The sequence below is a fragment of the Python bivittatus genome, unplaced genomic scaffold (genome assembly GCF_059951505.1).
Source record: "Python bivittatus isolate LINGU-HERP-01145 unplaced genomic scaffold, Pbiv_v1 ctg000530_np1212, whole genome shotgun sequence".
Lineage (NCBI taxonomy): Eukaryota > Metazoa > Chordata > Lepidosauria > Squamata > Pythonidae > Python > Python bivittatus.
This window is the reverse complement of record NW_028277085.1, coordinates 3,688,226-4,150,300: the sequence shown is the minus strand read 5'-3', so window position 1 is coordinate 4,150,300 and position 462,075 is coordinate 3,688,226. Positions and strand designations below refer to the sequence as shown.

The 462,075-nt window shown below is 42.1% G+C and overlaps 12 protein-coding genes across 33 annotated transcripts; 7 read left to right on the top strand and 5 right to left on the bottom strand.

The window, feature by feature from the left end:
* The first annotated feature begins 15,893 nt into the window (after positions 1–15,893).
* UBE2Q2 (ubiquitin conjugating enzyme E2 Q2) lies at positions 15,894–40,505 on the top strand. 2 transcript variants are annotated; one of them, XM_088148403.1, is made up of 13 exons: positions 15,894–16,184; positions 25,091–25,192; positions 26,662–26,766; positions 27,972–28,028; positions 28,552–28,689; positions 30,455–30,539; positions 33,340–33,400; positions 33,879–33,969; positions 34,129–34,187; positions 35,357–35,405; positions 36,782–36,877; positions 37,841–37,916; positions 38,785–40,505. In XM_088148403.1, the coding sequence occupies exons 1-13, from the start codon at positions 15,990–15,992 to the stop codon at positions 38,814–38,816; spliced, it is 1,146 nt and encodes a 381-aa protein (XP_088004529.1). In that variant the 5' UTR covers positions 15,894–15,989; the 3' UTR covers positions 38,817–40,505. The 2 variants fall into 2 exon arrangements, with proteins under 2 accessions (XP_088004529.1, XP_088004530.1); XM_088148404.1 differs by having other exon boundaries at positions 15,895–16,184; positions 37,841–37,907.
* A 2,120-nt stretch (positions 40,506–42,625) lies between these two features.
* Positions 42,626–52,342, top strand: FBXO22 (F-box protein 22). The gene is made up of 7 exons (XM_088148396.1): positions 42,626–42,848; positions 44,000–44,132; positions 44,910–45,006; positions 46,005–46,100; positions 47,396–47,560; positions 48,451–48,616; positions 51,007–52,342. Exons 1-7 carry the CDS (start codon positions 42,745–42,747, stop codon positions 51,431–51,433), a joined length of 1,188 nt encoding a protein of 395 aa, XP_088004522.1. The 5' UTR covers positions 42,626–42,744; the 3' UTR covers positions 51,434–52,342.
* Positions 52,343–54,840: 2,498 nt separating this feature from the next.
* NRG4 (neuregulin 4) lies at positions 54,841–96,525 on the bottom strand. 6 transcript variants are annotated; one of them, XM_025169271.2, is made up of 9 exons: positions 96,440–96,525; positions 78,699–78,770; positions 69,303–69,379; positions 64,584–64,649; positions 59,817–59,910; positions 57,490–57,639; positions 56,841–56,920; positions 56,413–56,504; positions 54,841–55,032 (listed from the first exon to the last, which is right to left on the bottom strand). In XM_025169271.2, exons 4-8 carry the CDS (start codon positions 64,591–64,593, stop codon positions 56,491–56,493), a joined length of 348 nt encoding a protein of 115 aa, XP_025025039.1. In that variant the 5' UTR covers positions 64,594–64,649; positions 69,303–69,379; positions 78,699–78,770; positions 96,440–96,525; the 3' UTR covers positions 54,841–55,032; positions 56,413–56,490. The 6 variants fall into 6 exon arrangements, with proteins under 6 accessions (XP_025025039.1, XP_088004527.1, XP_025025041.1 ...); XM_088148401.1 differs by lacking the exon at positions 96,440–96,525 and adding an exon at positions 83,983–84,114; XM_025169273.2 differs by lacking the exon at positions 69,303–69,379.
* On the top strand, positions 83,643–129,814 carry TMEM266 (transmembrane protein 266). 6 transcript variants are annotated; one of them, XM_088148392.1, is made up of 14 exons: positions 83,643–83,849; positions 88,582–88,773; positions 92,076–92,121; positions 93,423–93,623; positions 97,969–98,066; positions 101,115–101,303; positions 106,732–106,886; positions 109,323–109,396; positions 111,658–111,714; positions 112,963–113,101; positions 113,826–113,941; positions 118,261–118,450; positions 126,096–126,158; positions 127,322–129,814. In XM_088148392.1, the coding sequence occupies exons 5-14, from the start codon at positions 98,053–98,055 to the stop codon at positions 127,939–127,941; spliced, it is 1,617 nt and encodes a 538-aa protein (XP_088004518.1). In that variant the 5' UTR covers positions 83,643–83,849; positions 88,582–88,773; positions 92,076–92,121; positions 93,423–93,623; positions 97,969–98,052; the 3' UTR covers positions 127,942–129,814. The 6 variants fall into 6 exon arrangements, with proteins under 6 accessions (XP_088004518.1, XP_088004516.1, XP_088004519.1 ...); XM_088148390.1 differs by lacking the exon at positions 88,582–88,773; XM_088148393.1 differs by lacking the exon at positions 93,423–93,623.
* A 152-nt stretch (positions 129,815–129,966) lies between these two features.
* ETFA (electron transfer flavoprotein subunit alpha) lies at positions 129,967–151,703 on the bottom strand. Of its 3 annotated transcripts, none has more exons than XM_088148398.1 (12): positions 151,548–151,703; positions 145,316–145,462; positions 144,729–144,810; positions 144,536–144,618; positions 144,155–144,254; positions 143,013–143,123; positions 141,775–141,876; positions 140,787–140,855; positions 140,366–140,448; positions 134,873–134,938; positions 131,920–132,000; positions 129,967–130,220 (listed from the first exon to the last, which is right to left on the bottom strand). In XM_088148398.1, the coding sequence occupies exons 1-12, from the start codon at positions 151,596–151,598 to the stop codon at positions 130,185–130,187; spliced, it is 1,011 nt and encodes a 336-aa protein (XP_088004524.1). In that variant the 5' UTR covers positions 151,599–151,703; the 3' UTR covers positions 129,967–130,184. The 3 variants fall into 3 exon arrangements, with proteins under 3 accessions (XP_088004524.1, XP_088004525.1, XP_088004526.1); XM_088148399.1 differs by having other exon boundaries at positions 143,013–143,066; XM_088148400.1 differs by lacking the exon at positions 143,013–143,123.
* A 15,940-nt stretch (positions 151,704–167,643) lies between these two features.
* Positions 167,644–181,620, top strand: ISL2 (ISL LIM homeobox 2). Of its 2 annotated transcripts, XM_088148383.1 has the most exons (6): positions 167,644–167,846; positions 168,512–168,701; positions 170,036–170,310; positions 174,962–175,248; positions 178,340–178,507; positions 180,732–181,620. In XM_088148383.1, exons 1-6 carry the CDS (start codon positions 167,789–167,791, stop codon positions 180,846–180,848), a joined length of 1,095 nt encoding a protein of 364 aa, XP_088004509.1. In that variant the 5' UTR covers positions 167,644–167,788; the 3' UTR covers positions 180,849–181,620. The 2 variants fall into 2 exon arrangements, with proteins under 2 accessions (XP_088004509.1, XP_088004507.1); XM_088148381.1 differs by lacking the exons at positions 167,644–167,846; positions 168,512–168,701 and having other exon boundaries at positions 168,930–170,310.
* Positions 181,621–189,272: 7,652 nt separating this feature from the next.
* Positions 189,273–288,260, bottom strand: SCAPER (S-phase cyclin A associated protein in the ER). The gene is made up of 32 exons (XM_088148389.1): positions 288,084–288,260; positions 282,936–283,011; positions 280,795–280,912; positions 280,292–280,362; positions 277,243–277,437; positions 271,328–271,428; positions 269,983–270,099; positions 269,066–269,249; positions 264,036–264,296; positions 262,569–262,799; positions 261,830–262,000; positions 261,188–261,263; positions 260,903–261,020; positions 259,876–259,987; positions 257,909–258,049; positions 254,780–254,935; positions 254,192–254,334; positions 253,702–253,783; positions 252,709–252,861; positions 251,890–251,997; positions 246,435–246,571; positions 243,011–243,076; positions 238,266–238,377; positions 226,618–226,733; positions 219,349–219,472; positions 211,529–211,758; positions 207,566–207,721; positions 204,420–204,657; positions 201,323–201,472; positions 192,707–192,898; positions 190,745–190,796; positions 189,273–190,459 (listed from the first exon to the last, which is right to left on the bottom strand). The coding sequence occupies exons 1-32, from the start codon at positions 288,137–288,139 to the stop codon at positions 190,356–190,358; spliced, it is 4,347 nt and encodes a 1,448-aa protein (XP_088004515.1). The 5' UTR covers positions 288,140–288,260; the 3' UTR covers positions 189,273–190,355.
* A 2,848-nt stretch (positions 288,261–291,108) lies between these two features.
* RCN2 (reticulocalbin 2) lies at positions 291,109–297,194 on the top strand. Its single transcript, XM_088148386.1, has 7 exons — positions 291,109–291,266; positions 291,641–291,746; positions 293,031–293,227; positions 293,909–294,022; positions 294,564–294,660; positions 295,622–295,764; positions 296,558–297,194. Exons 1-7 carry the CDS (start codon positions 291,153–291,155, stop codon positions 296,708–296,710), a joined length of 924 nt encoding a protein of 307 aa, XP_088004512.1. The 5' UTR covers positions 291,109–291,152; the 3' UTR covers positions 296,711–297,194.
* A 3,736-nt stretch (positions 297,195–300,930) lies between these two features.
* On the top strand, positions 300,931–325,660 carry PSTPIP1 (proline-serine-threonine phosphatase interacting protein 1). The gene is made up of 15 exons (XM_007436130.3): positions 300,931–301,136; positions 307,145–307,245; positions 308,811–308,885; positions 315,672–315,706; positions 316,513–316,619; positions 317,179–317,241; positions 318,526–318,624; positions 319,274–319,319; positions 319,634–319,713; positions 320,454–320,552; positions 321,445–321,541; positions 321,896–321,983; positions 322,606–322,676; positions 323,269–323,369; positions 325,125–325,660. Exons 1-15 carry the CDS (start codon positions 301,104–301,106, stop codon positions 325,254–325,256), a joined length of 1,227 nt encoding a protein of 408 aa, XP_007436192.1. The 5' UTR covers positions 300,931–301,103; the 3' UTR covers positions 325,257–325,660.
* A 2,508-nt stretch (positions 325,661–328,168) lies between these two features.
* Positions 328,169–343,178, bottom strand: TSPAN3 (tetraspanin 3). The gene is made up of 7 exons (XM_088148387.1): positions 343,022–343,178; positions 335,468–335,659; positions 333,672–333,746; positions 332,991–333,092; positions 331,224–331,376; positions 330,108–330,191; positions 328,169–328,735 (listed from the first exon to the last, which is right to left on the bottom strand). Exons 1-7 carry the CDS (start codon positions 343,082–343,084, stop codon positions 328,643–328,645), a joined length of 762 nt encoding a protein of 253 aa, XP_088004513.1. The 5' UTR covers positions 343,085–343,178; the 3' UTR covers positions 328,169–328,642.
* A 7,905-nt stretch (positions 343,179–351,083) lies between these two features.
* On the bottom strand, positions 351,084–397,036 carry PEAK1 (pseudopodium enriched atypical kinase 1). 5 transcript variants are annotated; one of them, XM_088148378.1, is made up of 8 exons: positions 396,900–397,036; positions 387,983–388,115; positions 379,816–379,886; positions 373,072–376,304; positions 364,444–364,560; positions 363,314–363,504; positions 360,718–361,466; positions 351,084–358,091 (listed from the first exon to the last, which is right to left on the bottom strand). In XM_088148378.1, the coding sequence occupies exons 4-8, from the start codon at positions 376,197–376,199 to the stop codon at positions 356,958–356,960; spliced, it is 5,319 nt and encodes a 1,772-aa protein (XP_088004504.1). In that variant the 5' UTR covers positions 376,200–376,304; positions 379,816–379,886; positions 387,983–388,115; positions 396,900–397,036; the 3' UTR covers positions 351,084–356,957. The 5 variants fall into 5 exon arrangements, with proteins under 5 accessions (XP_088004504.1, XP_088004503.1, XP_088004502.1 ...); XM_088148377.1 differs by lacking the exon at positions 379,816–379,886 and adding an exon at positions 396,268–396,434 and having other exon boundaries at positions 396,900–397,032; XM_088148376.1 differs by lacking the exon at positions 379,816–379,886.
* Positions 397,037–397,572: 536 nt separating this feature from the next.
* On the top strand, positions 397,573–439,621 carry HMG20A (high mobility group 20A). 4 transcript variants are annotated; one of them, XM_088148384.1, is made up of 10 exons: positions 397,573–397,715; positions 421,566–421,668; positions 423,684–423,831; positions 424,138–424,350; positions 427,254–427,386; positions 428,397–428,428; positions 432,451–432,526; positions 433,901–434,116; positions 434,887–435,030; positions 439,448–439,621. In XM_088148384.1, exons 2-9 carry the CDS (start codon positions 421,583–421,585, stop codon positions 435,021–435,023), a joined length of 1,041 nt encoding a protein of 346 aa, XP_088004510.1. In that variant the 5' UTR covers positions 397,573–397,715; positions 421,566–421,582; the 3' UTR covers positions 435,024–435,030; positions 439,448–439,621. The 4 variants fall into 4 exon arrangements, with proteins under 4 accessions (XP_088004510.1, XP_007436194.1, XP_015744932.1 ...); XM_007436132.4 differs by lacking the exon at positions 439,448–439,621 and adding an exon at positions 436,847–439,386; XM_015889446.3 differs by lacking the exon at positions 439,448–439,621 and adding an exon at positions 435,344–436,840.
* The last annotated feature ends 22,454 nt before the right edge of the window (positions 439,622–462,075 follow it).

The following is a 462,075-nucleotide window of genomic DNA, read 5'->3' as shown; positions in this document are numbered from 1 at the left end:
TGTACTAGATGTGCTGCTTTGGGGACGATGCTAATGCTGATGATGATTTTAATTGGGGGAGCCATCACTCACGCAGGGACTGTGTTCTCCAAAATTGGTTGAACTTGAGAATGATCAGATGGATGTTTATTTTTCATTCAAGGCATTCAAATGAATCAGGGATATTTCACTGTAATAGGCCACTAACTTCAATGGGCACAAAGTAATGGAGAGGGAAGAAAGTCCATTAACAGCTGATGGGAGAAGAAAGGATGTTCCCCGAATGCTGTACTGTTCAGAAGTGAGAGATGGGGGTTTAATGGTGCAGGGCTAGGACTGGACAGGCCCAGGTTCAAATCTACCCTAAGTTTACCAGGTGACTTAAGACTAGGTAGGCTCTGCCAGCCCAACCTACTTCCTAGGGGGATAAAACTAAAGAAGTTCTGAATATAAGCTGCCTGAGCTCCTGGGGTAAAGGCAGGATATAAATCTAATAAACAGATGGGAATAGAATTGTTCTTTCCAGATGATTATTAGCACTACCCCCTTTTGCCACCCTAAAATGATCTCCCCTCCATTTCTGCAACATCCTTTGGGCCTCCGAATAAATTCTACCCAACCTTCACATTTCCACATGGGCTGAGTAATTTATTCCAGTCAATGTTTGGCCACCAGGCCTGATATCTCCCAGTTGTCAAGTGTGTGCAGTGGCTATTTTTCACTTTGTGATTGGCCCTGCCCCAAACTGTTCCTGGCACATTCAGCCAAGTCTCTTGCTTGCGCTGTCAGTTTTCTTTCCATGAAAGCAACGTCTATCGACAGCAACCAGTTCAGTGACCATTCACTTCCACCAACCGGCAGAGTGACCCCACTCCTGCCCTCTTTGCCCCATTTCATCATTTACAAGGAATACAACTGCAGATGGCTGCTGATATGAGTGAATGCAAAAAAAAAAAAAAATTAAGGTGGGAAAAGAAAGATTTTCCTGCTCTGTCACTTTTGACAGGTGTCTCTCTTCATCTAAATTGTTATTTTAACTGGCAATTGTGAGTAGAAATCTATTGGAGATGAAATTATTATGGTTGGTCACACAGTCAGCCAGATGTTTAGACTGGATTTGGCATTTTTGTCCACCTATCGAGTCCTTCCCAAGGGTCTGGGATAGGCGGATGTTGTTGTCTGATGGTGTTAAAGGTATCATTGCAGGATGTAAGCTGTTCCAAGTAAAGCTGCCTTTTGCAATTGACTGATGGTGATTTTGTCAATGCCAAGGGTCTTCAAGTGGTGCTCCAGATGTTCTGGGATTGCACCTAAGGTGCCTATTACTACTGGTACTATTTCTGCTTTCTTTTGCCACAGTTGTTCTATTTCTATTTGCAGGTCTTTATATTTTGTGATTTTCTCCAGTTCTTTCTCTTCTCTTCTGCTGTCTCCAGGCATTGCAATGTCCACTATCCAGACTTCTTTGTCTTTCTTATCAACAATGGTTAAATCTGGGGTGTTGTGTGGCAGGTGCTTGTCTGTTTGAATTCTAAAGTCCCAGAGCACTTTGGCTTCTTCATTTTCTATCACTTTGTCTATTTTGTGGTCCCACCAGTTCTGGCTTGGCAGGCAACTGATATTTCTTGCAGATATTCCAATGCACCACCATTGTTGCTACTTTGTCATGCTGTTACTTATAATGTAATCAGTCTATGCAATCCTCTCCTTCCTCTTCTTCTCCTCCTCCTCCGTATACCACCCAACTCTCAATGACTCTATGTTCTGCCTACCATTGTATCTTCATTTAGATGGTACCCCACCATTATTGACAATTTCAAATCAACCGTTTGCAGATCCTATGTTGTGTATTAATATCAGTATTGGGTATATGTATTAAGTGTGCTTTTTCACTGTCTGAATCATTTTGCAGTGGGCCAGCAGGTAGACTGGGTTTTAAAAATGCCCCTCTCCCACTTCTTCCTAGCATCTGTAGCAATGTTTCTCAACCGTGGCAACTTGAAGATGTCTAGGACTTCAACTCCCAGAATTCCCCAGCCAGCATATTTAAGTTGCCAAAGTTGAAAAACACTGATGTATATATTTTTTTCAAATAATTTTTATTAAAAGAAGATTTTACAAATATTTTTAAAACTACAGAGACATAGAAGAAGAAATATAAAAAGAAAGCAGTTATAAAAGGGTAAAAGAAAAGATGAAGAATAAAAAAGAAAGAAAAAGGAAGATATCTAAAGAAGCTACTTCTGATCTTCTTTGTAGCAGTTATAAACATAGCAGTTACCATCTCCACCCTCCCATATCATGCTTCCCTTCTTCCCATAAACAAACCTTTTTAATCAATAAATCCCAAAATCACAAGTTCATTTTTGTCCATTTTCAGCAAAAAGTCCATAAAGGGTGTATAGTCTTTACACATGCACACAGCACAGTAATCCACAACAGTCTGAGTCAGATAGATAGATATCTTTTTTTAAAGGCCAACAATTCTGCTTGTGGGGGGATTTCAGAGAGTGATCGGTGTTAACTGCTTGCAAAAAATCATGGGAATTGGGAAAGTTTGCCTGGGAAAAGGAGAGAAGTAACGCTAACTGAATTGCTTTCAAAGATGTCAGCTGTGTGGATTTGGTAGGGAAAATGGAGGAGAAATAAATTGCATTTCATGTGCCAGAGGAGCCAAACACTCTTCTACTTAGATTTCTTAATCTAATAATACCCTGTTTTCCAAGTAATAGTTTTACTCAGCAGAACAATTTTCCTTTATCATTGGTAGCACTGCTAAGGCAGGCTATAATTTCTTCTCCATTTCCAGCAGGTATAGCCATTTTAAAATGGGTAGTTTGTTACTAAATTTTAATTTGTTGCTAAAATTCAGTTATTAGAAGGTTTGGAGAATAAAACCAATTTCCTTCAAAGTTAAGACAGTTTCCCATTTATAAGAACAAAATGTGAGGTTCTAGTTTCTTTTTTACTTGTGAAGATTTAAGCAAAGCACATAAGAAGTTTTCTGCCCAATTATTCACTAATTAGTAATGAAATTCAAGGACTTGATCATCCTTCAAGATACTGATCAACCCCAGAAGTATTTGGTTTTGGCAAAATTGCAGCAAAAAAGGTGTGTAGATCACACCCTGCATCAACAGCAACAACAAAAATGCAGCTTGCAAATCATAGTTAAAATTTTTCATAGATCTTGCACATTATCCATATTCCCCCACTGTTACAGGACATTCCTTATGTCTGAGCATTTGTTTTGTCAAATCTTCTACTTGCCTGCAAAGTCTTCCCTGTGGGCCTTACCTGTTCTTGAGCTGCCTATTCCTTGCTTAAATTAACCAACTGTCTTTTTCCGCCTTAATTTCCTTTCCTTTTCTTTTTCCATTTAATTTTGTATAATGGACAAGGTGTGGAAGGATCACCCAGTGCTGTATGATTATTCATCCGTAGGATCATTTCGAAAGTTAAGCAGATGTAACTGGGAGCTGTTTCACCATCTGCATTTGGCAGCTTACCCAGCAACTAAAATTCCACGGTTCTAAGTTCATCCTGCCTCTCACTTTCTTCTGTCAATTATGAACTTTCATTAGCATATGATTATCACTGGTCCACCTGGTAATTAGTTGTGTTGTGGATACTGGCCCTGATCCAGCAGGACAGCCTGTGTAATTCTTCATGCAGCTGATTGGGAATGATCTTTCCCTGCCTGCAGCAGAAAATAAATAAATAAATGGCTGGACTTTGTCTGCATGCTATTTTTTAAATATTTATTTATATTCAAATTTAATAGAACCGCCCATCTCACTGCAAAGAAACTCTATATAGAGGCATGCCAGTTTAGGGGGCCAAAGCTGTATGCAAGCTGGAACGTGATTATGGATCTTCTGGTATATTCTGTGAGATGATGATTTTCAGTGCATATTGGCTGGCTGAAGATATGCAGAAGCCGCGTTTGAGTAAGGCTTCTCAACCAAACCATTAGCTCGGGTTGCTCAACTGAACCATTAACTAGAGTTGGTGAACCATAATTCCTGGATCACTGCAACATGCAGTGCCGAATCCAAACAAGTTACAGAACATGCTGATTTAGAACCCAGCAACGTTGCAGTGTTTTCCCCAAAGTTCTGCTTTCCAAGTGGGCCAGAATATCTGCTGACATCAGCCCTTCGCCAGGCCAAGAAACAGACCATGCAGGGATACCAGGAATGCAACTTTATTGTTGAATCTTGAAAAGCTCTCCACAGCCTTCACTGCCTTTAAAGTCAGTAAGGCCAAGGCAGGGCTGCTCTGAGTTTCTTTCTGATACATTCTACTTTCCCAGAACTGATGAACGGTTTCCTCTCTCCCACCCCCTTCTCAAAGCCAGGACTAAGTTCCTCTACACCTGGCTAGGAACTCTGTTTCCCAACACACCTGCAAGGCATCAATTTGGCAGTAGGGTCTTATAAAGCCTGTGAGTATTTTTATCCTTTTTCCTTTGTTTTGGGGGGGGGGGAGAGGAAAGCCAATAAAACTAGGGACCGTGATAATTCCTACATTACAGCCACCCACCTTTCATGTGTGCAACTGAGAGTTATTGAGGTTTATCAGTGTAGCCCCAGTGAATCAGCCCATTGATGTATGCCTCCCCTAGCTGGATTTACATATTGTGCTAAGCTGTGGTTTGTTTAATCCTTGTTGTTGAATAAACCACAATCCAACAAATAAGACTGAATTCATAATTGGCTGGTTAATCGCTGACCAATCCTTCCATCTTTCTCTTTGTTTTGCCCTTTGTGCCATTTCAGCTCTTTGACCTTGAAATGCAGCTGTGAGTGATCAGAGACAGAAGGCTGCATTTATTCCAAATTAAAATACGGCCTTGATTTGAAATGCGACAGCAGGTCCCATTCATTTGATGATTGCAGCAAAGACTCAGCAGGGATTTTTGGTCATAAATGTTTCAGTCGCAGGATTCTGAAGTAAATGTAGTGATTTGATTCATTCTTCCCTTTCCCCCCAGGCCTGAGAATTGGCTGTGCTTAACTTACACCTGTAAATAATGCATTGTGTGTCTATATTATAACTTCAGATATATCTCTGGTCTGGAAGCTGAACTTTGCATTGATCAACATTTCTTGAACGCTTTGCATTTAAAATGATAGTGTCTCAACAAGAGAACATGAAATGTTCCTCTCTATTCTCCATACATCTGTATAGGATAAACATTTTGGTTTTTTTGCTTTCAGAAAAATAAAGTTATAAAAATAATAATATTTTATTATTTTCTGTGGAATGGTCCTCAGCCCTTCATTTGAGCTATGCACAAGAATTATGCATGAAGGATGGGATTTAGGAGAATAAATGTCACACTGTTTGGGGGAAGTTATTTTTGGTTCTTTGTGGTAACCAGCAAAGTGGAAGAAAAATTGTGTTTTGGTCTATGCAGCAGTTCAACAATCCTTTCATAGAAGGCAACAATTTTATAAGTAAGTTCTTAAAATCCAGAAAGGGGGAAATGGTGGGAGAAACTGCTTCGCAGAAAGTAAGCTGAAATGGAGCAGTTGGGGGCTTTATGGCAGGAGGCAAAGTCCAGCCCATGAGAGTAACAATCATTTTGAGATTAATCCCAACACATCTCCAGGCTGGTGCAAGGGACTTGAAAACTGCATGAAAAAGAAATAGGATTGTGATAAAATGTTGCTGTGTGAAATGTGTTTGCTCAGGTTTCCAGCCATCTCGCTGTGCCTTCTTTCAAGATCTCAGTCCACCCCCCTTTGTCCACTTCATAGTTTTTGTGCATGGTCTATTCTCACGGGACTGTTTTGAAGAAGTGCATTCTTCCCTTACTTGCACCCCCCCTATTTTTACTACTTCAAAACCTGAAGTTCCCCTGGTGTTTTCCAACATCTCTGTTTTGCCCATAAAGCCAGCAGTGCTTAACCTCTGACTTTCCTGCTAAAGGAAGTAAAATTGCTTTTCAGGTCACAAGGACCAGCATGTTGCCAAATAAAAGCACATACCACCATTTTGGGTTGCGACTGAGGGTTTGTATGTTCCCCTCCAAAGACATTTTATTCATTGACCTTCCAGAATGCTTGGTCAAGTCCTGACATCAAGGAGACGGTACCCTATAAAGAATCCTTCTTTGGCTACCTTGCTAGACAGTTTCATATTCTGTCTCTTACTGTCCCTTGAAGATGAATCCTTGATGCAGTATTTAGAAAAAGAGGGGTGTTTATTTTTCTTTTAATATGTGGGTTTTTAGCTGTAAGCCAGCCAGAGAATTTTGGGTGTTGGGTGTTTCTGCTGCTGCTAGAAAAGGATGAGGGTTTCCATAAGATTGTTGCACTGCAGAAAGACAATTTAATATGTGGTCTCATTCTTGGGACACTCAGGTGGAAAGGAGACAGGCTTGGAAGCAGATTAGTAAGGGAAGAAGAATGGATTGGTGTTTAAAGGCACTGGAGTCAGTAAACTGGGTCATTTTGAGTCACCGATTTCTTCTGTCCTTGGTGAGAGTTTGGGCTCAACAATGAGCAACTCTTTGGGGCAAAAAAAATCAAGATGCAGACTCACTAAGGGCTTGAATACTGATGGTAAAGGGGAAAACCTGGCATCCACAATTCCTATTATTTGGGGGAAAGTTCAGGATAATTCTGTAGGAAATCCAACAGTATCATCCACCTGGATCTTCCTTCAATTTAGTCAATTTCCCCATAACCTCCAGAAACACTAAGAAGGGCCTTCTCTGTTCCTCTGTGGAAGAGTGTTGACACTTTAGAACAAAACACTGATACAGGATTTTAAGATGGGGAACTCTAGGTGTCAACTCCCGACCAGACCATAAAACTCTACAACTGGGTTCACACATTGTGTGGGAGGACATGGTTTGTTTTAACCTTGATTCATTGAAATAACCCCAATTGGCTGCATTTGTACAGCATGCACCTAGCCATAAACCATGATTTACAAAACACAGTGCTTGGCTCCACACAACATGCTGATCCAGAATAAGCAAACTACACTATGACTTGGTACGTTATGCCAAGCAAGCCCATGGGTTAATTATTCCAATATCTTGGTTGTAGGAACACTCTCCATGGTCTTGAGCCTGTATGTCCCCATGAGTTTTTCATATGCTTCCTATCATTGACTAGAATGGTAGATGCCCTAACCCCGGTGGAATCACCTTTCAGATTCCTAGATGGATAGTTACCATTTCTCCAACTGTACACTTGTGTTGAGCAGCACTTGCGATGATTCTGTGCAGAGCTTTCAACTGCACCTCAGATCATCTACATTTCTGGCTGGCCTTTACTATACTTATACTCCAAATAAAGATCAGGCTTCTCTTTCTCCTGACCTAGCTGTAAATCCAACACTTCCCATGCATGCTGAATTAATCTTTAAAACTCAGATGACTGAGTGTATAAGACAGAGCAGAATACTGTAGGGCTAGGTGAGCATTATGTAAAATATATGTACTCTGATCTGTATGCAGTTGCACTGAATCATAACAAGCTAAATGATTTATAGGGAAAACAGGCTAATTCTGGTGGTGTAGAAATCCAAAAGACCAATAAATAATGAATGCAAGCAGTTCTTCAGGTATGAATTAGTTGACTATTAGGCTTGTTAGCAGCAGAAAAATGAAAATGCAGAGATGGACTCGGCATCTTTCCTTCCAAAAAATAGATTTCAAAAATGTGTTCTTGGAAGCCTATTGTAAACATGCTCTTGTAAATGGCTGGTCTATTCATCTCATTGTCTTCTCCTGTTCCAGGACATGCAGTGGGGACATCAGTGTTAGTAGATTCCCTTTGGAAGACTCCCTGCAATGCTCTAAGTCAGAATCTGATGAACCAAAGGTTCCTACAATATCTCCCATGGGTTCTCAGCCTGAAGACACAACCCTACTGTCAACTTAAGACTCAGAGGATGAATTCTCCCAAAGCTTTTCCAGCTGTTTGGACACAGAAATCTCCACTTTCATACAAAGCCATTCAACAGACATCAAGTACTGAAGACCAGGCCCTGTTGTCAGTCTTCCTAAGGCTTCTTCATTGCAGACCTTTCCTGGAACAACAGCTATGCTAATGAGAATATCCCTGGAGGAAACCTGCTTCCAAGGTCTTCATTTATGGATTGTAGAGACCAAGAACTTGCTTGATTCTGCATCACTCTTTGGCTGCATTCACACAATAGGGTAAGCTACGTTATGCTTAGATTTCCTATGTTTTATACATGCAGACTTGAAATAAAACAGCTTAAGCCAGAGTGTCATAACTACAGATTTTACCCACAAATACTCCTGGTTTTCACCCAGACTTAGCTTTGATTCCTGGTGTCATCCAGCCCTGGAAGTTATTTTGAACTTAACCAAAACTTCTCAGCCCCAGATGAAAAATGGGAAGTTAGAACTTCTATGAAATGGTATTGCTGTATCAGCAGGATCTTTCCTGACTCCCCCTGCCCCAACAATCTGGTTTTCAAACACATTCTAGTAGCATGAATGAAGAACAGCAGGTAAAGGCTTTAAAGCATAACCCTCCTATCACCTCCTGCTACTATGACCAATGTCAAAGAATTGTGGAAGTTGCAGTCTATAATGCCTTGAAGACACAAACTTGTCCACCCCTGCCTTGAACAAACAAATTATGGGACTTAGCTGAGTCTGGCTTTTGACTGAAATTACTTCCTTTCTGCCTAGGAATTTGCACTGATTGTCTCATTTTGGTTTTATCTTGTTTGATATTTTTATTGTAATTTTAGCAGTGGTTTTATCATTGTGATTTAATTGCCCCCTCCTTGAAATCAAAGAACAATTGTTCAGGTATATCTATAGGTCAGAATAAGATAGGGAACATTGATTATGTTTTTATCCTTACTCTGGACTAGCTTTATGAAAATGGAAGATGGCATCATCATGAAGCCAACACAGAGTGAGGGCCGAAGGGGAAACTGAGTTGGCTTCAGGACACTGCTGGATGGCAGAACAGTCTGCAAAATCCAGCAGCTTTGTCGAACATCACAATATCGCAATGCCAGCTCTGCCCTTTATGCATGTGGCATCATGATGCATATGCAAAAGGGGCAATGCCAGCATTGCATGGGCATCTGTGAAGATCAAGGAGAGGAAATTTTAACACAAGCGCTGCAATGTCCAAAGTACTGAAGGGTGGAAACAGAAACTGAGCATTCTGACCTTGCACGGACATCTTCTTTGCAGAAGCTTTGCAGGAAAAGGAATGGCCACCCCAAACATGAATGAACAAGCAATGGAAGCAAAAAAAATCCCAAACCCTAACTGTAGGATATAGCTGTCGTGAAACTGTTTTCTTCCCTTTCCAGAACAGTGGGAGCCAAAACAGTTGCCAAAAAATGTCAGGCTCTGAAGGTGCATGTCCTGGAGATGGGTTGTATTTAATTTGATGGATCATAAACCCCACGGGCTTGCAGGTTCTCCTTTGTTTATCGGTCTTTCAAAATTTGCAGAAGACGCATTACTCATTAGAAAATCATTTAGACCCTAAAGGAAACGGGGGGCGGTTGGGGACTGATCTCATACAGACAAATGCTCTCGAGTGTGCTAATAGTTCAATCAGGGTTTATTCACCGTTCACTTAGCCCAAGGAAAGGTTACTAAAAATGTTCAGATCTACCTGCATAAAAACATAATAGCATCTGAGAAAATTGCTTGTTCTTCTAGTACTATTCTGGCTGCTTTGGGGCTTGACATAATAAGAACTGTGATTCTGTTGCAAACTGTCAGACTAAAATCTGCTAAGATATATGTCTTAATGCTTTAATTTTCGTCTCAGAAATACTTTTCATCAGTCATTTCCAGTAGAGGATTGGTTGTGATTCCTCGTTAGTGACAAAATATACTCTACAAATGTTCAAAGCCATTTTTGTTTCATTACTATCTGACAGGCTGAAGATTGGCACTAAGCCTCAAATAATCTGATAATTTGCAAATGGAAAGTCTTAGCAATGAGGACATTTGAATGGCAGCGTCACTGCATCCAATATAATGGGATGAAACTGTCAGCATTTTGAGTTTATGCACACACTGACCATGAGGCATATACTATCAGCAAACAGGATTTCTGCATTACAGTCTCAACTCAGTTAGCATAGAGATTATACTGAGATGTTATTGGTGCGTGTTTAAATGGCAGAAATCATGAACTGTTGGAAGAAGATCCCAATTCGGGATCCAGTGTTAGATTTATGGATAATTTCAGAAGTCCAGCAAGGATGTGCAGTTCCAAACTTCTTAACAACTACAAAAACAACTAGATGATTTATCTCCTTTCTCCCCCTCCCATTTATATTGTAAAACAAGGATACTTTAGGGCAGCGTTTCTGAATCTTGGCAACTTTAAGATGTGTGGATTTCAACTCCCAGAAATCCCCAGCCAGCAGGAATTCTGGCAGTTGAAGTCCACACATCTTAAAGTTGCTAAGGTTGAGAAACACTGTTTTGGGGCTACCAGGAATTATTTTTTGTATGTGGTAAGGTTTCAAGCTTAAAACAAATTTTTACACTCATATCACAACCTTCATTTCCTTTACAGAGATGGGAAGCCACCAGAGAAATGTATGTCAGTTCTTTGAGGTAGGTCAGACCATACAGGGATTCTGGGAATACTCTTTATTGTAGTAAGGTAGAATAACAGAACTTTGAAAATCTGTCCAAGTTTCTCTTGATCCCATCTTATACTAAACAAAATCAAGGCGGTGTTGTTCTGAGTTTCTTTCTCCTGGTTCCTCTTTCTGGGACTCTGTAACCTCTTCTCAAATCCCCCCTTAATGGCTCACACCTTCTCTACCCCCAAAGTCAGTTCTAAATTCCTTTACGGTTTATGGGTAGCAAAAATCCCAGTGAGCTGTAGGGAGTGATTGGTAGAAAGAGATATTTAACAGGAGATTTAACCTGTGGGATTTTCAGAATACCTTCCCATAGCCCCAGTAGTAATAGTTCTCCCCTAGATTTGGCTGCCTTTGCTTTTAGTGGTGTCAGGGAGCCTCTTCCAAGTGGTATTTGTCCCATGGTTCTTGCAGCATTTTTTATATTCTCTTTATCTGATACTAAAGGTCTGGGGGAGTCTACTCATTTCTCTCTGGTGTTTGTAAATGCTATGAAGTTGTTTTTAATTTGTTGGCTTGCTCTCCTCCAAAGGATCTGCTGGAAAATCTAATACTTTATTCTTTTGCTGCCCTCTTCTGGCTGTCTATTCCATTAAAACGTATGTTCCATTTAACTCCTCTAACCTGAACGAGATCTTCCTGAACTTCCACTCTGTCTCTCACTCCGTCCCCAGATCTTGGCAAAAATCTGTTGCGTGACTAGAAATATGAGGAAGAGAGAAATCAGCTCAGAGGATGTTACCAGCTTTGGGCAAGGGGGAGACTAGCTTTGGGGGGCATGCCAGGGTTTAAAGCATGCCACGGGTCTCTTCACAAAATGGTGTCCACAAGGGGGGTTGCCTAAGCACAAATCTGCATTTCCGGGAAGTAAGTCTGCTGAAATGCAACAGACAACTTCCCTAAAATTGTGCTGCGGTATCTCCATTGTTGCAAGAAAACTTTATTTTCTAATAAAAGGCTTATAGCACAGTCATGAGAATAACAATTTGTGAGCCAAACTAAATTCCAGAAGATTTGCAATGGAAAAAAAACTTCATCGTTGAGTTTTGGGCTATAATATATTACAGTACCTACTTGCACCCTAAGTTTTTATTTGATGTTCTTTCCAGTTGATTAAAGTGCTGAGTTTGCAAAGGGGTGACCTGGATTTTAGTCCCTTGTTGACCAGAGCTCTGAGCCTGTCACTCTCAGCCCAACCCAACTCAGGGGTGTCCAACTCGGGCAGGTTAAACATTCAAGGTGATGGCTGCAACCATCTCTTGATTGAAGCTGCTCTCCTGAATTTGGGGGCTCCAGTGAAGACCCCTGACATAACTCATGTTGCCATGTGGATAAAATGAAGGATACCCTCATGGAAATTGCTTTAAGCTCTCAGGAAAGACAAGATATAAACTGAATAAATAAATGGATACAAGAGAAAAGGACATTTCAATCGGGGGGGCAGGTTGAGAGAAGCCCTCCTCAAAGAGACTTGCCTGGTGCCTGCTTTGTGATCTCGATAGCTCCAGGCAAAATCCTTTTTATTTTCTCAGATATCTTAGAACACAAATTACTGAACATGATTTGTTGAGGTTGTACTGTCTCTACCTCTTGTAGAATGCTGTGGTTTTTAAAAAAAAAAAATCTGTATAATGTTTATACACTGATTCACTTTCAGTTGCATTTTTAAGAGAAGCGTGCACTATCCAAGGATAATGCTTTATTTTTGTAGTATAGTGAGTTGTGTTATTTATTTATTTTTCCAATTTATATAGCCACCCATCTCATATATATGACTCTGGGTGGCTTACACACAGTTAAAAAGAATTTAAAACAATCAACAACACAACAGTTTAAAAAACAATACAAAACAATATAGTAGCATATAAAAAAAGTCATAAACCATCATAAAAAATTATAAAATTCACAGCCAAAGTAATCACATCTATTAACAACACTCAGTACAACCCCTGTACTGTCTTGTCTGAGCGTGCATTTCTTTTTTCCATTTACTCCTGCTTATCTTATTTTTAAAAAATGTAACCAGTCCAGAAATATTCTAAGGTCTGAAGGCCTTTAAATCTAGTAAAATAAATAGAGGTTGTTAAGTAGAAAAGTAGTTAAGATGAATCTGCACTGAGAGGTGAATGTAATAAATTAAATATCACAGCCAGGAACCACAGACTGTTTCAAAACAACAAATGGAAAATGTCAACAACACCCTAAACACTGAAACCACCTGGGAGAAAGATAGCAGTAATAATAAAAAGCTATGTTCCTTAGCACTTAAACTTTAGCAAGTACCATCAAAACTCTTCAGGACAGGAAATTCCACAATCAAAGTCCCTCATTGCTTTTCACTGCCGACAGTGCTGATGGTGGGGTGGCAAGCAAAAATATTTGGGGCACCCACCGAAACTTTAAGCACGCTTTCTGGAGGAGGCATGGCAGTGAAGTCCTACTAAAATCAAAAATCAGGAGTTTGGGAGCACCTTTTCAGACTAACACATTTTCATTAAAGGGATAAGCTTTTGTGATACAAAAGCTTATGCCTTTTACTAACATGTGTTAGACTGAAAAGGTGCTCCCAGATTCTTCCTAATTTGGGGGCTATCATAGATGAACATGGCTCGCCTCCTGCAATGCCTGTTGAAATCAGTGGCCTTTATTTCTGAATGCATGTGCATAGAATTGGGCAATATATTATTATATGGGTAATCTACAATTAGATTCACGAAGACTGGTGGAAATTTAATAATTCATATCCTAATCAAGGACCTAAGAAGGATTAAGGTAGCATCTGAGGATACAGGCAGTTCCAAGCAGGGTATTTTTTTTTATAAAATTAGGGTGTTCAGATCCAATAAATTCAAAATTTCCAAATATCAAGGGAGTCCTTTAGGTATTGCTCCAAGGGCTCCAATCACAATTGGTATAACAGTAGATTTCTTTTTCCGCAAGAGTTCAACTTTGATCTGCAAGTACCGATAATTTGTAATTTTTTTCTGATTGCTTTTCCTCAATCCTAGCATCACCCAGTATAGCAACATCAATGAACTAGACTTTCTTCTTTTCAATGACTATTATATCAGGCACATTATGAACAAGGTGCCTTCTGTTTGGATTTTAAGGTCCCTTAAGATCTTAACCCGCTCATTTTCCAAAACCTCAATTTGATGGTGCCAGCAGTTCTTGCTACATTCAAATCCAAACCTTTGGCAAAATTTCCAATGAATAATTTTGGCAACTTGGTCTTGATGCTGCTTATAATTTGTGAAATTTTGCAGCATCCGCTGATCAAATGATCAATGGCTTCATCTTTTTCACTACAAACGTGACATTTACTGTTGTTTGTTACATGATGAATTTTTCGCTTTCATGCAATTAGTCAGCAAAGCTTGTTCTTGAGTCGCTAAAATAAAGCCTTCAGTTTCTTTAACACTCCCAATCTAAACCAGCTCCATGTGGGTTTTTTATCAGCTTTTCCTTCTATATCCTTCAAGTACTGACCATGCATTGGCTTGTTCTTCCGATTAGCAAATCGGTTTTCGATTGTTTCTTTTCTATTCTCAGCCTTCACCGCTGTGGTTTTCAATAGCTTTCCTTGATTGACCTCCTTCAATGAGGGTTGTTCGCTTTTCTTAATACACTCATTCAAGCCATGTTTTTCTTCCTCCATGGTTTGTTTGACCTGTAGGAGTCTTCTGCCCCCTTCAGCTCTTGATAAATACAGCCGATTAACATTTTTTGGGTGTAAAGCTTGGTATACTGTCATTAGTTTTCTTGTTTTCCGATCCAAGTTATCAAGTTCCATCTGGGTCCAGTCAACTAATCATGCTGTATATTGCCTAATGGGGACTGCCCAGGTATTGATTGCCTTGATGATGTTTCCACCATTTAGTTCTGATTTCAAAATTTTTCAAGCTCATTTAATATGTTCGGCAGAAGTACTTTCTTTGTCTTGGTTCTGTAATAAATCAGAAGCTTCCAAAACTCCCAAATATTTGTAGCCTTCTTCTGGCGCTGGTGCATTGATCAAATCTTTATTACCAAGCTGTGTTCTATCGTCTTCAACAATTTTGCCAGCCTTCATGGCTAGAGTTGCAGACTTGCCGATGCCAAATTACATTCCAGTGTCTTTACTGAATTCTTTTGTGCTTTTTAGCAAGGAATCCAGTTCAGCCTTCATTTTTTCCAAATGGTTTTAAGTCATCCATCTAGAGTAAATGTGATATTTTTACTCCTTTTCTAACCAATATCCAGTTTGTCTTGTTCAAAATTATTGTCAATGGGACCACTGATAGTGTAAAGATGATCATGAGTCACCTTGAAAAATTCCAGGTTTAATTTCAACTTCCCCTAACCCACCTTCCGAAAGGGCGTTAAGACCTGGCTCTGCCAACCAGCATGGGGACCCAACGGGGGTTTGCAGCTTCAGGGGGTGGTTGGTAGCTTCAGGATACTCTCTCCACCTTTCTAGTTGGCATTGTAGTTTTAACTTTTTAGCTTAATTGTAACCTTTTGTCGTTCTTAACTTATATATATTTTTTCTAGGGTTTTATAGTTTTTTATGTGTAACGCTGCCTAGAATCACTTTTCTAATGAGATGGGCAGTGTATATAAATTTGAAAAATAAATAAATAATTAAACTCTTTCCCATAAGCCATTATATTATTATTATAATTATAATACATATAATTATATTATTATCCTATCCTATCCTATCCTAATCATACATGGACCATTTTCTGGTGAGCAGGTCTATATGTACATCACCAAGAGGCGGGTAGCAAAGCAAACGGGGTTAACCAGCTTTTACTGAAGGCGCTGCTTTGAGAAGACATTTTGGTTAACTGAATGGAAGATTAAGACTCTTCCCCCTCTGCAGAACTGATGCAGCTACAAACCAGAGGTGAAGTTACAAAGTAACCTGTTGGGGGGGAGGCGGACCCTTCCCCACCAGGACCCCCTCCCTCCATTGGGGAGGACAGGTGCTAGAGTCCTCCTTGGGGGGAGGCGGACCCTTCCCCACCGCAGACCCCCTCTGTCCTCCGGGGAGGATGGGCGCTGGAGTCTTCCTTTGGGGGGGAGGCGGACCCTTCCCCACCAGGACCCCCTCCCTCCATTGGGGAGGATGGGCGCGGGAGTCCTCCTTGGGGGGGAGGCGGACCCTTCCCCTCCGGGGACCCTCTCCACCCTCGGGGGGCGCGCGGAGCCTCCCCGGCCACGGAGCGGCGGAGGCCGGGCTTGGCGGGGCGGGGCGCGGCGCGGCGGGGCGGAGGAAGGGGCGGCCCGGCGGGGCTCGGCCCGGCGCGGCGGGTGGGGCCGGGCAGGGGCCGGGGCCGGGGCCGGGGCTGGGGCTGGGGCGGCGAGGCCTGCAGCGGCGCGGCGATGCGGCCAGGATGGCGGTCTCGGGGCTGAAGGCCGAGCTGCGGCTGCTGGAGTCCATCTTCGGCCGCGACCACGAGCGCTTCCGCATCGTCTCCTGGAAGCTGGACGAGCTGCACTGCCACTTCGTGCCGCTGCCCGCCGGCCCCGGCCCCGGCCCCGGCCCGGCCCCGCCGCCGCCGCCGCTGGCCATCCACTGCAACATCACGGTGCGGAGGGGGGGGCGTGGGGGGGTGGGGGTCCCCCTCCCCCTCCCCCTCCCGGCGGGGCACCCTCTCTCGGCCGCCCCCCAGCGCTGCCCGGGACCGGCAGGCTGCAGCACCCCCGGGGCAGTCGGGGCTGCCTCTTTGGCCCCAGCCCTCCCCCTTGTCTTCTAAGCTGCCGTGGGGGGGGGGGTTCATTGCTGCATGGGAGGAGTGGGGCTGAAGGAGCCCCCTTTGGAGAGCAGGCGCTGCTGGGGTCCTCGAAAGAGGATGCTCCCAAAGGTGGAGGGGCGAGCAGAAGGCCAGGCTAGACAGGGAGGGGGAAGTAGGAAAAGTCTGAGCCCTACAAACTGCGGGTGAACTCTGTGCAGGCTCAGAAGCTGGAGCGTTTCGCAGACCCGGATTGCCCGAAGCTCAGGAAAGCTTGGGGGGACTGGCAGGGAGGCCTCGGGACACGCTGATGAGCTGGCCTTCCCTGCAAAGGTGTGGGGGTACTACGTTTCCCATCTTAGAGACCCTGCCCACCTTTCCTGGGAGAAAATCCGGCTGCGGTGTGAATTGTTTTCCTGTCCTCCGGAGTAACTTCCCATTAAGATCTCTCTCTCTCTCTCTCTCTCTCTCTCTCTCTCCGGAAATGGGGTTTGTCTCCAAAGTTTTGAAAGGGTGATTCAAAAGGAAATGACCCCCACCCCACCCCACCCCACTTTAAACAGTGTCGCTTTCGTCTATCTTTTGCAACTAACAGCTTTCACACAGGAAGCTGGGGCATTGGAAAATGCTGCCCTGTTCTCCTTCCGCTTTGATTTCTGTCTTCGGAAAGGGTTGGGGTGGGGGGAAAAGGTCTTCCCCCCTTAGTTCCCCCTAGGATTCAGGAGGATATTCCCACCCACAGAAGGTGGACGTTCAAGAGGGAGGTAGTAAGTAATTGGCTTGGGGGGGGGGGAAGCCTTTCCTTTACTACCAGCTGAGAAAACCTTAACTTGAAAGCCAAGATTTGTCATCTTGAAGGAGGGAATGATAGATTTGCTAATAGGGAGGCATGCAAAAATATTACTGTCTGATCTTTAAGCTTGAGCATTAAGGAGGCTGGGTGAAGTTATTCCTGTGGCATTAAAGGAGGCTGGGTAGCCTTACTCCTACCACATTTAAAAGGAGGATGGAGCAATGGGAAAAGATTGTATAACTTGGGGTCTCTGAAACTTTGCATTGCTGTCTCCCCCTCCCTTTCAAATGATAAATGAGCTTCTAATTTATGAAAACTAATGATGGCATTGGGGGTAGAATTGGGCAAGAAGGAAATATACCTCTTAATAATTCAGACATCAAAACACAGAACTTTATAATTCTGTAACATAAAAGCTTTTTATTGGAAATAAACTATTTTAAAAAAGCCATTTATGAATCTGAAAGAAGAGCTGGTTTAATTTTGCATAATTCCCTCTTAATTTCTTGGCCCACTTTTAAGTGGCTGAACTGTAGTGAATCCAGACTTTGACATCAGCTTGTCCAGGCAGAGCAGGAATGAGTAACTGATAGCAATCCTGCTTTGCTTAATAGAGCTCAGGTTTGTGTGAGCATTTGTACGGGCAAAGCTGGAGTCCTGTAAGAACTTGTTCCTGTTTTGCCTGGACAGGCAGACCAAAGCTAGTTCTGGAACTTTGCATGCACAAACCCCTTGAAGTCCCAATTTCCCTCTCCCATATGGGATCAGGAATCGCAGTTTGACAATCCCCGGTATAATTTGCTTAAAAGCAGTGAAATATGTTTAGGCCATAGAGGGAGTTTCAAATATAGCATTTATAATGATTGGAGGAGAATTCAGTTATGGCCCAAGGGCAGTTGATGGTCTTAAATCTAATTTGGTGGTTTGGGGGAACATAAAAGCACTTGGTCCTAGAAGGCAAAATCTTCTAGAGGAAGAGGGCGCCCAGCGGGGGTGGGCTTCCTGGAGCATGGCATGGCTGGTCAGCTTACAACATTGGGGCTATCTGTGGCTCGAAAATCCTCTGTTTGCAGGCCCTGGAATGCCTTCTGAGTCTTTTAAAATTTGCCAGCATTGTTTCTGCCTTTTTAAACCAGAGCTTCACGAAAATATTAGTATAATCCCTAAAGGCAGAGCTTAAGAGTAAAAATACTCTTGAGCCATGCAGTATTTCCTTGGCAATAATATGGAAGAGGTTTGCCATTATTGCTTTTGGGGTTGTTGTTTTTTCCCAGCCTATAGTTCTGGGACACCATGGTTGTCTCCCTTCCAAATACCAACTGGATCTGGCCCTGTTTGGCTGGGTGCAGTTCTCCAAACCTCCTCCTGGGGAAAATTAAATGAGATATCAGCCCAGTGGGTCCTCTCTACATTGCCCTGCTTTTGATCATCAAAATATTTTCCCCTCCTGAACTCCCTTGAAATGTTGTTGAATGCTCTGAGACAGAAGAGAGGCCAGGAAGCCCATGGCTGTAATTCCAGCTGGTGGGCACCACTTTGGGGAATGCCATTCTGGAGAGGCAGAAGGCCCTGATAGAGCAAAGGCGAAGAATCACAGGAAACTGAGGAAAGGAGATTCCTTGGCTGGGGGGTGGAGGTGGACCAGGGTTAGAAATATATACAGAAGCTGTATATTGGCAGGAAGTGGAGAGGGGTTGGGGGGAAGAGTCAGAAAATCTCAAGGAGGCTGGCTGAGATCCAGTGGGTTGGACTAGATTGAATAAATAATCAAGCTCATCCTAGATTTGAGTGGAGACCAGAATTAGTGCAGGGACAAAAATATCCAGCTCTCCTGCTCATTAAATCTCACTTAGGTGGCTGAGATGTAGCAGGTAATTGTTTTTTTCCTGTGCTGCCAGGCATCTAAACAGTCTGGAACTCTGAGAGGGCAAGCAAACAAGTTTGGGATTTAAGGACAAGAAGTTGCTGAGGATGGGGGTGTAACTCACTGTACTTTTCTGGCCTGGTAGTACAGTAATTGTAAGATACAGTATGATTTCTTTCCCCGACTGCTGCATCTTTCTTTGGGGGAGGGGAGGGAGGAATCAGGGTCTGTACAACACAAACCATCCTGCCATTAAGGATGTTTATGGTTTTCCGTCTCAATGTAGTCTGGTTGGGTACCACCTCTTGGAGGTCAGGGCCAGAGACTTTTGCCATCACCTGCTTAATTGTGATCCTTCAAATAAGAGATGCTGAGATTTAGGCTGCCCCAGATACCTTGCCAGGTTCAGTCCCGAGGCATCCTGTACCTTTTGAGAATCAGAAGGAACATTTCAAGCTGACTAAGAAAAAAATTGAGGTTGTGCCTTGGACTGGTCTTTACCTCTGCTTCCCCCACCCTCAAATGATCATTAAGTCCTGGCATAATCCAGCAGGTCATGCAGCAGCTGCAGAAGGGCATCCTGGGAAAAGGCACAGCTGCTTTAAAGAGTTGCAGATTGATGCATACTCTAAAACTTTTTTTCCAAATTATTTTCAAAATGCTGCATGGCACTAGTGACAGCTTTAGGAACTGACTACTGAATGCCCTAGGCACCTGCCTCGCATATCAACGTTTGTTTGGGTAGCCACTGACCAGTTGGGCAAATATGCAAGCTGGCAGAAGTAAGATCTCTCTCTCCCTTCTTTGCTCAGTAGGATTTTAAAAAAATATTGGCAGTTTGGGGTGTGTTTGAAGTTGTTACACGCCATCATAGCAAATAAAACTACAGGTAGTCCTCGCTTAGCAACCAGAATTGGGACCGGCAACTCTGTCATTAAGTGCTGCGCTCACTAAGCAGAAAATCAGGTGACCACGACGGACTTACAACCTCACTTCCACTTCAGTTGTTAAGCGTGATATCACATGGCTGGGACTTATGATTTTACTTCTGTATTCTCCATTAACTCTGCTTGTCACCAGCCAGTTGTGAACTGCACAAATGGTGATCATGTGACTGCGGGATGCTGCAATAGTTGTAAATGCCAGGATTGGTTGCAAAGCTTTTTTTTTTTTACACTGTCGTAACTTTGAAAAGTCACTAAATGAGGCAGCTAGTAAATGAGGACTACCTGTAATATTAAGCATTGTGCTATGTATACATTTTACTATATACCAGCAGCCCTTTGGGCCACTGAAGTGAAACAGCTTTGCTCTAGTTTTTGCAAACATTTAAGCTTGCCTCCTTGCTGTATGCCTAATGGCCTTTCCACTTTTCTGATGGCATCGTAGTAGGTCTAGAGCAGTATTTTTCAACCTCAGCAACTTTAATGTGTGGACTTCAACTCCCAGAATTCCCCAGCCAGCTGGGGAATCTGGGAGTTGAAGTCCACATATCTTAAAAGTTGCTGAGATTGAGAAACACTGCTCTAGAGCATTTAGGATCCCAAGCACCTGCTTGGGAATAATTGTGGCAATGCACAGCAGAGAGTGTTCTGAGTAAATTCATGAGGGTTCAGGATCCATGCCCTGCATGGGGGAGGTAGGCTTCCTGGGTGGGTTGCCCTGCAGTTGGTGATGGAGTAGAAGACTAAGTTAGTCAGCTGCCAACAGCCCAGTTAGTCTGCACCTGTAAGTAACAAAAGTCTATGCTGTGAGTTGGAATGATTTGCTCATGTGTCTGGAAAGTGGAACCCAGGATCGATCTCCAGCATGATGGATTTTTTCCCCCTTGCCAAGCTGTTCTGCAGATTAGATTGACTTCCTCTGCTGCAACCATGGCTTGTTGTTGCATAGGCCAGAGTTGAATGAGTTAGCATGCCAAGCTCTAAACCACTGTTGATCAGCTGCCATGGCTTGATTCCTACAACTTGGCTGGGAGAGAGATCCTTAACCCGATCCATGACAAGGTTGATCACTTTGGTGAACAGAATCGCCTGTCAGTATACAGGTGCTGCCCTGTCGTCACTTATCAAGGCTGTGGGGCTGTTTTGGGGGTCATGGAGACTGTCCAGTAGCTGTAGGCTTTGGGTAGAAATTTGAAGATGTTGCTGCTTTAGGGACTCTTGGGTTGTGTCCTCTTACAGAGAAAGAAAAATGCAAGTTGTTCATTAGCCCTGAGGCTTCTGTACAGCTTTCTTTGGACCGGTACCTTCTCGGTGTATAGAACTGTACTTCACATCTTCTCTAGTTAGCACCATAGGGAGGACATAGCTGCTGTCAAACAGTGGGTGTTGCTCAGTTGCAAGCCATCCTTGAATTGCAGGCTTCTGTGTCCTTGTGAGACACTGGGCAACAAAAACAGGAATTTCAATCAAATGCCTATTCAACCTCGCCCCATGGCTGGCACGTCGCCTGCAGGAATTCCTGGATGAGGAGACCGTAGCCTTCATGCCAGGAAGATGACTAGGTGTTATTTTTGCATAGAGAGTCAGAAGAGTAGAGGTTACGGTGGTGACAATCTTTTTTGCTGGCTAATCTAAGAGAACCAGTGGTCCTACTCGCATCATCCCCACCAGTCCAACTGAGGTTGAAGGATTATGGGAGTTGTAACACAAAACATCTCCAGGACATAAGGTTGCAAGCATATTAAGGAGGCTACACATTTTAATATGCTGTCTTTCAACAGAGGTAGGCTGGGGGTGTGTGGGAAGTGTAGTCCTGTCCACCTGAATTACACAGGGGAGGTTGGCTACTCTCCTACAAAGTGTGTTCTTTCTGGCAGCTACATTTTGCTGACCCTGGGAGAAGCTGATTACTTGTCCCCTGCTCCCAAAAGGGTCCTTAGCCTAGAACTCGGGCCCCACTCCAAGTAAAACCAACGTAAACTGTTTGTGAATGATGTCAACTCCCAGTCTCCATGCATGGAGGTGCTGTGTTGCGCAGAACAAACAAGATGTGCTTTCTCTCTTGCCCCTTCAAAAGGGAATTGTCTGTTCCACCTGGGACAAAGCATTGTATTCAGGTAAAATCCTTATGCAGTTAAGCGGTGAAGCCGTCAACACTCTGGATAATGAAAGCAGCCAGGCCAATTTGTCCTGGCAGTTAGACTCCTTTCACGTCACGGGGATGCACTTTGGATCCTTTTGGATGCCGTCCAGTTGTGGCACCTAGCTGACCTTGGCTCATCTTGGAAGCTAAGCCGGGCCAACCCTGGTTAGTATTTGGGTGGGGAACTTCTGGGGAATTCCAGAAGTGCTGGGTAAACAGGGAAGTTGAAAAAAGAAAACAGCAAACCCCCTTCCATAAAACTGCCAAGAAAACGATATGGGCTTTGTAGGCAAAGAGTCATGGTAGCCTGTGGTATTCAAAAATCAGAAGCCGTGCGGGAGCACCTTTCACCCTAATGTGTTTTATTAAAATGCCTTTTAGTGAAATGTGTTAGATTGAAAACTGCTCCCACAGTCCTCCTGATACGATACGGGGGGCTTGGTAATTCAGAGGCAGGTTGGAAAAAGACAGTGCAAATATTGTGGTAGCAAGCAGCAAGTCCAATCACAGTATTAAAATAAAGCCGACTTAGACTCTTTGATCCGAAGGTGTGCAAAATGGCTTCTCATTAGGACTGCTTGTTTTCTTATCTGCTAATTGCTGAGAACAAGTATGGGCTCCTCCATCTCCATCAGAAGGTGAATTCCCACCAACTGCAGATGGAGGAACAATGATGGGGCCGCACATTTCTCTGCGTCTAGGAAACGGTTTTGTTGCGAGGAGGCCAGCAGCCCTCTCCCTGATGATTTATTCTTCTACCTGCAGGGACTGTGTCTGTTTGAAGAGACTGCGATGGTGGGAGATCACTGGGCCTGACACCTTTAAGAAACCTGGCAGATGCTGAGCTGGGGAAATAATTCTAGCAAGTGGGGAAACCAACATGATTATGAATGGCTCATGGGGGGGTATTGTGGTTGGCCACAGTCAGGGTTTGAGTAGAACAGTTGGAGTAAAGTAAAATGGAGAAATGAAGATTATGGGCAGAGAAAGTTCTTGTGAACAAAAGCTGGTTAGCTGGTGTGGGTCTTCCGGGCTGTCTGGCTGTGGTCTTGAAGTCTTGAAGATCACGGCCATACAGCCCGGAAGACCCACACCAGCCATCGTATGCTGGCCGTGAAAGCCTTCGACAATACAAAAGCTGGTTACTTGCTGTCCAGGGCAATGTTTCTCGCCTTTGCTCATGAGGTTCAGCTGGTGTGTGAAAGCCAGAAAGTTGCTTGCTTCTTTGTGGCTAAGTGGGTGGTGGGAACCCAATCACTGTGGTTTGTAATCCATGATTTATTGGGTTGTGGGAAGCCTGCACAAGAAGACACAATCCACAAGGGAGCGGTGAGGGATGCTGGAAGTTGTCACTCAGCAAGATCTGCAGGGCTTCAGGTCCCCGTTGCTGCTTTAAACCCAACCCTGAATGAATGGCGAGGTCAGCTAGCCATTTAAATTTCTTTCCAGCACTCACGTCTGGGACATTACACTTCCCCAGCTTGGAACTGGCCTGTCTGCACTTACATCATGTCTTAATGCGATTCCTGAGTTCAGTTCTGCCGTTCCTTGCACAGCAATCTAGTCTTTTTCTGAGTTGGATCAACTTCTTGCTTCTACAGATCTCCTGTCCTCCTTGTTAGGGGCTTTCTCTCTCCCCACCCTAGAGAAGAAGCTCTCTTGGGGAAGAAGAGCCAGCCACGGAGAGCAGAGGGCTCCCTTTGGCCCAGGAGAGGTGGTGCTTGGAGTGTGGCGGTTCACAATGTCAGATTACATTGACCCATAGCTTTGCATAGTTATCACAGGGACTTCTCCAGGTTCCTTAGAAGGGTGGGACTCTTGTCTTGCTTTCCAAGGAAGAGTGAAAATGCCATTTTCTGCCAAGGGTGGTAGAGTCTGTCGTGGTGGCTGCATGTGCAAGATAGGTTTTGCCTGTCTGTGAACTCTGATAAACAGGAACTGCCTCCCACTGGCCAGACAGGAACCTTTGTTTCCTTTCTGGGGCCGGAGATGCTGGAAGTGTCTCTTTCGTTTTCAGTGTCTGTTGCCTGCTTGGGTGAAGGCAGTTCTGGTTGCATCAGCAAAGCAAGCTGATTGCACCACAAGATGAAGTGGTGGGGTTTATTTTCTGGAGCATCCATCCTCCAACTCTTAGAATTCCCAGGGTGACGCTATGGGATTTGGGAGTCTTTTTCCTCTTGCACCTATCCAAAACATCTACATTCTGCCTTTTCTCCAACAGTACCCTAGGCAGAAAAAGTTTTTTTTAGAACTTTTAGAAAAGACCATTTTAGAATTGTTCGCCACCCAGAGTCGCTTGGCTGAGATGGGTGGCTATAGAAAATAAATAAATAATTGTTCAGGTGACTTATCTTTTCAGATGTTAAACCTTCCATAACTCAGACAGTAGCAAAATGTAGTGCAGCAACAGTAAAAATGAGCCATCAGTTACCACAAGGCCTCCCACAGCGGGAGCCTCATTCTGATGTTTTTATGTAATTTTGTATAATCCTGTTCCCGTTTGGGGTTGTATGTTTCTCTCCTTTGGCTCTAAATAATAAAATCTGCTTACCTATTGCAACTGAAAAGCCTTTGGTTTGGGGAAGGATGCAGGAACCCTTTAGCGTAGCTGGGTGTAATGATATGTGGGAATGACCTTGGGAGATTGGGCCAAAAGATACTGTGAAGGGAATGGTCAGATAAGAGGAAGCATAGCCCACAGCTGGATAGTGGGTGGGAGAAGAGGCTCAGAAGGGACCCTCCCTAGTTTCTCAGGCTGTAAAGGAGATGGGAGAGAGATTTGCAAGATTCTGTTAATGTAACCTTACAATAAAGTAGAATTAGCTCATCTGGCCATATTTCCTGTCTGGTCTACCTCGCAAAGCTGACACTGGGCCACCTTTTGAAGACTGGGATGTAACCCTTTTTTTTAAAGGTGCAAGCCTCGGGATTCCACAAAAGTAATGTGAGCAGGTGGGTGGGCTGAGAGCTATTCCTTGCTTCGATTGTGCTAAGCCTTTTGTTCTCCTAAAAATGCAGGAGTCTTACCCGTCTTCATCGCCAATATGGTTCGTGGAATCAGATGACCCCAACTTGACTTCAGTGCTGGAGCGATTAGAGGACATTAAAAGCAATACTTTGGTGAGGAATCACTTCTCTGACTTCCTTTAATCTGACCCGAAGTGCTGAATTGTGTCTCGGGTTCAAATCTTGGAAGGATATTGTTTTTAATTGAGTTCAACTCGGATAGCTTAGCGCTGATCAAGTGAAGCCCTTCCCAAAATAACAATTATCTCGTCAGTTTGTTTTAATGATTAGCTGCAGAGCTAAAGAACTTTCACAAATCTTTTAGCAACTGCAGGCAGGGAGCTGAATGAATAGAAAGTGCTCGACGTGGGAAACCTGCCTGCAGTGTGCTACTGAAGAAAACAATTTTTGCAAACCACTTAGATAGGTTATTATTTTGATTTACATCCCAGCGTTCTGCATATGCAAGAGAACGAAAGCTGGGAGGAAGGGTTCTCTTTCAAAACATCATTTCCAGCACCTTGAATGCATCGTGTAGAAAATAAAAAGAGCATTCCTCTTATCACTGTCCTGCAGCGGGCTGGATCCTCACTTGAAATACTGGCTTCTGCATTCTCCTTTGTCTTTAGTCATGCTGCAGATCTCTTAGAAGGCTTTTTATTGGCAAACTTAATTGTCTCCCTGCTGGCGCTTAGAATCCATTTTTAATGTTTTTATGTGCAGCAGTACTTCCTGGAGTTGGGTTTTTGAGTTGTTGTTAGTTTTTTTTCACTAAGCCACCTGCCAAAGATTTTATTTTCCAAGGTGGGAGAATCATTGGCTAATTTCAAGATCTCTCTGCATGTGGAAAGTTAATAGAGCAGGGAGAAGGCTTCTAGACAAGCTTTGCTATACTGATTTTCCATGCCCTCTGGCATGAATGTATTACAGGTAGTCCTCACTTAACAATCATTCATTTAGTGACTGTTCAAAGGTACAACAGTGCTAAAAACCGACATATGACCAGTGCCCGAAGTTGCGACCGTCCCACCACCCCTGTGGACATGTGATCGCGATCCGGGCGCTTGGCAGCCAGCTTGCACTTACAACAGTTGCAGCGTCCTGGGGTCACATGATCACAATTTACAACCTTCCTAGCCAGCTTCTGGAAAGCAAAATCAATGGGGAACTATGTGATTCACTTGACAACTGTGTGATTCGCTTAATAATCATGGTAATTTGCTTAACGACCGCCCCACAACAACCAATTTTCTGGTCCCTATTGTGGTCATTAAGCGAGGACTACCTGTATCAGAGGAGCAGTGAATCAAGGCTTTCTCTGCCCCCCTTCCTAGAATGATTGGAACAGGGTGAGCTACTGCAGAGGGAAATTTAGTTAGGACTAAAGATCAAACACTAATAATGTAAGTACTTGGTGCTTCCTTGATCCACTGATTAATTAACAGACATTTGTTTAAGAGGCAGTGGTCTTTTTGCTTATGACTCAAGAAAAACCAGTGGTGCTTGTGGGATGTGAGCTGAAGAGAAATCTTCTTTGAAAAAAAACACAAGCCATTTATTCTCCCTTTGAATTTCTTCCGCAGCTTCTCCAGCAGCTGAAGCGATTGATCTGTGACCTCTGCAGATTATACAATCTTCCTCAGCATCCGGATGTTGAAATGTTAGATCAACCATTGCCATCCAGCCAGGTAAGGCCCAGAAATGGCTTAGGGCAGAGGACTGAAACTCCTACTAATGAGGCAGATGACTGCAGAGTTTCATTCAAGGGTGTGAAAGATGACTAAGAGGCCCGTCATTGCTGTCCGGAGCGAGTGGCTTTTTGATGCTCAGCGGTTGGTCTCCTTGCAGGCAAGGAGCATGCTTTATTTAGCTCTGCTAGCGTGGGGCCACGCCCAGAAAAGCTTGGTTTCATGTCTCAAGTCAGATTCATGGAGAGGGCAGTTTGGGTTGTCCTCTTCTTCCTGGCTTTCTCCACCCTTCCCTGCAAGTAGTCACGTGCAACAGTTCCTCTAGCTTAGTGTTTCTCGACCTTGGCCACTTGAAGATGTGTGGACTTCAACTCCCAGAATTCCCCAGCCAGCATTCAGAAGAGATGGGGGATGGCTGAAAAGGCAGAATGGCAGCTATCAGAGGGTCGCCGTATGGAGACAAGGAAGCTGTGGCCGCCCAGGGGTCTGGGCTGTTGGGAGCGTTTATTCAGCAACATCTGGAGAGCCATCAGTCCACCACCACCACCACTACTTCTGTGTGCTAAAAACATTTCACCCACACTTGCTTTATTCTTTCCCACCCAATAGTAGGTTGGAAAGAAATTATATACAGGGACTTGGGTCTTTTTGTCCCTCAGCAGAATAACTCTCTGACAATTGACCAGAGCAGGACCAAATTGGGTGCGAAGGAACCAACCAGCAACAGGGAGATGGAGTTTGAAGAGGGGAAGGCTCCAGCCAGAGGCTGTGGAGAAAAAAGTTTCTCCGCACATTCCCCCAATGCATCTCTTGAAATACTGCTGACTGCTCCATTTTAGACTAGACTAGAGCGTGTGCAGCCCCAAGTTCTCCCACTTCCCGTGCGCACACAAACATCCCACACAAGATTAAAGCAGACCCAACATGTCGCTTCATTACACAGAAGAACATACAAACTCTTCTGATGGCCTCCACTGGCAAAGAGGTTGCAAGGAATGCCAGAAGCTGTGCTCTGCGTGCATTCCCTAACCTCGTGGCCCCAATATTGTGGATGAGAGTCTCAAACTGACCTGCCGCGCCAAGGCCACCAAATAAGCTAGTGGAACTCAGCCTCGTAGCTGCTGTGCCCCATCTGCTGCCTGCTTCTTTGTGAAAAAGCAAACGCTCATTTAATTGATGAGAACATGGGTTTTGTTTTGTTCCAGAATGGAACGACTGAAGAGGTTACATCGGAAGAGGAAGAGGAGGAAGATATGGGTGAAGTATGTCTTTGTTGGCTTGCAGCTTGCTTTCCTCCTCGCTCTTGCTTCCGGTTGCTTTTAATCTGTCGAGGAAAAGAAGATTGGAAGCTGTAAGGAATACATCAGACGGCCACCAATATTGCTCCATCCTGCTGCCCTCCAGATGTTCTGGACTCTAGCCACCAGTTGCTGACCAGTTAACTCAAGCTTATGCCAATGATGGTCCCTCATATCTGGGAGGCGTCAAGTTGCCTTCTGTACCTTCTGGTTCCACTTCTTAGAAAGCCCCTCTGTTTGAACCAGTTGGAACCAGTTTGATCTCAGTCCAGATCTTCATGCTTTCCTCCAGTGCCCTGATTGGGGCATTGTAAGCCTTGCCCATTCCTATCAGCCCACTGCAAAGTAAAGTGTTTGCACTCATGCGTTCAGGTGGCTCCTCCAGGACGAGAAAAATGGGTATCCCACACAACCTGCCAAGCTGTTGATGTGTTTCTAAGCAATCTGTTGCTTCTGCTTTCCAGCAGTCTGCACCCTTGTCTTGTAGGACATCGATCTGGATCATTATGACATGAAGGAGGAAGCACCTGCAGACGGGAAGAAATCCGAGGATGATGGCATTGAGAAGGAGAATCTGGCCATTTTGGAAAAAATCCGAAAGAATCAAAGGCAAGATCACCTAAATGTAAGTGCTTGATAGGTGAGCGGAAAGCAATCCATTAGAAAGTTTATAGCACTTCACTGTATGTAAAATATGAAAGTGGATGGGGTGCATTAGAGACACACCAGGCTGTTTCATTGGCATTTAATTCATATTATTTTAGATTTTGAACGACCACCTTGTAACTGTCTACATTATATGGTGTTTTTATTTTGCATTTTATTCGAGTTGATTGTTCATATTTGTATTTAAATTGTGGGGGTTTTCAGTGTGTGTTTCTTTAAACAGTCCATACAGCTAAATAATAAATAAATGCCAGAAAAACAGGGATCCAAAATTTGCTTGCTGTGGTTGAGTGCAGGTTCAAAATCCACATCCTTCTTAGCAGGAAGATAAAAAGGGAGAATAGGTATTCATTCCTAAATAAATCTTAGATTCTCAATATTGGGGCATGTATTTGGTGCAAAATATATCCTAGATTTGACTTCTGAGGCATCCAATTTTTTAAAAATGAGGATAGGAATGTTTCTGTTAGAAGGTTCCTGTTAGCCAGCAATTGTTAAGGGGATATTGGTCTTTTCTGGTGTAATCTAGGGATTTCAGTGAAACAAAACCAATTCCAGTTTCTTATCCTAACATTGCCTCTTGGCATTCTCCTCATCTCTTGTCTTAAAGATACAGCAGCTTAGATGAATATAAATAAAATATAAACCCACAGGACAGAAATGCTTGCACTCTTCCACCCATCTGTCATCCAGGTCTGCTTAGACATTAACACTCTAAAACAGACGTATTGTCGAAGGCTTTCACGGCCAGCATACGATGGCTGGTGTGGGTCTTCCGGGCTGTGTGGCCGTGTTCTGGAAGTTTTGTTTCCTAACGTTTCGCCAGCATCTGTGACCGGCATCTTCAGAGAGCAGGAGCACAGACAGGAGCAGGATGATGTGACCCTTTTGTGGGTATTTATAGAGATCTGAAGGGGGGGGGTTGGGGATGTGTGGTGGGGGGGTTGGGTTTGGCTTAACGAGTGGCTGCTTGTTTTGGTGTCAGAATATGTGTGTATCTTCCTGGGGATTAGGCAGGGTTTTTTCTTCTATTGAGTTGTTAACGAGGGGCTGCTGGGGTGATTAGTATGTTCATTGTGTGAACTGTTCACACGTCCTGGTGGTTGAGCTGAGTTCGTTGACCTTTTGCAGGCTGTATTTTTCAGGATTGGTAGCCAGGTTTTGTTGATTTTTAGACTCTCCTCTTTTTTATATGAAGCTGTGCTTCCCGGTATAGCCTGGTATAGTGGCTGTTGGTGTTGTCCAGTATCTCTGTGTTTTCAAATAGGATTTTGTGTCCAGTGTGCTTGAGAGCATGTTCAGCTACTGCAGATTTTTCTGGTTGTTGTAGTCTGCAGTGTCTTTCATGTTCTTTTATCCTGGTCTGGATGCTGCGTTTTGTGGTCCCGATGTATACTCTGAAGATGCTGGTCACAGATGCTGCCGAAACGTTAGGAAACAAAACTTCCAGAACATGGCCACACAGCCCGGAAGACCCACACCAGCCATCACTCTAACACAGAGCTTCTCAACCTTGGGCACTTTAAGATGTGTGGCTGGGGAATTCTGGGAGTTGAAGTCCACACATCTGAAAGTTCCCAAGGTTGAGAAACACTCCTCTAAAATACTGGATCGGTTTTGCTATGTTAGTGATGGCTAGCTTTAATTTTAAAAAGGAGAGAAGTCCTAGTATTTTTCCTCAAAACTTCAGAAAATTAAGCTTTTCCCTCTCTTTCCCTCTCCAGGGTGCAGTTTCTGGGTCCGTCCAAGCTTCAGATCGACTTATGAAAGAACTCAGGGATATATATAGGTCACAAAGTTATAAGACAGGTAACTGATTTCCTTTTTTAATGGAGCAAATATCTTACGGCATAGAGTTTTTTGGTGAGCATAACTGAAGCTATGATTCCCAACCTGCTTAACTGAGTTAAAATCCATGGGATGCTTTTAAAAGAACGTGCATAGATTTGCATTATCAGTATGTAAAAATTTGGAATTATATGATGTTTTATATTTGTGTGTGTGAGATACAATATGATATTTATATGATCTTATATGATTCTTTATCCAGCAGCCGTGTGGTCAGGAAATTATTTCTAAGTGAATTATCTCCCTTGGGCGTCCTTTTTCAAAATACGCTTTTTTAAAGCTCACTTTTTCTTTTTCAATTGAAATGAAAACATTTTCTACACCTTCTCAAAATACCACAGGTGAAATTATAAACAGACGTCAGGAGTCCTGGGTATTTGCATACCTCAGAGAAAGTGTTAATAATGTCAGGTTCATAGTCCTTTGCACACCATTGCTCCAGACCTCTGTCCCAATTAAATTCAGTAGCACCTCCTTGGCCATAAGGAGGGATGATGAGAGAGACTCTACTTTTTAGCTGAAAATTATTTTTTTTGGGCTTTTTGCAAAAAAATGCAGCAAGTAAGAAAAATTAATCCCTCCCCCCCCATTATCTATTTTCTACTGATTGTTTCATCTGCTTAACTAAGCAGAAGGCTTCCTGTTGTGTCTTCTCTGTTCTGCATGATGAAGCACCACTTGATTTATCTCCTCTGGTATATATTTTTTACAGTTGCCCTTTCTAACTGTAGATACTGACGGAGCAAGAATGCTTGCTATAAACAGTAGTAAGGTGTTGGGTAAATTCAGTTCTGGTGCCCACAACAAATGGTAACGTCCGGAATGGTGCAGGGTCACTGTGGTTGTTTTAGTTCTGTGTCTGTCTTTTGCACCTGGTTAAATAGCTGCATCTTAGAATCCTAGTTTTTTAAAACAACCAACAAAATTGCAATCTTTCCAAGATAATCATCTCACCATACAGAATCCTTCAATTATGTTAATGGATATATCAGAGAGCTCTTTACTTGCCACCTCAAGAGGGAATTGTGCATTTAGTTTGTCAACACCTGCACGTTGCTTTTCTCCTATGGATTGGCCAATTACACAGTTGTCCTCTCTGTTCCTTATATAGTCCGGTATCTGAAATAGCACAGCAGGGGAATAAAGGGAATCGTAATGTCTGGATCATCTCTGTATTGAATTGCAAGGCTCTTAGTGGTAATTTTCCAAAGATCAAGCGGTATCTAGGGGGCTCTGTCAGTTCAGTGTATTTATGCTATACCAACAGAAATAGCATTCACGGCTAACAAAAGTATCTATTTAGATCTGTGTTTAATGGCAGAAATAGTACATATTCCCTGAAAATCATCTTTGTAAACTTTCCTCACTCCAGCCAGTTGCTCCAGAGATCTCGAAAGTGGGTTACTGTTGCAGCTTCTAAAGAGGGTGGCCAGAATTAATTTTAAAATTTCCAAAAACTGTAAAATGTGCTTGTTGGAACTAATTATGGAATTTGTTGGTCTGAGCATCAAACTTTATTAATAGGTAGTAATGGAGATGTCATATTTCAATGGACTGTGTGCATTACAGCTTCCCTTCCCTTCCCTTCCCTTCCCTTCCCTTCCCTTCCCTTCCCTTCCCTTCCCTTCCCGATTTGATTCTTTAATTCCTTGACAGAAAAAGTTAGGATGTCCTTTAAAAATCTAGTTAAGATCTGGAACCCTCATGGCAGATGGCAGCTCCTAGCTAAGCAGGGTCTGACCCAGTTAATTCTTGGATGGCAAACCACCAGGATACCCCAGAGACTAGGTGCTAGCTATCTGCAGTTTAACGTTTATGATACAGAGCAGTAACCCCACCGAGAAAAACTTGTGTTTGCTCTTTGTAAAGATCCAGGATGTCATGGAGCAGCTGTGGTTTGAAAGAGGACATTTCATGCACTGAACATCTGGCGTTGTCCATCTGTTTCTGTCAATACTGTGATAGATATATGGATAGGAGGCTTATCCAGGCAAAAGTAAAACTTTCACAACCTGGGAAGTCTTAATATTCAGCTATACAGAGAATGGAGAACCTCACTGATATCTGCTGAATGTATGTGTGAATGCATGTATTCCCACACACATGTTGAAACACCTGCATGCAAACGGACACATGCCAGATGTCCTGAGGCCACTGCCTCTTGAGAATTTTAGTCCAGGCTCCCTATTTTCTTCCAGAAAGGGCAGCCTGCCAGCTTGATTCCTCTCTTTACTCTTTTGGAAAGGCTGCAAAGTTCATGTAGCCCATGACTCATTTTCCTCAGTGCTCCTAATACTGAATTTAGAGGTGATCTGGCATCAGAGTCTAATTTCAAGGGCAAATATCATTTGTGCCAGAAAGTCCTCTCATCCTGTTTGTACAGGCAAAGACCAGCTTAGATTTAATAACATAACCACAATGTGGGCTCTAATCTTAGTCTGTTAAGGAGCGGTTTCCTGTTGCAATAGGCTCAAAGGTCAGCTAGATGCCATTATTATGGTTGATCGCACAGTCAGCCAGATGTTTAGACTGGATTTGGCATTTTTATCCACCTGTCGAGTTCTTCACAAGGACCTGGGATTGCTCTTCGGTAAAAAGTAGGGGGAATTCTTGGAGATACGTCAGTCCCCGATACGGAAAAGAACTTCCATGTGCCAAGTTTCCTTGTATTGAAGCTTTGTGAAGTTCCCAGTCCCATTCTGAGGATGTCCATCACCTAATCATGCTCTTCTTTCTTTCATTCCCCCCCACCCCCCTGCAGGGATTTACTCAGTGGAACTTGTAAATGACAGTCTGTATGAGTGGCACGTGAAACTTTTAAAGTAAGTCTACTTTGTTTTCCCACTGCCCTGTACTGTGTCAAGAGCAACGACTAACACTGTGTAAGAACACAGATCTCAGACTTCCCCTCTCCCCCCCCAAAAGCCTACTCTCTTGTGTTGCAGTTGAGCATCTGTACTTTGTCAGCGAAACAGCAACTTCTCTTTTGTTGAGAGTTAATCCTTTCCAGATGTGCTGAGACTACAATTCCCAGAATTCTTTGTTAGTTCCAGCACATCTGAAGAGAGGTGGGTTGGATATCATTGGCATGGCACCAAGCTATTCGTTTGATCCCTTTATTATGGGCAAGTCACTTCCTGGGAGATGGGTGAGTTTGTGCTTCGAAGGGAGCACAGGACATAGGATGGTGTTGCCAAGTTGTTTTGAAAAGAAAAAGGAAAAACCACCAACAGTCCTTTGAAATTGCAGTTGAATCATTCCAGTTCTTCCGCTGTTTCTCTTCCTTGTTACAATGGCTAGGGTTGATCCAGACAGTCCATTACATAGTGATCTCCAAGTCTTAAAAGAAAAAGAAGGAGTGGAATATATTTTGCTCAACTTCTCTTTTAAGGTAGGAAGAAAAGCACTTCACCAATGTGAGACTGTTCCTTGTAATGACTGAATGTATTCCTAGTAAATTTCAGTCCTCTTCCGAGCTGTGAGCTCATGGCTCTGGGGAGAATGGTCCTTTCCAAGATTTAGGCTAATGCTTCCCTCTTATTTGTTTTAGGATAATTTTCCTTTTGACCCTCCATTTGTAAGAGTGGTTTCCCCAGTGCTCAGTGGCGGGTAGGTCCAGTTTTTTAAAATCAGTATTGAAAATTACAAATCTGCTATTCTACTTGCATTCTGGACAATTGGAGATGCACCTCCTTCTATATTTCCTTGGAAGTTTTATAGTAAGAGAATAGTAAGAGAAGTAATGAGATTTGCAAAAGGAGAACTAACCGATCTAGCAGATCAGATGATCACAAAGAAATATGGTTTGTGGCACTAATCAAAAAGAGGGTTTTCCATGGTGTGAGAACTATCTGGAACACCTACTGCACCCAGATACAAGATGTAAGTAGCTATAACTCTGGCATTTCAGAAATCAAAACATATTTTAAATTCAGGTGTAAAGGATACTAAAACTCCGTGAACTGATCTTGGCAAACCTTAGATTTTCACATGTTCAGGTTGTCTCTTCTTGTACAGCTGCTGGGGAAAATCAGAAGGGTCTGCTTTTTCTTTAAACAAACCACAGTTCCTTGTTGCATCTGAATCTGAGCTGTGATTTGATCTCCATGACATGAGTTTAAGGAAACCATTATTTTGCAAGTTTAAATGCAAAGAGAAACTCTGGTTAATTTAGAAGGAAATACTTTTGATTTTGCAGCTGTAAAAGAGGTGGAAAAGAGAGGCCCAGAAATCTAAGGTTGGGTATCAAGAACCCTTTCCCCCCATCATTCCTGAACTGGACTATCAACGATAAATCTATTTCCTATGAGAGTGAAATATTTGCATGTGAGATATTAAGAGAAAGAGATGGTGCTTCCTAATCTAACTAGTGGAATATGAGCAAGAATTAAAATGGGTAAAATTTTAATGTTTACCAAGGTTTCCTAAGCCATTTAGAGAGCAGTAAAGTGCAATGTGAAAAATGCCCAGAATGAGAACTAGATGGTTGTCAGAAAAGGAATATTGAAATAGGTGCACAGTGCTTATCTACAGTTGGGTAATGAGCTGCATTGGGCTCGCGACAGAGCTGATTCCAAAGTGGTTTGCCTGCTCCAAAGCCGTGGATTTTACAGCTTTGATGATCTCAGTTTCCAGAGTGTCACATTTGGAATGGCCATGGTACAAACAAATAGACAAAAAAGTGATTTTTCAAATCATGTTAGAGTCTCTGGCTCCAGTGTCCATAAGTTTAACTAATGTATTGGAAGTGGTTCTTAATCTGCTATTTTGTATCCCAGGTATGTTCTTGGTGGAGGTGCTTTATGCATGGAACTTCTAACTAAACAGGTAAATACAGGACTGGAGTCTTGCCCCAGATCACTCCTTAACAATCTCCGTTTTTTTTTCCTTTGATGCTGGATTGATGGTATTGGTGGCTTAAGACTGGGGTAGACCAGAAGTAGGCTGGGAGTTCTACTGAAACTCCTTTTTTTGGATCATTATGTTGTTATCCTAAGCTTTGGTTGGCCACAGATAGACTGCAGACGCCGCAGGGGAAGCCAATACAGTGTTTCCCAGCACCACATAAGGGAGGTTTGACAAATGATGTCTCTTAGCAAAATAGTACATGTTTTCCCGTGAAAAATTTTAAATTTAATATTAACTGAGTGAAATGAGTGAAATTTTCCAAGGTTGTCAAATCCCATTTTTGTAGTCCCCCCAATACGAGAGTTTAGGGGAGCCTGTGTTCTCCCAAGATACAGGCCATTTAGCAGTCCGACTGAATGAATGCATGCCATCAAGTGTATTGTCTACTCTTAGCAGCCACATACAGTAGGTAAGATTTTCTCCAGGATGAGCTGTCCCCAACCTCGCCCTTCAGGTCTTCTAACCATGCATTCATCACCACCATAATGGACTCTGTCCATTTAATGCTGGTTGCTCTCTTCTTCTCTTTCCTTCCACATTTCCCAGCATTATAGACTTCTCAAGAGAGTTGGGTCTTCGCATAAGGTGTCCGAAGTACAATAATTTGAACAAAACAATATGTAAAAATAAAAATGGTGCCCACAGCAAGGAAAACCTGCAGTATTCCTGTGTGCCGCAAGGTTGGAAATCATTGTACTTGCTCATCTCTGGGTGGAGTTTGAAGTTTGCCTGTGGGAAGTTCTTGGCTGCATCAGATTTGGTTTCTGATCATGGTGGAACTTTTGGAAGTTGTCTTAATATCTCTGAAAGGCTCCAAATTGAGGGAAGGGTGATTGTAGAGAAATGAAATGGGAGCTTTTTCCTGATTCAAGGAGAATATCTAAGGAACTTAGTCCACCACTATGAATTTTAATGGGGTCTGGCACTCAGTTTTGCGGCTGTATTTTTCTTGCCGGAATCTGGCAATATGTATATGTTGACTTTCTCTGCTGCTCCTAATCTCTCTTCAGTAGTCTACTTTATGTTCCTTGTAGTAAATTATTGTCTTTTAGAAAGTTACAACTTTAATCCAGTCAATCTGATTTGGCAGAGACAAATCCACTGTGAACAAGTGGAAGTGGAAAGAATGCCATTATTCTGGACAGTGGTGTCCACGGAGTCAAAAAAGTCAAGATGGTGGCTGCAATGGTGCAATTACCACCTGATTTTTATGTACGTTACCCTGCGGACACCCCTGATTCCAGAGGACTTTTCTTCACATTCTTCCTCCCCCCCCACCTCCTCTTTGGTTCTAGGGTTGGAGTAGCGCCTATTCCACAGAATCAGTCATCATGCAGATTAATGCCACGTTAGTCAAAGGAAAAGCCAGAGTGCAGTTTGGGGCAAATAAGGTAAGCCTACATTAGTGTTCATTCCCAGCTATTTAAGACTTTAGTGTGTGTGTTCTACTGCAAACCAGTTGGCTTGAAAATCAGCGTCAAAGTATGGGTCACATTTGATTGTTTATTATGCAGGTTTTAAAACAAATCCATTTAACAGAAGTATGATCTGGGAGTCCTCCAGTATTCTATACAGTTGGTAGTGCCACTTTAAATTAAATTAAATGCCCTTATGTGTTGTAGTTTCCTGCTGCTCACCCTCTGTAAGGACTCAGCTTATGGGCTATTCTCAGCTGGGGTTAAGCCAGGTACTTTGCCATGCCCTCCCTCTTGGCCCAAAAACCAGGATGGTCCAGTGGGGAAGATGGTGGACTAGGAGTGGGGAGACCCAGGTTCTAGTCCCCTCACATCCATGGAAGCTTCTAGCGTGACTTTGGGCCAATCCCTCTCTCTCTTGGCCCAGCCTGCCTCACAGGATGGTTGTGAGAAAAATAGGAGAAAGGAACATTATGTACACTCCTTTAACCTCCTGTATACAGGCGGGATATAAATCTAATAAATAAATGAATTTGTCTCAACCTTGGTGGTTATATCTGCATCAAATAACCAGTGCTGAAAGGCAAGTTTCTGTTCACAAAGTGATTAAGCAGGTCTTTTTAGAGTTTCCCTGTAGAAACTCTCCTTGGTAAGTGAAACCATGGTGCAATTTACACATCCCACTAAAGTTTTTTTAAGCTCAGCATTGTTAGAACCCAGTCAATGTGGTATGCAAACCATGGTTTACATCATCAAGTGTTGATTGAACTCAAGCATTTGCAGTTTATTCAAAAGCAATGGTTAGGTTTTGCCTTACACAGCATGAAGATTTCTTTATAAGCATATGAGCTGCCAGCAGTCTCAACCTCTTCACACAAGCTGATTGTGTCAACCTTAGAAGGGGAAAAAAAACATTTAAACCAATTGTCTCTCTTCCAGAACCAATATAATCTAGGAAGAGCACAGCAGTCTTATAAATCTCTAGTACAGTTACATGAGAAAAATGGTATGTATGGTATGTATGTAACACACATAGTTTTGTAAGTATAATGTCAGAAGAGAGCAATCGAAGGGGGGGGGGGTTTAAGCTACTATACCCATGTGTATCTCTTGTGCATTTCTGTATCTGTACATTTGCCCTCATTCTGGATCTGTGAACTGAGTAATTGAGCCTTGGAATGTTGGCAATAATTAATGATTTTCTGCCTCAAACCCATTGGGTGGATGAATCCGTGGAGCTGGAGATAAAGGATGCACTTAGTTTGGTCCTGATGTGTTGATGAGAGGAGGAGAAACTTTCCTTTTAATGCTGCCCTCCTTATAGCTTCTCTCACGCTTCAGACTTGCAGAGAAGCATTGGTGTAAGGGAGGGTTAGTACAGCAGTGTGCTTCCATTTAAATGATTGATTAATTTCATTTATTTGGAGCTTCCTACCACATGGGAATACATTCTGAGGGCCTTGCAGCACCTTGGATGGATCCAAAGAGAAAAAGGTCCTTTGGACCTCACGGGAGGCACACAGAGCCCCTGTCCACAACTCTTCAGGCAGCTGCATTGTGATCCCGGGAAGCCAGGTGTTGGGTTAAGGAGCTGCAGAAAAGGCTACATTTCTGTCCCACGTGCTGCGCAAACCCTATAAGCCATGTACAAACATGGGTATTTTTTGCACAGACACTTCTATCTGCAGCATTTTTATGCGTAAGAATCCCAGCAGTGTGGTAAGCAAGTGGCCTTCAGTGGATTTCCAAGGCATCTCTCTCAGCATTCATCCTAGACTTCAGTGATACTGTATGTAATGATTGGAAAGCATAAAAGTGTCTAAAAGTGGGCTTTGCCATTGTTCCTGCATACTTGTCAGTGTGTAATTATTTTCTTCTTACAGGCTGGTTCACACCTCCAAAAGAAGATGGTTAATACTGGGGACCACACTTCTATTTGGACCAATGTCAATAAAAGATTTTATTTCCATGCAGATTCGACCATAAATGCCCCATAACAGCTAATAAAGAAATTAGTGGATAATCTGTTGATCAACACATCCAGTATAAATTAGAGCCATACAGAGTTCTGCTCATCAGTCAAATATCTTGAATGGAACAGTTTAAAACTTTCCTATATTTTCCCAGTGGATTGAGCATACCAACTTTCCCACATTTTAGTGTTTGAATCCCTCAAACTGGGTTCTTGGTTTACTAAAATATCAAATGATAGGAACGGCTTTTTCCCACCAACTTTTCTATGCACTTCGGGTTTTTTTCTCTAGAATGGACTGCAGAAAACTGCAATATATTTTATTTAAAGCCAACCAAGATGAATAAAGTTAGTTTAATAACGTGTTGTAGAGTTTTCAGATCTTGTTAAATCAATCTCTCTTTTTCCAGGCTTAAAAATTGAGAATGTTTGTAGAATTTCCAAGTTTAACAGTGATATAGAAGAAAGCTGCAATGTGAAATAATTAAAATGTGTTATTTCATGGCTGTCTTGAGATTATGAACTGTTTGGGGGCAGAAATCCATTGTTTAAGCAGAGCCAGGGTGTGCCAATAGAACTTTGCAACGGGTCATATCCACTAGGGCATCAATTTTTTGCTGGGCAGTTCTGATATTTTTTGGCTCTAGAATGCTCTTCTCAAGAAGGAGCCCTAGGTATAAAGCTTGAAGTTATTTAAAATACTAGAAAGCTTCTTTACAAGTTCAATTCTATTTACGGGTTGTTGCAATCATTTGTAGATTAATGAACTTAAAAAGCAGTTGGCAGAAATCAAGACACTCCTTATTTTTTTTTTTAAGAAGACCAGTTTTTTAAAACAAAAGCCACAGAATTCCCAGGAAGATCTTGATTCAGATCGGTTGTTCCTTTTAAATGTTGCCATAGCTATGACCGTGAGTTTTGTTCAGAAAATAATGGGGACCTGCTCTTCCTTTTTCAGGAAATGAATTTGGATTTGTAACTGCTGTGGGTCAGTAACTGCTTTATCATTGCCTTACCTTTAAAAAAAATCAGGTCTGTGTGTGTGGTTTCTTTTAGAAATGAATTTGTGTTGACTTTCTTCGTTCACCAGAATTGCATTAAAGGGATTGGCATTTTTCTTTTAAAGCCCAAAAATGTCTCGGTTCTCCTGTGCCCCACCATTGTCACCAGCAAGATTACATCTGTGCTTTCTTTGGTACCCAAGTAAATGATGATAGATGCTGGGGTTCAGTTTGAAAGAAGAGATTTGAAGACATGTGCCTGGTGGAACTCTATTTCATATGATCTTTTGAGGATGTTCTCCAGATGATTTCCAAGATTTTGGCTTACTTGGTTGTACATATTGTTTCTATGGAATTCTGTTAGCCGTCTTAAATCAGAGGACAAATTCTATGAGTTTTCTACAGCTCACTTTAAAACCTGAGGCTAATATTTTGGATACATTAATTGAATTGTTTAATATTTCCAATGGACTAGCAAAATGACAGGTGCACCCACTTGGCTTCTCTATTTTATTTTATTGGGAGTTTCATTGTGTTTTTTTTTATTTCAGAAGTATTTAGCAGTGTACAATAATCTGTAAACTTGCATCAAGTTTATGAATAAAGAACCATTTTAAGAATTCCATTTCTACTTAATGTTTCTGGAAGAGTTGTCTTTTGGGGACTGAGTGTGATCTTTCTCAAGCTGGTATAAATAGAAATGCAGTGTTAAAAAGCTGAACTTTTGAACTGAGTTTGAACTTTTGGTAGTGGTAAAACACATTAAAAAACTGCTGGTGCAGACATAGTAATTGGAGGCTCTATAGTTGTTTAGTCCCATTAGTCCTTCTGTATTTTATTTATTATTTACTTATTAACTAATTTGGAACCACCCCAATTTTCCCAACTCTAGGTACTGTACGTGGATCTGATAGAAATTGGAATTCCCACTTGGTGCTGTGTTGTTTTAAGGTCGTGGTCCCTTGATTATATTTCCGTCTGCTGACTGCATCTGAGTTTCCAAAAACAATAGAACAGTTACCTGTTCAAATCCAAAACAGTGTTTTTCAGCCTATTGTCTGCTTGGCAGCCATTACAAAGATCTGAATGAGAAGTAGGAATGCCAGTTGCATGAACCTCCGTTGCTGAAATGGGTCTTTTCTTAAAATGCTCTGCTTTTCACATAGAGTTTCAGCCATGTGTCTTTCAATCCATGCCAGTGATGTAATTTTGATGCAGGGGTGTCTGCTCCAATCAAAAGGTTGGAAGTGGCTCATGTGGTCCTTTGCAAAAATGCAGAGATGCCAGTTGGAGACCCAGGCAAGGCCAACAAGGCATTTTAACTCTCCCTGTTCCCCAAAATTAAGCTGTCACAAAAAGCAGATACAGCCCTTTGGGCGGCTGAAGGGAGTGTGGGATTTCATCCTTCCTGAGCATCCTTTTTTTTTTTTTTTTGAAACCCTGCCATAGAGGTTGCATCTCACACTTCTTACAATTAGAGTCCTACCCAAATCTCTGTTGCAGACTCTCCCAATTGATTCTCATTGCTAGGTCTTGTGGTGGTGACTGGTATCATAATTTAACTCTGGCTTCAGTTTCCCACCATACTGTACTGGCTGAACCCAAGTTCTGGTCCAGTGAAGAGAGACGGTCCCTTTCTGGTTTCTCCACATACTGTGTTTTTATATGGTTTCTCCATCCCACCTTGACCTTTTTATCCCCCGAACCAGAATCCCCCCAAAGGTAACAGGGATTCCTCTTGTTCCTGTCTCCAACATTTTGGCTGCCCTTTATTTATTTATTTATTCATTCATTCATTCATTCATTCATTCATTTGGCTTGTATGCCGCCCATCTCCCCCACGGGTGACTCTGGGCGGCTCACAATAAAAAAGAAGAAATACAATTCTCTCCAAGATGGCTAAAAACTATAAATAATTTAAAAACATATTAAAAATACCCTAAAAAACCTCCTCTAATTTTGGCCCTATAAAAATCTGTAAGATGCTGGGGGGGGGGCAACCCATCATCCCACCAGCCATCTCCACAGGTGCGGGCCCCCCTCTGGCCCCCAGGCCTTCTGGCAAAGCCAGGATTTAATACCTTTCCTGCATCTCTCCCGTCATCTTGAAGACCCATAACTTGAACTGGACACTGAAATCCAACACCAAGCCGCTGCATTGACCCTTGTTGGTGGCAGACAGCAAACCATGGATTATGTCAGCTGAAGATCTCCAAAACCATTGGAAGCTTTTCACTTGCTAAGAACCCTTCCTTACCCCGTTTAAAAAAAAAAAAAAATGGGGAAATGCAAGAAAAGGTGCTGGTTATTGAAAAGTTTGCATAAATATTTCAAAAGTGGTTGCACCAGGGACTTCCATAATGGCTGTTTTAAATTTTTTGAGTACCTTAAAATGAGTACTTTTTTTTCCCCACAGCTGGCAGGCCCCGGGGTCCAGCCACGGTGAACTTTCCTGGTTCTTGGCTGCCCCTCCTAACCTGCCTTCGGATTTCTTCCTAAACTAAAAAAATATAATAAAATCTTGTTCTATCCTATTCTATGTTCTACGGTCTCATCCGCTCGTAAGCTGTGGGTTCATAGAGATAGGAAAAATGTAGCATGAAGGCCTCCAGACTTCCGGTCTTCCGAGCCCTGTTTCAGATCAAGTTCTGAGCTTCGTAACGTAGGGACCGCTTACCATGGAGATGCCGAAGGATAGAACGGTGATCCTCGACCAATAGGCACCAGGAAGGGTTCCGGGCTCCTCCGCCGCGGCTCCGTCTCCACAGTAACGAGAGCGTCGCGTCGGTGATCGCGTCAGGAGCGCGCCGGAGCTTCCGGGCCCCTCCGTTGTGGCCTTTCCGGGGGGCTCGCGGCGGCCTGCTGTTGTCATGGAGTCCGATCCCAAAGGCGGCTACGTGCTAAGCAACCTCGCGGAGGTGGTGGAGCGCATCCTCAGCTTTCTGCCCACGAAGGCGCTCCTGCGGGCGGCCTGGTGAGCAGCCGGAGAAGGGCCGCTTGGTCGCAAGGGCGCGCGCGCCCGCCCGCCCGCGAATTAACCCTGAGGGGCGGCGAGAGAGGCCCCCCCAGCCCCGTTTTGAAACTGGATGCCCGGTTTCCCCGGGGAGGAACCGCCCCTTGAGTTGGGGGGTGGGCCTGGTCGTCGTAGCCGCGGGGGGGGGGGCAGGAGAGTTTAAGATAATGGCGGTCACAGCGGAGGCAGGCAGAAGTCCGAAAGGAGCAGCCGACGATCCCGAGGGAGGCTCCGAGGAGGAGGGCCGGGTCCCAGGCCAAGGAGGGGCCTGCAGCCCTCCCACCCCCCGACCCCCCGAAGACGTTGGTTAAGCTTGGCCTGGCTCGGCCGGATAAAAAATCTAATATATTTATGAAGAAACAAAAAGGGTCCATAATGCCCCCCTCCTCTCCATTATTTTTACAATTACAATTGCTAAACAAGGACTACCTACACACACACACAAACATATTTATATCAACTCAAGGTGGCAAACGTACCTACTACTCCTGTCTCCTCGTTTCCCCACAACAACCCAGTGAGGTAGGTTGGATGGAGAGAGAGGGACTGGCCCAGAGTCGCCTGTTGTAGGAAGCAAGGAAGATGGCCTTGCCAGACTTGGCAGATTCTGTTATCATAGCCAATCTCAGTCAAAGTAGTTTTACCTTTCCTGTGTGGTTGATTTCCTGATCTGGTCTACCTGGTGGGGCTGACACTTGGGCTGAGGGAGAGGGACTGGCCCACAGTCACCCAGCCAGCTTTCGCGCCTAAAGGAAGACTAGGAAACACAGTCTGCTGGTTTCTAATCTAGCTTCTTAACGGCTACACCAAACTGGCTCTCGGGAAGAACTTTCTGTGCGTAAGAGCTGCCAGGCAGTGGAACAGAAACACTTCAGCCACATGAAGTTGTGTGTTTAGTGAAATCGCTGAGGGTGGTGTATAGAAAGGTTGCCAAAGAATGTGGGTTAGCTGGAGAAGGGCTAAGGCAGAGTTAAAATGGAGGCCCCAATTCCCATTCCGATTCTCAGGAGTTGTCCTAAGGATTGGGACACCGTCACGCGTGGCCTTGAATGTTCCCAATTATCGCCTTAGAAGTTTTTATGGTGGGAGCAATACAGATATTTTTCTTACAGTGTGTGCCAGCTGTGGCGGGAGTGTTCCCGCAGAATCCTGCGAACGCAGCAGAGCATCACCTGGGTCTCTGCCCTGGAACCAGGCTCATCGAACAGCCATGTCCTGGTCCAGGTGTTAGCAGCAGAAATTGAGGTAAGTGGTTTGGACAGATTGAGATGCTTCTAACAGAAGCAGGTCTTATTTGTCTGCTGTTGAGGTTCATCCTCTAAATATTCAGACTTTCCTACTGGTCATGTCACACTAGTACTCATTTGTCTTTGTTTAAGACAACGCACATCACAAAAAATTGACCCTTTGTAATAGGCTAGCGCTAAGTTATGCCTTTTGTGCTGTCTTTTCTTTTGAAAGGTGGGCCTTTAAATCCTGTAATATTAAGTGAGCTCTATGAGTAATAAAAATAATAGGAAGAGTTGAGATCTTCTGACTCTGATCTCATGCACTCTTACCTGGGAGTAACCCCAGTGGATATAAAGTTATTTTATTCTGGGAAAACATGTATAAATATCTGTGTTTACTTAGAAATCATTTTATAGAATTCAGGTGGGAATTATTATTGGCCTGGTGTTCTAAAGTTTGCAACTTTGAAGTATTAGGATGTTGAACATTCTAGATTACCACACAGAGCGATGAAGCAGTAGGTACAGAAAACCTCATCTATTTGGCTGGCTAACTATGTCCATATTTGTTAAATGATCACATATTTAATATTCTGTTTTTCTAAACAGAATAGCGATTGTTAAAAAGCAGCTCTTTGACAGTGCAATTATATCTTTTTCACTGGCGTCGGTGAAGAAGCAACTAAGTTTATTCAAGTTGTATTTGGAGTTGTGCTTTTTTTGTGTGTGCAGAAGTTCCTATACGTGTGACTGTCCAACGCCCATCATGTTGTGTTTTGTTTTCATGTTACAGAAAGTTCAAGTCCTCCCCCAGACAGCATTATATATAATAGCAGGCGCAGAGACGTTCAGTGGACACCGAGAGATTTGTGGTTATGGTCTGAAAAAAGGTAAGGCAGCCACAAGACTGTTCTTCCCTCATAAATGTTTTTCTGAGTCACTGGTTTATACATGTGGGGCAAGGAAACAGTCATCTGACAGGACCGTTTGGGTCCTGTAGGTAAAATGTTAGCCTTCAAAGGAGCTCTCTGCTCAGTCATGACTTAAACAACCTCAGCAAAGTATTGTTTGGCAGTAACAAAGAGTGTTGATGTGGGTCTGTGTGTTTAGTTGACCTGAATTCTAGTTTGCTAGAATTTCTTGTGATTGCCAGCTGCGGGAGCATGCAGGATATTGCTCGGAGAATCCTGCAGAGCAGTGTTTTTCAAACTTGGCCACTTTAAGATGTGGACTTCCACTCCCAGTATTCTGGGACTTCAACCCTCCCAGAAGTCATGCTGGCTGAGGATTCTGGGAGTGGAAGTCCATGCATCTTAAAGTGGCCAAGTTTGAAAAACACTGCTGTAGAGCCTTGAGGCCAAGAGTCTTTGCAGGGTCAGGTACCCATCTTCATCCGCTGCTCCATGGTGGATCTTGGGAGCAGACAGCTGGGAGAGGTTGCTGCTGCTGCTGCTGCTGCTGCTGCTTTGGAGACTTTTGGCAGCGTTTTGCAAGGTAGCCTTCTCCTTAAGAACTCCAAAAATAACAAGATCTTTCCTTGTTTGCTTATGCATTTGGAAAGGCCGTTATGATTCTGGAGGATAGGTTAGGTTATACAAACCACACTTCCTGGTAACAAACACAAATCTCATTTTCATCGTTTGTCGTTTTGCTCCTGTTAGAAGCCTGTCCCAACATCCCTTGAATTTTCTGGAAATTTATTCCTGAAAATTGTGAAGACTGACCAGTGATGGATGGATCCATTCAAGTAGCTCTCCTTACTCCTTCAGGAATCCCTGTGTTTATTGCAGCAGCTAATTAAAATACCCTGAAGAACTGGCAGCTGCCCTCAAGGTTATTTCTGATCCTGCAGCAACTTGAACTTAACCATTTTTCATTGTAATTACAGCACGGCGAAGAAACAGCAAAGAAATAGCTGCTGCCCTGGAAAAACTGCTGCCCAAACGATGCCAAGTTCTTGGTCTTGTGACACCTGGAGTTGTTGGTAAGGAAAACACCACCAACAACAAAATAAGCGCAGTGTTTTTTTTCTTCATGTGGCTATACTTCCAAAGTATTATTTCCATGTGCTTAAAGGAAGCAACTGAATTTATTTTGCAATAATATCTCTTCCTATTCAGTGCCTTCTCACTTCTAGAGCTCCCTTCATATTACAGGATTGTAATACTGCAAATAAACTTAGAATTTGGACTTCTGATTAGAGTGGAAACAGTTCCCAGTAGCTCATGAGTCCCACGTAAGTTCATGAGGCCTACCAGGTCCCTAGTGTTGTCCCAGATAGGCCTCCTGTGAACTGAATGGACCGTAATTTTGAATGGCTTTCCATCCACAGTTGCTTTGAAACTGACATCTCTGTCAAACAGAGAGGGCTATTATTCGACAAGCATTCCACAGTTGAATGAACTGGGACAAAACTTAGCCTGACACCATCCCCCCAGTTTGCTTTGGAAGTTGTAACCTTGCTACATCTGGATGGCGTTTCAAGGCTTCAGGTTCTTCCTCAGGGGTCTGAATTCAGAGCTAAAAAATTATAAGCCACGCCAGTGCCATGCTAGCTGGGGATTCTGGCAGATAGAGTGTAACCCATATTTACAAGACCAGGTCGGGGACAGCTGCTGTCCTCGTCCAGTGATGGAGATGGGGTATCTGAACCATGTTAAAAAGGTCAGTATTTCAAAGTACAAAAGGCAAAAGGCTTGTTTGCTTTGTCCCGTAATACAGCTTCTTGTGACCTCAGAGGAAAAGGTGTCTTATGTTTACAACCTGCAAGTGTATTCTACAAATGCTTGGAGATCCATTTGAAGCCCCAAGGCTTTAAAAATTATATTGAAACCTTTCTGAGATCTGATTGAGAACCTAAGACATCTTGCCTTTTCCCACTTCAGGTCATTGTTCCCTAATTTTGTCTGTACCGCTCTGAGATTTTCTGCATCCCAGTTACGTGAAACCCAGCATAGCTGGTGACTGACCTTTGGACTTACGACCCACACTGCCTGTGCTGTACAAGTGAGCTTTGCTGATGTCTACAAGGATATTACGAGTCACACCACAGTTTGTTTTTTTAAAGCTCTTGCACCTGCCATATACATGTTATCGAAGATTAATAGGAGGGACGTTTTGGTATTGAATTGCCTCTGCTTTGCTTTATCCGACTTGTAGAAAACGAGCGTGTGTTTAAAAATGATTATTGCAAGGCTGTGTGATTCATTGGGGATGAGGTAGCAGTGGCAGTCTTAGAAATGAGGTTAACACGTAACTGCTCTGAACTTCACTCTTTAGTTACTCCAAAAGGCTCTCGCAGCAATCACCCCTTAGAAGTTGAAGATGGAGAGGCTGGCTTTGCCCTGCTGTTCCCCAAAATCGATGGGGTGAAGATTCAGACCTTCCACTTTTTTAAAGACTCGAGGAACCAAGTCATTGAGGAAGAACAGTTTGCTGAAGCAGGCAAGCCAAAGTGGGGTGGTTGTTTTAGTGCTCAGTTTGACGTTGGAACTCTTGCTTTAAAAAAAAAAAGGACTGAAAGCTGTTATGGGGAGAGATTTTAATTCCCATGAGCAGTTGTAATTCACAAGTCTGTAAAAGTCGCTACAGCTGACTGTCATATGATGGTCATGGGCTTAAAGGGTGCAACACGGGAATCGCTTTGAAGATATTTTTCATGCTATGAGATTATTGGAACATTGCAATTTGCAATGTAATGTTTGGCTCAAAGGGATAGGAGAAACTTAGTGATTCTTTGATCCAAATGGTATGTTCTAAGTCATCCTCCTTTTCTTTCCATACCCTTTCTACCCTTGACCATCAGACATGGCAAAGCAAGAGAGCAAGGATTTTTTCCTCCAGTGAACACACAGAGTAAACTAAAGCTAATTGGTTTGTTAACCGTAACTAGTCCCACTTGTTTTTACGGGCTCTTTATAATGGGGGATGTTGAGTCTCTTTTTCTAGCCATATAACTGAGGCAGTCAGTGTGTGTTGTTTGCCCAGTTGCTTGCTGGGCTTCGTGTATTCTGATATGTAAAAGGTTAACTGCTAGTTAAGTTTGTAAAGTACGAAGCAAAACAAAACATATGATTAGAGCCTTACAAAAAACCTCCAAGATTGCATACTGAGGAGGTCAGAAATTTGCCGGAGGGCTGTATGACAACAACAAATCTTGTGGGAATCTCTGCTTTTGATATGTACTCTGCTGTTCTATCCCTTTAGGGAAAGTAGGGCAGAAAACATAAACAGATGCAGTTACGTAAACTAAATGATGCATGACGTTTGGCATCTTGTTATTACCAGCAGAAAACCAGAGACTGATATTTTCTCCCTTCTTCTACTCTAATCAGGTCTTAAGAACAATCCGGATCTTAGGGTGGTTCTTATGTTTGGATACAATACCTGGAAGTCGGGATCAACACGATTTCTCCGCCAGATTCTCAATCGCTTGAATGAAAAAAGCATAATCTTAGCTGGGGGATATGTAGACAGCATTACATCTCTAACTTCAGAGAAGTGGGTATCTTCCAGGGCATTGAGATCTCTATAGTCTTGTTTTGATAAGGATAGTTTTCACAATAGGTTTCTATTGTTATGCTTCAGTCGCTTTGGCTTTTAGCTGTTTCTGAAAATTTCAGCTTCTGTATTGTTAAAAAGCAAGGTTCTGATTCTCCTGGCATGCTCAAATGTCTTAGGCTAAAGTGACTAATAAAGTTGCTTAAGAAGTTAAGAAAAGCCATGTTGGATCAGTCCCATATCCTGAATGTCACAGTGGCTAGAAAAATGCTCTGACAGCTCAACAGCTGGGTCAGAAAGTCGTTCCCTCATCCTGCCTTTTGGTCTCAAATTTACACGTATTTGTCACAGGTAACATTATCTTTGTTATTTTCTTTTATTTCATTTTCAAGCTAATTGGCCACCATTACGTCAATGGCACTGTGACAATGAACCAGAATAGGATGCTTGAAAAGTTTTTCCTGACTTAGAGCCAGTCACTTTCATTAGATTCTAGTATTAAAGAGAGGAAGGGAAAATTCTCTAACTGTGCCCCGACAGTGTAGCACTTTTGAAATGCTTTGTGTTCTCCCAGCTTGTCATTTGTTTGTCTAAAATTAGAAGTGCTAATGATGTATGTTGTAGCCCTTTCATCATCTTTTCCCTTTTTTGCACCTTCCCCCCTTTACCTTTTTTGAGATCTTTGCTTTATGTAAGTTATTAATATTTTATTCGCTTTACCTAGAATGCATGTTGCTGGAGTTGGACAGGGATGGACTGAACAGGCAAACATGGATCCCTGTTAGTTTTATACAACACAGTCTCTTAACTCTTTCCCAGTTCAGTCCACTGGACCTGTATTGAATGCTACAAGGATAGCATTCACTTTCCTGTTTCTTTATCCAGTTGTAGCAGGGTGCATTTCAGCGGAGTTCGAGATTGGGTATTTTGTCTGATGCGTCGCTCTTGCAGTTGTCGGATCAAATCCCTCCAGAATAAAGTCCACTGAGAGTACAGTGAACAGAGGATGTGCTGCTGCTTTAAGTGAATTCTGATAAAATTGTATGAAAAGGAGACAGAACTTACATAATTTGTATTCCTGGGAAAGGCTGTTCTGGGGAGACATTGCAAAGGAACCTTAATGCTTATAAACAAATCTCAGCGGTGGGATACATGGTAGTCAATGTTTTAACATTCACTTGCAGTTTCTTACATTGGTGGTAAAGTAGTGCTGTGATCTTCTTGGCGTGTCATCACACTCTAAACAGGTGCTCTGCAATCAACGCAAAGCTCGTATTTGGTTCCTAAAGGGCAGGAATGGTGATTCTGCTAACGGAGGCTCATTCCCAAGTTAGGGCTGTATCAGAGGGCCTTCTATCATTCCATTGCACTGCTGGCTTGTTAGCCTAACTCTATACTAAATGCTCAGGGATCTAGGTAACAAATGTCCTGTTGTCTAATGCCATCTGTGGACTCTTGTTTATGAGGAACAGTTTAAACTTTATTTAAAGTCAGCAAGCTCTTTTGAGGCTCATAGTAGTGTCTTGTCTTCTCATCTTTTCCCTCCCTCCCTCCCTGGTAGAATTTACATTCATGTTTCCAAACTTCTTGATGATAGGGCAGCATCTTACATCTTACTTACAAGAGGTCCTCAGAGTTCTGGCTGTTGCAGCATTCCCACAGTCACACGATCGCGATTTCCAACATTCTGTGCCAGCTTCCCACAAGCAAAGTCAGTGGGGAAGGCAGCAGGACCTTGGAAGTTGCAATCACATGAGGTCTTCACTTAACGACCCACATGGTCCTCATTTAACAATGGCAACTGGGACTGCTGGAATTTCCATTGCTAAGCAACATGGTCATGTGACCTCACACCTTACAACCACATCGCTTAGTGACAGAGTTCCTGGTCCCAGTTGCCCTCATGAGCCAAGGACTACTTGTAATTTTGAAATGGTACTATTTCAGAGCACTTTTTTCCTCCAAGCTTTCCTAACCCAGCCTCAAAATAGGATTTTAGATTCAAGTATCCTATGTTTGGTAAAATTGTTTTGAAACTTACTCCTGAGTTTGGTGCCAGTTTAGGCCTCACCAGCGTCTAGTCATGAGGCTGGTTTTATTTTATTTTTTAAAAAAAGAAGCTGAGATTTTCAGTATTTAGATGCCTTAGTGTCTTCAGAGAATTTTCTCAGGGAAGTGGGCAGGTTGATTTGCTGCTGTTCGTCTGAAGGAGAAGAGCAGGTTTGTGTTGGGAGAAATCAGCAAGTGTCTGGTTTGCAGTTTTTAATGCCTAAAACGCATGTTTGGGGACTGGCAATGTTGTACAGGATTCGTATTGTTTTGCATAATCTTTTGGAGATGTTGTGTTCTGACCTGGCTGCTCTCAATGTGTTTTTTCCCCTCTCTTTCAGTAACGTTCAGCCTACTGAGTCCTGTGGTGTTGTTGGCTTGGCTTTTAGTGGTCCCCAGATCCAGTGTGCCTCCGTTCTGTTAGATCAAGATGTAACAGATGACAGGACAGCAGAAGCTGCAATGCAGCGCCTCAAGGCTGCAAACATTCCAGAGCACAACAGCCTGGGTTTTATGTTCGCCTGTGTTGGCAGGGGATACCAGTATTATCAAACCAAACCAAACCTGGAAGCAGATGCTTTTAGAAAGTTCTTTCCAAATGTCCCCCTCTTTGGCTTTTTTGGACATGGGGAGATAGGATGCGACCGAATTGTGACTGGGAATTTTGTCCTGCGAGAATATAATGAGACAAAGGATGACCTCCTCCACGGTTACACCACCGTAATGACACTTATGCATCTAGGTTCAGCTAAGGTGAATCAAGCTTAAACCTCTTTTTTGCAATTGTGCACCCAAGTCACCAGGCTGCATTAATTTCAGGAACGTGCAATTCTGGGAACACTTAAAAGTGCCTCCTGAAACAAAAATGAAGGTTGTCCCATTGACTTTAGATCTCAGATTATGTATGCTTAAATTAGGTGAAGAAAAGAACATTTTTATACCACCTTTCTAAAACTGAAAGTGCTTCATATATATGGTAGTTTTTTTTCCTTCATTCCAGTAGTTGCAAATGATGGTTGTTAGCATCACTGGTGCTTTCATGCTGGAAACTGATCGTATCATTTTTTTCATGCTGTTCATGGATTACTGAACAAGTCATCCTTTGAACTAATTCTGTCTTAAGCTGTGGCTGTGTCTTTTATTGTCTGTCTTTGGAGATAGAAAGCTTCAGGTCTGAACTGAGCCCTTTAAATCACCTGTTCAGGTAAGGTGGCAAAGTGCCCGGGCAAGCCTGGCCAAATTTGAAATAATGTTTGCATTGAATTTTAATCTCTTTGGTCTAGAGAGGATAAGATGGTCTGGATCCTTGGGGCTTATCTTAGTAAAATGTTGCAAGTTGGGCAATGTTGTTCACTAACTAGTTTGTATTATAAATTGTACTAGTTGCCTGTTTCTTAATCTCTTTTGTTGTAGAAAAATATTCCTTGGGGATTTTTCTGATCCCAAATATACCACCTTTGTGGAGGGGCCACAAGATCTGTCTGATTTGGCTCTGATTTTACTGTTGAGTGGTCTCAGTATAAATTTTTGGGACCTGGAGCTGGCTAAATAACAAAAGTCAGTGAAAGCCTAGAAATAATGTTTTCTTCCTATGAGGACATCTGCAAAATGAAAAAAAAAAATACTGCTTTTGTCGATGTAGGAAAGATAAGTGGCAGCAGAATTATATGATTGCAAGAGAATAACTTGATATTCAACTTTCCATCTGTCATTAAAACTACTGAAGATATTTATAATTTGGTGTAATGTCCTAGGGTTGTACTGGGGAAGTGGGACAAGTGTAAATAAGGTAACAGAAAATTAAATACTTGATTTTTCTCTCAACCACAAGTTATATTCTTTCTGTCTCCCTCCAAAAGCAGAGTGCCAGTAAGTTTTAAGTATTTGTTTCTGACCAAAATGTGTTGTTTTTTTCCATGAAAAATTGGAAACCATGATACAAGAAAATACTATTTTTCTCTGGGAATACACCAGGTGAAAGAGATGCACATCATATGTCCATAGGATGTGTTTTGGAATTCATTCCCGACTTGGCTGCTTTTAACGCATGGGAGAAACACAGTTTGCAGGTCTAGGTTTAGGTGGCCTACTTTATTATGTAGCTATTTATTCTGGTCTTGTACCATTTGAATAAACAAAGGATGGTAATCCTGCTTCAGGACAGAATTCCTCATGTAGTTGAAGTCATTGCCTAGCATTCAGATAGGGTTCCCTAATTACCTTTCTTCTGGATTGATTTGGTAATGTCACTGCGATACCAAAAATACAAAATCCTAGGGAAATATTGGGGTGGGGGATACAAAATGTTAGATAGTGTACTATAGCTTAGTGCAATAATATTTATGGGCCAGTTTTCAGGGTATTTTCACAAAGTGATTCCTAAGGCCAGTAATTAAAGTTTTAGGCCAGTAATTTTTAAAATGTTCAAGAATAAAACTACTGTATGCATATGTTTCAGTGGGCAGAGACATCCCATTCTGGAGCCACTTCTGAGATGGGTTTGTCTACCATGCACACTAGCTAAATTACTTTAAAAGGAAATGGCAGGTTTTAATGGCCAGCGTGTTCAGCTCGAGAAACTGGCTTCCTGCTGCAATGATCCCACTGCTGGGGAAGCCAGTCTAAAGTGTATGTTGAAAATGTTGCTCTATGTTAAACTTGGCATTGACATGTGTGCTGTGCACACAACAGTAATTCAGTTGCTTTAAAAAGTTTCCCAAATTGAGATTGACTCCTGGGAACTTTGTGTACACAATTCTTCGGTTTTCTCGGTGAATTTATGCACATGGAGAGGTTAAACTTGGAGTCATTCTTCCTGCTGGGACAGACAGTGAAGTGTACAAGAAAAATGGGGTGAGATGGTCACCTGGAATTATCCAGGTCATTTCTCATTTAAAGAATTTAGTTTCTTACAATTAATGGTATGAAGATGCTTTTTTCATACAGCACACTGGCAGCCACGGTTTGCTTAGCTATGTTTATTGAATAAACTACAATTAGCTGGGGTTGCTGTAGTTCTTAAAAAATAACTTCAGCTGGGTTCACACGATTTAGCCCAAATAAGCAAAAAGCATTTTGGCTTAATGTGTTGTGTGAATCCAGGGAATGCAGTAAACGATGCATTTAAATTTTAGGCACAGTCTCCTCTCTGTAAATAGATTTTAAAAATCTCTAGGGAGAAACAACAAAGTGATTTAGAAGCAAAATACATACTTTAAAAGAAATGCAATGTGCATCTCGGGAGCTGGATAGATCCACTTTTTCAGCCCTTCCTAAAGCTCCCGTATCTCTAATGTAAAAGCAAGTTCTGTTCTGGGATTGTCACGCGGAGGTGAGAGGCCCCCCATCTGCTCCCAAACTGTGTTAGAAATAAACCCATTTACAGAACCCAGCCAACAGTAGTTTTTCCAATTCTGCAATTCTGTGATTACAGTTTTCCCAAATGAGAGGGAGTGCAAAAGAATAACTTTAATATTTTAAAGAAGAACCCTATAAAGCAGTTCATGACTCCATGAGTAAAAAGAACAAATGGTCTGTGGAACTTTATAGAACTACATATGGGTTTATATTAGTTTATCAGATTTCTTTCTTAGCTTTCTTCCAGAAGCTCTTGGTGGCATACTCTAGCACTTCCAACTCTTTTCTGTAACAACAGCCTTGTGAAGTAGACGGGGCTGCAAGAGAATGGCCCAGAGTCACCCCCAGGACTGAGGTGGACCTGAACCTGGGTGGGTCTCCCCGGTCCTTGTCCAACTATTACTCTACTCTGGCTTGGTCAGAAAGTTTTTTTTTTTTTTATTAGTCTGATCTTTACAACCCACTGATAACACATGAAAGAATTTTAAACACAGATTATTTTGAGAGACCCCAGATATGTATTGGAAGAGAAAAGGATAAACTTTATATACAAATGGAAATGTTTCAAACAAAAGAAAAAGGAATACAGTAACTATATCACGATCCTAAAAAGGCTCACCAAATGTTACAGTGGTAAGTTGTGGAAACCTTTACATAAGATTGCTCTTATTTTGTTTGCTAAGCTTGCTCCTGTCATGTAAAGTCCATTGCATGGTACTAAGACATAAAGCTGGTTTTACCTTCAATAAAAATGGATGGGAGGAACCCAACAGCTTCTCAGTACTAACTACTAATGTTTGGAAGTACTTTAGAACCATTTTGTCTATTTTAAGTATTGTGGATATAGTTGATTCTAATGTCCCTCTCAGCATCTTCACATACCTCTGACATTCTTTGTCTGGGAATTGTAAGAACATAGGCAAGGCATATTTATGCTTATATATTTGGTCCTGTAAATCATTAGCAACACATTCTTCTTTCAGAGCATCCGGGAACACTGGTACAGATTCCTGGAAATTACAGAAGACAGTGGCTTTATTAGATTTTTTAAATGTCAAATTATGTATTATCTTTCCCATCATTTTTGTCAAGGCAGCTTACAAAGGTATTAAACTAGCACACTGGTGTACCCACAGGAATTAATTAAGCACATCAAAAATGAGTAACTGAAAATTCTCAAGAATACAACGAGCAATTTTAACTCATTCATCTGCTTACCCTAAGAATCTGTTTTGAAGATCTCATTTAATTATTACTGATTGTATGTTGCTTTATTCAAAAAGAAAAAAACTTTTTCTAACATTTACATAGCAGTATTTTTTTAGGGGGGTGTCCATCTAAGTCTACATAGTATTCTTTAATATTTATTCTTCATCATGTAACATTTTTGTTTATCCTGAAAAAAACCTCAGTGTTGTTTCTCCCATAAACTAAAAATGTTTGATACCAAACACTTAAGAGGACAATATCAAGATTCAGGAGGATCTTGATCAGCTGAAACAGTGGGTAGAACCTAACAAGATTAATTTCAACAGGGACAAATGCAAAGTCCTTTACTACATATGGGTAGGAAAAATCAAAGGCAGGAACATAGGAAAGGAGAGACTATACTGGGCAACATTTTCTGAAAAGGACCTGGGGGGATCTTGGTGGATCACAGACTGAACATGAACCAACAATGTAATGCAGCTACAGAAAAGGAAGTGTATTAGGCTACATCAGCAGAAGTATAGTGTCAAGATCAAGAGAAATTACATAGGCCAGACAAACCCTAGAATATTGCATCCAGTTTGGGGCACTGGAGCATGATCAGAGGGCAGCCTCCAAGATGATAGGGGACTGGAAGGAAAAACCCATGAACTCCCATTTTCCTGCTAATTTATTACTTTTTTTACATTTACGTGTATTGACAGATACAATTCTCATCCATGCCCATTCTCATTTCATAAATTAGAAGAAACTTTGTGCAAAAATATGGGCCAATGAGATGTATTCATAATCTTTGGCAAAGCAATTTGCATTATTCAACTGTGTTTAAATACGCATTTAGGATAATTCACAACTCCTTCATTCTCACCGTAAGCTTTTGTAAAAGGTCAGATTATTGGACACATATCCTAAACAGACATTCCTAGTTTTTCTGGTAACAGGATAATAATGTATTAGAATCTTGTTATCACATTGCTTTTGCATAAAAATATTTTCCCATATTAAAAAATTAGAAAAGTTTGAAAAGTATTTCTGAAAAATTCAGAGAAAATGTGCACATAACATGCTGGGTATCTGTGTGTGAGCTTCTCTTCCTTTGAAACGGGATCCTAAATATAACTGCCCTGGTAAATCTTTAATTAGCACAACACTTGTCACAGAGATCCGCTCTGTCCTCTTACCATATTCTCCAATGTGGTTTCAGCTTTTCCACTCCTGCTCCTCTTGCTGCTTGTCCATAATTCCTTCTTTTGATTCCTTTATTCAGTTATTTCTGAAAAGACAGCATTTCCATCAGGTCCCTTCTAAACCAAGTAGGGCAATCTTTCATGGCGGGGACATGGCATATTCCATTGGGGGTGGGGTCTGCGGCGGTCCAGGAATTGGGACGGGAGATTGGAAGTGTGGCCTTGTCTCAAGCTAGAGGATTTTAGGCTCCCTTTCAGTTTTTATCCACTTCCCTTTTCAGACACGGGACTGGGGGAACTAACCCTTGTGGTGATCCAAGTGCTGGTGACTACAAAAAGGGTGGATTTAGCAGCTTCAGGCAGTTTTCCTACACCTCTTCTGACCCATCCTTGTGCAAGCCATTGACCTGAGAAGTACTCACTATTGCAAGCATTGCTGCTGTTTCCCTCAATCAGGTGATCTCCACGCTCCAGTGAACTGGTCCGTGGAATCTGGCCTTTCCTGGCAAGAAGTGATAATGGAATGAGACAGCAAAGAGAGAGAATACGGATAATCCGAGGATGTGGGTGGGTTTTGCAACTTCTTAGCTTCACATCTCAAACTTCTCAGTGAAACTGGCTTAAATCTATAAAGGGCCTGATATGGCATCAAGGATTAGGGGGTTGGGGCTGTTTTGCAACCCCTTTTCAAATAAGTGCTCTTATAAATTGTACCGTCAGGACAACAAAGTTTGCATTTTTGAAAAACGTGCAGACATCCCATGACTCAGCTTTACAGTTCCTGGGAGGGTTTTTAGCCGAGGAACTAAAGCAACACTCACTGACTGATTCAGTTGCCCACAAATATACTATTATCTCACAACAGTAGAGTTTATCTGCATCTGGTTAGAATAGCAGAGAATTAAATGCTCTTAACCATCTTTTAGAAATGGACAAGAAAGGTTACATGTTCTAGTGTTAAAGGACAATTGCACAAACATTAAATTTTTTATTACAGAGAACACTTATTCTGGTGACTAGAACAGCCTGAGACTCTTTCCTTGGGCCAATATCTAAGCCCAACTGCTTTACCTGCAAAGGAAAAAAAATGCTCCAGCAACCAGGACACTCAGAACAACCACCGAAGCCAACACAGCTACAAACAGTTCCCCTCTTGAGTGGTTCTTGATGCTCGGGAGCAAAATTGCTTCACAACGAGCTCCTGTATAGTTGTCAACACACCTGGAGAACAAAGATTAGTTTGTTTGCAAGCTGAAATAAAGCCACATTTTCCCCGGGTTGGTCCCTTCTCTGTCCCTTTTACCTTCCTCAGTTGTCTCCAACAGAATGAGCGTTAGACCAACAACAAGGGCTTGTGGAAAGCACAGTTCATTGACTGCAGGTATGTTGCTCTAATTCCCTATTTATTAAGTGATTTCTTTGATTCATATCCTGCCTTTTCTGCAGGAGTTCAAAGGCAGCATGCATAGCATTCCTTCCTCCTGTTTTTTTCCCACAACAATCCTGAGTGGTTAGAGACGGTCCTAAATCTGCCAGGTACATCTGGGCAGTGAAGATTTTATGGCTATCCTTTCATTTTCTGCATGATGGCTGTTTTGAGTGAACACAATAACCATGGGGTCTGGGAAAGGGGGCAAGCAACATTGCTTGTGTCACAATGTCACATGCAGATGAAGCTATAATGCAGGTGAGGTCATTGTGACTTAGACACCTATGCACTACCACAAATTTGCAGATTTGACCCTGAAAATATAAATCCACTGTTTAAAGAAATGTTGACATACAAATCTAACAAAAGATTCTGGGTACTTGGAAGGACTGAAAAATCTGAATAATAAAGGAAATAGCCCAGCATTGGTGGCTGGGAGAAATATCTGAATCAGCAAATTGAAGGATCAGGGATCAAGGCAAAATTATACTGTATGAAAAGTAGACTGAAAGTTGAACAGAATATTTGCTAGATTTGGACAATATAGCAACTAACATTTGCACACAAGCAGAATGAAAGTTAAGGCACAAAGGGTTATTTCAAGAATACTTGCAGAAATTGAGCTTTTTATTCCATTGAAGGAGAGGGTAACATTTATAGCAGAATTTTCATTGACCTATGACATGAACTAAGAAGATGCTAAGATTTTTTAAAGATTCCCTAATGACATTTATGATTAAAATGCATATTGTAATGTAATCTTATCTGTCTGTAATGGATTAATATGCACAACAGGCCCAGAACTGAGTGTTAAACTCCCACCTTACAATTAAATGTGCTTCACGATTCCACCTTCCATTTGCTGCAGGGGAGTCTCAGGGGAGAATACGCATCCTATTTTCCCTCTGCTCCAGCATATACTAGCCAGGTGGTTCTGTGAGAGTCACCTGTTCTACAGATCTATGGTATGTATGTATACATACAGTAAATTTATTGCTATAATGTATGTAAGTCCTATTTATGTTGTGTAGGCTAATGAGTCCTTTGGGGAAGAAAATCTACATTTCTAAATTTTGTAGGTAGTGAGTAAAATGGACGTGCGCTTTGGCATCTGGAGTTGATTTGGAAATCAGATGGGTGTTGCCTATAAATGGGAAGAGGGGAAGAAGGAAGACTGGACAGAGCCCCGGATTTAAAGAGACCAGTACAATATATCTAGCAAAAAATTAGCACCAGAGCTATTTTGGAGTAAAAGGTTATTGGGATAGCAAAATACACAAATAATACATATTGAGGGTTGAGATACTCATCTTTTCCTATCTCTGTGGGATTTGGTATTGCACTGCATTGCACTGACTTCAGAAAGCCCATCTTTACTGTGAGGAAGTCTCTCCTGTTCCATTGAAATGCCCGCTTCAACCATAAAGTGCAAGAACAGTGAAATACTAAAAAGTAAACAGGAATTATCGATTGCCATCATGTCTCCTAGATGACAACATGTGTATTTATTCAAAAGAATGATGTAATTCTGCATACACATATCTACCGTCGGCTTGGTTACATAAGGTTTTCTTGCATCATGGGTCTTCAGAATGATCTGATTTAGACATCCCATCTCAGGATTTCCTGCCAGGATCTGTCAGCCTCCAATTAGGCCAATCGTGCTTGGAATTTCCTACTGCTCTCTCTTTAGGGACTTTCCAAAGGCTTTGTGCCTGGGAAATTAGCTGATGCAGAGGCTCTAGGAGACTTCCCCTGAATAAGGACTTTTGTTGCTGGGTGTCACATTTTTCAAGTAAACAAAACATAATACTGGGTCAAATCACAAGGGCATTTCTAAAAGGGAAAAAGAATTTCTGTCATCTGAAAATCCTACATTTCAGCTAATATACCAGCAAAGGGCCAGACGATGATTTTTGAAAAGCAGCTGCCGTAAAATGCAAAGTATAATTGTCAACGTTTAGCCTACCTGCAAAAAGGACTGGAAGCAGTAGGTATTGTATAACAGATGCCACCATTCAGACAGAAAGAGCCATAACTGCTGCCACAGAGTTCTTCATGATCTAGAATTGAGAGGAAAAAAACCCTCTAGATTTAGATGGCTTCCTTTTCTTGCATAAATAACATTTGATAACATGAGAAAAAAATGACAAGGAAAGGATTTACAATCAATGCAATGGATTTTACTGGGAAAGCTTGAAGCTTTCAGATACTGTATGTTGCCCTCCTTTCTTTTTTTTTAAAAAAAACAGTATCGGGATCGAAGCCATTAGAAGGGCTCGTAAGACAAAAGGTCTTTTTGACTCTTGATTTTCTTAACACTCTCCAATCCATAAAGAAGACACCCGGTGTGGGGTTGATCAAGGTACTGGAAGTTCAAGTCCAGCCTCAGCCACAGAATTTCACACATTCTCTCCTTCTTTCAACCCAACCTTCCTTGTCTGTTGGTTGTGATGGGGAAAAATAAGATGTAGGAATGCTACGTGTGCCACCTTGAGCTCCTCAGTGAAAGGTGGGATGTAAATCTAATAAACAAGTTGTCATCTGAATGAAGGTATGGAGTATTCACATACTCTCTGAGGTCAGGAGGAAAAAGGGAGTGTTGTTAAATTACAGTGTATTCAGACAGCACACTTCTCTCAACCAATTTGCTTACAATAAATATCACCAAGTAAAATATCACCCTGGGAATATTTCCCCCACCAAATGTAAAAACCCCCCTGCAATATTAAGTAATAGACATACATACTTAGGCACGAGAGCTGGCTGGGTGACTTTGGGCCAGTCACTCTCTCTCAGCCCAACCCACCTCACAAGGTGGTGGTTGTGTGGAAAATAGGAGGCAAGAGTATTAGGTGTGTTCTCCTCCTTGAGTTATATTTAAAAAGGGCAGGATAAAAAAATCTGATAATAATAAGAAATGTAATGATAATAATTCTTAAATGCTTATGATATACAGTAATAGGATTCACCTAGGTGCAGCTATTTTTTGCTATGTATTATAACTATATCTACTGATCAGAATAAATGTTTTAACCAAAGTCATTTAAAAAACCTCAAAAATTATTTTGTTATTTTTAAATATTACAGCCCTCTCCATTAAAAAAGAGCACCACATATAATTGAAAGTCAGGTGCTACCTTGCACATTAGGTGTTACAGTCCTTGCTATTTCTACTGTCACCTGAGAATGGGGCAGAAGAGGATCCTTATTTGGAAGCAGGGAACATAAGCCACATTACAAACCGTTGGACGCAATTTCTCGTCTCCCAAATACTGAAAAACAAAGCTAATTCAGGTCTTGATCATTTCCTTTTTTATTAGTAAAGACTGGGAAGGGAGGTCTTTCATGGCCGCTGCCAACAGAGTTCTGACATCCTGGCTGTTACACCAGAGGTAGGAAGGGAGCTGTGCCAGGAGGGTGGGGAACAGCCCAGTACTTTCCACATCAATACGTTTGGTTTATAGAATCATAACCTGACCAGCTTGTTTATCCAGTACTGTTCTTTGCTGACAAACTAAACTCAACCAACCAGAATTTCTGTTTTCACTCTGAAACTCTTGCTTTGTGAAGAAGTCTGCTTCTGATTTTAGAGAAGAAAGGACAGGGCCTTGATGGTGCCAGACGTTAGCGTTTTGAACAGAATACCAATCTGAGGTTAAGACTGTGACCTGGGTATCGATGGCTATAGTCCAAAGAAAGAAATTAATGGTAAACTAGTAATTGGTTAGAGATCGTGTCTAGAATGAATATCTCCCATAAATAGAAAGCTATAGTATCTTAGCAAATATCCAACAATACAAGGGATAAAATAGAGTTCCGCAGAATCCCAGATCATACCTGCCAGAGGACAGAGCAATGCTGTCCACCCCTACCTTCATGAATTGTCCATTGACCAAGCAGTGGAATAATTGTAATAGACTACCTCCCTTTCCCGAAGTCCAGTTCAGACGGCCCATCCAGAAGAATACCATGGTCAAAGGAATTGAAATCTAGTGAGCACCCGTCTAAAGGAGTCTCCCTGTCCACTTTCCCTGTCCTTTTCTCCTCTCATAAAGCAGAGAAAAACATTCCCCATTTTAAGTTGGATTGCAATTAGTCTTAAATTGGATTGCAATTAATCTAAGACATCTGTTTGCCCCAAAAGCATTAAACCAAGTGGTTTCTAAACAACTCCAAACACTTTTGGGCAAAACAGATTTTTTTTTAGCATCCTGCCCAGGAGGACATTTGCAACAAGCCCGCAGCTGTTTATGCCTTTAGGGCAGTGTTTCTCATCCTTGGCAACTTTAAGACATGTGGACTTCAACTCCCAGAATTCCCCAGCCAGCCATGCTGGCTGGGGAATTCTGCGAGTTGGAGTCCACATGTCTTAAAGTTGTCAAGGTTGAGAAACACTGCTTTAGGGACTAGATTTGACTTTTTCCTTCAAGAATGACCTAATTATCACCTCTTTCTAACAGACTGAGACTATTTCTCTCAAAGAAAATGTATCCATGCATCCATTCCCAGTTTTATCTGACAACATGAGCAAAAAAGGCAATAGCTGAGCAATTGGGCAATAGCTTAATAAAAGTATCCAAGTATGTTGTCCTCATCCTTGGGTATCCATGTCTAAAGCCTCATCTAATAAAATCATGTCTCTACCAATCACACTACCTTGGTTGCAGAGCATGGACTGAAACAGATTTAAGAAACAATATCTTTAAAAAATTGGAAAAGTTGTCACAGTGCTACTGAGATATTTTCACCAATTTCCCCTCGCAGCCAGAATATACAGGCCAATATTTATTTTCGACATTTGCTTTTTTCTTTCCCTGAATATAAATTCTTAAACATTAAAGTTATATACATTTACTTTTAGGATAAGACCTGCTCTGAATCTCCTCCTTTTACATTAATACAGCAACAGGAATCCACACTAATATTAATAATATTATTATATTCTCTTGACTTTTTAATTAATGAAATTTGTTAAGGCAGTTTAAAGTTTGCTACATGGAAAATATCAAACTCCAGAAATACAGTATGTCCTATACATGACTGAAATCTCCGCAATGCTTGGGGAGGTATGAAATTAATAAATCCTAAGAATTTAAAATGTGATTTCAATGCATTATACCAAAAACCAGAAGCTCTATTTAAAAAAAAATTCCAAGGCATTATTTGAAAAGTTCCACTCCTATGTTTTAAAATTTGGGGAAAACCAATATGATGATTTACGATTCATAACTTAAAAGTTTAGGTCTTACGAGTCAGTAAAACATGCCTGCTGGATTTTTGTTGTTGATCTCTGTGTATGCTGAGAGACAGGACAGACAAGGAGGTGAGAGGCTCAAAACCAGACTAACAAGGCAATCTGAAATGCTATCTGAGAGCTCTCCAGTGTCAAAGGCTTTGACATTATTAAAGCAGAGGCTGGAAGTAAAGTGCAGAGGCTTTTACATTTCTCCATCCCCTCCTGACAGGCTTGAAAAATAAATCCATAGGGAACAAGGAGAGGAAGTTCGCTTAGATAAAGGCAGGGGCTTTCATAAACTTGTCCTATGTTTCACAGCCCAGCTCTCGGCACCAGAGCCCCTCTGCCAGGCCCAACCTTTTCTCCTCTTCCTGATGTTGAAGTTCTGAGGGTCAGGAAAACTAACTTCAGAAGTTGGTGGAAGACCCAGTTTTCCCCCTCCAAGGTGAGAACTGTTCCTCAATTGTTCTCAGGAAGAGAAACTGCCCTCTCCCAGGTCCCCTGAATACTGGAGCACAGGCCATAGGTCTGCAAACTAAACAGAGGACTCTCTTATCTCTGGAAAGTCACAGAACAAAACCCTGTTTATGGATTCTGAAGTTTTCTGGATGATCTTATTAACAATATCAAACAGTCCCATATTAGAAGTGTCTATTCTTCCACCCTATTTGATTCCCACCCTCCTTGGAAATTACCTGCTCTCCTAGAGAATTGACCATAAGACATTTGCCCACTTCTCCCATGGAAAAGGTTAATTTGTGGAAGTATAGAATTTGGTCCCTTTTCCTGATTTGTTTTTTCTCTGTAGGGCCATACAAATCTTTGGGTGAGTGTCATCCAGTGTTTTTCAACCTTGACCACTTTAAGATGTGTGGATCTCAGCTCCCAGAATTCTGCAAGTTGAAGTCCACACAACCTAAAGTTGCCAAGGTTGAAAAACACTGGTGTAATCCAATGGTAAGAGATTGAAATTCCCAGTTTGAAATCCACCACTGCTAGGATTAAATGGCTAAAAGGAAAGAAGAAAAACCTATCCTCTGCCAGTCATTTGAAATGGAAGCACAACTAACCTATGTAGCAAGCTTAATGTAAGGATTGTAAGGTACCAACAACGATCGAGCAATTATCCAAACTAGACTGCAATTCACAGTTTGATTCTGGGTTCTGAAGCTCAAATTATAATTTGTCAGTTTGGATATAACAGTATATTACACTGATTTTAAAAGGCAGAAATGAATTATGCCCCATGTGTGATGAGAAGAAAGGCCAGTGTGAACAACACACTTGTTCACTATCCACCATACTATAATTCAAAGTAAAGGGTTCATCCACTATATAAAGTACTTTGAATTCTCTAAAGATTATAGATGTTAGTAAACAGATTCTGACTAGTCATCAAAACAGCCAAATGCTTGAACATCTAGATATGTAAAATGTACATTATTACAAAGAGGTGCATCTTAATGTTAGAATAAACAAAAATTTTCATTGAATTACCTGTTCGCATATTATTCTGACCACAATTTGTAATGCTTGGATGCAGGCTATTCTTCGAAAATTGCCCTGAAGACAAAAACATCTTGTTTTAATCCAAATGTCTGCTACCTGATTAACAGCTACTTGGGTTAAACATCAAAACTGAATGCATTACCTTACTCACTATAGATAACAAATACCGTTAATGCTCTACGTAAACTCAATTAATTTTAAATATAATGGGAAACCTTCCTTGCATTTGACAAAACTCTGTTGCCTTTATAACTCAATGGTACTAATTTGGAAAAAAAAAAAATCTGACATGTTCAGTGTTACTTTGTTCCACAGAATCATTAGATTCCTGGAAATCTCCCAAGGAGTAAATGAACATGCTCAAACAGTGCAGGGATCCTTCAGATGATCTGCTGAATTAAATTCACTGAGTTGATTCAGAGGTAACCCTATACCTCAGCTGCTTTATAGTAACCCTCTTCTGGGAACTGAACCTTTGGGGTACAGCATATCCTGATGATGTCAAGTCAACATTAGATCACTCAATTCCAGTGTTGTCATTTCACGGTTTTTGAGATAATACTTTTTTTTTTTTTTGAAATCAGAATCGCAGCATCGATCTTTGCCTTAATACAGGCAAAACATTACTGTATTAAGCCTTTAAAGAAGTACATTGCCTTTAATTAACTACTTCTATTTGCAATTAAATCCCATTTTGTTGCTTTCTAATAAACGGAGTAAAGAAGACCCTGTTAACTGACTCAATTATCTTAATATCAATTTCTGAATCTGTATAGAGAAGGTTAATGACTATTTTCCTCTTGGTATTAGCATTTTCTTTTGCTAAACAGAAAAAATAGCTATAAGAATTAAGAGAGGAAATCATGACTATATTTTAAGTAGAACAAAGGAACTCAGGAGCCTGAGGCCCTTCAGCTTCCCCCAATTTTATGGCTAGCAGAGCAACGCTCAGCTGAAATAGGGGGTGGACATGATCGTGGAGAGCTGGTGCGCGACAATGCTGCCTTATCTGACATCTGCCCAGCTGGGGATAGGATCCTTCAGCAGGACATGGGGTGGCTGAGTGGCTTTTATTGTGAGGGACGCCTGAGTGTCTGCATATTAGACTGGACTTTAGAGACAAGCTAGAGTGGGACACCAGCCACTCTTTCCAGCCTGCTGGAGCTGGTCTCCAGGCTGATGGTGGAAGCTGTGAGGGTCTGCAAGGGAGAGTCCAAGACGGAGCTGCTGTTTCTACATTAGGTTTCTCTTTGGGTGCCAGTGTTATCCCCGGACAGACGGGCACTCCCTGTCCAGGAGCAGGTTCATGATTGGGGGTCCTTCTGGACTCGTGGCTCTTGCTTGAACAGCCAGCAGCTGGGGGCCACGGCTGGGAGAGACTTTGTCCAGCTTTGGCTGGTGCACCAATTTCACCCTTACCTGATGCGGGAGGACCTTGGGGCCATAACTCATGCTCTCATCACTACCTGCATGGACTACTGCAATGCGCTTTCCATGGGGCTGCCTTTAAAGACCACCTGGAAATTACAGTTAGTTCAGAATTGGGCGGCCTGTGTTTTAATTGGCTCCTGATATTGGGAGTATACCACACTTCTACTCCAGGCCCCGCACTGGTTCCGGGTTCAGTTCTCAGTAAAATTTAAAGTATTGGTGTTACCTACAAAGTCTTTCATGGCTTGGCACCCACCTGTGTCTCCTCTGCCCAGATTCATCCCAGCCAGCGAGATCATGCAGGGTGGGGCTCCATGTTGTCCCACATTTCTGGGGAGCTGATACTGGAAGATGCTACTTCTCTGTAACAGCGCAAACACTTTGAAATGGGAGGGGGCCCACTGAGATCAGTCTGGCCCCCTCCCTTAAAACAGAACTTTTTCAAAGGATCTTTCAGTAAAACCCTTTCTACTATTTTTCTCTTCTACTTTGCTTTTACACTTTGGATCAGTGTTTCTTAACCTTGGCAGCTTGAAGTCCACACATTGTCAAGCTGCCAAGGTTGAAAAACACTGGTTTGGACTGTATTTTGTTTTGTTACTTTTATTGCGACCTTGTAACCACTGAGAGTCACAGGATTGCATTGGGATTAAAAAGAAATAAATAAAATAGCTTATGAATGGGCTCCCAAACCCTAAAACAATGAACGGATTTGTATGAATACCTCCTCCCCCACCACACCAGTATAAAACAAATTATTTTATTGATGTTAAGGCTGAGCAAGAAATAAAGGTGCCCCTTTTAATAATTAAATGCATATAGGTTACCTTAACTATCAACCTATTTATCGCCGGAGTTCCCAAACTTTACGGTATCATAAATACTGAACAGCGTTTGCATACTCAAAACAAAGGACAAAACCTGGGGCCAATTTGGACAATGCTCCTGCTCTGCCTGTCCACAGGTAACCAGTTTTTATTTTTCTTGAATCACATCTGTATAGCTGCCCTTCTCACATAGTGACTCTGAGTGGCCTACATAATAAGACTCAAAATATTTAAAAACCATTGAAACCACCCATTTAAATTAAAAATAAAAACAAGTAAAAAAGTGGCAGCAAAGCATACAGAGCGCGCATTCCGTTAACTGTCATACAACCATCTAGCAGGCTCCCCTCTATGGTGGGATTCCGAAGCTGGTTGACAGAACCATCCATGTCTGAAGGTCCTTCCAGAAGGCCAACAGAGCTGTGGCCAACTTCACCTCAGGTTCCACAGGGTGGGGGCCATGGCAGAAAAGGCCTTCTTCCTAGGTCCCGCCCGATGAAACTCCCTGGCTGACAGGACCTGCAACGTGCTGGACCTGATGGGATGAGTAGATGTAACTGGGGAGAGGGTCCCTCAGATATCCCGGTCCCACGCCACGTAGGGCTTTAAAGGTTATAACCAGCACTTTGAATTGGACCCAGAAGCAAACTGGCAACCAGTGCAACTCACACAGCAGAGGTGTAATGTGCAGATCCTGGAGCACCCATAACTGCCTGCGCCACTGCATTTTGCACTAGCTGAAGCTTTCAGATACTCTTCAAGGGCAGCCCCACATAGACCGTGTTACAGTAGTCTGTTCAGGAGGAGACTAGGGCATGAGTGACTGAGAGTGGAGACTCCCTATCCAGTTTAATTGTACTGTTCATAGTTATTGTAAAATTTTTAGGAAAAAAAAATAAAAATCATCATTTATCCAAACTTTTTATTTTCTTTGGTTTTCAAGAGTTGAAATTATACATTTATTTTAATATTTTACATGTTCTATTTTTTTCAGAGGTTTAAGTAGCACCACTGTACACATTCTTTTTTAAAACAAATACAAGCATGCAGGGACTACTCATAATTTAATAGGGGACCTGAAAGTCTTGCTGATTTCAAGAGACCATTGGTATAAATAACGCTGGTATACACATCTTGAAGGACTCTTTAAAGAAATGCGACTTGACCTTTGCAAGACACAACTGCAGGTAGGGTACACCAGCTCTTGGCTATTTTTAGTACTCATCCTGCAGGTCAACTCCTGGTTAAATCAATCTCAATTCAGCAGCGTCCCTCAGGAAACTCATTGTGTAGCTTCACCTAGCCCTGAAAGACCTTTGCAGGCGCACTTGCTTTAGTAAACACCAGGCATAGTTTTCTCATAGCAGTTACTCAGAGAGTATGTGAACGTTAGGAAACTGTAATTTCTGAAACCCAGTTAAAGAATTTATATCGTATGGGAAAATTTCACAGATACTGCAGTACACAATGCAAAATCCCCAGGAAAGACCCACTAGGGCAGTGTTTCTCAACCTTGGCAACTTTAAGCTGTGTGGACTTCAACTCCCAGAATTCCCCAGCCAGCCATGGCTCTGTTCACTCTCCAGAGTAAACATCATAGACTTTAAGGGACTTACTTCTAAGTAGGCATGCATAAGATATGATTTCATTTTATTTTTGTTGCTTTAATCATATTGTGGGTACTTTAGCACTGAAGATGTTACCTAGCCAGGTAATGAAACGTTTGCAAGAAAAGAACCAAGCTCAGAGAACCCCAAGGACTCCACAGTACTTTAATGTTTTGTACATCATGTAACTCACTAAGAATCACAAGACTGCAGTGAGATAGACATTCAATAAATAAATGAGCAAAAATCCAAAATTCAATCTCATTAATTTAGTTACAACTTTCAATCAATCCGGAGAACAATCTGTTTTACTCAAACTGGAAGGATGAGGATATATCACCACGCTCATTCTCAGAAGATGTATTGTAACTTCTAACTATTACTTTTATCAAGTTATATAGGCCAAATACAAATTGAAACTAAATATTTACAAGAAAATTCTAAAATATAGTAATTTGTAGATTCAAAAGTATTTAAAAATCTAATTATGAAACCTTTTTATTTTTATTATTATTATTTTATTTTTCTTACTTCTGCAGTAATGTTTTGAAAAATAGGATAAAATAAATAGAATAGCACCATATGTTCTTTCTCTTTGTATAACTTTGCTGCTAGAAATTTACACCAGAAGTGCCTTCCAATACTTCATTCATCATTAGATCATATTTTCTTTGGAATTGCCCCTATTTAATTTTTCATTTGAAATAGTTTTACATTTCCACTGAAGAACATACGCGCAAGCCATCATTGTGAAAAGAAAACACTTGAAACAACCTGGCTTTTTATCAACGAAGGATCATCAGATACTGATTTATCAATAGGTGAGAAATATCTATACTTACTCTATAAGTATAACCCAATAATGATGACCCTGGCAGGGTAGTTCGCTCTCTTTACTGTTTCTCTAGGTGTCCTGATTCTGCAATAGAAACACGAAAGAACAACTCCTTGGATTATGTAAGCGTAGCCACTGTTCTTCCTTGTGGCTTTTCCCCGTGCCTCATCAACTTTATAAGTAGGCAAGATAAGACCGTTCCAAACAGCAGCGGCATCAGTTAAAAAAAAAAAACCAGAAAGGGGCTTACCTGGGTGTTAATATTCCAACGGCCTGCCCAAATTAAAGCCATGCGCTCAAGGCGAAGCAGTGTGCTCATCCACAAGACTTGGCATTATGTCCCTGATGCTTAAAGCCGAAGGTTTATATGACTGCATAGTGCAACGTGGGTGAGATTGAGACACAGTCGGATATACACAGAGGCCAAGTATGGGCAGGAGAACCGCCCCCTTGTTCTCAAGGAATGGCAGACATGTCGCTCTCGGAGGGCTTTGATCGTAAAGCGAAAATGCCCCGTCACTGACATTTGAGTGAACTTCAGAGAACTCCCAAATAGCAACATCAACAAAAGGCAGCCAATTCTCTGGTTACCAAGTTTAATAGGCACTTAATTCCGTTCAACTGTAGGGTGCTTCCAAGCCACTCTAAGCCAGCTATCTTTTCTTGAAACAAGGAATGTACTTCTCCCCGTGGCTTGCATTTCAAAGACGCTCCTGCAGACAATTATACAGGCACCCATATTTTCAGCTCGTTCCCATAAGCGGTTCCAGCTTTACATCACTGCCCTTAGGACAACTCATTGCCTAAGTGTTATTTATGTGACAAGGATATTTTTATCACCTGTTTTTCACATCTGACACAGCCAAATTCTGAGACCTACATTTTCACTGCATGTATGTATTTTGAAGGGAAGCGGGAAACAAAAGTCCTGCAGTTTCACAGAGTTACTCACGGCACGACCCAGAATCACAAAAGATGGGAGTTTTAGCCGTTTAACTCACTGGGACACGAAGCGCATCACTTAATTTGCATGCTGTCATTTGACTTACTTTCCTTTATTTTAGCCTTCCAGAATTCAGAAGAAACATTCTAGATGTTCTTTCTGAAGAGACTTGGAAAGAAAAGTACAGAAATCCTGTCAGAGGAATGGTAGGAAGACCATGTCTGTAGGCCAAGGGGAAGATCAGACAGCTGAATACTGACATACCATTTCTGGCTCTTGGGAAAACATCTTAAGGTGTGCTAGGATTGACTCAAAACTACATCTCCCTGTGAGTTGTGGTTCTGCAGCAGAGTGCAGGTTGGTGTGCAGAGGATCCACACTCAGTCCACAGCTTCTTTAGGGCAGAGGAGGACCTCGCATGGCTTCTTGGAGGTGGCCAGTAGTCATGTAATCACATTACTGAGCTAGAATGACAAGTGACCCAACAGGACAGTTCCTATCTTTGTAGGCCCCTGTATTTTCATGGTTTCTTCTGAAACCTTTAAACACACACACTTACACAAACAAGGTGATTCAGAAAGCACCATATGGAATTCAGATGCCTTTTTTGTTTTAATCTATATCTCCCAGGTAGGCTTCTCAATGTTTCCTTTGGTCAAAAAAAGAAATGTATCAAAAGAAATCTCTTTGGGCTCACTCATACATGCTGTATATGCACAAGAGTCTCATTCACTTAATGGGAGAAGCGTTCACCCAGATGTGAATCAAACTGTCCTTTCTCTGGAATAAGCAAGAACATGAAGCTGCACAAGAGGTAAATACCCTGCAGTGTCCTTTGATGACATTTGGTTTGTGCTGGATGAAGAGACTCATTTTGAGGAAGGGAGGTATTCAGTTCATTGGGGGAGGGAGTTCAAATTTCCCTTCCCCATAATGCAGAGTATTACTTTTTTGGCTTCATAATCTGTGGTACAATATCACATTAATATCTAGAAATAAAGTAAATATAATGAGATTGACACTTCAAATTATTAACCTACCTATATTTAGACCTACTGAAAGTTTTGAATATGAAAGGAGAGAATCAGGAAATGGTAAAGTCACATACTGTTTAACATTCTTCTCGATTTTTGAAATTACCATTTCAAATTCTGAATCTTATGATCAAATACATATATCAGAAATGTTCTTTGCACAGTGGATTCAGATCTCATTAAATCAGGGATGGCCCAGTTGGTAAAAAATAGTACAAGATAATGTAAACCATTCTTCACAGCTTACTGTGTTGTTATATGTGAATCAGGCCACTATGGCTTATTCAGCAAATTATGCATAAAATATTGTCAATTTACCTCCACAATAGAATCACTGTTTTTCATAAACCTAAGGAAATGGAACATATCACAAGGTTTGTTTTTCATGAGCATACTATTCCTAATCAGATTTGTTGAAGCATCTTCCAGAATTCTAGATGCAGCCATGGGAAAAAAATATCTTTTCTCTCATTCTAGCTAGTTGCATTTTGGATGTGCAGTCATGGTAACTGCCCATACAAACTGAATCTCAGTTTTTGCATTACAAATAGGAATGCTGTACTGATACGAAAAAAATGTATATGTCACTGAATCTCTAGCAGCAACTGATTGTCTTACTGAAATATTTTGTGTCATGGTGTAGGAAATAATCTTTCTATCTGGAACCGACAGGGTGACTCACTTTGTTTGCAAAATGATACCACTTTACTTGGAACCTTGTCATAAAAATACAGTGACACATTCATTGACAGTGTCAATGGAGTATTCAGAATTTTTTCAAAATGACACTTCGCGGTACACTGTTATTCTAGCCTGTTCTACTGCCTCCATACATCCATTCCTTCAGACCCAGAAAATAGATATTTTACTATCTATCTAGAGATAGGCCTCCCCATGTCAATAATTGCATTGATGATTGTATACCCAAGATACAGCCATGTGGAAAGATGGAACTGCTGTCTTAGCAAAAACATTTTCCTGGCAAAGGCTGAGGTTTCCTCAAACATCTTCTATATTTTTGAAATATCTTAGCACACCATTTTCCTTTTCTACTGCTTCTCTGACCATGTAATCGTTTTCTGAAATGAACTGATTAAATGGTTTGGCTTTTCTTTCTTCATAATTTAAACCTTTCACTGATACTGTCTAAATAGTAGGAAAAAAACCCTAAAATCTGCAGCAGAGCAACACTTTTATTAGAAGCAAATCACATGCAAAAAAGTAGGTAAAAATAATTAAATCCTAAAAATGACTCTCTCTCTCTCTCTTTCTCTCCCTCCCTATATATATATATATATATATATATACACACACACATACATACATACATACACACACACACATACATACATACATATATATTTTTTCAATGTGTATAGAAATGTGTATGGAAATCTGTATGCATTTGGCACAAGGCTTTTGACACCAATGGAGAGTAGTTTAATGTAGATGATACAAGTCACATTTTGTGGGTAGGGAAACAATAGAAAGAGGTGTTTGAGAGCAATTCCCAGGATTCTGACCAATGGCTATGCTGACTGGGGATAAAGAGCATGATAGTCCAATCCATGTGGGAAGCACTACACAGTATCACCTGCCCTGAAATAAAAACTTCCTCAGAAACATCAATGATTTAACTCTTTCTGATAACAAATGTGAAACTGGGTGGGTAAGCTGACTACCATCACGGCTTGTGTAGGCAGAGCAACGCTCTTCTTTCTCCAGCTAAAGACAGGAGTGTGTCTTCAAAACCAAATGGGTGAGAGCGGGAATAACGCCCCACAGCACAGCTTGCGTTAACTTTACATGCACAGTAGTCACTGGCACAGGAGTGAAACTGACTAGCCTTAACATCTGTTCACTAACCTTGCTGGAGATATAAACTGCAAAGACGTTTTAATATCACATTAAAAGATCCACAAACTCAAGGCATTACAGTAATAGATTTGGCTAAGGAGAGAGAAATAAGAGGTGGCATTTAGTTTCTGCTAACTTGGGGGAAGTTGATTTGTAGCAGATGGCTTGAGGGTGCCGGCCAAGCGAATCCTAAATAAATAATTACAACTAACAGTAATACTTTCCTCATTTGGGCTCAAAATGACTGGGGAAGAGCAATGCAAGAAGAGATATTGATGGGGGGTTAGTGGGGGGGGAGCTGGGAGGAGGCTAGCAAGGTAAACACTTTTATCCCCTTAGGAAGCGTTCTCATCTTACAAAGGACTTCTTTGTTTTCATCGCTTCAACCTTGAAATAGAAAGAATTCTCACCTTCAAGGTGTTTGTAGTTCAGTTCAGCTGATTAATGAATACAGCACTGACAAAAATGCCAAAGGCAGAACTACAGGCAAGAGAAGCAGCGATGAAGACTCCTCTGTCAGAACTTTGTCCCCTAAAGCAGAGCTCATGGGCAGCAAATGGATCCTCACTAGCATCACAGCGTTAATACAAACGTTTCCAACACTTTGATGCCGAGGGGAAAAAGTCAGGATAAGGCTTTTTAAATGACTTTGACAGGAGACAAAAATTCATGAAGAATTTTTGGCACCGCATTTTTTCCCCTTGAATCTGCTGGGGCCTAGGCTGGAAAATAAATAAATTTTTAAAATCTTGGAAGACAGATGTAGCAAACAATCCCCTTATTGTTGCCAAAAAAAAAAAAAAAAGCTACAGGGATATGTCCATGTAGCCCGCAAGAGTCAAGTTTGACTCCAGAGATTATTAAAAATAATAGATTAAAAATATTAAACATTTGCCACAAGATCTCCCCCTGCTCAATAAGTGCAGCTTGTTTAACCCAGAACACCTGTTTGAGGAAAACACATGGGGTATCATTCCTACATTTCCTCTTGAAAACTGCAGTTTATTTTGTTTCCTTCAGTTGTCTTGGATTGTCTATTCTTTAGTCAGGTATGGAAGGATATATTTTGGTCAACCCTTCCATGGAAAAGAACTTTTCCCACCTTCGGTTTGGAAAACTGGAGCCTAAACATATGGAAAGAAAATCCATGACCAGGATATATCTTCAGTCTGATAGACAGGATGGTAGGGTATAACATCTCCAACCTTTGCCCACCATCTGCCATGGCAAAATCACCGATGTGGATTTGGATGTCATAGATGTTGTTGGATGTCCTTCATTGTGGGAGAATAATTATCCTTGGCTTCATTCATCCCTGCCAATCCATAGTGCTGTTGATGCAAAACTTACTTCTGGGCTATTATGAAGGCGATCTATTCCCATTAGCGTCCTCTTTCATTTGGGATCAACTGCAAATAATGGCTAGCCATAAAGGGTTATGAACTCCGGGGATAAGAGGTTTCTTTTGCGCAGGTTTATGTTTTTGTATACTTTTGTTTTCTTCAGGTGCTACTCTGGTTACCATAGAAAAAACCACCCCTGAGGCCTCTTGGAGCCTTCCAGGAAGGTGTGTTGTTACAGCAAGATTATATTAACTGATTACAGGCAGGTTTTACTAGAGTGAGAAAGGCAGCCTCCCTCCTAGAGATAGTTTCTGCCACACGTAAGCCACTTTTCTCGGTCAATGGATTGTTATTTGCTTCTCAAGCCAAAAAAGCAGACAGGACAATTGTAAGAAACTTGAGAAAGAAATAGAGAAAAGTGAAAACTATATGGTTTAATACCTAACTTTGTTCCTGCCTCTTGAGACACAGGTTTTTTACATATGTAATAGCCATTATTATAACCTTAACTCTACTTACTCAGTGGTTTTATTGAACTAAGTATAGCTAACATCTAAACATAAGTCAACTGGCTTAGAATCAAACACAACCTTTTGTGACAGGACTGGGTTGTTCTTTTATAACACAATAAACACAATGAGAAAACTCCACCTGAACAACCATAATAGCACAAGTAGAGTTTTACTTGTTGACAGTAATAGGCTCAAATGCTCTTTCCACCTCCTGAAATCATGCCTAAGGGAGGAGATAAAGAATCAGAGGAGGACGGCACAGCTGGTGACCTCCAAAGGTCAATGCTGGTTTTCTGCTGGCTTAGGGGACTGCCAATGCCCAACTGACCATCCCAATGACTTTTTTCCATGTGCTTGAAAGCTGGATGTGTTAAAGATATCGAGATATGCTGAAACCACAATTCTAGTATGATGAATGACAGTAGTAACTTACTGTTATGCTGCCTCCAACCATCATTCTGGTTTACGAAGAAAGCAGCTGCTATTCCTTAAAAGATATACTGAGTCTTGAAGGGCAAGACTCAGCAAATCATTTGAAACATATTCATGCTAGACGTAGTTTGGGAAATAAGATGATCTAAGCAAATATAGATATATTATGCAGTAATCAATTTACAAATATCCTGGAGATTAACCCATAAATTAATTGTCTACATGGAAGAATTTTCTAAGAAGTGCCTGTGTGGGTGTCTGAGAACGCAGTATACTGAAGAGCGTAAAATTATTTCAGCTAACAAGCAAAAAATGTGATTGATTAGCAAGCAGGCATGTTCAAGCTACCAAGCTTGCATCCTAGAAACATTTTTTTAAACATTTCATTTACAATAAAGCAACAAAGAACCTTGTGCCACTTTAAAGACTTAAATTTTATTATTTAAACTTTTGAATATTAAAGCCCAATTAATAAAAAATGAACTGTAGTCCTCTACTGCCTTTGTGCCATAATCATTTTGTTTCATCTTTAAGATATTACACAACTGTTGTATTTCATGCGACAGAGGAACACATGCTCTCCCAATTAACGAACAATGTTACATTGACAATAAACTTCGCATGGAGAGAGAGCAGTTCCTAATTTGAGCATCTCTGGGATTAGAATCTGAAAATTGCATCTGTCTCCAACCTTTAAGAGTCACTGCCAAGAAGAGAAGACACCATACAGAGAAAACTCCAATTCTGCAGTCAGTCCAGCCTTGCACAAGAGGACATCTACGGCTCACCGCCATTAAATGAATGCGAAACAGCAGAAGATGTACAGCATGAGTGTACGCATTTGTGCCCTTGCTTCTGAAACAGGTAACTGGACTGGAGGTTATAAGGATACTTCATACAGATGGTTTTTGTGGAGCTCCAGGGATTGAGGGGCTTCCCACTGCAATATCTGGTAGCTAATCCTAATTAACAAATTACGCATTCATAAATTCCTCATCCAAGTTAAATCAATGGGACAAGCTCTGCATGAACCAAAGTTAGAGCCTTTCCCTCAAGTTGGACACATTTATTAAACTTAAAAGATGTTCACGTGAGGTTCTTCATTTGGAACTCTTTGTACACTGAACTTGAATTAAAGCAAACATCTCCATTTCCTATACCCAAAGCAGAGATTTTTTTTTTGTCCTTTAGCACATAATCTGTTGGAGCACAGAATAATGAGGCTCCCCCTGCAATGTGCCACTGAAAGTACGCTTGCACAGCAGATGCACAATATTCCTGAGTCGGCACTACAGTAATGGTCTGGAAACATAAGAAGAGACTCTGGAAAGGCAAGAATTTCCCCTCCGAGGAACTGCAGCTTGCAATGAAAGCAGGAAGCTGACTCAGACATACATTGGGATATTCCCACAGTAAGTGACTATTTATCTGGAGGGACAAATACTAGTTTGTGAACCTGCCCAGGCAATCATATCCTACACAGTTCTGACTTTCTTTCTTTCTTTTTTCTTTTTTTTTTTTGACAGACATTATGATAGTTCTTGTATCAGGCAAGGCCTTTTCAATTACAGAATCGGCTCCCTCTTCACTGACTTTGCAATATGTTGTCGAGCCCTTTTTGTTTTCATGGTTCAGCAGCCAGCCCACGGTGGGCCAAATAGATGCTGGAAATACTCGCAGAGCTCGGCGGGGCAGCACTCAGAAATTACAGGTAGCTGCATTCAGAGATTTACAGTCAAGTTCAAAAGGAAAATATCTTTATCTTAGCCTAATTTCAGAGACTATATAGATCATTTCTGCATGTTTAGAATTCAGAGAGACCTGAGCTACAATACACATATCTGAGACCTTCCCCCCCCCCCTTTCCTGGGTTCACATGGATAAAGATTTACCATTTTAGACCCCACACAACAATAAAGACCCAATACAATAATAATTCATAATAATAATATAATTATTACTATTAAATTATTAAATAAAGAAATATCAATTGCCTGCCAAGCAAGAACTGGTGGGACCACAAAACAGACAAAGTTATAGAAAATGAAGACGCTAACGTGCTCTGGGACTTTAGAATTCAAACAGACAAGCACCTGCCACACAACACCCCAGATTTAACCATTGTTGATAAGAAAGACAAAGAAGTCTGGATAGTGGACATTGCAATGCCTGGAGATAGCAGAATAGAAGAGAAAGAACTGGAGAAAATCACAAAATATAAAGACCTTCAAATAGAAATAGAACAACTGTGGCAAAAGAAAGCAGAGATAGTACCAGTAGTAATAGGCACCTTAGGTGCAATCCCAGAACATCTGGAGCACCACTTGAAGACCCTTGGCATTGACAAAATCACCATCAGTCAATTGCAAAAGGCAGCTTTACTTGGAACAGCTTCCATCCTGCGACGATACCTTTAGCCCCATCACACAACAACATCTGCCTATCCCAGATCCTTGGGAAGGACGCGATAGGTGGACAAAAATGCCAAATCCAGTCTAAACACCTGGCTGACCGTGCAACCAACTGTAATATATTTTTATTATTAATTACTATATCAATATAATATTAATTCAGCTAATGTCACATTCCAGCATCCTGGCTTCATTTGCCAAGAGAGAGAGGGAGGTCCAATTATTAATAACAAGATATTCTTTTTCACTTTGCACCTCTAGTAACAGAAGGATTATTTGGACTGTTAGGGTGTTTTAATTTTTCCAGGCTTTTTCAAGCTTAAAAACTTGAAAAGCATTTTAAGCGATAAAGGAACAGGTACTAAGCTATAGGAATCAGAGGCAAAGCAGAAGTGTTCTTTCTCACTGGGTGGTATCAAAAAGGTTGCTAATTACAAGGCATTGATTGACTGTCTGCATGTACAATGCCGTCAATTCTTCTAGGAGGTCTGAATATCTATGGTTTCTGTTTTCATCTCCGCTAAGAGAATGGTTACCACGATCTTTGAAACAAGCCAGGACACTTGAACAACCTTCAAACCATGATCTAATCTAATTTTTTCCAAAGCTGATCATTATAGTTCTGTTGGAAAAATCAGACACTTCCTGATTTTAATTGCAGTTCGCACAAATGGAGAAGTGAAGTGGCTACATGAGGAGAGAAAAGGCATTCTCAGCGTAACTTATGATTTTATGAAGTGAGCCAATCATCTATGCCTAAATTGCACCATGAATAACAAAATATTCTAGCTTTTATACAATTTTTCAGACATAAAAAGCCAGCTGTAGAAGGAACTGTTTCCCTGAAAACAGACAGGAGAGGACAACCCACCTGCAATTCATCTTTTTGTTCTGCTGACAGATATTATTCTTAGGGCAAAGTTGATGCCAGTGATCTTCCTGCCTAATGTAAGGAAGGAAATATATTAGTACTATAAAAAGGCAAAACATTGCCATATATAAATTGGAAATTCAACCCAATGTTAGATTGTCTATCTTTTGCCAAATTTTGGCACAACTTAAGTGCCTGACTTTTGAAAGGGGGGTGATTTTTATCATTTATTTTAAAATGTATTAACCTTCTTTCCAAAGTTCAAGCCAATATATAGACAACTTCAATATTCTATTTAAAGTACTCACTCTCTGCCTTTTTCATTTGGTTTATTTCTGTGAGGAGCATTTTTATTCTTTATTTTAAAAAAGCACGTTCTCTTCAAAGCTTAGGATGCAGTGCTAACAGCAACACAACATGATGAACAATGAAAGAGAAGAGAATGGGATAAAGAGTTTCTTTATCCTAATCCATTCAGAAATGACAAAAAGATACACTTCTTCATGCGGATTTGGTTCCAGATTTAATATTGAGTAGATTCAATCAAATATAGAGGGCTTTAATTAATTAAGAAATATTTATTTATTTCAAGCAGCCCAAGATTTAAGTATTCCTAAATCAAAATCTAACACACAACCTATTATCAACGTAGAGAAATTTACTGTGATGATGGCCTCTACTTCAAAGTTTTTTAAAATAATCCACTGTATGCATAGAATATAGCTCTATTAGAAGCTATTGTCCATGGTAACTCTATGGTAGTTCTATGTTTAAAGGCAGATTATTTATAAATATGAAGTATTAAACAAGAAAGCTACTATCTTTATATGCTTCTTGGGAGCACTGATGCTGGAAACACAATTATATACTAAAAAGAGTCTTTTTTGAGCCAAAAATCATATCATGCTTAGCTAAATAAAACATAAATTGCCAGGTATGGAGCTGTCCAAATATTTTATAACTACTTTATATGCCAGTTTCTTTCAGCTGTTTGAATGTGCTATCCAGATTGTATTAGGAACTCTCAGCCATATGCTTGGTTCACACTTCACTTTAGCCATGGCTTAACCATGACTTGTGGAATAAAACACATTTGACTGGATTCACACATCATGCTGAGCCAAAGCCAGTATTTGCAATCTACCATTGCTGGGGTCATATAAGAAGATAAAATCAAAACGAAACAAAATACATTATAGCTGAGATATGACTTGAGTAATAGTCTGCTGGGTTCCAAATTATGATTGCTTTTTTAAATTAAGGAATTAGTTCCATTGAATACAGTGAGGATTTGATTTCGAAGTAGTATGCATAGACCATGTTGTTACAGTCCATGCCACTGTACCATATTTAGTGCAAAACTTACTTTCAAATAAGCATGTGAAGCCATAATTCAATATGTAGATTTGATCACTGTTGGCAAGCTAAATGAGAAATATATTCATGCAGATGGAGTTTTGTCTGCCATGAAGCATGAAACTGCACAGATAGTATTCTAACAGCTAGTTGTATTTCAGCTTAATAAAAATAATATTGAGTACAGAGAACATATAGTAACTCTAATTTTGGATTTGATAAATTTGAAATATTCATTTTGTTGACAACAACACACATGATAATGAATGCCAAGTAGCAGAATTATTATTATTGTTATTATTATATTTTTGAAGATTGACAACAACTGAGGGGGCCTGGGGACTATTCTGTGCCCATTCAAACTAAATATGCTCCTGAAAACCAGATGCATTTAGTAGGGTCTCATTATTTACAAATCCCTAGTTTAATTCTGGAATCTGTAAATTTGTTAACAGATATATAAAATCACATGTACATTAACCAGGAAACCTTTGAAATACTTTGTGGCATATTTTGTATACATGTCATTAGGTGTATTGTGGTCATTCAGTGTTTTTAAACTAAGGAGAACCCATTACCATTCAAGAGGGAATGTTGTTAAGGTTCTGTTTCTCCCTCAACAAACTTTTGAAAAGAGAAAACGCTCGTTTGGAAACAGGATAGCAAGTGAGAGACCCATCTGACCCTTACAAGGGTTGAATAACAGATCGCGAGAGGGAAGTTATTCTCTTTTCATTAGAAAGAAAATTCCAACTATCAGTACCTTTGGCCCTACAAACATGAATGGAAGCATTTTTTAATCTCTGGTGTCAGTGGGGAACTAAGAATTTAAAGCATCAGGGGTTGTTAGGTATTTAGGTATTATGTTATGAAGTAGGCATACCATATCTGGGTCCAAAATTCTGGTTGACCATAAGATACCAGCGAGGAGATTGCTGGCCTCTAACAGTCCTCCAGATTTTTGCAGCCTAGATCAGGTAACACAAATGTTAAGGCCCCTTGAGAAGCATCTTTTGATTGAAAGGCAAGATACGGAAAGAGCTAGAGTAGTCACAGATAAAGTCAGACCTACTAAAAAATAGATTAGAAACCTACAGATTTCTTCTCTAAGCATGCTCAAGTAGGATCCGGTCATAAATACATAGCAGGTCTCTCTCACTGTGTGACCCCTGTCATTATCAAGCATCCTGCAACCCAATTCTTGCTTCTCTTCCCACTACAGCTTCCAGCCAACCTGCTGCTTCCTCCCTTTTTAATCATTAGATATCAGAATATTTGTCCAAGCTACAGTGGTGGAAGTAATTTATTCAACTTATTTCTAAACAACTGGAAAAGGGCTGTATGTTAGCATATGACCAGATATGTAACATTTTAATTTATATTTCCACCTAACCCATGCATTAAAAAGATGTCTGAAAAATATTGGTGCAATATTATCAATACATTGAATGAGAAAATAAATTCCAACATTATGTTGGAACAATCTTGATAACAGGTTATATCACCTGAATCTTGATCCCAGTATGTTTATTCCAAAGCAAACCTGCTGAATTAGCACTGCAGCTTTAAATTCAAAAGAGCATTTCCACCCATCCTTATTTTATTCAGTTTTTTAAAACTTCAAACTTGAGAGTGTGAGAGAGAATTGGGGATGAAAGACTGGCAAAAATGAATGCATCATATTACAAATTAATAAAGGCATAAATAAATGCATATCTTGGTTTAGAAGAACATTCTCCCTAGGCATTCTTATAAATTATACAAGAATTATGAACTTGATTCTTACGTTCTGTGTAAAAAACTTCTTTTTGCATAAACTTGCCTAGCAATTAAAATTTCTTAAAACGCTGCTACAGATCGCAAGAAATGACAATCTCAGTTGTGGCCTCTGGTTTCACAAACTCTTTCCCACAGAGAGAAGTCTCCACAGTTTGATTTCTAAAAAGCTAAAACTACGCTGCGTTTGCCCATCATTTTATTGTCTACTGTCCAACCTTGTTTCCAATATTTCAATAATTTTTCTTCATGTATCGTAGCAAAAAAAATCTCATCAAAGAAGCCAATTTGTTATTATTATTTGCTTTACTTAATGTAGCCCTAATACTCATACGGATCATGAATGAATGTGGCAATTTGAATAATTCTCATTTGCATAGCAAATGCCACTTCAAAAATATTCCGAAAAATCCCCACTTTTTGCTACACGGCACCTTTGTCCTTTTCAGCATAAACTGTATTCATCCAGGATTTTCCATGTTTGCTTAAATATTGCACCATCCACAAGTCTAAAACGTGACTAACCCGCTATTCTTTTTATAGCATTTTATTCATTTTTATGGCTCAGGTAAAGAATTAACTGGGGCAAGCGACTGTTGGAGGTAGGCATTTGTATTTCTAAAAAAATATAAAATTTCACTACAATAAGAGCCAAAACCTCATAGCCTCCAAACATAAAACTACACATAACACCAGGCGGACTGTAGAATTATTTATACCTCTGTTTTATAATATAATCTATTGGGCTGTCATAACCGATGAAGGCACCGGTTAGGCTTTTCATCTTGAGAGGCCATCTATTATCCTAATAGCGAAATCTAGCTATCATAATTCATCCTACTTCTATTTTTTTTCCCCAGGCTTTTTTTGTAGTCATATTTTAATCCTATTCTTATATATTTAATTCATATAACAGTTTAGATTAGAACGACCGCTGGGCTTATATGGGGCCTTTGTTTTACATTTTATTGGGTTTCATTAGTTATCTTTTAACGTGAATTCTATTATTACTTTTTTGGTGTATTTGTTATCAACCATACAAAGAGCACAGGTTACTGGGCAGTTTAATTAATATATATATATATATATATATATATATATATATATATATATATATAATGTTCTATAATATATAAAATTATATATGTATTTTATAATTATATTATTTATCCTATATAAACATTAGATTATACTGGTATGTATATGTTATATATTATGCATTATATATAGATATAGATATAGATATAGATATAGATATAATTATATGCATTTTATATATTATTGTATTTTATATATTATGTATATGTTATATGTATTTTATCTATTATTATATATATAGTAATTTATATACTATTAGATATTATATGTATTTTGTATATTATTTATTTTTATATATTAGATATATGTATACCTGCAAAGCCCCTCTGCCCTCCTAACCCCCGCCCCCACCCAGGAAGCCCCTCCCCTCAGCAACCGCCCTCCCGCTTTCCCGCCTTCTCCCGCCCCTCTCATCTCCTCCCCTTCCCCGTACTATTACTACAAAGTCCCCTCAGCCGGCCGCCTCGATTGGCTGGCTCGCGAGCGCGCGTCACGTCACGCGGAGGCGCCGCTCTCGCGCCGGCCGAGCGGCTCGCGCGCACGCTCTCTTCCTCCCGCCCCCGCCCCCGCCCCCCCAGCGCCGGCTCCAGGCCCTGCCCCTCCTCAGCCGGGTTGGTTTCCAAGGCGACCGGAGGAGGAAGAGGAAGACACGAGGCGGGACCGCGAGGCCCATGACGGGAAGGGGAGGCGGAGGGAGGGAGAGGGGAAGGCCCGGCGCCCGCGCGGGCCCGCCCCCGACCGGGCGCGCGCGCGGGCCCGCCGCCCGCCCGCGGACGAAGCTCAGCCGGCGCGCGAGGGGCGCGCGCGTGCCTGCGTGCGCGCCTCCCTGCCGCCTGCCCGCCCGCTCGCCTCTTGCAGCAGAGCGGAGCGGCGGAGCCCGGCGCGGAGGATCCTCGGTTGCAGCAGCAGCAGCAGCAGCAGGTACCGCTCCACCGGCCTCCTCCTCCGCGGGCCGGGTGGGGAGCGGGGCCCCGGCGCTGCGTGCGCCCCCCTCGGCCCTCCCGCCCTGCCCCTTCTCCCCCAGCCCGGCCTCCGCAAAGGGGCACGTGCTCACCTGCTGCAATGGGAGGCGCCGGGGTCCCCGGTCCCCACGGCACGGCACGGGGAGCCCTGCAGGGAAAGGAGGGGGGACGAGGCGGGGGAGCGGAGCGGAGCGGAGCGTCTCCCGGGCCGCCGCGCAGCGCCGCTGCCCCGTCCCCTCCCCGCTGCCCCTGCTGCGCACGGGCGGGCGCGGGCCGGGGTCCCTCCCGCCTCAGGGCCGGGCCGGGGGCTCGGCATCCCCCGCGCGGGGGGGCTCAGGAAGGGGAGCCGGGACATCCTCGGGTGCGGAGCGGGGCATCCCTTCGTAAAAAGCTGACTAAGAGCAGCGCCCCTTCCACGCCTGGAGGAAGAGGAAGGAGCGGCTCTCCCTGGAAAAGTCGCGGGCTCCCGGCTTTTCCTCCCGGAGGCTTTTCTCTGGAAGATCTGGGCGGGGGGGGGGTCCTCCTGTCTCCTCAGCCCCGCTTCCCTGGGCAGGTGCCTCGGTAAACCTCCCGTTCTCCCGCCAAGCTCGTGCCAGAGGCTGCAGAGGTGAGGATGAGGGCAGCGGACCTCTTAATTTGCACGAAAGAAAGCCGAAAGCCGCAGATTCCTGTGAGAGAGAGCAGGCTATGGTATTCCTTTGCTCTGACCCTGACTCTTAACGCCAAGATGCCCAGAAACGTGCTTTGTGCAAGAGAAAAAGAGGTGGTTCCCCAAGAGGGACGGGCTGTCCTCAGTTTGTTTTCCTTGCCAGGTAATTTTGGTTTATAGACCGCGCATCCCAAAGAGAAGAGGAGGTGCCATTGACCGGAACGATGGGTAGGAACTCCCCTCTGCATGTTGAGATTTTATCATCTTCTCTTTGCATTCCTTACGCTCTGAATTAGAAATTGAGATGTGTTGCCTGTCAAATTATTGGTTAGGTGGTAAAGCAGTAGTTTGTAAGACATGGGGCTCATATTGGGGTCTGTCTGTTGAGAGCTTAATGTATCTGTGTTAATCTTTTTTCTAAAAAGATGTATGGAAAAGATTCATCCTCTGATATATATATATATATATTTTAATTGTAGTTTTTCATGTCAAAGCTTGGCTGAGTTTTGGGAAGGGCGAGAGTGAGACCTTTTCTAATTAAGGAAGATACTTGGTACTTATTAAAGAAGTGATGTTTGGACATTTGCCAAGACATTGTAAATTGTTAAGAGCCTAGTCATATCCATCCATTATTGCAGGTAAGGAGAAGGCAAAAGATAAAACAGCAGTATTCTGTGAGAAAGGAGGATAGAGATTGTTCAGAAGGATTTCTTGTTGGATTGTAACTGCAAATGATAAACTTCTGATTTCCCAAACTTGTCAGGGTCCAAGAAATCAACAAAAGAGTTTTTGGGGTTATTTCATGATGGATCAGCTGGTATTCTTTAAAGAGTGCATAATTTGCAGTTATTGTGCCACAGATAGCTGTGAAATCAATGTAAGTGCTATTCACCTGTTGCACATAGGTGTTAGTTGCAGATCCTCATCTTTCATTTTTGTTTTGTGTGTTTGATAGCATTCAAGTTATGTTTATTTTATGTAGTAAATATTTAAAAAGGATTTTTTGTCAACTGTATTTGGTCTATCTTAGTAAGGATAGAATCATTTATAAGTAACAATAGTTCAATTGCGTGTTCTTCCTGGGTTATATAGTACAACTAGACAACCTGTGACCTGCTGAGTCATCATTTCAGAGGTATTTCCTTACCAGATTCCTCAATGCCTTCAACAATGGCAGAGCTTCTAATGTGCTGCCTTCACTGGAAAAGTTTTTAAAAATGGAAGATCTGCCTTGAAAATAGCCCATGTCATTCATATTGAACTGTATAGCACAGTCAAGCATCAGAGGTTGACCACAGGAAATGTTTTATGACATTTTGTATTATGTCATAAAATGTTTTATAAAATTTGCCAAATTTCAATTCCATGGGAGTCATGGGTCCTGGATTTTGGACACATTCTGTAAGTTAGCCCATTTGAGGTACCTTGGTTCAAAAATTGTTGGTCTATGATGCACCATTTTGCCCAGTTAAAGGTTACAAACAGACATGAGAGTTTTAGTAGTATATAGATAGATGCGTCTTTCAAAACAATAAAAATTGATTAAGGATGAAGCTGAAAATCCCCCAGAAGAAATTACTTCACAATAACTATGCTTATATGAGTAGCAAGTATCTACTGAATTTGCTCCTATCTGTTTTTAATAAATCATTGGCCATTCTTTAATAAAACTCTTCAAATCTTTTAAAAGTGAGTGTGGGAAGAGAGTTCTATGCTAATACAGATGAAATTAGTATGTAATCCATATAATATTGTACTGAATTGCAGAATTTGAAAAAAAAATACTGAGTACATCCAACTGCATTGAGAATTGGTGTAATCAAGCATTCCTAATATATGACCCACTATTACTTTATTGATACACAGAAGAACAATTCAAGGGTGCATCTCTTGCATCTAGAAGGTTCCACTTCAATCCTTAGCACCAAAAGGAAAAAGGATTCGTTTGGATATTTAGGAAAAATCTCTGCCCAGGAGTCTGAAGAGTCAGTCAGACAGAGAGCATTGGCCTATAGCAATGTTTCTCAACCTCAGCAACTTTAAGAGGTGTGGACTTCAACTCCCAGGATTCTCCAGCCAGCATGTCCACACCTCTTAAAGTTACTGGAGTTGAGAAACATGGGGTTATAGGGATCTGCAGAATGCACTGATTTGGGAATATTCTGCTTTCCCTGCACGCCATACCAGATCTTCACTGTACCACCCCCAGAATGACCTGGTCTAGGAAAAGGGTTGGCGTTGCTTGGAGGGAAAAGGAAACACGCATAACATTTCCACACAAAGTGGGCAGAGCTATAAGTGCAGTCACCCCCTAACTTTCAAGACTTCTACTTTGCCTGTGGTGATGGTGAATAAATAAATAATAAAAGCAGTATAAAAAGAGTTTGAGACAAGTTCATTAAGTGATAGTATAACACTTAGTTCTATGGATGATGTTTTGGAACATACGTATTCTTGTTAATAGTGCAGGGCTAACATAGCTGTGTGAATGTGAAGATTTTTTTGTTTAATGCATTAGCAGAAGTGCCAACTGAATTCTATTTCCAGAAAATATTTTTGTGGCTGAGTAAAAAAAAACAAAAAACACTTCAGTTTCTCCCTCTCTTTTTCATTCTCCTTCCTTTCTCTTAAAATCCATGGAAGAAAAATGCTTTTCACTTGTATCCACGAATATCAGTTGCTACTGACAACTAAAGAATAAACTCTGCCAACTACTAGTGAAATTTATTATATCCTCTGTCCCCATTGCACATGGGACAGTTTGTATAGATCTCTCCACTCTGTTTTATAAACCATCTTTTTTGGTTTAGTGTGATTTGTAAATGAATCCAGTTGTGGCTGGTTCAGAAAACCATGGTAAATTGATCCAGGGTATGAACCCAACCAGAGTTGCAGCTTGAAAGGAAAGATTAGCAGCATATACCCTGCCTTTCTTGTTTTGTAAATCATAGACGCTTAGCATAAGATACCAAAGGAACATACTTGCTTTATGGAACAGAAAATGAGAAATTAATAGTGGCTAGAAACACTTAATTGGCTGCTGAGCTCACTTCAAGTATAAGTGGCAGTGTTTTTCCTGGGACTAGTTTCTGCTCTAGCTAGTGGAGGTATAGGAATGTTGTGTTAGGTTGAAGAGGCAATTCATTTTTTAATGTTTAGTTTAATTAGAATATGGGGCATCTACATACTGTTGTCTACTGAAAAAAAAAATCTTCTCAACCTGAGAATCTGCCCTGGTTTTCATCCTGAGCTGGTGTTACACTGCTGTGATCAGATTAAACTCTAATCTTCTCAGAGTGGGCTCTGTCTGTCTCTCTGTGTTTCTCCTTTTTTATTCTATGTTGCTATATGTAAATATATAAAACCTATCTTCTAAAGGTTAGAGTCTTGCTTGTAAAAAAAATATTTTAGATAACTCAGGCTACGTTAATTTTAATATCATCCTAAGTATCCCAGAAAGATTGACATTTCCACTTGAACCTTGAGATACTTCTCTGAACATGGCTTATATTACTGGTCATGTATAGCAAAGGACCATTTTTAAATGCCATCACCAAATTTGTAGTCACCGTTCTTGTACTAAGCGAAGAGGCAACTTTAAACAGTTAAATATCAGGGCTTTCCTTGACTCTGAGCACAGATGCTTTGAGACTCAGTGCATTATTATGGTGTAGGTAAGCAACAGCATTATATAAATGAAAAAAAATATATTGGTACTTAAGATCAGCCAGAGAATCCTAGGCCTATATTCAGACCAAGCTGTTATCACTTGCTTTTTAACAATGAAAGATGCTTGGAAAATTCAAGGATGTTAATTTTAAGCAAAGGGTAGTCATAACTTCAGTTTGTAAGTTTGGTAAATTAGTTAAATATGTGATGCATGAAGAAATCCCTACATTTGTCCAGAACAGACTGCAAATCAATATTAGCTGAAAAAGAAAAGAAAAAAAATGTTTTGTTTTCAGTGGATAGGAATTCAACAAGCTTTTGGGATGGTGACCTTATCATAGGTGACATCTTCTCTCTCTTAAATCCCTTCAAGCAACATAAAGTATCGAAAATCAACAGCTGGATAGGCGATTGTGTTTCCTCACATCACATTGGATGCAGTGGCAACATGTCATAATATACGGATGCAGTGGCAACATGTTATTTAAGAAGTATTACACAGGAAGATCTGGGGAAGGGGATCAGCATCTACTGATCATCTGCTCTCTCTTGGGGTGACTGCAAGGTGATTAAAAAAAAAAAGGAAGATGGTGGCCATGATCACACAATTAGAGCCCCACCCTTTCTTTACATGTATTACATGTGCAATGCATGTAAAAAAAGGATGAAGTTTTGATCGTGCAGTCAAGACCACCATCTTGATTTTTATGACCTCATGAATGCCCCTGCCCCACCCGCCCCAGGAACGCCTCCAGATCATTTGATGGGTTTCAGAGTGATTCCTCCATTTGCAGAAGTCCTGCATTGCCAGAAGTATTAAAGAAAGGGTAATAACAAAGCACCCCCCACCCCTGAGAGTTTGTTTACTTTTTTTTCTGAGAAAATAGCTGCAAATAACATAATCGTAGTTCAGGCTACAAAATTGGAAGGGCTTTCTTCCTTTAGTCCTAGAAGTTCTAGAATTATCATCTTTGGGGCCAAATGGGAATAATCTATAAGTTTTCATTTAAGATATTTTCCAGAAGTTTTTAATTGCCAGGTTTTTATTCAACATAAAGCTGCATAAGCAACTTGAATGTAAGCCTTATATTACCTCCCTCCTTTGCTGGGCATGTGCTAAAGTAATCAGCAGTGGTATATTAAAATATTCCTTTCATATTTTCTATATCTTTGAAAAGAATAACAACTCTGTCTTTGGTGTGCATATGTGTATGTGTTTATTGATTCTTTTTATGCGTTGAAAAACTATTTTGGCCAGTTTCATTGCCATTCATTACACATTACCCAAATAACTAATGAGTCAATTAACTCCAGTTAGGCTTTGCTAATTGGGGCATGATCAAGTTTTCACAGCTTAAGTTGTGAAAACTTCATCATGCCCCAATTAGCAATGCCTATTCCATGTGCCCAAGCTATGCTGGAAATCAATAGCTTAATTTCAAGCATTAAGTTTTGCTTGCAGAAATAGAAAAGCAAAACTGGGTGGTGCACCAGTTGCGTCCATTCCTGGATGGGGAGGCTCTGCTCACAGTCACCCATACCCTCGTGACCTCTCACTTGGACTACTGCAATGCGCTCTACATGGGGCTGCCCTTGAAGAGCATTTGGAAGCTTCAACTGGTTCAGAATGCAGCTGCGTAGGTAGTAAATGGTGTCAGATATGCGACACATATAACACCACTACTGCATGAGCTGCATTGGTTGCCAGTGTGCTTCTGGGTGCAAGTCAAGGTGCTGGTTGTCACCTTTAAAGCCCTGCATGACTTGGAACCGGATTACTTGAGGGACCATCTTTTCCCAATAATTTCTACCCGTCCAATCCAATCCAGCAGGTTGGGCATGCTGCGGGTCCCGTCAGCCAAGGAATGTCGGCTGGCAAGGACCACAAGACGTGCCTTCTGTGCTGTAGCCCTTGCTCTTTGGAACATCCTCCCTCCAGAAATTAGGATGGCTCCAACCCTGTTAGCCTTTCGTAAGGCCATGAAGACCTGGCTATGTGCTCGGGCCTGGGGCCCCGAAGGTGTTAAGGGCCCTGTCTCTTGGCTATAGTGATAATTATCACAATAATTTTCTCAGCTGCTGTATATGTCTATTTTTTGTATTGTTTTTCATTGCTTTTATTTTAGAATTGTTCACTGCCCAGAGTCACTTGGTTGAGATGGGTGGCTATAGAAATAAAATAAATAAATAAATGCGCTTCCCAAATGTCATTTATACCAGCCTTACCAAGGAAAGTGATTTGCAATCTGAGCTGTTTATCGAAAGAAAAATTAAGGCGGCCAAATGTACCAAGAAAAATGAGATTTCAGATGATTTGTGGAGTCCCAGTATTTGCAGCAGCAGACCCACAGAAAACAAAAGGAACAGGTTAAGGACAGAATCTCAAAACGAGCCCCTGCATTTAATTATTGTCCATGAATATGTTCCCTTTTAAAGTTGCGCAAGCATTTGGCATTCCTACATTAAAGGGTAGCAAATTCCACAATTGAACTATGCGGTATTGATATTGTGGTTGATGTAATCCTGATATTTAGATATCATTTTTGTGTACTTAGTACATTTTATTTCTCTCTCTCTACATTTATGCCTTCAGTTTACTTTGCCTTTCATTTGAACTTTATTCTTTGAGATCTGCTTCACAGGCACTTCTCCAGGTTCCTTCAGCTGCATGATGCTTGAAAAAAGGCGTTTTCAGTGGAGGGTTCCCTTAAACTGCATGCTTTTCCATATAGAATTGCGATGAGTCTTCCCTATTTTTATTGGGTGATCTTTTTAAGGGCTATTTTCCCTGTCAACAGTGATTTCATTAGTACTTGATTTTTTAAATGGATATTTCTGACTTTGTTTATTTGCTATACATTATTTTAAAGTTTGTATTGTAATTTCATCTTACTAAAGGCTCTTTTGGAAACCTTGTAGTAAGAAAGTCACGTAACAATATAAATAGATATAGCCTAGAATGTATGATGATACATGAAGCTGCACATGAGAATCTTTTTGTAAGTTTCAAGGAAGCCAAGAGGGAGATTGTTGTTCTCATTCTGACTGGAGACCTGTGATATGTGTATGTGTGTGCGTGTGTCTCTGTGAAAAAGAAGATGCTGGTAGGCCATTTGATACTTTCTCCTTTTTAGCTGACATTCTGAAATCCAAATGTCTCTATTTTATCTCAAATGTTCTTTTAATTGAATATCAACAGTGTTGGAGGAGACCTGCAGGGTTCTATTTCATCACTGGTATACTGTCTAACAAAGGCAAACCTTGCGTTTCGGGATTCACGTTAACCTGAAGTCAGAGCAGAGTTGTATTTCTTTTTTTGTGTAGTAGGGCACTGAGACCTTCCAAAGCACAAGGCAAGGGAAGGGTTCCCACATTTTGATTAATCATTCAGTCTAGCCTGGCAAGTGCCATACCATATGTGACACCAGGAGAAGCAACTGTAGCTGTTTGCAAATCCCCAGCCTTAAACACCAAGAATATTTGTCATTAAGGTTTAAACTACAGAATGAGTTGTGTTGGAGAGAAGATGGTTAGGTGTCACGTTAATAGGATGGCCATACTCTGTTATGGAATTGATTTCTAAGAGACACATTTGAGCTATAAATTCATACAAATTAAACACATCCTTTCTGGAAGGGTGCCCATAGTGTTAATGACAAATGATGGAAACTAGATACTTCTCCCTGCCAGCCTATTTCCTTTTCAGCAGGGTGGCTTTTTATGCAAACTTTTTGCTTCCTATGATTTGGTTTGACTTCCTTGGTGTGATTGTTTTGGGAAGGAAGAAAGGAGTACTGTAATACTGAAGCTTAGTTATAACCCAAAAATCAGGCCAAGTTAATAATGGAATCTTTTTTTTTCTTTCAGGACCTTGGCCTACTGACTTCTCCTTATGGCATTTCTTCCCACCCAGGTGATCCTCAGTACTTCTTAGGCTCTCTGAATTAAATCTTTGAAGAGACAGTCTAACCTTATCCTGGAACAATTTATTTCAGAAATTACCTACATGAGCATTCTACAATCTGGGGCCCTCTAAATAGGTCAGACTACTGCTGGTTGCGGTAATGAAAGGTTACACTGGCCAGGTGTGGGGTGGGAGAGTACCATATAGGTAAGGCTGATTTCCATGTTCAAGAAAAGTACATGGAACAAACCTTCTCTGAATATAAAATGTTAGAATGTTGTCTTTCTCATAATAATGGTGTGGCCCCCATCGGCCTCTTGGATTTTTTAGCTTTTTTATTTTTTAATGCTTGGTTTTTATAACTTTTAATTGTATTCATGTTTTTAGTGTGTTGTAAGCCGCCCAGAGTCCCCCATTGTGGGGAGATGGGCGGGGACAAGTTAAATAAAATAAATAAATAAAATAAATATGTTTAAGTGAGAAGATATAGGCTAGGCTGCCTGTATCATATGCAACTTCTACTAACAGTAAGGATAGTATCGGCCAGTTTGGACACAAAAGCTATGGATTTATTCCTTGAAAACAGTGTATGAAGCAGTGTATCAATATGATGGAAATGGATAATTTGCAAGGATAGTATGATACAGAGAGATGTAGTGAACGGTGTCAGTGTTAACTAGTTTTAGCTGTGTTTTTAAAATTTTTCTTATTTCATGCCTTTAATTTGTTTGGCATACTATTTGTTACTTTTTTTCCTGCAGTCTGTATAATGTTACATCAGAAGTGAATAGGATGTATATATGTAGAATGTTGGTTGGGATTGTATTAATTCAGTGCGCATGTTAAGGAAGCTGTATTTGATGGCTCCTGCATGATAAAATCTCCTTTGAAAATGAAAGCTACCACATGAACTCAAGTCAGAAGAGAACCCTTTCTTAAAAAAGGTGGCCCGTACTAGGAATTAATCATATCAAAATAATTGTTTTAATGGCTGTTGTGTGTATGTGTGTGTGTGTGGTATTGGTGGGGGAATTTGGCACAGGAAAGGAACAAGGCTATATCAAGTATATACAGTATATACATATAAACCTTAAATTCATCTCTCCAGAAGCAGATTTTTAAGCAAAAATCAAAAAGATGAATGAGATAAGGTTTCCAGGTCAATTTTGGCCCAAACCATATATTTTCCATAGCCAGAGAATGTTTCATTATGGGGAAGCAGTTAAAATTTATACCATAATTTCTATGAATGTTTTACAAAACATGTATGATATTTTCTATCCTAATAGTATTTTCTGTTCTGCTTTTAGGTATAAGCCAAACATTGTATAATACTGGAAAGGTACTCACCTAGTAAATTAAGAGCAGCGCGGTACTTTACCAAGGCAAAATGGACATCAAAAATATTCTACTGTAGTTCAGTAGGTGGTAGAGGTATCCTATGACTAATGGAAACTTTCTGCAGCATTAGATGAGACGCCTGAAGCCAAGGGTGTCACAATGGTGGAAAGGTATGGAAATTAATGTGCTTTAATGGGATTGAATTTACTGGGGCCAAAAAATATTAGGTTTTGTTTCTGTTGAACATTCTACGTGGTGATACTGTATTTTCCAAATATCAGAGCATGGACTCATGGAACAAGTCTTAATTTCTCATGTTTAACAGTCATTTAACCATTTGTTTGATACCTTGAAAGCTCTTAAGATTGCAGGTGCCTCCAAGAACTAAAATCCCATCTTATAATGTTCTTTTCTTTTAGCCACTCTAAAGAAAATTCTGTATTTATTCAGTTTTATTTAAGGAGTGCATATAACACATTTTATCATTTATCCCAGGGTGATTTACAAAAGAAGAGAGAGAATGGGAGACCCTATGCTTTGTATGCAGTCTATCCCAAACACGATCTCTGGCAACTCCAGAAGCAGCTAGTGGGAGAGACTTCTGCTAGAAAGCTCTTTCTCTTCTGTATTGGTGAGGTAGACAAATAGTCTGTCCTGGTGTAAGGCAGTTTCTAATACCCTCCAAAATTTCTTTTACCTTGCTAAACTGCGAGTCAGAAGTAGCAAAGCAGTAAGAGTTGCTGGTCCCATTATGCTTTTTATCCAGCATGCTTCAGTAGAGTAAGTGGTGACTTTTTTTTTTTTTTTTTTTTTTTTTTGCAAAGTTTAACTATGGCCCGGTTCACCTATCATGTTAAGGTTCACCCATCTTGGTTTGGTTTGCTTAATTGTGATAAACTAAAATTGAATTGAAATTTGGACAGCTTACCAAGCCATAAAGCCTGGTTCACCAAACACCATGTCTGAACACAAACCCTGCGGAAGCAGTTTAACTACATCAATTTCATACCTTATAGCAGGGTTCCTCAACCTTGGCGACTTGAAAATGTGTGGACTTCAACTCCCAGAATTCCCCAGCCAGAAGGAACCCTGCCTTATAGCATATAGGCTCTTAGACCTGCACTGCAGGTCAACTGCATCTTTTCTGTGACACGTGAGGTGTCTGAAAATGTAGTTTATATATTTCCCAGAGATGATTGCAGCCCCAGATAGCATGCTTGTCATATTGCTTTCCCTGCCCCCAGAAATGTAATGCCTTTTGAATCACCTCTGGCAGAAATGCAGGACCCATCCTTACATTAATGTTTCAAATATCCCTGAGCTACACAGTCACATTAGCCAGAAATCCTTTTGAGTTGGATGCTTTATCTACAGATTATACAAGCAAAGTAAAGAATTAAAATGGTCTTATAGTCTCCTTTTTATTTTCAGTGCAACAACTTGATATTTCTACAATTGGTTAAGAATATTGATGATCTTTGTTATCTCCTCTTTATTATTAATGATACCCTACTTGAAGTGTTAGCCAGAAAGAGACCTTATACATTTAACTAATTTAAACATATAATGAAATTGATTATTTATTAGATTTCTTTCTGCTTTAGCAGGATGCTCAAATTTGCACATAATGTATAAAAAATAATACAGAAAAGTACATTAACTTGAGTGAGTAATATAACCTGGAACTAAAGAAAAGTAATTAGAAGGCTAAACACCTCAAATCAAAGAAAAGCTAAATGATTGTAAAAAGAAAAACTCAGTAAGAAAGGGGCAAAGAATTCCTGTTGAAACAGCCAACTTTTACAGAGTGTAAGCTCCTCCATTGCTGTTCAGTTGGCAGTTGAAGATATACAGACACACAACAGGTGAACACAAAGAACAAGGAGGAGAAGGAAGCTGTGCTCCTCCAGATGTTGACGGTCTGCAACTTCTAGCAGCCTAAGAAACATGCATAGTGGCAAAGAATTTTGGTAATTATAGCTCAGTGACATCTTGGAGAGTCAAAGTTTCCCCAGTAAGTTTGCAAATCCTCTTCAGTGGCTCTCCCGCTTAAACCGCATTACAACACTGTTTAACAAATAAAACAACATTCCTGGAGCCCTTGCAAATCATAGATTTCCAGCCAAGATCAGAGGAATACAAATTAGATTTTTTTGTTTGTTTGTCTTGTAATTGTTCTATTTGTTGCTTGTGTCGTGTCAGAGGTGATAGAGGACCCTTTGAATGAGATGACATTTTGTCTAAGAAAGTTTCTCCTAAGTTTTTTGTGCCCTCCGTAAAATATGGCTAGGCTCTTTTAACCGAATCAGTTTGTTGCTATGCTGATTAAATTAAAATACAAGCTTTTAGAAGCACCACAAACAACTTCAAAATATTATTTCAGGGATGCGAATGAACATCTAAGCATAAAAGATCTGCTGTCTGCTCCTAACTTACCGAGAACTTTGCTTAGCAACAGAAAACTGTATCATCCACATTCTTCTTGCATTCTGTTACTAGCAGGGTACAGAGGTGTATTTTGAAATCCCTCTTATGAACTGGCAAGCACATCCGGACTATTGTAATGTTCCAAAGTTCTTTACAAAAAAAGTTGATAATGTTTACATTTCGGCTGGACTGTGTACAGTTACCACCATAGTTGCATCACAGAACAAATGTGCCTCCTCTGAATAATTATAACTACCCACCCCAGTTATGACTCCAAATAAAGCATGTGTTCAGTACAAATCAAAATCACAGGATTTCTATGGATATTCTCTGTGGTAAGTTTGGCCACAAAACCTACAAGGCACACAAAGAAAGAACTTCTAGAGAAAAAGACTTGCCTCTTGTTTTGGCTCTCCACTTTTTAAAAGCCAGTCCCATTTCAAGGAAGAATGAAGAATCACACCAAGCTCACAGCCGCACTCCCCTGAAAGCTGCACATCTTCCAGTACTTCCAGAAATGAAATAAGTTTGTAATAATTCAGAGATCATTTGTACTCACGCTGAGCAGTTCATAAAACCTCTTCCTGTGTCCTTTCCAAAGTAGAGATGATGAATGCTGATGAAGCGTTCAGGAGGTCAGAGCATTCTTGCCCGTCTAAAGACGGACTGGGACATGTGGTAAAAAGACTTCACAGGACAGAATATTCGCTGCTTCGCTTCTTTTTTCAGGCACGGTCTCATGGTGGCTCCTGTACTATGGCCCTCCCCTTTCCACGGGCAGGGAGGGAGCTGTGTTTCCCAGCATTGCCTGTGCAACACCCCGTTGGAGTGCAAACAAAAGATAAGGGCAGCAGGATCAAAACCACTTGCTTTTGGTAGTCACATCTCCATCACTTTCCGTTATGAACTTCCTCCCCCTCTCACTATATAGCAAAAGCACCTTAATCTTAAAACCCTTTGATCAACCTGTAGATTGCAGCTGTAGCATATTTTCCATCCTTAAGAATGTTCTTTTTGAATACCGAGAACCTTTACTCCCTTGTCGCTCCTTCCTGTTCATTTCCCCCTATTTTTCTGGTTTTCTTTCTTTGCCAGTAATCCGTGCCCTTTCATTTAAGGACATTTGGGTTCTGTGCTCTTCCTGCTATCACTGGGTGTGTTTGATTTGTAAAACAATCTTTAGTATTCATCTTCTCTCCTTCACTCTCCGTGGCAGATGATGGGTGTATCTGGAATGACAGTGCAGTCTCTTTACATGTAAGAGCAGCTGCAGAGCATAAGAATAGATCCGGCATTAGTTCCTTCTTGTTTGAGCTGTAAACCCAACCTGTTGTCTTAATTTAAACATATTTACTTGAGTAAACTGGGTTTGCCTATTTATTGATTATGTGGCCCATCTTCAGCATTACTATTAGAAGAGTCTTCACACGTTGGTTTCATTTACTTGTGCCTCATTCTTGGGTGGACTGTTGTTTGATGTATTGAAGCACATGTTCCACTTGAAATGTTCAGGTATTCTCCTTGATGCATAATAACTAGGTGCTAGAATTTGGAAAGCAACCTTACAAACTTAGTTTTAGTAAGCAGAGATTTTTGGCTAAGGCTTCTGAAGCTCTTGTCCTGAAAAGGAACAGTTTCTTCTCCCCGTTTCATGGGAAGCAGTCCCTTGGGAGAAAAATGATAAATGGTTCGCTTAGAGGACCTACAATGTCCCACAGTATTCTGAACAGGAAGAAAGATTAATTCAGTCTTTGCTGATGTAGGCAGATCAGAAGCAAATACCAGGTCACTCCTCCTCTGTATTTCCGTGTCCACATATGGGCCTGTTCATCCTAAATGTCCACTCCCAGAAGCTGAAAGAAAGAAAGAATTAAAAATTCCCCACAAAAATGGACTCTCGCTTGGACTTGGCAAGCTGAATACCTTGTTTTACCTTCTTTTAAAATATATCTAACCTGCTTATTTGTTAAAACAATTCCTAAGTATTGTTAGACGCTTTAGTGCTTGTGTTTGCATTTATGCCTTACATATATAATGAGGTTTTGCCACTAAGTCACATATTTTATTTCGTGTTTTCTTTTTTTAAAGAAATTTCCCCTTCTAATGCAACCTATTCATGACTGAGGAGCTGGGAATAGCTAGACAGGTGCTGCCTTGGTTTCATCTTTCAACATGACCAATCCCCAGTGAGTACTAATGTTTGAATAAGAATTTCTGAATTTGCTTTTCTATAAAGTGTTGTTGTGTTTGATATGAGAAGGCATCCAACAATGGATCAATTCTCTCTTGCTCAGGAAAGACGGAGATTGCTGTATTAGAAAACTTTCAGTTGTATGTATAGCCTCTAAAACCTCCCCACTTCCTCCCTACCTTTCATCTCATATAGAGCTTTCTTTTAAACAAAAAACAAACATGACCTCTTCTTTCTATCTCAGTTCCTTGAAACTTCTCCTTTCTATTGAAAAAGGAGGGTTCTCATGCTGTTACCATTTTTTGTTGTTTCTCTGCCCCATCCAGGTGGTGCCAGTCTGGAAGGATTTCATTTCTAAAATGACCAAACAGGTGTTGAACATGGCCATATTCTAATACATTCTGTTTAATATCATTAACAACTAATGGTCAAATGCTGTTTTTCCAAAGCAGTTATTCAGAAAGTCTGTTCTCCTAGCCTAAATTCCAGGCTTTGCTAGCAACAGGGCAAAACATGCCTGCATGGACTGGTTTTAATCATTATATAGACAGAGGTAAAGTTGGTGTAGTGGTTAAGGTACTGGGCTAGAAGCCAGGAAACCGTGAGTTCTAGTCCCGCCTTAGGCACAAAACCAACTGGGTGATCTTGGGCCAGTCACTCTTTCTCAGCCCTAGGAAGGAGGCAATGGCAAACCACTTTCTGAAAAAAACTTGCAAAGAAAACTGCAGGGATTAGTCCAGGCAGTTGCCAGGAGTCAACGCCTCCCCCCCCCCCAAAAAAATTGCAGATCTTTACACAGCCATCCTGTACTAGCAGGAAGGCTGATATAATGAATCTGAGAGACCAGCATCCCAAAACCTTCTAGTTACCAATGGATCCAATTTCATATAAATCACACCAATTTTTTCCCTTTCTCCTTCATTTTGAATGTCTGCAGAACTGGAAATGTAGTTTAAATAATAGATAAAAGGAAGTTTTGCATGTTATAGACAAAATGTGTAATGGCCATCTGACTTTTAAACATTTTCTTAGGATTATAACAATTGCTACCATGGAACTAGCTGCTCAGTAGTAAAATGCAAAATACCAGTTAAGTTCCCATAAGCCTCTTGGCATCATATTTATATGTGTGCATGGACCTATAGACTTTAGAATAAAGTTCAGTGGATTGTGGTTGGGTTCAAGCATAATGTGCTTTGTTTAGCTTTGGGTTCCATTCTATAGGTATATTATTTTGAAACATTCAGACATCTGTATCCATCACATGTACTTTAAATAACCTGATGTCCTTCAGATGTTTGAACTACAGTCCATATAATCCCTAACTGTTGCTCATGCTAACTGGGGTTGATGGTAATCAAAAGTAGTTGGATGGCCTGGCTGTCTGGCTCTGTTCTAATGTGTTCTTCTCAAGTACACCAGGTGCTACTCTTTTTCTTTTGTTATCTAGAAACAAGAGGATATAATAAGCTTTGCTGTTCCCTTTTTCAAATCCTCATGTTTGTACAAAAAACCAGATGTTTTGTTTGGGGCAAATATTCTTGCATAATTTGCCCCCTGGAATAGAGTGTCTTCTGTAATTATCCAGTTGATTATCCAGCCCATTTAATTCACGAGAGGATTTTAAACACTTTCTTGAGAGAGAAATCAGTGCAATGTCTGCAGCCAGCTCATCAAAAAGAAGTTGAATGTGAAGCTGTTTTTTTTTTTTTTCTGTTTACCTTACCTGGTTTGTTCCAGTCTCATGATGTTATTAACTCATTATCCTGTATTACTGAGAGCAGATGATGGCAGGAGGGAGATCCGGTTTGGACTTTTTGACATTCTTAAAGGCAGCCATTGAGGTGGGGTGATCCTGTTTTCCTTCATCATTTCTCCAAGATTGCATTATTTACTTGTCAGCCCTTTGAGGAAAGCCAGGTCAGGAAACAGCACCTGGATCACCTGAATGCCACTATTGACATAGGGTATAATAACAGAAGCCTGAAAGACTGCCAGGGTTTCCCTCTGCCCCCTCTTATCCCATACAGAATCAAAGTGGAGTTATCTTGAATCTCTTTCTCACACACACTGCTTTCCTGGGGCCCTTCAAGGTAGGCCAGGTCAGAAAAGAGGACTCCTGGAGCTCCACTTTATTGTGGTAGGGTATAATAACAGCATCTTGAAAACCTGCCAGAGTTGATACCAAACAGACTCAAGGTGGGGTTATTTTGAGTTCCTTTGGTTTCCCTTCCTCCTGCAGCCCCACTGTAATAGCTGCTTGGAAGCAATGAGAAAGTCTCTTGGTGATCCAGTCATCATTCACTTCCCAGTTTGCTTTTAATCTGGCTTTTGGTAAAGAGATTGATAACTGTAACCTGCCATGAGTCAAACGGGAATCTCCGTCCATTCTTAAGTATATGTTTATCTCTCAGCTTTTTCCATTCATTGGGTTGAATATAAAAGAATCTGCAGGAATGTGTTGGCATGAAACTGATTCTGAGGATATCTAATGGCTAGAAGCATGACCCTGTGAATCAATTAATATTACAATCAAACAGAACACAAAATATAACTTACTCCAGAAGTGTTCCATGAACCATAACAATCTGTAAATTGGTCTTCTGGCACCAAGCCTTTGAGATACAACTAGGGACATTGACACGTTGATATCCTCCGTGTTCAGTCATAGGAGCATTTTTAAGCAGAAGACTCTCTCTCACACCTTAAATCAGGGTTTCTCAACCTTGGCCACTTTAAGATATGTGGACTTCAACTCCCAGAATTCCCCACCCAGCCAAGTTGAAGTCCACACATCTTAAAGTGGCCAAGGTTGATGAACACTGCCTTAGATAAACATTGCTATCCCATATATAATTATTGGATCAGGTACCAGTCTACCTATGTTTAGTTAAGTTGTTAGCTTTGTTTATAACGATGCACTTTTACCGCTGGTACTTGTACATGTTTATATTTTATGAAAACGTCTACAAAGCGCTGCTTTGAACAGGAGTGTGCCATTTGGGGCTGATTCTGTTTTGCTTTTCATTGATGCCTTCATTAGGCCTCCTATAGAAGGTGGAGTTTCAGAAGTGGAAATAATTTCACAACACATAGAAGAAGAGACCAGAAGCGTAGCACCTGTACAGCTTGTAAATTTTGCATATCGGGATTTACCCCTGGCTGCGCTAGATCTATCTGTAGCAGGTTCCCAGCTCTTGTCAAATTTGGATGAGGAGTACCAAAGAGAAGGGTAAGCACGTATTTACTTATTTAAACATTTCTCTCTCATCTTCCCCATAAGATCAAGATGGTTTGTAATGTAGTTGCAGAACAACAGTAAAATAATGTAATTACAATACAACTGGTTACTTTTGAAGCCGCTCAGAAGTTTCTAGGACCTCTCTTGTGGCTCTCAAGTGAGCCTGTCTCCTTGGTAGCTCTCAAAACTCTTTGAAGCAGTGCTTCTGTTCCTACTTCAAGCAGACAGAGCAACTGCTAATATTAGATATTTTTTAATGTTAATAAAATTGGTCCTAAAAGGGCACAGGTAAATACATGGTGCATAGTCATCTGACGGTATGGTATGAACCAATGAAAGAACTCATTTGTATATTTATAAAACCACAAAAATACTTAATTTAAAATGCCCAAAGATCTTACAGCAACAAAAGAACAGTAGAACAGTTGACAAAGATAAAGCATGTTACAAAAAAATGCCAAAGAAATGAACAGGGGAGGAAAGGTAGTGCTTGCTGGATGCTTAAAAGACCTTAGCATAGATGCTTGATGAGCCTACCTTACAAGCCTTTCAGATTTTGCATGTAGGAGCCCCATCTGCTAGAATAAATAGCATTTGGCTATTCCCAGTGAGAACAAATGCATGCAGCTAGTTAGACCATTACTCTGACTGGCAATCAAGTCTTCTGTAGGACCAGTATACCCTGTTGTTATACCCTACAAGTGTTTGTAAAGTTATGTAACATTAGACCTACGAAGATACCCTTTTAGTGTCCGGTAATTTTCATCTGTCCCTCACTGTCTCATCTCCACATCAGTCCTACCTATATTAACAGTGGTGTATTTGAATTAGGCCCAATTTCCATTTCTAGCACTTTGGCACATTAGTCAGTTCTATTAAGGCCTTCCCTTCTGAGAACAGCTGCATTAATTTGTTCATACATGTGGGTAAATCTTCATCCTGTTTGGAGATCCTGTGGCAGAAAGGATCTTTTTTGAAAGTTGGGTTTATGCCCATGTGTGGAGGAATAAGGGCCAGTACCTGGAATTGCTGATGGCTCCCCAGGACCAAAGTATCCTGAAGTCTTAAGATGCGTTGGGACTTATAATTGGTCACTTCAGCGGAAACTGCTGTCCTGTTTTTTAGAGTTTTGCTTGTTTAGTACAACTGGAGCATGTGTTCCTGACTTGCAGCTCCATTTGCATAGAAAATTGCAGTACTGGCTGTGGTGTTAGAATTTTGTCTTGAAGACAGAACAGTTCCGCAGGGTGGTATCTCTCTCTTTCGTTTAATTAAAAACCCAATGTCCCCATACTGCAAAATAGTGGTTTAGAGAGGTAAGAAACAAATTGCTTTAAAGTATGTGCTTACACCAATATTTTCATCATATTCAGAACTGAGCTTACAATCCATTTCACCTCCTACCTCCAATTTCCTCCTGGTTTCTCCCACACTTTTTTTTATTATGTCAATAATTTAATGCACAGACAGGGAACTTTTTTTGCTATTATTAAATCATTGTTCAGATATCTGAGCCCATCCTCAAGCGACCTTGACTGTGCATTGTTGCTGTTATTCAGTCATGTTGTCTTTTTAGAGTTCTTACAGTTATGATACTAATCACCAGGGAAAGGGGTTTGATTATAGTTGTTTTTGTGGAACCTAAGACTTTAGTTTCTGACTTTGACAGTTTCATAATAAATTACAGTTCCATGTTTCAGTCAGAAACAGGAGGTTCCCAAAACCATTGCTGTTTTCTTTCATGCATATCATATTATGTCTTGAAATAAGGGTTATAAAATGCTTTTAGGCTATGTACCTTTTAGGTTCATAAAATGCTTTTAGGCTGGAATTGTAGCTAGACAAATAGAGGAGTGTTCTTCTAAAAAGGGCCTTAGAAGAAATAAGATTTAGGATGATCTTGACATAATGGAGAATTGGGGGCAAAGTGAATTTTAGCAAAGTTGTCCACGCATAACAAATAGCAGCTTTCCTGTTCTGGCTTAAAGAGCTGCAGCTTGCAAATGTAGTTCAGTGAATGGATTGAGATAACAGGATGGATTGTTGCATGGAAGGTAGAGAAGATGGGAGGATGTGTGAAAGTGTTTGTGTTTTACTATTCAAAACCCTTGAGAATGAAACTAATAAATGCATTGAAGAAAGAAGCTTTTTCCCATGTCTTCCATTTACAAAACCAAGTTTGTAATCCTAGACAGGTCACTGCTCGCATAGCCCATTTCACAAAGGGGGATTATGAGAATAAAAATATGAGGCACAGTACAAGTCAGATTACCCTCTGCAGCCTTCTTGGAAACATAACCTTTTCGAAGGATGTTCCATTCCACCGCGACCCCCGCCCCATTTTTGTTTCCTCTTTCCAACAGTTAACTTTCTGTGCCCTCTAAATATAACCACCTCTGATTGTGACTGTTTCCCTCTTATCCTTCAATTTTTTTCTTCTATTTCTAGAAACTGCGAGGCTTCCCTAAACCTGCTTACTACTTCCTTTCTTATGTAGATGGGGCCATATTGGCTAAATCAGGATTTACAGTGTATTTGAAATAGTAATTTACTCTTAATAGATACAACATGATGTCATCATCTTAAAATTCTTGGATTCTTTTAGGTCTCCAGTCCTAGTCTCTAAAAAACATTTTATTTTATTATTTTTTTAGTTTTCGGACCTAAGGGCTGATACATCTGTCTTTTAAATTGCTCACTACTTTTCTGGTTTGCATTCTGCAGTCATGCCAAGCAAAACTACGTGTCCGTTCACATGCCATGGTGCTGCATTTTGGAGCATAACTCCCCCTTCCCCCTCTTCCAAGTCAAGAAAGCGGAAACTGTGACATCTGTTAGCAGCTTGAGTTGAAGTGTTTGTAGTGGCTCATTACCAAAGAATTATGGTAATCTTTTCCCACTCTTTTTCAGTGTTGAGCATTTGCTTAAACAGTGGTATATTACAAAAATTGTCAGTTGGTAACATACTGACTTGGTACACAGAGAATGCTGTTGAAAGATGCACATTTTTCCTTTCTTCTTAAATTGGCATTCCTGATCTTTCCCTCTCAGCATATTTTAAAATCTCTCAGTTTAAAAAGAAATGTATGAATAGATTTATACTGGGAATCTCACACATCAGCCTCTTAAAAAAAAATCACAAAAGTTTTATTGATTTCAATGAATGCTCCTTTACTGATGAAAATGGCTTGATCTTTTCCTCTGAAGAGGTTCAGCTTGTTTAAGAATGTGTGTCACCCAGTTGCTGCCTTTCTATCTATGTATCCTTAAAACTGGAAAGGAAATACCTTTCTTTTTTGTAACTTCTATCTAGCCATTTCTACTATCTGCCAAGTGAAATTCAGGCATCTCTTTCTACCACTTTTCTGGCAACCGGCAATGTTTTTGAAAGAGGCTAGTGTTCTTTGATTATGATCCTTTTAGATATTTGTTGTTATAATAATAATACACTGTTTTTAGGTGATATTGGTGTAACTTACTAAATATATACTAATATTACTTACATCCCTAAAGAATGATAAACATATACATTCTGTAAGTGAAGACTTTAAAAATGGGATTTTCTAATTGATCCTGGGTCTTTAATTATATCTTTTTGTTGGTGGTAGTTTCAAACCCATTCCAATTCCAGTATTTCTCCCCACTTTTTTTTTTTTTAACGAGTCCCAGTTAAAATTACAACCTTATATTCCATAATCCCTTTAAATATAGGCATCTCTGCCACCTACTGTCCATTCTGGGAATTTTTAAAAGAAAAGTCAAAGATTTAGAATAAATATTTAGAAATGACAAATAAAGAAAAAGATCAAGCAAGTACAAATGTCTAGATATAATGTTGGGAGAAGGATGTAACTATTTATTTTTAAATGTAAGTAAATCATCTACTAGCCATGATTTTAGAAAGTACCGCAAGTAACATAACTATAACTCCTTCATATCTGCAATTAGTCCCTGGTTTTTGACAGATGGCAGCTGAAGTCTTGAGAAATTACTTAGGACGTTTATTAGTAAACTGGGGTCTGAGCTTGGTGCTCTCTGTTCTGTTGCACTACGTAAAGTCTTAATGATATTTGCTCTAGAACATTATGTCCTATAGAGAAAGAACATGCTTTGTTACATTGGCAGAGGTTTCAAGGAAGAATGAATGCTTTGCATACAGAAAGGATGCAATGTTCAATTAGTCCTTGGTGTCTCAAATTAAATTGTCAGGTCGCCAGTGTTGGGGAAGACCTCTCTGCAGTAAATGCCTTTTTATCAGGGTCATCACTGCTGGATAAAATGGTTTAGTGTTTTGATCCAGTATAAGGCAGCGTGATATTGTCAAAAGGTAGGAATAATGGCAACAGCCAAAGCAAGGAACTGTAGCATTCCAAGAAGTGGTAATGTTGTTTTCATTCCTTGTTTGTTTTGATGCTGAAGTTGTATGAAGAATTCTGTGGGCTTTGTGCCTGTGCAATCCCTGATCCTCTAAAAAATTAAAATGGGAAATTCTGGTTTTGCAGTACATGCACACACAGTGTAGAATAAAAGAAGCGTGTTGCAAATCATCAAAGAAGCTTACTTAATTTAGATCTGGAAATGCTTTTGTATTTTAAAACATATATAAAGGAGTCCTAGATTATGTTTCTGATGGCCACTGACTTTGAAGGGCAATTAAACAGGTTCGTGCAGGTGAATAAAGCTGTTAATGGATACCAGTTGTGATGGTTATTATTTAATAATTCCAGCTTTGGAAGCCATATGCCTTCAGTACCCACTGCTGGCCAGAGTGACTAGGTGTGGGCTCTTGAGCTTGTACCTTGCTCGTAGCCTTCTAGCTGGCAAATGCATGAACTGAATGTGAGTCTAGATGGGCCTTTGGTCTGAGCCTGCATTGCTCCTCTTTGCTGCTTGCACATTTTGTACAAAAGGAACCATTGCAGTTGAATCTGCATTCCCTGTGCTTGTTGGTCACAAGGAAAATATGCAACTCGTACTTACATCACGCGTGCAGTGAGCATGGTGTGTTCACTGAGCACATAGTTGGAGTAAATATGTACCATAAAAGATGTGTTTTATAAGGATATTGTGGTATAGTGGTTTGGGTGTTGGACTAGGACCAGGATGGAGGAGGTCCATGTCCTTCCCCAACCATGGAAACTCATCGGATGACTTGCCTAGTCACATTCTCTCAGCCCAACCATATAGGATTGCTGTTATGGGGATGAAATGGAGATCCCCAGGTTAAATTTATATCCTGCCTCAGAAGGAAAGGCAGGATATAAATTTAACAAATGAATAAGAACAGAATCTTAAATGCCCCACACACCTTCTGCTCATACAGAACACAGCTGCTTCTGTCCTGCTGTTCTTTACCTCTCGACCTTTTTCTTGTCTGTCTTCCTCTTCTTCCTTCCTCCCTCTGTTTTTATTCCTTCAGATCTAACTGGCTTAAGCCGTGCTGCGGGAGGCGAGCGGCCGTGTGGCAGGTATTTTTGCTCAGTGCAAGTCTCAACAGTTTCCTGGTAGCCTGTGTAGTGTTGGTGGTGATTCTTCTGACTCTGGAACTCCTAATAGATATAAAGCTTCTCCAGTGTGAGTAGCAGGCCTTTACGGTTTTTTTCTTCCTGAAATGTTTGAACAAACCACAGGATGTTTAGGTAGAATGGGTTATAGGAAGGTGAGTGGGCTTGCATAGGCTAGATGGGATATAAGCCTTATTTCTTAAACTTTACCACTAGAAGACTTTTGGATGAATATTCAAGGGCACTGATCAAAGCCTTACTATTTTTCCTTCAGCCTGTCTTGGAGAAGATGTTTTTTAGCACTCACACAACCCTAACCAAATACCAAAAGAGGCTGCGTGTTGTACCAGTTTTCTTTTAACAAACCTTTTCCAGACATAGATGAAATCTGCCATCACATGGAGCCTCATGCATCCCGCAGAGGTTTCATGTAAGGGGAAATAAAAACTGTTATTCAAACGTGTTTTATTTGAATATTGCTTCTGTTTTCCCCCATTTTTTAAAAAGCAGCAGACATAGCTGTTACATCCTTGCGTTTCAGAATTTGTGTGTGTCTCTGCTATTATTTTCCCCAGTGTAAAAATATATGATTATGTTCAATTTTCCATGGACTTGAAAAGTTTAAGAAACAACACTGAATGTTTGATGGATTTACCCTTCTTGGTTTGGGGCTAGTTTCAGTGAAATTCCTACTGTCAGTTCTGGCTCTCTTATATATATTCCTCTTTGTGTCTGTGTCGTATTGATTTTGTCATTTTTTTTATGGCCAGAATGGTTTTCTTCACATTTTGTTTGCATGATAACAGTCGCTGTCATATTCCCACATTATGGTAGTAGGTGTGTGCTAAACAAGATTCTGGAAATGCGTGTATAAAAGAACAGGCAGACTTATGTTGAAGGGACTAGTATGGAGCAAATACTGCCTTCTTAAAAAACTTTTTTTGCTTTGAACCATAATCCAAAATAAGAATATTCAGGGTTCTGTAGGCCTTGCTTATTCAGCTTCATTTGTCCTAGATGATTTCTGTTATCACTTATGGTACAGGAATTACATGGTAATGCTTAGAACTACAGTTAGAGAACATAAGGTTTATCTCCTACTAGGCCAGGTTGTGTGTCCCAGTGTTTCTCAACCTTGGCAGCTTGAAGATGTGTGGACTTCAACTCCCAGGATTCCCCAGCCAGCAAGCTTCTTCAAGTTGCCAAGGTTGAGAAACATTGATTTAACCTAATGGGTCTGCTCTGACAGGCAGCTGCACTCCAGGCTGAATCATGTTTATCATTCGCTCTCTGATCTCTTAAAATGGAGTTACCAGAAATCCAGGCTCAGTGCTTCCCCCATCCCTCCAATGGCATTTTCTTTCTTGATTTAGCTACAGTATTAGAAAGGTGTTGTATATTCTACAGTATATTCAAACTCTCAAGCTGGAGAGCCCCACCCAAAGACTAACATTCTTCATCAGTTTGTTGAGTTGCTTATTTTCAGGGTGGTTCGCTAGGTTTGGAACGCAATTTTCAGGGCCGGGCCGTGGTTAACTGTAGTCTCTAATCACCTGGGACATTTGACCTTCTACCATTCTGCCACTAGTCAAACAACTCCCCGTGGAAGTAGATGTGAACAGCAAATGTATTGCCATGCACAGATGTTTTATCTAGGAATTGATACGTGAGTTTAAACTAAATGTGGCTTAAGGATAAATTTTCATATTGGCTATTTTTATTACCTTCTAAAAGAAAGCAGAAAATATTTTAAATAAAGCAATGAATTCTACTGCTTATATTTTATTCTCTCCTGTTTATATTAATTGGAGTAGTATAGTGGTTAAGTAGTAGACTTGGACTGGGAAGATCCATATTCAGTACATTCAGCCATGGGCCAATGTTGTGTTTCAGCATAGCCAATTTTACAGGGTTGTCTTTCCAAGAATAAGCTAAAGAGAAATCCTGAAGTATGTCTCTTTATTCCCAGAGAAAAGGCAGGATACAAATATAATAACCATTATAATACATGAGCATTACTCTGTTGATTATTTCTAACTTGTTTGGTTTTTAAACTGTCCTAAGGAAAATTTTATAAGGCAGCTGGCAAACTCTGAAGACTGATTGATCTGTTGATTAGAATTCTATGTCAATAAAAAGCAATGCTTCACCTCTCCAAAAATCCTGTCCCAAGAGCCTGTAATGTGCCTAACAGCTTTTATTCTGTGTATTCTATTTTGTACCTCTTTGATCGAACAGTTACGCAGGTTCCAAATGACTTTTTCTTCATAAGAACGTTGCTAATTGCTGTCTTGATTTCTGTTTTTTCTTTATACCATCCCTCATGATACTACTGGAACTTTTACCACATAGTTTAGTTTCTTTCACAATGCAACCAGGCTGTGATGTATCAGTACAGCGAGCTCAGGCATTTAATTTTAAAATACATTTTAAGACTGAACATTCTGCTTTGACCTTTGTATTACATACATGTAATATGTAACTTGCTTTTGGTCCTCAATTGTAGTTTCAAGTGCATCACAATTTGCTGGAGTTATTCACTGGATCAGTCTAGTTATCCTATCTATCTTCTTTTCAGAGGTAAGTGAAATATAAATTGTAACTGTATGGAAAAGGAATATGACTGGCTTTTGGCTTCTGTTATTTATATTGATAGTGCCACAGGATAGCTTCCCCTAAAATGTTGCTGGAGCATTGATCCAATACAATCCAAGGGGATATTTTTAGGGGTTCTTACCATGATTTCAAATGTGTAGCAAATAAGTTATAATGCCCTGTGTTGTTGGTTTTTTTTAATACTAAACTTCCTAGAACTTGTTTTGCCTTAGAAAAATGCAATAAATTCAGTACACGTGGTAGATGAAAATACATCAGATCTCTTCACTCAGGAGCCATGTATGCCAAATTGCTTGAACTATCCGGGTTCTGTTAAATTGTATTTGCAAGCTTTATCTACGAGACTTTAAGTGCAAAATACTGAGCCAGTATCTTAAGGGGTTTAATTTCTCATTGCCTGCTTCTAAATGGCCAGATTCATACCTCATTAGAAACATATTTTCTTGCCAAACTTCAAATAAGGCATGAAATTGACTTAGCAGCTGTGTTCACTAAACTGTGGGCAGGCTTAGTGTGTCCTCTTAGCACCCAACGCAATCAGCAGTTGGGATAGAAATGGATAGTTTTAGCCCTGGGATTGTTTTAGGCTCATCCCTAATTAGCCACATTGTACAAATGGGGATGAGAGCATTAGTCCTTCCTTCCAGCTGCCAGCCCAGAGATGAAATCTTGGAGTGGCCCAACAAAATTAGGATTGGTCCATGAATTCCTTCTGTCTGCTTGTTTTACTTCCCCATCCCTGTGGACACATAGGAGACCAGAATGGAAGAGGAAAAGAGATCTCCCCCAACTTTGTCCACAGTAGCACTGACCCTGATTAGGGCATCCCAAATCTTTTTTTTTTTTTAATTTCCACCAAAGATTTAAATAATTTTTTTAAAAGGCATGAAAGCCTTCCAACCAACTTTGCAGTAACTGGACCATGCCCTGCTTGATCAGGACATCCATGAAAGTACTTTCCCTGGGGTGGCAACATTGTTTGAACACAACCAACATGCATTTCATAAAGCGGTCTGTTAAATGGATGCACAAGACTTTAAAAAAAGAAGCGTCCAGTATGAGAGTTATCAGCTATGACTAACTCAAGCAGATGGGAATGCATAAGATTCCACTAGAAGAGGTTTATGGCTGAGGGACTCCCAATACTTTGGACTGACGAAAATAAATCTGCCTATGGGATTACTCAGCCAATTGCTGCAGAAATCTGGCACTGACAACAGCCTATCAAAGTGCTGAAATAAATTGTCAACAAAAACTTTATACATTTTATTGAAACAGTTCATTTTCACCTTTGCTCCCCATCAATTTGCAGATTATATTCTTATAATCAGGTGCCATGACAAAGATTTTACAGGGGTTTGCCATTGCATTTGATTATTATTCAGATCCAGTTTCCTTTGTAGGCATTGGGTATATCCTCTGCTTTTCTGCCCTGAGAAAAACACTTGCGTTCTCAGATGGTCTAAAACAGTGTTTCTCAACCTTGGCAGCTTGAAGATGTGTGGACTTCAACTCCCAGAATGCCCCAACCAGCATGTATTTTCTTCCATGTATTTCTGGAACGAATTAAAGATTGGGAAAAGCATTTTCTGTGTTGAGCTGTCTTTCAGCCAAAAGAAAATGAAACTTCAGAGAACTCAGAGCCCTTGACTATTGCACCCTTGTAAAAAGGCGTTCATAATGGCAGATACTGAAGAACCTTTATCTGAGTCACGTTCCTTTTACTGTTGTCTCTTTGACTCACTTTACTACCATCGGAGCAATATTGTCTTCCTATTAGTTTCTTTTAAAAGGCCCTCCCTTGTTGCCTCAACCAGAATGTTTGGCATATAGGACTTTACATTTGTTGCTTTCAATTTTATTTCCTGCTGTTTAAGTCATTTGAAATCAGAAGCTTTTTCTGATCTACTGTGAAGGAGCTAGATTGTAGATCCCTTATATCTACTGTTTTCAGTGTTCCTTTTTTCCTCCCCAATCTGATAACACGCACCTTATACCACACTGGCTCTTGTACATGAAGCTAAAAATCATGTCTGAGCAAGAGGTACCACTGAGTATCAGTTGCAAGAGACAGGTGAAAGCAGTGCATCTTTTGAAGAACGGAATAAGCTTTATATCTAATTGATGCCAAATGTCAGCATTTTTCTAAATGAATGTGTAAAACACAAATGCTAATTTCCTCTCTTCTCTCCCCCTCCTTTTTTTTCAACATGCACTTTCGTTAGACTATTTTGAGAATAGTGGTACTTGGTATATGGGACTATATTGAAAACAAAATAGAGGTAAGTCAAAAGTAATGTAATCTTTCATGACCTGTCCCTCTTGCCCAAAGCTTGGAGTGTACTGCACAGGTTTCTGCTACTTGTTGTAGCAACCAAGTTCATTCTGGTTTCCCTTGCACATACAAAACTTCCCCTCCAATCCATAACTTGTAGGAGTGCTGACTTCATATCCCAAAGGGATTGTCCAGGTTGAAAATTTAACACATCTGGAAGACAACAGACTAGGGAACATTACCCTCAGGAAACTAAAAAAAACTTGCCCTGGGATTTGTACAGCCATTATCCTGTTGTAGGAGATTTCATAACTTATGTGACACACCAGACACTGCAATAGTATTAACATCTGGACCGATCTCAAAGATGCTTTCCAAATTTTATAGAGTTGTCTGATCATATAATTAGGTTTCCTGTACCTAAGCAGCTCATTGGACAGTTGACCTTATTGTAGAGAATTTGGAAAAGTCTTGATAGATGAGAACAACCTACAATTAGAAAACCCATAGAAGAAAACTGCTATCTATCTATCTCTATCTAACCCAGTTTTGTTCATGTTGGCAATGTATTTTCAAGGTCTCAGTTGGAAAACATCTATTCTTTTAAACCAGAAACTTTGCAGGATTCAACCTTAGATTTTCTGTGTAAGCTCTACCAGTGGGGTACTCTGTGTACTTTTCTGACCATCAGGATCAGACAAAAGATTGTATGACAAATGGATTTTGTTAACAAGTTGAACAGAATCTAGCTGTCCAGTTAACTAGGATTGATTTTTCTGTCACCTGTTTTGTTCAAGCCAAGAGGTATTTTTAAGTCAGCCATGCAGGAAGATTTAATTTATAACTGATCGTGACCTTTATATGATTTTTCTTTTGTAATAAAGAGAATGAAAAGCAGATAAATAAATGAAGAGTTCTTTGGCCCTAGGACTTCTGCATGGATTAATCTCAATTGCAACTGTCTTGAAAAATGTCAGTGAGACCTACATGCAGGTTAAGTGATACAGTAGAAATGCAGTGTTGCATATTTTGCCTAAATTGTAGCTCCTTTGCAGGGAAGTTGCTAAGCTTTATGACAAGCAGCTAACCATTTAAAATGTGATTACGATAAATAAGACAAAATTTGTCTTATTGGCTAGCGTCTAAGTAAAATAGCCAGTATGGATCTAAAGAAGAGAAAGGGCTGGACTTGTCATTTGATAATGTGTTCCAAAATAATGTGGAAGTGCTTCTTGTGAAATCCTTCTCACATTAGGTATTTGATGGTGCTGTGATCATCTTATCTTTGGCTCCTATGGTGGCATCTACAGTGGCTAATGGACCAAGTAGTCCATGGGATGCTATTAGTCTTATTATTACTCTGAGAATTTGGAGAGTCAAGCGGATTATTGATGGTAAGTCATTCCTTTGTTAAATGTATACAACATATTTTATGCTTACTTTTCAAGTGGAAAACTCAGATTTAGCTAGTTGACTCTCGCTGAGAAGATGAACCAATTCCCAATGTACTTATGTCACCTTTTTTGTACCAGTGTCATAACAGATACATCAAAGGAGGGTGCACTTAGAATTCTGCAAGAAAAATAACCTGCAGGATGTGGAGCTAGGAAAAAGAAAGAGGCGCTAGCTCAGGGACGGAGCCGTCCAATGCCTGGCAACTCCTATTAAAGGAACTGCATGTGGAAAATCCACCTGAGATCCATTAGACAATCAGAGTAGAACAGATGGGCCTGGATGAGCAAATCTTCCTTCCTTTTTCCTAAGTAACACCCCAGATGTCTTCCTTTTGGAACTTGTAAGGCAGTTTTGAAGCCATGTAGCTGCCTGGAAAGGCTTGGAGGTAGTAGATAATTTTGACAAGCTGGGAGAATCTTTCTTACAGGTTGTTGTTCAGCCTGTTCTCAGAATTATCCTCTCTCCTGATCAGACCTCAGTTCTTTAAAGAGTCTCGTCTCATAAGGTCTGATGTTGTATTTGTCAAGTGAGGCCTCGTGACCTGTTACACTTTCCGTGATGGTAGAAAGTCTGTGTTTGCGGTAGCTAATTAGCAATACTAAGTACAGAGAACTGCCTTCTGTCTGGTGTGTAAGATCACGTTTGCACGGTTGTGCTTTCTAGCCTACGTACTGCCTGTGAAAGTGGAAATGGAGATGGTGATTCAACAGTATGAGAAAGCAAAGGTCATTCAAGATGAGCAGCTGGAAAGACTGACCCACATCTGCCAAGAACAGGGGGTAAGGCACAGTTGTATTTTCATGCCAGTGTTAATTTTTTTCGTTTACCAACTTTTGCTTGTGTTTAAAATTAATCAGGCAGGCATGCTTGTTTCTGTTAATAAACCAAAGTTGGTGAAATAATTATATTAAATCAGATCACTGTGAATTCAAAGCATGAAAAACAATCAGTGTAATGTTTTTAGGAAAACTCACACCACCACCCCAACATATAATAAAAAGGACAGTAACTGGGTTGGCCCCATCAGGTACCACCGAGAGGTGTTTGAAGTTGCACACTCACGCTCTTTCACTCTCGCTTCCTGACTAGGGAGATCCTGAGCTGGGTTGTTAATGACGGGTGGGTGGGATTCCTTCTCTCCTCTAGCAGCATTATGCTTAACTGGTCTTTCTGACTGAGCTCAAACTAGACCAGGTTTCCCAACCTGCTTCTTTACATGTCTTTGAGCATTTGGGAAGTGGTGGTCCCAACATTTCTGAATAGATTGCCCCCCAACCCTGCCCTAGACGTTGAGGAATTATTGCCCTCTTTCAAAATGACTGCTAATGTACGAAACAGGCTTCTAATATGTTCATTATAGTACTTTTTATTTCCAGCTGCCCATCATTTCCACGTCCGCTGGACAGCAGCCAAAACACCCAGCGCTTTATTCTTGCTAGCAAATAGTTACGAGGGGTCCAGACTCATGGAAGTAAATCTTAAGAGAGCTTCTCAGTGGCAGATGAGCAAATGGGGTGCCCAGCCAGAAAGCACTGATGAAAAATACTGACGTTACGGTTCTGGGGAGGGAGCTTTCACAGCATTTATTGATCTTTCTGAAGGCTACACCAATCACCCACTGCTACAAGGCCATTAAAGAGAACAGTATGATTCTCTGATAGCACCATCCCCTGATATGTGTGTTGTAAAACAGCAGACAGGATATATTTTATATATGTCCAGTGATAAAAGGCAGGTGTTCCCGTGGGTCCCATATGACTCCTCTGTCTTTGGCTGTTCACAGTAATTGATGTCTGTGCATTTGGCGTGTCTGTGTGTCCAGACGTGTGCACACACATGGTTAGGGTGGAGGGAAGATAACTGTAGCATTTCTTAGATGTTTATGCTTTTAGCCTGACAAAGGAGTACTGTGGAACTGCTTCATAGAAAGGGTGTGTTTTTTTTTAAATCGTGTACATGAAATGCCCGTATTGCTTATTAAATGCAAAGCATGTATATCTGCATTTTCTCACCTCTTGTCACTTCTAAAGTATGCAGGTGAAGATTGTACATAGCAGAAGACCAAGTATTTTTCCCGTGTTAATGGTCATTTTCTTGGAAAAATTAGAGCATCCATCTGGGGAATGAGATATTAATCTAATTTGGTCCTGCTTTTCTATAAATATTGTACTTAACCAGGCTTATAAACTTCTGAAAGCGCACCACACAATATACAGAGCAAAATAATTAAAAACATAGAGTGTTAGAGTGCCACTCTTTGTTCCAGCAACAGAATAAATTAATATTTCTGTTGCATCTTGAAGTAATGTGATAAAGTCCTGCTGAAATATATAAAATATATATTTTTGTCCTAAGCATTGGACAAAAATGTTATCTTCCCAAAGTGTTCTTTATTCTTGTTCTACCACCCAGAATACAACAAATTCACTCTGTTTCAAATAATGGTTGGATGCATCTCGCACAGCCTCCAAAGGCATGAAGAGATAATTTGAGAGATAAATTCATTCCTCTGGTGCCAGGGAAAAATTAGAAAGCAGAAAACCTCTTCACCTGAATCCTCAAAAACCTGCATGCGGGCTAATAGAATTGGAATATTTATGCCTTTCACCTAAAGGGAACAAGCTTTTTTTTAAAAAGAAAAAACTCTCAATCACCTGGGTGCCAGAAACAGCCCACAGTTGACCCACTGTGTGGCCCCTGCCGTGTGTTCCCCAACTCCCCCCCCCACCTCTACTCTGCACTTTTCTACTTCAGCAAATGCTCCGTGCCCCAGTGCCTGGCTACGTTTTTGCCTGTTGGCCATGGGGTGGCAGCCAAGGCACTTGTTTCATTTCCCTGTGCCAATCTGGCCTCTTACGCAGTTTGGGACTCAATTTATCCACTTCCTTTTATTCTCCAAATAATTACTTGTGAATTGGGGGTGAGGCCATCCTGTGTCCACTGAAAGAGCAGAATTTGCCTGACCATTGAACCTTACTGGAAGAGGCTGGTTGCCTGGTGGATTTAAATGATTTTTGTAACACCTGAACAACTTTTCTCTCTCTCCTTTGCTCTGCTTTCCAGTTACCTCTGGGGCAGTGCTGGTGTTTTTCTGGGTGCTGATGGGGAGGCTGCTTTAAATTGAGGGCCATCGTCTTGTGCACTGTAAATAAGGCATTTTTATTCTGCTTGGTGTCTCTCTGATTTCTGGTTTTTCTCGTGCCTACCAAAATGGCATTTCTAGTTCATTATACCAAAATGTTGAATTTACAGAAGCAATACTGTTTCATATCCACATCGCTTCCATTTATTTGATGGTCTTGTTCATGTTGACACATCCACGTATTAAACGCTGGTGGATCATTTTCCCAGGAAAGACAAAACACTTAATGGATTTCTCAAGGGATCACATATCACACTTTCTACCTCTACTGACTTTTGCTGAGAGAAATTAGGGAGCTGTTGAGACTTGTCAAACTATGTATGCTTTGGTTTGAAGTCAGATAGCAGTTTCTTATTTCCCTAGATGATGGTCTAATACTGGTCTTTGTCCATCAATGTACTGCCTGATTTGGTAGCACATACAGTCCTGGGGGCCCAAAAGTTTGAACTCCTGTTTTCAGAAAGCACAATTCCCTGTGGGGTCAAATTTGGCTGCTTGAAAACTCTAACTACATCAAATAACCAAGATCCAACTGTGGTTACTGATGTTGGGTCTTGTTTGACCTTGAGGCTGTAAAAACAAAAAACTCTAAGCCGGAAACCACGGTTTTCTGTTACAAGTGCATATGAAAATGGCCGTTGCTAGTCTAGAAGCACCAGGAAATCTATATGTATATTTATATATCTGTGTATCTGTATCTAGAGAAAGCATGTCTAGTGTTATAGCAGTTTGGTGGTGTCTGTCTTTTGTAAGTTGGTCCACTACTTTTTCAAAATATCACGTATTTTTAAAAAGCTTTTATTGTCACTGTGATGATAAGTGCTAAAAAGATATCTTGGTTGCTTTGATTTCTGTGTGAGTTTAGAAATGGCTGTTATACCTTCGGCATGTTGATATGACTTTTCATTTTCATGGCATCTGTTGTCAGACTCAGTTCACACTATATCTTAGGAAGTGTTAGAGTTTGTGCCTCTAAATTAAATATTTAGAGGGCAAACTCTAAAGGCAAGCAGTTACATCTGGTTTCAATTATCAAAACAATCATCTTTGATTTCCCCCCCTCTAAATTTGCCTATTTAACATAGGTTTGGTGATGATGGCCTTAGGTATTTTCAGAAAATCTGTGATTAGAAATGTACATGCAACACTATTTCCAAACAGAAAAAAAAATGAAACAATGAGAGAATTGATGTGAAAATGCCTTTGATTTCTAAAAAAACAATCAGCTTTTTACACAGTGCGTATCTGTGTTAAAAGACCAAAATAAATGGAAACCTCCAATTGTTAAATTTTAGTGATGGCATTGAATTGGAAAGCACCGAAGTTAGACACAGGAATTGGGGGTATCGTGACCATTAAAATAGCGTGTTGAAAGGTGTCATTTGATGGTATCCTTTTTTAGTAATAACATATTCTTTGGAATCATACTAGGGATCAGAGAGATCTAGTGCAGATATAATGGCCACATTTACACATTTACTTTCCTACTGAAAAACGGCTGGGAACCAAGGCTGGGAAACATATTTTGCCACAATTGGTACAAATTATGTTGTGGGCATCCATGCCATTTTCACCATCTTAGGTTGGTTTCAGGGCCAGAGTAAGCCATCCTGAGTTTTGTGTGAGCAGGTCATTTAACCCAATTGTGGATAAAACAACCTATGCCTTAGCGCAGTGTGTAAATCCAGTGATGGCCTTTAGTAACCCTTGAACCATTGTTATGTCAGCCTAAAAGCCCTTTCAGAACAAGACCTTTCCACCAGGTCAAGCTGGTCACTTTTACAGATGTTGTCTGGATGCAAGAAGTTCAAACTCTGTTGTTGATGCCTTTTTAGGAGCGCTGCCAGAACACTGCTCCTTCGTGGGTGTCTTCTTTCACATGCCATATACCTCTGCATATTGCACGTTGCTGTTTTTTTAAAAAACTGGATTTTTTCTCCCTCTCTCTGGCTTCAGTTTGAAATTAGACAGCTGAGGGCTCATCTGGCGCAACAGGATCTGGATCTGGCAGCTGAGAGAGAGGCAGCTTTGCAGGTGCCTCACGTGCTGAAGAAGCAGACAGGCAACCGATACAAAGTGGTGGCCGCCGGGGGCGATTCTGATGATGAAACTACTGGGAATATCACAGAGTTGCGGCCAGCTCGGGGTAAGTGGGAGAGAGTCCGTAGTTACAGCTGCCTTTTTTTTAAGTGGAGTCCAGCTGTGCATTCTTGCTAAGCAGTCTCCGTTCATTTCAACCTGACGTATGTAGACTTCCCCAGGTTAGAGAAGGAAGCGGTAGCAGTGTCTTAGAATCAGATGGCCCAGGACAATATGCCAGGGGCTGTTCTTTTAGGAACTGGATTTGTGGCCTGAGTAGTTTTCATCCCAGATAGGAACCTTGGATTCCAAACTCAGCAGGATATTTTGATTGTGTGCTGCTTAGAACGCTCTTGATCAAAACTGTAATAAAGAATATATTTGTGCAATGTCAGCATTAGCAGTATCTCCCACCAACAGGTTACACAGGGCTCCCTCTTACCTACAGTCATTTCTTCCATAACATAATCCATGGGTCAAGCGATTTGGCTGATATTGCCAAATCCTGTTATGTGGACATGATGGCTTTCCAAACTGGGTTTGCATCCAGCTTCATTAATCTGTGTATTCTTTTAAATCACAAAACATGGACATACTTTATCATTTATGCATATGTTCCTTGAGGGTTACATTAGGAATGGATGGGAGTGGTGCAGACTTCTGAGTGTGCTTTGCAGGATCAACCTTAAACTTTTATACTTTATAGGCTGTGTTTCTAGGTGGCTACAAGCGCAAAGTGTTTCGTCATCTTATAGAGGCTGGTCATGCATAAAACATAGCAGATCTGCCAGCCAAATAAATTGTTCCTGAATGTCTGTACATGGTATTAGGACACTTAAGTGTACTTAGAATTCACAGCCTGCTTAAAAGCAAGATAGACTAAAATCAATTAGAATTCATTTTCAAGGATGTGGTGTTAAAGAGACAGGAAGCCAGGTTGCAGTCTGGCACTGTTCAGACAAAAGAGAACTTTGCCTTGAGTTGGACTATACCTGTTAATCTTTTTTTAAGGTGCAGGGCATGTATATATGCATGTATTTGTAAATATAAAGACTTTTATACTTAAAATCGATCCCAGATCATTTAATTGGATTTCGTGGAAATACAGATTAAATACATTTTAGTCTTGCGTACTGTGTAGAGATGGCAAGGTATATCTAAAATAAGTGCACTTGAAAAGGTTCACCTCATGATGACAGCTCTGTGTGCAGTTCACATTATTTTATTTACTTATCAAAATACCTGAAATAAGCATCAGAGCCCCCTCTAGATCAGGGTTCCTCAACCTCAGCAACTTTAAGATGGGTGGACTTCAACTCCCAGAATTCCCCAGCCAGCCATGCTGGCTGGGGAATTCTGGGAGTTGAAGTCCACCCATCTTAAAAGTTGCTAAGGTTGAGGAACCCTGCTCTAGATCCCAAACCACAAAAGCAACAAAATCCAACACTTGGAAACAGCAAAACAGAACATAACTAAAGAGAAGAGATGTTCTCTGAAGCTTCAAAATAGAAGATTTAAGATTATAAATGGGAATTATAGACTCACCATCATGAGGGCAGCAGGTAAAGGCAGGCTGTCCTAGAGTTTGGGTTTTGTAGACAGAGAATTTAATGCCCTAGGCGGAAGTGTGGCGTATTGCCACAGAACTGTGATTTATGTTGGAAAGAACACGAATGAACTTACATAACAAGAGGAAACTCTTACAGTGCACGTCTCTTCAGTGCGCAACATGAAAAAACAGATCCAATTCTTATTTACATGTCAGAATTTTTTTTTACTACAGCTAAAGTTCAGATGTGGGCATCAGAGTGACACAGTCCTTGCTAACTTATCCCCACTGACTTAAATTTTACGTATCAGAAGCTGTCCATGATAGGACCATCTAATGCATTTGGACCATTGGTATGATGCCATGGCTGTAGGAAACAACACGTGTTCGTAGTACGCCTGAAGAGTGGAGGGATAAAACATGTAAGATAGTTATTTGCTGTGGCAATATTGCTTCTGAGTCCCTTCAGAATCTTCTCACCTGGAGACCTTCAATCCAGGCTCAAACAATGGGCTTTTAGTGAGTTAGAACTACCTAATTCCGGAGAAATGGGATACTCCTCCTGAAGTCAATTATATTTCCCCTACCCCTAAAGAACAATGAAAACATTCACCGTGAGCTATTTGACCATGAAGAGTTGCAAACGTCCATGAGAAAGATTAGACTTTGCTGATTTTCAACCTCCCCTCCCCTTCCCATCCCCTGTATGATATTTTTATGGAGAAGCTCATAAGTTAAAGCTCCACCGAGAGCAGCTCAAATTTGTCTTCAAAGTCTCAGCATCACATGTCATGTGCGCCAGGCCTCTTCGAAGCAAAATGTGAGAGCCCCACAGACGCTGAGCATACTGCAAATGTTTAGAACATATCAAAAAATCAGCAATTAAGAACACGGAACAGCTATGAAATATAGGAAATGATGCTCTGGCAGGCTGTAGGCATATGTCAGTTTTAAAACATTTGCACTTAAAAAAAATATGTCATCAGTTTCTGCTACTTCTCTGGTCTCCTCTGGCCTCATTTTTGGGTAAAAAGACTTTGGCACACTAAAAAAAAAGGGGATTTCTTTGTTTCCAGTCTGTCAGTCATATCTTGAAAGACCTGGGTGGCTTCTGATCAATGATCATTGAGGTTCTCGAGCTGATTAGTGTTTAGGAAGGATATGTTTTATCCTTTTGTTAAATGATACTTATTGTATAACAAATTCCTCCATATATTGCAAGCAAGGTCATTTGCTGGGTAGGGGGTCAAGATGGGGGCTGCAGTCACAGTCACGGCCACCATCTTGCCTCTTTTACCCTGTCTGCAGACACCCAGATTGTAGCTCTTTACTCCTGTAAAACATCCTTTAAATCTTAAGAAAAGGCTTTCCTTTCTTGTTATGCTTTGCAGAAATGCACTTCGAATTTGTTTAAAGTCAGGTTTTTGGAAATCTTTGCAAAGAGAATGGACTTGAAATTGTGTTTAATCTTTCAAACCAACTTCCTTTTTCACGCTAGACGTGGGGATATGGGGCCCAGGACGCCGTAATTGCTCCAGAGGCATTCTGTTGGCTGCTGAACCCCTCCCCACCCCTTTTCCTTTCTTTGTTAATTCCTGCAGCCATGAGACATTGTCTCGCCTTCCATTAAAACAATTACTGCCTTGTTGAAGCAAGTCCTTGGGACTTCAGAGTGGGGGATTATTAGGTTGTCCCCAGAGACATCTAGTTAGTTTATTAAATGAAGTCCCAATCAGGCAGCCAAAATGGGGAGGCAATAATGACATTAGACTGTTTTTCATCCAGAGCTGATGCTCGAGTGACAACTCTTTGCTGCACAAATGGGAAATCTATATGGACAAAGTTTAAGGGGTTTGTTCTTACAGAGGAGGGCGGGGCAAGAGCATCTTTAAACATGTTGAATCATGAATCAATTATTCTATTTAATTAATATCAAAAGATAGTCCAAATATATTTGTTAATGAAATAATGCTACAATTATAGGAGAAGATTATTACCAAAATGCCAGATAAATGATCCCTCAGATGTTATAAAAATATTAGTCAAGGAAAGAAGCAAGAGGAAAAACAAATTATTTATTTCACAACAGCATTTGTTATCTACTTCTTAGGTATCCATTTGATTATTAGAGATATTTAATTGCTTAGAACTCATACAAGTAATCAACTGATTTAATGTACATGTGGGGAAAATGTTCTTAAGAGGCCCACCTCCATATTTTCACTGATCTTCAGTAGCTCAGATCTGTCGCAGCAAGGCATTCCCTTTTACATACGTAGTTGTAATAAAAATCAGCTTTAAAAAAATAAAGCTTCTTGTTCACTAAACCATGGAGTGCTTTGCTAGTTTATCAAAAGATGTGTCTAGCCAACTAGTAGTGCAGACCTTATTCTTACATAGTACAGGGTTTTAATTACAAGTGGTCAGGGCTAAGCTAGGAGCAAAAGAGGGATTCCGCTAAGTGATGCGCTAAGAAAAAGGAATATAGATGCCGCATTTGCACAGGTGATACTCCTCTGTCCAGTTAGAGAAAGTCCTAACAGGAATAGACCAGATGGTTTGCATGCAAAGGGTCCCACATTCTGATTTGCGGCTTCTCCGGATCAAGCTGAGAAAGAGCTTTGAAGTGGTAATACAGGTCATATCAAAATAGACAAACTAGTTAGTCTGATTCTGTGGAAAGGCACCAGCACGCGATGCACATTAAAAAAGGGGCAAGGCTTTGGCTGCCTGCTTTCTGGCTGCCATCTTGACTTTTTTGACCCCATGGCATTTGGCTTTACATAGCTACCACCCTGAGAAGCTCTAGTCCAGTGTTTCTCAACCTCAGCAACTTTAAGATGTGTGGACTTCAACTCCCAGGATTCCCCAGCCAGCATCTTAAAGTTGCTGAGGTTGAGAAACCCTGCTCTAGTCTCTCTTAGAAATCCTTTTCTGAATGGCTTCCTTGTCTATAAAATTCAGTCCTAGCAAGAAGAAACCAACTGGGAGTAATGAAAAAAGAAAAAGAAAAACAAGGGGAAGCAGGAAACACAAATGCTTTTAACCCTAAACCGACCTTGGAAAGGGTCCTTTCCAGAGCAGATATTGAAGCTGGGAAGCATGTTGCAAACGCAGCAAAGGTGCTCGCTTTGTATCTGACCAAATTACCGGCATGCCCTGGACATCAAAAGCACGTTCTGAAAAGACAGAGCGGTATTTGTACATCTGCCGCAGTGAAGGGACTTTGTTTTCCGTGGCCAGTAGGAGAAGGATTACTCGGATCATCTGCAGTTTTGGAAAGAGACCGGCTCTTCCCCCAAACGTTTCAGTTTACATTTTCTCCGCAGCAGAGAAAACTTAAGGCTCATAACTTTCATGCCAGAACATAAAGTACTCAGAACATTCCCCATCCTTTATAGAGATTTGATGATTTGAATTATTTAACCTTGCTGGAACTGATCTTACCTGAGAACATGAAGCTGGCCTGGTTTTATTCCTCTCATTTCAGTGAACAGTAAGATCACCTGTGACTATTGAAAAACACTTGCTTACAGGTGCCTAATCCAGATCTTGATTCAGGCCATTCTGTGGTTCTAAATGGCCCACCTTAAACGCTTACCCTTCTGTTGCATCTCTAATTAATTTCATTAACTGTTGGATTGGTTTGTTTGATTGATTAAAGTTACATACCATCAGCTAGCAAGTTTTCACTTCTTTACACTACTATGCAGCTATTCCCCTCCATTACATTTATATCCACCACCACTACCACCACCCCACACAGACACACAAAGAGAAAAGAAAAAGAAAATTAAATTCTGATAGCTTTCTTCAAGGGACACTTTGAAGTGGGATCTTGGGGGGGTGTTGTTTTTTTTTAACAGCCCTAATTTGCTCGTCGTCCAGGGTGTTCTTTTGGCGAGAACTGGAAATTGGTTGACCTTCCTTATATCAAGAAAAGCTGTCACACATTTTCAGAACTGGTTTTAGCCACGTTGGTTTTAATCAGCCTAGAGAGCTTATTTGCAGTCTCATTTCCAAATAACACACTTTGTCAGGATCTGAGGAGGGTTTTTTTGTCACTAGTTGCGTGTTGCATGATGTTGAAAATGTGAACAGAGATGGTTTCTTCTCCGTTTCTCACAATACAAGCACACAGGGTCACCCCTTGGAATTAAAGGGGAAAGGGTTAGGACTGGTGGCAAGAAGCTTGACGCACCTTAGAAGAAGGCAGTTGTTAGAAAACTACATCAGTGAGTCCATACAAGGAGGAGGAGTTGAGCTCAATTTGAGGGAGACTTTAGATGAGATTATTAAACTGTAGAATTTGCTGCCATCAAATGTAATGAGGATGGCCATGGGTCTAAAAAGGATCTAGACAATTCAGGAAGAAGAGGGCTGCTACTGACTCTTTGTCCTGGGTGTGTCCTGCCCTCTGAATTTCAGACCGCATTCCTTAAATACCGGCTGCTGCAGAACTACAGTGGAAGGAGGTTTTTTGAGAGCCACAAATACATCTGGTTGGCTGCTTTGAGAGCCAGAGTGATGATGGAGATGGACTTGGGCAGACAGCTGTACTTCTTAACTTTCACAGCCTTTTGGATCCATAGCACTTTCAGTGTTGGCTTGCCATGGAGATACCCACAGCTTTGTAGCAATGTGTCACTAATGGTGCATGTGGCAACAGCTCCATGTCGCTTGTAGACTCAGTGATGGATGATTGAGACAAAATGGATCTAACAGCACATAGCTGACAAGCCTTGCAGTGTGCTCCTGACCCAGCGATCTTGCCTTAAGCTGCACTGAGGCTCCTTTCTAAACACAAACATTAGCAGAGAGCACCCCTTGGTCTGCAGGCATTTAAAGATCAACAGAGGCCAAAAAAGCTTTTAAAGAGCCAACAAAACAAGGAGGGGAGCCATGTTCCCTTTCAGTGTCAGATTAGATTGCCATCTCAGGAGCTTCATTTGTGCAGGTACCGAGCACTCAGTGGTTTGAGCCTTGTGCGGAAAACGTGTACCCAGAAAACATCTGTTTCTTTCACCTACAAACCGCAATGTGTTGTGAGGAAGGCAGGGCTGTAGCCACAGAGACCCAGGGGGCTATGAAGATTCCTGCTGAGAGGATTGAGCAAGGTCTGTCTTCTCCCCTCCCTCCTGAAATGGGTATTTAAAAAAAAAAAAAGACATAAAAGGAGTAGATGCTTTTAAGGCATTCAGTATGCCACAAAGTGAGCAGATCAAGTTGCTTTTTCAAACTGGGTGTTCCTGCCCACATGTGCCTTCTAAAAGAATTATTTTTGCTACTCCTAACCCGTGCCGTTTTTTTTCCAACATCACATGGCAAACATTTATTGACTTCTGCCATTTCCATTACAGATAATTTTAGAATTAGAAGTATCAAAATAGGGTTTTTTACTGAAATCTGGAGGGCAATTGCTTTATTTCTCCCATATGTTGTGCCATGCAGCTGGCATTTTCATCTTCAGTTTGCATGGTTTGCTACCTTACAAGGACTTTGTGAAGGAAGTGTTCATAAAGGTGGGGAGAAAGAATATTGAGAATTTACCCCTTTCCAAATTACATTACTGGTCGTCTGGTGACAGTCATGGACAGTTTATCAGAATAAGGATCCTCCTTATAAGAGCCTTACTAAGGCTTATTCCTTACTCCTAAATAAGGGCCTTACTTAACAGGGCTGGATGGATTTATCCTGTACTGGCCCAAAGCGACAGTCAAGTAAGATGAATGAACTGGGGAGACTTGCAATGTGTGGCTTGCTTGCATTTTTGAAGGAAGCTTTACCTAAGGAACTTCTTTTTGTGTGTAGAGCTTTCTTGAACATGTGAAAAAAGTAGTATCCTCTGAGTTCCGAAGATTCCTAAAATTAGCAGGGACTCTTGAGACCATGGGGTGAAGGGTGCACCAGCCTCATCCTCTCATACTGCTGTGAATGTTTTCTGTAATAGGTGTTTTACAACATTGGGGTTTTTTTTGTTTAAAGTACCTGTCAGTGCTCTTTCAGAAAACTTATCTTCCCCCCATCCCCTTCCAGGCTTTGAATAAAATAGGATACTGGTGGAGAGACTTCTGAACTGTGGCATTATGGAGCCAGGCCTTGAAAATCTTCACCAAGTCTGCAGTTGGAGTTTGCTGCTAATGATTCCTGTTTTGCTTTCTAGAGACCGTGGTAAAAGACGACATGAACAACTACATCAGCCAGTACTACAGTGAGCCCAGCACTGGTAAGGTTGGTTTTTGAAACTTAAAGGCACGTTCAGCTATTGCTCCGGGGAGTCTTTCTAGGAGGGCTGAAAGAACCTGCTGCCCCTTCAGGGCCACCCATTGAATTTCAGAAGGGGAGTCAGGTCCTCTGATGCTGACCTTTTTGCCACAGCATCAACTTCTTGAGCCCCCCAGGAACATTATCATCTATCATTGTGAAATTTCCTTTTACCACTCGGCACGGCCTCAGCAGCTGGAGCGCAACACCCACCTACTTATCTCATGTGGCAGCTGAGGCCAGGAGCAGCCCTGTTAAATCCTATTCTGCAGTTAAATCCTGTTCTACAGAACCTATTTCCATAGTTGTATGTTCCACGGGATGGCTTCCATTCACATATATTATTCTCCCATAACAATTGATTGGTTGATTGATTGATTATGTGCCATCAGGTTGGTGTAGACCACATAGATAGATTTTCTCCATGAATAACATTTGAAGAGGTTTATTATTTGAAGAGGCTTATGTTTAAAAGACTGAATTACCTGATGATTCAAGGGTTAGGTTGGTTAGTGCTAATAATTTGTGCTGGAAAATATGCGTCAGGATATGATTCTTGAGAATGGGGACCTGAGAATGGGCAACAGGTTTGCTTCATATCCAGGTAGACACCACCAAAGTCTATTAAATCTTTTTTCATTATTAAACTCCATTAAAGTGAGCAGATTATGCCTTTTCCAGTTATTTCTGTGCCATTTGCAAGGGGAACTTCCTAACAGATTTGGATCATTGTGCCTGAACTGGGGGGCTTTGAAGGCACAGGCTGATCTGCACTACGCCTTTTAAAAGTTCTAAGGATTTAAAAATGCACATGCACTGGAAGTTCTGAATAACTGAGTTTAAAAATGTGGTCTCTTGAATGGCAACTGGAAAAAAATGACTTTTCATGGGAGAAGCAGACAAAAAGATAACAGAATGTGGGTAGAATAAGATAACTCCATACCTGAGAAGACCAATGTTAGAGCGATGGTCACTGGGTCATCTTCCAACTGTATTTCTCTCTCTGTGTATTTAAATGGAGGAAAGCTTTTTCAGCTAAAGCTCAAAGCTTATCCTCATTGCTAGAATGGGCCTTCTCCGAATCTAAGCTAGTGATCCTATAACTTTTTGCCTCTTTGAATATAGACAGTGGTGTCCCCGAAGGAGCCTTCTGCGTCATTACAACAGCAGCCATTGATGTGCACCAGCCTAATGTCTCCTCCGATCTCTTCATGGTGGAAGTGCCGATGAAGATCATGGAGAGCAACGGGATTTCCACAAGCGTTGCATCAGGCAGTGCCTCCAGGTCCACGGACAGCTCGGTCACCAGAGCCCAGAGTGACAGCAGTCAGACCTTTGGCTCCTCCACAGACTGCAGTACGACACGGGAGGAATCTTCTGAGTATTGCCCCTTGAAGCGGGCCTGTCAGGTAGCCCAAGGTGATCAGGTCAGTTCCTCTTCACCCCATTGCAGAGTCAATAATGCCGTTGTGCAGGAACTGTTGTCTTCCTTATCAGAAGACTCCTGCTTAACCCAAAAAGGACTGGATCCTGTTAACCTTAAACTGCCAAGCCCAGCAGGCTCTGCCACAGCCAGCCCTGAACTGGAGCATCGAGTCAATATTTACAACAAAAAGAACCAAGAAAACTTTGGTGTATTTCAGAAAAAGCCAGTAATCCACTTCCAGCAAAATACACAGATGATTGACAAGTATACGTCTTTGGAATCCAAAGAGCAAAAGTTCAGCAGCGTCCCAGACTCCTAGTCCTTTTGTTGAGATGCGGTTAAGACAGATAAACAGGAGGTCATTTGCCAGGGGTGGGACACACTAAAGCTTTAAAATGGGGTCCTCAGAACCATTCCGGGATGGATATGTTGTGTGGATTCAAGAGCGGAGAATTCATTTTTCAAAATGCATGAGTTATGAGAGCCAGCACGAAAAACTTGACATTTCTGCCACCCGAAGTCTTCGGGTTTCTCCCTCAAGGAAGAGTTTGGGGGCAGGGGAGGTGAACACTCTGTTAAAACAATGACCTCAAAGATGTATAGATTCTTAAGTGTGTTTTTTTTAAGCCAAGCGTACACAAATCCCACAATTTTTATTGAACTTTGGACAATCTTCTATCAGGTCAGGTTTCACCAGGGTACAGTACAAACTCACATCTCTCCTCCTAACGATTTCTTATAATTTCCCTTTGTATGTGACCAATTATAAATCCCTTTGTATAAGTATTGACAATTATTTTTGATCTTCCTGGGGAGGAAAAAAAACCCCTGTTTTTCAAGGAGCACTTTGAATGATGCAGCTCAAAGAATTTTAAAGTAAGTGTTCTCTTATTTTTAGCATGAACTTTGGGAAAGAAATATTTTGAAAAAAATAAAAATTGTTGCCTCCAGGATAACAGAACAAAAATGGGCATTTTACAAATACAGTTTTAATTAAAATATTTTTTTTAAAAAAAGAATATTCTAAATCATTGTTTTCATTTTTTTTCTAGCTGTAAGAGCTGATAATGTGGTAGCAGCTTTTGCTTAAAATAGTTTTTTTAAGAAAAATATTTTAAACACGAGGTTTATAATTGACTTTTTTCTTCCATTTCCACCACATGCTGAGGTCAACTCACATTATCTTTGCTCTTGCATGTACGAATTTTAAAATCTGCCAACCGGTCATTTCCACATGGAGTAATTTCAGACCATAAGATCTATACTTACATCTATACTATATCTATAGGAGCTGTTTAATTCCCAGAACTACTGGTTGGAATGTTGTTCCTCCCATTTGGGGTCAAGGTGGAGAATGTCTGCCTCCAAAGATCCAGTTACATTCAAAATCTTTATGGGCATAAATCTACTGCCATTGGTGACTGGTAGTAGACCACAAAATGGGGCATTCGTAGGTTGGTTTTGGATCCTTTGGCATTCAACACACTCCATTCCCCCCATTGGGCCCTAAGATCACGCCCCATATGCTAGTCCCAGGTAAAGTGATGAAATTAAGTTGCAGCTGTTTAGCCCAACCTGGTATGCATCTGGTCAGAGTGTCTGAGAATTCAGTTCTGGTTAGAGAAGCTACCCAACCTTCCAACCACCCAGATTAAGTTATCATTACCCAGCCTACATCAATCAGATTAGCTCTACTAATAAGGAAGAAGTCACATGTCCCAGGATAGACACTAGCTTTACCAATAATTGACTAGACATTAAAGATCCAGATCATAATAGAGCAGCAGATACAAGCAAAGGTTAAATTAAAACCTGAGTGACCAAACAGTACCAGAGTTGAGAGAGAAAACCAAGGTGACAATTATCTGTGTATACCTCAAATACCCAAAGCAGACCCCATGGGCCTGTTAAATATCGCTTGTTGCTAAAATAGTTGCTAGAGGCATTAACGAGGAAGCAACTGACTCTAGGAGCTGGGGAAGATACCAGTATAACACACAGTTTTTCAGCCATTAAAAGCTTGAGACAAGAGAACAGGTGCTTGAACAGCCAAACAAAATTTGAAAATCATCTGGAATTCATGGATTGGTTCTGTGCCCACTTTAAAATACAGACCAATCTTTCCCACCTATTGTCTTATATAAGGTGGTAACTCTCAGCATTCCCAAACAGCCCAGCCCAAAATGAAGAAGACGGGGGATTTTTGGAGCTGCTATTTCAACACATCTGGAGGATGTCAGGTTGGGCACGGACTGATTACACGCCATCAAGTCAATGTCAACTCTTAACAGCCATGTAGCGTAGATAAATATAAGGAATTCCCACAGCCTGACATAATACAAAATACGGCAGATGTATGTTTATTAAAGAATTAGAAAAATTTCAGGAAATAACAAAGCCAAATGGAAATGAAAAGGGCAAAAGTTGGTGTATTACAAGGTAGTCATTGGCATTTTTGGCAATTGTTACATTTCTACTTTGATAAAACATAATTTATACTGCTTAAAAATAATTTCTCTCTGCTGAAGTCATTCTCATTCCTTCCCAAAGATGGGGTAGCGTTCACTTTTTTAATGCTGCTGTCAACTCAGGAACAACCTGTAAGCCACACAAAACAACATACTTACTGTCAGCAAAATAACACTATGGAACTGAGATGTTTATCCAAGCCTAATAAGTAACATAAAAGAGGTGCTTAATTATGAACCCTTGAGGCGACTGAACATTTGAATTGACTTCACTTTAAAAAGTCAGACTGGCAAATATCCATGCCAAATGTGTACGCCTGGCCTGCCAATCAACTAACGTATTGATACATTTCTGTTTCTGGGTCCATTTTTTTGACCGCGAGAAGTTACTTTAAACAAAGATGTAATGACAGTCTACTCAGTTTCTTAAAAGCAGACAACTGAAAAAAACTTTCAGTCAAACCACCATTTTCAAGGAATGGATGCCAAGGAGTGGAGCCCGGTGGCGGAACTGCCGTAGCTAAACACCACCCGCGCAGCAAGGTGATTCCTTGCAGTCATCCAGAGTGTCAGAGGATGAGAACAGGTGGCATATTTGCTTACTAGTTACACCTGAACCCTCGCGCAAACTGTTTGTGTAAAATATCCATTACCTTGTCTTTCCAGACACTGTAAGCATGTCCTCGCTTGGAGAGATCCCAGCTGAACTCAATGTCTGATGAATATAGCCTCTCAATTATTTAAGAGAGCTACATTTCCATTAAGTGGAAATAATGTGGTCGTACAAAATTTATTAAGGAAATTGTCTACATGTTGTTTCTTCCGAATGTCACTTTGTCTCCAGCTTATTAAAAGGGCCTGTGTTTACTGCCAAGCTGGCAGACGATCGTTTAGGAACAGCATTAACTGCTGGCAGAGTTCTGACTGTCTTCCTCCATGCAGGAGGTCCTGCGGGGTATAACGAAAAAAGTCAAGATGGCGGCTGCAACGGCACAACTGAAACTCTTGTGACTTTTTACGTGTGTCGCGCCCAAACAGGCGGAGTTGCCCATCGCACCATCATGGCTGCCATCTTGACTTTTTCACAATACCCTGTGGACACCTGCCTCCATGGATATAAAAGGCACCCATACGGTCACACCCATCACATGACAATAGATACCCGAAAGGTGAAGGCAACAGACAAGGCAATGACCGTGAGAGATGAAGTCCTGCGGCAGCCTTAGTGAACGTGTTCAACACTGGAGCTTCAACTATACTATTATCTTAAATGAGGTTTACAGCACAATGTTCTAGCCTGGATTGTCCTGAAAGAGATTCCTATCCTTGAATAACAAACTTGCTATAAGAAGTAGTTTCATGCTTTACCTCCTGATAATATTTATCAATACATGACTTTAAGCAGCAAAATCCCAATGGATTCCCTAAATGTTGGCAGATATTCTGCACAAAACCTTTTCCAAGCCCTCACAATCAAGTTCTATAGCAACCTCGTCTTTTGCAGTTGTACTGAGACTACATCTTCATATCCTTGAAAAAGAATGTAGTCTATGGTGTAACGGATTATTGTGATTCATCAGAAGTCAAATGTTGTATTTACATGTATACCTGCTATCAAAATTGCAGGTCACAAGTTGATATGTTTGCTGGATGAAGGCAAGGTTTCTATGGCTTTCAGTTTTAGGGGTCAGGTGAAGAAATCAAGTGTTGCAACCTTAAAAATGATTACTTCCATGCATCAAGTCATGTTCAAAGTCTAACTCAACTCCCACCACCACCACCAAGAACAGGAATGTGATCGGGCCGATTCCTCTTGGAGCAAGACTCACCTTAAACAGGTCAGCTACTAAACCATAATCTGCAACTTGGAATATGGGAGCTTCAGGGTCTTTGTTGATAGCAACTATGGTCTGTAAGAGAATGAAATGTGGCTAATCAGAGAAAATGTTATTCATAGTACAGTCTATAGACTCTACAGTATTATGCACAGGTTTGCTATTGGCATGAATACAATGGCTGATCCAAAAAGAGTTCTAACGTTCATAAAGAAATTCAAAAATTAAGAGCTGAACTGAAAACTTTTTCTCATGAATTCCTACATATGTGAATGTCAAGAGTTCTGGCTTGTGTGCCATCTGAAACCTAGATTGATACCTATTATCACAAGGACATTCTAGGCAAGAATCTTTTGTGTAGTAGAATTGTCTTGACTTCATTTCTCGCCTAATGGGATATGTTGCAAGCAACACATCTAAAAAAAACCCCAACTTCCTCAGTCTAATAATAGTAATGGACAGATTTTACTGGGGTATTCCTAGTACATGATTATATTCAAATCCCAATTTATAGTCTAAGTAACTAAAGCTTAGAAATTGGTTGCAATGAATAACTCTACCTCAGGGCTGCAAAAATTGCCACCCTAAGCCTTTTGGGGTCTCCAAGTAGACAACTTTTTTGTACAATTTTTGGATCTGGGAAGGAGGGGAATCTAAAAATCAATATAGAAAAGTCGTCGGCCTTCATTTCACCCTGACCCATCCCCAAAAGCCACCCAGCCCTTGGCTTACTGGTTAGACTCCTTCAGGCCAACCTAAGCTGCGCACTCATTCTGCTAGATGCAATCATGGTCCATTTAAGCCTCGCATCCATAAGACAAGGAAGGGAGGGACAGCAGGGTGTCCCACCCTCTACAAAACCCATTTTCTACTGTTGTAAGTGAAGTAAATAATACATTTTACTTCCAGAACGCTCTTGGGGATTCCCTAAAAAAATTTCCTCATACGTAATGGCAGATATTTCATAGCATGGGGGGAAAACCATTCAAGAGACTGTTAGTGTGATTACAGAGAGTTCTTTTAAAACCCTTTTAAATAAATGTGATTTGAGTAAATACCGTATCTTCTAAAGCTTCTAAGCGCAGAAGTAGGACACGGGTCAAATTGAAGTAAAATAAAAGTTTTGGCTCTTGAAAATCCATATTATGAGTTTAAATAAATAGCAACAATGAGGGACGGAAACGCCCAGCTAACCATCTAAATGCAGATCAGATTAGGTTTTGTTGACAGCATAAGGAGAGAGAATAATTTGATCCAGTCCAGTCAATAAAAAGTTGAACTCAATTTCTGAGTCCAGATCAGTTCAAGCCAAACTGATTTTTCTGTTCTTTACTGACTTACAGTATAATGCATAATTCCTATCAGAGAGGGCATGTTAATGCTAAATAGTTTCCTGGATTTATATTCATTGTTTTCTATTTTCTATAAGAAAAATCTAATTTATTGATTCTAACTGTGAGGACTTCTGAAGATATGAAAGTTTAGTAAAAACCAAAGTATTCTCCTATGACCAGAACTCTTTTGCAAAATCTAAAATAGCAGGAAATTGATAGAATTGCTTTATGCACCTTGAAATTACTCAACTTTTTGACACCCATCGATTTATCATTACTGACACAAGTGCCACAATTTCAGAATGGATTTTACAGTACCACATGTTGTTCCTTTACTACCATATCACCAATTCTGGACCAGTTATCACGTTTACTACATGCTGCTTAATCTAAATCACACATCTCAGGCAAACTGAAATATCTGCTATCCTGCAGAGCCAATACCTTAAAATGTTCATTCCATTTTTACAATTTAATAAAGTAGATTGAAGCTTTTAGCTAGTATTGCTTAGGGGAGAGGGCGGGTATGAATTTCAGATCTTTTTATTCTTCAATTTTAGGGCAGGGTCAGTTTTCAATGCAACTCTGTTATCTCAGAAGCAGATTTTACTACGATCAGTGATGTTTAATTTCAGGTAAATGTAGGACCTAATCCTTAAAATTCTTCCACATTCAGATTCCCTGGAACAGATCTTGCATTGGGAGTAATACACAATTAAAATGCATTTGAATGTTACTAAACAATCTCCATCAAGGGTTGTTATATTAAAATGTGCCCTGAATTTGCACTGTTTTGCTGCTTAAATATTGTTGTTTAAACTAAACGGAATGATAGCATTCTGTTGCACTGATTAAGTAACTCAGAAATCCTTAGGAGTATTTCTCAGTAAGAAAGGGGGGGGAGAGAATCGGATTCTTTATTATTTCAAAGAGAAAAGGGAATGTGTTGCAAACAGTAGAAAAAAAGAGTATCTCAGATAAACACACAACTCCTTTACAGTTTTATATACCTTTATAAAGCTTCAAAGAGAATGGGGGGGAGGAGAGAGAATCACATTTTGAAATTGCCTCCTAAAAAGGCAAGAAACACCTTATTTTAAAAACAAAATGCAGTCTTTCAGATAAGCTTGGACAAGGATCAAACAAGTGTAAACAGCACATGGGTACTAATGAGTTAAGTTTTTAAAGCTGTTATCATTTTATAATAGGTTTCCATCTGAATGGATAAATCGTGGAATATTCAAAGATGCCTTTTACTTTGTGGAATAGTAAATCCATAATTCAGACTGCACATTGTCATGCATGAATTCATGCCTTGGAGTCTGAAATATATGAAAATGAATCAAGTATATAGATTCTAACCCAGATTATTTTATTTTAACATAAAAATTCAATTTGTTTCTCACTAAAGGTTCCAGATCAGGATATATATGCCCTATTGATGCATTCTCCTGTGAACTCCTGAACATTATGTGAGTGACCAATAACTGATTTATTTTCAGAATGGAATTCACCTGTGGGCCTTTAGATTTTGCATCATCAGTAACAAAAAGAACTTTGAAAGCAGAAACAATCCACTTCTCTGAGCAACACACAAAAGTACTGTACTGTACCTTGCTATCTTTCATTCCAGCTAGATGCTGAATTGCTCCAGATATTCCTACAGCAATATATAGTTCCTGTATGAAAAAAAAACCACAATATTTTAAAAACATCCAATCTGGCGAAAAAAACATCCTGCAAAATACTGCAGAGGTATTGTGTTGGGTCACAAATACATTAGCTATCTCCGATTTCATGGACAGCACTGGGAAGAAGCTGTGTTGCCTATGCACACGCGTGATCCGTAAAAACGTTTCAGGGTCGGTTTTCTGAACAAAAGTGAACGTCATTAAAATGTACATCAATGTCATATTAGTGTAGCTGCTAGAAGCTAGTCACACCAAAACTGGCATCGTTCACGTCCAGATTTAGCAGAGTACAAGTCATGAAACAACATAACTCAGCAAATTTCTCTGCTGGAAGCATTCAGTCCAATCCTATACATGCTAAGAAGCTGTCCTACTGACTTCAACGGGGCTTATTCCCTCATGCGCAGGATTGCTTCCAAATAGGAACATGCAAAATGGCCTGAGCACCAGCTGTTCTGTGCAGGGAACAGCTGGTTTGGGGTGATTTGTTCCCAAATCAGAATGTGTGTCTGATCTGGATACAGACCAAATCAGGAGAGTTCTTCCAGGCAGAAGAAGAGTTCTTCCAGGCAGATGTAAGAGAGGTGGGGAGTAAGAGATGAAAAAAACTAAGGTTGCCAGAGGCGGCTGTGGGGAGGCAAAGGGGGGAAGACTGGGAGCTGGGAAGCCAGGGAGATATGCCTGGCTGGGGAACTGCTTAGGACAGGAAGAGTGAAGCAGGCGATACACCAGTCTTGCCCTACTCACCCCGTAAAACTCCTCCAGGATCCCTAATGGTCATTTCTGTCAAACCATGGCTGATCTAGAATGGCTCAGCAGAATTTCAGGAACAGCAGAATTTCTCACTGCCCCACGCAACAGATGGCTTTTGACAGAGAGCTCTCTTGCTAACTATTTCATCAAGCACTTAAGAGGGAACAGCCAGACACTCTTGGAAAGCGAAGGAACAAGGCACTGTTCAACTAGTAACTGACACTGCCTGTTTTCAACCTCTGGTAAACAGAGATCCAGACTACAACTTCCATATTTTGCTGGTATCACCAAGAGCTAGGATGGTGTGATCCAACTCAAGGCTTCCATCTGGAGCAGTGTTTCTCAACCTTGGCAGCTTTCGGGTGGGTGGACTCCAACTTCCAGAATTCCCCAGCCAGCCTTGCCAAGGTTGAGAAACACTGATCTGGAGGGTGCACATATGCTGGGTCTCAGTTCTTATAGTTTCTAGCTAGTCTAGGCAAAGCTGAAATTTACCACACTACCCAGGTTGAACAAGGCACCTAGAACCCGTTCCACAGTTTCTGCGCTGTTGAAATCTAATTCATTTTCAAGAATCCAATATAAAGAGCAAACATTTTACCCCAATTCCTGTTTAAGGAAATACAGTTTCTCATTACTTGTAATCATCCACTGATTTTTGGATTCAATTCACACAAAAGCTACCCACCTATTCTTCGATTGGGCCTGTATTTTCCCATTACCAAGCCCACATTTTGACGAATTAAGTTTATGGAGATCATAATCCAAATTTTGTGAAGGATGCCAGGGTGCCAGATTCTGAAGCAGTCCATCTTGGGCTCTAGATGGACAAATTGTCTAACTGGTGCGAGGCAGGTTCCTATGTATTTTCCCCCAACCCATCATACAGGTTGGAAGAAACTCTTTTTGCCTTCTCTGGCCATGATTAGACCACAAATAATGACTTCCCGATAAATCAAGGCAACTTGCGTGCGTTTGCCAATGGAAGTGTGCCGTCTGTCCAGGATTGTCCAGTATTTGACATCTGACATGGCTCTGTCACTTCTGCACAATAACACTCAGGTCACCATACAGAAACGCCTTGATTAAAAACAATTAACTCATCCTTTTTTCTTTTTCAATATTGTACTATTTCATATGATCTTGTCGTGCTGGGAGAAGACACCATTCCAATCCCAACCACGGAATAATTCCAGTTACTAAAGAGTCCACTAGGTCGAACATTTTCATCCCTTTCTAATGCTTTTCACTTTAAGAACTTACAGGGAGCTTTGATCAGCTGGTACACGTGATTACTCTTAAGAAGCCTGCTTAGGGTGTCCGCTTGAGTGCGGGGCCGTGCATTTTTTTTTTTTTTTTTGCTTTGTTCTCCTGGGAGAAGCACATCAATTGCGTTCAGCTAAATGCACTCTCATATGAATATTTTAGTACAATTTAATGTTTCTGCACCAATCCCTGAGGAGCGCAGCATCAATTTGAGAACACTGTTCTCCTGGACTTAAAAGCCGTGTCGGATAATGCAGTCCGAACAGGGCTGTCAGTCTTAAACCTTAGGCACAAGACAGAGAAAGAGTCTAAAAATTCTGCCCTGGGTACAGGCAAACAATTCTTTGAAGTTGCACCTTGAAAGCCTTCAAAAGGCATAAACAATTTCTTAATCCAAACCAAAGTTTCCCCAGTTTTTAATCAACCAATAGCACTGGTTGAACAATAGTAGTCTGGTAATAAAATAATCTGATACAGTGAGATGCACTGGACTTCTTCAAAGGTTAGGCATCTGTGAAATATAAGAAGTTTGAAGCGATCCACATCTTTGCAGAAGTTTTAGTGCAAAGTGTTCAGGAATGCATACTCTGAAGGCACCAATGATTAAGCAGAACAGACAAAGGAACTGCAAGTTATTAAAAAATTATTAAAGTTATTAAAAGCGTGAAGTTGCTCTCCACAGTATCAGTTACTGATGCACAACTCAAAACAATGATTTAAATAATTCTGAATTTCTTAAGTATGGGTACAAAAATGTGGGTGCAGTAACAAAACATGAAAAAAACTTTACATTAGAAAAAATCCTTTTAACAATGGTACTAATTTTTAAAACAAAAATTCGTTTTACCTAAATTCTAATTTAAAGATGTCTGGCAGGAAGATCCAGATGGAAAGAAGAGAGAATGCATATCCTTTCTTCACTACACTGAACTGAAAAGCATTTAGGTGTAGCCACTGAATATCCAGATTACCTTGATGATACACATATATCTCTGGAGAGCATTCGGGGGGCACCAAGAGAGCAAACCAACTTCCAATGCAGTTCAAACCAGTATGAGAAAAGATGTCTCTTAGCAAAACTACTTGGCACTCTGTCCAACACAAGTAGAGCAGAAACATCCAGCTACAGCCACTGCCTCATTGCTAACAACCAATCTAACAAATGGGTTTTGCAACTCAACTCTTGACTCAAGTTGGTTCAACGTTCCAGCCAGCTGTGCAATTCTCACCCCCAAATGACCCTCCTTGTTCTGCTTCTATAAAGTATGTAGTACTTTATGTACTCAGCTTCACTGAGCTGGGGGCAAACGAATTGGGGCAAAGAAATCTGAACATGACACCCATAAACCCCAAATTATTACTATTTGTACTTCATAGGAATCACAGAGTTGGAAGGACCCACAGAGTCTTCTGAATCTAACTCTGCGTAGGAATTTAAAGTAAAGCATCCATGACAGATGATGACTCTCAAGCTTCTGCTTGAACACATTCGGTGAAAGAGAGACCACACCTCCCTTCGGAATTGGTTCTCCTGGTGTTTCTGCTCTTACAGTTAGGATTTTTTCCCCTAACATTCAGCTGGAAGATGCCTGCCTCTCAGATAAGACGGTAACTATCCACCCTGCATTCCAGGAACAGCAGAGACCCGGTCTTGGCCTTCTTCTCTGTGACCGCCTTACAGGTACTTGAAGCTATCATATCCCTCACAGGATCCTCTTCTCAAGGGTAAATATGTCCTGTTCTGTCAATCTCACTTCACAGGGCTCCATTTCTAGTCCCTGATGTGGCATTTGTATGCATCTTGTTTTTTGTAAAACAAAAAACAAAAAAACTGAGTTGCTTGCAAGCGCACTGATATTTCTATTGTTTCTCAGTGGCCCCATCTGGCTACTCTCAGCACTCACCACTTCAACTCACTATTAGAAGGACTGATGCACTGACATAACCAGCTCTATGACAGCAAAAAATAAAAAAAAAATCACCCTTCAGGATGATGTGCCCACGAGTAAGGCCATTCGCATTCGGTCTCCACCAATCTCTCTGCCAGCTAACAGCCTGCAACAAGAGCTGATCCAGGGATGGCCGTTCCAGAACAAAACCCCAACCCGTGAAGCAGTGCAGTCCCAGTTCTCTTTTGGCTGATTATCATAATGCCAGCACAAAGTTGTAAACTGAGGATCACTTATTTTCCTGGCACTGAATCAAGCTTTAAGCCTTACATCTATAATAAAAGCTTTTCAAACAGCGTCCCTGTTGAATTGGGGATTTTTTCACAACTCTCAAGTCAACAAACAAACCTGTGTTGTTGAGGTCTGAATGTGCTGTTCCTAAGAATGTTCCCCTAAAGCAGCATTTCTCAACCTTGGCAACTTTAATATATGTGGACTTCAGCGACCAGAATTCTCCACCCAGCATGTGTGGACTTCAACTCCCAGAATTCATGCATGCTGGCTGGGGAATTCTGGGAGCAGAAGTCCATATATCTTAATGTCGCCAAGGCCGAGAAACACTGCCCTAAGGACTTGACATAAGGTTGAGCACTTTTAACATATCTGAACCAACTGGCCACTTGAGCATCAGGTAAAAGGATTACTTCAGGAAAAACCTTCTATTAGTCTTGGTAGACCTAAGCAGGTTGCAGAATTCTCCTCAGTACCCCAAGGTGAAACAGCATAATAGCTGACTATTATGCCATAATAGCCTACAGCTGATGGAAGAGTTGCCAAAACGTACCCCAAAAAAGACAACAAGATGTCATTAAAGCAGTTTCCCAGTGTGGTGGAACCACAGCTCCCATAATTCCAGGCTGTGGTCTTGACAGCTAGGAATTCCAGGAGTTGCAGCTGTAGCACATCTGGGAGACGCAAGTTAGGGATGGATGTCGTAAGCTACTACCTCCACCACTTCCCAGCTATTAGAAAAAAATCAGTATCACCCACCCAAAGCCCTCCTTGCATGGCCCAATTCCCTCCTGAGCCAATTCAAAGATCCTATAAATAATCATAAAAGCAGAGACCCCCTGCTAGGCCGGCAGAAATTGAGCCCAGAACACTGGGAAAAGTGACACCAAGTCCCTTGATTCATTCCAAGCAGATCCACCATCGCGGCAACTCTCCAACAATATTCAAATCAAGGTCCACTCCACTTCGGGAAGCCACTTCCCTTTCACGTGACACTCTGCCGCGACGGCGCTCCATTCAGACAAGCTCTGCTTAACACAGTACAAGGACACCAGGCAGCAGAAAGAAAACATCTGCAAAGGGGGGAGGGCAGGAGAGGAGTTGGAGCTGCAGGCCGTCGATCACAAATAGCCGGGCGAGGGAAACGCAAAGACGCTTCTTTCATCTTACAGACATTTCAACCGGTCTGTTTTCCAAAAGTCACTTCAAAACTTACCGGTGCTACAATTTTGCCAGTCTGTCCCACTTGCATGTCGTTGGGGACAAAGCCTGCATCAACAGCTGCCCGAGAAGCACCAACTACAAGCAAGGAAAGATCGTACAATATAAGACAAAATATTCAGGGCTTGGTCCTGAGATGAAGATTCCTTAATTTTGCCAATTCCCACTTCTAGGTGCCCCCCTCCCCGCCCTGGCAAGACTGGTAATATTCTAAAAGACCAGGAAAAGATTGCCAGGACAAGTCGCAGGTGAGAGGCCTCCATTCACAGAAATTAGCATCCAAGCCAATTTCTTGGATTCCTCAGTTATCAACAGCAAACACTGAACCAGCCCCATCGCTTGGCAACCACCAATAATATAATGGGAACAGGGGTTCCATGATGGTTTCAAGAATCAAGAGTAAGGCATTTTTTTACCTGCGGCGTGCAACTGATCAGCCAGTTCATACAACAATTTAAAGTTTTCACCACTCTTCAAGCCTCGTCCTTAAAAATAAGAAATTAAATCTCTTCAAATGGTTTAAAGTCACGAGGTCCAGCATTAAGGTCAAACAGATGCCCTTAGCAGGTGGCGAATCTCTCTCTCTCATTGGAGATTTTCAAAAAAGGAGGAATGGCTCTCTCTCAGAGATGCGGCAGTAGTGGATTTTTGCACTGGACTGGGGGTAGGACGAGTTGATCTCTAAGTCCCTTTCAACCCTTGCGTTCTATATTCCTACTGCTTCTGCCCAATTAATTTCTCCATGCACTCCGGCAAAGGAACACTATGAATTTAAATGGCATTTGCTGTAGCTATTTTCATAAGTAACTGTTGCTTCTGGATTAACAGATTACTCCCCTATTGATGCTCATTTCATCAACAATATCATCAGGGTAGAAACAGGACTTAAATCTTGCCAAACTCTTCTCCCTCTGTGCGTTTGCTACAATTTTCAAGTAGGAAAGCGGGGAACATTCTTTCTATTGCTTTCTTTTAATTTAGTATTTAACTTAGAAATATGAAGTGAGATATAGTATTACAGTATTATCTACCAACTGTGACCAATGAAAAGCAGACTTTTATTAAAGTTCTTAACCAATTGTTAAGTCAAAGGTGGGTATTTATGGTTATTAATGTCACATACAACTTGGTAAAGTACAAGTTCCCCCGTTATTCTGTCTCTCTAGTTCAGTGTTTCTCAACCTTGGCAACTTGAAGATGTGTGGACTTCAACTCCCAGAATTCATGCTGGTTGGGGAATCCTGGGAGTTGAAGTCCACAGATCTTCAAGCTGCCAAGGCTGAGAAACACTGCTCTGGCTGAAAACTCCTAAGCCAGAATTTTGTAGGATGAACAATTTTTAAAATATACATACTCCCTTATTTGAAATGTAGCTCATGAATAAACTGATTAATCACTACTTACCACCTGATACAACAACTTTTGCACTAGTAAGTTCTGGCCGATCACTTTTGGTTAACTTCTGCTCAATCCATTCAGACTGGCCAACTGGCGCAGGAGCTGATACTGTTGGTATTAACAATACATGTCAACACCTAAACAAGAAGCTGAATATTTCTGCAAAGTCCAAAGCAGTCCCCAGTTATTGCTTCTAAGCCCAAATGTTTTACTCTCAACCACATTTTAAACAGCATTAGAGAAAAGAGCTAGAATTAGACTAGCATTCACTCCATATGGTGTTGGACTTCAGTCCACAAAAACTTATTCCATCACAAATCTAAGTCTTGTGCAAAACACTAACATGGCTACCTTTAGGTGCCAGGCTACTCATTCACCACCTACAAAGAGTAAAAGAGGCTAAAACCAAATTCTAGAAGAGGTCACACAAGTTAAAGGGTGGAAGAACAGAAGTGGCAAGAACTCTGCGTGGTGAGAATGAAACCCCCTCTCTCCTCCTTACTTTACAGTGTACAGACAACTGTAATCCACTTGCAGATACTAAAATCAGGCCATTACATACTCACATATTTTAGGGGCATGTAATCATTCTGTTTCAGTTTCTACCAAGCAATCTCATTCTATATTGTTGAAGTTAATGGGTTTTTTTTTTCCTTTTTCTGCCTTCGAGGTCAGTCTTATGCAGACAATGCAGCATTTTCAGATATGGGTTGTCCTTGCTTTCTTCTTCCTAGGGCTGAGAGGGAATGACTGGCCCAAGGTCACCCTGCTGGCTTCTGTGCCTAAGACAGGACTAGAACTAGGTTGTCCCACTCCTAGTCCAACACCTTAACCGCTAACTTTATGATACTGAACTAAGTTAACAGCCAAAACAGAAAGACATTTACTCCAACTGCTTTCTATTGTTTCCAGTCATGACATCTAGGATTGCATCTTGGCGGGGTGAAGATTTGAGTCTGAATCTTAGCAGCTATCCAAAACAGGTTAGATGTTGCACGATGCAGTATCCAAGAATTCTACAAACCTTGCATTTTCACAAGGTACCCACAGAAAAAGAGCACAAACAAGCAAGATGTTCCAGAGAACTTTGAGAATCGGAAAATGTAAGAAGAGGAGAGGGGAATGCAAGACACACATGTAACTATATTACAGCACGAGCAGATGTCTCTGTATTTATTTTAATAAATGTTTTAATCCAATTACAACTGAAGCAAAAGAAGGCCAAAATGTAACGGAACACTCACTTTTTTCCACGGTTGCACTGCCCCCACTCACTGGGGCAGCCTCAAAGGAAGTACCTCGGACAGAGAACACCTTTATTTTCTCGTCACATTTCACAGTGCACAGAGCATTGCCTGACCCCCCCCCCAAAAAAATCATGGTCAAATACAGCTGCACCCAGACAATGGTTTGACTTTTGTTCAGATGAAACTATTTTAGACAGTGAAACTTAAAAGGCTCAAAAAGCAGACTCAAGTGTTACACGTTTCCACTTTTCCATTAGCCACCTCTAGCTGAAGAATTCTTTTCTTTCATGAAGCTGAACGGCTTGACCTATTTGGGATAATGAATTTGTGCAATTTTCACAGAAGTCTGCAGTTGTGGCTTTGTATAAAAAAGCACCCACTGTCTGAACACAGGGCCTGCAACCCCCAATCACAAAGAAGAATGCTTTGTGAGGGTGGGGAGTTTAGAAGACATGAAAGAAAGAGATGGAGGAGGAGGAGGAGGAGGAGAAGAGGAGGAGGAGGAGGAGGAGGAGGAGGAGAAAAATTACCCACTGTTACTAGCCTAGCATAATGATTTTTAAAGAGGAAATTATTAGATGGTGATTCAAGCCTCTATATGCAATCCATCAATCTCTGAAGGCAGGATAGCATTGGGAAAAGGAAAAAGATCCCTGCCATAACAAATTTAAAAAGACATAAAAGCTCATGCTTTCATGTCCAAATTACATTAGGGGATCAGATAAACATAATGCGGCTAGACAAGTATTTGGGCTGCAAAATAATTAGGGAAAGTCAATTAAATATTACAAATAATTGTATCAATGTCCTCCTAACTAAGAAAAATAACCCTACGGATTGCTGAAATCAGAACTAATGTTACCCGCCTGAAATAAAGGGGATTAGCTGAATGGCTTACGGTTTGCAAAATCTTATCAGGAGTGCATTAACAATACAATACTTATGAAGAATGTCAGCAGATTTGGTTAATTAAGAAGCTGTATCTGGTTTCTCTGAATACTGCGCTACAATCCTATAGTACTTGGAAGGATCCTGTGAGCCATGTCAGGGAAACTATTTCCACTTCCCCAGCTCCTAGAGCTTCCTCCTCTGTACTCCTGTGGGTCACAAGTACACCAGAACAGACCCCCAAAACTCACCTGCATAAATAGTCCTCACAAAAGTATCAGGTGACTTGATTTCAGTTATGTCTGAGATAGGAGCAACATCCAACTTAGCTGCCACTCTGGGAAGGAGATTCTAAACATTAAAAATACGTGGACAGTAGCAACAAGAACAACTCAGCAACACCAAGACAAAACTAAGCAGCTGTTCTAATTCTACCCTGAAAATTACAGATACGTTTAAGCAATACACTTAGTGCTCCTCTGTGACACCACCTCCATTAAAACAATGAAAGATTAATAGACTGAACAGCATATGCAACATTTTAGGAGTATCACAGAGGTTCAGAATCCTATTTATATAGTGGTTCAATCTCTCTGGAGCAGCAGATTCTGGGCAGTTTAAAATATGCTCACCTTCCCAAAGGCAGATGCTCCAGCACAGATGTGTGTGTAACTGAACTGTTTCTGAGTTTCCAAAATCAGCGGAGTCAGCTCCTCTGGAGAGAAAAATATAATGGTTGGAGCAATTTTTTTTTTTTTTTTTGGTCTGGCAAAAGGCAGACTGCAAATAATCTTAATGTGAAAACAGTTTGGAAAAGAGACTCACCAGCCAGAAGTCCTTTAAATGCATCGTGTTGGGCAAAAAGAACCTTGGAAACTCCCTGCACTTTGCTCAGCTCTTGTGCCACCTATGAGAAGGAGATCCTGACTTCAGTGTTCCCCAATTCCCAAAATTCCTAGCCATCTCCACACATCTGGAATGTTAGATTATTATTTGTATAGGGGACGCATTGCTATCCTGCCTAGATGTTGGTGAGAAGATAATTCCATGGGGGGGGGGTGGATAAAGAACTGTAATTTACAGCAGTTTCTCAACCATAGCAATTCTAAAACAGGTGGACTTCAACTCCCAGAATTCCATGTTGGCTGGGGAATTCTGGGAGTTGAAGTTGCCAAGGTTGAAAAACACCAATTTAGAGTTATGACATTCTCAATTCTTTCAGTCCTACTCTGAGATACCTTGACATTCCTTTCCTTTCAGCAGCTCCAACATTAGATGGATTTTTTTATTTCTGTACTCAAGTTTGAAAAACTCTCACACCAAAGCTAATGAATGTTTCTAACCAGCCAATTAGTAGACAAGAACCACCGCCTGTGTAAGCACACTTTCTTCTTCTTCTTCTTTTTTTTTACCTTTTCACAGTTGGTCCCAGCTACCAAACAGGACACTTCACCTCCGAGCCGTTTTGCTGCAGTAATGGTGTTCAAAGTAATTGGTGTAAGGGCCTCGTTGGCATGTTCAGCTATTACCAGCGTACTCTGAAACCGATGAAGTAAAACCTGGAAAACAAAATAAAGAAGGGAGAAAAAGAAGTTTGGTTAACACAAAAATACCTGAAATTCTGCATGGACAATATATGCTAAAGATTTTGGTATTTACTGACTGTTCTGCCTCATAAACGGTAGCAATTATTTAGTGGATAGATGCTTGTATGCACAGCATTTGCAAGCATAAAACAAGATCTGATGCTTCTATCAAGGTCTATTTATGAAGGATTCCCCATACCTCGGTATCCCTTGTATCTTTTGTATAATTTTCATCATTCCAAATCAATCCACTGCAGGATGATTACGGTTACAAACCATAATCTATCACGCTGGTCCAGTGTGGGCTGGTAGACAGATGTTTGCAACTTCCCAGTCCAGGGCTGAAAGAAGGCGACCGGCCAAAAGTCACACAGGCAGCTTCCATACCTAAGGGACAACTAGAATCTGGATCTCCTCAGCCCTAGTCTAGCACCTTAGCCACTACACCACACTGCCTATGAAATACCGTGCCAAAAATAACTGGAGGATACATGTACTTAAAAATGGAAGCAAGGACATTGTATTATTACACATCTTAGTTTCAATCTTCAGCCTTCCCAAAATTAGCAGCGCCAGAAAACATTCCTTGCTATTAATTTCCCCAGGTGGAACAACTTACTCCCAGATCGCTGGGTTTTCCCCTTATAGTTCACTACAGAGTCGTAAGTACTTTTTTCAATGCTTCATTGCATGCTTAACCTAAGAGGGACTGCATTCAGACCTCCACGTAATGTAGGTGCTCTGGATGATACATTCAGTGAACCATGATTTAAAACACCATAGGCAGAATAATGCAGGTTTCTGTAAGATACTTCATGTTCCAACTTAAGTGTATTAAATCATCAAAAGGTGTAAAAGATTTTTAAATCGTTTGAGGTGAATTACCAGTAAGAAATTACTTATTGCCAATATACATCAAAAGAACATATTTTTGATTACGCTCCATACATCATTTTCCATAAAAAGTTACAAGGCCGTAGGCACGGCCTGAAGAATAAATCTATGCCTCCATGGCAAAATGCCCACATTTGCTCAAATTTATGGTCCTGTCACAAAGAAAAATATGCTGTACTGCTGAAAGTTGGGTGCTTAAGTTTCCAGCGGGATTAAAATGTATTTGAAAAGTCAATCCAGCATTTGTTGGAGAGGATGTGCTTTTATTTATGAATAAATATTCAAGGTAGAATTCATGATGAGGGGATAAAATCAACTTTTCTGGAGCCACATCTTGTAGCCTCCTTATCAGTGCCAGCAGTTCTGCTCACATCACAGACATTTCCTTTGCGCCTCTCTCTGTTGCAACATACACACACATCCACAAACACTTATTGGTGCTGGTTGTTAGCTATAAGGCCCTGCGTGCCGGGTTCCTTCAATTAAACCAGTGTTGTCCAAACTTGGCCACTTTAAGATGAGTGGACTTCATGCTGGCTGGGGAATTCTGGGAGTTGAAGTCCACTCATCTTAAAGTGGCTAAGTTTGGACAACACTGGATTAAACAATGTCATCTCTCAGGACCCCGAAAACACGCATTCTCTGTAGCAGTGCCTGCCCTATGGAACAAAGTTCCCCCTGAGATCTGGGTGGCCCCCACTCTGCAGGTGACCTGGCTCTTCACAGGCCTTTGGCGAGGGGAAGGGAGACCCCCCACTTCATCACGCTTGCCCAAGTCTTTATTTTTTATGTTTTCTTGATTTGATTGTAATTTCTTTGACTGCTGTAAGCCACCCAGTCATTGAGAGTCGGGCAGAATACAAGTTTAATCTATGATGATGATGATGATGATGATGAACGGAGGGGAAAGACAATCTTTCAGCAGTGTTTGTTCCAATGACAAATAAACACGGGGGCTGACAAAACCCCGCTCTCTAGCAGGTCTATATGTCACCTGGAGAGCAGGAAGGGAATTTTGTAGAAATAGCCAACAGGAATCAGAAATATGTGCTTATTGTGCTACACTTCAAAATGGCAATGGGGGAATTCATTTATTTGTTGTTTCTTTGAGACAGTTGTTGAGTCATTCGGTCACTACTGACTCTTTGCAAGCTGATGGACAGTAGCTCACAGAGATCATCTGTCAGTAACAGCTTGAGTTCTTGTAAGCTCACGGTTGTGTCATCAGAGGTAGCATCTCGGCATCCTGCCTAGTTTCGGCCTCTTTTTCTATTGCCCTCAATTATTCCCAGCATCAGGATCTTCCCATAAACCCCTGCTTTTGTGTTTAGTATCCAAAATATCTAAGCTTTCACTTTGTGCTTCCAGTGAGCAGTTTGGTTTTACTTCATAGGATACCAAATGTTTTATTCTCCTCGGTCCAATTAGTCGCTCCATATTCTGTATTAACCACTGCTTCCTGGACATTCCATCATTCCATCAAAATAGTTCAAAATATTTCCTATTTTTTTATGGAGATCAAATAACTACCGAGTCTGAATAACTTATTTGTCTGAAATCAAAAGTTGTGCAGCTACTTATAGAAGAGACTTTCAATAGAGCAACTTTCAGAAAGCACTCTGCTTAGCCCGTGTATGTTTTGAACAATATCTGAATCAAATGCCATAACTAAGACATTCCTTTTCTGAAGTGAGCATAGTAAGATAAACCTACATACTCCTGCATTATAGAATACAGGAAATGCTGTCTTTGAGCATAACAGAGTAACTAATCAGCAAACCTAGGACAGTACTGTATTATAAAATCAAAAGAAAAATCCAGAATATAATTTTAATTCTTAGACTGGAATAGGTAAACTATTTATTTTTTTTAAAAAACCACACTACTGATTTTCAGAATATAGATCTGAATGAGCTGGTTTAAATCTGTAAGGCTCACCAGGTAACCTTGGAGCAAATGTTCTCCCTAGCTTCAGTAATCTCGTATTGTTAAGGTATGAATGGGACACGGCAGGTAAGGCAGAAAACAAACTGTCTGAAATTCTTTAGACAGGATATACATTATTTTCATCATCATTTTTATTAGATTTTTATCCCATCTTTTTTATAAATAATTCAAAGTGGCAAATATACCTAATTCTCCTGCCTGCTATTTTCCCCACAACAACCCTGTGAGGTGGGTTGGGCTGAGAGAGAGAGAGAGAATGACTAGCCCAAAGTCCCCCAGCTGGTTTTCATGCCTAAGGGGGGCCTAGAACTCAGTTTCCTAGTTTCTAGGCCAGCACCTTAACCATGACACCAAACTGGCTCTCCTTTACATGTAATAAACACAAATATATAAATATCCAATTTCAACCTGAAAGACATATACTTTAAAATATTTCACTTAACTATTTTTCACCCAAATAAAAACGCCCAAGGGAATCCACATTTCCTCTTTAAGCAGCACCTTCTGCTCAGCTCAATTTCTCGACCTCCCTGTAAAGAGGCAGAGCTTACCCAGGATCTGGGCCATGCAGCAGTTTCAACATGGTACACACCGATCAGCTGCTGCTTCTCATCACCCTTTCTCCTGAATACCTTTTGTATTATTTGTGTCGGGTTATCTATCTGTGCCACGTGCATGTAGGACCATTCCTGTTACTATGAATAGTCTGTTAGCAGTACTGCCTTCACCTGTTTTTAAGATTTTTGAAAGCATGCTTTTTGCCTTTCCAAGTCATTCCCCAAAAAGTGTAGGATATAAATACTATCCATGTCTTCTTAAAAGGGGTTACTTCTTCTCTTCCCTTTTCCAACCTTGCTTTCTTTGGAAGTCAGTCCACTTTTGGCCCATTAGGCACCCAGCCAGGAGGGAGGGAGGGAGGAATAGAATCCCGTGTCCTGGGAAGTGGCAGGATTCCAATTCACCGTGAACTTGGGAGCGCTCCAGAAAGCGAAATTTTCTTGCTGGCCTACTTGTGCAAATGTACGGCTTCCCCACCCAGTATGGAGTAGTCAAGCAACCTGCGCCAACAGGCTCTGCTGCCTCTTTCGCTGTGTCAGCCCACAAATACCTTTGATGTTCCGAGTGTACTACACTGTAGGCGCTTACACTGGGGCACCAATGCAAACTGCAAGAGGTACCATCCACGGGCAGTGCTTTTAATGAAGGCTTGAGTGTCGTATAATTCACCAGTGACATGTTGATAGCTACTGTGCTAGGAATGTATAAACACACAGTGGAAGCAAGATTGCTCTATTCACATTTATGGAGCTAATTTGCAGTGTGTGTGTGTGTGTGTGTGTGGTGGCTTAAAGCTGGGGTTTTCACACCTTTTCAAGCTGTGGAACCTGTTTAAAAAAAAAACAAAAACAGAAGTTTCCCAAACTCCTGATCCAGCGATAGAAAATTGACTGCATTTGAGGGAACCTTATTTTTTCCTGCCCTTTGCCTGTCATGCAACCCTGCTAAGTTCTCATACAACCCCCTAGGGTTCTACAGAGCCGAGTTTGAAACATCTTGGCTTAAAAGTCCAGCGAACACTCTCTCAGAAGTGGCAGGTTTCCTACGGGTAGGTGTGTTCAAGTAGAGGATAAGCATTTGGGGGGGGGGGATGCTTTAATCTGAATTCCTACACTGAGCAGGAGCTGTCCTTGAAGACCAACCTGATCCTAGAGCACCACTACTGTTGTCATAGCTCTTAACATACCAGAGGGTGCTCTCTAGCTTTGTAAATTTCACGCGTCGACATCCACAAAAGACTCAGTTTCAGGAGGGGCCTCTAACTCAGTATCAAAGCATAAGCTGGTTTCCCCCACTTCTAGGAACACCGTCCAGGAGGTGCAGGGCCAATTTACACAAATTGGCAACCTGCAGAAAAGCTACAATACCACACTGAATTTAATTTAATCTAATTTCTGTCCTTTGCATGATGACATCACGACATATGTGATGTCGCTGACAGTGGCACTAGGATGAAACAGCGATGAGCTGTGGGGCTGAAGGGCCGTGATCTAGTTTTCTAATGCCCTGCGGCTGGCATCTTCAGAGGCAGAGCGAGCTGCTTCGTTGCATATCTCTGAGCTGCCGAGACACCAGAAAACGAGATCACGGCCCTTCAGCCCCAAAGCTCATCCCTGCTCGATTGACCCCACGCGTGAAAGCCTGCCCGGTATACCAGCAGGAAGGCTGACATGTCAGAGATGAGCCAGGAACATTCCACAATGGAGGGCAAAGCCTTCCATGATCAGAACAGGCTCTGGAGAAGCATCACATGCACTAAGGCGCTTAAATCTGTACACTGCTCAGAACTGCATAGGTGAGATGAGCGACTATATAAATTTACCAAATGAATAAAAATGCATAAATGTAAATAACATGGAGAAAATCCATCTTCATGCTCGCCAAGAGTCGAAAGTGACTTGATGGAGCATAACCCATCCATCAAAATATAAATAAATCCATCACGCCACTAAATCCCAAAGCCGGATCCTCCAAAGGGCTGCATTTCTTCAGTGAGGACGGCGGGGGGGCGTCCACGTCCAACTGTCAGGGCCGCCAAAGCAGCAGGTGCCCTGATGGAGCCACCCGGGCACATGCCCAGAACCGGGGGGGGGGCATGTGAAGGAGACCCACGGCATCCCCGCCCCTTGGGTGCCCCCAAGACCCTGACTCAGGCACGGAGAGGGCCCCTTTCCTGACCCCCCGGCACCCCACTGTAGGCGGCCAAGGCGAAATGGGCCACTGCCAGGCCCAGGGCACAGAGGCCGCCCCACATTTTACTTTGAGACTGTCAGAAGATTTGGGGGGGTCGAGGTAAGAGAGGCGTGTTTCTGTTTATTCAACCCCCCAACCCCCCTCCTCCCACGCGAGGTTGTCTTTAAGTGGGAAAAACCTGGATCATCAGAACTGGCACTGCCAGCCCCAGCCAGGGCACTTTGCCCTCCGCGTCCTACCCTGCAGTGCCGGCAGAGGAGGAGAGGGAGTGGCGTTAAGGTCGACGCCCCCCCAGGAGCCCCTTCCCACCCAGGGAAGAATCCTAAGCTAGGCCTGGCCTCCCTCACGTGACCTTTGCCCTTGGGAGGGAGGGAGGGAGGGCGGCCGGCCTACCCTGCAGGGCGGGCGGGCGGGCCGGCAGGGAGGCTGGGGCCGCTCAAGCGCCCTGGCTGCCGCCGGCACTCACCGCTCTCCGCCCCAGGCGCTGCGCCCTGAGGAAGCCCCGGAGCGCGGTCATGGCGGGCACCTACGCCGAGCCTTCTTCCTCCTCTTCCTCGGTCTCCGTCTCAAGCGCCGCCCTCGCCCCCCCTCGCCCATCTCGCGAGAGTTCTGAGGAACGGGAGGCGGTGCCGCGTCCGCCATTAAGGTTGAGGGGCGGCAGGCCGGGGGCAGCGGCGTCGCCGCTCATTGGCGGTCAGGAGCCAATCAGAGAAAGAGGCGGGAATGCCAACTTTCAGCCAAGTCGGAAAGGGTCCGCCGTCGAAGTGAGCTAGAAAGAGGCGTGGCGCCTTTGACTGGATGGCCAATCAGGGAAAGGGGGGCGGGATTTTCTTCATCTATCTGTTTCGTACCGCCGCCTTAAAGCGGTGTTCCTCAACCTTGGCAACTTTAAGATGGGTGGACTTCAATTCCCAGAATTCCCCAGCCAGCCATGCTGGCTGGGGAATTCTGGGAATTGAAGTCCACCCATCTTAAAGTTGGGTGCTTAAAGTTCCCCATGCTGGCTGGGGAATTCTGGGAATTGAAGTCCACCCATCTTAAAGTTGCCAAGGTTGAGGAACACGGCCTTGAAGGATGCCGTGGCTTGGACTTCATCTCCCATAAGCTCTTTCTCTGGGGGCTTCTGGGAGTTGTCATTCCATATCTATGATCCCAAATTATATAGGCAAATAACACGACCTACCTTACAAGGTTGTTGTGGAAGCCTAGCAGAGCAATTCTGCGTGGCCTGCTTTCTTGTCAGCTCATGCCTGATAAAATCTTGGCAAGCTTTTTGGCCTCTTTTCCCATTGCTTTGGATTTTTCCAAGCATCAGGGTTCCCTCCTTCTGCATTAAACATCCAACTTTAGCCTCATGATCGGTGCTTCCGATAAACAATCTGGGTTTATGGCATCTAGCGTTAAATATTTTGTTTCTCTTACCATCCGAGAAACTGTCCACGTTCTTCTCCAGCACCACGATTTTTCTCCATTCAGCCTTTCCGGCGGTCCATCTTCCCCTGCCATTTATATAGCTATTGATGTTTTCTTACTGGTGCCATGTCTCTCCCCTTTAATATCAAAGAGGTTGGAATATGTGATATTTTGCCTAGATTTCTCATGGTCTTTCCATGACACAGGCCTGGATTCCAAGTAAAACTGAGGGCGATTTTTGGGGAAATGATCAGGCTGGACTGAATTTATATATGTATTTATTTATTTACATTGCCCATTTCACTGTGGGGTGACTCCATACGGACCACTATCTGCTTCCGTTTTAGCTTAGCAAAAGTGCCCAGTCTGCTATTCCAAACAGCCGGTGTAGATTTTTGGACTTGTGAGGATCATGAATTAGTCGTTTCAGCCTCAGACAGTGATCCAGAAGGCCTGGCACCTTGAACCCCTGGAAGCCAAGGAGGTGGGTCTCCATTTGCAGAAGACATCCGTCAACAAAGCAGTCTTCCTGGGGGAGACTTTTTACAGACGGTTCTCATTTTACAGAAGCGGTCTGGAAAACTCACTCACGGCTTCTCTGACTAACAGGTCTTTCTCCCTAAATCTTCTCTGTACATCTTGGTTCATGAAGGACTCCTCAGCTTCCTTAAGTGGTCCGTGAGGGAGCCGGTCCAAAGTGGCCCAGATTGACTGGCGCATGGCAACATTGGCACGGCGTGGCAAGGAACCCATTACAGAACTAGGCATTTTCTTTGCCAGCCCGCTCCTGAAACAGGAGAGGTCAAAAGAGTCAAGATGGAGGCCACCGCCACGCTCTCAAAGCCCAGCGTATAAACAAGGGTGGTTGTGTTGCAGCCATCTTGACTTGGTTGACCCCTCCCGGCAGACCCCCCTGCCCTGAAAGTTGCAGAAACTGTCTCTCGCCAAGACCAAGTCAACCAGCCTTTCTGTCTGAATGGAACATAGATTAAATCTTCCTCCCGCTTTTCCACTTGCGTCCGCTCAGAACTTGGAGGGGCTTTGCATAATCTGTCGGTAGGTGACTGGAACGAGGTTGGAAAGCTGAAATGTTCAGAGTTTGCTGCCTGCTTTCCCCCCCCCCCCTTTCCTCTTCTCCTGCCAATTGTCTGTTTGACCCAGCAGCTTCAAAGCCCAGTCACGCAACACCAGCCTAGCACCGTATCTCCATTCCAGGAGATTTACTGCTCCTTCAGCTGACGCCCCTTCCTCAGGCGCAGCCCAAGGACCATTAAATCTGCCGAGCCCATTCAGAGATTTGGAGGCGCGTTCGTTGGCCTTTTATAATTTATGGGCTTTCAAGGGTTTTTAAGGAATCAAGCCTCTCTGCCTCAGGATTTGAATTTCATGGGGCAATATGAAAATGATTAAAGGAGAACTCGGAATGTGGTTTGCGTTCTGGTGCACGGAGGCAGCAGATGTGACCGATCAAATCCAACCCCAGTGGCTTACCTGGTCGTTCTCAGGACAAGCCACACCGCCAAGCTGCAGCTGGCCACAGTGGCAGAAACCCCGTGGGGGAAACAATGTGCCAGCATCTTACCAGAGCCGCGGCAGCTGTCAAAACGCCAAACAGAGTGCTTTGGCACCTCCTGGCTGTCTTTTCTTTGATCCTGATTTTTCAGGCTCTCAAGATTTAAAGGGCCTCCGCATTTTGTCAAATGGCTCGCCAGGTGGGCTGGGGAGTTGGAAAGCTGGGGTGCTAACGCCTTTGGGAAGCGTGGAGGGGGCCGGCACAGCCAGCTCCTCACACCCGATTTATGCCACGGCTTAGTTGTGTGGTGTGAAGTCAGCCCCTGTTTGGGATGTCCTGCATATATAAATTGATATTATTATTATTTATTGGATTTCTCCTCCGCCCATCTCCCCCACAATAGGGGACTCTGGGCGACTTACAAAAAACATTAAAACTATAAATATATCTAAACCACATAATACATCCAGAATTTAAAACAATACTAAAAAAAGGAAGATCCAAGAAGAAGATATCTAAGAAAATCTTAGGAAGATCCAAGAAGAAGACATCTAAGAAAATCTAACTCCATCTTAGGAAGATCCAAGAAGAAGATATCTAAGAAAATCTTAGGAAGATCCAAGAAGAAGACATCTAAGAAAATCTAACTCCATCTTAGGAAGATCCAAGAAGAAGATATCTAAGAAAATCTTAGGAAGATCCAAGAAGAAGACATCTAAGAAAATCTAACTCCATCTTAGGAAGATCCAAGAAGAAGATATCTAAGAAAATCTTAGGAAGATCCAAGAAGAAGACATCTAAGAAAATCTAACTCCATCTTAGGAAGATCCAAGAAGAAGATATCTAAGAAAATCTTAGGAAGATCCAAGAAGAAGACATCTAAGAAAATCTAACTCCATCTTAGGAAGATCCAAGAAGAAGATATCTAAGAAAATCTTAGGAAGATCCAAGAAGAAGACATCTAAGAAAATCTAACTCCATCTTAGGAAGATCCAAGAAGAAGATATCCAAGAAAATCTAACTCCATTCCCAAAATGGGCTACAATGATCTAAAGAAAGCAATTGCTTTACAGACCAAGAAAAGAATCAGGGAGATACACGTTCCCAGCCAGGACACGAATTCTTTTTATTTGCATCTGTAGTTGCTGTTCTTAAATTATGCCATCTTTGACCGGTTGACCAAATCTTCGATCTCTCCCCATCGATCTTTTGCATAGAACATTCTAGGATGTTGCCACAGTTTTATTAAGGCATTGAACCCTCAGATGCACTTGCAGTGGGTGACTTTCCGTATCTTCCCAGGGACTGGCTAGGACAGTGTTGTCCAAACTTGGCCACTTTAAGATGAGTGGACTTCAACTCCCAGAATTCCCCAGCCAGCATGGCTGGCTGGGGAATTCTGGGAGTTGAAGTCCACTCATCTTAAAGTGGCCAAGTTTGGACAACACTGGGCTAGGACATCAACACAGCAGTTAACTTCCTGCTTAAAAACAGCACACACAGCTGGCCTTGGATGGCTGGAAGAAGGATGAATTAAGAACTTCTCTACTTACTCTTGTGCTTAAGCCCACCGATGATGATTACAAACCAAAGTACTTTTTCACTGACTAATTGCAGTGGACACAGGAACCATCAACTGGAAATTAAACTATGGTGGGGGACCTTGAACGTGAACTCCATTGAAAAATCTCATAGAAGTGCAAGAGGAAGAAAGCCAGGACTTTCTAAATAATAACATAAACTATTGTATCCCATGGTCAGATAATCTTATCTCACTATGCTGTGGAAAGACCTGACTAAGGAAGAAAAAACTGGAATATAAAAACTAGAATACAAAAACAATCGTCTCACTATAATAATCATTAGAGATACATCTTACGCCGGTTGTATGCATATGTTAGACACTAAATCCTTGGCTTCGGATCAAAGAAGATGGGAAATGCGGGTCAGATTTCCCCACCTCTCCCGTACAAATACCTCTGAAACAAAATGGGAGAGGCCTCAGCAGCACATGTCTGCCCTTCAGTTGCAAATCAATTGGATCAATATCACAGGCAGAGGCCATATGGATCGGTGCCACATGTCCGTAACCCTTGTAAAGCAGAAATCAATTAATGGCAGTTGTCGGTCCCTAACACAGCCTTCTGTGGTGACAGAGAACGCCTTGTGAATGTTCTCCAAAGGCGTCATAAAATGTGCGGGAGTCTATTACTATGGTGTCTCCAACAGATAGCTATTCAGCCTCTAGTTCAGTGTTTCTCAACCTGGGTGACTTGAAGATGTGTGGACTTCAACTCCCAGAATCCCCCAGCCAGCATGGCTGGCTGGGGAATTCTGGGAGTTGAAGTCCACACATCTTCAAGTCACCCAGGTTGAGAAACACTACTCTAGTTGGTAGAAAGGCTGGTACACATTCATTCACCAGCATTCCTGAAGCTGGTGGTCACCCAATATGGCCACGTTCACGATCCAACTGGATCATCAGGGAAATCTTTCCTCAACTCTGCAAACAGAGAGCGTGCTTCGCTTTGCGGAAATGCAGCAAGTAAATGTAGAAGGTAAAGATAACATTCCAATAAACCACAGTACCCCTCCCATGTGTTGCCCGTATGACCCACAACCCCCTCCGTATGTCCGGCCAACCGCCCCGTGGCTCTTCTCTATCTACATTTCGCCAGCGAGCAAAGTTTATTTTATTTATGCAGGCTTTTCCTAGATTCCAGTTTCATTTTGTATATTGTTGCTGTTATAAATTATTTCCTCTTGCCGATCGCTGTGATTTTTGGCCGCTTGTGATATCCGGTATCCCTCTGAGATGTTTGCTTTTTAAGTTGCCTTGGGGGCTTTGCGAGAAGAGGCAGGAGATCCGTTAGTTTGGCGCACTAATAGTCAGCTGGTTAGTCAAGCACGGATCCTATAGAAGCAAAACCAAATTGGAGAGGTGCATCCGTGGGTTACACCGGCTTTTGTGAAAATGGGGCGGGGAGGAAGGGGAGGGAACGCTAAAATGACCAGGAGGAACCCAAAAGTACCGAATAAGGATTGGGACCACTCAGTGGATGGAGAATGCCGACAGCAAACCAACAGAAACCCGGTGCATAAAGGAAGCATTTTTTTTCATTTGGCTTGGGGTTTTAGAAGCTTCTAATAAGGGTGAAGATTGTATCAGCTTGATCCACTTTAGCTGAACCACAACAAAATCTTTCTCTTAAAAAAGGCTTTCAGGATAATGGATTTTAAAAAGAAAAGAAACAGTAGTATAGTTGCGCTTTTTACACCCTTAATACTAAACCAAAGCCTGAAGCTGTGTTGTTTCAAGTCTCCTTTGGAATGTTATTCTAAAGAGAAAGAAAGAAAGAAAGAAAGAAAGAAAGAAAGAAAGAAAGAAAGAAAGAAAGAAAGAAAGAAAGAAAGAAAGAAAGAAAGAAGGGAGGGAGGGAGGGAGGGAGGGAGGGAGGGAGGGAGGGAGAGAAAGAAAGAAAATGCAGGGAGGGAGGGAAAGAATGTAATGTGTGATTCTTTTAAAAACCCATTGTTATCCTGTATTATACTTCTCGGATGTCCTGACCTAGTTTATTTTAAAGAGAGATGATAGATAGATAGATAGATAGATAGATAGATAGATAGATAGATAGATAGATAGATAGATAGATAGATAGATAGACAGACAGACAGACAGACAGACAGACAGACAGACATTGCAATCAGCCAGTTTATTCTTTCCACAGCCTCAGAAATGTCGCATCCATGGCTCTGGCAATGGCAATCCATGGCAATGACTACAAAGCTCATCTGTTTTAAAGACAGCACAGGACGCTCTTGCCCATTTAAAAAAAAGGAGGGAGGAGATTAAATGTGATGTGGAAAGTGCCTTGGTGCCCACTCATTGTCCCAAAACCCCTTTTCTTTCCTTGGCAGATCTGTGGATCCAGGGAAGAAGTCTCTAGAGCAGTGTTTCTCAACCTTGACAACTTGAAGATGGGTGGACTTCAACTCCCAGAATTCTCCAGCCAGCCATCCTGACTGGAGAATTCTGGGAGTTGAAGTCCACTCATCTTCAAGTTGCCAAGGTTGAGAAGCACTGCTCTAGAGGCCTGGCACCATCCGAATGTGCCAAACAGAGCATTGCATTGCAACTGAATCGCAAATTGAAAGCCTGGCACTTCTGGAATGAGGATTGCCAGCCCACAGCCCACGCTGGTTCCCTTCTGCAGCCTGCCAGCCTCATTCTGGGATTGACAGCCTCCTTCTGCAATCTACTGGAGACTTCCTGCAACTAGTCAGCCTCATTCGGCAGGTTCCTCTCACCATCTTTAACTTCCATGTCTCTATTGGAGAACCCAGAATGGAATGGAAAGGGATCATCTCCTTGATCTTTCCAAATCACTGGATAATAAGAGTCACTCCCTCGTGAGATGGATGGTGTCCACATTTGATATGTAATATAAATAAATAAATAAATAAATAAATAAATAATTCAGGTGCACACAGACATCTGCTATTGTTACATCATACACAAAAATGAGACCGAGCCAGGAGGAGGTAGAAAGGCAAGATAGTGTGGGGTAGGGATTATGGGTTTGGGTTACCACTGGAAACACTCAAGTCCACTCTAAGCTACAGAAGCAACCTGGGCAGCTTTTCCCAGTCATTCTCTCACTCAATCTACTTTGCAGGGTTGTTGCTGTGGGGAAGATGGAAGGGGCAAATGCTCTACATGCAAGCGTTAGCTCCTGGAAGGTGTAAATCCAGCAAATTTTTAAAAATAAGGATGCAGGATACCAACCCTAGGAACAGCATTTGGGATTCCAAGGCAGGAATTCCTTTTTAGAATCCCTATTTCAGATAAAGACGGTTCCAGGGTTAATGTGCAGCCTCCCCAGTAGGACTGGGAAAGACGCCATTCCTAAAATCCTAGAACTACATTCCTGGTGTAGATCAGGAGTAGGCATTCTTCTTTTTTAAGGATAGAGTTCTAGTTTCAAAGTCGACAGATTCAGTCCCTGGGCTCTCCGACTAGATCTTGAAAGACTCCTGTCTAAAGCTTGGTTAGCAGTCAACGTTGGAGTTCTCGATTAAATAGACTATGATTAGATTCAAATGTTGTCTTTCCAAGACACTGTCCTGTTGCAGCTAAAATCTACTGAGAGCTTCTTCCTTCTCCCCCTGCCAGCCAGAGAAGTAGGAATGGACAATTAACTGCTCAAAGTAGGAGCTGCTGGTTCAGTCTGAAGGGGCAGACATGCAGACAGTCAGCCAAGATAGCAGATAATCCACCTGAAAGAGCAGGACCTTGGACAGCTCCAGGCCACCGAGTGGTTCCAAAAAGGCCTGGAACCCAATGGAGACTTCAGCTATCTTCTTATCATTGGCCTTGCCCTCTTTGAGTTGGACAGGGAAGGCACATTTCTGGCCTGAAAATGCTCTGTGTCATCATTCACCTAGATAGATCTGATTAGATTTGCTAGTCCAAGGTGGGACTTAAGTGGTGAAGTTAGTGGGACGTCTGAAGCTTCTGCCCCAGGAAATGCTGGCTGAAAGAGTTCTATCTGGGGAAGGTATGGATTAGACTCCATTGTTGGAGGCTTTATTGCTTTCATGGCCCATGTTACTGAATTACAGGCTTCTTGTGACTTTGGGGAACCTCCTCTTCAGAATCCATGTTCTAATCGCTGTTTGAAGATCTGGACAAGACAGTAAGACATTTGCAAGGGGAACCATATGAGATTCACTGTAATTTCCCATGACCACATCTAGCAGGCAATCTAGCTCTGAATTCAACACGTGCTTCCCTCGATCAAGTACTCTGGTGCGGTTACACGAGTATGTAAGAGTGAAAGGTGCACGTGTCTACTTTATTTTGTAATCAATAGATCTGGAAGGTTAACGAAAAATTCTTTGCATGCTGTGTATCATGTAGTGTGAGTCACTTGCCCATCCAAGTTCCCAGAAACATTGATATCTCACTGAAAGCTACCTGAGTATGTTCCTGGCATAAACTATAGACCATTAACCAAGGTTGCATCCTGAACAATGTGTGCCTCAGTGGGTGATTCAAGGAAAACGGATTGACAAAGTGAGATATAACAGACCCAGATCACTAAGAGATGACACAAGCACATTCCTTGATGTCTACAAAATACAATACCCTTGATTAAAAAAAAAATAACATACGCCATGTTTCCTCGATTGCAGAATTCAATTATCAGTTTGCTTTTAAATATACAGTATATACAAAAGTTGTTCTCTATGTATTAGTTGGACCTCACTGCTTTTCTGTCTTGTGTGGGACAGGGGGAAAAAAAGATAACTGTATTTGAAAGCTTTTTTGGAGAATCTGAAGTAGGATCAATTTAATGTTGCCTTACGTCTTTAATGTAAGATCTACTTACTTTTAATAGGCTCTGCTTGGAAATTTGCAAATGGATAGCTATATAAATGGATTTACATAGCTTCCTGCTAAAGGGAAGGAAATAAATTCCTTCTTACATAAATTACCTTTCAGTTACAAGCTAATCCATTAGGGAGAAAGTTTCAAACCCAGAATTTCAAGGAGATACTCACCAAAAGCATTTACAAATGTGATCATCCATTTGCATATCAAAATGCTACCACACCTGGAAAATATTTATTAAGAAATTGCCTATCGATCGACAAAAGTGTTATCCACTGATCAGTTTTCTAAGATGAAATCCACTGACATCATTGGATAGCATAGAAGAACTTATTTTGTTAAATGGATCCTTCTAAAAGATTGTCCTGCTACTTTATTCAACACTAGGAATGAGTTATGTCCGTTATAAAGCCAGAGCACACGCCCACACAGATCTATAAACCATCCCCAGTAAGCATGATGGTTCTGTAATTATCAAAATATTTGTTGTTGCTATTCTGTTAGCCCTGTTTGATTTTATTTGAAAGTTGTATAACCATTTTGAAGAGAGATTTACAAATAATTATGATACATGATTATAAGAACCAAATCATAAATGTATAAATAGGTCAAATAATAATGCTTGCTCACTAGAGAACAATCACCTTTCCTTTTCTCTTGAGGGAATAATACTATTCTCCAAGACTCAAATAAACATGTACTTACAGGAATATTAAATGTTGACTTTACTTCATAGCAAGCATTCATCTAAATGGGATTTGATTTGTTTGTTTTGTTTTTCTTGAGAAACCCGGTATGCGGATATACAACAAATTGGGAAAATAGAGAATTAGTGTGGTAATGCGATACAGCCTTCTCAGGCTGTCCAGTGAGATTATCTGATGTCTAATTATGGACAGATTGTGATTAATGTGATTACGGATTGGATATTAATCTGATTCTGGATTGATCTTGTAATGTTTTTGTCTGTTCCAAATGGTTAATTGGATCTGGGATGGTAGCAATGCAGTTTGAACCAGATTTTGCTTCAACGCTTGATGAAGGATCTTTTGAACCAGTTGGAAGTGGGAGAGCTATCAAAGATCACAAAAACAATCATCATGTTTTGCTCTTAAATCACAGGCTCTTGCTGCTTTTTTTTATACATAGGCACTAACATTTGCACTAAGAAGATTGTATTGAAGGTCTCCAAGTGGCCCCCAAAAAAAGATTAAATAGGGATGGTAATTTTCAAAAGACAGACACCACCAGAAGCAGATAAATGGAGAACAGCTAGAGTGTAAAATCACAGAATCCTCACGGGTGCTGCGAAACCTGCTTGGTAACAGGTTACCAAGAAATCTAGTCACAAACCTGCTTGGTACAGAAGTCAAGAGTAGAGTATTCCCAAAAGGTGATAGTCCAACCTCTGGCTGTAGATCTTCCATGACCAAGAAACCAACAGTGATTTAGATAACTGTTCCATTTCAAAAATGCTCCTGATGTCCCTAAGTTTTTTTGCGTTTCAGCTAGATCTTCCCTCCTCCGGCTCTATCCATGTACATCTAATTCTGCTGTCCAACAGGGATGGTCAAAAAAGTCAAGATAGCAGCAACAATGGTGTGATAGAAATCTTGCCCCCTTTTTACATGTTACGGAGGCTGCATTTTAAAAGAGCTTCAATTACATGGGCATGGCCATCATCTTGACTTCTTATACCCGCACACCTGAGAACATTCCTCCCTCTGTGAGCCCATAGGTTCTGCCATGTCCTTGGCAGTTGGTCATCATTCTAATTCCAAGAAATTGGGTGCTAAGTGTAGGCTTTGGAGGGAGGGAGGGAGGGAGGGAGGGAAAAGGGAAGAGGAAGGAAGGAAAGAAGGAAGGAAGGGAGGGAGGGAAGGAGGAAGGAGAAGCAGCTTTTGTAGAAGGAAAGCTATGTTAGTCTATGGTACCCCAAAATCAAAAGGAGTTTGATAGCTCCTTTTCAGACTAATTAATTTTATTAAATGGCATAAGTTTTCATGAGTTACAACTCACTCCACTGCACAGTCTTGTGCCTTTCAGTAAAACTCACTAGTCTGAAAAGGTGCTACCAAACTCCTTCTGTTCTGACTTTGCAAAACCCAGAATATTTCTAGAAAATAGCAAACGTCCATCATATCAGGAGACCCACCATTAATCATAAAAAACTCTCGATGTGTTACGTCAAGCAACAACAACACAAAGAATGCTTTAGGAGTTGAAGTACAGTAGAGATTTTGTGTTTCTGTTGGAGAAGGCCAAGCACTCCCTCCTGTCTGCCTCCAAAGATTCAGAAGAAAAAGAAAGTTGCACGTTGTCGTTGTGCGGGAAAGGGCCTTGCACAGGATGTCAGATGTGCAGCAAAGCAAAGAGGGGAAAAAATCCATCTGTCAATTCAATCCCCCAAGTGCACGTTGTAAACCTTTCTTTCCTGCAGGGAGCCAAGGGGCAATTTTCCAACACAACCACATGGAAGACACAACCCAATCTTGTCAGTCTTTCAGAGGGCCTCTGGTATCTTGCTACTGATGTTTGACTTTTTGTTATTATTTGTTCAAGTCATCTGTGGTCTGCAGAGGAAGTGGTTCGACTTGATCAAGGCCCAGAACCACAGAGGGAAATGTGAAAGGCTCTTGAAATAAAGACTGGAGGGAAGGGGGTGGCGGGGGGAGGACTGAGGATATTATGGATATTTAGCTTATGGCTGTGACAGCAAGAGTCTTCACTATTTCTTGTAGAAACAGGGTTTAAAGCAGTGTTTTTCAGACTTGACAATGTTAAGATCTGTGGGCTTCAACTCCCAGAATTCCCCAGCCAGCATGAGTTCTGCATCTCATGGTGGCCAGCTGGATCCATTTGGGAAGCTTGCAAGCTGAACTTGGAGGGAGAGAATTCCTTCTCTCTGTTGCTTCCCAGCACCCAGTATTCGGCATACGATAAGGCATATTATAATGTGCATCTCATTGCAAAATGGAATTTGACTTTTTCACAGCTTCCCCCTTCTAAGCATTCTGTTCAGAGCCCAATCTATGGAAGTGCATCTCTTGGACTTACTAGCTTGGAGAGCTTTAAAAGGACAACGGGGCCCATTCATGCCCAAGAAGAAACCTAGGAAGAGTTATTATCTGTTTGCTTTATTTTAAGAATTTATATCCTACTTCTTCTGGAGAGCACTTTAAAATACAGTCCGGTTTAGATGTAAACATCATAAAAGCCTGACATATATACATTCTTCTTGTTGACTGGCCAAAGGCCATAATAAATGTATTCCTTTGTCCATAAACACCCTTCTTGGAAAATGTGGATTTTTAATGTCTATCTTGGTAGGATCCAGGTTCCCAGAAAAAAGGGTTGGTTGGTACAAGATGCAACACCCAGGGAGCAGTGGGCTTAAACGGCCTTATTTCGAAATAGCTGGAGGTGGAGAAAATGCAGGGGAAGTCCAGAATGATATGAACGAACAGCCTGTTCGCTTCCTGGTTTCTTGTTTTTTCCTAGCAAGGAGCAACGTGTGAATTTTAAGCACTAGAGTTTCCCATCTTATCAGGGGCTTTGGGGAATGACCCCCGCCCCAGAGAGAGAAGGGGCCCACCCAAAACCTGGTCCAGAATTTGAAATTATTGGATGGATCTCATACAAAGCAGCAGAACTAATGTGTTCCAGTTCAGTTCTGGGAGCTGTGGGGGGGGGGTTTGGATTTTGATCTCTTCTGCTTTCAAAGGGCAAAAAACATGTGGGGGGGGCACACTGACTGAGGTGGCAATGAACAGAAGGGGGGGACAAATGAATAATCTGATCGGAATTCCCTTTCAGAGTCTTAGAGCAGAGGAATCCCAGCTGAGTGGTCTTCTGTGTCTCTCCATTGCAAATTGGCCGCTTTCACAGGATCCCTCACCAGGTGATTGACTTCGCCCTTTGTCTGGCTTCGCACATCATACAGGGAATCCTGCACTAGCCGAGGGCAGGGGGGGCAACGCTGGGCCCCCCGCAAGCCTCCCTGAGAGGAGCCTTCGGTGCATCTGCCCCCCGCATGAATGCGGCTGCTCTGGCTGGACCCCCCTTAGCAAGGCGGGTTGGGTTGTGTGAATGCAACGCGTGAGCAAAGCAGCCGCTGCTGCATGCACCGAGTCTCTTTCTGGGTCGGGGGCGACGGCATGGCCGCCTTGCCCGGCCCTGGGAAGCAAAGGCCCAGGAGCGTCTCCCAGCCCGGATGTAATCAGGGCGTGGAGGTGGTGGAGCAGATAGACACCGGGGTCTCCTCGGGTAGGAGCCGTGCAGATGGAGAAAAGGGTGGATGGAGCCCCACAGTTCCCTTCCCTTCCAAGGGCCAGCAAGACTGGAATCTGCAGGTTCCTGTTAGCCCACCCCTTGGGGGCCGGGATACACAGACCATCGGCTGCCAACCTTCAGGGTCGTGAGGAGGAGCTTGTCTGGCTTTGGAAGGTAAGCAGGGTCAGACCTCGTTAGGACCTGGAATGGAGACCACGAGGAAACGCCCAGCTGTAGTTCAGATATGGAAGTCAAACAAACCAAAGAGAAGGCTGCCCTACCCGCAAAGTCACTGGGAAGGGTCAAATTGCTACGGAATCACGCTGGACCCAAAGGAGTCTTTATTTCTATGTGTGAGTATGCCTTCCTGCCCTCAATAAACTCGGAATGTAACACCGGAGAATTGGGGGAGACGGCTTAACCTGGTTCCTGAATTAATCTATTTTCTGCCTTCGCAAACTGCCCTCAGCCATCCACAAACCACCTAAACACGCTAAACCACAGAAAAACTAATCCAGGTTCAAATTACCCACGCCATTTGGTCTGCATTTACTCAACCAGGTCTTTTCCTGACCTGAAGAAGCCTGTTGTGAGAACCCAGCCCCTGTGCAAATGCGTATGTGCACACGTGGATGCGGTGCGCACCCATGGATGAAAACTATATTTTTCCACAGCTCCCAAAAGGTAGGGATACATCTATTTCCATGCTTTAGCAATTCCTAGAAAGATAAAGTTCCCATTATGATTTGTATTAGTAGATTATGTCTGAGGACAAAATATTATAATCAAATAATTACATAGTTTACGATTATTGTTCAAAAGAGAAAGGCAAAAGATTACTTCAGACTTCTTAAATAAACTTGTGCCATTTTAAAGGCTACGATTTCGATCTTGGTGTAAACTTTCCCATGCTATGTGCAACTTCAGAGTTATGGATGTTATCTAGAGAGAAATGTATGTAGGAAAAACAAAAAGGGTTTTGTTTTGTTTTTTTGCATTTCTTTTAAAGTAAGTTGCCTTGACTTAAAATAAGTATGACCAGAAATTATAATATGATAGTCACACAATATGGCACTAACAGCATAACATTCCCTGTTATTAATCCATATTGTTGATCTGCAAAACAATAAATAAGGCAACTAAACCCTAAGTTTATGGTACAAGTCTTACTGAAATAATTTCAGCTGGAGTTCGAGGAAAGCCACATGTCCCTTGATGTCCATTTTGTCTGTTCTGATGAGGAATTCTGTCTAGTTCAAAAATAGACATATGCTGCCTACATTTAAGGCGAAGCAAAGAAACTCCAAACTAATTTTATACATGGAAATCTAAGAGCTCCAGCCAGCTCCTCACATGGAGCAAAGAGCTTTGAGAAAAATGTGAAAAAGCCCTGAAACCGATCGTCTCCGACTTTTACTTCTGTCAGTGCGAGAGATCGGAAGGCATCGCATTTAAATACTTTCAGCTGAACCTGAACCTTTCCTCTGTATGCATTAAAAGGGGTCTCAGAGGGCTTGCTATGTGTGTGTGTGTGTGTGTGTTTTAAATTCAGATACAGCCTTATACAAGAACGATCTCCCATCATCAGTATTGTATTCCTGCGGGTTATTATTATTTTTTTTTTAAGGGAATAGATTAAAAAAAAAATACTACCGGAATCGATTTGAAACCAAAGTCCCACATTTGGAAATATATTTCCAGATTTTCCAAGATTGAACTCGGAGATCTGGAGCTCTGAGTCCCTCTTTCTTATGGCCATGATCGGGTTACCGGGCGCAAAAGAATACTAAATGCATTTTCTAGGCGATCGCTCGTGGGTGTTCTAGGATCAGGTTAGAAACTGCAACGCGGCAAGGTGGTTAACCGTTCGCGCCAGTAGCAACAACAAAACGTTGTTTCTGCGAATGTCTTTCTTTTAAAAAACGCCTGGCAATAAATGAATAACATTAAGAGGATGGGGTGGAAACAAGGATATATCCAGGAACGGACAAAAACCGAAAAAGAAATGTAGAGGAGATTAAGATTTGGCGATACGGGCTGCGCAATGTTTCCTTTCCGGCGCTGTTTTTCCTCGGTCTACTCAAAGGTAAGCCTTGCTGGATCTCTCGGTTGGATAGGAAGACTGTGGAACCTGCGGCTTCAGGCATTCCCCACGGAGCCGATCCACTCGCTAGGGAATAAGCCTCGCTGAACTTCCAGGAGACTGAGGACGGCGCTAAAAGAAAGCCGCAGTCTTAGGTATCGTGACTCGGATGCAGTCGCCTTGGATCGAGTGGGACTTACAGCGGCGTAAATAGGACCAGGCCGTGCGCGGAGTATTTGCTGGGGAGAAAGCCAATTCATTCAGTAATCGGAACCCGCTGGAGTCGTGATTGGCGTTGCTAAAATTGTCCTCGAGAAGTCAGGAACGCTAACCTAGACTATCGGATTACTGCATCATCATCATCACCATCATTTTTGTTTTTTTTAAATTATTATTATTGTTGTTGTTGTTGTTGTTGTTGTTATTTGCAGAATTACAAGAAGAGGGGGAAACTTCTCCCCAAATCTCTCCCAGTAAGAGAGAGTTTCGTGGCTGGGTTTTGCAACGCCCAAAGCCCCTCTTCAAAGGTCGGAGGCGGGAGGCTCTTCTTTCCAACCGCAGCTCCCTCCGAGCCCCTCCGCGCCGCGGGAGAAGCCGGGCGGCCGCCGGCAGCTGCGCCCGCCGAGCAGAGCAGAGCAGAGCAGAGCCGCGCCGCCGCAGCCCAGCCAGGCGCGCGCGACCGGCGGCGGAGCGCCTTCTGCCCGGGACTCAACGTTCTGCGTTCCATTGTTCGCCCTCGGCCAATCAGCTCCTGCCGCCGCCGCCGCCGCCAATCGCCTCCGAAGGCTGCCGGAGCACCCACTGACGTCACCCCGCCGACCCGTCCTCCCCTTTCGGGGGTGAGTGGGTGGTCCGCGCCGTACTGACGTCATGCTGCGTAGGGGACACTCTCCCTGCTCGCTCGCCGGGCCGGAGGAGTGAGTTAGGAAAGAGCCGAGCGGCGGCTGGAGGCGCCCCCTCCCCTTTCCCCTCGTCTCCCCTTATTTTTTTTCTCCTTTCTGCATCACAACACTTTCCCGCAACTCCTTCTGCATGGTGGATATTATTTTTTCTTACCCTTTTGGAGGTGCGATGGGGGATCACACGAAAAGTAAGTCTCTCTTTCTCTCCAGTCGGAGTCCGGGCTGGAAGGAGTGGGGTGCACGGCGATGGTGCCTGTGGAAAAGAAGGGGTGCTTTTGCTGGACCTTCTCTGAAAAGGGGAGGGCGGGGAGAGAGGGGAGGTGCACAAATATTATTATTATTATTATTATTATTATTATTATTATTATTATTATTAATCCTTCTAGTGGGAGATAAATTTAGACTTCGTTGCACAAACTCCCGTGGACAATGCCTGCTCCTTGCAGAACGGGGTCTTCGTTAATCGTAATATTTCCCCCCTCGATGTTGCTGCTGTGTTGGCTCTGTCGAGTCGCTCTGTGGCCCCGAGTAATTTCGCGCCTCGCCCGAAACTGTCCGAGGAGACGAGGGAAATAGCGCTGAGGGAGAGGACGCGGGTGATGGTCGCGCAGCCGCTGCCTCCCTTTCCCCCGCGTCGTTGACGCATGGACCCTTTTCCGCCCGGCTGGGAAGCGGGGCGACGGGAGCCCCGGGCGCCCTCCGCTCGGCTTCCCTCGCTCCGTGTCCCTCCCTTCCCGGGCTCGACGACCTGCGCGGGCTCTGCTGGGCGCCGGGGCTCCCCTCGCTGGGCTGGCGCGCCTTCCTCGGCCCGAGCCCGGCGCCCGCGCTGAGTGTCTGCTCCTTTCCCCGGCAGGGAAACCCGGGACCGCCACGTGCGTGGGCTGCGGGAGCGAGATCCACGACCAGTACATCCTCAAGGTGTCCCCGGACCTGGAGTGGCACGCGGCGTGCCTGAAATGCGCGGACTGTAGCCAGTATTTGGACGAGACCTGCACTTGTTTTGTGCGCGATGGCAAAACGTACTGTAAGAGAGATTACATCAGGTAGCGGAGCTTCTCTTCCTTTGCGTCTGAGCGCCTCCGCGGAGCCCTCCGCGGGCCAGCGGGCGCCCTTCCGCCGGAGCCGTCGGCGTCGCTTGCTTCGCTGGCCTGGCGGGCTCGGGGGTTTCGTCCCTGAAAGAGCCTCGCCTCGCCTCGCCTCGCCTCGCCTCCCTCCCTCCCTCCCTCCCTCCCTCCGTTCAGTGGAAGTCTCGCGGGGGGGGGGGCGGAATTTGAGGCGGGTCGCCGAAGGTGGAGAGAGGCGCCTGGTCTTTGAACCCCTGATGGCCGGAAGTTCGGGACGCCTTGCCAGGGGAAGGGAATCCTCCCTGTCATTCCCAGGACCACCCCACCCTCCAGGGGGAATGCGCACGGCCCTCACCTGCAGGCCTCTCTGGGAAATTCTTGGGAGCCCTTGCACAAACACACACGCACGTATACACACACGTCTTTTCTAAAATTGGGGGCACAAGTCTTTGCACGCCCACTCAGCCGCATGCCGGTCTGCAAAATTCTTGGGGAACCCTTGCACAGACACACTTATAGGCACATGTTTTTATACAAGGGGGGCACAAATCCTGGCACACTCACCCGCATGCCTGTCTGTAAAATTCAGAGAGGAATCCTTGCACACGCACAGACACACATATGCACATATGTTTTCTTATAAAATTCAGGGGGAATCCTTGCACGCTGGCCCACCTGTACACAAATACCGGGGCGGGGAGGGGTACTCATTTGGACAAAAATTCCCACTGATTTCGAGGCACTTTATTCCGAAGTAATTCGGCCAGGCGTTGACTTCACTTCATCCCTGGCAAAAGACGGTTTGGCCGTCAGAAATCTCCTGTTTCGCTCCCGACCCAGCTTCGCCTCGAAAAGCCGCCTGCAGGTCTAATTCCTGTGCAGGTTAAACGAAAACCAGAAGGGGCATGGATGGGTGGTAATAATAATAATAATAATAATAATAATAATAATAGTAATAATAATAATAGTAATAATAATAATAATAATAATAGAAGAAGAAACACCCATCTGTTAGTGGTAGGAAGCGTAAAGCTATTGCCACGGATTATTTATTTCCTTGTTGGTTTATTTATTATCAGCGAAATTATTCGCACCCCGCCGCCCCTTGCTCCGGTCGGCTTCGCAGCCGATCCGAAGAGCCGCCCCGGAGGCTCCCTCGCCCGGCGTGCCGCGGCTCCGGCAGTCTCGGCCCGCGAGGAGCTTCCAGGAGCGCTCCGCGAGGGCCGGGCCGGGCCGCGGGCCGGCTTGGGCCGCGCGGCGCAGCGCAGCCCAGCGCTTGACGGCCGCCTCCGCCGCTCCGCTCCGCCCCGCAGGCTCTTCGGCATCAAGTGCGCCAAGTGCGCGGGCGGCTTCAGCAGCAGCGACCTGGTCATGCGCGCCCGCGACCACGTCTACCACCTGGAGTGCTTCCGATGCTCCGTGTGCAGCCGGCAGCTCCTGCCCGGGGACGAGTTCTCGCTGCGCGACCACGAGCTGCTCTGCCGCGCCGACCACAGCCTCCTGCTCGACGGCGCCGGCTCGGCCGAGAGCCCCCCGCGCAGCCCGGGCCACCTGCAGGGCGCCCGGCCGGGCCACCTCCAGCTGCCAGGTAAGCCCCAGCCCTCGAGAGGCAGCCCCACCCTCCCAAATTAACTCATCCAGTTGCCCCCTCCCCTCCCCTCCCCTCCCCTCCCCTCCTCCTGCAATCATTCAGCTTCTCTTTCTTTCTACAGAATTAATTCATTCGTTTCCCAACATTAATTTTTTCCCTCGCTTCCTTCTAAATTCACTGATCCTTCAGGCTTCCAAAATAATTCCCAAAATTCATTTTGTTTCCTTCCTTCTTTCTTTCTTCTCTATACTGACGTCCTTCCTTCCTCTTAAATTTACTAACTTAGCTTCTTTCTTTCTTTCTTTCTTTCTTTCTTTCTTTCTTTCTTTCTTTCTTTCTTTCTTTCTTTCTCTCTCTCTCTCTCTCTCTCTTTCTCTCTCTCTCACACACACACACACACACACGAACTTATTCCTCTATCCTCCTCAAATCTCTCTCTGTTTTTCCGTATTTGCTGCTTCACCTCCCTCCAGCCCTCCAGACTCCGATTTGCACCCATTTGTGCCCCCCACCTCAGCTCCATTCCCCCAGAAAGGGTCTTTCTCGCAGGACCTTCACGGGGCCTGGTGGCCCACCACGGCCTGGCTGCTGCCAGAGAACAGGGCAGTTTCAGGGTGCTCTGAGCTGAGAAAGGCCAAGCTGGTCACCCTTTCAAAGGTAGGAGAGAGGAGAGGAGGCAGCCCAAGTCCTGGGCACATTTGGGGGAGCCTCTCCAAGGAGCACCTTCCAGCTGTGCTGCATTCTCACTCCCAGCACCCCTAACCCAGATGGTCAGGCTGGATCCAAGGAAAGTGGGAAAAGTTTGACATCTGGGGCAGAAGGGAGCAGGAGGCATGACTGCCATCTTGGCCTGTTCATCGCTAATCGGAATCAGTCCCAATTTTTGAAGCTCTGACCTCAGGGAAGCCCCCGCCCCCCCCTGGTTTTCCCAAAACCTGGTTCTTTTTCCTTCTCCTCCAGGGAGTCTTACCTAAAATAAAAGAAAAAATATGTGTTATTTTTGTAAAACTGACAGGAATGAGAAGGGGTTGCAAGAATGAACCCCAATACTTCCCCATAAAGAGTCAATAGAAAGCAGATCCTGCCAATGTCAAAATAGCTTTGGGGTGGGGGGTCCCTGGGTTAGGCTAAAACGTCATTCTGGGGCTGAAAACAGCCCTGGTTGCATCCAGGCAAAAGAATACTGGGAAGCTCTGGGTGCTTCGGGATGTGGGGAGGGGTCCCCAGTAATCCCCCCCACCTCCTTCACCAGTCCCTCTCACCAGTGGGTCTCACTAAGAAGAGGGTCCCAAATAAAACCGTGGGGATCTGGTTTAAATCTGCTCTGTTCCATTTCATCTTTCCCCACACCCAAATCCGCGCCCCCCCCCCAAAAACAACTCACTGTTGCCTCCTTTGAATTCCCTGGAGGCTGACAGGAGAGAGACCGCTGGGGAGGAGAACGGCCCCTTCAGCCAGAACTCATTCTGAGAGGTGCCTGTGCAGTTGCAACAGAATTCCTCTGTGCATGTGCAAAGTACCAATTCTCTCTCTCTCTCTCTGTCTCTCTCTGTCTCTCTCTGTCTCTCTCTCTCACACACACACACACACACACACACACCGCTTGTCAAAGAAAGGCAAGGTTGACTCTTGGCTTCTACATCTGGGAAATCTGGAGTAAGGTCAAAAAGGGCTGGGGAAAGGCAGAAAATTCTAAAATTCTCTCTTTTTAAAAATTTAATTTTCACGTCACCTCGTGCTTCTGATTTCTGCCTGTAAAGAGAGATTTTTTAAAAAAATTTTTTTTATTATTTTGGTATGGAAGTGGAGTGACTGAATTAATTTCGGGGAAAATTGAAGTCCAGTTCATTGCTCCTTCAGTGAGGAAAAAAAATTTCAAAGTCACAATACAGTTGAAGAAAACCTCGACTTGTGACTGCTGAGATTGTCCAAATAAAGGCGTGCTTGTCATGGTTTAATTGCCGCCTCGCCTGCGTGCACCTCCGTCTGTTTCCCCTTCTCGTTGCTTCTGAGTCCCTTATGTGTGTTTATGATGTTGGAAACCCGGATCAGCCAAACATGCATCTTGAAACCGATTTGAGTGGATGGATGGATGGAAGAAAGGAGAGAGAAAGAGAGAGAGAGAGAGAGAGGAAGGAAGGAAGGAAGGAAGGAAGGAAGGAAGGAAGGAAGGAAGGAAGGAAGGAAGGAAGGAAGGAAGGAAGGAAGGAAGGAAGGAGAGAGAAGGAGAATAGAAAAAAAAAAGAGGAAGGGAAAGGAAAGGAAACCTTCCTGTTTCCTCTAACCTCCATCGGCTTGCGCGGGACTGGATCCCCCGCTCTTCTCGGGGCTTCGTTTCCTGGAGAAATTACGCGAGCAGGCCGAAACCCCGCAGGGCTTACTCGGAAGAAAGCTCCGCGTGCTGCCGGCCAGCAAAGGACGCGCGCGTTCGCAGCCTTCGCTTGCCTTCCCTTCCCTTCGCGCCCGCAGGCCGCCACCCTCCGCCCGTGTCCCCGGGAGGAAGCCCCGCCGAATCTAGGGAAGCTTCCCTCCAGGTAAACCTCGCTTAAACGAACCAAGCGGAGCTTTGCCTCTTTTCCGAACCGAAACCCGGGTTGGCCACGAAGTCGTTGATTTTTTTTTAAATGTGTTTGCGAACGGGGCGCCGGGCGTGCCGTCCTGCAAATCCACTTTCAGCGCAGGCAGCGCTCAGCCATCCTAGGCGAGGGCAGAGGGGCGGTTGAAGCGCTCTTCAGCCTGGAGGGCAACGGTCTTTGGGAAGAGGCAGGGGAGTTTCAAAGGGGGCTGGAGGGAAGGAGGAGGAACCGGGTGTCCCCTCCTCGAAGTGGGCCGGTTCGCTGCCGCGGCGCGGTGGGCGACTTTGAATTCGCCTCTTTTTAATATAGCCCGTCCGGCTGCCAGGGGATCCCCCCTGCTTCGATCCGAAAGAAAGAATTGTTAAATCACACACTTTATTTCCTAGTGGACCAGTGTGTCTGCGCGCGTGTGATAGATTCACACAGCTACGCACGCTCTCACAACTGCATAGCAGGGCACCTCACCTTTTTACGGGTGATTTTAAAAATTGTGTTTAAAAGAGAAGATCTCCTCTTCCGTTTCCCTTCAAAGCTCTTAGACGTTAACTGGTTCTTTTCGGATTCTCCCCCCCCCCCACCTTTTTTTTTAAAACGCAGTCTGGCCGATATTTATTTTAGATTAATATTTTAAACAAGTTGACATTTATTATGATTTTGAATAGACGAAAGGGAAGGGAAGGAATTCTGGGTTCCACCTTGCCTTTCCGTGGCTTGTGAGTATGAAAGGACACGTTGGAAATTTATGGAGGATAGCGAAAAATAACATAAAAATAAAAAATAAAAATCGGAAGGATTTGGGACTGAGATGGGGGGGGGGGTAATCTCTTCTGAGGGAAGGAATAACAGTGGTAATTATAATCCTCATCGTCATCATAAGCAAATTCCCCTTCCACTTCCACATAGGAACGGAGAATTAATCACCAGGAAAATTGCCCTTCGTTTTCCTTGCGTGGAGGCGCGGGCACGGCCTTTTAGCACACACAGACCCCTTGCACTTTTGTGCCGGACCGGAGCCGTGGGACGACCCCAAGGCGGGCAGTTGGCCGGGGTGCCCGCTCAGCTCCGCGGCTCCGTTCTCACGGCTGGCTGAACCCGGTTTCGCGGGGCGGGGCGGGAAGCGCAGAGACAGCCGGCGAGTCCTCTGGCATCTCAGGCTGAGGCAACCCGAGCCAGTTTTCCTGGTGGGGAAAGATTTCCTTTTTTTGTGGGGGTGGAGGGAATCGAGAAGGGGGGGCTGGTCCAGTTCTGCAGGCCCCAGAAGAAGAAAGGCCTTCCTTAAGAAAAACTTTACTTTCTCTTTTGCTATAGACACATCTTGTTGCGCGGGGGGGGCGGGGGCGGAGGGAATTAACCGAGTCGGCTGTTTCCGACCCCTCTCTTTGAGCTTCAGCTTTCTTGGGGGGGGGAGCAATTAAAAGTTCCTTCTCGTGGGCGAATCGTCAGCTCGCCGAAGGCTACCCCGGCTCTTTCTGCCCGCCCCGCTTCCGAGAGAGCGCGGCCCCGTGGAGTCGCCGCCGCCGCCGCCCTCCCAGCCGCTCCTCCGTCCTTCGAATAAAAGGGGCGGCCCGAGCGCTCGGCTGCTCGTTTTCAGGACAAGCCGCTGCCCCCTGCCCGCCCAGATGGAGGCAGGAGAAAAAAAACAATTTTTTTTAATGCTTCATCGCTGCATGTCCTGCAAAGGGAAGACAACCGTCCGAGGTTCAGGGTTTAGTAAATTATGATTACTCTCCGGTTCAGGTTCATAAAGCAATGGGGATTAGGGTCGGGGGGCCGCGAGGCAAGCCGCCTCCAGCCATGGAGGCACCTTGAGTGACTTTGGGCCTGGCGGCCTACCTCGCAGGGTTGTCGCTGGGGAAACATGGGAAAGGAGGGTTCGCCCGACGCCTTGGCCTCCTTTGGAGAGGTAGGCTGCTAACCTGGCCCGGAGATTAACACCGAAGGGGAAAACATCCTTCCTTCAAGCGCCTGGGCTGGGACGGTTTCCCCGCTGCGGGGGGCTCTGCGCCCCCCTCTCCAGAGCCGCCCCGCCCCCTTTTCACGCCCGCCTGGGGGCCGCCTGCTTCCCTCCGCAGAGCCGGTGCCCGGGCGGCAGCCCTCTCTGCGTCCCCACGTGCACAAGCAGGCGGAGAAGACGACGCGGGTGCGGACGGTGCTGAACGAGAAGCAGCTGCACACGCTGCGCACCTGCTACGCGGCCAACCCGCGGCCCGACGCGCTGATGAAGGAGCAGCTGGTGGAGATGACGGGCCTGAGCCCGCGCGTGATCCGCGTCTGGTTCCAGAACAAGCGCTGCAAGGACAAGAAAAAGTCCATCCTCATGAAGCAGCTGCAGCAGCAGCAGCAGCACAGCGACAAGGCAGTAAGTGGCCGGGCCGGGCCCCCACTCCCCCCCACCCCGCTTGCATTTGGAGCGAAGGCGCTCCGGCCCAGCTCAGACCCCAGCAAGCCCCCGGATCCGGTGGCTTCCCTCCCTCCCGGGCTCTGAGGACTACAATTCCCAAAATGCCACTCTGGGGAGGGGTCTTGGCTCTCTCTTCTTTAAGGCGGCTCTTTTCCTGCCCCCCCCCCGCCCTCTCCTTCCAACCTTTAGGAGTGTTTTGGGGGGTTCGGGTGGCAAGGGACGGAGTTTCCTGTGCCAAGAAGGTCCCCTGGCATCGGCCTGCCTTTTGCCACTGGTGGAGGGGTGGGGGATTCACCTCCACCCCAAACTCTTTGGGAAGGGCATGTCTTGCTTGGCCCGGAAGATCTAAAAAGCCAGGGATGGCTGTGTTCGCAGGAGATGCTGAAGGTGTTTAGGGCATGAACCTGGCATAATACTTGGAGCCATCAGGCAGGAGCTGGGCCGGTTTCCCCAACACAGAGACACCCAAGCCAGTTTTCAGGACGCAGGAGTTGATTTGCTCAGTCTTCAAGAGAGTAGGGAAGCATACTGGGAGGGTGGGGTGATGGGGATTAGGTTTGGGAGAAGGATGGCTGTCCAAATTAATTAGATGCAAAGGCCATTTTTGTAAGCTCAGTGCAACTGACGAGGACTGGGCTGGGGAGGGAAAAATCCTTCAGGATTAAGGTCTCTTTGGATCTCAGTTCCCTGGGAGTTGTCAATCCAGTTCCACTGATCTGGAGTAAGTCCCATTGATTTAAACAGTGCTTCTCAATCTTGGCAACTTGAAGAGGGGTGGACTTCAACTCCCAGAATTCCCAGCCAGCCATGCTGGCTGGGGAATTCTGGGAGTTGAAGTCCACCCCTCTTCAAGCTGCCAAGGTTGAGAAACACTGGATTTAAGACTATTATGTCAGGGTCACCAAGCCTCAGACTTTCGCAGTCTAGAGATGGTAGCGCTACGTTGCCCCATTGACTCCAGTGCGGCTTACTTCTGTGTAGAGGCCTCGAGGACTTAGCTCTCCGGGTGCAAATCTATTCAGGTGCGTGAGAGGGGTGCAACTCCCTTGAACACATACACAGGATTGCACTCCAAAGAATTCTCCACCCCTAGGCTCCTAACCTCAGCAATAATACTGTTATCTATTTTTATTCATGGCCATCAGCCAGGTGGTATTTAACCAATATTGATTTTTTTTTTTTTGGGAGCAGGATCAATAGTGTCTCATGCTGGAGATCTCTGGGAGAGTAAATCTCTCTGCAGGGAAATACAAGACAATAATGACAATAATAATAGCCAGAATAGATGTAATTATTCGTCTAACTTCCTTCTGGAAACGTCCACTGTTTACCCAAAGCTGCTAGGATGTGCTCTGTTTACGTTTATTTCATCGATAGAAAAGGACAGGGATTACTTCAAATACATCTTGGTTTTTTTTTTTTAAAGCAAGCCAAATCTTAATGCTTCCTTTATTTTTAAAGGACTTCCACCCCCACCCCCCAAAAATAGGGATGATTTGGCTGTCGTTTGTTTGCTCTTCTCCATAGCGTTCCCTTCGGTTAACACGGGTTTGATCTCCGCTGTAAATTCTACAGAAGACGTCCCAGTCCGCCTTCCAGATGTTTTCAGCTGCGCTGCTGAGAATCCTCATTGTTGTACCAGACGGGGAGGGGGAGGGGGAGAGAGTGGAAGGGAGATCCGGGGACAGCAGAGGGGAAAAATAGGTGGGACTCTTCCTCATTTATCAGAATCAAATGACCCGCTTGATTCCATAAATCCAATTATTGAACGTGTTCACTCCCATCACAGGCTGACTGAACGGAATAGCTTGCTGGCACCCGAAAAAAATCTTATGCCGTCTTGAGAATTAATTACACCCACTCCCAGAGGGGGTCAAAAAAGTCAAGATGGCGACTTGTACCGCCAGAGCTCTGCCGCTTTTTTGGACATGGCTTCGGTTTTGCCATATGGACTTTTGTGACCCCCCTGCAGAATGCCCCTGTCTGAGAATAATATGGAGAGGGGCTCCAGTTTTGTGAGGAAGGAAAGATATTCTTTTTCTTTTGGGCATTTAGCTTACTAAGAGCAGGGGGTTAAAAAAAACGACACCCCTCTCTTCAAATAATTTTCCAAACCCCCAAATTGATTAAAAATAATTAAATGATTCTTCCTTCATAGGGAAGTGTCTGTTCATCACTTCTGACTATGTATTTTTGTATACTTCTTCCCAACTTGGGAATTCTTTGGAAGAAAATGCTCTTGTTTTTTGCTTCTTTTTCTAGTCAAGGGCATTATTATTATTATTATTATTATTATTATTATTATTATTCTCCATCATTAGCAGATCACTTCTAAAAACTGAGGGCTGCTGGAAAGTTCTGCTCACCGTTGAGAATGCCTCTGACCATGTCAAGAGTTCTCACCACTAAGTAGCCAGTTACCCCCCAGATAGGTAGCATTCACAGATGTGGATCCAGTAGAAAAGAATCTCTGTAGCTCAGGGCTGAACTGTGGAGTCCTTGGTGCTCTCTGAGCTTGGCTGTTGGCTTGCAGACGTTTCATGACCCGACTAGGGAACATCATCGGTGCCAGTTGCTGATTAGTGACGATGCACTAATTACTGATGATAGCACTGGTGATGTTCCCTCGTCGGGTCATGAAACGTCTTCAAGCAAACCACCAAGCTCAGAGAGCACCAAGGACTCCACAGATGTGGATTGCAATATGTGGCAAAGGGCGATTTTTAAGCATCTCCCCTTTCTTCTGCGGCTCGAATGGGACATTGATTGTGTGCTAATTCCAGAGCTGGTGGGTTGAGCTCAGGTGATGGTGAGGAGAAAGCTGGTTTATTGTTTCACGTTGGGCAAAAGACTCAAAGCTCTGTCTTCTACGCACACCATTCCTCGCCCCAGCTTTCCCCAATGTGCTGTATCCACAGGGGCAAATGAAACCTGAAAAAAAGCTGCAGATAATGCCCGATCGCTCTCTCCATTTTTGATCCGGGCAGAAATGGCTGCATTCTGGCTGACCTTTCTCCTCTCCCTTTCCCCCCTTTGGCCTCCTCCCAAGAGTTTGCAGGGCTTAACTGGGACCCCCCTGGTTGCTGGCAGCCCGATCCGCCACGACAGTGCCGTGCAAGGCAGTGCGGTAGAGGTGCAGACTTATCAGCCACCTTGGAAAGCTCTCAGCAATTTTGCCCTGCAGAGTGACCTGGATCAGCCTGCCTTCCAACAGCTGGTAAGAACCTGAGAATTCACCCCATAACTAGAGGGCGGGATGGTATCTTCTCTTGCACTACCACCTTGATCACCCCACTCATCCCTAGGTTTGGTCATATATCTCCTCAGTGGCTGTATTAGTCACCTCCCTTGATTCTGCATTAAAAAAAAGTTGAGGATGTGGAAGGAAGGGTTGCTCTCTCACTCCCCCTCTGCTCTCCCGCAAAACAATCCTGTCCATATGCATTTGAAACAATGGGGCCAGCCCTTGGAAGGACTTTCCCCCACCATTACGTTCACGACAAAGGAGTCGTTAAAGTATGACCTGTTAAATGATCTCAGGTGCAAAATATTTGTCAAAAGATGTGCTGCTAAAGTAGAGAAAAAATTGCCCAGGCTGTGGGTGTGTATGAGATAGCATGAGAGAGAAAACCAGCATCTAATTGGGGCTGATGTTGCAAAAAATATTTTCATCACTTGGTTCTGGTGTTGGGGACGCTGGAGAAAAGGGCCCAGGATGGTTGGCAACCATGTAAGGTCACACCCGACGCGAGACTAGCTGTCCAAATAGATATCCTTTTGCAAAATAGGTGTAATGGCTCCCCGTGCATTGCATGTGTTTTACAAATGATAGTAGATAACCCTAAATTGCAGGGAATGGGGTGACCTTTGTGGTGGGTTTGAAAATAATAGCCCCTCTTTTGGGCCAAAGAGCTGTGAAATATGGATGCTTGGCCTCTGACGTCTTTAACAAATGCAACGTGCGTGCAAGGGAAAGGCAACATTTTGAAGAAGGTGTTAAAGATCGAGGTCTGAGAACAGTGCAAGTTTTCCATTTGCCAAAGGCTGGCATTCACTTCAGAGAGCAGAACGTGGACATTGTTACACAAAGGAGAACAGGATCTTACCACTGGGCCAGTGGCCGGCTTAGAACGGCCCGCCCCTCTGCGCCTCCACCCTAGCAGTTCTGTCCCCAGATCACGCAAAGCTTTCACTGTGGACTTTTGCCACTGTGCGTGTGACCCAGTGGGCATTGCATGAACCCAGGTGAAGTGGTAAGTTATGATTCAATGTCTTGAGCAAACCCAGAAGATGGATTAATTCAGTGAGCAGGCCAAGTACGTGGTGCAGACACAGCTTCTGTCCAGATGCCAGCGCTGACATTCGAATCGCCTGCAAAAATCTTGTTGGCTTCAGTGCAGGGAAGATCAGACTGCTATCTGTTCCTTTGCCCGGGGGGGGGGGGGCAAAATCTCTTGGCCTGGTTGCGGAAGCATAAAAAGCTGCTCTTTCCTGCCATACATATTGCTTTGGGTGTGTTTAAAAGATGTCTTTATCTCCATAACATTGCAAACCCTCTTGGCTTTAGGTTCTGGCAACAAATCAGTCCAGAAAGTTAACTGGCTTTGGAACACAGCGAACCAGCTGTAGACCAGTTCTTCCAACTTTCCGTACAGGAGTTTAGCCATAGGTTTTCCTTGGAGGAGGAGGAGGTTCTGGGTACAGTTGTGATGTAAAGTTGGAATAGGCCACGACTGGAATCCTGTTAAAGGCTGTGTCATCAACTGTGTTCATCTCCCCAAATCTGTTCCCTTCCCGATGTGTTGGATTTCAAGATGCAGCCAGGCTGTGACTCAGCCTAAGGAGTCTTCCTATGGGTGAATTCACTTCCAGCCATAAACTGCGAAGATTTGCCCCACTGGAGGAGAAAATCACTCGCCAGGCTATGGACGCAGAGGTTTAGCCCTGGCCTTGTGAAGCTAATGGGAATAGACTCCCCTAAAATAGGTTTATCTTCCTTATTTATGGGGATCAAGATGGTTGGTGGGAGTTGTGTACAGGGAGTTGCGTACAGGTAGAAGCCCCCTGCAGAAGGAGTTCTGCTTCTCCACTAAGGGACAGGGGTGGGGAGGGAAACAGGGACGTGTGCAGTAGAAATGCTCTGTTCGGCGTGTGCTGAAATGTGCCTTTCACCAACATATTCTTCAACTCGAGATCAGGGAGAAGTTGCCATTTGAGATCCACAAAGTGGAAGGGCAGCAATGCCCAGAATTTGGGGTGGGGGGGTGGGGATTTGCTTTGCTCTTTTAAATTCACATTTAGCCTATTTTAGAGCTTAAATTAGAGCTCTAAATTCTCTCTGAAGGCCCCCAATTTTCACCAATGGGGATTATTCAGGGGGCGCACCCCCACTTTTCTAGCCTGTCTCCCTACCTTGTTCTCTCTTTTTTTCTGCTCCACAGCTCTCCATTTCTGAATCGGGCTCCCTGGGCAACTCTTCGGGCAGCGACGTGACCTCTTTGTCTTCCCAGCTCCCCGATACCCCCAACAGCATGGTTCCCAGTCCGGTAGAAACGTGAGATGAGCCCCCCCTTTCTAACGCCTGACCCTTCGTGGACTTTCGCATGCTTTTGCTTCTTGCATGAGAACTGAGCGCTAAGCAAACACAACTCGTTAAATTATTACCTTTATTTAAAAACCCAGCTCCATCTCTTCTCCTGTTGTGGCTGGACCTCTTCCAGGATCCCCCTGACTTTGCCAAGCGGGCAGGGGAAAAAGGAGTAAAACTTCCCAGGAATTCTGTTCCTCCCCCCTCCAGGAATACCTCTGGATTTTACTCGAATGACACTTAAATCCTGTTCTTGTAGTTTTAGAAGATGGCTCTTTCTGTTTCATTTTCTTTTCAATGGAAGAAACCAGCTCAACGTGCAACGGTTGGGGCTTCCGTGTCTCGGACCGGTCAGAAGTTGGGCCATCCTGTTGGATTCATCAACCAGTTGCCTTCATCTCGATCAGTTCTGGGTGCCCATTGCCAACTGTCCAGTGGCTTCCTGCTCCCAATCTGTCACACCCTGCCTGGAAAAACCTGGAACTTTTTTCTGTTTCTTCGGTGGCCCCAAAAGAGGAGTATTCTTTTTCCCTTCTCTGTCTCTCCTCTGAGCCCGCATGATTGCTGGAACAATTCCAGCAGGACTTGTGTCCCGTCCAAGCCCCCCATTGCCAGTGTTAAATTATCTTATGGATGGAAGGTGTGTGGTTCTTTCTCAGTCTTTGCAGACCAAAGTAAGTTATTGTTATTTATTATCGCGCGGCAGCAGGCGAGCAAGTGGAATTGAGAATTTGACCTGAATAATAAAGGAACAAATACTTGATGAGAAATTGCTTCGATCCTTGTGTTCTACCACTTGGCCTTCGGAAGAGTTAAGGGAGCTGTAGTTTCCTGCGAGAATTCAACTGCAGCTCCTTCAAAAGTTGATGCCAAACTACAAAGCTTAATTGGATGGTCATTTAATTTGATAGTAAAGCCTTGCGTTGAATCTGGTTCCTGCTGCCTTTGCCCACACGCGCATGGATCTTTTTTAGAAGTGCACTGTCACTTCTCCTGGCCACTATTTTGTTTTTGTCTTCCCAATCTAGGAATTCTTAGTGTTCTCCCATCCAAATAATATTCAGGTCTGAACCTGTTTAGCATCTCAGGATCAGCCAAGTTTTGCCAGGGGCGGCTGCGTAACAAAGCAATTCAATACAGAAGGGAGTGAATACACAGGGCATATTCATTTATTGGATTTCATTCATTATATTTCCTTTGGATGAAGTTTATTTTAATTAAATCAAAGCTGGTTTAGATGGTTCTCATGGCCTTGCTCCATTTCTGAAGGGTGGCTCTGTCATCCTTGGTCCCCGCCCCCAAAATGGTACATTTCAATTCTATATCAAGAATGCTTCCATAAAATATGTTGGCTGGTTATTGGGCAGGGGAAAACTTATAAGACTTTATCAGCTTTCCTTCATGGATGGAAGAGTAGCCCAAATTCTTACAAAAGTTTTTGAGGGCTGTGATTTGATCTTGCTCTGAAAGACTGGCTTTGTCTATGCCCAGGGTACACAGGCTGAGAAAAATATTTTGTAATTCTTTATTTTCTTGCATTAGCACTCCAATATCTACACGTGCAGATTCCCTGCAAAAACAACATACTGAAATAAAAACTTGTGGAACTCAGGACCTCATTTTGAGACCAGAATGGATCTTTCTGGAGCTCGCAGCCCTTTGACGCAAAAATGCATTGTCTAACTCTGCAAAACTTTCTTGATTTCTGCAATATCGTTCCTTGGGTGGGAGGGGTTCAGCAAAGAAGGGCCCTTTGCTTTTGGGCTTGACAAGAAATTGAATAGAAACCTTTTTTAATCCAGTCATCTTTGTTGCTTTTTTATAGTCAATGAAGGAGTGATGGGAAGAAATACTTCTCAATATATTTTTTTCCCACTCCTCTGCCAGTTGCCAAAATGACTAGAGCAGCTTTGGACATTATGCATCTTGAAAACCACCTGCTTTTCTGCAAATTGTGGCAAAGTGTCTCAGGATAATTTTGCCAGCTTATTACCCCATGGCAAAGGCGGGATGTGAGTTATTAGAAGATTCCCCAGAATGTACAAATCTGGATAAAATAGAAACCATCCTGTATATCTTAATAGTAGCAATAGAGATTTTTGGCTTTTCCCTGAGCAAAGAAAAGGGAATCATTTTTCTACTTTTGTAACTGGTTGCATGCTTCTTTCTTTGACATAATTATTTTGCTTCGTTTTCAAGCCGTTCTTTGCAGTCAATAAGGACTAGAAGCTTGGTTTTTAAAAAGCGTTTTAAAAAGGAACTTTAATAATGTCCCAAGGGGTGTTATTTGGGATTTGGGGTTTTAATAGAGTCCAGGTTCTCTGCCCATAGTTATGAGGAACGAGCAGAGAGGCATTGTATTTATTTATTTATATTTCAAATTTGTCACCGTCCATCTCACTGCAGAGCGACTCTGGGCAGTTTTCAAGCCCTTTGCAGGGGAAAAAAAATGGCTTCTGTTTATTCTTTTTTACATTGGATTATAATCCTCTGTTCCCATCCAGTCTGCAACCATCTTATTAAAAAGATTAATTTATTATGGGAGGGCGGAGCAATAAAAATAATGAATTAAGGGTGGTAGAGAGGTCAATGGTCATTATTAGAAATTGTGGAGGAGTTTCCTATTCATAGAAAGTGGAAAGTACTTTCCACCAGTGTGACTTCAGTGGCGTCTCTCTGTCGTCATACCTGGTCATAAGATCTAAATTTCTTTGTGCTGTGATCCCAGCTGCTGTCCCACCAGGTGATCCTCTAAATACTTACAAGTAAAATACCGATCCTTTTTCATACGTCTCCCTTATGCCAAAGCCAAAATGTCTGTGGGGGGCATTTAAAGCAATGACACAACTTTGCTGTGCCTTTTATAGGAACTTTCCCCCCTTCTCTGTGGGGTAGGATTTGAGGGAAGAGATTGCTCCAAGTTGGGGGGGGGGGTTTGGAGAAATGCTGAGCCTTATTTTTTAAAAAAGGAAATTGAATGCAACTCTGAAGGTTTCATGGACATGTGAACAGTTTTCTTAGCAACTGTATAGAAGCGAAGTATCATGTCGTCCTCTCAGCGAGGACTTCCAAGTGGTGTTCCATCCAAGCCCCTCTGCTAACTAAGCCATCATCGCATAAGAAGGAGAAATAAAAGAAGCTAAATGTGAGCTTTGCATTAACCCCCAAGCCCACATTCCCTTTTCTTTCCTCTGCAAACGTAAAGGAAATGGTCTACTCTAAACCTCTTGTGCTGCCCCAGGAACTCACTCTTATTATGGTCCAGTGTTTTAGCCTGTCTTCACTTCCCTTTACCCCGCTTCATCTGCACAACCCTGCGAGGTAGGTTCAGCTGTGAAAGACCTTGTTTGGCAAAGATCATCTGCGCTGATTCCCGAGACCAGAAATTCAAACATGGGGCTGAGGGGAGCTGTCGGGACTATACTGTATCATGGGGAGGGGAGGGGAGGAAGAGAAGAAAGGAGGGTGGTCTAGTCGGAGGAAGAATTCAGTGTTGAATTCACCATTTTAGGATCGCCTCTCATTGTCCGGCTTGATTGTGGGAGTTTCCCCATCTTTCCCAGAACCCAACTGCCTCAAAGGTCCTGATGAACTCGGACCGTCCGCCTTGTGTGGGGAAGCGTCTCTCTGGGTCCACCACAAGGGCTAAACAGGGGCCTTGTGACTCTTTTAGCTTTGGAGTGTTTGCAGGTCATTTTAAACGGCTCTGTTTTATTGATAAACCCAATTGGTGACGCCGGATTGTGTACGGGCTTCCTGATTGCCCATGATGAATGTATTTACCAATCAAATTTAGGATGTTTATTGCTCACCAATGTATTTATTTGCAAGTCCAGTGCATGGCCCTGCAAGTCGTGGCCTCATCTGGGGGAGGGCCGCATTAGCCACCAATGCATCTTTTCTTAACTTCGGCATGGGGTTCTGCCTGGTGGGACCTCTGCCCTCTCTTCCAGAGCCCGCCCTTGTTTGAGGCTTGCCAGGTCTCAGCTGGCTGAAAGCGGGCTCCCTCCAGGGCTGGTCCCTGCACGTGGGTTTCAAGTTTCCCTTCTCTTCTACGCCCCTGGGATTTCCTGGTGGTGCCCTGTCCAAGGAATAGCGGAGCCAGCCCGGCTTAGCTTTTGAGCCACCCGCCCGCGGCAGCGGCCTCTTCGGGGCTTCGGGTGGTTGCAGGGACCGTTTCTTGGCAGCGGCACGGGGCGGTTGGCGGTGACCTGGGTGCTCGCCTTCCCACGCGGGGCTGCGGGCTCCGCGGGGCGCGCAGACGGACTTCCAGCGCTTTGAAAGCGGGCAGGTTGCTTGGGGCCGGAACGCTGGAGCTGCGGGTCCCCCGTCCGCTGCCCGGGCGTCTCCGGGTGCAGCAAGAGAAGCGGCGAGCCCGGGGTGGGACGGGCGGGTGGGGGGCAAAAGGCCAGGACACCGACGGGGTCCTCTCCGGGACCCTCCCTCGGCGAAGTTCGCGGGCGCCGTCTTGGGGGAAACGGATTTATTTCATCAGCTCGTTCGCCTAATCACCTCCAACCGAATCGGCGGAGCAAATTGCTCTCAATTAGTAGCTGAAGTAAACCGAACCGCCCTCGCCCCCCGCCCCCCGCCCCGAGCCTCCCCCCCGCCCGGCATCCGCCCTCACCGGGAGATGTTTAAGCCGGAGGCCAAGCGAGGGCAGGAGTAAGCGCGCAGCTTGACTGGTCTAGATCGGTCTTGATTCCTCTGGAGGGCACCCCCTGCAGGTGTCACGGTCCGCCCCCCCCAGCAATTCCCATTTGGGCCACCCGCAGCCGCAGCCGGCCCCAAAGCAGAGCTCCCCTCTTCTCCCGGGCGAGCCGCCCTCGGGTAGGCTGGGTCCGGCTGGGCGGCTGCACGGAGCCGGCGGGCGCCCTCGCTCCCCGCGACCCCTCCCCACCCTTCCCTTGTAGCCGGGGGTTCCGCAGGCTCCGGGCGCGGGGAAGGGGGCTCGGGCGCCGCGCCGCGCCCGGGCCTCCAGGTGGGAGCGAGGGCCGCGCCGCCGGGAGAAGCGCAAGTTCCCGGGGAGCGCTCGGGCAGGGCGCGATCCTTAATTAATTCGCCCGTCTAGACGGCGGCGGCGGCTTATCTGCGCTGGCATCACCTCTCCGGGCCAGACCGCGGCGGCGGCGGCGGCGGCGGCGGCGGGGGAAGACGGAGGTCCTCCCGGATCCGGGGACTGACTTCCTCCGAGAAGGCGCTTCGGCTCTTTCCCGCAGCCTCATCCTGGCCAGGAGTCCCATGGGGCGGGGAGGGGCGGGGCGGGGCGGGGAGTGGAAGGTAGGAATACCCCCAGGGTTTCAGCCCCCCCTCCAGGGGCGCAGTGTCCGCGGGGCCGGGGAGCGTCTCTCCTGGGGATGGGGGGCACGTTGCCCAAGCCCCTTTCCCTTGCAAAAAACCCAGCAAGGCTTCCCTGGCAGGTCAGAGCAAAACCCCAGAGCAACTGCAGCTTGGTTAGGCGTCTCCCCCCCACCCTCCTCTGGTTTAGCAGGTTGTGTGAATGCGCTCATTGGATTAATGTGTGGGTTAGGGTAGTGTGGAAATCCAGAACACGGGTTAATTCAGGAACTCGGTTAAGCCCCTTGGAGGAGCACAGCCAAACGTCCCTGGGCATTTCACTGCCTGGTCTGAACACGCCTCTGCCCGCCTCTGCCCAATGGCCGGGCCGGGCCTGGCAGCCAGCGGTGCACAGTTTCCTGGGAAGGCCCTCTTCTCTGACATTAGGGTTAGGATCCTGGATTATAAATGAAGTCTGCAACCTCTTCAGGACAAGGTTCCCTCTCTCTCAATCCATATTGTTTACATGCCCTTCAAGAAGCACATCCCCAAGCGTTTCCAAGAGAGTGCACACACAATTCATCAAAAAGTAGATTGGCCCGAAAACAACAGGGCTTCAGAGGATCAACCTTAGCTTCTCCCCCATCAGCTTTTCTTCTGTGCAACCCTACTCCCCCCCGCTCGTAATATTTCAGTGGGAGTAGCAGCCTTTCTAGACGAACGAAAGTGATCTTGAGGCAAAGGACAAATAAAAAACCGGGCACCTTCCCCAGAGGCACCATCGAGTTGCACTTCCGTACTGGCCATGTTGCAATTCCAGCCATGGGGCAAATATTCTTAAATCCCACCTTTCTGCGTTACTGAGATAGTCAAGGTGCTCCCAAAAAGGAAGAAGAAAAGCCACATGCAAAATATTATGCATCATTAGAAGATGTGCCGGAAATGATTTGGGCGGCTGGGTTAAGAGCTGTGTTCGACCCTTTGGCTGCAAACCAGAGGGTGGGGGGGGGGACCAGGGGCACTTGCAACGGGGGGCATTCCAGTTTGGGAATGACCACTCACAGCCCTCTGCCTTAAGATGCAGGGAAACGGTACCGGGGCAGAATTTGCATGTCTCACTCCCAACCATGCACTCTCTCTCCCAATTTACCAGCAGGCGATGCTCAGCGAACCACACCACGCCACGTCTGCTTGCCTCAGGTTCGATGTTTACTGCTCTGCTTATTCCTAAGTATTTATTTTTACACGAGCTATCGTGGGCCAAGTAAACTACACACACCCACAGCTGTGGGCAAGACGGTGTTGCTCTTTTTAGAAGGCGCAACCTCGACCGGATGCCAATCCTGCTCCCAGGGCCTCTGACTCAGTTCAGCATTTGACCCTTCCAGTAGCTGGCAGGCAGAACACGGGGCACGTCTGTCCTTGCAGAGCTAGACAGACCGGGCATGGCACCTCCTCCCTTGGCACACTGACCAGGTCTCTTTCAGGCTCCAGTGGCATCTCTGGCCAGGTTTCTATCTAGCAGGGAGGCTAACAGTTCGATGAAACATTGAATTACGACCTGGGTGCCATTTTGGGGGGAGATTAATCGCAGTTGTCTTTGAAAGAAAGAAAGAAAGGTGGAAGGAACCATCTACATTTAGTTCTGCCTAGTTCCAACCTCCCCATGGTTTCTCCTCAGCATGCATGGGATCTTATCTGCTCCACCCCCTTCAGCAAGAAGACACCCCTCAGAGAAGAGAGATCCAGATCATATTCCTCCCCTCCCTGAAAATGTTTCCAGTTCCTCCCCTGTGTGAAAGCCTGTAGGCATTCCCATCTAGTGATGGGGTGATTTTGTTATTCTGGTATGGTGGCTTTCCAAAACCCTTCCCTGATCTTAGAGATTCAAAGGAAGACTCAGTCAATGTGAAATCCAACTTCCTTGCATGGAAGAACAACGACACTGATGATGAAACAGAGAAGGAACATGAATAAGGTGATTAAAAGTGATTGAGAAAAATACCCAAGGCAGCAGCCATCCATTTGTGTTCTGCAAGGGCATCCTTGCTTTTGGAGAAGCAGGACAGCAACCTGCAGGAGAACCTTCATCAGGTAGACCTTGCAGAAGGATCTTCAGGAAAAACATCTCCTTGGGTTTGGTTCCTGACTGTGGAGGATGGAATCCCTGTATCTCAATATTACTTCTAGACAATCTCTTCCAGCCTGCTACTTTCAGATGTTTGGCCTTCAACATCTTTCACCCCTAGCTATGGTTATTAGGGGAACTGAAGCCCAACGCTTGGGCAGGGAGCAGTCTGGAAAGGTAAGTTTCCAGGATACCTATCAGGAGAGAGGAAAATCCATATTTATTTGGCCAAGATAAGCCTTCTGGATAAAGATTAGATGTAGTAACTCAACTCTTTCAATTTGATGACTCCATGTTTACATGTAGACAGTTACTTCACCCCTTCACAAATGTCAACCAGAAGAAATGTTCATGAGGAGATAAAGATATTCTGTACATAGCTACAGATAGATTACATGGGGTCACACACACAGAGGTCATCTACAGCAATTTCCACAATGGCAGAAAATAGTCTGCTCCTGAATTTATCAGTGTGAGGATCAAGACAGTCAGAAGTAAGAAGGCCTGCTAAACAATATCTTAATCCCTGGTAATACTTCCTGAGGAGGGCTATTTATTTATTCGATTTGGATCCTGTTTTTTGCCCAGGAGCTCAAGGCAGCATTCATATTTTCCTCTATAAGAACACGAGTTGCTCTGGCTGAGGGTGGGACCGAAAAGGAGGGGAGTCTCCCTGGTGGGTGTCTCCCACTTTAACCACCACTTTGAAAGCGATTCAGAATAAGTGCTTTGAACCTCACACAAGCATGCCCCTTCTTGGCTGTTCATTGAATATCTCATGTTTCTTTAAGCTTCTGCATGAACCTGAAACCTTAAGAGTGGTTTTAAAGATGTTCTACTTCCATTTGTTAAAGAAGCAACATCTTTTAGAGGGCCTGAAGGCTCAACCAGCTGAAAAATAAAACAAAACAAAAAAATCATGGTCACACTTCCCATGCTGGGTTATGAGAATAATGATAAATTATGATGATACAAATGCAATCCACCCTCGTGTGTTCCAACATTTCTTTTAATGAACTTAGTGAAAATCACCACTTACAGACGACTGAAAACGGCCATTATCAAAATGTCCTGCTCATTTGCAACATGCCCACAAAATTTAAAGTAAACTGGAACCCGTGCCCCAAATGGCTTAAATATTCTCACGTTGGGGTGAAATTCCCATAGCTTATTATCTACATTGAGAATGTTGTGCTTCTTAAAAGACTGAAAACATCAGGAGCTTTTATACCAAAAGTTATACAAAACAGACAGCTAAACAGAATAAATTGCTTTAGGACGAGGTCTCTAGAACAGGAGACCAGGAAGAATTTACTGAAAGGAAAGGAACAGAAGTAGAAACGCTCATTGGCTGGTCTCTATTTAGGGCTGTGTTTTTCAAACTTGGCCATTTTAAGATGGGTGGACTTCAACTCCCAAAATTCCCAGCCAGCATGTTGGCTGGGGAATTCTGGGAGTTGAAATCTACACATCTTAAAGTTGCCAAGTTTGAAAAACACCGATTTAGAGCATAGTTTTAGCAGCATTACAATGCCAAATAGACTACTCTATGGGGAAACAGGATACAAGGATCCGTGGCAAGGGTGTCTGCAGGAGAAAGTCAAAAAAGTCAAGATGTCGCCACAGACACATGTATAAAAAGGGGCGGGGCTTTGATTATGTGGTTGTGGTCGCCATCTTGACTTTTCTGACCTCTTCCTGCGGAGCAGCATAGCTTTCATCCATCTGTCATTCAGCACGTATGCCAGATCACAACTCCCGTGCTAGCTACAAAATGCCAGGAGTTGTAATGTCATCTGGAGATGCCAGATTGGAGAAAGAGGATATGCTAATAATAAAAGAAACCTTTGTTTTCCAAAATTCCAAAACAATTAAACAGGATTTCAAAGTATGTACAAGTCTTCAGACAGAAGTAGTGCAAATTACATATCTTTAAATATATACCTCTCTCTACGTATAGTTATCTACAGTATCTGCATTTTCAGTATCGAAGAAACTCCCCAACGTCATCTTCAAGAAAACAAGAATGGCTTCAACGACAAAAAACCATCTTTGAGAAACCAAAATAAATGATCATTTCTTCTCCTTCTTCAAGAAGAACTGCCGGGCGTCTTCCCAGGTCTGCCGAGGGAACCTGTTTGACAGCTCCAAGTAATCTTGAGAACCAAAGAAGGCTTCTGTCAAATGAAGAACAGAGACTCCCTTAGAATTACCTTGCCCTGATCCTCTGCTGGATGTGGGGGGAGGTCTCCATGTTGCCCTCCCTCCCAGTTTGGCTTGGCTGGGATCTATTTCCTGCTTTTAAAAGGGGCAGCCCAGGGCACGTGAACTGCAGAAGGGTTCGCTTCCCCCCAGGAACGGCTCTGCTCAAGGGTCCAGCAGGATGTTCCGCTCTTCCCAAAAGCAACCGCGCAGGTTCTGAGCACGAGACCGCCGCTCATGGATCGCCTGATGCTGCTTACCCCTTGGTGGCGAAGGCTGGTTATCTGTTTGGCTTGAGCCTTGCGTAGAATCCTACCAAAATAAAATCCAAATGTTGTCCAATTTTCTCAGAAACCCAATACTCCGGCTTGTTCTGGCTGGGTTTTGTAGCAAACCAAGGCCGAGCAAAACCCTACAGAGCCGACTCAGAAAACGCTTCCTTTAACACAACGCTCCCCTCTCGTATAAACAGTTGTCGAAACAACCATTGTTGGAATAGATTTTAGCAGGAGGAAAACTCTGCTTGCAAAGACTGAAGTACCACAGAACCTGGCTTTATAATTTTCGGGTAGTTTTCTCACTTCTAAAAGAAGTATAATAAGGCCATTCTTTTTTGGGTGTGTGTGTGTGTGTGTGTGTGTGTGTGTCATTGTTGTTTTCTATTTCAGTGCATTTTGATACAACCCCAAATGCCTGCAACCTGACCGAGTCTCTCAATTCCCCCATATGGTAAACATTTATTTTCCAATCTAGGGGTCAGATATCTCACGTTGCTTATCGGGGAGGGGGAAGACTCTCTCTCTCCCAAACTAAATTGGGAAGGCGCTCACACTGTGTCTCCCCACAAGAGCACGCAAATGGAAATCCAAGTGTACGTGTAAATCTGTTTTTCATTTTGCAGGATCTGGGAGAAGAAAAAAATCCCAGCTTTTTATACAGCCTATTTGTTTGTTTATTTGTTTAATACTATTACATTCAATTTTTTTTTTAAAAAAAGCAGATGGCTAAACAATTTCTAAAGGCCAGAGGAAACTTAAGTTGTCTTCAGGTTACAAAACTGGATATGTTTATGTGAACAAAAATTAAAAACCGTATTAACGCTAATTAACATTAAGCTGGATTTAATTTATGCTAGATTGTCCTGGTTTTCGGATCAAGTAACTATATATCAATTACTTTACTGGTGAAAACAATAGTTCATTCTTCACGTAAGCAATCAACATTTTTGCTTTTTTGTAACATCTGCTTGTGGTAGCCAAAATCATTCATAACTTTTCCTCAAACAGTTGCTAATTTATTCTTTCAAAACAGTTACAGAAGAAAAACACCTTCAATAAAAATGCATTTTATTCTTCTGCTCCTCTTTTAATGGATCTGACCTCATGCTTTTATTATCTTAGGCCTTGTTTTTAACTATTTGCTTTTATTGCGGTATATTTTAATGTATTTATTTATAATTTCACTCTAGAGTTTAAGTATTGTGAGTCTCCCAGCAAGCTTCTTCAACTGGATGGAAAAAAAAACACGTTTAAATTTTTCAACTATTTTATAGATTTGCAACAGGTTAAGCACTACAAATTTCGGATGTGTCTGAAGGTTGACAAAGACAACCTTTTTGATATGACTAATTAAATGTGTATGCATGTACATGGGCACATATATAAACACTGTTTTGTGCAACCTGATTATTAAACAGACTACAGGCATGCCAAAAAAATGTGAATCCTTACGTGCAGAAGAAAGAATGATTGTTTATGGAAATGGGAGTTTCTGATCTCAACGTTTAGTATAGCCGGTGTTTACTGCCACAGGCAACATGACCTAAAGTTAATATCTGTAATTAAAAAAAACCCTCTACATAAATACACGGCAACATTTATATTTTGGTATCAGTTGTATTACGTTAAAACTAGACTTGTCTGTTGAATGGGCTCATGCTATCTATTTCAGGATCCTGCCCATATCTTATGAAGTATCAGCTGTTCAAACTTTTATCAAAACGGACTGTGCACATTTTAAGTAAAAACATCAACCAATATTTAGAATATTCTCCAAAATGCTTCGCAAGTGTTTACGAGATAAAGCTTTGGACTGTAAACATGTCTTTCAAACCTTCCTTCCTTCCTTCCTTCCTTCCTTCCTTCCTTCCTTCCTAATTAAAAATTACTATTTTTTTTGGACAAGAAGAGTCTCTGCGTGGTAACACCAACCAAACCATTTACCTGAATGAACGTGGCCAACAACACACAACTCATTTCTTGCTCCAGAATGATCTTGTTCTGTGGGTTATTGTAACAAGCAGCAATGAGGGTCGGAAAGAGGACTTTGATGAGACGTGGGTCGCTAAAATACTGGAAAGGCAACTGACACAGCTTCTGGAGCACGGTGGGGTGGCGGCCGGATTGCACAATTATCTGAAAAATGGAGACAGCACCACATTAGAGCACTGCTGATGGATTTCCCCGATCACCTGGAAAAGGAGTAAAATCAAGTCATGAAACCAAGATACACTTGTATAAATTAAGAAAAGCAACAACAACAAGCTAAACTTTTGGTATTAAGCATTTGATTCAAACTGCCCTCCCTCTCCAGAAATTTCTTTTTATGCCCGGTACCTGCGCAATAAGAATCTTATATAAAATACGACGCAGTAACCGAGAATCAGACAGCCCCGAGGAGACGACGCAAAACGGCAATCAATACCTACACACACCGATACACGGAGAAAACACGTGCAAAACAGAAGGGACTGTAGTAAAAGATTTAGGAAAGCCTGGCCAGAAAATTGCTGGTTGGGGGGATGTTGCTCCTAATAAATTGCTTCACGGGGCAACTGGAAAAGGCAGCGAACCCGATTCGGCTGAAAAGAAGGATGTCTGTTGTGTGGCCGCTAGATTTTGAGCAGTAGCTGAGTAAGATCCTCCCATTAGTTTTTTTTTTTTAAACCTGGATTTCTATTAATGCCCTTGACGTTAAACAGGGAATTGTTTAGATAAATGGAACTGCTGTCATCCAGGCAGACTTTATGGCAGAGGATACGTTAAGCAATAGCCTTGCTGCTAGCTTCCAGAGAAAATTTCTTCGGTTATTTAATTCCACAGGATCTTGATAATAAAGGAACATGGACAACATCAACTCAGGTCCGGTGACACTCAGTAAGATAATAGCAATAAAACGAATGATAATGAGGAGGAGGAGGAGGAGGATGACATTGACAATGACAAAAGAGCCATTTGACCCACATTTGACTTTCTGCTATCGAATGAAACTCCTATAACGTTGGAACGGTTGTAGCTTTTTCTTAGGGTTGCAATTCTAAGTTGTGCTCAGAGAAAAACAACAGCAGCACTTTACAGGTATACACAGCGGGTCCAAGCTGCTCTCAAATTAAAACCAGGAGGACAAAAAAGAAAAAGGCAAAGAGAGAGAGAGAGAGAGAGAGAGAAAGAAAGGGTAGAGGCCACAGGAACATAAATTACAGGGATTTACAAGTTTTCAAAGAACTTTTAACAATTCGCTAAGAACACATTCTCAGTTCATAATGCAGTTCAGGTCAAGAACAAGATCAACAACGCAATAGTTCACATTTTTTAGTTCAATAGTGAAAATGAAATTGAAAACCTCCCAGTGAATACAAAGAGGAACCCCTTAATTCTTCTAAATCCAAATGGAATTTTAAAGACACCGGCTACGGCAGGGGGCTCCGTGTGCGCGAGGCATCTTGAATGACACTTCCCCCCCACCCAACCCCAAAAGCAGGATTCCAATCGAAGCCCTAAAAGTAGGGCTTTGAAACTACGTTTTAATCAATATCGCCAGCTTTATTCGACAAGGCCGTTCTTGGTGTGGTGTGCACTCCTTATTTTTGTCCAAAAAAAAAAAAAAAAAAAGTCCTGGACTTTAGAAAAAACAATTTTTACAGATTTCTGAAGGGTGAAAAATTGCCCCCAACAAACGTTAGTTTTAAAACAAACGACGTATGTGACTATATACCTTCCGAAGTTCACGAATTTTAATTCTGAAAGACCACCCGTTGCTTCTTTTTGAGTATCTTCCAAAAATAAACCCACTTACAAGGAAAATTGATATTTCTATCTTATCCTCTACCTTGTATTTAACATTGGGATATAGAAGAGTATCATTAGCTGAGGGATTCAGAGCTGGTAATTATTCTAAGTGTGCAATAATTGTTGTTTGGCTGACTCAAGGAACCGGAATTTAAAATAGCCACTTAAAATTGCTTTTATTAATGGGCCTGTCTTTGTTTGAAGGAGGCAAAGAGAACAATCTTATAAATAAAACAAAAGGAGGCAACAATGCTTTCTTGCCACATCGCTGGATAAGAGGATAAGATTTGGTCTGGAAACGGTTGCCCTTTGGTGCTTATTTATGGCAAAACAAAGTAGTTGAAAAACAATTTTGCTGACTGCTTTCATGGATGAGGAACACGGCCTATCCTCACAATCGCAGATGAAAATAGGCCCAACATTTTAGAAATAAAAATAAGGTCAAGTGTTGGGTTCCTGTAGAACCCTTTCCGAGTCCCGAGAGAATCACCAGAAGTGCTGGCGTGCGAAGGAGTAACATGCAGCATTTGGGAGAAGACTTTTTCGAGAGGCACTTCAATCTTTCACTTGTTCAACCCGTTGACTTCAGTGGGTGAGATGTGGACTCAACAGATTGCCTGGACCTTTGCTTTGCTTTACCAGTCTTAACAAATGAAGAATTGTAAGGCCTCTTGGAAAGGCCTACTTCCAAGTCAATGGAAAAGTCAACGAAAAAGGCCAAATTCAATTCCCTTAGGGTAGATGGAGATATTGGAAAATTTTTTTCCTATTTTATGCCTTATATTTTCTTTCATGAGAAGCACGCTCCCTAGTTGACTCCTCTACCTGTCTAAGAATACGGAAGGTTTAATGCCGTGTTCCTCAACTGACTGGCTCAGCTACCTGCACTGTGTAGAAGCTGGGAGGGACTCTTCCACGCGCTCTATTCCCTTCCTTAAACACACTGCTGGGGTGAGAGCTGTGCTCGGATTACCGGACTTATGGTTGCGGGCTTACACCCCCTTTTTGTGCCAGACCCACAGGCTAAGATAGTGCAACGTTAAGTTTGCCCTTTGGAGAGAGAAGCTCAAACTACCGCTTTTCGGTTTCTCCAAAATCACACTAACTAGTTTACAAAACTAAAGCAGCACCTTATATATAGTAATTAAGCCTTTTATAGCCAACATTTAAATATCATAAAGGTATGAAAATCCATATGTGAACAGGGTGGCTCTGTCAAGGGATGTCCGACAAGCCAATGAGCACAAGGAATTTTGCCCAGGTCTGCTGCTGCAAAAGACCACTTCTCCCTGATCTCAGAAGGAGCCACCTTCTGGAGGAGGAACCTCGTCTGAAAGTTTTAACTGATCAGCCTCTTGTACGGAAGAAGGCAAATGACGCTGATGCCACCTCCGGTCTGTTGTTTTCATAATACTTCTCCTCCTCCCCTTTCACTTTCTCCTCCTTTGTTAGTAGGCTCACTTGAGCTTTATTTTTCAGCTCCATGGGGGGACAGAGCACTAACCTGTAGGAAGCTCCGGAGATATTTTATGCAACCTATACTATTGATTCCTGGGTTATAGGATGGGGAGAGTGAGGATTAAACTACCTGCTACGAAAGTGTCTTACTGGCACCAAAGTTGACTGCCTACTTAAGCCAAGTGCAGAAACACACTCCCTCATATTTGATTTGTGTTCCTTCCCAGCTCTGCATTCCCTGAGCAGGGGCAAACTTCTTAGGAATGCTTGGGTTAAAAAGTACTAGGAGACGCTGAAGGACCACACTCAAAATCTGATAACGTGCATGGAAGAGAGGGACGTGGGGTGATGACTTGCATTTACTGACAGTTAACCTATCTTTTCAAAGCAACAGGAATTAAGCTCCTGCCGTATACGGTTTCTAAGAGCACAATACACCATTTAACAATTAAAATGCATTTATGTGAGGTTATTTATAACTACATAAAAGAAATAGTTCCTCGTGTGGCCTGGAATGTACCTTTTCTCTCTCTGTTGCTCTCAAGTTAGATCTGCATTACTTCTTTGCTACGCTATAAACAAATCCGGGACTGTAACCGTTTAATCAGAAGGATATGTCATCCCGTGGGTCAAACTCTTTACCGATCTGTTTCTCCAGGTTTAACATTAGAAAGGCTTTAACTTTCGGGAGGGGTGAGGAAAGAAGGAGTTTTTACTTTTCGAGAAATATTTATCATGTTTTCCCACCCCTACAGGAGGGCTGACGGTGTAGACGGCTGGACTTTCAAGGTTAAAAGGACTCTGATGAAATTATCTTTCCCCTTAAAAGACTTATAGTATTTTAAGGTGCCCAATGTAACTTCGTGGGGGCTTTAAAATAAATCTAAAAAGTTAAAATACACTCATTATAAATCAATTCATTATGAATCCATTGGTTATTTCTTGCATTACAACCTCCCCCCCCCAGTCTTTTTCAGGAAGGTCATGGTGGCATATGTGGGAGTCTCCCCTTATGTTACCCCCCCACAAAAACAATGCTGAGAGGTAGATTGGGCTAAGAGGGGGACTTGGGCCATAGCCATAGGGGGATTTGAATCTGGGTCTTCCCAACCCTAACTCAACATCCTAACCCATCCAGCGCCCTGGATGTGTTCAAGAAAGCACAATAAATCAATCAATAAAAGAAAAATACATTCATAAAGGCAACAGCATTTATATATATATATATATAAATAGCACTTAAGGTATGTAAGATGCAAGGTTCCACCATATCTCCAACTGTATAGTTCATAATTCATAGTTGGGAACCTTAGCATTTAAAATAATTGTGGTCAAGGAAGACTCCGCTCCCCCCTGCAGCAAACTGGATTCCTGTAAATGAGTGAGATCAGAATGCTACTGCTCTTACCTCATGTCTACTTGCACCCTTAAATGGTGTTGATCGATCTACTTCTTGCACGTTTACAAAAGATGCATTTGGGCAAAACAAGAACCGAATCAAATGTATTCTTGTGTAAACGTTCGCGGACCATGTCCGCCACTCTGGACAGGACCTGAAATCTCAAGGATAACTGGGCCCGGGTACGCTAAAACTCAGACTAAGCCCGTAAAACAACAAAAACAGTGACACCTTTTAAACGTTGCCTAGATTGCCATCTTAATCCAATTAAAAAGGATAAACAAGCCTACATTGGAAACAGATAAACAAGCTTTAAGCCAAAGGATGTATAAATAACAGATGTAAGTAAATCTAGAGCTGGAGGGTGGGGAGGGGTCAAAGGAGGGGAGGAGAAGACTTGGAAAGAAGGGAAGAGAAGAAAAAGACTCACTTCCATAGGCCTTCTTGTTATAAATGCAGACAGGTACCTTCCCTGCATAGATTATTCTAAAGACATCTGTCATTCTGAGTTGATGCGCTAATGTCATAGAAGGAAGGAGGAAGTCTGTGGAAGCGACTGGGGTGAATTATTTTTTGGCACCAGCGCATCTGCTGTCATGCCATGGTGGTCACCCGCTACGTTCTGGCTGTGAACTCCGAGAGTTATTCAGCTCTGCAGGGGCTACAGAAGAGCGGGCACACTTCTCAGCATCTGAATGGATCCATAAGACAAAGAGATTTCATGTTTGCCATCCCCAAGCATCCTATTTTCCTTCCAGTCAAGGCCCGTTGAGGATGCACCTTTAATAATATGGGAAAGAGCTCCCCTTCTGACTCAGCCTGCTTGGAATCGGGCAAATTCCCAACCGAAACTGGATGGACTGCACAATTAGCAAAGAAGACTACAAGGCTGGACTTCGCCATCTGCCGTCCCTGAGAAAACTCATCTGGGGGGGTTGGGAGAAGCCTGAAACTAATAACCAATCCCAAAGCCTGAGTCAGCCTTCCTCAACACCAAATTCCCAGTCAGAAAGTTTGAGAATGTTGAAGTTGCTTGAAAAATCTGGAAGGTGCCAGAGAGGGGGGAAAAAACCCTGTTCAATAGCTAGAGCAAATGACTGTTTTTCTCTCCTTGCTGTAGTCTGCTATTGTTGGAGAAAAAGCTGAAGATTTACAACCTATAGAGCTAAAGCAGAGGTCAGAACAGAGGGAGGCTCTTGGCATCGTATCATGCTGAGTTTGTTTTAAATTACAGCTGGCATCGGAGTAGCCCTTGAGAAGAAAAGAGCAACAGGCTGTCTCTGGATGCAGTGGTGGAAACGTGATGCTCTCTCTGTGAACCGCTTTGCTGATGGTGCTAAGTCATGTGCGTTTCATGCTGACTGAAGAAACCAAGTTGGTCAAATTTGCGCCACAGGTCCAGCCAGAAAGCATGGTGCATGGGCTGGAGGAGAGGGGTACGGACCACCTGCCCAACCAAAACCACGGCCTTAAGACTGAACACCAACAGCTGGACCCAGTCTATGGGTTTGATTCATGGCACAACCTTGAGTGCTCAAGACTCATGTTTATTCATAGGGTACCATCTAGTTTAGGGAACCATGGTGAAAAAAACATTATACCTTCTGAAGTGGATGAATGGCCACTAAAAGGTGATAAACCCTTGTTTATCATACAATAATATTAATATTAATTATCATACAGTAATAGTAATAACAAAAATGGCCTGACTCAGCCTTTCCTCATCGGATATCTTGCAGTTGGGCAGCTCCAGCCAGTGTTAGTGAAAAGAAATTGTTTTTAAAGACAGAAGAGGAGAGTTAAACATATTTTCTCCAAGCCACTAATGTTATGCTGACCTAAATCAAAGATAGGATTTTGAATCATAACATTTGCTTTCAAGTCTTGGATGCTTCTGGATCACAAAAAGGCACAATTTTATTTATTTATTTATATGCCAAATTTGTCACTGCCCATCTTGTTAAAAAAAACGACTCTGGGCGGTTTATAGAGAAGCTAAAATCTGTTAAAAATAAAGTATAAAATAGACCTGAATAAATAAGAAATAAATATAGTCCAAGAGTTGATGTTAATTGGCAAGTAGCTCGGGGAGCATCATCAGGGTGCCAGCCACTCCCAGGATTAAGATTTTTGTTGCCCCACACAAGCTGACAAAGCCAGGTCTTATACGCCAAACGTGATACTGTCAGAGTTATAATTTGGAGCACCAGGAGACAAATTACCTGTGCCAAACATCTTTGTCCAGTGCCCGCCCCCTCCATGGAAAACCATGGGTCCAAGAACTTCCAATTGCAAGGATTGGCCAGATTAAAAATACTCCCTTGTAAAAATGAATATGCAAAGGTTTCTTTCTTTGCTCTTTTTAAAAATTCCCAGTGCGGCAATGTGGAGGAAACCAACTCATCTGTCATTCATGTTAATTTAATTATCAGACCCCATTCAACTGTCCAATATAAAATGCAAATGAGATCAACAGTTGCCAACAACCACTGTGTTTATTAATTAGATCAGAGAGCAAGAGAGCCCCCCGCCCAAAGTGTCACAAGATGCAAGCAGTCCGTTAATTAACAGCAATATTTTTAATTAAGAAACTGTAACCCTTTTGTAAAGCCACCAGTTGGCTTAGTTATTTATAAGTGTGGCTGAAGCATTATTCTTATTGCCCAGAGTTCTCTTCCGTGCCCACCGATGGTATCCTGGGACCTGTTAAGCCAATAGGCTTAATGGTGGGCAATAAAATGTTGAGGCTGGGTTCTGACAAACAGGCAGGTAGTGAGGTTTTGTGGGATGGGGGTAAATTCCTCCCCCAGTTGTGAGCTAGGGAATGAAAGGAAGCTGAATCTCCTTTCCCCCCAAAGGAATGGTATGAATGAGAACACAGCACTGACCGTGAAGTTCCCACCAGCTGCTGGAGCCGCCTGGCAGGAGATGTGACTCAGGGAGAGAGCACTGACTTGGTGTGCAGAATATTTCCAAGTTCAATTCCTGCATATCCAGGTATGATTGTAAAAAAACCATGTTATATCCCTGGACAGCTGCTTCCAGAAAGCCCTAGATCAGTGTTTCTCAACTGTGACAACTGTAAGATGTGTGGACTTCAACTCCCAGCATGGCTGGCTGGGGAATTCTGGGAGTTGAAGTCCACACATCTTCAAGTTGTCACGGCTGAGAAACACTGCCCTAGACAGAGCAATGGTGTAACTAGTTTCTTATATAGTTCACAGCAGACATCCTCTTTTTGATTGGAAACCGTCGTGACAATTTAACCTGGTTGGATGCAAAAGTAGACGTCCACGACAAACCATGAGGACAATCTGGCCTTTCATACTTGTGTTCCAAATACATCAATCATGGGCTTTGCATCATGATGTCACGCCACACGTTTTGCCATTTGTCCCCCTCCGCTTTCCCCTGCCCCCACCGATGATGCCTACGGATGCAAAAGACCTCAGATGCAAACCTGATACCTTCAGCTAAGTCGAGGAAGATCCATGTCTAAAACCTCGCAGAGCTGCTGCTAATCACATCCAGAGAATACCTGGCTAGCTGGATTGTCAGGGGGCTCCTGTTCCTAATGGAGCAGCACATGGTGCTCCGTGCCGTTTGCTGAAGATACAGCGATGCTCCGGGAGGTTTCGAAAAAAACCCGGTGAGACTTCTGAATTCTTGAATGTATAGTTGCAGGAAGGGGCCACTCCATTTGTTGCAATGTTTAAGCAAACCAATACATTTTCCGATTGAAAAGGAACAGCGAGAGAAAGAAAAACGAACAGCCCAGGCAGTGATATGGAAAAGATCCCACAGATAAAAGCAAAGCGGTTGTTACATCCTGGATAAGACACTTTAAAGTCTGGATTTGGGAATCAGAGTTGGGAACCCAGAGAGGCTAAAGACTTCTAAACGGGTCTCCCTACCTGGTTGTCTGGATGGTTGACGGTGAAGTAGCCCACACACACAATGACTTCGTGGAGCAGCACTTCGCAGGTGTGGTGGGAACAGTGCCATAGCAAGGAGCTGATGATGTGCCTGAATGCGAGGGAGAGTCCTTCAGCGCCAACCACGGACTGGAGAAAGGAAAAAGAGAGAAACGTAACTGCATCTTCTGCAAACATCCAGCTGAATCCAAGGATCGCTGTGGAGTTTGTTTTCTAAAATAGGTGCAGCCTACTTAGGGCCTACTCTCTATTTTTTGTGATTTCCACCCCAACATGCCAGAAAAAAGATGTTACGGATGTTCGGGGCAATTGGGGAAGAGCTTGCCAATACCAAGAGGACTTGGTATCTCAGGTGCTATTAGATTCCCAAACTAAGAATCTGTAAAATTAAGAAACAGAAGAGAATCCTTTGAAATCAAACCAGATCAGATCAGATCAGATCAGATCAGATCAAATCTTTATTACGGTCATAGACCAGCACAGAATCCTTTCAATATATATATTCCCTTTTCAGCCCAACGTTCCTTAAATGGGCTGACTGAAAATCTGCCCACAGATTGTACAAAGGGTTTCCAACCCTCAGCTTAATCAGACTCATTTATTACTGTCGGAAGTAATAAAATTAAGTATTAAAATTAAAATTAATTTTAAGTAATCAAATTTTCAGTGAAAAAACAGTATTAACAAAGGACAAAACCATGTTGAATTTCACCAACGGCATAATCTATAGACAAGAAAACGTGTATGTGTGCATTGAATAGAAGCTGAGATTGATTTATGTACTCATCCTGGCAGCTACAGCTTGTTTTAATGAAGCCCAAATGCATGCACTCAAACACATTCTCCATTTACTCCTGCCTTTGTCTCTTTTCCCTTTCTTTGACGCTCCTGCTATGAGGAATTTCAAATTCCTGGTGGCAGGGAGTGACCTCTGGGAAGCTATAGACACTGATGGTGCATTATTATTGCTTGAAATTAATATCAGCTCATTACACTGATATATTCTCCTACATGGAGCTGGGTTCCCACTAGTTTATCAGTTTTGAAACTCTGTGCAATCGGTCTGTCCCTTGGTCTTTTCCGACCTGGCCATGCTAGATTATTGACCTGGCTGCTTTTCAACGCCCAATCAAGCCCGCTGTGTGCACACCGACACCACCTCCCAGCCACTATGGCTTGCACATAGCTTGATGGATGGGCTGCGGCTGCATCTGTAAACTTGCCTGGCCCTTTTCTCCTCTCCCCAGAAGTCTGCAGGGCCAGGGAGCGGATGGCCATTCTGCCCCCGCTTGCACGACTCCAAACTTATTCCCCCCCCCCTCGATCACCCACTTGCAAAGAGCAACCCTTTTAAATGTCATGGTTTGGCAAGACATAAGCAAAAGGAGAAAATCCTTGCTAGCTGAAGAGTTTAATGTGCGTTGGCCGTGGGAGGAGAAAAACAGGCAGGTTACGGCAGAGCGATTCAGGATAAGGCCACTTTATCGGTGCAGCCTGCAGGCTTTATTTAATAAACATGTCAGCCAGAAAAAGTGACGCGGGGTCAGAGGGGAGAAGCGATGCAGGAGGAAGGAACATCAAAGTCTGGCCACTGGAATGGAGCAGCCTCTCTGTGGGAAAAGATCCACTGTGCACATGGGACTGGTTCTCGGTTATTTAGTTTGGCAGACCATGGGTTAAAAATATATGGAGAAGAGCGAATCCACGCTAGTCCAAAATTCATCATGTAACTGGACCTCCAGGCTGGGATGGCAAGTCACCTGACTCCCACGGTACCTACTGGCAGGAGCAGATGGGCACGGTTTCTGGAGGCACCACATAGGAGGAGGAGGAGGAGGAAGAGTAGATGGTGGTGGAAGTTCAAGAATTTTCCTCTCTCATGAGTGTGTCTTCTCTTTGTATTGTGGGTGCCTGAGTTGGCACTGAGTTCCTCTTCCCTCCTCCTCTTTCTTGCCTTTTCTGCCATCTGTTTAGTTTACAAGCCTAAATCCAAGAAGGGACTCTAATAGTTTAGGCTTACTTCTGGCTAGATGCCTCCCAGATGCCAAGAAGTTGCCCAAGCATTGCTGAAATACATTGGAAGGCTGGGCACAGCCATGCCATGATGCCCCTAAAGGCCTGTGCCCTCTGCCCCCCCCGAGCCATTTACTACTGGAGATTATGTGGCGACATCTTCCTGGAGAGAGTCCTTTTTCCACAACCATGTTCCCATCCAAGTGCTCTGTGTTTATAGCCTCCTCTGATAACAAGTGGCCTGGGGCACCAAAGACTGTATATAAACATTAACATTCTTCCCCCCCCCGAGGAACTGCACATTTCCTCTACAACCAGTTTTGATGGTGATTCAGTATCCTGCACGGCTTCTTCTCCCTGTTGAGATGCTCAAGATAAACGGATGATATCCTGACAAAGGTTGCCACTGAAATTTTTTACATGGCCTACTTTTTTGGACTTGAGCCCTTCGGGAAATGGTTACCTTGGCCGTAAATGTTCAACCGACAGTTTTTAAGTAAAATAATGAAGAGGGGAAAGCTACCGACTGCTAAATTTAAAGAAATGCAGACACCCTAATACGAAGTGAAAATAAACATGCGTCTTCTGCAAAATGGGCTAGAAACGTCCAGCTGGATCAATGCCTCTGAGTCGTGGTGTGGGAGAGAGAGAAGAGAGGAAAGAGAGATTCTTGCAATCCAAAATCAAAACGCTTTTTAAAAAAACAGCTCCTGTGAAGACTCTCTACTAAATTTATAACTGTAGTGGGGAATCAGAGAAGAATCTAAATAAACAATTCTTTAGCAACAAACCACTACAGTTAGCTACCCCACAGGTTACTTCCTAATGTTCATCCAGCATCCAACATAATTCAGATCATGGCTGAGCTTTACGGAGATGAGCAGTCAGGAAATCAGGTGGCCCAGCTGAAACTCTGGCTAGCTGTTGTGGATCTCAAGAGTGAGAGTGGGCCGTCGTTGGCCAATCAGTTAGAAGAGGCAGTTCGGAATTGTCACACGCGTGGAAGCAGAGGGAGTGTGCAAGGGCACTTCACCGCTAGTGTGGGTGCTTGGACAAATATTACCTGAAAAGCTGACAGATCAAGCAGAGCAAAGCTATTGAAGAAGCGTAAACTCTGGAGAGCCACTTGGATGGTGTTTGCCGTGAAACTCTCCTTGGGGCTGGTCACGCTCAGGTCTACGAGGGTGCCGTGGAAGAGGACGCAGTACAGCATGTGCAGGACGCCCACCAGGTCTGTGGCCTCGAAAGCTGCCGTCAGCCCCGTGGGATCCTGATGGGCATCAGCAAAGATGCTTCCTGACCTGCTGAAGAAAGGGGTACAAGATCATTCTGCAAGTCAACCAGAAGCTCTGCTTTTGCCGGCAGCAAAGTTTATTTCTGGCTAAAAAATGCAACAGAGAAACAACATCTAACAGAAGAGTCCAAACTGAGTGAAGACATGCCCTCCAGATGTTTCTGTACTAGAATTCCAGCAGTCACAACCAGCCTGGCCAATAGGGAGGCTCTTGGGAGTTGTTGTTCAGCAACGCTTGGAGATGATTTACCAAAATAAACTTCTGGACTTTTAAAACAGTGGAAGAACGATGGCCTTCTGAACGTGGTTTAAAAACACCCCTCGCCAAAAGGCGATGTTAGTAAACAGGCAAGAGTGTGTATGTGTGTGCGCGTTGCGTGTGTATATACACACAACACACAAACGCATATATTGCCACTCTCTCTCGAGATTCACACTTTTTGAGACAAGTTATGCCACTTTGTTCTTATCCTTATCCATGAGATAAATAACCCCCACAACCTGATGGTAGCACAGCTCAGAAGTGATACTGAAGCGACTTAATAAAATCTATTTATTTTATTTAATAAAATAGAGTCCAGGCAGTGGTTGGAAAATTGGGGGTCAATTCTACTCCAGGGTTTAGATGCATCCCTCTGCTTGGCCCATCGAGCTCATGGAATTCAAATTCAAAGCTCTTTCTTGCAGCGGGTGGGGCATTCCACAACCCACACAGAATTCTTCCCTGCGAAGAGCTAGCTATGGATTAAAACAACAGCAAACGCTAACAGGGATGTGACACCACAGAAGGTCCTTGTATCCTGGGGATTTCAGGGGAAACTCAACCTTTTTGAACCGCACCCAAGACCAACACGGGCTTAACCAAGCCCACCGCTTATCTCTCTAATGTGGTCCAAAAAAATCATTGAAACATGTTTGAAAAGGCTCGTGCCCCTTCCGGTAAATAAGTCAGCTGCACTCACGATAGGCTGCTGAATATATAAGTGACTGTCACAGGCATGTTCCCCTTTTGGGTGACTTACAGATGCTTTGGGGGACAGCAAAGCAGACAAAAAACCCACCACTATGGGTTTCCCACTTGTTTGTTCACCAAGCTTTATATTTTCACCGGCAGATTGCCGCATCTGCTGAATAGGACTCTCTTGGCAGTGGACAGCAGAACAACCCGATCTCAAGCTGCTGCTTCGATTTTATTGGCCACCAAGCAGCCAAACCAGACATTAACTTAATTAATGCAATAAAATACAGTACAGAGAAGTCTAGATCCCTCTGTATCCTTTCGACCCGACCTTTCTTTCTCTCCTTTTGCGCAAGGGAAAAAAAAACCCGTACCAGATTCCATCAACAGAGAGCCAACAGTTCCACCTCTGGATTGTATACTGACAGGGGTTCAACTCGTAGCTGTGTGTCTTGTAAGCGTGTGATTAGTGGGGTGAGACTTTTCTGCACCATCACAACTTTCCAATGACCTGTCATTTACCATCAGCCTATTTTATAGGCATCATCACAAAAATGTTATAAGATTTGATGTGAAACCATTTCGGAATGTTCTGACATCACCAATCCTTAGACGGGGCTCAGGAAGAAATATAGCCTCCAGTGCTGGCATCCGTTGTATAATTCATCATATTTTTTTCCAGGGCTCATAATAATAAACTCAACTCTTTTAACTTCACGGGGTTTGGGAAACAGGTTTCTGATCTGAAGTGCCGCAAGCCTAGCAACCCTGGGGCTGATGAGAAATGTAGAAGCCACCAACAAATCTTGAATGCTCCCAACCCCGCCCCACATGGAGAAAGCCAAATTTCTGTTTCCTCTCAGCCATCCAGTAGGTGTTTGGAGTTAAAAGAATTAAAAGACTTAAGGATACGTGGAAAAGTGGAGAAGTAGGAATGACCTTTCTGAAGGGTGAGACTTCCTTTGCAGATCCAAACAAGCAGATCCAAACATGGATGGACGGATGGAGAGAGATAACTTGTAGTTGTTCCAAAGAGTTTGGAGCAACAGGCATGGTCTTCCCCCAGGGCATTTCCTTTTACAACAACTCTGTGAAGCCCAAGCAGGCATGACTGAGCTATAAATAAGGTTCTTGCATGGCAGAAGTTTAGCACAGGGCCTAATGTTTTTAAGTGCATCACATATTTATTATTAACTAATACTAAAGAATCACTTTGAAAGAAAAAAAACAAACTCCCTGGTTAAATCAGTATTAAGACCCTGCCAGTGCAAGAAGAAAAATGGCTATGCACATTTCACCCAGCTAGTGTCCTTCTATGCAAATCTCTATGGTGTGAGTAGACCTTGGAATGTAAGCTGCGCGATTAGCGGGGATGGCCTCCCCCATATGCAATGGTACAACTGTTTTTTATGAAGGCTGCTGTAGGAATACAGTTCATAAGCCTTCATCAAAAAAGTCTAAAATCTAAATGGTTTGCAGCAGACATCCCTTTCTATATTTTCGGGGGGGGGTTTCCCCCTGATTTTCTGTTCGTTCTTACACTTTTTCCTCAATGTCTGCTTTTTTGCACCGTTCTGGGATCCTGAAGTTTTGAGCGACTTGCTTCCCAGTTTAGTTTTCCTTTGAGGCTCCCTCTGCTTCTTCTAAGGCCCCAACAAGGAATCGAGCTAAGAGATTCGTCTGGTGTCTTTGCGCCCCACCACTTGTGGCTTACCCAGGCTGCCTGCGGCAGAGACACACGCCCAGGCCTCAGTCTCTTCCAACCTGTCATTCCAGACATGCCTTTCAAAGCAAATATTTTTGCAGTGGCTTAAGGGGTCGCATTTCAGGGCTACTCTTCTCCACGTTGGGAAGTTAGGACATCTGCGCTTGCAAAACGGGCTTTGCTTTTCTCATGCAAAGACAACCATCAGACAAAATGACAGCTAAAAACACCTCCACCACCACCACCACTTGCCTGCCATTGACAGTGAAACACAGCTGACACATTCCATGCAAGGCTGCTGTGGAGTTCTGCAAGAAAGCAGCTGTTTTGGGTGTTTCATCAATTGGGCCTTGGATAGAGAGAAAGCAGCAGCTCAGCTTTTCAATTAATCCAATGTTCACCATGTAGCTAGCGAAGGAGGAGAAAGAAGAAGACAAAAAAATGTCATCAGTGCAGGTCATCTTCTCTCTATGGCTCAATCCTGCCCCATTCATATATCAACTTCATATCATCATCATCATCATCATCATCCCAAATCAATCCATTGCAAGATGAAGGCCTCATTGAAGGTAATGGACCATAATGTACCATGCTGATCCAGTGAGGGCTGATAGATAGAAGTTTTTCAGCTTCTCAGTCAAGGGCTGAAAGAAGGTGACTGGCCCAAAATCACCCAGTCAGCTTCTCTGACTTAGGGAGGACTAAAACCTGGGGCTCCCTACTCTAGTTTAGCATTTTAACCACTACCAATGGCATCCATCCATCCATCCATCCATCCATCCATCCATCCATCCATCCATCCATCCATCCAGCCAGCCAGCCAGCCAGCCAGCCAGCCAGCCAGCCAGCCAGCCAGCCATTCATGCACACATATTCACAGTAGTTTAGTTTAGAGAAGCCAGCTTGGTGTAGTGGTTAATGTGCTGGCCTAGAACCCAGAAGATTCTGAGTTCCAGGCCCTTCCTTAGGCATGGAAGCTGGTAGGGTGACTTTGGGCCATTCACTCTCTCCTAGCCCAATCCACCTCACAGGGTTGTTGGCGTAGGAAAAAAATAGGAGATAAGAGTATTAGGTCTGTTTGCTGCCTTGAGTTGACCAATGTATATAAAAAAGGCAGGATAGCAGTGTAATATTTTAGTATTTTTTTTCATAAGGTTGTTTTATAATTTAGAGAATTAGTTTTAAGCATTTAAACGTTTTAGTATTATTTGTATTTATACTGTATTTTAATTTGGTCCAGTTTATTACAATCAATTATCTAGAAAGTAAATGTTTATGTATCTTAACCTAAGCTCTGTAAGCCTTTTAGAAAACTGTCTAAAATGCTGGACAGTGATTGTAATAAACATATCCAAATAAAAGTAAATATCAAGCTTAAATTAATTCAGATCAGTAGAAAATTGCCCATTATCAAATGCTGTTACTGTTGTTTGTATTGTAACCAATACACCTTCATGTAGGTACATTCCTATATTTCAAGACAAATGAAATATCTTCCTTTGTTTTTGAATAAATATAGTTTGACCACAGCTAAAGATTAATACTAACTTTTTCTCTCTGCTACTTTTTAGCATAAGCAAAATCATGGAGAACACGAAGGCTGAAAGGTGCAACAGACAGACATAATCTCATGATAATATAACTCAAACTCTATTAGCAATACTGGCTCTATATGGAATTAGATGTTGGGTTTTTTGGACATTTGCTTGGTTTGGTTGGCAAAAAATCCCCATTTTTTTTGCCAGCAGAAATAAGCATACATGCTTAATAGGTTTGTAATATCTATTTGTAATATGCACAGATTTTCCAAATCCATGCAATAAATACTTGATAAAGCAATTAGGAAGAGAATAGCTATAGCTAATTGGGGGACTTCTTTGTCTGAAGATTTCTTCCAATCATCCAACTTTGTCATCAACATGCCTTTCATTCCTTCCTGAGAATCAGATTCTTGAAATTTTCTCAAGTGGAAAGCCAAGTTTAATTCTTAGGCACCACCTGGGCTGGGAGAACATCCATGTGCTTGGTCTAGTCAGTGTCAAATATCTGCTGGGTAAAAATATCAATAAGTAACCTCTGAACTGGAAAACGCAACAGTCTGAAATTTCACACTAATTGAAAAACCTGTTTGGAAAGAGGAGGAATACACACCAACTGTGGAAGTGTGTCACCTTCTTATAGTAGTGTTACTCTTCCATATAAATGAGTTGCATGTTGGACTAGATGCTGATATGAGTTTAAGAGCTTAGCACCCCTAGGTTTAGCCCTAGAAAGATTTATACGATCTGTAGCAGCGCAAAACAAATTAGACAGGAGACTAGAAAACAGGAATGGGCACACCACTTTCACGTGTGATTGTCTGCAAGAGTGTCCTGACCAATTTCTGCACAAATCTGCAATTTAAAAAAAAATTGCAGAAATTCATCTTTGAATATAGATTGTTGAATTCATTAAAAAAAAAAAGAAAAGGCAGTTCCGAATGCATTCGCTGTTAAAAGTAAGAAGGCACATTTTATGAACGTATTTTGAAATATGAATGAAGTCACCATCATCAAACTTTTGCAAAATCTGAAGGACAACTTTCTGAGTTTGTCCAGAAAGGGAGAGTCCAGTCTGGTTCCTCTAGAACAGTATTTCTCAACCTTGGTCACTTGAAGATGTGTGGACTTCAACTCCCAGAATTCCCCAGCCAGCCATGCTGGCTGGGGAATTCTGGGAGTTGAGGTCCACACATCTTCAAGTGGCCAAGGTTGAGAAATACTGCTCTAGAATGAAAAACCAAAGAAAGACCTGGAATATCCCTGGCAGGAAACCATACTGATTGAGCCCACTGGTCCTCTAATAGGTTGCTTGATGAAGTTGTGGCCTGAACCCAGGACCTATTCTTTCCCTCCCACTGAGACACAATCTTTACTTTTAGTCTGTTTACTTCTGATGGACATCCTCTGTCCTGTCTGAAACCAATGACTGAAGGACCAGCTTGTTGTAGAACTCGCCGTAAGAGGGCTTTTTTACATAGTGGCTTATCAGAGGCTAATTTCAATTAACCATAAAGATCAAGGACTGCTTGATCCAATCAAGAACTGACTGTCTCTTAAAGGAGATGCAACTGTGAGTAACAAGAAAACAAGCGTGGACAGCAGGGAGCCAAGAGTGTGCAGCTCATTCTAATTAAGGCCACTGGAAATTCATTTTGTGTAACAACTTGGAAGGTACAGGACATGCATTACAGGTTAGAATAACTTTGCTAGACACAGAGGCTTCAAGGAGAGAATGCTGATGAGCGATTTAAAATCCAAGAGAAGTCCAACTCTTTTTTGCTTCGTTCTGGATGTTTTTTTGATACATGTTTTTAATTGGGCAACGTGAACAAGGTGACCCTTATTTTTCAGCATTATTTGGAAGAATGTTCTTTAGGGTTCTGTTTCGATTTGGGATTTGGAGTGTAGGCTGGAAGGCCAATGGATCTAATTCAAGAAGATGGGTCAGGGTTCAGAGGTTCACTTTCTGGCATCTTCAATTAAAAGGATCTCAGTTAGTAGATTCAGAAAGAGAGGTTAGGATTCGAGCTTGGAGATCTACCAAAAGTTATAGTATGGACTACTCAGCAGTATGGACTGATTGCCTGGCAGGATATGAGAACTCCTAATTTGTCTCCTACATTTATACACTGTGTTTCTGCTCACAGACCTCAATACAGCACATCTAAAATAAAGGCCTGTTATTTAATAAACACAGGGGAAAAGGGACAAGGAGGGAAGAGCTAATTCAGGGACTGTGGTCACTGCAGATGCTTCTGAGGAGCTAAATGATACAGGTAATGTATCATGAGGTCTCACCTCAGCCAAAGGATGGGCCTTTTGTCTTCTGTGATGAGAAGGGAGGAATCAACAATCTGTTGGCCACAGCTTCACCAAAGGAGAAAACTGTCTTGTTCTCAGCTCTCCTTCAAACGAAGGCTGATGATATAGCCATGGATAAAACACTTCCAAGAGAGGAGGTGGCAAATGGTCCCAACAGTCTTATGAAGGACTTCATTTGCCCAATCTTCTCCAACGTAGTACCTTCCAAAAGGGTTGGGACAACAACTCAAGAATACCAAAACAGCTCAACCAATGGAATTCTGGGCATTGTAGTCACAACCCCTCTGGAAGGCACTCGATTGGGGAGGTTGGAATAAAGACACATGTTAGGGACAACGGATTGGTCTCTTACCTGATTAGATCTTGTATCCTGTTGTTAAAAACTTCAGCTTGTGAGGTCTTGTTTTTCATTTCTTGAATCAATTTTGGTGCACAGATCTGGTTATTACTGTTAGGTACACTGGACATCAGACATCCAAACACCACAGCCAAGATTCTTAGCACTCCAGTTATTAGACCTTCAAAGACTTGTTTGTTAATTGCTCTTCCTGAGGTAGCATTATGATCATCTGGGACATATACCTACACACAAGTACAATACAGCACAGAATAAATCTACCTCAACACACACACAATGTTCAGAATGTTCCCCTCCATTATTTTGCCAATAAATTAGACCTCATCCTTAAATTATAACTTTCATAACAACAGAGCATTTTCTTTTCCACTGTTTGAGCTTTTGATAGTTAAAACATTCTGCAACTTCCTCAGCTTAATGTCAACTAACCCCCTGAGAACTTGTCCTATTCTTTGCCGCCTTTTTGTTTATCCAATTTCTTATGATTATATACCAATTAATTTGACTTGACTATAACAACCCTCTCTAGGTGTATGGCTTACACACAGAAACAATTCAGCTCACAAATGATCAGGAATGAATTACTGTACAAGCTTCCATATGTAACTTTTCTTTAAGTTGATCCAATGGAGTAGGATTTGTTCAAAGCAAAGTTCCTGGATGATTAAGATGGGGGATTCTCCTGTATTTTCAAAAACCTTATTTTAACATTTCCTACTAAATGTCTGCTTTTTTGTGTATCTTGTTGGCCAACCTCTGAACATGCTCAAGGGATTAGATTAAATCAAGCCAAGGAAAAAAAGCAGGGTTAAGTATTTCCTCTTCCGGTTGGTTGGCCTTCCCTCTTACTCTCTTCACCCTTGTTTATTCAGTAGTGCTTCAGTTGTGAAATCTGCAAAGGTGGCTTTAGGCATGGCTTGAGTTCTGGAGGTGGTTTCTTCTTCACATGGACCAGTCCAGCTAGAAGCTGCGGCTGAATCTAGGCTTAGATTAGAAGCCTAATTCTAGTACTGACAGATGTTAAGCCTATTCCTCTGGGAACTTTAGGCTAGCATCTGCTGATGTTGACGTAGAGGATTTGTGGCTGAACTTGGAGAATCAGTTGCTATTTGATGTGCACTGCTTAAACATATAAAAGGAGGCACTCCAAGTTGAGTTGCATCTAGAAGGCTTTGGAATGCTAAGGCATGGGTGGAGAACAATTCTCCCTTCTCTTACATTTGGGCTCAACCAGTGGAAACTGACTGGGGAGAGATGCAGAACAGAAAAGATGTACTCAGGAATTCTCTGATTCTAGAATTCTAGAACAGAAAAAAACAATTTTGCATCCAAATTGGTGATGGCTGAGATGGATTTAGAAGGGGTTAAGTGAATTCAGATGGAAACATAGCCTTCTCAATGGCAACTGGACATAACAGCTAAATGGAAGCTGCATGCTACTGAATGCTACTTAGTTTTTGCCCTAGCTCCACACACTTTATTATCCTGACCCCACCTACTTTTTTTGAGAATGTGATCTCCAGCATGTCTCTCAAAGCCCAGGGGTCTTCCCCTGAAAAATACAGTGCACCTTGGCTTCTCTAATAGGTAGGGATGTTCTTACAGTTTTTATAATGATTGTCTTAATATCTTCTCCTGACAGTCTGCCATATTTAAATAGTGATTGTAATAATCAGGATAAATGAATAATATCTCAGCAGTAGGCTTTCAGTCTAATCCAGAGAAGGTGGTCCAACTGGGAAAGACTCAATGGAACTGTAGCGTGAGTATCCAAAACACATAACTTTGCATTTTCAACCCAGACCTGAACGATAAAAGCCAATTTCACAATGATTTCACCGGGAAAGCCTTCATTTTAATTGCACAAGAGTGAGATCGTAAAATGCAGCTGTTGCATAGTTCAGCGCTGTATCCTTCTCGAGGGAATAGGGTAACACTTGGAGACAAAAAACAACATGCTCATTTTTTTTACATTATTGATTAGCTCTGTGCCTTGAGTTAGTACTTAAAATTCATTGTCATCATCTGTTCCTGGTGATCAGCCAAGTTAGGAAGTGAGAAGAAGACTTCAGCATCTTGTAGGGAGAAATAATATTCTCCTTACGTACATGATGCTGAACTGAAGAGTAGGCAAGCTGAAACTACTTGATAACCCTGGAAGAAAGAATATCATGTTACTTCCAGTAATTTAGACAAACCTGGGTTAATTCCTAGTGACTTTGATTGTCCAGTTGCATGGATGAATAGTTCTTCGGAGACAAACACCTCTTCAATGAACAAGTCAAATGCTACAATTTGGAAGCCAATTGCGGTATTTCCTTAAGAGGCCAACAGTTCTTCTGTTGAACTCCCGAGTAGCAAAACTGGCCTGTTAAGAAACTACAGTAGAGCTATGGTTGGATGTAGCTAGCTTAAATCAGCATTGAAGGGTGATGGTTATTGGCCAATGGATGCCACTCCATCTCTTCAAGCTGGGCCCAAGGAGAAAACATTGGATAATATGAACAAGTGAACAAAGAATCACAGTTGGAGGGTTACTGAAGGCTGGAAGGAAGAAGAGGGTGCTTATTTTTAGGAAACAGATACTGTCTGACAGACTAGTCCTGTATAGATCCTCCTAGTTCTTTGATCTTGACAGTAAACAGGAAGTCCTATTACAGGTAGTAGGAGGAGAACGTTTAAGGGAATTTCTTATTATCACGCTCTTTCTTCCCAATATCCTTCAGAGGCTGTTTGTTGAATGCCCGCCTCTTTGAGGGAGTGGGAAAGTGGAGAACAATGACATATTTCGAACGGTGCTTCTATGCAATAGAGAAATGCATTCTTTTGGCATTAGCATGAACCAACCTGTTGAGAGAAAGCAACTGCACAGGAAAAAAATCCTCACCCACACACCCACTATTTCACGTTCTAGTTTTAGACACTGATTTCTCTGGAAGCATTTTTTAAAAACCAGGCTCTAAAGCAGCCTCCCTTACTTATGAGCTGCTCCAAATCTATTGCACTATAACGCCCATCATTCCCAGCCAACAGGGAGATCTGGAGAACACCAGCTTTGGGGAAGGCTGAGCCAGAAGCTTGTTGCTTAGATGCACTGCTTGTCTCGCCTCTTCCAGACACAGCTCAGCTTCGACTCAATGGGGAAGGAGCCCCAGGTTCCAAAAGTTTGAAAAAAGCAAGAACTGGAACAAGTGAGTATCCTGGGCTTGCAACATCTGGAATAAACATATGTGCACCCACCCTTAAGCCTTGCATGTGAATTTATGACAGATGGAAGCACTGAGCAGAAATACTAGGCTGCTTTTAAAAATATGTATCCCCAGCTTTATACCTTAAGAATCTTTAGACTGCCGCCACAGGTAATGTTTTGTGACTACCTTTCTTCTTAAAAGCCAAGTCTGCGTCTACGGAGGATGCCCTGGGGGGACGTCTTGTACACCTTAGGCAGTTATCTCCCATCGTGGCTGAACCCCTATTGTCATAATCAGAGGGACTCCTGCGGTGTCTGCAGACACAAAGGCCCCAGGCCTGTCTGAACAGAAACCCATTTGTTGAAAATGGGCACTTTGGGAGAGAATGTGCGGCGAAGACGCCTGCTCCTCTCTTTGCACAAAGCAGAACAATTAAACAGGGAGGCTGGGAGCTGCTTCCGCAGGTGGGTGGTCTTCCGAGGTCAGGGTTGAGGCCAAACCCGGAGTCGTGGAAGGGAAGATAAAGCTAGTGGTCTTACCTGGCGGGGCGGTGGCAGTGAGGACTAAACAGAACTTTTAGCTCCCAGCCCTGCAGAATTAAAGAAATGTATGTGTGTAGGGGAGGGGAGGGGAGGGGAGGGGAGGGGAGGGGAGCAGTAAGGACTCTTCAAGCAAGCCATGTTTCTCAAAACGTTTAAGCACGACTCCGATTATAAAGCAAATTTCCATAATGGGTTTCTACCAGGAATTTGATACGTGCACCTCTAGCTCCAGAGTTAATTTAAGTTACCAAAGTCGGGGGGGGGGGGACTTCCAAAGGGTGGAGTTTGCTAAGGGAAAAATTGAAAAAAAGAGAAGGAGAGAGAGAGAGAGAAGGGTCAGAGGCTGCCTGTGTTTGCAACAGAGCAGTTTAATTCTGTCAATGGCCAGCAATCCACTTGTTTCATTAACAGTGACTGCTCAAAAATATATACACGTGGCCCTTTCAATGGTACTTGCAATCTGAAAAAGCACAGAAACCAAATTCTGTGATTCAGTTAGAGCAAGAGACACAGTTGAGAAAATATGTTCACCAAAACGAGCCCCTCAAGTTAAAAATACTGTGCTGTGTCCAGCAGATTCTGGTTCAGATCCATGAAGTGCGGTGGTAGTAGTAATTTCAGGTCATTTAATTTTGTTTTTTTCATCCCAGCCTACCTCACAGGATGACTGTGAGGCTGAAACTAGGGATGAGAGGAACAATCATGCATGGTGGTCAAAGCTCCTTGTAAGAACAACAAGATTAAGAAATGAAGCAATGGGCAATTGATTACGCTGGCCACAAAGTCAGGGAATCTCCTCCCGTTAGTAGGAACAGTTCTAAAGAGCTTCAGAGAATCAGCCCATCAGACTTAAAATGTGAAAGCGGCTTGGTTCGCCCCCAGTTTGGAGTGACCTCCCATCCTGTGTGTAAAAGCAAGGGAAGCGAGAATCCAGATCTTCTCTTTCATTTTGATTCCTGGCTTAGGGTGGAAAAGGTGGTGGAATCTGTGAACTCCGAGCAGGCAGGAAAACACAGGGTGGGCGAGTAGAGGGGAGGAAGCACCTAAGTAGGTAAACACCTCTGATTCAGGTACAGAAACAGCTCAGATTCCTTGCCAGCTTGCTCAGCTTCTTATTTTTCCAACCCATTTGGAAACCCTCCTTTGATCTATTTGAGAGTGCCCGATTAAGAAATTAATCTCTCGTGGTCCACAAAGGTTATTTTAGCACACAAAAGAATGAGCATTCCTACACCGCATGTACTTTCTTCCGCCAACTTAAGGGACCCCTCCCCCCAAATAATGTATTTATTTTTTTCCAAGGTTCTTTGCCAGACTCATTTACAGGGTTCTCTTTAGGAGTTATGGGGGTGGGGAGGGCAGACGGGGGAAACTTCCCTGCAAAAAGTTAAGAAAGAGCAACGTTTGCTAAGCCCCAATCGCAAAATTGACGGCGGGTGCCAGGGCAGTTCCAGCTTGCAATTCCAAGTGGCAGCACAGTCCTCTCCTACGTTGGCTGGACTGTTCTGTGCAATGTGGAAGGAAAAAAAATACTACCAATTTTAGTGGGCTAGGTAATAATATCTAGTGCCAAAATATGAGGAATTCGGCGTCTCAGTTTTCACAGATCTGTTTCAACCGTGAACTGCAGTTATGAAAACTCTGGCACGTGTTCTGTGACGCTTTCTAAGGAAAGGCTGGAGGGAGACGTTTTCATGGTAGTAGCAAAAGCTACAACCCCTGTATGTGTCTTCTGTCCATCAAATACTGGGGGAATAAGTGCATCTACGTAAGCTCAGCGAGACATTACGCACAGAATCTGGGACAGAGACAACACTAAATGTGGAATTTTGGGGGGTTAAATTTGAATGATTGTTTCATACCCCCTGCTAAATATGGTAGTGTGTCAGAACTGAAAGGGCTTACTGCCAAAATAGAATTGATTTGGGGACTGGAACTGCCCCACCAACTGCCAGTTGGCCATCTCTGAACTGGGTTAACCCCATTTTGGAGATAGATTTTGTGCTTGGCGCTGTTTCAGAAACATTTCACCCTTACTAAGAAGGGAATTTGCCATAAGGAACTTCTCTGGGGCTTTTCGGCTACCACAAGTGGGCTTCAAGCCAGGGATGTGCTGCCTCCAAAACTCAAACTCCCACTTGAGAACTCTAAAGCTGGTAGGAGGTGAATTCCTTAATCTGGGAATGTGACAAAAAACGGGTCATCTGCAACTGCGATGGAGACAAAGGCAAGAGATCTCAGAACTTGGCAAAAGACCCTCGCTTGGAACTTGGAAGAAATCTGCCTCCTTCTGGCCAAGCCAGGAAAAAAAAGTCATTTTTTTTGAAGCAGGAGCCAACAAAGAGAATGCACTGTTTATTAGGAGTGGGTTCAGCAACACACCGAACCCACTCCTAATCAAGGAGTCAAGGAGAAAATGGCAGAGGGTTGGCATCAAACGAATTAAACCCCCAAGGATTCTTTTGAATTGTCAACTGTACACACCAGGAACCTGCAAAAAGAAGAGGAGATGTTCCCAACTCTCTTGTGGTTTCCTAAGAACCAGAGTTCTAGAGGGTATTTTGTATACCCAAATTCCTTGGGGGAACAAACTGGAAAGAAACAGTGGCCATGAGACCACTGAGAAGCAGAATGTACAAGCCGTGTTCAGGTTCCATTTGTCTAGCTACATGGTATGCCCCTGGAGGACCCCACTTAAGTGTTTATCAATTGCCCTATGGTTCTTTGGCTCAAACAGGGTAGTGTGAATTATTTACGGCACGTACACAACTTTTCAATTAACCAACCACTGGCCTCTTGAAAACACCCCCCCACCATTTATAAGTAGCAATTCCAGACTAAATATCTCATGATGAGCAGGTCACTATGAATTAAAAATGAGTTCCTGATGAAATATTTAATGTCAGCTAAAATGAAGGGAAAAGTTTTTTTTCCCCATTAAAACCTATCTGTTTGGTAAATTTGATTTGCAAAACCTGCTCAGAGGTGCATTAAGGTATGAAATTTTAGCTTTTGAGAACAGCACCCTGTAGAACGCCAGACTGCTCTAACCTAGAATCAGTGTGAATCATATAAAAATCAGAGGATGGTTGATTTGCAGCTCATCTCTGCCCACTTAACATTTACCAATATCGCCTCTATAAGGTCACTTTCTCCCTGTTTGGGGTCTGATCCTGGAACTGAGCCCAACTGGGAAAAAAAGCAATGGTGAGGAAAGGATATTTTGGGGAGGTAAGTAGTGGATGTAAGTTGGATTTAAGGTCTTTTATCCACATATCCTTTTTCAGAGCTGGCATTAGATACTAGAGAACCATCAGAGCCTCTTGCTTGATGTCTGCCCCAAGACTCCTTCCTTCTCTTGTTTTTCCCCTGGGCTGGTACTTTAAGTACTCTAAAGTAGGGAGATGTAGAAATCCATTTAATTTTTCACAAAAAATGAACCACAGAGTAGCTTATATCCACTGTCACTTCCACTACAAGCAGGTAAGCTCCTGAGAATTAAAGGGCCAAAGGAGACATTGCGGAAATCTCCTGGAGCTGATTTAGAAGAATACATCTGTATAATGTATTATCTACTGGAGCCTTCCTCAAACCCCTGCCGTCCAGAAGTGAAGGACTGGAGAGGGGAGAAGATTTGGGGTGGAAGAAGAGAATCTTCCAGAGGGAATGGGGAGAAGCATTAGAGGAAAAAGTGGTTCCCTCTCGGGGTTTTTTTCTGGATGGGCATATTTTTATTTGGACTACAAGCCCCAGGGACAATGGTCAAGTTCTACCAGCTCATAACTGCACAAAACACTAATTGCATGAATAGGATTTTCACCACTGCCCCCAACTGGATGCTCAGAAACATCCCAGGATAACAACATCCAAAGCTGGAGACCAAATTTTTTGGGAGGCTGCATCTTCTTCCAAGGCAGGTTAAATCCCAAACTCACTTTAAGCCCAGATTTAAACAACTGCATCACATTGTTTAATGGTTTAACAATGGTTAAATGGTTTAACAATGGTTTTGTTCCCCCATATGATTCTCCAGCACTAGGATGTTAATAGCGTTAATTTAAACTTGAATTTTTTTACCTACCATTAACTGGTGCATCAATAGATCCGTTAAAAAAATAATCTTGTTGCTGAACAGAACATAGGTGCAATTTTCCACACAGTTATTGCAGGCCAGATGATAGGCGCTTATCGTACTACAGAGTGATCTAGGGGATAAAATGAAATTTTAATCATATTAAGGGAAAAAAATTCAGGCAAGATAATATATCTGTAATATGAAAATGCTTTGTTGCTGTGATATTTACAGTATGGCTGAGATGAAAACCAAGTTGAGTTAGAGACAGGAGAAAGGCAGACAGGGAAAAAACCCAACCCTTAATATTCCAAAAAATTATGATTCCAAATTAAAAAAAAACAATTAAAATATGTTGGAAATATTGGCTAGAAATTCTGGGAGTTGGCAGGTCCTAGGCACTGGGGATTGCTGGTATAAATCAACTGTGTGCTTGGTAGGTCCATAAGATCACAATGAGTCGCAAAGGGGATTGTCTGTTTTGTATGGCTCTACGTTGACTCATTTATCAATTACAGATAACTGGAATGGGATAAAGGTAATTGATGATCAGGAAAAGAAGCCATCTTAACATTTGGTTGCCTAAACAACCCTTTATTCTTTAAAACTATTACAGAAGGTTCAACGTCTACCCTGGGCCTATTTTCAGCTTGATTTTCTCTGGCAAGTATTACCCCAACCCACACTGGTTGTAGGATCACCAAATTGTATGCATCATATTAAAACACAGAGTTTAAATGCTGAAGTTTCTCAAACAACTTGTCTGTATTTCTGAATAAAGTGTGAACGTCCATCCAGAAAGGAATATTTGCTAAACTATATTAACAAACACTTTGGGACCTCCATCAAAGTAATTATTTCCCGTCCACATTTAAGAATGTTTATAAGAAATCTAGTATTAGACAGAGAGCTATCACTGGCTAACCTCCTTACAAAGATCATCAGGGACACTGAGAGATAAAAATCACTTTTTCTGCCTAATCGATGACACCCGGTTGGGAATAGTTCAGGAGGGAAAACCACATTTACAAATAAGGTGGGAGAATGCCTCGTGTAAGGAAAGAGGAAACAGGGAAGCAGAGCTCCTTATACAGAAACCAAGAGTGCTTCCTTCCACTGTAATCCTTGGGGACCCATTTACACTTCTTAAGAGCATGGAAAGAAAACCAAGAAAACCACGCTATTTGTCTTCTGCAAGGATGCACTTCTGTGGGACTTCACCAGGAGTCAGATGGCAGTCAAGCACAATGACATCAGCTTGTCAACCATGCAGTCCTTCTGCAAACTTAATTTTTGCTTTCACATATACTTTATGAAATACTTTCTAACCAGCTGTCTCCAGATGGAGTAGCCGATAGTGCCCATAATTCTCAGAAAATCAGGAATCTGGTAGCACCTTTTCCGACGAATACTGCATGTTTTATTAAAGGCATAAGCTTTCAGCTCATGAAAGCTTATGACTTTTAATAAAATTTGTTAGTTGGAAAAAGTGCTACCAGATTCTTGATTTTTTGCCATTAGAGACTAACACAGCTCTCTTCCTACTATAATTCTCAGAGAGCTGGGTGGGAACTTGATGATGTAAAAAGTGCCATCAGCTTCTTCGGCTGAAAAGGCAAATGTAATGTATAGGACGGTGGCTGATGGTGGTCCATAGTCTTATAGCTCCTGTCTCATTCTCTTGACGTTCCTGACCTTGAAGACTGAGAGCACCAAACATACAAGAATCTGGGAAGGGAAGGGAAGGGAAGGGAAGGGAAGGGAAGGGAAGGGAAGGGAAGGGAAGGGAAGGGAAGGGAAGGGAAGGGAAGGGAAGGGAAGGGAAGGGAAGGGAAGGGAAGGGAAGGGAAGGGAAGGGAAGGGAAGGGAAGGTTTCTCCTAGCATCCTCATCCTTTATCCTTAATTTTCCTGTGCTACGTAGCATCACGGTTCACACTTGGGACTCCGTGCCAGTTCCAAACTCACGCATTGTCAAGCGTAATACTTGTCCATCAAGCATGTACAGTGGTTCCAGGGATAAGTAAGCTTGAGGACTGCTTTTGAATTAAAAAACAAATGGGAGGACTAAGTAACTCACTGCCAAATTCCTGCTTGTTGGGATGACTTTTTGTAGCCAGACAAAAGGGGTCCTGGAGTCTCTGTTTTAATCTCACTGGGGATTAAGGAAATTTGTCTCTTTGTTTATGGGATTATAGGATATTGTAGCCTATTTGGAGCTTGTGAATCAGCAAGGGGGATGGTTAAATAATATTTTGCATCTCTAACAGCTTCCAACAAGCACCAACCTTGTTTACCTTTAAGAGAATTATCCATCAAGAATTTTGTAGGAAGAATCACCTTCTTTGTTTCACCAAATTATGAGTTTTGCTACTGGGTATTGCCTTTGAGGTGTTGGCCCCCACTCTGCTGTTGGCAGAGACGGTGCTATCACCAGACATCTGGGCCAACTGCCAGCCCTACCAGCAGAGAAGAGGGTCCACTGGAGGAAGACTTTGCCCTTTAGGCTTGGAATGCTTTTTATAATGATTTTTTTCCAATATATTAGTAGGTTGACTTGGATTTCTAAATAAATAAATAAACACACACACACACACACACACACACACACAATAATTTGATTTGTATATAACACTAGAGAGTTTCAGCTTGGAAGTTGAGAAATACATAAAATATTTATTAAAAATGCTCAATGAGTAGTAAGTTGTTGCTGCAGTAATCATTCAATATAATAATTATATAAGTGTTCTCCTTGATGCCCTGGAGCTGAATTGACATCAATATGTCCTGCATATAATCAATAATTGGGTCTGGAATAGTTTATTTTCAGCCAATCAGAGAAAATCAAGCTACAACATTTGCTAATAAACACGCGCTTCTCTCGACGAAACATACATATAAATTTAAAACAGATAAATAACACTTAAAACAAATTATGTCTACCTTTTTAAAATCAAGAATTAAGCTCCGACTGTTTATCTGATGTTTTATTATGTGCTTTTAAAACATCAGCTGATCTAAGTGTTTATTCCAGAACGCAGAGGATACTTAAGACTTTCAAAATGATTCTCCAGTGAGAATTTGATGAGACAACATTTCTGACTTCATGGTTTTCCACTGATTCTTCCCTCAGGGAATTATAATGTCAGGACTTGGGGAGATCTTCAACATTTGACGATCAGTAGACAGAAAAAAATCCACATAAACAGTGAATAAATTGATGCCACTTATTTTTCACAGCAACATGGTGGGACTTGAGAATTTGGGGTGGGGTGGGGTGGGGTGCTGGCTGCAGCAAGGGAGGAAGGGCGATACAAGCTTGTTAACTACAGTTGGCTATAATTAGAAAGTATTTAGAAGCATTCCTGGCACAGGTTCAGTTATACTGTTTTTAAAAATTCAGATTTGCAAATGTCAGGACTGGAGCAGGCCCCAGGAGGTTGAATGTGTTAAACGGCAGATTTAAGTCAGCAAAACTAATTTCTTTATTTTAATCTTATTAAAAAACCCCAACAGCTGTCAACTGTCACCGCTTTTTTCAAGGTTTCCGAGACAAGCATCAAATGGTTTATGTTTTCAAGCAGGTTTATTGTTTTTACTTGTAACATACCCACTTACAAAATTCCCTTTGCAATTTTGCTGGCTAATGGGAACTGTTATTACTTATTATTCAGAAACTTCCTCCCAACATCACCCCACCCAGATACCTAGAATAAAAAAAGGTTATGGTAGTACCTAAACCTACCATGATTGCTTGAGGATTGCTACTGAATTAAACCAAGCTTTAGCACCCCTAATCAGCTTTAGGAGCTGACGGCACAGCCTTCAACTGGACAACTTTGCACTGATCATAAATCCCAATAAAACGGCTTATTTTTTCTATAACAGGGGCTGCAACGAAATGATTGGAAGGCCAAACCACACCAGGTTTACGCGTATCACATTATTTGGCAAGAAGAAATTATCTCATGAACAGAAAAGCAGAGCTGAGTGGTGGAACATGTTTGCAAAGCAGCCCCCATCTTCGCTTTTTTGACCACGCTCTGCGGACACCCCTGATGGCAAATCTAATTTGTGCCTGAAAAGTTGCTTTGCAGAGCCTCCGCTTGGCTTTTATTCGAAGCCACTTGTTGGAGAGAGTTTATAAATCTGCCAGTTTTGTTATATTGCACAGAGATGTTCTTGCCTTCAAGTGATGTGTCTGTAAGGGTGAGAAGTTTAGCCTTTGCCTATATCTTTTGAAAACCATTTTTCAAAAGTGTCTGTTGATTTTTTTTTTTAAATAAAGATATCTAAGGAAAGAAATAATCCATCTACAGAACAGCAGCACGGAAGGGAGATGCTTTGATCCATCAGAGTTACAAAGGACCGCATGGCACAGAATTTAGAGTACGGGGTTGCAGCTAGAGGAACCTACGTTTGAATATTTGCTCTGCAATAAAACTCAATGTTTTCAATGTAACCTACCATACAGGGGTGTTCTGGGGATCACAATCAGCTCCTGAAGGAAACATGGGATATGAATTACAAAGAAACACATTTGTTTGATTGCTATACCGAACCACTTCTGTTTTTTCCTAAACTAACAGATTGCTAAACATTTCTTTATCGGAAGGCACAAAACTAATGTAGGGAAACAACTGGAGAAAAAAGAGTTTGTGATTGCTAGCAGCACACAGCGTTTTCACTTCTCCGTGCTTCCCCAACCTGTTTCTCATAGTTATTGAGGTCTACAGAGGACCAGATTCTACACTGTGAACTAGTCGTGGTTAACCTGAAAATCGATCACACTGTGCGGTTGCAATAACTTGGGTGATATAAAATTTGGTGTGCTGGCCAGGAGAACCATGCAGGTTTTTCCTGGAAGGATTCAGGATCCTGCCTTTTAGGGTTAAGTTCTGATTAGCTTTTTAGAAGTCACAAAACTGGTCTCTGCCAACGTTCAGCTATGATTAATTGTATGCTTGTCCTAAACCTGCAGCCAGGATTGCCGCCAAAAGGCTGTGCAGAGATTCTGCGCTCACACAAAGGGCTCTCTATTTGGACAATCTGAAAGGGGTGTTAGCAGCTTCCTTTTTTCAGTTCCTTGTTTTTGTCTTTCAGGGCTCGCTCCTGACCTATTCAAAACGCTCCAACTGATATCCCAGGATCCCTGCATTTCTTCTGGTTGAGTAAAAAAGAGCGACAGGTGTTGGGAATGCGTTTGCAGATTCTATGGCGGGAAGGAAAAAGACTTTAACTTGTTTCCCATTTGGGCTGCAGCAACAGAAAAGGCAGAGGGAGGTCTCATGAAGACTTCCCAGAGACGTCTTGCAGCCGGTTCAGGAGGATCAGAAAGCGAGGACAAGGGGCCATGTGTTAGTTCAGCAGCGTTCAGCTTTATAGTCATGCTGGACAAACCGGGCTTGGAGCAAATCCCCCACTTTTCCAATCTCTGGCCTTTGAAAAGGAGGAACAGCGCTCACCTCTCAAACTATCTAAGGAGATTGAGCAGATGAACCATGATTATACCTCCATTATCCCCAGGCAGGCCAGCTGATGGCCATTATAGTCCAACACAGCTGGAGAGGAAGGAGATCTGCCCTAATAGATGTAACCTGCCCCTCTTCTGGTACTCCTGGGGCTTCTGGTGATGGCCAACAGGCTCACATCCTCCCTTCCAAGCGTATAGAAACCTACTTGCCATCCAAAGAATGACAGCTGAAAACTGAACGACGTGGCCTGGGAATCCATCCAATTATTAACTAAGGAAACGGTCATTACCTAAGCTATTCAAAAGAGAAGCAGCTGTTAATCCCTGGGGTCTGTGGTGTGGTGGCACTCAGATTAGATGAACTGCCTTTCTATCTGAATCGTCCAGGTGATTATATTTTTACTGATCAAGGAGATTAGGGAAGGGAAGGGAAGGGAAGGGAAGGGAAGGGAAGAGAAGAGAAGAGAAGAGAAGAGAAGAGAAGAGAAGAGAAGAGAAGAGAAGAGAAGAGAAGAGAAGAGAAGAGAAGAGAAGAGAAGAGAAGAGAAGAGAAGAGAAGTTCTCTTTGGGAACTTTCCAGGCATCAAAGCTTGTTTAGACCTAAACATGGAGATTCTTTACGCTTGAATCATCTATGGAATCCGCAATAATATATCCTGTTACGTTAGCTGGTATTACCAATGTAGATTTATTAGATGCTATATTCTGCCTTTCCTTCAGGACTTGAAGGTAACATACCTCACGCTCGCTCCTCCTCATTTTCTCCCACAGCAACCCTATGAGGTAGGCTAGGCTGAAAGAGAAGGACTGGCCCAAAGTCTGCCAGTGGGCTTCTGTGGCTAAAGCGGGACTAGAACCTGGGTCTCTATGCTCCTAGACCAACACCTTAACCACTACACTAGGAGTACAAGGGCCACAAAAACCACAGGAGGGGACAAGGCCAAATGATTCGGCCTGGGGATCTTTTTTAGAGGGGAGGAGAAGTCAAGCTTTTTTCTACCAAAAGAAAAAACGGGGAATGAAAACTCTAGCGGGCATTCGTACTTTTGGAAAGGCTGCTGCGTCTCTTGAAGGCATGGTGTGGCTGCTCAGAGGCCCTTGGCTGGTCTCCTGAACATGCAGGTGCAAGCACAGAAGATCCTTGCCGAAGCAGAATGGTTCTGAAAACTTTGCAAAGTGCCTGTTTTGCTCGCAGTTGTTTTCCAGTTTCATTCCACTTAATTTCTGGGTTTTGTCACTGAGTCAGCAGGAGGGGGAACCCCCAGTAACAGCAGCAAAACGCCTGGGGGAGGAGTCATATGGACTCTGTGGACCGCCCACACCACTCTGTTTTTATGAACTTAAATCTGGGGAGCAGTACAGATCCACAGATGGATTTTATTTAGAGAACGCCTCCATTGTTCCTGCAAGGGAGTGTTTCACACCTTGGGTTCTTCCATAAAAGGGATGGTTCTTTAGCCTAACCTGAGAAGGTGAGACCACCTGGCGTTACCAAGTGGGTTAGGGTAAGAGAATACTGACTCATTTTGGGCTTCAGTCTAGCTGTGTTGAAGACAGCACCTTGTTATCTCCTTGAGAAGAAGAGATGCACGCCCAGACTTTGGAAATGTTGTTTTGAGCCAGGTCCTGCCTTGTTGATAGAACTTCTGAAGTAGGACACAGCCATGAAAATCTCTATAAACCATCCAACAGATGCAGAGCTATGAAGACTATAGCCAGGTAGAACAGGAGCCAGAAAAGTCATCCTGACCACAAATGACTTAATTTATTGACTGGTCTAAAAATGGCAATAGAGCAGGAGACTTACTTCATAGGGATTCTTGAAACGGTGTTCAAGTTGTTGGACATTGTCGCCACTTGAAGGACTTGTTCCAGAGCGGAAAACCCACCAGCGACGTGGAATGCGACCTGATCTGCCACATTCTGGACAGGAGGACACAAAAGAAAGAGTGTATCCATTAATTGGGTCTTGCTTTGAGGAAGTGCATCAATTCATGGTTGAATGCTACCATTCTCACATTCCTGGAACAGAGCAAGAGGGAATCAGCACATCTTCAATGCTGGATCATGGCATCTGCATGGCTGATTACAAAAAGGGTTACTCAGATCACTTCAAAGGATCTCTCTATCTTAACCTTAAGCCCTTCAAATATGCTGGCAGGGAGTTATAGTCCTTCACCTGCAAAGCATGCCATGTTGGGGAAACCAAATGAATATAAAAGCATATTAAGAGCTTAATAGGTATTTAACATTTGTTAAGTTAACATTTGTGGGAGATTGGAGGGTGGCGTGCTGGTTTCCCTTAAAATCTGTTTAAAAAATTTAGAAAGCACCTCTCATAGAAGGATCACAATGTTCTATTTTCACATTATGAAAAGAAGCCTAGAAAATGGGCCAGCATATTACATATCAACTATTTGGAGTTAATAAACACCCTAAAACAAATCAATAACTTGTTGAAGAAGAGGGTTTTTTTGACGTGATAATTGGCATAGTAAAATCAATTACACTGATGCTTAAAATTAACACATTATGTAACATTCATGTTAATGTATTCCTTAATCATTGTGAGAGTGTATTTTTATATACTAAAAGAAGGCTTAATTATTCAGGTTTCTGTAGTTTTCAGATCTACAATAACAGCAACAAAAAATCTTCAGAGGAAAAATATCTACACAGAGTAGCTGAAAAGGGCTGATGGTTTGGATGGGGAGAAACAGAAACATGAATCCTCCATGCTGGGATATTTTGCTGCCAACTTGCCTCCAGTGACCCTTCTAATTCAACCGGTCAACTTCCCAGGTGAAACCTGTCAGAAGGAGGCTGTTCTATGCTGAGAACGGTCAGCAGAGGTCAGCATCACGGCAGCAGCAAAGCATTAGCGATGGACAATATTCAAAAGTGAGGGAGCCAAGATGTTAAGCTGCCAATGATCCAGTCTGAAATTCACCATTGAGTTCTGTGGGGTTCAGTGGAACACAGGGGGAAAAAAAAACATTTGTAGCCATGTTGGTTCCTGAGAAAACTCAATCTCCAAAATGCACTGGTGTTACTACACCACAGGAGGACCAGCCCAAATCTCAAGTTGTGAACAAAGGTTCCAAATTCTCCAGAACTTTTCCACCTGATTAAGTTCTCAGAACTTGTTATTTTCTAGCATTTAATCCGTCCTAATTAAGATTCATCCTATTATGGCTTTCCAAAGAATCCTTGTCTGATTTACATTTCATTAACATTGATTTATTTCATCTCTCTGCTCCAAAAGAGATGTTTGATACGGGGACAAATGTAACATATTAAGATGAATATTTCAAGAATTCTTAGTTGATTGTTCATATTCACTTCAACAGATTAATATTATCTACAAATCTGTACTTGCTTTTTAATACATTTGTAAACCACATACTATTACAAAGCCCAGAAGAATAGAACAGGTATTCTAAGGAAAGACAGATACTTTTCTGTCTTTATTAATAATTAACTTTATTAATTAGTCAATTGACCATATCTGCTGTCATATGTGGCGATGACCACAATTTAGGTCACCACCTTTAAATGTGGACTTCTTGGGCTATCAATGACTTTTAATCTTGATGGCTGCATTATACCTTCTGAATCACAGGTATCATACCTTCAATACCAACTGTTGGACAGCAACATTAGAAGAGGACTATCTCTCTCCTTGTGAGCTTCCTAGATGCATCTTCCTGTTCACTGTGGCACAGATGGCTGGACTAGATGGTCCCTTGGCTTGATTAGGTAGGGCTCTTCTTAGGTTCTTATGGCTAAAAAGTTCTTCGCAGAGTTTGTATGAGCCTCAGTTGGCTACCCACAGCAGCCTTCCCAAGCTAGAGTCATCTGGCTTGGGACTACATCTCCTCAAACTCCAAACAAGCAGACTCATTGTTTTATGTACACATCTTAAGGTTCTCCTGTGTGGATGGTGTCATTTTGGCTACTTAGCAATCCATACCTGAAGAAGCAGTGTGTTATTGATACATAGGAGAGAGTTAATTTCTTTTAAGGATTTATCCTTTGCCCTTCAAGCAAGAACCCTGTCTTCCTATACAGAAACTGTCCTAGAGTCTCTGCTGATGAATGCTGTTTTATTTGGTAAGTTACTATGAAAACGTGATGTGAATAGAAGTCTTCAAAATAAGTCTGAGTGGAGAGAGGGCAGGAAGATCTGAGAGGGGCAGCAGGAGAAGAACTCCATCAACCAATCTGCCCTGCTCCAACACACGTTGACTTGGTAGCTGGGACTGTTTAGTTGCACAGCTTGAAGCAAGGCTGGGTCGGTCTACTTGGAAGTGACTCTTACAGAACTGAATGGGATTTCTTCCCAGGAAAGTGTCCTAGGATTGTATCCTAAATTATATGAGCAATGACTTACAAAGGCAAACTGAGAGCCAAAGGGGCAAACAGATGAACATCAGATAAACAAGGATCCAAAGCAACACTTTAAAGTCATCTCTGGTTTTTCAGAATCTTTTTTTAAATGAAAAACACATCCCCTTTCCTAAGACACGCTCATAGGACTAGAAGGTACTCAGATTATTCTTGGCAGGGATCCTAGACTAGCGATGTTGTAAATAAAGCCAGAGACAACCCCACCACCCCCATCCTCACATACACACCAAACTAATTATCTTGCTTCTGTGCCAAGGAAAAAAGTCTACCTTGATGCTTAAAATAAGCAATGAGGCTGATGCATATTCAGAGATGCTTTTTTTCCTCTCCCCAAAGGATAAAACAAATAGGCAAACTTAAACAAAAAAAAAAGGAGCAGAATTTTGATTCACCTCCCTCCACCTTGCCCACCCCAAGATACATGCCTGACACTGGCAGGAGGGAGCCAAAAATACTTTGCAGGAAAACAAGAAATGGCTTTTTTCAATTTACCAGCCTGCCTGGTTCATAGTTGCAGCAGCGGCAGCAGCGGCGGCAGCAGCAGCAGCAGCAGCAATTCTGGGGCTTCAGACAGGAGGCTTCACATCCCAACCTTACTTGGACATGTTGAGAACTGAACAGGAAGCCTTTACGGTACAGGCAAAGATGGTGTCCTACTGTTTTGCTACAGCTTTTCCTTCAAAGGGTTATGCTAAGTCCCACTGAAGTTAATAGAACCCCCTTCTCAGTCTGCATGTAGAGGAATGGCTTGAGATTATGCGTCTTGTGGTAGGGGAGGGTGAATAAGGGACCCTGCCCAAATATTCCTGGCCAATCTCAAAAATGGGACTTCAGGCTGTCAAGGACTCTACCAGCTTCACTAGTGCTCCTCCTGGTGGTCAAGCCAGAGGTCTTAAAAGAAGCAAAGGGCACAGAACAGTAGTTTTTTTAAGCCTGAGATTTATTTGGTTCAAAGACAGATTCTCCAGTCTGGCTGCCTGCTGGAGAAAGGAGCGCCAACATCCCGCTCAAGAGCTACCAAAGTGATCCAACTGTCCCCAGTGACACTGTGGGATTCTTTTTTTTCCTGGACTATTTTTATGCTAAAGCATCTTTGCTTTATCTTCTTAGAGGGAAAGTTTCGCTCCTAGAAAAAGGTAGAAGGGAGAGGAACACCCAAGCGCCCCACCTTTTGGGTCCCAACTCAAATGTGCATGTTCTCCTTGATCAAGATCCTGCTCTCCATGGATTTTCTCTTGTAAATATAGCCCTAGTGCAAAGTTGGGTTCATTTAAGGAGTAAACAGGGAACAGCAGAAACACACGTTTGCTGGATTTAGCCAAGCTCTGAAGTGAAAGAAAGATGCACATCTACCCCGTGGGAATTCTGTCAACCTGCCTGGGAACACCTCTCCCAGTTGAACAGCAAGGGCTCTTCCCAATCTGCCCTAAACACTGGAGACTGAACCCAGAAGTTTCCTCATGGAAAGTCCATGATTGATGGTCCTCCTGCTAAACAGAAGTGGAATCTATGATGTTCTCTAAATCTGGACTGTCGGCTGACATTGCCTAGGTTTGTCTCCCTCAACTGTAGCAATTTCAAATCTCAGAGTTCAGACCGGATCCCTCTGAAGTAGATACTTGGAGCTGAAATTTGGACTTTCTACAAGTTATGGGTGCCCTCTACCAGTGTGCTACAGCCTGGCCCAGGGGCACACCTCCTCCTCATCTACTGCTTCTGCGCTATGAAGGGAGAAGCTACAAGTTCTCAAAGTCTCCTCTTTCACCCAAGTGGGAACCCAGCTCTTGGTGTAATTATTTTTTTCCCCCAGATTCAAGCTTCTGAAAAAGACATCTTCCCCATGCCAGGATTAGGAGACCCACAGAGGCTCACTCTGCACACGCTCTATCAAGACCTCAATTTCAGAACATCTCCTGAAGTTAGAATTCTGCTTCAAGCTTTAGACTGGAACATTCGAAGCCAAGCTGCTCTGTAAAAGAAAAACCCACACCGATGGGACTACTGTAGCGGCAGAAAGCCACTCACCAAAGATCTGACAATGTGCAGATTCTAATGTAAATAACTGAGCAGGACTCTGCACCCGCTGAGGCCTACATTCCCGACTGTCTCTGCCCTGCGGTAAACACTGTCTGCCGGCAGTCCCCCCATTTGAAAGTTACGACAAACACTGGGCTGAAATGTAAATACCTGACCTCATGACTGGTGAAGCCACGGGCTGCAAAGGAGCTCCCCCCCCCGTTTTTAAAAGAAACGAAATGGAACCCCAAAAGGTTGCTTGATGTGTAAAAATTCTCCACTGTTAGTGGTCAGCGAGGGACCGTGTGGAAGAGACTCAGGGAGCTGTTTGCAATGCTTGCAAAAATTCACATGGCAGGCAACCGAGTTTGGTAATGAAGTAGAGGTTAAAATAAAAGCTGAAGAAACGGGGATTTCAAGGGTGTTTCCCCCTCCCTTTTTTTCTGAAGTCAATCCAATAAAGGAACCATTTTCTTTCTTTTGGAAGAAGGTTGGGCTTGGAAGGGATACATCAAGTGACTTTTTCTACTTTTTGGACATGTTCACTATGAGTTGTTATGTCTTGTAGATCTTAATATTAACCTGCAATTAAACCCCCTGTCCTCTATACTACAATTATTTTTAGATTAAGAATTGTTCAAAAAGATCTTCAGTTATTTTAACGCTTCCCCAAATTTTGCAGTATGGCTTTTGACTGAGAGTATATGAAATACATGCTTTTGGTTACAATGCATACAGAAATGTGAATCTTTTGGCTGCATACATAATGCCTATTCTATGAAAAACATCTTGCAAAACAATACGAACTGAGCGGCTTTTACAAATGAAGGTATACGGGACCTAAATGGACTTATGAATGTTTGAAAAATCATCAGGGACCAGAAATGTCCTGGTTTCTACACACACACACACCACCTCTGCTTAAAATAAATAAATAAATAAATAAGTCTAGATTTACCACCCAGCTATGCAGGTTTAAAAGCAGTTGGCTAGCACTGAGTTGTAAATTGTCTTTGGAAAGTACAACACCTGATGAATAACTGAACTGCCCATTTGCACATCAGTCTAGGAAATGAGATCACTTCATCTTAGAACTGGCAAGATCACGTTTCTTAAGCATCCCTAAGCAGAAAGGAGAAGGTGGCTTGCTAGGTCTAAACTACTCATATGGAGGAGATCGTAGTCAGGGATGGACTGAGCTTCTTAGAAAGTATGTACTCTACCATGCCATTTAAATGCCCTGCTCTTTGCATGATCTCCACGCACTCCAGTGGCATCACATTTAGCAGGGTCATTTCTAGCACATCAGCCCTCCTTTCAACATCCCTTCAAAGACCAGAGGGATTCATGCAGTGCGGGTGGCTGAGAGAAAGTCCTTCCAGTTCCAAGTGGTTCATTGATTCAAGTATCCTTATTTCTCCCAGCACAACGTTTTTAAGAGAGTGGAAAAGACACACACAGAGTTCTTAGTGAGCATTCTTGAAATTGTGTTCTTTCCCTTTTTAAAGGAAAGGGTAAGCCGGACAGAAAAAGTTCCTGCAGTGCTGTTCTCTTTTCCCTTGGGGCAATTCCTTGTCCAACCCCAACCATTAGCAAAGTTAAATCAATGTAAGCAGCTTTTCTGCAATGACAGCTCCCCCCTCCCCCCTTTGTTGTAGCATTGGGGGCCTCCGTTTATTTCTCTCTCTCTTTTTATGCTCCCTGGGGAAATTCAATTAACAGTCTCCCTCTCCTTCCCTCCGTCAGAAGAAGTGACACTATCAAGATCCTTTTCACCGCCCCCCTGACAAGCGAGCCGTGTCTACGGATTTCTCGACTCACAATTTAACAAGAGAATTACAGCCCACTTCTAGAAATGACTATAGATGCTCTGTGTCAGAAACAGCATGGCAGCTGCAGAAATCAATCTCCCGTGACCCTATTGATTAGGACAGTCAGAAATAATGATACTTCAGGGGTGGCAGACAAATGCTTAAGAAAGAGGAGGAGGAGGAGGAGGAGGAGGACAGGCTGAATTCTTGCTTTTGCCCTCTGCCACTGTCGCTCCAGTGATGGGCAGCAAAGCCTTCTTATGGAGCTACTATCAACTTTTCTCTTGGTTTTTTCCCCTCCGTGTTGAGCAAAGGTTTTCATTCAGAAGGGGGAATACCGAAGCTGAAAAGTCTATTAATTTATGACAATGTCAAGAAGGAAAAGAGAGAAAAAAGAACTGGTGACAAACTGACTCGTCTACATGGCAGCCTGAAGGGCTCCTCTTAGGGGAGAAGACCACAAGTCGCGCCAAGGCAGAATGGAAATAGCCTCCAAGCTTCCATGAGAGAGAAACCTAGCTTGTTCTTGGCTTCCCGTTTGGAAGAAGCAAACCAGAGATCTCCATCCGGCATCACGCAAACTGGGAAAACAGTTCCTCTGGTTTGGTTAGCCAAGGACGCTGTCTGAATAGGAAGCCCTTGTTCCTGGAGAGCAATTCCAGCATTAGAGAGAAGCAGCTTGCAAGCCAAAATAGAAAAACACCTCAATAATGTATACCCCACATCAGGGTACCGATTATGTATTGCAGGAAGAAGAAAAACGTCTTTCTGCCTGCCTTTTACCTACATTTATATTACTGGCAGTATATTTCCTTTCTTGTGGCGCTAAAGTGACTGGTTTTGGCAATGTCAATACGTGCAAGAAAAATAACATGTTTGTGACGCATAAAGCACTATCTTAACTTGGTTTACAAAGGGAGGGGGAATCACCCCTTTGTCACAGCTGCATCCTTGGCTGGGCCGAGGACAATGGTCATTTGCATTACTGCACCTGGCAGAAATATCTTTCATGCCTTTCGCACACAGGGCCTGGGAATCTGTCAGCCAGAATACCTGGCGAATGGCTTGGCAGGTTCCCAGGTGCCAACGCTAACCAGAGAGGTTAACCAGAGAGGATTTTGCAACAGCAGTTCTCTTATCTCAGGTCGGGCTGCAGAAAAGGACCTCTGCCTTGCACACTTACTGCTATATACGAGGCCTGCAGCTACGTAAAGTGATTGTTTTAAATTGACTGATTGATTTAAACTGATCTAAATTTATTTAGTTGATTTATCTAGACTCCAACTGTAAATTCATCAAGAAAAGGAAAAGCCCTGGATGATCACTCCACTCAGGAACAGGAGGCAAACTCTGTACATTTTCTCCCAGGGAGCAGTCCCTTCTCAGTGGTAGCCCTGATTCTGTGAATGCCTCACCCAAAGACCCACTGAACCTTAACAATATACCAGTTTTCCCAGCCTGTTAGAAATGAAACTGGCGAGGCAGGAACCAGCCTCGAGAAAACTGTCATGTCAGTGTAGCCCAGCTACCTCCCATGGTCCTAAGGAGTGCCTCTATATGGCCAAGTCTATGCTGACTTAAAAGAACACAAGGAAAAACGTAGGATATAAAACCTAGAATTACAGAGTGTGTGTGCGTGTAAACACTGTACAGAGCTTTGTTCTAGTCTGCAGTAAAGTAACTCATCCAGCCTTCTTGTCACTGAGTTAAAAACAAGTCTTGAAAAAAGGAATTCAGAGTCTAGAGAGCCAGGCGTTGGACTACAAATCCCATCCCTCTCCTGGTCAGAAGGGCCATAAGCTGGGGCATGATGGGAGCTGTGCCACAATGCAACTGCAGGATATCAAATTGATGGAGAACTTCAGGGGCCAGGTACTTTATTTTCAGAAAGGTTTTTTTGTTCCAAGTATTTTTATTTATTTATTGCAATCGATTAAAACTTTAGTGAGATTTATTTTTGTTATTGGATACAAGAATTTTCTCTGGTTGCTTCTGAACCTGCCTGTAACATCTGACTGATTTTTTTCCGGTCCAAGTTGCTAATTTCTTCAGTCTATTTAGACTGAAAAACAGGGGGTGATTTTTCAAAATAAGTGCAGGTCGATAGCATTATTCGGGCACACTTTTTTGCTCTATGCATTATTCTACCCAGCGCTCCCTGTAATAGTACTTGTGGTGAATTTGTGAAGAAAATTCAATAAACGTTTGTTTAGGTTACTGTATTACGACACAATTAGCAATGGTGTAATTATAGAAAGACTCAGAAATACAATCCGTGCTGCTTCCAACTGTACCACTAGAAGACAGATATCTACTGGTGATAAGGGGGAAATACAGGTTTGATTAAACCACAGGCTTGTTTTAAAAAAACATTTAAAGTTCATGTTTATGGCAATCCCTGGGAAGAACCATATCTATTTTTCTATTAGCTGATGCATATCAACACCAGTAACAAGAATCTATGTTTTCCTGTTAAAATATATACACACCCTCGTCTCACAGGGGCCAATTAAGAACAGATATTTGTAATCTTGTACATAGGTTTGCTTATCCTAATCCACCCCGAGGCTTAAAGAACAGTTTGTCTTCTGTATGAGATTTAAATTATTTATGCTAAAGCCATGGTCCTATTACAGGGTCAGGCCTATCACAATAAACCTTTGAGTTACAGAAGTGTTGCAAGCTGCATAAAATTTGGGTTTCATTTGTTTAAAAAAACCCTTCTGGGTTGAACCAAATGGTAGCTTTTTAACCGTTGATACAATTTAATTCATTTTAAACCATTTCATTCCACCGGCAGTTTGGGAAAGCTTGTGTAAAAATACTACAAGGATTATAGAATATGAAAAGAAACTTCATTAATGATAGAAAATGAAGAGAATATCCAGAAGAAGGGAAATGGTGTTTTTAAAGACAGCTTCTTCCATGAGATACTGTGGGAAATGATTATTTGCTCTAATCAAGAAGGGGAAATAATCTTCTTCTTCTTCTTCTTCTTCATCATCTTCTTCTCCTCCTCCTCCTCCTCCTATCAAGAGGGGGAAATCTGGTTCTTCTCCTCCTCCACCTCCATCTTCTTCTCTGAAATCAACTTCAACTTCTCCTTCTCCTCCTCCTCTCTTCTTTTATATGCCGTCTGACTCCCAAGACAGTCCAGGTTGTTGCAAGTAAGGTTGAGGAAACCTGCAGATCTCAGATACTGTTGGAATATAGCTCCCATCATCTGTGGCTGCTGGTTCATGAAAGCTGGATCTAACATCATGTAGAAAGCCACAGATGTGCTATAAAGTAAATTTGAGTAGGACACCAAAAACTGTGTGGGATAAACTCTGGGCACATTTTCTCCCACGCAGATCTTCCGACTAGATGCATCAATGCCTCGTTTTTCAGAGAAGACTTGGACAGGACCATCAGATAGATGTTGCCTAACACAAATCTTTCAGGCATATCGTTCTACAGCATATATTTATTTTTCTTCCACTGCTTGTGGTATTTGGATTTCAATGAACCCAAACGGAGGCTGGCTTTGCCAGAATCTGATATTGTACCACATTACACTCGGCGGCACGGGTCAGGAAGCATTTTGCCTTCTAACTTCCACCAGCTTATAAACTTTGGCAGATTTGAACTCACTTAGTAAGGGCTGTGTGTGACATCCTGCCAGTTTTGAGCAGCAGCTTGGCTGGATATTTTAAAAACAGGCTCAGTAATTAGGGGGAGGGTTGAGGAATTCCATGTCAAATCTATCTTGTTTAAATTCTGTTTACTTGCAGTAATGGCACACACATGTCGGAAAAGTTGCTGATAAGCTGCACAAAGTTTATGTTATTTTCTTGATACTCAAAACCCAATTTGAAATTCATTTTTAATCAATAAAGAGAGAAACTGTTCAACTCAATCAATATGAAATTGTTTTCAATGGGGGGGTTAAGGTGTTAAGGATTTTCATAACACTGTTGTGAAACAGGATAGATACCAAGGCTTTAGGGACAATAAATTAAAATTAGATGGAAAAACGTTGAAGGAAATATATTCTCCTGTATGATTCCTTCTCTCCCCAAAGTCAATAGGAAACACTTCCTCCGCAATCCATCATTTTGAAAGTTATGAAGAGCTGTACCTCCTGAACTGTAATGTTAACTATGCAGAATTCTCATTCCAAAGATGATTCCAAGCTAGTAAATGCTTAGAGGATCACTTTAGAAGGGCATTTTTAGGTGAAAGCGCTGGCAGTCTATAGATCTACTTTTAAACGTAATGGCACTGCACGTTTTATGTCATTTTATAGAACCAACCTTTTATTGGTTCATAAGATTTAGCCTGTTAGTGATTTGCTTTAATGCAATTTCATAAAAACCTTCACTGTGGAAAAAAGGACAAAGAGCTCTCTCAGACGTAAAACAAAAATGTATCAGAAAATACAGGCAATAAAGTTGAAAAGCCGACAGAGAATATACGGAACGTATAACATTCTGGCATTCGGGAATCAGACTCAGCAAACACTATTCAAGGCCCATTTGAACTCTGCGAAGGGAAGTGTTGATTTTGAAATGGCCATTAATTTAATTACTGGGGGGAAAAATTTGGAACAATGTACCGCTTATCTCTCTAACTGGCATTACAGGATCTGGGATGTTCTAATGATGAAAACCCTTCCATCATGAGAAAACAGATAATAGAGTGTCTTATTTGTGAAGGAAATCCAAGGCTTCTGTTACTTTTAAAACAACGCATTTAATGGAGAAATCAATTAATCTATTTGATATAATTAACTAACATTAACTAGATTTTCCTACATTTACAGTAAAGAATATATTTTAAAGCAACATTAGAAATGAATACAAAATGGCAGCCAGCCTAGTTTAGTTTTCTAATCCTTTCCATTCATTAACCACGCAATTTCAAATGCCTTCAGCATAGTGACAAATATTCAGAATTCGACTATGCTTCTCCTGAATGTCGGCCCGTTTGTGGCTTACTGCAAAGTGGAAACCCAGCCACTGCGGTTTGCAAACTATGGTTTATGACCTAGCGTGGTCTGTGAACCAAGCCACCACAGGGACATGAGTATATAAGAAAGAAAGTCAACACTCTAAGATTTATGAAGCTTCAGCCAAGATACACTTGTATGCACGAAAAGAGTTAAGAACTACCCTTGCGTCAAAGGGTGGTGTGTTCTACAAGATAATTCGGAGTTGAGCAATAAAAGTGACCCTACCTCTTTTTCCAGGATTCGTGAAATCTCGCCCAAAATCCTATCCAGAGCGGAGATTTTGTTACCATCCTGAATTTGAAGCTGCTTCAGCAAATCTTTCACCAGTCGTTGTAACCTTTCACATTACAAAAAAAAAAAGGAAGGAAGAAAGAAAGAAAGAAAAGGTGGGGGGATAACATTCAGAACTGGGAAAGTTACATTCCAGTAATATTTCAGCGAGACCACTTTAACGGTACGATGACTAAAGAGACAACTGGTGTCACGTCCTGGGCACTCCTACGGTGAAGACGTCCTGCGGATTTCAATGGGGCTTCTCCCAGGTAAATGGGTGTGAGAGTGGATGTGCAGGATAACCGATGCAGAGGCCTTCTGCTGCTCCTTACTTTGCCTGTAGAAGGACTCTACCATATTCTTTAGCACTTTTAACATTAACCCCCAAAACAGAGGAATGACAACCAGGCGTCAGACTGGCTACTACTCAGCAGAATCTGGAAGGAAAGACCATCGTTTGGGGGACAGCCTTGACACAAGGTTTTTTTCCAGGGTGGGAAAAACTCCTGTTGGAAATCTCAAAACAGCCAGCTGGAGCAGACCTAAGGGCCCTGGACAGTAGCTGAGAAATCTTGGGGGGAAATCCCCCCAAAACTCATAAGGTCCCACGAAAAGTTTTCATCATCACGTGCAAGAACTTCAACATCTCACTAGTTTCAACTCTGCACACGGCAGAGATGCTCCAGAGCCACACTGCGATAGCGCTCGGGGCCAAGAAAAGTTGTCAGCCCTTGTGCAAAACTTGAGTTTCACAAACCCATGTTGTGAGTGAATCTATTTTAGTAAAAGGCAGCTACAAAACAACCCCACTTGTATCCCGGGCTCATAGGATTATTTGCCGTAATAAAAATCTATCACGGAGTGGGTTAGCAGCACGGGGTGGGAAATATTTAAAATGGCGTGATTTTGTAAAACAAAAATGCATTTTTAAAGCGCTATATCAATTATTACGTTTCAAAGGGGCACTCAGAGCAGAACATTTGAAACAGAGTTTTGAGCACAGTGAAGGGCTACCCCTAGCTAGCCCTAAGGAAACAGTACTAAAATAAAGAGAGCAGGATAACAGCAGGTAAATAAGCTGCATTTTTTAAAAAGTCGCTTGTCAGCAGGAAGTCTTTCTTCCACGCTAACCAGGAATTCAAGGCATTGCAATCCCAACAGATCTAGAGGACACTAGGGTGGGGAACACGGCTCTAATGCACCTAGGACCACAGCCTCTGTCATAACAACTATAAACTGGATTGGAACCAATGTTTATTTTCCAAATTAGTTTTATTTTAAAACTGGGGTTTTTTAAAAGAAAACATACCTTCCTGTCACTAGCAAGCATTTTGTAAGGCAGAACGTTTAGTTTTCACTAGACAACTGTAAGTTCTGGCTTTAGAAATGTATTTCCAGCTCTAATCAAGTAAAATGGAATCCTATGTTTTTATGTTTTTCCCCCCATTCATTTCTTTTTAAGACTCATCGTAAAACCGTCTTCTTTCTCCTTTTCCTGGCTCAGTGCAGAATATAAAATTACCTTCCTTTGATTACTTCATTTGTTACCATATTGCTTAAGTTCTTGGCCCAGGCTGAGATGAACTTTGCACTGAGCTCTTTGTTGGCTCAAAGAAGATTGTTGAATCTTATTCCTGCTTTCTAAAAACTCTTCCAGTCTCTTCTTTGGTGACAAATTCAGGGAACTCAGAACCCCTGCCAAATTTCAGGCTGTGTGAGAAGTTTATTCTGAATATATTTCTTTGATTGATATCCCACCTTGCTACCTGATTGATGGCAATGGAGTGTTGTTTTTTTTAAAATCTATTTTATTTTTAGGGTTTTTTTTCCAAGGTTGAGACCAAAATGAGAATTCTAGGGGGATCTCAAGATTTTTCACCTCTTTCCCTAATTTGGAAGTGCAGGTATGTGCCAAATTGTAAAAGAAACTGAGTCGGAACCTGTATGAGTAGAGAAGCCATAAGCTTCAAAGGCTGTACAAAGAAGGCACCATCAGATCTGGAAGAGGCCACCAGTGACACTCTAGTCCAGTGTTTCTCAGCCTTGGCAACTTGAAGATGTGTGGACTTCAACTCCCAGAAATCCCCAGCCAGCCATGCTGGCTGGGGATTTCTGGGAGTTGAAGTCCACACATCTTCAAGCTGCCAAGGTTGAGAAACACTGCTCTAGTTTACCTGGAAGGAGTCAACTCCTTCTCAGAGTTTACTGAAAAAACTCTTAGAAGAAAATAAAAGTGGTGGACTCAGTGACATTGGAATTGGAGTCTGCCCATCTTAAACTTGCCACGGTTGAGAAACATTGCTCTAGGAATTACAGTTGGATCTGAGCAACTGTCAGTGAACGCAGCATCAACTGTTGCTCTATCAATGCTTGTTCACATATTCCTGTTCGGAGGGGGGCACCAACTGAAGGAGACTGTAAGATTTAGTTCCATTTTTCTTAAGCATCCATGCTAGTAAGATGGGCAAAAACACACCACATAAAATACTTCTGACATCTCAGAGGGGCAGTTTTATACCAGCTCATTACTTCTGCGTACGCAAGCCTCTCTCTTTATTACGCCCACCATCTTTAGATTTGTCAATATTTATAGTGGCAACAACAAGCTGTGTAAGAGTATTTACATTTACAATTGGTTGAAACATTGCCTTTAATCAGCACTACAATCATTGTGTACACTGAATATGGTAAGGGTTAGGTTAAAAATTCAAAGTTTATTTTCTTTTTTGTTTTGTTCCATAAAGGCAATTTAGCTTCTTATCCTACTGGCAACAGTTCTCGTATTACATCTTATTACATCTCTCCCCAAATAATGGGCTGCAAGTTTTTCTGTTTTTTAAATCATCCAAAGGCCCGCAGCGAATCCTAGACCTTTTCCGCTCTAAAAACTAAAATAGGAAACCATCTTCTCTTTTAACAAGAAACTCAGATAGCGAGTGTACCCAGGACAGCAGCCAAAACAGGCCCACTGAAAAACAAGAGGGAGCTTTAAATATGAAAGAGGGAATTCTGGACAGAAATTTAAAGGAAGGTAATGAACAGAATGCTAGTAGGATCAAAAACAAACAACAAACCCAAACCTTGGGGAAATGATGGAATATCCTACATATTGAATGTATTCTTCTGGATTCTAATTTGATAAATCCCTCCCTCCCTCCCTCTCTCTCTCTGTTTTTTGTAGGTCCCACTTCTAATATCTCAGCAAGTGACAGGATCTGGCTGAACGTCTCTGGGCTCAGAAGAAGCTAAACAGGGTCAGATCTGGTTGGTGGTTTCATTAGGGACATTCAGGGAATACCTTCAGGGCTATAGCTTAAACCAAGAAGTCAAAAATACAAGATCAGAAGGAACCTGGTAGAACCTTTTCAGACTAACAAATGTTATTAAAAGTGGGAGGGGAAATTGGAAGCCTTATAAGCCCTAGAGAATCTATTATGTTCCTGAAGATCCCCCAATACATTTCTTTTTTACCATACCCACTCCAAGGGAGTGATAGGCTGCACTTTTTGCATCACTGTGCTTAATCCCCATGATTTATAAACCATAGTGAACAGCTTAGCAAGAAATGTGCACCCAGCAAATGGCAACATTCAACAAACTGAAGGTTTTCCGTGATGTGTGAACCTAATCATGGACTTCACTGGATGCGATGGGCTGAAAGCCAAGAGCGTCATATACCATATTCCCTGAAATAAGCTTCCTGGGAGACTTGTGGTCCAGGAAAAACTTCTCAACCCAAAGGTATAAGCTTATGAATGAACAGACTAAGGGGAGGATCAGTGCTCCATAGAGACTGTGATTCCATTTCTCCTCCACATTGTGCACCTTCCCATTAAGAGATTAATGAAGATAGCACGGAAGAGAGGCGAGTTCCTGAATGTTGGCCACATTCCAGTGAATCTGGTCGAGACAGAGAGGTTTATGCCAGCTGAAGTTCTGATCCAGGATAGGCCTGCTGGTGGAAGGAAACTCTGCAATGCTCTTAAAACTGTACTCCAGCAATGTCTTCGAGCTTAGCTTCAGGACATTGGAAAAAAAGATTTTACTCCTTCATTTCTTTCCATATCCAATCAAGCTGGCTTCATGAACAAATACTATTTTCCAGTCCGTCCAAGAAAAATAACAAAACAGCAGATAAGCAAGCGGGGGGAGCAGCAAGAGACAGGAGAGAATTTTAAGTCCCACTTCCCACCCATGATAATACTCTGGGCATGTGCAGATCCTCACCACAATCACTTTTTACAGTCTTCAAAACAGTGCATATTTATCGTGGGGGGTGGGAAACCACTGGTCCTCCAGATGTTGTCTGAATCTTACAATTTGTAACAGCTGTACTAGCCAAGGCTGATGGGATTTGGGAGCCCAACATCTTCTGGAGGCCCATGGGTCCCCCACCTCGCCTCTAATCATTAAGCCTAAATACATGTTAGTGAAATAATTATAACTGCATTTCCCAGCTCCATTTCTCTCCCTTCCACAGACACTTGCTTATTTATCTGTTCTCCCAACTATAAGCTTCTAAATGGGGCCTCTCACAATCCTGTAGATTCACTGAAATTGTTAATTTCTACAATTCTGGGAGTTGCAGACCTCAAAAGCCAGAATGGGGCAGGCTGTCCTACAAACAAGGGAACTCTCCTCTGATGCTCTGGGCGCAAATCTGACATGCAAGGCTTCCATCAGGATGAAGTACTTACTTTGATTTGTATGGAGACTCACAGGAGACGTTTTTTGATTCCATTACGTTTTCATACTCCTTTGCCCTAAGGGGAAAAGGAACATATCAAATAATGTACATAAATATCAGTTACAGTATGCATAAAGCACACTCTGTGCTGAGTATTTTGTTTAATTTACCGTTTTACCTTCTTTTTTTTCATATTAATGAGGGAGTAGAAATTAGTGGGCTTCTTTAAAACCTTGGTTAATTTTAAGGCAATTCTATCCTGCCAAACCCTGTTGGCTATTCCCAATCCTACTTCAGTTTTAGTCATCACGTGACAAAATCTTTGAAGATTTTATAAGCTGCAGCAGGGACTACAGGAGAGATTTAAAACATTTTAAATATGCAAACAGCAAGCATTTTAAAGACTAACGAATACATTACAGTATTTCATAAACTTCCGTAGATTACAAAACTGGATTTACTCTCCAATACAGGATGGTACTTCTCTCATTGTGAGGAAAAATAATATGCTTTACAAAAACCCAGTGAACGGTTTGCGTCTCATTAACATTTCGTAAGAGCCATTTATGCAATCCTCCAAGTTTCCTGCAAGCAGAAAAGATATCTATGAATGGCTGATTCACTTTAGGGAAACGTAAGCCAGAAGAACATGAACCTAAGGGGGAAAAGCATTCAGGTTTACCTTGGCGACTTGCCACAGGGTTTGAGACGGGGCAACTGTTCCTCGGACACCATTTAAGTTGGTTTAAGCCAAAGTGGGTAAAACACACCAGCCCATCAGCAACTTGAAACACAGTCCTTAACAGCAAAACTAAATTCAGGCATACTCTGGCCGATGCAAAAAGTTTGAATATTCTGTTCTTGAACAGTGAACCTGGTTATGGAAGAATTATGCTGGAGCTAAAACACCATTCCACTGGAAGCTATTACACAACCCATGTAAAAAGGGGGTACCAAGTTGTAGCCGCCATCTTGACTTTTTTTAGAGCCCCCTCTGTGGATGCTCCCGCACGAAGGCTCCCAATTCTGCAGCGGTTTCATTCTAATATGGCCAGCACTTCTGACATCGTAGAGTAGAGCTGGCTACAGTACGGAATTTCTGCTGAAGGGATCAAATGATCTCGCTTACCCTCCAGTTGGCTGATCTTCTTGGGTTAGCCTGATGCTTACTCTTTTAAACCATTCTTTTCATTCACCATTTCATTTTATAAGAAAAGCGGGACACAGCTTTTTCCCTATAGACCAGTGTTTCTCAACCATGGCAACTTTAAGATATGTGGACTTCAACTTGCCAAGGTTGAGAAACACTGCTACAGAGTACGGCCATGAATTGTCCTAGTGAGCAAACCAAGGATGACCACTTCAGGGGATTAGGAAGGAAAAGATCAAACCTACAGCCCACCCAGAATGGTTGGCCACCAGCAATTCCTTTTTATTTCTTGTTTGCCCTTGGAGAACTAGGATTTCTTGGCAAAAGAACATCAGTTCAGCAGAATTGCCTGTTGGCTCCAATACTAGGGATTGGCTTACCGAACAGCCTTTTCAAACAAAAGTAGAGATTTCTTGACCCAACTCATCTGAGTGCCAGCTCAGGCTTTAATACATAAATCAGGAGCCATCCAAACCTGATGGTCCTTTTCCTTTGACGTTGTGGGGGGTGGATGGGAAGAAAAGGCAACTGCCCCTCTTATGCGCTCATCCTAGCCGTTTCCAATGTCCGTTAAGCATCACTAAACTAATGGGGTGCAGTAGACAGACAGACGTGGGAGGCTAAGCAGGAAGAAGCGCCGGATACGAAAAGCTTTTAAGGCAAGGATAAAAAGATTGCCCATCTTCTAAGAGGAGAAAGGGAGAATTTTGAAGGAGACATGACAGGCTTAGCAAAACAAGCAGGGAAGTTGATTTTCAAGTTTGTCTGAAGACAGCAAGCTCACTTCTATATGTTTGACAAATACTTATCTTCCCTGAATACATGCCCTGGGGTATCCTTTCCCCCGGCTTATCCCGTATGTCTTTCATACACCTCCTGATAACAGCATTTTGATTAACCCAAGGCACTGAGCGATAGACATTGCAGGAGGAAGGCCGTGTTAGTCTATGGTGCAAAAACTCAGAAGGAGTTGGGTCGGGCAGTGTCCGGCGAACACATTTTATTAAAAAGCATAAGCATTTGTAAGCTGCATCTTGACTTTTTTCACACCAGGATGCTCCTGGGGATAGTAAGAGTTGAAGTCCAACATTTTTGGAGAACTTGAGGTTGGGCAAGACTGGGCTATGGTATGAATCACTTCTCTTTATATTACAAAGCCCAGCTGAATGTGGTAAACAAAGGTCTATCTGGTTCGGTCGGCTGGAGAAAAAATACCCCCAATACATGAAACTCTCTGGAAGGTAAATCTTAATGGAAATTATTGCATGCCGTAAAGATGCCATTCAAAAAATGAGAACATCTGCTATCTCAATACACCGCTGTACAATGGAATTGCTAAACTCTACAAAAATATCCAAGAAAGTGAAATGCTGATTCAATAAGACCCTCTTTCACCATGCCAGTAATTCATCGCTTAGTCTGGATTTCCACTAAGTGAGAGGAATCTAGGAAATCACTTAAAGCAGGGTTCCACAACCTCAGCAACTTTAAGATGGGTGGACTTCAACTCCCAGAATTCCCCAGCCAGCCATGCTGGCTGGGGAATTCTGGGAGTTGAAGTCCACTCATCTTAAAGTTGCTGAGGTTGAGGAACCCTGACTTAAAACAACAACATCTGTGACAGCTTAGGCTGGAGCGCAGATCATCTGTATCAGGACACTCCAAACTCTGAAACTGCAGCCGCTGGCTAGGGAACGGCGTCTCTCATTTTGCCGCGATCCGCGACTGTCACATTTTCAGCCAATGACAAATGGCAGGTCTGACAACTCACTTTCCATTTTAAGATATTTCTAACTTTCCTTGATTAAACCCAGCCTGGGGATTTGACACTCTGGCCGACTAGCTTCTATTTGTTGATTACTATTGATTTTCTTTGATACTTCATTTTAAAAATCAATACCCAGGAAGAAAAATAGGCCTGGTTTACACATACTTAAACTTACTATTGTGTGCTAGAAGGGGGCATAGTTTTGGCAGGGATCTGGCATCCAATTATGAAGAAAGCTCTTAACAGGTGAAAGCCAGGGTCTGGATCGATACGCCGTTTTCTTCCTCAATCAGAGAAAGTGGCCATAAATTAGACTCATCAGTGCTATTTTCAAGATGTTCCTAGAGCAAATAACTTCAAAGGGGTTTGCATTTTTTTAGACTTCCACAGCATTTTTTTTTTGAAGGACAAAAATAAACAAAAGTAAGCCTTTTCATGCAAAAGAAGAATATATATATATATATATATATATATATATATATATATATATTCATATTCCCCCCCAAAAGCCAATACCTTGAGTTCATCCGCGCCTTTAGTTTCTTGGCTTTCTTTTTCGTTTTCTGCCTCTCTTCACCATCTTTTAAGGTCTCGGTGGGGACTGCATTTTCTATCACAATATCCACAATGTACTTCTTTAACGACAGGTGCTCCTAGAAGGAAGAAAGCAATGGGAACACAGAAAAGACTGCATCCACCTTTTGCTTCTGTTTCTGCATCCCAAAGAGGAACAACCTACTATTAAAAAGCTACAAGGTAATAAAAACGACTAGATGTTAGAATATATTTGAGCTTACAAGAGTTTTGTCCTTCTATACCAGGGTTCCTCAACCTTGGCCACTTTAAGATGGATGGACTTCAACTCCCAGAATTCCCCAGCCAGCAAGGCTGGCTGGGGAATTCTGGGAGTTGAAGTCCACCCGTCTTAAAGTGGCCAAGGTTGAGGGACCCTGCTCTATACTATCCAAAAGAAGTGGCAGAGCCAGCATTAGCTTCAGAGCAGTTCACAGAATCTAATGCAGTCCAGATGGTACTACAGTGGTACCTCGGGATACGAACGCCTCTACTAACAAACTTTTTGGGTTACGACCAGCTCTGGCTGCAAAAATTTACCTCGATGTGCGAACTCCGCCTCGGGGTACGGTCATTTTTCTGCCCTGACACGAATTTTTCCGCCTGACACCTGGTCCGTGGCCATTTTTCCGCCCCTGACACATGGTCCGCGGCCGTTTTCCCGCCGCGCTGCGCGGTGCCCGGCCGTTTTCCCACCCCTGACGTGTGGTCCGCGGACGCCAGAACGGATTAACGGTAATTACATTGAACCTTATGGGAAAATTTGCTTCGGGGTGCGACCAAATTTAGAGGGCGGAACGGATTAACCGGATTCACATTGAACCCTATGGGGAAATTTGCGTCGGGTTACGACCAACTCGGGATACACCCAGAGTCACGGAACGGATTAAGTTCGTATCCTGAGGTACCACTGTATTAGTATTCTCTATGGATACAGCACTGCCAGCTCCTGTGCAATACTGGAAATGGCCACCAAGAACTGGGTTATATCAGTTCTTGAAAGCTTAGAAGCTAAGGTACACATCATAAAAGGAAAGAGAAATGGGGAGGGAAGAGGAAAACAAACTAGTGCAAGTTCAATTCTTAATGTTATTGATGAGCACTGAGGTTGCAGTTTGGGACAGGAAGTGGTGAAACGGAATCAAGTCTCAGCTGGCACAACAGTGTTGCATTTACAGACTTGGATTCGCCCATAGCCACAGACACTGCATTTCAGGCTTGGTGCCACTGCAGGGGGCATGCTACGTAATACTTTATGGTGTGTTTATTTATACTTTATGGTGTGTTTATGGATCAAGAACAAGAGCACGTGACAGTTGCTATCTATCTATCCATCCATCCATCCATCCATCCATCCATCCATCCATCCATCCATCCATTCCATTTGTGGTTAAACAATACAAAATACACAACATTGTAAAGGGAGAGGTGGGGAATGGAAGAAAAGAGGCATGGAATTGGAAGGAAAAGACCATATTAGTGGCAACTCTCCATGTAAGATATGGAGATATTGAGAGGATAAAGGAAAGAGCCAGAAATACAGATCTGCAGTAGATTAAGAATTTAAGGGTGCAATAAATGCTCACCAGCTGCTGCCAGCAACAGACTGCAAGTTCAAATACGGAAGAGAAAGGAGGTCCTCCAGCTATAACAGGCTAACTAGACTTAAACAGATGCTCATCAACAAAACCACCTTTACAAAACAGGAGGGTGTCAAAACTGCTGGCTCGGATGCAAGCTGGGAGGAACATAGTAAGAGGCCTTCTACTGAAGTAGAACATTCTTGGTTCTTCCTTGGGGATTACCCACATGGACTAATAGCAGGTCCCCAGGGCTTCAAACAGGAGCCTTTCCCAAGCCCTACCTAGAAAGGGGTGGGGGATTCGATTCCCCTCCACTGAGCTAAGCTTTATCAACTAGCCAAGCAAAGAATAGAGCGGGTCCTCAAAAATAGCCCATTCCACGTCTGAGGAACCAACAGCCTGAATCAGCTGCCAGGGAGGACTGGGAGAAGCTCCAGAAGAGTCTCGCGTCCCCCATCCCTACTCTGCTGATAGCTGTAAGGCCATTTTTTTGCTGTTTGCTGGGATGGCGCTAAGAGGTCAGGCACTCCATCTTCTAGCAATCTGCAACTGGCTTAAGGCCAGTGATGCTCCATACACATCAGCAAAGCATTTCCCCAGTCCTTAAAACTGCCAGTTTGTATTAATCTCTGGCGGAATTGATCCCTATCTACTTTTTTTTTCTACCAGCAAAAGGAAGGAGAGATTAATCCACTCTTCTGAAATATATACTTTTACCCGTTGTTAACTATAAGGTGACCATCCCTTCTCCATTTGTTCAGCAATACATGATAAACATTCGGCCCATGAGGTGGGAAGTCTGAATGGGGGCCTGTCTCTTACTCCTCAAGTATCTGCTCTAATCTAATCTGCAACTGAACGGGGCGTCTCCGCCGGAACAATAAGAACTCAACACTCATTCATCTCCTTTGCTGTCAGCAATGGGGCTGCCAATGATGGGAGGTTGCAGAAAATAAAAAAGGGGGTTTCTCAGAGTTCTTGGTTTTCAACTGCAGCAGCCTGGATTAATCTCAAAGTTCATCTCTCTAAATAAGAAGCAGAGTAATAACACGTTCCTTCAGTGTCAAAGAAAAAATGAAAGTGTGGGGGGGGTGGATTTTCACAGGGTGCAGATCTAATATCTCAGGGTATGGGGGGAAAAAGATGTCCCACCACAGAAACTTGGAGAGTATTGAATGTCAGCAGCACTTTGCAAATCTCACACTTTGCCATGCCATCTTGACACTTCACAACGTCTCCTAAGTTCCAGCCATGTTTCCAATACTGGTGGCAATCGGATTGTTTCCAACATTCACAAAAACCTACCCTGTGAACATTTTGCTTCTTGTCAATGTAACTGAGTTCAACCTTAAAAAGAGGGCGTCTGTGCCTCAGAAGGGCTTCTGAGCCCCAAAGCATTATATGGTTCAAAAGATTCTGACTATCCTTCTGTGACTTCTATAATTTTGCAAGGCAGCTTCACGGGTGGACTGATTTTCAGTTAAAACCATGGCCAAGGCCTAAAATGTCATGTTCCATCTCCAAAGGACTTTTTCTCTGAAAATTAACCTGGCAGCCATAGCAGAAGCTATTTTCCCCAATGCGACATTCCCTTGAAATGTTGGGATTAGAACTGGGGTTGCTGTCTGCTGTCTCAAAACATCAGGAAGGCACCAGGTTAAAGAAGGTGACCATCAGGTTAGAGAAGCTGACCAGAATTTCTCTTGAAGTTTATGTCAATTGTCTTCTAGCAGAAAAGGGAGGGGGGCAGTTCAGTGTGAGTAACCCAGGTCCCAAAGACCCAGGGAATGCACAGACTTCCTAGCTAAATTGGTTTGTTCATTTTATACTAGCCACAGTTGGAGAAGACAATGTTTGGAATAATATGAGATAAAGCAGAATTTACCTAAGCAACCTTAGATATCTCAGTTCACAGTTTGTCTGCTGATAAAAAGGTAAATGCCCTAAATGTTCACACTGAAATAAAAAAGCCTAAACTGGCCCAATACAGACTTTTGGTCTTACAGGAGAAAGAGATTTTCCTATTGAAGTCAATGGGACTGAAGTCCCAGTGATCTGATGGGACATTTTCATTGCTGGATTGGGACTTGCTCCTGTTAAACTCTTCATTCTCTTATAGTTTCATTGAGAGGAAACACATTAACACTGGGCCCAGGTTGGCTATGGTCTGCAAGCTCTTAACCCCGCAAAAGAGTCACACAAATGTATCATACAAAATCTAAGATGTCCTGGTCTCTGCTGTAGTAGCTAATGGTAAGATTCCATATCTGCATGGAACTTTTTGTTAACAATAATGATGATAATAATAATAATAAATCCTCTAAATAATTCTATTTGTTCGTGTTAATCTAGGAAATGGTCACATTTTGACCTTTCAGAAATAACAATAATAATAAACTAGGATTTGAATTCTGCACCATAATCTTTGTCAATAGTTTTTTCTGATGATCAAGACAAATTCTGTGGTTCAGTATGGAAACCCTGTCTCAAATTGACCTCTCCAATGAAGTTATTTTAGTTGCTTGGCAGGCAGCTATTACCCATTCTGGGTTTAAAACAAAAATGTGTCAAAGATCAAGTGTATGTTATCTGAAGTGTCAAGTGCAGGAGGCTAAAGGTGAAATTTCATTAGGTCAGAGGTAGTATAAATAAAAATCTTATACATCAAAGAAGAAGGGTCATTTAATATGAAGACATCAGAGGTGAAAAGCAATAACTTTAAGTAGGAATAGTGCATTCACCTATAGGTACCTTCATTGATTAAAAATAAAATGGGAGAGACAAGTAAAACTAAGCTGACTATAAATAAATACATTATTTATTCCCGTATTTTGAAATTTTACTCTTAAGTATACAAATCATAAATGTTGTAGTTCTAGTGGGTTATAAATTTTGCCCAGAGCTGTACATAGTAAGAAAGACCAAATTATATTGGGATTTCTCATAATACTTCACTGACCATCACCAATTAAGCCAAATTAGCTCAACGAACAACAGAGTACTTCCAGATTCCAAGCAAAATAGAGTGCGTTCAGAAAAGGGTACGCCAAGAAAGGCACCAGGCTCTCAGGACAATGAAAGAAACACTTCTTCTGTTGTGTATGTCCTACAGGAAAGAGGGATCATTGAACACAGAACTGGAAAATAAGATTCTGTCCATGACAGAGAGTTTCTCTTGGCACTTCTCGAGGAACGCCCAAGTGTTAATGGATCACATGAAAAGATCCGTTGACCAAAACATCTGTTCATGAATGAACCCCAAGGGCACATGGATAGAATCCACCCAGCCAACACCAAAGCTTGCCATCATGTGTTGAACCAGCCCCTGAGGGCAGCGTCCTACTTCCTGTAAAAAGCCACACTTCCAAAAAGCTTACAAAAGGTAGTTCCGGCTTTCTTAAACAGCTTCGTAAACTTTCTTAAACTCCCACCGCACCCAGCAACTAGCATCCAATGATCTTCCTGCCCTGGGTATGACAATGTAGCACCAGTGGCTTCTGATGGACTTGTCTTCCATGGATGCTTCTACTCCTCTTGCTGGCTATCTAGACTTATGGCTAGCAACATTTCTCCCAACCCCCAAATTAACGTATGTGCCGTGTAAGGTCCGTTCTTTCGTTTGATCTGGATCTACTGCTGCCTACTGGACAGTAGAGACAACATTCGCAATGTGACCCAAGCTCTAATCTGCTGTCTTCTACCACGTGCTGAATTATTAATCCCCAAATCCTCAGGCGGTTGGGTAAAGGCGGTGCCAAGATAACAGCCATTTCCTGTTAGAGAGTAAAACTGGGGGAAAGAGGGAAAGGACTTACCACTTCTTCATCTGAGAGCTCTCGGCCTTGGATGCTGCTGTTTTCTCTCACGGCTTGTTGATGCTTTTTCCCCTTAATGTGGCTAAAGAGATACACCTCCGAGGAAATCTGAAAAGGGTGTGATGTTTGCTCAATTCATTAGTGCAAAACACTGCCAGCCCAGCCCTGCACATAAGGACTTGTCCAACTGCTACAGGGAACCATGAAACCCAGATTGATGGACCTGGCCGGCTAAGAGGAGATAGTTCTCCATTGTTCTTCGGCCATCCTGCTCTTCCCTGGGCTGGCTGTTCAGGCACCCCTTCCCAATTTGCACCTTCCAGAGGTGTTAGGCCTTCAGCTTTGCTGGTTGGGAAATTACAATGAGCCAATCTGCAAGGAAGAAATGGTGGTGGGCAAACAAGGGCAGATCTGCTCTCTCCTTCGAGTGATCCTCATTGTGAAGACAGTGACCAGAGAAGGAGGCCTCTCTATGGCAGAGACATTCTGTTTCAAGAGGTAATTCTAAAGCATTTTGGGAATTTGTGGAATGGTTTGTGTAATTAATAAGTAAGTAAGTAAGTAAGATGTGTCACAGTCCTGTAATAAGGGCAAGTGTTGTCCACTGTACCTTGCAGATGCAACAACGAGCCTGAGAAAAGAGTGCCACATCTAAAGGCAAGATAATGGAGATGGGACTTGGGTTTCCTCATCCACAAATCACATCATGCTCTTTTTTCCTAGATTCAGACTTGGCACAGCAGACAATAGCTTTGGATTCTTCTCTTGGTCACAAATCACATCATACTGAGAAGACCTCCAGTAGGACAAGACTCTTACCACAACATTGCACAGCGAACACTGCTTCTTTCGCTCATATGGTGTGAGTTTAGGTGCGTAGTCCGTATTTGCATGCCTACCGCTGCTTAATTCAGCAGCTTTTTCTTTCCTCTGCTCTATCTGCTCCATGTGCCTCCGAATGCTCTCATCGTGCTGCGTGAGATCAAAGCAGAAGGGGTGCAACCGTTTATTTATTGAAAGGTTAACAGCAGGCCTGATAAAGCTCCGATATCAGATCAATGAAAAAACCAATTAGTTAGCTACATCTAGAAAATCCTGGTGATGGAAAAGGGGAATTCTTTCAACAGGACACCTTCAAAGTAATTAAATGGTAGGGCAGTCATCCAGATGAATTAAATTTCCAACTCCCAGAATTCCCAGTCCAAGAATGACTAGTCTATCAGGGAATTCTGGGAATTATCTCAAAACATCTACAACTGCTAGGCTCGGGTAAGCTGCGGCCTTGCAAAAAACTTGGGAAGATTCTTGATCACCATCTTTTCCTTCTGTCTCAACCCTTCCAATTAGTTCCACCTTCCAAATGCACTTTATATGACACCACCTTCTCCTCCATCTTCTTGCTCTCTCTTTTCCCACACATTATTAAAAGAAGTCACCTGCAGAATCAGTATGGTACTGGAACAATCATGGTAATGATAACTTGATGCAGGGCTATATTCCAAAAACACTGATGACCCCTAAGTGTGATAGTTGGGGCCACACCTAGAGGGTAAGCAATTTTTTCAGGATTTGTTGAGAAAGGCCTTCTAAATCTGGCACCCAAAAAAGACTAGGTTTTAACAAAAGACTAGACAAAACCAAGAAGGATCTGCCAAACATAGAAATGTAGATAGAAAGCGTATATGCCTGGCATATTCAGCAGGCATCTTGATTGTCTTTGATGTAAACTGATCCCAACTGCAGTGATATTACTTGGCTAATTAAATTAAACTTAAAAAAATAGTTTTACAGGGATTCATTTCTAGCCCATACCTTCAACTGGATCTTTTTCTGGAGCTCCTCCATGGCTTCTTGTTGAGCTGCAGTCAGAGCAGCTAGCCTCTCTTCCCGATCTCTGTGCAAAAAGCAGAGACGTTGAAAAATTAAGGCACTAGATTGTATCAACACCTTTTCAAGAGTAGCAAAATCCGTAAACTCATCTTGTGCATACCTCCTTCCCTCCATTCATACAGTAGACCCAACTTATTCCAATGCCTTTCTGTGTGTTTCTATTTTCTAGGGTTAAAGCAATTAAATGAATTTAGCATCTGCACATTCCATTTGCAAACGTCTAGACCAGTGTTTCTCAGCCTTGGCCACTTTAAGATGTGTGGACCAACTCCCAGCATGGCTGGGGAATTCTGGGAGTTGAAATGCACACATCTTAAAGTGGCCAAGGTTGAGAAACACTGGTCTAGATTGTTGGGCTGGGATGAAATAGAAACCTAGAGGCAGCATAGTGGAAGTGGTTCACAATGGCTACCTGGCCCGTTCACGAGCTGCATCTTCCCGGGCTCTCTCCTTCTCTTGCCTCTGCTGCTCAATCCGAGCTTCTTGTTCTTTCCTCTTCATTAGCAATTCTTCTACCCGGGCCTGGCGCTCAGCTTCCAAAGCTCTCTTCCGTTCCTAGAGAGCAAACACTTCACTTTTTAAATAAGGAAATCCTAAATGGTTCGCACAAAGACAGAAGGGACAGAAGCTTTGGGATGGATGGACGGATGGACAGACAAGACAGATAATAGATGGAGACAGACAGACAGACAGACAGACAGACAGAGCAGGCTAACTCACTCTTAAGCATGGATGGTTAGAAGCAAATCTCTTCTCCCTGCTGTTTCCTAAATGTTTCAGAGCTCAGAAGCAGTTTGTAGTGAGAAGAAGAGAACAAAAGAGAGGGAAGGAAAGGGAAGGGAAGAGAAGGGAAGAGAAGGGAGGGGAAGATAGGCTACCACAATAGTGCTCAAAAAAAGCACACTAGAAAGGCAAAAAAAAAAAAAAAATCACTAAAAGCTCCTCCCCCCTTTCTTACTGACTGCTACAACTTCTTACTGCTGTTGTGGTTAAGCAGTACCTGCACAGCTTCGTCGCGGGCTTGCTTCTCTTCCTGCCTTCGTTGGCGCTCTTCCTGTAATTCATTCAGCCTTTGCTCATATTCTTTTAGTTTGGACAAAACATCGTGGCGCTTATTCTGGGCTTCCAAAGTGTTTATGAATGCAATTTCATTCACCTGCCATGAAACCAAAGATGGAATTGGGAACCCCAATGACCACTATGAAGAATTGGATTAGAGCAAAATAAAATGACAAACACTTTAGACAGTTATACATCAGCCATTTGAAATCAAGTAATTTGGTTAACCTAAGCCTTTTTCAATTATCCTTCTCTCGTATTATTTATTAGTCAACAGCTCTGCTGACATCCTAGGGCTCTTTTCTTCTTAGGTTCCTGGCCTTCTAGAACCTATTTCCAGCTTGCCTTCAAAATACACTCTTGTCTCTTTGAAGTCTGAATCCTAGAGAGACAACTTCTCCTTCCCTTACGACAGAAGGAGTGAGCTACCACAAACATCCCTTCTGCTTTAATTCACTAAGCAATTAATGCTATGAGCAGTTTTACCACCCCAAGAGCAAAACTACCCATTAATCAGACCAGCAGAAATTCTACTGCCACTTCAATAAATCATCAATACCCATTTGCTTTCAGGAATAACTCTGGAAAGGCCACCCCAAAACAATTTTCTGCAAGCAAGGTTCCTTAGCATCATTGACACTCTTAAAAACAAAACAAAACCACATTTCATAGGACAGTAAAAGAAGATACAGGAAAATATTTCCATTCTGCTGAGTAATTTTCCTATCTCAGAATTTCAAACTTCTCAGTTGATGAGTCAGCAGTGGTGGTATTTTTAACTCTGTGAAGAAGCCTGGTGCAGAAGCTGGAAAAGTCTCCAGTTCTTGGAACAGTCAAAGAGAACGTGGGATTTGGCGAGACACAACAAAAGCTTCACTAAATTACTGAAAAGGGTTTCTGATCAGGGTCGCCACTTCCCTGCTGCCATATTCCCTAAGGGAAGCAGAGAAGATTTGCATGGGAATGAATGAAATGTCTGTTAGGTCTCTGGGCCTGGAGCCCCGGGGCAGGATCCTGATGGGCTTTGAGGCAGGAAAGAGTTCAAGTGTGCTCAAGTCCTCAACTGTGTCATTAGGTCAAAGTGATTTGTGCAATGTGTTTCCTTTTTGTGCAAAAATGTCCCCTAGCTGAATTTCTTCCTTTCTGAGGATCCTCTCCTCCTGAGAATGAATTCTCTGGCCTGCGACGCAGCAATACCATCCCAACTGCACCTCTATTCTCTGAGCAATGGTCTCTCTCCCTGGGGTTTAAAAAGCATCTTCAGTGGCCCCCTGCTCCATGCCACACGCATCTTGCTCCCTGCCTTTGCTCGTGCCCTCTGTCCCAAATCTGCAGGAGAGTGCAAGGCAAGAGAGAGATGTTTTGCACTTCTGCCCTGAGCTGGGTGCTGGATTCAGTGGCTAAAGTGCCTCTCCTGACTATGATTCTAGCACTTCTCCTGCCTCCTTGCCCCACCATCTACAGACATGTTAAACATCCCCAGAAGAGTCAAACTTTCCGCTTTGTTTACCGGGTGGAACACATTTGCAGGGTGGATTTTACAGCTCACTGAGCGGGCAGTGGTGGGGATTTAAGGAGGGGGGGAAACGGAGGGACAGCTGCGAAAGCCGTCCCCACCAGCAGCTCTGACCCAATTAGTCGCAATCTTGGGGAGCAAAGAGCCACTGATCTTGCACAGCTGAACCGATGCCATGCTTTAACACATCTGCTAAACTGGGAATGATGACAGGTTGATTTGTTAATCTGATTGCAGAGGTCGCAGGGGATTAAGAAAACCGGGGCCCACAGGTAAAACGAACGACAGCCGCTCTAAGGGAAGGGCAGAAGCAGCCGTCGGGCTAACGGACTTAGCCAACAGAGCTGCCTGAAGGGCTTCCAAAGCATTAAGAAAAAGACTCTTCAAAAATAGCATCCAAAGCACCGCTCCTCTTAAAATTCTCCATCCCGTTAAACTGAAAACTGGCCCTCGCCACAGTACAAAATCACGCCTACAAATCAACTCTCCACAACACGGTAATGAAAATCAAATTTATAGGATGACTTTGCCTTGCAGTTATCAATCTGACACAGGACAGTACTTTTTTTAAAAAAAAAAAAAGCTCTGACTAAAGTTGCCAAACCAAGCAAACATGGCCTTGGATCAGAAGAGTCAATCTCTCTAACAGAATGGCTTTCTCATCAAACCGAAGTGGTGGCACTTATTTCTATTTATTTCACTTAAAAGAATTTGTAGGCTGTCTTAAAGGAACTGAAAACAGCAATAAAAATGACACCGTTAAAACTGTGTCTTGGTGGAAACGGTTCATCGGCAGAAAGCAAGGCGTCACCGTCCAGCCCCCGAGAAACAGAGTTGGCCTTCAGAGTCTTCTTGAAGGCTTCAGAAGAAGGGCCTTGACGATTCCACCCCACCATTTTGAGGTAACAGTGAAGACAAGTAACTTCAAAAAGACAAACAGGCCTTCAGACCGAGGACCGCTGTTGTTGCAGTCCAGAACTGCAGAATGTACCAAAGTGACTGCTCTGAAAGGAAGACACCTTATCCAATTTCAGCGGATCAGGGCACACACATTTGGACCAAAGATATATTATGATTTCTACTGCTGGGCTCTTGATGAGCTTCCCAGAAACAGAAATACTGTACTACTCGGCTATATCCTCTGAAACTGGGATATATCAAGACATCACGACTGCTGTGTCTTTCAGGCACAGTACTGGCAAAAGTAAGAGTCGTATACTACTGGAAGGAGAAATCTACCTTTCTTTTGCAGCAAAGAATTGTTGATATTTGTGTTTTGTCAACTAAGGCAAGGAAGAAGAGTTTCAAGCAATGCAAGTATATTTTTGTCAGCTGGTCTGTTGATAAAAAAGTTTTATGAGCCCTTTTTCCCTTTTTAAAAAATTGTTATCATGATTATTAATGTTGACATTATACTATATGGTTACCTCTTTTATATATTTCTATAGTTTTGTTCAGGGAATTAGTTCAGCATTAAATGCTGGGAAACATCCAACAGATACTTCTGTTGTGGAAGCCCAAAGAAATAAAAAGTTTCTGATCTGAATGGCCTACCTTAGCTTCTTCCTCTTGGGCTTTTTTGACAATTGCTTGCAACTGCACTTCACGTTTAAACTCTGCGTGGAGCAATTTTTCCTCCATCATCCTTCGCCTCTGATCCAACAATTCTTCTTTCCATTTTTTCACATCTTTTTCCTGCAGAGGAGAATGAAAAGTCAAACAAGCCCCCATTAATGAAGAGTCAAACAAGCCCCATTAAGTCTCCCGGTACCTTTCATTGGGCAACTTTCCACCAAGATTAATTGTGGTCATATGAATCATAATATGAAACAGCAGGGGGACCTAACCTTTGGCTGCAAAGCTGCAGTAGCTCTCTTGCAGTTCTCACCTCACTGTAATTTTCAATGCCAAAAACATGAAATGCATGGATGATAACCCTATGAACTGACTTCGATTAATTTAATTATGCTTAAAATTAAACCTAAAGGGATAGAGTTTTCATCTTAGTCCCATCCAGTTTCTGGAGTCCAATCTCCAGCATGGCACTCAAAAGCCAAATGTTCCCCCACCCCACCCCAAAAACTCTTGGAATACAGTGTTACATTTCTTGGACATACTTCTTATCCCATCTCTTGCCAAAACTCCAATAAATATCCCCTGGAGTGCTACTAAAAGAAACACTGCTTGGCCTAATCAAGGAACAGTCCATCTCTAAGTGACGTGGAGAAGAGCTTTTGAACACTTTTGATCACACTCAGAGTTGAGGGCACCTACTCTGAGGAACATGGCAGGTAGCAAGAGATGTCATAAATCTCATAATATTTCAGGAGTTAGCAATCAATCCAAGTGCAATGCGTGTCAACATTTTAAAAGCTTGTAATGTAACAGGACACAGAACATGACAAAAGATCTCACTTCACTTAATACAAGGGAACTGAAATGAACTTTGCAACTCCTGGGCCTGTTTATCAGCATCTTTCTTGGGCTCTGAAAAGGATTTGCACAAAGTTGACAAAGATCAGCAAAAGCATAATTCGAAGGAACGCTATGACGAAAATATATAGGCCTTTTGCAATCCAGGTATTTAAAGATGATTGGGAAAAAATCCACCATTTTCTCCACCCGGAAGCCCCAGACCCAGAAGTTTCTAACGATGAAGTGCCTGCTCCAGGCACATTCGATTCATGTTAGTCCCAGGAATCAGCAAGCAATCAAGCACCCGAGGCTGACTCTGCCAGCAATCGTCTGGAGCTGGTGTGCCAACATTCAGATGAAGAGGGTCCCAGTTTTGAGCAACTGATCCCCAGATGCACCGCACACTCTGGGAGAGCAGAATACAGGTGGTTGGTGTGCTTCCGCACCAGGCAAAAATGGCATCAGCCTTCATTGGTCCCTATCTGGCAGTGGCTCTTTATCAGGGTAGCTGCTCATTGGCACATCCCCACTGTGAACAACCTATCCAACTGGACTCTGCACACTCAAGACCTGAAACCCATATATTCAGAAACTGACACTCTGACCTGGATTGATTGATGACCTTCCCATGAACGCCTTGAACCTTGGACTGTGACCTGACTTTGCTACTTGCCTGCTGACTTCACCTTGGACTCCTTGCAGGCAAGCTCTCTCTTCCTTGAACCCATGCTGTCAGCCCCTGCTTGTAAACCCTTTGCAGCACCAAGGGAACTTCTGAACCCTTATCTCCATGTGCATGCTTGGCCGGGAACTGGACAACTTGTACCAGCCAATTTCCCTCCTCCATATTTGCAGCAATTTGCCTGATTTGGATGTTTTGCAAAAAGAGGGGGTGGGGTGGTCACCACTGCAAAGGTGGAGGAGAAAGGAAGCAAGTGACCAAGGGCTTGTTTCTCACCTCTCATCTCATGTTTGGGGAGCATCTGAGAAGATTCATTCCCATGGCAATTTCTGGGCTTGGCGGCTCAACCCTTCTAGGAGTATGATTCAAGGTGAAAATGAGATTCAATGGGGGGGGCATTAAAAAGGTGCCATGGCAAATTTACCCTTTCCATTAATTTCTGAAGCTTTAGAGTTTTCTCTTCGCGGAGCTTCTCTCTTAGCTGTTGAGCCTTCATCTGCTTCTCTTCATGCTTCTTCTTCGATTCTGCAATTGTCCTTTGGAAAGAAACGTCACAGAAAACTGAGAACCAAAAAAACAAGCTGGAACCAACTGAGACCTACAGGACTCTGCATAAACAGCACACATGGTTTAAAAATAGGGTTATAGCTTGGAGGGACTAACAGAAGGTGCAAAGACAGCAACTTCTCATTCAGAGGATCCCCAGTTCAATCTTCACCTTACAGGGCACGATATAAAGAAATAGTGCATAGTACCTGTATACTTGTAGATGATTGTGTTAATAATCATCATTACTCAGATGGTTCAAGCATAGGCAATGGAAAATTCCTCTGTTACTCCAAGGAGACTGGAGTCCCCCCAGATATTTTGGATTTCAAGTCTCAGCAGCTCAATCAATATGCAGCCCAAAATATCTGAAGGTTATAAAATATCAGGTTGTCTTCTTCAAGTCAGGCTTGACTCCTGGTGGCCACGTGTAGGCATCCATGTCATTTTCTTGGCAGTAATACAAAAGTGGTTTACCACTGCCGTATGCTGGAATATTATTTCACCTTCCCAGTCTAACCTACAATTAAGGATTTTTTTATCATCCCCCATCCTAATACTAACTAGGACAAACCCTGATCAGCTTCTGAACCCCACAAGATTGGTCAGGGGCTGCCAACTCCTGAAACAAATACATCCCTGCTGACTACAGGTATAGTTCACGTGCTTTTCTTGGCAGTAATACAGAAATGATTTGCCACTGACTCCTTCTGGAATATTTTTTGGCTTCCCGATCTAACCTAAATCCATCTTGGAATTTCCTAGTGATCTCCCATCCAAGCACCAGTGCATCTGAATTGGCACAAACCAGTTCCCTACCTTTTAATTATCAGTATATTACTCATACAGATTCTGATTCACAGTTATTCCCAAATAATGGAATCAAAAGTTTAAAAACTGAAGACCTCTTGCGAGAAGGGGAAGAAAGTTTCTCATGCATGTGTATTCCGTGGCCAGGTGGGCGAGCTGGTTCTTCTTCCACTATGTCACCCCAGGAATTATTCTGACGCCACGATTCACGAGCTGCAGAAAACCAGAGAATCATTTTTTTGAAGCAAAAGCTGACCCAGAACCACATAACTGGCCATATTTGCATGACGGCAATGAGAACTATGCTCTCAAATTAACTGCAAATGTTGGCTCCCATAAACAGAATTGTGTTAGCTCTGGTTCCAGAAAAGGATCTGTACCTTCGTAATCCGCCAGGACGTCATTCCAGTCCATGGAAATGCCGCAGAAAGATATACTCCCACTGCCCAGGCTGGCCTAAAAATCCAGAACGCAAAAGAGAAAAGAGAAGTTCAGATGCTCCCTGACAAGACATCTCTATACCTCCTTTGCAACTGTGAGAATAACTCTGCCATAAAGATGGTGAACAAGCTAGGATCTTAACCTATGTTTTGGCTTGTTTTACTAATCACAATTAAAACCATTCCCCACATTTGAAATGGTAGGGGACTGGGCAAAAGGGAAGTTTGTGACTGCTCTTTCTCACAGGGGAACCAGGGTTTCTCTTCAATCTTCTGTTTCCCATGGTCCTTTTTCTTCCCCCAAATGTTCCTGGTTCCTTGTAAACCAGAATCTCAGAGTTCTGCATGATTTCTCTAACTGGAAAACAAGTAGTTAATTTTTACACAGCTCAAAAGGGAAACATCAAGATTCAGAATACTTCTGTATATTTTTTCTGGCTCACGCATTACAGAGTTAGTGCCCAGCTATCCTTCAATGTCAAGAAGTATACAAAAGCCTAGCATTATATTTTCAAGTCTAACTTTGTCCAGAAAAATAGCAGTTCAATCAACGTCAGCTTCCCCAACAAGCAGAAAACTCACAGAGAAATCACTGTCGTTGTCCGTTTCTAGGTTGATATCGGTGTTCTCCTCTGCTTCAATCTCTCTTGTTAACTGCTCTTCTTCTGCAATGGCGCTTGCGATGGCCTCTTCGTTGGCTTTTTCCAAGCGATCTGCTAACTCCTCTTTTTTAGCAAGCACCTCTGCCATGGACTAAAGAAGGGAAACTAAGATCAGAAACCAGACTGGGAAGTCTGAAAATACTTTCCAGGTATGGATCACTGCTATCCCCTAAATTGTATGGATTCTGACCCAGTGAAACATATACTGTATGACTCATGAGCTCGCAATGGTGAGAAGACCTAGAATAAGGAACAATATTTATCACTGACAAGTAATGGGAATTAGTGTGGGCTAAACAGCTGGGAACATGAATTACATTAGACAAAAACTTAGTAGACAAATTAGACAAATACTTCGATTGAAACTGAGTAGATAACTTTTGCACAGGACTAATCTCTTCTGCTTTGAAAGAACAGTATGATCTATTACTGGATTTGCTAAAAAAAAAAAAGCTAATGGATTCTTCTAGGTCTACCTTCTAGGCTCCATCACCAATTCTACTATGGGCACTCCTATCCCATGTACGCGAGAACCAGAGTCTTTCTCCATGCAAAGCAGATAGGTCTAAGTAGGAGGAGCTGATAATCATTTACTGCACATAGCAGGATTGTTTGTGGACTCATATTTAGGACCCCTCTGTGTAGATTAAGGTGTTTACATTTGAAATGTCAGCAGGATCCATTTCACTTTCACTCTTGGTTTTTTCTGCTTCAGTCCCTTCATCACATTTTGAAACGATGGAGGTTATGTCATCCACCACTGGACTCTTGGAGTTGCATTCGACATCTACGAGAACAAGTGGCACTTCGGAAGATGGTTGGAAAGGTCCACCTGACAAGCCAATGTTCTTCTCAGAGACCTTGATGTCTTCAAACACACGGGCTGTGAACTAATATGTGATAGATGGATAGATAAGCGGTGGAGATACTCAAAGGAACCACATCCATGTGTTTTGCTCAAGGCAATTTAGTACTTTTTTCCTTTCTCTTGCCTAATCTCACTTTTCTTTCTTCAGTCATTCCCCATATTTAAAGGAGTATTGTAGACTGTAGATTTTCTTTCTGGCGAGCTTTTAACATCTGAGTTCCAACGCTCCCTCCCCTGCCCCAGACTCATTGAAATATGGTTATATATAATCAAATGCATCAACAGACTAACACGGCCCACTTAACACAAACTTTTTAAAGAGGATCTTTCAGCATCCTTCTGAAATATATACTTGCAAAGGGAAATTCATGTCTAATAAAATACGTATAGCCCCATGAATCAAAAGAAAGGCAGCAATGTTTTGCTGTTTTATACTTGAAAGGAAAGCTCATAAAAATAGAGTATTCTGCTTCTTATCTAATAAAAATGTTTCAGAAAAAGCACTGCTTCAACAGCAGAAAATGAAAATTAGCTTGCAAGTCAAAAGAAAAATTATAGTAAATACAACAACATGGGCAGAGGATTCTGAAAAATGGTTTATTCTGTGCTTTCTGCTGGTAGGTTTCCCAGTTCAATTCAGATTGCCAGTAGTAATTTTTTAAATCTTAAATCGTTTGGAACCAGGTTATTTAAAGGCCTAATTATACTTCTATGAACCAGCCAGCGATCAGCCATCAGACTCCCTCATCTCCCTCCCATTTGGCTGAAACAGCTATAAACAACTCTCAACTTTTGGTGTGAGGCTCAAATTATCCTATTTTGTACACATTGTGCAAAGACCTAGCTTTCTGGAGAAGGCTGTAATGCTGGGAAAGGTGGAAGGAAAGAGAAGAAGAGGACAATCAGCAGCAAGGTAGATGTTACAGTGGTGCACCATTGGGAGACCTGAAGGAGCAGGTTGGGGACAGAACCTCCTGGAGACAATCTATCTATGGGGTCACTAAGAGTCAACACAAACTTGATGGGATATATTTAATCAAATGCAAATCCAAGTAAGCTCATAACCAGAGGGAACATCACCAACACAGCAACGTTAAAAAACATCTGCACATCAACCAAACACAACAGGTGTGTGGCCCAGACTAAGATAATCCAAAAATGGGTGGTGAAAAACAGCTGCCACAATTGAACTGGAGAAAATCTGCAAATCTTACAGGCAATCAGCAGTTGTAAAACATGCAGATTAAATTATGCTTACCTGAGTCCTTTCTGCAAGCGGACGTTCACACTGATGGCAAGAATCTTTCAGGATGGGATCTATATTTTTGGATATGCAGTCTTCGCTTAATAAACCCTTCTGTTTATTTACCAGTGGATGAAGAATTAAGTTTTCTTTGTCACTGTCATCCTTAAACCGTGATAATTCTGCAGACGAAGTGGTTTTGGGGACTGAAGCAGAAGATTTGGATCTCACTGGCCTCCCACGCTGGACTGTCTCCCAGCCTTCAGCATCCTTTCTCTCTACATTGAATCATTGAAAAGCCAACCAAGAAATCAGAAGGGAAACTCAGCAATGGAAACAGAGGTACATAAAGAAAACCTTCAATAATATTTTGTCTTCACTGTTGTTAGACAAGGGGTAAAAATAAACACAGTTATGCAGTCAGTACGCACTAAAATTACTTTCCTCTTGAAAACAGTTCCAAAGAGACAGCACACACAAACCAAGACCTTAGGAACACATTTTTGGCAAAGAGAAAAAATTGCCTTAGCTAGTTTACATCCACTACCACAGTGAGGATTCTGTAAACAGACCAATGCTACATTTGAAAATGCAGAGGGGCTATTCGCTTTGGTTCAAAAATGAACACAAAACAATGAAGAGGCCAGTGGCATCCTGAAGATCAATAGACCTGCTATAGCGTCATTTTTTGATAGAACTGAATCACTTTCCTCAACCTGTATTTTTCCAAGTATTTTGAATCATACCTCCCATACCACTGAATTATAGCTATCCTGTCTGAAGCTCAGGGCAGACAGAACCCAGAACATCTTGAGGGACCCAGGTATTTTGGGGGAGGGGGTTGCGTATGTGTTTGGTTTTTATTCTATTTTTGTTGTATTTTATATGGTTTTTATTGTATTTTAATTAATATTTACTGCTGTTTTATTGTGAACCGCCCAGAGGCACTTTTTTGAGAGATGGGCGGTATCTAAATTTGAAATATAAATAAATAAATATAAATAAACTGCTTCAGTGGCGAGGTTGGGCAGATGGAAAAAGGAAAAAGAGGAAGAGATTCTCCTTCTAATTTGGAGAAAACAGTAGAGAGTAACATTCATGTATAAAGGCAAAACGTAGCCCTTCAGAAAATCCACAAGGTTCATCTTCTGACAGATATCACCTATTTAGCCAAAGCAGGTCTCTCATCCGACTCCAACAGCTATTTTATTCTGACCTAACAGTACAGAAGAGATGGGGGTGTCCATGGTACGGCCACATATTGCAATACAGAAGCCAGTGTGCAAAAAAGAAAGGCCACACACTTTATCCTCCCCTGGATATCGCAAGCTGGATTTAGTTACTTGCCCAGTTTTGTCCATGAATAATTCACTGGATTATTTTGACAATTCTCTAACCACACTTGAGCTTCCCACCCTCTGCTTCCTCTTGTATTACATGGAAGTGACAAACCATCTGTTTCTCTGAGCCCCCTCCTTGCCTAAAAGCCATTTAGATGTTACGACTTTCAAATGAGTCCATCTGGAAGAACTGTCCTGTAACCTTATTAGTGACAGTAGCAGGACCAAGTCACAAGAGACCTGCTGAGCTGTGGGTTCCTTCAACTAAACATCTATTTAAAAGGGACTCATTCTGCTGGGGGTGTACTGTTAGCTTCCTCCCTTCTTGCTGAAACACCCTCCCTGCATTCAGTGAGCATATATCAAGGAGAGGGTCCTCCACTTGATTTGGGGAGCAGGGCAATTTTCATTAGTAACTGTAAAACAATGCAGATCTGCTCTTCTGGCTGGAGCCCACATTGATAGGATTCAGAGGTGCAGCAACATATTTGCTGAGCACTAAAGCTGTAGTTCTGAACTCATGGAGGTGGGAGCCTGTGTACATAGGACTGTGCTATATAAAACTAAAAATGCAAACACTGCACACAGTGCAGTTAAATTACGTTATTATCCTTGGCAATAAAAAAAAAGGCTCAGGGATTCTAATTACAGTACTCATCCTATGCTACCCATCCATAGAAAAAAACACTAGAAATGAAACCCGAAATCTGAAAAATATGCCAGCACTACTGATGAATTCCAACAAAGAAAGATCACAGCTCAGCTCCAATGGCACGCAACTTGATTAGCTTTATCTCCCTTTTGACCCAACTGGTGGATAATTTAATTCAAGTGTTAACTTACAATAAGCTCATTAAAAACAACAGCACCCCAACAATAGCTGAGTAACCAAACACTGGCATACAGGATGGTGCATGATAAACCTTAATATCTCCAGGTGGGGCTGGAGGGAGGGAGAGAGGGAGGGAGGAGATCAAAAGAAAGAAAGATTTGGAAGGGTCAAAATAATCATTCAAAATAGTGAGCTAAACTGACCTGGTTTTAGACAACAGGTTTATGTAGTTTACTAAGCACTGTCATGTAATATCAAAAATCCTAATGCTTCATATACTTCTGCTCTGTGATTACTGTGCATGCCATCTCAAAAGGGGAATTGTACATTTCAAAAAGATACAGGAAATGGTACCCAGCATTTCCGAGAGGCTGGAACCCAGTCTCCTCGATGAAAGGCTAAGTCACTGGAAGACTGCTAGTTTGGAAAGATGACAGGCGCATTGATAAAATTAAGTTAGGGAGGGCGTGGAGAAAGAAGTGGGAAAGGGCCTTTCACCACCCTTTGTGGTATCAAGACTTTGAACTGCTCAAGCAAATTGTCCGGTTAGGGAAGGATGTTCAATGCATTCATGAAGGAGTTATCCTTTGAACCCAGTGAGGCTCATTTCCGACACGGAGGGGGTTGCGTTGCTAACCTCTTAAAAAGCTCCAGCCTCCCAACAGAACGGTCTTTCAACCAGAGACATATTTTGAGCAAAAGGAACAACAACAGGATTAGGGGTCGCCTGTATTCAAAGAGCAAGCCATCCATTATCGCTTTTAACACAGTTCCATTCACTTTAGTTGCTACACACCCAGGCTACCTATCAGCTTTGTCTTGAAGACATTAGCTAAACACGCCTCTGGTGGGGCCACTTGTGAGCTTCGAATACTCTGAAACCCAAAACCTTTCTGAGCTGTTTTTAATAGCGGTCCCGGACAGTGATATTTAAAAAGCAGAGAGGTTTTTCTTTAGAAGGAAAAAGGATCTCTTTTTTTCTCTTCCTCTCTCTCTTTCATTTCCTCAAATAATAATAATTATTTTTTTAAGTTATGCTACTGGTCAGTGTAAGCAAAAGAAAACAGAAAAGAGTCTTGGGGCATCTTTAAAATTGAACAGATTTATCGTGGCATATAAATTTGCATGGATGAGAATTTATGCCACAATAAATCTGGCAGTTTTTGGGAAGAGTGCCCCAAGACTCTTGAAAGAGGAAGACAGGCAGAATGAATTCCTCTAAAATTATTAAATGGTATTTCTAGGTAGATCGTGGAGACCAAAGTTCGTTACCCCTGTTTTTAACGAGTGGATGCACACAATTGACTACAGCACAAAACACTAAGATAAGCTTGCCCTGTCCTTATTTGCTAGGGCCAACTCCTGATAAAGGATTGACCCTCTTTTTAATGTTGTCATTGTGGTTGTTGCATTTTGCCTTCTGGGGGAGCCTGGTTCAAATCAGCAGCATGGCATCTTAAAGCTGTCACCTTTTCAGACAAAGCTCACGCCCCAGTATGGATTGGCACTCGCTTGGCTTCTTACACATGGCTATAATCCTGCACACATGAACACTGAGACTCCATGCTCTGTACATGTCTGCCTCTTTGCCCACTCCAACGGCCACAATATCACTGTAGCTGTCGTGGTATGTGGGAAACACCTTGGGAGACTGGGCCCAGAGACGCTGCCTAGGGAACGGTCAGATAAGAGGGAGCATAGCCCACAGCTGGATAGTGGGCGGGGCAAGAGGCTCAGAAGGGACCCTCCCTGGTTTCTTGGACTGTAGAGGAGATGGGGGGGGAGGACTGTACTTTCAGACTTGCAAGATTCTGTTAATGTAGCTTTACAATAAAGTAGAATTAGCTCATCTGGTTGTGATTCCTATCTGGCTTACCCCACGAGGCTGTCATCAAGTTTGCAAGTCTGAAAGTACAATTCTTCCTCCCCGCCCCCCCGTCTCCTTTACAGCCCAGAAAACTACAGAGGGTTCCTTCTGAGCCTCTTGCCCTGCCCACTATCCAGCTGCGGGCTAAGCTGTCTCTTATCTGACTGTTCCCTTGGCAGTGTCTCTTTGCCCAGTCTTCCAAGGTCTTTCCCACATACCGTTATGTCAGGTCCAAGATTTACCTTTAATGAAGAAAACCATCATCTCCTTGGCTTCTCCATGAATGAAAAGTGAGCCTAGTGCATCTGAGATGCTGCATGAGGCAGAAGAGGGGGAAGAAACTATGGGAAGGGGGGCTTGGTGTAAGAACCAAAATATGACAAGGCAAATCCTACTTTTATCTATGAAACATGAAAGTATATGGAGCAAAAGTTTTTTTTTTTTTTGACAGCTTAATGCAAACACTTCCAGTCCGTCGAAAGGAAATTATGGTCGGGTTAGCAAAGAGAACATTGAACCTTTTAGACACAGGCTGAAGTATTCTTAAGAGCTATGAGAATTAACTGTTCTGGGCGGCTGCTTGATCTTGATGGCCTAAAATGGTCCCTTCCAAATCTTTTATTCCAGGATCTTATCTTACATTCTCTGTCCAACAGTAAGGCTGAGGGAAGTTTGGGAGTTCTGGCTTCTGTTTTAGATCAAGTAAGGCTTACTGGACAAACTGTAGTTAATCTTAGCTATGAATATTGGAAACTACCCAACTTTAAAACCATATTTTATGAAGTTGGGCCATTTTCTCTAGCAATAGTTAAGATGTTTAGAGTTTGGACAGTATGATAAATTGGGACTAATCTGAAACAGCCCATTTTCTTCTCACAGTGCAACTGGAGGAGAAGGCCGGGGAGAAGGCATAAGACTAGCGATTACTACAGTGTTATCTCTTTTAGTATGATGTCCAAAATGCAGCCTTTATCTCATTGCATTGCTTTGAAAGGGCTCTGTCTACATCGGTAAGGTAAAGAAACTTGCCATTTCTGCGGGATGGCTTCTGTGCTGCAGTTGGAACGCAGGCCTGCGTCGCTACCTCCTCTGAATGGGAAGCTGCTCCTGGATGGCTTGCTTTCACTTTGTCTGCCCAGCTGACCCCAGAAGGAGTCAGACGATTAGAAGTAACTGTCGCAGGAGGTGCTCTAAAAGAAGAAAAGCCATTATCTCCGGCCATTAAAACCATCTGCCGCTTCCTATGCTGCTTTGCAGTCTTTGACTTCTGCTGACTACTCTTGGTCAGCTTGGTCGTCACCAAAAATCTCCACCAGAGCCAGCCCCGAGCACTCAACTGGATGATGAACAGAAATCAAAACAGGGCCACAGATCTGGAAGAGCCCTGAGATTTGCAGAGGTCCAAAATAATAATAATTGTAAGAGACAACACGACAACCCAATAATGGTACTTAGAAGCAAAAAATAAAATAAAAAGCAAAGTGTGAGGTGGAGAAGGAGAATAAACACTTGGGAGGAGGGAGATAGGTGTATGTCCAGAAGGAGCTTTTAACAGCCAAGAGCATGCACAGGCAACCTTTGGGCCACATATGGAGCCTCAAGTGCTCTCTATGTAGCCTGTGAAGCCTCACCTAGTTTTTCCCACCCCAGCTGATGAGCCAGCAGCTGACAGCAGAGAACAGGTTGCTATTTCCCTGCTGGTATTAGCAGCAAGGAAGCAAAACTTTCATCAGGACTGTAGGGCAGGTGTAAATATGAGGAGTTAAAGTCTCCAGCAACCTTGGCCAGTCTGTTGCCCTCTAGACATGCTGAGCTACAGCTGTTTGCTTGGCTGGTTGTAGCCCACCCACTGGGAGGGCAGCAGGTTTTTAGAACATCTCCATTTTCACCCTTGAAATAGTAAAAGCTGCTTAATTTGCATACCCGAAATTGAGACTTCTTCGGGCATTGGATGTCGCGCTGATTCTGTCGGTCGATGGGCTCGGAATAACATGGCGCCCTGGAGACATCTTCTTTACTTCCCATGCTAGTGAGGTTGGCCTGAAAATTATGTAGAATACTGAGCAGAAAAGACACCTTTCCTTCCCCTGCAATTAACATCACACCACTCCTGGATGTTGTAATGCACAGGTAAGCCATGTAGGCTCCACCATTAGTATGAAGCTGTCAGGTCTTTTTCATTTCTCTGATGACATTGCCAAGAGTTTTCTTCTTCCCACACCAAAGACAGCACTAAATATTTGAACTTGGGATCACAGCCTCTGCATCTGAGGCCACAAGTTGTCCAAAAAATAAAACTTCCTCTCTCAGCATGTCCTTAAGGTCTTTATATGGTCACTTTCTGAACAGGCCCTAAACAGTTTTCATTGTAAGCAGCAACAATTCATTTTTAGTTTTCCCTGTTTAACCACTCCTATTGGTAAATCCCTAATTTGCTTGTCCCTTGTGTTATAAATACCCTGTTTTCTAGCAGGATTGTGGCTTAACTACTTTCTGTATCATAGGTTTGGATATTTGGGGTAGGTGGTGGACTGTAAAGTGTATTTATCTTATAATGATGCTAACTATTCCTGCTTCCCCAACCCCAATCCTCAAAAAGGCAGTTCAGACACAACAAACATTTAACTTAATCCTTAAAATAATTCTGTATTTTGTTACAGCTTCATCTCCCCCAGTCAAGAACCCAGACACTGAGAAAAACAATGATTCCCTAGTAATCCGCAGACTGGTGAAATCAACTCAAAGCCCAGGTTGCAGAGAGATGCAACAACACAACAGTACAAACTTAAATAATTTGTTGAAGCAGCCCCAGCATCTAGGTTTACCACCATAACCTAATCCAAGCCAAATAAGCCATAATGCACCCTCTAGTTGTGGAAACGGTAGCTTTCCTTCTAATCAAATTCAGACAGAGTTTTCTATTCTGGTTTTGCTGTAAGCTACGTTTATAGCTATTGTAATTCGCTTGATTCAGATATTTGGACAAGCTACCGTTATTATGAACCAGTGAGGAATAAGAAAAGAGGAGAGAAAATATGCAGGTGTAAGGTCCACTGCTGATAGTAAGAGCACGGTTCGGCCATAAGTTGCCTGTATTTTATGTGCAATTACAATCCAAATTCATGCTGTGCTGAAAACGAGAGGGAGGGAGGGAGGGAGGGAGGGAGGGAGGGAGGGAGGGAGGGAAAGAAAGAAAGAAAGAAAGAAAGAAAGAAAGAAAGAAAGAAAGAAAGAAAGAAAGAAAGGAGAAAGATTCTTTCCCAATTACCTGCTTTGAGCATCAGCTTTCTCCAACTTCTCCTGCAACTGAATCCAATCTATTAAGGCTTTGAAATCTCGCACGTAGTTGTCTAACATCATCAACACCTCCTATGAAGAAAGTGTTTATCAAAAGAGGAGCCACCGAAAAGCAGCAACAAAATAAAACCACAAAGGAGTAACCCAGGGAAAAAATAACTACAGAAACAAATAATGCTTTAGAAGGCAGGGGCTGCAGCATGGGGATAGTTCCCTCTTTGCAAACCGGAGCAATACTCATCCAGTTCCTAGTATTTCAGAATAGTTCAAGCCAAACTAGGAGCACATGTCCTCAGCTGCTGGAAAAGTTGAGAGTCCCCTGGCCTGACTCATGTGGTGACCTCTGATTTGTAGAAAACCTTTTGCAATATTTTCAGTGCTTAAAGTAGGAAATAGGGAACATTTAAATCTTAGGGAGTTCATGGCCACAAGTTACAGCAATAATCCTCGCTTGCGGAAATTCTATATATTTTATTGTAAGCCGCCTAGAACCACGTAGGTGAGATGGGCAGCTATCTAAAACAAACGAATAAATAAGGCAATTTGAGACAACTGTATTTAAATGGTGCTTTTATGGATTTGAAAAGTTATTAGGGATTCACAGAGATGCGTCCGCCGAGAACTATTAACCATGATGCTAAAATGGAACTGTCATGTTCGCACGTGCTGGAATCCTAGAGCCAGAAGGCACCTTGGAGGTGCCCAGGGCAGGAAGCCGCAGACAAATAGCTGTCCCACCTTGGCTTGAAAATCTCCTGTGATGCAGCCCTCCCGACTTCAGAAGGCAGGCTGTTCCACTGTTTAATAGCTGTCACAGTCAGAAAATTCCTCTTTATTGTGAGTTTAGATTTCTCTATAAAGCTTCCACCACTGGTTCTTGTCCTGCCCGCAAGCATTACGGAGAATAAATCCGAACACCCCTTCCCTGCGGCAGCCCTTCAAGGATGGGAAGACTTCTACTGGGTCTCCCCTTAGCTTTCTCTTCTTTAGGCTAATCTTAGTTGCTTGGTTGAGTGCAGGACACGTTCTGCAGGCGAGGTCCTTGGAAGCTATGTTCATCCATCAAGGGGGGAAAAAAATGAAATGGGATGGCCTAATATTAAATGCAAGCAAAAGAAAATGGGCATCATTTATTTGGGCAAACAAAAGTAGCTGATCAAAGCCTTTGACGATATTAAAGAAGCAACATTTTCTTTTTTAAGGCAGGTGACCCCAAAAGGAGCTGCTCGTAGCCCCGAGCGTACAGCTAGGAAATGCGCTGCTTCAACTCCAACGATGCTCGGTCCGTATAACTGAGCGAGGAACTGTAAAAAGCAAGCTTTCTAGTCTCGGCCTAATAATTTGCTGTTTCATAGCACTGAGCTCATCTCAACAACATGCAATTATATTACCAGGACTGACAGCACATCAAAATTACAGTTAATGGCTTCAAGGAGCCTATTTCAGAGAAGGCTTATCCAAATGTATCAGCGCAGAGTGGGCAGCCGTAACTCGAGTCCTATGTGACAAATCAGACAAGGAGCTGGAGCTGCCCCCAAGTCACAGAGGCCCGTCTTTCTCCCCAAAGCTATGAAGGCCATTTTGTCGAGCAGGAGGCAGCGAAACAAAAGTGTCTCTCAAGCCCTCGTTGCAAGCATCCTGATAACACCATATAGATGTCCAGCTAAAATTACCAATTAGTTTACCAATTGGCTGCAATGGATTCGATTGGTTTGTAATTAACTCTCGTTACCGGCGCACCCCGCCGGATGGTTGGCGCCATCCCTTTGTCCTGATGATACACAATCCTCGTGCGCGGGGCTCTTGAGTCCTGCCCATCAATACAGCTCTCCTCTTTATCCACAGACGTGGCAGATATATCCTCTGGTGCTGAAGCAGTGGAAACCTGGACTGCTAGAGAAGGGTCTCTCTCTCTCTCCCTCTCTCTTCCTCCCCCACCCACCCACCCACCCACCCACAGAACCTTCAGGAGCCAACCTGCTTTGGCACTCTTGTCACCCTCTAGATAGTCCAGGACTCTCCAAGGTCAAGTACCTCCATATCACAATTCTTCGCGAGAAAGAAAGACAGAGGGTTGGGATTCAAAGAAAAAGCTGGAAATGATGCACTTCATTAGAAAGCTTTTTCCGCAATCCTATGCACGTTTACCCAAAAGGGAGTCTCCCTGGATTGAAGAGGAACCGCAAAAATAAAGAGCTGCCTTTGCTAAACTACTACAACGGTGAGACGGCACCAGATTTTCACAGTCCTTCTGCCCCTTCAGCAAAGGGTGAGGGAAGGTCGCGTCGAAGGCATCTCTTTATTTAATATGATAAAGACACAAGGCAAGTTGGATTCAGTTACAGCCTCTTGGTTTTGTTTCTTGGGGGTGGGGGGTGCTCAGTTGTTTTCTTCCTTTATAGACTTCCTCCGGAATCCTTTGTGGCTGGTTTTTATTACGTAAAAATGCACTTTTAAAAGGATCCTAAGAAAGAATACTGAAGGCACAAGAGGGAGTAATGGAGGGGAGGTGATGAGGCTTCCGGTGGCTTTTCTCTATAAAGCCTAAAAATCAATCTGTTACAGGCTTGTACTGAACGGAGAGATGGCAAGAAAATTACGGAGAGTGGGAGGGATAGAGGCAGGAAACGGATATCATGAACGCAAACAGTTTTGGGGGAGAATCCAGAAGAAATCTGTTCAGCAGCATCTGGAAAACTGTCTGAACTGCAGCTCCCAGCATTTGTCATTACTGGCTCAGGTTCCAGCAACCTCCGGAGGGCCACAGGTTCCCCACCTTGCCTGCTGAGCCAGTCTGGTGTAGCAGTGAAGGTTCTGGACTAGAAACCAGGAGAGGGTAAGTTACCCATCTCAGAGGGTTGCTGCTGTAAGGAAAACAGGAGGCAGGAGCATTCTGTATGCTGCTTTGAGTTCTACAAAATAAAGGCAGGGTATCAATCTAATAAATCAGCAAATACTGGCTGCCTCACTCATTACAACAATACATAATTAGAACGCTGGGAAATCTAAATGATATCATCGACACCCCCTTTTTTTTTTTTGCTTAGAGACGGGATGTTCATCCTTTGGATCACACACACACGTACGCACAACTATGGGAAGACAGCTAGGAAAACGCTTGAATAATTTAATCCTCTCCTCCAGCTCATTAAAGAGAGGTGACCCAAACACAATTATGGGAAAGGAAACTCCATGGAACACTTCTGGCTGAGCATTCAAGAGTCCTGCAACTGACTCTAAGGTGGGTTTTAAGGCTTGGTGAGAGCATCAACCGCTGGTGGCCCCTCCCTGCCCTCCTCCCCCAACCCTTGAACCTGCACGTTCAACCGCAAATGGTCACCAGAGCCCCATCCCATTCAGATACATGAAACACTGCCCTCTGAAACACTGCAATCGATAACCTGGTCCACTTTCTCAACACATGCATCCAGCTGGTCTTCCTTCAAGAACAAAATGCCAGTTCGCTCTTTCTTTAGCTTAATGCTAAGATAGGAAGTCAACGTTTATGTTGACTTCGGAAAAGATCGCTGCCTGCATGCGAAGAAATTATTTAAGAGCTACACAAATGTTGTAGAGATCAGCGCCTGTATCTAACGCTATTTTCCTGCCAGACGCTGCTTGACTAACCCAACCACATTTAAAAGCTGCAGAGCATTTTTATTAAAAACAATTCTTTAAAGTGAATTTGTATGCTTTTGTAGTGAGTTCCACTCGTACCATAGTTTTTAAAAATAAATCCGAGGAGCTAAGGTGTTATAGATTCTCACCAAATCACGCATCACGGTATGATTAACATTTTCGAAATGTATGTTTGTATTGCAGGAATTCTATATGGTTTAAAAAAAACCTAAATCTTGTAAACAAAGGAATTGTTGGATAATCATACTACTATCCCTTAACAGCCCTAACTCTTTTCAGAAACAAGGGTTTGTTTTCATGTTTATGTTTTAAAGAAGCCTTGGCTACATAATATTTCCTTCCCAGCATAACATGAGTGGAATGACTGGAATTCTGGATGAGGTCTTGGATCTGCAAAGATGTCGTACAAATAAAGTACTAATTCTTTCAGCCATAAATATTTAAAAAATCATAATCCAATTACAGAGCAAGGCATATCAGATCCAGTCTTTTTTTTTTTTTAAGAAAATCATTGGGGAAATTTCTTGAGTGAGAAGACAGTGGTCAGAGTTTCTTTCTTTTTTAATGTAAATTAAATTGCATTAAACCGACAGCCGGCTTGGAAGCCACAAGCCACTGTTTGGTTTCAAAATTCACTTAGGAGCCCGGTTTGTACACTAATCTTACAGCCGACTTGGCAGTCTTTTGTTTCAGTAGAAAACTAAATATTCATGACCTATTGAAAATTCTGTTTTATACACAGGAGTTTAGCTAACCGTTTCCAGAGCTGGGAGAAAAAACTCCAGCACAGTTAAAAGGGGAAAACTCCACGGAATCTATCATCAGTTTCTGAATTTTGACCACTTCTGACTTTTCCCAGTCTTATTTAGCAATTCGTAATGTTTCACTTACGATAATGCCACCGAAAGAATCAATCTATTGTTACCGAGAAGCCAAACGGCTTCCAGTGGAGTTGCAGAAAACTACAGCACAGCGACATGTCTGTTTTCCATCAAAAGTTAGATGAAGAGAGCTAACGTATGACTAGGTCCCACCCAGACTTTGTTTATCCCGGGCCATCAATCAAGCTCCCTTGCTTACCACCAGCAACTGACTGAGAAGAACGATTACTATCTCTGCAGAAAAGGAACAATGTCTAATTAAGACACTGAGCAGGAAGCCAAAGGAATGCGGATCCCAGCAGAATCTCAACAGTGCCTCCTACAGAGCCAATGGAATACTGAAGGATGGCAGCAGCGTCCTTGTAAATCAGTTACCACATCAAGGAGACCAAAGTCTGGCTTCATCTCACGACGGCGTGGAAAAACCATGCACGTGGGAGTCGTGAACTGCTTAAAGATTATTACATTGCTTTGGTTGGCATTTTTAATTCTGGTCTTTTCAGCTTGCTGGTTTTACTAGAACTTAACTGATACTGTTTTACGGTCATAATGAAATAGCACTATTCAAAAAGAACTAATAGTAATCAAGGAAGAAGGCACAATTGTGCCTACCTCTCCCCATTAAAAGGAAAGAAAAATATTTAATTGCAAAGGAGTGACTGATTCAGCCTGCTCTAGACTAGCCCAATGGCACATTAAGGACCACAGATTTAATCTCTGGCTGGAAACAGCACACTAAGCCAACATCAAATAAACCACATGGCAGCTTAGAGTTTTATATGATCTTGAGTGTTTTGACTTACTCAGTGTATCGTGACTAAGGAACTATGGCATTATATTGTGTGTAAACCCAGACAATGAAAGCTTAAAGTGCAATACAGGTAGTCCTCGTTTAGCGACTGTCTCATACAGTGACTGTTCACAGTTACAATGGTGATGAAAAAGTAACTTTGCAACCGATCCTTGCACTGACAACCTTCACAGGTCTGTAAAGCAAAGGAAAGCTGAAGTAAAACCATAAGCACAGTCACAGTTTCACTTAGCAACCACTTCGCTTAATGACCAAGTTGCTGTCCCAATTGTGGTCACTAAATGAGGACTACCTGTAAACCTGCTTGCTGATAAGTTACAGAGCAGCTAAATTACCATTTTTCTTTCCTTTAAATTTCTTATTTTTAATCAAACACGTGCCATGGAACTAAAGGGAGGTGGGGAAGGAAGTGGACACTCCATTGTATCATTGTAAAAATCTTGAAAAGCTTTCAATAAACATTTTTAAAAGCAGAAAAGAGTCCTGGGAGCATCCAAAGACCATCCATGATGATCAAACATCCATCCCCCTGCAGACCAGTCAGGAAAGCCTTACTTTGCATTCTACAACACTCTGATCCGATTCACAAGTGACGTAGATTTCATCCACTGCACGCCTTAGATTGTCGAAAAGGAAAGCCCAGTATCGTGCTCGGAGGTCGACTTTCCGTGGCTGTCTTGTCTTGGTGGGGCTTTTGTAGAAGGTCTTCTCCCCGGAGGCTGGTGTGATTTTGCAATCTGATGCTGTGCTCTGCAAAGGAGATTCAGAAAGCTCATGTGCACTAAACAAAGTTTCATTTCAACTATTTTTTAAAGGAAATCTCAATTGTTCAGGTTCACCCATGAGACTAAGCTATTAAGCATGATTTGGATAGGTTCACACACCATCTATATCAGTGTTTCTCAAACTTGGCCACTTTAAGACATATGGACTTCAACTCCCAGAATGGGGCAAGGGGTTGGACTAGATCAGTGTTTTTCAAACTTGGCCACTTTAAGATGTGTAGACTTCAACTCCCAGAATTCTCTAGCCAGCCATGCATGGGAGTTGAAGTCCACCTGTCTTAAAATGGCCAACTCTGAGAAACACTGATCTAAATCAAACAAACCACGTATCAAGGCTATCAGCTTGAGAGCTTTGTATCAGTACAAGTAGAGGTAGCAGTCAGGTAAACATTCCTAGGAGGAAAAAGTTCCCAGGTAGCCCTCCAAAACTAGCTTCCATTTAGTTCAGTGTTGTCCAAACTTGGCCACTTTAAGATGAGTGGACTTCAACTCCCAGAATTCCCCAGCCAGCACTGGGGAACAGTGCTGAACACTGATTTAGTTGTTCAATCAAAAGAGCTGTAACCCAACGGTAAGGAATCTTCACCTCTGGTGTAGGTACGTGGAAGCATCTATGAATATGTATTTTTGGCAACATGGTTTTGGGTTTTTTTGGAGGGTGGGGTTGGCAAGAAGTATCAAAAAGAAAAAAAAAACAGAAAAGAAAAGGAGAAGACGACATATGAATCCAGCTTGCAGAAGGTTCCTTTAAGGAAGTTCAGATTAATTTGTGACTTGCCAGCCTGCCCAGTTTTACCCTTTGCCAGTTTAATAGTTCCATGTGCTTTTAGTTAGTGGGCAGTCCCATAATAAGCAAGCCTGAACTAAATTCAAAAAAGAGTTATGAACTTGTCACGAAAAGCCGAAAGCAATAGGGAATATAGCTTAATCCCTGCTGGACCTTTGGATGGTCATTATTCATTATATAAACAGGAAAAAGAATGACTTACCGGTAAGAACCAACTTATCAGCTGCAAGTCAACACAGGGTTCTTTCAGAGTAAGCCTCTCTGTACTCAGTGGGACTTGCTTCCATGTAAACAGCACACGAGTGGCAATATTGGGATGATGGAAATATTACATATAGAGGGGCTTTTCCTCATTCTCCCTCTCCCCAAGGGCCTCTGTAATCTTTATATTCCATCAGTGACACAGTAATAAACTTCGCTCCACTTTGTGGAAATAAAAACTGGCTTTAAATGACTGATCTTTCAAAGCTTGGCATGATGGTGCAAAAATAAAGGGCTGTAGCTTAGTGGAAGAGCATTAACCTTACACGTCAAATATGCTCAGTTCCGCCTCCAGCAACACCACCGAAAACTGGAGAAGAACTTTGCCCCCAACTCTGGACAGCCAAGGGGTGTCAGTAATACTGATCCAAACAGACTTTGTGTATGGCTACTCTTGCTTTTTTTTTTTTTTTTTTTAGGGGGAGAGGAACCAGCTACAGGCAAAATGGAACATGCTTAAGAAGAGGCAAAAATTAAACCGCAAAAATCAAATTGTTGTGTTTCAAAACAGCACTAAACCTGGAAAACTCAGCATTTTCCAAGAGGTCTGTCTGTTATTTTGTGTTACACATTTTTTTTTCTGCTACATGTTCAGTCCCACCTCACCCTTCAAAACTCCCCAATTAGAGAGTGCAAACATTTCAATTCCAATTACCCCAAATTTGAAACGCCCTGTTTCAAGGGCAAAATGGGCTATTTCAAGCAAAATTTCAAGGCAGAACTGATCAAACACTTTGCTGTCATTTATAAGCAGAGCCTAATAAACCCAAGGAAGCTCAGGGGGAAAAAAATAAATATAATTTTACTTATTTTGGATTTTTTTTAATGATAACCAGCCATTAAATGTGGTAAAGACTATGGCTGGGCTCCTACAGCACGCTAAGCCACAAGCAAACCATAGTTCTAATAAGCCATTGTGCTATATGTTTTGTGAACTCTGATCCTGTCTTTTGTAGACCACAGCATGTTGAGTGAGTCCATCCGGTAAATGAGTTGATGGAACATGCTAAACCAGTTTGTTGACTAAACCACAATAAGTAGTTTGGGTTGGCACAATAAGCTTCACTGACCCTAATCCTAACCAAAAAAATCCCCTCATGGTTTAGCATGACATATGAACCCAGCTTCCTTGGATTAATCAACAGCCGTAATAAAACAATCACAATGCATGATCCCAGTCTATGTTTAAGCACGCCGGGTCTTATTCTGCCTAAGCGTACAAAGTTTTGTTTCATGAAACTGCTTTAAAATGGATTATTTAAGAGCTGGCTCTGTGCGTGTTCTTAACATATGGAAATTAATCTCTTCTCAGCTGGCCAGGCCTGCTGCTACAGTGATCGGCTGGTCCCCAGAGAGAAGGTGTTCAGTTTCCATTAGAGGTATTTGGTGATCATTTTACTGTGGTGAGCGTTCGCTTTGTATTTAATACTGTCCAATTATTGATGCTGAACAGTTGGGCATTTGTGTTACGGTGGCCGTTTTCACTCCCGAGGTGGTTCAAAAGGCCAGTATCAGTGGCTTCCTCTTCTCCAGAGAGTGAAAATGTACCCTCAGCACATGCGGATGTCCTTTGGAAGGACTTTTTTCTTTCCTTTTTGCCGACCGTCTAAAATCTACCCCCTTGTTCGCTGTACAGGCAATATAATGCTTTAGCAGTTTGACAAAAACAAGTAAAATGTGACTGAGGGGATTTATGGGACCATTTGCAGCTTTCTAGAAGTTAGCATAGTTTCAGAGGCTTGAATGTTAAACAAAATAAAATAACATATACCTGTTTGCTAATTTTGTGTGTTCCTTGGTTTAGCCTCTTTGATTTTCCTCCCACCTGCCACTTTGGTTTTCCTGTGAACAGATAAACTTTTGTTAATCCAGAGAATTCTATTTTTTAAGGACTCAGAGTGGAGATGGGTGGAGAAGATTGACTACGCCCTTATCCCTGCCAGGCTGTTCCCTGGGTTCACATACTTTCTTTTAACTGTGGCTTCTTGAACAGGCCACAGTGGCCTGACATACAGTACACAGAACATGAAGCCATAAATCACAGCTTAGAACTCATGGTTATCCTGCACTAAACCAAAACAATAACAACAAAAACCACCTGTGATGACTTAGCACGGTGTTTCTCAAGCTTGGCCACTTTAAGATGTGTGGACTTTAACTCCCAGAATTCCCCAGCCAGCATGACTGGCTGGGGAATTCTGGGAGTTGAAGTCCACACATCTTAAAGTGGCCAAGCTTGAGAAACACTGACTTAGCACAACATCAAACACGCACCGTCATCCTCTTTGTTCTCCAGCGGCATGCTCCATGCAATCAAGTTCCTTGCAGTGCGTCCCTCCTCCGCTACAATTTTCCTGACTTTGTCGTGACTATTAGAGCGTTGGAAAGAAGCCTGCAGAAGGGAACAAACATTTCAGATAATCCCATCCAGCTTCACCAAGGGACAGCCCGGCTTTTCTTAAACAGATATTCCCCCAAGGACAGAAGTTTGCACTCCCAGCTGGTTGCAGAACCCCTGGCACAAACTTTTGTCTCCAAAGGATATTATGCACTCTAGATCCAAGTCTTTATTTAGTTGGCTGAACGCCTTTATTTATGAGGTCTGTAGGCCGCCCCAATCCGTTATGACTCTGGGTGATTTACAGACTACAGCAATAAAGACATAGCGAAAACAGAGAATTGTATCATCAAAAGTGAAAAATCCAGGAAAAAAACAGTCAACAATCACCTAAAAAACCAGAACATCGTACAAGGCGTCCATCACCCCTCTGTCTCATAGGGCCTCGGGAGAGAGCCAGGTTTTAAGGACTCTTTTAAATAGGACCAGGGTCGGGGCCATTCAAACTTCAGGGGGAATGGTATTCGAGGGTGGGTGCCACGACAGAGCAGACCCATTTATTCCCTATCACTAACTAATGAAATCTCTTGAAGGCTAACAACAAAGAACGTGAAGTTAAAGCCGAAATTTGAGTCTGGGGCTAGCCCTGGGGTTAAATTACATGAAAGGGAGAAGGTTAGCGGCTTTAGAAAGACAAAGCCAACATGAGCATCCACAAAACTCTCTTTACAATGCTCTGAAAATGGGGCAGCAAAAGATTGGGAGAAGAGTTTTGCAAAGGGTGCAACTAATGAAAGAGTGTGAAGGGCCGGGTCGCTTCATTCTCAGAGGCTTGGAATCCAAAAGAGGAACCATGAAGGGGAACCGGAGGCTGATCACCGAAAATGACACCCTGACTCTACACTCAAGCAGACCTACAACCAGTTCATCGTGTCCTGGGATCACAACAGCAGAGGAATTACATCCACTCTTGGTCCCATTCATGACCAGACATAGCAGCTCGGAGACTCGGGTAGAGTTAACGTTGCTCCCGTCCAGAAGAGAAAGCATCTTGGATGAAGCACCCAGCCATTTTTACCTGTCAACAAATTGTGGTCAGGCTATCCTTGCTGGCTGGTGAACCCGAAGTGCAAGGGCTTCATAGCTAAAAGCCTCGGTCTCCCCATCATTAGGTTGAAAAGACCCAGATCTGCAAGTGACTGGCCTTTTTAAAAGATGTTTTCAAGAAAGGGTGGCAAATATAAACAGTGCGAGGTCCTGTGATTTGTAAAACTCTGGCAAAGAGCTGTGCCAGATTCTCAAAGATGCATTAAAACACTTGCAGCAGACCAATCTTCACCGGGGCAAATCCGGAACAGATCACCTCTTTTCATAGATGACAATTTTCAGATACCCATGGCAGTGCGTGTGTGCGCGCGCATGTGTGTGTGTGTCTGTCTTAAGGGAGAAAAAGGAAAACTTAAAAGCCTAGTTATCAGAGGCAATAATTCATATCCAGTGTTGACTGCAGAACAATATTATCTGAAGAGATGGCTGTAAGGGCATTCCCATCAAATCTCCCATTTTTATGTTTTGTGAGGAAATGGCAGTCACTGCTTTCCAAACTTGCTATTCTGCATTCTCACCCACAGCTTACTTGGTTCTAAGTTAAAACTCAGTGTATAGCATGCCATGGGAAACCATCTTTAGCACAAAGCATAAAGAAAAATATTTTTGCTGTACTAGCACTTAATTACTGCCTCCATCTGGAGAAAGCTGGATCCCTTTCACTGAAGTTGGGGAAACCAGGGTGTCCATGGGGGAGTGGGGCCAGAGAAAAACCTCAAATAACAGCCGGAACCACACAATCAAAGCCCCCGCCCTTTTTAAATTGACTGACCAAGACAAATCATTTTCAGCTTTTTGCCGTATCTCTTGCCAGGGCAACTGTTTCAGTACCATAGCTGCACCGGACCAAATTCTTCAAATTCTTTACTATGAGGTCAGTGTGGGAGCAAAGACAGGCCTTTACACGTGGCCCAACTCCAACCACAAAAAACATTAAGAGGCTGATATACTGTCAGAATGAATGACTTACCATCATGTTGTATTTGTCCTCTACATCAACAGATTCACTTATCACATTTTTGGCTGAACCCATGAAGTCGTCATAGCTGCGTAATACACAAAAGATGAACATTTTAAACACGGAAGTGGTGAAACAGCCCTACAGCATTTTCATTCCGGGGCATGGAGCGTCACAGAACATTTACACCAAAGGTGCAGAACCCCTCTGAAGCCTTGGCACAGCCCTTGAACCAGAAGTTGCCACTCTAACCTTTTAGTTGGGCCAATGGCAGGAGTTAGCAGCTGCATGGCAAGTAATGCAAATTATACTGAATTAGAAGAGGGTTAGGAACCTTTGGTGGATGCCATGCAGTGAATTCAATTATACTGCAATGGGCCAGGCTTTGCCTGTGAGCAGATAATTCCTTCAAACATCACCATACTAACACGATGTTACTTTTAGACTAGCATTATTAGGGACATGATGTTGATATTGTAGAGGCAAGCATATATGAATGGTTATTTCATTCCTTAAAAACTTTGACTGTCTTGTGGGAAACCCAAAATAATTTCACAGGAACTTTTGGAAAACATTTAGCAGTCAGCAGTTGTTCGCTTATATTGCTTTCATTTTTACATAAAGAACATGATTTTTTTTCCTCGCGTGCATGCAATGGCCATTAAACCACTTTAAAATGATTTCTGCTGTATCTTAATAAAAAGCAGCAGTGAAAAGCAAGTCACTTTAACAACAAAACTTTATTGCAGTCAATGACCAGAATTCGGCAAATAGACAAGAGAATGAATATTAATGCAAACAAAACTTAAAGCACGTAAGCTAGATGGTCAGGATAACCAAATCAGGGTGAGCTCTACAAACAATAAAGCAGTATTTTGCCATATTTAAAGATAACACAATCATACTGGTCAGACAGAAGCAACTGTGCATCAAATATATATATATGAATGGCCTGAAAAACGTTCTTGAAAGAGGTCTATAAAATATAATTATGCATCTTTATAAAAGGAGCGATATAACAGGACATGGGCCCTAAGTTCAATGGCCCTTTCTCCATAAGGGGCTTTTAAAGATTTCTGCTTAGGAAAAGCTAAAGGATGTGCATTAAACAAGCTCTACTTAGATCTCTTCCAAATTTGGAGACTGTTATTGGACTGAGGTATCTTGTCAACCCAGAAAAGGAAGATGGCTACTCAAGTGCCCATCTCGAGGAAGGGCAATCTGGTGGACTTGCTGTCCAAATCCATAACATGCTGCTTGAGTGCTAACAATGCCTATTCCTAACCTATCGCCAGAAGGGTACTTTGTAAAATCCTATAATACAGCGTTTCTCAACCGTAGCAAGCTGGCCAGGGAATTCTGGGAGTTGAAGTCCACACATCTCCAAGTTGCTACAGTTGAGAAAGGCTGCTGTAATAACTGCAGTTTTTGCTGGAGCGGTCTTCTCTGACCCAGAGTTCTCAACTCAAGTCAGAAAGCATAATCCCACAGGGAAAACTTTCATTTGAACAATAAGAGAAAATACATATCTATAGAATGGACTCCTCTTTGACCACTCCAGCCTCCTGGCAAAGGCCCATATGGTGCATGGGAATAGATTCCCCAACAGGTGGATTTAAAAGCCACATTATACCAAATGCTGCTTTGCGTTTATAATTTTATTCTATTATTGTATTTAATTGTAAAATAGTATGTTTTTTCTATTGTTTTGCCTAGATATTCAGTGCTCCCAGAAGTGTTTAAAAAAATATTTTCCTGCCTTGCAGAGTATGATTTTGGAAGGAACTCTCAATGTGACTATTTTGTAGAATTACCATACGATAACTAACTACATTATTTATCTTCTGTGTAGAAATGACATCAGGAACTTAATTTTTATTCATGGAAAAAGCACATTACTGTGGCGGTGGCAGGTACACAATAGACTTAATTATACCCTTAATGGAATCATCCTCTCTATTATTTGTATTGATCTTGATTTTATTTTGCCATCTAAATGACCGTAGGCCTCAGTGGGATTCTCCATTCCACAAATGGAATTTACCATATTCTAGACACAGCATTTATTGTTTATTCCAGAATTTTGTAGTAATATAATAAAACAAGCCGGTATATTGTTGAGACTGAATTTTATTTAAGCTGGTTTACATTCTGAAAAAAACTTTGTATAAAACACAACAATCTATAACTGTTTCAGTCAGTACAGGAAAAATTTCAAAACTCTTAACTGCAACAAAAATGAGGCTATGCATAACAATTCTAGGTATGAGTGGCTGATTTGTTTGGATTATCACAATTTCCTTTCTGCTTTCCAAAACATAAGTTTGCTTAACTTTGCTCTTTTTTTTGATGCCAAAACAAAATCAAATGCTGTGTTTGCCCAATTCACATGTGTTTATTTACTTGCAAAGCATTATATTCTAGTTTCTACTGGTGTGGCAACCCAGCTGTAATGTTACCCTTAAACTTCTGTTTCCCTTTAACTCAGAAGATGTATCTGTTGAAAATATGTCTATTCTATCTCTCATCCAATCAGATCACAAGATGGCATAATGTCACAGAAAATTATTTTAACTCAAACACAAGGACCACGAGTCTTTTAAAACCGGATACACTAAGAGTAAAAACATTAACATTGGACAAGCAATCAACAATTTTGAGGCATATCAAGGAATTATGTAGACTAAAATGCTTAGGTAAATGGAAGCATCTTAACCTAGCGCCAAAAGGACTGCGAAGCAGGCATCAGGCAAATCATTTCAGCAAGGGCGTTCCAGATCCCCTACCACTGGAAAACAAAAAGCCCATCTGATGAAAAAACCCATTTAAGTCGTTCCTAAGTAGACAACATAGCCCAGTTTACAATCTGCATTGGATGAGACAGGCCTTCGCCTATAAAGACACATGCCACAAAGCAGGCCCAAACACCCCGCTAGGAAGGAGAGAACCAAGGATTGAAACATGGCCAGCATTTTCAGGAGGCAGACTGCCTCCTGCATTGCTTTCTTGTCATTACTCCTCCTCGGGTCGCAGAGGACTAGACCCAAAGGCACTGGATGAGAGAAATACATTGTACGGGAGGCTTTCCGGCCAACCAAGCTTTCAAAATGGTGCTGGGTTCCTACAGCAGAATTTAAAGAGAAATGGTCGCAGGAGGGACTTCTAGGAACGTCACCCAGATTAGTCCTCTAAGCTACCAGATGAGGAGCAACCATAAAGAGACAACCATGCAGGAACATTACGTGGGAGAGCTGTGGAAGATGGCGGAATACAAGGCTGAGGAGAGGGGACCTGTGGCCATTGCCGAAAACATGCAGGGAGCAAGGGGAGAAGCCGAAAGGGTGGGGGGCAGAGCAAGGTTGGCTAAGGAGAGTGCCGTGCAGCGGGATGGCCAATTCTGCCCCAGTCACGCCACCACGAGAAGCTGACAGACTTTTAGAGTGCTACATAAACGCCCGTCTTTAGGAGAAAAAGTGCTCTTCATACCATGACAGGTAAACTTATGTCCGTTATTGGACTTTTAGTCCTGATAAACTGTGCAGCCACTTTGGGGGGAAAAGAAAAGAAAAGTTACAGGGTGAAAACTTTTAGCAGGTAGACCCACACCCCTCGGGGAAGAACGGGTCCTGTGCTGAGTTTGGAAAGCAGTGCCTCAGCGTGGAGGACGATTCGCGTGATTCCTTGACCAAAGGAATGGCATGTTTGGCCATCAAGGACTCATAAACTATACCGTGGTCATTGGCTTTCCATGCTTACCCCAGGGGGGCTTTAAAACGTCACCGTTTCAGAGAGTTTAGTCATTGCTGGGCAATTGTATTCTGCTTCCGATACCCGACGTTTATGACGGCTCAGACCCTGCCTCGGGTTCCACTTTAGATGGAAGCGCTATCGTGAAACGTAACACAGGAAAATACCATCCCGCAAGGGGTCAGCCCAGGCTACCCCAGAATTAGAATGAAGCACAATCCCATCATATGCTTGGGGTTACCGCAAGCATCTATAACCCCCTCCCTCTGCTCTGCAGCATCTTTTCGCTGGGTAAGATCCTCGGAGCTGGGGAAAACAAATCCCCATTTCGTTCTGATTTTCTGCTGCGGGCAGAGGGGGAGGATCAGAATTCATGTCCATTTCCTCCAAGGCACCCCAGTTGCTGCCGACCCCTAAAGAAAACGAATCTCACTCCCGTAGAAATAGACCCAGCCATTACTTGTCCGTGCCTGTTTCAAGTGACATAGGAGAGAAGGTGACCTTCTTTTCTTTTTTTTAAAGAGGCTTTCAGGACCTTAGAAGAGCTGGAGAACTTTTTAATATTCCCCCAAGAGTTTGGTTGGCCAGGGAGGACGTTGCGATGGTGGATTCCTGCATGGGGCAAGGGATTGGACTGGATCGGTGCTTTCCAAACTTGGCCACTTGAAGAGGGGTGGACTTCAACTCCCAGAATTCCCCAGCCAGCCAGCCAGGCCTGGCTGGGGAATTCTGGGAGTTGAAGTCCATCCCTCTTCAAGTGGCCAAGTTTGATAAACACTGGACTGGAAGGTCTCCAAGGTGTCCCCCCCCCCCACATCTTGACTTTTACGCTCCTCTGGTGGGTTGCAATGCCTAAAAACATGAAAACTCGGGGGGGGGGCCCGAAGGACAGAAGCCACCCTTTGCGCAGCCTCCAAAGGGTGCAGAAGAGGCCAGGAGCCCCCCCGTCCTTCTCCCTCCCTCGAGAGTCAGGACCCCCGTCGTGAAAAAACGAATGAGGGGGCTGAGCATCCCCAGACGAGCCTCCCGGGGCTACGGGGCGATGCCCCACTCTGAGCCGCTTCGTCGCTCGGAGGCCGACCCAGGGGCCGAGCGGCGTCTGCGGGGCTCTTGGCACCGGCTCGGGTCCCTCCGCACGCCTTCCGCACGTGCGCGCGAACACGCGTCCGCAGGGCCGTGCGAACGCAGCGGGGGGGGGCGCAGGTCGGGGCTGCGGGCGAGAGGGGGGTCGGCCCGCCGGGGCAGGGCGGCTGAGGCGGCCGCGGCGCGCCACGGCCCCCGCCGGGCGGCGGAGGAGGAGACCGTTGCTCGGTTGCCCTGGAGAAGGCGGGCAGAGGGGCGGGCGCCATCTTGCTGGCCGGGCCCGCCGGCGCCGCCCCTCCCCTCGGCGCCGCCGCCGCCGCCCGCACTTACACTCGCCGCCGCGCAGCGCCGTTCCGCCTGCGTGCGTCCCGCCGCTGTGACGTCATCTCGCCCCGCCGGTAGCCGGTGCCGCGACGAAAAAGCCTCTCGGAGGCTGTTACCCGGCTGAGGAGAGGGGGGCGAGACCGGGCATGCGCGGCGCCTCTCCGCGCGTGCTCGGGAGCGCCAAGCGAAGCCGGCGGCTCTTCGGGTTGCCCTCCCTGGCGCAGCGCCGCGGCTGCGCGTGCACCGCCCCTCCGGAGCATGCTCAGTCGCAGCCGCCGAAGCCGCCTGCCCTTAGCTGTGCCCTCTCGGCAAACAGCGCACTCTTTTCTGGTTTGGGGGATTGGCAACCTGGTGCCCTTTCCAGAAAGGCTGGAGGGTGCAGCGTTCTGTATGTGTGTGTGTGTCTGTCTCTTCGAGGAGTTTTGGACTTCATTTCCCATCAGCCCCAATCAGCATGGTCAATAGCTAGGGATTATGGGAGCTGTGGTCCAAAATTTCCAGATGACACCCCCCCCCCCTCCGGCCCCCAAGTCATCCCTGCGAGATGGCTGAGTTTGGTTGGAAACTGAAATTCAGCCCATCGGATGCAGCACTGGGCTGGAGGAAGAAGGCGGCTGTAGAACAGTGTCTCTCAACCCCAGCAAATGCTGGCTGGGGAATTCTGGGAGTTGAAGTCCACCCCTCTTAAAGTGGTCGAGGGTGAGAAACCCTGTTTTAGACTGAAATGAAATTCAGCATAATCTCGATGGAAAAACGGGCCGACAGTAAGAGCGTAGCATTTCACAGAGGAAACGGTCAGGCTCTTCACGAAAGACACAAATGCACAGATACAGGATGGGGCATACCTGGGTTCAAAGTATCCTAGAATAGTAGTGGCTGCAAACTGAATGGGAGGCAGCAGCCTGATGCGCTTGCAAAAAACGCGCATTTCTGTCTGCATCAACAGAAATACCATTCCCAAACGAGAGCGAGCAATTCTTCCACCTTTGCCTGCCTTATCCAAGCCTCGCCTTGAATGCCGTGTCTGGTTCTAGGTGCTGCGTTTTAAGGACTCAAAGAAGTTGCAGCAGATACAGAAAAGGATCATGTGGGTGACTTGCCCTTTCCAGAGGTACAATTCTGTTAATCTTAAGATATGGACATTACGAAGCAGGAGTTGCCCGACCTGTTAAAGGCTGCCTGGGAAGAGGCAAGGTGTGTTGCAAAGCCTTGTTATTCCTCCAAGAGTAAACAGAAGCGAGAAAGAAAGCCTTTGTTTCTCTCCATCCCCATGCAAAATGCTTCTCTTTGCCTCTTCCCCAATTCGCCGTGGGGCTAATTTTGTGCCTTGCCCTTATTTTCTCCTTTTAAAAGCCACTGTTCTAGTCCTTCCATCTGCTATGTGACAAACAGGCACGTCATGTTCTGCCTTTAGCTTCTTTTTCAGGGGGTTCAAGATACTTACAAATTTCCCTCTAATGGGAAATTTATAAAATCTCAACTTTTCAGTGGGTTCGAGATACTTATAAATTTCCCTCTAGTGGACCTTTATAAAAGAAATGGAGGTGCAGGGCTAGGGGTGGGGAGGGCCAGGTTCAAGGGCAGCTCAGCCCTGGAAGCGCTGGGTCACCCGCCCAACCTACCTCACAGGGTTGTTGGTGTGGGGGAAAGATTAGAGAGGGGTGCTATGTTTGTGGCTTTGAGGAAAGGAGATTTCCATCCAGCAAATAAAATTAAGTAAATCGTCACCGCCCATCTCACTGCAACGTTTTTGGTTTTGATGGCTATCTGAGGACTGCTGGTTTTATCGTATGCCGCCCGGGGTCACCCTCGTGAGATGGGCAGCTGTACACATTTGATCAATAAATAGCCAAATAACAACCCCCACCTGCAGCGCGGGAAACCAAAGGCCTCCTCCCCAGGATCGGCAGCCCTGCTTACTGATCAGGAGTTGAGCGAGGCCTGGGGCGGGGGCTCAGGGGGACCCAGGATCAAGTCCCTGGGCAGCCGCAGGGGTCTCTGGCACAGCTCCTCTCCCTCTAGCCCACCTCCCCAGGCCGCTGCTGAGGTACATAATTCAAGGTTCAATTCAAGGTGCTGGTAATGGCCTGTAAAGCCCTGTATGATGTGGGACTGGCTATCTGAGGGACCACCTTTCCCCAGGTACGTCTACCTGTCCCATCAGGACTGGCAGGAGGGGCGTGTGACGGGCCAGAGCCGCTCAAGAGGAGGGGTGGCGGTACCGATCCAATAAATCAAATAAATAAATCAGTAATAGCTTTGCAGCCCCTTCTGGCCCGAGGAATGGGTGAGCCACCCTGCGTTGAGGTTCCTTGGCACCCAATGGGCTGCATCGGACTAGGGGGGCTGGTTTAGGGGGGCAAGTTTAGGGGACAGGTTTAGGGGGCTAGTTTACAGGGGCTGGTTTAGGGGGCCAGATTTAGGGGGCTAGTTTACAGGGCTAGTTTAGGCGGCTGGTTTACAGGGGCTGGTTTAGGGGGTCAGATTTAGGGGGGCTAGTTTACAGGGGCTGGTTTAGGGGGCCAGATTTAGAGGGCAGGTTTAGGGGGCCAGATTTAGGGGGGCTAGTTTACAGGGCTAGTTTAGGGGGGCTGGTTTAGGGGGCTAGTTTACAGGGGCTGGTTTAGGGGGCCAGATTTGGGGGGCAGGTTTAGGGGGGGCAGGTTTAGGGGGCTGGTTCTGCGTCTTGCAATCGGCGGCTTCCCCCGGACTCCGCGCCGCCAGGATGGCCCCGAGGGGAGCGCACCCACCCTCCCCGGGGACGCGGGGCGCCCAAGGCGACGGGGGTCCTCCAAGCCCCTGGGCGGGAGGGAGGCAGGGACGGCCCCCGGCCCCTGCGCACAGCCCCCCGGCCCCGCGAGCCCCACGCGGCCGGGCGCGGCACGGCAGGCAGGCAGGCAGGCAGGCAGGCAGGCGCGGCTGCGCTCGGAGCCGCCGCTCCTGCTGCTGCTGCTGCTGCTGCTGCTGCTGCTGCCGCTGCCGCTGCCGCTGCCGCTGCAGCCGCGCCGCCGGGGAGGAGACTGCCGGCCGCTGCCGGCGAGCGCCGCCCTCCCGCGCTCCGGCCTCCGCGCTGCCATGGAGCGCCCGCCGCTGCTCTGGCTGCTGCTGCTGCTGCTGCTGCGCGGCCTCGCGGCGGGCGCGGGCGAGCACCGGGCCGACTACGACCGCGAGGCGCTGCTCGGCGGCCAGGTGGGCGCGGGCGCCCGGCCCGCCCGGCCTTGCCCGGCCCTGCCCGGCCGGCTGCGGCGGCGCGTCGCCCTGCGCGGTGGGGGCGAGGGGGGCGCCCCGGGGGTCCGACCGCGACGCCAAGCCCAGCCGAGCTCGCGGGGGGGGGGCGCCAGAAGCCCCAGCTCGGCGCCTTGGTGCCAGGGGCCCCCCGAGTGCCAGGGCGCCTCTTTCCCGCAGCACCAGCGGGTTGCGCCAGGGGCACCTCCGGGCCCAGCAGCCCGGCTCCCTGCGGAGAAAGGGGGCTGCCAGGGGCGGAGAGAGAGGGGCATCTTCTCCCCCGCCCTCCCTCCCCAGACGAGGCCCTCCGGGTGATGCTCTTTCTTTGCCCCCCCAAGGAAGAAGTGGAAGAATTTGCCAAGTTGAGCCCCGAGGAGCAGCAGAGGCGGTTGAAAGGGATTATAAAGAAGATCGACGGGGATGCGGACGGCTTTCTCTCGGAAGGTACCTCCGATCGATGGATGCCGGGCAGGGAAGGAAGCGTGGAGTCCTTGGGGTTCTCTGAGCTCGGTTCTCTTCTTGCAAACGTTTCGTTACCCGGCTACCCGTTTGCAAGAAGAGAACCGAGCTCAGAGAACCCCAAGGACTCCACGCTTCAACCCCGAGCTACACATATTCGCTTCTATTGGGGAAGGAAGTCCCGTCCTGTTAAGCCCAGCCACGGTGGGGTTTCTCGGGTGGGCTTGGGGCGATGGGCGAAGCAGGCACTGCCACGTAGTCCTCGGTCTGTTGCCGGGACAGGCTCAAAACATCATCTGGGACAGGGCAACGGTCAAAGAAGGAGCCGTGAGAATAATCAGATCAAATCTTGATTTCTGTCACAGACCAGCATGACGGAAACCATGCTGGTCTATGACATATAAGATACATATCACAGACCACCGTTATTAACAAGAGAAAATACTGGGACCGAAATACTGATTAATCTGTGGGCAGGGTGCCGTGACATTGATGGATATAGATAATACGGCTGATGGCGTGATGGAATGGACTTATGAAGGCCAGGCTCAGGGAGATAAGCGTGTTCTTAGCCCCCAACAGGAGCGTGGGAAGTTCAGGAAGATGAGGCTGGCACCTCCCTACGGAATTCACGGTGTTGTGGCTGGCTGGCTTGGGAACTTGGGTTCAGTCTGGTGAGATTTCTGTCTGGAGGTGGAAGATAATAAACGCAACAGAACTGTATTTGCATTGTCTCTTGGAGTTTTTTGGGCTGAACCTGACATCAATCTTACCAGACTGAACCCAAGTTCCCAAGCCAGCCAGCCACAACACTGTGAATTCCTTAGGGTGGTGCCGGCCTCATCTTCTTGAACTTCCCACGCTCCTGCTGGGGGCTAAGAACATGCTTATCTCCCTGAGGCTGGCCTTCATAAGTCCATTCCATCACAGATGGGGAGTACAGAATCCTGGATGCAGGGCCCGGTGGAATAAAGGACATCTGGTGTCTGCGGAGTGGGAGGGGGGTCAAAGAGCCAGGATGACCAAAGCAGCGTTGCAGGGCCAATCCCGCCCCTTTTCTGCATGCCTCGAAGTTGCGGGCCGAGGGGTGGAGTTGGGGCTGAATCCTGCAGCCATCCTGATGCAAGTGGGAAGAGCTTGCAGACTCGGGTGAATGAAGTTCTTCGGGGCAGCGGCTGCTGTGGGTGAGGGGTCCCCTCTGCCTGGAGAGTCCCTGACAAGGGAGGGGTCAGCCCACCAACCTAATTGGGTTACGGGAAATCTCCCCAGCCGAGCTCAGTTCCTGGATCCAGCAGTCTTTTAAGCACTACGTGGTGGAAGATGCCAAGCAGCAATTCAACCAGTACGACAAAGATGGTGATGGGCGCGTCTCTTGGGAAGAGTACAATATTCAGATGTATGACCGCGTAATAGACTTTGAGGATGATACCACTTTGGAAGACGCGGAAGAAGAATCTTTCCGGCAGGTAAGATCCTGAAGAAACTCTAACCCTGAATATCTTAAGTTGTCGCCTGTTGTAATACTGGTTAGCTCTAGAGCCAAGGACGGGGCAAGGGGAGACAGATGTTAAGAGAGTTTGGCCCTTAATATTTCTGCTGATGAGACTTATCCCTCTTTCTGGAAAAGAATAAAAAATGAGTGGAAATCAACCCTCACTGGGAACCCCTTTTTTACTCTCCAGTCAGTCTCCCAGACGTGTTTTTCCCCCCAACATTGTTATTGACTGCATGATTTACTTGTAGTAAATCATAATGATACTTAAAGGTAGAGGGCTATACTCTCCTGCCTTTAATTTTTTTAAAATTATTTTTAGCCTATTTAGTTCTATTTATGAAACAGCGTCATGGTCTGAAAAGGTGGCATTGGTCAGCCTTCTGAAAGAGGTCTTTAACAGCGGACCGCAAATGTTACGAAAATATTGGGTTCCTAATAAGAGGTATCTTCCTATTTGCAAGATGTGGAGTAGCTCAGAAGTGGCACGCTTAGCGGCTGCCTCCTTGATAGGCTGGGTGGGCAAACCTTGGACCCACCAAGGTCGAAAGTCAAGAAACAAGTTGGTTCCAAGGATGCTTCAGATAGGCTGGCAAATCTGCTGTAACTTTGGCGTGCAATTCATGTGTTATTCACATCCCCGCTGTTTTAAAAGCTCCATTTAAAGGACAAGAAGAGGTTTCAAAAGGCTAATAAGGACGGCGCACCAGGCTTGGATCTGGATGAATTCATTGCATTTGAACATCCTGAGGAGGCAGATTACATGAAGGCAAGTTGTGGGGAGGGCACTGCTTTGAAAACTGGCTGCGAGAACGACGGCCTGTTAATAGTTCTTCAGTTCCTCGGAGAAGCGCAAAAGGGCAGTCCCACAAGACTGCTTTGGGATCAGCGTACGGATTTTTTGGGAGGTGAAAACTGCTTCATTGTACTGAAGAGGCATTACTGCTTACTGCTCCGCTATACATGAGTTCAGATTTTAAACACCAGGAAAATTCAAGGGATAAGTTGGTGGGCTACAAAGCTTTTAAGCAGGAAGCCAAGAACTGTATCAGTGAAAATGGGGTTTAATCACTTTTTGACCTAGACTTTGGTCAGTGGAGAATGGCTGTAGGCCAATCTCTTGAGAAAGAGGCCGATTTGCACAACCTATACCCATGCTTAACTAAACCCTAATTGGTGTGATACAATGATCTGCAAACTAAGTACACAACACACGACATGGGGCTGGTTAGTTTATGGTTCTGCGTCTCGTGAGCAGAGCTGATGGACGGGCCACTGTTACCTTCTGATTGTTTTTTCCTTCCCACCAGGAGTTTGTCATTCAGGAGGCTTTGGAAGAGCATGACAAAGATGGGGATGGGTTTGTGAGCATCAAAGAGTTCCTTGGCGACTATCGAAGAGATCCAAGTGAGTGGCAGGGCATTCCCTTTCTACCTGGGGTCTTCAAGGACCATGATTGGTTAAGAAACCTGAAAGTTCTCTTAAGAATGCCTGGAGGCCCCAGATGGAGAAAGCTGGGGTAGCAGGGAAGGGCAAGGGTGTCCAAAAAGTCAAAATATTTCAAAATACTGTTGTGGATTGGCTTATAATGCATTAACACTTCCTGTTAATAAGGCTTCTCAAGTTCTTGAGAAATCAGTCCAAATGTTGGGTCTCTGTGATGGAATGGACTTATGAAGGCCAGACTCGGGGAGATAAGCATTTCCTTAGCCCCCAACAGGAGTGTGGGAAGGTTAAGAAGATGAGACTGGCACCACCCTAAGGAATTCACGGTATTTCGGCTTGCTGGCTTGGGAAATTTGGATTCAGTCTGGAGAGATTCTGTCTTTGAGGTGGAAGCTAATATACGCAACAGAACTGTATCTGTACTGTCTCGTGGAGTTCTTTGGGCTGAACCTGACAGTCTCCCCTCTTAATATAACTTGATACTTTTGGCTTTTCCATTCTTAGGAAAGAAGACATCTGTGATTCAAATATAGTTTGAAACAAATATAGTTACAACAATTGGTTGTTTCTAATAGTGTGTACTTCTAAGATAAATGTTTCTAATAGTGGACTTTCTAAGATAAATATTGTAAGAAAGAGCCAGTTATGGACATCCATCATATTTGCAGTGCAGTTGTTTTGCTAATTCATGTATCATTTCCTTGCGATACTCATGCTTATGGAGAAAACATATTCCTTCAGTTCCATCATTTTAAATGACATTGATATAAGTACAGTTTGAAAGCACCATTTTAGAAACATTTCGTTGCCCATATGTGCTTCCAAGCCTACACTCTATGCAAAATGGTCATTTTAATGGATTTTGCTAAAATAAAAAAGGTAAGATGAGGATGCATGGAAAAATTGCAACATTTCTTTTTAGCTGCCAGGGAAGATCCAGAATGGATTGTTGTTGAGAAAGATCGATTTCGAAATGATTATGACAAGGACAAGGATGGACAACTTGATCCTAAAGAGCTGTTAACTTGGGTGGTGCCCAACAATGAGGGTATTGCTCAGGAAGAGGTAAGAGTTTTGAAGAATTTTACTCCCAAATTCCATTACATAGTTGTGTTTTTTTAGATGTTACCATGCAGAATTGTAAAGCCCACAACAGTTTTCAGATCTGAGCTTATTCCTGTTGCAATATTATCCATTTAAAGGACTGGAGTAATTTAAATGATAATTGAACATTCAAGACAAGATTTCTCATGTGAACCTGCCTCAGTAATGTATCTGTGTTTGGTGGGGTCTTTGGACATTACAGAAAGAGTTCAATCCAAAAACAGGATGTTGGAATAAAACTATTAAATGTCTTTGTGGAAAGAAGAGTGAACATTTTTTCTCTCTTAATAAAAACTTAGTTCATGATCTTAAATGCTCATGTAGAAATGGTCATGATCTCTTAGACTCAGGTGGACAATGTTCGTGCAGTGGTCTCCATGGAACATCAATTGATAGAGAGTTGCTTTATGTATCTTGTATTCAGTGTGGTATCCTTCCATATAAATGGATATAGACTTTGAGCATATATAAGGATACCACGACTGTGATGGGTTGAGGAAATAAAGATCAGGCAGATGAATGGGTGAAGCACGAAAGCATGTGCAGATGAAATGATTGGTTGCGTTTGCAGAAGGTAGAGTCTCTTGATGAAGTTATTGCACTTTCACCCAGCATGTGGTAGTATAAACTGATGGTTTAATGGTTTAACACCCAACCTATGAGTATTATTTAGTTTAGTCACTAAACTACAGTTAGCAATCTGTGGCTGAGTTCCATATCCAACCCAATCAGTGCTTGTGAATTTATTTTGTAGGCTGTTCATCTTCTTGACGAGATGGACCTGGATGGGGACAGGAAACTTACAGAAAATGAGATTCTTGAAAATCAAGATCTGTTTCTCAATAGCGAAGCCACCGATTATGGCCGACAGCTCCATGACAAAAGCTTCTACCATGAAGAACTTTAATTTCCAAGAGATGCTTTGTCTTTGTTTCAGAATTGGTTTCCCCCCCCCCATTGTTCAGCTTTAAAAACAATACCAGTTGGGTAGCGACTTTACGTTGCTGAGGTTCTCTGTATGTTGCCAGTATAACTTCGGCACTGGAAACCATCCCCTTTTTTTAAAAAAAAGGAAAAGAGTGGAGACCTTCAGTGTTCGTATTTTAATACTACTTTTTGAAACATACTTGAAAATGCTAGGATTTGACTGTAATGTGTCACTAGTTTCTGTTAGATTTTTGAGAAAGGGAAAAGCAAGCGTAACTGTCTGGTTCCATGTTGCTAATAGTTTTTCTATCCTATTTTCTATACTACATTCAGGAGGATGAAATGGTGCATACTAGGTTTTTGTGCATATTAACTTCTGTAGAGGGTGTTTAGATGATAGATGATGTGGAAATATTTTTGCATCTGGAAAATAATTCTATCCACTTGGATTAAAATGTTCAAATGCCCTATGTTTTTTCTTCGTGCCATTTCTTTGTATGAATCTCTTAAAACTACATTTATATCTAACTTAGCTTCTTATAAAGAAGCATACTTCAGATCAGTATATGTAAGGGGAAAAAAAAAAAACACGACTTTATCAAACAAGCAGCAGATTGTGCTGTAGATACAGGTAGTCCTTGGTTACTGACTGCCTTGTACAGGGACCGTTTGAAGTTATGACAGTGTAAAAAAACCAGTTTTGCAACCAATCCTCACATTTACAACCATCGCAGCATCCTGCAGTCACATGATCGCCATTTGCATGTTTCCCAAATGCCTTACGACAAGCAGAGCAGAGTTAATGGAGAACGAGGAAGTAAAATTGTAAGTCATGGTCACATGATGTCTCGGCAACCACAGTGCTTTGCTTAATGACCAAAGGGGAAGTGAGGTCATAAACCCATTGCAGTCACGTGATTTTCCATTTAGCACCCATGGTTCCTAGTGACCAAGTTGCCATTCCTACTTGTGGTTGCTAAGTGAGGACTATTTGTAGTATATTTGTGGTATATTATTTCAAATGTATGTTGGTTTCAGAAGTGGCAGAATATACTGCAGAAATCCTAAGGCCTACTCAAACCCTTTTCGCTACCTGTTTGAAGATAGGCAGGGGACCTCTCTTGGAAGCCATCTTGGATTCTGGAACTGTTCTAGGATCCCTTTGCTCAGGTGATGGCAGTTCCAGCCTTGCAGGGAGCAAACCTGGCAGCCCTTGGAGGTAGGCCAGGTCAGGAAACAGATTCCACTAGACATGGATGGAACTCTAACAAAATTCTGAAAGCTGGACAGAGTATTCCTCCCTCCCTCTGCCCGTCCTGTTTCCTTCCTTCCTTCCTTCCTTCCTCCCTCCCTCCCTGTAGATGCCTTCCCTCCGTTATATACTAAAGAGGATCAAGATGAGTCACTTTCAGTTTCTTTCTAATGCTCTTCCCTTTCCTGGGCTTAATTCATGTTTTGTTAAATGACATCCAATTCCTCCTGCAAGGTGGTTCTCTACGAAACCTGGCTCTTGTGAGCACTCTGTCAGGCACCGCGCAACCTCTGGTCAAGGCAGGGTGAGTGTCCCTGCAGGGTTTGGTTGACTTGCTGAGTGCAGAACTGATGACCGCTCTTCTGCAACTAGCCCCCGCCCCCGTCCTGAAATCTCTAGGTTAGGAATGCAGGGCTCAGAGGTCATTTCATGTGGGGAGAGAGTCCAGAAAATTGAAAAGAAGATGGGAAGCTCGGTGCTGATCCAGTGCAGCGGGGAGGAAAAGCAACAGAATCAGATGTTCAACGGCAGCTGGTGATGCTGGTTTGCAGCCAGCCTGTTACTTGTGAGGAGCACGTTAAAGCTGCACGGGGAGATTCCACAAGGGAAGCCTCAGCAGAAATACCAGTGAAGTAGCCGAAGGAATAACATGGTAGAACGCTTGCTAAGAGGATCCCAAGGGCCTGGTTGGGGTTGTTTACTGTGGCATGGATGTCCCATTGTTCCTCTGAGAGCTCAAGATGCCCACCTGGGGTTTGCGGGGGTCTCACTTTACCACCCCAATGGCCAGTGAGCTGGGCTGGGTGAAGAGCGAGTGACTGGCCCAAAGTCAGCCAAGCGGGTTGGGCATTGACTGGAGACCTCTCTGTTTTACCCTGGACAGTGACAAGCAAAAGGAGGCCGTGACAAAGATGGCGGCGTCAACGTTTTTTGTCTGTTCTCTGGTCATTTCTATTGGATTGTTACAAAATGGATTTGCACGATGAGGTCTGGGGGATTTGTTTCCAAAATAGAAAATGAGATATACATGTAAAAGGAAGGAATTCAAGTGGCTTTATTAGCTGAAGTGGATAAGAGGTGGCTATCTCTGGTAACCCTTGATGGACTTTTGCTAATGAAGATGAGGGAGGAGGTTTTAAAGACTGGTTTATAGATAATGAAAGTGAGATATGGGAGATGAAGAGATGGTTATATTTTAAGAGATGATGATAAGTCGTCAAATTTGTTTATACTTGCTGGAACGGAGGGGGAAGTGACTTCGCTCTTCTCTTTTTTCTTCTTTTCTCTGCACTTTTGATTTTTATCTTTCCAGCTTTTATAGTTTGTATTAGCTTTATCTGTAATTTGCAATACAATTATTATTTAAAAAACATTTTTCATCTGTGGGTCAACACGCCCTTCTCCTTCCATTTGCATACAGCTGTAATGGGAGAAAAAACCAGCCCGGGGTTCCTCATTCCAGGGGCTGCTGGCAGAAAGGCTGCCAGGCTGCCTCTTGGTTCAGGGCTGAATAGATTCATTGATTTCCTTGGAATGTCCCCAAGGAAGTGGATTTGCATGGCCCGAGGGCCAGCTGAACAACCCCTTCTCTCTCTAAGGACACCCTGCCTTTATTCTCCTGGCAGGTGCAATTGAAAGTTCCCTTTTTTCTTTCAAGAGAGTTTCACGTTTAAGCCGCAATGCTCCCTTGGCTTTTCCCCCTTAGGGAATGGAAGAGCCTGGGCTGCAGAGAAGTGGGAAAAACATCCTGCATGAAGCCTCTGGAGCCGTGTTTCTCAACCTTGACCACTCGAAGAGGGGTGGACTTCAACTCCCAGAATTCCCCAGCCAGCAGGGGAATTCTGGGAGTTGAAGTCCACCCCTCTTCGAGCGGCCAAGGTTGAGAAATGCTGTCTTGGGAGATGAAACAGTTCTAAAAGGAAGTAATTCCATTGCTGAAATTCTTGTAACCCTATCCCTTTCACTTCACGAAACCTTGTTAAGAAGTCTTGTGTGTTCCACATCATCCTCTAAAAAGGATTATTTTTGGCTTGAGTCTACAGCCTGAGGGCTTGAAAATATTGTTGGATGGAGACCGCAATGGAGGCGCTTCTGTTTCCTGGCACAGTGAGAATCACCTTGAGTCACTAGATAGAGAAAGGCTTTTACGTTTGCAAGCAGCTAAGTCTGTGCCCCCCCCCCGTTACTTCCTGTCGCGGAGAAAATTAAATTAAACCCTTTTACTTTCACACTTCATTCTTCCAGCCAAACAATCTTCTTCCTCTTCTGTGACCCAGAAGAGAGGATAACAAACGATTTGGGATCCACGGGCCAGCAGCAGGGCGCATCGTCCCCACTCCCCAGTTCCTTCTTCGACAAAATCGGGGGAACACGGTCCATTCCTATTCTGGGGACAGGGGAGGGGAGCTCCCCCTCTTCGTTCCTATTCGCCCTCGTCGCAAAGGGATGCAGCTCGCCCGGCACGCTGAAAACCACACACTCAGCCCAACTGAGGTGTGAGGTGTGTGTTTCCTTTCCTTTGATGGGGGAGTGGAAAATTCTTGGTCCTGCACCAATTGATGAGCTACTGATGCTGTCGCTCTGCTCCCCTTTCCTGCATGCACGAATGCAGCCCTGTGCAAAAGATTTCCAACACACCCACACCCACACCCACACCCACACACCTGTCATGCCCCAAGAAAACACTGCCTCTGTGGTCCACAGGCACGTGTAACCTTCAAGGAGTCCCCCCCTTGACTTCTTTCATCTGCTGCTCCAACAGCCCTCTTGCTTTCTGGCGTGTAGCTCGTCTCGTCGTTCGAAGGAAGTGTCTCATTTGTACCCAGATGATGGCGACAATGTTTGCGCTTCCACTTTTTGAAAGGCGCCCTTTGGCAGAAGCAAAATGAGCTTGACATCAGCCCCAAGGAGGTGGGGCTAGAGGAAAGGAGAGCTTTGAGGTTTGGGGTGTGCTTTTTTGCTTTCAGTAACAAGTTGCGCCGCTGAGCTTCCTTAATCCAGCCAACGCTGTTCTGCAAGTTGTAAAGAAGGGTTTCTCTCAGTGCTCTGGAGCGCGCAGAGCACTGACCCGAGCGAGGTGCCTCTTTCACAAAGCTTTGCACTACTGATCCAACCTGCCAGAATGACGCACCTCCAATTTAAAGATGCCTTCTGGGTAAGTGCCAAATGATTGCATTCCAACCTCGAGAGGAGTCACTTTGCAAAGTGTTGGCCCAGATGGCCACGATTCCTTGTAGGGAGATTTTAGGGAACTGGTTATTCAGGGAGAATTGAACCCAGCTGTTCAGCACCTCGGATTCCCAGCAAACTAAAGCCACAATGCCTAAAGAAAGGAAGACTGCCTTAAGCATTTTTAAATGCTCTTTAAATTCATAGTTGAATTTCTTTTTAAGGCCAGGTATCGTTTTATTTTTCTAAGGCAAAAGGCTGACTTAAGATCCTGCCGAAAGCGGAGCTGGCACCTTTTTACAGTACAACTGGAGTTCGGTCTGCAGTAAAATGTTAGGGCAGGCCAGCTGGATTAGCTAAACCGTGTGGCTGGTGGTTTATGCAAAATGCAAAGGTATGATGCAAAAGTTGCCCCACGCCCTGGCGCTTGGGCCTCACCCCTGAAAGTTGCAAAATGCCTTGGTTGTTTGAAAGGCTTGAGAAGATGTCTCTGGAAAGGCCAGCGGGCAGGACTTGAGAGTCTCCGTCCCCAGCTGTTGGCCCTGGGCACCATATTGTTTATGGACCTTGGAGGGATCAGTTAAAGGGTGTTGACATGTCCTTGCACCTCGCCCCTCGATTTTTTAACTGGGAGCCGGTCTACGCTTGGGGATTTAGCTTCTGGGTAAGTGCCAAATGATTGCATTCCAACTCCGAGAGGAGTCACTTTGCAAAGTGTTGGCCCAGATGGCCACGATTCCTTGTAGGGAGATTTTAGGGAACTGGTTATTCAGGGAGAATTGAACCCAGCTGTTCAGCACCTTGGATTCCCAGCAAACTAAAGCCACAACGCCAGGATGGAAAGGGGACAGAGAAAACGTGGGTATAGCAATGCTGGATCCTCTGTGCTGGATCCAGGGATCTTCGGGGCCCACATCAGTCCGCAAAGACTCGCCTTCAGACCTGAGATTCCTTGGCCAGCAGTTGCGTAGAGAGGGCACCTTTTCTCATCCGGGTCTCCAGTGCTTCAAGATGAGGCTGTGTCCACAATGCTTAGTTTAGGTGGAAGCTCAGAGGTGGTTCTTAGCAGTGTCAGCCTTGTGCAGCTCGTTGCTCGGAGGCCTGGGGCTTTCTCATAAATTAGCACGGTAAAGGCAGAAGCATATGTCTGAGTAAGACTTTATGAATTGCTGATGGGCATCTTTTTAGTCCATGTTTTGCTGAATTGACAGTTTTATTAAAGCTCGCTAGAAGTGCCTCAGCAGGTTCCCTTCCCGATCCTTCTCATCCAGATCTCCCACCCATCAGGTTAGCTCTAGGTAAAAACGGGGCAGAACCATGTTTTTCCTGGTCGATGGGCGATGTGAGTTCGGCCCGTCTCTGCTCACCGGTCTGTTCCATTTCTGCATCAATCGGCGGTTTTTAAACGTGCAAAGGGTGTGTTTTCATACTTATCCTATTATAGCCCGTCCACCTTTCTGTGTGCCTTTTGTTTCTAAAATGTCCATTTTTGCAATCCTTTCATTCGAACAGGAGTGTGATTATTTGCATTTTTCATGAATGTTGCAGGATAAGTTTTCTGTTAAAAAAAAAGATCACGTAGACGTGCATTGCAGTAGGTAAGGAGACAACTTTGTGATGAACCAAAGTGGGGTACAAAACTAGTTATATTAGGAGACGTGTGTATTCAAAAGCATACAGACTTTTGTACAAACTATATACGCATGCATAAAAATGAACATACATTCAAACATACATATACATACATACAAACACATGCACACAAGTTGTGCCAAAAGTCAGGCCCCACAGACAATATATTCGATAAATCACATTCAATGTTTGAATTAGTTTCCATTTTCTTCTAAACCCTTCCTTCCTTGACCTTTGAACGTTCCTAATGACACTAACATTTTCTCTAAAAAAAAAAAAGATTAATTCATAAAACATATTATGACTGGCCTATGGGGCCTGACTTTTGGTACACCCTTTCTCTCTATGTATGCATATGTCTCAATAGGTATATGATTTATTTATTTATACATCACAGATATATAGCTGCCATGTCACAAAGCGACTCTATAGGGGTGCATGTATTTATCTCAATCAAACCGATACAGAAGTGGGGTGAAAGGCCAGAACAATGGGATTGTGAGACAAAGTGAGATTAGCCGATTTATCCGTTCCTAGCTAAAACGCACACCTTTGGTGTGGATTGGGTGTTAAATTACGTATTTCACTGCATCCTTGAAGCTGAGCGTTGCAACATTCAGAGAATTGCAAAAACGGAACAACTGCTGTGTTTCAATATGCGTCTTGGCTCGGGAAGTGTGCCTTGAATCGGTTTACTTCAAAAACGTGATTTGGACCTGCAGATTTCTTGGACCAGGCGCCTTATGACCCCCTTGTTGTTTCTCCCCCACAAGGGCCACCTGCCAGCAAGGGCAGAACCCAGCAGCACCTTCTTTTTAATTTCTGTCTAATTTGCATTTATCCAAATTAGATAGCTGTACATTAGGAACCGTTTTTCATCTCCCCCCAGCCCAGAGATGGCCTTCTTCTGTGACCTGGGAAATTTAGGACTGTGGGCAGCTCTCCAAATCTGCTGCAGAAGCCAGGGTAGGCCAGGTTTGAGCGGTGGGATCACCAGAAATGCTTTGCAGAAGGCTCAGGAGAAGGCATTTCTGCATTTTTCTCACTTTTCTCCCCCGGGGAGTTGGGGCTCTCCTTTCACATCAGACCTGGGTTGGGCTCTATTTTAAGACTGAAGCGGTTCTAGCCCAGAAGGGCAGGAAACCGCGCCGCCAACGTTTGGCAGTTGTAGTTCGAGGCAGCCCTGGTGGCTCACGCAGAAGGGGCTGGAGGCTGTCCTGCTCTGTCTGTCAACGAAGCGCGATAAGGAGTGAGAGCTGCTACTGCTGAGTGGGTGGGAGGGTTAGGGAGAGGCTGTGGAGGCTGTGGGGAGAAGTGTCTCATTCAAACTGTTGGATGGGTCAGTGGGACCCAAAGAAGGGTGCATTGGGGCTGCAGTCTTTGGTTGGGGGCTACCCTTTCTGTCTGTAATCTCTCTTTTCCCCTCCCTTTTCATCTCTCTCTCTACCTACCTACCTACCTACCTATTCCATCCATCCATCCATCCATCCATCCATCCATCCATCCATCCTTCTCTCTCTCCCCCCCCTCCCCATCTAACAAACTATCTTTGGAAGCCCAAAGCCATGGGGAAGGTGAAGTTGAGCTTGACACCTGGTACCTGCATGGACACAATCATGCCACCAATATTGGTAAAGGGATGCTCTGGGGGTATTAAAAATTACCTCAGGGGTCAGAGGTTATCCATCCCGTAGTGGGTGGAATCCCAGCCTCGGCTGACCACGTGGTCAGTCTCAAATGGAAACGGAGGAGAGGTTGTTAGGAGAGCAGCCTTCAAAAGTCACAGCTCTCGATGGCTGGGGGTCTCTGCGGAGCTAATGGCTGCCCTGGCAGCTTCAGATCAGCTACTCCTTAGGCAAAAACCCAAAAGTTTCCTTTGCCAAAATGGAGGGACTCTGCAGTTAGTTTGCATGCTTTCCAGAGAGAGCACAAGGCAGCTGAAATGGTGCACTCAGTCTGTCCCTTTGCGTCTGAGAAGTGTTAGGGAAATGCACTACTGGACAGGTAGTCCTTCTTTAGTGACTGCCTCATTTAGTGACTGTTCACAGTTACGACAGTGATGAAAAAGTAACTTTACAACCAACCCTTGCATTTATGACCTTCCCAGGTCTGTAAAGCAAAGGAGAGTTGAAGTAAGTTCATAAGCACAGTTGTGGCTTCACCTAGCGACCACTTTGCTTTGCCCAACAGCCGAGTTGCTGGTCCCAGTTGTGGTTGCTAAATGATGACTACTTGTATGTGCTTATAATTAAGTCCCCTGGATCTGGTGTTATCTATGACTTCCTCCCGATCTAACGTAGGGGCTGCTGTTGGCCTCAACTTCAATCCAGGAATATAAAGTTGCAATGCAAATCTACGTGTGCAGATTGAGAAGTAAAACCAGCTAGAGATGATTAATCAAGATGATTAATTTCTCCCCACTTGGATTAAAAAGGTCTTACATAAAGTTTCCAGTGGAATGGCTTGTAGTCACGGTTGGAGGAGCAGCTCCTCTGGAAGGCTAATACCACCCTGTCTTTTTAAACAGGATCAGTAGAGGACCCCAAATTTAGCCACTGGCCTCTTGAAGGTGCTGAGAAAACACCTTGGCCAGACATCTTGCAGAGCCCCTAGAGGTCAAGTTGATACAGAGGGATCTAGGAGAACAACGTGCCTGACGCAGAGTAAGGTAGCCTCGCATGTTCCTGAATTCCCAAAGGCAGTGATGATTTTCCCCTGGAAAAAGGCTGCTGTTAAACTCTTGACTTGAAGCTGGTGACTCAGCCAGCCAGAAGGAGCCTCCAAGAGAGTTGGGTGAAGAAGTCACATTCGCTTGACCAATGCTTGGGCTGCAAGTGCTCTAGCCTGGCTGGCACGTACATTGGCAGCAGTCTCATGCAACCCACCAGGGTGGTGAACGCTCCAGATTCTTCATCTTCAGCAGGCCACCAGATCCACCTAGGAATGGCAAATGCACGTGTAGGTTTACTTGGTGTTCTTTTTATGCTTCTTTGCAAAATCAGGCTGATCCTAAGGAATGTTTTCTACTGGAGTGCAGTTGTTTCTCCTTAAAAAGTGTTTGTTTCTTGGAATATTTTGCTGGCATCTTGGCTGGAACGGATGGGTGATTCTGTGCCTCTGAGGTGATCATGAAGCAACAGGGCAGTATTCAGAAGTAAGTCCTACTGGGTTCAGTGGGGCTTAACTCCCAGGTAAGCACGCATCTGTCCTTAGGCAGCAAGATGGTGTTTCTCCATCAGATATATCCTAAGGAATCCCTTTTGTAAGGTGACATAGAAGACATCTCACCTCCTTCCGTGGTAGATAATCTAGAAGCACTGAAAAAAGAAAAGGAAAAGTTATTTCAGTGATATGGTACTAGTCCTCTTGACGGGGTTAGAAAAATATTGTGTTTTTTTTTTTTCTGGGTGGTGCTGGATATTTCAGGAGTTTGTTCTTTATTACATTTACTGGATTTGAGGGTTTTTTTTCTTAATATCAGCTTTGGGAGGCGGGAGGAACATGTGTTTGTGATCTGAACAGATGTTGCATAACCTCAGGCCATTACACAGCATAACAAAATAATCACAAGGGTTAAAATATAGGACAGAAAGACACCAGAAAAAGGAAAGAAAAAAGAATATTCTTTTATATCTTGGAATTCTTTTGTAGGTTGGATATGTGGAACTGCCAGAAATGTTTTCCTAAAGGTGAATTAGTAGAAAGATGACAATAAATACTTTAAAACATATAGATCAGCAACTTTTCAAGTGGTGCTGAACAAACTTGTAACCTAATTTTCACAGAAATCTGGTTTCTGACTCTTCCCTGCAGTTGCAAATATCTGCCTTTCCTTCAGAGATCTAGGCTCTTCCATATTTTATGCAACTTATTTGTGAGCTTCTCAGGGACCAAGTTGCAAAACCAAATGCTTTTTTTTGCAACACCCTGCAAAATTTAAGGGCTGCAGGGAGACAGCTCTATCGAAAGTGGTGACTTTCTCTGGAGCAACCATGGATCAAAGCAGTTCATACTAATGGAATTCTCTGGATCTTGGCCCCCGAGCTTTAATCAAGATGAGACTTGGAACTGAATCGATCGCTTGCACTATTGACACTTTTAGATCACAAGATGGAAACTTGGTAGTTGGGGAAGTCACGCGTGGATGGTATTGTACCCTGTCTGAAAAAAACAGGAGGACACAGGGAGTGTCTTCTTACACTTGGCATTTATCAGAGGAAGCAGAGGGGGTAGCAGTGACGAAAAGGGCCTTTGAATGCTGATTCTGCTCTTCCCAGATGGAGTCTGGAAATACAGAAAAAAGACTGTAGAATGATGTAGAATGGTGATAGCTGATGGACATTCAAATATCCCTTTTCCTAGTGCAAAGAATTCACCCTTCACTCCGGATACGAAGCACTCCTACAGCGTTTGTTGGATGGAAGGAAAATGTGCAAAGATGTGGAAGACTTGATCAAACAAAGGTAATGTAACACTCAGAAATGAGGGATGGGGAGATCAAATGGTACAGCACACTGTTTGGAGTTGCCTTAAGGCTTTGAAAGGTCCAGATATTTTGCTCATAAATCACTGCATGGATCTGAATCGCCTTCCCCAGTTGGTTCTTCTCCCTGGGTGGGATTTAAACTCTCAAGAATCCTCACCCATATGGACATTGGAATCCAGATACCATAAACTAGGTGTGTTTCCAATCACCTATGGCTCAGTTTTGTTGCATTAAACCAGAGTTAGTGCAGGTGTGTCCCCCACTCCTTTCCTGCATCCCCTCTGCACCCAGAATCCTCTCCAACTACAAATGCCTAAAGTTGGTGGCCTAATTTCTTGCCGTTCTAAGGTTGGAGACAGAAAATATGTTTGTGCACAAAGAAAATGCAGGAAATATCACTCCAGAAGTCCCCTGGTTGGCCAAATCCCCACTGCATATCCTTACCTTGGCCCCCCCTCCTCCAAAGCACCTGTCTCCCAAAGTATTGCCCATCCATGCTTCCATGTGATTTACAAATAGGTCTGCTTAATGCCTGAATTTGAAGATGTTCATCAGATGCATTTGGGGAAATATACACCTAAATTATCACACATTAGGGGTGTATGGAAAACAAATGAATCATCCAAGAGTCAAAAGTGACCCAGGGTTTGCCCCCTCTCCAGAACTATTTTAAAAGATGTGAGTAAAGGTTTCTGCGACCTGGCGGAAAGGCTGCCTTCATCTTGGGGTTTAACATGCTCAGAATGTTGCAGAAAGGGAGGAAGAAGGCGGCGGCTCAGAGCGATTTTGAGAGCTTTCAATCCAGTGGCTTCCTTAGAGGGAAGGGAATCAGAACACAATGGTGGAGGACACACTTTGCAAGCAGAAGATCCCTTTTGATCCAGACAAAAGGATCTCCCTTCGAAAGATGAAGGCCACAAGTGAGGGGAGAGAAATGTAGCCTGTCTCCTTCCTTCAATCTCCCACTCTTCAAATCTCTGCAGACGACGATGATGATTAGATTTTTATCCCACTGTTGAGATTACAAACTTTGGCATGTCTTGAGAATTGGCCTAGTGGGATAAAAGAATCCTACCTCCTAGGTGGTACCTATTTTCCTAAAAGGGAAACCTTTTAGGTGGCTTCAGCATCTACCTCCAAGAGCCATTGGTATATGAGGCACAACTGTGGAGCCATATTTTCTGCAACCATTGTTCCCAGAACAGATGATGGGAAAGGCAGCCAAGAGCCTTTCCATTAGCAACACTGAGTAGGAAGCACACATGAGTACATACCTGTGGAACCAGTACAAGGTATCAGAGAAGGATTCAGTTCACCTCCTTTTCCATCCCACCATGGTGTCCAAAGAAGGTGAACTGCCCCCTTGTCCTCTTTTCAAGAAGGCCACCAACCAAGTTCTTCCCTTTGCCATCTTGTTTGATTTTGAGACTGTGCTTGCCAGCTTCCAAATCTGTTCAATACACACCACTGGAAGGATGGGGTGCAGAAACAGAAGCACAGCATGGTTTGAGCTGCAAATAAAGACACTATTTTATTTAACAGGGCCCAAGCAGAAGAACGCTACGGGAAGGAGCTGGTACAGATCGCTCGGAAAGCAGGAGGCCAAACAGAAATCAAGTAAGTCCATTTCGGTGTAATGAAAAAACCAGTTACTTCTTTGTTTATATGAAGAGTCAGTGTTGAGTTATTAATTAATGGTTGGTTAGAACTTGCATCTAGTGGTTGATATAACGTAAGAAACAGGGTTGGCAACATCTAGCATTATTGACCTAGCTCTTGATAAGGCTCTGTGGGTGGTTTTCAGTTATGAGAATGAGACAGATTTTGAGCTAGATTTACAATCCCAAAGGCATGGCATGCAAGAAAGAGGGAGGAAGGGAGAAGGAAAGAAGTAAACTCAGCCATAGGTGTTAAGCCTATGTTTCTTATCATGGGCTAAAAACAGGGGAATGAAAAACTGCTTAGAGAGCTACCATAATGAAATGGTGCCAGCTAGATGGAATTTTTCTTTATGCTACCTTGATCTCACTGTGCAAAATTCTAAGTCTTGGCCCACCAAACCCACCCCTCATATCATTCTCAAGGACTGGATCTGGAAGAAGCCAAAACATGTCCTGTTCTCTTTTGCAAGAAATAGCACATTGTGCTATCTACGTTGCAGATCTTCTGCTCCATTAACTCAAGGGTGTCTCAGCTGTGAATCAAACTATTTGTATATATGTAAACCTTCCTCTTGTACCCTCCCTTCCTTCCTTCCTTCCTTCCTCCCTTCCTTCCTTCCTTTCCTGAGCTGCTCCAATCAAGTGGGACTCAGAGTGGCTAGTCCTCCTTTCTGCCAATGAGAACTGACCTAGTAAAACAACATATCATAAAATCACAAAGCTACTAAAAACAAATAAGATATATGAAAAATTACTATGGCCCCCATAAATCAGGAGGAGTCTGATAGCACCTTTTTAGACTTTTATCTGAATGCCTTTTAATAACATTTGTTAGTCTGGAAAGGTGCTACCAGATTCCTCCTGATTTCTGGTTACCGTAGACCAGTGTTTCTCAACCTTAGCAAGTTTAAGATGGGTGGACTTCAACTCCCAGAATTCCCTAGCCAGCATGCATGAATTCTGGGAGCTGGAAGCACACATGCTGGCTGGGGAATTCTGGGAGTTGAAGTCCACCCATCTTAAAGTTGCTAAAGTTGAGAAACACTGCCCTAGACAAACAGGGTGGAAGCTTTATGGTGAGAGATCCAAACTTGAGCGAAGGAGGAATTTCCTGACTGTGAGTGCTCTTAAGCAATGGAATTGCCTGCCTCCTGAAGTTGTGGGTGCTCCACCCCTGGAGGGTTTCAAGAAAAGACTGGACAGCCATTTGTCCAGAATGGTGTGAGGATTCCTGCACTGGGCAGGGGGCTGGACTAGAAGATGTTCAAGGTCCCTTCCCAGCCTATGATTCTATGATCCTCCTATTATAGTCACCATAGTTTCCATACACAACCCAGGATGGGGTGTCCTAAAGACCCCCTTTCAGGGCTCTTAAAGAGCCATGTTTTTACAGCTCGCCTAAAACTCGGCAGGGTAAGGGCTAGATTGATCTCAATAGGTGAATCATTCCAAAGTTCAGCTTGTACAGAAAGGACACGCAACTTCTTTCAACAGAAGGAATCTCGCAACCAGGCAAAAACAGTTAGCAAATGCAATTAGAGATAATATTTCTACAGGGTTTCTAATGTAGTGTAAGTGATACGAGTTCTGACTCATAATAACAGGAAAAATAGAGCTGGCTTTGTATACATTTCCTGTACCATCATGCTTTATATAGAATCATAGTTGCAAAACGGGGGCGGGGAAGGGGGGCAGCTAATCCGTTTCCTATTCATTGCTAGATTGATTCCTGCAAGGGACCGGAGTTGTGTTTAGGCCCAGTAAATGAGGGAGTGGGTCCTAAAACTAAGTGTGATTCCCCCAATGGGGCTTCATTTGAGAGTTCGCTACTGTAAAAAGCATATCCAGGATGTTCCTTAAAACCAAGCTTGAGGACTATCAGGAGCAAACTGATTTGGACTGCACAACTCAGGCTAGCCACTAGATGGTGGAAGAGTGAGCACTTTCTGTATTCTTTTAGTGCCCTCTAGTGGTTGTGTGGGGTTTTGCAACCCTGATATGGTAGCCTAGAAGCAGAAGGATCTTCACATTTCTGAGCAATGGAACTTGGCTTCTTAAGAAGGTTCTTTATGGTAGATGAGGGATGTCCTTTCAGTCACATACTGCACATTCTGTGGTCAACAGTGGTTTTTTTCCCCCCAAGATGGAAGCTTTTCTTCTTCCTCTGCAAACTGATATTGAAGATTGTGGGAACTGAGCTGCGGCCTTTCGCTTGTAAGCCTTCTTCTCTTCCACTGAAGAGAACTGGGCTCCATCCTTGGTATTGATTGGCTTAGCCAGCATGAGCAGCAAAATATTGTAGGGCTGCAAGATCTTGAGAATATCTTGGAGCGCAAGAAGAATAAATAATTCAGTACTAAATGAAGTAAAACCAGAGGGTTCACCAGAAGGAGCAGTAATGAAGCTAAAGTTTAAATATGTTGGACCCATAATGTGAAGGCAAGAGTCATTGGAGAAGACCCTAATGCTTAGAAAAATTGAAGGTGGCTTGAAAAGGAGGCCAGGAGAAGACAAAATGGGGAGATACTATGACTTATGACACAAAGATGAGCTTTTAAGAGCACAAAGAAGCAGGTACTGACAAACATTGCTAGGGAAATGATGTTTATTAGGTCATGAAGAATCAATGGAATGACTGACTAACCACCGGATCTGGGCTGCAAAAAATGGAGTGGCCATGAGGTTGCACCACGGAGCTAACAGAAAAGTCAAACTCCTTGCTGTCATCTGGTGGTCATCTGGAATTTTGCAATTTGGATCTGGCAGCCCTCAAGCAGCATCTTGGCCTGCAGTAGGTTTCAAGGATATCAAGGAATTTGGCATAGGGTTACCTGCAAAGCTAGCTCCTGTGAATTCTTTGACAAGCCCTGATTAAAGCAAATGACAGCTGAGTGTAATGTGTGAACCCAACCCAAGTATGCAGGGATGGAAAAAAATCCAGGCATGGAAAAAATAGATGAAATCAGGCATAGAAAGCTGGAGTTTTGGAGGGGGCCATGGTGCTTCAGATCTCTCTTCCTCTAAGCATTGGGATAGGGTGAGGTCAGAGTTGGACAAGAATGTTGTGAGTGGCATTAGGGAAGTGTGATTGTGGCACCAGGTTTTTCTGCTTTGGATTGACTGGTTCTTGTGTTTTTGATGTGTTGTTTTATTTTTGGATTGTAAGCCGCCCAGAGTTGAAACCCAACTAGATGGGTGGCTATATAAATATTTTCAATAAAAGAATGAATGAATGAATGAATGAATGAATGAATGAATGAATGAATGAATGAATCTGCTTCCCAAGGTGGCAGACTGATTTTGATTTTTTTTAGAAAGGCAGAGACTCAATTCTTGATTTTTTAAAAAAAGGCAGAGACTCAATTCAGAGGGCTACTAATACCAGTTCCTGTTTGGGTTTGGGCCGTTAAAAGAGAAGTTATTAATGTTTCCTGGGCAACAGGGAACAAATAGTCCTAAGTTCACTAGATGTGGCCAGTTTAGCACTCCCAACTGTACACGAATCCACTTCCTATATTTTACATAATGAGACTCTTAGATATGTAATTTTTTCTCCTGCAGTTTGAAAAATTACAAAGCTTCACCCCTAACCTGAAAAGTCACTTGTAGAATGCAAAAGAAGCTGGCTGAATAAGAGATGGATTGGGGCTTTTGGGTTTTTTTTTTTTTTTTTGAGTAAGATGAATGAATGCTCAGTTGGCTTCTACACAGATAAAATCGCCTGGGCAAATATTATGCAAAGCTGTACAGTATTCTCATTTTTAGCTATGCATTTCCTCTCGGGAGGGAAGGGATTGTGCAAATGTCACCCTGAAGCAACTGAAGGCTTTGGCAATAAGTTAACTGGGATCTGTCCTTTTCTTGCTCCACAAAGCCCATCACAGTCTGTTCAGAGTCAGGGTGACATTGAAAGGATGACACTTGTGATGTCACCAAGCACCCTCCATGCTTTTGTGTTTGTGACTCAGTGCCACAGGAAAGTACACAAGGGGCAGAGTTCGCATTGCCACGTTGAGAGCCATTTTGCCTTTTGTCCCCCCTGCAAGGGCCTATATATTTTTCAAAGTTCTTCCTTCACACATTTGTTACCCGTGACATAATATGCACAGTCATCTCCTCCACTAAGATATCCTTTATTTTCCTCCGTCTTCCTCGCTGATTTCTGACTCTAAAATATGCCCATAAAGTCACAGATCTGTGTAAGTTCAGTGGTGTTTCTCTTTTATGTGGTTCAGTTTCGATTCTTAATCCTATCATATGACATCTGTTTTGTTCGCAGATCTCCGGCGCGGTATGTGCTCCTGTTTATGCTGAGGATAACCTGTCTGTCTGTCTAGCCATCTCTCCCTGTTTAAAAAGCAGCATAAAATAGAATAAAACAGATTTCAAATATTAATAAAGCTCCCTTATCAATAATAATGCTAATAAGAGTGTTGTGTTTGGGGTATTTTTACCCCTCTAGCTTGCCAGGTGGTAAGAACGAGAGTTGAGTTGGTCTCCTGTTGGTAGCGCCTTGTCTAGCTTTATCTTCCTGAAGAGCAAAGCTTTAAAAACGGTCTTGGCATGATAATTTGAAGAAACAAAAAGCATACTGTGGAAGCCTCCAGAATGGCAGTGTTTTAGTAGGAATGCTGGCCAAACCAGCTTTAAACGAATTTGCAATGATACGTTTGAGGTTCTGCCATGAAGAATGCAAAGACTTGAAAGAGGAAATGTTAGGAAGGAAATAAGAGTATTCCTTTTTTTTTTCCCCTTAAAAAACTGAGAGAGAACCCAGCCCTAAGCAAAGTTCAGTGAAGGATGAGCTGTGAACAGGGGGCAGTGCTTTCCAGATATGTAAGGACTTCTGTTTGTAGCACTTAAAACAAGACTTGATTCTAGAAGCTACAATAAACAGACTGATGGTACCTTAAAGGCCACCCATTTATTGAGCTGATAGACACACAGTCCTTCACCAACTAGCAACCATAACTCAATTCTCTCCACCTGCCTCCTTTGAAAGAATTTAAACACTGAGGCCAAAATGCCCCAAAGCCCCCAAAGCTTCAACTGGTAAGATTTCTGGTCCGAGCTGAGGTCACTCCCAGAAAAAGGCTGTAAGATGACTTTTGTGGCTTTGCTAGTTCTAAATTGACAGCACCCAGAGGAGGCAAGACATTGCTGTGGTTCAGTGAATTCTGTAAAATATTGCCATGATAATTCCTGTATTTTGTGGCTTTTGGGGCACCTGCTCTGCATAGTTTCCTTTTTCATGGATCTCTGCTTGTGGAACTGATGGCTAGATAGATCACAGCTCTGTAGAGGACTCTTGACTTGAGTGCCTTCAAGACTAGGAGGATTGACCTGGTTGATGCACCAATAAAATAACGCACTTCTTCTCTTACTCAAGGATTCTCTCATGATGTAATGGGGTGTGAGAATAACCTTGGGAAACAGGAGGAAGAGCCACAGCCTAGACAACAGTCTGACAAGAGATATCTCAACCCACAGAAGGAATGGGGGTGGAGAAAGTGTCTCAGAAGAGATCCTCCTTAGTTTTCTGGAAAGTAAAAGTAAAGTGGGGGGGAGAAGGGCTTTCAGACTTGTAAGGCTATGTTACTGTAACCTTACAACAAAGGTAGGGTTAGTACTCATGGTTTTGTTTTTTTATCTGGACTACCTCAAAAGGCTGACACATATTGTTGTACCTGCTACCAAAATTCTTGGTCAGTTAGGACAGAAAAGTTTGCAAAACTCAGAAATCTGCTTTGGGACAGTTTTTCTTCCTTTACAGCTTTTAAAAAGCTTTAGCTTTTTTACTTTTAGCTTTAACACCTTAAAGAGCTTTGGTTTTTCACTTTTCAGAAGTTCTGCCATGTCTGCAACGATGTATTAATTCTGCTGACAATGTGGTCCATTTTCACTGTAGAGTTAGATAGGATTAAAATGGAACCATTCTGGGCTTTAGTTCAATGGTGCAGCACACTTGCTTAGCATACAGAAACCATTAGTGCTATGGTTGATGAGAAAAAAACCCTTTTTTTTTTCATCGCTTCTTCCTCAAAAGGACACCACAATGGACTTGTTTCCTCTTTAATGTTAATGGACTGGGTCTAGAGTTAAATAAATCTTAGTTCATCAATCATCTGACACCTACAGGATGAATCTAGTGATTAAATGTATACACATTTGCAGGGCGAACTGGAATGTGAATTTAACAGAAAGTTAAAAGATGCCACAAGGGGGCATTACAGAAACACAGGAAAAGAAACTTAGTATATAGTCATTTTCATAGGAAGAAAAAAACAAATGGAAATAGCGTTCAGTTAAGACGGATGGAAAAAGCACATACAGCCAAATAGTTTCAACCAGCACTGAATTAATTTCCTAGATAGGAAAGAAATTCAGCTGATTAATACTTAACCTTTCCTTTTGGAATATTAGAAAGGTTGAGGGCTTCTCTCAGAAGTTCTCATTTTCACAGTTCCTACGCAGTGGAGAAGTTTGTTGTAACCCAAAGATAGATAGAAAGAAAGGTCATACAGTTGTGGTGGTGGGCATTTGAAGACTGGCCCTGAGGGTCTTCTGGAATTGCTTTTCTGGGTGGTGGCACTGTGGCCTTTCCAACAGCCCTGGGCTTTCCAGAAGCGTTGGCACGTTCTCATGCTGGCTGGTTGCACTCGGAGTTGTGGTAGAAAGCCCGAAGTTTGAGGAAAGTCTTTGGACTGGAAGGAAATTGATGAGTTTTGTTCTTTCTCCTCAGCACTCTCAAGGCTTCGTTCGAAATCTTAAAACAACGTAAGTATATTGACAAATCCTGTTGGGGATATTTCTGACTCCCTTTGGCAGCAAAAGTAATCATTTTTATAGGGTTCTTTTTGCTTTGCAAATAATACTGACAAATTCCGACAGGTTTCTGCTCACAGCATTTAGAAAAAAGCAACTTTATACTTCCTACTTGTGCAGATGAACTTTAAGATTGAGTAAGGAGTGGCCATTTTCACCCTACATTCCGTTTTGGGATAATGCTATTTAATTTTACTGCAGCTGGCAGGGGAAAATCTATCAGTATCAGAGGGAAGGCCCAGAAATGAATGAGGGGAAAATGGATTTTGTTGAGCTTTACTGGCCATTAAAAGGATATAAAGCCTCAGTGTTGTTGAGACATTTTGGAATCTTCACTCAGCTTTCCTGAACCTCCAAAGTGCAGGCCATCGATTCCCAGAATCCCCTATATCAGCTGGGGGGGTTCTGGGAACTGAAGTTTCAGACATCTGGAAGACACTCAGTTGTCTACCTTTGCTGTATAGAAATTAAATGCTTTTAGAAATAACTAAAACTCCAGTCATTGAACCAAGATCACTTACTGCAGGGGTGTCCTCAGGAGGGTCAACAATATTAAGATGGTGGGTGCCCTGTCTTTTTTTCACATGTACGATGAGCATAACATGCATATAAGAAGGGGGAGGACTTCAATCACCCATGTGCTCCTGTGTTTTGATGCTGTTGCCCTCCCCCCCATGGAAGCCCCTTACCCAGGTAGCCGATGTTCAATATCTAGAGGCAAAATTTCAATAAAGACCAACTCTGCATTTCTTCCATAGAAATAGAAAGTGTGGGCAACTCTCACATCCAGCTGGCGATCATGCTGAAAGATGAACTAAAAGCCTTAGAAGAATTCAGAGAAAGGCAGAAGGAACAACGGAAGAAGGTAAGGCAGAAGATGGGGCATCTGGGGATGGTGGTGGTGGAAAAAGTCAAGATGGTAGCCACTTTGTTCTTGAGAAAGTAGCCCAAAATAACCACACCTTGATTTGGCTTAGTATAAGATGGGGCAGAGAGAAACTCCGAATGGCTTTCAAGATTCTGTTATTCTGTCTTATTTCAATAAAGAACATTCCTGGAGTTTCAGCTGTGCCTCTTTCTTGAGCTGACCTACCTCAAAGGGCTGGCACGATCCAGCTATTGCCCTTTCGAAGAAATCCCTGTTACCTTCGTAGAGATGGAGAAACGCAATCTCGATTCCCCTGTTTTTTCAAAAATAAGCTATGACACATGAGAATTTGGAGCAGCGCTGCATTTCTAAGCTTGGTGCAGCCGTAATCCCAATGGTTGAACCCCACTGACCTCATTGGGAAATGCTTAAAACAGCAGAGCCCCAAGCCTTAAAAATGTGCCACAGAGATAGAGAAAAGGTTAGAGAATTGTGTTTCCAGTTCTTGTAGAAGGTAGGAAAAGAAAAATTAATGCCAATCCTGTCTTTCCTGCAGTATGAGAGTACAATGGAACGAATACACAAGAATAAACTCTTAATGTTCAAGAAAGCCACGGAGGTAAGGAACTCATTCATGGAGGGAACTACATTTAAAAAGCATATAAAACTGTCCAAGAGTCACGTGGATGTTGAAAAATGAGGCAGTCCTTGCCTGCGCAATCACATTCCGTAACGGGGTGCGAGAATAACCTTGAGAGACAGGAGGAAGAGCTGCAGTCTAAACAACGTCTGATAAGAGACACCTCAGCCCACAGAAAGAATGGGAGTGGAAAAAGCATCTCAGAAGGGACCCTCCCTGGTTCTCTGGAAAGTGAAGGCAAGGGAGGGGGGAAATGCTTTCAGACTTGCAAGATTCTGTTAGGTAACCTCACCATAAAGGTAGTTGTCAGAACCTGCATCACCCAACTGTTGTTGTTTTCCATTATATTGCATTCGTTGGGAGTTGGGGTGATTTGTTTCTGGCACTTGTAACTAAGGGTGGGGGGTTGCTGTTAATGGTTGTAATGGGAGCTGGGAAGCAGCTTAACCATATATGGGCAATTTAGACTGGCTTGATTGCAGGCAAGGCAGCTGGGGCCCAAAGAGCCAGGAAGGGGCTCGGGTAGGAGGGGGAGGAAGGAAAGAGGTCACCACCAGGTGGAGAAGAATCGAGACGCCAGGCAATAAGGGGAGGGGAGATAAATAGAGGGAATAGAGGGAGTTTACCCAAGGCTTTAGTTTTAGCAATGTTCTGTTTACAAGCTACATGTACCACGTAATAAAGAAGTATTTTTCTGAACCAAGCCTGGTTGCGTGAGAATGCTTCAGAACTGGGAGTTGGACATTGTGGACTTGACAGTAGTATTAGTACTGATGGTTTTGGGTTCCTGGTTTGGACTGCCTTGGAGGGCTGATATATTCTAACAGGTTGGCATAACAAAGGAGCAAAGAACACAGCAGGAAGGGGAAAAACCAAAGAAGTAGGAGCTTCTCTTTCTCTAGTATGATGGCCAGACCCGAAGCCCATCTTTCAGATATAATCCTTACATCGGCAGCTTTATTTTTGATCCCTTATCTTTCGGTAATTGTATGCAGAGTTGATACTTCCTTGTCCCATTTCTCTCTGCCTAAGGGTAGGGCTAGCCCCAGTGTGGAAAGAATGCCCAGAGAACCTTTGAATTATTTTCCAGAGCTATTCTTGGATAAAACAAGGCATACTGGTCTGAGCATTAATGCGCTAGTGGATTAGCAATCTGGGATGCATGCTTTTCTTTCTTGTCAATGACTACAAAGGGAGCATTCTCCCTTTAAGGCAGCTATGTTTGTTTTCTTCTCTTCATCGGGCAAATTTCTCTGCACACAGTCAAAGAAGGCATATGAACAGAAATGTAAAGATGCTGATGACGCTGAGCAGGCTTTCGAGAGGATAAATGCTGCTGGAAACCAGAAGCAAACAGAAAAGGTATCTCAAAAACTCAGGGGGGTTGAAGGTAGAGTCACAGTGAACTCAGCCATTGAACTGACCATACAGGCTGTTGAGAGTGACCCTCTTGGTTCTTGGTGATATGATGGAATAGTGCCCCGTGAAGTAGATTCCTACATTTACAAAAGTGATATGCCAGGGAAAAGCCAAGTTGGTTAAGCCCTCCCTCTTCTCTGCATGTTAGTTCTCTAGGGAATTATTTTGAATAGAGAAGTCTCTATAGCGAAGGGATATAGTCCAGATTCATATTGCCCACCTGAATGAGGGCTAGATGAAAGACAGTCTTTGCAGCAGTAACGAATGTACAATAATCCACACTCACTCCAGAACTAACGCTGGTAGGCTATACCTGTACAGCATGTGGGTGCTGAGGCTCCAATCCTGAGTCCTTGTTTTAGAAGGCCCATTGAACATGATCTCGTGTTTGGCATAGACACTTTTTGCAAGAGCGTGCACCAAAAAATGCTCGGTATCTTTCATTAAATACTTCATTAGCTCAGGGTGCCCCTTCCCTTCCCTTCCCTTCCCTTCCCTTCCCTTCCCTTCCCTTCCCTTCCCTTCCCTTCCCTTCCCTTCCCTTCCCTTCCCTCCATAGAGCCACACCAATGTTCTTTTTTTCACATTTCAGAGCCAGACCAAAGCAAAACAGTCGAGAGAGGCTGCAAATGAAGCAGGTACTGTTTAAGCATCTATGAAAGTAAGTTCTACTGTAAGAGAGACGCTATACATCTCTGTGATGGGATCTTCCAGGCCCCCAATTTAGCCTGTAAAGCTACAAGAACTAAAATAGCTGAATAAACCAAAAATACAATTGTGCCCTTCGTTAAAAACAATCAGAGTAAAATATAGGCTGACTTGCAATTTAGCGTTTTGGAGGAGTCTTATCCAAATAAGCTTTTTTTATTTCAGGATATTTTTATCAATGAACTGCAGGGTAGGCTATTCTTAACACTTCTGTGATTGTATTCTTGTGGTTTTTCTCATGCAGAAAGAGTGTACAAACAGAACATAGAAATACTAGACCAGACAAGGATTACTTGGGAACAAGAACATATTAGTACTTGCGAGGTAAGAAGTTGGAAGCAGCTCTTCTTGGGCACCAAGACCAAAGATGTTTAATTAATAGAATTGTTTAATAGATTGAAGTTTTGACCTTGAAAATGGTGGGATGCTACTGGAGGATTTTTAGGCAGGGTCCCTTTCCTTCCACCCAAGGGTGGGCAGGCAGGCAGGCAGGCAGGCAGCCCCAACACTGGTTTTCCTCTAACACCAAAGGATGACCAGCTTGTTCACTCAAGTGTTTGCTTCTCTGATACAGTCAATTGTCTATAGTTTGTTTGCATGCACATTCTTTTCATTGACAGGGTTCACCCATCATGGTAAGCTATAGAATGATTTATGCAGGTTGGCCTTAAGGCCGTGGTTCCCAAATTGTGCAGGATAACACAGCAGTACTTGACATCTGATGGACACCATGTAAGCTACAAGCCTGGAGGCACCATTAAAAATTAAGCAGATATTAAGGGTGCCAAGAACTGAGAAAGATTGGAAACCACTGGCTTAGGGCAATGATTCCAACAATTGTGGTTAGTAGAACATTTATTTCACTAGGCTTGAATGTTGCTTCAATCAACCAACATCAACTTGGTTTGTAGCTTTAGCCTGTTGCATGAACCTGGCCAATTTTGGCTTATAAAACATGGTTTTTGGCTTAGCCCAGTGTATGAACCCAGCTTTGGGTTTACTGTATCGCGTTTTGTGACAGGATCCATAACTGATCCTTACTTTTTTTTTTTTAATTTACCAAGGCTTTCCAACTTCAGGAATGTGATCGAATCACCATCCTACGGAATTCTCTCTGGGTTCATTGCAATCAACTCTCCATGCAGTGTGTGAAAGACGATGAGGTAAGGGAAAGAGTCGTCGTCACCCTAGAGATCAAGAGGAAGGAACCTCAGCAGCTGCAAATTCCCTCCTCAAGAACCTCAATATGTATTGAACATCTTCCCATCTGATGGCCAGGCTGGCTGGGAATGATAGAGGTTGTAATCCCTTTCATTTGGAGGGCACCAGGTTTAAAAAGGCTGCCTAGAGAGATGTAATTGGAAGACTTTTTGGAAGAGGCCATTGGTTTTGCTGTTGATCTCTGGAGTATCATGTCTCGCTCAGAATGTCACACTTTAAAGCTGTGACCCTCCCTGTACATGCATACCCGAGAGTAAATTCCACTGAATTTAGTGAGAGCTGCTATAGATGTAAGAATATAGTGAATCCAGGCAGGGTTTGAAAGACAAGCCTTATAATGTCTTAACTATGCTTGATGGGTTTAACCTAGAGAAAATAAGAAAGGGATTTAATAGCATTCATCAGAGGCTGATACATAAAAGGAGGCAAAGAAATTTGAGCAGGACAAGAGCTAATGGTCTTATATTAGATTTCCAATGAACATGAGATGAAATCTGTGAAGGAGAGCCATTTGACCGACTGAAATCTCTTAGGGATGCTTTAATTCTATTTTCTGCACCGAGCAGGTCCTACAAGGTCCTTGGACTCTGCAATTCTAAATGTAGCATTTTAAAAAAAGGGTGCTTTATTTGCTCATTCATATATGAAGGACCTACAGCTATTAAGATTTGTACAAAAATTTAGAGAGTTGACCCTGTCTGCTTGTGTTTTATCTTGTCCTGAATTTTTTTTAAAAAACACTGTAAAAGAACTAGAAGAATTTGCTTTAGAAGTCGTAATCAAGAGCTCCTTTGACAATTGTCAATTGACATTGACAATTCTTTCTTTTCAAAGCTTTATGAAGAGGTTCGCCTCAGCCTGGAAAACTGCAACGTAGACGCAGATATTGATTACTTCATTCAGAATAAGACGACGGGAACAGAACCACCAGGTCTTTGTGCACAGAATTGCTGTTTTCTTAACTGTACCCTGAAAAGAGGATGAAATCTGGAAAATAATAAACAAGTCTAGCAGCAGCTTTGGCTTGTAGAAGATCTCTTTTGAGTCTTCCATAACCTTGGAATGCCAATCTTTGGCTGTGAATTTTGGGCAAGTCTATGCCCACACCCCTGGAGGATGCCGAGACCAATAAGCTTGGTGAAAACTGTACCTCTGATTAAACGGGGAGATGTTAAAGAAAATGGTTGAGTACAGGCTTGACACAAGGGGTACCAATTCTTGGCTGGCATGCGATTTCTGGGGCAGGAAGTCATGCTTTCATCTCCTTCTTCTGTTTCTGAAACAGCTGCCATTGGCTACGAGAATTATTATGAGAGAACCTGGCCTGTGAGAAGCTCCAACAGTCCAACTCAGAGTTGTGGAATGATGAAAAGGTAAATGTCATTACTATGGCCATTTTCCATGAACAGGTGCTTGGCCCTTTGTTCTATAATTTGAATTTCCCACTGATTGGCAGAACCTGCCTTGGAATGGGTTTTTTCTTTAAAGAGAGCCAAGAAATATTTCCAACAAATAAGCTAAGCTGGGGAAGGAGAGAAGGCCAAGGTGAGGACATTCCTCCTCTGCTTGTGACCCTCCCCTGTGGTGTTTGGCCAGCCGCTGTAGAGAACCCAGTGTTGGATCCAGCAGGGCCTCGAGAGGCACCTGAAAATCTTTTTTTTTTTAATTTATGGCTGTTCCTATGCTGCTGTACTCTAATGGCATACAACAGAAATAAAGATTAAATCTATCCAAAGAGTGACAATGTATGTTACAGTAGAGCTAACAGGGAGGGGGTTGAAAAGGATGCTGGCTGCAGCCCTTTTTAATGTGTGGTGATGCACATTAAAAAAGGCAGGGCTTTGATTGCATTTTTGCAGCTTCCAACTCAACTTTTTTGATCCCTGTGCCCCAAATGCTCTCCTCCAGAGCAAAGTTTCACCTCTAGTTGGAAACCTAGTAGGGAGGAAGCACCATCATTGAGAGGGATATAATATATTTCCTATTGATCCACAGGTTCTCCGACTTGTTGCATGGCAGCACTCGAAACCCTCCAGACAACATTATTTCCACAATAACCCCAGCTGGTATGGTGTTTTTTCCAGGGAAAAATGCAGTAATTTTTCTGAGCATAATTTTGTTAAACTGTTAAATCAGGCTTTGCTAACTCGATGCCTTCCTAATGTGTTGAGTATTGGTCTGAGAACATGCAGTCGGCACATCAGAAAACTCATTTCATTTGCTTTCAAGGAAAACACAACTTGTGCTAATCTTAATACCCATCTTCCCCCCTCACATTTTCAGCATAGCACAGAAACTTCCAAAACTGTTTTACTAGGTTTGAGACCGTAAACCTGATTTCAGAAAAAGGCAGAATTTAATTCCCCTGACACAGGGCCGGGGCTTTCCAAATGTGGCTTTTAAGACGTCGTATCTAAACGTCTCTGATTTTTCAAAGCAGCAGCAGGTGAAGCTTTCAGAAACGGAAATAGTTCATTTGTGATAGGGACGTATCATGAGATCAATGTGACCGTAACGGGCGGATTTCAGAAATAGGCCTGGCGGTGCCGTTGGAATACATTCTCCGGATCTGTGCAAGTACAGTCGGAAAGAGCGTAGACTTTGGCACTTGGGTAAAATCCTTTGCCTCTGAAGGAGTGGGGCCATTTCTTTTTGCAGCTGAAAAGACGGACTGCGTCTACGCAGCGATTCAAGTGGCTGAGTCAGAAAATGCTGCCATGGATCATGACTACAGGGTTCTCTATGACTACATAGCCCAGGTAAGCATCAAAGCCTTCTTTATGCGGTGTCCTTGAACAAAAGAGCATTGTTACCCTGAACAGAACTCTTAGGGATCATTGCTGTCAGTTACTCTCAAGACCTCAAGTTGGCTTTATTTTTATACATGAAAAGACGCTTTCATCTGAGCAGGAGGCAGTATCTAGCTGAGCTTGAAAAACACTAAGCAAACCTGGTTAGTGCTCAAGCGGGAGGGCATCAACAAGTTCCAGGGTTCCAGGCCAGACTGGGAAACCCCCAAAACATCCCCGATGAAAGCAGCAGCAATCCCCTTCCGTAGAGTGGCCAAGATACGGCAACTCTAGCACCATAAAACCATTAGTAGTTGGGCCTGACTCAAGGGAATCTTCACCTTCATATATACTCTTTACGCTAACCACGTCTGGGACCACATGCGATAAACCTCTCCCCAGGATTTTATTGTAAATTAAGGAGTGTTCTCCTTCATAAGCCCACACTTGCAGTCTGAGATGGTATGGCCCGTGTTGGATGCATTTCTTAGCTGAAAAATTTAGCATTTACCCAAAGCGTCATAGTTTTCTTGCTGTAGCTTACCTTGTGTACAGAACAGTTTAGAAACAACCAGCACTACAAATCCTTCTCTCAAGTGACTTATAACCTACACTGAGAAACAGAGGAAAGGTGAAATGAAGGCATGAGTAAGCATAATGTGATTGTTCAATGACACCTACATTGGCCTAATCACAGGATGCATGAATTGGAAACTTGATGCTCAAGGGATTTTCAGGTAATGCCTCTAAGCCATGGGAGTATATGCTGAAATCATTTTGAGAGTTGCAGTCCAAGATATTCAGAAGATAGCAGGTTTCCATTTAACACAAAGGGGACATTAGCCTTCTCCAACTCATCTTCCTCATGATGACAATTCCTGTTATCCCCAGGTATATCATACTTCCATACCTGGAATGCTGGGAGTCAATCTACTGGCTAGACATTTACTTAAGAGAAAGCTCTTGTAGATCCAGCAGCTTTTGATTCAGTCCAGTTTTCTGAATTAACTTTGAAGGTTAGGATAGGAAGCATTATAGAGGGGTTCCTCTTACCTACAAAGTTTGTTTCAGAAAACACTGTTGAGAGATTTCTTCTTGGCATCACAGGATTTAAGCTATGATGTCCAGGATGGCTCCACTTTACCTTTTCTGCTTTTTAAACACTGATGTGAAGCTGCTAAGTGTCATCCTTTAAGAAAATTCAAAGTTGGATTACAGGGATGACCCAAGGAGATGGGTCATGGGATTAGGCACCAAGCATAGCGCAGCTTGCTGAGGTTAGGAACACAGAAAAAGTGCCTTATGCCATGTCAGATGTAATAATTTACCACCTAATGGGATTGGAGAGTAATAATGCAAAATCTCTGTTGCAAATTCTTCATGCCAACTAAAGACCTTCTTTTAAGCAGAGATGCCAAAGAACTAAGTGTGCTTTCTACATTATTCCTTCCTCTGAACGGTGGTCCCAACCTTTGGTAAAACTGCTACATCACGCACTTTCAGACATTTGCAAATATTGGTTCAGCATTAGGTGAAGCCATCCAGGCTCTGAACACAAAGGTTTTTTCTACAACATGACTTATGTTCTTGGATAGGCACCTTGGTATTAATTACGTTTCTAATTAATATTGATTTGGGGCCGTGAAGAGAGACGCTTACTCCATCATAGCCCTTGCACCTTTAGCTGAAGAGATTTTCCATTTCTTTCCATTACTCTTTTTCCAGAATGAGGATGAACTGGACATCCGAGCAGGTGATATTGTAACCATAATTGAAGCTGGTGAAGATGGCTGGTGGACTGTAGAACAGAATGGGCAGCAAGGATTTGTACCTGGCTCCTATCTGGAAAAACTTTGATGGAATACTTCTGAGTGCTACATTTTTAATTTTTCCCAGCTAGAAACCCCTTTTAAAAACTCAGTTTTACTCTTTGCATGTGGCAGAAAAAGAGCTACAATTATACTATTTTAGCATAGACAACATCCTGTCTTTTTTTTTTTAAAGGACAACTATCAAATACATCATGACATCCAAACTTGCATTGTTTTTCTCGCCCTAAAAATGTATGATCCCAAAGGTTCTGGCTGTTTGTCTACGGACAAATCAAGGCCCTATCTGGTCCCATCAATGCATTAGCAGAACCTTGACCGGTTTTCTACAAGGCAAATTTTGCAAAACTACCTTTGCCATTTTCCATTTACATTGATGGACCATCCTGACTAGAAACACAGTGGACTTTACAATAAACAGTTGAAAGTGCATTTTTGAAATGGTTAGAACTTCATTCCAGAAGACACTTTCACTTCTTTCTTGCTATGAGCGAAACCACGGCACATCTAAGAGAACCATCCTTTCCCTAGCATTGCAATTTTTGACTCGGGGTGAAGCAGGAGGTGGGGGATCTGTCCTAAATGCTACCATCTCAGATTCTCAGCTGTTCACTGAAAATGCATTTGCAATTGTTCTAGTAGCGCACAGACCACCATTTGAAGTTTTAGCAGCTGAGAATCTGACTCCAAATGGTGAGAAGAAAGTTCAGAAAATAACCATGTGGTCTCTCCCAAAGTCCCCTTTCATTGTATTAAATATTTTGTCAGAACCTTTTATAATGTTTCAGTTTGAACACACTGGTGGCAGGGGGGTTGGTGGTAGTTAACATTCAGTATTATACCGTATTTATTTACTTACCTGCTGCAACCTGTAATGACAGGGAGCATCATCCTCCAAAATGTAAGGTCGTCTTGTTCCTGTCTGCCTAGATGGCTGCAGTTCCCAGGTGATCATAGCTATGAAGCAACCACCTCTGCCCCACACATCACCTTTTAAGGTTACTACCCAACCTCTTTGCAGGGGGATATTTTTACACAGCAAATTTGGACAACTGTTTCTTACCAGCATTTATATATTGTATCTCCCCACCCCTGCAAGTCCAATGCATCATTAGGTACCTGGCATGATGTAACCAGGAAACACAGCTGAATCACTTGCAATACAGATGTTACAGAGGTAGTTCTACTGCAGAATTTCAGAAAGCCCCATAGTAGGGAATACTAAGATCCAGTGTTGCTCTCTTTCCCCACCTCCATTTTCTTCTTCCTTGAGCAAATGTGACAGTCTTCACTTACAATTCAGAGCATCTGTTACCTCTCTAGTAACAGAGCTTAATAATGACATTTCTTCCTTTGGATACTTCAGGAGTTTATTAGGCAATGCGCTCAAATCAATCCCATCAGCATCATTTATTCTCTCTGCCAAAACAAAAGAGCTGCCAGAGAGGGACCCTTTACAACCAGAAAGTGGGAACTAGAAAGTGGGGTTGCTTGGTGGGGTTTTGTGACTGATTTGATGGATGGTGGGAAGAGTGGAGTGCCTGAAAACGAGACCTTTAGTTTGGGGAACCTTTCGAGCAGCTGCATTCAAGCAAGGAACGACTGTGCGGCAAGGAGCTGACGGACCCTCCTGCTGGACCTTCTGGGAAAGTTGCAACCTTTAACCTCCTCCCAGTCAGCAGCTTTGAAGCGGGCATCTGGTCACGTGTGCTCAAAGATGTGGGAAAAAACCCTGCCTTTCAATAGAAAAGGGCAGGTGCCTCACATCTCATTGTCAAAAGCAAGAGGGGCTTGCAAAGTCCGGTGCTAAGCTAAGCTGGGGAAGCACAGGGAGAACACGAGGCCTCAAGGACGTTTTCCAGACAGAAAAGATCTTCGATCTCTCTTACAAAGTGCTGGTTTCTCACCGAAATGGGCTGCTTTTGAAGTAACTTCCTAATCTTGTTAATGCCAAAACAAAAAACCTCTCACGGTTTCAGAGAGGGAAGAGCAATACACAAACCATTTAAAAAGGACACTATGAAGCCATCCAAGAATCCCGCAACTCCAGCTGGGTCAAGGGCCTATTCACCTGCGTATCTTTCAAGGGGATACCAGCTACAGCAGCAGCAGTCTCCTCACATCTCTATAGGGTTGAAAAATGCAAGTGAGGAAACAGCCACAGAAGGGACATTAAAAACATTACAAGTACACCCAGCAGGAAAGATCTTCCTGGGCGCTCGTGAAGATTTGAAAGTTGCCATACTTGAGCAAAAATAAACTAAAAAGTTTTAAATGGGAGGCTCCAGGATTTTGTCTGTTGGCAGGGAGACCTGCTGGGGAGGGAGAGGTGTTCCTCATCCTCTCCATGACCTGACTTTCCCGATAGGTCCAGTGTTCTCTCTTGTTATGGATGGGATGGAGAACACGCAAGGCTTCAGGTGAGGCCAAGACCGGCAATGGATACTGACTCCCACACAGGAGCCTGATACAGATCAGGGAACTCAAGAACGTTAATGAGCAAGGATGATCAGCCCTCACAGCTAAATCCATATAGGTTATTGTGCAGTGTATGGAAAACAGTGTGGCATTGGATAAAGCTCAGGTTCTCTCAGAAAACAATGATTAAAAAGGCTAACCATGGTTTAGTTTGGGGGAGATGTACAGAAGATTTATTTAATCTAGTTTCCTATTTACATGTCACTTTATCACATTCTATTTTGCTACTCTATGATAACAAGTCACTCAATACAGAAACAGCCCCATCATAGTAAAAAATGAAAATCTCATTATAGAACAGTAGTGCATACATTACACTCCTGAAAAGCCAGCTTGTATTTTAACACACTAAAGTTCGGAAGGTTTGTTCATTTGAATTTAAGAAGGTCAAGAGATGCACTAGTGTGATTCTAAAATTTTGATTAGTAGTCATTTTGTAGTGTTCTGGACTTGACTTAATGCTTTGCTTTAAAAAAAAAAAAAGACAAAAACACTGGTGAGAGGCAAGCAGCAGAATTAAATTTCGCAAAATTAAGATAATTGACTTCCCTCACACAACTCTGACGATGCCACCCAGCAAACTCTGAAGGATTCCCACATAAATCACTACACCATCTAGCCATAACTTACCAAGGTTAGGTCACCCCTAGCTCTCATGCCGTTTTTTGTTAAAAATAAACTGTTCCAAAAATAGTGTTACTTGGTTGCTACCATGTACAGATAAGTGGAAAGCTGGCTAAAGAAGTGGGAGTCGGTAACAAGGAGGGGACTGAAAGTCAAGCTTTGCCCATCACCGGTGTACGTGCTAATTGTCCAAGTTTTTGAAAGGGGTCGTTGTTGCCAAGTCAAAGTCAGTGGAAGCACTGCTGCAGGTGGCCCTGCCAAGCTGGCTTCTGAGCAAAGAAAACGGACTTCGAGCTTCACTTGCTGCTGCTTCTAGGCGTAGGTTCCCCCGGTGATGAGCAGCTCGTAGGCAGGATCCCGACTCCTCCTGCAGAGGACGATGCAGGCGCAGAGCATGCCCAGCAGCTACGAGGAGGAAGAGAAGGAAACTGAGTACCGACCAGCATGATTTATCCCAAGAAGTGGCTTTTGGTAAGCCGACTGGGGATGTGCACATGCAGATTCCAATCCACTTTGCTTCAGGACACAGGCTCTACCCTTGATTGTTCTGCAGCACAGAAATACTTTCTACCCTGCAGAACAAGCCCCCTTAAAAATAATCCTGAGTTTATTCTTTGTTTTCACTGTAAAGAGGGTGATGTGCTTTTTTCCCCCTGCTTGTCTCTGCTCTTCCAAGGTTGTCTTGCTTTACAATAGCTCACTTTAGAAGTTAGCTCAGCCAGGAATCTTGGTTGAGCTGCTGGGAGCCAAAGAGGCAAGGGAGGCTACCAAGAGTCCCCTGTGCAATTTCTGCTTCGGCATTTCGTGGCAATAGTGTAAGAGTTTGCAGCTGTGATGAATGGGGGGTGGTGGTGGTGAGTGGGGATGGACCAGTAAACTTTGATCCCGTCCATGGCAGGAAAAACATATTCAGCACAGCCTGGGTAAAACCACAGCTCTCTCTCGCTGAAGAATCCAAAAACACAAGACTCTTAACTTACTTCAAGCTGAACTGATGCGCTTTCTGTGGATCTGGGCCCAGAACTGACACCCCAAACAATACAAAACATTTTGTCACAATTTTCCCCAACTAAAGAGCTCCAATTCCTTGCCAGACTTTTAAAAAACATGAATGTCATTTTGAATGCTTCAGGCCAGTCTGACCCCTAAAGGGAACTAATGGTGCACTGAAAGCAGAGGCCAGAACAACAAAAACTAGGGTAAGTTCCAATTCTAAATCAGTTCAATGTAATCGCTAATTTATGGTGCTGCCTTCCAGTATGGACTATTCACAAGAGCAGACAGACTTGAGCCAAATTAAATTGCAAGCTATGGGATCTTTAATTTTTTTAACCCTCTTCATACTTTAAGGAACAAATAACCATTTCCTTCAAAAAGAAGTGACGCATTTCCCATAAGAAGGAAGATCTTTTCAGCTCCTAGAGGTGTGTAATCATTAACGGGGGAAGCTGTAAAATGGCAAAGTATCTGAAATCACTTGAGTCAATATGTCCTGGCCCTTGTGTGCTTTGTGTCCAATACACTATTTACACAGACCTTGAGGAAACACATGTGAGCTATTAATTCTGGAAATGACCCCATTTTACAAGGACGCAACTGCATTTTTTTGTGCTCCAAAGCTGTAAACGCCAATAAAACATTCATAGGTGGAACTGCCTTAATTACAGCAGCTTGTCAAGGGGCATTTTTGTGTCCAAGCGGAGAACATGAGAAGAGTTTTATTTTCATCTCTACAGTAGAAACCAGAGCGTGCCTGCATCGGTATACTGAATCCTACCTGGATAGCAGCAAATGCCAAGGCTGCCCAGATAACGTACATCATGATCTCCTGGAGCTTCTTGACCACCAACACTTTACATCCCTGAAAAGCAAACAAGTCCATTTGTCGAGTACATCATTTCTCAAGCTTGTTAATGCTGCATTCCGGAACAGCTACAATCCCCCAACGTGTTGATGATATCCACGTAATGCATGTCCTACGAGTCTCTGGAGAACTGCTGCTCCCTGCCTGCATCCTATGGCCACATATACTCTGCTCAAGTGAATGGTACCTTTGGCTCTTTAGTGTGCACCTGAAGAGCAGAAGCTGAGCCCCTGGTCTTTCAGCAGCTGCTGACAAGATGGGAGATCCAGCCAGCCTGTTTCAAAGCAGCTCTCACCCTCTGCAACCTTTCTGCTTTCTTCTCCCACATCCTCAGAGGGTGCTACGAGTAGTACTGGCTGATCCATATTGGAAAACTGAGATTTTATCGTGTTTTTCATATGTATGAGGGCAGAAGTAGTAGTTGTTTCTAACTAACCATGGTAAAGGTAAATAAAAACATACAATATAAATAATATCAAGTGATAGACACTCAGTATCAGCAGTAAAATACAATAATCAAGGTAAGACATTTCCTAATACAATATAATAATTGATAAAAAACAAATTTAATACTACTACTGCCATAATACGCACACACACACATATAACATGTATGAAAGATAACATGCAGTATATTATAAAATGGCTGGGATACTAGTGGAACGGCAGGGACAACAGAGTGCAAAACCAGCACTGAATGCCACCTCTTATAAAGAGTGTACAAATGTCTGAATTCTCCAAGGTGGGAAAAAAAAAATATTTTGGAAACTAATTCCCCTAAAAGGAGGAAGCACATCAGGCCAGAGAGGGGGAATGTCCAAACCATACACAAATGACAATGTGAATTCTCATTAAACACCAGGCCCTTAATTACCAGAGCTGCAAGCTAGGGTGGTATAGTTAACACGCTAGATTTAAATGAAGATTTGGACTTGAAGCTGGCTGATCTTGCACAAACCCTTAGTCTCAATCTAACCCAGTGCGTAAGCCTTTACAGAAAATGTGGCAAAATGAATAAAAGACAGTAACCTCAGAATAAAGGTCTGTGGGACGAGTTAAGCTTCCTGTGCAATTGCTGATGGTGGCTTTGCAACAGCTGAGGGGCACACTGTGGTTTTTCGTTTCTTTGAACCAGGTTGTTGATTCCCAGTCTGTGTAGTTGTGGATCCCACAGCAGTGCAGCTGCAACAGAAGACATTCAGTGAATCAAGACCAGGCACAACATTTATCTAGCGTCAGTACCAAGATTACCCCAAATATCCCTTTGAGGGTGAATTTGCTTTAGAAGAGAAAAAACATTCTAATTATTACTCTTCTCCATTTCCTGCCTCGCTGAATGAGGAATCCAAGTTAATTTGTGAGAACAAAAATGCCTTCTGGATTTTTATATACCATCCCTGAGCTTGTCTATATCATTGCAGAATGCACCAAAGGCAGCTGTGCCAAGCAGAACTGGTTCTGTGCTATCTGATCTGAAGGAAGAACCTTCCAGAAAAATCAGATCCAGGTTAGAACTGTCAGAAGGATTTGGCCATGGTTTGATGCATGCTGAAAGGCTGTCTGGGAACAGGCTGTTACTTTTACTTTCTGCCTCTCTTCCCCTACACACAAGGGTTTCAAGTAGAACAGGTCTACCATCTATTCACAGGGAACAATTCATCCCCACAGAATGTTTGGAGGAAGGATGACAGCATATCTTTTATTTTCAATCATCATCTAATTCTGTCCTACCACATGGCACTCTCCCTTTTCAAAATGATTCATTTTAACTGTTGAACACAACAGAGGCTAGTTTCAAAACATATGCAGTCATCTCGTCTGGAAAACGTCAGATTTCTTCCCCAGCAGCATTTCTACAAAGTCTCCCCTTTCCCCAGAGGTTGTTCTCCAATCCGTTTGAGGAATCGGCACATTGCAAGGCTTGTTTCACCATTTTTTCCCTCAGGAGGTTCTTGCCTCTTCATGTACCTTCAAACAAGCAGGATTTTCCTTGAGGGGAAGGAGAGCATACTCTAGCCCCCAGCAATTTTGAAGGATGATTTAAAAATGTATAAAATCAAATTACACCAGAAATAAGATTAAAAATAAAATATCTTAAGATATACATTGTTTAATAAATGAAAGGAATCACATGTAAGCAGTAGGTGTGATACACATTTTCAGTACAGATAATCCTTGCTTAGCAACCACAATTGGGACTGGCAACTCCATCGCTAAGCGTCGTGGTCGCTATGCAGAAAATCACTTGACTGCTACAGGCTCCCATTACCATTCAGTCGTTAAGCAAATCACTGTGGTTGTTAAGCGAGACATCACATGACCGCAACTTGTAATTTTACTTCTGCATTCCCCATTAATGGCTTGTGGCAGTCAGGAAGCATGAGAATGGTGATCATGTGACCACAGGATGCTGTGATGGTCATAAATATGAGGATTGGTCGCAAAGCTGCTTTTTTTAAAACACCATCTTAACTTCAAACAGTCATTAAACAAGGCATTCCGTAAGCAAGGACTACCTGTATCAGTACATGCAGCATAATCTGGTTTCCAGCCCCCAAAACTATGCCCAATTCCCACTAAGATCTGGGCTTGGGCCATGCTGCTTCCAACTACAGTGGAAGAGGAGGTGTTTTATGGGTGAAACAACCCTCAACAAAGAAAGAGACATCAGCAAGAAGCATCAAGAGAGCTTCCTTATACCGTACAGTGGCTGTGTTGTCATTAGAAGGGCCTGCACATATAGAAACCAGCTTTTGTACATTTGGCACCACAGGTACATTTGATTTAAAATCTCACCTGCCTCTGCACATAATCAATTGCACGACTTGCAGCATCCGGGTTTGTCCCATTGTACGTGTCATACACTTTCTTAATGCTGTGATCAACTTCGGCCTCCACCTGTTAGAACAAACACAGATGAAGATCTATCTCTGTTGACAGAAGAAGCGGAACAGTAGCCTGCCGACCAAACTGACCAAGTGACATGCAGAAATGCTTTATATGTGGTTGGCTCTATAATGCTTCTTGAGTGCTCTAGTTTGTCTTCTTGAAATTTTCCTGGCAAATTCTGTGTTCTGTGTCCCACAATTCTAGAGGGACAAATGAATTGAATGCTGGGGATTTCCTCCTAGTGAGGCTTGTTGGCAAAGTCTTTATGTTCCCAGACACTGTTAAAAGTAGCAAAGTTCCTGGAGATCTACTTCAGAGCGTTTTCTGCAGGACTTCAAGACCTTTAAAAAAGGGAAGGAAAATCTCTGTCTGTAATCCTCATCTAAAGCATTCAACCTCTTTGTTTACTACATTATTTTTTATTTCTTTAACATTTTGATTACTTCTGAAGAAGCATGCCACTTTTAATTTAATCCAGTATCTTCCTACTATTTTGCTTAATAGAACCACAACTTGTATCAAACCTTGAAGAAAGCTATCAGAGCTACTTAGGTATCCATTTCAGCACTTCAGAACAGAGGTGATTACCTTTGCTCTGTAGATATAACCCAGAACAACGACTACCACTTCCGTGATGAAAACCAATAGAAGGATGATCACAAACTGGAAGAGAGAAATAAGTTCATGTTCTTTCACAAGAATAACAGGATACTAATTTTCAGTCAACAATGAATATATCCGCATGATTGTTAGTGCCTGAATTCATTAATAATCTAAGGAAACAAGATCAACATGTTAAATTAAGATTCAGGGAAGAACGATGTGCCAACCATTCTATAGTAATTCGAGCTAACTTGATCAAAATAAGGGTACATTACAACCAAACTTTAGACTTTTTCTTAATCTAAATGATTCTAATATTTACACACAATCAGCGTTGTTTGTCCTTTCCTTGTTTGTCCTTTCCTTTCGGACTAAAAGTGGTAGCTGAATTTCAACCTCTCAAATAAAAAGCAAACTGCTTTGAAGGAGGAACACTTGCTTTATATTAAATGCTTAACGTAACTGACTTGCATCATAAACTTTTTACAGAGGATAAAAAAACACAAGTTTTCCTGCTGCATGATTTTAAGGAACGAAGCTTAATGCTTCAAGAATGCTGCCACTTCAAGTTCTATACAAGGATGTACAGAGTCTTTGGGGGCTGGGCAGCATACAAATTTAACAAATTTAATAAATAAATAAACGCTCCTGTGTCTTGTATTTAGATGAAAGCAGACACTGAATTCACTCCACAGCCCCCAACTGAAACTAACTTCATCACAGGTGATTTATATGCAACAGTGTTACTTTAAGTTCAATCATTCTCACAATGCATGTTGTCATAGTTGTAGCTGAGAAAGAAATGTTTGCAAACTGAAACTCAATGATGCAGCTATCTGTAACAAAAATACACTAAGCAACTTCACTTCTAGTACATGGGGATTTCAGAGGAGCTATAAGCCAAGGATACAGTCTAGCTTCTGCCAAATGCAAATAATCCATGAACCAGATCTAGGCACGGATATTTTGGCTGTGGGCCGACTCCCTTCAGGTGGGGGACAAAAGCAGACTCTCTAGCTGAACCATATTCTTCAACTTAAAATGACACAGCAACAGCAAGCTATAGTAATACCAACTAGGAAGTCAACTATCATATGGACAGGATGGGGAAGAAGAAACAGGGACTTATGGGACTGCTTTTAGTTATCAGGAGGCCAGCATGACAACGTAAGAAGCTAAACTGCTCACCATGTTCTTAATTGTCAACTGTCTGCCCAATTTCCTCCCGTGTTTTTGTTTCTGTGATTTCAACATGACCAAGCCACTGTCTGCAAGTCTCCTTTATAGTGCCAAGGTCTTAAGGTATTTGAAGGTGTTTATATATTAACCATCTAAAGAACTGATAAAAACAACCAAGTTCCTTGTTTTGCGGCTAAAGGATTTTTAAAAAGTTCACACTGTTTAAAGGCTGTTTTATTGTTCATATCACAAGAAAAACATAAAAGGCTGACTACCTTGTAAGATGGCAGAACAGCTCAGGACTGGCTACATTAATCTACCATGGCTCTCTTGCATTTCAGAGTTTGTTTTCTTCCCCCCTAAACTAGAGATGCCTGAATGGAACCTGATATGCCTTGTAGGCAGGCTGATGCTTTACCCATGAATAAGGTGTTCAATGTCAAATACAGCATTCTGCTGCTTTAACCAAGTTACAGTAAGCTACAGGAGCTGATGTTGCATATTCCAAACACGTCAAGCAAAAGTATACAAAGTTGGTTGAGGATCCAGAAAATATGGTTAAGCCCGTAAAACAGGAAATTGTTTCCCAATATTAAGCTTACCGTGGCGAGACCACAGCGGCTTTCCCGGATTGTGGCACAGCAGCCAATCAGACCAATGATAAAGAGAAGTGTCCCCACTGCTATGATGACCACTGCGGGGATGAGCGTATAAACATCTTCAAAGAAGTGATCGTAGTCATCGTATGTGATAAACACGTAAGCTCCCACATAGCACAGAATGCCTGCAGCTGCCTATAAAACAAAACATAAAAAAAAGAAAAGCGACTCAGAAGATGTTCCTTCATATACCATAAAGACTGTCCCTTATTTTGTAAGTTAAAATTTGGGAGAGGGGGATTTGGGGGAGGAGGATTTTTCTGTTATTCCATGTTTTGTAATTCACATTATGCAATTCCATAGATGGAAGCACAACCTGCTTAAAGTTACAAGCGAATGGTTAAACATGACAGCAACTACGGCCTATCATTTGGATCTGTATGAGAACGCCACTGATACTCCTGAATTTAATTTTTTATTCAATATGAGTGGAAATAAGGACTGGCAACGTAAGTGTTACTACCCTAACTACTGAGGAGAATATTTTCAAACATCAATTGACCCCTTTTTTCTCTCTGTCTTTTACTGCAGCTAAGACAGGACCAGACTTAAAATTCATGCCACTCATTTCAAAGTATGTTCAGAGGGAAACCTTTTTCTGTCCTGGGAAGGAATTAAAAGCACATGGCAACAGTCAAGAAGCTCTATTTGCAGAAAAGCATAACAAGGCAGGAACACTTCATTTCCCTACACTGTAGAGAAGCTCTATCAACTCATGATTATGGGTTAAATCACACCACCTACGTTGTCAAAATTCTTATCAACAGATCAGAAAGAATGCAGAGACTTGTACAAGCTTGCATGCAAGTAGTCCCACGGTCACATCCCGGACTAGGTTGGAAAAGACTGCCAGTTAAGCCTTAGAACTGTTGCCAATTAGACGTTATTCAGATGGAGGAAGCAGTTCACACACACTATGCCACAAATGAATCATGGTTTATTGAACAAATCACCACTAACTGGCACTAATATTATATCATAAACCACTGTTTACAAGCTATAATCACTAAGTTCACACAACACAATACTGTTAGCCAGACTGAAAAGCCAAGCCAACCACGTGTCTTAGTGTTCTGCGTGAGCCAACCAAGGTACAGAAGGTTCGGATATGTGGTGTCTAAGCAAGGACTAGTAAGATCCAAGATTAATTCAGCAATGATTCATCAGTCATGCATGAATCAGTTGTTGGGGCTTTTAATCTCCCCGTTTATTTATAGTATTGTGACAGTAACATAAATGGAAAGGACTCATTCCCATGAGCACCAATCAGTACAGCCAGTGGTTTTTCTACACTGTCAACTAAGAGAAGGAATTCAAATTTTTAGGGTGCAACATTTTAATAAGAACTTTTGGAGTTGAGAGCCATCCAAGAAGAGATGGGGAATACTATAATTATTAACTGTTGCCTAGCAATGGAGCATGAAAATAGCTTGTTAATGATATCATCTCCCTCACCATTCAAGATGCTTGTTGGTGAGAAACAAAGGAAAGCCCAAAAAGGTTCTTGAGCAGTCTCCTTCCTCTCTTCCTTCTGTACTTTAATAACATATCTGCATTTTTTGCTATCACAGAGAAGGTCATGCTCAGATTATCAGGTATTAATTTATTTAGGCACTAATTTATTAGAATTCATTAGAAGAAAAATTAATTCTAATCAATTTATTGTACACCATTATATAAATCAATAAACATTTAACAAAAAATTATCTTGTTCAGATCAACTAAAAAAGACATAGCATCTGTGACTTTGCATAATTGCAGTACTGCAATCAGGAGCATCCTATGCAGGCTTTTGTTTCTAACAATTATATACAGATTACATTTTTCCTGTTTTTACAGCTAAGCATAATGTATTCTGCTCATGGCATCTCCTACTTCTGTATCTCTGAACTACTAGAGAGTGTATTTGACAATTTTTATGTCTTTTCTGATAAACTAATTAAAAACATCCTCCCTAAGATGAATTCTTCTGGACATGACCAAAGGCCTAGCCAGATCAGTGTTTGGTTTTCCTTACAGTGGCTGACCAGAGTCTCTGGAAAGCCAACATGCAAGACTTTCTTCCACTGTCTCTCTCAGCAACCGGTGTTCCAAAATGCAACATTTTTGACCATCAGGACTGGAAAAGAGGATAGAAATTATCAACATCAGTCAGAATAGTTATCAATTACAAATGTATTTCGCTTTAGAAAGCCCCACTCTGTTAAGGGCTGAGATAAAGTACCTCCAATGCATGGCAATGGAAGGGTAGAGCAAAAGAAAAGAGAAAGGTATGCAGAGAGAGAATCCCAACAATGCCCTTATTCTCTGCTATTCTCCATCACGCAGTTTTGTAATCTGAACTGAATCTTCAGCACTACCAAGTTCCTGGATTGTTCAAAAGCAAAGGAGCACCTTCCAAGATGGTTATGCAATTCAAAACTGCTATGAAAAAGTATCCAGGGAAATGCCTAGATCAACACATTTACTGATGCATTTCAAGTAACTATGGCCCATTGTTCCCAATGAAGGACTCTCCAAAATCACGTTCAAATTACATTTGGTGAGAACATTAGTAGCAGTTCTCAAGTTTCTATCTAGTAATAATTCATGGGTTCAGAGCCCAATGAAACATGTCTAATTCTGTTCATCTATGCAGCTATAGGCTTTAGTCTCATGGTGAAACTGCAATAGAGATGAGCTACGTATATGTGTGGCAGTATTAATATGTTTATTTTTCTAGAAAACAGCAACTCAAGGTGGCTCAGGTATAGTTTCTACAACCTGATTCAAATTTGCTACACGCTATATGAAAATTACCTTCGTCATACTGTTAAACATACGTTCAAATAAAATAAAATCTTAAGCACGTTGACTGATGAAAAGCTAGGAGGGAACATGTTCCTTTTATGAAACGAACAGGCCACTCAAATCTATTTGTTAATACAAAGAGTCCTACTGAATCAAGACTAGTGAGGTTTTCTCACAGCAGTCGACCAAGAGACTCAGCTACTTCCCACCCCCCAACAAGACAGGAAGCAACAGCTCTCTGCTTGGCCACACCAGCAACTGATAATTCAACATCATATGGGCTCTTGTGACTAACAGCTGCTAACAGACCTATCTGTGCTCAATTTCATTAATCTCCTTTTACAGTTATTACATGTTTCTATTACATTTACAGGATTGTACAGCCAATCCATCAAAGAATAATAAATAATAAAGATTCCAGCAGGGAAGCTCTGTAAGGCTTGTGGCACCTTAAAGTCTTGCAATTTATTATTACATAAGTTTCCATAGGTCACAGTCCACTTAGATGCAAAGAAAGATGAGAAAGAATCTGTGCATCTTATAATACATTATTCCTTTATTTCCTTTTACCACATTTTGGCACAGTGACTTCTGTAAATCAAGTGATGTGAATCTTTATGTTTTCAATCTTTGCCAATCAATTTCTCTAGATATGTCTTAGTTCTCTTATTTCCTCAACTTAAAATAAAAGCAGATGAACTGTAATAGCTGAGTGACTCTACAAGTACTATATTTTCATTCTAAAGGCTAGTTCTCATACAAACATTTTGGCAAGCTATGTGAAAAATTAGCAGCAGTCATTAGCTTGAAATATACCACATAATTCACTTCAGGAATACTATAGTCACAGAAAATGAACTTAGAAAAATGCCCTGGCTATTTTTTTCCAGTACATAAACTACTCTGTGAAGAAAAATCTATATTCTATGCCACTGTCTTTTTAACGTACCATTTAGTACCTTCAGACTGATTTAAGATGGTTTAAAAGTACTTTCTGCTCACTGCCTTATTTTTGCATTCCACTGTAGTTTTTAAAATACAAGTAGCCTTGTTTTAAATTTATTAGTATTTAAGCATTTGTTCAACACATGAAATTTCATCTTGCTTACGTCAATTCTATTCAAAATTGCCTTCATGTTCTAAAAACAAAAATCAGAACAAATCAGAAAATCACATGCATTTCCACATACAGTAATTGCTGAGTCTGCAGTTACATTTCTGTTTTTGCAAAGCACACAAATCTTATTCATAAGATTTATCAAGAAGTCCAAAATTACACAATCATACAAAATATGTTTAGGTATTTTATAATACTATCTTAAAACCTCAACATCTCCAGAGATGACTCTTTTAACACATAATTGTGCTGGAAACTCTGCAGACACTTCTACTTCCTAGAGAACTTGGCCAGACTCTCAAGTGTGTGTGCTCTGCCACAAAGGAAAGTGATATCTAAAGCAGGTTTAACTGCCTTTATCTGAATGCAGTATCTCCTTTAAATGCAGTTTAAAAATGTGCTTCCATACATCGATCACTACTATAGTCCACATTATGTGAAAGAGACCTCCCAGTTAAAAAAATTCATTCAGACTAATCTTACATAAATGTATCATCAGTAATCAGTAGCAGTGACGATGCTGAAATAGAAGTAAGGGGACACAGTTTCAATGTCACCTTCAGTCATGGAAGGCCCTGGCTAACTTTAGACCAGTCACTTTCACTCAGCCCAATTTACTTCACAGGGTTCTTGTTACAGGCAAAATGGAGGAAGAGGTGCTCTGCAGGCCATCTTGAGCTCTGAAGATAAGATGGGATAGGAACCCGACAAATAAATATAATTAAGAGCCTCATGAACATTAAAGTGAGCAAGCTGCCAGAGCTTTCCAATTCTTTCATAGCATTTCAAACGTGCAGTCAAAAAAACAGAAGATCAACCAGGTCTTTACCCAATATTTACATGTATCAAAACAAGAAAAACCTGTTAAGAGATGTATCTATGGGAAAATCACTCAACACTGAAAAAGTTGGACAGTAGCAACAAACTTTTTTTAAAAAAGAAGTATTACTCACAGCAATATTATTTTTGTTTTCATAGTGTTAAGGCACCCTTTGCCCTTTTCTAATGCCTATTTTAAAATAGCTGGGACAATGAATCTATAATGACAGGAACTTAAATTCCAGCTCATCAGGTCCACAAGCTTGTACTGTGAATACTATCATGTTTTGAAACTATATTATTTCATGCAATCAGGTCTTACTGATCCCATGTTCATAGTATGCTGTTCTTCTATTCTACTATCCAGATTAACTACACTGTTCTCTACTAACATACTTGTACCATTTTAATATGTGTAATAGCAAATGCAGAAAATTTGGACTGTAACAGCTTTATTGAAATATCAAGGAAAAAACTGAAATTTGTCTGGAAAGAGCTCATGTAAGTGACAAATATGGCCATCCTTGAGAAATGTGGGCACTCTGGTCTGTGCTGGCCCTTTATTTATCCATTCATATTTCTCTAGCCTGGGATTAACCCCAGAAGTTAGATATGTTGCTAAGCAACTGCAGTGGGCTTATGTTCTTGGTCTTCAAACTGAAGAAAGATAAGCTGAAACAAAATGGAAGCTAGATGGAAGAGGCCCAGATGGCTTCCCAGGAGTGGATCAGCCTTCCTTGCTGCCTCTGGTAGCACTGTTTACTATTCACCCTTACTTATCCACTTCTTATATATACAGTATTCCTTCAAAGTTAGGAAATGAAAATGATATAACAGTACAGAATCACTGCAGTATCTTTGTTGTTGTTGTTTAGTTGTTAAGTTGTGTCCGACTCTTCGTGACCCCATGAACCATATTGCGCCAGGCCTTCCTGAGTTTGCTCAGTATCTTAGGCATAGTGTAAAGCTCAAATGACAACATCACTAACTAGGAGAAAATTTACTCTTGTAACACCACATACAGCAATTTTCGATTAGTCCTGTTCTTTAGCAATTTCTGTGATCTTCCACACACAGTAGAAACAGAGTCCTGTTCATCTATGGCAACAACAAATCAGGAGTCTGGTAGCACCTTTTCAGATTAACAAATTTTATTAAAAGTCATAAGCTTCTGCATGATGCAGCTCAATTCATCACTCTATGCATCCAATGAAGTCAGCTGCAGCTTCCAAAAGCTTACGCCTTTAATAAAATGTGCTAGTCCGAAAAGGTGCTACCAGACTTTGAAATTTCCTTCCAGGCACTGAATAACAAGGATCCATTTAGGCCATCAAGACCCCCCCCCCACCACAGGACTCGAGATTAAACCCTCCCCAACTGATGGCTTCCTAGCCTCTACTTGAACACATCCAATGAAGGGAGCCCCAGAATAAAAGACTGAATCACACAACTGTAACACAGCCTTTCGCTCCTGCAAGCAAACCTCCCTTCTCTTTCCAAACCCTTTCATCTCCTTCCCAAACATGCCCACATATTCAAGGGCCAGATTAAAGCCTGGGATGGCTGATCTACTTTAAGGATGAGCTGAATGCACAGCTAAGCATGCTGCAGCCTTAATAAGGATGAATCCTGCTTTCATCCTAATGGAAACCCTGCTGTTAAAAGCAGAAAAAACAGGGATGTTGTTTGAGGGAAGAGTGAGAACCAAGAAAAGAGGTGGTGTCTTTTCGTCCTTGGTCCAACTCCCAAATCAAATCCGAGCTCACCATTTTGGAACTCCTCAACCGGCGGATCCTTCGGGGTACTTCTATAATAAATCGAAGTTTGCACACCAGTCCCTCCCGACCCCAATCCCATTTTGTGGGTTCTGTGTCCCCCATTCCAGAGACAGTATCTCTACTTTTTGGGGTCACAAGCCCAAGATGCTCATCTTGCCTCCCTTGGGGGGGGGCTCCCTTTATTTCTTTACTGCAACCACCGACATGCTGCAGAGAAAGATTCAAAACAACGGATCAGTTGACAGAATCATCCATCCATGATTTTGGAGGGGACCTTGGAGCTCGATCTTGCCTCCTACTGCCTTGGGAAGAGGCATATACTGTATAACAACAACAACAATTTTATTAAATTTAGATGCCGCCCAACCCCCAGCGACTCCGGGCGGTTCAGACAGCTCTCTCCCAAAACGCTGTAAAGCAGGGGTGGCCTGGGCACTGATGGATTTTATTTACGTAAAACATGGGCACAGCCGCCCTTTCGATTAATTAATTAATTATTAACAACAATAAAGCCAACTCTGGGTGACTCACAACCAATAAAACCAACAACGATAAACTCGAAACAGAAAAACCTGGTGCCACCACCACACTTCCCTGGGGGGGTGTTTGAGGGGATCAAAGAGGGGAGGCGTCAAGGAGACTCAAGCCCCCCCACGGGACCCTCCTCTCTCCCCCCCTTAAGGGAGCACCCGGGGCTCCTCCATCCCTCCCCCGCCCGAGTCGCCCCAAATGGGGCGACCCTGGGCCGGGTTCGCACGACCCTCCCTCCCCGGCTGGAAGGAGCGGGGGCTGCCCGACGCCTCGCCCACGGGCTCCCCGGCCCCAACCCCGCCAACGGACGGAAGGGGAACCGGGGAAAGGGCCCCCGACGCGGGCGGGGAGGGAGACGAGGCCGCCCCCCGCCACCTCAGAGCGAGGCCTAGTCCCGAAGGGGGCGAGGGAGCGACGGCGAAAGGAAGGGGGGCCCTGCGCGAGCTGCCCGGGCCGCCTCACCCAGAAAATGAGGTTGAGGAAGACGAGGACGGTCTTGGAGGAGGTGATGCCGCACTGCCCCATGGCCGCCGCCGTCCCGCGGCCTCCCGCCCCGCTCGGGCCGCCACAGCCGCCTCAGCCGCCGCCAAGCTCCGCCCCTCAGCAGACCCGGATGGAAGGCGGAGCCGTTTGGTGGGGGAGGGACTTAAGATGGCCTCCGGCTGCGCCACGTGACGGCGGCCCAGCTTGCGACGCGAAGGGCGGCCCCGCCTGGAGAGCCGCCCGGCCCACGTGATGCGGAGACACGCCAGTCCGCGGAGGGCTGGTGGGAATTGTAGTCCGGCGGAAACGAAGCCCCCTTTCCTTTGACGCCGGATAGGTTGGGACTACAAGGCCCAGCATTCCAAGCTGGAATAGTTTTTTTTTTTTTGCAATTCCCCCGGGGAGTTTTGCAAGGGGAGGATGCAGGCGCAGCATCCTCTCTGGGTTGCACCTGCAACATTGCTGCGGAGGGGGGACAGAGCGATATTTTTTTATAATCATTTTACAACAGTGTTTTTCAACCTTGGCCACTTTAGGAGGGGTGGACTCCAACTCCCAGAATTCCCCAGCCAGCCATTCTGGGAGTTGAAGTCCACACATCTTCAAGTGGCCATGGTTGAGAAACCCTGCTTTAAAATATGTATTCATATTTAATTCAGAGTCTTTATAACGCAGCAGATATTTTTCAGCCATGCAGAGAATACGTCTGCTTCAACTTCGGCTCTGCATGTAATATGGTAAATAATATCAAGGCAGCATAAGATTCTAGGGATGAAGCCAAAGGAAACACGTCTGGTAACACTGACCCATGACATTCTTTTCCCTTGGAGTAGTAGGTCAAGCAGCTAGAACTATAAATAATGTGAAATCTCCCAGCAGGACACTTTCCCATTTTTATTTTTTAACTTGTCAACTTTGATTGTCAGAAAGGGGCAACACCATACCCAGCCGCTTGGATTGCTTCCAACAGACTATATTTTAAAGTCTTCTCCGTTCTTCAAAGAAGAGTACATCCCATTCCTCTTTTACTTGAACATCAGCTTCCTCTTGGCTGTAATCAGATTATCCCATAAATTGCTCAAAACCATCAGAATTAATTAAAATACAGATTATCCACTATATTGCCCCCCCCGCTTCATGTTATTAATCATTTGATTCCTGAGGTTTAGTTTGAAATAAATTGGAAATAAAATTATCCAGTGAATAAGTTTGGAAGCAGAGTTTGCATGAAGCGACATGCATCTCAGATGGAAGCTGCAAAGTCAAATTAAGGCAAGGGCTTCTTTTGACTTTTCTTCCCGCTTTTATCTTGTTAATCATGACAATGGGCCTTTCTCACAAGCTGTTTGCAGTGATGCTAAAAGCTTGATTGGTGCATGCTCCAAGATAAAATATTTCTCTTTTTTAGCCATGGTTTCCTGAATAAACAAACCATGGGTGGGTTTACACATCATCACAGATCAAACCACCTTATAGCTTAGGACACCATGTGCAGTAAGACATTCTTATATTAAGTAGAGGAAAGGATAAGAAGGGCAATGCAACCATGCACTTCTTGCAAAACACCTCTAAATCGGAGGGGGGGGGATGAATCTTGAAACAATAATGGTATTGATCAATCCAAATGAGTCTGCTTAATTCAGGCCTATGGCTCTAGGTTATGCTGCAGCCTCCAAACCACCTGACCACTCCCTATCCTTGGATGTTGTAGTAGTCCACCCCATGGCTTCTGCAATCTGAACATCTCGGGGAAAAGACTCTGCCGACACCAGAAGCCAGTCTGCCTTGGGAATTGGGAGACAGAAACTAATCTTGATGTGAACATTCTCAAGGGTCAGCAGGCAAGTCAATGAAAAAAAGAATGCAAGTCCTCCCAGACACATTATTCTGGTGGCTTCATGACTTTATGTAGCCATCCCGTAAAGCTTTTTTGTGTTTACACCGTTCATACACCATTCAAAAAAGAGAATAAAAAAGAGACAATAAAAAAAGCTAAGAAGGAAACAAAAGGAGTAGAACACATCCTCTCCAGCAGCCTACACCCAGATAAGCGGGGATTAACCCCAGACAAATAATCAAGCAGCAAACAATACCCTAATCAGGGAATTACCAAGGAGAAAATCACACTCCCACGAAAACTGGCAGAGCAAGCTACTGTATATAAACAGGGAGAAAACCCCACATTCACTTGCACTTATGATGTTACCTAATGAAACATCTCCAAGCTCAGAGAGCACCAAGGACTCCCAGTTCAACCCTGAGCTATCGATAGTCTCGTATATTGGCTTCTTTGTGTGATGAAGGAAAAGGATATATTGCAACGAATTAGACCACATGAAACCGTTTTCTGCTCAGATCCTTGGGCCACGTAGCTTAAGTCTCACACTAACACTTCACCTCATGTGAACACAGCCTAAAGCAGTTTGATGGTTCTGACAGATGAACTTCTTTAAGAGATGAACAGGTAGAACGAAATGCCAGAACCACCCAGTGTTTTCCAACCTTATTAAGCTACAGCTCCCATTGGTGATTGGGAATCAGATATAAAGCTAGACTTATTTAGAGGAATACCAGCAGCTTTTGATACCATCAGTCAACTAACTTGCTGAACTGGTTTTGCACGTTGGGTTAGGAATCGCACCGGTTTAACTTTTACTGCAGGAGCAGTTTCAGAAAATTTGCAAGAGTTCTGTTTAACCCCCTAACATTTGAGCTATGTCATCATGGTAGGAGAGCTGTCTCAATTCAAGATAAACGTGTTAAAATAGCCATACAGAAATCCAGAGGGGAGTGTACCCCTGAACACAATTATCAGGGTTAACCAGCCAGAAAAGGCTGTTTCCATGCAGCTATGTGACCATATGGGAAATCAGATGATGGATCAGGAGAATCTTGATCAGTTCTAATAGGGTCAAGTAGTTTACTTTCCCCTTTACTCCCAAATTCCATCTTAGATTTGTTTTAATTCCAAAGAAGAGAACTTAAGCGACTACTGGACAGATTTGAAAAGAAAAGAAAAAAAAGAAAAGAAAAGAAAAGAAAACCTCATCAATTTGCAACCCGGGACATTTAAGATGGCAGATCTGAGCTGCTGAGCTACGCTGTGCCTTGCCTCCTTGTGATAAATGTTAATTATATGACCAGGCAGACTGGGTTTTTAAAAAATACATCCTTCCCCTCAGCTACTAAGGCTTCTTCTCCTACACGTACACCGTCGCATTTAAACAGATTCTTTTGTGCTCAGAGAATAATCCATCAAAGTGCAGGAGTCGGATTATCCCCTCTGAGATATCTCAGATGCAGTCAAGCCCCTTGAAAAAAACAAAACAAAGCCGAGGGAATCTTGGCATCCAACGCTGCAAACTGATTTTCTCCTGGGCGGATCTAATGCAATACCTCCTCCGGTGGGGGGCCGGGGGGGAGAGATGTATTCTTCTTTCCTTTTCCAAGTTATCCCCTCCTGTGATGGTGACAGATCAATTTGCAGCTCGAATTCCCCAAACGCCCCTTTCCAATGGCAAGTGGGCTGAGAGTTCTCTCCAATTCTTAGGGCAGAGTATTTTTTCCTTCTTCTTTTCCTTACACAAAGAGCCTTTTGGGGTTTCACCAAGACCAAGTAGCAACCATCACAAATCCGGGGGCATCCGTCTGGGAGCACTGTATAAATATAACCTGGTGCCTGCCTTCTTTTTTTGACACAGAACAATATTCTACTCCCAAGCTTCCCGGGAAGGGGCGGGTGCAGTTTGAATAAAAAGGCTGTCACTGATCCATAGCTATTGGAATAAGAATGGAGAAACGCTGAGCATCCTCTAGGGCAGGAAAGCCACCATGACCTTATGTATAATCAAATCCTATTTTCCTTCATTTTTATGGGGCTTTAGATCTCGGCCAGACGTGTTCTAAGGGTGCCTACCTATCGTCAGTTTACATTCCCGGCATCTGCAAGCCGAGTTTGCCCAGGGCGGGAAACCATCCATTGGTTTCTTAATGGGGTTTGCTGCACAAGATACCATGCCTGAGTTGGCATCGTATGCTCGGCTGCAGCTGGCTGTAAGCCTGGTTTACGGACGATCCACTGGCCGGGGCCTCTTGCACTGTGATTTGGATGGCCAGCAAGAGGGCAAAGGCTTGTATTTTCACTTTCCACAGGAAAATTGTTGTCTTTTCTGCGGAAAAGGGACATTGGGGTGGAGTGGTGAGCCCTCATTCAGAGAGGGTGCAGCAGGATAGGGCAAATTATTATAAGACAGTGTTTTTCAACCTTGGCCACTTTAGGAGGGGTGGACTCCAACTCCCAGAATTCTGGGAGTTGAAGTCCACACATCTTCAAATGGCCAAGGTTGAGAAACACTGTTTTAAAGAATGGGGGTATTTTCATATGCCGTATACCTACTGGCTGGAAAAAAAAAGTACAGATCTTTCTATAGGAATGAATGTGTCCAAGATTGTAAAACTGTTTGCAATTTGGTCGGATCTGTTTCAATGCTCCATCAATGTATACAGAAATGGGGAGGGAAGGGGGGGGGTTGCAGTTAAAAATATAGAACGAGCATCAATTTTCCCAGCAGGGAACTGTCACACATGGCTATAATTAATGTAACAAAAGAAACAAAGATAAATGGATCTAGTTAACAAGGTAGTAACAGGGAAAGGTATATTTGTGTTAAATGAAGTCCATACACAATAGGAAAACAGGAGAAATGTGTCGCAGGGCAGAGAGTTTTCTTTCTGCCTCCTCTAGATGGCGCCCTATCAATACATTTGGAATGAACATGAATTGAAAGGCAAAACAAATCCGAAGAGCGGCTGTATTTCAATGCAGTTACTTAAACACATAAAAGAAATCTTGCCTAACTTGGTATTGGATTACGATTTGAATGAGTTGCCTTTTCTTTGCAACCTGAAGAAATGGAAACAGATTTAAAAAAAAAATCTGAATGTTCATTGGAGACGAAGCTGAAATTATGCTCCCTCTTGAATCAAGATGCATGTTACGATCCTTGGCTTAATCACTTGGGCCATTAGCATTTCTTCTCTTGCCTTCCCCAGCATGGTGGTAATATTTATAATAACAGTGCAGTGTTTTTCAAACTTGGGAACTTTAAGATGTGTGGACTTCAACTCCCAGAATTCCCCAGCCAGCATGCTGGCTGGGGAATTCTGGGAGTTGAAGTCCACACATCTTAAAGTTCCCAAGTTTGAAAAACACTGAGCGAGGATAAAGAGGGTCTCCCTGTTCTGTAGCATGTTACGTTCCTGTGAAAGCTTTCATACTCCTTGGACTATTTTAAACCTCCTTTTTGCTATGATCTGTGTAGGAATATAATACAGTGATGATATTGTGGCAGAAGCCTCCATGCTTACGAGAAGATTTGGAGAGATCCTTTAAATCCTAAACCCTAAACAACTTCATCTGGGAGTGACATCCTACTGAACATTTTGTGGGACTTACTTTAAATCAATATTTTCAGTATGCATTGATTACTCCGTAATACCAAAAAAAATGTATGCCTCATGTTAAAGCTGCCCCCAACTGAGATGGTCCAGAACAGGCAAAACAATGTTTTTTTGTAGAAAGCATACTTGTATCAGGAAAATTGCTGTGCCTAAAGATTGTGATGGTCATGGAAGAAAACAGGTTTATCAATAAGACTGCTGAAAAGGAGATGGAGGGTGCAGGTGCTGTTGCCATCATGTGCTTGCAGACTTGCTGAAGGACTCCATTTGCCCACTTTGGAGATGTAATGGGCTGTGAGAATAACCTTGGGAGACAGGAGGAAGAGCTACAGCCGGGGCAATGGTTGGACGAGGTAGCTCAGCCCTCAGAAGCAAGCAAGCACCTCAGAAGGGACTCTTCCTCATTTTCTGGAAAGTAAAAGTAAAGGAGGGGAGAAGGCTTTTAGACCTGCAAGATTCTGTTACTGTAACCCTACAATGAAGGTAGCGTTAGCACTCATGGCTTGGTTTCCTGTCTGGACTACCTCAAAGGGCTGAGAGGGGAATGGGAACATTTAGCTACAGAGACCTTTGCTGGGAGGTTCTTACACTTTTTTACTCGAGTAGATACAATCATGTATGTCAACTGCTCCACATCACGATTGCTCAGGGGACAGTGTGGCATTGAACGCCAGTTGATGATGATCAGTGGAATGGAAAGGGTGGGGCATTTTGCCAGTCATCCACCACCCTCCTCAAGAAGAAAATGAGGACAGAGACAAGGATGTTTAGAGAAGCCCTGCTTTGCTCAGGGTGGGAGGACACATCTCTAAATTTCTGGCTTTTTTCCATCTCTGGCAGTTGGACAGGATGGTCAATCCTCCATAACTACCTCATCTCCTTTCATTCAATATGGCTGGCCAGGAGGTCTTAGTTTAGCTTTAAAAAGCCCTGAGGTTGCTGCTGCTAAAACTAATCTCATCTTACCCTCCTCATTAATTGTTGGCTGGGCTTAGTTGATTGCACTATACACTTAAGCATATCATGAGACCAGGACCTACCATTTTTGCCTAGATGTTGGACAAGATGGATTTTTGTCTAACAATGGGACATCGTCAACTTGTTAAGAAATAGTCCCATTAAGTAAAAGTTGTCTTACATTGACTAAGTCTCTAATTTCCTCAAATTTTAAAAACTTAAGTATATACATCTCATAATTAGTGAATAACCACCACAATGCTGAATACTTTCTCATCCTTTGCTTGAGAGTTGTTTTTCCTCTTCTCCTTACAGAGTAAACACAAAAGCTAAGCTTAAAAATCAACCCAGTGGATCAAAAACGGGTTCAACCTAGTTATGTCAAAATGAGAAGAGATGCTGCATTGCTATGGGGAACAGGGGATGCTTTGTCCTTTAAATCTGATCTGCTTGGCTAGTTTCTCATTCCACACATTTTATCATTTCCCAGGGAGGTTTCATAGCTTTGAGATGCCAGTGAAATCCTCTACAATGAACAGCCTCAACTTGGGTCCATTACATTTTGAAGGACCAGACTGAAAGTGGTCAGGGAATTCTTCCCAAAAATCCTCACCTGTTTGCTCAAAATGAAAATCATGCAAACACAGACACCTCCCCCACAACAATGTTGGGGCTTCCTTCTTCCCACAGCTGACAGCCAGATGCTTTAAAAAAGCCAGAAGCTTGGAATAAAAATGTGAACTTCTGCCTTGTTCCGAAGCAAGTGAGATTTAGTGGCCCACTACCTCCAAACCTGGTAATTCCTTAGTTGCTTGGCATTTATCTCATCCTCTCCCCCGCCACTTTAAAGTCTTCTAACCAAGTGAAGAAGCTGGAAGACCTGAAGATACTGTGTAGTGCATCACTAGTCACTGGGAAAGGATTTAAAAAGTAAATGACTGTTTTTTTTTTCATTAATTGCAGGGTGTACAATTGCACGTTTGTTTTCTAGGTGGGGAAAGATGGGAATAACTAAGCATAATATAGTTGTACTTATTCCTGGCCTCTTCTTTGGGAGTTAAAGGCAGCATCGATTGGGAGTTTATTTCATCCCCACAGAACTGCCCCTCCCCCCAAGAAATACATGGATCAAGAGTGAGACATTCAGTGAACTCTATAGGTAGACAGGGGGACTCTCCAGTCCTGGTGCAATATTTCATCACCAAATATTATTGGCTATAATATACAGAAGTCTTCATTTAGCAACCCTTTGCAGTTATGATGGTGATGAAAAAGTTACTTTGCAGTCAGTCTTTGCATTTACGACCTTTGCAAAGTCTGTAAAGCAAAGCTGAGATAAGATCATAAGCTCAGCTGTGGTTTCACTTAGAGACTTCATTTAATGACTGAGTTGCTGGTCCCAACTGTGGTCACTAAACAAAGACTACCTGTATAGGCAAGGTTTTTGTTTCAGTGAGGGTTCTGTCACATAAAGAAAATTTGGACTGAGGAAATGGGATATGAAGAGAAGTTCTTAGTATCTTTTACTGAGGAATCCTTGGAAGAAGAGGGCTATCCAGACGGACTTAAATACCTTTATGTTAAAATCATCAAGATAAGAAAATGAAAGGAATGGTATTCCTGGATTTTCAGTGTAATAAAACTGGTTTATTTACATAACAACATGTCTGTCACAGAGTACACAGCAAAGTACCACAGCAAAGCGTAACTGCCGTCTGAACACAAAAAAGGTATGAGAGTTATATCTATAAGAATGGATAAATATAAATATGATGAAGCACCAGACAGAGCAATGCAGTGAACTTCAAACACAATTACTTGCTGAGGGGAACAGAGTCTTATCCCCCCTCCCCTTCCCCATCACCTTGAGGCACTGGAAAAGAAGTATCATATAAAACTGTATTTGAATAGGAATTTTTGACTTAAAATACTTTATCTTCCTAATAAAAACTAAAACAGATCTTTCCTCATACTGCTTGACAGAATTAAATCTTTCTAAAAAATCACATACAGAGAACCACCTCAAGACAAAACCCTTCTAAGTCTGAATCCAAGTCAGCAAATGGTACGCTCGACGCAGCATGTTGGAAAGAGACCTTCCACATCAGTGTCAACATGTACCACACTGCAGGCCGGCAGGGGAACTGCCTTGTTGGGACTGAAATCCCAGAATTCCCAGCCAGCAGCTCCAACGTATCTGAGCACCAGGTTGGGGAAGGTTCAGACGCATTCTGGAGATGCCTATTCCAAACTCTTGGAAAGAGAGGTCTACTACGTGAATTTTTAAAATTCAAGAAATGTTATGTATATTCAAATATATAATACACTTAGCATAAAAACAAATCAGATTATGCTTGTAGTTCAGTAGAATTCATTTATAAAAATATAGACACTCGACAATTTCCTCCCATATTAAAATATATCAAACTTTTCTGGATTACAGGAATAGTCAAGGAACTGGAAGCCAGCATCAGTGCAGCTAAAGGAAGCACTCTGGAACAAACTAATTGACAGTTTTTTCAATCTCCATCTGTTCTACCTTGCTTCAGCTTTGTAGCAAACAGCTTTCCAACAAAAAGTTGGATGGAACAGGAAATGCTATGGTAGAATCTCTTTAGGAATTAATAATTTTCAATTACGTTCCTAGGCATAGGGATGGCAATCCTACAAATAATTAAATGTAGCTCAAGTCACTGAAATCATAGGTTTAGGAGCAACTTAACTTTGTAAAGGATTGACAATGCACTTCTAAGTACATTCATTTTGTATAATTAGACAAACCAAAGCAACCCTCCCTCCCATGCCTTTAAATATCAAATTATGCTACTCTGAAACAACTGGACAGAGGCCTTGCCATCTTGTTAAGCCAGTCCATTTACAGTTGCAATAATCTTACACAGTGAATGTTAATCAGAAGTTCCCTTGTGTCGTTTACTTTGAATCTGTAAACAAACTTGCAAAAATGTGTGCTATTATTAAAGACACAGTATTTATAGAGGGGTGATTCTAAATGGAAGAGATGCTACTATCTTCATGTTTAGTTCTTTACTTCCAGGATTACATCTGTTCATTTATAGGGAAGGTATTTTGGGGAGTGCTGGGGTGGTAGAGAGTAGCTAAGAACAGAGCCATTTAGAAACAATTTTGCTCTTGCAAAGCCTGTCTTGAGAGCCATTTCTTGATCAGGCTTGAACAGTTTTTCTAAACCTAGTACGCTGGCCAGGGATTCTAGGATCTGGCATCAAGTTGGGGAAGGCTGTGCTTGAACAGGGCAACATGTTGGGAGAAATCAAAATTGCTACATAATTAATCACTTGAGGCACGCTATAATCCTCATTTAACAACATTTCAGAAACAGGACCATTCAAATCTTTTTAATATTGAAAAAGTGTTAATGACCCCAAGGTTTCTCCTTCATGCCTCTCCTGAAGATTCAGCTCATCTTAACTTGACCTAATAAGTGTAATGATGATGTCTGAAAATATCAGGGAGAAAAATAAAATATTAAACTTAGGAACAATGCATCCAATGTTTCCCTGGCAAAATTGGCAAAACTGAATTTTGCAAAAATAAAATAAAATAAAAAATAAAATAAAGTTAGAGAGCTAGAGATACTATTTTGAAAAACTAAACTGGTCTGAATACCAACATTCCTGATTTTCTTTAATCATATTTTTGACAAACATAAACAAACGGAGTGGCACCAGTTATCTGTTACAACTGGATAGAATAATGAATATGGAGGCTACTACATGTACAATTCATTTCACAGCTGCATTTTCCAGTAACTGCAGTATATTTTGATATTGTGCAGCTGTTATGAAAGAACAATTCCCTGTGGCTTCTGCCACTAAAGGCAGCATTTCCTGAATTTCCTTTAATGATGATGATGATGATCATCTCCAAATGGTACCAGAATAAGAAAATGGCCACTTCTCTGAACTTTGTTGCTCTCCACGTTTTAGGCTTTGTACCAGTGCTTAAGTTAGATAAATGGTCAATCCTTCTTAACAGTGTTAGCAAATAGACTTGCAAGAGATATATATGAAGTGTTTGTTTTCTCATTGGTTGTAAACTGAAAAAGATAAGCATTTCCCCAGTTTTATGTTGTCTAGACAATTTTAAAACCATATCTTGTTTTATTGTATAGAAGTTGCAGATTTGGAAAATGTCTGTTACCATTTTATTTTCATTTTTAATAACGTCAACAGAACTCTTGAATTTGCATAACCAAATAGTGCTCTTTTGATTAGATTGTCAGCTTCATGCAGAACATGTAATTTTATTTCTTTTCTCTTTTTTAATGTAGGCAATATTATTAAATTGGTAGCTGGCACTGGGCAATTCCCACCACAGAATTCTCCTCTTAATAGCTTTAAATCTGTGACAAGGCAATGTTCTTAGCACACTTAATTACTCATCCAGGCTGCCACCCCAGAAAAGATTAATGACACTAAAGGTTCCAGGAAGCATGTGTTCAAATATTTAAACATAAGTGAATTTCAGAGAATTTTTGTTTGCCATTAGGAAAATTGTAGATATTGTGCTAACATAAATTTAGCAGCAGCTTTCCAAAAAATATATTTACAATGTGTAAATATATCTACATAAGAAAAATATCTATTTACAGTCAGTATGGCTATTTGAAAATTACAATCCTTTGAACTCAATCAACATGTATATTTAAAATACAATAAAAGTATGTTTATATTTTTAAGGTGTTAATATTTTATGATTGCAGCAGCTAATTATAAAGACAAGGAAGAATTTCATTTTGTTCAGAAATTATACTGCAACATTTTGTTCTAGTTTATTATGCATCTTATCTGTTTGGATCAGCTAATCTCTTAAATGGCAGAATATCTATATAAGAATTGGGCTTCAACAGGATTGTTTGCAGAAGTAGTCCCAGGGTCCACCAAACCTGGAAACCTTGGCTAGACTGCATCTCTATGTATCCCTCTGCATCTCTGTCTCTCTCTGTCTCTGTCTTTCTCTCTCACACACACAAACACAAATATTCACTGATACGGAGCAATCACATTATTATCCTTCATTATCAAAGTTCAGCTAGTACTATATAAAAGGGAAATGGCAGTGAGCACACACCTCTGCTTGAATGGAGTGCACAATGCTAATACTGGTTGAAATCTGTTCTATTATATATAGGGAGCTGCTGCATAAAATATGCATGGCCATCTTAAAACATTCAATAGTCTATTTTACAGGTTATATCAACATGAGGGTGACCCAATGCAATTATCTTACAAACAAAAATATGTAAGGTGGCCTATTGGAATATAGCCTACCATGGTGGTAAGTAGTCCTGATGTTCCATTAACATGCTGGTTAAATGAACATTTATATACATGCAGATATCAATTAAAAGCATACGTAAAATCAGAGAAAAAGCCCAGTGTGAAGAGCAGGCAGCAGGCTGTGAGCAAAGTACACTCACAAAGATGTGTATAGTCACTCTTCACTATTTCAAGCAGGACCACAATTCATGTTTAGGCCAGGCTCTCTAAACAGTTCTGTAGTGCATTGATAGCAAATGCTTGTTTTGGTGGCCATTTGAACAAAAGCCACATCTCACATTCTGGGGGTCAGTGTTGGCTCTTCATATGCAAACAATTTTGCACTTTTGTTTTATAGCAATAAAACATTCATACACATTATTCTGAATTCTGTTCAATCTTTCTCCAATTGTCTATGGATATGGAAGCCAAAAGATTTAAAACATTTTAAGAAGCCACCACATATTCTATGCCAGGCTCAGTTTCCATCAAGTGAGGGGGGCATGTTCTACTCAAAGATCATAGAGCCAGATTTAGTGACTTAGTTTCTGTAGATTATCTTTTAATATCTGGTCCAAACCTGCATATCCTGTTCAAAATGGCTATTTGTCTCAAAGGCTGAAGTAAACATGTTAGTCACAGTTTAACAATAAAGAAAAGAAACACCAATCCATAGAAAGAGCACACAACTTTGTGCATCCATGTGCCTTGTAAGAAAAGAAAAGGAAGGCAGGTCTAACATATGGTTACATCTGTTATGTAACGTAAACATAAACAGTTTTTCATATAATATATCCAAAAATTGCACATATATCCAGAAGAGAAGCACAGGCTCAACACAAGAGCTATCCATGATCCAACAAACATCCCCAGCTTTGGGAATTCAATACTGGTCAGCTACTCCATCATTTCAGAGCTAATCAAACAATCCTAACCAATACTGAGCAGACAGATCAGATACACTGAGGCTATACTGCCTCTGCAGGAAAAGACCAGTGTGAAGGGTTAAGGAAGCCAGAAGAGAGGTCCAAAGGCCAATCACACCTTCAGGCAGTTAGATTTGTCTGTTAAAGTCACCTCTGCTGCAGAAAGTTCTTCAGAGTCAGTAAGAGTCATTGATAACTCTACAATTTTGGAATATCAAAAGTAATCACTTAAAGATCTTGATAGCAGCTATGAGGTCAGTTCTATAAAGAAGCTACAATGGGACACAATTTAATTGCGTCTGCCCAAACCAACTGCTCTCAAAAAGCACAGTATATTTTGCTCCTTGACCACTGCCTCCCCAGAACCATGCCTGCAGAAAACCTAGCTGGAAATCTCTAGCTGCACAGCTTATTTATCACATCAAGCTGAGCTTTAAGAAACTTTTGCAGCTGTCAGCCTAGTTGACTTTTGCTTTGCTTTGCAAAAACAAAACAAAACAAAACAAAACAAAACAAAAAACAACCAACCTTTGGTTTAATATATACATCAACTGGATAAGAATATGGGGCCAGCTGTTTTTAATACATGTTGGCTTCAGTTGCCCTTAGGTTCTTATGCTGCATGTGGTTAGCAACATTATGAGTAACACTTCACCAATAATCTTTACTGATCCTGTGCACTGCAAAAAAAGAATCTTTTGCTTCAGTTGGTAGTATATTCAGGTGATTAATAAATCTGACAAATCAGATAAAAAATGACAAAATAAAGGAAAAATACATTTTCAAAGAGAACTTGGGGAAAGGGCAAGGGTGGGGACTAAATCTGAGTGGGAAAATGGCCAATGGGAAAGGCACCCCTACCCTACTACTACTCAACCCTACAACCTCTCTAAGATACTGTTAAAAGAAAAAAAAAAATTATTCAGAAGGCAGTACCACTAAATCACTGCTCTCTCTCATACATCAAATGCAGTCAAGGATGCCATCTCCCTAAAAGAATCCTGTAAAAGCTACTCATCGAGGAAATGTGACTAATAAGTTGGAGTCATGGATTAAAACAGGGATAGGCCGACAAAGTTCAAGGGTCAGGAGGCCAGGTGTGATGGTTTGCAGACCTCTCCAATGCATGCAAGACTGGAAATGGAACTTCCTGTTGAAATCTGTTTGCTCAGTGCTGGTGATCTCAAGACCTAGATAAGAACGTTAACACAGCATGAAACTTGTGCCAAAGAAATGATTGGGGTATATCCAAGTGAAGCAACCACTCCTACGAAACTAATGGTGCCGCATAATTTTCACTATGCGACTGAGTGAGTCTATAGTGGCAAAAGCCAGATACTGACAACAAAGCCAGTCTTCAAGGCTGACTTGACATTCCTTGTCCAAAGACTTTTCAGCAAACTTAATCATCAACAGGGTCCGTTTGATGTCTAGCCAGTTTTGGAGTACAGTCTCTCTTTGTGAAGGTTTAGTAGAGGCCCTGAGAGTCTGAAACAAATCCTCCCGAGGACCCCAAAGCAAACACTGAAGGACGCCCTTGGCCTCAGATATAAGGATCCTTTCTGACGGGTTCGGGTTCAGCAGGCAAGCAGCAAGCTGCTGAAGCCCAAGGGAATAAAGTGACCGACAAGGGATTTGGGGTAGGTCAGCCCGAGTGTATTCCTTCTCTTTCAGCTCTGGATTCTCATCAAAGGGGTTGGGCAGGTGCAGCATTTCATAAATGAGGATGCCAGTCTGGAACTCATCACATTTCTTATACTGTGTGGCAGTGATGATTTCTGGGGCGAGCCGAGACTGGTCTTTCAGAACCTCTGGATCCACCATGTGACTCTTTTGCTTGGCTTGAGAGAAATTGCTCACAATAAGCCGGGCAGAGCAAGCAGCACTGGGGTTGAGCTCAACAGACTCATTATTCAGAAGGCTTCTGCCTGGCCTGCAGTCTACCAGCAAAAGGTTCTCCAAACGCAGATCGCAGTGTGTAATATGATAGGGTTTCAGGTGCTCTAGACCAGAACACAATTGTAAGAGTAGTAGGCACACTTGTCTTTCATACAAATCTGGACAGCTAGAATGGTGATCTACAGAGTTTTGCACAAAATCTGCCACTGACAAGTAGGGAACTTCCCGGGTAATAACAACAACTCTGCTGCGCTGCTTACTGATGGTTGTTTGCAGACCTGGACTGTCCTTCTGTGAAACTTCCACAGTACAGAGACTCTCTTCGTTCTTCTGCTCAACATCTTCCTCTTCTTCAGGTGAATTGGGATCTTCCCATGGAAGGAGACGAACAGGTACATCTGCTAGGAAGTGGCCACAATCCTGCTGTATGTTAAAATGAATAGCCAAGCTCTGGCGAATGGCCAAACTGTGGTAATACTGTTGGGATTCTTTAGCTTTGCTCTTACAAATCTGAAGGCAGGAAAAAAGAATAAAAAAAACAAGTTTGAAATAAGATAATGAAAAGCTGTTATTTGAAATCACACCCACCTATTCCTCCTTACAAATAGAGAAGTGCAGCTATTGAAAAATGATCCATAAAGGATTTTGAAAGTGCATTAGCAGAAAGGAGACCTAATTCAGAAAGAAGTTATATTTTCCTGAGGCTGCTGGTATTAAGGTACCCATCTTCTTTATCTGCTGGTATCTATCCCTCTCTCTCTCTCTCTTTTTAAAGTTCAGATGGGTAATAAGATGGAAAGATCAAGTCATGTCTCCTCCCAACTGAACTTGACTCTTGGTAATGTCATGGACACACCACAAAGTTTTCTTGTAAACATGGAGCTAAAAAACAAAATAATACAAAACAAAAGCTGTAAAGAGAAGGAGCACCCACCCAATTGCCAAAATTGTCTAGTGGAAGAACTAAGGAGAGGTCAAGAAAATAAAAAGTGGAACACAGTGAATTAAAAAAAAAGAAGGTACAGTAGGCTCTGGCCTCTTCTACAACTAATTTTTTTGGGACACAAATGGGTGAACATCTGAATTGACTGTGCACAACTTTTCTTGGAGGGAAAATATGTATGTATGGCATACATAAATCTTCTGACCTCATAGATTCCTTTAGCCAACTGTGGATATTTTAAACTTGGGAAGGAGACAAGAGTTAAGGATCTACAAAGAGTAGTTCTTGAGTATATAAAATGGGTAATTTAATTACCTGCTTTCAGAACAAGCTTGTCAAACAATTTTATATTATAGGTATATCTACTGGAATCTACAAAAGGAAATTGGCACTTTACTACAGAGAAGGACTTGCAAGCTCTGTGTTTTTTTTTTTGGACTGATGCATTGCCTTGAAGCAGATTGCTCTGGTGATAAGAATCAAGATGGCTCTGCAATGTGATGTTGCTTGGTATAAGCTTAGCGTTTAATGTATTTTTGCTTTATCCTTTGTGTATACATTTATTTGCAACCATAGGTTTTAGCAAAATTCATATAAAATTGCAACAATCCATATCCTTATTTTTTCTTCATTGTTTATTAGATCAGATTACAATCTAATAAGGGTGAAATAGCTGGTATAGTTATATAAGCAAATACTGAAAATACTAGAGAGAAGTTGCTGCAAGTGTTATGTATCTCTTCATGTGAACTTCTGCAAATCTATTTCCTTTTCTGTGTAAGATCCATGTAAGACAAATCAACGGCTATAATACAGGATTGGTAATAACTTTAGTCAAAGGAAAAGAATGTCTGATTTTGCTTAGCTTAGCTCTACTCAGAGGAGCCTTTACTTTTTTTACTGGAACATATTATCTTGGCCTATAATACACCATCCTCAAAGATCATCTCTGTTGTGCTGAACCTGGGACTGCACACTATAAAATTATGGACACCCCCCTCCCTTTGATATCAACACATTTTTGACAGATTACTCTACAGTGGTTGTGGTGGAAATGACAGGCTCATAATATAACCTGGAGACAGGCCCCATGGCTAGCTAATCCTTTGTTTCTCAACCTATGTTTTTAGCTGACGCAATTCTGAAGTTCAGTTACACTTGAATATTATCATATTTCTTGGATTCCATGCCAATGTAGTTTTTGGCTTGTACATGGTTTTACAACCACTGTTGTATTTTCATTCAACTGATTGATTTTGAAGGATTTTTTCTTTCCATAAAAAAAAGTTCTTTCGATTTACAGTGCTAACTGACCCTCCATTAATGAAATCTACATAATTAGATATAGTCTTTAGAATTTTCAGATCCAAAACTTATATTTAGTAGCTGTTCTCAGCATGAGTCCCATTTTTCTCAGTCTTCTCTTGTGCTGAATAGTTCTTAGAGTTTGTGGAGGGCTACAGCTCTGAATGCTAACGTGCAGGAGTAAACCTGCAGCCAATTAAAATCCTCTACATCATGGTGCATATTCCCTCCTTCCTACCCCTGCTTTTCCCCTAATAATTTAAAAAGAGCCTGTAACATGTCACTTATAATAATGTCCAGTATATATCTCTAAACCTTGAAGAATATAGCTCTATTTAGAATTCTGTATTTTATTAGAATTTTGAAGTATTCTAACTTCCATCTGTAAAGTGAAATAGAGAATCCAGAAGAACAATCTATTATGTTATTTTGCTTACTGATGAAATGACACGGTCTGTTTCATTTACAGAACACAAACTGTGATTTGTTCATAAATTACTGTGGCCCTTTTATTTTAAAAAAGTAATGCATATTTTGTAGAAAGCAAATAGCACTGTATATGTAAAGTTCAGATCTAATTGTTTTCTTTTAAATAAAAAGAAAATATCTATTTAAAAATAAACAATTGATAATAGAAATAAACCAAGTGGCTAGGAATTCAATGTTAAATTATTCATATTAAAAAAGAAGGAATACATTTTCAAAGGCTTACAGGAAGACATTTTCCTAGGAATACCCTGGAAACATACGGAATGTAAAGTATAAAAAGGGGTTTATCACATGAACTTAAAAATTGCCATTCTAAGCCAATGGATATAGAAACAGGATGCTAACAAAAGGGGTTAAACCAAACCAGCAGACTGACTCTTACTGAACTATCTTCCTTACCTTGACTGCATAATTGTTGAGTGCATCTTTTGCATAAGAGGCAGGGTAATATACAGCATCACCTGCCTCGCAGCATGGCTTGTCACTGGTTAATCTGAAGTCCGACCAACTGTCTACCCCAAATCGAAGTTGATCTTTCTGTCCAGCCATAAAAAGATCTTCACACTTGACAGAGAGTTTCTTCAGCGAATCTGTGTGAAGGCTTCTGATCTTGTTCACTACTTCTTCTCTGTTTTCAATTCCTCTATAAAGTGCTTGCTGCTGTGGCTTCTGGGCAGCTTTACTGTGCTTGCTGTGGGTAACAGGCCTAACTGACAGGGACTCCATGCTATTGGAACAGCTTTTCTTAATACTGATAGCAGTGAGGTTGGAGAAGCTATTGGCAGCAGATGAGACTGCCAGCCCTTTTTCTGGAGGTCTGCCCAAAGAATCTCCTGATTCGTTGTCAACTGCCTTGAATTCTGAGCTGACGGAAGAGCAGGCGCTGCTTCCTTCCCAGTTAGTGTCAATGTCATAGGTGGGGTTAGCCATCACACAAAGGCTACTTTCAGCAGCCTGCTTCTGCAGTTCTTTCGGAAGTGGATCTGTGTGTGCTCTCAAAATAGTTTTCTTTGGCAGGGGAGGTGGGATTGGATGTAAAATGGTAGATATTTCTGGATCAGATATTCCCCCAAATGCAATGGCATCCTCTAAAGCTCCCTTGAGTTGCCGTGGCTGCTTTGGAGGCATCATTGCTGCTCTGGATTGCCCTGCATAATAATAATAATAATAATAATAATAATAATAATAATAATATGATGATGATGATGATGATGATGATGATGATGTTGTTGTTGTTGTTGTTGTTTTTGTGACTCAGTAGGGGGCACAGATATAGTATATATCAGCATTTCATAGTATGTAGCTGGCCAGGAAATAAATGAACTTTTTATAACAAACTTTTGTGTTTTCCACCAAATGAGGTTACAATTATTACCATGTACTACTATGTATTATTTTTATTTATTTTTTCAAATTTGTATGCCGCCCATCTCCCCCAATTATTATTGCTCTGAAGACGTAAAACGTATTTGCTTTATATAGAACATATTTAAAATGTAGGATATAAGTTATACATGTCATTTCTCTCTACTAGCTGTATTCAGCTAAACATGGGATGCCCCATGTCACTCTAATATTTGGAACTAAAGGAATCAGGTCCCTGACATGGGACCAGGTTACCTGAGGGACCGCCTCTTCCTCATGATTTCAACCTGTCCCACCTGATCACCCAGAGATGGCATGCTCCAGACCCCTTCAGTAAAAAAGCTCTGACTAGCGGGGTCTAGAAGGTGGGCCTTCTCTGCTGCAGCCCCCACTCTTTGGAATATCTCTTTGGATCAGCCCCCTCACTCCTGGCCTTCTGGAGGGATTTGAAGAGCGGGCTCTGCCATCTGGCCTGGGGTGGGGAGGGAAGACATCAGGTGTGGGGTTGGCTAGCCCCTTAGAGCCCTGGCATTTGCTGCTCCAAACCATAGCCCTCCTGGACTCTTTTCTTTTTTAATAATTGTTTTATATAGGTTTTATGTAATTGAATTCTCATTTATTGTTTTAATGAGTTGTAAGCCACCCAGAGTCCCCCATTAAGGGGAGATGGGCGGGGATAAATTTAATAAATAAAAAAAAAATAAAAATAAATCCTGAAACATTGTTACAAAGTGAATATCACATATCTCAACTTGTTTTGCCTCTTTTTTAAAAAAAAAATGTACTGTATTAAAAGGAAGAATTATGGTCTTCACCCTTGATAATGTAGCCTTTTCTCTTTACCCCTCAGCATAGGTATACTCTCAATTCAGCTGAAAGTCTTTCCCTGATGTCAGCAGCTTTTGTGCTGGTTTTTTCCCCATGCATTCCTTTCATGCCTTGGAATCCTGCCTTCCCCAAAGCAATCTTTTTTGGCTAGCCCCATCTTTTTAATACTGACGCTATTTTGAAGAATTATTTTGCTGAACAGAGATTAACTGAAAGAAAGCTGTTGGCCGTGCTGGTTGGAGATTCTAGAAGTTGCAATCCCACTTGACGAGCAAAGCTGGTTTAGCAAATCACTTCTCAAACTAAAGCATGATATTCCACACAACATAATTACTGCCACAATTACATCTGCTTATATTGCACGCCCGGTCCTTTTACAGAACAAAAAGAATATCTCTGCTCCAAGAAGTTTACTACTGAAAATTCAACACAAGGGAAGCAACAAATGAAGTAGAAGAACTCGATAATGAACAGTAGAATGTGCAATTATTTCAATTACCCTTGTTTTGCTGTAATAGGGCAGGAGAACGAAGTATCTGTGGCTATAAAGGGGATTAGTGACTGGAAGATCTTGTGAAGAAGCAGCACACTTTATATGCTTTTAATTTAATTTTCTGTGGATGTTTTATTGCTATACTGTATAACTGTTGTGAACTCCCATGAGTCATGAGTTGTGGCTGTATATAAATTTAACAAATAAATTCAACAGCCTTTGATTAATACAATTCAGGCCTAGTGTTGTGTTGAACTCAGACAATAACCAAGCCACAATTTATATTTTGCACAGCCACCAAATACTTACCTAAGTTACTATATGTAGCACTACAGGCACTCACATCAGAAGAATCAGACATTTCTTCTCTCTCATCTTCCACCTGTAATATTTCTGGAGTGTGGAATGCAGTACTGCCAACGCCCTGCTTTTCAAATGCAGAAGTTGGAATCGGAGGGGACACATTTTCCACAGGTTTCTCTTTCTCGTCAGGCCCTTGACTAAAACAAAAGCAAGGTATAGTTCACCTGTCTGGCAAATGTCAGTTATCTTTAATAAACTGTGTTAAAGAAAAAAAAAGCACAGAGTTTCTAGAATGCTTTAAAGGAATACATAAGGCAAGCATTCTAAACTGTGCAAACAGTAATAATTGTTATAGTTATTCATATCACACTTAAAAACTTAGTATGGAAGAGAGACAAAGGAGTATCAATTAAATTAGAAGAGTTAAGATGCCTTACAGAAATTAAACAGGATTTACAATAAAGAATATAGACCCCATCACTGAACACAACTGATCAGAGTTCCAGATTCCAGTTGAACATATTGCAGTATTAGAAATCAGTACTTAGTACCTCTGCAGATTCAGCCCAACACAATAGTATTATATAATACACACATACATACATATCTATTACCACATTCATGGAATTTTATAATGCTGACATAAAAGTCATCCACAGAAGTTAGTACTGATAAAAAAGTGAAGTTAAAAAAGTCATCTTATTGTCAGTATTGATATTTTATTAACATGCGGCAGAATAGTGTAAACATAACAAATTACACAAAAACGTGAAACCATTAAAACGTTAGCCCAAGTAATTTTGCACATTCAAAAATTAAAAACTGAGAAGTTGTAAATTCACTTTGGGAACTGAAGGCGTGGAAAACGCTTTCTGTTTAACAAACCTTGCTCTTTGCTCTCATTAACTCTCCTACAGCTGCTCCATTCAAAACAACTCCTTCTAATAGTTGCTTAATTTGAAGTAAGCATTTCTATTATGGAATAGCATCTCTACAAATTTGTATTGATTGATAGATTCAGAACAGATTTGTTTCTAGTTCCCATATATGTGAATCTCTTTCATGTACTCTTTTGAGAAATGTGCTACCAAAGTAAATTCATCAACTGAGAAGGTAAACAAAAAGGAGAAACTCACCCACTATACTCACTCACACAGTTCCCCATTAAAGGAAATTCTCTCAGAGCCTTCTTGAGCCTTTTAATCATGTCTCGAAACTCTGGTGAAGCATTTATTCCACTGGGGTCTGGTGAGCTATAAGTTGTGCAAAGCAGTGAGCAACAAAGACTGTAGTCTGCCCAGAATGATATCACCTACTGCACCTTGATGTTTACCTTCAGGGATAGGTCTGGGGAATGTGCCAAAACACCTTAGAATAAGCAAAGCGAAAGCTTGCTTTCTTAACCCTTTCCTTACTATAGAATACAATACACACCTTACATATTTTTGTTCATTTGGACAAAGCTTGAAAAAACAAAGATGAATTACGTTAAAATTATATCAATTTGCCTATTTTAGAATTGGATCAATAAAGGAGCTGGGTTAATGAAAGAAACAAACATAATACTTTAGCTGCTCACAGCTTTTTTTTAAAAAAGGAGAGGTTCTGAGAAAGCAGCCGTAAGACTAGTATGCAATTACTCAACTCCTATTGCACAACAGAAGGGCAGAATTCTCTCATTTCCAATAAAACAAATTAAAGCAAGGAAAAGAAGCTATTACCAAATATTTCTTAAGCTTCAATCCCTTTGAAGGAAGAAAATGGAAAAAGAAAAGAAAACCTAGAACATATTAATCTGTTCCCTGCTTCTACAGTGCAGCTACACAAAGAAAACTGAAGAAAAGTCATGTTTGCATCAAGACCTTCTAGTGTATTTTACTCAGCCTGAAAGACCAGCAATTGACCATCATATGCGGGCCAAACACATTATTTTGCTAAATCATTTTACTGCTTAGGTGCATATGGGCAGAACTGGAAAGAACACACAAAGGAATTGTATTTCCTGGCTTCTACTGATAAGAAGATGTAAGAGTTATTTTCTGAATAATTCAGAAAATAAACTGAGCTTTAATAGGTAGCTTTAACAAAAGTAACATCATGAATAGTTCTTTTTAAAACAACATAGCCAATTCTACGTTATGCCTCAGAGTCAAAACAATTAAATCTGCAAATGCCACCTTAGCTCCTCACACCAAAGCTAGAATAAAAACCATGATTTCAGTTTTTATACCTGGGTGCTACATTATAGCACAGAAAAAATATTCCTGAAATTATAAATATCTGAGATACTTAACATAGTGGTTGGGGAAAGATATGGAATTGCTCAGCTGATTTAACAAGTAAATTGGCGGTTTGTCTATCAGCAGGGCTAATAGCTGGTCATGGAAGGGAGCTAGGAAACTGAAGCCAAGGGCTGTAAATCACAAGACACTTATTTTCACCCTAATCATTGCTGGATGCAGAGGCAAAAGGGAATAGTGTCCATTTCATGCAAAGCACTGTTAGCATGTTGTGGGATTTCAAGTGAAGTGACATCAGTTATGCAGAAGGTACAATAAAGAATATTTGGGTAGTCATATACTCATTTGGATCTAAATCTTTATTCAGCTTTCGGAATAAAATCAAACCTACTAGTTGCAGCTTGTGTTTGCATCAGTGTTTCTGAAATCAAGTTAAATCTCATTCAAACTTCTGGGCACTGCACAAGATTTGCTGCAGAGAGCCTTTTTTTGGTAGCAGTAATTCTTCGGAAAGGGAAGAAATGGAATGAAAGAAAAAGTAGCAAGAATTAAGGATGAATGGTTCTCCATTTCTAATTATATAACATTTTTAAATATTCCAGAACACAAAATACAGAATGTTCTGGAATGAAAAAAATGCTTCTGGGTTTGATAAGGAAGTCGGTGGGCAGAATTCCTCAATTGTTATTTTATACAATTTGCAAAAATATTTACTGCTCCATCAAGATGGATACTCGTCTAGGAATCCCCCCCATAAACAAACAAACAAACAAACAAACAGCTCAGCCTCAAGATTTTACTGGTTCCACAAACATGCAACAGAGCACATATATATGGACATTTTATCCCATCTTCAACATAACTTCTAATGTCCATAATACATATTCAGTGATTTGATCACCAAATTGATAGATTCTTTCTTAGACTCATATTTGAGGGTTGGCATCACAAATCTTTCTAAGATTTCAAAGAACAGAACACAGGTAGTCCTCGACTTACAACCACAATTGGGACCAGAACTTCCATTGTTAAGTGAGTCGTGCCCAATTTTATGACCTTTTTTGGCACAGTCATTAAGTGAATCACCATGGTTAAGTGAATTTCCATGGTTGTTAAGCGAATCTGGCTTCCCCTGTTGATTTTGCTTGTCAGAAGTTGGCTGGGAAGGTTGCAAATGGTAATCACGTGACCCTGGGATGCTGCAACCATTGTAAATACATGCTGGTTGCCAAATGCCTGAATTTTGATCATGTGATCGTGGGGACACTGTGATAGTCATAAGTGTGAGGACTGGTCATAAGTCACTTTTTCTAGCATCGTTGTAACTTTGAATGGGATGTTAAATGAATAATCGTAAGTCGAGGACTACCTGTAGTTCAAACAATTCCTCAGTTTTGAAGCTACAGGATAGCTTTTGGGAAACTGCAAAGAGTAACTTTTAGGACAAAGTATACCAATATATCATAGTGTATTAATATGATCTGCTTCAGGGAAATGTGACAATCTTTCAGAGGTCTAAAAGCTTTCTCCTTAATCAGAACAAGAAAGGTACCAATAGAAAGCTGAGAGACTAGATGGTCAGAGAACAAAACCACACCACCTTCTTAGAAACAGCACAAATGTCTTAATGCAAATCTAAGTGCCTCTAAAGGAATAGCAAGTGCACTGATTCCTTCTTTCAGACCCTATCTGAAAATGCTCCAAATGATATGGCATGGCAGATTTCAAGAAGTTAACTGTATTAAACTCACACACAAAGTAAGCACTAAGCACAAACAATTGAAAGATTCAGAAATGGAAATATGTTTATTTTTGTGGTGGCATTAGGCACAGCAACTAAAGAAACCGGGATCAAGAAGCAGCTTTTTGGGTACATGCCTGCACAGAGTTTCTTTATATTCCCTTTAAGGCAGAGACACGTCTAGGTGATGACTGAATATGTGCCATCAAGTTTTTTTCAATTCCTAGCAACCACATAGATAAAGGTGGTACTGGGAACAATATTTTCACTATTTTCCAGTTAAAAAGAATATATGTTATATTTGATCCCCCCCCGTTCTAGAATTCTCCTCTTCCTGGGCTTACTTTACAATGATGCCTGAACTCATCTGTTCTACAAGACACAAGATTTTTTTTTGACAATGTAGGCATTCCATTTCTACTAGACCAATGAAGTCACATTTATCACATCATATGACCCACATCAGCATATGACCTAGTTGTTACCACAAACCAACATTCTCCTCCTTATATTCTACCACAAACCAGCTGACGGAGAACTGGAAAACTGCAGTTTATCTTTTGCCCTCAGCCAGACTGGTTCCCCCTGAATCAACTGCAATGTGCAGTTTTCGCATGACAGATACATCTAGGCTTCTTGGCTAGGCAGAATGTTTGACAATTACTGCTCTGTAGCTTCAACACAGAACAAATTCTGCCATTTTCCAAGCTAAAGCGTATTATCTATTTCAGGTACTATTCTACATCTTTGGCAGATGCACTGAGAAGTACCTATTACTCCCAATGAGGATATGTGAAAGCAGCAAAGATTAGGTGATTTAGAGTCATCAGTGAATCCATCCCTTTATGCCACGTATAAAGATTGGGTGGCACTGGTACATTAGAAAGAAAGAATGTTCATTAATGCTGCTTGTGCAGAAACAGAAAAAGTCATTATCTGTAAAAGTTAGCTGCCTGGGATGCTGCTAGGTATCAGCTTTAATTTGCATTAATTAATGCCTTTTTGTTTTTGCTGTTTGTGGAATTGCAACATTATACCATAGGAAACCAAGTGTAGATGTTGTTAAAATAAAACAAACTCTTTACCCTATATAGATGTATCATGATGGGCTGTACCTAAATGTAATCCTAATTATCTGTGCTTTTTTCCCCCTTCGCTCCTCTGAAGATATTAGCTATTCTTAGCATATTTTTAAAAACATCTATGTGTAAATGTGCCTTTACTTGAAATGTGGTTCAGGAAGACATGAACAATAAAGTACCAGTTCTGCCTTTGTCTTCATTCTCAGAAAGCATTACACTGTCTACCCATAATGCTGAGGATAGCAAGCAATAAATCCATATGTAGAAACAGGAAGGCTCCATTTCATTAAATGCCAATCATCTAATATTTCTAATCCTGAGAAGCTTGTCTGTAAAACTATGTTCTAAATGAAGCAGTATTTACAGGTAGATCAGCCATCATTGTAGAAAATATATAACATAATCTAATTGAGAAGGATATGTAAGGAAGGCAGAAAACGGATTTTAAAAAGCAAGCCTGTATTTTGAAATTCTGGACTTGTTTTACACCTGCATGTAGCCTGAAAACACCATCCATATTTGTAGGAAGGTAGCATAATAAGTTACAGATTTTGAAGTTAACCCCTTTTCCTTTCCTCTATTCCCAAAAGTCTCTACTGGAACTAACCATAACTTTGGACAATTGTCCTTCTGATCAGCATTTTTCCACCTAAATAGATTCTTTCCCATTAGGAGAACAAATTGAGACAAAACATCAGCTGTTTACAACAAGATGACATTGTGTTTACGCCCCATGAAACTACTGTAATGAAATCTGGTCAAGATATATTATAAGGTCTGACAACAACACCCATCCTAAAATGACTCCCCCAAAAGTGGAGTTACTTGAAGGTACTATGTTGTTGTTTTGTTAGAAATGGATGGAAGGGAATTGCAGGAATAGAAATTAATGATGTTTCTATCTTGATGATGGATTATAGGCTGCCATTGAACATAATTTTAACCACAGCATCTCTTCCAATTTAAATACTTCAAGCCTGTTTCTTCTTCACTACTTTCAATGATATTATGACAAGTAGTTGTGAAACTGAGTGTAATGGGTTGTCAAGTGCAGATCGAAAGTTCTGCCAACAGTATCAAGCCTGAAACATTTAAGAAATAGTGATATATAAAATGCACACTAATGTTTGTGGATGCCAACCCAACAGAGTTCATATTATTGATTTGTTTGTAAGGATGTCATGGCAATTAGTTTTGATACCAAATTGCTCCATTACTGTTTGGTCTATTTCACATGATTCTCAAATAGATCAATATTTTAGTTACTATTGGGAGTTACCACTCTTTAAACTATCAAGCTTAAAGTGCTAGGACTTTAAATATGTAGCAGTTTGTTACATTAAGAATTCAGTAAACCTTCTTTCTCAGCAAAGTACTTTGCAATTATCATAGGCAGCAATGGTACCTTGGCTGGGGTGATAATCTTGGTAACTAAGCTTGAGGTGTGTTCAATGGTTTCCAAAGATCAGTGTCAAAGTGGAACAACCTAACCCAACTGCATGAGCAATGGGATCTACTTCTGCATGTTAATTTTGATTGAAGCCCTTCTGATTTAAAAAGGGTCCCCATGTGATGAAGGAGGAAAGGAGGAGCTTCAGCGTAGATTTGCCCTATTCCTAAATTTTCTGAAATAAGCTCTAATTATGAAGAATAACAGAACTCTTGTTTCTTTCAAAGACTCTTGAACTCTACAGCATTATTGTCCACAAAGGCCCCTTGGAAGAGCCATCTTTTTACCAACTTCAGGAAGGCAAGGGGACCATTTTTGCCACTGAGAACACCCACCATCAAGCTCCCTCTCACAATACCTCCTGGTAAGTGGGGTAGAATCTAGCTGGGAGAGCTGGTCTCTGATACCCAGCACTGAGCTATACAGGTAGCAACTGGCACCATGAATTGCTACTACACATCAGTAGTCAGCGCATCTCTTGCACTAGAGCTGTAATGGGGCAATACTGGGACTGATTAGTTAGCAAGCAGCTGCTGTATTCTGGGCTTGCTTAAGTTTCTGGGTGGTCTTCAAGGATAGATAGCCCTGGGTAAGCCTCATTACAGTAATTTAACCAAGAGATGCCAAGGCATGAGTTCTCAGAGCATTCCTGTTCCAAGTAAGACTGCAACTAGCAGTCCTGAAGCTGGGAAAAGCCCTCCTGGCCAAGGCGTCTACCTGTTCTTTGGGCATTTGTGACTCTTATTAGTTTTTCGGGGGGAAGGGAGGTAGCTCCATCAAGAATCAAAGTTTATACTGTCCTGGAATCAGTGGACTTTTAAATTAACAGTCATACTGTCTTGCTAGGGCTGAATCTGAGTTTGTTTTTTCCTGTCCTGACACTGACAGACTTTAGGCACTGAGTCAGACCTTATAACACATCTCCTACAGAATCTGAAGTGGAGATGTAAAACTGAATATCATCAGGATATTATGATATCTCATCCTGAACCCAATGGATAACTTCATTTACATGTTAAACAGGATAGAGGAAAGGACTTAGTTCTAGGGCACTCCACTGGAGAGTGCGTAAGGGGCCAGCTTATCACTACTTGTCATCACTGGCTGGACCTACTTGCCTAGGTAGGAGTAGAAACAGCGCCATATGGTGCCTCCAACTCCCAACTTTCACAGATAGTCCAGAAAGATGCATTAGTTAACAGTATTGAAAACCACCAAGATACTGTATGTCATCCATAAGTACAACCAATGTTGTTTCCATCCTATAAAATCAGATTCCATGAATGCAAATAATCTGTATCTTCCAGAGCTCTCTGTAATCACCCCCCTACTACAAAGCAGTTAGGGGGACTGTAGGCCACAAAGTGGGTAGGCAGTACAAGAAAGCAGGTTTTATGTTTGCTCCTGAAAATGGCAGGAAATTATGTGTTTAATTTTCAACAATCATAGTGATTGATTCAACAATCATAGTCTCAACTCAGGGTTCAAATACAGCCTTAGGATCACATATTGCCCGTCCTTGATTTAGGTTATTATGTGCCTTGTTTGTTTTTGGCTTAGAATGTGTGAATCCACCCATTAGGACTTAATAGAATATGCAAATTCTATTGGCACAATGGATTATTCAATAAACCATGATTAAAACTTGGCCAAATGTGTAAATGCAACTTATGTGCATGTCTGAGAACAGGGGGGAAAGGCACAAGTGCATGCTTTCACTTTCTTTTTGCCTTTTTTTAGAAATATAGATGTATGTTACTTCCTATAACAAATTACTTTTAGCCCCCGAGCTATATACTTTACAGGAATTCAATATTAAAATAAATTAAGTTTATTCTCAGGTAAGCACAGATGAGACTATGCCATTGTCTAAGATCATATGCACAATTATTAGGGAACAAACCCTGTTCAATTTAATATCCAATGCAAATAGGCATCAATTTGAGTTGGCTGATGCTCTAGAGCTTGAATTAGTAACTCACAATTTCTGCCCTCTTCAGTCTAGGCAATTTCAGTATTTTATTGTCAAAGCTTTTGGCAGAGCTCACATTTTAGTTAGGTTTACAAAGATAACATCTGAAGATAGAGAACTCCAGACCTAACGTTTTCTGTATTCTATTAACCAGCCTTTTGGGTACATGCCTGCACAGAACTACATATTCTAATAGACAAGTTTTACATTACCTTTGATAATTTGTTGCAAGATTAAAAACTAAAGAAAATCTCAGTTTTTCCTGTCTGCAGGATCCCCGCCAATCCTATTTCAATGTCATCTGTTTGATTTCTTGGTGAGTACTGTATAGCTTGAAATTCTCAAACTGATGGTTATTTTTACCGCTACCTATGTTTATAAGTAGTTAGCAAGTTTTTATTTAAAAAAAATTGCTTCAGTATTCCAAAATTAAAATGGACGCACATTAATTCAACATGTAAATTGGCCAAGAGAAACCGGAACACTGGGTTTCTGACATAACAGGAAACTGAAAAACTGGAAACATGGCCTAAGAGCTAGTTAAGCTATGATAGCCTTGACCTGTGCTTAGAAGTAGTTCCTCTTTTCTATCCCTTTAAGCAAATATTTAAAAGATCAGACTCAGTTTAGAGGAATTTTGAGTTAAACAATGATAGAACTGAATGTACAGTCTATCATATTTTATAACATACAGATTAAAATATATTACATTTATAATATAGAGATAAAAAATATATGCACTGCTCAGAGTCTGATTGCAGAGGCATATAAATCTCCTGACTGGAGCAGCATATAAATCAGAGTAAATAACTTCTAGAACGTTGCTTCATATTTACCTTCCCTTTTTCTTCTAATATTATGACTGAACTGTGTGACTTAAAGAATATTAATTTTTAAGGATACATACATTAGGCTACTGAAGCAGAAGCAAGAATCTTTTGATTACTCACAGACCAACTCATATTATGGTAAAAGCTACCGGAGCCTACATAAGCTACATGAAGTTACCTTGCATGCTTTTTTTTGTGGGTAAACTTCATAGATAGATAAAATATCTCAATACATGAAAGCTTATCTTATAATAATTGTTTTACTCTTTAAAGTTTCATCAAACATTTTTTCCTAATTGAGGAATGGCATGATCTTATTCTTGTATATACAGAATATAAAATACAGACTAGCACTTATAACAGTGCTAAGAACCAAAAAAACATACCTAGCAAAATTATTAAAAATGCAGTTAAAAAATACAGAGGCCAACTGTTGATATAAATTTTACCTGAGAATTTCCTTTGGAGCTTGAGGTGAAGAGGAATGGCTCTTTTTTTCTTCTGGTGTCTCTGGATGTTTTTCCCTCTCTCCCCTCTCTGTTGTCATAACTTCAATGGCTGGTTCCACTTCAGTTTTGTTTTGATCGGTTTTTGTCTCCAACTTTGCTTGATCACATTTAAACATAAAAACAACAGAGGGTTTCTCACTGGAATCTGTTCTTGATTCACTGAACCAATTGTGACGTTGAACAGGAGGTGGTGGAAGCATATGAATTACAGTTCCATCAAGACCCACAAGTTTCCCTTTCTCTCTTTCTCGGTCCTCCTCTTCTTCAGTCTTTCTGCGACGAAAGAAGCTCTTAAATGATATCCATCGCTTAGGCTTTGCATCAACAACTCGCCTACCTTCTGAATGCAAAACTGATTCAGCCTCCGTAGACCTAACAGGGCTCATTGGTTTGCTCCAATTGCTGAAATGTTTTTGCAACGCTTTGCTGGCATGATAAGGTGAAGATGTGGAACGGGGTGGTGGGAAAGGGGGAGGCTGCTCTGTTTTAGGGCTCTGAGAAGTTGTCACTGGTTTTGAAGGCTGCATGATTGGTGATTTTGATGGGATTTCCTTTGACATAATTTCTGTGGATTTGATCCCCTCAGCATTAGGATTAGATTGCATTGAAAAAAGTGATTTCGGTCGCATTGGAGTGCTTTTATCTGTGTCTGCATCAGGAGGCAGAGAATAGAGTTCCTCAACGCTGCAAGACTTAGGGCCAGTCTGAGGTGTTTCAGGGAGAGACTGTGGAGGCTGGATTGATGCTACAATCTGCGATAGTACTGTACAGGCATTTTCTCGACTGTCATTAGATATTTCCTGTATATCTTCTATTTTAGCTAAAGAATCCTGAAAAGTTCTTTGTATTTTTGTTGGGGAGCCATGGCAAGAACCTTTGGGTGAAGTCTGACTTTTTCCAAGACAGCTATTGAATTCCTGAACTTTCTGAGCTACAGAACCCAGTCTTCTCTCAGTGCTATTACCTAAACCTTTCACTTGGGATATTTCTGCAGATCTATTAGGTATATTTTCAGATACTGTGCTTTCTGTTTCTATTTCTTCATATGTGTGGCTGATGATACTAGTGGTTTTATCTTTAACAGAGAGATCTCCATTAGTTCCTAAAAAACTTTTATAGATGGCCAAGTTGTCATATGCATTTGGATTTATTACAATAGGAACTTTGATGGCATTCTTGGAACATCTAGCATAAGTTGGCTCATCATGAATAATAATTGGGAAGGGTGGCATGCCAGCATTATTATAGCTATTGAATTTTATTTCAGACAAGTTAGGGGACTTGACAGGGATTGTTTTTGTAGAAATATTTGTTGATGTAGGTGAAGTGGGAGCAGATTTATGAATATTTCTCCTTACAGGAACAGAAGGCCCTGGAATATTGGCAGTTAGTTCCACTTTAGGGATTTTTTGTCGTGGACTTGTACTGGAAGTCCAAACTTCCTGGTATCTGGCAGTGTTGGATTTTTTAAGATTAGGAGTTACTTGCCCACATGATACAGAATGAGACATAGCATTTGTACTTAGGGCATCTGGTAAATTTGGGTTAGACAGAATACATCTAGTATCTAGATTTTTTGCCTGATTCTCTATACTTTCATGTGTCATGGCTGCTGATACATCCACTATCGTATAAGGTTTGCACACTGGTTGTTCCATGTTTACTACTCTATAAGGTTTTGCTTGTTCTTCCAGGGGGATTGAATTTGTAGCTGTTGCCTGAAATGGCATATTTAAAGGACTTTTCCATTCTTGTTTATCACTTGGGACAGTAGTCTTGCTATCTTTTTCTTCTAGCTTAATGGCAAGCACAGCTTTGTGTGTCTCTACAGTTTTGGTAGCATTTTGAGTGTTTTTAATTGCAACTTTTACTTGTTGATCATCAAAAAACCTTTTATCACTTTCTTCCATTAATCTGGTACTTTTGGAACTGTTAGGAGACATTCTACCATTGCAAAGCCTTTGTGAAGAACTGCTGGCTGTTCCAGAATGAGATTCTTCAGTCAGAGAAGAATCAGGAGATATAGAATCTGATGAAACCATGCTTTGCATGCTTTCCTGTCCAAAAAGGATTACAGGGTCATCTCCATAACCATTCAAAATTTCATCATAGCTGTCATCATAATCTACCGCACAAAATCTCTGAAGAGACTTATGCCTTAAAGGCACTGTATTCCATTTCTTGTCAACACAAAATCGAACAGGTGACAGTGTATTAGCCCTAAAGTTAGCAAAACGTGGCTGTCCCCTCATGCGGATTTCCATTGCTAGCAACTCTTCATCACTTTCATCCCAGCTCTCATGATCTTCATGGATGCTGCCAAAAAACAGATCATCCTCACTTTCATCTCCACTGGAGAATTCAGGGTAACAGAAACGGCCACCTTCGTTGCTTATTACAGCAGTGGTTCCACTTAATACAACATGCTTATTTTGTGACTTTGTTCCACCCATCAGGCAACTTGGAGGGATCATTCTTTCTAATGACTTTTTATAACAATTGTTTATTCGCCCCAAGAATGCTTCCCTTGAATTAATTTCATTTCCTGTTAGAAAAGCTGAACGATCTAAGCCAGCAATTTCCTTCAATACTTCAGTTAGTCCATTATTGTTGCTTGGAGCTTTACTTGTATCATCATTATTTCCAAAAGATCTATGAATATGATTATAACTTTCAACTTCTTCTTCTTCCTCTTCTTCTTCATTATTATTGTTATTATTATTCAGTGGCTTTTTCTTCAAGACAGTTCTATTCTGGTTCCAACCTACAATAGCTGGTTTGTTCTCACAAAGATCCTGTGAGGTGATTTCACCACATATACCCTGTCCATCTATTGTCATCATGGTGGGTTTCACAGCGATAGTGGGTTTCTTTGCCACAGGTGGCCGAAAATTTCCTGTATTCTTAGCACGTTGGTTGCTGTGAATTGCATTGGTTTTTATATTTGAATTTGAGACTGGAGGTTTTTCACTGCCTGGAGGCAGCTGATGTAAGTTTTTTGGCTTGAAGCAATTTTTACATTCACCAGGTTTCCACACATGTTCAGTGAAGGCATTGCAAGCAGACATTTTCTGAGGCCTAAGCACCTGATGTTCAGAGATTGTTCAGTGCATGGTAAGATCATTCCTTACTATTTAATGTTGTCTTGCTTGCATAATGAAATCTGGTTCATCCTAGAAAAGTAAAAGATATTTAAAACCAGTGAGAAATGAATGCACATACTACCACTCAAGAAGCTGATCCTCTCAACTTCATTAGGCAGAACTTCCTGATCTTTTTAATAAAACAGGAACTAATTTTAAGCTTAATCTGTTCCATAATGAAGTTGTGAGGGTAAAACAACTAAATGTTATAGGTAGCCAGTTATGTTTTCAAATACAGTAAAAACTTAATGAGTGTAAGCCTTCATCTCACATTGACACGTAGTAAATAGAGGTAATGATCTATCAGTTTGTGTTAATGCTACATGGCAAGTCAAACTGTTAATTACAGAATATAGGCAAGCATTTTTACTGAACACCAGGTGGAGCCACAACATAATCAGAAGACGTTTCATAATATTTGATTCTACTATTTCATAGGAGGGCATCTTATAAACTTTAAGGCTTTTGCTTAATGAATTTCTGGCTTTGTTGCCTTTGTTTAAAGAATGATAAGTATAAGCATAAGCATTTTTTAATCCTGCCTTTATTATTTTTTATAAATAACTCAAGGTGGTGAACTTATCTAATACTCCTTCCTCCTCCTATTTTCCCCACAACAACAACCCTGTGAGGCAAGTTGGGCTGAGAGAGAGCAACTGGCCAAAGTCACCCAGCCGGCTCTTATGTCTAAGGTGGGACTAGAACTCAGTCTCCTGGTTTCTATCCTGGTGCCTTAACCACTAGACCAAACTGGCTCTCATGATAACATGATATCACTAGCAAAAAGATATGATAGTTTAATGTGTTATAATGCCATACTGAGTAATTTTAGTGGAAAATTGTTTCTTGAGGAATGTAAAATAATGAAAAAAACCAATACTTTGGCTATCCCTTTCTTTGAGTGGTATAGCTATTGAATTTTTTTTTTAAACTATTGTATTATTTTGAATCTGAAATATATTCTAGCAACTTCAAATAAGTCTCATCTTAAAAGTTTTTAAACACTGGTTTTATTCTAGTTATTTGCATGTAATAGCTTTTGCTTTGGTATTTTTAGAACTAGAAGCATTATTTCCTGTTGTCCAGATCATAGCATAGTAATGCTTTCCATTGTAATTCAAGTTAAAGCAAGGTTTAACCCACAACACATTTTACTTAGCTCAGTCTGTTTGAAAATATGGTGCTTGCTACTTTCTAATATCTAAGCAATAGAGTAGATCAATTGGACTAAAGCAGGAGAGAGGAATCCACAATCAGTGTTAGTCTGGTGTTGACAGGAATTAAATACTTCCTGTGAGGGATCTAAGTTATTAATTTGAAAGCCAACTTTTAAAATGGTCTGCAAAAATGTTTTCTATTTCTTTACTTTCATTGCAATATCACTATGAAATATACTGATTATATAATCTGAAGGTTATGCAAGAACAGCAAAAGAAAGCTATCCTTATTTTTAATATTTCCCTTTGATCCTTTATCTTACTGCAATGCTCCCAAAAGTTATTTTGAAAGTGGCCCATTATACCCATAATGCATTGCATTAGAGCAAATGTGCAAGGAAAGGCTGGCTGAGAATTTCTTTATGCTACATGAGGAAAAAAGAATATCAGACTATTCCTTTGATAATCATGACATCAAGGAAAGCCCAGGGGGAAAAATATCTGTGGTACATCTCTATACAATTTCTAAAGTTTGGTTCTCTTGGCATTATCCATTTGTCCAACAAAAGATATACACGCTGTCTCCTTTTTTTCACTATGCATTTTAAGGAACTATTTCTCTGTTCTAAATTTCAGGCTGACAGGTTCCTTCAGAGGCGTGCTGGCTGAATCACAAAGAAAACCTCCTACACTAATACTGTATACTAACATAATCCAGTTAAAAGGAACTTAATTGGTGTGCACTATTCCCTGCAATTTCAGTATTCTAAAAATGAATGGTCTCAGTAAATACCAGATGGTGACATGCACTAATTAATCAGGCTAGCTCAATGAATGAGCCTATTAAAATGAATGTACCTATTAGACATGTGTTTTCAATGCACTCTGCTGCAAAAGCCTCCCTCTAAAGGAACACTTGATTCATTTAGTGAGCAATATAGACAAGCATGTGCTGAAGTCATCTGACAGTGCAATATTATCGTCTCATCAATTTCTATCAATAGATACTTCATGCCAATATACATCTTAATTTTGTTTTTATTCAACTGAAGAAAATGTTGAACATTTTCTTCTTCCACTGTTTGGGAGGAGTTTCCTAGTACTGGCATGTTCCAGAATGCTCTGCAGGCATTAAACTTCATCCCTGATAGCTCTCAGTACAGCTAGCTAATCACTATTCATAGCAATAAAAGGCTCTTGTAAGAACACTGCCTTTCATCAGCACTTCTAGTGAAAAAAGAAGTTATGGTTCATTATCAGAGCAAAATTACAGAATAATCAGTTAAGATTTGGACTCTAGAAAAAATCTTGCATTTTAGAAAAAGCAGCACAAGTACATGCAAATAATAAAAGGGCACAGAATATTAAATATCTTTAAAAATCTTTTCTTAATTTCTAATTTAAGTGCCACACAATTTACTTATTTAGTGATACATGAAGGTTTTTTCAACAGCAGTATTATCCAGAGCTGTATGAAAACCAATTTCCATGTTTGCAGAAACCTCTGCCACACAGGGGAGTTCAAAGCATGGACCTGCTCTGTCGCAAGCAGTACTTCCCATCCAGAGATAATAGCAATGTCAGTGGAGAACCCCAATCAACATACAGCAATTCCATCTTGCTTGAATTCAGCTTCGGCCTGTCCTCTCCCATCTAGACCCTTATAGCTTTCAGGCAGCCAGAAGGATGTTGACAGACTAGCTAAGAGTTATCTAAAACCCCCAGATCGAAGGATGGCCTCTACAGAAGGGAATACACCACAGCCTCTTTCAAGACTGCTGGTGTCTCTCTCTTTCACAAAGATGTTTTGACAGTCTCCCAGATCCAGGTGGTCATATTTCCACCCATTTCTTGCAGCAGTCAAGATGGGCAGGACCTACAAGTGGCAGAGGACAATCTAGACAGCATCTTATCCACTTCCATGGATACTTGCTTCCAAACCTTCTACTTATAAACAGAAAAAATGGCACATTTTTTCTTTCTTTCTTGTAGTTACACAAGTTCAGTGTGCATGCAAGAAACAATGAAACAAGTTGAAAGCAGAAATTTTGTGTTACCTTAATTTTTGTACGTTATATACTGTATATTTGTTCAAAGCCTACTTAAAAAGGGGCTTTCCTGATGAGACCATTATTTGATTTCTATAGTATAATTGGTAGATCATTAATTTCAGGGAACTCACATTCTAGTCCCTATTTGGTTACAGATGTATCCTTTCTATGAAAAACATTATAAGAATCTTCTATGAAAGGTGATTATTCCGGTGAGCAACAGAAGGGAATTAATCAAACAACTAAATTAGAACTTTTAAACTCAAGGTAAGTCATTGAAACTCAGTTCCTTTAAAAAAATAGGATGAAAACAATTCATTATAATAAACATACCTCACTAATTTGCAATACTTCAAGGTAGTAGTCTCTATTGAGACTGCAAGCCTACCCCATTCCTGGTAGTCCTAGAAGAAAAGCTGCTTTAATGAAAACCTCCAAAATGAAGCTATCAAAACTGAACTGGGTTTATTTTCAAATAACACCATTGTTAAAAGAACTGTAATACCACCCCTGATTTGTATTCCTAACACAACCACGCCAGCATATTTTTCCAGCAGTGATTTACATACCTGCATATTAATTTCATTTTTTATTTTTAATTTTCATGGAAATTTTGTTTAAATAATCACAAATAATCCCTTTGCTTAATTTTTAGTAATCCTGAGTAATTAAAAAACTAGTCAATCAAATAATGTGTATTTGAAAACTAGGATAAAGAGGCAAAAAAAGTAGAAAAGGAACTCTGTAATAATATATCATTATTTTAAATCACAGTGCAGAATTTCTTACAATGCCCAAAAGACTAATTTTTTGCATAGTGGACCCGACCCTCCCCAAACTTCCTTCATTGAAAAAAAGGGAAAACTCCTATATGTTGGTGTTCTCTCAAGATGGTAAAATGTGATATAGGGAGTCCTTGTTTAGTGACCGCAACTGGGACTGGCAACTCAGTTGTTAAGCAAAGTGATTGCTAAGTGAAATCATGACTGTACTTATGATCTTATTTCAGCTTTCCTTTGCTTTACAGACCTGTGAAGGTCGTAAACACAAGGATTGGTCGTAAAGTTACTTTTTCATCACTGTCGTAACTGCGAATGGCCACTAAGCAAGGCAGTTGCTAAATGAGGACTACCTGTACTACACTCTGGATGTAGCCATTTTATATGAACTCTGCATTCTATCTTGTACATGAGTCTGAATAGATGTTAAATATATCCTAACACTGTGGAGTCCTTGGGGTTCTCTGAGCTTGGTTCTTTTCTTGCAAACGTTTCATTACCCAGCTAGGTAACATCTTCATCCTATCCTAACACTTTCAAACTACTGCTACCTAAGTAAACTTTAACATATCTTTAGTGTATAGTGATACAGAAACAGTGCATTGCATGCTGATTATCTGTAACTAAAAGAAAATAGTTTATGATTATTAAAAACAAATTTAACTCAGTATTAAGTTTCATAAATTACAGCCCATTTCATCAGCATCATAACAGTGTTATTCCAAATTACACATAAGTGCACTTGTGATTCACTGGGTGGGGTTGAGAGAGATTTAGATTAAGACGCAGTTGAAAAAGAAAATGGAAATCTATTACTTTCACTCTATCCACTATGGATTCATATTAATGCTATTTTTTTCTGCTTAAATAAAATTAAATCATTAAATGTTTAACTACATTTTAGAATGAAGTCAATAGAAGGATGCTATTCACAGGCAGAAAGCCAAAAAGATAGAATATGTATGAGAGATTAGAAGAGACAAGAACTGATGTTACATGTACAAAGGAATTATACAAGTCCCGGATCAATGAGAAAAGACATTTGATTTCAATAAGAAAGGCAAACGTCAGTCTATTTAAAATACACAGCATATCTTAATGCAATTTGTTTTGTAAGCTACTGTTGCTAAACATTGCAAAGGCTCTCAATGACATCTGGGACAAGATATTTGCACAGCCATTTTATCTAGTGCATTTTATACATTTGCCTTGTTTGGGAAACAGTATCTTTCTTATATAGATAAGCAGTCTCATCACATGTTTCTTGTGTGATATTTCAGGTTTATTATGATGACTACTACTAAATAAATATTCAGAATCATCTTCAATTTCTTTTCTGATGACTGGAGTTAATAAAACACATCAACAACTGCAATCTCCCATAATTTTTATTCCACTTTATAATTTAATAGCTCCAAGTCTGTTAACAATTTCTCCACACTATGATGAAGTTGATTAGAAAATCAGAATAAATTTTGGAAATATCTGAACTCATGTTTTTAAAGGATTATTCTTTTCACAAATCAAAGCTTTCTGACTGATGTATACCATGAAAAAAATAAAAATTTCTATAATACTGGACTAAAATGAGGGAGTATCATTTTACTTATGATATTAACCTTATTTTGGCATTTTTCAAAGCATAAACGAAAGCACAGATTTGCAGTATCTAAAAGCTAAAAACGAAATTGGTTCATTAATGATTTTCTAAGCCTCTTGTTCCTTTTCTTATTGTTAGTATACTTTTTTCCATTTTGGTTTCTGAAATATTGATTAATCAATAGCAACTAGAGAAACACACATATATGCTACGAAGTAGTATCTGAGATTAGGCTACACTGAATGGCACTGATGAAATCAGCAATGACATTATAAATTTATGCAAAGGAAAAGATTAAGCAAAGCATTGTTCCTAAGCATTCGTCACTGTAGTTTCCATAAAAATAACTATCAGCTTATTTCCGATATAAGAGATAGGTTTGCATTTGTTCCAACCCTTTACGCTGGATCTGTGCCAAAGTTGACAGTACTTGGTGCTTGCTACTCCACATTCTGGGAAAAAATTTTTTTTTGGGGGGGGGGCTTACATTTCTGTCTTGCACCAAGGTCCAATAAATCTCAATTTCTATATATTGGTCCTGGAAAAAAAGTATCTCAGTCTGGTATAAAAGCTCATCAGTATGCTGAAGACATGAAAGCCACAGTCAGACTCCAAAAGCCATAGCCAGAAACCAACATTTCTATAAATGTCACAACTCTTCTCATAGAAATTTCATTGCTTTTCCCAAGAGAATCCTTGCTCTGTATGAAATAATGGTGACGGACAGCCGAGTTTCTAATAGCAATTTTAGCATGCAGCATTCCATAAAATTTAAGGTTTATAAATTCAGGTTAATACTGTTCTGAATTTAAATCATTCTATGTTGCCCCATCCAATTCTTCTTTCATTTTTTGATATTCCCCTGCCTGTGATCACTGATCCTGCTAATTCTTCTAGAACTCCAGCAGCTTTGCTTCTTCAGCTGTTATTTTAATTCCCTTACTATCCCCTCCTAGAACGTACTTATGCCTAACCTATGTTTAATATGCTATAAAACATTTCATAATTAAAAAAGGAGTCAATATAAATCCTAATTTATAATGTCAGATTACATATTGTAGGCTCTGTTTTTTTCTTGTATGTCTAGTTGCTATAGTAACTGAATACACACTGTTTTCTGTTAGCATAATTTTTACTGTTTCCATTTATACATTTTGTATTGTTTATTAATAGTTGGAAATGGACACTGTGCTTTTGTCAGCCCTGGAATATCTCTTTGCCTTTATTGGAAATTGAATCAAATCAACAGAAGATGAATTAATTGGAGAGCAAAATACACAGTCCTTAAAAGCAAAAGTTAGGAAAAATATCAGTGCTACAGGATATGAAAAAAAAACTAGAATGGTGTACTAGTTAACAGATGCCAGGCATTACTGGAAATGCCTGCTGTAACAGTCACATACCTGTCGATATTTCTGATGCAGATTTACTGAACAGTCAGTCAAAATCCAGGAAAAGTATTAATCATATGATATCACTGATTTAAGACATTTCTTAACTGCTGTTATTCTTCAGTCAAACTGCACTCTTAATAGTTGCCAGTTATATCTACCCAAATACACAATATCTTACCTATGATTATTGAAAGGGCCAGGGAAAGATGGAGCCCACACACTGTGGACTGGAAGAGTAGGCCTGCTCTCATAATGCTGAAGCATTCTTAGGCACTGAACCCTCTTATCAGAAAATGTGAGCATTTCATTTCTGTAAATATTTTTCATAAGAAGTTCCAATTCTTGGGATATGTTTTTACACAAAAAGCTCCATTAGATTTATATTAAACTTTCTGATGAAGCTGCAGAAAGCAATTTTTTTTAATCTAGATGTTTTAAATTTTCTATGGCTATTTCTTATCCCACATAAGCTGAATTTTTTTATTTTCAGATAAAGGGTTTTTAAATTGATATAGAAAATAAACTAGATAGATTTTGCATTTCATGTCTAAAACCTGTTTATGGCAGTCCTTCAAAATGTTTACTCTTGTAACAATGTAAAAAATAAAGAAGCTGTACTGTATTTAAAAAAAAAACTTTTCAGTTAAACTGTTGACATGTAAATTATCTATCCAGGAAATTTATGTTTGGAGAACTGTTGGCACAGTATTTACTCAAAAGATACTAAAATTCCAGTTTGGCATGCTACAAAGTATCCCTAGAAATCTAGAGCACAGAAATCTGGAAAAATGCAGTCATTTGGGCTGGAGCAGCATATAAACTGCAGTAAATAACAAGGAGAAATGTATTCACATTTAAAAATAATTATTTCAGAAATACACTCCTGATTTCATATGTCTTAGAGTAAGTAAAAAGAACTTATTTGTAATAGTTTTAATGATAATCAAAATATGTTCTGATTTTTGTTTTGAATCAAATCCAATCACACAAAATAATCATACCAAAGTGTTTTCTATTTTCTTTAATGTCATCTATAGCAGCAGTCCCCAACCTTTTTGGCACCAGGGACCGGTTTTGTGGAAGATAATTTTTTCACAAACCGGGGCGGGGGGATGGTTTCGGGATGATTCAAGTGCATTACATGATAGGGTTTTGATATAAGTCTGCAAGCAAATTGATTTATTATGGTCTCTGTGCAGTCAAACCTCTCTGCTAATGATAATCTGTATTTGCAGCCACCCCCAGTGCTAGCATCACCAGCTCAGCTCCACCTCAGATCATCAGGTATTAGATTCTCATAAGGAGCATGCAACCTAGATCCCTCGCATGCGCAGCTCACAGTAGGGTTCACGCTATGAGAATCTAATGCTGCCACTGATCTGACAGGAGGCAGAGCTCAGGCGGTAATGTGAGTGATGGGGAGCGGCTGTAAATACAGATGAAGCTTCGCTCACTCGCCCGCCTACAGACTGCCTACAGAAATGGTTTTGTTCCCCCCAAACAAGAGATTTCTGTAGGCAATTCCTCCTGCACCTGACCTGTTCCCCCACCCTCAGAGCAGAGAGATTGGAGAGCAAGGGATTACAAGAGAGTAAGCAGGCACACAATAGGGAATACGCTGAGTTGTTTGCGTGGCCCACTGGGGGGCTGCCAGTGCCAGCACACTGCTTTCAATGTATTCCCCATTGTGTGCCTGCTTACTCTCTTGTAATCCCTTCCTCTCCAATCTTTCCACTCTGCAAGAGGAGAAAAAAGAAAAACAGGTCAGGCACAGAATGCGTACTGACTGCAATAGCGATCTTGTGACTGAGGAATGCTGTGAAGGTCGTAAATGCGGGCACTAGTCATAAAGTTATTTTTTCAGCACTGGCATCATCAAATTAATAAATAGTACAGTAAAAAAAAAGTATAGTTTAAAAAAACTATACTGTAATGTAACAAGTTTATATTTAAAACAGCTAGACCAAATTTCAGCCTATGTAGAAATTCCTTGTCCTCTAGAATATTTTGGGGATTTTTCCATATCCTGCTTAATAAGTCACAGCTGGATTTGATGGTAGACTAAATTCATCACTCTTAAAGTTAATAATTGCTCTTCCTTTCTGATAAAAGTATATATTATTATTACCAAATATAGATTAAGAAGTTTAGTTTCTCCCTATGAGTCAAGTGGAAAAAATGTGATTGCAAGCATAGAACCCACCTAGTAAAATGTATCCAAACCAAAGTATACAACACTCTCCAGTTGTTCTCTGGAGAAAAAACTTAAATAGTAGCTTTTTACCATTTCCTGTCCAAATTATACAATTTTTATTCATCTGAGAAAGTGCTGTCCAAATGGTACTCCTGACCCTTCCCAAGCTAGGAGGAACTCTTCCCATGCAGCATCATCTAACACTTAAATGAGAGCTAACAACTATTTTTATGTATGACACTTGCAGCCAAGAGAATTGCCTGAAATAACTTCCTTTGTTTTAGTAGAATGCACCTAGTTTGGATAAAATCCAAATACATCAGCCAGCAAAAATTACATCCTCCAAGTTATGTTTTCTAAAAGCTTTATAGAAGGATTAAATGATCAACATTTTTTCAAGCACAGTATAGTTCTTACTAAAGTTGTCTACAATTTATCCTATTTATTTGTTTTAAAGGTAATAAGATATAAAAAGTTTGATTGCATGTTATATAAATAATTTTAAAGTTTCCAAATAATAATGTAATATCAAATTTATATCCCCCCAACTCCCAGCAACTCTGGGAGGTTGTTAACAGAACATGTCCCGAGGCAGTAAATTCATACTATGGTCAGGAATAGGATCATTTTAGACAAAATGACTGCATACATGGATATTTCCCTGCATGTACAGTGGTACCTCAGTTCACGAACTTAATTCGTTCCGCGACTCTTGTCGCGAACCAAATTGGTCGCGACCCGAATCAAATTTTCCCATAAGGTTCAATGTAAATACGGTTAATCCATTCTGACCCCTCCAAATTTGGTCGCGTCCCAAATCAAATTTTCCCATAAGGTTCAATGTAATTACGGTTAATCCGTTCTGAACCATATGTATTTTTTTTTTAAAACCACAAAAATATGAAACAAAATACAGTACGAAGAGAGAGAACGCTAATCTTGCTCAAGGCGACTTCTGGCGTGGAGGACAGGAAGGTGGGTGGAGAGGCGGTTATTGCTTGGAGGGAGAGTCCCCCTCCCTACAGGAAGCCACGACGACGTGTCACGGGAGGGAAAATGGCTGCGGATCCTGTTCGTCACCCGATCCGGCGTTCGTGAATGGAAGCAAAATTTTGCGAACAGTGCTGTTCGTGACCCGAATTGGTCATGAACAGAAGCGTTCGTGACCCGAGGTACCACTGTATGTCACTTGATTACTAATAGGTGATTCACCTGAAATACTTCTACAGGTAGTCCTTGCTTACCGACCACTTGTTCAATGACAGTTCAAAGTTACAAAGGCACTGAAAAAGGAGACTTATGACTAGTCCTTGAAGTTGTGGCTGTTGCAGCATCCCGATGATTGTGATTTAGGCACTTGGCAACTGGCGTGCATTTATAACAGTCACAACATCCCATGGTTACAAGATTGCCATTTGTGACCTTCACAGCTGGCTTCCGACAAGCAAAGTCTATGGGGAAGCCAGCAAGAAGTCACAAGTCATGGTAATGAGACTTTGTGCTTAATGACCTGTGGTGATTTGCTTAATGACCGCAGCGGTCAAGTGATTTTCACTTAATGACTGTACCGCTTAGCAACAGAGTTGCCAGTCCCAATTGCATTCAGTGAGGACTACCTGTTCTAGCTCCAATGGCAAGCATATCAAGTAAAAGCGGAAAAACACAGATTTTCCATTAAGCAATTCCCACAACAACCAAGTAAACCAATATAAGAAGTAGGAGACTCATTAGCCATAGATCTAATGGAAATGAATATAACGCTCTGGGAATTTCTATTCTGTAAATTTTAAGTTCATGTTTATGAAGGAGCATTTAGATGCCTGTGAATAATTTATTTAAGATAATGAAGCACTGTGTAGGATATGTGAAAAAATATTGTAAGTGTGACCCACTCTTATATGGTGTCATCATTTTAATACTATTTTGTAACATATTTGTTACACTGAGTTAAATATTTGCATCCCCAGTTTAATGAATGGTGTAAAATAACACTAAACACAGAGGGGTGTTAGCCTCATAATAATAATGCACACATTAGTACTAGAGGAAGCACCAGGATTTGTGGGCCCTACATTTTAAGGGATTTTCTATCTTTACAGCTCCTTTCCTCTTTCTATTAATTATGGTTTTGTGTTGGACAACCCAGAGAAGAAATGCAGTAATTTGAATTAGACTTTCATTTTTCTGGCATGAAGCAGGTAGGTCTGGGTTTACTCCATTCTAATTTTCAATGAAGCTCCAATCCTAATCAATTTATCTGGAACTTCAAAATCCTGTAAAGACTGGTTCTCCAACAAAACAATCTTTTGACATTTACATACAACACCGTGATGGAACTCTCTTCTAGAAGAAAGTCTACTTTTCTCCAAAAGCTTCCAGTAGATTATAAATATACTTCCAAATGAGATATCTGAAAATCCAGTGATTAATGTATGGAATTGTTTCCTTATTTTGTTTGTGAGCCAAAGTCTAAAATTACACAATAGAACAGTGACATTCTAGACAAATAAATATACAATATTCCTAACTATACCTGTATATGTGGCACAAAAGCTGTGAGCTTATTAGCCCTGGTTGTCAGTTGGCCTCTGAATTTAAGGGATCATCATGAATTCTTTGTAGCAGTTGCCTTTCTTATTTATAAATTACCAAGGTCTTTTCCTCCCCTGTGGAGACAAAACAAGAAACAGATGTATTATCATAATATTGTCTGTTATTTTCAGCTACAATGTTAAATAATATATTCTTAAGTACAGAACCTTTTAAGTTGATATTGGAACAAAATTTCAAACTTTGTATAAAATGATATTTTAATGCCAAGTGTTAGATTGGGGTGGACAATTTTTGATGGCCATACCTATATTTAGGGGGTAGAGGACCATAAAGCAAGTGGGGCTATGTAATTCATACTGGTAAGTATGAATTTTTGGTAGGAATTTAGGGAAGTTTATTTTTTTTGTTTAAAACTGTGGATTTCTTCTGCTCTCTACCTAAAAAGATTAAAGACTGTGTCATTAATTTTCAGCAATTTTCAACAATCACTGCCAGGAATGCTCACCTCTATTAGATATAACAGAAGATATGGATTACAAGATAAGCAACCACCAGTTTATTACAGAGATAGCAGGGAATTAAACTTGCAACAGAAGTTTCAGTACATGTGCTTCATGTACAAAATTAAATCTCTCTCTATATCTATGCACACAGAGAACTACATCTGTACAGCCATCCTCAAGTTTTAAGAAATTTTCAGTGATCCTCTGCCAGATCCTTAGAAATGAAGATAATTGTGAACATAAAAGGGGATTAAATTAATCTATTTATACTCTTCTGCTACAGCAGAACAGAACATGATGTAAGCAGCCTTTGGGACAATAGCCAAATACAGAGAGTAAAAGCTGGCTCAAATGCCAAAGCTCCTAAATACATCAAATCTAGTTTACTTTTAAAATGTATATCACCTATCAAAAATTATAAAAAGGCAACTTTGAAGATTAAAAAAATTACTTAAAAAAAAAACACCCATATGTAATTGGGTACATATTTTACAGCCAAGTTATTAGGATAAATCCAGCAAACAGCAAACCTACACGGATAAGGCAACAATCTTTTTATTTATTATGTGCCACCCAGATTTGGAATGATGGGGACAATTAACAAATATTGTAAAGGACAGCCTTGGATAGATTGCATCCTTTTCTGGATCAGGAGACCCTTCTTACGGTTACTCATGCCTTGATTGGACTACTGCAATGCACTGTTCATGGGGTTGTCACTGAAGACCATTCAAAAGCTGTAAACAGCCCAGAGTCGTTTCCATGAGATGGGCAGTGACAAATTTGATAAATAAATAAAAATAAACAAAAGCTACAGCTGGTTCAGAATGCAATGTCACAAATTTGGAAATAAGGATTAGAATTTAAAACCATTTTATGAAAAGAAAATATAAGACAGTTATTATGAGTCAGAAGCAAGGAGCTATAAATGGATTTGAAATAACTCTTAAAACCTTTACCTGCAGTACTGAAATCCTTTTAAAAAGTGAAGATATATTTTTTTTTCCTTGGGCTCAAGAATAGATAAAAATAGTCAACATTCTAGAGAATTAGAGAGAAGGTTAATCCTAGGAAACAAGGCAATAACAAAGCTAAAAAAGATCATGAACAATAAGTATATTGTATGTCAGTGAAGATCAGAATAGCTAAAGCAATGGCTTTCCCAGCAGTAATGCATGGCTGTGAAAGCTGGACTATGAGAAAGAGTGGCAGAAAAATGGATACTTCTGAATTAGATTAGTACCATAGACTGCAAGAAGATGCTATCTACCAGTCCAGGAAGAAGTAAAGACTGACTGCTCTCAACAGAACATGACTACCAAGAAGTCATTCATATCTTTTGGGCACATGAGTGATAGTGGTCTAGGAATAATGACTATGCTTAGTTTGGCTGAGGGGAATAGAAGGGGATGACAATGGGTAAGACTGATGAATAGCAGCAAGGATATCACTAGAATATCCCTAGAAGAGCCACAGACTGTCATGGAGAACAGGTTAAGATGTAGAGCATTTGTACATATAGTCACTATTAGTCAGGTCTAATTCAATGTCATCTATCATTGCATCAATTACTTACTCTATTTTAAAACTGGAATGCTCCAAAAGGTAGCAGCATTGTGATTTTGTGAATTGTAAGAGGCTGCCTCTAATTTTTTAATCTATTAATGGGTTTTCCCCTATTAATTTTTGCTAGCAATTCATTTGAAATGAAAAAGAAAATGGTGATAAGCAACTATCAGTGACACTTTGGGGTGAATTATAATATTCCCTAAATATCCCTTATTGAAACAATATTATTTTATGACATTTACTATACATTTTCCCTATCACTTTGGCCGAACCATCTAGTACATATAATACAAAAACATTTATTTATGTATTTAATTTGTATGGCTCCCCATCTCACCAAGTGACTCTGGGTGGCAATAAATAAATAAATAAATAAATAAAATTAAAATAATACAAACATTAAAATACATTGCAGTTAATAATAAAGCACCCATCTTAATGACTAAATTAACCACGAAATGGGTCCCTGAACACACTTGGGGCCCCAGGCCCAAACAGAGAGCCAGATTTTTAAGGACTTAAAAAAAGCCAGCAGGGTTGGTTTATATGTCAGTTTGCATGCAGAAATGATTGGATAACCAAAAAGCTGTCTAGAGTAAAAATCTAATGGGGGGGGAACCCCTAAAATAAATAAACATATTTTGAATGGAAGTGCTTCTTCTCAGCTCCCATACCTTCTTCCCTTATTAGAATTTTAGCATCTTAGTATATCATAGTTGTGCATTTCTAAACTAGCTAAAACATCTGAGGCAGGGAAGTTATATTAAAGTTATTTAGTAGTAATAGACATACCCTTTTAATATATAATGAGCAAATACTGAAGATATTGTGACCAAAGATCTTATGCTGATTATCATCAGGAACACATCAATGTATTATTTTCTCTATTACACAATGACACTGTACATTATTTTCATGGTAAAAGCCAACAATTTAGTCTGCCTTACAAAACAAAGAAAAATGCAATCCTATCACAATGTAAGAAACAATGTTTACAAATAAACATCCCACAGTTTCAGCATTACATCATGAACTGCAATACTGTACACTGAATGTCATGCAAATATCAACACTAGCTTTCATGTCCTTTTTTCAAAGCTGTACAGAGATAAGAAATTATTAAATTATTCCTCACATTACATAAACATAGCTTCAGTGACAAAAGATGTGGCATTAACTTACCACACATCTCTTAAGGATGAAGACTGCATCTAAACATTCAGATTTTTCACCTTAAATCCGCAACACTCCAACAGAACATTTGCATGGCAACTGTTACTAACAGCGTCTAATGGTAAGAATGGATGCTTTAAAAGCTATAGAAAAACATTTCATGTTGTAGTGCATCCTATTTACTTCTTTGAGCAGATATAAACAAACCTTAAAAGACATTCTATTCAGATACAGGCATTGAACCCTGGGCAACATAGTACCTGAAATTTTGTACATTATTTATAAATATATACACATTCATGGAAAAATAATTATTTAATGTTTTGTTTCAAATAACCTGTCTTGACAGTTTCAAAGAGATTTTACTAGTATTTTATGTTAAAGAGATGTTTACAAGGACATCCTATTAAGCCATGATTTCCAACCAAGATTATGAAGAGAAGCAATAATTTTTCCTCTTATTTGGTGGTACAGTGCTTTAAGTAAAATGTAGCATACTCTGCTTTTAACACACTTTAGCATATCCTCTGTTCCAATTTTGCAAAAAAAAAAATTATTAAAGTATAAATGTAATGTTATAGTACAGTGAGTTATCTGCTTAAGATGCACTAATTTCAATGAAAGAAACTTAAGCACGTGTACCACTGAAATAAAGTGGATATAAATTGTTTTAATATGCTTAACTGGCTAAGTTATACCCAGACAGAGTTAAGCATGCTTCCTAGGTTCACAGAGAAAAGTATGCAAGGGGAAACAGCTGTAGCCAACAGCTATTCTTCAGCCAATGCAAGCTGGTGAACTTTTCAGTATTCAACAAACAACTTCTATGTAATGAATGCTATGATCAAAATCCTGAACCTTTCAGACTGAGAACACTTTTCCTATAAGTTAAAAGAGTAAGCCACCTGACATTTTGATTTCTAATTAGAAGATGTTGAACAATTTAATTTGGAAGGCTTATCTCCCCCCCCCCCCCCCGGTTTCAAGGAAATGGGCACAAACTCAAAATTAAGCCCACTGAATAAATTAAAAGGCCTCAAGCAGGTCATGGACAGATAGATAACAACACAATTTTAAAACTCTGCACAGCATGGTAAACTCCCTCAAAGGTACAACTAGATTAAAATATATTTAAAAAATATAAACAGAAGTAGTATTAGAGAGGCTTCTGTATGTTAAAAAATTATATTAGAATTAAGCATTTTTGTATATCCTCTTATGCTCTAATTTTTATTTTCTGTGTATTTGCTAAAATGATATAATAATTGTATAATTTAATAATTAATATACCACTTTACGGAATAAGTAAGCAAAAGTCTTGTCCTGAGGAATTTACAACCTGAATTTCAACCATAGAAGAATATCAAGGTAGAAATGGAAAGTGATATTTGAAACAGATGAATGTGGTTAAATTCATGTGGTCCATTCCTTTATGGGTTTCATGACTTGCAGAGATCATCATTGGGTAGTCTGACATTCTGACTACGTTTTGGACCCAAGTAGCAATCTACTAGGTTAACAGGACCCTCAGATTTTCATGATATGGAAGTCTGGGAATTACACACAAAATCAATTATTTTACAAAAATGGAAGTATGAATCTTCTTCCAAGATGCAGCACAGATGCTTACAAAATGTTTTCTTGAATACAGAATGCAATTTTTAAATAGTAACATAAAAGAAAGTTATTTGGAGAAAACTTTGTGCTAAACTACTCAACTTTCAAAATAGTACTCAGGCTCTATTTTATCTTATTAAAGGTTCCACACAGAACCTTTAACATTACACTAGATATTTAAATAAAGTTCTACAATTCAGTCCTCTATATATTAACTTTGAAACAAAGCTAAAAAAGCTAAATTAAACTTACACCAAAATTATTATAACTTTTAAGAAAGTTAATTTTCTTAAAGAAAGAACACATCAAGAAATTGACAGTTCCATACTCAATATATAAAAATAATTAATATGAGGGAATCTTAAAATCAAAAGCCACAAAATACATTTCCCTTGTAATATTTCAGAAAAGTGCCATTCTAAGTCAGCAGTAAGTTATGTGATTCAAAATAAATTACTGTAGTTTATAAGTAATTTGAGAAAACAGCATATTTGGATTTACAATAAGGTAAACTCATCATAAAATGAATGGAAAATTACTTACAGAAAGTAGAACTTGGTGGGTAACTCTTTTCTAACATATTTGTGAACTGAAAAGAGGATCAAACTTTTGCCAGGAATATTTTTGGTCTGTGTAAATCATTAGTAGCTTTCTGTTTTCAAAAGTTCTTTAACTAATATCATCAGGAAAAACAGCTAATTGGTACAAAATTTAATAGTGAACAATATCCAGCCTTTCAAACATAATGTAATTTGTCATATAAACTAAGAAAGAGGTGCCATATTTTCAAAATAAAATTAGCTCAATAAAATTGCTCTAGCTTTGTGGGGCATTTAAATTGTGCTTGTTTTGGAAAACATTCACTTCCTTAAGCCAATAGAAAGATCTATTACTTTCTGAAAATTCATATGGCCGAAATTATGAAAATGAGTTATACAGATGTAAAGGCCTGCATAAAACAGTATTTGTTTCCGTAGTTCTCACTGTCCATCAATGATGACTTATGCTGTTATAATGTAATGCATTTCACTATCAAATAATTCAAAACAAGCAGGAAAAGTACATTCTTAACATGAGAGAACTCGTCTGCTTTATATAAGTAGTTAAGAAAGCCTTAAAGAACAATTGCTATGTGCATATACTCAATAATATTATAATACAGAAAGCATTCTGATTCGATCCTAGAAACACAATGGAAACTGCTAGGGGAAGAAGGGAGCTCTTAAGGAAGAATGTCTCTGACATTCATAGAGTTTTTCAAGTTAAGCTTTGCACTTAATCTCACATATTAAACTCTTTTATAACTCTAAGAATTATAGTTATAATTCTCTATAAAATAAATATTTAATATTTACATAACATTGAAGCACTTTGAACGTTGGCAAAAATTACTAATTAATCCTTACTTCAGGTCAATGTTATCTCATTAAAAGGGGGACTGAGACATAGTTGTTTGCTATGTACTAAGTACATAGCTGAATAAGATCTCCACCAGAGATTCCAGGATCATACACATAGAAAGCCAGTTTGGTGTAGTGGTTAAGGCATGGGCTAGAAACCAGGAGACCGTGATCTAGTCCCGCCTTAGGCACAAAGCCAGCTGGGTGACCTTGGGCCAGTCACTCTCTGTCCTAGGAAGGAGGCAATGGCACACCACTTCCAAAATCTTGCCAAGAAAAGTGCAGCAACTAGTCCAAGCAGTTTCCAGGAATCAACAATGACTTGAAGACACAAAACAAACAAACAAACAAACAAAAAAGTCACTGCACTACAGCAGGATTTGTAAGTGTATAACAGCACTATTCTAATTCCAAAAGCTGGCCTCTATAAAGGAAAGACCAAATAACTGCAGTCTGTATGTCAGGGAAGTGAACTAGTGAAGATTTTTGCTCAAAAACCGTTACAAGAAGAAGTGATGATACCCTATAACTAATATAAACAAAGATTTAGCACAAAGGAGTAACTTAACTAGTTTTCTTCTGTTATCTTAGTTATCCAAGAAGATATGAGGAAAGCAGATATAAAACCTTAGTATAACTGATATATAACCAAAAGACTAGGAAAAAAATTCTTGCATTTCAGTCAGTTAAATGGCATTTGTGTTATGGAAATGGAGGAATAGAACTAAAAGGTCTAGAAACCACAGACTGTGCTATTTCCCTTCTTTAGCAAAGACAAAAAAGGAAAAAAAAAGATTCAGGCAGAATACCATAAGTCAGGAAAAATTAGCAAAAGATCTCAGGATGAAAAAAAAAAATCTGTAATCTGGTATGACTATTATGTTGGGAGCCCTGACCAGCTCAACAATACCGCTTGTCTCTTTGCGGCACTAGCCAATCTGAAAGCACTGGCAGCAGAGAAAGGCAAGTACTACACCCCAAGCAGTGGCAAAAGAAGGGGACTAAGAAGTCATTTCATACCTTTTAGGGGATACATCCTTTTTCTTCTTGTTAAAAACTATATTAAAGTTTACTTTAACCTTATTATGGTCTTACAGCCAGAAAACACAATATACATCAAATATGTATATCAGACATACACAGAAATTAAGTGTTTTTCTGTATAATATCTGGCATACATATTTGATGTATATTGTTTTTTCTGGCAGTAAGACTGTATTAAAGTTTAAACTATTAAAAGAAAAAATGGCCATGCTTTTTCTTCCCATCAAAACAAGTGGTTTTTTGCAACTTATTTCTTTCCCACTTTCCTCAAAGATAGGAAAAAGAATCTCCTTTGTAACTACACATCATCAATTAAATAACACAGGGACATAAAATCTTTTTTTACTTTACTATCTGAATGATAGGCCCATCACTACTTTACCTGAAGATAAGAAAGAGCCATTACTATAGTGATGAATTCAAGAGAAAGCTAATGCTTCCCCCAGATGCTACTCTCTACCTCTACCTTGCTTTGTTTCCCCAACTTCCAAGCACAATACTGAATGTAAACAGCAAAAATCCGCTAAAATAGTCTTGGCTTCCCTTTGGTCCCTCAGCTAGGTCTGCTGCAGACCCCAGGACCATCATAGGTTCCGTCCCTGTGAGACCAAAGAATCTGGTCCAATCTGGTGGACCAAAGAATCTGGAGAACCTTTGCTGTTAAAAGCAGCAGATTAAACGACGATGATGATGAAAAGACAAGACAGCAGCCCCAGACCTTAATACCAAGAAGATAAAACCCACTCAACCCAACGAGCTTACTTATGAGTAATAAATACAGACATAAGATTGTGCAGAAGACCCCAATGGAGTAGCTTAAAAAAAAAAAGTTCTGCAGGCTTTTTTAAAGCGGAGAATTAAATTCAAGAATGAAACTGGATACAAAACTCCCTTTCCGTCCTCTCCATCCCCCCGGCCCCAGAGCTGGAGAACACAGAGTAATGAAACAGAATCGTCACCTTTTTTCCTTGGGTGGGAGACCCGAAGAGAGCAGAGTCCGGAGGTTTCCCATTTCGGAGTGGGGAAGTTTGACTGGCTGAGATACGGGAAGCCCTAAGAAGCTCGATTTTGCAGAAAGGGCCGTGGCTGGGGGCATATTTTTCGCAACCTAACGACCCCCCGTTTTCTTTTAAAGAGAGAAAGAAAGAAAAAGAAATAACCGCGTTTCGCTCCCCCCCCCCGTCCAGCCTCAAACTTTCCATCCAAGCAAACGGGACGGGGCGAAGTTCAGCTCCCGGCGGGGGAGGTGGAGGAGAGCTGCCAAAAGTGCCTTAAGGCCACGGGGGGGACCGCCTCTTTTCCTCCCCCACTTCTGGCCGATCTCCCCCCCTCCGCCAGGAAGTCGCGCCCGCTGCCCCCTTTCCCAAGCCGCCTGTAGAGACACCCCTGGCAGGGAGAGGGAGGCTCCGAGCGGCGAAAAAAGGGGCTCTCGTCCGTCCTTCGCCCCTCGCCGCCGCGTCCGACCCCTCCCCGGCAGTCCCAGACCTAAACAAAGCAACTTCCCCACTGTTCCTCGCCTCTCGGGCCTATTTTTCCGTCCCGCCTGAGGTAAAACTTTTCAGAAAGTGAGAGGAAAGACCCCCACCCTGACCTGCTCGGCTCCGGGGAGTCTGAGAGTGCGGCTCCCCGCGGGCGCCGGCCGCTCCGCCGCTGCGAGCGCCCCGCTCCTTCCCCGCCGGAGGGACTCCGCTCCCGCGCGGCCGCTCGCTCGCTGGCTGGCGGGCGAAGAACCGGCGGCCTGCCAAGGAGGCAGCGCTCGAGCGCGGCCCCGCCCACTCCCGCCGGCTGCGCGCGCCACCAACCGCCTAGGCTCGCGCCTGGAAGGGGTGGGCGGGGCTGGGAGGGAGGCAGAAAGCGCCGGGGGATCGCGAAGGCTAGCGGCGCACGCGTCCCCAGTCTCTCTCGAGGCGAGGAGGGGCGTGGCCTCCCCTCCCACCCAATCAGCTCCTGCCTCCTTTGGAGTCGGGTAAGCGGGGAAGAAAAAGCGAAGGGAAGGGGAGAAGCCTCGGCGAGCGTTTGAGCGCAAAACCCCAACCGAAGGACTACCATCCCCAGCATGCACCGCGGTCTCTCACGCGCCCACACGAGAGATCCTTCCGCTTCGACTCGAAAAATAATTCCGCCACCGTTCTTGTGACTAGGATTTCCCCCCCTTTTTTGGTTTTGAAATAATAATCTTGGAACCATGTTTGAACAGGCCGGGGCCGAAGGACGCGCTGGGTTTTTTCCCCGAAGAATAAATATGGGAAGGGAAGCGGAGGGATACGAGGGAGACGGGGCGGTGAGAGGGACGGGTGTCGGGGGGAGAGAGAGAGAGAGAGAGAGAGAGGATGGAGGTCTTTAAGTGGGGGTGAAGGGGCAGAAACCTCTAGGGGGACCCCCTCCCCGTTCCGCCATTCTGCGACAGGTCAGTCTCGGGGGGAGAAGCAGGAAATGTATCGCCCCTCAGAGGAGGGGGGAATGGGGGCAGGTCGGTGGTCTGTGGGGGGAGCCTCAGTGGGCCCTTCACTCTGACTGGCGAAGGGGCGACTAGGCCCCCAGGTTTTCTGCCTCTTGAACAAAGCATACCCGTGGAGGGGGGCTGCCTGTCCGTCCCCCCTCCAAAGCCCAGTTGCTTCGTTTTCTACCGCCATTTTTCTTCGTGTGTTCCCCCCCCCTCCATGAATGAGAGGCCTAGTTGCCCCTTCTCCATCCAGGGCTCTTCTAGAGAGCGCTGGGCCCCGGTGCTGCTTTCCATGGGGGTTTTACATGAGGAGGGATGCCCCTCCCTGGGTAAGAAAAGCTGTTCCTTTGTAGAACCAACAATATAAAATGCAACTCGTGTCTCTTATGAATTGCCCCCCCCCCAATTCATGCCTTTCTTCCTCCTTTCTGTGTTGCTTTATGTTTAGAACAAGCCCAGGAGAGGTATAAAGCTGAAAGAGTCCCATTCGTGAGATGGAGGGCTATATAAATTTGATAGATAAATAGATAGAAGATTTCACCATAGCAAAATCTTTGCTTGACTTTTGGGGAAGCTGAGGGCCCCAGAGCGAGCGGGCTGGCCTGGTTTGGGAAGAGCTTTGGGGAGAGGTTTCTTTATTTTTTTATACAGATAGGCCAATTGATAGAGTTGCCAGGTCTTTCCCCTCTCAAGGTGTCAAGATGATAAATAAGAAAGGCCTCTGAGGGCCACAGGAAAGAGGCTGGGTTGCATGCTGTCCTGAGGTTGTAGCTTGGCCTGCTGTGCTGTAGCAAGAAAGCTTTCAAGAGGGGCGCTTTGCCCTGAAAGAGGAGTTGTTATTGTGATGTATGAAATGTACATGCTGCCGGACTCCCAGCAACTGAACAGTTTACAAATTATGTAAAACATTAAAACTAAAAATGACAAGAAACAATAAGAACGGTAGTTCCATCAGCTCCCCTTGTTTCCCCAGCTTTAAATCACAGTGTTTATATCTAATGAATGTATAGGGTGACACGGTTGCTATCTTAATTGTGGGTAGGGTTTTCCTGGAATTGCCCTCAGTTTCTACCACTTGATATTTTAAATTGTTTGGATATTTGTGTTGTGTTTTGGCCTAGTTATGTTGGTATGCCCTTTGCATGCATTCCAAGTTACTGTAAGGTAGAAAGATGACTTTCAAATACTTTTAAAATAAATAATCATGTCATGTGGCATCTCATCTTTATACTTTATTAATGATTGATGCAGCACTCTGCTTTATAGCTAGAAGCCCCTTTACAGAAAATGCAGGGGCAGTCTTTACTCAAGGTAGCTTCCCTCTGCTTTTTGGAAGATTCCACAACTTACCTGTTTTGGAATGGACACTGTGGAAATTGAGACTTATGATGCTGTGCTGTATTGCTCATTTTATAGAAATGGTTTGGGTTTGGCTGATTTGTTTTATTCTCTAGAGAAATCTAGTTAGAGAGTGGGACTGTTATCTGTAGTATCTGTTACTTAATCAGTGTCCCAATATTACATATAGTATTATTAAATTTTGTGGCTCTGTGCATGCCATTTGCCACTTATTGAGTTGTGAAATATTCTCCCCAGAGTTTTATTACATAGTCTTGCATTTGCATTTGTGTAAATGTTGAACATAATAGAAATTCATTTCATCCAAGTGGCTTACAATATATTTATTAATGAATTATTAAAAGATGTATATAGCGTTTCCCATAAAGTGATTTCCCTTATGTAAACAGGAAATAATAGGAACAGGAGAAATGAACTGACTTACAATTTATAATTCTAATAGTATTAATCAGGGCTTAATTTCCCAGCTGGTATGTTTATGATTGTAAGCTGTTTGGACATTACTTTCTTTTCACTTCATGCTGTGACTTATGAAGCAACCAAGAAAAAAATGTTTTTGTAGGGTGAACAAGAAATTTATGGTTTATTTTTTTATTGCTGTGATCCAGGTTGAAATTGTATAATTAAAGCATATGCTTTTGGAAAATTAGTTATAGGAGGATGATTTATAAGACATGTTGGTTGTTAGTGTGTAATTTAAAAAAAATGTTTGGAAACTTTTTCTCTGCTCTGCGCTATTTTATACGGTCCAGAGAAAGATCTATATTTCTTGTCATATGTACTGTCAGTTTGCAGCAAAATGCCACCTATGGCTCCTTTGGGTAAGAACAGAAAGGGTCCACTATTTTTTCTATGCTTGCAGTTGCATGTTGTATTCGTCACAGTTCATGACATAAAAGGTAAACAGCCACAGTATGAGGCAAGATGCTATGATGCAGCACCACACATCCCACAGACTACATGTAAAACTCTTCCCTGAAAGTTGGCCACCATTGGGATACATAACTCTTTTGATTTCATAACTCACCAGATTTTGGAACAACACAGAACCAACAATCACGGACATCTTTTGCATAGTACTTGTAAGGAAACATGTTCTCTGTACTGTATTATAATTTATTACAATTATTTATATTCCATCGGTTAGGATAAGAATCCTCCCAAAACAATTTACCAGTAATATAAATTGTAAATAAAAATAGAGTAAATATCTGGAACCATCCGATCAAAAATATTTCTAAGATCCTTCCCAGAAGGTATTCTGTAGTAATGGCCTTCTGGGAAGTAGAGGGAAGAGTCCCCCTGAGGAAGTTTCTGTGATGCCTTTGCCAGCCTTTCCTCCCCTGTGCATTTATTATAACTCCCAAAGCCGCAGTCTTCTCTCATTTTTATCATAAACCTTACAAACCTAATTCTTGGGAAAGAAATTCTGTTTTCATCCAGTACTTTTTTCTAAGGTAAAGCATTTAAACATACTTTTTGTATTATATGAATTATTTCTTTGCCAGATGGTCAGATGGAAAAACAAATATATGCAGCTGCTTGTACTCTCTCATGAAAATTCTTGCATTTGGTCGACCTTTAAGGAGTGGAAGAGTCTATAACTTGGGAAAAGCTTTCCAGAATGATATACATTGCATTTTTTGCTCTTAGAAGTGGCGAGAGCCCAATTTGCAGTCCATGAAAATGCTGGAAAGACCAGATTCCATCATATGTTTAAATCTTCCCATTAGATAAAATCTTCATTGCAAGTGGTTTGTTTTTAATGCCCCTCCTTAGACAATTTAAGTGGGGAATGCTGCTGTTGTCTATCATTTAAGCTGTTATACTATGCCTGGGAGTAAGCCTATTGAATGTAATGTGATTTATTTTGGAGGAAATATGCATAGAAATATGTAATTAAATAGCTAATTTATATAAAGAAGATGTCATATATTTTTAAAATAAATAATAAATAACAGAGCTGCAAAGCTTTAATGCTGTTTCAGAGTCCATGGAATTATTACTCAACAGCAATTGATTCTCTGGCTATTATGAGTTATAAAAAGAGTAATCACCATAAATGTTCATAAAATGCCTTTTGTGGTAGCATTTAATTTTGAATATATTGTAGGATAATAAATTAGAAGTTTGCCGTACTGATTTTGTACTTTTCCTATCTGACCTCCTATCCCTCGAATGATAAGTGGGCAGGTTTTAGACTTCCAGTATCTACCTTGTTTTTGAGACTCCTGAGAACCAGCTGCTGGAACCAAGAGACATATATACCCTTAATATTTACTAAGTCTGAGCCCAAGTGTTTGTTTTGAGCACCACAACTGAGGTGAACTCATTCCTACATAAGAAAATCCACTCCCCAGTTTCTCATCTTTATCATCATCTCAACAGCATGCATATAATGTGCCCTAACCTGTGCTGATCTATAAATCACTGCAAATCTCCCACAGATCTGCATGATCTATCACTTGTTGACCTCTGGGTTCTCCAGTCTAAAGATATAACTAGCTTCTTTGTCAGGGTTGTCCATGCCATTGTATCTTATAGAAAGTTAGGTCATTCATTTTATAAATGCCAGTTTATGTGTAGAGTGGCATTAGCTCTCCAGTGATTTACCCAGTTCTCTTCGATGGTGCTGGGGCTTGAACCAAAGACCTTCAGTATACCAACTATGTGCTCTATACAAAGCTATAGGTTTCGCTTTGTTTTTCAAGAAACATTTATGTAGTAGCACTAATCTGGCAAACTTGAAATCTGCATAGGACCATCCAACAACTGGGACTGAGAAGCAAACTCTGGGTATTCCAGTATGATGAATAGTCACTAGATACTCTCTTGACTTTCAGCTCTTTAGGTCCCCCAATAGTATATCAGTATTTTGATTCATATAGCACGTATTCACGATACATTTAGTATCCATGAATGTTCGTGTTATTGGGCCATTCAATTTGAATATCTTTTTGTGTACAGTAATATAAAGGCAAGTAATGAGGGGAGGAGTGGGAAACCTCCCCCTCCTGTTTTGAAATATTTCTATTTGTACTTTAGGCTGGAATGGTGGTCTTGAAATGCATAAAAGTTTATGAGAAAGCTTCAGGCCTGTATAAAACAAATCAGAGATTAATATTGGATTATGAGAATCCTCCTATGAATTTATTTTAATTTCATAGGAAGAATTATTTTAATAACATGGTTCTGCACACAGAAGGATGATTATGCATTCACTGATTTGAGGAATTCTTTACTTTAAAAGGTCATGTGTAAATATTAATCTGAATTAGATTGTTGAGCAAAGATATATATTCAGCATAATGTTGCAAGCAACTCTGACAGAAGTTAACACTGGCAAAAAAAAAAAAAAATTGAGTTCACCTAAAGTGAAAGCAGTTTAGCTTCCCTTTGACATATTTCACACATCATGCTATGTATGATGTTGTATATTTTTGTTTAGTAAGTTATGTGAACTAAAGGGAGCTGTGGATTATTTAATAAATAAATAAGCTTTGATTTAGCCCAGTATATGAACTTTGACATATTGTTGAACACTGTGGTAAAAAAAGCAGACCATGGAATATTATTTCACTGATTCTCTTGATTCTGTTCCCTCTTTCTTCTCACCCCATGGCCTTGTTGCTCTACAGCAGTGGTTCCCAACCTTTTCTGTGCCCCACGCCCCTAGGAAATGTTTGATTAATGTTTGCACCCCCTACAAAAGTAATATCACATTTGAAGATGGAAGCCTAATTTCTAATGAAATTCCATCTTGCACCCCCTGGGGATGCGGGCACCCCAGGTTGGGAACCCCTGCTCTACAGCTTTCTTTGCTCATTTCCCATTAGTAGCATCCCCTGGCAGCTACCTTGGTGCAGTTTGGGAGGGCATTGCTGCCTGGGCAGTCTTTTCAAGGGGCTGGCAAAGCGAGGGCTGGAATTCTACTTTCTGCCACTCTTAATCCCTTCGGTAAGTTGGTTGTCCTGGTACAAGAAAACTCAGTGGATCTGAACAGTTAAAATCTTGAGTTTTAGAAAAGACTTAAAGAGGTTCTTCCATGTAGCATTTAGAAAAATCTGTGATTGTAACCTGTGTGATTATTCAGTGTTATATTTACAAGCAAATGTATTGTTGTCAAAACTAACCCACGCTAAGGAAAATAATCTCACTCAGTGTTTTATCAACTGTAACTTCTCTGGATAACAATAAAGAAGGAACTAGCTGTTGGATTCTTCAGCTATCTCTTTAAAATATATTAGCCATTTGAGAGGGGGATGGTCATCGGTGTTTTCCCCCTGCACGCATTAAATGTGCTTGTCTGTTTGGTCATTAAACTGGCAATTTTTATTCTTTATTCATGTGATGATAGAATTAAAACTATTAATGGTGGGTAAAGAATATAATGCAATTAGAATTGAGCCTCTTCTAGCATAAAGCTGGCATGCTTGTTCTCTGCTTAATAGCTCTGTGGTAGTAGTGTGAAGAAGCATTTCCTTGGTAGCTGAATATTTATGGAGCCAGTAACATACTAGCCACCTTCAGGCATTTGCAGTGATCATGTTTGTTCACAGGAAGTAAGGCTATTTAGGAGAAAGCTGCAGATAGTGAGCTGATTTGATGGAATATTTTAAACATGTTCGGGTGGATGCAAATACAATCCCATTTCAGAACATTGTTCTGAATGAAAAAGGAGGAAATGGAATCAGTGTCATGAGGGCGTTGGAGTAGAGCTTTCTTGTATTCTCTCAGATAAGGTCATTGCTAACATTCTAAGTGCAAATAATTTACTATAATTATTTATGGTAAACAATAATAATATAAGCAGGCAGATATAGTATGCATAATATTTCCAGTTATTCCAGTGTGTGATCTGTTTGACAAGCACTGAACAAAGAGGGTATTGAAATGTTTGAAAAATTAAGATGATTCTTTCAACTTCTGTATAATTGTTAACTCTTTTGACAATAACTATATTTACACCAGACCTATTTTATTGGAAGTTATTATACCATAATTGCTTTAAAACTGTCTATGACATTTAAGGTTTGTTCATTCATAATTGTACTGATTGGAAATTAATTTGCAAAGGGCTAACATTTGTCTGAGTCACTATCTCCAAGAGAGTATATTTGTCAGATGAAGACCTATCAAGTTAGGGTATGCAATGCATGGTGCACAAACTAAGCTTAGGAATAAAAGTAGTATATATCTAATTATTTCAGACAGCTTTATTGGTGAGGTCTGATTTTGTTTTCAGAAATCCTTCATTTATACTTTACAAGTTCTTGGAGAGTTACTTCCTCTATATACAAAAGTACATTTTGAAATATTAGGGCATTTACCCTTGATGCAAAGGGACTTTTTGAATTTAAATTTCATTTATTTAATTTGCCACTGGGTATTTTAGAGTTCTGCATTATGTTTCTTTTTGCTCAAAGCTTATGTAACAGTCTTCCTAACCACTTGCTAAGTTTCCCAAATTCTGTTCTAAGAGCTTATTCCAGCAAAGCAGTTACCAAGTGAACTCATACAAGGGTATGTTTATTAAGGCTTCAAAGCATACAGAAAATAACTGAGTACATGAACATCTTTCAACTTGTTCCCAGGGCTTAGATGCACTGCTGTGAGCTTGAAGAGTATTGTAGGTATTGATATGCAAATAAGAAATAAGTCTAAAGTATTATAAAAGAGAGAAAATGTGGGAGAACAGCAAAAACTGTAAATGCTTAAACATGTTTTAGTGTATATTTTATACTATATTTTATTTTATATTTTTTAAATATTAAAATTAATTCTGTAGAAACTTGCTAGAAGTTCCATTCTCTTGAGATTCTGAAGTAACAAGGTATAGATATTTGAGGATTACTGTACATTGCAAATTTGATATTTTCTGTAGGTCAACAATATGCTCAGTATACAGTGGGGCAAAAAAGTATTTAGTCAGCCACCAATTGTGCAAGTTCTCCCACTTTAAAAGATGAGAGAGGCCTGTAATTTTCATCATAGGTATACTATGAGAGACAAAATGGGGGAAAAAAATGCAGAAAATCACATTGTCTGATTTGTAAAGAATTTATTTGCAAATCATGGTGGAAAATAAGTATTTGGTCACCTACAAACAAGCAAGATGTCTGCCTCTCACAGACCTGTAACTGCTTCTTTAAGAGGCTCCTCTGTCCTCCACTCGTTACCTGTAGTAATGGCACCTGTTTGACCTTGTTATCAGTATAAAAGACACCTGTCCACAACCTCAAACAGTCACACTCCAAAGTCCACTATAGCCAAGACCAAAGAGCTGTCAAAGGACACCAGAAACAAAATTGTAGACCTGCACCAGGCTGGGAAGACTGAATCTGCAATAGGCAAGCAGCTTGGTGTGAAGAAATCAACTGTGGGAGCAATAATTAGAAAATGGAAGACATAGAAGACCACTGATAATCTCCTTCGATCTGGGGCTCCACGCAGAGAGGTCAAAATGATCACAAGAATGGTGAGCAAAAATCCCAGAACCACACTAGTGAATGACCTGCAGAGAGCTGGGACCAAAGTAACAAAGGCTACCATCAGTAACACACTACGCTGCCAGGGACTCAAATCCTGCAGTGCCAGGCATGTCCCCCTGCTTAAGCCAGTACATGTCTGGGCCCGTCTGAAGTTTGCTAGAGAGCATTTGGATGATCCAGAAGAGGATTGGGAGAATGTCATATGGTCAGATGAAACCAAAGTAGAACATTTTGGTCTCAACTCAACTTGTTGTGTTTGGAGGAGAGAGAATGCTGAGTTGCATCCAAAGAACACCATACCTACTGTGAAGCATGGGGGTGAAAACATCATGCTTTGGGGCTGTTTGTCTGCAAAGGGACCAGGATGACTGATCCGTTTAAAGGAAAGAATGTATGGGGCCATGTATTGTGAGATTTTGAGTGAACACCTCCTTCCATCAGCAAGGGCATTGAAGATGAAACGTGGCTGGGTCTTTCAGCATGACAATGATCCCAAACACACCGCCCGGGCAACGAAGGAGTGGCTTCGTAAGAAGCATTTCAAGGTCCTGGAGTGGCCTAGCCAGTCTCCAGATCTCAACCCCATGGAAAACCTTTGGAAGGAGTTGAAAGTCCGTGTTGCCCAGCAACAGCCCCAAAACATCACTGCTCTAGAGGAGATCTGCATGGAGGAATGGGCCAAAATACCAGCAACAGTGTGTGAAAACCTTGTGAAGACTTACAGAAAACGTTTGACCTCTGTCATTGCCAACAAAGGATATATAACAAAGTATTGAGATGAACTTTTGATATTGACCAAATACTTATTTTCCACCATGATTTGCAAATAAATTCTTTAAAAATCAGACAATGTGATTTTCTGGATTTTCCCCCCCATTTTTTCTCTCATAGTTGAGGTATACCTATGATGAAAATTACAGGCCTCTCTCATCTTTTTAAGTGGGAGAACTTGCACAATTGGTGGCTGACTAAATACTTTTTTGCCCCACTGTATATAGGCCTGAGGAGTAATTGAGAAGGAGTAATGTATGCTCTTTTATGATGATGTTCAACAGAGTATTGTAATAATAAATCCAATAATGTGTCTTTCTCCAGTAATTTTGGTAATGATTTATGTTTGTGGAAGGACATATTTCCATTTTTAAAAAGCATAAGTATAGTTGTTTTGTGCTGATTTACAAGTAATGGTAATCAGGTTTGGCAATTCATCCACCCTGGAAAACTCTAAATCTGCTATAGTAACCAGCAAGCTTTGTTTAGCGTTCTTACTATTTTATTATTTTGTGGGATATGGATGATCATATGGACCCCTAGCTGCAGTCTGAAAAGGAATTGTCCTGAAACTGACTGCTGTGATATTTGTTGTTAGAATTATATAAGAACTTGTGAAATGTGTTCTTTTTTAGAAATTGTTAACTCTGTTTCGGTTATTACTTTTGAACTTTTAGAATGGGTACTAATGGGAATTCTCATTAATGTTTCAGTCTCCATGGTTCCCTCTCTGTGTATGCTTAACTCTCCCACTTCACCAAATACTCAAACATTTATTCTTGTTGTTTCTTGTGTTTCACTCTAATAATTTTGGGACTATGCACTATATTTTTCCAATGACTTGATTAGGAATAAGTAGAATATTGTCTTTCCAGTCTTCTGAGCTTGTTTAAATAGTGTCTGTATGTACATAACAGACTAAGCCATGAATTGTTGAATAAACCACAATTGGCTGGATTCCTGCATCATGCTAAACAATCAGCTATGGTTTACAAACCACAATAATTGAGTGCACACTTTGTGCTAAGCCCGTATCAAGCTACATAATAATCATCAAGTGATATCTTACACAGCATTGTCTCATATCAATAAACTTCATAGTAGCTTTGAGTGATGTGTGAACCAGTTCAGTATGTTCTAGAAAGATAAGAAAGGAAGGAAAAAGTTGGCAGTTCTGTTGACCTTCCTGGATTTATATTTTATAAAGAGGTAGCACTGCTGCTTTCTTCCAATATATTTTGTTTAACCAGTTCTCTTTTGCACTGGGCATCATCTGACCTAACTAAATTAGAAAGAAGTTCCTTAATTACCATTTCAATCTGTCATTTTGTGCATTGGGTTTTCACTATGTTATTTCCTAATCATTACAGGTAGTCCTTGAGTTACGTCCATTTGTTCAGTGACCATTCAAAGTTATGACGTTGCTGAATGAATGGTACAGGTACTTCCTGACTTACGACTATTTGAAGTTACGGCAGCACTGAATGAAGGGACTTATGACCAGTCCCTGAAGTCACAGCTGTTGCAGCGCCCCCACAGTCACGTGATAAAAATTTAGGCACAGGGGCACTTCAGCTTCCCCCATCCGTCTGTCTCCCCCCATTTATGCCCTTTTGGTGCCCTGCGCTCTGCTGTGCAGCTCATCTTTGCTGTCTTCTTGCTCCTGCTGCTGACGAGGCATTCCTGGCCTGGCCCTTTGTGAGGCAGCTCTGGCCACATAAGACTTTGTTCCCTGCGAGACCTGGGGAAGATAGCTTCATGTGGCCAGCAGCTGCCTTGTGAAGAGCCAGGCCGGGCACACCAAATCTTCAGCAGGAGCAAGAAGATGGCGAAGGTCCACTGGGGCGGCATAGTGCAGGGTGGCAGGGGTCTTGTAGTGCAGGGTGGTGAGGGTAACTGCAGCTGGGACTGGGCTGGGGTGAGTGCAGTTTTCTGGGCTGTAGCAAGCAGCCCCAGAAGGCAGAGTGCAGGGCGGCCAAAAGGGCAGAGATGTGGGGAAGATAGGTGGGTTGGAGGAAGTCCCTTACCTTACTGAGGCTCAGGGCTGGGAAGGACCAAAGCCAGAATGGCTTGGATTGGGGTGGGTCCTCGGCTAATGACCAGCAGAATTTGCATAATGACTGCAGTGGGGAGTGCTGGGATTGCGGTTGCTAAGCGATGTGGTAACGTGACATCTCACTTTACAACCGCATCGTTTAGCGACGGAGGTTCTGGTCCCAATTGTGGTTGTAAGTTGAGGACTACCTGTAGCTATGGCTGGTCCTCGGAGTTCCAGCCATTGCAGCACCCCCACAGTCATGGGATCAAAATTTGGGCGCTTGGTGACTGGCCCGCATTTATGTCTGTTGCAGTTGGAAGCTGCTGGCCCTTTGCAAGGCCTTGCAGGAGGAAGGCTGGGGTGAGTGAGTAGAGGGCCTGAGGGTAGGCTCTATCAGTGCTGGGCTCGCCTCCACCCCCGCTGAAGCCCATGGGTTGGTTCTCCAGGAGTGCTTTCAGTGTGAGCTGCAGAGCATGCGCTGTGCTTCTGGGAAGCCCTTGTCCCTCCACTTTCCTGCCATTTCCCTCCACTTTCTCCAGTTCTGCTGCCACCCCTGAATAGCCGCCACCTTCACCTAGGGAGCTGCCGCCGCCGCTGCCTCTCCTGCCTCGCTCAGAGACAATGTGCCATGCCTTGCTGTCCCATCCTGCTGCGTTCTCCACAGTTGCTCCTCACACTGGAGGTAGAAAATAGGGCTCTCTGTGTCCACTGCCCCCCCACCTCCCCCCACCTCTGTCCCACTGCCTCCTCCTCAGCTAGGCCTGTTGAGCTTCCTTCGGCAGAGGAGGCTCTGCTGCCCTGCCGCATTCACCAAACATGTCCCAAGGTTGTGCGCCTGGATCCTGGGCCAGCAGTGGGAGGAGGAAGATGGCGAGGGGCAGCTGAGGGGGCAGCAGGAGTAGGTGGTGGAGTGCAGGGCGGCCAAAAGGGCAGAGATGGGGGGGAGATAGGTGGGTGGGGGGAATTGAAGCAGAGGCCGTTTGTGCAGGGCAGAAGTGTGAAGTGCTCGCCTAACCAACGCAACCGGGACTGCTGGAACTGCCATCTCTAAGTGGTGTGATCACGTGATGTTCTGCTTAATGACCTCTTTGCTTAGTGGCAGAAATTCCAGTCCCAATTAGGGTTGTAACCTGAGGACTACATGTATTTTTTCTTGCTTTACCTCACTTTTATCAAGTCTTTAAAGAGTTCTTTGAAACTTGACCATTAGCTCATCACTTTGTAGCTTTCAGTTGATCCCAGAGTTGTTCAAGAAAACAAGATTTAAGTTACAAACTATTGTTTCTTAAATTGTTATAAAGTTTTGCTGGTTGAGAGAAAAGCTACTAAGTTGTATGAAATGACCTTCTAAATTCTTAATTCTGGTGACTCAGATGTGAGAAGCTCTATTTAATGAATGAAGAGAACAGATTTTAATCTCAGTAGAATGTTGAGTGTGACGATCAAGAGGTAGTAGGAGGCAGAGCGACTTGAGCTAACATTGACTTTGGTGAGTCATGGACCCAAAGATTGGTTTTCCTGTTTCATCCCAGTTCTATGTTGTCAACAGTGATTCTCATTCTCTCTCCCTCTCTCCCTCTCTCTCCCTTCCTCTCTCTCTCTCTCTCTCTCTCCCCCCCCATCTCTATGAATGTCTATCCTTGAGCACTATATATAAAATCCAACATAAAAAGGGCACAGGTGTGGAAGAACATTCTTTTTTCACAGGCATTGATTTACACAATAGTTATTTGTATAGATTCAGATCCCACCTTTCACTTAGGAGCTCTAGGCAGTGTACATATTGCTCTGTCTTCCCATTTTCCCCCACAACAACAGCCTTGTGAGGTAGATTGGGCTGAGAGAGAATGATTGCTCCAAAATACCCAATCAGCTTCCATAACTGAGGGTGGACTAGAACCTGGAGCCAGTCTAAACCCTTAACTGCCTCACTACATGGGTCCTCAGATGGCTACGATATTGTGGATTAGGAAAAGTCTATGTATCAGAGCTTAAGTAGAGGGCTTATGTTGTGTCATCCAAAGTTCTCTGTAGAAGTTGTTGTAATGAAAGTACAGCAAGAGTGTTCACTTTTGAGGATTGATTTGTGTGTTCAGTTGCACTTAAAGTGATTACTTCAAATGTTTATGGGTTGGCTGACTTTCTTAAAAACACTTGCCAAATAACAGATAATGTATGTTGTGCCTTTACTTAAATATACTGTAATAGTATTTTCAAGGTTAAGAATTTCAGGGTAGAAATTGCATATTTTATCAGTGATGGTATATCACTTGGCATCTTGAATTTCTATTAAGTCTGAATCTCTTAATCTAAGAATTTGACATTATTGAGACTAGACTAGGAAACACACTAGATTTTGTCCTAGAGTTAGGGAGCATTAAATAGGGGCAAATCCTTGGGAAGAAATGTTTAAACAGATAAAGCATCAGGAAAGAATAATAGTTGAAAAAGCTGTCCATGGAAAAATAAATATTGTGGCTGGAATTCTGAGGTTTACTTCATTTTGCTACCAGCTGATTTTTCTCATGGAGATGTCTGTTTTTGTTTTTAATTTCATGCAAAGGATGGAGCTAGACATATGATGATAAATACAGGAGTTCCCATGGCTGGGAAGAAGTGGTGGGCAAGAATAAAATGATGCTGTTTTGTTCTGAGACCAGTTGGAAGGAAAGGTATAGTGGATGGGGAAGATTTGGCATCCCTTCCTTCCTGCAAATCTTCTTTCTCTGGCACCCCAGATTTGCATGTTTTGAAAGCAATCATAAGATTGGAGATCAGTGATGAATACATTCCAGACATAATTTTTTACAATAAACTGCCCATATGGTTTGAGTTTTTTTTTTTTAAATGTACATTATAGACACTATGCTGCCAAGTAGAGGATCCTGCTGTGCAGCAGGGTGATCTGATCTTCACATCTTGCCCACCTCTATTAACCTCAATAATATCCATTTTAGATTATTTACTAGTAGTAATTCAAAAATAAGAATGTTTTAAGATTACAGTAGTGCTTGCAATAATCTGTTGGGTATATATAATGCAATAATACTTGAAGATACATGTTTAGGTTAAGTTCACCCAAGGTTCTTTTGGGTCCAGCATATCCACACCTAGAGGAAACAGCCCTTTGATTCTGTGCAAGACTCATTGCTCCTGTCTTGCCCTCTTCCAGTCTCTGCTGGGGGCTGGTAATTCTTCTGCCATTATGCATTTCATAGGACAAGATCTTTTTATTAGTCATGACACAAGAAACAACTATTTTGCGCACTCTTGCAGAATGCTTCCTCTTATCTCTGCATGAGTCAGTGTTTGCTTCCCTAATTTCAGCCAAGGGATAGTTCAGGATTGGTTATACACAAAAACATAGTGGGTGGGCATTTCCAGAAGTAAATCATTTTAATTCTTTCACATGCACACCCAAAGTAACATTTTCAGTTGCTGTCAGATGTTTGGAATACAGTGCCCGACAGCTTGCCTTTTTCCTGTAATTTTGGACAATGTAGCAAATTGATTCTTTACAAATTCATATTATATTGTTTGGTAGTGTTTGCCATCAGAATGGATTAACACCATTAGTTACAAAGTTGTCAGCTTAATACATGAGCTCAGTTAGCCTGGGTGTAACTAAACTTAAATGTTAGGTCACTATTCTTGTCTTCAGTATGGTAATTAACTAGAGAGAAATTTTCCAATTTCATATTGTCTGAGTTTATTGGCCCATTTTACTGGAAAAAAGAACTGTAAAAGGATTTCATTAGATGGAAAGGTAGAAATTTTCATCTGCTCAGCTATATTTAATATAATTGGATTCTTTTGTGCCTTTGTGCCCTCCCATTCCCCTTCTTTCTCCCAGCTGAAAAATGTTTGCCATGGTTGCCCTAGTTGTGAATGTATGTGCTATTAGTGTTCTGTGCACTCCTCCCTGCCTCTCTTTCTCTCTCTTCCCTCATACGGTACAGCCTTAAGCAAAATATTATGGGTATTGCTATTCCGACATTCATTTGTGGCAAAAGTGCAAAAGCCGCATCTCCACACTCTTTCAATGAACAAACTCTACTCAGAATTCTGTCATGTGTACCAGCATGTGGAGCTCCTTAGAAACTGGATTTTGAAGCCAGGGCTTCAGAGGATGTTTAAAAATAATGGTTGCAAAAACCATGACAACGAAGTCAAGTTGGCCTGTGTTGCAGCTGCATGAGGTAGACTGACTTGCTTGTTTTTTAGCCATGGCTGTCTCTGTTTCTGGGTCAGCTAGAAGATCAGCATGATCAGAGAAGCCAAGAAAATGGAAGTGTGTGTGAAAGATTTCCCTTTTTATGGTGTTGACCAGCATTTAGATAGCTTGACTTCAATGGCTAAACCATCAAAGTGCAAATGACATAGATGTTTGTAGACCTGATTTTATATCACACAACCATTTGTAAATTTTATTTTAATAAGGAGCTTCTTCCAAGAGTAGGGAGATGTTTAAAAACCCATCAGAGCTTACACCTCTGCCCGTGCTTGTTCTGTAAGAAGTGAGGACCATCTGAGAGGGTGCACCTAGCAGGGGCTTGCATTGAAGCAGGGGGCTAAAAATTGCCCATATATGAGCAGAGATTTGAGTGTAGCAATGACTGTTGCAAGAACAGTTGAGAAGATCAAGATTGACCAAAGGCCTGCTGCTATGAGTTAACCATCTTTGACCTAAATCCATTTGCAAATCATCCTGCTGAAGGAAAGGGTCTGAACTATGTTATCACCTGTGAGGGGCTAAATTGTTATATATACACACCATATCCTAATGTCTTTTTGTATTTTGTAGCTATATCTCTGCAGCCGATGTGCAGCCCTTTTGGGGCTCCCAGAGTGAGGGACACCAAAGTAATTTGACTTTTTAGTTTTTGGAATATGGGGGTGGGATTAAGATCAAAGGCCTAAGGCACTATTTTACCCCTTATGAGACCCAGAATACCTAAAAAAAATTCTGATATTGCTGATTTTTTTCTGAATTCAAATGATTTTTGTTGAACACTATATAAACAACAATGTATTCGGATTTTCTTCCTACTGCATGTTTTCTCTTTTGATGTTGATCTAATTTGCTGCAAGACGGGATGCCTATAACTGATGGGAAAAGGAAGCCAGAATAATTGCTTGAGTTTGCTACCTGTTTTTTCTTCATTTCCTGGTATTATCGTGACCATAAACTTTGTTGTCAATCTGGACACCAGTTCTCCCCAGCAAATCCAAAATTGACAGCAAATCCAGTGATACTCTTGTTTCAGTAGCAAAGCCAACAATCATGATTGAAGGGCTTTAAAGACTGTGCTTCTGGGGTGCTAAGTCACGTACAAGCCTGGAGCCTGGCTATGCTTTCACGGCCCATAGCAACCAGAGAATGTTGCTGAGCAGGGCAGCTCGTTCAGAGTGGACAAGCACAAGCAGAGTACAGCAGGCCAGGGGCTTATTGTTAATACATAGGCTGTATATGTATCATTTTCACGAGCCTAGCTGGCCTCAGAGCTGTCACCGAAAGAGATCCCTGTATGTGCTTTTTGTTGACACTGTTTCGCTCTAGCAGAAAAAGAAATACCAGACACAGAAATAAAAACACTGTTAAAAAAATGGAAAACTTCTTTTGACTTTTTTTCCCCGTGTGTCAGAAATATGGTCCTTTTCAATCTGACCTGCTGTCGTAAGAACAAGAAATGCTTTGAATTAAGCGTGACAGGTATTGGAAGAGCATAGATACAAATACAGATGTGCATTACTGGCACTATAGTAATTATAACATGTCTAGTTGCAAAGCTATATTTTTTGAGTGAAGACTGCAGTGTGGGTATGGAGAGGGGAAATCTGCCTGTGGATGAAAGTACAGTAGTGCCCAACAGTTTATGAAACTAGGTTACAAGAAATGCTTTGGAGGTCTTGTTTTGGATTGTGAACGACATTTATGGCAAGGAGCCCAATAAAATCATTTGGGCATATTTCCGCCTTCACAGAAAAGTTTTGGCTCTTTGAAGGAATATAAAAATCAACAATGATGTTTTCGATCAGCATAATAAAGGAGTCTTTCCTTAGACATTTTACTGAACGTAATTGGATGTATACAGTAAGCTCTTTAAGGCTTACTTGAATGTGATACATGTATGTCAAAAATTAAAGGAGCTGCTGAAACCCTTTTGAAGATAAAGTAGATTCAACATTGTACTAAGCCATAATTGGTTAATTAAACCATAATAATTTCATAAGTAGCTAAGCCATGGTTTATAATCTATTATGTCTAATTTTATGTAGCATATTAAGCCAAAACCAAACAAATTCCTGTTTCAAATCATGTGTGAAGCTTGTATCAAATCATACTTGGGGCCTTATTAACATCTTTAATTGTGAATCCTAATAGTGGAAGAGCCCCTGGGAACCCCTGTCTTGGCAAAATAAAGTAAATCCTCCAGGCATATTTCTATTTTTGTATTCATCGTAATCTCTCAGAATCTGAACCTTTAGAGCTTCATCCATGTTAAGTATGACTTTTTATTCTTTCTCACCAGTAGAACGTTGGGGAAAAACTATGCAAAGGAGAAGGGACTCTGCCCGTTGGCCCATTAGTGGGCTTTTCTGAAAACTCCATAAAACAGGACCAAGCTTGAAGCGTGGCAAAAGAAGGACTGAATTTAAAAATGGGCTAGGCCAGACCACAGCGTGAAAAATCCCCCAGTTGCATCCCTGTGGGAGAAGCAGTTGGGCAGCTGCTGAGGATATCTGTGGCTGCTCCGTGCCAACCAGGCCCCTCCCCTCCCCTCCCAGTTACATAGCCCAGAATGGAGGAAATGCAGTCTGCCCTCTGCTTCTCAGTGCATACACACAAGTTCATGAGGAGAGAGCAGAAATGCACACAGCAGCTGCATATATGCACCGGCCCTGATTAGATCTTCAAAGACATAAACGTACAACCTTATTAGTCTCTGAGAAGACGGAACCCCCCCCCCATGTTAGTTTGTTACACAGAAAAAGGAAGACATCTTCTATAGACTCTGCTGATAAAGGAATTGAAAATAATTCAACGAGCCATGCTCTGCTTTCTCTGCCTTGTTTTTTTGTGCAAATGTGATGTTATTGTCTGAGTTTGATTTGTGTGCTCCATTGAATATAACCTTTTGTTCACATTTTTGCAGTAAATCAAAAGAGCAGGTACAGGGTCTTCCCTCCCCAATAAAGCATAATGTCCATGGACTACAAACAGCATTAAATGCTGGCAACACACAAGGTTAAGATGCCCTGTATTCTCCAACCTGAAGGTGTTTGCAAGGAGATAAAAAAAGACGTTCCACATGTGTCCTGATTCTAGAAAGGCAAGCATGTTGGCTCTTGGGAGTGGAAGCTGTAGAAGCTAAGAGCAGAATAAGACAATTATATCAGTAGATAATGATGCCTCCAAAGTTCCATGTAATGCACTGTTCAGACCTAGTTGCACTTGCTCTTTTTGCCAATAAAACAGAGGCAAAATGATACGTCCCACTGCTGAATTTGTTTTCTAGTAGTCAGGTCAACCAGTGTCTTTCAGTTCCACTTTTCTCTCTCCAGACTGCACCGAAACAGGCCTGTGCCCTTTAATCTAGTATTTTCTTGAGATGTTGTAACATGCTTGTACAAGGGAAAGTATAGTCGTTTTGTCTTGGAGTGGACAACCTGTGAGTAGGAGTGATTTAATTTTAAACCAAGCCCCCGTTAGAAACCCAAATTGCATTTGGTATTTTGCATTAATATGGAGTGTATTTCAAACATTCATACACTTTTTTCTTATAGCCCTTTGGGAAAATACAAGGGTGTTCAGCTTTTTAAAAAAATGCTGAAATGTGGCATCTATTCTGTGCCTGGAGCAGCTTAGCTGGCTGTTTACGTCATGTTACAGCCATTGTTGGGAATATATGTCTAGGCACAACATTGCTGTGCCGGTGGTTTTCATTATTGCCATGGATTCCTAACAGCCTTTTATATGTCAGTGTTCTCTTCTGCTGAATTAGAAACTACCAAAGTAAGATTTCAGAGAAGAGGAAAGATAATAGGCCAAGTCTTATAGAGAATGTCACTATTTGCCCATAGCTGTTGGTGCGAGAATGGATTGCCTGATTTAATATTTATAGGTAGATTGATGAACATATTATATGTTCATGTTATAGTCTATGTAAGTTACAATTTAAGACATGCAATCTCAGGCTATTACCTCTTTACAAATTATAATGTTTATCATTTTATAGCATTTCTGTTAACTTCTTACATTTCTCGTTTCCTGCCATCATCCTAATATATAGCTCTACTTATCTCCATTCAGTCTTAGCTTCTATAATTTTTTTTCTCCAGCCCCACGTAGATTTTGAGCTCTATCAGGTCTTGAACAGAAACCTAAGGATAGAAATGGCTGCTGCCTTCATTCTACTAAAAGGATCAGAACCCAGGTATGAAAGGTTATTGAAATTTTTAGGAGCAGGCGAGAAACCACTTGTGAAGTGCTGTGTGAAGTAGTAGAATGTGGGAGATTGTATTCACATTAAGAGGCACTTCCAAGCATAATTTCAGTTTAAGTATTGACTTTCAAAGACCTTCATAGCTGGAGTTTGGGTACCTGAAGGAATGAATGCCTGTTCCCACTTTACTATTTTGCCAGCATTGATTGAAGCTTTTCCCCCCGATCCTTTTTAGAAATAATCTTGTGACCTTATTTCAAAGTCTTTACTTGATATTCTGTTTTATACTGTTGGAATTCTTACTGTTTTATTGTGAACTACTGTGAGAATTTGTTGGTTGAAGGGCAGTATATAAAATAATTTAAAAGTTATAATATTACATATTTAGCAGTTGGTTCTGCACCTGAATCAAGAAGTTAAGGAAACATGACTGAATTCTTTGTCTACAACACAAAACTATAGGTCAGTTTGTTTTCAGTGCTGATGGATTACAATTACTTTGACATGTTGGTTAGGACTAATATAGGTAGATAATAATGATAATTCCCTTAACCATGATTTAAAAATGTGTGAGATTTTGGATCACATACTTTTCCTTCTGGAACATGAATTTCATCTCTCATATTTTGTCAAATTAATGCTTATAGCAGCATTAACTGCAGTTGGCACTAACCCAGGATTTAAACTGGATCACAAATGAATTCACACCAAGGGTTTTTATCCTAACTAAAATGGAAAATGAGGTTAGTTCTAACTATGCTTACATGCAATTGCAGGGCAATTCACTCTCTAAAATGAGAAGTGCAGAGAATGTATAATAATCTCCTTATTGTTTAATGTTAGGTGATATGTAGAACCCTGAGAAATGAAGAAGCCTTTATAGCATCTATGTTCTGGGAGTGAAACTTACAGTTGTTTAGTTAATGCTGATCATAACTGTAGAATAAATGGATTACAATATACTGTGAATTTGAGGGAGAACCATCAACTTTTTGCTGACTTGACCCTTTCTGTAATTTTGAACTTCTTTACACCTGCAGTTTCCTAATGTACACAGAGTGCGGAGGGGCAAAGGTACTATTTCCTTTTGTCATCCTGACCAGGATTGTTTTCATCCTGACAAAGGATACAGGAAGGAAAGAGCTGGCTAAAACTAGCCCATCAACTTGTTCATCTGACCCCAGAGGATCCAGAATTTAAGAGGGAAGCTTGTCAACTCTGTGGTCAGGCACCCGGACTGAGCTAATGAGATTATGCAGTAATAAACATCTTTTGAGTTTCTGTGAATTGCTTTAGAGCCTTTGACATTCTTAAAACTACCTGGCAGTGGTTTGGGAGCACAGCTGCAAGGCCAATCATGGCAGGAATGATTTTGGAAGTTTTGAAGCCAGCAGAGCAACCTCTGACCTTGCACATCCTATGCACATTTTTTTATCCTTTTCCAGTTTGTTCCAGTGGGAACTAGGTCTCTCCTTGCCTCCCCTCCCTTATCCTGCCTGTTGGAATAGTTTAATAACTTCTCCACATTCACAAATATTTGACCTCTTCTTTGGGAGTTGATTTTGAGTGTCCAGGCATATGGATTGAATAAAACAAACCTTTAAAGCAAGAAAGTAGTTTGCATTCTTCTAGCTTCCTGTGTTTATATGGTCTGTTTTGCCCGGTGTTAATGCTGGTTTCCAGCTGCTTCCCATGCCGAATTAAAAGCAAGGTTGAAGCATTAATTGTTGCTTATCAAGTCTAGATGCCAATGGGGGAAAAGAAGACCAGCCTGAAATGTCTTGTGAAATATAATGTGTAGAATAGAAGAGGTAATATGCCCATTAGCTGTTAAGGCTGTATGGATTCTGTGTGAGAGATAAATGTCTTTCTATTGAGGTTAGAATGTCTAAATATGCCCTGAGATATTTCATATGCTCTGCAAGGAGAATGTCTCTTAGACCACCTTTTTTGCTCCAAAATCTGTAAAGCATGCTTGTGATAATTGAGCAGAATGGCTCCTGAAGACTATGATTTTGTTTTCTCTAAAGATTGATAAATTTGAGTTGAAGAAAACAGCCTGAGGTATAATCAGCCAGGAAATAGATAGTGTAAACTAGAAGGTTTGAACTTAAAAGTTAAGTTTTTATATATTTGACAACTGAACTAGCAATAAACTCTGCTCTCATGCTCATTAGCAACATAGCATTGTATTCACAGAAGGAAAAACAACCTTTGCCAAATTTCTTTCAAAGCCGCATTCATAAAATCAGAAAACAGAACAAGCCAACAAACAAAAAACAGTAAAACCATATGGACCGTGCTATGCTTTTTCATCTTTCTGACTCTCAGAAACTAAATCAAGCCTAAAACTAGCTTATAAGCATTTATATTGATTATTTGGGGGGATGGAGGAACAAACTGCTTCCTTGCATCCTAGGTGGATAATGATGTTGGTTAGTTAGCGTGACACCTCAACAACTCCCTTCTTCAGAAAGTAAATAGAGGTGTGGAGTCCTTGGTGCACTGATGATGTTACCTAGTCGGGTAATGAAATGACTGCAAGCAAGCAACCAAGCTCAGAGAGCACCAAGAACTCCGCAGTTCAACCCCAAGCTACAGATATTCTCTTGTATTGGAATAAATAGAAGATTGGCTAGTATGGCATTTTCCCCTGGAAGCTGCAGGATTGATGGATTAACCCTTTGTTGACCTACCAGCCTGGACATTACATAAATGCTTACTTAAAAGGATATCTTGATTGTGCACCTAAAATGATACAGTTATCACCCACTAAAGCCTATGCCTCCTCTCACCATTTACTGGATTTGAACAGGTTAAAAGCATTTTCTAGCAGCCCACCTGAAGGCCATATGCATCAGAATGTGCTTGAAAGCAGCCCCTGCCCCCTTTTTCATTCAGGCTTGTGGAGAGGTCATTTTCAGTAGATGGCACCTAAAATGAACAGAGCAGAAATAGGAATCTGTAAAACAAAGGTCTGATAAATTCCATCTGCTCCTTTTTCACAGATGTAATTGCTAGTTTTTATTTTTGCTATCAATTGCGGCCCATTACACAATTATTCCTTTTTCTTTTCCATTTTTTGTTAACCCTTCTGTACCTTTAACATGTTTCATAATGCCCAGAGGATTTAAATTTGAGGGTACAGGTAGTCCCCAATTTAAGAATGAGTTCCGATCCCAAGGTTTGTCCTTAAGTTGAATTTGTATGTAAGCCGAAACAGTATTATTGTATAATAGTGTTTAAGTAGTGTGGTGTAATTTACTTGAACCATTGTGTACTTAACTCGAATTATTGTGTATTTAACTTGAATTTTGCTACAATAGATTCCATTCTTAACTATGGGTCATCAGTAAACCGGGCATTCTCAACCTGGGGACTACCTGTAGTTTAGAAGCCTTTATAAATGGCAGCCACTTCCCATCTATACAGGCGCCCAGACCACTCCATCTTTGGGCACAAAAGTGCTTTTCTGACTCTATAAAATATAGGACTATGGAGGGGTCTTGGGCAGAAAAATATTGTATTCATAGAGTGACTTCTTTGCAGAATTACACTGATGATTGCTGGGGCAAAAATAAATCACTTATAAATTGGAAATTTATTCTGAATTAGAATAGTATCACATTGACAGCCTTCTCCTATCTCTTTTTTCCTGTTCTTTGTTGACTGCTAGAAAATAGAATTTAATTGTTCTCTATAAAAAGCTCAGGCCTTTTTTATATTTATTATTCATATAGCAGCATCAGTGGGCGTAAAGATGAGATAACAAGCCCCTCAGCTATGGAATTTGCAATGTAAAATTCAACCTAGGGAGGCAATAGAAGGAGATGAGGATAAGAGTGAAAGAATATGCATAAATATTTGCTTATTTATTATAATCATGTATGTTGCAGGTCAGGATAGCAATATTTCTGAAACAATCATAAATATTATTTAAAGCAAACAAAAACTTCTAGGATTCTTCCAGTAGAACAGTTATGGCTCTGTGGAGCAGAGAATAAGTGTTCAGCCAAGCAATATTCTGTGGTGGTGGTGGCTGTCACTTCCATTTTCCTTCTATCTTAAATGATGTGGATTGGTGTCTCGTGGGTGTTCAGATATGTTTATAGCTCACATTTTTGGTACCCACAGTACATGTAAAAATGGAAAGTACTTCATGGCTGCCATCACAAACTCGAACTCATTCCTGAAAGTTGCCAGCTGATGACTGGAATACAAATGAATGTATTTATGAATGTATGAATGCAAACTCTTGCATTTGGTGCTCTGTGCTTATTGTGGAACATTTACTCACAAATGGTGCTCCTATAAAATGTGTGTTTCCATCTTTTAGAGTTAGTAGGTTTGTGTTTTTATGCATGTTTAAATAAAGTAGCCATAGTGTAACTGCAGTTCAAAGTTAACAGTTGCTTGTTGCTTGGCTCTTAATACTGTGATATACTAATCACTATTTGTGGTCATTTCAGTAGAGCCTGTTTAGAAATTTTACTTAAGTCTAATTGACATGAGGTAGAGTTCTGCAGCCTAAAGGTTAGATCTTATGACTGTAACCCTAAACTTATATTCTCAAAAGTAAATGGTATTGAAATTAGTGTGCATTATTTAGGAGAGAATAGTTAAGACCAGGATATAAGTCTGTCTGTAACTCTACAAACAAATACTGTATGCAGAAATACTAATACTAATATGAAAATTGCATCTCCAGTTTCTTTTGTAACAGTAATGGAGAACGTGATGGGCAGCTCATCTCCTCCTTCACGTTTTCAAGAAGACGATGGCTCAAAAGAGAATACTGATGTTCCAGCTGGGTAAGCAACTGTTTCTCTAGCTTTAGGCTTATGCATATTTCATCCACTTCAGAGTCTTCAATGCTAATTAGTTTTTGTCCTGGTTTCAAAGCTCCAGTTTCTACAGCTCTCTCTGTCTTGCTAAAACTTATCCTTTTTCTTCACAGTGAAACAAATCCTTTGAATTTCCCTTGGCATATTGAAACCAAGACATTCCTATCAGGTGCTAATCCTTAAATGATCAATGTGGGTTGAAAATAAGACAAAGTAGAGAAACAGCAATCAACAGTCCAAGGAACAGCTTCTGCTGGATAATAATAGAAGTTGTAATAATATGGACAGATGATGGCTGCCACGGAAGTTCAGACTAGTATCTGTAAGAGGCAAAGTGAGGGCCACTTACATAAAAAGACTCCTTTCTCCCCCCCCCCTCCCCCACCCAAGGGACACTTTCACATTGGCAGCTACTTGAGGCAGCAACTAATTTGTAAAGATTCTGGGGAATAAGACAGGTAATGCCAAAAGCTCCTCTCTGGATGATAAAACAGAATATCTCACTGGTTTCATTGACCCAGGTGAGAAATCATTCTGGGGTTGAATTTTCTTTTTTTATTGTCCCCAAACTCAGCCACAGAATGACCTCTCACCATCAAGAGAAGAGCTTTTCCCATCACCTGTTTTACTCCTTAGGACTTTTATAAATCAGTAAACCTGCTTCATTTAAGCATCCCTCAGACTAAATATGGAACATTCTGTACTCATTCATTCAATATGATTCATTCATTCATTCATTCTTCTGTATTCTGTGTTCATAAGTCTCTGGGCAATCAGGCCTGCCAGTTCAATATCTCCTAATGGATATCTTCTGGATACAGCCCTGAAAATGTAACACCTGGGTTGCCACCTCAGGGACCTGTGGCAATGGCTGCTAATATTCTAGGCATCACTCTCTGGAACATATCACGTGCTGAGAATGTAAGATGAGTACTTCTGTTAGGTCACGATCTTCTGTGAGTTTATAAGCTGAGTTTATAAGTGAAATCTTGTATCTCTTAATCTGTAATCTCTTATCCTGGTTTATGTAATAAACCATTTTCTTTCTGTCCCTCGTCTCTTTTCCCAACTTGATTTGCACATAACAGGAAACAAGGATTGTCTTCCAGTTCTCACTGCCATTACATTCCTCCATCTACATACAGTGCAATAAAATGAGCACTTAAAGCCTAGTGAGATTTGAATCACAGTGGCATTAATCAAGTTTGGCTACTCTCACTTTGAATGGCTCATCTTAGCATAGGCCTAAGATCTCTGCTGGATTCGTAGGGAAGGAATAAAAAAAAAAAGGATTTGTCTGATGAATTTGTCCCCTACCTTTCTCTAGCTCTGGCCTGATGGGGAAGAGGGGAGAGAATACCCAAGCTGCAAGCGATTGCAGCTGAAATGGGTACTTTTATCTGTGAGCTGTTTTCAGATGGATAAATATGCTGTGCCCAGCAACTTATTAAGATGGGCTCAGAACACTGTGAAACATGCTGTTGTGTTTCATATCACTCCAAGGCTTTTTTTTAAAAAAAAAAAGAAAATCTGTTATTCTTGTTTAGTGTAACAGCAAGCAATTGTGTGAAAATAAATGAGAGCAAAGTTAGCATCATAAGCATAGTTAGAAATGTTGCCTGAAACATACAGAATAATAAAACATTGTTTTTGCCTTTGGTCCTCCTGTGAAGATTCAGCCCTTTGTACATGGAGAAGAAGCTGAGCTTCTGTTCTTATTACAGACAAAATTGTTTTCCTTGAAATGCGCCCTGTTGAGGTCATAAATCATTCTTATCAACTGTAATGAGCAAGGGCATATTTGTATCTAACTTTTACAATTAACAGGTCCTTATCAACTACTCTTTGCAATGCCATCTCTGAACATTTCTCAGTTATGACATTTGGAGGCCTAGTGGATAGAATAAGTTTGTGCATGAGTACTTACATTTTGTGACAATAAGAGTGGGAGTATCTTGTATGATTATCTGACTTTTTTTCAGGGTAAATCATTCAGAAGGATCGTGCTGTGGCAGTGCCTCCCAGGCTGCCAACAATCCAGATTTTGCAGAAGATGTCTTGCAAAATCAACTGTTACGAAATGAGTCATTTAATAAAGCTGAAAATAGTGAAATGAGGCCTGAGGAGGAGGTGAGTGGAAATTACTGGAACAAGTCTAAGATTTCCTCCTCCACCTGAATATTCTATCCATTCATCTTTTCTTTTAAATGGAGAATTGATTATTTATATTTTAATTAGCAATCCTCCTCTTGCAGGAGCTCAGTAAAGGGATGTCATCTACAAATAACTTCCTAGCAGATTCTGATTATTGGACTGAAACAGAAGTTGTCCTTTGAAATAGCTTAATTAAAGCCTTATGTAGTTTATGAGAACATGGGAGATGATAATGTCCTTTTAAAACAAATGATTTGTTTTGAATTTTCTGTTCTCTTACAGCAAAGAGTCAAGAGAGGAGGCTGGTCTAAAGGGCGGAAGAGGAAGAAACCTTTAAGGGACAGCAATGCTCCCAAATCTCCCCTCACGGGGTATGTGAGATTTATGAATGAGCGGCGGGAGCAGCTTCGAGCCAAGAGACCTGAAGTTCCATTTCCAGAAATCACCAGAATGTTGGGCAACGAATGGAGCAAACTCCCTCCTGAGGAAAAACGGGTACTACTGTATCTGCCTTTCCATTTATGGCATGTTTTATGACATTTTATTATGTCCTCAAACTTCTGTTGGGAAACCAAAGAGAAAAAGAATCCAAGGATTCAATCTATAGTATTTGCCTGATTCCCCTCTTCACCAAAGTTGGAGACTGAGCTCTGTCCTTGAAATATTGAATCCAATATCAGGTCCTAAAACCTTCCTCCTCCTTCCAGCTTGTGAAAGCCCCCAAATTCAGGAGGAGAATTCAGTGGATCCAGAGTCCCCCTCACTCAGCGCCTCCAACCTAGTAGGGTTGATTTAAACTAGATCTTTAGCTGATATAAACATTTTTCTTCCCATTTCAAATAAAAAAAAAAAGAATGAGATAGGACATGGAGGACATTTCTGTCCTAGGAAGGATATGCCGTCACTTTCACCCTATCTAGAAGGCATATTCTGTTGTTGGATACCCCAACTGGAGGGTAGTATGCTTTGTAAAAGACATCTTCCTCTTGGGCCTGTAGTTTCTCTGTCATACGATGTAGCCCAGTGAGCCTTCAGGAGAGAACTACAGAGTGTGACAGGCACGAATGTGTCTTTGTCCACAGTGAGTGTAGGGAAATGGCAAAGCAGGCTGATAGAATGACTGTGTTAGATTCATCTGTACAGCTGGTGTCTCAGGCAAAACAGATATAACTGAAAGAACAGATTGAACAGGATGCAGATTGAAAATGAGGGTGCAAAAGAATAATTATCTTTCCATTTAGAAAGGCTGCTCATGATGTAGAGAAAATATCAACTTGTGATGGGAAGCCTTGCTTCATTAGTCTACTTTTAATCAAAAGAATGAAACCCAAAGGAGGTTTGTGAGAAGCTGGCTGACAGGCGAGCATGCTTTATTTAATACATTTGTTTGTTTGAAGTCTGCTGTGGCTCACATGTTTGTGTAGCTTCCAGCAGTGTTTCTGGCACTGCGATCCTGAATGTGTCTCCTCAAAAGTAAGGCAGTTCTCGCCTTTAGAAGGGCTTTCTGTCATGTAAGTGTATATGGGATTGAAGATGTATTGTCAGTAATTCTCTTGCAAGCTAAGGGAAATGAATTGGTTTGGTGGATAAAGGGATCAGATGGAAGCACCATTGTAGACCCAAACCATACCACCCCATAAATGACAAGTCCAAAAAGCCACTTACAGGACTCAGATTCCTATAGCAGCCACCTGCTGATCCTCTTCTGTTAGTCCTTAGGACCGAGTATGGAACAGAGTTTAGTCCCAGTGCAGTATGATGATGTCTTGGGAGCTCTGTCCAGAAGAGAGGGACTTTCATTCTCATCATAACCTCCTCATCCCATTCCCCACTGTTGGCCCAGCTTGATCCCCAAAATAACACCATTTCTGGGCCCTGTCATCAAGCATTGAGCATGGTCTGTGGGTCTGTTGAGAGGAAACAAGAGAGGGCTCTAAACCTGGCTGGCTCCTGTTCATCAGGCAAGAAGATGGAAGTAAATGAAGCTGAGATTTTGTGCTAGAACTGCCAGAGAGAGGCAGAGTTTCAGACTTGACATTGCTGGTAAAGTTGGACAGATGGGCCCTTGAGAACCCTTCTGGTGATCTAGATAATGTGGGTTTCATGTCCAGTTGAGAAGGGTAATTTAAGTAGCAGTAGATTGCTCTGTTACCCCTGTACTGTTGGAATGTCTCTAAAAGAGCAAAAGGGAAGAAGAAAGGATAATTTACTGATATAGAAACCATAAATGTCAGTGACCTGACATGTTGGTAACTTGAGACCAGCTCTGCTAATCTTTCCAGTTTCTCATTTTCTTTGAAAATGGGACCTTGATGCCTCTGCATGCATCTCTTTGGTTGATGCCTGTTGCCATTCTGCCTCACTTTGGATGGATTTAGTATTCAGGCTACACCATAGAATTATATCGGCAGAAATGCAATGGATTGTAGGCGATATTTTTTGTGTGGCGCCTCTGCCTCAAATAAAAGGTGCCTCAACCCATCAAGGACACATTTGCTTTGTCTTTTGTGGAGAAGTAGAAGCTGGGTCCCTTTGCCTTTCTATTCTGCTGCGCCTTCTAGAATAAATGCCATTGCTCATATTTGTCTTATTCCTCGCTGCTTTCTAAATAAGGTAGGCTAAGATAGCAGTATGAAACCGTTTGAAAGAGGAACGAAAAGGGTTTTAATCTGCTTTTAATCTGAAAGGGCCCCATCATTTCTGTGTACGCTCATGCCTATTTTTGAAGTTCTTTGCCCGTTAACAGCTCCCTTTGAAGAGTTTTGCAACCCAACCCCATTCATTAAGAAAAAGTGACAGGCTGCTCCAGGCAATATTTGGTATGATTTCTTTAGAACCAGGTTCAAATACATCAGTGATAAGAAAGCTAAACTTTTATGCTTGATCCATCCCATACCAAGGCCGGAGAACAGTTGTGCAGTTAAACCTGAGATAAACATCTTCTTCTGTTTTATACCCCCCATCTCGATCGATCGATCAATCGATCGATCAGCCAATCTCCCATCCCAAGAGTTCCGAAGCTGTAGTTTAAACCTTTAATAAAGCCAGAGGTACAGGTACTCTGTACTCAAATCGATCTATTCTGAGTTACTCATGGCTGGCCACAGGGAGACTTGCAGGATTGTTTTATGCATTCGGGAAATGATAGGAACAGCCTACATCCTGAAGCTGAGAGGGTCAGAGCTGAGGAACAACGAATGAAGTGCCTAACTATGGGTTGATGTTGACATATGGATGGTACCGAAAAGGAACTCTGCTGCTTTTTTACCATGCCAACTCTTAGTATTCAGCTCCCCTTCACATTCTTTGGTTAACCAGAGACGATGGCTGAATTTCAACTTTCTGGCTTCCTCACCCACTTTACCAAGAACAGAGGAGTGATTGTTCTCTTGTTGCAGCGCTACCTTGACGAAGCCGACAGAGATAAGGAGCGCTACATGAGGGAGTTGGAGCAGTACCAGAAGACAGAGGCTTACAAAGTCTTCAGCAGGAAAGCCCAGGACAGACAAAAAGGCAAATCACATCGGCAAGGTATGGCATTAGAGTACAGAAACCCTAAAAGTAACAGGCAGGGCCATTAGAACTCTCAACCAGTCTACTTCAGGCTCATTGTGTAGTAGATAGATAACGTTTGCAGTACCTTATTGTGAATCCACTTGTTCTTCTTTTTTCTTACAATATCTCATATATGATAATCATACAGGCATTATCAGGATAACGTACACAATAAAACACAATTGTTCTTTTTCTCTGGAATTTCTCAGAAAACCTGTGCTTTCTGAGCAAAGCCATTGGGGCCTAGAAGGTTGTGTGGCTCCAGTTGTAGCTCATAGAAGATACTGCTGACATGATAAGATGTGGAGATGGGTGGCAGGCAGTGTTGTCTGGATGGATTGCTGTCTCCTTCCTTGACTGCAGGAGCAGTTAGATTTCATTCTGAGTGATATTTTTGTCAGGTTAACAGTGCAAGGTTTCACTGTTCATTCAATAATAACTTCTACTATATTCTTTTATTTACCTCCACATATATATAAATGACTACCAGTTATTGCTTCTGGGAAAGGAAAACACTTTGCAGTTGAGGGAACTGCAATGAGAACAAATCTGGACCTTTGTTCTTGATATGGAGTACCCTTCTTCTCCTTTTGAGCCCCACTGTGGAGGTAGATTGTGCATCAGAGTACATTGCACACTCTGGGGCTTGCTCAGCACATGGGTTAGTGTTTTTTCCAACCTAATGCTCTTCAGATGTATTCCTGATTTTCCAGTTAGCATGCTGGGTAGGAATTTTAGGAGATATATTTGCGACCCATCTGGAGGTGCCAGGTTGATAGGACTGATGTAGTTACCCGCTTTGCCTTTTTTTTGGCTATGCTACTCATAAGAGTTACTGTATTTTGTTAGCTAAAAAGAACTCTGAATTGCTATCTTCATATGAATCTGAAGTATAACAAGAGAACGGCATTTAAATGGGAGTCTAAAATATTGACACATTTTTTTCTCCCATGGAACTCAATTTACTCCTAATCTGTCTGTTTCAGAAGGAACACGACAAGCTACCCATGACCATCAGGTAAATACTTCACTTGTTTTGATGACATCCAGAGCTGATTCTTTTTTCATTAATAGTTGTTGGAATTAATTGAAGGGACATTGGGGCCCTATATAGTTAATAAGCAGGCCTGTACAAAATGCCATATTAAACAGTATGAAATGTCATCTCATAGACATGTGCAAAGGTTATGATTAATCTCAGTCCTGTCCGCTGGTAGATCTGCTGGACCAATAGCTTAAGATTCTGCAAAACCAAGTCTCAAACCTTAAAAGAAAAGAAGAGCAGCATTGTGGGGATTGTGTGATGTTGAGCAAAGGAGAGATCACCATGTTTTGATATAGGTCTTTTGCAGTTCAGATGATTTGGATCCACTAGTGAATAACGTACCCTAGGAAATGGGTGGTGGTGGTGGTGGTGGAATGGAACCTTGTTATTCCTCTGGAATTTCTCAGCAGCTGGCACCAGGATCATGGTTGCTGGGTTACCTCATTTCCTTACTGAGCAGCATGCCTACATGGCTCTTTCCAATAGTACCACTTTCTGCAAGCTTGACTGCCATAAAGAACAGTTCCATATTCATTGGCCTGCCAGTGTGGTGTCAGGCGAGCAAGCACAAAAGACAATGTCTTTTTAGCAGTGGGCCCATCCTCAGAGAACTCCTAGCTTTAAAGTTCTGGTTCAAGTGTTTAAAAACTGTTACTGCTGTTACTGTTTGGGTAGTACATGGCATTTTATGCCAGTGCAGCATTTTCTAGAACATTTTTATTATCCTTTTTTGCAGCCTTGAGAATGCTGGATGGCCCTTAGAGGTACTATATAACTATTAAATAAAGAATTGGGTTTACATTCCTAGTTTGGGAGTGCTGCGCTCATAACAGCCCTAAATCAACAAGGAGCATTGCAGCGAGTCTCTTGGGCCAGATGACAACTTTCATAAAGCAAAATGAAAAAGCAGGGTTCTAGGAAATACATTCCACAGTTATTCTTAAGCAGGTTTGGGATTCTTGACCCTGTTAACTCCATTTTTTTCAAAATAATTATTTTTAAAGTATAGTCAATGACCACACCAAGTGTTGATTGCTGTTTTCTGCATTTATCCAGCTAGAATTCATGTGTCTTGACTTACAGCAGAGCTGTGCATTTTTGTGGATTCTCCAAAAGCAAATTGGTCTGCTTCAATGGCCAGTATAAATAAGGTGCTTCACAATCCCATTCCCTGTCGAGAAGAGATGTTTATAAGGTGTGAATTTTCTTACCACATAAATCTGCTATGACAGAAACATGGTTTCTGTTACTTCTAAAAATAGTGCCCTGAGCAAATGCTTGAATTGTTTGGATTAAGAACATCTATCATATACAATGGCCCAGTTCACACATTGTGCTAACCCCTGCTTGGCTTAACTGGAGCATAATGAATAACTCAAAATAAACTGAGTTCCCACAATACACTAAGGCATAAGCCATGCTGTATACAGTACGCTAAGCCAAAATCATGCTAAGAGTTAGCATCTTGTGTGTACCAGGCTTGTGAAAGAGCAGCAACTGCACTGAAAGGTGATCAGATGACTAGGAATGATACAAAATGGGGGATTATGAAAATGTCAGAATATACTTAGCCGAAGAAAATATTTTCCTTTCGTTATTTTCTTTCCATGGATCTTATAGCTCTACTGATACTGTCAGGATTCAGATAATTCTTGGAACCTCAGAACCAAGGCCTGTACTAGGCACACGATGAAATTCTTTCTACACTGACAACTCAGTTTACGTGTTCCTGAATCTCATTTTAGGACAATGAAAGCAGCCATTAAAATTGAAGTTCTCTTCTAATCTATGATAAATGACACCATGACATTCAGCCTGAACAAATTAGTCCTTTTCAATGAAGTGGTAATGAAATCTGTATGATTTTAATCCCATGAGTGGTTTAAGTTGTAGGAGACCTCCAGGGGATTCTTTACATGTTGGAGTAATGTACTTGATAATGGAAAGGTACTGATGGTTTTCATTAATGTTCTTCCATTAAGCAGAATTTCTTTGCCTGATCTCTATGACTTAATGGCTTGCAGTGGGGAGGGTACATGTGGTGAATCTCTATCCTAGGGAGAGCAATATTTTGTCACTGGTGCCCCCCTTCATCAATTCTTAAAGAGTAAGTCATTCCCACAGCTTTTAGTGCCGGTTTTCTTTGGGGTCTAATGAAAGCTGGTTTAAACTGTATTGCTACCTTAGGCAAACATTCACCTTCTGCCTCTTCAGTATCTTGTATGTTCTTTTATAATGAATTTTATTGTGACACTGCTTATTAGATTGTTCTTTAAGTAGAACTGTTATGGATAATGTTGTTTAGTGGATGAAGTAATTCATTTCTTCATTGTTGATATATTTCTTGCTGTTTGATGTTGGGCATGATTGTGAACCGCTTTGAGTACAGGGCATTCAGAAGTGGCCATTGCAAAACAAGCCCTCCCCTAAAGGTTTTCCATGCTGGGGCTGGAAGCACAGACTGAGGCAGGGGAATGGGTGTGGGTGGAGGGGATGAGCTTCTCCCTAGTCCATTGAGGTTTCTGGGGTAGCTTCTTGAATTCAAGGACGTATGGATCTGCCTTGTACAGAAGGCCCATCTAGCTCATTGCTGAGGAACTGCTTCTTAAAGATTGAGACAAAAGTCTTTCCCAGCATTGTTACCCATAACTTTAACTGAAGATTAAAGATAATTGGAGAGCACCGTGTTGGGGAGAGTTGCCTCCCTCTCCCCCACTTCATTGTATCTGGGTTTGATCTGTCGTGACAAGGCAGGAGTCTTACCACAAACTATCAAATGGTTATTGTAAGCGTTTTTTTTAACAAACGACATGCCAGATAAATATATTACTATTATTATTTCAAAATGTTATTTTTGATCAGAATGGCTATGGTTGACAGATTGTGGACATCAGACAGGAAGTATATGACATCCTGCTTCCTCTAGTTTTAGAGAGGTTTTTTGGTTGGTTTTTTCTTTCCCTGATGCCTCCTTGTGACTAAATTTCTAGTTCCCTTTACCATTCATTACAAGATGAATTACTTTTCTTTCTTAGAAGTCACAACACCTGCCTTGTGACTTGCTCCAGCAAACACACAAAGAGCTTTCAAATGTTCCATGGAGGGGTTGTCTCTCTCTTAAAGGTCTGCCAAGAACTTCTCTGTTTACCTCCACCAAATTCTTGTATGAGAGATGTACCCAGTATGAAGCACTGAGATTTCAGATGCCAGAGTTCCCTTGTAGGCTCTTAAGCACTTAGCTTGGTTCCAAGCTGTGTTTGACACTTCATTTAAAATCTAAGGTGTTCAACCTAAAAAAGGCCACAACCCTAGCAAAGCAAAAGAGTCATCTCTGTGTGATATATCTTGCTGGTGGCCAGGATACTTCAGTTATTTGAAAATCCTCCTCTTTGCCAACCGCTTTCATTATTGCACAATTGTTTTGACTGCAGTTGTTACAGCAAAGGTAACAGAGGAATTACAAGTGCCAGCTGTGAAAGCCAAGATTCCTGACTTAATATCTGAGAATTTGAACAACAGAAATATTGGGTTTTTGTAAAGCTATTTTCCTGAACCCCATGCATATTTTAGCTTGTAATTCAGCCTTCCCCAGCCTAGTATCCTTCTGCCTGTTTTAGCTAAGAACTCTGTACTTTCAACCTTGCCTTCACCGTTTTGCCTTTTTCCTCCAGTCTCTGTGTTGAGTGCATTTGTTTGTATAGGGAACCTAGTCCACGGGGGGCTATTTGGGTCTACATTGGTGGCATACCTAGTTGAAGAGGTGTCCCAATTATGTGAAATCCCTATATGCAAGAAACAGTTTGTGTGAAGGATTTTCTTTGCAGATTACTACATTAAGTGCATGCATGTTAGAAGGTGATGTGTGGAGCAGGCCTGAAAATCTACATACTTCCTTATCATAATATCCTTCATTTGACTAATACATTGAAAGGGTTAATGTCTTCAAAGTTGTTTCATATTGTGAATTTTCAAGATGCAACCTTGTCTGATTGCAGAAGGAACCTGATACAAAGGAGAGGTCAGTTTTTGATATTCCAATATTTACAGAAGAGTTTTTAAACCACAGTAAAGGTGAGCAGAATAAAATAAACATTCTTATTCTCTTTCTCCTTCTGCTGACATATTTTATGTGTGTTCTCAAAATTTTGATATGTGATGGAGCAATGCTATACATGTCTATTCTGGGCTGCCATTGCATTCCATAGGACTTATTCCTGGGGAAGCAGAAAAAAAATTCCTTTTGGATTTTGCAGTTCTCCCTGGCCTATGACATCAGAGTTGGTACAGTGGAAGCAGACAGGATAAGTGGACAAGTCCATTAGTACCTGTCAAGGTCAAATGAACGTATAGAACATGTAGGATTACTTAATTAAAAAACAGATGACATGATCCAAAGAAAGATATACTTTTCTGTTGCTTTGCTATAGTAAATCTAGCAGCTAATTACAGTTGAATTAAGGTGTTACCTTTGCCAGAAGTATGCAGTGGTTGGATCCAAAGCAGGCACCCTCATGGTACCTGTTAGTGTCTCCCTACAGGAGCTGCGCCGTTCTCTGAACTCACACAGTAGTTGTGCAAGCATAGGAAAATGTACACTTAAGTTCAGGAAACACAGATTTTCTTGAGCCCAATACAGGAAAAGGTATAGCTCTTTGATGGGAGCTGAGGACAGGTAAAGTAAGGGTGCCCACTTCAGATCTGCACGCCTCTAATGTTTGCCATTTTGTATGTCCTGGAAAAGATGGGCAGTAAAGTTACACTAGCATTAATTATTGAAGACTACTGCGTAATTTTTTCCAGTTTCCTTAGAAACCTTTGATCAGAGTTAATAATATGTAGCCATTTGATTAGAAATCCTCCAACACAGTTTAGAAAATCTTCATTTAATATAATGAAATGCTAAGGGCATGTAGGACCATCTCTGAACATTTTTATAATAAATTCTCGATTACTTGCTAAAATTAATTTAAAAGTAATTTTGTCTTAAGTAGAATTCCAAAATGACTCATCAGACCAAATCACAAATCTTCTTCCCCTATTTTTAAAGATTTTAAAGGGAACTTCTGTATTTGGGATAAAATTTGTAGATGATATCGATGCAGCTATATAGCATTCTTCAAACATGGTTAATGTTCCTGATGGTAAGCTGAGTTTAAGAAGAAAACATTGTGCTTGTTTCATTTGAAACTGCGGGAACCTCTGACTAGTTCTTCTGCAGAATACATTAAGCAGAAATTAGCTTCTGATCAATAATCACATCTCTAATTCTATAAAACCCTTTATCTTCCCTTTCCTTGAACTGATCATATTGATCTGTGTGCTTGAAATGTGGGTGATCAAGAGATGAGAAAAGAGGGGAAGAATCAGTGGGCCAAACCTTTTCCCACTCGTTCCGATCTTCTGAATTTTAGATACAGGTTTGTCAGTCTTGTTTGTTGTTGTCAGCACGAGAAGCCGAGCTGCGTCAGCTGCGCAAATCCAACATGGAGTTTGAGGAAAGAAACGCTGCCCTGCAGAAGCACGTGGAGAGCATGAGGACCGCGGTGGAGAAGCTGGAGGTGGACGTGATCCATGAGCGTAGTCGCAACACTGTGCTGCAGCAGCACTTGGAAACTTTACGGCAGGCTCTGACGAGTAGCTTTGCTGGTGTCCCCTTACCAGGTGAACAGGCCTTCGGTAGAAGCACCAACTATCCCTTTGGGTTAAGTCTACTATCTGATCACGGCACATTATTCAGGGATTAGATTTCTTTTGGGGCTTGGTTCTGAACCCTTTGATATTTCAGATATATTTGGAGAATGTTTCGAAATTGTTCTCCAGGATACACGTCTGAATGCTGCTGCCAGTTGGAACTTAAATGCAATCACCCAATGCATGAGGGGTCCTGAATGTTTAGGGGTCACCTCTGGAATAAGGAGAGCCTCTGGTAGGCAGTCTCCTAAGAGGGTTGCCAAAATAGGAAACACCATTTTCCAGAAGGCAAATACAGTCCTAGGCAATAGCCCTCTCAGCCATTTGTTTCCTGAGGGTGCCTCTAGAACAATGTTTCTCAACCTGCTGGGGAATTCTGGGAGTTGAAGTCCACACATCTTCAAGTTGCCAAGGTTGAAAAACACTATTCTAGAATCTGTGGGGCTCAGAAGAACCGCTGGAAACATGGGTTATGCTTGAGGTGATGCTTTGCTTTGCAGCACACCAGCTTACTGTTCAGTTTGGTTTTGTTGGAAATAATCTAAAAATAAGAGCAGAGAGCTTGACTGCTATCAAGGGTTGTGTTGGCGGGACTGTGGTTGCCTTCAGGTGCTGCAGTGGGGCCCCATGGAATCCTTCCATTTTGCAAACATGGCTAGTGATGCCCTGTAGGTGTGAGCAACATGTGTCCCTTTTGAGTGCAATTGCCAAGAGGTTGCCCTTCTCTTTCTGTTTTTCAGGGAGCGGGGAGACCCCCACATTAGACACTATTGATTCCTACATGAATCGGCTGCACAACATTATTCTGGCAAACCCACAAGAGAATGAGAATCTTATAGCTACAGTCCGGGAAGTTGTAAACCATCTTGAACGTTAATAACTTGGTGAGTTTCTACCTGATTAGGACCTCTTGCAGTGACTTGCAACTCTGAATTGAAATCTTGCCCCAAATCTTACAAAGCCACATGCAACAATACCGAACTCTTAGTATTTGTTAATAGATAACAAAACCTCCCACAGTGCTTTAGTTACTTTCAGTAATGTTTATATCTTTCTATATTTCAAAGACTGTATCCTTAAAAAAAAAAAAAAGCATAGTTCCTTTGTTTCTTTTTTTACTCTAAATCCATAAGGCTAAATTCTTGTATTCTGTGTTGTGAATTGCTAGTCTAAAAATCAAATGCCATTTTAATTCAGGTCCATCTGTGCTGGAGAAGCCAGAAGTGCCCAACCTTTCCGAGTCTGACCTTTGATAATAACTGCCAAGTGCTATTAATTGCACGCTCACCATTATCCCTTGGCATACGTGAAGAGCCCACTGCCCTTCCAGCGAGTGGCCAGATGGAGCAGACAACAGTTCTAAGCCAGCCCTGCTCCCCGCAGGATACAGCAGCCACACTTCTGCTGCTCTTTGATGAAGGGAAACAGCTTGTGGATGCAAGTCAGGGATTCTTCCACAGCTCATCGGCCACCTTCTTTTGACAAAGCATTTCTTTTGGGGGTGGCGGTGGTGGTGAGCCTGCCTGTAGGCTGCCAAGGAAGACTTGGGGAATTCATGCTGGGGAAACAGTGACAGAACATGGCATTTCCCTTTAGACAGGCACTGGGAGGGCAGCTGAGGGTAGAGGGCAGATGTTTTCCATTGAATTCCTCTTTTCAGCCAAGGTCTGCCCAAGGTTTCAGACACCCAGAAGGCTCCTAGTATCCATTTCTCTTCCTATGACAGATCCTGGGAGGGGATAAGAACATTCCCTGGGGTATCCACATGGAAGTGTGGTTTGCTTCTGGAAAAATGGGATTCTGGTTTCAACTACTAGAAATGACAACAACAAAAAGCCCCAGGCCAAACTCGTCTCTTTCTTCCTTATTTTTTTTCCATTGAAGACATATTCTTACTACCTAAAAATAACACCGATGAGGCAGTTAACAATGCTGATTCCCAATGGGTGGGATTCCCCCCAATAAGAATGTTGAGCTGGTACTCATGAAAACTCCTTTTGGCGTTTTCTTAGCAGTTTCCTTCAGCGAGAGAGGATGGTAAAAGTGAAGGAGGAGAATGTTTAGAGTGAAGTTAGCACTGGTAGACATGAAGTCCAGAGAGCTTTCAATGCTCGTACTGTGTACTAGGTCATATCGGCAGGCAATCCTGTTGGAATTTTGATGCATCTTGTAGAATGGGGGAATAAAACACACTTCCTAGTAATGGAACATAGTACAGAAACCACTTGGGATAGGAAAAGGCCCACCTCTTGACTACTCTGCTGAAATTTGATGGCATAATTGCCAAAAATAAAGATATCTACTCCTCCTCCTCACTGAGTTTTTAGTAAGAAATTAAGGGCAGCCTTCAGGCACTAGAAGACTGCCCACCTCTGCTTTAATGGGATGAAGTTCAATGGGCTATTGCAGGGGCAACTGCAGAAAGGCCTTAAAGAACGCTCAAAAATCAAGATCAACATTTTGTATGGAAACAAACTAGGAGATAGTGAAAGTGGTTTCAAAACAGGTCATGTATGTTAACAATTCATATCTGCTAGTAGATGTGTAGATCTAGGTGACATTTCCAATTTATCTCCCAAGGCACAATCTCTCCATGTACCTTAGTTGAGCTGGGCTTATCTCTCCAAAGATATCTTCACAGATATTATCCCATGTCATTTCCTGATCCATCTTTCTCCTCCTCTTCTTTTTTATCTGCAGTCTCTAGGATGTTTTTCTTAAAGGGATAAAGAAGCATGGAACGAGAGCCATTGTGGAACTAAGCCGAGGAATAGAAGGCAAGAATCTGGGGATAGGCCCCAGTTCTTGCTTAATGCTTGAGGACTTTTTTGTGGGACAGAGAAGCCGCCGATAAGACAACGGCATCCTCTCAGCCAGTTTTTCTGAGCAGACACCCACTGCCCTGTCCCCCATTCCTTATCATTAATCCACTGGCCATGGACAAACTACACTTAGCAGTGCAATGGCAGTGCTTCGTTCTCATTTAAATCAAAGTTGTATTTTCTTGTGATGAAAACTAAGCTCCAAAACGGTTTCTCTCACATGCTCTGGAGGAGAGCGTTTTCCTGCCTCTTTCTCCTTGGTTTCATGTTAGTCCTGCCAAACACAAAGGCTCCTGAGCTTCCACCTGACCTGGTCACCACTTGGTGAGAAGAAGACAGGCCAGCCTCTCTTCTTCTTCTTCTGGTATTAAAAATACAAGATCTTCATGTCCATTTTAGTCCAGCTTCTTTTTTGTAGCATGCTACCTTGTTTGTTGTATGCAGTAGTCTTACTCAGATCTCTCTCTTAAGACCAGGAAGTGCGCAAAGTGTCTGTATGTGTGGGGAGGGGGATTACATTTCTTCCCTTTTTCTGGTAATATGTGATGATCCCTAAGAAATAAATGATGTAAAAAAAGGGTATCTATTTATTTTGTACTATTTTCTGAGTAGCCGAAAAGTTCACTTTTTCCTTTTAACCATTAAAAATACAGTTTTGTAACAGTGAAAGCTAAAATAAAATTAAAAAAAAAAAACATCCAAGGAGCACATGCTGCTCCCTTGCTCCAGTTTTTAGCAAGATTCAGTGGTAAAGGAAAGCAAACAGAAAGGGCATTTGGAGCAATACAGACCTGCAAAGAGTGCCTGAGATTGGGAAAGTGCCTCCATATGAGAGATTTACCTTGGTATATGATGTGAGAGGTTCACTTTGATATAGTCCTGGGTGCTCTCTGAGCTCGGTTGTTTGCCTGCAGAAGTTTCATTACCTGACGAGGTAACATCAGTGCGAGTGAGTGTGGGGTTTGCTCCCTTTCTATATACAATAGCTTGCCCTGCCAGTTTTGGTTCCTTAATCAGGGTATTGTTTTCTGCTTGATTTTTTTCCTGGTGTTAATCCCTGTTTATCTGGGTGTGGGCTGCTGGAGAGGATGTGTTCTGGTCTTTTTGTTTCCTCCTTAGCTTTTTTATTGTCTCTTTTGAATGGTGTGTAAATGTGTGGTTTATCTCTATGTGTCTATTGATGGCTGATTGGTCTGAATGTGTGATGGACTGGAATGGAGGAAGGGGGGTGAAAACGGTGCTCTCGTCTCCAGAGCAACGTTCTGGAGATAAGCGGAGAAAGCTGGTGCATCCCTAAACATTCCAGAAGATAGTAGAGACTTGTGCCTGGGAACTGCTGGCCAGTCTGAGAAGATTTCTGTAAACAGGTGCTGGCAAATAAACCTTGCTGACTGAACCTGCATGGTCTCCAGGAGTTCTTTGGGCTAGGCCTGACAGAATGCCAAGCTTCCAAGGAATTCCCTCGTATCAATGAACACCAACTAGCAGTCAGAAGACACAATGAAAACTCCTTAATTTCACAACACACGGACAGACTCAACCATAGTTCCAACTGGGAAACTGTGACCATCCTAGACCATGCTAAATCCAAAAACACTAGGGAATTAACAGGGAGCAAACCCCACACTCACTCACACTGATGATGTTACCTAGTCAGGTAGCGAAACGTCTGCAAGAAAACAGCCAAGCTCAGAGAGCACCAAATGCTCCACGGTTCAACCTTGAGCTACAGATAGTCTCTTCTATTGGAACTTTGATATATGATGTGAAAACCAGAAGCTGTCAAAAGAGCTGATCTGGGCAGGATTGTGGGCAATCTGCCCCATTTCTTGGAAACCACAGAGAACCTCCGATTCAGATTAAGGTGCAGTATCATTTCTCATTCAGTGGTCTGATCTGAGTTGCTGGTTAGTAATAGGATAAAAATATACAGGTAGCTGCAAGTATGCCATGTAGTGATTCTGCCTTACACTTGTGATTTGTTTAACCTGCTCTTATCCACTCCAGCCTTTGCCAGCCTGATGCCTTCTAGATATTCTAGGACAGAAACGTTCATATTTCCCAGGCCAAAGAGGGAATATGAGAATTAAAATCCAAACCATTTGAATGGCCCCAGATTTGGGAAGGCTGTTAATAAATCAGGGTTTAGACTTGCATCATGATGTTTGAATCAGCTTATTTTATGTGATAACAACTGTAGATAAATAGTTGAAATCCTCCTATCCAATTAATGCATTTATTTTCAAATAAATAAGGGTCTAATTTAAACCCCCCAAAACACATTTTAATGCATATTTTTTAAAACCAAAGGCACTTCAATTTAATTTCCTTTTTGTGTTGAGAACATTTGGAAGTGTAAACCTTGCTTTCAGTTTACAAATTAGGCTTCTCTGGATCAATTCAAAACATATCAGAATATGCAAAAATGAGATTTCTTCTACTTTATGGCAATAATTCATGGGATTTCCCTAATCTGCAGGTTGAAGAAGAGGAATGGGTACCAGGTCCCTCTTTTTCTTCATGGAGACAAATGCAATGTGAGCCACTGGCTGGCTCTAATGACTCTGATTTGAGAAAATGCTACATTTTCTACAGAAGTGTTTTAAAAAAGAGAATTAATGTGCTTTCCTAACATTGGCTTCATTAAATATGATTAACACTAGATTTGCTCTGACCTTAAATTTAATTGCATTTTAATGAGTGGAATTTTACCAGAATTGCTTTGGCACTTGGAACATGCTGCCAGTTTCATATTCATCAGCAGCACTCGCTCCCGGACACTCCGAATCAGCAATATGCTCATTTCCTTGATCCTGTTTTGAATTAGGTTCTGCCAGCTTGAGAAGCAATGTGCTTTGTGTATTTAAAAAGCAATAATAATGAGTTTTCAGCTGCAATGGTATTCAACATAGTGAGACTTCCCTCAAGGAACCCTACATGAGATTTTCTGTTTGTCTTTTGGGAATTGATGCTCACTGGCTTTGCAACAATATCTTGCAAATATTTACACAGAAGCCATTTCAAAATTTCCAGTTTCTAATGAGATTCAGGCAGCCAGTGGTAGGACAAATCCCTTCTCAATTTGTAGAAGACCCACCGCTAGTCTGAGTAATTCATACTGGGCCTGGCAGGCCAGTGGTTGGTTTGTGCATTATTAATAAGCTTAGCTTACCAAAGCTTTCCAATTTGATCCTCAAAACTATCTTCAGAAGTAGAGTTCAGAATGGCTTCGGCCTGAAACTTTGGATAGCTGCCAAGGACTGCAAGCCAGCTGGACAAACGACAAGCAGAATGACCCTTCATACATTCAGCATCCTTTTCCTTCCCCAGCGTTGGCACAGGAAAGCAGCTGCACCCCTAAGCCAGCAGCAGGCAGCTCTGAAACATCCACCCTGCCCCGTTTCCGGTTCAGCCAACATGACTAACTTTGCTTACATCAAGCAGCAGATGGTGAGTGGTGCTGACCTCATGAGGAAGAGCAGAGTCCTGGGGATGAAAATATCTCCCAAGGTTTTTCTCCTTACACCGCAGCTGCTGTACTGATTCCCTGCTTAATATCAATCGAGAGTCAAAACTCACCCAAGGTCACAGCCTCTTCCGCCAACCGCTTCCTGTCTCTAATTTATTTGGGTTTCCCTGAAAGGGGGAGAGGAGAGCAGATTCCTTTGCATTAAGTCCTAGAATGAGCTAGATCTTCAGGATCAACTTTCTTCAACCAAATGGCCAGATTTCCCAGTCAGCAGGGCGATGTGTTCCCAATGCATCTGGAAGATGTTAACTCAGGGAAGGCTGTTAATAGGATAACAGTTATACTTCTGGAGCTGTGTGAAGTTGTAGCTGTAGGCCAGATCTAATCCAGTTCAGCTGAACAGCTGTGTGTTAAGATCAAGAAGAGTCTCATACCTTCCTACAAGAAAACATCAAAGTCTTTGAAAGATGTTGAGATCTAGTGTTATGAGAGATGGGACCTCATGACTTTCTTCTCAGGATGCATAATACGATAAGGCAGTTTATATCCCTCTCACCCACTTGATGGGTATGCTGGTGATGGGACGCTGAATTTCACTTGGAGGCTGACAGGATTTTAGCCTACGTCACTCAATCTTTCAAATCTGGGACTGGAGTTTCTGAAGGATGCCTTCCATGTAGACTGTTCAGATCCTTTGCTAAGCTTCTAAGGCTCTTTTTACTATTCTACAATAGGTTGGTGAGTATAAAAGAAAGAATCCTTTCAGTCGTGACACCCCAACTGAGATTTTGCTGCTATTCTAACTGTTGTTTTCAGCCTTAGAGAAAGGTGAGGTACAAATTCTTTGGGTTGGATCCTAAGTAATTCTTAGGGTAGACCCATTAAACTCAGTGAAATTTAATTTAGTCATGAGGAAATGGTTGGTTTGATCTCGGGGGATCCTGACAAAGTGCATGCTCTCCATTATAACTAGACAGCTAATGCCATGTGACTGCATAGCATGAAGTTTTCCATACGCTTTGCAATATTCTGTACATCCAATCTTTTTAATTATATTGGGAAGAAATCTACAGGGATGTATCTATAAAGTCAACAGGAGTTCAGTCCAGGGACATTATCTTTTATTCTGTTCCTATTTTTTAAAGCATCTCTCTCTAGCAGTTGTGATTACAGAAACAAGGGAAGCTGCAGAGGAATCCAAGATTCTCTTGAAAATGTCACACCCTTTTTGGCAAAAAGTGGAAAAAGCTGCTGTTCATCTGGAATAATACCCAGCAATAAGCTGGTTGTCGGTGTTAGGCGCGCTAAATTCAGCACAGAGTGAGTTTCTGTTTTGCTTCAGAAAGGAGTTATTATCTCTTTGCAGGAAAGTAGGCTTTGCCACTATAAAAGACAATATTCTGCTGAACTGGCAAGGAACTTACGGTATTACAGAAGAAATTACACTGTTACAATGATTTAATTTAACTTGAGGGCACAAGCATTTTTTTTAATGTTAAGAATTAGAGGCTTGTTTGATTTATTAATTGCATTCTGTTTTTCCCCTTCGCTTTGTGGCTGGGTTCATACATTGCATAAAGGCCCAGTTTGCTTAGCCATGACTTGTTGAATAACCCACAGTTGGCAAACAAAGCCATCAGTCATGGTTTACAAGCCAAAGAGGTTGAGTTTACACAAATAAGCAAGCCACATGACTGCAAGGCATAATACATGGAGTCCGTTTTGATGCTAACAGCAGCCAGGGGAATTTCATCAGTACCTCCAATAAGCCACCTTGTTGTCTCCCTGGAATTTGGGACATCAGGTGTTCATCTTTGGTAGCTGTCCCAGAAAATGGTGTCTGCTTCTTCTGTTGATCGCTGTCCCCTTCCTCTGGATGACGCAGCATCTGGGACTTTACGGGAACTTTGAGTAGTTGCTGCAATGCCAGCTCCGTCGCCGGAGAAAACGAAGTCCTCGACGCTCGAAGGAGTGTAAGGCAGTAAAGAAAAACCCAAGTCCCTTGAGGCATTTGTTCCAGGAGGAGTTCAAATTAATGACTCCTCTGGTTCAGAGTTCTCTTTGTTCCTGAGTGAATGCATAGCCCACTGAGCTCACATTTTTTGAGATTTTATATATTTCCACATTTTGGAAACACTGTACATAAGGCTGGATTATCTAGACCAGTGTTTCTCAACCTTGGCAGCTTTCAGATGGGTGGACTTCAACTCCCAGAATTCCCCAGCCAGCCTTGCTGGCTGGGGAATTCTGGGAGTTGAAGTCCACCCATCTGAAAGCTGCCAAGGTTGAGAAACACTGGTCTAGATCAATGCAAAAATATGCATTTCTTCTCTGAAGATACTGCTCTCTGGGTTGGTGTGTTTTGCATTCCTAAATGGACCAAAGTCAAACTGCGCAACAGAAAAGGAATTGACCAACTGCAGCTGGGGAGTTTAGTGTTCTTGGCCGTGAAAAACCGATGAAACAATATATTTCTCCAAAGGAAAATAAAGTAGCAGAGTATGGAATTCCAAATCTCAGTTACGACCAATGTGGTCTAAGTGTACAATAGTGAGAGCATTCATCAGTTTGCAAAACATCTGTGTTAACTTTATACATTCCACTTGAAGGCCTGGATGAGGAGGCAAAAAAAGGCAACACAACGTTTGGCATTGTTTTTCAGAGGCAATTAGAAAAGAAACTGCATTCAGAAGAACTTCCCTGGGAAGCAATTCCAGGGTGGCTCAGCCTCCACTGAAAAGACCCCATTGCCTATCCCTGGCCTGATTTCACTCATCTTGCAACGAGGGAACCTCAAGCAAGGGCTTGCAAGCAGATCCCAAAGGGAAGCAAAACTCTAGCATCATCTTTATTTCCAGAAGTATTTTGAGCCCCATGAAACTCCCTCAGCATTCCTAGAATATAAAGATGTGTTTTGCTTGGAAGTGGGTCCCCTCAGCACCAAAGGTAAGCCACGGTGGCAGAAAGCATTCCAGGGGAGTAGACTGACCAGGAACAAGTTCACTTGTTTGCTTTCTGGTGACCGTTTTGTGTCTAAATGTACACACCATGCATTGTTGTGAGGATACTCCCACGATGTTCTCAAAATTCCCAATGTGTCCACTGGCCTCAGAGGTTGTGTACACCTAGGTCAGTGCCTGGAGACAAGATATTTTCTTGAGCCAGCAATGTATCAAGTTGACTGACATGATGATGGTGGTAAATTGGGCTGAAATCCTGTGATGTCACAGGGAGGGCTGTCAGGAAGGAAAGGAAGGAGATATGGGAATGTAGAAAAGAAGGAAGGGTGGAGATGATAATGGGTCAAGAGTGGTAGGAAGATCTGGAACAAGAGAGCTGAAGAAGTCATGATCCATAGGAAGAGTAGGATTAGGGAAGAACATTAAATGATGAAAAGTGGTAAGAGCAGAAGCTGCCCTGGCTGAAACCTGAAACTCAGCAGTTCTTTAAAGCTGTCACCTGTCAAGAGTTATGGAGGCTGTGGGCAGAGCAGCCTTTCAACCTGGTACCACCAAAGTGTGTTGGATTTTGTGGCTGGAGTTTATGGGAATTGAAAGGCCAACATCCCTGGAGCGCTGTAATCTGGGGAGGGTTGGTGTAGAACACCTTCCTGGTGAAGAAAAAGATTCCAGCGTAGACATTTGGCCTTCTTCAATAGGAGAAGCTATCAGAGTAAGATAGTAGAGAGTAAGAAAGATGACCTTGATGGAGAGATGCAGGAACTGTTACTTAGGCAAAAGGGGCTGAAGCATTTTTTAAGTCTAGTACCATGAGATAACATTTGTGGAGTTCTTGGGGTTCTCTGAGCTTGGTTGTTTTCTTGCAAACATTTCATTACCCGGTTCATTCATCTTCAGTGCTAGAATGGAATGGGGTTTGCTCTCTGTTTATATACTGTGGCATGCCCTGCCAGTGTTGGTGGGGGTGTGGGTTTTGTTTTATTTTTTCCCTCTGGTAGTTCCTTGATTAGGGTATTGTTTACTGCTTGATTGTATGTCTGTTGGTAATCTTGGTGTTAATCTCTGCTTATCTGGGTGATGATTGCTGGTGAGGAGATGTTCTGGTTTTTTGTTTTCCTTTCTATTGTCTCTTTTGAATAGTGTGTAGGTGTTGTTTATGTGCCTGTTGATGGCTGCCTTGCCTGAATACAAAGCTTCCAAGAATTCCCTTGCATTTTTGGATTTAGCTTGGTCTAAGATGCTGACAGTTTCCCAGTTGAAACTATGGTTAAGTCTGTCCATGTGTTGTGAGATTGAGGAGTTTTCATCATGTCTTCTGACTGCTACTTGGTGTTCACGGATGTGCTCTGCAAGCCTTCTGCCTGTCTGTTCTACATAATCGTTGTTACAGTCCTTACATTGTATGTTGTAGATGACTCTTGTTTTTTCTTCTTGGGCTACTGGGTCTTTTGGTTTGCTTAAGATGTTTTGGAGGGCTTTAGTTGGTTTGTGTGCTATGGAGAAGCCATGTGATTGTAGTAGTCTGTTGGACAGACTTAACCATAGTTTCAACTGGGAAACTGTCAGCACTGTCCATTCTAGCACTGAAGATGTTACCTAGCTGGGTAACAAAACGTTTGCAAGAAAACAACCAAGCTCAGAGAACCCCAAGGACTCCACAGTTCAACCCTGAGCTACACATATTCACTTGTATTGAGATCACATTTGGAAGCAGCTCAGGGAGGCGCTTCCCTAATTCACTGGAGTATAAGAGGAGGAGGAGGAACAGCACAATCCTACAGAATGTTGTTATAGCCAATATCAATAAAGGTAGTTGTAATCATCCCGTGGCATTGATTTCATGGTCTGGCCTACCTAGTGGGGCTGACATCACCTTACCACTCAGGCTGGATCTCTTGGTTTCCTCTTAAGGCTGATCCCACTTGACAAGGGTTCACATTTCTGCTCTTGCAAGACAGGCAGAGGAGAAATGTCAAGAGGAGATACCTGGGAAGGTAGAAAGTCATGCCAACTTGTAATCAGCCAGCGATTCTTCACCTCCCGGTCTCTCTTGCCCTAATTAGGATTTTATAATAAGCGATCACTTTGGCGGAAACTGAGTGGAGAGGCTGTTTTACAAGCCAGCTCTTTGATCTCCAGCTGGAAAAATGATTGTATATGGAGGCTAGAGAATTGTTCTTGGGAGACCTAGGGTGAACTGTGGTTGCAATCCTTCGCCCACAGAGTGAAGAGTGGGTTCAGCTGAGCTCGGTGAGGTTGGTTTCTGAATAAATGTGTTTAGAATTGCAAATGCACAAAGGAGGAACATGGATGCACCCTCAGGTTGAAGAGCAATAACAATCCTTTAAAGCAGAGGTAGAGAACTTGGGGGTCTCCTGATGTTAATCAACAACCCCCAGCATCCCTCACCACTGATTCTGCTTGCTGGTGCTAGAGGGGACAGGAAAAATGAGAGGAAAATGTTATCTCTTCCCCCAGATCATTTAAAAAAAAAAAAAAGCAATATGTGAGCCCAGGGCAGGTCACACTGTCTAGGGAGGCCTGGAGCTGACTGCATCTGTCAGAGAAAAACTGGTCCTCGCCCCATTTCTTTCAATTCAGCAAATGCATCAGCCCAGGGAAACTACCATAAGAGGAAATCCCCTGGCTAGAGCTTCAAAGTTCGCTTTTGGAATTCTTGCTCTTCCCCTGGCAAATATTTTAATTGCTCCGTGGGCTCTTCGGTTTCAGCCGCAGGAAATTAGCCTTGCTTTCAACGTGGGCCATGGGGGGAAAAAAAAACTTTTGTTGTTTAGGTTCCCACAAGGAACGGAGAAGGCTGCTGTTTAGCTTCCCCCCACCCTTTTGAAATTGCAGATTGAAGGGTGGGGGCGGGAAAGGAAGTGCACCCAAAGTACAAGCCCATAGACAGAACAAGAGAATCAGGCTACTCCACTGGGCCTCCAGAGCGGTGTTTCTCAACCTTGGCAACTTGAAGATGGGTGGACTTCAACTCCCAGAATTCCCCAGCCAGCATGGGGAATTCTGGGAGTTGAAGTCCACCCATCTTCAAGTTGCCAAGGTTGAGAAACACTGCTCTGGAGGGATTTTCTATCATGCCAACCTGCTTTCTCAGCACATGCGTGACCCCCAGCCTCATGCAGAAATCGGGATCTCATTTTCCCTTGAATAAGCTTTGCCCCCCCCCCCCATGAGGAAAAGAAAAACAAGAATGGAGGGAATGTTAAAAATCAGGAGGAATCTGGTAGCACCATTTCCAGCTAAGACATTTTATGAAATATTGCAACTCAGCAAAGCTGATGCCTTTCAGTAAAACGTGTTAGTTGGAAAAGCCTTGATTTGGGGCTCCTGTAGACCCGCACAGCTGTCCTCTGACACTGCAACATGGGGCGGGGGGCTCTGCTCCTCTGAGCCCTCCAAGAAAGAAAACTAAATGGAAAACCTCTCACCCCACATTTATCTGGAGGGCAAAGAGGAGATGTTGGTAGGCTTTTCTGTTCCACAAACACTGAAGAATCCGTTTGGGCTGAATGCTTGCTTTGGGAGGCTGGGAGGCACTGAAGGCCAGCAATGTGAGTGCATATTTGAAGCATCAGCGGTATTCCGTATTGTGCACGGAGAAAAAAGTCGCCCTTTTAAAAACGGGCTATTTCTGAAAAACCTGAAGCTCTCCCGAACATCCCCACCCTATTCCCCAGGTTTGGGAGCCAGGTTTCTATTTCTGCTCACCTTTTAAGTGGTGAACCTGTTCTGCTTCAGCCTCAGCCTAGGTGCGCAGCTAATGGCTACCAGCCTTCGGTGCTATGAAATGTCCAAGACTGGATGAAAGCTCCAGGACGTGGTTATCTCCTCAACTGTCAGTGGGTGTCGCTTGCTTCCCAAAGTGACTTCTGGCCCCTGTGGGGAGCAAAATGTTTGATGGGCCTCTAACCCCTTTAAGTACCACTTTGCTCTGAACATGATTTTTTTTTAAAGCATTGCCATGGCTGATCTCAGCACTCCTGATTTGCTTTTAAAAGGGTGTCTTGGCAGAAACGTGCACGCTGGAGACAGCTCATGCAGTTAATCCGGTTTGTTTGCTATTGTATGGGGTGGACAGTGTGTTTATTCCATGTGTGTATATATCTGGGCAGATGCCTGCAAATTCCGCACGTTCCCAAAGCGCTTATGAGAGGGGAGGGAATGGAACCAACGCAAAGGAGAACTCCTTTCCCTCTGTGCAATCCAAAGGATTTTACAGGGGGGTTACTCTCTTTCCAGATGTCTAACACAATGGACTGCATCGTCCCTTTTGGGGAGAGCCACTGCCATCTAACGGCCTGCTCTGGATGTTCTTGAACGTCGAGTGAGTGACGCTGGAAGGGGGGAAAAAAAGTAACTGAATCCTTTATTATTTTTTTAAATTTAACTTTTTAGAGAAAGTATCTAAACAAACACAAATAAACAACAGAAAACAGATAAGGATAAAGCACAAAGAGTAAACAAGGGAAAATGTCAGGGAGGTCTAATCACTGGCAAATTATGAACGATTGAAGATAATGCATTGCTTTGAATGAATAAAAATCACTGTTAAGTGTTAAGCAAGGACAAATCTCAAGAGCTATGGTCAAAACAGTATAAATTATAAATAGAAAATGATAAGCAACAATAAATTGAGTCAAAAAAGAGGATTTGTTCTGCTTTAAAAATCCCATAAAATTGAAGTAGGGACTCTATACCTAACACACACATTCAAATTTTGGATGAGGTACAAATCCATGTACTGAGTTAAAGTAACTGAATATAAACTTTATGACATTCTGATTGGTCTAAGCAAAGATATTAGCCAACTACAGAGTTAGGTTTTTTGTGGATCAGTGTGACTATAAATGCATTTTTGTGTGCCTTAGAAAATCCCATATTTAGTGGCCCAAGATGGAGTTTGCCTCCAGAGGAAAAGGTTTTCTACAACCCTTGAAGAGGGATTTTACACCTTGAGAGTTTACTTCTCTCCAACCAATACGTAGCACTATACAATTTTAGGCCAACATGGTATTATTTACCAAGCAAAATCTATTTCAACGAATTGATTCAACTTGGAAAATGAATTCAACAATTCACATTGACTGATACGATGTTTGTAAACTGCCCTTATTAAGACAAAAATAAAAATCACAGTAGAGGTACCTGCCCAAATTCAATTCAGGCTGAAAGCCCGTTGGACCACAGAAAGCATCTTGGAGGAGGTCTCTTTCTATGGCTGTCATGCCCAGACAGGTTCATATTGAGATTATTTCATCCTGCCACAATGCCATCCAAAATCACAACCTGGCTTTGAGGATATAAACAGCGTAAAGTTCCTTTATTTCTGCTGTTCTCCAGCCAACAGTCTATGAGCTTCACCATGGTAAGAGACCAGAGTGGGGATTATAGAGTTTCACCTTGTTAGAACTGGTGAGCTGGGGGAGATGGGCGGCATACAAATTTAATACAAAAATAAACAAACAAACGGGGACGGCAGCTACTATTTTACCCACAACATCTAACACTAACTATTGTATTTAATCAACGGCTTCTATCTTGAGATTGACTTTGAACTGCAGGCATGAATCATCTAGGCTAATTTTTGGACGTTCTTAATGATCTTCTGTTTGTTCCTCCTTTTTTTGGGGGGGGGTTACATTTTCTGGATAAAATGCTCTGGAGAACTTGGAAGTCTGCAGATTCCTTGGCACCACTTTGGGTTTTTTAAATAAAAGTGTTATCCAATTCTGGGTCCCCCCCCCCCCCCCGATCACAGGTAAACATGGCTGTGATTAAAGGTTCATAGCCAGAATGAGATCTGATTCTCCCTACAGGCAAATTCATTCCCTGACTCTTCCCCATCATCCCCTCATCCACTTTCCGGGCTGTAGCTCTATTCAGAGATGATCTGGACCTCCTGGAGTCAAGCAAAGACACCCCCCCCCAAAAAAGAGCCCATATTTCCAACGGCACTAAAAGCCTTTTTGCAAAAGCTGTCATCTTGCTGATACAGCCACTGGGCTGTAAAGCAACACTGCCCTCTCTCCTCATTTATATATAATAAAACTTGTTCACAATTCTTAGAATTGTGTTCAGCCTCTTCATCTTCTTTCAATATCAGTGGTACACTGGGGAATTTTGGGATCAAAGCTCTGATGGCACTCCTTTCAAAATATAACAACCCTTCAGGTTGCATCTGAGATTCTCCAGAGGTCCTGGATCTCTGCCCCAAAGGCCTGCATTGGTACAATCACGGTTTAGCATGGAAGTAGCCAATCACTGTAACGAGCATCAATCAGCACCTGTAAGTCAAGAACAGGGATGCCATATCAAAACTAAATCAAACTACCATATTTATTGGTGTATAACACGCACAGGTGTATAACACACAATTTTAAGAAGGAAGTTTGAGTAACTTGACTCATTTTGCTCTGACTCATTACTACGCACCGCAATGCTGCAAAGACAGGAGGGAAGCGCCGGTGCTTTGCTCTGGCACACTGAGTGCCGGACCGCGCAGGTGATGTTACTAAAGACTACAAACAGAGGAGGCATGGTTTAAGTGCCACCAATCGGAGGAGGAGGTGGGAAGCGCGCAGTTGCAGCCCCGGTTACAGCCCTGGCTCAAATGAAGGCTCCACTCTCCCAGCCTTGCCGCTTGAGGTGAGAAGCCGCAGGGATTATACAAGGGCTTATACATCGGGATATAACACATCGGCGTGTAACACGCAGCTAGGATTTCAGCCTCAAATTTTAGGGAAAAAGGTGCATGTTATATGCTAATAAATATGGTAGTTGTCCATTTTGCCCAACATCATCTGTTTGCTTGTGGTCATAACCATGTCAAGCCAGGTTTGTTTATTTTTTCTAATAATTCAGAATTGACACAACAACTAAATCAAAAGCAAGCAAACCACGTTTGCAGAGAGAGAAAGCCAGAACCCTGTTTCATGGGCTATTGCCATTCCCTGTCCCGTAGGAAGAACGCTAGCAATGCCTTGCTGCTTAAGTCATATTTTTGGCACGTGTATCTACAACTGTTTTTATTGACTGTAGGCTGAGACTTATTATTCCAAGAGTTAGGATATAAATAACGGTAACAAATTAATATATTACGGCTTAGCATGTTAGCTGAATCCAACCTCTCTTGGTGAGTCAGGACATGGTTGAAATAATGCCTTGGCTACAATACTGGGGCCATCTCCCACCTGCATTTGAAAAATAGTCAGAATGTTAAATCTGTGTCTTTCAGCCACTGGGTTGGAGGTCAATGGATTATACGGAGCGTGGCGTGTTCCTCCTGTATGGCTTATCAATAATTTTAGATTGCATTGCACTTTTAAAAATTTTTTTAACGGGGATGGCTTGGGGAATTCTGCTGGCTGGGGAATTCTGGGAGTTGAAGTCCACCCATCTTAAAGTTGCTGAGGTTGAAGAACCCTGATCTAAATGAGCACAGCTTAAGAACACAGGCAGTAGCCACGATGTGAAGACAAGCAAGACCAAACAGGAGGAAAGAAAAGATTTCTCATAAATTCTTCCCCGAAATGAATAAAACTGAAGGAAAATAGAACTAAATTTAACCACCCAGTAGTTCCCTGTAGCAATGCTGCTCACTGGGGGACCAATTTCTACATGAGTCTGAAATCCTGACAAGGTCAGGAGACCGACACTGTAAACCAAGATCTTTTATCTCTTAGGAAATAGGAAAATAAGTTTACAGATAAAAGGGGAAGATAATGAACAACTTGACAATTCCTTGCAAATTCCCTGGGGCCGGTGGCGTGCAGTCAAATCTGCGCATGTGGCAAAAAATAGATCTGGTGTTTAAGTATTCCTTTGAATAAAATGCCTCTCCTCTCCCCCTGTTTTGAAGAAGACTAGGAGAAAAACCTTGACTGCAGAACTTTCTTGGCAGCTCCATAAACAGGTGTCTGCAGTGTGTAGTCCAAAAGGTCAAGATGGCAGCCACAAGTGGGGCCAATCTAAAAGGGGCCAGAGCTTCGATGACACCATTGTGGCCATCATCTTCACGTTTTAGACCACACCGGCCACACCCCTGCCCATAAACCTTTTTATGGATCCCCCCCAATCAGCCAATGTGATCGGTATAGCTATATATTTAAAAGAGGATCATGGGTGTACCGAATTTTAATTTAAGCATGCTTCCTTCCTTTGCATGGAAGGTCTGTACGTAATGGAGTGGGTTATTCCTCTCCTTCCCCCCAGGACTCCCTTAGTAGTTTTACAGTTTGCAAAGCTAGTAACTGGAAGTTATGGAGAGAAAGTACACCCACACACACCTATGAATATTGAAAAAGCAGGTTAAAGATGGTCAGCTTGACACCCCTGGCTTCAACTATTACACTTTGAGATACATGGTCTTGTTAAATTACTATGTTGTCACTTCTCATAGTGGTGCAGGGACCTTCACTCTCCCAGAAAAAGCAAAATGTCAGCCTTACCAGGTACACCAGACAAGAAACACAACCAGATGAGCTAATTCTACTTTATTGTAAAGCTACATTGACAGAATCTTGCAAGTCTGAAAGTACATTTCTCCCCCTTCCCGTGTCTCCTTTACAACCTGAGAAACTAAGGAGGGTCTCTTCTGAGCCTTTTGCCCTACCTACTTTCTAGCTGCGGGCTATGCTGCCTCTTATCAGACTGTTCCCTAGGCAGCATCTCTTGGTCCCATCTCCCAAGGTCTTTCCCACATGCCACTACACAAAAGCATCTTCTTGACCTGTCTGCAGTCATTTGCTGGGGGATGAGACATATAAGTAAGGTTACCAAATCTTTCTCTCCCTCTCTCTCATTGTCTAACAGTGCAGTTCTGCAGGTTTACTGTGTATCTTCAGCCAAGGAGGAGCATCCTTGGCCCCCATCAGTCCCAGCCCATATATTTGAAGGGAAGAACGTTCTGTTGTTCAGCAGAATGTGCAGTTTCACTGGTTCTCTCCTCTCTGATGGACAGAATAATGTCAACCCATATATGTCACTTGAGTTTATCTGGATTTAACTCCCAGCCCACTTCTCCAGTCTGGAGCCTGGCAGATGTTGCCAGTAACAATTCCCATTACTCTTGACTGCACAGCCTGGGCTGGTGCAGATGCTGGGAAACAAGATCTGACATGGGGTGCCTGCAAGTGGCTGGGGGTGATCCGACTGATGCGTAGCCCTGCTTGCATGTGCAGAGATCAGGGAATGAGGCCAACTGGGGCTCCCTTCTTGCGCCCCTCCCCACGTTAAGTGCTGGAGGTTTGGAAAGTGAGAACAGGGTTGGTGTGCAAAGTTAGGGTGGTTTCAGGCAAGGCTTCCACTGGGCAATTGCCCTCTCTTATTCATGGGAATTTAGATGAATGTAGTGTTTATGCCAGGATAGCATAGTAGTGCAGGTGTCTAACCAGCACTGGGGAGTGCCAAGTTCAGGGCCCTCCTTCCCCAAGTAGCCCATTCTGTCTTTGGCCCAGTCTGTTCATCTCACTTTGTCCCCAAATCCTGGGATAAAATGAAGGGAAACTCAGTTATATATCCTGAGCTGAATGTAAGCATAATATAATAATGCATTATTATCACCAAAGTAATATAATAGCTGCCTTGAATGCCCTCTGAGCAGAAAGGTGGTATATAAATTGTCGTGGTCAATGACTATAATAAAGATTTTGATTGATTCAATAGTAGAATTAAAAGAAAGCATATGCCATCTTACTGATAATTGCCTTCCTGCCTCCCCCCCGACAATTCTCCCACCCTTTCTCTTTCTGAAGAACATCCATTCAGAAGGAAAAGGGCTCATGTCTTTTGATGGTGGGGGCTAGGAAGCCCAGATTCCACTCTTCTGCTGATCAGCACACCCAGAATAGCTTAAGACCATTAGCACAACACCATAATCCCAAAGCGAGGAGGGGTAGTAGAAACACTACTCTGAACGCCGTACTAAAAAGCAGGGAAAAGAAGTGGGCTCGACTGGAAGAGGACCCAGTATGTAATGGTATGTGGGAAAGACCTTGGGAGACTGGGACAAGAGCTGCTGCCAAGGGAAAGGTCAGGTAAGAGACGGCATAGCCCGCAGCTGCATAGTGGGTGGTGCAAGAGGCTCAGAAGGGACCCTCCCTAGTTTCTCAGGCTGTAAAGGGGATGGGGGGAGGATTGTACTTTCAGACTTGCAAGATGTTGTCAATGTAACTTTACAATAAAGTAGAATTAGCTCATCTGGTCGTGTTTCCTGTCTGGTTTACCTAGAAAGACTGACCTCAATCTTGCAAGTCTGAAAGTACAACTGTCCCCCACCCCCACATCTCCTTTACAGCCCAAGAAACTAGGGAGGGTCTTCTGAGCCTCTTGCCCCATGTATTATCCAGCTGCGGGCTCTGCTGTCTCTTATCTGACCATTCCCTTGGCAGCATCTCTTGTCCCAGTCTCCCAAGGTCTTTCCCACATACCATTACGCCAGCTTAGACTGGTTAGTTGAAACTCCAAACTGATGTGTGTTTCAGCACAAGTCAAAATATCCCCAAAGCTGCTGCTTAATCGAGGAGTCTATGCAGATAACAGTTGAGAAACATTGCCTTAGAAAGGCATCTCATCACACTGAATTTGGGGAGGTATACCCTGGAGTTTAGGAATCTAAATATATCAAGTAGCCCTGTGAAGTTTTCACTTATGAATATTCACTTGTTGAATTTACATTTTGTTTTTCGTCTCTGCAAGCTTCTAAAATGGTGCTCCGTGTAGGTGGGGGAATGCTTTTCCTGGCTATCTGAGGCAACTTTGGAGTGAAGCCATCCTTGATTATTTTATTGGCAGAAGAGGGAGAATTTTTTCCAACCTTCCTTGCTTGGCGGGCGTGGAAGCCTCTGAGAAGGGAAAGGAAGAGTTTAGCTGCTCAGGGCCAGCCAGAGGTCAATCTGCAAAGGTGTTGCTCCAGTGTATGCTGTTCCTGCCTGCATCTTCCACCCAGCCACTATATGTCGGACTGTCTCTGAGGTCTCTCTGCACGGTCTGCACCTTGGGTCCTGCCTAGTGTGGTAGACCCCTGCTTCTATGGATCTGGTGCTTAGTGCCTGGTCTTGTGCTGCTGTGATCAGTGCCTCAGTGCTGTCTTTTAGTCCAGCCCTTTCCAGCCACTGATAGGATTTCCCAATGTCAGCCACTTCAGCTATCTGTTGATGGTCCATCCCATGCAGGGTCTTGTCTTGCCATGGCACTTCCTCTGCTTGAACCTCCTGCCTTGTCTGCTGCTGCCTGAGGCATTCTCTCAGCAGCTCATCTTTGGGTGCCATCTTACTGATGCACTCCTGGACGCTCCAGGTTACGTCCAGGACAGTGGCTTTGACACTCATCAGACCCTGCCCACCCTCTTTGTGGCTGGTGTACAGTTTCTGGGTGTTGGAGTTGGGTTTGCATTTTTATCTCTGGAGTCCAGAGATGTAGACAGCAGTGTTGAAGGGAGGTGGAAAAAGAAGAAAAACGGATCACTTCTACAATCTAGCAGGCTTGTGGTTTTCCCCCTAGTTTTGGTTAAGCATTACCAATCCCCCAAATTTAGCATTTTTTTTTTTACATTTCCCCACCCCTCCCTATAGCAGGACCTCATCCAATCTGTGGATTGGACATTTGATTTGTGTGTTGCTTGAGTTGTGTGGACTTGAGAATGTGCAATATGATTAAAGAGAGTCTGTCTTCACTTAAGCTCTAAATCTCCTCACCTGAGACTTTCTTTACTTCTGGGAACAGCAGTCTCCTTTGTTGATCTCCTCTGAATGAGAAGGAAGTAGGAACACTATCCAGGTTCTCCAAACACCTTGGAGAAGCAGAACCTCTAACAGCTGTATTCTTGCTCTTGCATTGTCCTACAAATGGCCCAAACATGTGGATTCTGGAGGCAGGAAATCCAAAATTCTGTAGTTTTCATGGAGGATGTCTTAGAAATGTACAAGAACTATTCAACAGAATGGCAGCATCTTCAGCTTCTAAATCTTATATCATGTGGGGCTACTCTTCTTTTGTGCTACCCACAGCATCAGCTTGTACCGCCTGGAAACTGAACTGCCTCCCTCACAAACACCTTTGGGAATCTGTGAGGGCCTTAGAAATTCCAGGGTTGCTGGTCCCAAATAGCTGGCAAAGTCATTCACCAAAACGTTGCCATGATCATCAGCAACTGAGTTAAGAGTGAAGACTTATGAATGAAAGAACTTCTGGGGCTGGATATAACAGGTGGGCTGCTCTGGGTGCCAGACTGGCCAAACCCTGTGCTTGGTCAACATCTCAACTGGCTTTTTGAGCTTGAAAAGGACCTCTTGGCAAAATGGTGCTCAACTCATAATGGACCCCTTTGTATTATTCTGGAGAAGATAGTTAATGACTTGTTGGCATTACCGCTAATTTGTCCCTTGTCTCTTATATTTATATCTTGCATTTCCTCTAAGAGTTCAAGGTGGTGTTGATGGGGTTTCTCTTCTTGGATCCTCTGTGAGATGGGTTGGGCCATAAGCCACTCAGTCAAGTAGGTGATCATCCTGCTCTATTCCTTAAACTTCTCACTACCCCGGCTCTGGGCGGAATACATGTAGATAAGAGGTAGAAATGTTGTAGGTCACCCATTAAAGTTATTGTAACTCTTAAAGCAGCAGCAACTTTTCTTCCAGTCTCCTGCTGATGTTTGAAAGAAGGCAGGTGCTTTATTGACTAACAGGGTGGTCCTGTGCTCTCCTGAGGCCCAAAGCCCTTCTTCCAATAATTTTTGAAGGGTCCAGAGGCCTAATGGATTTGGTAGATTAAATGTTTGGTTAATATGAGGTGTTATTACAGTAGTTGTTCGGCTTCCCCTAGCTTTCAGGGATAAAGTAAATTGCTTTGTCCAGCTTTGGGAACACAAAGGTTATTAGTCCCCCACTTGTCTCCTGCCTTGGCAAAGCTTGTCCTCTCCTGGTTTGGCAAGCAGCAGAAGGACACATTACAGTCTTCAATCAGCAAAGGCATTTTGGTTGGTGCACAATTCAATCAGGTGGCCTGGTACCTCCTCGAAATGTAAAAAGTCCTCTTTAGGGGTTGTAAAATAATTCTCCTCTGGAGGTAGAATCCATCTCAGCCTACTGCATTATGGAGGATAGCAAAGCTCCTGAAGCAGCGAGCAGAAATACATCCTTGCTTTGAAGTTGTCGCTTAAATAGCCTCTGAAGGATGAGGATGTGATCGTGCAGAGAGAGAGAGATTGAGAGAGAGAGAGAGAGAGAGAGATTGCATGGATGTGTGTTTCTAAGAGATGGGAAAATGTTCTCTCTGTTCTTCCCCACCCCCCCTGCCCCCCAAGACTCATATTTTCAATCCGGCAGTAAAAAATAAGGACACCGTTCCCATTTCCCCGGCAAATGGAGCCATGATGGATGTCTTTTTGTGATCAGTGACTGCTTAAGTCAGCATCTCATCATCCATGGAGCACAATTTATGAACCTCTAAACACAGCGTAAGCATAGCCATTGTTATTTTAATTTGGGATGTGAATTATACAGCTGATGCCTCTTCCAAGGAAGCCCTGCTGAGTGAGTCTTTCCCCATTTAGTTATCCTTGGAGGAGATTGCTACTGGATCCGCTCGACCCACTGATTTGGGAGACAGATTTCCTTCGCACCCTTTTATTAAGGGTGAAAAGCTCCATGGCCACCAAGTTGGAGGAGTCTGAAAAATATAAATAAGGAAGCAACAAAGACCCACCCTTTCCAGATGAACAAACCTTGAATTATGTTTGAAATAACCATTTATTTCCCATTTAAACTGAAGCCATTAAATCTTCATTTATTGTCTAGAAGTGTGTCTAAGCTGTGGCTGGAAATGTGTTGATGGCTGGGTTCGCATATGGTTTTGGCTTAGCCGGTCCTGTGGGTGAGCCAACTGTGATTTATCTAAGGAGGCATGGTTCAGCCATAGCTGAGTGTCAAGTGGGAACCCAGACGGGGCATTCTTCAAACACGGGACCATCAGCCCCACCATTTTCCACCAAAGAGCAGCTCCTAAAAGAGTTAAACTGTTTCTAGTGCCGCGGATTCTTGCCTGCCATTCCATAATTGCTTTACGGATTAGCTATAACTGTAAGGCATCACTGCATAAATGCGTTCCGTATTATATTTGTCATTAATTTTGAAGCTCTGCTTTACCATTCTGTAGCGATGCAATGAAATCAGTAAAGTTTTATATTAAAAGTGCTCTGTAAAAACAATTATTTGTGACGGGGTTCCTCCCTCCCTCTTTCAACCAATTTTCAGCAACTCCTGGAGGAAAAAATGCGTGTTCCATGTAGGGAGAAAAGCCCGGAAAAGCAAAACATTTCAACTGTATATCTTTGGTTTCCAGATGTTCCAGGATCTAGGAACAGCCTTTAAGTGAAACAAATGGTTGTATACTGTCAAGAGATTTTGGTAGTCAGTGGTACACCAAGTTAATTAAATATATAAATGAGCAAACTTTGAAACCAAGTTTGACAAATTCCTCAAGCAGGAGATTAAGCCCCAAATAGGGTCTCATTTGGGTGTCATTATATCCAGCTGTTTGATCCCTGCACAAAACCCAAGCCATTCTCACCAAGCCTCTTGAGCAAGAAGTATCGAGAAGAACGGAATTCCAGCAACTCAATTAGTTCCCGTCTCCAAGTAATAGATCCCAAAGTGCATTAGGGTGGAAACTTTTTAAAATTTTCTTTTTAACTGCCATCCTATGAACCAGCAAAACGATGGATCTTTTCATTGATAACAAAGAACTTGCAGGGGGTTGTGCACACAACAGTCTTCTGAATCTTTTATCAAACAAGGGATGAGCCATTTGCGAATTTAGCCCTTGGGATTTCTATACCACGCGGTATGGCTTAGTGCACAAATGAATGGCCATTATAGCTCCCGAGACCCAGAATGTTGATTGGGGAATTGAGTTTTAATCGTTTCGTTTTGTGTGCACCACCCAGGGTCACGTACATGAGATGGGTGGCTGTATAACTTTGATAGAAAAATAAATAAATGAAAATTTCTGGCCTACTTGTGGTCTGGGGGACCGCAAAAGCAACAGAATTTTGGACGAAACAGGCTTGTGATGGACACCCTTGGCTCTCTAGGTCTTACTGAACTATAACCAACCATGGTTGAACCATGGCTAGGTAGAACGTGTGAAAGTGGTCTTCCCCGGAGAAACTAGACTGGAGGCCAATTTCCATGTGACCCCATCTTCTGCCACCTTGAGGGAAGCTCAGTAGCTCAAGAAGAGGAAGCTGAAAAGCTAAAGTGGGCTATAGAGATTGAACTGCCAGTTTGTTACTGAGATAATAGATCATAGTTTCCTGGAAATAGAGGTGGGGAGAAAAGAAAACATCTGGCAAATGGACTTAACGTAGGGACTCTTTTACTGAGACAAACTGGGTTCCTTATTAAGAACCGAATGGAATTCCTAAAAAGGCCGATTTTGTCCCTCTGCAGGGGCGACCTCCATTCATACGCCAACATTGCTTTTGACATATTTATGAAACCTATAAAATCTCCCATCTGGTGCGTTTTAAAATAAAATTGAAAATTTATTGCTTCCCTGTTGTCACTTTGTAGGGATTTTTGCACTCCTCCCTGAACGCAGATAGATGGTCTGAGAGCTTCACATCAGCAGGCTGTCAGTCGGGGTTGAGCCAAGGTATGATTTAAATTGGCAATACGGTCCATGTTGCAGCTGGTGGGGGAGATTGCAAAGGGGCTGGCCGTATTAACAGGGCTGGTTAGGGTGGCTCAGTCTTGCTTTATTTCCCTTGGCTTGTTGGCCATTTGAAGCCCATTGTCTACAGCAGTGTTTCTCAACCTTGGCAACTTGAAGATGGGTGGACTTCAACTCCCAGAATTCCGCAGCCAGCCATGCTGGCTGGGGAATTCTGGGAGTTGAAGTCCACCCATCTTCAAGCTGCCAAGGTTGAGAAACACTGCTCTAGAGTAAAGGAGGGCAGATATATACAATCACTGACTCTCTCTATGTATAGAATCCCATTTAGTAAGTAAAGGGGGTTATTTTGTAATTCTCCAACCCAGAGGAAGAATTGTAATGGTTCTTTGCATGACAGCAGTCTAGCTTGCTCTAGAGTCCCTTTACAGCAGTCTTTTTCAAACTTGGTAACTTTGAGATGGGTGGACTTCAACTCCCAGAATTCCCTAGACAGCATGGTGGCTGGGGAACTCTGGGAGTTGAAGTCCACCCATCATAAAGTGGGCAAGGTTGAAAAACACTGCTCTACACAGTTCCTTCTGGAGTATATTGCTGTCATGTTCCCCATTTTGGGGGGTGGGGAGGGTTGGTCCAGAAGGGAATTCAGGGACTGAATTGAAACTGTCTTCTATTTTCCCCACAACAACAACCCTGCAAGGTGGGTTGGGCTGAGAGAGAGAGAAACCGGCCCAAAGTCGCCCCCTTAGCCATTTAACTTTCTGAAAAGGGCTAAGGACTTTCCTCTTTAACCGGCCCTACTGAGTTCTACTCCTGCGAATATTTTGAACTTATTTTAAAAAATCTGGTTTTGGAATGTTATTTTCCTATTATTTCTTGAGGGCTTTAGAAAGGTCAGCTTGGAATGCGCAAATACGCGCAGGAAAATGCCTCCCCGAACCGCGGATTTGCCATTCCGAACATGCAAATGAAAAGGATGCTCAAAACATTTCTGGCATCCAAGATGCATGTGGCCATTTCGCACACCCCAGAGACGGGGGGGCGGGGGGAGTAATAGATCGCTTCTCTGCAAACAAACTTTGTCCCTGAGGTTTCGAATCTTGTTCCGGCATCATTATGCCCTGACAGCACCAGCTGTTTGCAGCGTTCGCGTGGTCTGTTGTGCTAATGGTGACTGAAGAACCTTTAATATTCATGGAGGTTTAAATATTTAATATCACAGCCGTTATAGATGCTTTTTTTTTTAAAAAAAAAATGACTGTGGCTTATTTCTTTTCTTTTTTAAAAATTAAGTGCCAAAAATCTAAAATGCCCCTCTGAGAGGCTTTATGTAGCTTAACCCCTGGAATGAATTATGCAGCTGAACCCTCCTGGTTTGCATCTGAGGTCCAGGTTAAAAGGAAATGTGAGGTCGGGGGAGAGAATTGCACAAACCGCAGGATGATCAGAGCTGGCTCTTGTTTTCAGGGGTGTCTTTTACGGGCCCGTATCCTGCAAATTTCACCGGGGGCAGTCTGGCGAGGTTTGGTTAGCGATGTTATTTCAATTCAGCCAAGAGCTTTGTCGCTTTGTTTTATCAAGCATGGAATACAAATGTATGAAGTAATGACAACATGAAGGGTATACTACTGTTTCTGCGAGTAATATGGCCATCGGATCACAACTCAGTTGATGGCATGCCAAAATATGCATGGAGCTTTCTCCTTGCTATATGACCTCCGTTGCAGGATTGGATTGGACTGCGCTGGGCTGGGTCGGGTCGTGTTGGGTTGGGTTGGGTTGGGTTGGGTTGCATTGAATTCTGTTCTGTTCTTACAACAGTCTTGAGCATTACTAAAATAATAACTTGGCCTCCATTGCAGGATTGCGTTGTGTTGTGTTGGGTTGTGTTGCACGGCATTCAATTCTGTCCTGTTCTTACAATGGTGTTGAGCAGTTACTAAAATAATAAATCCCCCCCCCTCCAAAATCCTGCCTTCAAGCTTTCTGCATACTTGCTAGAGCTGACACCTTGCCTAGATTCACGTGGCTGTTAGGAGAATCCTTTTCATAGGGTTTTGTGAGAGGAAAAGTCCTCCTGCTGTAGAAAATGGTGAGGCTCTGAAGCAGTGCTGCTGATCTATTCCTGGGATGATAAGGAACCCCAGCTGACGCAGCATGCTGGCTGACAAGCGGTCTAGGATTGTACTGTTGCTATTGTATAGACCTGTGGTCCTTTGGTGGGATAGTTGTACTGCATGAATGGAACGCCACAGACCAGTCTTCCAGAGCCTGCTTAAAGGAGGACTCAAAATCCCTTTGACGAAATAGCTAAATAAATAAACTGCAATGGAGAAAATAAGTGGATTCTAGCATCCGTGTGCCTTCCCCTTCCACTCCTTTGGATCTATGGAAAGAAACCTCTTCTGAATTCTTGGTAGCATTTTGTTTCTTGAGATGTTTGTCCTACAGACTGATGGAGTTTTGCACTGTTTCTGAACTGCCAATAAAACTCCAGTCTGGAGGATAGAAAGAAGCTAATATAATGATGATTTATTGTTTTTTAAAAAAGATAATTACCTGAGCCAAGAAATTACACGTCAGCTAGCCAACATTGGGTTCCTGATAAATATTATTAGAAGCATAGCATGATCAAGTGCACAAGGGCTGTTTGGCATGGCTTCTGTGGAAGGAATTATCTAGGACTGTCAATACTGTACATCTATTGGCAAGGAACTCTGTCTGAATTGAGGAATAATAAATATCCCGGGAATAAGACATAAATAAAATGAACATCTCTGAGTACGGAGTTCCAAGTTTGGATGACATTACAGAAAAAGCCTTCTTTGAGTTATAATCAAGAAGAAGAATGGAAGGACAAGCATTCCATCTACTTTAATTCCTAGACTCCAGCTATTTTGGATTCTAAATTGTTTAAGATGTATGGACTTTGACTCCCAGAATTCCCCAGCCTGGTGGCTGGGAATTCTGGGAGTCAAAGTCCATATA

Coding starts and splice junctions, on each gene's coding strand:
- RCN2 (XM_088148386.1), top strand. CDS start 291,153: ATGGAGCGCCCGCCGCTGCTCTGGCTGCTGCTGCTGCTGCTGCTGCGC. Junction 293,228..293,908: donor AAGAAGAATCTTTCCGGCAG/GTAAGATCCTGA, acceptor CTGTTTTAAAAG/CTCCATTTAAAGGACAAGAA. Junction 294,023..294,563: donor AGGAGGCAGATTACATGAAG/GCAAGTTGTGGG, acceptor CCTTCCCACCAG/GAGTTTGTCATTCAGGAGGC.
- ISL2 (XM_088148381.1), top strand. CDS start 169,632: ATGGGTGGTAATAATAATAATAATAATAATAATAATAATAATAGTAAT. Junction 175,249..178,339: donor AGCAGCACAGCGACAAGGCA/GTAAGTGGCCGG, acceptor CCTCCTCCCAAG/AGTTTGCAGGGCTTAACTGG. Junction 178,508..180,731: donor AGCCTGCCTTCCAACAGCTG/GTAAGAACCTGA, acceptor TCTGCTCCACAG/CTCTCCATTTCTGAATCGGG.
- FBXO22 (XM_088148396.1), top strand. CDS start 42,745: ATGGAGTCCGATCCCAAAGGCGGCTACGTGCTAAGCAACCTCGCGGAG. Junction 45,007..46,004: donor TGGTTATGGTCTGAAAAAAG/GTAAGGCAGCCA, acceptor TTGTAATTACAG/CACGGCGAAGAAACAGCAAA. Junction 46,101..47,395: donor TGTGACACCTGGAGTTGTTG/GTAAGGAAAACA, acceptor TTCACTCTTTAG/TTACTCCAAAAGGCTCTCGC.
- UBE2Q2 (XM_088148403.1), top strand. CDS start 15,990: ATGGCGGTCTCGGGGCTGAAGGCCGAGCTGCGGCTGCTGGAGTCCATC. Junction 30,540..33,339: donor GTCACAAAGTTATAAGACAG/GTAACTGATTTC, acceptor ACCCCCCTGCAG/GGATTTACTCAGTGGAACTT. Junction 36,878..37,840: donor TGCAGTTTGGGGCAAATAAG/GTAAGCCTACAT, acceptor TCTCTCTTCCAG/AACCAATATAATCTAGGAAG.
- PSTPIP1 (XM_007436130.3), top strand. CDS start 301,104: ATGACGCACCTCCAATTTAAAGATGCCTTCTGG. Junction 320,553..321,444: donor AGTGTGTGAAAGACGATGAG/GTAAGGGAAAGA, acceptor TTCTTTTCAAAG/CTTTATGAAGAGGTTCGCCT. Junction 321,542..321,895: donor GACGGGAACAGAACCACCAG/GTCTTTGTGCAC, acceptor TTTCTGAAACAG/CTGCCATTGGCTACGAGAAT.
- TMEM266 (XM_088148391.1), top strand. Junction 106,887..109,322: donor AGATATAAAGCTTCTCCAGT/GTGAGTAGCAGG, acceptor CCTCAATTGTAG/TTTCAAGTGCATCACAATTT. Junction 113,942..118,260: donor ACATCTGCCAAGAACAGGGG/GTAAGGCACAGT, acceptor CTCTGGCTTCAG/TTTGAAATTAGACAGCTGAG.
- TSPAN3 (XM_088148387.1), bottom strand. CDS start 343,084: ATGGGGCAGTGCGGCATCACCTCCTCCAAGACCGTCCTCGTCTTCCTC. Junction 335,660..343,021: donor TCCTCAACCTCATTTTCTGG/GTGAGGCGGCCC, acceptor TTTGTTTTATAG/GCAGCTGCAGGCATTCTGTG. Junction 331,377..332,990: donor TTGATTATGTGCAGAGGCAG/GTGAGATTTTAA, acceptor CTTCTGTTGCAG/CTGCACTGCTGTGGGATCCA.
- SCAPER (XM_088148389.1), bottom strand. CDS start 288,139: ATGACGTCACAGCGGCGGGACGCACGCAGGCGGAACGGCGCTGCGCGG. Junction 243,077..246,434: donor AAGGCGCGGATGAACTCAAG/GTATTGGCTTTT, acceptor TTTTCCCCTTAG/GGCAAAGGAGTATGAAAACG. Junction 226,734..238,265: donor CACGAATCCTGGAAAAAGAG/GTAGGGTCACTT, acceptor CCTCCTGTCCAG/AATGTGGCAGATCAGGTCGC.
- NRG4 (XM_025169271.2), bottom strand. Junction 57,640..59,816: donor GCTTCCAGTCCTTTTTGCAG/GTAGGCTAAACG, acceptor TTTGTTCTCCAG/GTGTGTTGACAACTATACAG. Junction 56,921..57,489: donor GCATTTTTTTTCCTTTGCAG/GTAAAGCAGTTG, acceptor ACTTCTTGCCAG/GAAAGGCCAGATTCCACGGA.
- PEAK1 (XM_088148378.1), bottom strand. CDS start 376,199: ATGTCTGCTTGCAATGCCTTCACTGAACATGTGTGGAAACCTGGTGAA. Junction 363,505..364,443: donor TGTGTGAGTGAGTATAGTGG/GTGAGTTTCTCC, acceptor CTTTTGTTTTAG/TCAAGGGCCTGACGAGAAAG. Junction 358,092..360,717: donor TCAACAATTATGCAGTCAAG/GTAAGGAAGATA, acceptor TCCTGCCTTCAG/ATTTGTAAGAGCAAAGCTAA.
- HMG20A (XM_088148384.1), top strand. CDS start 421,583: ATGGAGAACGTGATGGGCAGCTCATCTCCTCCTTCACGTTTTCAAGAA. Junction 423,832..424,137: donor AAATGAGGCCTGAGGAGGAG/GTGAGTGGAAAT, acceptor GTTCTCTTACAG/CAAAGAGTCAAGAGAGGAGG. Junction 428,429..432,450: donor AAGCTACCCATGACCATCAG/GTAAATACTTCA, acceptor GTCTGATTGCAG/AAGGAACCTGATACAAAGGA.
- ETFA (XM_088148398.1), bottom strand. CDS start 151,598: ATGACCGCGCTCCGGGGCTTCCTCAGGGCGCAGCGCCTGGGGCGGAGA. Junction 144,811..145,315: donor CTGGGACCAACTGTGAAAAG/GTAAAAAAAAAG, acceptor TCCTTCTCATAG/GTGGCACAAGAGCTGAGCAA. Junction 143,124..144,154: donor TGTGAGGACTATTTATGCAG/GTGAGTTTTGGG, acceptor GGGGGGGGTCAG/GCAATGCTCTGTGCACTGTG.